Source organism: Chroicocephalus ridibundus, chromosome 14 (genome assembly GCF_963924245.1).
Source record: "Chroicocephalus ridibundus chromosome 14, bChrRid1.1, whole genome shotgun sequence".
Lineage (NCBI taxonomy): Eukaryota > Metazoa > Chordata > Aves > Charadriiformes > Laridae > Chroicocephalus > Chroicocephalus ridibundus.
This window is the reverse complement of record NC_086297.1, coordinates 7,360,618-7,871,474: the sequence shown is the minus strand read 5'-3', so window position 1 is coordinate 7,871,474 and position 510,857 is coordinate 7,360,618. Positions and strand designations below refer to the sequence as shown.

The following is a 510,857-nucleotide window of genomic DNA, read 5'->3' as shown; positions in this document are numbered from 1 at the left end:
TGTGAGCACTCTGACACGGAGGAGCTTGAGGAATTTGCCCAGATGGACAGCCAGAACCTGGGAGCTTTTCTATCTAGTTTTTGGAGAAATCTCAGTAGGACTGTATTGCCCATGCGAGAGGAATCTCCTTGCTCACGTACAGCAATCAGGCAAGCTCAGCTTCTCTGTAGATTCGGTAAATGCAAAGGTGCTTTCGCTCCAGGGAGTGACTCTGGCTGCGGTGGGGGTGGCTGGAGTGAAAGCAAATCCTTGAGATGTGTTTGAGGGTCAGGGGAATTATATGTAGTTGTCTTGGGGCTTTGGGGGAGAAGTTGTCTGAGAAGGGGTTGGAATTTCAGTGCTTTCCCTTGCCTTTGCACATGCACTGAGGTGCTCTGTCTCTCTTTGTCTCCAGGGATTCGGTGCGCTTCTGTTAGTGGAGATTGATCCTAAACTCTTCTCCATTTGGCTCCAAAACTCTCCTAACTTAGTAGCGCAGGAGCAAATCCCCACGCCTCACCTAGGGCCATAACTACTCTGCTTTGGGGTCAGGGGAGGGAAGGGAGAGGCCATTAAATCAGAAGGAACAGATGGAAATGCACCCGGGCTGCATCAGGAGGTACCCAAGCTGCCCACAGCAGCTGCTGCCATGGACCCAACCTCTTCACCCCACCACCGTGTGCGGCTGAGAGCAGCCGAGCCCCAGCCCTTACCTCCCTGCAGCCTCCTGCTGCCAGACGAGTGGGAGAAGCTGCCGGTGCCGCCTCGGTTACAGCCGATGTTAAACCCACTTGCTGGAGTGCCACCAGGATGCACGGCGAGTCTTTCCAAGGGACCAAGACGTAGGCAGAAGCTGTCAGGGCTGCTCCCCGCTGAATGCGGCCTCTGCTCTCAGCCCATTGATTTTTTCCCTCCTTGTTTACTTTGGGTCTATTATTGTCATTACATTAATTACGCAGTGAGAAGCTCTGGGCTCTGCCAAGGGCAGCCAATGGCCATCAGCTCCTTTATACACCTGCTGGGTTGCCCCATGTCAACGGCCTCGGCGCATGATGTGCCAACTGGTAAAACCACAAGCTGCGATGACTAATTTGTGCCAGAGCTCAGGCGAGCATAGAACTAATCTCCTGGCACAGGCTTGTGCTGGGAGCACTTAGCCACGCTGCTTTGGATAAAATCCACTTGAATTCCCCACTCCCTTGTTTTTAGGTACATCTTAAAATATTTTTTTTCTCAAGCAGACCATTACTTTGTGCCTTTATCCAGGGCGCGGATACCCAAACTGACCCAAAAGGCAAAACTCACAGTCCAGCCTAAGTGAAGGGATGATGCCAATTTGATGCACTTCTGGCAGAAATGTTCCTTCTTTGGGGGCTGACAGTTATGAGCTGTTAATGCTGATTTCAGAGCCAGACCCTTGTGTGCAAACCCCACAGGTTCAGCCGTGTGGGGTCGGTAACGCTCCAGATGCAAGCTGTACTGTCCCTATTCCCTTTCCTGTTGCAAGGCAAACTGATTTCTGCCTTGGGACTCCATGGTGAGCTGATCCCCTCCTAGTGTAGTGCCTGGCAATGGGGATTTGGTGTTCCTGGCTGAGCTGGTGAGCCCAGAGGGTCCATCAGGAGAGGATGGACCCCTCCATGGAAGGAGAGTTTTCTGTGTGTCCCAGAATGAACCCCCGAGCCATGGTGTTCTTGCAGCTAGCAAACATGCGAGTTGGGAGTTCAGATCCATGAAACACTTCCCAAGAACCTGATTAGGGGTAGGAGTGGGTGGGGGAGCACAGGTTATCATGTGTGGGGATGTGACGAAAGGGACGGAAAACAAGAGTGAAAGGGGCCCATTGCTCCCGGGCAAGAACACCTGGTGTATGCCAGTGCAGCCGTTGTGTTTAATGCCTGCCAGCAAAACGGTTGTGTTTAATGTCTGACCGAACCCTTGCATTGCTGTGGGAGAGCCCGGATGCTTTGTTCTGGGCAGGTTTTCATGAATATGCATGGCTATATTTGTTCTACCTTCCCTTAAAGCATCAACATCTCCAGCCTGCTCAGGGGACCACGTCCTTGCGTCTCGCTTCGATGCTCTGGGATCCCCTGAGTGCAATCGGGGTCTCCTTTCGGTGCCTGGCTCTTCTCTGGACCCCATTCTAGAGCTTCGCAGGGAACTGGGATCTCCCAAGAGCTATTTGGTGGCCTCCTTGTTGAACAAAGACGGCAGTTTACATGTGAGATGTTAACAAACTGGGATGTTTTTCAGTGCACGTGGTCCTAAACTGGGGTGACTGCAGAACTGGGAAACGGAGGCAAAGAGTCTGAATATATCCTGGGGTAAATAAGTTTGAGTGGAACTGCAGGTTTTTCCTTTAAAGGTGGGTCTGAAATAAAGTGCTGGGGCCTGCTGTGCCCCAGTGGTTTTGCCAACGGGACTGTGCATCTGGGCTGAAAAGATGAGGCGTACTTCCTAGCCTGACGTGCCCTCTCCTGGCTTTGGAGCTGAGATTGAACCCAGAGGAGTTGTAAAGCCCCAGGAAACTGGTTAATCCTCCTAATTTGGCCTTTACATTGAAGAAGAATGGCTGTTTAACTTGAATGTATTGACACAAGCGTAACCAAGTCATTAGGTAAGCGAGCACGCAGGAGAGGGACAGGAAGGGAGAGGATCAGTTGAGAACTGATCACATAAATCACTGCCCTGCTCTGCCCTGGGGAAGCTGCCTTTACTCAGAGGCTGGGAGAAAGCTGCTAGACGTTAGGAGTGATGTTTGCCCCTCTATTATTGGTATTCTGCTGCTTAATGGCGTTATCTGTGCACTTAGCAGTAATAACACCCAGGCTGGGCCAAGCGGATCTGTAAACAGGACCTGGGGAAGGAGGTTCATGCTCAGCTGCTGTGTTTGTCCAAAGGCCTCGCGACTCCCTGGCCAGCCCACACCCTTCCTTTTTCTCTGCCGATAACCGCGCCGGCGACGTCTCCTGCGGGCTTGGTGAGTCTTTTTAGGATGACTGTAAAGAGCAGCCTCATCCAACATGGGTGAGGGTGAGCCATGCTGCACCACCGCAGCTCCATCCCTCGCTTCGGGAGAAGATGGGCTGCATGCATACGTGCTGGCTCCGCTCACGAAGCACAGCTTTGTATTTTCCCTGCTGACCCTCAGTGCTTCGACCTCCTGCCGGCGTTGAGTTGCTGCTTGCTGGCAAGGACCCCACTGCCATGGTCCCTGGGAAGTGCCGCCTCCACCACCACCTCCTGCCCTGTCTCCCAGCACACCCCGGAGCTGGTCCTGCTCGCAGGCTGCACCTTGCCTTGTGCTGCAAACCCATCCCTCAGCTCCACACTGGTGACCTCCTCAGTGCATCCACTTTCTAGCTGCTGCGTTGACAGGTAATAATTAACTTGGATTCCTCCCCTGTCTCTGACACACCTCAGAGTAAATCACCCAGATAAAAGGCTTATTTTTTTTTTTTCTAATAAAACAAAACTCGCCCTCAAATAACAGATGATTAAGAAGCAGAGGAGGGGATGCGAAACACTGGTAGCAGTGGGATAATGACTCAGTTCTGGCCTTGATTGAAGGCTATGGCCTTCCCTGCTTTTTTCTGAGCGGTGATTTCTGATCTCCTGCTCTTTGGCTCTTCCCCTTCTAGCTGCTCTCCCTTGCTGGCTCCAGCACCACGTGTCTCAGGCCAGGGTCTGGATCAAGACCTTTTCGGCACTCGTGCAGTGGCTGGAGTCCTGTGACTGGATCTGCAGGGCTGGGCTCTTAAACCTGGCATCCCTTGAGGAGTGATTTTTATTGGTGGGATTCAGTGCTCCCACCAAACCTCTGCGGCACAGCAGGTCCTCAGCTCCCTGGCAGGCCAAGGAGGCTTTTATACCAAAGCCAGCGAGACTGGAAGCCCCTGGCAAGACATGAGAGCCCCAGGGCAGCCCATTGCTTTCCTGTAGCTCTTCGTTTGCAACAGCTGCCATTTAAACAGTCACCCTGAGGCACATCATTGTCCCTGTTTCCCACCCCCTAATGCGGATCTGATCTCTGTTCCATAATTGATGCAATGGCAGGAGCAGTCCAAAGGATGCTGCCAGTGACCTCAGTGCCCAGCCTTATTCTCTGCTCTGACGCAAGCTTTCACCAAGCTCCCGTGCCTCAGTTTCCCTCCTTCCAGGTGTGGAAGATGGAGCTAATAGCAGTGACTTTTTGCAGGGATCTGTCATGAGGATTCGTGTACAAAGGACCGAGTGGCTCTTGACTGGCAGGACCCCTTCATGGTCCTTATGTTTGGGGTGTTCTCCCCTCCCATAAAACTCTCCGTCAGGGAGACGTGTCCCGCAGTTTAACTGGGCTGTGAGGAGGTGTGTCGTGGGTCTGGAGTGAAGGGGGTAGTGATGGAGGCGCCACCACCAGTGGGCTGCATCGCTTGGCAGCGTGGGGTCCCAGGGAAGGGCCTGGCTCTGTGTGACTATGGTGTTCCTCAGGGCTCAGGGTTGGGACCATTTCTGTTTAACATCTTTATTGATGATCTTGATAAGGACATAGAGGAGTGCATCACCAGTAAGTTCGCAGATGACACCAAGTTAAGCGGGAGTGTTGATCTGCATGAGGATAGGGAGGCTCTACAGAGAGACTTGGATAGATTGGATCGATGGGCCAACACTACCGGTATGAGCTTCAACAAGGCCAAGTGCCAGGTCCTGCACTTGGGCCACAACAACCCCATGCATCGCTCCAGGCTTGGGGCAGTGTGGCTGGAGAGCTGCCTGGCAGAAAAGGACCTGGGGGGTTCTAATTGACAAGCGGCTGGACATGAGCCAGCAGCGTGCCCAGGTGGCCAAGAAAGCCAATGGCCTCCTGGCTTGTATTAGAAATAGTGTGACCAGCAGAAGCAGGGAGGGGATTGGCCCCCTGTACTCAGCGCTGGTGAGGCCACACCTTGAGTATTGTGTCCAGTTTTGGGCACCTCAATACAAGAGAGATACCGAGGTGCTGGAGCGAGCGCAGAGGAGGGCAACGAAGCTGGTGAAGGGCCTGGAGAATAAATCTTCTGAGGAGCGATTGAAGGAGCTGAGACTGTTTAGTTTGAGGAAGAGGAGGCTGAGGGGAGACCTCATCACTCTCTACAGCTACTTGAAAGGACATTGTAGAGAAGTTGGTGCTGGTCTCTTCTCACAGGTGATTAGTGATAGAACAAGAGGGAATGGCTTCAAGCTGCAGCAGGGGAGGTTTAGACTGGACATTAGGGAAAAAATTCTTCACAGAAAGTGATCAGATACTGGAATAGGCTGCCCAGGGAGGGGGTGGAGTCACCATCCCTGAATGTGTTTAAGAGTCGTTTAGATGTGGTGTTGGGGGATATGGTGTAGGGGAGAACTTTGTAGAGTGGGGTTGATGGTTGGACTCGATGATCCCAAGGGTCTTTTCCAACCTGAATGATTCTATGATTCTGTGACTAGGACATGGCAATGCCTGCTCCGGGGGTACACCCGGGTTTGGGAGACACGCCTGGGATGCTGGCTGTGCTGAGGAGTTGCACAGGGATGTTTGGCTGATGTCCATCAGCCTTTTGCTGATGGAAATCAGGAGGTCATCCTTTTGCACGCTGACTGACCACGAGCTGATACGTTCTGGGTAGGCAATCCTTGGGCATGCAGCAGGACCCATGTTTACAGTGGAGTTTTCTTAGGGTTTGTGGTGTGGGATTTTTTGCTTTATGGACTTGTGGGTGCTCACTTTCCCTCTGCCCCCTTTCTCGGGTATATAGAGAGGGTTCACTGATAGCTGCTTCCCTATCTGCTGCCTCTCCCGAGATGCATATACGTGGCTGGAGGGCAGAAGAACAACACAACCCTTGGCTGGAAACCCTTGCCGTCCCTGCGCTTGCAGCCTGGAGATGGCTCAGGTTAGTAAGGGCCCCTTGCAGAGCTTGTGCTGTCCCCAGAGCATTTTGGTTTATCCCTATATGATTGCCTGTGGTTGGATGTTGTGGTTCCTGCTGACCCACCACCCTGAAGCGGTTGATTTGGGATTGCCTGTATCGTTGCTGCTCGGGCTGTCGTGTGGTTCTCCTTGCACCCACTGTGAGTTTATTTAGCCTCAGAAGAGCCCCTATGGTCTTTGTCCAGAACAGAAGAGCAGTTCAAACTCTGCGCTGCCTGGCTCAGTGCACCCAGCCCTGGGAACCTTGGACCAGCAACCAGCGTGAGTGTCTAGGAGGAAAATCCGGTGTGCCCCCCAGGAACAGGGGAGGTGATTAGAAGTGTTTTCTGCCCCTCTCTGAGCTCAGCAGCTTGAGCTAAAACAATGTCTAGGGTAGTGCGTAAGACTGACGTCTGTGCGCCATTTACATCTCATTTCTGACTTAATCTGTGGCTCCCGCAGTTAAAATTAATCAGGCTTTTGTTTTATGAAAGGTAAAGTTTCTAGGGAGAGATCGTATCTTTACCACATCAGTGGGAAAAAGAGAGTCAGGCCTTTGCTGGGTTGGTGGGGCTGGGGAGGGGCTGCCTCGCTGTTCCCAGGCTCGGGAAGGGAAGGATTGACCCCTTCCAGAGGCGCTGGATCAGCGCAGTCCTCTGGGAGCAGGCGAAATCAAGGTTTACTCCATCTTCTACCCGCCTCAGGAAAAGGCTGCTGGCTGGCAGGCTGGTGTCGGACCAGCCAGAGGCACCGGTCCCTTCTGGTTTGGCGATCTAGGTCTGGAGGGGAAAGGTGGTTTGAAAGGGCTGACGGGTGGAAAATCGCATCACTCAATTTCAAGTATCATGATTTCCATTTATTTTTTTTTTTTCTTTGGCGGATGCGCACATGTCCGTAGGAAAAGGCTTGATGAATCCTGCCACCTTTGCGGTGTTCTTTATTGGAACAGTAAACCCTGATGTCTCAGGGTACAGACAAAGCTCAGCTGTGCTGTTTTGGCATGCTTTCTCCCAGCCTGGCAGCGTGGGCTTTCTGAGGCTCCGCTTGGACTCTGGGTACAGCAGAGGACCCATTTCTACCTCCTACAGCCCAGGAGTCCCGCTCTGAAAGCCCCCTCAACCATACAGTGCTTCATGGAGAGCTGCAGGCACCCAGAAGCCTGTGTTGGAGCCCCCCTGCTACGTGCCCTGGGGCTGCCTGGGTGCCGGGGGCGGACTCACAGCCTCAAAGCCCACACAGGCTTGAGGATGCAGCGAAAACATCCCTTCGGGGCACGGGAGATCAAATTGGCCGTGGCATTACGGATTGATTTCTGTGTCACAGGGCACAGAAGGTCCCTTCAGGAGTTCAGTGTTACAGTGAAAATCAATAAATAATTTTGCGTACAAAAATGTTTATATATTATTATTTTTTTTTTAAAAAAATCATTATTTAAAAAAAAAAAAAAAGAAAAGAAAAACAAATCTCTTCATCGTTCCCCAGATTGTATTGCCCATATGATCTTTATGGCTTTTAAGCTCCGATTCAGGAAAATTGTGGAAAAAAGTGTGCTTAGAGGAATCCCATGTCAGGGCCAGCCCAGAACCAGATGCACAGCTCTCCTGTGGAGACGATGTGCCCCTCCAGAGGAGGAGGAGGAGGCTGCAGTGATGCCTCCCTGAAGAGGAAGGAAAACAGCAGGGTCTGGTGCAGGGAAGGGTCAAGGGGGACAATATAAATGGGCAATACAGAGAGGAAAGATTAAACCGTTTCCCGAAGCCTTTGGTGGTCACTGGTTTGTTTTTCACATCTCTGCAGGGGAGTGGTTTCCAACTGGCCATACCAGAAGTTGAAGTGGTTTCCTTTTCTTTGCCTTCCATGCCTGTGTTAGCCCCTCATACCCATGGGTCTCTGCAGGCAGGCACCGGCTGTCCGAGGGCGCCAAGCACCCGCTGGAGAGTACGTCAGTGGCGTGGAGTGAACAGGCTTTTAAGAAGGAAGGTGAGTCTCTTTGCATGAACCAAGGTTAATTACCATGATCCTACTCTGGGCACCTTCCTTTTTTTTTCCCCCTTTTTTCTTTTAAGCTTTAAGAACTTCAGACACACACATGCACATCCACACACAAGTAGCAAAAAAAAAAATCTGGACTATGTTTGGATGATCTTCACTGACAGTTCATAAATGCCCCAACACTGCAAGGGGACGTGATTTTAGGCAGTGCTGGGGACCCCTTGGGACATCTGGGCAGTCTCCCATCCCTGGGGTAGGAAGAAGGTGGATTGGTTGAGGAGGATCTCATCTTCCTTGCAAGAGAGTTCTTTAGGACATGATGTAGACCTCCAGCAAACTGGCCACTGCATGCATTCGGTAGAAGATCCCAAAGGGCAGGCAAATGTCCACGATGGCCGGCCACATGGAATCACCATAGAAGTTCAGTTCTGTATCATTGTCAAACTGGGGCCGGGCACCAAACGCTGGCATGATCCAGAGCTGTTTGAGAAAACGGGAGAATAACAGCGCAATGAGAAAGTGTGTGGTACAGTAAGCACCTGCAATCACAGCTACCAAGGGATGGGAAAAGAGTGACCTTCTGAGCATAGGACCAATGCTAGGAGCCTGTGTTTGCATTAAGATCAAGTACAATCTAGTGTTGTACCCTAAGACTAGTTTCAACTCATGCTCAAAGACAGGTTTGAACCAAGGGCTGAAGCACTCACCAGGGAAAGAACTCGAGTGTGTTGTGTGTTAGCGTGAACCTGGCCTGTTCAAAGTCTTTGGATGGAGCAAGCACGGGTAGGGCTGAGCTGGCAGCAGCCTGGTGTCCCCAGGCTTGGTTGTGTATGTCGAGCTCAGAAGCCCAGCCAGCATGCACATCTGGTTGCATGGGGGTTGTCAGCCCATTCTTTGTGAGCTTATGTGTAAAATTATTTTGAGGACATGATATGACTTGACTAGCCGGGGATTTGCAGGGTCTCTGGGGGCATAACGTGTGCTTCGCTTCTTTGGAGGTGCAGCCTCTCATGAAAGTGGAAACCCCAACTGAAGTTGATTGTGACCAGTTTTTCCTCATAGCATTTGGGATCAGGGTTTGGACTCCAAGGCCATGGTTTTGAGAAGACGCATGCTGTCCTTTCTCAAGAAAACCCAGACTTTACCCCAGGTATTTGTCACTTTATACCCTTTCTTTGTTTGGGGGTGTAAGAGAAGGGTTTAATGTATTTTATGGCTTGTAATAAGCTATTCTACATATCCGCTAATATGAAATAGAAATACTGAAACTGATTGTTCTCTTTTACCCATCGATTGTATTGTCTGATGTTCTGGTGATAAGCGACAGTCTCTGTCAGTATAGCCTAAAACGTCCTAACTCCGAGGCAGTTGCTCTTGCTTTTCAGTGACAAAAGAATCGCAGCTATCACCACATACAAATATAAGTAAGCGTGCCCCCTGTATACTGGAACCACAGAAAGGACTGTTTTGTCACAGGCTGAGTCCTTTCCTTCACAGACACTTCTCCCTTGTGCTTGCCTTCCTCTCCCCCCGCCCTGAAAAACTTTTCTTTCTGCATGTACTCACTATGATATTGCTCAGCAGGAGGAACATGGAGATCTCCCTTAAGAACTTCCTCCTCCAGTTCATCTTCTTGGGGGCGGTGAGGGACCTCACGAAGTCAGAAGGATGGATGGCTTCAGCACCAGAGGCAGTGCTAGGTGCCAAGGTGCTGCCACTGTCAGGCACACGGAGGGACACTGCATTGATGTTGACAAAGGTGAGTCCATAGAGATCCTTCTGGTGAGAATCGTGCTTGTGGTCTTCCTTGGGAGGTTGCCGATGAAGGCCTTCGATAATGAAGATGTTCTGGAAGGTGTGCTGGGCAATCATTAGGAGGGCATAGGTGAGGTTGAGTGCGCTAATAGCGTCCCTTGGTGTGCTGGCTACAATGGCCACAATGGAGTAGTAAGAAATAGCATACTGCCCCAAGGCTGCACCCATCAGCAGGGCCACGTCCAAGGTCCTGGTTGGGTTCTTGTGCCGATCCATGTCTCTCTTGTCAAACCGGTAGATGACAGAGCCACCAATGCAGACAAGAGACATCAAGCCCAGACAAACAATGTTGAAGATGTAGTACATGGTGAGTGCTTGGCTCTTCTTGCTGGATTCAGTGCTGGAATTTACCTGCACCTCATAAAGAATAAGGACTCCCAAACCACTCACCAGAATGATGAGGCCCAACACGATGCCTACAAAGAAGGTCCTTCGGAAAAGCCTGAACTTCAGGCGGTGAATGTGGTGGGAGTGGTGGTCTATGAAGCGTCCAACGTTCTTCCACATGACATAGACCATGGCAGAGGCAAAGAGGCTGTACTCAATGTTAAAGGGGTACAGCCAAAAGTAGCCGTTCTTGAAGATCTGGCAGATTTGGCTGTTGCAGTTGCATTCTTCGGCTGAGCTACTTCTCATTCCCGCTGAAACAAGATAAAAACACATAAATGTAGTGGTGTTAAAGCAAGGAGCCAGACGACTTAGCAGCCCTGAAGAACTGGATACTTAGTCAGTGAAAAACAAGACCAAAACCAGAAGAATATGTGATCACTTTGAAAACAAGGACACCTCAACCTCAGCTTTCTAGTGCTCGTGTTCTTTCTGAAGAAGTTAGGTGACAGGTTAAATCTCTCTTTTTCCTTCCCTTCTTCATTCCCATCCCATTTTACAGGTCCTTCCACCTTTCTGACTCCACTGTGATACAGGTTAAGAAATGAGCGTTAAGACCCGGCTTTAACATACCAGCTCTGTCAAAGGCACCTTCAGCTCTAGATAGGTTTTAACTCTTTCTCAAGGTCTGACTTGCAGAACAATTTCTACCTGTTGGGCTCTCTCCCTGGACCAGATGGTTCCACAAATGGGCAGATTACCTTTCATGAGCCATCTGTAGATTTCTTCTGTCACGTTCTTCTTCAACTTTGAATGCGCTTTGTGAACGGACTCATCTGTCACTGCTGACATCCACACCGCTAAGTTTGTAGTCAGCGTTAGCATCAAGCCACACCTGCAGAAGAAGAAGAAAGCTCGTGAGATTAAAGCAATGGCTCTAGGCTGTGTTGCTCTGATCCATATTATAGATGAGCATGTGCTCAGAGGGACTGTGGGAGCTGCCTGAAGTGGTGCAAGGGCTCTAGTGGTCGTGGCAAGAAATCTTGACCCTTGCTTTGCTGCTCTTGCTCTCTTCCTGGTTTTTTGTCCATGTTCATGAGAATTAGCAAGGCTTGATTCCTTTTGTTGGTTTTGGAAGCACTTCTCAATAATGAATAGATTAATACGTCTGGCTTGGTCTCCAGTAGATCCAGTCTTGCGGAAGTGAACAAGATCTTGTTTTAGCCTAAGGCTTGCCCACTGTATTGTTGTCTTCCCCAGGGAAGCAAAAGTGAGACATGAATCATTTTGTTTTACGATAATTATTTATTCAATACTAATCTGCTTTGAGTAATGCTCATATTCTTGAATTGAATCCAACCCTGCTAGGTTCACACGTCATGAACCTCAACTGCTCGAGCTGGTATCTAGAGCTAGCTGGAGACTTGCGCAGGTTTAGTTTTGGCCAGCACTGAGGGAGACGGGATTATGCCCTTGTTGCATCTTAGCTGTGTGAGAGAGTGCAGTGGGTTTGTGGTGGCCCAGGTCTTCTGGGCCAGTGGGATTCAAAGAAAAGTCAGTGCTCACCTGGTAACGTTCAGGTGTACGTGGACACAGTCTTTGGCAGAGATCCACAGGAAGTACGTCTGGCAGGGGCAAGAAAATAAGTTGTTATTTCCAACAAAGCAAGAAGGCAAATCACATCATTCTGAAGTAGGGAGCTTCCTGCTCAGCAGAGAGCAAGCTGGAACCTCCTTCACTTGGGTCCGTCTGGGTCCAGCCTACTAGCCCATAATCCTGGCCATTTTCTGGACGTGGTTTGTTCTTTCTTTGTGCCTCCTGCCCTGTCTCACTGACATTGCTCTGCCCATGGCCAGCCCCTGTTCCTGTCTAAGTTGTCCCTATCTGACCTCTTCCCTCCTTGGTGTTGTCCCAGAGCGGGTGGTCCTCTGCGTAGGACTTCAAACTGCCAGGCAGTCCCTGCCCTGGCTGTCCTCCTCCCTCTCTGTTCTTCGTAGGAAAGGAGACCTGGCTGGATGAGGGCTGCTTAGAGTCTGTGACAAGCCATCCTGGCATAACCCAAAATATCACAGGGTAAGATCAAGTTTAAACTAATGCCTTCAAGTGAGTTGCCACAGCTGGAAGTTGTGGTTGCAGGGAGAAGATATTTGCTGGGGCTGGGTGTGGGGCAAGTTAAGTCACTTGCATTTTCTGCAGGAGGAAGTGAACTATGTCTGTGAGATCAGAGCTCCTTCACCTGGTGGCTCTGTCTCTCTACTCCTCCCTGAGACAGAGCGCAACCATCTCACCTGGACGACCACGAATATTGCTTGCACAATGGGGTAGATTATTTTGATTGCAGACAGGCAGCTGTAGAAGCTTGAGTAGTATCCTATTTTGAACACATCCATGACAAGGCTGAAAATGGCAAATAGGATCAGGCCTCCTGTTGAGGAACCAAAATACTTGTGGTTGGACAGATGTATGCACATGTTCACTAATGCAGATAGAGGAGAAGAAGAAGAGGAACTATTGCCATGGAGAAGCTTTGCTTCTACCTGTTTTTCTTCTCCCACCACCCAAATTATATTTGCACCAACAGAATCAGACAATAATTTTGGCCAGAAGGGATTTTCAGTCAACCCTGTACCCTGACTGGGGCTAACAGCTCTTGTAAGAGTGATGGCAAAGCTGGGAAGAAACCTGATATAACAGAGATCCTTTATCCTTGTGGGATAAACGGAGACCTGGCACTGAAACCAGCGGAGGGACTAGGAGCTAACCTAGTTTGGTGCCGTGTCCCAGCATAGGAGGGGGAAACTGCCCCAGATGCTTGCTGTTTCCCTTGTAATAACTGATGCCCTCATGAAATGTTCACCCTGCATGTCACCTCCAGCCCTAGCCCCCTGAGAACTCCTACCTCTCAGCCAGATGGGCCCAGCGTGGGAGTCTTTGCAGAGGATGGCATCTGGGCACCGGGAGGTGCCGAAGAGGTAGAAGATGATCCATATGATGACTATCAGCATCATGACAGTCAGCAGGAAGAAGACATCGTAATCGTGCACGGCAATCTTCTCAAAAGCCCCGCTGCTCACCAGCGTGCAAGCCAGCAGGGCTAAGTGCACGGCCAGCAGGATGGAGAACATGCGGCCGCCTTTTTTCCACACTTCCTTGGAGGCAGGAGTGGAGGGGGGCTGATGAGGCTGGTGGCTGAAAGACGCTATCTGACTTGAAGCCAGGCTGGCTTTGTCATCCTTGTGTCCGCAGCCCATGCTGGAGTTGGGGTGTCTGATCTCGCTGTCCTTCTGCACGGACTCTTCGGTCATGGTTCAGCTAATGCCTTAGCTGAGGGTTAACGCTGTTGGGAGGAGAGCCCCATGAATGAGAGGCGTCACTTCATTTTGAATAGTCCAGGGCTGGACCAAAGCAGGACATGTGATGAGGAGGAGAGCACGTATCAGAGGAACGGGGAAGGCTGAGACAAGGACCACAAAAAGAGGGATGAGCTCATTTTTCAACCATTCTCTTCCCTGTTCCCTGAAGGCTGTATTCTTGCTTAAGATGCTTTTGCTGGGGGAGATGCCAGGTCAGTGTAACAAAGCATGCCTAATTTCTCACGCAACGTTTAGTTTTCATTGATGCAAGATATTGGAAAAGCACCAGAAAAGCACCCTCAGGATCAAATATCCTGGGGCAAACGGCCAATGTGGTTTGATTTCTGAATGTCACCCACTAAACATTACGAGAAAATGTCGTACTTCCTGGCTAGGGAACAGGCCACTGAAAGGTAAGAAAGCCCCGCGAATCTTTGGATTCATAGTTTATACCAGTCAGGATGTGAGCTATTTCCTCTCTTACTCCCTCTAGAGCCCCTTGGCCGTGCCAAGCTTGGGACTTCATTGATTCTCAATGAAAAACCTGAAACAAAGCAAATTAACTATTCTAACAAAGTCAGTCCACCAACCTGTTTTGCTGTCTGGAATCCAAATCTCTGCTCTTGCCAGGCTATTGGAGAAGTTTCCCCGTCGCTGCAGCTTGGTCAGCCAAAGAATTTATACTCGTTGGGATGTCTCTGTGATTTATACCATGTCTGGAGCTGACAGCAGTACTTCGTGGGCTTCTCAGAGAAACTCATGTGATCCATTTTGTGCAATAGCTGATTTTGGGGAAGCAGGAGAGAAATGAGGAGATAAAGGTTATTTACCCAGGGAGGGCATGAGGTGACAACACTGCTAAGCATGGCACGGACCGCTCGGTCCCAGGGTCATGGTCGCCATAGAGCAATGCCACCCCATCAGACACGTCACCCTACACACATGAGATCTCTTCCCTTGAGCGAAGATGGATTAGGTGATGCACTTACCTGTGCTGATGATTTTTGGCTTGGCTTTCTGTTTAACTGAGCACAGTAAATATTGTGATATTGTGCCTCGCCCTGTACTATTCCCATCAGTACACTCTATGCCTGGAATGTTTTTTGAGGAAAAGAAAGAAATTTGCATTTCTATCTAGTCAGCGTCAAGGGCAGCTCAATCTTTTCTCACCCATGGTGACAACAATGAGGAAGGTTTTGTACTAGAACGGGGCAGGATTTGGGGACTGGAATCCATGTTACCCTTTGCTGGCACACCGCCTTTGACTTTTCAGTGTGGGATCACCTTTCTCTGGCCCTCAGGAGCTTAACTTCTCTCCTTTCAAGGAGGAACAAGTCATATTACAAACTATGGTGCAGATGAGATTCAAGCATTTGCCGGGTGAGGGCAGACTTTTTTGCTCAAGATCTCTTTTACCCCAGCTGTTATAGTTCGATGGGTGTCATAGGGGGACCCAGGGCAGTTCTGAGTGGATGGGGACAGTTCTCTTCCTTCATGAGGATGCTTCTATTGCCCCCTCTGGGGCAAGCACAGAGATGGGGCAGTTTGCTTTCTCAGTCCCATTCCTGCCTGCTCACCACTGTGCTTTTTGCAGCGCTACCGTGAGAGCATCAAACTGAACGACGGTGTGGGATGGAGAAGGAGAGCTCAGGATCTGCTCTGCAGCCCAGGGAGAACTTCATGTGTCTTTCCCGTGCTGCCACCAGCCGGCTGCCACAAGCAGTACTGGGTCTGCCCTGCCTGGCCTCTGCTGATCCTTAGGCCCTCCTCTTTGGGGTGAGCAGTCGATCTTTTCTCCGTCTGTAGCCTTTGCCAGGGGAAGCCCAGACTTCCCTGCGGTGAATCTGAGCTGATGATGGTGATATTTTGTAGAGGCCAGAGGTTCAAAGCCCTCTTGGGCTAAATGCACTGATTTATCCTCCCTCTTTTGTCCTTAACAGTCAGCAACAGAGGAAAGAGTGTTTACTGCCTTGGGCAATGCTCCCAGTCCCCCTGGGAGCTACCAATACAGCATAACAAGCTTAATTAGTAATAATACAAGAATCATTAAATAACCTCAGTAATGAATTGCTGACGTTACTATGCTGCTTTTCACCTTGAAGGATCCAAGCACCAAATACCTCGATGTTTAGTACAACCCGTCAGGACTCGCCCAGGGAGGCTGAGCAGGTGAGTACGAATCTGCCCGTGTGAGCAAACCATGCGAGGAGCGGACCCTCCCTCTGGTGCCCTTACAGGTGTCGCCAGGCAGCCGGGATGGTGACTCTGTGTCGGTCACCCAGGGGTTAATCACTGCAGCTTGCGTGGGTGCACCCAGGGCTGCATTTGGGCCACTCTGCTGTCTTGGGGCTGTGACAGCCATGTGCTTTGGTCAAGGTCCAGGCTTGGCTCCATCTCTCTCAACAGCAGAGGGTGCCCAGGGCCCGGGAATGCTGCCCTGGAGGCATTGCCTGGGGCCATCCAGCTCCCCGCAGGGCTCACCACAGCCAGAAATTCTGTGTCAGCATAAAAGACGCTGGAGGCCAGACACTGCCCCTCTACATCATGGTAGAAATACTGAGCTACAGACAGGAGCAGGTTTGCTTTGGGGGTTTTTTAGTCTCCAAAGAGACGAGGAATGGAATTTTTCTAGCCTGTATGAGTTACTTCAGGTTATCACAGGTTCCTGTTGCACAGTTCATTGTGCAATTCCCTAGAAAACAGTCCTGTGGGCACAAGCAGGTTAGTGAGGGGACAGGGATGGTGACTGGGTCTGCTCTTGTCTTCCTAGTGACACTAGGGCTGTGTGTGTGTGTGTGTGTGTGTATATATATAGATATATATAGATGCATATATATATGTAAAACTTTTTTTACCAGCAAAAGCTGAGCTATGAACACCCCTGGGGTTGCTTTGAAATGAGGGGCAGTCACCAAACTGCTCTCGGCCACCTCTGCATGGAGCAGGAGCATCCCTCCACGTCCTTGCTGCTGCCCTGCTCTGACGGGGCTGTGAGTGGAGGCAACGAGGGCTCACTCTCCATCAGCCCACACTTCCTCCTGCGGCTGACCCTCACTCGAGAAAGGGGTAGCTACGGCGGGGGGTGTGTGGGGAAATCAGGCAGGATACAGCCCATGAGCCTTCCTGGCAGCCTGCTCTGCTTTGGGGACACACCGACCTGGAGAGCTGTTGCTGCATGACCCTGTGCCCGTAGCGCTTGGCTGAGCCCGACGCAGTGATGCTGCTTAATTGGAGCTTTTAATGCGCTGTGGAGCTGGTGCGTGAAAGGTTTGTTGTGAGGAGCCGTCAGAGCTGGAGGATGCTTAGGACCCAGGGGAAGCGCTGAAGAGCCCGGCTGGCTGGGCTTGGAGGAGCTCCTGCCTCCCCGGCCAGGACTTCTCAGGTGTCCTGCTACGGCATCGCTGTGCGAGGCGAGCTGGGCCCTCCTGGCAGCTCCCCCTTCCCCACATCCATGCCCATCCTCTGAGCCCCCCCTGGGCACCCATGCCCTCGCCTGGGGACTGATCCGCACCATGAACGACCAGTACCACCGAGCAGCCCGGGACGGCTACCTGGACCTCCTGAAGGAAGCCACCAAGAAGGACCTCAACTCACCGGATGAGGATGGCATGACCCCGACCCTATGGGCCGCCTACCATGGCAATCTGGACGCCCTGCGCCTCATTGTCAGCAGAGGGTGAGTGTTGGCGAATGCACGGCGCTGGTCTCAGGGGACAGAGTAGCTGGGACCCCGTCTTTCCCCCTTCCCTGCTGGCAGGTCAGCATGGGTGCAGGTGCCCCACAAAATCATGGCTTTCGTCCATATCACCCCTGCTCCTGTCCTCCCCTCTGTTGTTTTTCTCTCCTTGTGGTGCTTTGAGTCTAATCCAACAGAGTGGTCTAATAACCACTCTGTGTTTTCCCAGCTCTCTGACCCTGTAACTTCTCCTGCCCCAACCCCCACTTGCAGGTCCCCAAGTGGGGCTGGGTCCCCCCTGGAAGTGCTTTGCAGTCCTGAGTCAGGTCCTGTAAAGACAGGGAGAGCGGAACTGCATGCACATCGGGTCGCTGCCAAGAAAAAAGCCCTTTTAAATGAGGGGGCAGAAAGAATAACTGCTCCTTCTGTCCCAAGAAATGCTCGCACAGAGAGATGTGTACAGTGCCAGCTTGGCAGCAGGCGACACTTGTCTGTTTTACCCAAAACAAGATCTTGCTTTTACCCAAAGCAAGATTTGACCCCCGGGCATCCTGTCCAGCACCTGGAGCCCAGGAAATTCAGGAGCAGGTTCCCCAAGAGCAGATTTCTTTAAGCCCAGTCTCCCCAACAGGGGCTGCTCGATGCTGATGTGTCTCTCTTGGTCCCTCACCCTGGGATGCCAAATCTGAGGGTCTCTGGCTCCATAAGTGTGGATGTGGTGGGGAGAGGGGAGTGGGAATGGAGGGGCTTGTCAGGTTGGAGAGCTCTAGGTCTTAGTGTTGGGGGAACTGCAAAAGAAGGTCTGTGCTAAGGAAAGAGCTGCCATTTCTAGTTCCTTCCTGAGCAGCATGTGGCTCCTGTTCTTACCACCCTCCCAAGGGAGCATGTCCCAGTGCATCCTTCCCACTCGGTGTCTTTTCTGAGCACCTCATCTAAAGGCATCCAAGGTGGGGTGGTCTCTGCCTTGTGTTGAGAGATTGGTGGTGGTGGTGATTTTGATTTATTTCTTTCTAATATTAAGGAATAGTGCTGAAGTCGGCTGCCTGGATGGATGTACATCGTGCTTCCTTGGAAGGGCTTTGCTTCATGTTGGGTTGGATCTCAGTGGGGCTGTCAGATCCCAAGCAGGGATTTTCTGTGTCCATCCTGGGTTGCGTTTGCAGCTCTCACACCCGATCAGCTGCATTTCCACTGTGCTTGTTCCTGGGGCCTCAGCATCTCCTGATACTCTGGTCTGCTTGTGCAAAGCCTTCATCCGGCTCCCCTGGCCCTGGCCAGCTGTGCTTACAGACAGAGCTCCCCTGCACATTGCTGTCTTTCTGTTGTAAAGCATTTTCTTTTCAGATCCTGGGGTCAGAAGGGCTCTGTACAGAGTCACTTGGAGGAGTCCTTGAGTGCCTGATGCAATAGGAGTGTGGTCAGGAAAAGATTATTTCGGAGTCCGGAGGGGAGAGAGCAGGACGTCACTCGGAGCGGTGCATCCTGAGATGCCCCTGGGGTGAAAGCCCTGTGATGCTTCCCTGGGTGGGGGCTGTGGGATTTACTCTGTACCTCTCGGGAGAGACTGTGCCCAGCAGAAACCTGCTCTGAGCTCTTTCCGGGAGGGGAATTGCCACCCATGGCCAGAGAGATGAGGGCAGGAGGTCTGGGGATAAAACCCCAAAGTTAGAAATGGTTCCAAAGACTCTTTGGTAGCCAAAAAGCCAGTCTGAAAGGCCCATGCCGTGGATGAACGCCCCTCCTGGAGGGGCGTTCATCCACGGCATGGGCCTTTCAGACTGGCTATCTCTTTATATCATTATTTCTCCGTATATTGACCACCTCCACCACAGGACACCCTGCAGCACCGCTGCCTGCCCTGCCATCCCACGCATCCAGGCCAGCAGTTTCTGCCTCTCCACGAATCCCAAGGGCTGCTTTTCCACAGAGGGGCCCCTTTTATAAATTCACGTTGGATTAAAAGGTCTTCGTGGGCTCAGTCTTGTTCGAGTGCGGCTTGGTTGTTGTTTAATTAACAGCCTAATATACATTTGTTCCTGACAGGGAAAATAGCCTGGCAAAAGCCTAGTGCCCTTTATGTGATGGACGGCGGAGCAAAGTGTGGGGCTGCGGGATGCATTTACGTCCGTGCATTCATCTCCGTGTGTCAGATCCTTGCCCAGTACCACGCAGAGATCAGCGAAGCCGCCTTGCCCCGTGCTCAGCTCGGTGCGGAGGCAGGCACACCTCTGCTCCCTGGGCTGGCTTTGGGTCTGCGAGAGGCAGGAAAGCCCCAGCCTGGGGACAGGGGTGACAGAGAGGGGAAATCATGCCGGACCCAGGAGAGCCCGTGGGCAGATCCTTTAGTTTTCTGCTAGCGCTTAGGACGACATGTGCAAAGGTATTTAAGTCTTGTTCAGAGATGAAACTTAATTCTGTGTTGGCTATGTTGCTATTACACCTGCACTATAATAATTGGAGGGCAAGAGGGAAGACCCCTGAGTGTCCCAAAATGTCAGGGCGTTTTTCTCTGTCTGGCCTCTGCTGTCAAAATATTCTTCCTTCAGCATGGAAAGCCCTGCACTGTGAGGCAGGAGCATGTGGGACTGTGGCACAAAGCAGTGCCTGGGGGAGAGGAGGCTTCAGGGCCGGGCTGGCTCCGTGCAGGGACAGGGTGGGAGACGGCTTCAGGGTCCAAGGGGCCAGTTAGCCTCCGGCTGGGTTGCAGGGGGATGCCAAGGCACAGGGGGTGATGGGGGAGTCTTGGGGCAGGAAGAAACACCGAATCCTCCTTGCCAGTGCTGCGTGGTGCTACTGGCCCCCAGACAAGCCGTGAGATTGAGCGCTGGGGCCAAGCTGTTATGAAATGTCCTAGCGAAGCCAGCTGGAGGCACCCTGAGAGAGCCGGGCTGTGGGAGGGGGCTGCTGGGGGCAAAAATCATGGCTGTGATTGTCATGCCCTGTGGCAGGCCAGGCTGAGGGACACTTAGGATTATCTAGGCTCTGTCGTCAGTGAGGGAGCCTCATCCATGTGCCTGCGTGTTCAGCAGGTTGTGGTGTAGGGCTGAAATGGGGAGGGGGAAAGAAAGCGTAATAAATCGGTTAGTGGATCCTTGAGGAAAGTTTGTCGTCTCAACTGTCACAGTAGGGATAACGAAGCAGGCTTATTGCTCTGTCCATAGCAGCCAGTGGTGTTGCCTGTGGCTCTGTGCCACCTTTGCATGGGGATGGAGAAAGGGTTTGGGACAGAGGGATCAGCAGTGGCTCATCCTTCTTGTTTGCAATACAAAAAGCCTTTTTCTTCCTCATGGCTGGGCTCCAGCGAGGGAAGCAAACTCAATTAACATGATGGCTGGGAAAAGGCAGGCTAACTGGCATTTAGTGTTGCAGCTTTTCAGAGAGAGTAATTCTTCAGCATGGTTCGTTATGAACTGCTGTGTCAGTGGCAGGCATCAACCCAGTTCCAGTTAACCATGGGTTTGGGGGCCTTGGCTGAGAACAGCCAACAGCCAGGACTTTCTTGCCTTGGAGTGGACCACGGGAGAGGTGAGGATGTGTCTTTCTTCTAGATAGGTCGGCAGTCAGCTTTGTCACCTGGCATTTCTTTGCAGAGGTGTGCCTCAGTTTGCCTTCTTACAAAAACAGGGGCCATGGATGCCTTGGGTGTTAATGGCAGAGGGCTGCAAGGGGGCTTGGCAGTGGGTTGGAGGGGACGAGATGGCTCCTGAACATCAGCCAGACTGCTCGAGGGAGTCGCATCACCCCGTCTGGGGCAGGGTTGCAGTGGAGATTGCAGCAAGGCACGTGAAGGTGATGTGCATCCTCTGCATGCCACAGGGCTGCCGGCCACGTGGGCGCCAGGAGCAGTGCGGCCGTGTTGGTGAGAACCTTTCCCTGGGCGATGACCTGCAGGTGAAGGAGCAGGGTGGAGCGCTGTCGCAGTGTCGTCGCTTCCGGCACCTGAGCTGGCTGCTTGGAGTCAGCGTGAGATCTGGGCATGGTGAAGTGCTGAGCCGGTAGACATGCCCCTAGGCACTGCCGCAATACAACTGGCATTAATAATCACCAGCAACAATAACTGCTCCCCTAGCTTTTTGCTGGTCCAAGAGGCAGAGAGCCCTAAGATGAACCTCACCTATAGCATCTGTGCTGGATCTTTGGGAGTCTGAATTTCTTGGAGAAAAGCTGAATCTTTGACCCACCACCACCTGGAGAAAGCCTGGGATACAGGACACACAGCTCTTCTCTGGTTCCAAAAACTCATCTTTTCTGCTCATTTCTAGGCTTTACTTTGGTCATTGCCCTGACTGGCTATGCTGAAGCTGGTTGGTTTTTCCTCAAGCCATAAATTATTTTTTCCTATATCCAAAAAACTTTTCACAGGAGCCAGAGGTACTTTGTACCCAGCTGGCTCCCAGTCCAAGGGCCCGATCCTTCACGCACAGCCGTGAGCCAGGGTGTGAGCCAGCCCATTGCTATCAGAGGAACTTCACACGTGCAGCCAGGGAAGGACATATGTAAGCGCTGTTGGATTCCCCGGCTAATTGGGATCCCATGGGAGAAGTGGAGGGGAAAAACCAGCAGGAAGGGAGTGAGTGCGCGTGTCACGGTGCAAACGCAGTGACTCAGGAGATGCACATGTCCACCTAAGGGGCTCAATTAGCAGCGTTTTTAATAATGATTATTACGGGAGTTGACTCAGTACTCGAAAACGCTTTGAAGTTGAAAAGTGCTGCACTTCACACCTGTTATTAAAATACGTTCCCACTTAGTGGACCCTGCAGTCAGCATCTCCTCATGCGCAGCGCCCTGGAGGTGAAGTTTTGCTGGGACAGACACTTGTCAGAGGGAGGGCCTCATGTTTATTATCTGTGCTGAATCAAACACCTCTACTTTGCAAGTCATCGTTGTTCTTTCCTTCTGGTGCATTTTTAGCGCCTGCGGCAGACATTTATAGGGCAAAAGGACCTAGGAATCTGATTTTGCTCTAATACCCTTTTTTCTAGACAGTGGAAATGTCCAGGGAAAGCTGATTTTGATGCTCTTCCCCTCACTCACTCTCTGAGGTGGTGAAAAGCAGGAGGAAAGCAGACCTTCCACTATGAATCCACCAAGACCTCCCTGGCTTTGCTCTTTGCCACCTGAACAAGACATACACGAGAAGGGGTGTGAGATATACTTTATAGATCAAGCATCCCTACGCTTGGCTTGGGGAGCAAGATTATTTCTAGCGAGTCCACGGCTGAGTCACTGTCCTTATCATGAGTCCGTGTATGTGTTGGGACCCTCGTAGTGCCCTGGCGCATCTGCCCACACATGTTGGACACACATGTGCCCATTCAGAGCACACGTAAACAAACCAACAACCCTTCACGCGCTGGAGTCCCACCGCCAGCACTGGCAGTTCCAGTTTCACTGGCTTTTTAATGCAGCTCCATCAATAATTTACTCCTCTCTTGCAATTCATCAAATATTTATCCTCCCCATGAATTTCCCAGCCTGGACATGTCACTACGAGGGTAGGGGGGGGGCTGGGGAGTTACCGCTCCTGGAAACTCGGCATTGCCAGAGCACCAACAACTCCCCCTCCTTCTGCTGGCTTCATGGCTTCTCCTCCTGTGATCGCCTGCCCTTCTCCTCCCTGGAACCCATCTTTGAAGCCTTTCTGTGCTTCTATGAGAGATGTTGAAGACTCTGGATACAGAAGTCCTGCGGGGTTTGTGCGTCTTTTTGGCCCTCACACAGTTTTGAACCTTTTGACTAACTTGCTGAATTTGCCAGCAGGCTCAAGGTTATACTTACTAAGTGTCTACAACCTTTGTGAACATATGTGCATGGTGGAGCTACTGTTGATGCTCTGACAAGGGGAAAGCTGAGCGCACCTCATAGCAGCTCTTGGGGAATACAGCCAGAAAGCTCATCTGGATCTGGGTCTGGAGCTTAATCTCTGGACACTCTCTTTATTGCTTCTGCCTTTTGCAGAATCATGTCCCTTCAGTATTACATAGCTGAGACATCAGCAAAGCCTGAGGATTGTCAACCAGACATCCCACCGGCCAGGTGGCTCTGCCCCGGCTCCGCTGTTCCCTGAACAGCAGAGTCCAGAGCGGGCAGCAGGGAGCCCACCTGTGCTATGGGACAGTGAATGTGCTGGTTGAGGCTCTTACTGGGTCTTGTGCACGGGCACCAGAGATGAAGGTATGAAGCTGGCAGGGGAAAGAAGTCCCTCAGCTCCTGTGATCTCCACAGTCTTTCTCTGCAGAGGTTTTCAGACTCTTTCAAGTGAGACAAGCACAAAACACGTGGGGTTTGGGAGGGGGTTCTGGGCTCTGCTGCTCCCAGCCCTTGTCAACACGGGCCCTAAAGCAGCAAGGACCAAAGTAACATGTGCTGAGGGTCTCAAGCGTGCGTGCACCTTCCAGACTCCTAGTGTCACCAAGGCTTGGAGCTGGGTCCTCGTGGCAGAGGGACAAAGCTTGGTTCCTCTAGAGCTCATTGAAAGGATGGAAAAGGGCAGGAGCTGTGCTGAGCCAGAGCTCTGCCAGAGCCCTGCTGCCTGCGGGGAATTGCTCTTGAGGGTGCTGGAGCTGCACAGCCTTAATAAAAGGCTTTGCCTTATCCCTGTGCACGAAGGGAGGGCGCCTTGTTGACAGATACTGCTGCTGGCTGCATCTCATTAGCACACGCGCTCGGGCAAAGGCTGGTGCCAGCAGGGGTGTGAACACTCTCTTGTTTCAGCAGATCATAAATACGGAGGAATGTCAGGAGCACGGACTTCCCTTCAGCCCTACGTTTGTGTCCAGCCTGTCACGGGAGGCAGGAGGTGGGGGGAAGCGGTTGTGTCCCGACAGCAGCTTGCTGGGGTAGGGTCCGGCACAGAGTGAGAAGAGACGCTAACGGCACTAGTCGAGTGTCTAGCTCTTGAGGAGTGCAGAAACCTAATCTCCACTTTCTCTGAAACTGGATTCTCAGGAAGTGCTAATACCATTGCCATGCAATTGAGACCAAGCGTGGTACAGCAAAAACCCCCATAAAACCCCAACCCCGAGGCCAATGCCAGCAACTTCGCTCTTATTCTCTACTGACAACGTGCCCTCATGTGCCCCAGATTTCCCCAGGCACCAATGAACAGGAGGGTGGGAAGGCGCGGCAGCTGGTGGGTTTCAGAACCATTGCTGAGGATGGCCATTTGATCGTGGTGCTACCATCATGGTGGGACCCCATGGTGTCCCACACAGGATGTGGTATGTAGAGAGGTATTTTGGGATGTCTCTCCACAGGATCTGAATGAAGCCAAGATTTGAAGATAGAACCTGACTAAAATTTAATGGGATATTTGAGATTTGAAATTTTATAACAAGCTTAAGGCCTGAGCTGGAATCAGCCCCATATCTCAATCTCAGTTCTGGGCTACTTAGGATCTGGCTTGCTTCCCTCCAAAAGTTCGTTTGATGCAGGCACACATGTCTCCTGAGAGACAAATTCATGTCATGGGAATTACTGCGGACTTGCGTATCAGGCACGTGATTCCATGTCAGTGGTACACCCCTCCAGAAGACTCCCTTAAAATTAAGCTGTGGGGGCCAGAGGTGTGTAACTTCATATTTTGAGGAGATGACAGTTCATGGTGCTGATTTGGCCCTGCACAACTGGGAATATCTCAGTAGAGCCTGTCAGCCATGCCTGCATGCTAACCAGTTGTTTTTCTTGTTGTCTAGGGGAGATCCAGACAAATGTGACATCTGGGGGAATACCCCTCTCCACCTGGCAGCAGCCAACGGCCACCTGAACTGCCTTTCCTTCCTCATCTCTTTTGGGGCCAACATCTGGTGCCTGGACAATGACTACCACACCCCGCTGGACATGGCAGCCATGAAGGGGCACATGGAGTGTGTGCGTTACCTGGACTCTATTGCTGCCAAGCAGAGCAGCCTCAACCCCAAGCTGGTGAGCAAACTGAAGGACAAGGCCTTTCGGGATGCAGAGCGGAGGATTAAGGACTGTGTGAAGCTGCAGAAGAAGCACCACGAAAGGATGGAGAAACGGTATAGAAAGGAGATGTCAGATAATTCAGACACCATGAGCTTCTCCAGCTATTCGAGTAGCACCCTAAGCAAGAAGTTCCAACACATGTCTTTGGTGACTTCCCTGCCATACTCACAAGCCACCATCCATGGCACAGCCAAGGGAAAGACGAAAATACAAAAGAAGCTGGAGAAGAAGAAGCAGGTGGATGGGACATTCAAGATCTATGAGGATGGGAGGAAAAGCGTGCGGTCTCTGTCCGGTCTGCAGCTGGGGAACGATGTCATGTTTGTGAAGCAGGGCACATATGCCAGCCCCAAGGAGTGGACTCGGCGTAATATTAGAGACATGTTCCTCACGGACGAAGACACTGTATCCCGTGCCATAAGCGACCCGGGCTTGCACATGGACTCAGCACACTCAGAAGTCAGCACCGACTCTGGCCATGACTCCTTATTCAACCGCCCCGGGCTGGGCACCATGGTGTTCAGGCGCAACTACGTCAGCAGCGGGCTTTTTGGGATCGGCCGGGAGGACGCTGGCACGCTGGGTGATGACAACGCAGATGGGGTAGGTGTCAAATTGCGGAGCCGCCTGCAGCGCTCGCCAAGTCTCAACGATAGCATTGGCAGTGCCAACAGCCTGCAGGAGAGGAACGCAGAGGAGCTACCCTGGGATGAGGTGGAGCTGGGTTTAGATGACGATGATGAACCAGACACCAGCCCCTTGGAGACTTTTCTGGCTTCTCTGCACATGTTTGAGTTCATCTCCATCTTGAAGAAGGAAAAGATCGACTTGGAGGCCCTCATGCTATGTTCAGACAATGACCTGAAGAGCATCAATATCCCATTGGGCCCCAGGAAAAAGATTGTGGATGCCATCCAGAGGAGACGGCAAACTCTAGAGAAGCCAGATGTCATTGTAGACACTGAACTGTAAGTAGGAGACAGGCCCTCTGAGCGATTAAACCCTTCAACAGGTGGAGATGTGGATAATGTAAGGTCTTGTTTTCAACCCACTTGGAAGAGTAGGAGTCCAGGTAACCTCAGTGCTTCTGTGTGTGGGCAAATTCCTGCTTGTGTGGAAACGATGAGAGTTCGGAGAGGTGGCAATAGCGTTAGTTCATTACTCAACAGCCCTAATGTGGCTGGGCCGGACGTGAAGCCTTTGTTTTGTTTCATAACCTATATGAATGCAGACTGTGCTGTGGTCTGATTCTTCTGAGTCCCTGTAGCTGGGATTTTCAACCATACTCAGGCTTGTCTTGACTCTTCACCTTCTGAAGGCGTTAGGAAATCAACCGCAATTCCCGGTGGGAGCAGGCTGACGGCAGTGCCTAGTGGCATTGGGAATCCTTCCCCAAATGCTTGAGATCTTACTCAGGTCTTTGGAGATTGTGTATCTGGATTGGAGTTGTTGCTGTTTTATGGTGTTTCCAGGGTTTGGTTGGTTTGGTTCAAAGGACTGTGTGCCTACCATAGAGGTGAAAGGAAGGCATCAGCCTGGGTCTCCCCACCGTCACGTCCACTGACACCCCAGTGTCCACTGTGTCGTTCAGGCTTCCCAGCCCTCAAATATCTGTGTGCTTCTTGCTGGTTTTACAGGGTTTCTATACAACCCAGTCTTGGGTCCTCACGGTGCTGATAGATTTTTTTTTTTTTTTCTCTCTTTCCTTTTGCAGATAGCAGCAGCATCTTTTTTTTTCATTTTTTATTTTTTCAATGATCAAGAAACAAACTCAGTTCTAAGTTGCCAGAAAACACAAGCCAGAGACTCTCTTCCTGGGGCAGCTGAAAGCTACAGCCATCCCCACCAGTCCCTCTGGACTGCTCTCCTGCTCCCTCGCTCTGCTCCCTGTCTGTGCGATGCTCCCAGGCGATACCTGGGACGGAGGGACGACGGCTGAGATCAGACCAGGCAGCTCCAACCTGCCAACCTTGAAGGGACAACGGTCACCGGCTTGCTGGAGGAACAAGTGTGCTGCCCAGCTGGCTAGGACCCTGTGCCGTCACGGGCTGAGGGACCACACGAAGCCATGAACTGAAGGAGATACGCGATGGTATTTTCAAAGGGAACCAAAATAAATAATTACACCCATTCTTTCTCGAGCAAGTGGTTGATTTGGGTTTGGACCAGGGGAGCAGGGGGATGGGGAGTGCTGGCCTCTCTCCTGGTTCTTGGCTGCTTTGGTACAGTGTTTGATGCTGTGTTTTTGGAAGGGAGTTTTGATTACTGTGATTTGGGGCTGTTCAGCTTGAGACGTGCCAGCCCTGACTTCTGCCAGCAGGTGCCCAGCGTGTCTGTGCGTCCAGTCTGTGCTGCCTTCAGTGTGACAGTCTGAAACGAAGATGGTGTTTTGAATGTGTTGGTAGTTGTCTTCCAGTGCGCGGATCAAATGGCTGTTCCAGGGAAGCAGCGTTTCTGCCCTGTCTCTCCAGGGCATGGAGCTGCATAAGCAGTTTGTGTGTGAAGGGCCTGGAATTTCACCTCCAGGAGCTTCCCAGGACGATGTGCAGCACCAGGCTGCAGCCCTGAGCCTACTCCAAGCGTCCCTGAAGCATCAGCACTCAAAACACAGCCCAGCTCCAAACAGTAGCATTAGTTGTTTTCCATAGACCCATCACATCTCTTGCCGACCATCTCACTCACTTTCCAAGCCCTCAGCTCCCAGCTTCGCTGCACCGTTTTCCATACACGATCTACTGGCAGCTCCCGGGTGGCAGGAGTGTTTCTGGGGTGCAGCAGTGGGCTGGCAACCTGCGCCCTCCTCTGATCCCGCAGTGACATATCCTGACGGGAGAGAGTCGCCAGCCCCTTGCCGTGGGGCGCTGGCAACCCGTCTGTTCAGGCTGTGATGCAAACTACCAGATCAGAGAAATGCCGCACGGTGTTACTGGTACTGCTTACCCAGCCTTATCTCAAGGATGCAAATGATAAGGAATGACCTGAACGCAGTGACTCCTGGCAGCCTGTACGTGCTCAGCCCAGGTCTGCCTGGGGTCTGGACCGTGTGTGTCCCTTTGGAGCTGTGGAGGCTGTGTTTTTTCTGTTTGGAGGATGGGGATTTGTATGGTGTGAAGCTGTGCTGCTCCCTGCCTGCGCGTGCCTTGAAGGGGTGTGTGTAGGAGAAATACTCTTTGCAAGGTGACTCGGTCCAACTGGTCCCCAAGCGGATGAAGCCCCACCAGGAGTGGTGTGGGGTCGCTAGTCCCAGCCTCGTGCCACTGCACACAGAGGTGCTTCAGCATCAGCTAAACACCACCGCGGCACCCAAGGCCCAAGATCTTTCTGCACGGATGCAAACTGAGAAGTAGCTTTTTTAAGCGTTTTTTGGAGCTAAAAGGGCTTTTATGTTTGAATTTACAAGTTCTGCCTAACTCTTGGCTTGACTTCCAGGCAAAAGGGCGAGCGATCAGATGTGCTGAGTCGGCAAGTTCTCCGTGAAGGCTGCACGCGCCGGGCCCCAGCACTGTTTTCTTTGGTCCCTCTCCAAAGCCTGGGGCTGCTATCCCAGCAGGGAGAGCGGTGCCTGGGCTTGCTAATGTCACAGCTCCCTCTGCCGGGACCGGGGGCTGGGAGAGCAGGATGGGACCCACTGCGAGGCAGCAGGGATGCAGTGCGGCACAGGGATGGACGCCAAGTCCCGGCTGCAAGCAAGACCTGTAACTCAAGGCCAGTTGTCAGGTGAGGTCACCGGTTACTGGGTGAATATAGCCAGTTACAGGATAAATTCACCCCCTTCCCCATGCTTCTGCCCTTGCTCTGGATAACCGGCAGAGCGCCGGCTGCCTGCCACGAACCAGCTCCCAGCTCCAATTTCCCTGAGGGTGAATCGTGCCTTCAGGTTTGTGCCGGACGCAGGAGGGGAGCGATTCACCCTGGTTCGTATAGCTGTCACTCCAGTACAATGGGGACCAGTTTACCCAGTAGATTACAGGGAGAAGCGGATCTATTGGCTTGGCACCTACTGGGGGAGCCTTTTGCGGGCTGGGCACTGGGATGCGGTGGGTGTTTGGGGGCTGCTGGGCAGCTGGGGTTTGCACGCTCCCTAACTTTGCCTTTTTGCTTGGGAGCACCCGAGCAATTGCTGATGTCGGACTGATGCTGATAAGAGATAGAAATCCCTTCTGCCAGCTTGTCTTTACTCCAAAGAGCCAGTGGTAAGGTTTGGTGACATGATGGTACCCAAGTGCCATGCACAGCTAAGACCAAGCCCAGAAATGCCGCCCAGGATGTTCAAGCCCCAATACAAACACGATCACCTCCACGACTGCAGGGAAAGACCAAAACTGAGCTGTGGCACCAACACAGCATTGCAGAACCCAAGAGATGGGCTCAGGCCCACGGCTGCCCCAGGTGGGGTGACGAGGGTGGTCTGCGGGCATGGGGGTGGCTGTCAGAGGTGCCGGTAGCCCCAGGGCAAGCCAGAACTCTTTGGGCTCGTTCACCTTGCTTGGCTTTGGGTTTGGTCCTCAGTTTCCAACCAGGTTGTCTCCCACAAAACCTGGGGACTCAGTCCTCGCAGGACAGGGTGTTCAAACCCCCCCAGCCCAGGGTTGCTGCATCCTGCTGGACTCTTGATGGAGCTGGGCTCTGCTCACCTGGGCACGGAGAGGGGATGTGGCTGTCCCTGGGTCCCCAGCACAGCCAGGCTCTGTCGCTGCTCTGCCTGTCGGCAGCCCAGCCTCCATGGGGGAACCTCGCCAGTGCTAATTGCATCTGCTCCATGGCTGAGAACAACAAGCTCCTTTCGGAGAGGGCACTTGTGAAAGCAGGGTGGAGGCCAGGGCTGGCACACCCTGGAGAACACCCTTAAATACCCTCCCAAACAGAAACCCAGCCAGGCGGCAGGTCTCCTGGACCCAGTGCTGCCAGTGAGCAAATACCGGCCTTCGCCCCTGCCTGTGGTCAGACCTGGTGTGGGTCCCACTGGCACCATGGTGGCAGCGGCAGCATCTCCCCAGCAGGGAACCTGTGGCGCTGGGGGATGGTCATCCCTTAATGCTCCAAGCCATGAACGCCAAACCCCCTCTGTGCTGCTGCCAGCGTTAAATTGGTCTTCCCAGTAAAACCAGTCGCCTGGGTTTAGCTTGGATATATAACATTGCAGTCCCCAACAGTGCAGGTGGTGCCACGTAGGGAGCAGAGGGAGAACAAGGGGCCGTGCCGGCGGTCCAGCCACAGCATGGACACCCCATCCTTGAGCCAGACAGCCCCAGGAGGAGGAGCGTTGCTCACAGAAGTGGTGTCGATTCACAGACTCTGCCCTTATCCCCATGTGGCTGCAGCGAGGGGGATGTGTTGGCATTCACTGTCACTCAGATGCTTTTCTCTGCCCGTCTTTAGGTGCTGGCTGCGCCTCTGCACCACTGTCTGGAGGAGGTAGAAGGCAGGAGAGGTTTCAGGGATGACCAAGGGTGTGCAGTGATGGTGTTGGAGATGCGGATTTGCAGGCGCTGAGTGAATGTTGCAGCATCCCTGCTCGGCTAACGGCTACCATGGCCACCCCGGGGGAACCGGCTGCTTCCCCAGGCTGCCGGCAACACCAGTTACTGGCCGCTCCCTGTGGGCAGCACGTGTGCTTGGTCACGCCATGCTGGGCTGGCATGGGAACCGAGAAAGGACATCACCTGCAGGACACCAGGTAGGTTTTATGGGCAGAGGGGACCACAGGGAGGCACCTCCCTTGGCCGGGAGCTAGTGATGGCTGTGCACACCAGAGGGTGACACTGGGGTCTGGGACCTGCCAGGCCATCAAGGGCCATTGCACGCCACCTGCTTAACTATTTCCTGCCCATCCCGCTGGGGATTCACTTCCTGGCCAAGCGGCTGAGTAACGCAGGGCCGCAGGAAGGTGGAGAGCCGGGACAGAGGTGAGCGGGAAGGGGCTCCATGCAGAGCACCCACGGCACACCCCGGCTTTGCTGTGCCTCGCACTGTGCCCCCCACCGCTCCCGCGGTAACTGAGCACAGGGCTGGATGTGGTGCCGACACGGCATTGCCTCACAGGGGCTTTGCAGTGGCTTTTGGGACCTTCCGTGGCAGTTCCCAAAGCCAAAGGCAGCGACATGGACACGGCTCAGTATGTCCTCCCTGAGAGGTGCCAAATGGCACAGCAAAGTGGGAGACATGGAGTGGTGTTTTCTTTTAACGCTGGCTTTAGGTATTATCAGAGTGAATTATTTTCTACGTCTGCTTCATGCAATTCATAAATTTTAGCAAAATATCAGGTGATGCTGTGGATCCTGCCACTGAGTGTCTCAGGGCTGGAGTGAGCTCCCTGGTACCCATCATCCCAGTACCCATCGCCCGGGCTTGCTCTCAGCCGCCATGGCTGGAGGAGCACAGAGGCCACTGAGCATCCCTTGGGGGAAGCTGGGACAGAGCAAGATGTGGGGCATCACCGGTGCCCCGGACCCCTGCCTTTGGTGGTCTGCCCGCAGCGCCTGGTGCAGGCAGGTTCGCTGGAGGTGCAGGGTGGGGAGATGTTCCCTCCTGGGTGTTGAGCTAAAATCCCCGACTGCCGCTGAGTGAGGGTGAGGAGCTGGGCAGCACCTCCTGCGGGGCTTGGCAATGGGCCAGAGCACAGGTTTGCTCTGTAATTGGGGAATTGTGGCTGCAAAAACCTTTTCCAGCCTCCGCAGGGGTACGGAGCTGTTTCTGCAGAAGCCTGCAAGGAATTGCCCCTGCTGTGAGACCCCTCCGAGCCCCTTGGCACTCGGGCTGGGTGGGCTGGGGGGTGTGGGGTTGCCCGGAGCTGGAAAAGCCAGACTGCTGGGCTCCTTCCCCAACAGCATGGAGAGAGGAAGGGATCTGAGGGCTCACAGCAGGAGAATTCAGGCTTGGGGGGACAATTGGTTGGGGTGAAGATGTGGCTGCGGACTAGGTACATGGTGGTGGTCTGGATTCATCCCACTGAGCACGGATGGTGCTGCAGGGAATAAGTGTGCACCAAGCACAGGCACTGCCTGATCTTTGTCTCCAGCTGCTGAATATCCCTGGTCCCCCCATGACACCCAGGCTTCTGGCTCACTCTGTCACGGCCCTGAAACCAGTGGTGAGGTCGGGATCGTGCCCAGCACTGCTGGTGGGGATGCCAAAGCTGCAGGAAACTGTTTTAGGAGGACTGGACTCCAACCCCAGCGATGGAGCTGGCTCTGTGCTGCTCCGAGTGCCAGGCTGAGGGCACTGAGCATCCCTGCACAGCCCTCAGCAACAGGGCATCTCCCACGTGAACCGGGGGTGGATCAGCAGGGGACACGTGGGTCTCAGAGGTGACGGTGGGTGGGAAGGGGGTGGGAAAGCCTATGTAGCTGGGACAATACCGACACTTGCTCCTCGGTAGTGCTGCTCGCCGAGACAATGCGGTCATCTGGGGTAAACACCGGCACTGCAGGATTGGTGCCCTGGATGGCCTGTACATCTTGCCCTAGGTGCTTCGGTGGGTGGAAGGTGGGTGATGAAGGTACTGGGGGGGCTGTGGGACCCCCGTCTGGCGTGTGGCCAGGCCAGCACCCATCGGTACATGTGCCATGGTGCTGCCTCCCCTGCGGCACCACCTGCCCCATGGCACTGGGGTCGCCTGCTCACGGCAAAGCCCCATGATGCCAGCCTGCATCCCCGGGTGGCTCTGAGGACAGGTGGTGACTCCGGCTTTCTTCACTATCTCCCAAGCTCCTGCTTTTTCCAATGGACAGGGACAGCCTTCCCACTGCTCCTGTTCCCTAATCTTTGCTTAAGCTTTAACATTTTAAGATGCATTTTGACGACAACTATGTTTTCCTGTTGCAGGACACCGAGCTCCAACTCACCAGTACTCTCTGAAGCCAGCAGAGCCACCCAGCCCCGAAGGTCCCAGTGGGACCAGGAGCAGCCGTCACCGAAGGAGACACCCAGGTGAAGGCTGGACCACCTGACACAGCGCGGGACTACACCGGGAGCAGCAAGCACAGGGCTGGAATCCAGCCCAGAAACCACCTAAATCCAGGCAGGAAGTCCTGTTCAAGTATTTAAGCCCTGGTAGGGAATGGGTTTCCTTGGGGTCCCGTCCCCGGCGAGGCTGCAGCTGCTGGTCACCAGGTGGAGGGTGCAGCAGGGACCACCGGCAGCAGTGGGCTCAGCAGGGCACCGCTCTCACCCAGGGACGGGCTCTGGCTTGCAGGAGGTGCCGGGGGTGGATGCGGCTGCTACAACATCCCTTTGTTCCCCACCCACTATCTCAGCTCTGGGAAGTGGCGGAGCTTGGCTGGCATGGCTGTGTCACAGCAAAACCCGGTGCTGGCGGCGGGGACCCTCACCCACGCTCATCCCCGCAGGACACAGCCCCCGGATTCCCCAGCTGCGGTTTGAAAATGCACCCACGGACGGGATGGCCGACCTCAACACTTCCCCATCCCTGGTTTGTAGTGCCACCAGCCATGCCCATGGCGCGGAGAAGCGCAGAGGAGAGTGTGGGAGCTCCAACCAGACGGCAAAAGGCCTGAGCTGGGGCAGGGAAAGGATCCTGGCAGCCGGCCTGGATGCTGCCGTTTACCTCTGCTGTGATAAACCCACAGCCTGGCCCTTCTCCACAGCCACAAACAAACACCGAGCAAACAAACAGGGACCACCTGCTTGGCTGCCGTGCCAGCACCCGAGGGTGGCTGCGGGCCATGGCACTGGGGTCAGCCGGGGCTGCTGCCCCCAGACCCCTCCAGATCCCTGCCACAGCTGAGTTCCCACACAAACATATGTTATTTTAGCCACCCTCGGTGTTTTGGAGCACATGTCCTGGGGCGGGGGGCTTCTTTGGGGTCCCACGAGGCCAGGGAAGGCTGAGCAGCATGGCTGCCCACCTCGGGGTATGCACGGGGCAGCCATGGCTCCATCCCTGCCCCTACCTCCGGAGCCGAGAGCCCATCCCTCATCCCCGCTCAATAACCGAGCTAACGAGAGCTGCTGTCAACAAGTCTGCAGCTCCCAGCCGGCGCGGGGAAGGACGCCTTGCTCGAGAGACCCAAGAGGAGAAACCTGTTTCACTGACCTTGCTCCATCACTGCCTTCCTGGCTGTGCCGTGGGTGACCGTGGGGCTGCGGCGAGGGGCGAGGGGCTCGGCCGCCCCTCAGGGGCTCGGCGAGGAGGAGGAGTGGGGCTGGTGCTGCATCGCTGGCAGGTCGGGGTGCCGGGGGATGCGCCGGGCGGGAGAGCGAGACCCGGCTCGGTCGATGCCGTGTCTCAGCGTGGCTCCTCGCCTGCCTGCGGAGCCTTGCTCCACCCCTCATCAGCTAATAAAGCCTCCGCCGCGCCGGTCCCTCCTTTGCCACTGACTCACGGGCTGACCTAGCCCAATCCCCTAACTGCCCCGCACCTCCATTTTCTGACCTATAAAGCCGGGCTCATCCCCGCCGCTCTCCCGCTCCTTTACATAAGAACACCGAGCGCCAAAGCAAACCCTGCGGCGCTTTGCAACCCACGAGTGATGCCCCAGGGGCAACAGTGGGCGCTCAACAGCAGCGTATGGGCTCAGTGGCCCATGCCCAGGGGTGTGCGGACCCCAACTGCGGGTTTCGTGGCTGCCCTCGAGGCCACTGGCAGGCAGCCGTGAGCTGGACGCTGGTTGCACCCACAGGCAATGTCTCCCCAGGGGTTTTATTCATGTTTTGGGGGCTTGGAAGAGGAGGTGAGCAGAGCGTGCTGTTCTTGGCACGGCATCCTGATGGGGAATGCCTTTGCCCTGCTGCCCTGGTGTTTGGCACAGCTCCAGCACCCCGAAACCCGGCCGGTCAGGTTTGGAAAGCAGGCCAGGGATGGCTGGGGAGGTGGAGGCTTTCTGGACTGTGCTGGGCTGCACTGGGCTCTCTCCACTGCCAGCCAGGGAGCAGCTCTAGCCCATCCTGCCCCTTGTACCCTGGGAGAAGCATGAAACCATCCCGTTTTTGTGTTTGCTTCCTAAGGTGACTGGGAAGGCTGCTCTCTGTGGAGCAGGACTGTGCCTCCAATCTTCCCGAGGTGGAAGACGAGCATCCTCAGGTCACAGCAGGGAACAGGTGACAGCACCCACCAGCATCCCCATGGGAAGGCTGCTGGGCGGGGGGATCCCATGGGGGGACATAGCAGGCACAGAGATCCCCGGGCAGCGGGACCCTGGACCTTTGGGCCCCAGAAGCAGCCGTGGTGCCCGGGCAGGGAGGGAAGCAGGAGCTGGCTCAGCCGTGGCCCAGCACTGCCTGACGTAAGAGGTTACACAAGCCCATGCAGGCAGGGTGCCGGCAGCAGCCCCAGTGTGTCTGTGACTGGAGCTCTGCTCCCAGTCCGGAATAATGCCTGCAGGAATGGGGACAGCCCTGCCCCATGCTGGGCATCCCTCACGAAAGCCCTGGGTGGCAGTGGCACCCTGGAGCGGTACCCACAAGGGATGCTTCCTGGAGGAGCGCAGCGGGGCTGGGCAGCACCCACAGCAAAAGCCAACCTGGAGAGGAGGGAAGGTGGTCTGGTGGTGTCCGTGTGCCCGAGTGCCATGTCTGGGGGTGGCTGGGGAGGGGGGCAGCAGGTCCCTGGCCAGTGGCTCAGGGGCTGTGGTAGGAGCAGGGCAGGGGGACCGCTTGCCTGGAGTGAGTGGGTGAGAGAGGGCACAGAAGAGCGAGAGGAGCCTGGACAGTGCTGGGACATGGTGTTGAGCTGGGTCAGCCCCAGGAGTGGGGAGAGGCTCCCTGACCCCACAAGGAGACATTTTGGAGGTGCTGAGAGGGGCCCGCAGGTGCCAGCGGAGCAGCACGCCTCCTCGCCCGCCGGCGCTGGGTGATAGATCAACCCCCGGTATTCCAGGCAGCCGGCCGAAGGCGTTACTCACCCGGCCCAGGGCTGCGCTCAGCTCCGCCGGGCAGGAATGCCACGTGCTCAAACCGCCTTTCCCAGGGGAGGACCAGCCCTGCAGCCGGGGACAGTGTCCCCAAGCTGGGGCTGGCTTTGACTGTGTGTGCGATGGAGGGGAGGGGGCCAGGCACTGTGGGTTCCTCCTGGGTGGCTTTCCATGATAGCGGTGATGAGCAGGTCCCTGGCCCTCCCTCCCTGGACATTCTGCGGTCTACTGGAGCCGGAGGAGGATCACCATCCCTGGGTCACCAGGGGCTGGAGGAGGTGACATGGGATGGCTGCCTTTCTGAAGGGGACCGTAAGCTCCCTTCCTCACCCAGGGACAGATGATGCCAAGAGCTGTGCCCTGCCCTGACAGCAGGATAGGGCCACCTTGGGACTGAAGGCTAAAACAAAGCACCTTTTTACACTGTTTCTTCCTGAAAATTATCAGGTATGTAAGAAGGAGGAGGAGCTGGCAGCAATGGCCATCTCTCCTCAGATGTCCTCCCCACCAGCCCTGCCACTGGCAGAGCCTTCCCAAGGGGCTGAGGACAAAGTCCCCGGCGCTTCAGTGGGGCAGGGGATGGACACGGGAACCCACTCACAATATCACTGTGGATTTGTCTTCTGGAAAGGTAATTTGGTTGACTTCTTGCTATGGGAAAGGCAGACCTGCTGTTCGTGGGAAACAGGTTGTGGAGATGTTTTTTGCCACGGCTGACAGTGGGTTTTCTCCCCGTCTAGAGCAGATGGAGGGAAATCCTGAGTGGAAGTGGCTCAAGGGCCGGGGGAAGCCATAGGTCTACACACAGGCTGAACCTGGGGTGCTCCAAGGTGACTTTCCGTCAGCTCCAAGGACGCTGGTTTGACTCCTTTTTCCAACAAAATATGACTCTTAGCCACCCCTCTCCCAGAAAATTTCCCGGATTTCGAGAGGCATCACCTGTGCCATGTACCAGCAGGCAACATCCTGCTCGGGAATTGGGCTGCTGCTGGGCAGCGGGGCTATTCCAAGAACCGCCTTCGTCCTCGCTCAGTAAATCCTTCTATCAGCACCTTGCCTGGCTCAACCTGGCCACAGCCCAGCCGGAGACGTGGCTACGGGACAGCTCCTGTGTTTGCCAGTGGATCCAGTTGCCCACGGACTCCCCGGGCTGGCGGGTGCTGGGGTGGTGCCGGTGGCACCTCGTGAGCCCTCTACGCACTTCAGGGGAACCCTCTGGGCTGTGCCAAGTGCCCAGTGACGCTCGTCCTGCCACCACAAGCACCGTGGGAAGTCGGTCTTATCTCACCTTGCACCATGCTTGGCTTATTGTTGATTGTTCTTTTCCTATTCACCAAGAAAGGAGGAAAAAACGCTTACATTTTCTGTAGAACTGCTGAGTCTCTGCCCAGCAGCCCCTGATGTGGCTCTCCTGCGGCAGCAAGGGCCCTCCGGAAGGACAGTCCCAAATCCCGGCCATCCGATGGACCAAAAGAGCCCTTGATGGATGAGGTTTTAGGGCTGAGCTTTTGTTTTCTTTGCACCCAGGCTCGTCCCTGTGGTCCCTCTCCCCCTGTGCCCTCCCGCCCAGCGACTCCCAAAATTGTAGGACTGGCAACCCTGCAAACTCAGCAAGGGTGGTGAGGATGGCTCAGAGGACCCCAGGCCCCCTGAGCTGGTGACAGCAGCCCGTTCTACTTGCTACAGCAGCTCTACCACCCACAGTTAGCCCTAACCTGGTTTCTATTCTAAGCCTTATTTTTTTTTTTTTTTTTTCATGGGCCTCCTCCCTCTTTCGCTTTGCCCCACTTTGCCCTCCCGATGGCCAGCCCGGCTGCCGCTGACCCCGATCCTAGCGGGGCCTCACCAAAGTGGGTATTAAACTGCACCGGCGAGGTTTCTTGGGTCAGGGTGGCTCCTGCTTCCTCGGGCTGGGATTAAGGAGCAGGACCTTGGATCTGTCTGCAGCAGCTCTAGGTGGGAGGGGGAAAGCTGGAGGAACGGAGCTGGGGAGACTTTGCTTTTGTGGCAAAACCGGTTGCAGGATTAGCAGCTTTCCTGGCATTTGTCTCTTCCTAGGAGGCTGCAAAATACCAGTTTTCAGGATGCTGAGGATGGGGGACGTCTTCTTCACCCAGTGCTGCTGGCAGAGTTGGGGATGCATCCACGTGCCAGCCAGAGACGACCTGCAACCTCCTCTGGTCTCCTTCAGATATTCTCTTGGTGGACTGGGATCCGGAGCACCACTGCTCCAAAGGTATCATTAGAAGAGTCCCTGTTTTTCCAAGCTAACTGGTTTTATGGGTCCGGCCGTGCTGATGAAATACCTGCCAGGCGGTGTGTGAGTTATCCCTCTGGCTGGCAGGGTGCATCTGGGCGCTCGCCTTGAAGGAGAAACAAAAACTGCCCTCGGTGTGGAGGCAGGTTCTCAGGGCTCCAGTGGGCTGCCCATGCCCAGCGGGAAGGATGGGCTCTTCCCCAGGGGAAGGTGGGATCAGGGGACGCTCAGCCCCAGAGAGTCATTGCCCCTTGCCTGGGGCTGGGCTGCCCCATGTGTAATGGGCAGGGTGGACACACGGGGTATTGGCTGGATGTGTCCCCGGGCCTGGCAGGAGGATGGAGCCTGTCTGTGCCTGATGGAGCTGGGACAGCAGACCCCCTCCCCAGCCCCTCGGCTCAGCCGTCGCCTCCCCGCAGCAGCTGAAAGCAGGGAAGTAGGTTATGGCCGTGCGAGACCTGGGGAGATGGGGGTGCGTTCTTGGAGTCCGGCTGGATGTGGGCAGCCCTTTGGCTCCCGACCAAATTTCCAGCCCGAAGGAGTGACACAGTGTGTTGGCTTCCCACCCCGGCCGGGCGGCTCACTCCTTCCCAGGCTCTGCCTCCTGGGCACAGCGGGTTACGTCAGGGACCCGGCCGCCCTCAGCTCCCCTCCGGCCGGAGCGGCGAGGGAGCAGGCACCTGCGCCCAATTGCTGTTGGCACCCGGGGTGGCACCAACCCGCCGTGCTGGGGCAGAGCATGGTCCCGTGCTATCCCTGGTGCAGGGGCTGCATCGTGCAACCCCTCCCCTTGCTGATTAGAGCCATGCATGGGCTTCTTAATGAGCAGGGAGCTTTCCATCTTGCAGGCATTCCTGGTTTCCATGAATTCAACATCTCCTCCTGATCCTACAAAGGGCAGCGACAGAGTCACGATGCAGGTACTGGTCTGTGCCCGCCTTAGCTCTGGTTTCTTCAACTGGGCGAACGCAATGGCCCCACCAGGACATGTCTAAACATTCCCACAGGGAAAGGCAAGGGGGTCTTTGCCCTGAACTATCCCTTCCCTCCCAGCTCCTCTCCCTTCTGGCCTGTGAAGCCGGTGGTGGGAGCTGGCAGAGACACCTGGCCCCAAAAAGCAGCACAGACAGTGGTTCTGAGCTGCCCCAGCAAACGGTCCTCACTCGGTGACGGATCAGCCTGGGGCGCGAGTGCCAGGTAGCGCCGTCTCCGGCACAACCTCACCGGGGTCCTCGTCCTCCATCCACACGCTGCCATGTGCCGAGGAGGCTGGGAATGTCCCTCTTTCCTAGAGAGGGCAGAGGATGGAGCCTGGAGTTATCTGCCTGCGCCGAGCGGTAAAAGTTTCATGTGGGCGGCTGCCGGGGAGTCGCCGAATCGGGCGCCTGCCTGCGGGGACGTGTGCGTGGCCACCCCCGGTGGCTCTGGCCTGGGGGCTGGGAGGGCACCCGGGAGCAGGGGGGTCTGGGGTTGGGTAGTGCTGTGGTTACAAGTAAAAATGTATTTAATTTCTGAGGGCTGGAGGTGCAGCATTGCACCCAGGAGCATCTTTCTGATCACTGGCTGACGACGACGCTGAAGCAGTGGCCAGTTCCCTCCTTGGGAGCCATCGCTGCCAGGACGGGACACCCCAGCCCTTCAGGAGGGCTCGGCCATCCCTTTGTGGCACCACCGGCGGCAGGCTCGGCGTTTTGGAAGCAGAGTGGGATGGAGCCTGCGGCATCTCTGCCATGCGCCCGCATTGGGTAACACCTGGCCAGGCGGTGACGCCAGGGACCGAGGGGTGGGGGCAAGCAGTTTCGGTCGGGGCAAGAGCAGAGGCACCCAAACCAGTGATTACCTTCGCCCTGAGCTGCTAAGTGGAGGAAGTCTGTGATTAGTTGACACCTCCAGTCAGGCTTTGGAAATTAAGCTGGGCTGGAGCAGGGGGTGGATGACAACTGCTTTATTCACTGCTGATATATAAAACTGAAAACACGTTCTGGATACAGTATCGGGATATTCTGGCGGTGGTGGCTGAAAGGGCTCATGGTGGATACACAGTGAATCCCTGGGGGAATTTGGGGTGCTCGTGGGCAGGGGTGGGTTTTGGTTCTGTGACTCTGAGCCCTGGGCAGGGATGTCCAAGGGCTCAGGGCTGGGTTTTGTGCTGGTTTTCACGTGCAATTGGCTTTGAATAAATCTCCTGCACCAGCTGCAGCTGTGGGTCTCACCCGGCCCTGCAGCCTGGGGATGGCAGGGACTTACACCCGGGGCTTGTCCCTGGGCTTCAGCATTCTGATGTTTGCAGATGGCTACTGAAAAGGGGAGAAGGGAGAGGGCTGTGTTCCCTCTGTGGGGTAGCTGATGCCAGGCATGTGTCCGACCTCACGCAAGGAGAGCCTCCTGCTCTGCACAGGCAGTCCCATGGGTCCATCCCCGCTCTGCAGGCGGGGGATGCTCATGGTCCATCCTTGCGGCACAGCAGCACCCCGGTCTGGCCAGGACATGGAGGACCACCGTCCTGACCACAGAGCCAGGAGGGCTCAGGACCTGCTGCACCACGTGGCCCCTAAATCTCGCGGCATGGAGGAGCTAAGGTGACTTCTCCATACCTGGCTGCTGCTGGGAGATAAATTCCAGCTCTTCTCACCATGGGGTGAACATTGTTGAGGTTTAGCAGGGCAATCCCCAGTGGGTGACACCCCAGCACCCGTCAGGGGGTCAAACAGGGATGAGGAAGATATGTCAGCAATGCAAAGATGGTGTGAATGACACTGGGGGTGTGGGGCTTGCACCCGATTTCTGGCTGGGCAATGCCTTTTGTGGGGCTCTGCCATTCAGCCGCTTTCCTCCTGAGGTGCCAGGGCAGCACGAGGCGGCATTGGACCAACACAGAGTCTGGATGAGACCATCAGCCTCCGACCGTGGTGCCTCTCCGGCAGCCTGAGCATGACCTGGGACGGGGCAGAGTGGCTTTGCCTGCCCCGTCTCGCCACCAGCCGGTCTGTGCCACGCCAGCCGGTGCAAACAGATCAGCCAGATTAGCCAGCACTGGGATCCAGTTTCTTCCCGGAGCTGCTGAGCACGAGCGGGAAGTTTTCCATCACCTGAAGTGGCTTGTTTGTGCCCTGCAAACAGTGAGACGTCCCGGGCTGGGTATTTACTCAAGGTTAAAAGCATGGCCTTGCCACGTCCTGGCGGGGCTGGGAACACGTGGGCTACCAAACGGCCCCAGCTGGATCCAGCATCTTGCTGCCCCCACCAGCTCTGTCCCAGCCTGGCACCACCATGATGGGCACAGACACCCCTCATGGCAAGGGGACCCCAGGGAGAAGCTGCAGCTGCACCCGGGGTCTTGGTCCCTGGGAGGGGACGTTGCACCCCATGGGCCGGGGCTGGGTGTCTGTGCCACCCCCAGCACCCATCGAGAGCTCCTTGCCCTGGCTTTGTGGATCAGGCTGGGTGATGCTTTTTGGGAGCCCACCAGCCTGGGGCTAAACATCCCGAGCTTTTGGCAAAACGACAGCGAGAGCAGCAGTTATGCGGAGCTGTGACTCCCTCTGGTGCCTGCCCCGAGGCTCCCGAGCTTGTCCTTCGCCCTTTCTTCACCCCACAGCCCCAGGGATGGAGAGTTTGGGGTGCCCTGGCTGGCCGTGGGGCACCCCCAGTGTGGGTGGGTGGGCGAGCAGGGCCGGGGCCAAGTCCCCGGTTTGGCAGTGGGCACGGGAACTGCTTGGCCACAGATGTGCCAAGCACCCTTCTGCCAAGGCCTGAATTTGGGGGTGACGGAGCTGTTTTCGGGGGTGATGGAGGCAGGGCTCTGCCTGCAGATGGAGCTCCTCGCTCGGCCGTCGGGCTCAGGGAGAGGGTTGGGGTGAGGTGTTAAACCCCACCAATTTCTCCTCCTTGAGGACCCCGTGGCTCTGACAGACCCCAAAATGAAAAGAGGATGGTGCTTAAGCTCTCCCTGCTGGGAAGGGGATGGTGGTAATTAGTCTCTCAATAAGTTAATTACCCAAATGTGCTTGGCCTGAAAGTGGGGGGGGGAACCCCACCCAAACCCAGGTGTTAAAAAAGCGAATCTCTGCTGCCCCAGCAGCGCTGGGGAAGGAGGAATGGCTGTTTTGGGGTGTCTGGCTGCAGAGGTGCTGATGGTGCCCCACTGCAGCCTGGTCCTTCCTCTCCTGGAGGAGGAGGAGGAGGGTCTGGAGGATGGGTGGCCATAGGGGCTGTCGAACCACTCCTGGGTTTGGGGCTGGAAATGGCCCCTTTAGGGGCTGCAGTGGGCTCTGCCCCATGGGCTGGGGGAACCCGGGGGGGTCAATGGGTAGCAGTTGTGGCTGCTGTGTCCTGCCAGCCTGGCATGTGTGCCCATTCTGAAATGTCCCATTTTTCCCCTCATTTGGGAGCAGTGACGTGGGAGGATCCTGCTGGGGTCCAGGTCTGGCCTTTCCAGGTTTTTTTCCAGGTCTCGGTCCTGGGGGCAGAGGGGCTGGCGGTCGGACAAGGGCAGTGTTGGGGGTCTGATCCTGGGGGCTCTCTCGGGGCTGGCAGCTGCCTGCAGGGCAGCGGGGGCTGCCCGTGGGACCCCCGCGCTGCCCGGGGAGAGGGACGGATGCGGCGTTGGCAGCAAGAGCTCACTGCTCCGGGGATTATGCTGATCCCTCCAGCCGCTCTGCTGCACCGAAGGATTTCTGAGTCTTTAATGTGTTTTTCCTGCTAAATTGGAGGTGTTTGCGTCCACGGTGCAAGGGCCGAGTCAGCATTTGCTTTCATCCCTGAAATCTTAGTGGGGTCAGTAGGTTTGCACAGCTTGGCCTGCGCGTGGTGGAAAATCAGATGTAAATCGGGGTTTAAAAGTTCATTTCAAAAATGGAGCTCTGCAAGGCAGCAAAGAAGCAGATTTAGGGCTACAAGCCTGAATTTTCCGTCCCTCCTTATGGCTTTGCAGACTCTCCTTACGGCTGCTGCTCCTCCATGGGCATCGTGAATCCCACCTTTGCTGCAGCTCGAAGCAGGAGGCTTTTATGGGTTTGTTGCTTTTCCCCAGAAGCCAAAACTCAGCCTCTCCCGTGTTGTTTTCAACCCACAATTTCTTCTCTTTTCCCAGCTGTCCCTGGTCCCAGCGGTGGCATGGGACCGAGCGATGCCACATGCCTGCCTCTGCCCGTGCGCACCGGCACGCTTGCCACTGGCTGCGGTGGGATCCTGATGGCTCATGTTGGTCTTGGATGTGGGGCTGATCCCCACCTCCTCCTCCTCCTCCTCCTCGGCTGCTGCCACATAACCAGTTCTGCCCCGTTCTGCCCTTGTGCAATGGCAGCTCCGCCACCACTCACCTTTGGCCACACCGAGCAGCAGCCTGGCACCCTTGGCGCAGGGCTTTGTCACCGTCCCTCGTGGTGACGTCCTAGGGGTGATGAAGGTAACAGGCGTCGTTCAGGACCGGACCCACTCAGCCCGGCTCCCTTTGGGTCCGACACCCACCTCCCCCCAGCCCCGCAGCACCCATGGGTGCTCTCCCCGGCCGCGGGCTTCCCTCGCTAACGAGCGGGTGATGAAAGCCACGCTGCCTATCGGAATGAATCACCCACCTGGCTGCAGCTTGCTGGGCTTCGGATGCCGCTTTGATTCGTTAGTGTCCCTGGCTCTGGAAATGATCTTTCATAATACAAGCTCTTACACCAGAAATGAAACCTCAGCAGGTCTCTAACACACCCTCAGCTCTGCCCCTTTTGCAGTAGGTGTGATTTTTTTTTTGTTTCTATTTTTTATTAATTTTTTTCCCAGGGTACGGTGACAATTCCCTGGGGCTTGGTGCAACCTGGGCGTGAGGTTTGCTTTCCTGCGGCTTGCTGCAGTGATGTGCTGTTACTGGAGGCGCTGAGCCTGTCCCAGTTTGGGCACCCCAGTGATGGGTATAGCAAACCTGCCTTGCCTGTGGACTTGCTAGATGTCGGTGTTCATCAAGGCTTCGGTGGATCAGTTGAGCTGATTCGGGTTCTGGTTAGGAGGAATAATAAATCAAGAAGAAATTCCGCGCCCCAGCAAGAAGTGATGTGTTTTTAGCCTTTCTGGGTAAAGAAATGGGGCTCAGGAAGTGCCAGTCTGTGCACAGGCGTCCCCAAAGCTTTCAGGGTGTGTGTGCTGTGTGTGGGTGATTAGTCATGAGGCAGCGACGGAAAAGGGAGGAAATTCTTGGGAAATTCCTGAAAACAGCCCAGGAGAGAGAAGGGACAGTGTGCGGGGGAGTCAGGGCCGGGTGCGATGGCTGCTGGGCAGAGATTGGGGGTGACCAGGTCCCCTGTGGGTGTCCCTGGGCTCAATGTCCCCCTCCACAGCAGGGAGGAGGGTGCTGAGCAGACAGGCAGGCGCAGGCAGACGCGCAGCCATGCACTGGCCCTTCCTTCCCACGGCCCGCTCCTTGCTCTGGAAAAGGCCGGTTTTCTCCCCAAAACGGCTCCCTGGCGGGATAGGCAATATTTGCTCCCCCTCCTCGGCAGAAGCGAAACCCTATCCCTGTCCTCTGCGTTCCGCTTGGGTTTCTCGGAGCTATTTCTGGCACTCAGCTCCTGCTCCTCCAGCGTTTCCACTGCCTCTCTCCATCTTTTCTTTTCGGCTCCTTCCCTCCTCCGCCCGCCCTCGCCTCCCCGTGCCCTTGGCCGAGCGTCCTCCCCGCGGCCCCGCCGCGATGGCCGCCCCCCGAAAGGGGCCGCCGAGGCGGATTATTGCCATCGCTAATCTGCATTCGCCCTCCTCCCCGTCCTCCCCCGCTCCTCCCTTCTCCAAATCGCTGCTGCTCGGCACCGGCGTGCGGTGTCGCACGGGCTGGCCGCCCGCCCCGAGAGGGCCGGCGTGGGGAGAGGCGCCGCGGCGGGGCCGGCGTGAGTAGGGGGCTGCGGTGGCCGGGGGCTGGCCGGGGCGTCCCCGGGGAGGGAGGCCGGGTGGCTCTGCCGCTGTCTCCGCTGGCCGCCTCCTCCTCGGGTTGTTTATTTTTTTTCCACCCCTGCCCTTCCCGTGTCCTTCGGCGGCAGCGGGAGCGGGGAAGCCTGTCCGCAGCGGTCGGGGTGCTGTCGGGGGGCGGGGGGGTGTCCCCTGTGGGTGCTCCCCAACCCTGCGTGGGCTCTGCTCGGCAGGGAGATGCCGCTGGAGGATGGGGACCCGGCGAGGTGGAGGGGACAGCAGGTCAACGGCGAGGTGAGCGGGACCCCCCACCCCCGGGGGACGGGGGACCCCCCTCCCCGGGGCACAGCAGCTCCCGACGGCAGCAGGAGGGAGGCGATGGCAGAGGACTGGGAGCCGGGGCCAGCGCTGGGTGACAGGGACGTGACGCCCGGGGGGGTCCTGCAGCGAGCGGGGCAGGAGCCGGGCCGGCGTGAGGAAGCCTTGATGGCCGAGCTCTCGGAGCTGGTGCAGAAGGTGGTGAAGAGCAGCAGCTGGTGGGAACGGCACGGTGTGGACATCAGCATCCTCGCCTGCAGCTTCCTCCTGCTCCCGGCAGGTAACACGGCTCAGCGCCCCCCCCAAACCGTGTCTGGGGGTTCTGGGGGGGCATGGGGGGGTGTGTCTCGCTTCCTCCTCACGGCTTTTGTACCGCTGGTACAACTTCATTTGTGCTGGAAACCTATTAGCAGCCTATTAAGCCTGTAACAAAGCCACAATAACCCCTTCACCCTGTGCCATGGGGTACCTTGCCCCCGCTGGGAACCCACAGCAGGTGACAATGGCACCCAGGGTACAGCCTGGGGTGAGGGCACAGTGCCCGGGCAGATGGGCACAGGGCAGGATGGGGAGCGACGTGCCCCATCTGTGCCCTGCCACGGAGCAGGGAAACCCTTGTGGTTTTGGTGCTGGTGGCCCACACGTGGTGGGTGCAGGTGGGCACAGGGGACCGTGGTGGGAAAGCTGCAGCTGGTGCCTTCTCTTGCTTTTGAACTCCGGGGGATGCTGAAATCCTGGCAGGGTCATATCCGTCACCAGCAGGGTCCTAATCGGAGCTGCGGGATGGGACCTGGCACCAGCAGCACCCATTCCATCGTGGCTGGAAGTGCCCAAACCTTCAGCACGATGGCGAGCGTGGCTGGTCCAGCCACGCAGGGCGGTGCGGAGGGAAGCTTCCCAGCTTAGGCACTTTAAGTACTTGTAACTACGTCTGAAAAACAGGTTTAGGACAGCAGCTAACACGCTTGGGTGTAGCAACACCTCCAGCCCGGCTCGGAGGTAAGGAGGGCTGCAACATGAGTGCGTGGCCGAGCTCCTGCCCAGCTGGTTTCTCCACAGGGTTCCTGTGCCTGCGGTCAGCCCAGGCCATCCCTTTCCTGGCGGGTGTCCTCACCCTCGGCGTGGTGCATCACACCCTGACCGTGAAGGGCAGCCACCTGGCCAGCCACAATGCCTTGACTGAGTCCAAGTCCTGGGGCAAAGTGTGGGCCGTCTTCTTCATCGAGGTGAGTGTGGCCAGGGGATTCAGGTGGCAGCTCCCCACAGAAGACCCATCGGCATCTTGACAGCACCCTAAGCCCTTCAGGAACAGCCACAAGAGAACAAGATGGCTCCGAACCCTTCCTGACCCATGTGCAGGAGAGTTAAATGAAAAGCAACACTACACCAGGGAGCACCAGGAACATCCCTGCTTGTGGAGCTTTGCCTAGAGGCAGCGGGGCAGGGGCTGAACCCCTGATTGGGGACAGCCCCTGTGATGTGCTGGGCTGTGGGGGTTTGTGTTGATCCCCTTGGCCGCGGGGCTGCAGAGCAGGATAACGCATTGTGGGGAACGGTGGGAATCGTTTCCAGTGCTTAACTCTTAAGAAATCCTTTTCCAGACTGGTTTGGAGCCTGTGGGGTGCAGAACATCTCCCCTGGGTGCTTCTTTCTGGGTGCAGAGCATCTACCCCGGGTGCCTCTCCCACGAGCCCAAGCCAAGCAGTTCTCAACCCTGGTGCTGTGGCTGTAGCATCACCTCTCCTTTTTCTTCCCTCCCAGCTCTGCTCAGCCTTCACAGCCGAGCAGGCCACCTACAACCATGTGAAGATCCACCATGGCTACACCAATGTCATCGGCCTGGGGGACTCCAGCACCTGGAAGCTTCCTTTCCTGAACCGCTACGTCTACATGTTCATCGCTCCTCTCGCGGTGCCCATCATAACCCCTCTGGTTGCTCTTGGTACGTGGCCCAACTGCCTTGGGACGGGGTGTTGGGTATGGTGAGCTCGTCACTGTCCGGGTTTCACCCCACCAAAGGGTCCTGCTTTGGAGGCATCGCATTAACTACGTATGGTAACTACCTACCAGCCTAAGGCATGACACAGGGCTGCAGTGGAGGCAGGTGATGCTGCATCTGCTCCAGGGGAGGCATTGATGCATCTCTCCATTCTGCTGGTGCTCAGAAAACACTTCACTTTTTCCTATGTTGTGTCAAGAGTTGAACGCTCTGGCAAAAGCCATCATGAGCCTGAAGCACCCCAAATTTGCTCTCCTGTAATTCAGACCCTTGGCCGTAGCAGGTTTCAGTGTCACACATAGGTCTCTGACTGGTCAGAGCATCACACGGGGTGCGTTTGGTGACTATGGGGTGGAGGCACGGAGGTCTCTGGGGGCCGGGACACAATGAGCTCGGGCAGACAAAGCGGCGACTCGGGGGAAATAACGGTGCCAGCAAACGACTGGGGAGAAGAGCCAAGAAAGTGGTAAGAGGCTGAAGAAGCCCAGTCCGTCGGGCAATGCCAAAACACAGACAATGACTTGGCAAGTTGTAAGAAGTGAAGATGCAGCCAAACCCCTGTGTGATGATGGACCCTCTGAGGGGGCAGCAGGTCAGCAGGGCTGGGGGGTTTGGGCCAACCTGGAGGATGGGGAAAGGCAGATGAAGAATGGTATGGAATGGGATGGGCTGTAGGGTTATCAGCGTGCCGGGCAGCCTGGCCGCAGGAGCAGCGGTGGTGGGGAAGCATCAGCACCTTGCCCATGGGCTGCCTCTTCTTCCTTGTGCAGATTTGTTGAGGAACGTGGAGTGGAAAGCAGCTCTCCGGACCCTCTGCTGCATGTTTCTGGGTCTTTACTGCCATTACTGGCTGCTTCTCAACGTCTCGGGCTTCCAGTCGCCGTGGTCTGCCCTGCTCTGCATGCTGCTCACCCGCTCCCTCCTGGCCCATCCCTACATCCACGTCAACATATTCCAGGTAGAGACCCGAAGCTCAGAGGTGTCCCGATGGTGCTGGAGATAGGCCAGCCACCACCCAGCGCTGGTGACATAGCCCTGACGCTGACAGCTGGAGCTTGTGTCAGCTTAAAAGGCAAGCGGCCTTGGCTGTCACCTCCCTGGTGCCGATGTCGTCATGGGGAGGTCAGGCTGGTGGTGCTGGGATGGAGAGTGGTGGCCCTGGGAGAACGTCAGGGCAGATGGGTGTGAAGGGATGGAGCATGATGTCCCTGGCTTGCAGGGCTGGGGGGGTGGTGTGTTTGCAGGTGTAGGTGCAGTTGGTGTTGCAGGTCCTGGGGTGGCCAGAGGCTGGCGGCACAAAGCGCATGGGGGTTGGGGGACAGAGCCCGGGCGCTCCTCAGTGGCTCCATGGACAGACGAGTGCAGGATGGAGTGACTTCAGGGACAAAGCCAGCTCTGGGGTTGGCAGCCAAACCCCAAGATGTGGCTCAGCCTGGCTGGCGCCTCCGTGCCCTTGCATGGCCGGAGCCATGCTCTGCTCTGCCGGGAAGGGGCTGAGGGGGTGGCGGGTACCACAGGGTCCCCACCTCCCTCTCCCGCAGCACATCGGCCTCCCCATGTTCGCGGCCGATCGGAAACCCAAGCGGATCCACCTCATGAGCCTGGGCGTCCTCAACCTGCCCCGCAACGCCCTGCTCGACTGGTCCTTCGGCCACTCGCTCATCAGCTGCCACGTGGAGCATCACCTCTTCCCCAGCCTCTCCGACAACATGTGCCTGAAGGTGAGACAACCTCACGGGGCGGACGAGCGTGTTGGGAGGTGACACGGGGACAAGATCGTCCATCTCCCCGCTGGGCTGCTGCAAGCCATCTCCTCTCCCTGCCACCGGACCTCTCTGTGCCGCTCCCCCTGTGCTAGAGACCTCTCGCTGCTTCACATCAGCCCCTAACCCACCTCCCTCCATCCCAGCTCCTGTTTCTCCCTCGTTTCCACTCCCTGCACCTTTCCCGGTCCGGAATCCAGCCTGCAGCAACCTCCCAGCAGCCTGGGATCCTCCTGACTCATCCCTTGGGAAAGCACCTCGTGTGCCACGCTGTCTGACGCTCGTTGCAGCCGTCGTCCAGGCAAATCCCCCTATAATTTTGGTCGTGCCCTTACTTGTTGCTCCGAGGTGTGGGGTGTGTTGAAAACGTGGGCTCCGAGCGCTGCCCCGGCTCAAGGGGATCCCAAGGCAGGTCCGTGCGCTGCCCTTCAGCGCTTATTTTGCGCTTATTTTCAGCCTGAAGCCGGGGGGAAAATTAAGTAATAGTAATAGCAAGAGCGGGAGCACCAGGGGGTTTCAGGTCGCGGCCTTTGCTGGAGCTCGCGGGGCCGGTAGGACCTGCCTCCCACAAAGGGGTGTTGCAGGGAAGGGGTAATTAAGCTGGTGGCAGCCTCCCCGCTGCGCGCTGAGCCGGCTGTACGGCACGTGGGGATAACCATGGGTGCAAGTGATGAGCATGCGTGACTGGCCCTCGTTAAAGCCTCGTTAGGGCACCTCTCCTAATCTAGAGCCCTGCAAAGGTGTTTTGCCAGGGTGAGCTTCCCGTGTTGCTGCAATTGGAAACCACCTCGCTCTTAATTTTCACAGCAAAGGTGTTACAGCTGGTGCTCCATCTCCAGCCCCACGTGGGACGGGTTTTCTGGGCACGTCGTGGGGAGCTCGGCGATGCCTCCGGCTGGGAACCTTGTACAAACGCCAGGACGTCCCACGTGGAGGTGACTCTGCCTTTGCTTTTGCAGATCAAACCCGTCGTCTCCCAGTACCTGAAGCAGAAGAAGCTGCCGTACAACGAGGACACCTACGCCTCCAGGCTCCGGCTCTTCCTGCAGAGATACGAGGAGCTGATGGTCCACGCTCCCCCCATAACGGAGCTGGTGGGCATCCAGTGAGGACGGGGCCCCAGGACTCGGGGGGGCTGTTTCCCACAGGGCACTCGCAGCAGGGACGGTTTCAGCAGGACGGGGGGGGGACGGACACACGCCTCCATAAAGCCAGCGCGTAGGAAATGTCTCTCCCCGATGTCTTGCTTTTGGCTAGACCGTGATGCATGGAGCCACCGCAGGAGGAGAGCTGGGCCGTGCAATGCTGGGGACAGAAAAAGGGGTGTCCCTCCCCCAAGTTATTCCCAGCCAGGGCTTAATTTTATCCACTCTGCTTTCACGCTTGGGGAGAGGAACTCCCCGTCTGCTGGCTGGGGCCTCCCTGCAGCAGGTCCGGGGGGATGCGGCTGGGAATGCGGCACCATGTCCGGGGCATCCAGAGCCGGTTCCCGGCTGAAAGGTGCCGGGATCTGTAGGATGGGGCTGCAAAAGTGTGGTCGGGGGCTCAGGGAAGGGGTGGATCGCGAGGGAGGGGGCTGTGTCACTGCTGCCTGCGCTTTGCCTGACTTTGGGGTAAATCAGTCCCCTCTAGGAACAGCGATTTGATAAATTCAGCCTTAACACGTTGAAGTGGATCTTCTTTATTACGGAGTTTTGTTGCTGGAGCAAGTCGTACTGGTATTCCGCGGCGGCTGAGGGAAAGACCCTCATCCCATGTAGGGTATCTGCACTGGGATGCCGGAGGTGACCCCAGACCCGATCGTTGCTATTGCAAGAGTTTAGCAGGAGAATCACCTGCTGGAGGCAGGCAGGTCTCCAGGGCTTGGGAGACTTTCCCTGTTTAGGGAGGAGGAGCGCAGCCCGCTGAGCTGCTGCCAGTGGGTGGGATGCTCACGTGGCCGGTTCCAACCCCTCCGGGACACCGTCCTTGGCTTTTCTGGGGCACTCTGCTGTCCCAAACCTGCGAGACCCATGACAGAGTCCAACCCAGCGTCACGGTGGGGAGCTGGCAACAGAAAAGGCAACCGGGCCAGCTGGGACCAGTGTGGGAGTCAGCGCTGGCCCCGGGCTTTGCTCTGAGCCTGGGGTTTCGCTCCCTGATTCCTGCTGTCCCCCAACCTGGGCTGGGCCCCCCCCAGCCCCACAACGGGGATTTAGAGGGCTCCACATGGCAAATGTGCCCCAGGGCACAGGGATGCTCTGCCCTGGTCCTGGCCCATGGCAGGGTGAGGGTTGCAGTGGGCAGCCCGTGGTGTTTGCCCTCCCGGGGGCATCACGTACCCCGTTCTCATTCACCAAGTGTGGGGACATCCTCAGACCCACTGGAGAAGGGTCCCTGTGTGGCCACTGCGACGTGGGGCTGGAGCCGGGATGGCCACGGTGTGTCCCTGTGCAGCAGATCCAGACTTGGGGGCAGGGAAAGCCGGCCCTGGATCCGTCCGGTGTTACCCCTTTAGCATCAGAAATAGGGAATTACTGGTTTATCCTGGGCCCGGGGGATGCTGATGGCCTGGGCTGGTGGCATCGCTGTGTCACCTCTAACTGGCCCCATGCGGGTTTATCGATCCGGGACATTGTGAAACATCCAAAGGGCAAATCCTCGCCCTTTGAGCGTGGGTTACGCTGGGTCTGTGGGTGGGGGGAAAGCTGGGGGAGGGCGGCTGGGCTAAACGGTCCAAGTGGTCCTGGGGTCACCCGAGGCTTGAGGGCGGTAGGGACCCTCCCCAGAGCTGCCCTTCCTGCCCCCGTGATTAGTTTCTTAATTGAGCATCATAGCTAAATTTTGCTAAATGTGCCAAATTAATGGGGCTGCAGCAAAGGGGGGGTGTGAGGGTGCATTAGCGGGGCTTTTGGTTCAGAGGGGGTCATCTCAGCCTCACGTGTCCCCGCTTGGAGGGAGCGGGGTGGGCACAAAAATGCTCTTCCTCCTCCCCCTGTTGCAAAGAGAACGGTCCCAAAATGTTTCTAAAGCGTTGGGGGAGGAACAGCCCTTTCCGTGCCGGGGTTGCCTGGATGTTGTTTAGCGCAGTGACATCTAAAGGCAAGGGCTCGCAGGCCCCGCAGCCAGCGGGAGGCGACTTGGGATTTGGGAAATATGCGAGTCATTTCCCGTCAGAAATATAACCTCAGCAGAGGTTAATGGGGGAAAGGGAGATTTTGGGGGAAAAGGGAGATTTCGGGGGGAAAGGGAGATTTCTGACCTGCGCTCAGACACTCCACCCCTCCTCACCCCTCAAATTTCTGCCTCAGGTGATGCCCCAAATTTAAACTCAGCTCTTTTTGCGGGGGGGTATCACTGCTGGTATTTGGAACGTGACCTCCAGCCTCGCCTCTCCGGGTGATGGCACGGCAATGGCCGTGTTGCGCTAAGGCTGGGGACTCGGAGCACGGGCACAGGCTTTAAAGCCATCAGAAATCCTGGTCCTGGCCGCAAACGCCCTGGAGGAGCGGGTGCCGACGGAGGCATATGGCCAGCTGCCGTTCTCAGCATGCCTTTGCAGAGAGCCATGAACCAATTTTCAAGACCGTGCAAGAGAGCGTCTGGGTTTTATGACCCTTATTAAAATCAGCTTCTAGCGGGTAAACTCCTCTTGGTTTTAATTGCTTTTAAAAAGCCCCGTTAGCGCTCGCCTGCATGCTCTGGCATCTGTACAACCCTTAAACATCTCCTGGGCGCGCTGGGATGATTTCCCTGCCTGGTGTATGGTGCAGGGTCATGAAGCGAGATGGGGTGCTCCTGTGCAGGAGGTGTGAGTAGTTGCATTTGAGATGAGCAGAGTGATGGGGATTAAGGAGATAATTAAGCAGGGACGGTGGGAGGCGTGGGGCAGGAGCAGTATTTATATCCGCTGCCTCTGGAATTAATGTTTTATCCTTTACTGAGGGGATGCTGCAGGTTTCTCCTGGCGAGGGGCAAACGGCTGCACAGGGGGTTGGTAAAAATCAGTCTGAGCTTCTGTTTCCCCCGGGAGACCCCTGCAGTTAATCGCTCTTGGCAATAAAGGGGCGCGGGCAATTAGCGGGCGCAGGGATGGAGCCTGTGCGGGGAGCCCCGGGCAGGCAGGGTACAGCGGAGGCCTTGCCATAGAGACCGGCGGCGCGGGCGGCCGCGAAGTGGCCTCTCCCTCCCGCCGTACCTCTCTATGGTACCGCGCGTTTCCGGGTAGCGTGATCGCAACCGCACGTCGCTATTGGCTACAGGAGTGGAGGCGGGGCTACGCGGCGCCGTGGGGGCGGGGTTATGCCGAGCGTGGCGCTCTCCCGCCTCTCAATTGGTGGCCGGGGAGGAGGGGCGGGGCTCCGGCGGCGGCCGCCGGGATGGCACCGGGCGGCGCGTGCTGGAGGGGTGGTGTCGTCCCGCGCGGTGAGGGGTGGGGCCCCGCGGCGTCACGGGGACACCGGCACCGGGGGGGGGGGTCGTGTCGTGTCCCGGGACCGGGGCGTCCGGGGGGAACCGGGGCTCCGGGCCCGCAGGGCTGGGGGGGAACCGGAGCTCTGGGCCCCGGGGGAACAGGAGCTGCGGGGGGAGCTGGGACCGGGAGAAGCGTGGGAACCGGGGCTCCGGGCCTGAAGGGCTGCGGAGGGGAACCGGGCCCGGGGTAACCGGGGCTGCGGAGGAAACCGGGACTGGGGGAGCTGGGACCGGGAGAACCGGGGGGAACTGGGGCTGCGGGGGGAGCTGGGACCGGGAGAACCGGGGGAAACCGGGACTGGGGGAACCGGGGCTGCAGGAGCCGTGCCTCGTAGTCCCGTACTGCAGCCTTGGGGGACTGAGGGACGCAGGACCGGGGTTCAGACCGTGCTGGGGACCCCCCGCCCCTCGGGCTGGGACTGGAGCCCCCCGGTGCGTGTGGCCGGGGGGGTCTCCGTTGCAGTGCCTTCTGGCGCCCTTCTCCGAGGCGGTTGACAGCCCCACCGTCCCCGTCCCGTTCCAGCTGTACGCGCCAAGGCCGTGGGCTTGGCCGAGCGCGGGGGCTGCCGGCCTTGGCTGGGTACATAAACCCCGTCCCTCCTCCATCGCCCGGCTGGGCGCCATGGCCAGTGCGGGGGGACGAGCCCCTCTGGGTGGGTGCCGGGCTGGAGGGAAGGGCTGTGGCCGGGCCTGGGAGTGGGCACCTCAGGTGCCATCACGGCCTCTGTGTCCTTCATACCTCCAGGTTTCAAGCGGTGGCTGTCGTCGTCGTCCTCCTCCTCCTGCGGCCCGGCTCCTCGTGTCTGCGTGGTGGGCAGTGGGCCCGCGGGCTTTTACACGGCTCAGCACATCCTCAAGGTACCAGGGTGGGCTTTGGCGATGGATGAGGGTAGGGAAACGCCTGCAGAGGGGGGCGTCTCCATGCTGCCTGGCTCAAAAAGGGTTGGGGAGTGGGTCTGGGGGCTCCCTGCCCCGCTCCAGCCATGTTTCTCTTGTTGGGGGGCTGCTTGGGGCAGCTCTGGCCTCACAGAGTCTTGGTCCCCTTCGCCTGGGGTGGGCACTGCTGCCCCCGTCCCTGCCCTGCCCCTGGGCCATCCAGGCCAGACCCAGGTTCAGCACAAGTGATTTTGCTGGAATTAATTTAGCAGCAGGGATCTGCCTCGCGCCGAGCTGTTGTCACCCGACCAGGATGACATGAACCACACGTTAAAGGGAATGCGCGGAACCTGCTCTCCTGCCTCCCCCAGCTGAATTAAGGCACAGGGGTGATCCTTTACCCGGTGTCTGTAAACATTAGTGCTTTGGGTGGTCAGGTCTCTGTGGGGAAATGAGACCCGAGCACGGAACTGAGCTGCTGGCACTGACCAGAGATGCAGCGGCTTAACCCCGTCATTAAACTGTGCTGTGTTGTTTTCCGATACGTGTTGGAAAATAGCTGTTACTAAGCCTCAGGGACAAATTTCAGGGCTGCTTAATCTCTGGGAAGAGGCTGACTCAAAACACACGATAACAAAAGCCTTGCAGCAAAACGACTGTCTAAAAGCTCCGACCCTGAGGTGACTCAGCTCAGGGGAATCTCCGGGCATGGGCATCTCTGCCAGGGGCTGGCAGATGGCCTGGGGGCTCCATCAGCACCCAGGGTGCTGCGCTGGGTGCTTCCCAGCCAGCGTGGCACCTCTTCCGTCAGCCCCCCAGGTATGGGATAGGATGGAGCCCCCCGTGAGATGTGCTTGATGATGGTTGGGGTCATGTTCTCTGCTGCACCTTGCGATCTGAGCTGGCAGTAACAGGTACAGCATCATCCTGTGCACGGAAGAGGCTGTTTCTGACTTAAGGGACTTGATGCAGCCCTCCCTCCTGCCCCGTATTTCCCCCACCAGCAGGCGAGCGACGCGTGTCCCTCCTGAGCTGCTGGGCTCGTGTGGCCTTTCTGTCCCTGTCCCTTAACCGTGACTTCCTTCTCCTGCAGCACCATGGCGGGGCCCAAGTGGACATCTATGAGAAGCTGCCTGTTCCCTTCGGGCTTGTCCGTTTTGGGGTGGCCCCCGACCACCCCGAGGTGAAGGTTGGTGCTGGCTTCCCCCTGGCCTCGCGTGTACGGTTGAACACGGTGATGGTGGTGGGTGCAGGCGAGGCAGTCGCCGTCCTTCATGGTGCCTCAAGGCTCACTGTGGTGTGGAGCTGTCACACTGGAGAGGTCCAGATCTCCTCCTTGTCTGTGCCAAGACTCAGCAGGGCCGTGGCCGGGTGATATGGGACATCTGGCATTAAGGCTCTGGACAGCGGGTCAAAAGCAGGGGCAGTGCTGCTGTGGGTGCTGGTCAGCTTGGCCTCGAGCGAGACCAAGGATCACGGATGGGTTTCTTTGTACTAGAGAACTTTATGCCATCAGGATCTTGCCCTCTCGCTGCAGTCGCTGTTTGCTCAGTCCGCACTCGTTCTGGGTGCCTGGGAATACACAGATCTGCTGTTAGGGGTGATGGAGTTGGACTGTAGGTGCACACCGGGGCAAGGAGAAGTTGAACCAAGGAGCTCTTTGAAATCAACCGTTTTGCCTTGCCTCACAGTGGGTGTGAGTTGTACCCGGGGTGTCTGCCATGTCTGAGCCGGGGTGGAGGTGGTTGGAGTGGTAGGACACAGGAGGTCCAAACACAGCAATATCTTCCAATGGTTTCCTTTAATCCCTGGAGATCGTCAGACCAAAACGCCTGGATCCCTTTGAGCTGAGAGATGAGGAGTGGATGTAACGGATGTGAGTTTGGGGCAGTGTCTGCAGTACATCCCGTTACCAGGCTGAGTCCGGCCGGAGCTGTAGGGGAAGAAGTGGTTGTTTTGCTGTGTAGCCCCGATAGCTCACTAAAAAAAGACTTTGGGCACCGTCCTGCCCTGTGTTCTCTCTGGGTGAAGTGGGTTTCAGGAAGGGTTGAGATGAGAGGCTGGCAGAGGGGGTCCGGCAGGCAGCACGCTTGATGGAAGGGGTTGTTCAGTGGGACTCTCTTGGAAACCTCACCTTTGGGAAGTTTTCGCCTACAGCAGGGTTTATGCGGAGGGTCTGAAGGTATTGAAAGGGTCCTGCCCTCCCCAGGTGGGTGCAAAAGATGGATCTTCCTTTCTACAAGGGGTGGTGGAAAGAGTGCCAAGTCACAGCTGTGCTTGTCTCCCCGTGAATGATCTGTGGCTGTTGATAGATAAGAATCTTGGAATAACTGACTCAGAGAGGGGGAGAAGCATCTCAAGGCTGGGGGGGCCGGGAGATGTCAGCAGCGGGCCTTGGCCCCGGCTGTGGCTCGGACGTAACTCCCCGGTGCTTGTTTGATCTCGGCAGAACGTGATCAACGCCTTCACGCAGACGGCGCGCTCGGAGCGCTGCGCCTACTACGGAAATGTCACCGTGGGGAGGGACGTCACGGTGGCAGAGCTGCGGCAGGCTTACCACGCCGTGGTGCTGGTGGGTACCGTGCCCCGGAGCCAGGGCTGCCTTAGCTCCCTAGAAGTCATGGGGAAGGTCTACAGAGCTATTCCCCACTGGGATCTCGGGAAGAGGGTTTGGCTGAGGCGTTTCTGGGTGCCTTATTACCGTGGTAAACTCTTCCCAGCCTTGAGATAGCTTAGATGCTACGAGGCTTGTCCAAAGCTTTGCAGAGAGCCTGTGTTAGTGCATGGCATCAAATGCAGCTCTCTGAAACCCCGCTGCAAAGGGCAGCGCTTGAGGAACCTCTTCCCTGTGATGGCCAATACCTACTTCAGCCTGACACGGATTTGTCCCTCCTGTTCGCTCCTCAGTTTGTCGTGCTCTGCCTTGGCCCAGGGAGGTCAAGTTTGGCTCTGGAGCCCAGGGGGGTGGGGTGGATGAAGCCCCTGTGCTCAGGCTGTGTTTAACCCCTCCGTTGGGTATCCCGACCCTCGGGAAGGGTTGGCAGCCATGCAGGGTCCCTGGCAGCAGGTGGGAGATTTGTGTTTTGGTCTCAAACCCTGCATGCAGTGACACCTCTGACCGTGTCTGCTCCTTCCTCAGAGTTACGGTGCTGAAGATAACCGGGTCCTGGGGATCCCAGGGGAGAACCTCTCCGGCGTTTATTCGGCCCGAGAGTTCGTGGGCTGGTACAACGGGCTGCCCGAGAACCGGGATGTGAGTACAGCCGTGTGTTTCCCTGCCCTTCCTCCCCGTCCTGCATCCAAACACAGGCATTCAGCTCCAGATTAAGTCCTGAAAGGCCTGCAATTGGAAAAGATTAGCAGGCACCACATTAAATCCTTCTTAGATGGTAGAAATGTGAACAATTTGCACATCAGGGAGAGCGGATTAGCCGGCTCTGTAGGTTGGCAGCACGTTTTGGACGGGCCAGATGGGAACCTGGGGGGAGTGGTGCTCTGCTTTGGCCTGAAAAGGTTTTTTGGACAAAACAGCTCCTTCCCCCAGAGATGTCATCGCAGGAAGAAGGGGAGAGGGATCGGCTGGGGTGGAGGCTGGTGTGAAGTGTGGTGTGTCTGCTTGGGGTGGAGGCTGGTGTGAAGTTTCCCCATCTGCATCACCTCTTTTGGGGGAAAAGAGGGGCGGAAGTGAATTTGGGTTGTAGGAGCAGGTCCGAGGGGGTGAACATCATGGAGGTCAGGTGGATTTGCTAACGGGCAGGTCTTTCTTTCCCTGCAGCTGAAGCCTGACCTGAGCTGCGAGACAGCACTGATTCTGGGTCATGGCAATGTGGCACTGGATATCGCCCGGATCCTCCTGTCCCCACTGAGTCTCCTTAGGGTGAGTCATGGGGGTGCTCCATGCTGCGAAGGCAGCCTGGGGCCCAAATTCGCTCCCTGCTGGGTGGGTGCTGGCTCCTGCCCATCTCAGCAAAACCTCAGACGCTCCTGTCTTTGGAATCTTTCCCCAGGGAAGGCTGTTGCCCCTTGGGTGCACCCTATGGATTCACAGTCCATGGGGAGTGATCCGCAGCTGCAGATGTGCCTTGAGTAACACTGCAGAGCCCTCTGGATTGCTGTGCTGGTACCCAAAATATTGGCAGTTGAGCTTCATCCCTTCCTTTCCTGAGAAGCAAAGGAGGAAATGCTCACCCTTTTTCACCACCAAACTAGAAGCTTCTCCTGTTGGGATTTTCTGGTTTTTTTTCTACTGCAGCTGAGGGTGGCAGCTTGGTTCCTGCTGGGAGAACTGGGCATACTGGTGGCTGGTACAAGCTGGGGGACCTCTCCTCCCACTGCCGTGCCCCCCTGTAGACAGCTGGGAGCTGGTGAGCACCAGCTGCTCCGTACAGCTGCTGTCCCAGATGTTGGCAGCAAAGGCTCTCCTTCCTGGAGAATTGCCATGATGTTTGTTACAGCTGTGCAACAACTTCCTGTATTAATATCTAAATTAAATTTAAAAAAAACCCCAACCAACTTGGAGGCACTGCCAGCCAGTGGCTAAAGCCAGCTGGGAAGCAGTGCTGTGAAGGACGGGGCACTGGGAATGAGTGCCAGCATATGCAGGCAGTTTTCTGTTACGAATATTGGTCTGGAATGTTTTATCCTGGTTACCTGGTGTCCCTCCCATCGTGTCTTCTCTGGAAAAGATCTCCTTGTGATCTAGATACGTGCACATGATTGAAACAGAGCGTGGCGTTGCTGTGAGACGCCAACCGTCGGTTGAGCCCTGGCAGCGCTTGTAGCTGCCTGGGGTGGGGAGGAAGTGATTTGAGCTGTGGTTTGCAGTGGGTTTCACCCAAATGCCTGTATATCCTGAGCAGGGAAGTCACCCAACAGCGAGATCACCCTCCAGGCACCCCAAAAGCGAGATCACTGGACAGCTTTGCTCCGTTAGCCCCAAGGTTAACCTGCTGGGGTGGATCCCCTGAGACAATCTCACGGGGTGCTGGCTCGTTACCTCTAGTGCGTTATGGCCTCGGAAAGTACATTCAGTGATGAGGGACCAGCTGTGCAAATAGCTCTGTGCAAAGGGAGATGACTTGTTTTCCATCCCCGCCCAGGCTCTCTGCCTGCACAGCCTGCTTTTCTGCTGATGTTTCACCTTCAGAGGCTGTGCCTTCCCCTCAGCTCCCTCCAGATCTGCCCTCGTCCCACTCTCCTGTCTCTGTCTTGCAGAAGACAGACATCACTGACGGCTCCCTGGCAGCTCTTGCCTGCAGCAAGGTGAAGCGCGTCTGGCTGGTTGGGAGGAGGGGACCTCTCCAAGTTGCTTTCACAATCAAGGTGAGGCTGGGGGTGCTGGAGGGCAGCTGTGTTTCCCAGCGCTGAGCCCCGGGGCTGCGCATCCCTGGTGGACAGAGATGGTCTAGGGATGGATGGGAAACTCGGGTGCCCTCCTTTCTATACCCATTTGCTGGCTCCTAGCCTGGACTGCTGGGGAAGGGGGCCCGGGGCCATTGGATTACCTCTCTGTGCTGGAGGTAACATCTTCCTGCCTGCAATTCCCAGGAGCTGCGGGAGATGATAAACCTGCCTGGTGCCAGGCCTGTCCTGAACCCTGCTGACTTCACGGGCCTCGAAAATGCGGTTAAAGGTGAGGGAATTGTGCCGTGCTGCTCCGGACGCGGACTCACCTTGACAGGCAAGCATCCAGAAGTGATCTGGAGATGCTCAGAATGCGCATTAGAGAAGCTCTTGCCCCGTCCCTAATGCATGGCATGTGAAAGCCAGGTGAGGATGGTGTGGCTTGTCCTCAGAGTGCTAAGAGGCCACAAAGACAAGGGAACAGACTATGTCTCTGTTTGTGCAGCCAGTTTGCTGCTTGGGAGTGATGCTTACGCTCTGAGTGATGAGGGCAGGAGGTTCAGGAGGGCTGGGGGAACCTTGCAGGAGAGATCCCAAGGCTGTTGGTTTAAGAGCTTCCTGCAGAGCTAAAAAGAAAACACTGAGTTCAAGGGTGTCCAGAGACTTGCTCTTCTCCACAGGCTGCTGCCTCCGAGCACCCGCAAGACAGCAAAATCGCAGGCTTTGATTTGTGTGTCCCACTGGCCTCAAGCCTCAGGAGCTCTCCTGGTCACTTTGACTTGCAGTTTGTCATCTCAATGGCGTTGGACTCCCATCGGCGTGACAAACTCTAAATGGACACTCACATACCGCTGAAACTGCCTTGATGCGTTCTCGGCTCTGTGCTGTGTCCTGGGGGGCTTCTGCTGCGGTTGCTGCCCTAAAGCTCCCTCTTTCTTCCTAGATGCCCCCAGGCCCAGGAAGCGACTGACTGAGCTGATGATCAAAACAGCCCTGGAGAAGCCTGGGGAGAAGACGCTGGAGGCACAGGCAGCAGCCCCCCGGGAATGGGGGCTGAAGTTCCAGCGCAGCCCCCAGGAGGTGCTGCCCACCGCTGACGGGAGGCGGGCAAGGGGCATCCGCATGGCCCTGACCCGCCTGGAGGTATGGGCTTGTGGGGGCTGGTGGTATGGCCCTAGCAGGGCTGCAGGGATGGAGCAGGATGCCCTGCAGCCCTTGGGAATCTCTCCAAAGACAGCTTTGTGTTCCCTGGCTGGTTGGAGCAGCCACTGGCAGGCTCTCGGGGAAGGTGGTGGCGCTGACAAGAGCCTTTCCCCGTCTAAAGGGAGCTCTTGCCATGCTGCTGCAGAAAGGCCTTTAGGGAATACCCAGGGATCAAGGATGCCAAAGGGGACCAGAGGAGGCTGCTGCTTTGCATCTGGTGACTGTCTGGTGGTCAGCAGCCTCTTCCTCCCTCTCTCAGGGTTCGGGTGACTCCGCCAAAGCCGTCGCAACTGGAGATGTGGAGGAGCTGGAGTGCGGGCTGGTGCTCAGCAGCATTGGCTACCGGAGCCTGCCACTGGACCCAGCAGTACCCTTTGACACCCAGCGCGGCATTATCCCCAACAGCTCGGGCAGAGTGGAGGGTGTTCCAGGTCTGTATCCACAGGGATATCTGTGGGATGTGTGTCAAGCGCAGCTGGTGGGTTGGGGACATTGGAATGGGAAACTCTGGTCACCAAGGGCGCTGATACAAGGCAGTCGCACGCCTTGTCAGAGAGTGGAAACTGAATAAACGAGCTGCCTGTCAGACATTAAGACCTGGCCTGTCCCCAGCTCGCATTAGGGGTGTCTGGTTTTGCAGCAATCAGCGCTGAAGCTTATGGTGGTTTTACTGGTCCTTGGAGTCTATTACTGAAGCGATACAGCCCATATGGCCGCTTAGTGCCGATCTGCAGGTACACAAATTCCTGTGACAGCACCATAGAAGGGTCGCACTCTGTTCCCACTGCAGGGGTGGGTTCTTCCACTGCCCGCAACTTGATGTGACACTCAGGGACAGGGCAAGGACTTGAGCCAGGAGGGTCCATGGCCACGTGCTGGACCAAGCCTGGCTGCTGTGTGCCCGTGCAGGTCTGTACTGCAGCGGGTGGGTGAAGAGAGGACCCACGGGCGTGATCATCACCACCATGAATGACAGCTTTGACACTGCCCAGTCTGTGCTGGAGGATCTCCAGGTGGGCGCGCTGGACGTGTCCACCTCCAGAGAAGGCTTTGGGGCCGTGGAGAGCATCCTGCGCAGCCGAGGTCAGTGGTGGGGGTGTGTGTGAGCTGCTGTAGCAGCCGGGGTGCAGGTGTGATGCAGCCAAACTCCTCCTGGATCTGGGTATCCTGGGGCAGCGAGTCCTGCTGGCCACTTCTGGGAGCAGAGTCTGAACCATGGAAACGCGTTGTGCTGCTGTTTTCATTGCTCCGAAGCCCGGGGAGAGGAGGACTTGAATTCCCTCAAACTTGCTGTCATTGCTAAGCTTAATGACTGGGTTCTGGGAAAGGCCATTAAAAGCAGCACGGACCTTGGGTAAAATGTCCCTGTCAGCTGCCTAGGCAGTGAGCTATTGCTCTTGAGTGGTTTTTCCTAGCAATCCTTCTGGGCAAATTGGGGGAAAGATTAAAATGCCCAGGAGAGTAATTTGGTGTTGCTGTGTTTAAAGGCATTCCATTAAAGTGTGTGTGTTTTGCCTCTTAACTGTCTGAGGCTTAACAGTGAACTGGAAGTGTTTTGTCCCCCAAGGTGATGCCGGGCTCGCTGTTGTTACAGTTTGCAAAGGTCTGACTGATCAGAGTCGACTGGAACCTGCCATCCCTCTCCTCGCGGTGTTAGAAATTATTATTCCTTTGTGAAGCTGAAGTCTGACGCCGTGTCGGAAAAGGGCAGGGTTTGCTGGCACGTCAGGTCCCTGCTAACGGGGAGGTGAGGCTGAACTTGGTTTTACTTGGTTAAGTCCTCTCTCCTGTCTCTCGCTGTCACCCCAGGGGTCCGTCCCATTTCCTTCTCGGACTGGGAGAAGATAGATGCTGCTGAAGTGGCAAGAGGCAAAGCTGCTGGCAAACCCCGAGAGAAGATAGTGGATCCTCAGGAGATGCTGCGGCTGATCGGTCACTAAAGCAGCAGCGATGGGAATGTGGCGCTGGTCCGCCTGGTACTGTCCTGGGGCGACACCAGAAGGTTACAGGCAGGGCCTGCGAGCACAGGGCTTGTGCCCGGGGCTGGTGGCCACTCTGGAGAGGCATGTGACACTTGAGCCTCTCTAGTAATGATAAACTCTGGGTTCCCAAGGTGAATGTCTCAAACCATCTGAGGCTGCTGGCTGGCCCCACGTCTCCGCAGCCGGCTGCCACTCCTGGGGGTGATTCTTGTGATTTGGGTCCTTCGAGCATGAACAAATTGGCCGGTACAGGTGAGGGAAGATGTGCATGTCGCAGGAGTCCTGGCCAGACACTTTTGCCCATGGCAAGTCGCAGAGAGAAGCTTCCTTGTGACTTGCTGCCTTCCCTTTAAGCCTCAAGCCAAATGGCTTCATTGCCTTGTCATTCGTGCCCGAGCAGGCTTCTTTTAATAATAATTGTTTTTTAAATAAACTCTTCCAGGAAAGCCAAATTGGACCCGCTGCTTGAGTCTGGCTTCTTTGTCTGTGACTGCCTTAATCCCGGAGCAGCCAGCCGAGCGCCGCGTCTCCCACGCCGTGTCCCAAGGCAAGGCAGCTCCTCTCGAGCAGGGAGGGACCGGCCGCTCTCCGCGTGTTGTGAGCTCTAAACAAACAGACAAGGGCACTGCTGTGCTTTCTGCCTCCCACGATTAAACCCCGGCAGAGCCTGGGTTCTAACTGGTGGGGTGGATTGGGGTAAAAGCGTGTAACTGCCTTGTTCAGGATCACGAGGGATCCTGTGTTCCGTGGTACCTGTGAGCGCTGACTGGTGCAATCAATGCCTTGAGCCCTTTCCCTGCGTTCACTGGGGGTTTGGGGTTTTTTTGGCCTGTGTCTTTTGAAGCTTATTAAATGCTTCTTTTAGCCCAAATTGACTGTGGTGACGGTGTCAGGTTTTAAGCCAGATTACAAGCTGTGAGCCATAATCTCCTCTTTATCCGGGGTGCAGGGGCCGCGTGAGCGTGGCCCCTTCCCCTGGCCGTCCTGCCACCCACGCTGTCCCTGTCCCCCCGCGGGGGGGGACCTGTGTAAATGGTGACAATGGCAGTTGCGGGTGGCTGTGTGTTACAAGTCAGTTAGGCTCCGTGGTGGAGGCAGAAGGTAAATGGAGCCAGCGGTTTGTCTCGGGTCCGCGCTCAAGCGTTACCCTCTCCCATGGCAGAGGGCTTGCCCACCAGGCACCGTACCCCCACCCATCTCTGGTCCAACCTTAGGGAAGGAAGATCCGTGGCTTCTCTCTCTTTTTCTTTTTTCTTCTTTTTTCTCTTTTTCCCTTTCCTTTTCTATTTAAATCTCATTTGCCAGCTCATTAAGAAACTCAGGAAATGTGATACTGGGAACTCGTACGCAAACGAGCAATAAAGCTTTTGTCGAACAGCTGCTTGTGTGATGTGGCTCTCGTTACGTCTCAAGGCTGATGCAGTCCTAATGCTGAATTCTTGAGCGGGAGATTACATCAGCTCTGGGTTCGGAGGCGAATAAGCGCTTTGGGAAGGGGGGTGTGGAGGCGAGGGGGTTGCGCTCAGGGCGGGGAGCAGCCGTTTTTGTAAGCTAGCCCAGCCAGAAATGTGACGGGGAAGGGGTGGTTGTGGCTGCATCAAATCTGCAGCTATCGGGAGGTGATGGGCTGGCTCGTCCCCGGGGTTTTCTTCTACATCACCTTGAGCGTTGATGTCTGGGTGCTTTTGTAGCCATGGCAAGGCCCCAGTGCTTGCACTGAGCACGGCAAAGAGCTGTTCCCAAACCGGTGATGCTTCAGGGTAGTGTTTGGGCTGTGGCAACAGCTTGGGGAGCGCCTGTCTTTACTGAGCCCAGTGTCCCTGCTCAACCCAGAACTTGGCCAAGGCCCTGGGGTTAATGTTGGGCTGTGGGAAAGCCATGGGATGATCAAGGTCAGCGAAGGGCAGGGATGGAGGACTGAGCCTCATGGGCAGAGGAAGGATCATTACGATTATGTAAATCCTTATTCAATACCTCCAACTCCCCCTTCCTCTGCTGCCTGCGTCCCCAAGCCGGGTGTCCCACTGCCTCCCCATCACTGCTGGTGCGCTCCATCCTTCTTTACGGGGACCGGGATGTGTCCGGCTTCCCCGTGAAGGTCCTTATCCCCGGTTGCCGTGTCGTTAGGTGGCGCTGGGAGGCTGGTAACGGGGAGCAGAGAGGGGCTGGAGGGGTGACCTGGCACCCCGGGGCTGGGGGTGTGTGTGACCCCTCTCTCACTGCCCGCAACACGCCAGCCGCCTGCCTGGGCTCTGACCTCCCCTTCACGCTCGGCTGCTGCTTTTAGGCATGATTAACCTTGTGTTTACTCCAGGTATTGTCCCCACCGTGGTGGTCTGAGGGGGTGGCAAGCGGGACAGCCACCCTGTCACCCTCCACTATCCCGAGCAGCCGGAGGAGCAGCTCTAAAGCCATTTTCCACAGTGGGTAAAGGAGCCAGGAAGGCAACGCCGTGAGTGACACCCGTCTGCTGTTGGAAGGGGGCCTGAAAAGCTGAAAGTCGTCGCTGCCAGCTCTTAATGTGGACTTCCCTGCTCGGATGAGTTATAGCTCAGCTTAGCTTTAGTGAGCCTGCACAAAGCTGCTGGAGATCAGCATCTGGTGAGGGATGGCCTCCAGAGCAGCCGGGTAAGGCTGTGCCCTTCCCTTCCTGCAACTTTCCTTGGTGTCTTGTGGGCCACTCCCAAAGGTGGCCGGGCTGGGCACGGAGCAGAGAGATCCCATCACGGTGCGGGGTGATTGCACAGAGTAAATGCTGTACGGTCGGGTCTTTGCAACCTCCTGCCGCTGCTTTGCGCTGCTGTTCCTCAGTTTCCCCAGTCTGTAGAGCTGTGCAGCTCTGCTCTGCCCCGGGGCTCCTGCCGTGCATGGGCTGCCGGGCAGCTTGGTGTAATCCAGGGAAGAAAAAGGTCTAAAACACTCCAGAAGCTCCCGTTGATGCTGCGTTTTCCAATTACACCTGGGAGACAAGTGCAGAGCCTCTCGCTGGCTTTGCTAATAGGCTGCTTGCTGAACTTGGCCTTTTCAAATGAGCATTTAGAGCCTGTGAAGCGGGAGGTTACCTGCGCTCTGGAATAAGGGGAAAACCAGCTTGAGTCAGGTCTCTGGCCCAGCAGCGAAGAGCTGTGCTTGCCATTTAGAAGCCCCCTCACACGATCAGAAAAACAGGTGAAAAAGCTTTTCAGCAGCATGGCTAATAGATAATTTTCCATCCCTGTCCTCGGAGTTAGCGCGGCTGCAGAGGCGGCGTCCGACTTTATGCCGTCCCCAGCCCCTCGCCGCATGAATCACCGAATTGCGGCATCCGCTGCTGGGAGCCGGGGTGAGTCCGTCTGCGCCGGGGCTTCATCGGGAACAGATGGCTCTGGAGAGTGCTGACTTCAGCGCTTTGGCTGAGCTCAAGCATCGGCCCCTGCCTCTACCCTCCCCTCGCCACTCGCTCTCCCGGGCACATCTCACACCTCCTGTGCTCTTCTCTCCCCATCCAGCCCCGGGCAGGGATGGCGAACAGGTTGGGGTTGGGGTACCAACCACTGGGGTCACTGGAGCAGGTTGTCAGCCCCACTGCGCCCAGGGAACCGCTTCCCTCCTGGCACAACATCTCCGAAAGGACCCCAAGTGCATCCTCGGCTCCAGACCCACCAGAGGCTGGTGGTTTCCACTCCCAGCCTTAGAGACCCAGCCTTCACGGGGCTCTGTGCTCCCCGAAGTCTTGCCCGTGGTGGGAGGCTGTGCCGGGGTGGGCAGTGGTGCCACGGGGGCCCCGCAGCGGCTGCAGGATGGCTGCGTGGGGCCGGGGGTTTTCCCTTTGCTTGGGGGCAAATTGCTTTGGAAATTGGGGCTGCAGAAGCCCCTTTCCCGAGGCTGGGAGGGAAGCAGAGGTGAAGGAGATGTAAAGTCCCAGCAGCTGCTTTGAGGAGCTATTTAGGGATACGACAGCAGCAAATAAAGTTGTTGGAGGGCGAGGGCTGGTTATGCCCCAGGAGGAAGCGATTTCCTCCCTTCCTGGGAAATTTCCATTTCCAACCTGCTGCCTTTGGCTGCCTCATCCCCAACCTCCGGGGCAGCCCAGCAGGCACATGCCACCCCGGGAGGAGGAATTATCCCTGCAGGGATGAAGCCATCCCTGTTTATTTTAGCTCCCTTAATTACCGTGAGGGTGGGACATGGTGGCAGCGGAGCGGAGCTGTGCCGGATCTGTGCCGTGCGTGCACTGTGCCCAGCACCCTCCCCATGGCCTCTCTCCCACCTTTCTCCGTGCTCTGCTTTCTACCTCAGTTGCTTTTGTCACTGCTGGGAGCCACGATACTGGCAAGCTCCGTGTGGTTATTTAAGCACCGAAGCCCTGAATACCCTATGGGACGGAGCAGACAGGGGAGGTGGGGATGGTGCCTGGTGGGGGTGGCCTTGGGAGCCTCCATGGGCAGGCAGAGCTGCTGGAGAGAGGTGACCGTCACCCATGTTTGCTTGGGTGAGGTGGGTGCCCGGGTGTAGGAGTGGCTGGGCTCAGACCTCCTTATTTTTTGGCTAGACTTCTGGGGAAGTGGGGTTGGCAGTCAACAGGCAAGTCTGGGATGGATGCGGGTCCAGGGTGGGTGCAGGTCCAGGGCTAAATCTCTGGTCTATGTCACAAATGTCACCTGCAAGACCCAGCGCTGGCAGAGACCTGGGGGTACAGTGCTGTTTTCGCCCTGTCCAATGTCGGATGCCATTAGCGGGATGCAGGCACCCCTGTCGCCCAGCTGCCACCCTGCCCCTCTGGGGCCAGCGCTGGCTTTGTGTTGGCAGTGCACAGACCCAGGTCCTCGCCTGCCCAAAGCCCTGGTTTAGGACGCACTCAGGTTAAAAATTTTTGGCCAGGCTTCTCCTACAAAGAGGAGGCTGATGGCAGAGTCTCGCCCCGCAGAACCAGAGATATTAAAGACACTGGCTCGAGGCTGTGAGTGTCCCTTGAGGGGGGGGGATGCTGTGAGTAGGGACTTAGGTACAGGTTTATTCTGGGAGTTGATGGGCTCCAATTGACTCTGCAGGGCTTGGGGGGCTGGAACAGATGGGGCTGGGGTAGGACGCCCTGTGCGGGGCTTTACCACAGGTCTTGGGAAGCGAGATGCCAGTGGGGTTGCGAAGGGGTGCAAGGAGCCTGCGTGGAGCCCAAGGCACTTCTCCAACACCGGTGCTGGCTTGGATGGCTTAGTGTAAAGCTGCACTAACATCGGCCCCCCTGACGTGGTCCTCTGCGTCCCCCTCACACTCCCAGCTGGCCATCAGAGGGATCTTCCCTGCAGGAGGAGGCTGCACACCGGGAGTAGTTGGAGCATGGCACCTTGTGTTTATCAACATGCTTTCAGAGCCTGCTGCAAGAAAAGACGCCGGGGAAAGGTAACGGGGTGATGGAGAAGCCAGTTGTGCTCTCTCTTGTCCAGGCTGAGCTGTGGGTGAGGGACCTGCTGGGACACCGAGGGTCCCACGCCGGGATACCACCCCAGCGGTGTGAAGGAGGAGGATGAAGGAGGGCAAAGGCAGTTTCGTGCCCGTGTTATCCCCACCCAGCCCAGAAAGCTGAGCAAAGAGGTCACAGCATCCCCAGAGAGGGTGGCACCGAGGGGCCGGGGAAGTCAGAGGTTTCCAACCAGGAGGAAAAGCCCAGCCGCACCTCCTGGGGTTGTGGCCTTCATCCTGGGGTGCTGTTGGTTCTTCTGTTTCAACCCAGACATTTGTAGCCATCAAAGCACGCTTTTTGAATGTAAGAAGGACTTTTGTTGTTTAAATGCACGGATAAGGTGTTTTGATGATTCCAGACCAGCTCCCATAAGCTGCATCATGGCGTGGTGGCCCAGACCCAGCAGTGGGTTGAATTTGGGGAATCGCTACATTTCCCCCCAGAAAAATGTTGTGGGTTTTTATTGAAGACGCTGAAGGACTTCGCCAGGAAAACTGGAAACCTGGCGCCAAGCTCTCAGCGCAGCCACTCGCTCTGCACCTGAACTGCGAGCCGTCGGCCAGGGCTGTAGCTGGGTTTGGCTCCCAAGGGAGAGTAGACATGGCTGGGAAGGGCCTGGCATGTGTGTTACCACCGGTCCCTGCCCTCTGCTGCTTGTCCCCACTGCAGACACCCTCCAGCTGTGCCCAGCTGTGTGCCAGACCTGGCTTTGTCTGTCTGCCCCGTGTGTGGGGTTTGGGCTGTGATAGGGGTTAAACATACCATGGGACGGAGATGCTGGAGAGTCATGGGTGCGATAGGGGAGCCAGGTATTGCCCCAAGGTGGGGGGTGGGAGTGTTGCTGTAGCTCCCCCTTGTCCCTGCTGCATGCTGTCAGCTCTGCTGGGAAACATTTTCCCCATGAAACATCACTGGGGCTGAAATAGGTGGGAGCCAAGACCATCTGAGGGATCCAGCCCAGGAAGCAGCCGGTCTCAGGGGGGGTAAATGAGGGTCCTGACCTCCCGGAGGGCACAGGAGCGGCTCAGGTTTTCTGTCCCAGCCCCAGGGGACCAGGTCCCCTGAAAGCGGTCCCCCCCAGGCCTGGTCACACCCGACCATGAAGGTGACAGAAGGGGTTAAATGCAGCCGCTGCCACTTTCAACAGTTAAACCCAAGAGCCACCCTTTTGTTGTCCTGGGAAAAGGATTTGCGGCATGGAGGACCTGTTGCTAACCCTTAAGTCTCCTCTGCTTGGGCAAGGGAGAGGCAGTGCTGCCAGAATCAGGCAGCAGTGGGCAGCCGGGGCGGCCTGAGGCTGGGGGAGCTGAACGCGGACAGCAGGTAGCTGAAAGAGGGGGGCAAGGTCCCATGTCCCCCATCGTCCAAGCCTCCTGAGGTCTCCTGCAGAGAGAGAGAGTACGAGCTGCTTTTACAGCTGTTAAAATGAAGCCCAAAATGCATTTTTCCCTTTCCTCTGTTTTTTGGCACCTCTTGCAACCCCGAGGTGCCCCGAGGGCATCCACAGCACCCGGGCAGTGGGTGGCTGGGCTGCCTCTGGGACAGGGACGGTATGGGGAGGTCCGGCAGCTCACGGCTGACCACAGGGAGCGGGTTTTTAGGCAGCTCAAAACCTTTATGGAAACGGCCTTTCCAGGCCCCAGCAGCTACAGGGATGCTGCTGCAGGTGGCTGCAGTGCCAGGTTGGGTGGCAGCCACCCGACAGCCCTAAATGACTTTCTTTCGGGTGGCTGTGCCCCCGAGCTGGGCATCTGCACCTGGGGAAGGCAGGAGGGCAGCGCCTGGCCACGGGTGCTGCTGGCTCCCTGCACCAGCAGATGCTCTCAGGGCGATGCTCGGCATTTTGGTAGCTCTGAGCCGGGGTTTTGGAGGAGATTTTGGAGCAGCTGCCCCCATGGCAGAGCCTGAATTGGGCTGCGGCCCCCGCCGGGAGCTGTGGTCCCTTTGCCCGCAGCCCAGCTGCCTGCAGAGCACGGGCTGGTTTTGGGGCAGACTGGGCACCCAGCCGGTGGCAAGGGGCCCCTGGGTGTCTCCCCCCTTTCCTTTGCTGGGTGTCCCCCCTCTCGCCCCCCCAGTCTGGCTTGCTCTAAACCAGTGCTGCAGGATCAGCTGATGCTTTAATACTGGCCCTGGCGACAGCTGGAGGATGCTGCTGCCTGCGGGGGCTTTGCTCTCTGTCACCCCCCTCCCCAACTCCCCATGACCGATGGGGACCTTGGGGCTGCCCTCTGCCGTCTGGGGGGCACCAGGGGTGGGCAGCTGGCCAGTCCCTACCAGTCCCGTTAGCAACGGGCTGGAAGGTATTTAGCGGGGGTGATGAGTCCAACCGCAGCCGTTTGCACCCCTCCAGCTCTTCCTGGGGCTGGGGGGGCGGGCAGCGCCCGGCGGGGAGCGGGGGTTGTAAGGACTGTGCCGTTTTGCGGTGGGTTTTTCCTATTTGGGAAGAATAAGGGGGTCGAAGGAAGGGGAAAGTCTTGCCCCTTGCCCTCCCCAGCGCCGGGGACTGGCCGCGGGTGCGAGGGGAGGCGGGCAGGTTTCGGCAGGGGAGGGCTGCCTGCCTCCATCCCCCCCCCCCGCTTCCCTCCCCGGCTCTGGCGGCCAGCCCCGAAGTTGCGGCGAGGCGGGAGGACACACGTCCTGTCCTTCCACCGCCCCCGTGCCTCCCCCCCGTGCCTCCATCCATCCCCGCAGCCCTCCCCAGCGCCGCCGGCTCCTCCCGGCCCGTCCCGCCCGGGCAGCCCCTCCGGTCCCGGTGCGGGGGGGAGATGGCTGCCGGGGCCCGGCGGCCGCCGAGACACCTGCTGCCACCGGGCCCCCCCCCGTGCACACCCGCTCCGCTCCCGCTCCCTCCTTCCTCCGCTCCCGTCCCTGCCTCCAGCCGCCGCTGCAGAGCCGCCACCGCCGCCTCCAAGGACGAGCCGGGACCGACGGCGGCCGCCGGACCCCCCCGCCAGCCGCGGCGGGGGCCGATCCTGCCCCGGGGGACTGCCCCGGAGGGGGAGAGGGCTGGGAAGAGTCGAGCCCCCGGTGGGACGCGCAGCCCCGCCGGAGCCGCGGGGCATGTAGGCACCGAGCAGCGGCGGTCCCGTAAGTACCGGGCGGGCTGGGGGCAGCCGGGTCCCCGACGGGCTCTGCCGCCGCCCCGGCACCGCCGCCAGTAACTTTTAGGGATGGAGTGGGGTGTTTGGGGGGGGTTGCCCTGGCCATTTCCCTCTGCCCCAGCATCCCCCCGCGCATCCCCATCGCCGAGAGCTCCCGCTTCCCGTCCCGGGCAGCGGATGGGAATAAGCCTTAATTCTGGGCGCTGTGATGGGATTTTTTGGGGGGGTGAGAGGCAGGAAAAAGAGAGGAGACCTCCCTGGGTGCCACCAGCCCTGTCTCCCCCCCGCCACCTTGCGTAACCCAGCGGCAGGCAGGGCACTTGGCGTTTATTTTTGGTTAATCCATATTCGACCTTTTTAAGCTGCGTTTCGGTGCGTGCGTGTGCGGGGCCCTCACCATCACCCTGGCCCGCAGCCCCCGGCCCACAACTGTTGCTGTCGGAGGCACAGACGAGGAAGAGGAGGGTGATGAGAAAGAGGAGGGTGATGATGAGGAGGAGGGTGATGCTGGGTGGTGGCAGATGAAGGTTGAAAGGAGACAGTGCTCGCCAGGGGCTGCCGGTGCTTTTCCCTCCCGAGTCATCCCCCTGCGTGGGGACAGGGGCGGCGATGAGTTGCCTTTGTGGAGGTTTTCCTGCTTTCCCTCCTTTCAGGGGGTTCTGTCGAGGTCTCCTTGCTCCACAAGGATGTCCTCCACTCGGGCAATGACAAGCCCTGGCACAACCTGGTGCCCTCCCCGGTGACCCCCCATCCTCCCCGCACGGCTCCCGCCAGGTTCAGGTTTGCTCCGTCCTTTCCATCTATCGGCAGCGGTTCCCCCTCCCCGGTGCAGGCTGCGCCTCCCCTGTGGTTTCGGGCTCACAGGCTTTTTTGGGGGGGATAAGGTTTCTCTTTCTTGAGCGATATTTTGCATTTCGGGATTTTATTTCTCCCTTTCTTGAGGTCAAAATATCTGCATGAGCTCTCCCCGTCTTGGAGCAGGGGAGGGAGGGATGGAGACAGGATAAAACGGAGGTTTAAAATTTGGAGCAAACTTTCCCTGTTGCATTAAAATGACATTTCAGGAGGTGGAGGGAGGTAAGGGCTTGATTGGTGCCTTTAGCAGGAGGTTTCTGTGAGTGTTTGGTTTATTAGGTGAAGCTGTGCCTACGAAAGAGGTTAACCTGCTCAAAACTGCCCCAACGCAACAAAAAACAAGTGCCAAAGTCACTGAGCAGCTCCGTGGGTGCCCTCTCGTCCCCGAGGAGGTGGCATTGCCCTGCCCGGGCTCCCAGCCGGGGCCACCTTCCTCCTGCTCCAGCCTGGCCACCGGCTCTTCGCCTGGCTGGAAAACCTCCCTTTTGGGAAGACATTTTCCCAAAGGAGCAACTCCGCAGTGCGTGCTAGAAGAGATTGAAAAAAAAGTGGATTTCTTTTTAAAGTCCATGGGGGCTTTGCTGTGTTGTGCCGAGCCCAGGAGCAGCCCCGGCTCTGGCAGTAGCGCAGGGATGGGCTCGATTCCTCCTCTGCCTCCACCAGTTTCCTGCAATTTGCTTTCCCCACCATCACCCCCCCAAAAATTAGCATTTTCCCGCACCCCTATAGCTCGCTCCTAGAAAAAAAACAGACTGGAAGCGCACGGAGTCGGCTGGGCTGGAGGACCTGGCTGCTCTTCGCATCCCGAATCCAGCCATTTTGGAGTAGCCCTGGCTCCGACCTGCGCACAGAGCCCCTGCCAGCCATGGGCTCGCTGGCCCTGACCCCTCCATCCTCCTCCGCAGCCACCAAGGGCTGCGGCAAGTGGCTGGCCTCCAGCCGGCAGCGCCGGATTCCCAGGAAGGATGGAAATCCATTCCCCTGTTTGTCTCAGCAATGGCGGATCGATGCGGCGTGCCCGTGCCCACCTCCTCGCTCTGCCATTGCCATCACGCTGCGAGGGAGGGGGATGCTTTCCACCTGCGGCTTGGTCCAGTGGGAAACTGGTTTGCCCCAACCTGCTCCCAGTTGCCGTCGGGAGCAGAGCAGCCCCTTTGGAGGCAGCACTTGGTGGCACGGGAGGGTTTTGCTGGCCCGTGCTTCGACTACTCGGTGCTAGAAGAGGCTCCTGAGCGCAGGGAAGAGCTGGGTTGAGGAAGAGGAGGACAAGGGCCCGGGATGGGTGAGGTGCTAGGGCTGGTGTGAGCGAACCCGATCACTCACCACGAGGGCCTGGAGTATATTTAAATGTCCTTGAGGAGGGCTCAGACGGGCAGAGCTGCTGGGAGAGCGGCTCTGTTTGTTTTGGGTGGCGTGCTGCTCCCCTTCCTCTCTGCTCGGGTAGCTGATGCCGGATTCCCGATGAATTATTTATCATGGGACTAAAAATACTCGGGAATTCGCAGTGAGGAGCAGGCGGTGCGGGCCGCCCCGCCGCTGGGCTGGCCGTGCCGGAGCGTGGGACGCTGCCAGCATGGCATGACTCACCCGCCACCCTCTCCGGCCAAGGGGCCCCGGCTGCGGCCATCGGCGTGGCGTTGTGGCTCCTGCAGCCCGGCTGGCTGCGATGCGGGATGGTGGGGGGGATGCAGCCGGACAGGGTGAACCCCCTCGGGTGATGGTGGGTGCTGGGGGTGGATGATCCCCTGCCCAAACCCATCTGGCCGAGTGAGATGCTGGCCCGTGAGCGTTGGTGGCCGGCTGCCTGCCCAAGCCCTGCCAGCACCCATGGGGTGCAGGAAAGGGACGTGGGGCTCATGTCCCCTGTCTCTCTGGAGGGGACAGCCCTGGTGCTCAAATCTGCATTGTGCAGCTCTTGCAGGACGCCCAACCGGGCAGTCTTTGGGTTTATTTCCTGCATTTTCAGTCCCGAGTCCATCACAGTGGCACGGAGGGGTGTTGGGGTGCGGGTCCCTGGGGCAGCCCAGACCCCAAAACCATCCGGGACTCAGCGAGGGGCTCCTCCGGCCGTGCCGAGGACGCGTTAAGCAACAGCAGCTTTTAATTGCAAGTGACGTTTCCGAGCACCAGCTGGCATCTTGCTGCATGGATTGACACTGCCGTGTGGCTGGTGCCACCACGGAGGCCTGCTTGTCCCCCTCCCCGCTGCCTGGCATGGAACCGCGGCGGTGGCCCTGGGGGCAGTGGGATTGGAGGGGCTCAGATGCCCCTGGCCATGGGTCCTCACCACGGGTTGATTTTGCTGGAGGGCTCCAAGCGGGGGGTGAGGTCCAGCACAGGGGTGCATTGCCATGGGCAGGGACATGTCCCTCCCCCCAGGGACTGCCACCCTGCCTGCAGCGAGCTGGGCACCCCCAGTCAGTGGGAAATTGGGGACTGTCAGGGGCACGTTCCCAAACATCCCCCCGAGCCTGGCTTTGGGGTGCAGCTGGCAGAGACGCAGTGCGGTGGGTGTCCCAGGGGGGTGGGTGATGCCAGCAGGGAAACGTGCAATGGGGGGTAAAGATGAGGAGGAGGGGGAAAGCTGAAGGATGGTGTCTGGGGGAGAAACTTGGAGATAAGGGGCCAGCTGGGCACTTTGGTCGGGATATGGGAAGTGGCAGCGAGGGGGCTGGGGCAGGGGGACAGGCAGGGGGACGGGCAGGGGACAGGCAGGGGGACGGGCAGGGAACCGGCTGCTCCAGTGACTGTGTGGTTTGCAAAATCCCAACATGGGGGTTGCAGAGCTGAACCCCCCCTCAAGGGCAAAGCCTCTGAATATTGAAGGTGGCTGTCAGCTGTGGAGGGAGGCTGCTGTCCCCGTCCCCAGCCACAGGGGCGATAAGGAGCATCGTAGCAGCGATGGCTTTTGGGGAGGGCAGAGGGGCAGAACGGGCTGGGAGGGGAATGGTGGTGGTGGGATGGAGACGGGGTGGTGGTGGGAAGGGGAGACTGACTGCGAATGGTTAGTATTTGATGAGGATGGGGACAAGGGACACGGCACTGGGGTGTACTGTGAGTGCTGGGTACAACTCTGTGGTCAGTCCTCCACCATGTCCAGCCTCCAAAGGATGAGGTTCCCCCTCTCTCCCTGGCACCAGCTGCCGCGGGGCGGTGGGGAGGGTTGGGGGGAGCGGGGCCAGGGGTCCTGGCGAGTGGCCGGATGCGAGGGGCTGTGTCCCGTCTGGCAGGGACGCGGCGGTGGACATGGGCAGAGCGCCGGCGCACGCTCTGCTACTGTCGATGGTGCTGGGCTGCTCGGCTGCCTTCACGGACCTCCTGCTGCCGGGCCCCGAGGAACCCGTGGTCAACGTGGCCGTGGTGTTTGGGGGTACGTCCTACCCGCTGCACATCCGCTCCCGCCTGAGTCCCCAGAGCTTCTTGGACATGCCCCTGGAGATCCACCCCATCACAGTCATCGTCAACAACACCAACCCCAGCACCCTCCTCACCCAGATCTGCGACATCCTCGCCAGCCACAAGATCCACGGCATCGTCTTCGAGGACAACGTCGGCACGGAGGCTGTGGCCCAGATCCTTGACTTCATCTCCTCCCAGACCCAGGTCCCTGTCATCAGCATCAGCGGGGGGTCTGCTGTAGTCCTGACCCCGAAGGTGAGGCGTTCACTGGGTTTTTTTTCGAGTGGGGGGTGGGAGAAATGAGGGATTATTAGAGAGGGGCTGAGATGGGTTGTGAAATGCTGGATGGCAGAGGAGCTGCTGGGCTGCAGCGTAGGGACTCGTGGTCAGGAATAAGCAGTGGCTATGGCAGTGTGGCCGACTGGGGTGGTAGGAGGTGGGAGAGGACTTCAGGGAAGGGTCCCTGTCGGTGGGACATGGGAGGGGACTTCAGTGCCTGGCGGAGGGACCTTCCCTGGTGTCCTGCTCCGCATCCCCTCCAGGCTGTGCCCACTATGGGGTGCCAGGGTCGTGGCACTGGGGCTGCCAGGGCAGTGGCAGGGTTGGCATGTACCCATCCTCCTCCCTCCATGCCCGCTGTGGCTGGATCCAGCCCTGAAATGTCCGGGCAGGCAGCACGGAGAGGCCTCACTCGGCTGCGGCAGTCATCTCAGGTGCACCATGGGCTCAAACAGGATTTTTGGCTTCTCTGCTCTTTGCCGGCATCAGACACTGTCACTGTCACTGTCACTGTCACCTGCCTGCCGGGAAGCGCTGGTGGCAGGGAGAGCTGGAGCAGGGCTGGACGATGCTGGGCGGGCAGCGACGGGCTGCAGCGAGGCTCCTGACCCTGCTGGGGTGGAGATTTGGGTTATCTCCTCCTGGCTGCTCATCTCACCCTGGGCTGGGCACCGGAGGGTTCCTGGCACTGGCTCCTTCCCATGGCAGCAGCTGCCCCCGGGGTGGAGACCCTGCCTCTCCTCGAGGCAGCATTTTCATGCTGTGACCGCTCACAGGTTTTGGGGTATAAACCCCCTGGATGGCACCTCGGCAGCCCTGCCTGCCCCAACTGGTGCTCCTGGACCACCCTGAGCTGCTGCTCGCTGTGGGAGGGCGGCAGTGGGTGCGGAGGGCTCAGCTGGAGCCCCAAGTGGTTAAAAAATAGCTGTGGCTTTGCTATGGTCTGGGTGTTTTCCTGCAGCAGGGGTTGGGTATTTTGGGGACGGTGGAGGGACCCATGCGAAGGCTCAACCTCCTCCTCCTCCCATGGATCCAAGGTCCCCAGCAGCCCCCGCTCCCCAGCTGGGACTCCCTGGGGCTCACCCCTCTGGCCAGACCACCGGGAAAAACTGCTTCTCTGGATGTGGAAGGGGTCTGGGTGGCAAAACGCCGTTGCCTGTGTGCGACCTTCTGCAAATGCCATTCGCTGAATCATTTAAGACAGAATCAGATCAATTAAAGTTTGCTAATGAGAGGCCAGATGGCCGGGGAGGTGGGGTGGGAGGGAAGGAGCCACACGGGCTCCAGCAGCAGGTAGCGGGTCGGAGCTGGGATGGGAGTTACTCGCCCGGCAGGGCCTTTGCCCCCCCTCCTTCTCCTGGTTTAAGGAGAAATTACTGGTCTCCTTTGGAAAGCACTGGATGAAATTTTGGTCAGCAAGCTGAGAAACAGGGGAGAGGCCATAGGGCCTGACCCTTTGTATGGGATGAGATTCCTCGGAGACCACCAGGGGATCGGTCCCATTTTGTCTGTCTCCAACCCATGGGCCACACCAGTTCATGGCTCCCTCGAACCCTTCATGGTGGTAAATTCAAGGTGACTTGCACAGGAGACTTGGACCATGGTGCTGGAGCAGCCCCTGACCCCTTCTCCTCCTGTAGGAGCCTGGCTCAGCTTTCCTGCAGTTGGGTGTCTCCATCGAGCAGCAAATCCAGGTGATCTTCAAGGTGCTGGAGGAATACGACTGGGGCTCCTTTGCCGTCATCACCAGCCTCTACCCGGGCTACAACATCTTCTTGGACGTCATCCGCTCCTTCACGGACGCCAGCTACTTTGGCTGGGAGCTGCAGGAGGTGCTCACCTTTGAGATGAGCCAGGAGCGGAGCAGCTCCAGGACGCAGCGGCTCCTGCGGCAGATCGATGCCCAGGTCCTCATCGTTTACTGCTCGCGGGACGAAGCCGAATACCTCTTCACCATGGCAGAGCAAGCCGGCCTTGTGGGGCCGGGATACGTCTGGATTGTGCCCAGCCTGACAGTGGGCAACATGGAGGTGCCACCCGCCTCCTTCCCCGTCGGCCTCATCAGTGTGGTGACGGAGAGCTGGAAGCTGAGCCTGCGGCAGAAGGTGCGGGATGGGGTGGCCATCATTGCCATGGGGGCAGCCAGCTTCTTCCGGGCCCACGGCTACCTCCCGGAGGTGGGATGGGACTGCTGGGCTCCCGCCAGGGCCACTGCCACCAACACCAGCTTCTACCGGTGAGGCTTGGAGACCCACTGGGATGGGTGTGAAAGGGGGGGGAAATGGGGAAACAGAGAGGCAATGGGTAGGGGAGGAGGAGGGTGGAGCTGGCGGGAAGGGGGATGGTATTCGCTGTGGGCTGCAGACGGTGGTCTGTGCCTCTCGACTGGGTTTGTCCTGGAGCATCTCCCCAGAGCAGCCCTTGCCTTTTCCCATGCTTCTCTGTGACCCGGGACCCATGGGGACCCCAAGGGGTGTTTCACAGCTCTGTTTTGCAGTGTAGACGTGGCACCTCAGGGCTGCAGTGGCAGACTGTGCATCCCCCACCCCACAGTGGTCCATCCTTGGTGCCTCCTTGCTGGCAGGGCTTTCTCCAGCTCCCCACTGCCCCTTGTGTAGGGCCTAAACCTGGTCCCCAGCTCTCAGCCCCATGTCTCTCTGTGGGACCTGAGGCAGCCCAGCTGGAGCCTGAGGAGGAGGAGGAGGGTTGTATGGGGCTGGGCCGCATGGCCAGGGGCTCACAGGCTCTGTGTCCCACCAGGCACCTCCTCAATGTGACGTGGGAGCACAGGGACTTCTCCTTCAATGAAGGTGGCTACCTGATCAGGCCCACCATGGTGGTGATATCGCTCAACCAGCACCGGCTCTGGGAGATGGTAGGACCCCCAGACCTCCCCCGGGACAGGCACAGTGGGGAGGTGGCTGGGTAGCATGAGCCTGGGGCTATGCACGGGCTGGGGTCCCACCTTGGGGTAGGTTGCCCCATACAAAACCCATGGCTGGTACCAAAGGTACCCATGTTGGTGTGGTGGGTCTTCACGGCAATGCTGGGCACCAAAGCTCTGCCAAGAATTGGGTTTTTTTTCCCTGCAATTTGGCTGAAAAGTTCCAAAAGAGGCAAAAATGCAGGTGCCCACTTCTAGGGAACAGCGGCCAAACACCCAGACCTGAAATGAGCTGCGTAGAGGGGTTGTATTTCCAGTTTAAAAGCATCTTGGGTGAAGTTTGGCTAGGTTTGTGATCACTCAAGCTTGATGCTTGGAGTCCTGGAGGAAACACCTTGCCCCATTATCAGTGGGCGCATGGGGAAGGGGATGCTGAGATGGGGCTCACCACGGCTGAGCTCCAGCCTAACGATGCTCTGGGAGAAATGAGCCTCAAAGGCATGGGGAGGATGAATACGGGACCCCGTGTGACCCCCAGAGCCCCTCACCAGGGTGACAGTGTGCTCTTCTTTGGGGGCAGGTGGGCAAGTGGGAGAAAGGCATCATCCATATGAAATACCCGGTGTGGCCCCGCTACGGCTCCTTCCTGCAGCCCGTGGCTGATAACCGCCACCTGACAGTGGCCACACTGGAGGAGAGACCCTTCGTCATCGTGGAGAACACGGACCCCAGCACCGGGGTCTGCGTGCGCAACACCGTGCCCTGCCGCAAGCAAACCAACTCCTCCCAGAGGTGAGCAGCGAGGATGGAGATCAGCAATTTTGGTCATGGTTCCCTGTGCTTATGGTGTCCCAGAGGCACCAGGGTAGCTCAGAGCATCTTTGGTTGGAACAACCCATTTTTCCTGGTGTGGTTTCAGTGGCGATGGCCTTGTGGATCCCTACACCAAGCTGTGCTGCAAGGGCTTCTGCATCGACATCCTGAAGAAGCTGGCCAAGGCAGTGAAGTTCTCCTATGACCTCTACCTGGTGACCAATGGCAAACATGGCAAGATCGTCCGTGGGGTCTGGAACGGCATGATTGGTGAGGTAGGGGTGGGCATGCCCCGGCCTGGGTCTTCCCTGCCGAGATGGGATCGGGGGTGTCTGCGGTGGGACTTGTCCCTGGGCAGGGGACAGCTTGGCACGAGGAGTGGGGAGGTGTAATTGTAAATCATGGTGCTTACGGCCAAGGCTTGGTGGAGGAGAATGAGCAGGGGAGTCAGCTGAACATTTATGACCCCACAGCTGCTGTGCTGGTGTCACTGGTCATTTAGGAAGCTAATATTAAAAAAAAAAAAAGACAAAAGTTAAGGTTGGACATGCAGGAGATGGGGAAGTGGTCTGGGGCCCTCTGCCCGTCCATTTGCCCATCCCAAGACCATCTACCCCTTCCCCAGGTGTACTACAAGCGCGCGGACATGGCCATTGGCTCCCTCACCATCAATGAGGAGCGCTCCGAGATCGTGGACTTCTCCGTGCCCTTCGTGGAGACGGGCATCAGCGTCATGGTGGCCAGGAGCAATGGCACCGTCTCCCCCTCCGCCTTCCTGGGTGAGCCGTGTGTCCCTCTGTCCGTCTGTCTGCAGGTCCATCCCACGCTTCTGACAAATGCGAATTAGAAATATTATTCGGTTTTAATAACTTTTAAGAAAAAAAAAAGCCTAAGTAATAAGGGAAGGAGATTTTGCTGCCAGCTTTGGGGCTTCCTCCTCCCCTCGCCTGCATAATCCTTATATTATGGAGAGGGAGGCTGGGATCGGTGGTTTCCTCCTCTTCATTACTTGTGTAGAGGAGGGAGGACGTGGGGGGAAGACGAGGCGGGGGTTTGTCAGCTCTGAGCTCGGCTCTGGGGACCCCTTCTCTGCCACCCTCACCGGAGCCTGTGGATAAGCCGGGTGTAGGAAACCGCCGGTGCTAAAAGTTTTATTTAATGAGTTTTAAAAAGGCAAAGCTGCAGCCTGGGAAGGGGAGGGGACTGGCCAAGGTCGTCAGGAAATTCAGCCTGAGAGCTCGAGCGGGGCTTGAGGCTCTCGGCAAGGGCACAGCGGCGATGTGCCGGCTCGGCTGGAGCCGCTCGTGCGGGGACGGTGCGGGTGGGTGCGGGTGCCAGGGATGCCGTGGGGTGGAGGACATCACCAGCCTGGGCACATCTTCCCCTCCTGTCCCCCCCACGCTGCGGGGCCTGACTTCTCCCTGAAGCAGGGGTCACCTTCACTGGTCCCGAGGAGAACGGGAGCATCCTGCCCCGGTTGGGCAGGGCTGGGGTCCGCGGTCCCCTCGCCTCCTGCCTCCCGCGCTAATGAGCCGCATCCCCATCAGGGGAGGCCTCTCCTCCCTGACAGCGAAGGACGCGCTGACAAATGGGCCTCGGCAGCTGCATGTTGAGGGCTCGGATGCATCCCCACCGCTCCCGCTCATCCCAGGCAGGCAGGGGCTCATCGCCCACCCCCACCTCCCGGAGGCGCTCCCAGAGGCTCTCCCAGGGGGCTGGTCCCATGCCTGGTGCCAGAGCCATCACAGGGGACAGGCCGTGATCCCACTGAAAACCCTCCTGCTGATGACCCTGGAGACGGGCAGTATCTCATTAGCATCTCCCCGTTGATGAAAGCCTGATTTTGTTCAGGTGGGGAAGCATGGCTGCATCCCCCAGTCTCGCAGCATCCCCCTCCCTTCCTGATTGATTCCCTGTGGATCTGCTCGGCCGCGGTGCCCCTGTCTCCTCTCCGAGGAGGGGCAATATTCAGGAGGATGAGCCCCGTCCATCTGGGAGGGCTCCTGGGGGCTTCCAGGGGGCTGTGGGGTGTCCCGGAGGGGCTGACGATGTCCTGCTCACCTTGCAGAGCCCTATAGCCCGGCCGTCTGGGTCATGATGTTTGTGATGTGCCTCACTGTGGTGGCCATCACCGTCTTCGTGTTCGAGTATTTCAGCCCTGTTGGCTACAACCAGAACCTCACCAGCGGCAAGAGTGAGTTGGGGGAGGCAGGAGATGGATGGGGGTTGGGGGGGACACATCCCCGGGCAGGCTGATGGCTGTCTCCTCTGTCCCCTGTCCCCGCAGGGCCAGGAGGTCCCACCTTCACCATCGGCAAGTCAGTGTGGCTGCTGTGGGCTCTGGTCTTCAACAACTCGGTGCCCATCGAGAACCCCAAGGGCACCACCAGCAAGATCATGGTGCTCATCTGGGCCTTCTTCGCCGTCATCTTCCTCGCCAGCTACACTGCCAACCTGGCCGCCTTCATGATCCAGGAGCAGTACATCGACACCGTGTCAGGGCTGAGTGACAGGAAGGTGGGGCTGACAATTGGGCTGGGGAGAAGCCGCAGGTGTCACTGCCAGATGGCTGGGCACGGATGGGTGGATGGAGGGCTGGGTGTGGGGAGGGGGAACATGCTAGGGACATGCTGGGCACACGGCAGGGACATGGACATCACGTGATGTGGCTCCCTGGGGCTCCCCATTGCAGTTTCAGAAGCCGCAGGAGCAGTACCCCCCCTTTCGCTTCGGCACCGTCCCCAACGGCAGCACCGAGAGGAACATCCGCAGCAACTATCCCGACATGCACACCCACATGGTCAAGTACAACCAGCGCTCCGTGGAGGATGCCCTCACCAGCCTCAAAATGGGGTATGGCTCCCCAAAATGGGGTACGGCTCCCCCAAATTGGCTACGGCTCCCAGAGCTGGAGTACAGCTCCTCCAGATGGGACACAGGACCCCCCCCAAAATGAACTATGGCTCCCTGGGATGGAGTACGGTGCCTCCCAGGTGGGGTAGGGCTGCATCAACTGGGGTACAGCCCCCCACAAGTGAGATATGGGCTCCTCAAGCTGGGTACAGCTCTCCCAGATGGGGTATGGTCTCTGCATCTTCCCTGCATGAGGTACTGACCCCCCAAACAGGGTACAACCCCCTGCAGATGGGGTACAGCTTCCTACATCTCCCCCCAAAAGGGATGCGCCCCCCCCCAGGTGGGGTATGGCTCCCCCAGGTTGGGTACTTCTCCCCCAAAGTGGGGTTATAGCTCTTCAAGATGGGGCAGATACCCTCAAAGAGGACGCAACCTCCTCCAGATGGGCTACAGCTATCCAAAAGGGGCAAAGCTCCTCCCAGAAGGGGTACAGCACCCCCAAAAAAGGGCTGCTGTCACCCCCCTCACCGTCATTCCCCTTGGTGGGGCAGGAAGCTGGATGCCTTCATCTACGACGCAGCGGTGCTCAACTACATGGCAGGCAAAGACGAGGGCTGCAAGCTGGTGACCATCGGCAGCGGGAAGGTGTTTGCCACCACGGGCTACGGCATCGCCCTGCAGAAGGACTCGCGTTGGAAGCGAGCCATCGACCTGGCCCTGCTCCAGTTCCTGGGAGACGGTGGGTGCCCAGATGAGCTTCTTTGCTAGCCCTATCCCCATCCTCACCCCACCCTTGCCTGGCAAATTAACCCAGGCAGCAGGGCTTTGGTCCCTAGACCCTGTGTGGCCTCCACAGCTTCTTGCAGGATGGGCTTCTCCACCAGGTCCTTTCAGGGGACATTAAATCCAGCAGCATCTCTCCAGCTGGGCACTGGGGGGGTCATTCCCTCTGAGGTCCCTCCTCTTCCTGCAGGTTGTAAAATCCCAGGGATGGCCGTGCACAAAATCTGAGGGTCGGGAGGAGAAACCTGGGAAGGGGATGGCTGGCTGGCACATGGGTGGGGGACAGAGACAGGAGAGAGCCCTGGAGAAGGACAAGTGACTGGTGGGATGCTCAGGTCAAGGGCAGCAGCAAGGACTGAGCTGATAACAGCTCTGGGGGGTTGGGGGTGGCTTTCTCCTCCTCCAGCCACAGTGGGGTGGGCATGGGCAGGGGCCGTGCTTGGGGACATGATGCCTTGGGGGGCCATTTTCACCCTCCTGTGTGTGTCTGGCCCCAGGTGAGACCCAGAAGCTGGAGACAGTTTGGCTGTCGGGGATCTGCCAGAATGAGAAGAATGAAGTGATGAGCAGTAAGCTGGACATCGACAACATGGCCGGGGTTTTCTACATGCTGCTGGTGGCCATGGGGCTGAGCCTGCTGGTCTTTGCCTGGGAGCACCTCGTCTACTGGAAGCTGCGTCATTCCGTCCCCAAATCCCACAAGCTTGACTTCCTCCTGGCCATCAGCAGGGTGAGTGGTGCTGCCAGGGGCTATTGAGGGGCCCAAATGTCCTCCCATGGTGTCACGGGGATGGGCACGGCGTGGTGGGCATCATCCCTTTGACCCGCACGGGAGGGACTGGAGATGCTCGTGCTGATGCAAGCTCTTGGTTGGGGAGAAAAGACAGGGTCTGGGGAAAGAGTTCAGCCCTGGGAATGACTACATCCATATTAGCATCCCTGGGGAAAGGGGTGATGGAGGATGGTGTCACCCACCCTGGCAGTGCTGGGCATGCTGGAGAGGGGACATAGGTGCCATCAAGACATCTCAGCCTCAGCAACATCATCTTGACCCACCAGGGCAGATTCTTGGAGGACCCCAGTGACCCTGCTGATGGCGGGTCTCCCCCCTTCCTTCTCTCCGCAGGGCATCTACAGCTGCTTCAGTGGGGTGCAGACCCTGGCGAGCCCCGGGCGGGCGCCCACGCCCGACGTCACCGCCAGCTCGGCCCAGGCCAACGTGCTGAAGATGCTGCAGGCGGCCAAGGAGATGGTGTCGACGGCCAGTGTGGGCGGCTCGCTGGAGCAGGCCACCCGCACCATCGAGGACTGGAGCAGCCACAGCGAGCGCCTCCAGACCACCTTCTCCCTGAGGACACCCCAACTGGTGGTGCAGAACAGCACCGGCGCCCACCGGGGCCCCCCCTACAGCACGGCCCCCACCGAGAGGCTGGGGAGAGCCAGTGCTCCCAAGGGTGCTCCCCTGGGGCTGCCGCTGCCGCAGCCCATCCCCGTGGACTCACGGCTGCCCGGGGAGGAGAAGTGGAGAGGGACAAATGAGCATGTCCCCCGCCTCCTCCACCCCCTGAAGTTTCGGGGTGGCTGTGCGGGGGATGAAACCCTCCTGGGTTTCCCCCACCTCCTGGTGAAGACCACCTCCCCTGGGGGCGATATTGGGGAGCAGGCACTGATGGGGAACCACATCGGGGCTCCCCTCCCGCCTCCCACATCCCCCAGGGACCTCCCGCCGCCAGACATCTACAGGGAGCACAAGCGGCCATCGGGAAGGGGGGAGCGGCTGCAAAACACCCCCCTGCTCCCAGGAGATGGGGGACAGAGGGGCTCAGGGACGCTGCCCCAGCTGCCCTCGGCGGCGGAGAAGAGGCGGGAGGTGGGCAGCCCCTTCCTGCCTCCATCCTGCCCCCGCGGAGCCTTCCCCAAAGCCACCAGGACTTGCAGAGCTGGGGGCGAGCCGGCCCGGCCGGAGGCTGCGGTGATGGAGCGGGAGAAGCCGAGCCGGTGGGCGAACTCGGCCAGGGTGCCCGGGGAGCGGGGCGAGAAGCGGCGTACGGGGGGGGTGCGACGCTGCGGTGCTGCCCGACTGCCCGCCCGCGCCGACGTGCCCGACCTCTTCCCCGAAGCCGAGGCTGGCTACGGCTGTGGCCCCCGTTGCCCCCAGGCCACCAGCCGTCTGGCACCGCGCTCACCCATGGTCAGGCTGCCGTCCTACCGGGAGGCTTGCCGGCAAAACCCCCGTGCCACCACCACCACCGCGCCGGCGTGCGCGCCGTATGCCTGCATGAACTCCTATGCCAACCTGCCCCTCTACCTGGGGCACCTCTCGCGGGGGTCCCCGCTGCCCCGGGAGCACCCCGGGGTGCTGGCGGGCTGTGGCCGGGGGCCGGGGCGCTGGGCCGGCGGCTGCAGAGACTGCGGGAGGCGTGGGGAGACGGCCTTGCTGCGGGCAGTGGGGACGGAGAGGAGGGACCCGCTGGTGGCCCATGGGGTGACGAGTCCCTGCGCCGGCGGGTCCTGGCGGCGGGTCTCCAGCCTGGAGTCGGAGGTGTGACGGGGGGGACAGGGGGGTGTCCGCACCCCTCTGCCTGCCCTTTGCCCCGGTGTCACCGTGGGCTGGCCAGCGGCTCCCGGCCGGGCTCCAGCCTCCCGGGGTCCTGCACCGCCGGCAGTGGGACGCTCCAAGTGGCTCGGCGGGTCCCGTGCGCTTTTTGGGGGGGGGGTCAGAGGAGCCTGGCAGGGGCCGGGGCACGCTGGCTTGGGCTCTCCCCGCAGGCAGGGCTGGCCGGGGACTCGAGAATGCCAAACTCATTGCTGACGTGTTGCCGTCACCTTTTGGTTTCATTCAGGGGACTCGAAATGCCATGTCCAGGTCATTAAAAAGACATTTTCAGCCAGCTGGGGACCCTTCTTCCATCCGCCGGCGATGAGACCCGGGCTGTCCTTGGCTTTACCCCCATGTCACAGGGATGCCTGTGGTCCTGTATGCCCTGTCCCCACTCATGTCCCTTTACTGCTGAGCCCTGACACAGGCTCATCTCACTGGTGGCAGCCAGGCGAAGGCAAACAGCAACTCATTAAACCGTGCTGAGGGCTAATTACTTAGGAGCCATGAGGCTGGAGCCGAGCACTGAAGCCAGAGTTACCGCACCCTGCTTGGGTTTTGGGGTGCTGGACGCGGCTGGCTGCGAGCTCGGGGCAGGGGGGGCGAGGGATGCTCCCGCAGCTGCAAACCAGGCGGGCAGCCCCAGGAAGGTGTGCCACAAGGGAATGAGAAAGGGAGGGGGAAAAAAAATAAAATCCTCCCACCTTCCCAGGGCTGATGGAGCCATAAATCAGGTGCGATAGATGAGCCGCGTTTAATTCTTGATGCCCATGTCTCAGGCAGCCCTGGCGGGGTGCGGGCAGGGGGCCGTGATTCACAGCACCGGGCAGGGGAGAGGGGGTTTGGGCAGCGGGAGCCCAGGCTGCTGGGGCTGGGGCAGGGGCCACGGCTCTGCCAGGTGGTACCAGCCCCATCCCAGGGCAGCACCGTGGCTACGTAAAGCTGCCCGTGGCCGGCCGGCCCAGGGAGATGCCAACCCTTAGCCTCTCTCACGGCTGGTTCAGCATTGTCTGCCTGGATGAACATCCCCCCTAAGAAACTGCGCTAAAGCTCCATTATTTTTTTGGGGGGAGGTTGCTGGCAGCCACTGAGCAGCCAGGGCTGGTAACAGCGAGGGGACGATGGCGGGGGCTGCCCCGCGATACCCACTCAGCCCTGGGAATGGCTTCAAAGCCCTGGGGGGGGTCAGGAAGGGACTGGCCACGTGCGGCCCAGTGTCAAAAGCATTGGCCATGTCTGTCTGTCCATCAGTCCATCCACCCATTTGTCTGGGGCTAAACCCAGCCAGCCGGGTGTCCCCCCCACCCCATCCCCCAGCCTGGCTGCCATCACATGCTGGTGCCAGCGCTTTAATTCGCTTTACTTATTTATCATCGCAATTGTCTCTTAATTGCTTTGGCAGTCCCTCAGAAGCCTGGTGGCGAGGGAGGGAGGTGCTGGTATATAAATAAAGGCCATAAATAAATAAACAAACCCGGTTGAAGGCTCCGGGATCCTTGCCGGGTTGCCCCAGGTGATGGCACCCATTTGCCCCGGGTGGCTTTTACCAGCCGGGTGCCCTGGATGTCCCTGGGGGGTGACAGGCTGGTCCCCAGGAGGCTCCAATGTACCCTGGGGAGTTTTCCCCCAGATTGTGCATTTCTGGCCCAAGGAAGCCAGCGCACCCTGCAGCATCTTTGGCTCAGCCGGGTTGGGGCCAAGCCTGAGCCAGGGTTGGGGCTGTGAGAACAAAAGGGAGCGGAAAAGCGAAAAAAAAAGGAAAGAATACCAAAAATCCCCAACCCACATTTTAAATTAATTAGTGATGTCCCCAGTGACTCAGCAGAGGCCAAATGGATTTGCTTCATGTTTTATTGAAGGGTTCTGCTGCGGGAGGCTGAGAGCAGCGAGGGACAGGGGGACGGGGGTGCTGTGGGGGGGTCCCAGGGAAAGCAGCCCCCGGGATGGGTGTCAGCACCCGGTGTAAGGCTGGGGACGGTCCCCTGCCACCACGGTGGCATTTGCATATCATCTTTATATGCTAATCGGGATGGAAGAGCAGCACTTTTCTCCCCTTCCCAGTGCCGGGTGGGAGCTGTGTAACACCCCCCACCCGCCCCCGGCCCTGGGACCGAGGAGGGGCTGAGCCGCTCCTGCAGCATCCCTTCACCGGGGACGAATCTGCGGGGAAGCAGCAGCCTGGAAGCACCCTCTGACCGGGCTTTCCAGAGCAGGGGTTGGGTAATTTAGTGCTTAACAGCCGCTGAGGGATATTATTTCTTTTTGGTGAAATTGTCTAATCAATCACTTTTTAATTCAGCCGGCTCCGGCACCCGTGCCGCCCTGGGACGCTGCGGGCTGCCATTTATGTGCAAAGAGAAAGAAATACAGCTGGCTCACTGCTGGCCACTCGCCTCCTGGGCTCGGTCCCGCTGGGGGGGAGCAGGCATTGGCCCCCCGGCCGACAGCCTCCCCCGGCACCCACCCCCTGCCTCTGCCGGCTCCGGCATTGCCATGGCATGTTTTATTTCCAATGCCCCCATCACTCAGCAACGCAAGACTCAGCCTGCCGAGGGAAGGGGGAAGAAGGCAGCCCAGTGGGGATCGGCCACGGGGAAGAGGTTTCCGATGGCAAGGACATGCTGGTGCTGCTATGGGGAAGTGGTGGCCCCAGTGAGGGAGGGGGCAGCTGGGTAAATCACGAATGGTACAACCAGAAAAGATACGGAGCGAGGAAAGCGTTGGTCTGGGTGCGGGAAGAGCAGGATGTTGCCATGCTTATGCCCAAGGATGCTCAAGGGAGCAGCAGGCGCAGCCACCTCCTGGCTCCTGCCTCCTGTCAGCAGCACAAAACCTTCCCCGGGGTCCCATCTGGGCACCCGCCGGGGCACAGCCCCTCCCTGCCCCGCTGCGTGGCCACGCATCACCTGCCCCGGGCCGGGAGAGCCCTGGGGGCCACAGCAGCCCGGGGAGGTCAGAGGACCAGCTGGGTGCCGGCTGCTCACCCAGTGGAAGAAGCCCTTTGCCCCAGCACGAAGCCGCCCGGGCATGGCTTCGGGCTTCGGGCTGCTGGCAGCCCCCGTGGCCAAGCCCCTGCGGCCGGGTGCCCTTCCCCAAGCTGCCGACAGCCCCTGGGGTCTGGGGAAAGGCCAGCGAGCATCTTCTCACAACCCTTCAAACAGCGAAAGTCCCCCCCCCCCACAAGTGACACATGGCTTCTCAGTGATGTTCACGCCTTGTCTAAACCTGCCTCTCAGGCTCCAAGTTTTTATTTTTCCTTCCCTGGCCGTTGCTCTTCGAAGTGCTGCAAAAGACCGAATCAATCCCCGCTGCCAGTTTGATCTCAGATTTACAGCCCAAGCCCCGAAATCCTCCACTGCTTGCGAGGTCCTTCGAGAGAATCACAGCAGAAAGTGTTTATTTCCATCATAAAGATCCGTTTTAATATTTTAACGTAAATCAAGCTGCGCTTTATGGTGATAATAAATTCGTTGGCAGAAACTGCCTTTGCAGCCCGAGGCGGTGAAGCAATTCAATTTGTTTGGTTTTAAGTGTAAGGAGCCGTAATTGAGAAGGGGAAAGTACAGATGTTTTAATTGAGTTTGCAGCTACCACCTAGAGTTGCAGGAGGCTAATAGAGAAGAGGTGAGGGTCTCTATTAGCCTCTCCGCTTGCCATTTCTCCTTAGCCTGCAGCCCCATCAGTCATGGCCATCCCCCCCCTCCCAGGAATAGCTGCTCAGTGCATGCACCAGAGGAGGAAGGGGGTTGAAAAAGCAGCCAGACTAAACCAGATGTATAATGTGCATTTTATTGTTTTTAATCCCACTTTTTGAAAACTAATTACAGTCAGGACAAACATCACGTGAGAATCTCTAATAACGAATTGTTAGTGCTGATAACGGCCAAATAAAAAATAGACTCGTTGGTGATGGGTGAGAGGAGGGAGCTCCTGCCCCACACTGCGCCGGGGTCACTCAGCGTCCCCCCAGCCCACCCCCGGGCAGCGCTGGCTCCGCTGAGCCGTACCCTTCCCGCTTTCTCCAGTAATTTTTAAGGCATTGCTATGTCATGTTTTGTATGAAAAATGTTCTCTCCACCGTAGAGCTTCTTTCCGTTAATCACCCCCATTTCTTGGATAGATTTGTTTTGCTGCTGTGCGAGGACAGCGGGCGTCTGGGAATTTGTGGTTATTTATTTAAGAAAGCACTGGTGCTCCCTGGGGACCAGAGTCCTTCTCGGTAAGGTACCACGGCAGAGGCTGGGGTCAGGATGCGAGCCCTCATTGCGCCGCTACATCCAAAGCCTGGACCTAAGCTGTTTTTAGAGGTAAGGCTCCTTAGAAGTCTCTGCCACGCCATGCCGAGGAGGAGAGGTGGCCACCCAGGCCAGGGAAGAGAAGGCACATCTTTAAATGGAGGAGGTGCAGGAGAGGGGGCGCCAGGCTGGGCTCCCTCCCACCCCAGGCAAGGCAGGCAGGAGGCTCCCCTGTGTGACACAGGGGCAGGAAGGGAGGGAGACCAAGGGGGAAAGGGAGGAGGATGAGAGGAGATGAACTAACAGAGAACAGCCCCGTTCTCTGGCTGGCAATGAAACGTGAAGGCAAGAGATGGAAATGGGCACTTGAAGGGATGGAGGCTGAGCCAAGTGCCTCGCAAAGGGCAGGCAGCGCCGTAGGAAAGGGCTCAGCCCCCTCCCTAAACCCACACCTGCGCACTTGTGCAGAGGAGCAGCCCCAGCAGCCTTTCCAGCTTCCAAAGGCTCATTTCATCAGCATTAAATTCCTCCCTCCAGCTCTGCCCAGCTCCCAGCTGCCTCGCAGGTGGCTCCCCACGAGCTGCCCCACCAATTTGCCCTCCAACCTGCGCAGCTACTGTCCCTCTTCTTCAATGAGACACCAGCCACCTGTAAAATAACTTGCTAATTTGGCACTGAAGATGCCACATCAGCTTTCCCGGAGCACTTGGGTTTGTTTAAACTCACTAGCGAGGGCTGCCAATGCCTGTTTGTCTCATCCCAACCAGTCCCCCCCGGATCCTCTCCAAGCAGCTCGGCAAGGACACAGTGGCGGTGCTCAGGCTCGAGAGGTGCAGGGTTTTACTTTAAAAGCCATGAAGTGTTTTTATACAGCTCCAGGTACTTGCACATTCCCCCAGGAGGAGCACTTCAGGTCATATGGAAACGAGAAAGTCCTACTTGAAAACAGAGCTTGATTAAAAAGAGCTGCAGTTCAAAGCTTGCTTTAGCGAGCGGTGACACTTAATACTGCAGCAAGTGCAGAGGGCAAGAGGATCTAACGTTAAGTGACATGCACCTGGCTTTGAACCTGCTTTAATAAGAGGGGGTTAAGATATTTCAGGTGAAAACTTTTTAAAGTTCTTCCTTTTTTTAGAAAAACCCATATGATCTTTGCCCAAGGGTCTCAGAGCACAGGACCTGGCCCTGTTGGTCTCTGCGTGGGTATTACAGCGACCGCCAGAAGCCTCAGAAGCAGAGACTCACCAGCAGCGCTGACCGCCCATGGTGAGAGACAACCCAACCCTCAGATAAGCTGAACGGGACCAGCGCAGAGCCCACCTTAGCCCTGCACAGGAGGGGAAGAGGGGGAGATTGAGCAGGGTTTTGGTTTTTGCTCTCCCGTAGCCCTTGGGAGCTCTGCTCCTGCAGGCAGGGAGGGCTGAGCCAGGGCACCGCCGCTGCCTCCTGGCACCAGCCCATTCCCTTCAGTTAACACCCACCTTGTTTCAAGGCTAATTACCCAGCACGGGAGGCTGGAAACACATCAGTGTGCACAGCCAGAGCTCTCACAGGCCTCACGCGTGTCAGGACTGGATAATTAGCACTTCCCCAGCAGACCGGAATCCTGGCCACTGGAGTCAGGGTCCGGCCTGCTGCACCAGCCCCATGCAAAAGTGAGGAAGGGAGAAGGGCTCTGGGGCTGCACGCAGGAGCCGAGGGACACAGGGCTGCAGTTTCCTCTCCGGGGGCGAAGAGCTGTGTCCATGCACGCACAGGGGCAGAGCTCTGGCTGGCCGGGGCTGCCGCAGCACAGGAGAACAGGATGAGAAGTGTGAATGTAAACCCCTGGGCTGCAGAAATCCAGCTCTAAGCAAAAGACCCCAGCTCCCAGGCAATCCATGGTGCAAAAAAACAGGTTAATGCCTCTAGAAAAATAAAGTGTAACAGCACACAAAGTTATTTTTGTCTGAATTAGGGCTATTCTCACCCTAATGTCTTCCCCCATTGGTACAGGAGGTGGGTCGGGAGGGGTCTCGGCTGACAGAAGAGACTCATTTCCCCCAAACTCACACTGGATTCTCGACAGCATGTCCCTGCCTTTGGGAGAAGGGACATTTAGCCGCTTAGTGTAGTGAGCGGCCAAGGCTGGCTGCTCTCCCGTGTGCTGAGACCTGCAGCACAGAGAGCCGCTGGAGGGACAGAGAGCGATGCTCCAACAGAGCTGAAGGCAGAAATGGCCGGACACTGGTTAATCGTGCAGACTGCCAAGGGCTCAGCCCCATGGCTCTGTATAGCGGGTCTGAGAACCAGCACTGTAACAAGGCCGAGTCCACTCCATCCACACCCAAAACGGAGTGAAGAAAGTCTGTGTCCAGGTCTAACCCGTGCCACCAAGCCGATGGCCTGGAAAATTCCCTTCATGGTGCCTCTGCCCACCCTCCACAGTCCCAGAGGGGGAGCTGAAATGCTGAAGTCTCTGGAGCCCAGGAGGGAGCGTGCCGCTACCCTCACATCAGAGTTTAGACTCACTCAGGACAATGTTTGCTGTCACAAACACAAAGCAAGAAAAGCCCCATATGAGCACGAACACAATCCAGAAGGTGTGCCGGAAAGGGGAGAGGTGCTTGTTAACCGTCCCACTGCCAAAGACCAGCTGAGTGTCCTTCCGACTGCAGTACGCGAGGAAAGCAGGAATGAGATACTGGATCCCATTCCCAGCATAGGCTCCCGTGATCCCCACCAAGGACTCCAGATCGTGGGTGCAGAAAGCCACCAGCACTGGGGGAATCAGCGTGATGGCAGGAAAGACAATCCTATCTACCACCCACGGGTAGGTCCCCCCTTCTCTGTGGAAAAGTGTCTTCCAGTTGTTGCGCAGGGTCACTGCGATGATGGGGAAGTTGGTGCTGATGGTGAAGACAGGGAAGAGGCCCAGGAAGTAGCGAATGAAGGCAACGTTGATGATCTCGCAGTTGGTGAAGTTGAGTGTGTACATGTCCATGAGGGTGTCATTGCGGAAGCAGTAAATGGCAGTGAAGGACAGGAGGCTGTAGAAAGCCAGGATCAGGACGTAATCGAGCAGCACGAGTTTGTTGACGTGCTTCTTCTTGGAGATGGGTGTGATGAGGGATGGCAGGGAGTGCTGGCACATGAAGGAGTAGACGCACACCCCAAAGAGATTCCGGATGCCCGACAGCTGGGCCATGGATGGGTGACCTTCAGCTTGGCCTCTGCTGATGCGGATGAGGGCCAGAATAATCATGAGGATGAAAGCTGGAGAGAGAGGGAGGAAAGGTTACAGGTCAAGCCCAGGTCTGCACTCCCCACAACCCTCATCCCATTGGCACCAGCAGTCTTGGCACCAGCCCTCTCTCCTGCTCCACAGGAGCATCTCCTTATCTCTGGAGGTGGTGGTACATCAGAGGCAAGGTGCACAGGAATTAATCACGACTTGCTTTCAGTGCTAGTCAGCAGATAAGGGAATGGGCTCAGGAACGCCTTTGGCAGGCATCTCCCTCCAGTCTGCTTCCTGCAGGGACTCACCCTCCCACCCGGATAGCAAACGGTGCTCTGGGCCCTTCTGAAGATTAACACTAACACGGCTGTCTGAGCCCGTCACCCTGAAGGGTCTCAGTCCATGGATGCTTCTGCCACACACCTTGGATAAATATCACCATTTAGAGATGACTTAGAGATGTTTGAGCTTTGACCTCCAAAGGAAGAGAAGATTAAACCTGGCTGCAGTCAACCCCAGCAATATTCCTACACATTTGCAACTGGACTAATGTTTCCAAGACCTCACCTATGTACGCAGGCAGATGCACGGGAGCAGCCGCAGCAGCTACCAAGCTTCCCTCTCCCTGCGATCTGTCAAGCACGATAGAGCAAGAACTAGCCAGCCATTTCCCGGGCAGGAGGAACAGGCTGTCTGTAGTTAATCCCAGGGTAGCGAAGCCAGTCTGGAAGGGACTAAAGCAGCACTGTAAGGCTGCTATTAAAATTCATCACTTCTAGGCACAAAGTCTGCTCGTCTACCCTTCACTTATGTCAGGGAAAAGCCTAACAACATTTTACAAAGCTTATCACAAAAAGCGACGTGCTATGGACAAAAAATGAATTGAGGAGATTGGGCTAATGCCCTTATTTACTCCGCTGGTGGAAATTTGAGCCAGAAGCAGTTACTGCTAGACTTTTATTCCTAGCATGGCACATAAAACCAGCTGAAAACTAATTCTGGTGTCAGGGAAATCACATCAACCTGGGAAAGATGATCATCAGCTGCTGGAGTTAACAAGGAACAGGGGAAAAAAAGCCTTGCCTGGCAGGGCAGCAAGCAGTAAGATTTACAGTCTGGTGCTGGCAATGGATGGGCCACTGTGGCTTGTGCAAAGCTGTCTCCTGCACTGTTTTGAGGCATCGGAGCAGATCCTTGAGTTATCAGGTAATGAAAAAAATAACAAAACGCTGAGACTACCACTATAGAGAACTTTGAATGTCATAAATATAAATACAGAGGAATTAAACAGAGCAGCGCACAGTCCTGTTGCCAAGCCCGCAGGAGGCTGGCCACCGGCACTGTGAGCTGGGCAGGCTCACAGTGGGGTGACAACGAGACGGGGCTTACTCTGTGCCCAGTACTGCTCTGCCTGACACGGGCAGCTGGAGATGGGAAACCCTGGCAGGGACAGGACCGGAAGGGATAGTTACAGACCAGTTAGCAAGCACTGCCTCTTTTGTCCCCAGCGAGACCAGATTAACCTTAGTTGAACATTGTCTCCCACGCACTCCCAACGCTCTCTGAAACCCAGTTTCTCCTCTCGCAGCAACGCTCCTTTTCTTCCCGCGGCAAACACCAGCTTCGTGCTGAGCCCTTACCAAGCCACACACCGCATTTCAGCTCCTGCTGCCTCAGGAAATGTCTCGTTTCCAACTGTTTCCCAGTGACAGGGCAAATCCATGAGCACTGGACTGGAGAGATGACAGCACCTTTGTGGCACCATGAGGGCCGGGCCACTTTGGGACTGTTGGGCTCTATTTACTTCCCCAAAAGCAGCCACAGAGGGCTATGGAAAGCAACAGCTCATTGCTCTGGGGGTGTGCAATTCCCCTCGCCTTCACTCAAGCCAGCAAGTGAGGGGCACTGAGAACACAGGTAAGGTTGTTGTTCTTCCCCCATTGCTCTTGCAGGGGAGACGCTTGCCAGCCATATCTGCTATGGCAAGATAGCCTGAGAGCTGTGTTCCAGGTGATGCGACATTGGCTGCGCTCCCCAGGCTTGCACCGGCTACAAGGAAGAGAAGGTGCTCTGAGCAATAAGACAAACCAGCTTAGGCAGCTCTGGAAATACACTGAGACTGTTCCTTGCCTTCTTGCTTTGGAGAGGGGGTCAGCCTCTGCAGCCCAGTCCTGAGCTGCTCCCGCATCTGGACTAGATGTAACTGCAGGACTCTTGCACCTCTTCCCCTGCACAGGCGACAGTAAATCTCCACCTGCTCTGCTCAGCAGAGTGAAGAGTGAACTATTTCCATCCCCCAACTCACTCTCGCCATCGGCTCAAAGCCCTGCTTTCCACACCAGCGCTATTCTGTCAGAGGGCACTGAAGGAACAGAATTCCTGTGGATTCCCTAATTGATGGATAGAAGTCTTTCACTTAAGCAGATAGAATTCTTAACTTTTGTTTTTCCTTATATATTTCTTTCAGAAATTAAATGTTATTAAAAGTTACAAGAAGCGATGATCCAACACTAAGATCTAAACTGATACTGTTCCCAACAAGGCAAGCTGTGCTCCTCCTGCCCCAGCATGGGTGCTCTGCAGATGCATGATCCTCGAGAGTAGCGGTGCTGGCTAAACTGGAAACCTTCCCTGCGCAGTTCCAGCCCCAGAGAAGGCAACAGCAGCCCTGTCCCAACGGTTGTGTTTTCTCTCACTCCCTGCGGCAGAAGAGTCTCTCACTCCTGGAACCGGAGAGCTAAAACATTTGCATGCCAGATTTATCTGCCTGTCCCTGGGAGGAGGCAAGCCCAAAAATGAAACTCTGAAACCTAGTTATGCTGGATGATAAATCAAGATGAAAAGAAGATGACAGACTCTGACTGACAGGCAGCTTTGAGCAGGCAAGAGGCAGCTCAGGATCCTGCAGGTACACACAAAGCTCCCGCTCGCGTCCTCCTCTACACGGGACACCAGGCTGAAGGCAGAGTCACACCACACTATTTCAAGTCACCTACAGCTGCCACATCAACTGTCCAACAGCATTCCTTCACCCCAAGGACCCTGGCAAAGTCAGACATGGGTTCCTAAAAAAAAGCCTCAATCTGTTACCTTACATGCAGGACAGACGATATATGCAACATGCTCGAGGGAGGAAAGACCTTCAGATACCATGACCAACAGCACCCAGAGCCACAAAGGGAGGTGGACAGCAATGCTACCATAGGTTGTTAGAAGTTACATGAAGATTTTGTTTTAAACCTTGTTTTATACAAGTGCCTAAAACGCAATCAAGGGTTTTGCTTGTCCTGATTTTTCAACAGTGCCAGACCCACTCCAAACACACACACCACAGAGAAGCTTTGTAGTCAACAAGGCACAGAGGACAATTCTGCTCATCTCATCTTCTCTCCTCTAGAGGTTTGAGCACCCTTTTTACTGAAGGAGGTAAGTGAAGCTCTGAGGGGAAAAAAAAGGGGGGGATGCCATAAAGGAAAAGTTGTGAGGAATCTCATCACCACTGTCCAACTGCCTCCCCTACAGACCCCTCCTCTCCGTCTCTGAGGAGCAAACAGTGGCTCTTCTCAGACAACGCAGACCTTGCAGACAGCTACTGCTGCCTGTCCTGCTCGACTCAGGAGGTGTTGATGCAGAGACAGGGCAGCACTGCTCTGGTTCTTGCAGGTAGAAGGATGAATATGAATGAGCAGACTTCCAAATAAGAACACTTTGGGAAAATATGGGAGTCTGGGGATATTAAAAAATACATTTTTGTGAGCTTTGATAGAAGCTTAACAGAGCTGCAGAGAAGTGAAGATAATTTTAGCCATTCTAAGTTTAAGGATTGTTTTGCAGAGTCAGAGCAAACACATTTGTAAGTGACAAATGCTGGTTTGTACATGAGCTTCATCTCTCTGCAGACAGACCATTGCAAAAAAAAAAAAAAAAAACCAAACCAAAAAGCTGTCCAAGGCTGAAACACATTTCGCCCCCCCCCCTCCTCCATTGTGGTAGGTTTCTGGAAGAATTACTGGTGCTCAGAATAAGTTTCTGGCTTAACACCCTCTTGCATCCTGGCAAGACACTATGCTTTTGAGATGTTTCACCTACTGGCCCACATCTGTCTCTATATTGGCATGTAGAAAACAATGGAGAAGACTCTGAGTTGAGCCACACTGGGAAACTGGGAGGAGAGAGATGTGCTGTCATGGAATTCAGAAAGAGGTGGCTTGGCAAGGGGGAAGCAAGCTCTGAAGTGAGGTTCTGCAGAACCATGGTGTTGGATAACCTCCCTGTGATCCCAAAGGGGGGCCAGAGACAGATGTTGCCTCCCAGGTTCAACAGTGAACTTCAACCTTCAAAGCATCGGTCCCAGTTTAAACAAGGGTGGTCTTACTGGCTCTAGAAAGCATGGGGGCAGAGAGCCGCAAAGCAGGAATGAGAAAAAGGGTTACTGGGGAAAAAAACAGAACAGAACAAACGTTACATGACAACCACCTGTATGTTAAGGGTCAGAAAGGTAGAGACAAAGGAAGAATGACCTCGAGCCACATTATCTCCAACTCTGTCCCTACTCTCATTCCTCCTTCCATGAGGAAAGCCTGGCGAGAACATCACCGTACCGGCCTATCATCCCTTCCACGGACCCAGCGAGGCAGCGGGGTGCAGCCACAGCCGCCCGCCATCAGCAGAGCAGCCCACGCCTGGCTGCTCCCCTACCCCCACCACAGCCATTTGTTTAAGCAGGCGCTGCGTTGCGCTGCTGACACATTTGCGGCAGGACCATCCGTCACTGCCGGCTGACGGTGTGACAGAGCTTTCTTGTCGAAGCGGAGAATCAATATGCCAGGAAATAATGATAATGAATCACCCTTTCAAAACTCATGCCACTTGCTTCCCTTTTCATACATTAGGTGGCATGATGGATTCCAAGAGGAAGATGTTTTCATGAGCTTCCTGAGCCTATTCTCTTTGGAAGGAGGAAGATCTCTCCCCACCTTAACTTTGATCCTGATCTTCCCATCCAGCTGAAACACAGCAGACCACTCCTAAACAGAGGAACAGATCTCATTTAGTTTAACGTTAGGCAGCTCTTTCAAGACAGAGGACATAAAAGCAAGAGCATCTGCTCTGTACATACTGAGCAGCACAGCATCATGTCAGGACAGTCTTACCTTCCGCATCCCTACCCAACACTTGTGTTGTCTATTGCATTACTGATGTCTTTCCAGGATGCTGGTGCCCCCCCTCAGAGCCAGCTGCCTTCTATCAGTGTTTTGAGCAAGTTTAAGAGCCCACTGCAACTCCGGAACTGCCAGGCATTACGGATGCTGGGGCATTTGAAGTATTAAAGCACGGCTGGGTTTCACCATGCTGACAGAACAAAGTACCTGAAATTAAGACATTGATTCTTAAATTCAAGACTCAGTTACCCAGTTTTTCCTGCAGAAGCTACATCCTGTCACTTGTTTGTGACCTCCAGCTCTCTGTAAACTCCAGAGCAGCAACTGATAAATTTCTCCAGCCTTCAGAGGAGGTTTCTATATGAAATGTCAGTAAAGAGGTAACATGAAAACCAGGTTTGCTCCATCAGATGTGGGAGCTGGAGTAGTTAAGGATCAGCTTTGGTAATGACAGAGCCTAAAACACCGTCTCTAGGAAAATGAAAGATTTACGAGAGCAGAGACTGTGAGGAAGCAAGATGGATATGTTCATAGAAGACAGCAATTCTCTGGAGGGAGATGTCAGAAGAAAAGAAGGGAAATTACTTCCCAGAAGAAAGGTATGAGCAGAAGTTGTGGGACATCAGTGTGGCTCCTTCCTCTAATGGAGAGCAGGGACTTGCAGGGATAGTGTTATCCTCCCTGCCCCAAAGCCTAAGGCAGGGTCTATGTGGCAGGGGTCTGTTGCTCACAGAGCAGGAGAAGCATAGCCATGTGTTGGACACACTAGGAACACAGAAGTGCGATGCCAGTAGGCAAGGAAAAGCCTCTCGGGCACCTCCAGTTGCCCTGCCATCTCACCCACTCTGCCAGGTTTGCCTAGCTCCTGCTGCAACCGTCTCAGACGCCACTGCTGCCCTGGCCTCAGACCACGCAGAGCCTGTTTTGTTCACAAAGGGAAACTTTACTAAAAAGCACCACCAGGATTTTTTTTGGCTGTTGAAAGTGGTTCAGCAGGGTTTCTCTACCGTAAAGGCATTATTTCCTGGCTTTTCTTCATCGTCTAGGGCAGGGTTTGCTACGCAATAACCAAGATTTACAAGTAGCCTCCCCTACTGTATAACAACTCCTGCTGTGAAACCAGTGGAGCTGCCCCTTCTCAGCCGGCATCAGCTGGGCTCCGCAGACATCTGCACACCAGTAACAGTTCACAGGGAGCAAAACAGTTCTGCACTCTGGTGTTTACCACGGATGCTTTATCTCAACATATGGGAAGGAAAGAGCAGCCAGCGAGGCTTGTTTGCTTCTGGTGGAAAATTACCCGCATAGTTTATTGTCCTCTCTCCTCCGGTCACCTTTGGCAGAAGCACCATAAAGCCTCTGCAGCCGGGACTCAGCTCTGAGCTCTGCTGTTGACTTGGTCTATTAGCTTTGACTGTCACTCCTCTCTCCATGTGAGAATTTACTCTTGCGTGAGAAAGGAATAAAACATACTTTGGTGTCACCATGAGCCTGTGCTAGGGTTGTGCATGGTTTGGAAGGCACTGACTGCAGAGCACCCATGTCCCATGAAATCCAGATGCTTTGCAGCCTTAGACACATCTTCCCCATCCTGCCTTGTGCCCAAACAACGAAGTTTTTATCAGCTTGTCCCAACAATACACGTCCTTTCACACTCCAAAAGGAGAGTAGTTGCATGCCATACATCCACCCTGAAAACCTGTGTGGGCACCACCATCCAGACCCTTTTGCAGGGCTGAATGTGTCCTTACATTTTCAGCTCCCCTTCTCCAGCTCTCAGACCCATCAGTTTGTCTCCTGCTGCCTGGATAAAGTGCTCTTTTCAGGAACGTCAACTCCTCAGGCAGGATCTCAGTGGTCCTGTCCAACACCGCACGTCATTCTCCATCTGCATCTGAAGCTAACAAGGCTCTTTCACTCACAGAGGCGCTGCTTCACCCCACTGCCCCCCACAAACAGCACTGAAATGAGCTCCTCATCAGACAACTCTGAAAGTAGGCATGACAGAAGCACAGCCTTTTAACTAACTCTTCATAAATATATTCACTTCTCCTAGTGAATTATTTACCCCAGGCTCTGGCAGCAGCTTTCTCCGCTCCAAAAGGGATGCGGGAACATGAAGTAACTTTGTTGAAGAAGCTTGTCAGAATGAACATGCAACAGTGTCCTGATTTACAGTCCAAATCCCTCTTCCTTGCCACTGCCTTATGCCTTGCAAAAGGAAAGGGACAGAGATCGAACTGGTCCCTCCTTACGCTGTCTGCCAAAAGCTCCGTTTTTGATGCAGAGAAGAGGCCACCTTGAAGACTGTGGACACTGGCAGACTAATCCCTCTGCAGGAGACTGGAAACACAGAACTTCTGATAATTGTCCCCCCCTCGTATATCAGCCTCTGCTGTAATTCCCTGTCTCTGCAGCTGGAAGGACGTTGCAGAATGGTTCTGGGTTTCTGCACTGAATCAACTCCAGCACGGCTGGATCAGCCTGCTAAGGGTGGCAGCCACAGTCACTACAGCAGCTGAAACCTGCTCACAAAGCGAGACGGTCTGAGAGCAGTTCTCTGCAGAGAAGTGCTGGGGAGTTCTGTAAAGAGCAGGATTCTGGTGGAGAGAGCAGAACTACCAGAGAAATCAGTAGATATGGAAAGTCAGCCTCACCAGCATGCTTGTGAAGAGTCCTTTCCTAGCTTCGTCCCTAAAAGCCTTCTACCAAGTACTCTGGAAGGGGAAGGGATGGAGAAATTAGAGCTTAACACAGACTTCTTGGCTATTCTTGTCCTTTTTCCCTCCATCTTCCTGGCCAGGGGAAAGAGCTAGGGGAGAGATTTTATTTCTGCGCATATAATTGTGAGATCATAGTTTGGGCACGGTTGGGAATGCTCTGTCTCAAGGGCTGCAGTTACTTGAATAGATGTGGTGTGATCTGACGGTGCTGCAGGGAGAGAGAACTGAGCCTGCAGCAACCAAACCTAGAAGTTTATTCCTCTATAAAATGTCTCTTTATTAAAATACAATACTTTCTAATAACTACCACATAGCATCAAGAGCAGCACATAGAGCAAATGTCCCACGTGGGAGCTATCTGGAAACATTTGCCAGAGACTATTCAATAACAGCAGTGATAATCGTGCTACCAATGTCTTTAAAGCCAACAGTCCCCACCTATAGAGCTGGGCATCTCAGGCTGTAACAGGCTGCAATTAATCGGGTTAGCTGCTTAATACACAATAGCCCAATGTTTGCTGCTGAGCTCCACCAAGCCCTGTCCTTTTGTTATCTTTCTTAATCCATATCCTTTCCCATGACGCTGCTAGACAGTTATTATCCAATATTATCCAATAATAAAGAGGTAGGGCTGTGCCCGAGCAACCTGTGTCCCCTCTGCTTTGAGAAGTGCATCAGACTTGCCTGGCTTAGTGCCTTTTGCTGTGTTGTGCCCTCCAGCAGCTCACCCCTAACACCACCCACTTGATCAGGATTGGAGAAAGGAAGGGAAAAAAACCAGTTAGATATTCAAGTCTCTTTAGGGAGCAATCCATTGTCACCACAGATTTAAACCCTCCAGGCAAAAAAAGCCTGAAGTCCAAACAGCAGAATTGGAATACCAACAGCTGTAATTTATTGATGGCTTAGTTGGTTTAGTCTTCTGCAGGAGATGCACTGTTCTGAGAACAGGAGACGTGGAAACAGGCTCCAAAACGTTATAGGACTTGGGCTAGTAACAGCTCCATACCTGCAAGGCTGAGGTGGAAGGGAGGGGTTACACTTTGGGGAAGGAACCCTCCCCATCCCAAGGGCACAATTCGTCTTGCTGACGTACTTACCTGGTCACCCAGTCTGGGCCCTGCCTCTGCTCTTAGTAGCATTGCTCAAGAGCTGAGTGAGCCAGCAAGGTTTTAGCCCTAACTCAAATCAGGGCACCATTACCATTAGGCACTGTTACCAGGATTTAAAACATGTGATTTTTCCCAACTAGCCCTTTCTCCAGGGAAGCACAGATGACAGGCTCCCTGTAGCACCCATTAGGGTGGCTGTGCTCACTCTCCCAAGGCAGTCTGGGCACATGCTGGAGAGGGCTGACAAAGCAGGCTGAGGAGATCTGCAGTTGGGAAAGGGACAAGAGCTTGTGCAGGCAAACCCTTACACACCCACCAGCTCCCAGGGAACAGAGATCTCTAAGCACAGATAAGGCCAGCAGTTCAAGCTCCAACTGCTGCACTGAATTTAACCACTGGCGCACACCCACGTGAGATGGCAATCAGTTTTGGAGCCAAACATGTAAGCTGTTACTCTTGAGAAGGCTGCCAACAGCTCAACGGCTCTGGAAGCCCTCTCTGCCTTCAGCCCCACTCCACCTGGAGACGCAGATCCACCCTCTGTGCCTCTATCGGTCCTGACAGGGAAACGCTTCACCATGCCAGCCTTGTTTCCAGATGAGCTCTCTGTGTTCAGCAGGCCCAGACAAAGAGAGCCCATCTGTCTGGGCTGTCTAGCAGTACGGTACTTGGGCTTGCAGGCTCCTCCTTCAACTTTCTCCTTTTAGACACTTCAGAGGTACCTGTCCTGGCTAGTCCCTTACCCTGGGAGGAAAGACACAGCCAGATGAAGGGTGATCCCTGCTGCATCTCCATGTTCTTTAACTGTCCCATTTTTAATTTCCAGTTCAGATTCCAGTGTTTAAGACTGTATTTTGTCAGTGACAGAACTAAATTTTTCTTCTCCACAAGGTGTGGAAAGAGACCGCTGTAGGCTTTGTTAGCTGATGTGCTGCTTGTGACGAGCACGGGGCTCTGGAAAGAGGCTAGTGACATTTGATTATCACTTAGATCAGGAGAAAGAGGGAAAGTAACTTTCAAAGGCAAGGCTGACACTGTTACAAACACCAGCAGAAATGACCTTCACACACAGCTAGCTCTCCCTGCTGCCAAGAACCATCCTCTCAGCCACTGTCATCTGAATCGCCAGTACACCTGGGGCAGTGCAGCTTTACAGCAGCCACTGCTGCTCCAAAATCCAGGGACTTTTCATGGAGCTGGGGAAAAGGGTATACAGTGGGTCCTGCGGTAGGCATGCTGCAAATCCTGTCCTGGCCTCCCAGCTCAAATAGGATTGATATTTTTTCAAGTCACGATGCAGAGCATGGGTCAGCTTCCCCATCCACACCGGGCCAGCAGACACAGGTGAGCTGAATAAGCCACTGTCTGTGTGGGAAGTTTTCAGCCAGCACAACAAAGAGGTAGGCTGGCAGCTCCAGGGTTCAGCTTCGCTGCTCAGAGCACTTTGTGGAAGGAGAACAACCTTCAGCACCACAGGGCTAAAATCAACTAAAGGAAGATAACGAAAAAGCAGAGATTATAGCAGGACAGAGTCCACATCTGGCCATTGGCATTCAGACAGGAAGAGTTCAGGAGACCACAAAATACCAGCCGAGACCATTCTTTGGGATCTAAGCTTTCTAAGCACCACCAAAAGACCAAACCACGCTTCAACTCTCAGACCTGCTTTCGGAAGAGGGGACAGCGGTGGTGTGAGGACATGGGAGAAGTCAGCTTGATAAACCTCAGCAGTATGGGATTCATCCTTATCCCGGAATTTGCAGCAAGAGCTTTTCTCTGTTCCCTGTATCACATGGCTGTTTGATAAATCATCTTTCCTAATAAATCTATCCCTCATTGTACACATACGGAATCCGTTGCTCTAAGTAGGCACTGAGGTGCTGTCAGGGTCATTAAATATCATTATCTGGGGCAGCTGTTCCCCAGCGTGCTGACGCAGGAATCAATCAGCCTAAAGCATGAATTTCCCCTACACTTCTCCAAACACTGCCTTTGTCCCTCTCCATCAAGCGATGAAAAAAAGTGAAGCAGTTCTGCCTTCACGCCAAGGTTTAGCAATCTTCATACTGGAAGGTGCCGGCTAAAGGGAAACCAATGGCAGATCAGGCAGACGTCAGGTTGTCAGAAAGACAGGATGAGGTCTGACTGATGTCTTTACCAGAAAAGAGGAGGCAGGGTGATTGGAAACAGGCCAGTGAGCTGAGCAAAGATTACTTTAAAAAAAAAAAAAAACAAAAAACCACACAACGAAAACTAAAACCACCCCAAAAAAGCTTCCTTTAATAACCCTTAATGAGATAACCTCTTTCTCTGAAGAACATGGGGGCTTTCAAGCCTTTCACGTGTTCAGACAACAAAAGGGAAAAAACAGACATTCAGGATTTCAACACCATCTGAGGTTAGGATTTGTTAACTCAAGCTGTTCAGCATCTGAGACTTGAGGGCTTAAAATCCAACCTCATTTTCCTGGGTGACGACTGCCTAACCCCATCTCAGATGTCCTACAGAACAGAGGATCTCTATTCCTCTGCAGTGACCGTCAGCCACTTCCAAAAGGATCACAGGCCTTTGAACTCACAGAAAAGGGACTATACACAACTGAAGTCAGGTCAAGTGTGTGTGTGCAGTGGGAAATAGCCTGAGAATCAGCTTTTCTTCCTATTCCAGGTCAGTGATGGGTATAAACAGAGCTGATTCTGTGTTTGAATGGAACCACGAACCAGGAGACTGTTAACCTGCGGAAATGCTACTGGTGCTGTAATACCCTCTCTGTTGGCCCTGAGTATCAGTTACTCCGTCTAGGTTACACAAAACAAGACAAACCTCAACTTAAGCCTCCATAACACTCCTCAGCCTTTAAGGGCATGTACCCATACAAGCCAGATGCATCTTTGGATGACAAAGCCACTGCAAAGGCACAAGAAAAAGTAAGTATGTCTAATTTCCCTTAAGGGAATTATCTGTCTTCCCAGAAGTTCTTGGCAGTAAGATTTTGGAGAGAGCTCACGAGATCAGGGCTTCCCAAGGACAACACGTGTTGGTTTGGGGGTTTCCAATGCAGCACATCTTAAGCTAGAGCAAGACCCAGGAAAAAAAAAATGCAAACAGATGATGAAACTAAGGGTGGAAAGTCTGACAGAAGTGCCTTTTCTTCTCAGATCAAAACAAAGATTGCTCAAAATCTGTTGTACACATGCTGAGAGAATGAGAAATTTACTGCTGAACACCAACTGGTAGGTATCACAGTTAGCTGCCACCCGCTCTGCGCCCCCCCCCAGGAGACTCTTCCAAATCCTTTCTGCCTCTCAGGCAAACCAGATTAAAACTTCATCTACCAGCTCATGTCTGATTGAGAACAATTTGTTTTAATCAAAAATTTCATCCTAGAACAAAAATCCTTTTCCTCAAAGATGTATCAGGCCTGGACAATACTCCCCAAAGAGGTTGTTTTTGCAAGTGCTTGCTTCCAAACAAGAATATCTTGCAAAAAAAACCTCCAAAAAAATAACTATTGGTAACATGACTCAGATCCCATCTATGGTAAAGGGGTGGCCAAGACCCTGCCAAGACTCACCTATCCATCTCATGAGGGATGTCATGATTTGAAGGTACTTGGTCTTCTGCACATTGAAGAAGGTGAAAGGACCCAGGAGGAGAGTGAATGCTGCCTGGAAGGACAATAAAAACACACATTAGATTAAAATCCAGAAATTCTGCCAGCAAGACAAATTTATCAGTAAAGCAAATCTTGCCTTGAAAGTTCACCTCCAGACACGACTGTCTGTCATGGAGCTTTCTTTGTTGCTTAATTTTACAGCTAAGTTGGCCGAGACACAGGGGGTCAAGCAAGCTGCTTGGTATCAGAGAACATGCCTCGGGCAGGAGTAGAGCACAGGATCCTCTTGGCTCTCAGACACTTGCTATCACTGCTGCGGCATGCCTTTACTGACACATTTCAGTAAAAGCTCTCAGTGCAGCTTTATGGAACATTAAATATTAAACTGTGGCCTCTTTGTCCAGATACATGCTCAGTTTAGGTCTGGATAGCAATAGCTGTGACCAGTCTCCTCGCATTAACATTGATGGGGTAGCTTTGGGGTGTCTCAGGCTGAACAGCAATGGAGCCAGGTCCGCCTGGAACATTTTTTCCCCACACTTGATGTTGCTTGTTTTACAGCATAACAGTTAAGCTGTTGACTTGGAAGCTGAAAACCTGTGCAAAGTGAGGGGGGGAAACAAAAAAAATCAGAGATACTCATAAGAATGAGCTTCACGTGGTGTAGGAAATTAAAGACACTGTCAATGAGAAGAGATCTTTCTTCACTGCCCTCTTAGTTGTATATCGAGAGACACTGAGTGACACTCAGAGATCTACCTAGCCCAGAGAAAAGGAAAGGCTCTACTGCAGGAAGACAACAGATCTTGACCGAGGTCTGAATGTGAACTCGGAGAAGCTACTTGTCACAGGAAGACAAAATGGGTGTTACAGAAGAGAGCCCTGCCTGCGATCCATGGGACGGCACAGGCTAGCAATATACTAACGGGTCCAAAAGCTGTAAGCAAGCAGTATCTAGAAAGCCACAGCACGCACAGTACAAATCTGAGCATCCCAAAAGGATTTTCAAAGACAAATACTCAACATTAATATTTACACATTGCTCTTTTCCATGACTTCTTAAAGCAGTTCAGAAAAAAGGTGTCACCAGAAGGGAAGAACTGGGACTCGAAAGGGCAGATACAGAGCCTCAAGGTCTCTGTCGACCCCAACAGAGTCAGTGGCAGAACAGAATCCAAGCTATTTTAAGACTAGTACAACCCCAAGAAACCTTTTTTGAGACAGTTTCAGAATATCTGCAAGGCAAATTGGAAACGCCTTGCATCACAAGTATTCTCAGATGACTGAAGTAAACCCAGAAGGGGACCAGAGGAGAGAACCCTTGGTTTCACACGTCGCTCGGTCAAGACGTATTCTGACCTGAGGCCATAATTTACACCAAGTCTTGTTTTTTCTGCTTGCAAAAAAAAAAAAAAAGGGGGGGGGGGAGGGGACGACAGGAAGCACGCACAGAATTCATATTTGTGAAGCAATTGAGGATCCTTGGAGGAAACACTGAAATCACACAGAATACAACAACACAGGCATAACTGGCAAGACTAAGAGCTAAACCAGCCTTAATAGTTGAGACACTTTCAGTTTTAACACAGAAGCAAACCAGCAGGTTACAAGTCTCTTTTACTCTTCTCCCTCTTTTTCCTTTCTTCTAATCAGGAGCTTAACTCTGCTCTCCTGCCCTCTACAGACTGCCACTCCATCCTAGGATAGGCACAAACCCCAAAGGACTAAAAATTTAGACTTGAGAGATCTAGGTCAAGGACCCAGAGCAAACCAAGTAGACATCAACTCTCTTACTCAAAATTTTTCTGAAGTTTGTGACTAATCTCTTTCAACCTCCCCTCCCAAAGCACACACTGCTCAACACGGCCTCCCTTCAAATCACGTTAACAGCTCATGCGTCAGAAAGAGCTGAAACAAAGAGAGACGGACAAAGGATGGTGATAATTAAGGAACAGGTGTCTTCCGCAAATTAGAATGCACCCGAACCGATTGGCAAAACAGTACCTCAAACCATGGCAAGGACTGACAGGAGATTGCCGAGCATTGAAGCAGCTGGGTCTGAAACCTAGGGTTTGTCTGAAGCACTGAGGAAAGAGCTGCGTTAAAGTGGATTTGGGGCTCTGTTGCTGAAAAACATCATTAGGTGCTGGAAACACCTGCGTCTCCTATGTGCTCCCCAAACAACTGCTAATGAAGCAAAAGGAATTTTTCTGGATGTTACGCTCCACTTCTGCACTTATTCTCCGGTGCTCAAGGCATCTTAAACAAGTAAATCCATTGAGCAACTCCTCGTACCCTTCCCCTCCTCTGTGGGCTTTACTACTCAGCTCATGGGGAAGAGATACAAGTCCTTGTGCCTGAATGGTTGGAGTCCCCTCCCATCCTTGAAGATGATCAGCGTCTTCTGTTCTTAACAAGATCCTGGAGCTGGTCCAAAGGAACCAAGTGAGAGATGAATTCAAGTGCAATAGAAGTGTATTACCTTTTCCACTTGACGCCCATTAGCGAACCAAGACTGATATCCACAGATCAATACAAACGATGCTAAGGCCTGGAATGAGATGAGATTGCCCCACTCTGCAGGGACTTGTGCCAACCACTTTTAGGAAGGGAAGCCACAGCGCACACTGGACTGCTTGAGCAGAGGAAGGCAGGGCAGAAGAGGACATTAAACAGCCAGATTAACATCACTTCAAAGTGAAATTGCGTACAGCTCCACAGGATTCAGCACCGGTCAGGAAAGAGGGATCAGTTCCTCACCAATAACCAGGACACAAGGGACAAGGATTCAGTCCCTGGATTAGAGCTAATCTCATCATCAACCCTCAGAAGAGTCCCAAGGCCACGAAACCTATTTAGAAACTTCCCCAAGAGGATGAGAAGAGACCATGATGCTTAGAGGGAGGATGCCTACTTTCTCTACCTCACTGTGCCAGACACCTAAATGCTCTTCCAAGCCATTAAGTTAATTACTTTCATAACTTATCCCTAAGGAAAAAGTAAGCCCAAATAAGCACCTTAGACATATACCCAAACTTTCCACCTGATGTTCTCCAAGCTCAAGTCTCCCCTAGAGGGATATAATTTACAAAGTGCTTCATTACACATGCTATTCAAACAATCCAAAACCTACATAGAGAACTGCGCGCCAGATAGATAGCAAATATGCAGAGCTCCGGCACATCAAAAAGCTCTCCCAAGTTTTCTGGTTCACCTCTTGAGCCAGCTGAGATGATTTCTAGGAGTTTATCGTTCTATTCCTAAGCCACAGCAAATTAATCTGAGGCAGAATAAGCATAGTCTACTTTGATTAAAGATTTTTCTACTAATGAAGTGGTTTCCTATTAGAAACAAGCAGGTGTACATGGCTGATTCATTGTTAAACTTAGGCAAGGTAAGGGAATCCTCCCTTTGGCTAAGAAGGAACATCAGATCTATCAATTGCTGTTTATATTCACAGGATGGCAGAGAGAAATCTTCTCTGTTTTTGCACAGACTGGCTGTTATGAGTGGTTCCCCAGTTTCTCTCCAAGCTCCTCCATTAAATGGGAAAGGCCAGACAAGCAGCCAGGCTTGCTGCAGAGGCAACACGACAAATAAATGCCAACAGACTCAAAATTCTTTACTTTCCTTTCTCACACTGAAAAACAGCATGAAGATCCAGCACATTAATGACTCCCTGAAAAACAGCATTTTTCTTGCTTTCACTGACGTTTCCAGTCAGAAAATTAGAAGCCAGCAAGCGTAGAGGGAAGAGCAGCAGCTTGTCACCCTGAATTACACTCTGCCCTGCAGGCTAGCAGGAGCCACAAGCAGCACGCCAGCTTGCTCAACTCCTGGGATGGTCTTCAAATCCATTCCTCCCACCAAGCCAAGCCACAACAGCACAGGCACCAAGGTTTGGGAGCTTCTCTGAGCCGGCAACTCAGCTGCCACCACTTTCCCAGCCTCTGCGCCTGTCAGCTCTTAGTATTTCAAAGTGAAAAGTAGGCTGGTCAACTCCAGTCTTCTTGCCACCGGGGAAACTAGCTGGGGCTTACCATGCCCGGAATATATTTTTATATATATTTAGATATTTCTAAAAGTATATTTTATTAAAGCTCTTATGTTAAAACTTGGTTACATAACCTTGTTTATTGGCTTATCTTAAAAAAGCAAAAGTAAGATCAAGCGTTAATAGGACATCTGGCTGGTTTTATCAGCTTAGTTTCAGCCAAGAGGACCACCAAGAGAGCTCTCAACCACTCCGTGATGGCCAGCTAATGCCAAGAGTCTTTCAGCCAGTCAGAGGGCCGTACTGACTAAACAGGTCCTTTATTGACCTGAAGGGTCCATCTATCACTCTGAACCAGTACAGTTCAATAGCTTTCACCTGCTTCCCAGCACGCAGCTTTTACAGAAAAAGCCAATACAGCTCAGGAAGCGCAATTAGCATCCCAAACGTAGCTGATACATGTATTAGATGCAGTAGTTACAGCATTATGGCTAGTGCCTGCATACATTTGCAAAAGGACCATCTGAAAGCCAGCTTCATTCATAACTGTCATCAGAACTTGCTTGTTTTCATGCTCCACAAACTCATCTGTAAGAATTGCATCTGTCTTTGGTGCTTGCTGAGTAGTGAATTAAAAACAGTAGCTACTGTTTCTTGTTGATTCAGAGCCCGGAAACCTTCAGATAGCGGAGTAGAAGCAGGGTATTTACCTGAACAAAAGTGAGATCATGAAGATTAACCTTGTTAAATGCAGCAACTACTCCAGGAGCAGAGCAAAAACAGTTTGGGAGCTTTTGAATAAATGCATTTGTGTGGCACAGGGCTATCATACCAATGTGAAGTTAATAAGTCTCAGATATCAGGGCAAGGACCCCTCAAGTTTTAATATGGTAAAGAGATGTTGTAGTGTTATCTCCTTAAATATCTCCCTTTGGGCTGAGGCCCCAACCACCCTTTCCTTTCCGTCCTCCTCCCAGCCTTCCTCACCCTCATTCAGAACCAGAATTCACTTCAAACCAAATCCTTCCTTGGAGGCTTTTGCTTCTCCTTGATAGAAGGGGCACCAACATCCCACACAAACTTTATTTCAGGGTAGTATCAGCTCCACCTCTGAAGATATTGATGTTAAGATTTCACAACTGTTGAGCAGTAGTACCTCCCCCCCAAAGGACAGGGCAGCAAATAACCCTACTGTCACGGGGAGCAAGCTGACATTTAAAAAGAAAGTTACCAGTTTAACAAACTAAATCCCTGTCCTTGGTAGGCTCTGACACCTTGGCTGGGAAGCTGAGTGCTTTATACAGGACTGCGGGTATGCAGCATTCCCACAGCAAAGCTGGATACCGGCAGGGAGATGCAAGCTCTACTGAATGAGCACCTCCCAGAGGAAGCTTTGTTTGAGTCAGTGCTCAGACACAAGGAAAGTCTCCTTGAGCACGGTAGGAAAAAGCAGACATTTCACACACACTGTCAGGAGTGGCAATTCTGACACCCGTTCTGCTTCTGCAAGATGTCCCTGAGCTCAGAGCTATTTCAGAACCCAGGTAAGTGCTAAAAGGGACAGACAAAACAGTACAATAAAACCAGTCTGTGCAAGTACAGAGATCCAACAAGATGTTAGGAGATCCAGGGACTGGCTGCTCTGTTCCCACCTGAGGTACTCTCCTCTAGAGTGTGTCTAAAGAGACATGTAGAAAAAAAAAAAACCAACAAAAAACAAAACTTGATTTACCAGCATTGACACAGGTCAGAGGTTTTATCCCAGGCTGGAAGCTTGAACCAGACCTATCGTCTTCAGTAGAGTAGTTTCTTATTAATTGGTGTTGCTATTCACATCCTCAGGGAATTTTTAGCGCTGACTTTGGAGAGAAATATTAAATGCAAGGTGCTTTCCCCACTCCCGTTTGGGACTCCTAGATAAAGAAAGCAGAGCTTTGTAACATTTCAGAGCTACTTGCAGCTACACCAACACCTACCTGCAGCCTCTGCACCCACTTTGAGTTGTGACAACTGCTACGCAGCAGGCTCCAGTTGTTCATGCCAGGGCTTCAGTACTTTTCAGCTAAAACACATCAAGGGAAAAGGGTCTCGAGCAACACGGTGCCCCCTCTGCCATCTCTCCTCCCCTTCGCTAGGGTGACAAGGCCACATTTCTCCCGTATGAGCTCATATCTCAAGCTAGAGAGCCAGATGGCACATCAGTGAGGGCGGCAATCCAAGCTTTCGTTGGTAGAGCTTTACCCCTTGCAGTGGACAGTACAAATATAAATACATGAAAGGAGCCTGATTGTTCAGGAAGGAGCTTTTTAGAGAGCTAGGGAAAAAAAATAAATAAAATTAATAACAAAGCTGAAGATCCACAGCCTCTCAAGGCTGGAGGCAGAACTGCAGCAGGGGCTGTGCTGATAGGCAGCAAGTTATGAGCAGACAAGCAATTATGAAGCTCTTAAAAGTTGGCTGAAAAGAGATAAACCAGCCACAGAACAAGGATTGCTCAAAAAAGTTGAGAGGCAAGAGGGATTTTAACCTCCAGATCCCCTGTAGAGTCAGGAAGTCACAACGGAGGGAGGATGCAACCGCCAGACATCCCACAAGGAATATTTATAGATAAAGAAACAAGGGCAGTTACGCTTTGAGTACAGCAGGCATCTGCTGCCACAGCAGCTCCAGTAATTAACGTGCCGCTCTCGGGACACCTGGCAGAGGCTTACAGTCATAACTCACAGGAAGCAGATTGCTGGCACCAAGGAGCCCTCACCCACCTTTCTCCCCAGTACCTTAAGGCAGGGAGGAGGTATCCTCCAAGAACTAAGACCTCAGCTGCTGCCAGGCTGGTTTTTGACAGCGAAGCAAGCGGCATTTCACCCACCCGCACCCACACTACCCTGTAAGCTGGACAGGCTTATCATGGTTCCTGTGCCACAGCACTTCCAGTGTTTCTTCCAACGTGGAAGACCTTCTGCAAGAGATGGAAAGAAGCACCTGTATCCCCAAAGCTACTGACTTTAGCGGATCTGAATATGATCTAGATATTTGCAAAGGCTCTAATTCAGCACCAGCTTTTGATTTTGACTGCCCATCCAGCAAACGAGTATACTTGTCCCAGCTAATGTCCTTGCAAGCTATGATCTTGCTGGGCGTTCAACACACCAAGGACCAGCCGGCAACTGAGCAGCCTCTACACGTAGCTCTGGGAGGTCAAGGCAGAGGCAGCACATGGATGGCAAGGCAGTACCAGGGGGTGCTGCTCTCCTCTCCCCACCCTGACTTAGGGCCACAGTCTGTTTCTGGAGCTGGCCTATCTACGAGCACCAGGAACTTTCCACTTTGGAAAGAACACCCCGGAAAACCAGTTCTGCCTCCTCCTGAAGTGAAGAAATCTGGGCACAAAATGTTTTCAGAAAGTCATTCGGTGCGAGGATTGCAGTCCCTGGCACACCTGGGGTGTGCAGGATCACAGCCAGCGGCAAGCTTGCACTCTCCGGGGTAAATATACTTCCATTATCATTTTTCACAAGAGAAAGATGGAGGCCAGCAATAACCCCGAGGTGACTGGCATCTAATTTTTCATCATTGGAGTATTTATGGCACAGCCATTTGCAGCATCTTGTAATCACTTTACCGCCTCCTTGACCCCTGGCTCCCCCTTATTCTGCATCTCCTAATTGCATTTGAACAAGCAGGAGGGAAGCAGCAAAGTGGATAGATGCAGGAGAGCTGAATGGTTGGTTTGTGATACTTGGAAGGACAGCAGAGGAGCTGCAGAGCCAGATCTGGCTGTACCCCCCCGCACCAGCTTGCTTTGACCTCCCACAGGCTATGAAACAGGAGCCTTCCTCCTTCCCGACACTAGGTAACCTTGAGGAGTCATCCCTTGCCTCCCCAATTTATTAGCATGGTACAAGAGATTAATGAGTTCCCTCCAACAAAGTGTGAAGGCATAAACATCATACACAGACACTGCTCAAAATTCTTGCATATTCATAGCCTCTCCTGGCAGGGTATTGGCAACTACAACAATATTTACATTGACTACAAAAGCCCCTGGCTCAGACAGCATAAAGCAAGGGAGAGATGGACCAGCGTGACATGGATGCACAGTGGGCCCTGCAAACATATCAAGCTACAAACTGCCAGGGTTAGGAGGTACTTGGGTTCAGCAAGGATGACTGTTCCTGAAGGCCACTAACCCCTTGTCTACCACAACACGAACAACGCCTTCCACCACTGAGCCATTATTTTTCCTCTTCCCCCCCGCTACAAACTTCTCAGTTGAGTTTCACAGGGCTCTTCAGCTGCCTGGAGGTAGTTTCAGGGACAGCATTATCCCGATCACTGTGTCAGGCAGAAGCTGCCTGAAGGAAAAGAAAACGTTCCACGCTGTGTAACTACTTCGCAGCAGCGCAAAAGCAAGGGATAAAGGCTCGGTGCCTGGGGCGAGCGGGGAGTCTGCTTGCTCCTCTTTGCCTTCCCCCTACAGCACACACCAAATTGGTGCAACAGGCTTCAGAGATCAGCTCTGCCTGAGAGCATTATACCGATCCAACTTACAAGATAAATCCCAGCTGCATTATTTGTATTTATAGTCCTGCTTACAGAAGCATGAGCCACGTGTGGGATTTGCTGATGTAGTCTGAAAATCCACATTTTTGGACAAAAGCGTCAGTGATCTCACCCAGACATAAAGTGCAATTTAGGAGGATGTTAAGAAGTTGCAGACTTATTTAGGAATATAAAGAGATACCCGTCTGTTCAGAGCTCTTTTCTCCACAGCCTCTGGTAATGTTCAGAGCGGCAAAACTGCACAGTTCCGCAGCCCTGGTACTTTCTACCTGTATATTAAGGAACTAATGATAACTTCAAGATCAAGACTGCTGTCTTGCTTGGTGAAAAAGCTGATGTGAATCAGGCAGGCAGCAAGGCCAGACCTCTGTTTAAAAGAAAACAAACAAACAAAAACCCCAACAACTGGTGTTGAACCACTGAACAAAATACTGGAAAATAGGCTGTTGAAAAAAAGGCTTGTATTGCATCTCCCAGGGGAGTGCTTAGCTGACTTAATGGGTCTTCTCCAATTCTGGTTTCAAGGGTGCTGTCACTACCACCGCACAAAATAACACTGCACAGGGGAAATGCATTTATTACTTATTTTCTACAAAAGTGTCCCAAAAAATGAAAGATCTGTGAGTCTGCTGGAACAGTCTAGTCCAAGAAAGGAATTTTAAAGGGCTTTAAACCTCTACAACTTGTGTAGTGCATGGGTGATCACAAACCAATATCGGTTCTGACACCTGCCCTCTTGGTCTCCAATATCAAGAGAAAACAGTGTCAGCTTTGGTGCCTTGCTGCCTAAGTGAGCACACTCCAAAGGACAGCTTTATTTAGGAAATGCAGCAGCACGACCTCTCAGCCTTGCCAGGGTGGCTCTGCTAGGCAGCAGAGGCTGTAGTTTGAGCCCAATAAACAGCGTTGGTGAGTGCACACCCACAGGAAGCACACAAGAGCGGAGATATATCTAGAATCACTTCTTTGCCCAATTTGTTTAGATGGCTTGCTTCCAAGGTTCATGCCCACCATCCATCATCACATAAGACAAACCAAGCATTAAAGTGTGCAGGACACTCATCTATAGGGAAGCCAAGTGCATCTGAGCTCACCAGTGGGCTCTAACCACCACACCAACCACCTTGCTTCTCTTAAGGGCCGGTAACACCTGCAGCACATCTGGCCAGGTGTACAACCAGCAGCACAGCATCCTTCCCTTCCACACAGCCCTTCCAGCCAGCTGGAGGTGGCAAGGGGGGAAGGATTTGCCCTTTGAAAAAGCTCAGTGTCCAAGTGACAGCACAACCCAAGCTCCACTTAAGCCAAAAACCACTTCTCATTGTGAAGTGAACCGACAGCTCTGTGCAGAAAACATATTCCAGTCCCCTGCACTATTGATTTTCCTGTGAAAAGAGACAAACTAATCCTTTAAACTTAGCTGCTTCAATCCATGGTCTCTCAGTTGCTTCACTATTGTACCAAAGGCTGACTCTCCTGCCCAGCTGTAGCAGCAGGGAGGCTCGCCTTTTGGCTGATGTTTCTTTTACTCAAAATGCAACCAGTTACAAGGAAAGCAAGAAAAATCACACACCAGAAGCTGAACTCCAGCTTTTAGGTCACCAGTACAACAAGTTTACATCCCACTTTCACAACACTGCACTCCTGCCTCTCCTCCGCCCAGGTCAGAAAAGCCTCTTATTCACAAGGCCAGTTATTATCTGAAGTTCCCTTTGCATTAGGGAACACGAGGGGTGTGGGAAACTCCGAAAGAGCTAGTTTATCTGTCACAGGCATATGACGAGTGAGCAATTGAAAGAATTTATTGACAAGTCCATAGAAGAGGAATGGACCAGGAGGAAGGAGGCAGGATTTATGCCATATTAACAAGGCTGTGTGCCAATTTCAACCTTATTAGTTCACAATAAAAAAGCTAAGAATTGCCTTCCTGTCCCACACCCAGACACCATTTATTTTAAATTAACTTGGCTCCTGTCCTTCTTCAACCACTTCAGAGCAAAGCAGCAACTTAACTGACCTTACTTTTTGGAAGCTGACTAGATGAGGCATGAGAAGACTCCAATCAGCCCCTGAGACCGGGCTTTTGGCCAAGCAAAGCTGTATTTCAGAGGCACCTGTAACAAACAGTTAGGGCTAGTGATATTTATGCTTAATGCAGTACTAATTCCTCTCCTGCCACAGCAACGGCTCAAAACCCAGGTGCCTGTACATACAGAAATGGCATAATATTCTGGACCCTTGAGAGGCTTTTACCTATTTTGAAGGTTTTCAGAACTGCATCTACGCATAGAAGTAGCAGCTGCCTTTTTTGTACATTTTTTTCTATTTCTGTATCATAATAAAACACACCAGAGCATTTGTGGTAGGGGTTATAACACAACACCTTTGGCAAGAAGGTCTTACCATGAATAACTTCTTATGGGATATGCTAATAGTACCCCAGTCCTGCTGCATCCTTAATGTAAACTGGGATAACCTGGAACTTAGCAATGCTACAGTTTTAAGCAATTTATTTAAACAAGATGATGACTTCACACCAGCAAGGTAAACTTCCATTAGCTTTTCTTCCTTTCCCCTGGTTCACCCTGGGAGCCCAGAGCAGGCACCCCAAACCTTTTTGACCAATGTGCTGTGAAACCATCCCTCCTTGCTCCAGACACCTCCCACTGAAGCTGCTACCTTCCCCACCGCTGGTTCTCAAGGTCTGTAGACACTAAGACCTGTAAGAATAAATATCCAGGAGACAGCAGCTGTGACCCATTTATTACCAGATGCTGCTGCAGGGCACAGCTGAGGAAGGCAGGGCAGAGGAAAAGCACTTGCTGCATAGGGAACAAGCGGAGCAAACCCAGGTGTCCTTGGAAGAAGCACTCTGCTTGCAGCACCACTCCAGCTCTGTTTCTCCAGCTCCCAGTTGGCAAGAGACAGCTTAGATCAAGCATGGATGTTCAAGTACTGCCACGAGGGCTCCCCTCATATCACTGCTGGGAGGTAAAAAATAAAACAAAAAAACCTATGAAGCCCACAGAGGCCAGAAGGCAATAACAGACAAGAGAGGCCACTAGAGTCTCATGCACTGAACAAGCTGATAAAACTGCTCTAGTGCAGGTAAATGTATCTGAATGGTCCACTTTGACACTAAAAAAAAAAATAAAATCACAGATACCTTTACCCCGAGCAGAAGGTGCACACACACTTGCGGCACAGTCAGAAAGGAGAAATGCTGAGGAGGGAAGCAGAGCACGTACATCGGCAGCACAGAGCACGACGCTCCAGCCTACAGCCAAAGAGGGCCGGGAAGGCAGCACCACGCCGAGGCAGACGGGATCTACATCAACACTTATCAGTTCAGCCTTCACATTTGCCGATTAAGTTCTGCTGGCACTGAGCAATTGTACGTGTCCTCAGACTACCTCCTCACCCCCTGCACAGCCTCCCGTGTCCGCAGCCCGGCCCCGCTCTGGTCGCTGGGTATTCTGATCAGAGCGTCAGGCTGGGGTGACATTGTCCCCTCCTGAAGAGGCACAGTAAGCGCCTGCAAGCCCGCTCATTTTATTCACTGCACAAGCACGTTTCCAACTGGGATTATCTCCATTAAACCATCTGCGCTCCCATCTTTGCTCGGCCTGCACCCGCTGGGCTGCCTGCGATACTGCAGCATCTGTGAACCGGCAAAAGCGGATGCCGCGTCCCTTTCCCAATCAGCTAAAAAACCAACAGAGACTCAGACAGAACAGATGCACCTGGTAGCTTTGACGTGCTACTGAGCCAGGCTACCAAGAGTACCTGTGCCAGTGCCTCCTCTGAAAGGCGTACGGCTCCCTCTGAGAATTTAAGCCATTTCCTTTCCATCACGGGAAGACACCATGTCCCAAACTGCCAGAAGAGGAGGGCTGAGAAGAGAGTAGAGGTTTTAGCTACAACGGCTGCCCCGGTGCAGAAGACAAGCACCATTTGCCAGGTCATGAATACATTTTGGATCAGACACACTCCATGGCTGCTGATCCCCAGGATTTAATCTCTTATTTATCTCAGTATCTGCTTTCTAGAAACAGGGACTATCATGTCACATTCCTACATCACTGGAACAGAAAGACATGAAAGTGTTATGATGAGAGATCTGAAACTTAAAGCCGCTGCCTCTTCCCTGCAGCCTACACAGAAGATGTCCAGCTGACCTTACAGAAGCCATCATAGAGCAACTGCATTGAAGTGTGAATTCAGTGCAGAGAGAAAACTTGACCCTGTCCTTAGCATTGCCATCGAAACAGCCAAGGGACTCAGGAGTCACTTCAGCTGTCGAGGACATGACAGCGTGGTGACAGATCTGAAGCGAAGACAGAAAGCCATTGATCCGCTTTAACTGCAATCAGTGCTTGCCTTCAACAAGGTCGCTGGGCCATCTAACAGACGCCTTTCTTCCATCCGATTTGCTGTGCATGGTCATGCCCTCACAGGCGTGGAACAGCACGGCAAAGTTCATGGGTCACCCAGGACTCTGACAGTCCCAAAGAGGAGGCAAATATTAGCAGCAAGTGATGGGACAGGAGCAAAAGACTATTTCAGTACTTCCTGCTCTTGCCTTCACTTATTTGGTTTGCAAGCCTTTATTTTCCAAGGCAATTTACAAACAAGAAGCAAGATAACCATTTGTTCAGACAAGGGGCCCAGTGGTCTCTGAAGACTTTGCAGTCACACTTAGGTGTGAAATTTTGGAGTAGCAATAAAGATGCTGAACAGACAAGCAATTCTCAAGAGAAGGATTAAATCTGTCTAAATATTCTCATTATGTACATAGTTTTCAGCTTCCATTCACACTGATCAGACCAGAGACAGCTTCCAGAGGCCTCTTTGGACAATAAACCGTGAAATCGGATTTTTACATCACTCATTATTCCTCTCTCCACCCCTAGCTCGAAGGGTCAATGTTTGAAATGGATTTTGTTGAAAAGACGACGTAGCATTGAGAGAGAGAGTCGACAGGAGGAAGGCAGCACAGATCTTTGGCAGACTAGTGGTACTTGGCACAGGAGAGCTCCCATTGGCACCATCTTCCCAGAAAACCTCAAATAGATTATTTCTCCTGGTAGTCCAAAAAAGGCTTTCTGTAGGGCCATGCACAGAGAAAGAAATACAGCACTACATCCAGAGACCTGCTTCACTGGAACAGGCAAGAGGTTCCAATTACATCCACCCATCTTGCTCCTAAAAGCCACTTAAACCTAAATACTGTGCTAAGACAAGGAGAGAAAACTAAAAGGCAGGCATCTAGGACAAAAGGGCTGATCCAAAAACTCAGCTGCTTTCTTTTGGGATCGCAGTGTCCATCTGTCCCCTTGCCACAGGGGAACTTAGCCTGCAAAAATAGACCTTGTTTGTCCACTGAAATGTGGAACCTGAATTATTCCAACAAGCAAGTATTCAAAAAAGAAGTCAAGAAAACAGAGCAAGTTCCTGGGACCAAGAGAATAGCTATGCTCTTGATGCATCTCACCCCTCCTCACTTTCATGTTGCCTTTTCCCCTTCAGACAGGCAGGTTTCATCTTTTCTTGCATGTCCAAGACTCCATTTCTATACACAAGAAGCCTGGACAAAGTTTAGAGAGATAGTTACAGTGTTTTGCTATTAAATGTTTTTGCTTGAAGTCAAGCAACTTCCTACCCCTGCCCTCCCATCCCCAGGTTTCTCTCAGAAAATTTAAGAGTTCTAACTAGTGGTTTCTGGCTGTCCACATTGCAAACAGGACAGCAGGGGAAGACATCAACCAGCACAGACTTTTCAGAGGCAGCCTAAACTTGAAGACAGTGTCAGTGCTGTGGGTCTGAATGTTTTATAAATCGTTACATCCCTTATCCCTCTCTAGGGAAGACATCATCATTTCTGCCTTCTGGAGAATAAAAACACACAGGTCGAGCAAAGAGTGGGACCAGCAGAGCTGGAGGTAGAACAAGTCCCAGTTTATTCCCAATACTCATCCAGGAAGAAGTATGAGAAACCTTAGCAAAACCCCAAAACTCAGAGACAATAATGCTGACACCCAGCAGTCTCCCGAACACAGTGATTTTGGGACACCCCCCCTCCCAGTAACCCACCACAGACCAGTACATTCTTCCACAAACAATCCTTTCCTATTTCCAAGGGGGAGCAGAGAAAAGCACTGAAACCCTCATCTCAATTACTGAGCAGGGAAGGATTAACCACCAAAGACTTTGCAGATATTTATTCTCCAAATCCACAAGAGAAGACAAGCAGAGGGAAAAGCTCCTCTGAGAGTTATGTACACAGACAGCAAGTCTAATGCTTACACAGTCTTAATTTTTTAATTTTTCAAGTCCTAACAACAATTATCTTCATGAATTATAGACATAATATCTGAGAGATGCAGACAGTAATTAATGCATGCCTGCCTTTTCTGACTAGCTCCTTCTGCTGGGTCAGGGAGAGTTATTGAAATTCCGGAAGGAAATCTTCAATCTTCTGGAAGTTTTAAAGAAACAGACCAAGACACAATTTAATAAAGCAATAATATTTCTCTTAAATAATTAACTAGGCTTTGACATTCACTAATATTTCGGAGGCCCAGCTCTTACTTTTGCAATAATGCTGGAACAAGTGCACTCAGGGATGTGATCCACTGCAGGTCCAAAATGCACTAAACTGCAAAATTGCTGCAACTAGCCTTTGCCCCTGAATTCCTCTGTAGACACACAACCACCTTCACTCCTTTTCCTTAAAATTCTCACCGAGACACTTAACAGACGCCACGCTCTGCAGCACCTCCACACCTCCCTCTTCTCATTTTGCCCTACTGACATCTGTCTCCAGGTATGAGCGCTCAACTCTCCCCAAGCTCAAGAGAAGCAATGTTTATCATCCTTTGGGAAAAACCTTGGTTTCGCAGCAGAACCACAGCACAGTAACAGATGCAATAGACAATCCTAAACTAGACAGAAAGCTATTACTAAAGCAGCATATAGCACTGAATGTTGTTTAAGTGGGCTGTTTCCATCATCTCTCAAAAAGCAGCTTCTCCTGCAGCATAAACAGTTTTATTCACATGAAGAATGCACTCAAGAGAGCTTAATATATTCGAGTATACTGCCAGCAATTACCTCAAAGCTACAATTACTTAGTCAGCCACTGAAAAAAAACTCCACCCTTTGGCATGGACGTATCACCTGCTTAAGGAATACAGAACTACACAACAAGAAGAACAGAACTCTACTTAAACTCAAAATTATAAGGATTATTCTGACGGCCACCAAACTGAAACAGTGTCGTGTCACCAAGGATAGAGAGGAGGTATTTGGCCAATAAGGCCAGAATGAACCATAAGCTTCATGCCTCTGTTGTTTACTTGAACCACATCATCTCTACAGGAAAAAATCCCTCCGCACCAGAAGTAAAGTTTAAATGGAAATAATGGTCATCCCAGTTTTAGAAACTCACCAGATACAGCCTGTAAGCATCAATCCGTCGAATTGGCCCCCAGCACTTGTCCGTATCGTTATACTTTGTGCCATCTCCAACACTGCAAGAATGGTTGCCAGTGGCACTGCTGGGAAAGGAGGGAGAAACAAAAGACAGTAATTAACTCCTAGCAGATGTCTTCCCCTCTCCTGTATTCAACAAAGAGGAACAATCAGAGACCTGAAGTGTCCATTTCTCCCCTCCCTCCCTGAACACCCTTTCTCCTTATATTTTCTGGACTGTTTAACACAGCAAGTCACAGAGTACCATACATTTAAAGGCAAATTCTTGGATTGCGTACAGTTATTTACAAGTTTGGTCATTTGGTCATCAAGCTATCAGGTTTAGGTCATTTATGGATCACTGCAATTTTCCATTTTCAAGTCATGAGTACAAATCCAGCCCAGCACAGATTTGATCAAACCAATCTCTTTCATTATCTATTTCTTTGAGAAAGGAACTGGTCTCAGTCGAGAGCCAAGTCCATATAATGTCACCACTTGCTAGTCACAGGCTTGGTAAGCATCACACCTCTCAGCTCTCACCCCAAAAGACAGAGAAGGTAAAATATTGCACAGAGTATGGCAATCAAACCATAGGTTTGATACCAACAGGCATTGAGCAACAAGTCCCATGTCTGCAAGGTGCTGAATCACAGAATGGTTAGGGCTAGAAGGAACTTTGAAGATCATCTAGATACAATCCTCCTGCCCTGGGCAGGGACACCTCCCACTAGACCAGGTTGCTCAAAGCCCCATCCAGCCTGGTCTTGAACACCTCCAGGGATGGGGAGTGAAGCTGGAAGTACTTCACACCTGAGGACTCATCTGAAATCAGATCAGCTACTTTTCAGGCAGGCAGCAGGCACTCGCGTGGGGAATATAAAACAACTTCACCTTCCCACCCACAAGTGATGAGCTGTCCTTGAGCCATTTCTCCACTCTTTTTCAGAAAGCAGAGCTGATCCCAGTCAGACTTATGACCCCATCAAATCCAAAAGCCTGCTCTCTTCTCTGTTAGCACCCAGCCCCACAGCGGTAAGCACACTTACCAGGTCACTTGCATGAGAGAGACCGGTACAGCCGCTGCATAGATTGCCAGGTCCCCATAGAGGTAGATAATTATGCAGAAATAGAAGAGGTTGACACCCACTGTAGGAAAAGGAAATATTGTACAGAACCCTGTAATAAACCCTGCACTTCAAATACACAAATGTTTTTCAAGGTCTTAAAAATAAATCACCATCCTCTTACATAGTTTACTTCTTTCTGCAAACTCCGCCCAAGGGTCACATCAGCAGCTTAGGGAACTTAACCACAGCATGGGAACTGATGGGACACGAGGTGCCTCAGAGCTCAACTCTGCCTCCTTCGACATCTGTCCCTGACACCGGGCCCTCTGGTTCAAGCCCATCCTCCAGTCACTGGCCCAGACCAACAGGTCTCACATAAGTCATCTGCCAGATGAAGCTGTCAGCTTGGAACAGCCACAGGCAAACATTTAGCTGATGCTCACAGACTTGGTGTGAGCGCAGCCTGACAAACAGTGAAATGAAGAGAGAAAATGCTTTTAGTCCTCTGCGATTCCAAACCCTCTGCTTCCAAACATGCAGGACTTTCACATTAGGAATGTGGCCCCGCAGAGTTCAGGTTGCACAGGGTTGAAGTAGAGCTGCTTTGATTCCTTACCATCAGCAACTTGAGCCAAGGTTCAAACCTGCAAAGCTTTAAAACTCTTTCTGCAGCCCTCTTAACACCCTAGTGCCACACTGTATGCTGTTTCTGGCCCATACTGGGGTTTTTTTGGTTTGTTTTTTTTTTTTTAAGCTTGTCCTGCCTTCACCTATGAGGTGAAAAAATATCTTACACAAGTTAATTGGGTGCACAGAACAGCCTTACTGGAGCACAACATTGCTGCGGAGGGCTAAAATCTGCAGGGATAAAGAAATGCTTGATGAGACCCCAGGATTCTTTTCTTCCAAGTGAGTCAGTATAAATCTCACCAAGGAAAAACAAACTGGACCATATTTTAGTTGAGATACAGCTGAGCTACAGAAAAAAAGAAAGCTTCAAATTTATTTCATTTAGGAAGCTGACACTGGAGGAAAACAGCTCAAGGAACCTGCCCATACTTTCAAGTTGCGATGCCACATGATGCTTAATTCTAATGCAGCGTGGGCAAATCAATTCACATCTCCAAGCCTCGTGTGTGACAACTATCAGACAGGGAGAGCGTTACTACAGGAATATTTCTGATATTTCTACAGTGTCTGCATGCCCCAAAGTTTTACCATGTTTTGCCATCATACTGCCCCTGGATCTCTGGATGTCAGGAAACATTAACAGGTGTTCTCCTTCATTCAAATAAATTCAATATGCTAAGCATACTTAGCATAAAACATTCCAACAAAAAAAAAAAAGGGGGGGGGCTGTATTGGGTAAGTAGCAAGAAAATTTCCCTGCTTCTGTAAAGCATCACACTAAGCCAGTATACTAGAGTTGTTCCTGGTTTGTCTAAACAGACAAATGGAGATCTTGTAAAAATTGTCAGATGATTTAATATAGTTCCCCCTTGTTTTCCTCCTCTGAAAGATTTGAGATGGCTTCAGTTGAGGAGGCTCTGCATTGTTCTGAAGACGGCAACAAGCTACCTACCAGTTTTCTCCAATTTCCTATTAAAAGGTTTGATGATTATAACAAGTATCTGACATAGCACAGAAGCTGCAAGACACACTAAGCACAGGACTAGACAGACTCAGATATAGATTCTGTTTTGGGGATCTGATACTGATCTCAGGCGTCAGTTACCCCCCCCCACACACAATATAAGACTAACACGGCCAGCTAATCCACAGCAGCACCAGCAGGAACCCACCAGCACACACTATACCCCCATTCCAGTGCCAGCTTCTCTATCTGTGGGAAGTCCAGGTGACAGTCCTCTCCCAAACTCGTCCTCTTGAAGGCAGGAAGACTTCAGCGTCAGTTCTTTTATAACCTGCTACAGACCCTCCCTGATCAATACTTTCATTACTGGACACAAAACGGGAAAAAAAAAAATCAATGACTTCCTGTGGAGAAACAGTATGATGGATGTGCCTAGAATCCATTATTGCAATAAATGACTGCTTGGTCCCAGAAGAAAGCACCCAACATCACAAATTAAAAAAATAAAAAAAGCAGTTCTTCAGAGCCAGCTCTTTTGAAAGAGTATACAGGCCCTTCACAGCCTAAACCTAAGGCAGCTCCCTTTAAGAAACCAGACAGTCCGAAATTGAGATTTATCCCCAGCTTACCACCCAAGACTGCAGATTCAACTCCTGTCAGATTGTTGAAAATAAAAATCAGTCAAGAGAAAGGAGCAGAGAACTCTCTAGAAATGAGAGGCTTTGAGGTCTATTGCAAAGCTCCCACCAGCCTTCCTGCTGAAGGCTGTAAAGCCCTCAGACACCTTTGGTTTGGATCCGTACTTCGTATATTGTGAGCAAAACCCCACCCAGACCTTTGCTAACTGTGAAACTGCAGAGGTTGGTGCTTGAAGCCGGGAATTCCCAAGTGTGGGCCAGTTTCTCAGCCCTAGGCAGTAGCAACTGGTCACTGAGCAACTGCCTTTATTGAAGATCTTTCTGTGCAACTGTCAGAAGGAAGCACTTCAGCAAGGATCTGCAGAGGGAGGCACTCGTCTCTTCTCTCTGCAACCAGTCAGCAGACCAGAGGGTGTCTCTGAACAAGGACCCATCAACAGCATAAGGATGGAGCTTCATTGCTGAGCACAGGGGAAGGGAAAGCAGCAAAAGACTTACAGCTGCCCCAGACCCTTCACTGCGCATACCTCATCTCATCTGGAAGTCACAAGTTGTTTCGAGCTACAGTCTGTGGCTGTTCCAGCTGCCTTCCTGCAGAGAGATTCATCCCTGTGCACTGGGCCGAGTAGGTCCTGGGGAGGATCCCTAACACAGAAATCAGATAACTCTGGCTAAAGCAACATTAAGAAGAGGGATTAAGATTTAGAGTCCTAAGCAGTTTATATCACTTCGCTAGGAAGCATACCTCAGTGCCTGATGGGAGAGAGGACATGCATTTCCAGCACCCTCTACTGGCTGAGCAGCAGCCAGCAGCAAGGCAGAGAGGTCTAGAAGGCAACTGCCCAACACCTGGCTGGCTTGAGGGGTCATTACCATCTCCTCCTGTGAAGCAGGGGCCTTCCAGAACTTGTTCGTGGGAGCACTCTGCCTCCTGTGATTCCCTGAGCCCTCCTGCAGCGGAACAGGCATCTACAGCTGATGCTGCTCAGCAATGCTGCTAAGCTCTGTTATACGGCACTTGCTCCCAAAGCACTTCATATATATTCCTCCCCAGAGGATGATCGAGAGACAGGGAGGTGTCCACAGTATTCTACAGATGGCAAAGCATACAAGCAAGAAAACTTGCCTAAAGTCAGAGCAACCCAGCGCTGCAGGCAAGACTAGGAAAAAAACATTTCTGAGTCTCCAACCCACACTCACATCACCTCTCCTCCTCTGTGACTAGAAAAGTGGCAGCCTGATCCAAGGTGAATTATTTTGATAGTCCTAAATCATTTAAATCTAAAACGGCCCAGAAGAGGCACAAGAAAATAAAAAAAGTTCTCAATTGGACTTTAAAATGAGCAATAATATAGTTCACAGAATCTTCATTCCTTAAGGCCAGCTTTCCTTCAGAGGCAACAGTCTTACACTGGCATAAAGCTGATGTAATTGTAATGGAAAAAACCAGCCCATTGCGTCTTTGTGAAGTGGCCAGTGAACGGGAAAAAGTGTCACTTTCCACAAGAAATGAGGCCTGACAGGCTCAAAACTGCACAACCATGGTGTCTGATGATTTTCTGGCTCTGCACAGCATTTCAAATGTACTGTTTTACCAGTTTCAGAATACCTAACATTGTAGTTTGCATTTCTATCGTATACAGCAATGGACATGGCGTTATTGCAGTATGATTACAAGTTTTTTCCTTGGCATACAAGAGAATTTAAGAGCAAAACCACAAGACATCTGCCTATCATACGCACACCAGGGACCCTTTCAGCAGTCCTTGTCCCAGAAGCTCTCTTGGTGACTCCCCAGACTGGCAATTCTCAGAAGCTCTCCCCAGAAGTCTCTTCTTCAGACTGATACTTATGGAGTTCAGGAGGGCCCAAACACCTTATTCTCAAATGCTACAACCAAGATGGAACTAGCGAACACTACAGCTGGGCTCTACTGCTTTAGACAGCAAAGATCAGAAGATAGATGCAGTTCGCAGTTAGGTTAAGGGCAGTCAGAAAAGGCACTGACTTACACCTACCTGCCTCAAAAAACCTGGGCCCACAATCTGCAGTGTTTTGGCTAGTTCTGCTACAATCACAGCATCTTCCCCTTCATGCAGGTTACGGCCCATAAATACTCTCTGTAGAAACACTACATAGGGGCATGACCACAGTCCACAGAGAGAAGCAATGACACTTTTGGGTAGAACCATTACAAACTCAGGAGGCAAACCCGCACCGAGAAGCACACAAACGTAAGGAAAAGCCATACACACACATGCAGGGGGACTGAAGGGACTTCTGAAAACGTGAATCACGTACCTTTATTAAAGAACATGGAAGCCATCTGGCCCATTTCCACCCTTTCAGTGATTTCAAAGATATTGGGTGAACCATGTCTCTCTGCAAGTTGAAAAAGAGAAGGGTTTCAACAAGCCCCTCTAATAACCCTGGAGGACAGACTATCTGAACACACTCAAGAAGCTCTAGCAACAGTTTGAAGGACAGTATGTATGACTCCAAAGCTGCAGAGTCACTGGTCCAATTACTCTGCTGAAGTTGGTTTAAAAGTGTTTTCAAAGTAAGATGTTCTCATCTTAGTGACCTAGAAGGAAAAGATCTTTATCAGACTGCAGAGGCTGAACTGAATTCTCAATGAGTCTTATCTTGCAAGCGCTAAGGACTTTGCGATGTGAACACATGGAATTGAGTGTGAATTCAACAGAAGGGTCCTGCTCCACTTGCTGGAGCCCACTGGGACGCTGTCTGCAGAGAAGGGGTCTTGGATCCAGTGAAAGCATGAACTGGGTACTTACGAACTGACAGGATGGGTCGTGTCTCTGCTCGCTCGTAGCCATCTTGGAGGAGAACATCACTGTCAGATACTCCAGAGGAAGAATCCTCATCCTCATCATCCTCCTGGAAGAAAAGACCAGACCACTGCTGAGGTGTCTGCTACCCACAGTACAGGCTGTGGCACTGGCACCACCACTGTCACGCTCTCACTTCCAGAAACTCAAAGGTCCCAAACAGGGATGGGCAGGACATGCACACAAAGGCAATACGAGGAAGCCCTTGGCCCGGGCTTGGGATGCTGTGGAGAGCAGAAGAGGGCACTAGCAGAACAGGCTAAAGACAGTGACAGGCTCTGCTGTCCTAGCAGGTCTCACACACTGCAAGAGTGTCCAATTCATGCAGTGATCGGTGGCACAAGGAAGTTAAATTTCTGGTAGATCTGCAGAACTGGTAAAAAATCCAAATGTATACAGTCTTAGCCAGTCAGAACCATGGAATCACAGAATTTCAGAGTTGGAAGGGACCTCTAGAGATCATCTAGTCCAACTCCCCTGCTAAAGCAGGATTGCCTAGAGCACATTACTCAGGACTGCATGCAGGCAGGCCTTGAAAGTCTCCAGCGAAGGGGACTCCACAACCTCCCTGAGCAGCCTGTTCCAGTGCTTGTCACCCTCACCGTAAAAATGTTTTTTCTTGTGTTTGATCGGAACTTCCTATGTTCCAGCTTGTGCCCGTTACCCCTCGTCCTGTTACTGGGAACCACTGAAAAGAGTCCAGCTCCATCCTCCTTAAACCCACCCTTTAGATACTTGTAAACATTAATAAGATCTCCCCTCAGCCTTCTCTTCTCCAGGCTAAAGAGTCCCAGCTCTCTCAGCCTTTAACAGACACTTCTATCTCATAACTCCAACCCACTAGCATACAGGCAGAGATCTAAATCAGTACAAACAATTATGCCTTGCACTGATCCAGAAAAGCCACTAAAGCCAACATCCAAGAAGCCAGAAGTAAATTTTACAGCAAGGACTGTCCACTCCCTGGGATACAGCCCAAGTGGCAGCAAGGACATTCTAGCCTGTCTCAGTTAAATGACCTGAGATCAGTAAGGATTTATAGACCTCAGCACACTCCAAACAGCACCAATATATTGGCTGCCACCTCTCCACATTCACTGTGTAGCGCTTCTGGGCAAGGAGAGCACAATCAGTGAGAAATGTGAACAGCACAAGAGATTTTTCAAAGCAGGAGCAGAAAATCCTGTCTTTAATGAGCAACCCTACAGGGAACTAACAGCCATATTTAATATAGCAAAGTTAAGTACAGTAGAAATTTATTCCTTTAGAGTTACTAATGAGGCAAGGCAAAGATGCAGAGGAATCTCAGGCAAGTCCTACAGGATAAAAGAACAAGACAAAATGGACAAAATTAAACTCCACACAAACCTTGCGTTTCTCCATTCTCTTCCATCGCAGCTGGGCATTTGCAGCAGCCATGGCTTCTACCACAAAGGTTGTAGTCATATAGCTAGAGATAGAAATTTAATTGACATCAGTAGTAGTCAAGAACTATCACTGCACAGAGACAGAGAATTATTCTCATGTGTTTGTAGGAGCAAACAAACAAACAAGACCAACTTTTTCACCACCTCCCCCCTACCCCACACTGTAGTTTTGGTAGTGTTACATCTCAGTTTGCTGCACCCTTCTGTCCTTTAGATTAAGGTATTCAAGTAGACCAAAAAATATAGTAAAACATAAGATGCCTTCAGATATAAGAAAACACTTCAGATACCTGGAAGGCACCATCTGAGTGTTTCTTGTTAAAAGGGCGCGTACAACTAACACAGTACTGTTGCAAAGCTTATTTATTAGGCTGCGTGGCAAAGGTCCTGTGGTCCTTAAAGAATCTTACAAATGGCATCCGAAGCAAAGCAGCGATACAAGACCAAGGGGCAGATAACACATGCATGCAAATACACTTTGCTGGAGGTCAGGGGAAAAGCTGTCCAGGGAGACAGCAAGAGCCACCAATGGCAGGAATATCATTATCTCAGCTAAAACCAGGCCTATAATAAAAAAAAAAAAAACCACCACAACCTCAAAATCAATTTTTTTTTTAAGGCTTTAAGTGTTTTCTCACTGTTTCAGGAACTGGACTCACTTATCAAGCTCAAATGAGAGGTTAGTTTTGCAAGAATAAAAGCAAGCAGCTGGGTCCTGAGGCACATGTAGCAATTTCCGCATAGACTTTTCTTGGCCTGAAGGGTCCCCAGCAGGCAAGAGGAAGTCACAAGCACCAGAACAAAAGCAACAGCGCAACGCAGCTCCCAAGGCATGTAGCTCTTTGAGCTGCGTTTTCTCAATTTAATCCGGTGCAGTTTTGGTATGCAGGTTTGGAGGTTTGTGCGCTTCTACTGACCTTGAAGGACTGTCTGGTAGTGGCGAGTTTCATATACTTAATTTACGCTTTTAAACTAACGCATCTAAAAGGAATTGCTTCCAAAGTTCACAGTTGCTCCCACAGTTTACATTTTATGAAGCCTTTGCAGCATACAGCTCCAAGGTGGGCAACTTACAAGCATTACTACTGTCAGTACTGACTGTACAGTACCTCTATATAGCAGCACCTAACGATCTGAAAAGCACTGCCTCCAAATCAAAGGCACATTCTGGCTGACAGAACTGGTTACCAACAAGACAGGAACTTCTAAATTCCATTCTTACAAACCGCAGGAGGGGACTTTATTTTACTTTATTTTAAAAGCAAGCAGGGATTCACAGTCCGACAGAAGATGGCAATTCTATTAATAACTACTTAGACATCAGTGCTGTATCAACAGCCTTCAGCTCCACCTGCTGCTCCAGCAAGGAGACATCTGGGCAGAAGCTCATGGCCAGCCAGCGTGAAAATCATGAGACCGGCTCCAAGGTTTCAAGCAGCAAAGGTGTGTGAGGGGAATAAGACAGGCCTGGCTATACAGTAATTTGTTTTCCTGACACTCTTGCAGCTGCCCAGAGCATTACCAAAAGCCAAGAGAAAACTAACATAACAGGTCTGCATCACATCTGCAAGCCACAAAGCAGAGAAATGAACCTGTGTCAGCTGTGACTTAGTTAGTGTTTGGGAAACTGATCCATGACAGAGGCAAGCATGGGATGTACCCACAGGGAGGACAGTGTCAAAAAAGGAAGCTGAGAGAAAGGTCCCAGAAGACTCTGGACTCGAGAAAACATCTTTCCTATCAGTCAGGAGATGGGATGCAGTACCATATTGCTGGCAGTCAGAAAAAGCGTCCCTCCAAATAAGGTCCACAGGCAACACAACTGCAGAGACGAACGCTCCAGCAGCAGACCGACTGGATCACTCAGAAAAGCAGCAATAGTCTTAGCACTGTCCTTACAGCTCCACCCAGGTGAAGCCCCCCAACCTCCTAAAGACACATACTCACTTCCTACCTCATAAATCCCAGGAACATTAGGAGAACGAGGCTGACAAGCCACCCTGCCGTCGCAAAGGCCTTTGGCATGGTTAGGGCTCCTGTCCCAACGATGAGGTTGAACATGTAAACCAGACCAACCTGCAATCAACCACATAATCCAACGTGAGAGTTTGCAACTGCACCAGAGACCATCCAAGACACCTCACATGCACACTGATTTAAATGGAGAGAGCAATCTTTGAGCAAGCCCATGCTATAAATGAATACAGGAGGGGACTGATAACCAAAGAGAACAAAGTGAGTGTCAGCACATCTCTGGAGAAACCCACACTCCTCTCCATTTTTCTGATTATTTTTTTAATTTATTTTCTTCCCAACTTTTAAAGTTAGAAAGCACGTGAGCTTTTTGTTTGTTTGTTGTCAAATCCACTGCCTTCTACCAGAAGGGTCTAAACTGCAGGTTGGGGTCTTTCCTTATTTTCTGATCTGAACCTAAGTGGTTATGACTACATACATGAGTTACCGTTCAGATTCTCTTGTTCTTTTTTATTCTTAATCAAGCAGGAAATATCCAAACAGAATTCTAATTCAAAGCCTGCTTGACATTTTACCAGCAGGCAGCTAAGCACACTTTGAAGAAGGGAGTTTATTTCTGGAAAGGAAAGGATTTTATCCTCTCTTGCAATGAGCTTTTTTTCCTGCCTGGGGGCAAAAGATAACTGTGCACTTGGACAGGGACACCCCCCCACCCCTGCCTCAGACTATAAATTTAGCTGAATTAAAGATCAAAAATTGCCCCAAAGTTGTTTTTTTTTTATAGGTCAGAGTCTCTCTAGAGGAGAGCCAGTAAAGAACTGTGTCCGAGTATACTTTTCTGGGTGTGGAGCAATTAATATCAGGAGAACTATTCCCCAGAGATCCTGTGAGCATTCCTGCCCTACATTCACTGACACAAGCACAGCAAATTCATCTTTTGACAGGTCTCCCACAAGGATGGAAAAAAACAAAAAAAAAAATAATCAGCCATTGCAGCTTGCAGGAAAGCTCTTTTCATTCAGCTGGCAGAGCAGTCATTCCCTGAGCACAACACAAGTGCCCAGGGCCATGACTCACTCTTCAGTGAAGGACTCTTGAAAAAAACACCTCAGGTGATTTTCCTTGACTTTGGTCAAGTAGACAGCAACGAGAACGGTGCCTGTGTATTCAGTCTGGCTAGACATCTTCAGGGAAAGAGAAGAGAGTCATAGCCTTTGAGACTAGACTTTAGGAAATTCATGCAACATTAACATAACAACATAAGAGCAGGTGACACTAAATCTTTGGAGTCCAGATGTCCCAGTTACTGTCTTGTTCTCCGTTTTCTCAGTTGTGACCTATTTCTGCAACCTAATACCCAGTTCTTCTAAATTCAATCGTTAACACGGGGATGAAAGTTTTAAGGCATTTGAAAGCCAACACACAGATTTCAGGACTGGTTCTATATTTAGTGAGTTCACTTCAGAAAAAAAAAAAAAATGTTTGCAGAGCGTTGTTTTTAAGAGCTGACGCTATATGAGCACCCGTGGCTATGAAAACCAGTATTTCCAGTAACATGGTAAAACAGTAATTGGCTCTGAAATTTCACAGGACACCACATTACAAGGAAGAAACATCTTGATTACTGGTTATAAGTGAAGTGGTTTAAAACAAATTACTACAATAGCTACAAATAAGTAAACTTTATATAACATTTTCCTCTGAATGTCTTAAAAGCCAAAAGAGAGAATCAGAGTGGGACAGTTTCCATGTTACAATCCCCTCTATTTATGCTAGCTTCATGTGACAATTTGGGTTGATGGAAACATTAACAAAACGTAAGAAAAGTGGGTAGAAGGATGCAAGAGCTGGTATGGGGCATGAAGCTCTTTTTAACACTTTTAGAACTATGCCTTAAGCAGACATTGTCCCCTTATAGTATATATAGTGATCTGTGATGTAAAAAAAAAAAAACCACCCAAAACTACAAGTACTAAGCATTTTTAAGTACCCTTTGACCTCCATCATCTCTTGAAACACTGATGTTATGTCCACGGGGAAGCAGGAAATGAGAGCACAAGATTGAGGAAAGAGTTTTTTTAAAGACTTGTCAGCAAAACCACAAACAGCAGTACTTACGTAGGGAGAGTAAAGCTCTCCTGTGTCAGTAATGCCACCAGCCATGTTGAAGACGGTGGGGGACTCAGAGCAAAGCGAGGAGTGTGTTTTCAACTTCTATTGCCCTTAACCTGGGGAAACATCATAAAGTTGTGTTAGCTTTACTGGAAAGAGGAGGAACTCAGGAGTCAGCTTTTGGACATCGGTCTTCTAATATTTGAACAAAAGAGGATTTCAGCAAGATCTTGCAATTTGGACAGATATACCCCACTCACCAGCAACACTTGGTTCAATGCTCTACTGAAAAGTTCTCGTAACCCGTTAAACTAGTTTAAAAGTAACCAAAAGGCTCTGCCCTTTCACAGCACATGATGACCAAACGTCACCTTCCCCAAACAGCCAGAGGGGCCGTTTCAGACACTAAAAGCTCAAGAGGAAGAATGCCTGCCTTGAGGATGATCTCATACTGCTGCTTCTCATGAAGCTACTACTCTTAGCCAGCACATGCCTCCTACAAATCAAAGCTGTAAAAAAAACCAACCAGCCTACAGTGTCTCATCATACTTTCAAGTAAAGAAAAAAGCAGACAAATGAAAATACCGGACCTATGAAAAACAAACAAACAAGAAGTTTTGTTACATGTATCAAGGTTTCCAAAGCAGAATTATTTGGGAAACTTAACATTGTCTTCGAAAAACTACAGGGGAGAGGAAGAACCCAAGTGTTCTGAAAGGTTTCAGAGTATATAAGTAATCAGGGGTAGATGAATTGTTTAAGAGCTTGACCAAATTTCTCATAGTTCTACACATACTCCTACTTAGCTGTACCAACTGTGACAAATCATCAGCACAAACTTCACCAGCTCAGAGCACTACTGAAAAACCCAAACAGTTGGTAAGCTTACAGACACTAACGCCAAATGACAGAAATCACTCGGACAGCAGAGCTCACCCCAGCCACAGCCAGTCCAGCCCTCAGAAGAAGAGGCCAAACATCACCTTCTACAATGGACCTCAACTGAAACCACAGGGGCCAACCTCATCAAGCCAAGAGCAAGCAGCACGACCAGGGGCACAGGGAGGCCGCGTCTGTACAGGGCACCCGCCTCAGCCCGGGAGGGGCCCACTCAGGGCCTCCGGAGCCCCCCGGCCCCGCCACTTCCCAGCTCCCCCCGGGGCCTGCCCCCGACCCGGCTGCGCTGCCCTCCCAACAGGCCCTTCCCAGGGAAACCCACCGCCCCGCTGATGCCCGCTACGGCCCCAAGGGCCCCCACAGCCCCCCGCTGTCCTGCGGCCTTCACCCCCCGGCCAGGGCCTCGTCTCTCCGGCCCACCACCACCCCACACCAGGACCCCCCTAGGCCTCACCCCGCCCACAGGACCCCCATAGGCGTCACCCCGCGCTCTCCCTCACAGGGACGCCCAGGCCTCAGACCCGACCCGACCCGACCCGACCCCACCCCACACCGGGACCCCCCAGTACCTCACCGGCGGCGGCGCGTGCCGGCAGCCCCACCTCCCTCATCGCGGGGACACTTACAGCGCAGGCGCCGCCCACGGGGCCCTTCCGCGCACGTGACCGACTCCCGGGGCGGGGGCGGGGACAACGCACCGACGGCGATTGGGTGCTAGAGTCACGTGCGCGCCGGCGCGGCAGGGGCGGGGCAGGGGCGGGGCAGGGGCGGGGCGATGACGCCGGCACCGCTTGGGGCGGTGGGCGGGGCTCTGCGCGTGCGCGGGAGGGCGGCGCGGCAGGAAGAGGTTTGCTCCGGTACCGGGGCCCCCTCGGGCCCGGGCCCTGCCTCCCCTCGGGCCCCGTTCTCCCCTCAGCCCCGGGGTTCCCCTCAGCCACGATCTCCCCTCAGCCCTGGGGATGCCCTCAGGCCCCAGGGTTCCCCTCAGGCCCCGATCTCCCCGTAGGCCCCAGGGTTCCCCTCAGCCCCGGGGGTCCCCTCAAGCCCCGATCTCCCCGTAGGCCCCAGGGTTCCCCTCAGCCCCGGGGGTCCCCTCAAGCCCCGATCTCCCCGTAGGCCCCAGGGTTCCCCTCAGCCCCGGGGGTCCCCTCGAGCCCCAATCTCCCCTTAGGCCTCAGGGTTCCCCTCAGCCCCCGATCTCTCCTCAGGCCCTGAACCCCCTCAGCCCCGGGGGTCCCCCTCAGGCTCCACATTTCCCCTCAGGCCCCGATCTCCCCTCAGCCCCGGGGGTCCCCCTCAGACCCTGATCCCCCCTTCATGCCCCAGATCTTCCCCCAGCCCCAGGGCCTGCGGTGCGTCAGAGCAAGGCACCTCCACCACCACCTGGGTCATGAAGCATTCAGTGGCCCCTGTCAGGGCAGACCCCCTGCCGCTGTTGGGTCCCTGAGGGCAATGATACAGCCCTGCCCTGGGTGGAGGGGAGCAGGGAAATGCGGGAAGGTTGCTGTGTGGGGGATTGGAATGAGCTGGGGCTTGTCTGCACAGTGAGAGCAGCCAACGCTGGATCCCAGAGGGCTCCTCGGGGAGCTGTCCCATCCCTTGACTTCCCTGGAGACACGGGTCTCTCTCTCAGTGCAGAGGCCATGAAGATTAACCAGAACACTGTGCTGCAAGGACAGAGGGTGACCCTGGTGCCATACACTTCTGCGCACGTGCCCCGGTATGTGGTTCCTGTCCTCCTCTGGTACTCTGCTGTCTGGTTCACTTCTCTTTCTAAAGGGAATGTGGTGGTCAGAAAGGGTGTTGGTTGGAGAGCTGCAGAGCCCTCTTCCCCCAAGGAACCACACAGCAGAAAGAACACTCGTAGAAAGGCAATCAGTTTTGCCCTGTGTGCCCTGCAGCAGCATCCCTGGCAGGTCCGTCCCCTTTACCAGGTCTGCTGACAAAGAGAACTTCATCTGTGCCACTGTGTACCCACAGAAAGGGAAATACCTGTCTGAGTGAACCACTGACAGTTTTCTTTTCGTTGATGTCTTTCGCTGATGGCAGTGGAAGAGCAAAACTTCAATGTGTAAAGCCAGATGGATGTTTGATAAATTAGAAGCAGGCGTGCAGGCAGTTTGTAAAGTGTTGGCCTGGCAGCTGCAGCCTCAGCACAAAGATGCCAGTATTAGTCACTTTGTCAGTGCCCTCGAGATGCTGTATCCAATCTCAATCGGGATGAAATGCACCGGAACTCCATGCTCAGTACTTTTAAAAACATCGTTTGCATCAGGCACTCTTCAAACTACAGGATGGACAAACTTGCTAAATTTCCATGGAGAACACCGATTCCTATGTTAGATAAGGGAGAGAGGTTTGTGGATACTTTTAAGTTGCCATGAATGCCAGGCTAGATTTTCCAGAACCGGTCTATGACAGCCTGATCCTCAGAACATTTGCGGAAATCAGACTGTGATGCTGTAGCTCAGGCAGTGAGCTGGTTCTGGGTCTCATTGTCAGGTACCATGAGTGGATGCAGTCAGAAGAGCTGCAGCGCCTGACCGCCTCTGAACCCCTCAGCCTGGAGCAGGAGTATGAGATGCAGCGCAGCTGGCGGGATGACGCAGACAGTGAGGATCTTAAACATTTTCTAAGGGTGGGTGGGAGTGATGAGCAGGTCCCTTCTGTCCTGTAAGGGGCCCACGATGAGCTGAGAGTGCCCAGTGAGCGGGCTGTATTTGCTGAAGCAGACGGGACATGAGACCTTCTACAACAGTAGCTTTGAACTGGCTTTCTGTTTATAGCTGGTATATGCTCAGGGAAGTAGAGAACGTCCGGAGCTGCTGGTGTCCTTTTTATGTGTGCAGTTTTTCAAAGATAGCAGAGATTTACTTCCCACAGCATTATCTGCTGACTGCTGCACAGTCAACACTCACCAGGTCTGATCATCGTAAAAAGGTGGAAGGGGGTTGTATTTTTCCTTGAGAAATCGAATGACTTTATAATTACCTGGTTGAGGTGTGCTGACAGAATTGGTTCCCTGGCTCTCCTACAGCTAATGAATCACTGCCCATAAAAGCCTGGTAGAAATATAGTGAGCTGCAAAATACTGAGGCTGGCAAAGACCTCAGTCTGGAACATTTGTCTTAGCTGGCATTAAAAGCCTTACTAAAAGCAAAAATAATATGGCCTAGGTGAATCATTAGTCTCAGTCTCTTGTGCACCAAACAATTCTTTGCCCAAACTTACTGCAGAGCGGGACAAGGCAGGGAGACCTCAGCCATGGGGTGAAAGTTTTCATGCTTCTTAAGTAGGCTCTTTCTAGTGTTGGTGTCTATGTCACTCCCACAACGGGTTTTTTAGAGTATTTCTTGTATTTCTAGGGGTGGGAGCAGGCACACTTGGCATGGGAGGCATAATTATTAGCTCTTCCTCACCATTAACGTGTGGAAGGTGTTGTTCCTTTGTCCATTGCATGCCTTTCATTTCATCCTTCAGTAATTTGTGAATAATTCTCAGCATGCCCTGACAAAAGCTGCTACGTTTTTGTTTTTCTCAGAGTGCACCTTCATTGTGCTGGACAGGGAGCGGTGGTCTGGGCAGGCGCGTGCAGAAGAGGACTGCATGGTGGGGGACGTGAATCTCTTCCTCACCGACGCTCAGGATCCAACTTTGGGCGAAATTGAAATTATGATTGCAGGTCAAGTTCTGCTTCATAGCTTGCACCTTTGCCGCTGGGGCTAAAGCCAGCTGCAGACAGATGTTACGTACAGCAGCTTTGTATTCTTATTGCTTTACCATGGCTATTCAGCCCTGATCAGCATCCTTTGCTGGTCCACCTCACAGTCTCTTCCGAAAAGTGTCCAGAATGGCTGATTTGTCTCATAACTGGATGTTGACTTCTGTGGCTCTCTCTTTCAGAGCCCAGCTACCGAGGCAGAGGGTTTGGCAAGGAGGCAACTCTGATGATGATGTCCTATGGTAAGGGTGGCTCAGTGCACGGGAACGGTAGTACAGTGGGGATATTCCCAGTGATACAGACAGGGTAGTAAAGGGTGCATCTGCCCCAGAAATTGGAATCCTGTGCTTTCATAGATGTAGCAGCTGAGCAGGTAATAGAAACGCTTTTCTTTCTGGTTTCTTTGGCAGGAGTAAAAAACCTGGGGATCAACAAATTTGAGGCTAAGATTGGTCAGGAAAATGAAGCCAGTATCTGCATGTTCAAAAAGCTTCATTTTAAGGAGGTGCGGTAGCAGCCCGTCTTCTACCCAGAGAACGTGAGTGGCGTTTGCCCGGTGGCCGGGATTGAGCTGCTTTTCCTCTGTTTGATACAGATTGCTGTGAACAGCGTTTTCCAAGAGGTGACGCTGAGGTTGGATGTCAGTGACCAGGAGAGACGGTGGCTCCTGGAACAGACGAATCATGTGGAGGAGAAGAGCTATGTTGAACTGAAGCTGCCAGCCGGGGTGCTGGAGACCTGACAGACACATCCAGACACAGGCCTGGTTTCCAGGGACGAATTGGACGCTGTTGCGAGGTCTGGGTGTGGAGGACACTAGTGAGCCAAGCTGCACTTAACTGTTTTCGTCTGTCTCCTTCGGGTACTTTGTCATCTTGTCAACTTCACACCTTGTTGCATCAGCCAGGAATACTGCCTGAAATTTGGACCTGGAAAACAGCCACTAATTCACAGGCTTGACCAGGAATGACTGTAACCTTAACACACTGTTCCAGCAAAGCCTAAAATCACCAGCAGTTAATTGATTCCTGGTGTGACCAGTTTCTGAACAAGCAACACCCACTGTTCCTTCTTCCGCTGCCCTTAGATCAGGATTCATCAGCTCGACAGAGGCAGTCTCAGCGTGCTGGTATCTCACTCTGTTTTCTCTTGAATAAAAAAACTGATGAAAAAATCTGAGGTTTCCCCAGAGCTATGTGGAAGCAGCGTGGCTCAGCTGCTCACTTTGGCTGCTGAAAGGGCGGTTAGAAGTTGTAAAGGACAGCAGAGACTCTGAACCCTGTTTTCTGGGATGCGGTGGGTTGCAGGGGGACACTGATGGGTCCTGAAAGTGAGCAAGTGAGCACAACCAAAGGGCAAGTACTGTTAACGTGATGAAAATTATTGATACCAGCCATCCAAGACTAGAGCAGAGCCTAACCGTGATCGCTGCTTAACAGGGGGAACTGGCAGCTGCAGGAGGCTGCTGAGACAAAATTCCTTGCTGAGTTTCAGGACCGTGCTTTGGCACGCTGCTGCCTGTTAAGAGTGTGGACCTGTAAACCTCAGGCCGTCAGTGAAGCGATGTTGCACTTCATTTTACCAGGCTGCTTTTATGAAAGCAAGGAGGGGGAGAACACAACTGAAAGGAGATACAGTAGCGATCCCTTTCTTCAAGAAGCTCAGGACTTGCTCTCCTGAGCCTGAAGGCTCCAATTGCTGCTCTCCAGTACGATGAATGGGGGAAAAAAATATCTCTTACTGGGGACAGATATATTTAGGGCAGGAGTTGGCCAGCCGCACTCTGCTGTGATACAGTTGAGTTCTGTTGCTGAAGAGGCACTTGCCTGACTCCCACTGGACAGACTTTTTAATGCACTAGCTCAGCCTGACCTTCCCTGCCCTATGCAGCATGTTATCCACAGCAGGGAAGCTTGGTAAGAGGAGAGGACAGAAGGTAAAGGAGGATAACTGACGCTCCTGCATGTTTTCCCACTGTAATAGCAGCTAATTCTAGACCAGAAATTGTTTGTTGCAACTACAAAGTATCAGGTAATAGCTTTCAGATTTGCCCAGGGGCGTTTTTATCGGAGATTGGTAGACTGTGGAATTTTTAGTGTTGCTGTGCCTGTATTTTTAGGACCTGGGGGTTTTAGTTTTCCAATTTTAGTTCATTTAAATGCATTATTCCTGTGACTAATATTAAAACTAAGTGTGGGAACAGTGTATCGTCGTATTTTAAACAACAAGTATTTAACGTGGATTTAGTTGTAGCAAAAGCTTTGTGTGGTAGTAAAGTGAAGAGTGGCTCTACTTCCAGCTGGGATTACCATGACGAGGGCTACTAATCCTCATGCTCTTCGTCACCTGCTGCAGGCAGGAATGGATTCTGTCCCCCAGAACAAGATTTGCAGAACCTGACGGGTGAACTGCTCCTTCCATGGAGCTTTTCACCCCTCTGCCAGAGAAGCAAGGTCAGACTAGCAGGAGAAATGTAGTTCAGGTGGGATTTGCTCCCCCCTAAAGTGGCCAAGGTGGGAAAAATAATTTCTTTTAACCCCTGCCAGGGCTGAGGCGGGCACAGTGAAACTGTGCAGCCCTCCCCGTCCCTGCTGCAGCTCCCCATGCCCGGCCGGTTGCTCTGGAGCCGATGAGCTCCCCGCCTGGCATCCCTGGTCCCCCAGCAACGCCAGCGCGCTCCCCCGCCTCCATGGGCGGCTGGGAAAAGCCTTCGCCCTGGCAACCCGAAACAAAGTTGGGTCTGTCCCGGAGCCACATCCCTCCCCCGGGCTGGGGAGGGGAAACCCGGCAGGGCTCAACCAGAGCTCCCACAGGGAACCAGTCCCCAGGCTGCTCTGACCAGGCAAAGAGCCAAAAGATGCTCCTGGGACTGGCCGGGTGCCCCCACTCCTGACCCATATGGGCAGCCCCAGCCCACGGCATGGCACGTTGTCCCAGGCAGGGACACCCTGCTGGGCCCAAGCGAGTGAGGGTGGAAAAGGAGGGGACAGGGGCTTACCTGCACATAGCAGTGCTGCCGCAGAGGACGCGACTTTGGAGGATGAGGCAGGTTGAAGTGGGCTCCCCCAGCTTCCAGGGGGGAGTGACAGCCTGCACGTCCCCCGAAGAGCTGGTGGCACGTTGTCACTTGGGCATCATTTGAGCTGCAGACCTCTGTGACCACTCGTCTGCTCAGGCAGAGGGGCTTGTCTGGAGACTTGGGGTGCAAAACAACGGTGAGCAGAAGGGGAGGAAGCAAAGATGCTGGGCAGAGGCCGGGGCTGAGGGTCCGCAGCACACCACAGCCACTGCAGAGAGCACAGCCCTGCCTTGTCCCTGGGAAGCCACCATCCCACCCTCCCCAGTGCAGCTGTGGTGCCACCATTCCAGCCCTGCTGAGCCCCCCAGGCACAGCATGCCCCCACCCTCGCCTGCCGTGGCAGCAGGGCTTAGCTTGGCCGTGTATAAGCTGCCCCACACAGGCTTAAAAATAGCCCTGGGAAGTGGGCAGGGTGGCAGAGCCCTGGGGACACCCTGACCCCACCATGCTGGGTCCCCAGTCCCTTCCAGCTGCAAGACCATCACCAACCCCGTGCTGAAACACCTCTCTGCCCTGCTTTCCCCTGCTTCGCTCCCCACACAGGGCCAGGATCCATCAGTTTACAGGGACAAGCAACCTTCTCCCCACCAATCCCCCCTGCCTTCCCCCAGCCCAGGATGCAACCCTGGGGCTCGGGATCACCCCAAAACCCCCCAGAGGGGCTGGGTGTAGATTTGGGCTGCCCCCAGCAGAGCTACCACCTTCCAACCAGGCCAGCAGACACAGATTAGAGCCTCACACCACACATACACACCCCCCCCGCACTCCCCAGGGGATTAGAGCCCTTTAATCACCCCAAGGCATTAACCCTCCCCAATCCCCCCAGCCTGTCCCCACTGGGTGCTGAGGGGACACCCAAAACAGCGCCTGTATCCCCCACCACTGGGAGCGTTACCTGCCTCTTCCCCCAGCCCCGGCAGTGTGGTGAGCCCCCAGCGAGCCCCCGCTCCCTCAGGCTTTGGAAGGATTTAGCCTTAAACCGGACACGTGAAGTCAGGAAGGTTTATTCCAGTAAACAGAATTTCTCTTGAGCTGGACAGTATGAATAACACCCGATCGCGAAACACAGAAACAAAACATCCACAGGAAGAATTTCCACAAAATACATTTTTTTAAAAAAAAAAATAAAACAGTGCGATTGGAAAACTCTTATTCTGGAAAAAAAACCCAACAAACCCCAGAGTCTATTGAGGAGCTTTTAAATTAAACAGTGTTGGATTCAGACCCTGATCAGCTCTGTCTCCTGGAGCAAACAGGAGCAAAGGAGAAAATTATTGCTTGCTGCGCTGGCTCCAGACACCCTCTCCTCTCCCAGAATAGCCCTGGGGCAGGGTGCTGGGGGCTCCCCGCTACACCAGGCACCCGTGTCCCTCCTGGCACCTGCTGGGACCTGGGAGGTGAAGGGACAGGGTCATCGTGGACGGAGCTTGCCAGGTGGGGCTCAAGCACCCCGGGGAGGAATCGCTGTGCTCGGGGGCCGGGCAGGTGGGGGTTGCTAAAATTTGCTAAAACAAGTTTTGCAGTTAAAGGGCAATTTTGGGGGGGTGTGGGGGGAGGCTCAAACAGAGGTGGGGTTTGGGGTTGGGGAAGAGCCAGGGAACAGCAGGGATCAGAAGTGTTGGGCGTTGGGCCACCCCAAATCCCCAAACCCCCCCCCAAACCCCTGCTTGTGCTTACGGGGGTGTGCAGGGCTTCAAGGCAGGGCTGGAAGAGCACCCTGGGGATGGGCTCACAGTCAGGGGCAGCCCCCCAGCACCCCCCCGGCACTCTCTAGCCTAAAACCACTGCCCAGGACCCCGTCGGCAGGAGATGCCCACTGGCCACCAAGTCCCATTCCTCAGGTCAGGGTGGTGGGGAGCAGCCCCGCATCCCCGCTGGGAGCCCATGGCAGGGAGGAGGGGGATGCAGGAGAGGTGGGTGCAAAGCCTGGGGGGGCGCAGTGGACCCTTGCCCCCACCCCAGGGCCTTCACAGGTTGCTGAACAGTTCGTTTTTCTTGCTCCAGTCCATCTGGGGTGCCCGCTTGCTGCTGCGCTTCTGGTGTGCCCGCTCCTTGGCCACTGCCAGCGGGATGTCAAGGTCCAGGATGGAGCCGGACGCTGAATGGCGCTTGTCACCCTCCTGCGTGTTGGGCTGGGGGGCAAGAGTCTGCATCAGCTCCACCATGCCCCCCGGCAAGGGCTCAGCCCAGACCCCACTTTCCAGCCACCGCCTCCCCCCGGTACCCCCAGCCCTACCTCGCTGTGGGTGTTGGTGGAGTCAGGGGACACAGCCAGTGGCCCGGGACTGGACGGGCTCTCGGACACTGAGTTGGACCGCAGCTCTCCACTGTTTTCCTTGGGGGGGGAGCAAGGAGTGAGTGTGAGCGGGGCAGCAACAGTTTGGGAACAGCCCCCAGAGCTGCAAGTCCCACCCAGGGGGCCACAAAATCCATCCTCCCCACACCTAATCCCCTGTGAGCTCCAGGCTCATAAATACCTCCAGCGCTGCCCATCCAGGGCGGGCAGGGATTAAAGCCTGGCCTGACTGCCCTGGGGAGGAGGAGGAGGGTGGCTGCAGGGCTCGATGCTGCTTCCCTGCAGCATCATGAGGATGGAGGAGGAAGAGGAGGAGGAAGGGAGGCATTGCAGCCACCTCCATGACACTCAGCCCCACAGACAACCCCCTTCCTGGGGGGGCACCTGCTTATACGGCAGCCTGGGAGCACTGTGGCCCTTGGTGGCATCACCCACCCACGGGCAGGGGGGACACCTAAACAGGCAGGGTCCCTGCCTGGAGAGTGGCGTAGATGGGATTAAATGCAAGATGAGGCGCTCTTACCTTCTCTATATCGCCGTTGGCAACTGGTTCTGGCAAGGGACCTGCAGGGCGAGGACACAGGTGCTGGGTGAGGACGCATTTGCTCAATCACCTCCTCCCTGCCCCCCCTCACCAGTGGGGCACAGCAGTGCCCAGTGCTCACCCAACTGTCCATTTTTTTTACCCATCCCTTGCAGCCAGCCCCGCAGCACGGGGGGACACTGCTGGGCACCCGGCACATCCCCGCGATGACAGCCACGACACAGACCCCACTGAGACCCTCCTCCCCGTTCTCCTGAGGGCCACAGTGACAGCAGGGAGGAGGCCACAGCTGAGCCGAGGCTGTGGAGGAGAGCGAAGGGCGGCTGCTGCCTGTTCGCTCCCCAAGCCATAAACCCTGCCAAAGTGCAACTTGGGGCCATAAACCTGCCTTCTCGCAGAGCCCACGTCAGCCCCACTGCCCCAGCACGGGGCCCTCAGCTGGGCAGGGAGATGACAAAGCTGGGAGACGGGAGACCTCCACCTCCCAGGGCTTGGGGACTGCCCCAGCACTCCTAGGTTTGGTGACAAGGTGACACAGAGGCAGCAGATGTGGCACAACCCCCCCTCCCTGCAGCACAGCCCCCAGCCCACCTGCCAGGTGCTCCTCCGAGGGCACCACTTTGCACTTCTTGAAGAACTCATCCGTGAGGACATCCACCACCAGCAGCCTGGTCTCGTCACCGCCCGCCTTGATGGCTGCCACCACGTCGGCGTGCTGCTTGCCCTCCATGCACACCCCATTCACCTGTGGGCATGGCACCACGTCACCACTGGGGCCAGGGGACATCTGTCCCACGGGAGGTCCACGGAGGGGCCGGGTACCATCCTTGGTACCAGTCACAGCCCCAGCACAGCCACCCGACAGCCCCCACAGGTATCTGCAGCCTCACAAGGATTAGTGGTGAAGCCAGCAATATCTCATTAAAAGCAGATTTTCCTTTTGAGCGATTAGCACGGGATCGCACAGGCAGAGCTGGCAGGGAACAGACCAGGGCTGGTGCAGGAGATGGGCAGCACGGGCAAGGTGAAAAGCCCTTGTGCCATGGCACGGTCCCCAGAGACTCCCGAACTGCCCCAAAAGAGGCAGCAGCCCCAACGCCCTGGAGAGCAGCGGGGTCGGAGCTCAGCCAGTCCTTGCCCTCGTGGGCTCACCATCCCTCTCGGCACAAACCCCATCCCCACCCCGGTCAAGGCCAGCAGCAGGGCTTGGGGCCATCCTGCACCTTGTCCTCAGCCTGCCCCACCCCAGGGACACTCCTGCTCGGGGCAGGGGACTGCACCACCGCTGTTTAACCCACAGCCAGCTAATTAGTGCTCAGCCCCAGCCCTTTGGGGTGCTGCTCCCGCCGCCCGCATCCCTGGGTGGGGACTGGCAGGTCGGTGCAGGTCGGGCGGCTGCATCGTGAGTCACCGCCGGCGCCGGGGACAGCGTGCACCATCCCGGCAAAGGGCAGCTCCCTCCTGGGCACTGGGATGTGAAGGAGCACCAAGATTTTTGGTGATATGCCACCCCCAGCCCGCCCCAGCCCCCCCCGCTCCAGCATACCTCAATGATGCGGTCCTGGGGGGCCAGTCCCGACGCCTCGGCCGGTGAGTCGGGGTCGATGGCACGAATGTACTGCCCGGGGCGGCTCTTGTCACTGTGCAGGTTGAAGCCATAGCCATTGGGACCCTTCTTTATGTGGCATAGCCGAGGCCGCAGCTCCTCCTGCAACAGGGACAGCCCGTGGGAAAGGTGCTCCCGGAACCCCCAACACCCAGCGACAGAACAGGACCACCAGACGTCTGCTTGGGTGGCAGGGACACCCCCCTTGGGTGGCCGCCTGCACCCGCAAACAGCTTGAGTTGCGACACAGGGTGCCAAAACACCCTATGAACCCCAGGCTCTACTTAATCAATTAGGTGCAGGGCACAGTAATTGCAGCGAAACATTAAAGAAACATTATTATGTGTGTCCACGCTCTTCCTTTTGGGATCAGGATTGCAACTGCCACATGAAGGTGGAGGAAGGAAACACAGCCCAGGCTGCTGGGAAACACCCCAACCCCACCTGGGAAGCCTTTGCTACCGGAGAAGTCTCAGCCACCGGTGCAGGTCCCCTCCATCACCCCCTTGCAAGCTGCAGCCCCCCTCCATGGCAAACCCAGCCATGGGACCAGTAGGATCCCCCGCCCCAAAGCACCCTGCAGCCGACGCAGGCAGGGAAGGGGCACACAGGGCTTGGGCAGGCAGCTGGGATGTGGGCGGAGCAGCCCTGATGCAGAAGCACACCCCGGCACGACCCTCCATGATTGCAAAACAGAAACCAGCTTGACCAGAGTGGTGCGACGTGGGATGTTCACCTCTCCAGGAGGCAACACCCAGCTCATCTGCACCTGGTTTCACCCTGACCTGCAGATCCACCAGCACCCAGAGACCAGGAACCCAACTGGGACGTCCATGGCCCTGCACCCGCCCCCCCCCCCGAGCCTATTAACAGCGCAATACCCCACCCCGCAGCAGCAGGGGAAGCAGGAGCATCCCCAGGAGTTTGGCAAATAGGAGCTGCCTTGGCTCACCCAGCAGGCAGTGGGATGCCCTGGGAAGCATCAGAGGAACCAGGCGAACCAGCCGCCCGTACACAGCGTTGTCAGAACTGCTCCAACCCCAGCACCCAAACACCACTGCTACATATTTATATATAAAATGGTTTGATCCTGCCTCAACCACCAGCTCCTGGGCTTTGGCAGGGCTCTCCCAGCACCCAAGCTGTGCTTGAGCTCCTGAAATATTCCTCACCAGGGGGTTTAATATTTATCGTGTCTTCCGAGATTGTTTGTTCTCCTTTGGTACCCATAGCATCACTGCAGGAATTTCCCCTACTGTATCCACACCGTGCTGCCCTTCACCCCTCGCACAGCATACTCCCTTCTCACCGTGAAATCCCCTGTGCCCGCTGCCAGGAAAGCCTAGTTCCTGGGGTGCTGGCACAGGGTCTGTCAGGGGCCAGGGTGACGCAATGACAATCGCTAAGCCCAATACTACAATAAAACCCATCCTCTTGCACAACGCCTTCCTGCAGGGTCAAGGCCGGCACCCGCCCCGGCACCGCTCGCCAACGCCCTGGGGAGGGAGGTGCACGCAGGCACCCAGCCCAGGCTGCCAGGGAGCGGAGGTGAGCACGGGACACCGCGGTGAGTACGGGACACCGCAGCGCTGGCAGCCACCCAGGACCCGCTCTACCCGTGGCTTGGCTGGGCAATGCCCAGTGCAACAGCCCACATCTGCACCCAAGGAGCTGGTGGTGTCTCCTCCGCAGACCGGCAGTGGGTTCCCTGGCTGGCTACAGGACTGTGACACCTCAACTTCACCCCACACACCCCTCAGTCCCCCCCCATGACAGAGGGCTGGGCTGTGGACTCTGCCCCAGTCCCCGTACCCGGGTGGCAGCAGGTTCATGGGGTGCCCAGGCTGCTGCGACTGCCCCCTCCACCCAGGCAGCAATCCCTAGCGAGGGTGGGGACAGGGAAAACCCAAAACCAGGCCAAAAAGCAGGAGCTGGTGGAGCCTGGAGGAAGGCAGCACCTCCCCGGGTCCCTGCCCTGGCCCCGGGAAGGGAGTTCGGGCTCTGCGAGCACCCACGCTCCCGGTGCCCTTGGCAGCACCATGGGGTTGCTCCATGCCGATAGCTCGGGACAAAGCCGGAGGGAGCACCCGGCAAGCGGCGCTGGCGGCGCTCCCGGGCAAGGAGGACGAGGGAGGACTTTGCTCCCATCCATATCAACAAAGCGGCGGCAGCCTGGGCTCCCCGAGACACCGGGGCCATGAATTCGGGGGGGCTGGGAGTCCTGCAGGATAGACAAATGCCTTGGGACAGGTCATGGCAGCGAGGAAAACACCAAGCCCTCAAGGGCGGCCGGCGAAGGCAGGAGCACCCAGTGCGAGGGCAGCCCGGCTGAGCCGTGACCTGGCCCCCCCAGCAACCCCCAGCCAGCAGCTGGCAGCTCCTCCAGCCCAGTGTGCCAGGCCGCCTTCGCCCTCCCCAAATCCCTCATGCCAGCAGAAACCCTGCAGGCAGCCACCCTTCTGCCTCTCTGAGAGAAAAAATAAATACAAAGATAAAATAAAATATCCTCCAGCGGCTGTATCCTGCCCCTCCATGGGGCGAGCACCCCGCGGGGGCATCCCTCCAGCCCCAAAGTCCCCCTGGCCAGAAGGGACCCAAGGTGAGAGGGTTTGGAGTCGATACCCAGGATGCGGAGCCGGGAGCTGGATAGCAGAACGGAAACATCCCTAATTTCTATAAGCTTTTGCGTCCTCTCCTCCAACGCCAGCCGCCCTCCCACTGTGCTGGGGCACGGATTAGCCAGCAGAGCCTTGTTAGGAGCAATTACAACCTCCGGTGGGGACGGTGGTGGCGGAAGCTGGACTCAGCTCCCAGCACGGACATCCCGTGTCACCCCTCTTCTCTGCACCTGCGGGCGGCAGAGGGACATCTCCTGCCTGCAGAGATGCCCACTTGGGATGGGGAGCTCAGTGGCATCGCATCACTATTCCTGCCCTGGAACAGGACTTGGGGCACCTCCAGGAGTGTGCCAGCCCATCCCTCCCCAGCACCTTCGGCCACCCAGCAGGACCAGCATCCCCAGGGACCCCAACTGCACGGTGTGCCAAGACCCTCTCCCCAGCTCCCAGCCCCCAACGGCAATTTCAGGACAGCTTTTCAAGCCCCAATCCCAGGAAACTCCCCACAGCCCTACAAGCAACAACAAGCCTGTCGGCAGCGGCATTCCCAGTTACTCAAAGAGAAACACAACGGCTCCGAGGACACCCGGGCCAGCAAATTCACACGGGTCCTGAAATCTGGCGCACGCATTCAGGCTTTATACAAAGGGGATGCAAAGCAGCCTCCTCGCAGCATCCCCGTCACGTCCCGTTTGACTGGAGCTGCTTTTCATGCAGCTGCCTAGAGAGGAAATTTAATTCATTTCCTAATTAGACACCAGCTATCCCCAGTGCAAAAGCTCCCAAATCGGGGGAGGGTGGGGGTCTGCTCCTTGTTGTACCCCAAAACCCACCCCTGGGAGGCTCACACGGGTTTTACCAGGAGGGATGAGCGTTGCTGGAAAGGAGGGCTCTAATTTAGCACTAAATTTGCAAGAGGGAAGCCCGGGGCCGGCAGGAAAAGCCTTGCCCTGGTGAAAGCAGCCCCAGCCCGTGCCAGGGTGCTGGGCTGGCAGCCGCCGGCGCTGCTCTAACGCCGTGTGGTTTGCGTGAAACTTTCTCAAGACACTCCCGAGGAGCAGCTGAAGCGTCCGGAAATGCAGGCCGGGGGGGAAATGAGCTGTCAGGGCTCGCAGCCGAGCGCTGGGGACAGTCCCCATGGCACAGGGCCCCCGGAAGCGGGGGTGGCACCGGGGGTGTAAAACTGTCACCTTGCTGGCCCAGCGCTGCAGAAGAGGGATCAGCTCCCCGGGCGCCTCCAGGGAGGCTCAAAACCTCCACCACAGCATCAGGGGGATTTGCACACCCAGGGTTTTACAGGAATGAGAAGGGAGCCCATGACGATCCCCCCCAAAACCTCCCTAGCGCATGCCCAGCCCCAGGAGCCACAGGGGTGTCCGAGCCCCCTGGTACAGGGTGTTCCTGATCCTGCAGGATTCCAGCGGGGTTTGGAAAGAGGTTGGATCCTGCTGGAAGGTGGGAGATGTGAAACCTTCGCTTGGTTGTGGGCAGGGTGGGGGTGCTGCTGGCCAGCTCTCCCAGCAAGCGACTGTCTCCAGGCTCGTTAAGCAAATAAAGGCAAGTCCAACCCGGTAAAGCAAACAGAAACTCTGACACATGCAAACCTCCCGCTCCCCACCACAGGGATCCTGAGTGAATCCCACCAACCTGCAGGCTGGGACGGGGCTGCACGGGAGTGGAGTGACAGGGACCGGCTGCCCGCCAGCAGCCGGAGAACAGGCACGCCAGTGTGTTCCTGGCTTGCCGGAGAGAAATCCCTTTCTGCTCACTCTGGCTTGGCTCGGCATCCCGCCCGGCATCTTCCCATCCCACTTGGTGGGCGCCCGGCTGGGGCGATGTCTCCGAACCCACTCGCCTTTGCTCTCCTGCCCTGCCCCCAACCGCAAGATTTCCTGCTACCTGTTGAGAAACCATCCGGGGCCGTGCGGCAATGTCACCCCATGTCACCCGCGTCACCCACTTCCTGCTCCTGTGTAGAGAGAAACCGCCCGCGGTAACTCTGCACAAGCTGCACCCCAAGATTGTGGGGCATCTCCAGCTTCCCAGGCTCTTGACATCGCTCTGGCCGGCACAGCCTCTGCCAGCAGGCAGCGACCCTGCAGTATGTCGGCGCCCCGTCCCTCTTGGGGACCACACGTCCTCAGCCCCCCCCAAGCCTGGCAGGGGACTCACCTGAGCTGCGTTAACTACGTCCCTTTTATTTTTTCCAGCCCATGGAGAGATCTGGAAGTGGAAAGCACAGCACAGATGGTGTCGCTGCCCCGAGGGAGTGCTGGCACCATAACACACGAGAGGGCAGGCACGCTCCCCGCCACGCAGGGCAACTCTGCAGCCCAGCACGGGGCCAGAGCCGAGGGACCAGGGATGCCACAGGGGACAGCGAGCAAGCAGGGCAGGGACAGGGGCATAGCCTGGTTGTTCCCACCTGAACAACCCCACCAGGAAAGTGCTGGAGCAGTGCTTTACCTGGGCAGGGATGAGGCCAGTGCCCTACAGTGGATCAGCCCAACTGGGGGCAGTGGGCAGCCAGCACTGGGCTAAGTCCAACAGGAGACAACTAATAAAAACACCTGATCCTCAGCAAAACCCTGCATGACAACAGCTCAGCAAGGCACCAAAGTCCGCTTGGAGCTCAGCGTCAGCACTGGGAAGGCCCCACGGCACCAACCCTCAGCCAGCACCAGGAACTGGGGCTCAGCCCATCCCACCGGTCATCACCATGGCTGGTCTTTGGGAACAGGTCATATGAGCTCGCCAGAAAGTCCCCCACCCCGGGGACACCAGGTGCCTCCTTTCCAAGACCACCATCCTCATCTCTGTCGTAACAACATACATACATTTTTGCTGGGTAAACAAAAAGCAGTATTATCTCCAGCAGCCCAAAGCGTCTCTTAGGAACTGCTCCAGGCAGGAAAGGTCAGCTACTTCTCAGATCCTCACCTTTCTACATCACTTTGTTTGTGCAACCACCAACTCCCACGCGCCGCTTAAGGCCGACATTCCTGAATGAGTAAGTGTCTGTACACAGGGACAGACTGATGGGATCGATCCCCACGGCCCAGGAAGGGCTCCACCATCTCCACTCCACAGCAGACACCGGACACACTCAGGGCACCGAGTGACTGCCAGCAACGCCTGCAATCACAGCCCCTAAAAAACACCCTCTGCCACAGCTTTTTTGCTGTATTTTGGAGCCGGTTAATGCCAGCCGCCTTCAGCCCGGCCCAGGGCTGGGCTGAAGCTCACTCCCTTCACTCGCTGTTGCTTTTCTCACCCCGTTTTACCGGCCCTGCAGCACAAGGAGGGCCCGAAGGGCTCTGGGACACGACGGGCTGCTCAGTTACAGGTCCAAACAGCCCCATGCACCCACCTGCCCCTGCTTGCCACCCAACACAGCTGGTAAAGTATTAAGTAAAAAAAAAAAAAAAAATTAAAATAAAAAAGGAAATGCAACAGGGCGAGGCAGGGCCCGGTGTTCCTGTGGAGCTGTGTTTAAAGCAAAGCAAAAAAGAAAGAACCAAGAATGAAACCGCACAGGGCGCCCGGGGGAGGCCAGGGAGACGCGGCGGCGGCGGCTGCTGCTGCCGCTCGCCCGGCTGGAAGGCGACGGCGACTGGGAGGTCCCACCCCCCCGGACACCCCCCTTTCTCCCCAAAAACTTTTTATCGCCCCAGCCGCCCCCGGCCGCCCACTTACCCGCTGGCCGCCGCCGCTGGGCTCCCGCACCGTGGGCTCCACCGGCTCCGGGGCCTCCTGCCCGCCGCCCACGGGGGGCTCTGTCCCCGTCCCGCCCCGCTTCTGCAGCTGCTCGTCGGCCACCGGGTCCACGACGAGGAGGCTGACGACACCGGCGGCGGCGCGGATGCGTTCCACCACCTGCTGGTGGCTCTCCCGCTCCACGTTCTCACCGTCCACCTCCAGCAGCCGGTCCCCGGCCCGCAGCCCCGAGCGCTCGGCGGGGGAGCCCGCCTCCACCAGCCGGATGAACTGGCCCGGCTTGCCCTTCTCGCCGTGCAGGTGGAAGCCGTAGCCGTCCGGCCCCCGCTCCAGGCGGCAGAGCCGCGCCGCGGTGGCCCCGCCGCTGCTCATGGCGCGAGCGGCGACGACTTCCCCACACCCCGTCCCCACCACCCGCGCCTCTGCGCCACCGCCCCCCGACAGCCCCTTTTATACTCGGGGCGGGGCGTGGGGCGCGGCGCCGCCAATCGGAGAGCGGGGCGGGACGAGACACGCCAAATAAGGAACTCAAAGGGGAGTTGTCATGCAAGCGTAGGGGGTGTGGTTATGCAAATAAACAAAAGGGCGGGGCGTATGCAAATATCATCTCCCCCCGCGGGCCGTACCGGTCGCGGTGCCGGGGTCCTGCCGCCGCCGGCCGTGGGTCCGCATCGCTCCCCCGTGAGGCCGGAATGCTCCCCCGAACCATCTCCCTCTCTTCCCGTTGAGCCCACCGCCTCGTGACCCGGCTCTGCCTCCCCCTGGGATCGCCGCAGGCCGCCCCGACGGCGGCTGGAGACCGGCAGGGTGCTCCCCGCTGCGCCCGGGGCACGTCCCCGGTGCACACCTCGGCCCCTCGGAGCCCCGTCCTCCCCGTCCCCTCGCCTGGTCCTCGAAGGCCGCCCCTGCTGCCGTCCCCAACGCTGCTCTGAGGCGGAGGGCTGGAGGGGTGCTCGGAGCTTCAAAAGTGAAATAAAAACCCCAAAACGAAACTGCGTGGGAAGGTGGCACGGGAGGCTGCGCTCGCCGGTACCCAGCTGTGCAGCGGAAATGAGAGAGCAGCCCCGCTCCCCCGAGCAGCTCTTAGCCCCCACTCAGCGCCCTGGAGCTGGGGGACCCGAGGGTGGGGAGATGGGGGAAACCCCGGGGGGATTTGCTCTGCCCGGCCCCGTGGTGCTCTGCTTGCAGTCTCGGAAGCGAAAGTGGCTGCAGGGGGTTATGAGAGTGTGAGATCCTGGAGTTTCGGGTCAGCCAGGGCACAGCAAGGCAGCAGCAAGCCTGGGCTGCTCCGGCACTGCAGCAGGGCTGCTGATACCAGGCAGTGCTGGCCCCTGGAATCGTTCCAGGAAGGGTGGCACAGAGGTACCATTGGTGTCTCTCGGTGCCGGGCTTCAGGGCCTGGCTGAAGTTCAGGCTGACCAAAGGTCCTCAGGGCAGCTGGGATCACGTTTAAACGTGCTGCAGCCGTGCGAGCAAGGAGGTGATGGCAGCTCCCGGGGGCGCTCTGCACCAAACCCCTGCTGCAGGGACCCCGGCAGCCGAGAGACCCCCCCCCGCATGGTGGGGGGTGGCCATGCTCCAGCTCCGTGGGGCCGCGTGGGGAGGGGAGGGTGGGCTCATTTGTTTCCTCCACTCAGCTGAGCATTCACCCGCGGCTGCTCGGCCCTGAGAAAGGCGGCAGAGAGGAATCCCACGGCGGCCAGCGGCAGATGCCTGCAGAGAGGAAAACCAGGGCAAGCGTGTTGCGGTACGGCCCCAGGACAGGGGGGGGGTCCATCGCCTGCAGCATAAACGTGGCACAGCCCTCCCCTTGGCAAGGCGGTTGTGAGCGGCACGGCCCCACAAACCTGTGTGTTTGTGGGGGAGACGGAGAGGGACACTTTTAGGGAACGCTGCCCTAAGTCAGGAAACAAAACCCATCTCTAAGAGGGCTGGTTTGAGCACAGGACCGCGATAAGGAAGAAAAGTGGCAGCAAAGGAAACAGCTGGAGCTGCCTTTTGGGTCCAGCAGAGCCCGGCAGCGCCTGCGGGATGGCAGGGTGCAGGCAGCACCCTCGCACCCCAGCTGCCTCCTCCTGCCAGGGCCCTTTGCAGCTCAGCCTGACGTTAAGGGAGCTCAGGCTGGAGGGGGGAGAAAGCAGAAAAGAGCCAACGTCTGTTTGTGTTGAAGCCATCCAGCATTTTTTTGCAGACATCAGCCAAGCGGCAGCAGCAATGCCATTGGTGGGAAGACAGAGTTATTTGGGGAATGCTGGACTCCGCACCATGAGAACAGCAGGGGAGGAGGTTGGTTTTAATTTAACAGGCCATGTTTACTCATCTCCTCTCACCTTTGGACTGTCTGAAATGTGCAACGAAAGCCCCAGCTGGGAGGAAGGGGCTGTGGGTGCTTCCCCCTCCCCACAGCTGCTCCTGGGACACCCCCAGTCCCGCTGCTCTGCAGCGCCCGGGCGCAGCAGCCTCCCACGTCGCAGACCCGGGGCAGGGATTTCTCACGCAATAAAAAACCAGGCGGATGCAAAGCCTCGAAAATACCCAGCTTTAATGTGTAAACTTGCAAAGAGAGACCTGGGAGCAGAGCAGAGGCGAAGGGGGCAGCGGGGCCGTTGAGAGATGAGCAGCTCAGGCGCAGGGCCAGGCAAGATGCTGTAGGGGACGGATGTGCCGGACAGTCCCCAACTCCTACGTGCAGCAGCGCCATGCCCTCCGCATCAGCTCTTCAGCTACGTAACCAAATATCCACCACCTCACCACCCTCCGTAGTGCTCGGGGGAGCCGGCAGTGTGCTGGGGGTTCAGCAGGGTCAGGCTGAGCACCGGGGATGTGCAGCAACGTGGGGCTCAAGCCTTGCACCCTGTGCCTCGCCGGTGCCCAACGTAGCAGCGTTTGCTGGCTGAAGCATCTCAGGCATCTGCTTTCCAGAGAGTGGGTTTCAGCTGCTATTTGCCAGTGGCAGGAAGAAACTGTTGCATTACATGTGCAGCGAAGGGAGAGAAACCCAGCCCGCCCTGGCACCCGGCAGGCACAGCAGCCCCAGCTACCGCGGGCACCTCCACCCCACCAGCTCCAATCTGCACGAGGCCGGAGATGGTTTTGTCTGGAGGGATTGAAAAGAAAAGTCTTTTCTAGGTTAAAAAAAAAAAAAAGAAAAAAAAGTCTTCAACTCCTGTGGCTACAAGAGGGGGGAAACAAAGGTTTTTACAAATTGCCCTGTGTGTTAGGATTGCCCCAAGCATCACTCGGGCATTCCCAGGGGAGCTTTATTTCTCACGCCAGCCGCAGGGGAAGGGAGCAGGCTTGGCCCAATGCTTCCCCATCCCGGCCATTCCCTCTGGCAGAACTGGGACACAGCGGGGACGTTGCTGCCCTCATGGCAGCAGGAGGATAAAAGCCGACAGCAGCAACCACAGCAGCAAGGAGCCACGGCCGAGCGTGGGCACTGGCTGCACCCGGGCATGGGGCAGCTTGCGGGGCAGAGCTGAGGATCCCTGGAGGGAAACCAGAGTCCAGCAGCTCCAGAAAGGCATGGGGCTGGATTGAGCCCTTCCAGCCAAACGAGAGCAGTGCTGAGAGCTGGGATGGCTGCAGGGGAGGAGGGGGCCAGGGGCTGCATGGGGGTCTTCCATGGCGCACACACGTCCCCTGAGGCCACTCCAAGTGGCCCTCAGCCAGGCGCGGGGCCATATTCTGCATCCTGCTAGGGTGATGGAGGCATCACCTGCTAGGGTGATGGAGGCCAGGTTGGCAGCCACCACAGCGCAGTTATTCCCCCAGTGGCACACAGTAAGCTCCAGGCATTGCCTCGCAGGGCAGCAGGATCCGGCTCCGGGGTGCTGGTGTGGGGGCGATGGCACTCCTTGTGCAGGCTTCGCTCTGCCATATTGTCCTGTCCGTGTTTGGCTTGTCAGAGCCTGGTTCCCTCGGGTGCTCGAGGGCGGGATTGGGCCCCCGCTCTGCCTCCCGCCTGCCTGCGCCCCCGGGGCTGCCGGCTCCTCCTGGCCACTCTCAGGCGAAGGCACAGCAGCTGGATTTCTTCTTCTGCGACTCGATGTAGTCATGGATCTGGAAGCGGGGCTCATCCGACGGCTGTACCGCGCGCTGCTTCAGCTCCCTGGGGTGGTGGGGCTGTGTTATCCGCCCCTGCCCGCTCCAGTGCCAGTGCAGGAGGCGGTGGGGCTGCAGGGGATACTTCCCTTGCCCGGGTCCCCCAGGTACTCACTTGGCAATGGCCAGGAAGGCCAGCTCCACGTTCATGCCTGTCTTGGCACTCGTCTCCATGAAAGGCACACCATACTCCTGCAAAGACAGCACAACCCCATCAGCGCCAGCCCCAAAATGCCCTCCTGTCCCTCCGAATTGTCCCTGTCACCCAGCTGAGGCTTTGGGACAAGGTACCATCCCCTCCCTGCCTTGCCCCAGGTTTTGTGTGCAAGCAGCTGCCACGCCACCCATGCTAGAGCCAGGCACATCTGGGCACCCACCAGAGGAGATGGCATGGATGCATGGGGACCCTGAGTGACAGGCAATTGTCTGGGGAGGCTGCAGCCCGCCATAGCTCACCCTGGCCAGCGATGCTCCATCCTCCGTCCTCACAACCCTCTCACTGCTCACATCAGCCTGCCAAGGGAAGGAAAATGTCATCGCATACCAGGGCTAGCTGGCACCCCGGGGGCATGTGGCAAGCAGGCAGCGTGGGGTGCGCAGGGGGCTGCCAGGAACTGGGGGCATCAGGGACCCAGGAACATCCAGTGCCCAGAGGAGAATCCGAGAGCAGTTGAGCATCTGACACCCGGTGGCATCAAGGATGTGGGGGGCCAACTGGGACATGGGGACCTGGAGCAGCATCCAGTACCTTGAGGCATCCAGGACCCAGGGAGGCTTCTGGTACCCTGCTGGGCACCGAGTACACAGCATCATCCAGGATCCAGGGGGCATGCAGTCCCAGGGGAAAATCCAGTACCCAGTTGGGCATTGGGCACCCGGCAGCATCTGGGGTCACCGGAGAGAATCTGGGACCTGGCTGGGCATCTGGGACTTGGGGCTATCTTAGATCTGGGGGTGCATCCAGGAGCGGGTGGGCATCCCATGTCCAGCAGCATCCCATACCGGCAGCACCCCCTGCGGGAGCCTCAGCCTCCTGCTGCCCCCTACTGGCTGCCGGGGACAACGGTCGCCCCGGCCCCCCCAAACCTCTGGGGTCACCTCTGGGCCTGACTGAGCCCAGGAAGCAGCAGAGCCGGGTGAAGGGCGCAGGCAGGGTGCTCCAGCAGGCAGAGCACCCACTGAGTCCCACCCCTCCACAGCCCAGGGGATGGCAAGGGCAGGGTGGGCACAGCACGGCACAGGACGCTGTGGGGTGAAGGGGGACCCTGCACGCACCTTATTGCCCAGCAGCATGATGACCACGTCCTTCTGGGCGTACTCGTGGATCTCCGTCAGCCAGGCCTGTGGGACAGTGGGGCTGGGTTGGGGTGAGTGGTACCCCCGTCCCTCCCCTCTCAGCCCTGGCACCCCTCCTGGCACGAGGATGGGGAAAACTAAATTTTTTTGGGCATCATTCCAGCATCACAGCCGAACAGTCCTGAAAACGCCCTGTCTCCTGGCTACAGCCCAAGCCTAGACATAGTTCACGTCCATCCCAAACCACTTTTTCTCCCTCCAGCCATTTACCACGTCCTTAAACAAAACTCACCCAGCCGTGCAGCGCCCAGCCAGGCGTCCTGGGGACGAGCTCCCAGCTGGCTGGGTCTGGCTGAAACAGCCAGTGCTTACGTGTAAAACAGGCTTCAAACTGCCCCAAACACCCAGCAAGCCACGCAGGGCACCCCCGACCCCAGTCCCCAGGGAGAAACACGCTCCTGACCGACGGCGGGGACTCACACGGATGTTGTCGAAGGACATCTTGCTGGTGATATCATAGAGCAGGAGCAGGGCTGGAAGGGAAGAGGCAGAGGCATTGCCCCACTGCAGGGATGGGCTGCGGATGGTTTCCCCCGTCCCTGACGGACCCCAAACCCACCTTGGGCATCCCTGTAGTAGGCGTGGGTGACGCTGCGGAAACGCTCCTGTCCTGCCGTGTCCCAGATCTGCCGAGAAGCCGCCCCGGTAAGAGCGGGGAGGGGAAACCCCCTGGCTGGGGATGCCCCCGTGGCTCCCAACCCCACCGGACCACCGCGCTCAGCCTGGGGAGGGTTTCCAGCAACCTGGCTGGGAATTGCTCACCCCCTCCCAAAGCTCACCTGCAACTTCACCTTCACACCGTCCACGGCCACCACTTTGTTCTGCAGGAGAGAAGGAGACCACGTCCATCAGCCCAAAGCACACTTTGGTGTGGGTGCCGGCCAGCCCCCGCGTGGAGCCGGCTGTGCCCCAGCCCCTCGGCTGCTCTCCCCCAGCCAGCGGGATGAAGCCAGGCTGCCCACGGGGCTGGATGTTGAAGCCTCATTGCTTCAACCCCAGTCCTGCTGGGGGGGCTGCGATGCTGCGTGGTGGCTACAGGGACATCCCAGAGCAGCATCCCCCCCATGCCAGGGTGGAAAATGGCAGAATCAGGCCCTGGTGGAGACAGGACAGCAAGATCCCAGCCTGCTTTGGAGCCGGTGCCTCGCTCATCTCCTACAGCCAGCACTGCTGTCCTGTGGCTCGCAACTCCCCTAATAAGCTGGCTAAAGATGCGGGCTGTCCCACAAAGCCCGGGGACACCGGCCCGCTCTGGCTTGTGCCAGGTAGCCCTGGGCTTGCAGCAGCCCTGCCCACGTGACCAGGGGAAGTTCGGCAGAGCCGGGGAAGTGGGGAGGTTTTGCATGAACTACATGCAAATGTGCATCTATTAATAACATCTTGGCATGCTTTTTTGTTTGCCTGCCATAAAGCCCTGACCCTTTGCCAGGATTCCTTTGCTCCATGTGCCAAAGGAACCACCGCTGCCCTAAAAATTTGGGCTATTTGCAGAAATTAAGGCTTTTGGGTGCTGCAAGCTGCCTGGGGATGCTCAGCAGGTGATGCGGGGTGTCCAGCTCAGGTTTTCTTGCTGGTGGGAGCTTTGCTTGACCCTTAAAGGTGGTTGCACACACTGAGCTGAGGTTGCAGGTAGCACACAGGTTTACCCAGCATGGCAGGAGGAAATCTCCTGGGCCATAGTGGTTTACAGCCAGGCAGCTGGGCTGGGACTGGGGAAGGGAAGAGGAATTTTCAAGTGAGTGAGGAAGGCAGTTATCAGGGCTCCAAGCAATTGCTGTACCCAACTCAGAAGCTCAGGGACTTCTCTCCAGAGGCCAGAAGAAAGAAAAGCAGGAGTTACTGAAGGGCTATTTTAAGCCTCTTAAAGAATCGTACTTGGAGGGATGAGTCTGGAAAGAGAAGACCCCTATAAATAATTTCCTTGCCTGGAATTGTTTGAAATGGAAATTCAGGCCATGCGAAGATGACAAAAACTGAGAAAATGGGTTGAATAAAACAAAAACATGCCCTAGGAGACTGGAAATTACCTACCATGGGCTGCTGGAGGGGACACCTGCACAAGGTAGAGCAGGTATGTACGAGCTGGCAACACCCCTGGGGCCACCATCGTTGAGCCCAGCAGTGGGACATGGCAGATTTTCCTTCTTTCATGATTTTATTGGAAGGACAGGCCACAAGACCCCTCCAAAGCAAGCAAACCCACAGCCCTCTCCCCCAGCCCTGGTTTACCAACGACCCCCCAGCTCCCCCCTGCAAGCCAAGAGCAGCCCAGGCAGCAAAGGCGGCAGAAAAGCAGAGCCGCGGCCGCTGCGGAGGCAGAGGAAGCGCCGACCGCACTCGACACGTGTCGGCAGCCGTGGGCAGAGCCCTGCCTGGGGACATCCCCGTGACTTCCAGCCTGATGAAACGCCGCTCTGCCCTGTGCTGCAAACAGCTCTGCCTGCCCGTGCATCCCCAGAGAGACCCTGCAGCTGAAATTTCGGTGAACAGAGAGCAGCAGGAGGGTTTAAATGGGATCCAGTGACCTTAACAACTCCTCGTCAGCCAGTTTCACCCCTTTCAAGGCACAAAATTACAGCAACCAGTGTTTGTCCCCGCCAGCCGTTGGCCTCAGCCCGCACAGTGGAGCATGCTGGCCATCCACCGCACGCACCCAGCCCACGCACCCAGCTGGGATGAGCTAAACCAAGGCTTTTTGCTGATTTAAATGCAAGAGGTGACATCCCCAGTGGGCTCTTCTGTCTGCTATTGCTCTCCCAGGGAGAGGTGGAAGGGTTTCAGCAAGTGCCTGCAGCTGGTTGGGAGATTATTTGGGGTGCAGAGGCTGGAAACCCCTATCGCCCCTTCCCTGCACCTCGTCCTGGCCAAGGTGTGGGTCAGGGCAGGCGAGGGGCTGGCAGCTGTGGTGGTCTCACCCGGAAATCTATGCCCACGGTGGCTATGAACGTCCCGGAGAGAAAGGCCCCGTCTTTGAACTGGAGCAGGAAGCAGGTTTTCCCCACGCCCGAGTCTCCAAGTAACATCACCTGCAAGATGGGCGCAGGGAGAGGTGTCAGCAGGACAGGGAGGGGGGCAGCATCCCTGGGTGGTGCTGAGCCTCCCCCCCCCCAATTCCTTGAGTCCCTCTGTTTCTTTCCCTGGGGCTGGTCCTGGAGGGTCTGGGGAGCCCCATGAGGGCTGGGGGTGGGATGAGACCCCCGAGGGCACAGCCAAGCGATGCCGCAGGGCAGCGGAGCAGCCCCCAGCCACAGGAGAGGGGGAGAGCAGAACAGGAGAGCTGGTGGGAAAGCAGGTACCTCGGCAAGAAGAGATGGCTCCTGGCCGACTCCCAGCCCAGGAGGCTCCTGGGGAACCAGCCGCGGCTCCGGGACATGTGGAGCCACCTCCGCCCACATTTTGCCCCCGGCCTGGGTGTGTCCAGCCCAAGGGCTGATGCATGGCTTGGGCAAACCCCGCCGTGTCCGGGACTTTCGCCCTGTCAGTGCCCAGGGCCCTGCCTGCTGCAGACACCAAAGCAAATATGGTGCCTTTTCCCCTCCTGCTAAGCAAACAGGCTTAGCCCAGGCTCCCCAGCCACCCTGGCACCGCCGGACCTGGGCAGGCAGCAGCCAGGACCAATGCTGGTCTTGGAAAGCACAGCCTTACCCGACACCCTGATGCTGGGATCTCCTCCCTCCTTGCCAGCAGCAGTCCTTTACTGCCCGGAAATAATTAACCTGACGCTGACTGCATCTACCCATTGCCTAAAAATGGCAGTGAACAGGACTCCAGCAAGAAGGTCCATCCCCGCAAGCCCACCCTGCCGGGATGCTGGAGCCTGTAAAGCAAACCCCCACAGCCCAGCTGTCCCTGGGCAGGGTGAATGCCGTGAGCCCCATGGCCACCCTCCGCAGGGATGGCACAGCAAATGCCCTGTGGGCCAGCACAGCCAGAACTGGGGGCTGGAACTCCTGCCAGTTCACGCTTTGCTCGTCAAAATCCTCCCCCAGGACACCCCTGCCCAGCCCAGGCTGGGAACACCACCCAGTTCTGCCACCACCTCGCTCCAGATCAAGCTGGCAACTGATTTCCTCCCTCTAACACAAAAATCTCCCTCCAGTGTCAGCTGTGGAAAGGAGTCAGAGCAGAGACGATAAAGGGGAGGGAATAAAATCAGTTTCGGGAAGGTGGCAGCACACGGGACTGCTTGGGAGCCGGCTCAGCAAGGCGGGGGGAGGTCTCAGGGCTGGCACCATCAGCGCTGGACTCAGCCTGGGGCCGCGTATGAAATTTTTCGGGTAAAAAGTTCATCTACCCTGTGCATCCCCTGCGCCGCTGGGGAAAGGAGGGAGCTTCCCCGGGGCAATCCTTGGCCAAGCTGGGCTGGGGAAGACGGGGGCACTTGGAGAGGACGGTTCCCACCCCGATATCTGGCAGGGGCGCGGGGGTGTTTGCAGTGTGGGGGGCTGCAGGCTGGGTGTGGGGCCCTGGGCTGGCTCGGGTCTGGGGCACACACCTGCCCCCCTCCCCAGTGCCCTTGGGCTGCAGTGACAGGCTGGATGGGGTCTTGCTTTCCCTGTCCTGTATCATGGGGGGCACCACTGTCCCGGCTGGCAGGAGCCCCCCTTGCCTGGAGAAGGGCAGGGCGGACTTTCAGATGGCAGAGCTTGGCCGTGCCCCCCCACCCTCCAGGAATTCCCACTGCCCACCAAGACAAGAGCCCTGAAAGCCCTATTCCTGCAGCTGGGCCACCGGGACCGGGACCCCCATTGCCACTTCGGGGCAGGGACACACCCGGGACAAAGACCTGCCCCCCCGCCCCTGGAGCAGGGACCCCCCCCAACCCCGGGGCAAGGGCGGTCAGGGCTGGGGGGGGGCTCCGCTGGGACCACCGCCTCCTCCCCCTTCCCCTTCCCCGGCCCGCAGCCGCTTCCTGGGCGCGATCGCAGCAGCGGAGGAAGCGAGCGGCCCCGGCCCCCGCCCCCCCCCGGATCCCTCCCGGTCTCCCCCGGGCTGGGGGGCGACCCCAACCTCCACCTGCAGCGGGGCTGGGGGCGTCCATCCCTGCTCCGCACCCCGCGCCGCCTCCCACCTTGCCGGCCAGCTCGTAGTCCTGGGGCAGCGCCGGAGGGACCCTGCTCCCCGCCGGGGTATCCCCGCTCCCCGCCGGGGGGGTCCCGCTCCCCGCCGCCCCGCCGGGGCCGCTCATGATGCTTCCGAGCGGAGCCGCCGAGAAGCGGCGCCGCGGGGCCAGCGGGAGTCACGGCCCCACCCGGCCCGCCTTCCTCCTCCTCTTCCTCCTCCTCCCCGGCCAATGCCACCCCCAAGGCTGTGCCCCGGCTGCCTCCCTGCCCGGCCTGACCCCGAGATGAGGAAGAGGAGGCTCAGGGCTGGAAACCTTCCCCCCAACACCCCTACGCTGGGGACCCCAGGTGCTTGGGTTCACAGGGGCTCGGTGGCACCGGACTGCAGGCAGAGCTCTGGCATGTCCCTCTGGACACACGGATGGGGAGAGGAGGAACCGCTCACCCCACAAATGAACAGCCCCCCATCCACCATGGGGTGCAGGGATGGAGACCCCAGTGCTGCCGAATCACCCCTGGCCACACCAGGTCAGTGGGGACAGCAGGGACACCAGCTCCCACTGCCAGCCCACCAGCCCACCCGAGGGTGGGGGGTTTGCCCCATCTGCTGCAGCCCCGACGGCTGCCGAGCTGGGCCCCAGGTTAGCCCCAAGGCACAGAGAAGCCGGGAAGAAACTAGAAGCAGCGGCCGTTAGCCGGAAGCCGCGCGCTGCGGCGAGCCGGTTCAGCGGCGCCTGCGTCTCAGCCGGGATGGCTGCCAGGGCTCCCGCTCCCGCAGCAGCTCACAGCCCCCAGCATCCTACGCCGGCGGTTGGGGCCCAACTCATAGCGCGCTTCATTTGGGAAAAGTCCAAGTGTGGGAATGTGGGAGAAGTCCCGGGAAAGAGCCAGGGATGTTGTGTCACCCAAAAACTCACTCCACAAAATCCCCTCCAGGTCCATGCACTATGGCTGCTCAGGGTTTTCAGGCACCACCCCACGGACAGGAGCCCTCAGCCTCCTCTGATTTATTTTCCCTGGGATACCCAGCCCGTCACCCCCATGCTGGGGCTAATCTCAGTGCAAACCCCCCAGCCCCGCTCAGGCTTCTGGGATTCAGGCGTGTGGAGCTCCAGCGCAGAGCTGTGCCCCTCGGAATAAGGCCGCGGGTGGGTGTAAGGCCACACATGGCCCTGGGAGGTCCGATGGCAGAGATGCCCCCTGCCATGGCACCCACCTCCGCACCTTCCCCGGCTGCCTGCTCCCACTCCAGCCAAGCCTTCCTCTGCCCCTTGGGAAAGGGAACCTGTATTTCCAGTCCCGTAACTGCACTCAGACCACGCTGGGGGATTTATAGTTTATATATGCTTTTTGGCAGGAAAGTGCCCAGAGCTGGAGGCACTCGGAGTTCCTGGAAGCTGCTGAACTCCCCTGCAGCTTGCTGGGGAGCGGGGCTGGAAGGATATGGCAAACCGTGCTAGTGCTCACGGAGTTGCCTCGGCAGGAAAAACGCCTGGCTGAGCATCACCTCCACTCGCTGTCATTTGCTGCAGGACAAACGAGGCAGCCGGGAGCTGGCAAAGGTCGGGAGCACGGCTGAGCCTCCTCTGCCTGCCCAGGGCTCAGCACTCCTGCGGTGTTGGCTCTGGGCTGCTTGGCCCCGGACTCCTCATGCCAGTACCATGTGTTTCCCTGCTTCCTTGGCCTGGACTAGAGAGAAAATCCCCGTGGCTAATAGCCTCTAGCTGAGCCCCGGCCTCACCACAGCTGCTGGAGGGATGCCGGTCTCACTGTGCGGTGAGGTCCCAAGTGCTGTCTCTGTCCTGGGCTCCGCTGGGAGAGGGGACGCACGTGCTGGAGCCACTTGCTGGCCCCATGGCAGCTCTGCAAATAGCACTGGACGGTGGCCGAGTGCTTTTCCCAGGCACTGCCACCATCTGCCTGACTTCTTGCGAGGGCCCCGGGCCACACAGGCAGGACACAGGCTGGCTTGTCCCCAGGAGAACCGGGCTGCTCTGAAGGCAGCTTTCCGGGTGCAATGCAAAGGGCTTTGCTCAGGCACGGCCCCACCATGGGTTTTGCGACATGAAGCCTCATCCATCCTCCTTCCCCCGCCAGCAGCCTGAAGCGTTGCAGGCCCTCAGCTTGCTGTCAAGCACACAGCCAAACCGGGCCCCTCATCCAGCAGCAAAGCAAATTCTCCCAATTCTTTGTGCTTAGCACCGCTTAGAATCATAGAACCATAGATTGTGATTACCCAAGTAAAACTGGTCCCACAAGGGTGAGGGAGGCTACACAGCCCAGGGACGTGGGACTGGGCTCTTACCGTAAATCCAATGCCCACGGTGGCAGAGAAGGAGCCAGGAATGAACTTGCCCTGGTCAAACTGGACCAGCAGAGACGTCTTCCCCACACCGCTGTCTCCGACCAGGATCGTCTGCAAGGACCGGGTAAAGAGGCATCAGCGTGCGGAAGCAAGTGATGCCTGAGCTAGCAAGGACAGCGTGCGGTCGGGGGGCAGGCATTTGGGGAGGGGATGCCGGGCTTGCAGCAGTGAATAGGGCAGGATCTGGAGGGACCAGCCCAGCCCCAGCCCATGGCAGAGCTGAGCCCCGTGGCACAACTCCACTGCACAGCCCCGCTTGGCAGCAGATTGTCCCCACAGGCTGCCAGCGCCATGGCCAGATGGCTGGTCCTGCTGCTTCCTGTCCTTTGCTGTCACCTTTGGTCCTGTCGCCTGCTCAGGGAGGAATTTCCACCTCTCTGACCATCTCTGTAGTAAATGAAACATGTCCCGGGATGAGTCCTGGGCCCGAGCCCTGCTGTGCCCTCTCCGAGAGCAGAGGGGTGGAAGAGAAAGCAAAGCACATCCCATCATGGACAGCGAGCAGGAGAGATGCTCCTGCCCCAGCTCAGGAAGCTGCCGAGCAGAGGCAGCCTTAGCTCACACAGCCCTGGCAGAAAATCTCTTTGCAAGGACTTTGGCGGCACTGGATTAGGTCCAAAACCGTTTAAAAAAGACATTGTCTCCCGCAGCTGCTGCACACAGCCACTGCCAGAGCCACGCAGCCTCTCCGGGGCACCGGGCTGTCTTCAAGCTGCATCAACACCATGGACCCACAGTGCTCCCCTCTGGCAGGGCGCTGGGTTTGAAGTCATGGAGCCTCTCTGTCTCTCCAGCCCTGTGTGGGAAGCCCCAAGGCTCCCCCACAGGGAGCAGAGCTTGCGTCCCCCAGCAGAAGGGACGAGGGAGCCACGCAGGTGTTGGAGCTGGGGCATTGCCAGCGCCTCCCATGGCCCTGGCACCCACACCGTATGCCTGGGGAGCCCATTCTCCTTTCTGCTCCTGCCTGCGTTCCTCCAAACCCCCAGACGAAGGGAGACCAACAGTGCAAATGCAAACCCCTCCCTCCCCTTTCTGCTGCTATTTGGGTTCTGTTGACAGAGCCACCAGCACAAACATTCCCATCCTTTCAGGAAACCGAGGCACTTTCAACCCTTTCGCAGGGACACAAGTTAAAATAAACATTCTGCTGACCGGCTTCTTGCTCAGAAGTGGTCTTGGCTCCGCCTTTCAGGACATGGGTGTTCCTGTAGCTGCAGCCCTGGTGAGCACGGACCCGGGGGTTCAGGGCAGGGCAGTGTCCTCCTGTCACTGGTCCCTCTGCCACCCCTGAGCCAGCAAGGTGCTGGGACTGAACCTCCCCACTCTCTGCCTCCACCTGTGCCACACTTTGCTGCATTATTTTTTCCCCCTTTGTTTGTGTTTAGATCAATGCAGCTCCAGTGGTCCTGCTCCACCCCAGGACACCGCAGCCCTTCGTTCTCACCCTGCGTGACATCGCAAAGGTCACTTTTCATCTGCCAAATGGGATCTGTTGCTTCGGCGTCTTCCCAATGGCCAGGGGAACCTCTACACTTGGCCAGTCTCATCTCTCCATCACCTCCTCTGCACCCAGGGTCCCCGGGGTGAAACCCAGCCTGGCATCACCTCAGGCACTGCACATACCCCCTGGTGAAGCGCAGGGCAGGTGAGCTGGAGGAACATGTTTAGTCAAGTGCCCGAACAGTCCTGACAGATCAAGACCTGATTTTGTGCCCCAGGAGGCCGTGGGGAAACCAGCCACCAGGCACAGGCCACAGCACCTGGCACCATGGTTCCTGCCACCCCACAGGCCCCAAAGGGGTGGGATGAAACCAAAAGCCAAGGAGCTGGAGGACCACAAACAAAGCAGGAACATGGACTGGCAGGAGACCAGCATCCTGCCTTGCATAAATCACCGCACCACAACCTGCCTGGAGCCTGTTAACGCCGATACGCTTCAGTGAAACGCTCGCTTCGGTGAATCAGCGTTTTCCCTTGGAAAAAAACATCCCAAACCCCAAATGTCTCCTGGGAAAAGCCTGACCTGCTGAGTGGAGCTGTTGGCAGGATGGAGCCCTGCACCTTCGCAGGGCTGAGAGGCAGCAACACGTGGCCAGACCCACAGCTGGAGATTTCTCCCTACTTCCTAACTAGACACCAGGCTCTTTGCGGGTCGGTTGTACATTCAGAGCAGCCTCGTGGGCTGGGAGCCTGCACAGGAGCTGGGGGGATGTTGGGAGGCAGAAATCTCCGGGTGAAACCCTTGAGCATAGGTTAGAGGAGCTGGGTCACCCCTTTCCTGGGGAGAATTTCCCTTCCCAGGCTCCCCTTGGCTTTGCCCTGGGGTCCAGGCACGTTCCCCATGCAGAGAGCAGGATCTGCCCCGGAGCAGCCACACAGGGAAATACACCAAGAGTTCATTACTGTGGGGCTCCTGCACCCCAGTGTTGCATTTTTTGGTGCTACACAGTAATCCCAGGTAAAATACTGGTGCTGGGAGGTGCAACAAGATCAGCTGCACCCTGCAGCACTGTCTTTGGGAACAGTTAATGCAGAGAATGGCATTAATTATGGAGGCAAGAGAGCTGGCTGGAAAGAGCACCAGAAAGCCTCCAGAGCCCAGGATTTACAGAAGAACATGTATAAAAGGCAGACTCCCCTATCAATAATTTAATTGGGATTTATAATAGAGACAACTCATGAATTGCTTCATGACTTAATAATAATAATAGTAAAAGCTGGCCTGAATCAGCCAAGAGACTTTCTTAATGACTTTCAGAAAAGCTCACGGGCTCTGTGGAGGTACTGCATGGTGGAAACGACCATGGCCTTCCTGGCTACAAAATAAACATAAAAGAAGAATAAAAACCCCACCGTGGAGTGGATGTGGCTAGCCAGCTGTCGAAACATCAGGTTGGACATGCCTGAGTCATGGTAGCATGAAGCTTGCTAGCAACGAAGCTTCTTACCTGCCCTGCCTCTCGCCAGCACCCTCGGCCACAGCCCGGCCTCCCCAGCCACCCCCTCAGCACCCTGGGTTTTCCAAGGGGTTTTCCTTCGCCTGGAAAACTTTGGCCAAAAAGTTCAGAGATTCCTTTTGGTGCTGCAGTTCCTCTGTGCACAGCGGCGTGGGGTTGGAGGGATGCTTTGCTGGGGTGTATACACAAATGGGCTGGCCAAGATCGGGAGACCTGCTTGGTGACAGTCCCAAAGCACCGCTTCTGAGCCCCAGCATAATCAAAGCAATTCTTGCTTCCAGCTAAAGGAAATTATTTCCACTGGGTGGGCAGAGTAACCCCACTTCCCCACCACCCCACAGCTTGCCTGCTTCACGGACCCAGCAGAAAAGTGGGCACAGCCCCGAGCAGACCTGTCTGCCAGCTCTGCCTTAGTGAAAGAACAAATATCCCTCCCCACACCTCAAATTAGGGGCTTTGGACTAATTCAGACCTAGAGAAAACACCTCCCATCAAAATCGCTGCTGGCTTGGTATAGGTTGCACAGATAAGGCAGAGTGATGGGGCAATGAAGGCAAATCCACCCAGATCTTCCCTACCCGTGCTGGCAGCCAGCGAGCAAAGGAGATATTTTGGTCTAACGTGCCTAGGGAAGAGAAGTTTTCACAGCTGTCAAGGCAGCATAGGGAGGTGATTGCTGCATTTCCAGTGCCAGCCAAGCAGGAGGAGATCTGGCACAGCACGTGTGGGTTGAGGTTATCTTCCCAGTTCATTTTTGAGCATTAGCATGTGGTAGGGGGACCTGAGATAAATGTAGCTAGTAGGAGCCTGATGGGGTAAAACCCCAGTCCTGGGGGGTGCAGGGAGGGAAGAGGTGCCCTCTGTGGGCTCTGATGCTGCTCTCAGAGAGTTGCTGAAGCCCCAAACCCAAAGGTTTGCTCTCAGGTCAGCAGGAATTATTGCAGTAAATTGTGGCAATCGTGTACGTGCACCCCAGCACAGCTGCCTGCAGAGCTCAGCCAGGACACAGCCGTGGGAGATGGCTGAGAGTGAAGCTGCGGCTGCTTTCGGCCCCTCGTCACCCCGCTCTCACGGTCTCTCAGGGATGCATTACACAGACTTATTTTTACCTGCTCTATATACAAAATTGCGCTGCCTCTTCTGTGCTCCAGGTCAACTTGTATGCTGCTGGATGCTGCCTCAAGCTGTCCTGTGCCACAGGGACACATCAGGGCTGTCTGCACCCTGCCCAGGTGCTGTTTTACCATGGCCAAGTCCCTTACACTGGCTCGAGCCAGAGCCCAGGGCCCTCTGCCAGCCCCACTGGGCCCTTGCCCTGGCACAGGCTGTATTTCAGCCTTGTAGACATGAGCTCTAGGGCTGCACATCAAACAAAAACTGGCTCAGATCTCACAGGGGATCCCTGTTAGCAAAACCCCTGCTAGCACCTTGGATCAACAGCACTGCAGGGGGACATCCCTCTCCCCTGGGGCTTGTTCCAGCTAAATGGTTCCAAGCATGCAAGGGGAGGAAGACCTATTTGTCAATGAGTTAAAACACCTGAAAGCAGAATACATCATTTTGGGCCAAATGAAACTTTTCTGGAACAGCCCAGAACAAACCTCTGCTGTTTCTGCTTTGATTTGCTCCTAGCCTGTTTCCTCCCCTGACCTGAGTTTAGCCACCAACCAGAAATCACTTAACCTTTGCCTCCAGAGCACAAAGCTCTCTCAGGATTTCTCAGCACATCTGAAATGTGATTCCTTGCTCAGAAACGAGATCTAGAGAGGTATTTACTGCCTCATATCCCTGAAGTGAGAGCAGGCTTTTTTCTGCAAGACAAGCAACCCAGCCAGGAGTGGCAGCAAAATACCAAGGGAAACAGCAGGAGAACATGGGACTGGGATGGTTATTTCCCTGGGCAGCTCTTCTGCCTAGAGGCTCATTTCCAGCAATGTTGCTCCTTTACTGCAGCAGCTCATTGCTGGAGAAGAGAGAGTTAAGGCTTTGCAAAGAATCAAAGTTTCTTGAGTCATCCCTGGAGGCATGTCCTACGTACTCGGTGTACAACAGAAATGAGACTTGGTAGTAATTGATATTTTCCTGCTAATCAAGGGCTGGGCATTTTGCCCTGAGTAGAGTAGGATGCAAAATAGACTGGGATTTGTGAAGAGGGATGCACACAACCCCAGCCCTTTCCCCTGCCCTCCTCTGCCCCTGCTTTGCCCCTGTTCCCCAGGGGTGTTGGTCCCTGCACAGTCACCGGGGACTGCAGCAAAGCTGTGTGAGGACAGCAGGAAGGAGTGATGGGTGGATCTGGCAGAGACCAGCATCTTCTCCATGTCTCCTGGAGTTGCAGGGCAGTGTCTGACTGCAGGGAGCAAAAGCCGTGCTCCAGCAGAGCCTGCAGCAGAGCCTGAGCCACCCAGGTCTTGTGGGGACAGCAGCAGCCCTGGCCACCCTCCATCCAATGTGGAGTTACAAAACGCAGTCCCAGGGACCCCGCAGAAGAGAAGTATTTTAAAGCAAAAAGGGCAGGAATGGACATCTCTTGGGACACCGCTAATTCATGGCAGCGAAGTCTCAGGTCCTTAGAATGGCTCTGTCAAAGAGAGCTCTGGGGTGCAGTTCCCCCGCTCCGACCCCCTGAAGGGTGCACAGGACAGCAGGAGCGGATGGACGCCAGCTGCAGGCTTTGATGTGGGGCTGGCCCCTTTCCAGCTCTCCTGCCTGCTTTGCTTTGCAAACAAACCCGATCCTGCTGCCCCCCTCCCCACAAGTCACCCGGGAGGTGGCAGTGACCGGGGCTGGGACCGAGCCCTCGGGTTGCCCAGCACCGCTCGCCGCGGGGCGAGGGGGGCGAAAGAGCTGCAGCCGCACCCCCACCCGCCAGGATTGGGGGTGGCTGGTGGACCTCACTGGGAGAAGAGGAGCGAGCAGGGGAGAGGGACAGAGTTCTCTGGGGAGGTTCAAGCAGGCGCCCGACCGGCAATTCCCCTCCCGCCGCCCCGGCAACACCCCCCCGCAGTTTGCGGCCCCCCTCCCCGCTTCCTCCTCTCTCCAAGCATCGCCGCTGCCCCAGCCCTACCTTGTGCAGCAGGGACTCGTTGTAGCCAGCCCCCCCCGAGCCGGCGGCGTGGGTCTGCATGGCCGGGGTGCATGGGCCGCCTCCGGCCGCCGGGGGAACCGGGCCGGGCCGGGCCGGGCCTCTCCTGCAGCACCGCGGACAGCGCTCGGCTCCGCCTTCAGCACCGCGGACAGCGCCCGGCCCCCCCTCCGCCCGGTGGGGTCCCGTTAGGCCGGCCCGGCCCAGCACGGTTTGGTTCGGTCCGGTTGGGTTCTATTCGGCACGGCCCGGTTCGGCTCGGTCCGGTCTCGATCCCCCGCAGGACAGCAGAGCGGTGCCTGGCTCCACGCCGTCGCCGTGCCTGCCCGGCTCGCAGGGTTCCCCCGCCCGGAGGAGGAGGAAGAGGGGAGTGAAGGCTGGTCCCGCCTGGGGGCGGGGAGGCCGTGAGAGCTCTTCTTCACGCAGGCAGTGTCCGTGGCAGCTTCCACACAACCGTTGGTCCCTCTCCAACTCCCCCCCGCCAACTCCGTCTGCCGCGATAGAAGCTCTCCCCCCGGGTCTGCAAAGAGCCCGGCGCTCCTTGCTCTCACCACCGGGAAAAGCAGCCCTTCCTTGCGGGAGGCGTCCACAGGACACAGTCAGGTGGGGCTGGAAGGCAGCCCTGGGCGGGGAGGTTTCCTGCTGCCAGCTCCGATCAGTTGCTGAGTTGAGAGCACAAAGCCAGGTCTGCTGTGCTGCTCGAGCCATGCTTCACACCCAGCTTGTTGGTATTCACATTAGGGAGCCCCACACTTGCACCAGAGCTGCTCCGGCTGACACCCCTCCAGCCATCAGCCCATACAGCTGATGGGCTTCCATGGGCAGTGGCAAAGCACAGACCTGGGTGGTCACCAGGGTTAGCGATGTGTTACCCTAGGGAGGGGCAGCGCCTTGTGCTAGACAGGCTACTTCAGCTTCTTTATGAAGCTGGTGCTAACCTGAGCCTGGCTACCCCAGCAGCTCCCCTTCAGAAACCCACTGCATCTACAGAGCCCAGTTAGTAGCCTGCTTGGAGTGAAAAACAAATTGTATTTAGAACCTGGACAAATCTGTGCCTAAACCTGGAGGTGCCAGTCGATATCTCATTGAGATCCTTTTATTTACAACTCCCTTTAGAGCAATCTGGTGTTGTTGATTAGACTGGAAATAAATTAATCTTTACTGAGAAGTTTATTTAAGAGACTGAATTCGATCTCCAGTTCCCTCCTTCCAGATCAGCAGACGGTCCCAAGCCAGAGGAATAGACCATGTTTCCAAGAGCCATCTGCACCTGTCCAATTGCTGTTTGACTGCCTGAGCCTGACTTTGCTAATTATATCTCCCCATTATTTCCTCTGACATCAGAGATGGGTCTGCTGGGTCAGATGATTGGTCTTAACAGCCAGAAAAGATAGAAAGCAACCCAGAGTGTCAGGGGGTTTTCAGGCTTGCCCGAGGCCACGAAGCTGAACCCAGGCCCAACACAGACCATCCTCTAGCCAGACCGCCTGGTCTCAAGCACTGGAAGCTGATGACCAGCACAAAAATAAGTGACATCATGAGCCACAGTGTCTGGATCAGATAATTTACAAGTGGCAAGGCCAGCATCATGGTTCAATACAGTGCACACACTCCACAGCAGGTAGGAACAGGAAGACAAGAGCAGCAAACCTCAGGGAGACTTCAACAAACCAGGGGAACTCTCTCCTCTTAAATACACTGAGAACTTGTCAAAACCCCATGGGTGTCAGCACAGTCCTTTCCATGGGTACCCCAGTGCTGTAATGGCCCCGAGGGTGGAGACATCATGCAAACATGTCTTAAGTGCATACTCAGCCTTCTCCTGGCCCAGCACCTACACAGAGTGCAGTTACTGCCCCAACACCAGCTGCCTGCTGGGTCAGACAGACCCCAGAGACCCAGATCTGCTGCAGGCGCTCTGCGACTCTGCCCTGGGCACCCAAGCTGTGCTGCTGCTCAGACAAACCTCTCCCAGGGGGTGGGATGAAATTAACCCCCAGTGAAGTGGGGAGGAACATCCCAATGCACCACCAGGTCTGAGGCTCCATCCCTGCTTACCTCTGGAGGGGTATTCCCAGCACATCCCTGCTGCAGGAGAGGCTCTGAGGGCATCCTCTGACCCATCTCAGCTCCAGCAACATTTGTCTCCCTTTTCTGAGTTGTGAGGGAGAGCAGCGAGGAGCTGCTGCTGAGTGAGGAGACCCTCATAAAGCCAAATTCTCCTTTCCTACCGCAGGCACTGGCGTTACACCAGAGACGCATTTGGCCCTGCAGGCTTAACAGCACTCAGGAGGAAGTCAGTTTTCCTATCTATCATGATATCGCCAAGTGCAATGCAGCCTAATGAGACAACACAGATTGCCGGCAAAAGACAAGCATCAGCACAGCCTGGCACCGCTCCAAGGGCTTTATACTGCTTTATGGCTCTGTGGGACCTGACCCCTTGCAGATAAGTGGTATCAGCAGCTTTAGCAGAGCCCAGCAGCCCGACACCTGCATCACCCTCCTCCCCTCACACACCAATTAATGCCTTTCCCCACCATCCAAAGCAAACCACTTGCTCTCCCAGCCTCCCCCAGTCCCTTGCAGAGGTTCCTGGGAACCAGCGAGCAGCTTATAGCCCTGAGCGAGTGCTGACCAGCTGAAATCAGTGCAGAGCAATGAAATCAGAGGAAATGACTTGCAAACGGCAGCACTGATTTCAAACAAACCTGCAATTTAGCCCCATTGTTTGGTCTGCTAGACTGTATCTCTGATGGCTTAATTACTTGTCTATTTGCCTTGGGAAGTACAACTATAACAGTGGAAAATTTACAGCCAGCTCAGGAGTTTCTTCTTCACTGTCCTCTGTGCCCAGTCCTGTTCATTCTCAGTCCAATGCCACTGACCCACTGTAGTATCTCCCTGATCTGCCGTTACAACACTTTTTGGGGGAGATCTAAGCCCCACGAAACTCATTCCTTCCCTGTGAACTAGGGAGGAGCCAGAATTTCACCCTTGGAATCTGTTGAATTTTGCTTTCTTAATTTCACTGTAATAACTGACCCCTGCCTTAGCCTTCTCTGACTGAGGAGTCCGGCCTAAGGCACGGCCCAGGGTAAACCTTCCACCACCACAAAGCCTGCAAGGACTTCTCTCTCTTACCAGCTTTGCTAAGTCAGGAGATCTGGGAATGATCTGGGTTTATCTTGGTTATCTGAGATGGCAGCGGAAGGGAGAGATCAGACAATGCATGCTCAACCAACCAGTACTAAAGGAGCTGCATTAACAATTATTATATTCAGCCTTATCTCCTAAGGACAATTTCACCAGAGATGCCAAATCTGCCCATGAAAGCACAGTCTGAAACAGGCAGATTATTTTTCAAAGGTCCTAGATTAAATAACAGAATGGGATGTTGGAAATGTCATTGAAGCCCAGAGCAGAGGAGGACTCTGGAAAGACTCAGCTGCGGCGGTGGGCAGTAAGGTGGGATAGGGGCTGGCGCAGTGTCATGCACCGAGGGGGGTCTCCACACTCTGCCTGATCAAATTACTGCCTGTCCTAGGGGGGCTTTGAGCTTTTTTGTTAGGGCCACCACTAGCGACTAAACCTTGCCCCAGAATCTCTCCAGAGACAAGGCAAAAGCAGCCTCTGATCATGTCTCTCCCTGCTGGGCAGGGGCTGGGAACGACTGCCCACAGGCAGGCGCTGGGCTGGGGCTGCAGGAGCGCAGGTGTCAGCTCATCTCCCTCTGCCATGTTCCCATTGCCAGCGATTGCTCTGCTGCTGCTGGGGCCGCTTTGCTCACTGCCACGGCTACTGAGCCGCACGCGAGTGCTTGCTCCAGCCCCAAGTGTGGCTGAGATGAAAAGACGAACTGATTTGTCCCTGTCGGGATGCATCAATGGGATTCCTGAGAAGTGTTTCAGCAACGCTTCTTCTCTTACAGAATAGCCTTGCCTTGTGTTTCCCGAGCCACTTGCTGCTGGAAGAGATAGGGTCTCGCCTCAAGTGCAGGGCAGGACCCAGCTCTGGCCAGGCAGGACCTGGCTCTCCCCGTCAGGTCCCCCTTGCTCTGCCCATGGCAGGGAGGGCAACATCTTCCCAGCCACAGCCGCCCCGCAGAGCTGCTGGTGCAGAGCCCGGGACCTTCTCCTGCCCTTTGCTGCAGCCTCCTCCACAGGCGGCTGCATTTATTCCTTCCCCCCCGGGGTGTCTGCAGCACCCCAGTGCCTGTGCCCCAGCTGGAGGCTGTCGGGGAGGGCTCTGCGGTGGGTGTCTCTCTGTTTCTGCAGGGGACCAGGCAGCGCGGCTCCGCACCATGCTCTGCTGCATTAGTTTCTGTCGGAATTGCTCCACTCCCTTTCTGCTTTCATCACTTTCAACATGACGCTCGCTTTAATTGGAATAAATATTGCAGCCCCTCGTGTGACAGAGCCTCTCACATCAGCACTCCGGGGTTCCTCGCCCCTGCCCACTCCCATCTTCCTCTTCCTATCCAGGAGCACGTTCACAGGCTGCTGAGGTGGTTTCAGCCTGAGGCACTGAACTGGAGCCACCCCCTTTGCAAAACCCTTGTCAACACCCTGCACCCAGCATCCCCGCTGCAGCCAGGGCCCCTTCGCTCAGGCAGAAATATCAGGGTAAAACCTCATGTGGGAGTTGCAGCTTCAGTGCTGGGCGGCTGTAAATCACTGCTGTGTCCTCGAGGGCAGGAAGGAGATCTGCCTTCAGCCACTGCAACGGAGTGAGGAGCTCTCTGGAGGGTAACATGGTCCTGGGGACTGTGATGCTGGGGGGGAACTGGCCCAGGTCTGTGCTGGGGGTCCCAGGTCTGTGCTGGGGGTCCCAGCCCTGTGCTGGGCTGGGCAGCTGCTCAGCCTGCTGAGAAACCAAACATGAAACGAAGAAAGGGAAGGGGAAATGATACCTCTCATCTGATGGTGACAGCATGGATGTGGCTTGGAAAATTCCTCCAGCATGTCTACCAAAGTGGCTGTTTGAAGAAGTGCTTCTGGCTGCTTTCGGGTAACCATGCTGCCTTCGAAATATCCAGCCAGCAAATGCCTCTGTAGGTGCCTTCCCTGTGCATGTTCCAGCTGGAGCCTCCACCTCTGAGACACTTCTCCCAGTCTTCCTCCCAACCCCAGGGAATGGTGGGAAGGGCTCTGTGTGCTTTGCTGGGCAGCAGCAGGGATGCAGCTTCCAGTGCACATGCAATAACCCTCGCAGGGTAAGTTGGTGTCTGCCTCTCCTGCCTAATGGGTTCCCAGGTGAGTTGACGCCTCCTTCTTTGTGTTTTGAAGAGCTCAGTCCTCTGCCATGTCCCGCAGCTTAGCACCGCTGTACATTAGCGGCTCTTGGGTACCACCAGGAGTGGACTATCACCAGGAGAGCTGGTGCGTGACAACTTGCCAGGGATGAGCTCTCCCACCCCAGCATCTGCACTCCCGGTCACACCAGGGCTGGATCGGGACAGCACAGGCTCCGAGGCAGATGGAAACCCCAGCTCCTCCAGCTGCTGCTCCTCATGTGTGCATCCCAGAGCAACCCAGCACAGGGGTACCAGCAGGAGCAGAGCATAGTCCACTGGCCCATGATGGTTTGTCCATCCTCAGCTTGTCCATCATCATTTCTCCTCTTCAACATCAGGTTTTCCCCTTTGAAAAGCTGAACTTAGTTTTTCATCAGCCCTGAGCGAGTTTGGAAAGAAGTGTTTGGTGCGGGTATCCCTGGCCCGTAGCAGCAGCGGTATGTGTTGCCCCGAGCTAGAGAAGTGAGGCAGAACCCACGCCCCGGGGGAAGTGGAACCAGGGCAGGAAGCTGAGAAGCGGCAGCACAGCCGTGAAGGGCTCCTTCGAGGACGTCTGGCACTTGGTACGGCCACTGCTGGGGACTTGTAACACCGGGGAGTGAGGGCTGAGCCTGCAGCCACCCAGTGAGCGGGATGGGGGAAAGGTTCCTGGTCTGGACCTGGATTCTCCTCCCAGGTAAGAGCAGGATCTTCTCGTATCAATGGGAGCGGGTAAGGGCTCATCAGGGCTGTGCCAGCCTTCCAAAATCCACATCCTCATCCAACAGTGATGGAAATGCCTTGTGGATATATTTCTTCCCTACTTTCCCCTCTGCCAAGAACTGATTAACTATTTCAATCCCACGTAGAGGCTGGAAACCTTTTCCAACCCACAGACCCCTAAAAACACCCCACGGGAGGCTGCAGGGAGCCTGCAAATCCCGTGACCCGCCGTCTGCCATGAGAGCAGCAGGCAGGGGGGGGAGGGCAGGCAGGGTGGGCTTGCTGCCTTGTGCTTGCCAGCAGAGATGGCCTTTAACAGAAACCTGAGCGCTTTGGGGTGAGCAGTAGCATCCCAGGGGGTTTGTCTTTGGGAGAGGGCAGAGGTCTGCAGGGGGCTGCAGACCGAGGGAGATATTTAGAATTTCTTCCTTTTTTTTAAACCTGAGCCTGGGAAAGCCTGGGGGGGGCCTGTCGTGCCCAGGGCTGGAGGGGCAGCTCTTCTCAGAAGAGCCCACTGGCAGAAGCAGAAGGGGGTTTCCAGGTACCGGGGTTTCATCGGGAGGCTGAGACCAAGCGGTTTCCCCTGTGCCCTCCCTCCCTCCTCGGCATCTGGCCCCACATAGCCTCCCTTCACCTTGAAGCCAGAGCCCTGGGCTGCAGCCCCACTGGCTGCAGAGAGTTTTTCTGGGAGCAGCACAAAGCGGCTTGCGTGGTAGGGGGACAGGCAGTGGGCTGGGGACAGGGGGAAGGCTTGTGCGTGGGCTTGTGCTTGCCCGCAGGCTGGTATGGCCTCTATCCCTGCAGGATGCTGGGCTCTGCAAGGTCCCAAGGAGGTGAGCGGCTTCCCGGGGGGCTCCGTGGAAGTACCCTGCAAGTACAAGCCGGAGCTGGCGGATGCCAATAAGTACTGGTGCAGGGGCAGCAGCTGGTTTTCCTGCTCCATCCTCGTTCAGACCACGACCCCCAGGAACGAGGTGTTGGGGGACAGGGTCTCCTTGCGAGATGACCCCGTTCACCACATGTTTGTGGTGACCATGGAGAACCTGACAGTGGAGGACAGCGATCAGTACTGGTGTGGGATCCAGGTAACCTGGTATGACCCCATGTTCCCCGTCATGGTGTCTGTTCTCCCAGGTAAGCTCCTGACGTGGCCGTTCCGCTTTGATGGAGGCTGGAAGTGCAGAGGAAATGGAGGCAGGGGAGGCTTGGGAGAGAGGACGGGGAGAGCTGGGGATGGAAGAAATTCCCCTCCCAATTGCCTTCAGTGATCCCCCACTATCCACCCCCTCGCTCCCACGGTGTACACAGCCTCCCTGGAGCGACACTTGGCATTTCCCAGCCACCCCCCATCACCTCCCTTCTAGTAGCCTCTGTGGCCCTGAAGCCCCCAGTCACCAACCTCAGCTACAGCCCAGGACCAGCTAACACGCACCACGGCGCTTTGCTTCCCATCTTTTTCCACCACAGTGCCCAGGAGCACACAGTATGACCTTCACACGACACAGAGGGAAGAGGCCACATCTGCTCCTACCTTTCCATGGACTCCCCTGGAGCTGGAAAACACTGTGTCCATGCCAGAATACAGAAGCCTGCAGACTAGGTGAGTGCCAGGGCCACTGGGGAGGAGAGGGTCTGTCCCCAGCACAAGGACCAGGCAGCCTGAGGATGCAGGGTCCAGCTCCAACATGCCCACAGGGCTTTGGGGCCAATGGGGCATCTCCGGAGAAAGCAAAACGTGATTCTAAGGGGACTGCTGTATCCCTGGATGTTGTAGGACTGTGCTGTTTGGGGGTCCCAGGGTCTTTGCCCAGCTCCCGCAGGGCTGGAGGGATTCCCAACACCCCAGGCAGGCCTGTGCTGCGTCTGGGCATTTGTCTGTGGAGGTGAGGGATGAATCTGTGCAACTCACTCAGGCCAACTTGGCCAGATATTGCACATACACGTGCATGATTCCGTGGCCAGGAAACCTGGGAGAAATCCTTGGAACATCCTTGCCAGTCTGGGGAGTCTCATAGCCCCTGGGTTTGTGCCAAATACAGGCACGAAAGCCCTCCCCAGGGCACAGGGCTGCAGAAGGAGCAGCACAGAGGGGCAGTTAACAGCCTTTTCTCCCCTCCTAGAACCCTAAACCTGCTTGTCCTGTTCCCAACATCCGCTGCTGTGCTGGTGCTGGTGCTGGTTTTGGGCGTCATCATCTGCCGTAGGATTAGAAGGGCATCACTGGAGAAGAGCAAAGGTACAAGTGATCTGGGGTTCCAAGCTGTGGCCCTCCTCTGTGGGGGGGTCCCCCCAGCACACCACAGGCTGCCCTCCCGCTCTCATCCCAGGGGTGAGCAGGGCTTGGGGCGAAAGGGGCTGGAGCCCTCCCCAGGACCCGCCATGGTCCAGGAGCTCTTGGCAAAATCAGACCAGACTTGAGGTTGCACAGGAGACGATGTGACACCCATGGGGAAGGGCTCAGGACCCCCCCAAAATGCTCCCTTTCAGCAAAGGGAGCTCTGTGCTGGTCTGACCCATTTCTCCTGCACTTCCCCCAGCGGCCCAGGCCATGGAGAGGAGAAGGGCCAAGGACCTCCAGGTACTGCAGGTGGCAAGGCAGTGGGATGGGGGTCTGGTGATGGCTCCACCATGAGGGACCCGCTGCCTGGAGCCTGCCTGGTCCCCAACACACCTCGTCACCTCCAGGTCCCTTCAAGCTGGAAGCGAGCAGCCGCTTCCAATAACATCTACATGAACAGGGAAAGGGAGCTCAGCTTGCCTGAGGATGACTATGAGAACAGACCGGCCAAGTGGCAGGTAAAGGGGGCTGGGGCAGCTCCCCGAGCACGCAGCATGTTACCCCACGGGAGCTCCTTGCTGCCAGCCCCACGGTGAGGAGGAGCTGCCCGGCTTTGGGGTCACACTCCTTCCCCCACACCAACCTTTCCCTTACCTTTAACCGCCTGTCCCAGGCAGCAGCTACCAAAACCTGTAGGAACTGGCATTATGTCGACATGAACTTTTAGGGCTCTGGCACAGGCAAACCTGCAAAGTGCCACAGATCTTCACATTTCTCCCCCATTTCAGGACTTTGAAAAAGAAGACGAAGTTTCGGTTTCCAGAGCTACAAATCTGCAGCCGATCTACATGAACACGCGCTGAGCGGCTCCGCTCTTGGCCCCTCGCTGCCAGAATCCCCGTGTCCAGGAACGGGCATCCCCTGTGGCTCGCCCGACATCGAGGATGTGTTTCCCCACTGCTGCTCGAGCTCTCTCTGCTTCTCCTGTTGAGATTCCCCGTATCCTGCAGAAGCAACCCCAGTCCCCTCCGTACCACATGAGACCGGGGACCCTAGTGTCCCATGGGGTCCCGCAGCATGACCCGCACGCCACCAGGCCAGCAGTGCTGTTTGTCCCCACCCTGCCATGAGGTTATTAAACAAGATGAGATCAGAAGGTATGGGATGTGTTTAAAATATCCCTCACTCAGGGGTTAAAAGCCCATCGTTCGTGGTCCCGGCTGTGGGGGACCAAGGGATGCTGCTCTCTGGCAGCCCCTTCTCATGCTCCTTGGTTCTTGTGCTCAGCAATAAGGAGGAAGTGGAGGTCACCATTTGGTCTGAGATATGACCTCCATCCCCTTCCTGGCCCTGGTGACTCCGAGGCGCCCCAGGAAGGAGGTGGTGGTACAGCCAGTGAGGCCACCCATGTTCCCACGCAGCCCTCAGACTTGTACTTCTTTATTTTTACCTCATTGGTACCTCATTCCCTTCCCTCTGGCTCTGCACAGAGTGAAGGGGCTGAAGGGGGGTGGAGGGAGGGTCTGGTGGTAACCTGGCTGCAGGGGGTCCCATCCTGCTGCCCCCAGCCCGGCCTCCCATGCAGACGTCAGGATTTCGGCTGCATATCCCAGGCTGAGGAGCTGCGGAAGGAAATGCCCCTGTTTGGGTAGATCTCGTCATCTACCCAAATATAATCACCCTACTGCGAAATGGAAACCTACGCATCAGTTTTAGAAAGAGGAAGAAAAACCACAAGGATGGAAAGAAAAGGAAGTGGGGAGATGCTGCACGAAGGGCCTGCGGACAGCCCTGCGTCGGCAGGACAGCACTGGGGCAGCCACGCCGGAGCTGGGGGGAAGCTCAGCTCCATCCCCGCCACAGGCCAGGGGAGCTCCTCCAGGTGCCACTTGCACAACCCAAGCTCATCGTCTGCAAGAAGGTCCGCTGCCGAATGTGGAGGTGGAGCATGGGGGGAGCTGCTGCCTGGACCAGCTCCAGCGATGGAGCCATGCTCCCAATTTTTCCACTGAATGCCAGCTTGGTCATACCTGGGATAAAAAAGCCAGAGAAGGAGGAGAAGGAGGAGGAGGAAGTCCCACATCATCCCAACCATTCTGCCCCAGGGGGCACCATCGGCAGAGCTGACCCCCAGCCACCCAACTGCAGCCCTCTGCACCGTACAGCAGCTCCGGGTGATGTCCGGATCACTCCCGCTCCCCCCTCTCCGTAGGTCTCAGGTCCCCCACTCCCCCCCACACCAGCTCAGTGCTGCAGACCCCAGCAGAGGCTGAGGCTGGGACCAGGCACCCACATCCCCAAGAGCTGCCATGTCCCCACCACGTCCCCCTCAGCCAAAACGCAGCCCAGGGGCTGAGCTGACACCCTCCGAGCGCCTGGGAGGCTGCACCCATCCCGGAGTCCCTCCTCAGCCTGGCCGAGGGGGAGCACCAGGACATGCAGCCTCCAGCACACCCAGGAACACAAGGTGGACTCTGCAAAGATCAAAGCTCGCGTGCTGGTTTTGCCCCATTTTGTTGTTGGAAGCTCTGTTCAGCTCCTGTGTTCCAGCACCTCTCTGCAACAGCTATTTGGGGTGAAGACCCCTCCCCTCCTAAACCCTCCTGTCAAGTGGGGTGCATGGGGCCCCATGTCCTGTTTCTGCAGCTGCCCACCCTCCCTGTTATGCTTCAGGTGTGCCAGTTTGCAAAAAGCGTCTCAGCAGCTTCTTACCCACAGCAAAAACCTCCCAGCCCCGAGGCGAAGCCTGGACAGATAAAAATAACCCGGCAGCGGAGCAGCGCGCTTCGCCGCTGCCTCTTGCACAAACGAAAAAGCAACAAAAGAAGCCAAAAGCACGCATCAGCTCAGCATCCCCCAGTTTGCTTGGGAGGCGGATGCTCGTGAATCTCCAGAGCAAAGCTGGACGATGGGGATATCGGCGGGCTGGGTCTGGCTCCTTCTCCCAGGTGAGGACAGGTTCCAACCACGCTGGTGATGCTCCGGCTCCTGCTGGCACCAAGGGTGCTGAGCCCCCCCCAGGGGCACGGGCTCCCCGCTGGGCACCGACAGAGCCAAAGTCTCCCATCACCGCAGCCTCATGTCTGGGACTAAACGTTGGCAGATGGGGCTCCCCCAAAGCGCTTCTTTCCAAGGGGAGCCAAGAAGGAGAGGCTCGGGGGAAGGCTGACTTTGCAGCCCCGTTTCTCTCCTGGTGTCACTGTGGGTTTCTTTGCAGTTTGCCAGGCTCTGGTTGTCCCCAGGGAGGTCAGTGGCCGGGTCGGGGAGACGGTGTCCATCCGCTGCTGGTACCCCCGGGGCTACGAGGGCTACAACAAGTACTGGTGCCGAGGAGCCAGCCGGGACTCCTGCCGCAAGGTGGTGGAGACGGAGGGCAGTGAAGCGCCCTGGCAGCATGGCCGGGTCTCCATCCAGGACAACCATGTCTTCTGCGTGGTTCTACTCACCATGAAAGGCATCTCTGAGGCGGATGCTGGGAGCTACTGGTGCGGGATTGAGAGGATGGGCAGGGACCTGATGGAGCCGGTGACAGTGAGGGTGGTTCCAGGTAAGCCCTGGTGTCCAGCCGGCTGGAAATTTTGCTGGCCAGGACCCTTTTTTGGAGAGGCCACTGGCTCATGGGCCAGCAGTGACCTGGGAGGAAGCAGCAATGCAGGATAGAGCCCCTGGGCTCTGATCCAGTTCTACCACCCAGTATAAACTAGTGGCAGTGGATGGGAGGGGTGACAGGCTGCTTTCTTCAGAGGATGATCACAGATGCAGGCAGAGTGTGCTAAAGCCCAATGCAGGGTCCAGCCCCGGGCTGTTTTTGGGGCTCCCAGCACCCATCACCGAGCAGGCAGGACGGTGGAGCCACTGGCTACACACAGCAGTGAGCACTAATGCTGAGCCCCAGCGCGGAGGCCAGGGAGCGCCTGCCAAACCCAGCCTCCCACAGCCAAATGATACAATATTTGAGTTTCTACACAAGGAAAAGGGGTAGATCCAACCTCACTGGCCTTGGGGAAACCTCTGGCTCACGGCGGGTGGAGAGATGTCTCGCCATGGGGAGACACAGCCCAGAGAGGCGAGGGGGAGGCAGGGGGGCAGGCAGGCGCAGACAGGGTGAGTCCCACAAGGATGCTGGCAGGGCAAAGGCATGTGCTGGAGGGGACGCGGGCAAGTATTTGTCTGCTGCTGGAGGAGATGTGGGGGACCCATGGTCACTTCCAGCCCCTAGTTCCCACCAGGACCTTCTTTTATGCAGCTGTGCTGGGTACCACGGCAGGTCCCCAGACCACCCCTACCCCCTGGATCTCCACCACCGTGATGGAGCATCCCCCCACCACCAACGCCACCACCAACGCCACCACCACAGGGTGAGTCCGGGGCTCTGGGGCACAGGGTGGGCACGGGGAAGGACGGTGGGCTCTCACTGCCTCAGGCAGCACTGGGTGCCCCTGAGTGAGGGGGCTCAGGGAGACACGCAGGGTCTTCATCTATCAGCCCGGGCATTTGGGAGTGATGCAGTGGCAGAGACCAAATTGAGGTCCCAGGCTGCTGTCCTGCTTTGCCTCCCACCCCACGGCTGGCTGCAGAGGGGCTGGGGGAGGGCAGCAACGTGCAGGGCACTGCAGAACAAAGCCCCAGCCTTGGGAAGGAGAGAACCAGCCCCGCTCCTCTCCTCTCGCCTCCATCCCCAGAGGGCCAGCCCTGAGTGCCCTGGTGCCCAGCGTGGTCCTGCTCTCCCTCCTGGCTGCCGCAGGCTCTGCCGGGCTCCTCTACGCCCTGCGCAGGAGGAGGGAAGGTAACGGCACCCACGCGTGCCCCGTCCAAGGCACACCCCTCTGCCTGTCCCAGGACCTGGGGGACAAACCCAGCCTGGGCACAGGGCTACAGGGGGTTTCGCCCTCCCAGCGACACAGAAACACCCCCTCTATGTCTCTTATTTCTGGCACACTGGCCCCTCGCCCCAACGCCCCCACAGCCCCCCGCAAGCCGGGTACCGCTGCCGAGCCGGACCATGGGCCCATCTACGACAACGAGCTGTTCCTGGCAGAGGTGAGGGCCCCTGGTGCGGGCAGTGCGGGCAGCGCGGGCAGGGGCCATGCAAGGCGGCTGCTCACCCTGGGCAGCCCCCGCGCTGCCCACCCGTGCCCAGGGCTGCGGGGACATGCTGCCCCATTGCCAGGGTGGCTGCTGTGACACGGAGCAGGAGGCCAAGCCAGAGGACCACGGCGTCTACACAAACACCCTGTGTCAGGAGGAGGTGATGGGGATGCCCAGCGGACATTTCGCAGGACAAGAGGTTTCCTACATGTTCTAGCAGAGCATCCCTCATGGACAGAGGGTCTCTGCGGGGCTGCTGCCGGGGATGTCCTTGCTGCAGCAGAGGAGGCGAAGGAGCGCTGCAGGAGGCAGCTGCTGCTGTCCCATCACTGTGGCGTCTCGGCGGTCTGACAGCCTCTGCCCGTGACGCTGGAGCCCAAGGCCATGCTGGCACCGTCCCCTGGCCTGCAGGACCCCGAGAGCCCCCTGCCCCTGCGTTGCTTTGGCAGATTGACCCGCGCCTCTCGGCTGGCAAGAAACCACATCCCTGATTCTTCCGCAGGCTGAGGAGCGGGATGTTTTCCCAGCTCAGCAGCAAACAGATTGCTTTGGGTTCAGATAAATCCAATAAAGAAATTCCTCTGCAGGGGCTCAGTCTGGAGGGGAAAGGGGACAATCTGCTGTGCCCACAGAGCTGCTTCTGCTGCTTTTGTCCCGTTTGGGGGTCCCCAGGGCACCCCGGTACTGCTGGGGCTGCGTTAGGAGGAGGCAATGGGACATGGCACTCAAAGTAAGGAAGACAAGAGCGGCTGGGGGGCGGCTGGAGCCCTGGCTGCTCATCCTTTCCAGGCATTCTTATCAGCAGAAAGCAGGTTTGCAGTTCCCAGTCACTTCTTGGTTTCAGAACTTGCTGCTATTTGCAGTGACTCAGTTCACAGCCGGTCAGATGGTTCACTGGGAATGAATGGGTTACTTGATCAGAAGGAAAACCCAGAGCTTCCTCTTGCCATGGTGTGGGGACAGGGGGGACAGGGAGGGGATGGGATCAGGGGAAGGAGCAGCCTCAGCCTTCAGCAGGACCCGGGGTTCATGCTTTCTGCTCTTTCCAAGGGGCATCAAGGAAAGAAGCCGTTGGCAAGGCAGGTGCCAGGGAAGTGGCTTTGCTTTTTGTGCCTGGGTTTCTAAAACTTTCGGTGGAAACACTTAATTTCAGGAGAAAAACAGTGTTGTCACTCAAAACCCATAGCTGTGCCAAAAAAAGGCCTTTTGTGGGGGGGAAATGAAACACTTCTGCTTGAGAAAATGAACAAAAGCAGCCCAGCTCGCACTGGCAGCTGCCTTGGGAGCCGGGGAGCAGTGGTGCAGTGGGGATGGATCTCCATCACCCCAGTCCATCACGACCAGGAGAGCATCCCCGTGGTCCCAACCGGTCCGTCCGCAGGGGCTGACCTGCATTCACCCTACCCTGGTCCCCGGACGCCTTCTCTGGCCTGGTCCCCCTGCGAAGACCCCGAAGCCTTTTCTACGGGCTTCGAAGGAGGGAAGGGGCAGCATTCTCTGCTGGGACAGGCATCGCAGCAGAGGAGCCCACTGCATTTTGGCATTTTGCTGGGAACCAGCAACTGTTTCAGAACAAAAGCAGAATCTTTCTCATGAGACACCCCCAGGGTGAGTCATGGTCCCTGCGCAAGGGAGAGGAAGCAACCGCCTTTAAAGGCATCCAGGGTCTGTGGGTGAACACTGCCCAAGGAAGCAGCCGGAGAAAGAGGTTTGGGAAACTCCTGGGAGGCCCCGGTGCGTATGAACCCATCCATCCTGCTGGATGCTTTGTGAATAACTACAAGGAAAAATCCGCATCGGGAGTGAGAAGCTGGAAAATGAGGATTTTCCTGGTTTGGACGCTTTTCCCAGGTGAGACCCAAGAGCACAGGTCAGGTGGTTCCCACGCCATGGGCTCTGGCAGCTCACTGCAGTCACAGCAAGAGCCCAGCGGGTACTGTCCTTTTCTGTGGCCACCAAACGGCTACAGGGGGTGATCTCTGAAATGTGCTTGTATCGCTTTCATATGAACCCGGGTAATAAGGCTTTTTGCCCATTTAATTACACGGGGGGTGCTTGACGGGGGCTCTTTTTTAATGACCGGGGACATCTCATCTCATCTCAGCAGCGCTCCCTGGCACAGCAGGTGCAGCCCGCCTTGGGACAGGGTGCCCCCGAGCATCCCGGGCTCATATCCCTCCCAGTTCCCTGAGGCGATGCCGGTACCTGCTTGTGGCACCTCTCCCTGTCCCCCACAGGTGGCTGGGCGGTGACAGGCCCCACGCAGGTGACTGCCAAGCAGGGCGACTCGCTGACGGTGTCCTGCAGCTACAAGCCGGGCTACGAGCTCTACCCCAAGTACTGGTGCCGCCCTGGCTTCCTCTGGTTTTGCTTCACCTACATCGTCCAAACCAATGGCTCAGAGGTGACGGTGACACAGGGTGGGGTGTCCATCAGGGACGACCACAGGGCACGCTCGTTCACGGTGACGCTGGGTGGTGTTACGCCGAGGGACGCAGGCTGGTACTCCTGCGGGGTGAAGGAGAGACTGTGGTTCAACCTGTGGCACAGCACCGAGGTGACGGTCTCTGCAGGTAAAGCCGGGCCGGGAGCAGAGCAGGTGTGTTCGATGGAGCCTGTCACTTGGGACACAGTGCTGGGGACAGGACCTCCCCAGCCAGGGGAACACAGGGGCTGTCAAAGAGGGAACAAGCTCCTTGCGGGCACCGAGACCCACTGGAGGCTGCCCCAGTGCAAATTTGGAGGAGGGACGGAGGGGCATGTACAGAGCTGCATGCAGAACAGAGCCTCTGCCTTGCTCCTGTTCAGCATCTCTGCTTCCACAAGCCCGTCCGTTGGCGTTTCCAGTCCCTCCCAGTAAAAACCCTCTTTTTCTTCCTCCTCCTCCCCATTGCCCAGCGCATTGCCTGGAGATCCCCATCTCCACCTCCTGCACCTCCATGGCCAAAGTCTCGGGGCAGAGACCCCCTGTGCAGGGGGCAGGATGGGGGGTGGGGGAGGTGTCCACTTTCCTCTGACTCTGTGTTTTCTTCACAGCTGATTCAACCGTGACGAAACCCAGTGACGTGCACGCGTTGGCCACCAAACCCCTGTGCTCCGCGGACTGTGAGAAGCTGTGAGTCAGGGCTTGGGCTCTGGGCAAGCACCCAACAGCATCCCCCAGCCTAAGACACCTTTTCCCCTGCATGCATCCCCCAGCCCTGGGTCCCCTTGGTTGCGGGAGTCCCAAGGAGCATCCGGGGGGCAAGTGGGGTGGCCGGTAGTTGTGCAAGTGCCCCAGTCCCCATCCTTGGTGCCCAGACCCTGCTCAAGCTCTAGCGTCGTCTCCTTTCTCCTACCCAGGTCCCAGCTTAGTATCACCCACCTGCTGCTCTTCCTCAGCGTGAAGGTGCCCATGGTACTGGCCCTGGCATGTGGGCTTGTGTGGGTGAAGAGCCGGTACAGGACCCGCGACGGGGAAAACCTACAGCCCTTCGAGGTTACCGGCAGCACCGGGGCACCGGGCTCCCCACCTACCCCAACCACCCCGGAGCCGCAGGGACACCCTCCTGTCCCCTTGCCCCCCACCCTGCCGGGGCTGTGCTACCCATCACGGACGCCCCGCGCTGGGAACTGCTGGGCACCGGGTGCTTCTCCCTCTGTGAAGCCTCGGCCCCTACTGGAAGCCCCTGTGCTGGAGAGGGGAGGGTCTGGGGCACAGAGAGCTTGCGTCTGCTGAGCTGGAGCTGCCAACTGAAGACAATTTTGCAATAAAGCCTGGGTACCCTGCAGGTGCCTGTCTGTCTGTCTGTCTGTCTGTCCGCCTGCTCCCTCCTTCGGCTGCTGGCACTGCCCGGGATGCTGGTGGCTGCCGATGCTGATGTGTGGGGAGGTGTGGGGACATGCTGTGGTGTGACTCGGGGGGACTTGGGGTCAGAGGGGGCCATGTTGGTGTCTGCTCCACCACGACCCAGTGCAACCAAATGCCCACCTCCAGCTGAGCGAAAGCCGGGGATCAGTGTCCTTCCACAACTGTCTCCTCCACTACAACAACTTTCCACCTTGAGACCGAGACCCAGCTGCACCATGGGGCTCCTTTTCTCGTTGCTCCTACTATTTTCCAGGTTCTGCATCTCCAAAAAGCGGGCACCTGCACCCTGCTGAAATCCTGCCAAACCCCTGCTTTTTGCATGTCCTTGTCCCCCACAGAGTGGCTGGCACCAGCAGCCACGCCACAGAGAGCAGTGTGGCCACCTCCATCCCTCCTCAGGCTACTCCAACATTTCATGGCGCAACCAGCTTCACCGGTGTGTCGTCCCCCCCCCGAGAGCTTTAGAGGAGAGTTGTTTCTCCTCAGCTTTGTTTAAGGAACTGAAATGCCTGGGGTGCCAGGAGCGGGCATGAACCAGGAACTCACAGTCTGATACAGCCACACGTGGCAAAACCTCTGCTGCAGACACAGCAGTTTGGCTGCCCGGGAGGGAGCGAGCTGGGGACCCCGGCCCTGTGCCCCGTACCTCACTCTCCCTGCCGCCCTCCTGCCCTCTCCTGCCAGGTAGGTGCTGGGAGTCCACAGGGGACGCAGGGGCCGGGGCTGCGCTTCCAGCCACCTGGGTCCCAGCTCCTCGTTTGTTGTCTGGAGGGTTTGAAGGGTCTCATCTTCCTGGGCCTGGCCAGTGCCACCTCCTGAGTGAACATGCGGGAGTGGGAAAGCTCCAAGAAGGAGGTACCTGGGGAGCAGGTGGGATCTTCCATGTCCCCAGCGTGGCCCCATGGGGGACAGTCCCTGGCACTGTGAGGTGGGGACAGACCTGCCCCAAAAATACCATGTGCGGAGAGGATGGAGGTGGCAGCTCCAAGGCAGAGCCACAGGGAAACGCAGAGCTCCCAGGTTGTCCCCTGCAGGGGAAGGGACCCGAAAGCAGCTGCACAGGGACACCCAGCGCCCAGAGCCCAGCCCAGGTGATGCTCAGGGCAGGGACCCTTCGCCCCCGAAGAGCTGCTGTCAGGGGCCAGAGTTCAGGGCAAGGCACAAGTCAGGGACAGGGGCACCTCAGTTGTGTCTCCACCTAGGAACACCCTCAGCACCGCTAAACTACAACCAACCGTTGGCAATAAAGCTGTCTCCGCGCCTTCACCAAGGCCAGAGGTGCGATGGTACCAGCAGCGGGTCTGCGTGCAAGGCTTTGGTCTGAGACAGGACCTGACCGTAGGAGAAAGTCCCTGTGACACCCAGTGTGGTCCCTGCGCATGGGCTGCATTTTTCCTGCCTGTCCGCACCTGTCCCCTAACTCTCCTTCACCCCTTGGAGCTTCTTCCAAAGGGTTTGCCCAACCCGGCACAGGCTCAGCAAGTCGCTGATGTGTGGGAGGGAGCATACTGGGGGGGACTGGTACTTCCAGGGGACAAGGGATGGGGATGAGGAGGAAGCCTGGAAAGACCTGATCGGGGCATGGGGCTATGTCGCGGATTGAGTGATGCACTTCACTCGTAAGACAGAAGCGGCAACATATTTATTGATAGAAAACAATAACCTAACAAAGTTTGATAGTAAATGCGACAGTGGTTTAACAAGATTTGATGGCAAGGTACACTGCATAGAGGACAGGAGCAGACAAAACTGTCCCTCCCATTGAGCTGAGGTTCAGAGAGGACACCCTGGCTTTCGAAACTCTTTCTCAAAGAGGGGTCTGGGTGCCGCTGGATCCATCCAAGCCCCAGACTTGGCCAATGGCTTATGTCTAAAGTATTAGACCTGCACAATCACTCTGAGTTATAATCTTAGTGAAGCTTCAAAGTTTAGCATACTATTGGCCACAAGGGATCTCTCAATCTCGAGAAGTAACCTCGAGCGGTGTCCCCACTCAAGGCGGGATCCTGGCGTGCAGCCCACTGCCGTGCAGGAGAGCTCAAAGCGCTCTTGGGCTGTTCACTATTTGTGGGGGCAAGATTATTGAATTATAGTCATATTCACATACTGACCACAGTACCGGTATTATGGTTGGGTGGGCGCTTTTCTCAAGTTAGCCCTTGGCTATTGTGTTGTTATCTCTCTCCCCACAACCACGCTGAGCTGGATGCAGCCATCACCATTATGACCACCACGGGTGGCTATCGCTTGGGCAGATTACAGGAGACGAAGGTCAGGTTGGGGGTGGGGAGGAGCACGCCATCACAGGCTACTGAGCCGCAGCAGAGGGGACAGCCCGGTGCGACATGCTGGCCAGGGCAGCGGGGACGGGTGCTCATGTCCAGCTGCACAGGGCCAGGGGGCTGGGGCTCCTTCTCTGGCAGGACTGAGCCACCCCTCAAGAGGCAGCTCGCCCCAAGGCACCCTGCCTGGCCAGAGAGGCTGGCCAGTGTGGCAGCAAGGCAGGGAGAGGCAGGACTGCACCCCACTGTGGGGGCAGTGCCGGCGGCAGAAAGGGGAGCCCCTGGGGCAAGGGAAGGAAAGGGGGCAAGAACAGGGCAGCAGCACTCAGGGGACACTGCATGGAAGAGCTCTCAGTGACCTGGGAGGCAGGAAATCAGCTGAGACCAGAGGAAACAAAAAAAACCCACACTCTTGCTAAACCTTCAGCAGCAACGGAGTTGCTACCACAGGCAGAGGAGGAAGCCAAGTCCCAGAGACCCAACAAAAAAGGAACGTGAGGGGCATGGTCCAGGACAACCTGTCCACGTGGCCTCTGCTGCCGCTCACCTGCATGCTGCTGCCAGGTAGGGCTGTGAGGACCCCCGGGGCTCAAGCCCCACACTGGACTGGCGCCATGGGGCAGGACGTGTCAGTGCAGTGGCAGCACTCCCATGGCTCCGTGTGTTCCGCAGGCTGCTGCGTGCTGAGGGCTCCTCACACCGTGTGGGAGTTCCCGGGGGGATCTGTCTCAGTGAAGTGCACGTATCGGGGTGGTTATAAGATGAAGCAAAAATTCTGATGCAAACCAGAAACAGATTCTGACTGTGTTGCTGACATGATCATTACCACGAAGAATCACACCATGGTGAGGCAGGACCAATTCTCTATCCAGGACAATCGCCCATGGCGGGTGTTCACGGTGACCATGGAGGGCCTGACCAAGGGGCTTGTGGGCACCTGCCACTGCGGGGTGTGAACAAACACAACAAAGCGTGATAAGTCTTTCAAAGTGAAGGTGATCGTGTTGCCAGGTCAGTCCCCGCACTTCCACTCCGCTCACAGCACCAGTGACCACCATGTCAGCGGTCCGCATCCAGGCTGCGGGAGGAGATGGTACCCGGGGTAGGGGGGAGAGTGACAAGGGCAAATCACTGCCTAGACGCACCTGCTGCATCTGTGCCCTCTTCACATTTGCAGTCCCGTCGCTGGCCCCTACCCTCCCTCCGACCATGGACGCTCCACAAGGGACCCCCGACCCGCTCCGCTACTTCCCGGTGGTGGCCGGGCTGCAGGTGCTGGCGCTGATAGCCATGAGCGGAGCCGTGCTCTGGGTCAGCCTGCGGAGCGGCTGAGACCCCAGCGGGGATCCCCTGGCCGCAGCCGGCGCCGCTCCGCTCCGGGACGCCACGGCCCCGACGGCGAGGGCGAGGGCGGCGGAGGCAGCACCGGGGCCCCGCCGGGCCCTTCCCACCGCCGACGGGGGCTGCAATAAAGCTTCTCCGCCACCGCCCCGCGCCTCCGTCTCTTCTCTGGGGCGGCCCCCGCGATCAGGCAGCCCCCGGGGTGCCGGCGCTCCGCCCCGACGGGGCGGGCGGTGCCGCGGGGGCTGGCCGTGCCCCGCGGAGAGGAACCGGGAGCGGCAGGACGCCGAGCTCCGCCATCCGCCAGCGACCATGCAGCTCCTGCCGCTGCTCGCCTGGACGCTGCTGCCAGGTAATGCCGGGCCGGAGGCCCCCCTGCCCCCGAGTGGCGCCGGGGGGCGGCCCGACGCGGGGCCGGGGGCGGCGGCGGCGGCGGCAGCACTCCCGCGGCTCCGTGTGTCTCCGCAGGCTGCTGGGCGGCGGTGAGGGGTCCCGGCACCGTGCGGGGATTCGTGGGGGGGTCCCTCTCGGTGAACTGCACGTACCAGCAAGGCAATGAGATGAAGCCGAAATTCTGGTGCTCTCCGGGAAGCATTATGTTTACCTGTGATGATGACATCGTCATCACCTCGAGGTATCATCCGGAGGTGCGGCGGGACCGATTCTCCATCCGGGACAATCGCGCACGGCGGGTGTTCACGGTGACAGTGGAGGGCCTGACCGAGCGGGATGCGGGCATCTACCGCTGCGGGGTGCGATCAGGCTTTTCCCAGGTTGACGAGAGTGATGATGTGGAGGTGATCGTGTCGCCAGGTCAGTCCCTGCACGTCCCCACCCGCCCGCACAGCACCAGTGACCACCAAGACGGGCATCCGGGTCCGGGCTACGGTAGGAGATGGTACCCGGGGCGGGGGGGGAGAGTGACAAGGGAGGGTCAGTGCCTGGACGCACCCGCTGCATCTGTGCCCTCTTCGCATCTGCAGACCCGTCGCTCAACTCGGCCCCCACCGTCCCTCCGACCAAGCCCCGCCCGCCCGCGGCGGGGACGGACGCTCCGTCGGGGACCCCCGACCCGTTCCGCTGCTTCCCGGTGGTGGCCGGGCTGCAGGTGCTGGCGCTGATAGCCATGAGCGGAGCCGTGCTCTGGGTCAGCCTGCGGAGCGGCTGAGACCCCAGCGGGGATCCCCTGGACGCAGCCGGCGCCGCTCCACTCCGGGACGCCACGGCCTCGACGGCGAGGGCGAGGTGGGGGGAGGCAGAACGGGGGCCCCGCCGGGCCCTTCCCACCGCCGACGGGGGCTGCAATAAAGCTTCTCCGCCACCGCCCCGCGCCTCCGTCTCTTCTCTGGGGCGGCCCCCGCGATCAGGCAGCCCCCGGGGTGCCGGCGCTCCGCCCCGACGGGGCGGGCGGTGCCGCGGGGGCTGGCCGTGCCCCGCGGAGAGGAACCGGGAGCGGCAGGACGCCGAGCTCCGCCATCCGCCAGCGACCATGCAGCTCCTGCCGCTGCTCGCCTGGACGCTGCTGCCAGGTAATGCCGGGCCGGAGCCCCCCCTGCCCCCGAGTGGCGCCGGGGGGCGGCCCGACGCGGGGGCGGGGGCTGGCGCGGCGGCGACGGCGGCGGCGGCGGCAGCACTCCCGCGGCTCCGTGTGTCTCCGCAGGCTGCTGGGCGGCGGTGAGGGGTCCCGGCACCGTGCGGGGATTCGTGGGGGGGTCCCTCTCGGTGAACTGCACGTACCAGCAAGGCAATGAGATGAAGCCGAAATTCTGGTGCTCTCCGGCAAGCATTTTTTTTACCTGTGATGATGACATCGTCATCACCTCGATGCATCATCCGGAGGTGCGGCGGGACCGATTCTCCATCCGAGACAATCGCGCACGGCGGGTGTTCACAGTGACAGTGGAGGGCCTGACTGAGCGGGATGCGGGCATCTACCGCTGCGGGGTGCAATCAGGCTATCCCCGGGTTGACGAGAGTGATGATGTGGAGGTGATCGTGTCCCCAGGTCAGTCCCTGCACGTCCCCACCCGCCCGCACAGCACCAGTGACCACCACGTCGGGCATCCGGGTCCGGGCTGCGGGAGGAGATGGTACCCGGGGCGGGGGGGAAGAGTGACAAGGGAGGGTCAGTGCCTGGACGCACCCGCTGCATCTGTGCCCTCTGCAAATTTGCAGTCCCGTCGCTGGCCCCTACCCTCCCTCCGACCATGGACGCTCCACAAGGGCCCCCCGACGCGTTCCGCTACTTCCCGGTGGTGGCCGGGCTGCAGGTGCTGGCGCTGATAGCCATGAGCGGAGCCGTGCTCTGGGTCAGCCTGCGGAGCGGCTAAGACCCCAGCGGGGATCCCCTGGCCGCAGCCGGCGCCGCTCCGCTCCGGGACGCCACGGCCCCGACGGCGAGGGCGAGGGCGGCGGAGGCAGCACCGGGGCCCCGCCGGGCCCTTCCCACCGCCGACGGGGGCTGCAATAAAGCTTCTCCGCCACCGCCCCGCGCCTCCGTCTCTTCTCTGGGGCGGCCCCCGCGATCAGGCAGCCCCCGGGGTGCCGGCGCTCCGCCCCGACGGGGCGGGCGGTGCCGCGGGGGCTGGCCGTGCCCCGCGGAGAGGAACCGGGAGCGGCAGGACGCCGAGCTCCGCCATCCGCCAGCGACCATGCAGCTCCTGCCGCTGCTCGCCTGGACGCTGCTGCCAGGTAATGCCGGGCCGGAGCCCCCCCTGCCCCCGAGTGGCGCCGGGGGGCGGCCCGACGCGGCCCCGGGGGCGGGCGCGGCGGCGACGGCGGCGGCGGCAGCACTCCCGCGGCTCCGTGTGTCTCCGCAGGCTGCTGGGCGGCGGTGAGGGGTCCCGGCACCGTGCGGGGATTCGTGGGGGGGTCCCTCTCGGTGAACTGCACGTACCAGCAAGGCAATGAGATGAAGCCGAAATTCTGGTGCTCTCCGGCAAGGATTATTTTTACCTGTGATGATGACATCGTCATCACCTCGAGGTATCATCCGGAGGTGCGGCGGGACCGATTCTCCATCCGGGACAATCGCGCACGGCGGGTGTTCACGGTGACGGTGGAGGGCCTGACCGAGCGGGATGCGGGCATCTACCGCTGCGGGGTGCGAACAGACTTTCCCCGGGCTGACAAGAGTGATGATGTGGAGGTGATCGTGTCCCCAGGTCAGTCCCTGCACGTCCCCACCCGCCCGCACAGCACCAGTGACCACCAAGACGGGCATCCGGGTCCGGGCTGCGGGAGGAGATGGTACCCGGGGCGGGGGGGGAGAGTGACAAGGGAGGGTCAGTGCCTGGACGCACCCGCTGCATCTGTGCCCTCTTCGCATCTGCAGACCCGTCGCTCAACTCGGCCCCCACCCTCCCTCCGACCAAGCCCCGCCCGCCCGCGGCGGGGACGGACGCTCCGTCGGGGACCCCCGACCCGTTCCGCTGCTTCCCGGTGGTGGCCGGGCTGCAGGTGCTGGCGCTGATAGCCATGAGCGGAGCCGTGCTCTGGGTCAGCCTGCGGAGCGGCTGAGACCCCAGCGGGGATCCCCTGGACGCAGCCGGCGCCGCTCCGCTCCGGGACGCCACGGCCCCGACGGCGAGGGCGAGGTGGGGGGAGGCAGCACGGGGGCCCCGCCGGGCCCTTCCCACCGCCGACGGGGGCTGCAATAAAGCTTCTCCGCCACCGCCCCGCGCCTCCGTCTCTTCTCTGGGGCGGCCCCCGCGATCAGGCAGCCCCCGGGGTGCCGGCGCTCCGCCCCGACGGGGCGGGCGGTGCCGCGGGGGCTGGCCGTGCCCCGCGGAGAGGAACCGGGAGCGGCAGGACGCCGAGCTCCGCCATCCACCAGCGACCATGCAGCTCCTGCCGCTGCTCGCCTGGACGCTGCTGCCAGGTAATGCCGGGCCGGAGCCCCCCCTGCCCCCGAGTGGCGCCGGGGGGCGGCCCGACGCGGGGGCGGGGGCTGGCGGGCGGTGGCGGCGGCAGCACTCCCGCGGCTCCGTGTGTCTCCGCAGGCTGCTGGGCGGCGGTGAGGGGTCCCGGCACCGTGTGGGGATTCGTGGGGGGGTCCCTCTCGGTGAACTGCACGTACCAGCGCGGCAATGAGATGAAGCCGAAATTCTGGTGCTCTCCGACAAGCATGATTTTTACCTGTGGTGATGACATCGTCATCACCTCGATGCATCATCCGGAGGTGCGGCGGGACCGATTCTCCATCCGGGACAATCGCGCACGGCGGGTGTTCACGGTGACGGTGGAGGGCCTGACCGAGCGGGATGCGGGCATCTACCGCTGCGGGGTGCGAACAGAGTTTCCCCGGGCTGACAAGAGTGATGATGTGGAGGTGATCGTGTCCCCAGGTCAGTATTTATGAGTCCCCCCCAGTTCAGCACTGGTGTCTTCCCCCCCAAGTGTTGGGAGTGGGAGTTACAGGGAGGGTCAGCCCGGAGGAGGTGGGTGCCCAGGCCCCGTGGGGCAGACTCAGGGTGTGTCATTGGGGCTCAGCCAGCTGCTGCCATAGCAGGTGCCACCTTCACCCATTCACCATGCCCAGGTCTCACCACAAACCCTTCTCAGCGCCTCAGGCTGAGCCACCCTCTGGTGTGCAGCACCTTGCCCTCCGTGACCCATTTTCCCCTCTCATCAGACCCTGCTGTCCCTTTTTGTGCTCTCCTTGTCTTATTTTACAACACCAGGGAGTTCCTCACTCCCTCGCGCCACCCCATTTCCTGCTGTGGGCTCCAGGCTTAGGGAATATCCCTCTCCTTCCCCTCGCCAGGGACCAGCCCCTGCAATGGGACAATTTTATGGGGTTATTGTGTTAGTACCGGGTTGGGCACGTGGTGCCAAATCTCCTTCCTGCCCTGGGTGAACTCTGCTGCGTGCGTGCATGCGCGTGCACAATTTGGGGGGAGTCTGGGACCACAAAAAGCCTCCCGGGCAGCGGGTTACAGCCCTCCCAACTCGGGGAGCATGCTCTGGACATTGCAGAGGGGACCCAGCATCTCCTGGTGTGACAGTAAGTGGGTCACTTCTAACTCACTGCAAAACCCCCAGCATTTTCCCCCGTGGAGGCGGGGATTCTGACTGACCTCTCCTCTTTGTTACAGCTCCTTCTTCCCCCACATCATCGTCCCATTCCCCAACCACCAAGCACCCCAGCTTCACTAGCTCTGTATCAGTCCCCACGTGGACAACTCCCCAGGGAAAAACTGTGCCACCAGGATCTAATCCCCGCCTCCACAACGACCAGTGAGTACCAGCTCCTGCCTGCAGCGGCCACCTCCCTCCATGAGGTCTCTGGTGCAGCTGGAGCCCCGTGGCCCTCTGGGCTCTTCACACCTCCCTTAAGGATTCTGACCTCCCACTTTTGTCTTTAGAGACTGGTATTTCATCCTCTCTGCCAGCCGCTCCGCATGGAAAATAATCCCAGCACCCCTGGTTGCTTGGCCCTGGCAAAGCCCTGCTTGTCCCCTCTCTGTCTTGCAGCTTAAGCAAGGCACAGGTTATCACCATGCGAGAACTGGTTTCTGGCTGCAGCGCTGACCCCGTTTCCTTCCCCAAAAGTCAGACAGACCATTTGCTTGTGGGAAACCAAGTGCTGGGCTGGGTCCTGTTCTGCTTTGTAGTCACATGCAACCCGGGAGAGATAGTTGTCAAAGCACGAGACCGGGGTGGCAGAGCTTCCTCCCTCCTGTCCTGCCTCTTGGAGGTGATGCAGGAAGTGGGCAAAGCTGAGGCTTCCCATCAGCACACTCAAGGGGTAGGTGACACATGGACCTTGCCCGGTTGCCCATTACAAGGTCAGCAAATAGTGGAGATAAACCAGAGCAAAACGAGGTGCAGGAAAAGATCCTTAAAATAGCGAAGACGCAGCAGCTCTCAGACCCAAGTGTTCATTTGCTTCTGCAGTTTCCAGTCTGCTTTGCTCTGTCCCCAGCCTGCAGCCTGCCCGCGCACCCCCCCGGCCTGCTCCCCTTCCTCCCCGCGGTGAGCCCCATCACCCACAGCCGCTCCCTACATCTGCTCCCTGCTGGTTCCTCCCGACTCTGCTTCTGAGGACAAGTGTGAGAACAGAAACCCTTTTCTTTCTGCAGCTTGGACGTGGTCATGCACATCCTCACTCCATGCATCGCAGTGGTTCTTCTTTTGCTTGCAGCTGCTGCTGGGGTTTTGGTAATATTGTCCAGGAAGAGGAAGAAGGGTAAGCAAAGCCGTTGCTGCCACACACACCCTGTTTCTGTACCAGCCTGTCTTCTCCTATAGTTGTTTTTTCCTCTATATTTTTTTTCTCCTCCCTTCCCTCCCTGATCCATCCAATTCCATGATCCATCACTAAGACCTCCACCGAGAAGGTCTCCTTCCCCTCAGGGAGCGGTGGGACCGTCTCATGGGTCTCATCACCTCTCGGGATGGGTGCTGCCCGGCACAGCACCCGCTTGCGTTTGTCTGGGCGCTGCTGGCTTCTCCAGATGTGCTCGGTTCCACTAGGCTTGATGCAAAGTTTAAGGCCAGTGTGAAGGACGGGGAGGGATGGGAGGGGACATCACCAGCTGGCAGGTGGGGTCTGGTTTTATTTGAAGAGCTGCTCCAGTTCAGATGGTTGCATCAGGTTCCCTTCCTGTTTTACTGCAAGATTTGCAGCAACAGCACAGTTTTGTAATACATTTCTTTTCTCCTGGTTTCACTTGTGTCTGACCATGTCCGTGCTTCATCCAGCCCTCTCCGGAGAAGCTGTAGAGATGGACGGGATACACAGCGCATCACATACGGTAAGGAAAACCGCGCGAGGTCTTGGAATGGCATGCTCTGAGCTCGCCTGGGGAGGGGAAACGTTGCACCCTGAGCTGAGCAAACAAGCTGCCTGATCCGATTGCTTTCAGCCAGGTTCATGGCCCTTTAGGCTGGGCGGGATCCTTCGGGCTCCGTTCGCCAACAGAAAGACCCGACCAGAGATTTTGTATGACTATCGCAGAGTATTCCTGGGAAGGGAATTTAGGACTGGGATGAGAGGTTCCTCCCCCAGCCCCTCCAAGCAGGGCAGCTGCTTCTCTGGGTGAAACAGCCTTGGGAACCTGCAGCAAAGCACACCTGAGGAGGCAGCTGATCTTTGCTCACTGCTTGGGAAGTTTTTTCTGATGTTTTCTGCCAGCTTTCGAGGAAGGGCCAGTGTCACAAACCAGATTTCCCCTGGGAAATGTTGAGCCAGCCCTTACAGCGGGTTACGTTTTCCCCCAGTGCTCCTGCAGCTGTCTTGGCTCTCACCAGGAAAGGCAGCAGGACGGGAGGTGTCCCCATCCCTGCGGGCTGCAGGCAGGGGAGCAGGGGTAGGGTTAAGAGCTCATCCCTCTCCTTCACATGTCAGGGAGCGGACAGCTTGAACTATGCGGACATTAACCACCGTGCAGGCACAGCCGAGAGCCACTTGTACAGCAATGCCGAGGCTTTCCGCCGCTCGGCAAACACTGTGACCGAATACATGGCGGTCAAGCACAGCAGTAAGGTAGGAGAAAGTAAAGCAGCGCCGAGCTCGAGGTGGAGGGTGGAAGGCTGGGGCAGGTGGGCGACAGTGTGGGCAGCGGGATGGGTTGGTTGGGTGCAGAGGGACATGCCACGCTGGGGTGCAAATGACCCTGGATAATGTGGGTGACCTCTCCGGTCTGCTTCTGGGTTCCTAAAGCAGCTGAGAGAGGTTCCAGCAGACGGCGTTGCCCTGGAGCAGCCCTGCGAAGGATGTTTTTTGTTTATCCCCCTCCTTTCCCAGCATTTGGAAGAGGAGAAAGAAGTTACATATGCCAGAGTGTCGCGGTCCCAGCAGCCGGAGCAGCAGGAGATCTACGCCAACGTGCCATCAGCCCCACTGCCCAGAGGAGAGCCCTACAGCACAGTGCGGAGCGTGTGAGCCGGTCCCTGGCCCCGCGGGCTGCTCCTGTGGCCACCAGTGCCAGCGGGACACGCTCGGAGGGTTGGGCTGGCTTCTCGCTTGGGCAGGAGCCGGCTGGACAGTGGAGCTGCTGCTCTCATAGGCTCAGACGTTTCCTTGGAGCAACCTCAAAGAGCAGGAGGTTGAGCAGGAGACACGGAGCAGGATGAGGATGAAATCGTCCCCCTGCATTTGGAGACCTCACCCATACAGTGCCCAGGCAGATAAAAAGAAATAGCCCTTGCAATGGGGTAGCCCAGGCCAGAGACCGGCCAGGCAGGGTGTGGAAGAGCCCAGCAGTGGGTGGGCTACCTGGCTTCGTGCACCCAGAGCCAACCCCGCTTGCCCCTTTTGGCTGTGTTTTTCACATGGACTGGGACTTCCCAAACTTGCTTCTCTCCTCAGACTGACTTCTTTTCAGGCTGATGCCATCAGGCAGAGCTGGCAGCTCCCGGGAAGCAGGGCAGCGAGAAGTATTACATCCAAATGCATTTGTTATATCCAAACACTGACTCTCCGTGCAAATAGGGTCTTGGTGCAAAGGAGGCAGCAGAGGTGCTCTTGTCCCTCCTGCGTGGCTGCTGGGAAGCTGCTCCCCCAAACCCCCTGGTCCCACAGTCCCCAGGGAGGTTTGCTCCTGCTCTCTCCCCCCCCCACCACCCCCAAGGACCCCTCGGCTGGGAGCACATGGGCGGGCTCTTCTCTGCTTTGCTGATAGTTTATTTTCTTCTGTGTGAAGTATTCCTCCTTTATCAGTGACAGCAGCTGAGAATCTGATAGGGTCTAGCGCCGCGTTCGGCTGTGTTTGTACAGCAATTTTCCACCTCACTAAAGGGTTTCTTTGCAGACTGTCACCCCCAAAGCGGGTCCGGCCCCTCGCTGCTGCCCAGGCGGACTCCAGCAGCGTGGGAACCCAGATCGTTAAGGGGAAGGACTCTGCTGCTCCCGCATGGACCTGCACATTGTCCTTCCTCTTTCCCAGCCCCACTGCTGGGACACCGGTCCCCACGGGATGTCCCACGGGGCCGCGCTTTGGGCATCCTCTTGCCCCCTGCGTGCTGGTACCCTCCTCTGTGCATATTCCCTCTGCTCCTGCCTAGTGCCGGGCAATTCATCCATCGTGACAACCCGCTCCCCCGAAAAACAGGTCACGGGGGTGGGCATCTATTTGTGAGGCCGAGCTGGGTGTATTTCAAGGCTTCGTTTGGAGAGAATTCGTTAACTTGGTTAACCGCCGCAAAGCTTTGTTTCGGTATTTTTGTAATTGTTTTATGCAAGAAGCCACGTGGAGCATCCCTGCTCTGCCATAAACCAAAGGCAGCTGGAAGTAAATGTCTGTGGTACAACAGTTGTGGTTCCTATAGGTTATTCCTATATAAGGTTATATTTCTACATAAGCAGAATTCCTCCTGCGTTTGGTCAGGAGCTGAACGCACGCGGGGAAGAAACAGCGATGGCACAGACAGGCATCGTTGCAATTTGTAATGAAAACAAGCATCCAGCCGGATTCCAGCCGTTGCTGGGAAAAAAAGGGGAAAGCAAACCCCTCCGCATCCACGTGGACAAACTTCTTCTGCCACAACTTTCATGTGGAACTGGGGAAAAAAAAAATAATCGTTCCTCCTGCTCCTCCATTTATTACTGGAGATAATAACAGCCCTTCTCTGAAGGAGTCGGGAGGAGGGATCAGTTGGATATTTTAAGGTAACCAGGTCCTATTATGCCATATCTGGAGGTAGTTTTTATGCTGTAAAAAAAGGAACTAAATGGCTTTCTTAAATTAAAGCCCTCGCCGCAGCGCTAAGGCAGAAATAGCTGCTGGCTGCGTGATGGAGGGGGGGCGGGGGGGTGGAGGGTGCGGGATCCTCAGGGCGTGCAAAGGTGGGGTGTTGGGCAGCACCTTCTGCAAGAGCCAAAAGCAAGCACCAAAGTTTTAATATCTGCAGACTTTCAAGTTTTCTTGGGTGATTTTAGGAGGGTAAGAAATTTGCCTTTTCTCCAACGTTAGTGGTGTTTCGGGGCAGAAATAACGCGTGGCGGGCGAAACCTCTGCGCTTCCGGCGTTGGAAGGGCTGAGTCCCGATGGAAACAGGGCTGGGAGCAGAAAACCTGAGCTCTTCCATGCGCAGGGTCCCATGCAAGTGGTTTTGCCTGGAGAGATGAGTTTTCCCTTGCTGTGGGCGTTTGGGTGCTGTAGCTCCGTGCGGCCGGGCTGGTTTCAGGGGCAGGGATGCTGATTTACACCCTGCAACCAGCTCGGCCCAAAAAAATCATGATTTCTGAGCTCTGGCTGCAGGAGTCAGCTGAAAGTGGAGATGTCTTACCCTGGTGCACAAACCTTCCTGTAACTCGTCCCTTCCTGAACGGGGACAGTGATTTTTCTGGAAGCACCCAGAGCTGCTTCTCCACCTCCTCCTCCCGGCAGACCCCAGCCCTGGGCTGCTTTTTTGGAGGACCTGCAGGGCAGAGCCCGAGCGAGGAGGGACACTGGGGGGAAGACAGATGCAGGAGTGTTTTGGAAATTCATTTTCAGAGCCAGGGTCAGTTTCCAGTGCTGCTGTGCACTCCCAGCAGTGCGCCTCATGGGTGAGGGAGCCGGGAACAGCCAGGCAGGGATGCTCCCTGATGTCCGCCTCGTCCCGCAGAGCCCCGCTCCTTTCTCCGCCCTCCCTCCATCACACTCCTATTTCACATACTGAATCCCCTGTAACTGGTTCAGGTGTGAGGGGGATGACTTTTGGAATACATATATACTCTCTAACAAAATTTGCTAATGCTCAGGGGTGTCCAGCAGCAGAGAAAAGTCTTCCCTTGGCCAGGGTGGGAAGGCAGGGAGTCAGAAGTAGCAACTGAGCCTTACAGAATGTTTTGGGTTAGAAGGGACCTTAGAGATCATCTAGTTCCCACCCTCAAGCCTTGCTGGAGAGAGAAGTGGTTCCTGGGCAAATGAGGAGCCCACGTGAAGCTGGGGAGAGAGACCAACCCCAGCAGCACAGAGCCAGGAGAGCTCATTAATGAATTCCTGTAGGCTTCAGCCCCCAATTAGCACGGAAAGGTGGGCAGAGAGGATGGTCCAAGCAGAGAAGGAACTTTTCTTCTGCTCCTGCCACAGCGAGATTTTAAGGAAGGGGAGACCATGAAGGCAAAGCCTAGCACAGAGCCCTCGCTAAGGAGATGGGGTGCTGCTGCCAGCCCCGCTTTTGTGCCCCCCCCAGAAGCAGGAGAGCAAACGAGGCAGAGCCATGGGGCTACAGATCCTCGGGCAGGGGGAAAGCTGAGTTGGGGTGCGGGGGGGCAGCCGTGGCTCGGTAAGCAGGAGGAAGGTGTCTGTCTTCTGCTCCTCGGGCTTTCTTTGGCTCTGGGCTGGGTTAAGCCACAAGGCTGACCCCGGGGGTGAAGGGAGCCGAGGGCCGCGCGGGTGGAAGAGCCGGCGCTGGGGCTGAGGTGTGATTGCGGCCGCCGGTGGTTTTTCTAAGGAAGCTGTGCAGTAACTGAGTGTAAATAACTCCCGTAATAAATGGGTTTGGTCACGATCTGGTAGGAAATGGAGCGTTGCATGAGTGGCAGGTGTAATGCAGGGGAGGGGGGTTATCTGGGGGGTTCCTGGGTGAAGTCACACGCTTTACCCCCCTCCAACCATGAACTAGGGGTGCACCCCAGCTTTCTGCTCCTGCCTCTCCAGGGAGGATGGCAGGATTTGGGGAGCACCTGCATCTTTCCTTAGAGCATTTCCTTCCTCTCCATCAGAAAGCTCGAGGCTCCCTGCTCCCCCTTCCCCAGGGACGTGTGCTGGGGCAGGTACCCTCAGGAAGAAGCTGGCGTGGGGGAGCATGAGTCTTGCACCCCCAGGGATGGGCAACTTCTTCCCAAACTGCTCTTGCTACCCGGGAAACTGCGCGGTGACAGGCTGTGAGAGTGCCTCCGACTTGTTTTTGATAAACAGCTTCTAAACACTGTTAAACTGTGATTTGTCTCTCATGCCTCGCAAGGTGAAGAGCTGGAACAGGGGAATAACACAGGGAAGACTGAGCCTTTTCCAGCAGAGGAGGGATGATGAGGGGTTTTTTGCCCATTTTACGGACAAGCTGTGTGTTTTCTGGCTTGAGCCTCACTTACGCATTGCTCAAAGCCCTGGTGAGGAAGCAGCGCTGGGGCAGAGCTGTGCCCACGCTCACCGCTGGCCCTGGAACCGCAGCCTGCCCAGGGACGGGGCACCCCAGGCTGCCCTTTCGTTACATGCTGGGAGGTCTCACTCTTGCATGTGGTGAGCCTTTTCCTGCCAGTGTGGAGATGCTGAGACAGTCCTGCATCTCTCAGCCTTTATGGGCATGGACCACACTGCTCCTGTACAAGGGAAATCATAGAATCATGGAATGGTTTGGGTTGGAAGGGACCTTAAAGGTCACCCAGTGCCACCCCCTGCCCTGGGCAGGGACACCTCCCACCAGCCCAGGTTGCTCCAAGCCCCATCCAACCTGGCCTTGAACCCCTCCAGGGATGGGGCAGCCACAGCTTCTCTGGGCAACCTGGGCCAGTGTCTTGTCACCCTCACAGGAAAGAATTTCTTCCTAATGTCTAATCTAAATCTCCCCTCTTTCAGTTTAAAACCATTAACCCTCATCCTATGGCTCCCCTCCCTGATCCAGAGTCCCTCCCCAGCTTTCCTGGAGCCCCTTTAGGGACTGGAAGGGGCTCTAAGGTCTCCCCGGAGCCTTCTCTTCTCCAGGCTGAACCCCCCCAACTCTCTCAGCCTGTCCTCACAGCAGAGGGGCTCCAGCCCTCCCAGCATCTTTGTGGTCCTCTGCCCAGGGAGCTCTCAGGAGCTCAGGGGGCTCCCGGAGCTGCTATCACCACCCAGACACTGCTTCCGATTTCCCCACCTGAAATATCTTCCCTCCCCCAGCAGCTTTTCCAGGGGATAAGCAGGGTTTGGCCGGCGAAGCTGTGGCTCCTGTGGCCAGGGTCTGCCACTGGCACAGCTCTGCCCTGGAGCCCAGGTCCCATCCCAGGGCACTTCTGCTGCCTTCTCTCCCCCTGGGAGTTCGCCAGGAGCGCTGCTCACTGGGCGGGTGTCCTGGGAGAGGTTTTGAACCATTTCAGGTTTTATCGCAGCACAAAGAGGAACGGGGTGGGTTTTTTTTCTTAAATCAAGCTTGGCGGCAGGACGGGTTTGTGCAGCCCCAGCCATGCCCACGCCTCCACACAAGTGTCTCCTGCCGTCGGGGCTGCTCTCGCTCTGACAACCATAAATCATCGCATGGTTTGGGTCCAAAGGGACCTTTAAGGGCCATTTACTCCAACCCCCTGCCACGGGCAGGGACATCTTCCAGGGTAGGGACAATCTAGACCAGGTTGCTCAGAGCCACATCCAACCTGACGTGGAATGTTTCCAGGGATGGGGCATCTCCCACCCCACTGTGTGTCCTGCTTTGTGCGACACAGGGTTTGTTTCTCTTCTGGTAATTTTACTTTTCAGTAAGGTCTCTTCTAAGGCTTGGGAAAACGGCACTTTTAGAAGACTCCAGTGTCTGAATTGGTGAAAATACCTACTTTACAGCCAGGTCTGGTGTGCGGGTTTCAAGGTCTCGGTGTTTCCGAGCTCCCCAGGTGTGGGGACGAGGAGCAGCGAGACCCAGGCACTTGACCCAAGCTGCCAACGGGGTTATTTCATACCATGAACAGCACATTCAATCGAAATTAGAAAGTTTGCTGAGGAGTTCTCTCTCTCCCTTGATGGCTGCGACCCTGAGAACTCCTTGCCCCAGTGCCGGAGCCCCGAGCCCGTCCCTTCCTCCCGAAGCCGCAGTGCTCGCAGTGTCCCACATTGGCTGTCCCTGCGGGGAGCGCACAGCTTCTGCTGGGGGAATGGGCTGGGTGTGATCCTTGTCGATTTTATATTGGTATCGGGATCAATATCAGTTCTTTAGTGTTATTAATTATTTAGTCTTATCCTATTAAACCTATTTATATGTCAACCCTCAGGTTTCCTTGTTTTTTCCCCGATTCCCCTTCCTGGGTGGGGAGGGGTCATCGGGTGAGAGAATAGCTGTCTAAAGGACAACAAATTGTTGTGGGTTCCTCAAACCATAGCACTGGGCAGCCTGGGCCAGTGTCTCACCACCCTCAGCATAAAAATGTTCTTCTTTTTATTTAGTCTGAAACTGCCCTCTTTTAGTTTAAAACCATTCTGGTGGCTTTGGGGCAGCAGCAGACTTGGCACCCACCCCTGGGCACCCAAAAAGCAGCGTAGGGGTCCTGGTGATGCCTCCCGCTGCCGACAGCCCCCCGAGCAGCGGCGGGGGGGTCGTGCGGTGCAGCACGGCCCCGGCACCCTGCCTGCGGGGGGAGCGGGGCTGCGGGCGCCCTCGGGGGCAGCGGGCACCGTGTCCAGCCCCACACCGCTGCGACGGGACGCCCCGCACCTCCGCACGCATGGTGTGCCCCCTGCACACGTGTGTGCCGCTCACACCCCCCTGCGCTCGCAGGCGCGCGCCCGTGGGCACGTACATGATGTGCACACACACGAACGCGCTCATAGATACGCCCCTGTGCACACACATGCGTGTGTGTACGTGCCCACAATATGTGTGTCCAAGTGCACGTACATCATGGGCACGTACATCACGTGCACACACGTGAACACGCTCATAGAAACGCCCCTGTGCACACACACACGCACGTACGTAAATACCCACGATACCTGTGTCCGTGTACACACATCACGTGTGCGTGTGCACATACATCACGTGCAAGCGGTCATGCTCAGGTACATGCCCCTGTGCACACACATCCATGTAATTAAGCACCCGCAATACATGTGTCCATGTGCACGCACATCACGTGCACACGCAGGAACATGCTCATATACACGCCCCTGTGCACACACACGCGTGCACATAAGCGCCCACAATACGTGTGTCCATGTGCACACACATCACGTGCACACGCAGGATCATGCTCATATACACGCTCCCGTGCACACACACGCATGTCCGTACGGGCCCACAACACACACGTGCAGGTGTGCACACACATCCTGCGCACCTCGGTGTGTGTGAACGCGTACATGCACACACACACATGCACACCCCACTGCGCACACACACGCACCCACACCCCGGTTCACATGTACAGGCACACGCACAGGCACACCCTGGTGCAACACACAGACACGCACACATACACACACACCCCCAGTGCAACAAACACAACATGCACACACACATGTGTGCACGGACACACATGCACACACATCTGTGCACACACATACATACACACACACTTACACTCAGTTATGCACACACGCACACACACAGTTACACACATATGCGCACGCACAGTTACACACACACATGCAGTTACACACACATACACACACATACGTGCACACAGTTACACACACACATGCACACACAGTTACACACACATATGCACACACGCAGTTACACACACAGTTACACACGTGCACACACATATACACGCACAGTTACACACGTGCACACACATACACGCACACACTTACATACAGTTACACACACATATGCACACGCACACAGTTACACACATGCACACACACAGTTACACACACGCACACGGTTATGCACACAGTTACACACACACAGAGTTACAGTTACACACACACGCACACACAGTTACACACACAGAGTTACAGTTACACACAGTTACACACACACATGCACACACGTGCACACATATACAAGCACACACTTACATACACTTACATACACACAGTTACGCACAGTTAAACACCCAGTTACACACACAGAGTTAGTTACAGTTACACACACACACAAGTGCACACATATACACACACACATACACTTACACACACACAGTTACACACACACACACGTGCACACACATACACGCACACACTTGCATACACTTACACACAGAGACACAGACACTCACACACACACAGTCACACACACACACAGTCTCACATACACATACACACACACACACACACACACACAGTCACACACACACAGTCTCTCTCACACACACAGAGTGAGTCACACACACACAGAGTCTCACTCACACACACACACACACACACACACACACACACACACACACACGCGCGCGCGCGCGCGCGCGCGCGCGCACACGAGTCACTCACTCACTCGCTCACTCACTCTTCGCCCCCCCTCCCCAGCGCCCCCCGGCCCCGCCCCCCCGCCCCGCCCGGCGCGTGCGCGGGGGAGGCGCGCGCCGGCGCAGCCCGCCCTGCCGCGGCGGAGCGGCCGTGACGATGGTGGCCAGCGGGCGGGCGCGGAAGCTGGCCCGGCGCTACCGGCTGGCGGTGGCCACGGCCCTCGCCATCCTCCTGCTGCAGGGGCTCGTCCTCTGGACCTCCGCCGGCCTGGATGAGGAGGGACCGGCTGAGGTGCGCCGCGGGGCGGGGGGCCGGACCGGCGGACCGGGGCCTGCCGGCGGGGACCGAGGGGGCGGTGCGGGGACGGGGGGCTGAGGGGGGCGGTAAGGGGGCTGGCGGGGGGTAGGGGGGGCGATAAGGGGGCTTGGAGGGGCGGTGAGGATGCTGAGGGGGACAATACATGGTCTGTGGGGCTGCTGAGGGGAGGTTGCTGAGGGGGCACTAAAGGGGCTGCGGGGGTGCTGAGGGGGTTGGGGGGCAATAAGGGGGCTGAGGGGGTGATGAGGGAATTAGAGGGGTGCTGAGGGGGATAGGGGGGCGATAAGGAGCTGGGGGGGTGCTGAGGCGGGTAGGGGGCGATGAGGGGACTGGGGGGGTGATAAGGGGGCTGAAGGGGACAAGGGGAGGCAGTGAGGGGCTTGAGACGGGCAGGGGGCCTGGGGGGATCATAGGAGGCCGGTGCGTGCTGTGGGGGGCTCTTGGGGCCGGGGAGGCCCTTGGGTTGGGGGTCCCTGGGGAGGCAGTGCCCCAAGGGCTGGCATGTCCCCTTGCTCTGGAGCTGAGAGGGGACATGAAGGGGATGCCTTCCCCCCGGGGTGACTCTGTGGGACTGGCGAGGTCCCATCCCAGGACGGGCTTCCTGGTGTGGGTGGGGGTCCCACAGGTCGCAGGCTGCCATAGGCAGTAGCCGTGGGGTGGGCCGTGGCCTGTGAGGGGGCTCCGGCTGCGGCAGTGTGGGGTTGTGGCACCTGAGAAGGGGACATTGTGGCCTAGGGGTTGTCTGCGGGGGTCCGGCGTGGGGTGGGAAGTTCGCCAGGGGTCTCGCGCTTCGCTGTGTTTTGGGAGACGCTGTGGGAAGCTGGGGCTGGTCGTACCTGAGCCAGAGAAATACAAAACCACACGGTAATTAAGAGAGCTGGGGGGAGCACGCACAGCAGCTCAGCAAGTTTGTGGCGGCTTTTGTTTGGCTGGTCCGGTCAGGGATGTCCCTGTGAAGTGCGAGGGTACAAGGACCTTTTGCAGTCATCTGCTGGCTTTATACCAGAACACTCTGCTAAGGCAAAAAGCGTTACCTCTTTTTTATGTGTGGGGAAACTGAAGCACGGGCTGATGAAGGTGTTTGGCCAAGGTCAGACAGGGAGCCAGTGTCGAGGAAGACCCAGGCCTCTGGAGAACTCTGCTGCCACCTTCGAACAAAGCTCTTGAGCTTGGGTTTGCTTATTTGAATGTATTTGTTTGTTGCAAACTGCCTGGACTCTGTTCAGGCCCACTGCATCTGGGTGAACCAGTGGCTGAAGCTGACATCTTCAAGAGCTGGGGAGGGCTGAGAGTCCCTGTATGGGCTTCCTTGGCGAATGTCTGTGTGGGACCTCAGCCCCTCATCTTGGATAGGACCCTTGTACTCCAAGGGCTATAAAGACCCTCCATTGAGGTGACGATGAAGCCGGGTTTGGCAGGAGGGGGGACAGCGTGTAGCAAGAGCTGGGGGCTGTGTGGGGGTACGCATGGGGTGAGCTGTGGCAGAGCAAAACCAGTGGCCGTGAGGTGAGAGGTGGGGATCTCTGGAGGGGCGAGATTCTTCCCATCGTGGGGCGCCTCCTCATGTGGAGGGTGACCCCATGGTCGGCAAGTCTTTTCACAGGACTAGAAGGTTTTCTCAGAGAGTAAAGAGGTGAGAAGGGTAACTGGGCAGCCCCTTGCAGGTGGGAAGGTATCTCAGGCAGAGACCTTCGCTCGGCAGATTAATTCCCAGCCCCAGACCTCCTCTTGGGACGCTGGGAATGGCCGTGAGCACCCTCGTGTGCTGCCCAACACCAAAACAGAACCAACAAATAAATGCAGCAAGGAGAGGGGACATGGAGTTCCCCTTGATCTGGAGGCGCTAAGAGCATGAAAGCAGACTGATGGTGGCAGCTGGGAATGCCCGACTACCCCTTCCCCTTTCCTGTGACCTTGATCAAATCACTTCACCTCTCCCAGCTTCTCCTTCCCTCTCTGCACTGTCCTGCACTGCTCGTCTGTTTTTCTTTTGTCCTCCCTCCTCACCTGGTTTTCCCAGGTCTCTTCCCAAAACTGGGCTGGGCAGCTGGCAGGTTTGGCCACGAGTCCCATTTGCCACCAGCAGTTCTGACTCCAGGGCTTGGGAATGGACGAACCTCTTCGGAGAAGGCAAGAACCATCCTGAACTTTACAGACAGCCCAAACCCATTAGCAAGCCGGGAAAAGTCCAGTTAACCTTTATTTCTTATAAAATGGCAAAGCTCTTGGTTTCTGTGCCCTCCTGCAGCTTCTGATTTTGGCCAGACCTGGAGGAGCCGCCGTTCCCCAGGGGCATTTCTGGTAAAGCTGAAGGAACCCTCCCAGGAGAGCGTGACCTTGCAGACATGTAACGATTTGGGGAACCTTGAGATATCTTAATTGCCAGAGTAAATGCCCCCTTCCATACCACGACTGGGCTGTGACTCACTGTATAGAGACTAGAGTCCTGTAAATGCCATGGAGTGTCTGGAGTTGGGTGAGCTTACCTTCCCCTCCAGAGTAGCGCCTTTGGATGGCACACCCGCAGCACTCGGAGGCTGCGCTGCAACCCTGTGCCGCGGGCTGGCAGCTGCCTGCACTGCCTAGGTGTTCCCAAAAGGGCTGCTCTGATCTCTGCTGGTGGCAGCCTCTTTCTCCGTCCTGCTCAGTTCTTCAAAGCCTGCTGGTTTCCTTTTCCTTCCCTTTGTAGAGGAGGGAAGAGCTTCCCCTGCTCCATCCCCAGTGGTTCCCTGGTACGAGTTGAGCAGAGGCTGAGGGAGGATCTCTGCCCTTCACCAGAGCAGCTTGTAAATCCATCTTGCACCAGCAGCACTGACTGCTCTCTGTAACGGGCTTCAGCCACATCAGAGCCACCAGCCCAACCCTCCTCGAGAAGGCCATGACAGTTGAATCACGTCGCTTCTCTTTGCAAGCCCGATGTCAGGGTCCTACAGGCTCTCTTTGTTCACCAAACAGATGCTTTATGATGTGCAGACCATCTGAGATTTGATCAGTCTCCATCCACCCAGGTCAACACTGAGTTTCCTACCTGCAGGAAGCCAAATTATCTCATCTTGTTCCACCACAATCAGACACCACAGTCCCTGTCCGGACTGACAGATGGGAGAGGAAATTCCCATCAGTACCTAACCCTTCACAGATAGCATCCCTGCTACAGTGTGAGCCTGTCTGCACACAAAGGTGGGAGATGGAGGGGCCAGAACGATCCTGCTTCCATCGTGGTGACACCAGCAGCTCCTGATCGAGTATATGAGCGTCATGGAGTGCAGTGGAGCTGGCACTGGGAAAATGCAAACCAACAGTGTCCTTGTGGGCGAAGAAGAGGATCTGTCAGTTGGGAGAAGGGTTTTAGCCCAGTCACGTCTCTTCTCCCACTTCATCTCCTATCTTTCTCCTTCCAGGCAGGAGGCAGCACCTCTCTGGGGCCTGTGTGTTGGTGTCCTCATGTGCTGCAGCCTCTAGAGAAGCTTCCTACGAAACATGTTTTCTTCCAGCTTTGCTGAGATTCCTTGATTTTTATTTTTCCCCCCAGAGAGCTTGTTTTTAGGGGGCTGTCTCCAGCCATTTTAATTGTGAGGCTTAAGGGTCTGCTGCTGCAATTGGCAGTTAAGCATCTGGATTCCTTTGGTGACTTTGGAACATTCTGGCGCTGGTTTTGCCTGATGAGTGCTCGTATGTGGCAGACGCGAGAGTGGGAACCCTGCAGGACACCAGATGCTGTTAGCTCTGCTCCTTGCAATGGCAGGCGGCTTGGAGATACTGGCGCAGCCAGACCTGGGCTGGGGATGGGGTGCTCCACAGCTCTGTGTTACTGTGGGGATGGTGGTGTCACATCAGGGGGACCCAGGACAGGAGAAGTGACCTTTGGCTGGAGTCAGAGTCATCTGTATGTTGGGAGGAGGGGGACGGGGAGCCTTGCCAGAATTCCTGCACACAAGTCTTAAATACAGCATAACAACGTGGCCGGAGTCATTCCCTGCCAGGCTGGGGTGGAGGGATTGCTGTGCTGTGGTGCAGTAATTAGAAGCCATTGAGTTTGTTAACTGGCAGCTCCGGAAAGGCTGGCGATGCTTCTAAGGACTTCCCTACTGGGGAAGGCAGCTGGGTGTGCTTGTGAGCTGGCAATGGGGCTCTTTCCAGGGGGATGAGCAGGACTGTAACCGAGGGTGGGCATCATGCAGGGGCTGTCCCCAGAGACAGGCGTGTTGGGGAGCGGAGGGTGCGAGTGGGGCCGACAGGTCTCTTCTGCAGGCTCAGCCCCATCCCTGCAGGAAGAGGTTCACTCCTTGCTTGTCACCTCCCCAGTCCTATGGTGCTCGGTGGAGAAAACAGGTTTATAACTCTCGAACAGATGGTCCCGCATGGTGACTAATGACAGGTTTGCCGCCGGTCTCGGACCACCTGTGACGACTGTCTGGGCAGAAGGGGGCTTGGCTGATCCTTGCTGACGCCAGCCCCTCGGAAGTTAAGCGGTGGCTTGGCCCCTTCCTGGGTAGCCATGGTTTGCAGGCTGTGCCACCACAACGTGGGTAGTTCAGGGACACTGGAGCAGGCAGATCTTGCCAGATGCTTTCCAGCCTTTGTACGGAATGGCTTCTCCTAGCCGTGACCTTCCCAGCAGCTATGCCCACAGGAGGGCTGGTGCAGAGGGCTGTCCTTGTGAGCCATCTGCCTGTCCTCAGAAGATGCTGCTGCCCAGGAATAGCCCCTGATGCACGCACTGCCTCCCGTGGTGCCCGGTGCAGTGTCTGGGCAGGCAAGGTTTTGAGGGTGTTTTGCAATAGCCCTGGGAGGCCTGGTGGGAGCACCTGCAGTGGGCTGAGGGCATTCAGCCCCAGCCCTGCTGGCACCACTCGCTGGGAAAGTGCTTTCCCACAAGCATGGCTCTCATGGGCATCCAAACTTTCCAACTCTCTGCTCTCCCCAAGGCTGACTGGTTTCTGCTCATCAGCCAGCCTGGCAGAGGTAACGAACCATAATTAACTGCTCCCTTTACACATCCGCTTGGCTCGGCGGGAGGGTTTGTTAAAGGAATTTCTAGAGAAGCTGGCGATCACAGTGACTGCTGCAGCCCAGTGCAGGGAGCCAGAGCCTGGGGAGTGGAGTGCAGGCAGGACCTCGTTCAGTGCCTCTCTGGTGCTTTCAGCCCCAGAGACTGCATCTGCCGCTGCCAGGGACCCCGGTTCCCACACGGGTCTGCTAGTCTTGGGCTCACAACGTGATCATGGCAGGGAGGAGCTGGTCCATTTGCCTTCTGGTAAAATAACCACTGCCAGACGGAGCAGCCCTGTGTGTGTCCCCATTGTCTGGGGGTGCCCCTGCCCATGCAGGACCCCAGAGGGTCGCTAGTGACTGATGCAGATACAACCAACCTTGCCCAGTTAGTCCTGCAAATGGCAAAGACCAAGACCTTCTTTGTGCGTCTGGGGTGCTGTGATGATGAGGTCTACAAATTGGCATCTCCCTTGCTGGCATATAGGGGGCTGTCCCTGTGAGGGGGGCGTAGGACCATGCAGGGAGGTGCTGTGGGATTTTAAGTGGCAGAGGGGGTGGTGTAGTGTCGTTTGTACACAGTGGCTGCTCCTGAAGAGCCTGACGTTTTGTAGCTCTGAGCAACATGGGGACTGGGAGTATCGAGCTCTGAGAACAAGGATGCTCTGGGGAGCATGTTGGCAGAGCCGGAGGGAAGCAGGCCCAAGGTAATGCTGTCTGTCCTCTCTTCTGCACCACCTGGAACTGGTACAGGAGCGGCAGAAAAAAGCCAGATTGCCCGAGAGCAGTGACGGCTCCAAGGACTCGGATAGCTCTGCCGGGCGCCGGGGCAGTGCCAGTCGGAAGCACGGGCGGTGGCGGGGACGGCCGGACAGCCCCGGGGCGCTGGTGTCCAAGGTGGTGAGAGCCGTCACAGTGAGACACAAACCAGGACGGAGGCTGCCGGCCGCACCGGACTCTTCCAGCCGGAGGAACCTGACGGAGCTGCGCGGGGAGGCCCAGCTGGCCATCTTCCAGCAGGGTGACACGGGCAGCGTAGAGGGGGCTCCCCAGCCCACCGAGAACAGCTTCACCCCCAAGTGTGAAATCACGGGCAAAGATGCCCTCTCGGCACTGGCCCGGGCCAGCAGCAAGCAGTGCCAACAGGAGATCGCCAATGTGGTGTGTCTGCACCGGGCCGGCAGCCTCATGCCCCAGTCTGTGCCTCGCCACTGCCAGCTCTCGGGTGAGTCCTGCTGGAGTGTTCCCAGTCGCCCCTGGGCATCGGGAATATCCCAGCCAGGCGCGTGGGCCACCTTCCTTATGTCACCAAACTGTCCCACCTGGCAAAAAGTGGCCTCAATCTGTCGCTGATTCCCAGATTACTGCTATCTCCGTAATCCAATCAAAGAGAGCCTCCTTAAGCTGGGCCGTTCAGCCCAGCCTGCAGAGGTCAGAGCCAGACCCAGCTGCATCTTCTGTTTTGAGGGCCAGAGAAGGGCACCCCCCCTTTCCTAAGACATCCCTGACAATTTAATGCCAAGGGGCTGCGTGTGCCACCGTGCCCTGGCACTGCAGCATGATGGGAAGCATGAGGCCAAGCTTTTCCCCCACTGTCCTCTGCCTTGCTCAGGTCTCTGTGGTTTATCGGGAGCTCTGGGTGGTGGGTGCCAAGGCCAGGGGTGTCTGACAGCCCTCTCCCTCCTTGCGCAGGCAAAGTCAGCCCCGTCATCCAGTGGGACGAGAGCCGGCTGCAGCAGGCACCCCCCAGCAAGCCCGTGCGCATTGCCTACATGCTGGTTGTGCACGGCAGGGCCATTCGCCAGCTGAAGCGGCTCATCAAGGCGGTGTACCACCAGCAGCACTTCTTCTACATCCATGTCGACAAGGTGTGCGGCAGGGGTGAGGGGAGTGGGTTGCTAACAGTGCCCAGATCCATCCGTTGCTGGGACAGAGCTGGGGTGTGGCTGGGCAGTGAGTGGAGGAGGTGTCTGGGTAGCATTTGTCCTTGCTGCTGGTGGAACTGTGACTCTCCCACCCCTATTTCTGCCCAAGGAAGCAGGATCTATCCCTCTTGCCCAGGGCAGTCTCGTCTTGCTGCTCTCCTCCCTGCGGAGGCTGCCATAAGGGCTGACCCCAGGGAGGCAGCAAGGAGGCCCCAGGAAGATGAGCCCCCCGCTGATGGTGAGATGTGTTCCCTGACAGCGCTCCAACTACCTCCATCACGAGGCAGTGGAGCTGGCCCGGCACTACCCCAACATCCGTGTGACGCCCTGGCGCATGGTCACCATCTGGGGAGGTGCCAGCCTGCTGAAGATGTACTTGCGTAGTATGAAGGACCTGCTGGAACTGGCTGAGTGGCCCTGGGACTTCTTCATCAACCTGAGCGCCACTGACTACCCCACGAGGTGAGGACCTTGCTGGGGCAGAGAAGGATGATGGAGGTGTTTGGGATGCGTGATGCTGCAGCAGCCTTGGAGGCGCAGGGAGGAGCAGGGAGCTGAGGGAAGATGGGGTTGGAGATTGCACCCACGTGCTGGTGATGATGCTCCAGGGCCACGCTGGTCCCATCTCTGCAGAGGAGACCAGCCAGTACCTCGGAGGCTGTTTTTTCCTGCGGTCTGGGTGTTGCAGGCAAACATGTATGTGAGGCGCCAGACAGCAGAGAGGCTGCATCTGTGTCTCCCCAGTGATGGGACGAGGGTTTGAGTCAGCATCCACAAAACAGCTTTAGGCTCTGTATGTCTGATGGCTCTTGCAGCATAAATGTTTATTGGGCTGCTTTACCCCAGGGGCCGTTAATGCCTTCTAATTTGCACCTCAGGACCAATGATGAGCTGGTGATGTTCCTGTCCAAATACCGAGATAAGAACTTCCTCAAGTCTCATGGCCGAGACAACGCCAGGTAATCCCAGCTATCAGGTAATCCCAGCTACGGGCAGAACTGAACTGGAGGAACAGAAAGGAAGGATTTCAGAAAAGAACTGAAACAGTTGGGGCTGGGGGGATGTTCTGGCTGCAGCTGCACTCAGCGAAGTGGATGACACCCCTAACCCCTCATCCTTGTCCCCGTGCCCAGGTTTATCAAAAAGCAGGGCTTGGACCGCCTGTTCCACGAGTGTGACTCACACATGTGGCGGCTGGGCGAGCGCCACATCCCTGAGGGCATCGTGGTGGACGGGGGCTCCGACTGGTTCTCGCTGACGCGCAGCTTTGTGGAGTACGTGGTCTACACTGAGGACCACCTGGTGTCCCAGCTGCGCCAGTTCTACACCTACACGCTCCTGCCAGCCGAGGTGGGTGCTGGCTGCGGGGCATGGGCTGGTTTTTCTTCCTGCAGTACTTAACATCTCTGTCCCACATCAACCCACCCTGGGCAGCTGCAGAGGGCATTGATGGTTCTGCTCAGGCAGCTTTGTGCCTCCCTTTTTCTGGACCCAGGTATGAAAGAGGGGTGAGAGAAGCAGACAGACCAAGGGTCATGTTTGTATCCAGCCCTGCTTTAGGTCCAGATGTCCCTCTGGGCTGGACAAAAACTGATGGGGGAGTCACATATGCGTTGCCCTGCGCTGTGAACAGGGATAGGTTTCTGTTCAGGAGCTGTTGAGGCCTATCCTGTTCCCCTGCGAGTGAGGGGTGAGGTGTCTCCTTTGAACCATCTGTCCTTCATCCCCACTGGGTCTCCTGTCCCTTCTCTGCCCTGCACAGTCCTTCTTCCACACGGTCCTGGAGAACAGTCACGCCTGTGAGACGCTGGTCGATAACAACCTCCGAGTGACCAACTGGAACCGTAAGCTGGGCTGTAAGTGCCAATATAAACACATAGTCGACTGGTGTGGGTGCTCCCCAAATGACTTCAAACCCCAGGACTTCCTCCGGCTACAGGTGAAAAAGATCCTCCTTTCTCCTCCCGCTCCCTCTCCTCCTCCGTGTCTCTCTCTCCTCTCTGAGCTCCCCTGCAGTGCACCCTGTGTGCCATGCCAGCTGCTGTGCATGTCCCCATGAGCTTCACCCCAGCCCCGCAAGGGACAGGGGCAGGATTGGCTCCCCAGCTTCCATGGGCTTGCCATAGACGTGCCTGTAAACACTCGGGCAGTGGGATTATGCTGACTGCCCTGCCCAGCAGCCAGGCTTTTGCTTGCAATGCTGCTCCTCTTCCCAGACTTTCTCTCCTCCTATTTTCCTTCTCTTTCCCTGCAAACCTATCACTTGGGGCAAATAGCTTTTCAGTAAAACCACTTCAGAGTGCTGTCCTCTTTGGCAGGACAAAACGCCTTTTGAAAAACTGTCTCCTGTGCTCTCGGTGTGTAGGGATGTAAGCTGAACAAGGAAGATTTAGGGGAGATACACCCAGCCCTGAAAAGAGTATTTAGCAGGATTTTCGAGTGGTCCTGGGCTTATATAGTGCAGGGTCCTGATCCTGCAAGCTGTTCCACATGGCCAGGCCGCGTGCAGGGCTCTGCAGTGGCTCTGCAGGGTGTGGGCCCGTCTGAATGGAGTTTGCAGCTAAGGAGCTAGATGACACATGGCTGCTTCTGAGCACAGAAAGGGGGAGGCAGTGGGAGAGATGGGAACCCATCTGCATTACCAGTAAGCGTACTGTACGCTCCCACTGATCCTGCCATAGAGGATCCCACGTAGAGGCTGTCTGTGCTTTGTTGCTCCTTAGCCTGTGCTGTCAAAGAGGGCAGGATGGGTCCCAGCATGTTTCTTCCCAGTGTGTCTCCCTCTCAGCTGCCCCACTCAGGTGGGAGGGCAGACGGGCTGCAGCCAACGCTGTTAGAAATGCCTGTGCTCTTCCAGCAACTCTCCAGACCCACCTTCTTCGCCCGCAAGTTTGAGTCGACAGTGAATCAGGAGGTGCTGGAGATCCTGGACACGCATCTCTACGGCAGCTACCCCCCCAACACGCCGGCCCTGAAGGCGTACTGGGAGAACGTCTATGACCGCGTTGACGGGCTCAGTGGCCTCAGCGATGTCACCCTCACCTTCTACACCGCCTTCTCCAGGCTGGGGCTCCGCAAAGCCACATCCATGCCAGCAGTGAAGGCCGACAAACTCTGCAGGTGGGGCATTTGCCGCAAGCTTGAACCTTGAGTGGTAGCCTGCATCTCGTGCTGGGAGGATGCTGATGCTCAGATGTGCAACCTCTCTGTCTGTCTGTCTCTCTCCAGATTTGAGCCCCGGGGCTTCCCATCCAGTGTGCACTTATATTTCTATGACGACCGTTTCCAGGGTTACCTGGTGATGCAGGAAGTGCAGAATTCAGCAACTGGGCAGGCAGACTCGCTGGAGGTGTGGATGATGCCCCAAGGAGCTCTGAAGCTGGCGGGTCACGGAGGGCAGGCAAACCGCTTACAGAACCTTGAGGTAAATGGGGAAGGGTTCCCTAGCAATGCCCACTTTCCTTCCTGGCCTTTCTATGCTGTGCTGCCCTTCCTCCTTTCCCCCACCGGCCCACTGTGGGGACAGAGGGACGTGATGCCACTGTCATGTCTGAGAACAAACCTTTGTCCGGGAGTTTGGCTTCTGTGTGGGATGTGGAGCTGATGGGTAGGGAAAGGGCCTGAAGGGGGATCTTTTGGGGGCAGCTGAGGCTGTGGTATCCAGTGCCTGCAGCTGCCGGAGGCATCACACACAGCTGGGTTGGCACCGGCATGGTGCAGACAGGCAGGAGAGCAGTGGAGGGTGGGCAGTGCATTGCTTTGGGCTCCAACGCTTGTGCGTTCCCTGGTTTGGGGAGGGGAAACACTGAGCTGATAGTATCTCCCTGCCCTGCACCTTCGTGCCTCCTGTCCCTCCAGGTGGGCACAGAGTGGGACCCCAAGGAAAGGCTCTTCCGCAATTTTGGAGGTTTGATGGGGCCTTTTGATGAGCCAGTGGCCATGCAGAAGTGGTCACGGGGCCCCAACCTGACGGCCACGGTGGTGTGGATCGACCCCACCTATGTCATTGCCGCCTCCTACGACATCACGGTAGATGCCGAGGCAGAGTTCACCCAGTACAAGCCCCCCCTTAATCGGCCCCTGCGCCCCGGTGTCTGGACCATCCGCCTCCTCCAGTTCTGGGAGCCCCTGGGGGAGAATCAGTTCCTGGTGGTGCCCCAGACCTTCAACCGCAAGCAGCCTCTCAGGAAAGGTGAGGATGCTCTGGAGGTCAGAGCTGGAGGTGGGGTGGGAGGGGTGTCCCTGTGGGCTTTCCCCTGGTGCTGCAGCTGATGAGAAGGCACAAGCCATCCTTCCTGCTGTTATCCCCTTGCCCTTGTGAGTCCTCAAACCTGGGCAGCTGCAGAGGGCCATTTGTGGGTCAGTTCAATCCATCCCGCAGCAGCACCCCCCTCCTCGGGCTGGAGGGGAGCTGGGGTTGCAAAGGGGTTGGGTGCTGAGCCCCACCGGGAGGGTGGCAGTAGGAAGGGCAAGATGCCGGGATGTTGCTGCGCTGCTGATCCCCCTCTCTCACCTCTCCTTGTCCTGCCTAGACGACAGCAACTGGCTGCACGGTGGGCCCCCCCGCAACGAGTACATGGAGCAGAGCTTCCAGGGCCTGGGGGGGATCCTCAACCTGCCGCGCTCTGAGGAAGCGGAGGAGGACGCAGTGCAGAAGGCACAGCTGACGGGCAAAGCGCTGGAGGACTGGGCGGACGGTGCCATCAGCGCCTTCTGGTCCGTGGCGGATGTCTGCGTTGTCAGCCCCTCTGCCTGTGGCTCCCTGGAGACCTGCAGCAAAACCTCCTGGAGCTCCCTCTCCCCGGACCCCAAATCAGAACTGGGGCCCGTCAAACCTGACGGGCGGCTGAGGTAGCAGGAGCAGCCGGGGGGGCAGCCGTGGGAGCGAGGAGCATCCTCCGTCACTGGCGCGGGGGGTCTCTGGACTATATCACCCTGTGCGATTTGCACCGTAGTCACTCAAGGAAAAGAGAATGGGAACCTCTGGGCCAGGAAGAACCTCCAGTTGGGGTATTTTGTGTGGAAGGGGAGTTGTGAGGTCGGTCTTGCCCACCTCCCCCAGGAACGAGCACTTGCTGGCCAGGGAAAGTGTGCCGGGGCGCCCATCAGCTCCAAGGCAAGGACGGTGCTGGCGGCTGGGAAGAGTTTGTTTTTTTTTCGGGAAGAGTGTTACTGCAGGCCTTGGAGCCTCGGGGGGGGCGATGGGGGAGGCGGGGAAGGCTGGCAGATGGGTGTTCTCTGGACCAACTCAGCACCCTGCCCTCCGTGCCTGGCCTTGGGCTGGATCTCTGCAGGATCAGGCCCTGTGCTGCTGGCTGTCCCCCCAGGAGGGCTGGAAAGGGGCTCTGGGGACAGGCAGAAGCAGAATGGGTCGAAGCCTGCCATGTGCACGGAGCTGCTGCTAGCCCAGGGCTTGCATCTCATCCCCCTCCACCCCAGCCCTTTAGTTTGTATTTTTATAAATATATATATAAATAGAATTATATATGATGCAAAGTGCAATAGAGACAAGACCCCGCGTTGGCCGGGAAGTCCTTGTGTCTCCATCTCCCCTCAGACTGTCACATACCTTGTTCTCTTGGATGTCCTGGCGCTACAGGACAGGGTGCTGGGTCGTTTACATTTTTTTTTTAGTAGTAGTATTGTTATTATTATTGTTTTGCTGTTTCCCCATTTTCTGCTGGGGGCTGCTGGGGAGCCGCACCCTGCCGCCCCTCAGTTGCCCCTGGGGTTTTGGGGTGCTGCTCCCTCTGCGGTGGCTGCCCGACTGTGCCAAATGTCTGGAGCTGATGGTGAGTGTTGTGCGACGGCTCCATGAGCCGGGGAGCACTCGGTTCAAGTCTAACAAGCTACTCTGCCGCCTCTGTCTCCACTCCAGCAAACACCCTGGGGCTGGGCAACGGGACGCCCCAGTCCCCTGCCAAAAAATTGTCCTGCTGCAGACGGGACGGAAGCTCGCCATGCCTAGGGGCTGCCCTGTGCCACAGCCCCTGGGCCCAGCCTTTTCTTTTCTCCATGGTTGGCAGAAGCTTTCCGGATCTGCTGTGCTTCCCTGGCCAAAAAGCAAAGAGGCAAGACAAGGCCCAGCTGGCACCATCCACTCTCTGCTGTTCCTGCTTCCCCCTCTCCTCTGGGCACAGTGTGCAGCGGAGCATCCCCCTGCCTGCTGTCCTCCCAGGCTTGGGCACTGCCTGTCGTTCCTTTCTGGAAGAGCAGCACTGCATGGAGAAGTCTGGGTTGGGTTTTCACCCTGGGACAACACTTCAGTTGTGCCATGTGGGACTGCAGTGGGAATTCACAAGCAGCCTGGGAAGAGGTATTGCCCCAGCGCAGGGCTGGGGCAGGGGAGCTGCTGGGGATGAGCTGGAGACCATCTGGGCCAACCCCTCTGCTCAGGAGCCGGTGGCTTGGCCAGTCGCGTTTTGCTATCTCCAAAGATCTGTGCCATCCTTTACCTTCCCCCAAAGCCCAGGGCTTCCCCACCTGGCGGGGGTCACGCTCCCAGTCGCTGTCGTTTAAGGATGCTGGTGCCGCAAGAGGCTCCTCTTTGTGCCGGAGGGAGAAGGAGAGCTCGGTGTGCGAGGGTGGATATCTGCTGGTCCCCCCCCAGCCCACCCCTCGTGGGGTGCTGTGGAGCTGGGGAGGGATGTGGGGTGAGAGGGGGCCGCACAGGGCCCGGCCCCTGTGCAGGGGTTGGACGCCAAAACTCTTGTCGGAAGCATTATGTAAAGTTGTCTTAAATATGCAACATCACCACAAATATATCTATATCTCTACAGTGCCGCGTGTCTGGTTTTTGCAGCGAGGGGCAAGGGATGGAGGGGCGAGGTGGGGGGCTACTGGGTTTTAAAAAGGCTTGGGGGCGGGGGGGGGGGCTTTACCTCTACCCACCACCCTGGTGAGGGTGTAAATTCATCCTGGGCGCCAGGGCAGGCAGTTTAGGGGTGCTGGGGCCGGAGGGGCTTGCTCGCTTGGTTGACGGGCGACTCCAACCCGGGCTGTTGGGCTTGCCCGGGCCTGGAGGATGCGAGCCTGGTTGCCGCCCGTTGTTTCCCATCCCCGCGTTGAGCAGCGTGAGCTGCGCGCTGGTTCTCCAGCCCTGTAGGTACCTCCCGATCGGATTACTAATTACTAACGTTAATTAGCTAACGAACGGGCACCTCCTGCTGCCTGCAGGGCCGGAAGAGAGGGCGAGGGCTGGATCGGGACCGCTCGCCGCGGCAAGCGCCGGGAGGGGCGGGGCCTCGACGGGAGGGGCGTGGCCAGACGCACGGTACCGTGCGTCTGGCCACGCCCCTCCCGTCGAGGCCCCGCCCCTCCCGGCGCTTGCCGCGGCGGGTCCGGGGCTGCCGGTGTCCGGCGATGGCTCAGCCCAGCGAGGCCTCGGCCCACACGGCGGCCGCCATGGACAGCAACGTCCTGGCCATCGTCATCGCGGCGAGTGAGTGGCGAGCGGGGGCGGGATCAGCCTCCGCCGTTGCCATCCCGGGGGGTGGTTCGGGGGAAGCGGTCGTTGCGGCCCCCGCTGCTGCTCCGGGTCCCCCGGAGGGAAAGGGATGGTGGTGCCGGGTTGGGTTCCGCCGAGCCGAGCGTGGGCTGGGTGGGAGCCGCGGGTTCCTGGGGGGAGGGCACCAGGAGCAGGGTCCCCGCGGGGGCCGGTCCCCGCTGCGGCGGTCCGGGACGGGGCTGAGCCCCTCCGCCTCTGCGCCTTGTCCCCGGTCTCGTTGGGAGTGAGAAATGCCGGGCACAACAGGGCTTTTTGTGTCCCCGGGGCGGGCAGCAGGTGAAATCGGCTTTTCTGAGTTTTTTCCGAGCTGCTCTTTGCTGTGACACCCGGAGGGCGAAGCGGGGAGGCCCCTTCGGCCACCGGCTCATTCTCCTCTTCTCCCGACCCCTGGCAGCCGTGTCCACCTCCGTCTTCATCGTGGCCATCCTCATCCTGCTGCTGCTCCTCTACCACCGGGACCCCATGTGCTGCCAGTTCCTCTGCTCCTGCCGCTTCTTCCAGACGCCCAGCCAGTATGTGAGTGTCCTCCCTCTCCTCCTCCTCCTCCTCCTCCTGCCCGCGGGTCCCCCGCTGCCCCCCGAGCCCCTGTTCCCTTGCTCTGGGGGGGTCTGCAGGGCTGCATCGCCAGGTTCCGCTCCTGCCGCCTGGCCGGGTTCGCTGGTGGACGTGGGACTCCCGAGCAGAGCCAGGCTCTGCCTCCTCCTTATTCCCACTCTACCCTCCTTATTCCCACTCTACCCTCCTTATTCCCACATCCACCCAGCCCTGCCTGGCTGTGCCTTTGGGGGTAATATCCACCAGGCCCGGCGTTGGCAGGTTCCCCAGCTGCCCACGCAGCTCAGGAGGGGTGTCCTCCCCTCCAGCACGGCCATCTGTGGGGTCTGTTTTATAGGGAAGGGGCCCAGCGGGGAAGGGGGCTGGAAGCTGAGGGCAAAGGCAGACAATGCCGCTGGCATCCCCGGCCACTGGCTCTCTTGTTCACCGCTCCTGGGCGCGGAGCAGCGAGACACAAAGCCCTTTTGCTTGCAGCTGTAATTTCCTGGGGTTGGCTTTTTAAGTGGGGAAACTGGTGATGGAAAAAGAGCAGCGTGTTCAGCCAGCGCCGCCTTTGTGGCGGCGGCTGCCTGGGGAAAGCTGGGCTTCCAAAGGCTGCTCAGGGGAGGGCTGCGGGTGCTCCTGCAGGGTCCCTGGGAGAAGAGGGGACGTCCAGCCTCGGCTAGCAGGGGACGGAGAGACTTGTGCCATGAAAGGCAAATTTAACAGTCCAGCACAGGCTGGGAAGTCCCCAGCAGAAGTCACGGTGGGAATGGGCTGCGCTGCTGGTGTCCCCTGCCTGCTTGGCTGCATCCGAGCCTTTCCTCCCCTCTTCCTCTCCCATTCCCTGTCCATGGCTGCGTTGGGGAGAGGGCTGGGACGCTCAGGAGCACTCCTCGCCCTGCAGAGCCTCTCCCGGGGCTGTGCGGGATGCGCCGTGAGCTCCAGAGCCTTCGTTGTGCCTGGACTCTCGGGTGGGTGGTTCCAGGAGAAGGCATCTTGCCTTTAGCAAAGGGCTGTGTGGACAGATGGATGTGGATGATGAACTATATATGGAAAGGGAACGTATATAGGATGTATTTCCATCAGTGAAGCGGTTGCAGTGGTGTGAGGCAGCTTTCGAGCAGGTGCAGTTGCACTGGTTGTGCTGGTCTTGCTAATTGGTTATTAAAACAAATAGTTGCACCCCCAGCCAGCCGGGTTTCCCGCAGCTTCTGTAATTGCGCCGTAGGGCCGAGACAAACGGTTCCTCGGTTGCCAAGACCAAAAGTAAGTCTGTCACTTGTAGTTCCCCCTGCGAATCCCTGGTTGCTCTGGGAATCTCTGGGCTGTTTTCTGCTGGCAGAGCTGGGGCTTTTCTGAGAGCGAGGAATGGGGGTCACGGCTCGAGTCCTGGGGGGCTGCTCCCCACGAGAGGGATCTCTGCTGTTGCCCAGCACCTTGACGGAGAATCGAGTTGAACTGGAGCAAGGCTGCTCGGGAGCAGAACAGCTATTGCTCTGCACATTTGCTTGCTACGTTATCCTGAAATGACTGCCGGGGTAGATAAGCATTGACAAATCCTGTAACCCCGAGCACATGACAGAGCTCTTACCTACGCTAGCGGAAAAGTTGGGTTGGTTTTTTTGTTGTCCCCCAAGGAGAGATGGTTCTGCTGTGTCTGAATGAAACTGGGACTGGGCTGCCGTCCCTCCGGCTGCGCTGCGGTGCCAGCTGGCTCCGGCTCTTTGTGCAGGCCCCGCACTGCCCGGTGGGGATGCGCCCGAGCTGTCGGTGTTGGTAGATGGCCGGGCAGAGGTTGGCCACCAGCGGCAAGAGCCGTGTGAGCCAGATGGGCAGAGGTGTAGCGTCTCTCCCCGCTGCCCGGCGTCCCGCTTCCCAGGCTGTGCCGTGTCAGCTGGCTGAGCCCTGCTCGCTGCCAGGCGGGATGTGGGGGATTTCGGCTTTGATGTGAGGGATTTTGGCTTTGCTCACATCCTCCTCCTTGCTGACCCCTCCTTACAGGACTGTCCCCCGCCTTACTTCAGCAGCAGCCAGCGGCTGGTGGGTCCCCACAGCGGAGCATCCCGGCTGGAGAGCGCTGCCGAGAACCCCGGTGTGCAGGTGACGGCTGGGTCCCTGGTGGGAGCTGGGAGGGGGAAACGGTAGCGAAGATCCTGATGATTTTTGGGAACGGACTGTGATCATGGGGACCTGGGGCGCTCCTGGGGCAGAGGGAGAAGGTGTGGGACAGCAGGAGCCACTGTAGGAAGTGCTGCCTGTATGTAAAAACCTGCAGGGGGGGCCAGGGATGCTGCAGGGGACACCGTGGTGTCCTGAGGTGTGTGGGCATGAAGTGCCAGGCACATCCCCCGGGGGATCTTGCAAAGGAGGTTGTGGTGTAATTACCTCCCGGGAGGGAGGATTCCCTCTCTCAGGGTTCAAGGAAGGGCACCCACAACTTTGAATCCTGAAGTAACTTGAGGTGGCACCAGGCCATGAACTTCCAGCAAAGGGAGCCGCCGCCATGCTGACCTTTCTCTTCTGGGCCGGGCATTTCCAGGGAGACGAGCTGTTCTGCGTCGGACCCCCCAGCAGCTACCAGCTCCCTTCCTGGGAGCAGCCCCGCTTGCCGAGCTATGAGAGCGTGCGGAAGAAAGATCGCCAGCGGGAAATCCATCAGATGATCGCCGAGAGGTTCGGGCTGTGGGCAGAGCCTTCCCTGGAGGTGAGCTCTCCCTCCCCTGCAGAAGGGTGCTGGCGGAGGTGCGGGGCTGGGGGCAATCTCCCCTCCGGTCTGTATCTGGGTCTTGCTTCAGCAATTTGCAGTAGCTAAGGACTCTGTTCTCTGCGATTGCCTTTCTCTGATAGCCTTTATCTCTGGGAAGGGCACAAAGTGTTCCACGAGGCTCCTTTGGTGTACATCTGTGCTGGTTAATGATCCATCTCTGCCGCGGGGGGGTGCGTTTGCAGAAATGCCGGTGCCAGGAGGCAGGGCAGAGCTGCTGATGAAAGGGCAGGAGGCCTTTTGGATCATCACCTTGGTACGAGCCCAAGCTGGGAATGTTATTTTTAGATCTGTAGGGCTTCCACGGTTTCTTGCTGCCTTCTCCCTGCAGGACACCTCTGGGAGGTCCCTCGCTATTACCTTGAAGCGTTTGTGGCTTATTTATGAGCAGGAGGCTTTGCCTGTTATGACACTTAAGATTTGCACTCCCGCAAAAGAATAGAGAAAAGCGAGCGCGTCTGCCAAGTAGGTCCTGCAGCAGCGGCCCAAGAGACTCCTGTTGAACAGAGACCTCATTGACTAAAGCAGACCAGAAACATTCGAAACCCTGAGTAGAGCACGAAAGGTTCACCCATTTACCTGGAGTTTGGGCTCTTAAAGCGGCACCATAAAGTTTGGCAGAGTCGGCGCTTGCCGCTCGGTGTTTGGAGCTGTAATTAACAATACCTGCCCTGAAACCAGAGCGCCGAGGGCACAGGAGAGTAAGGTCCCAAGGACAGGTTGTTGAGGAACTGCAATGGGAGCTCTTCCACAACATCCCACTCCTCTCACTCGTTATGGGGACAAAGCTCTGCCAAAATAAACGTAACGCCAGCCCAGAGGTTCCTCTCTGCTGCTGTGCTTGCTAACAAAACCTGGGTGGACAGCCTGGTGTGAAGGTGCTTCCACAAATCCCAGTAATTGATCCTTGGTCAAAGGAAAGCAAACAGCCGTCGCGTTTTAAGAAAAATCAAGTCTTTTCTGGTCTTGTGATAAGTCCTCAAAGGGGGACAGGGAAGAGCAGGAACCTGGCACAGCGTGTGCGGGGGGAGTGGGGGGAACGTGCCTCTCCAGCGGATTCCTGCCCTGCCGCGTTGCAAAGCGCTGCTCAGCACTCATTTTCCAGGTGTTCATCTAGCCAGCAGCTCGCTGCTCTGAGCCCTGCCGGAATTTAATTTCAGGCTGGTGGTGGTTGTGAGCCTTGTCATCCACTCTGTAAGAAGAGGTGGGATAATCTCCCAGTTATTTCTGATCAGCTGTAACGCTCTTCCTCTCTCCTCAATAGATGCCACCTCCCTACGAGCATGCTCTGAGGCATCCTCCAGCTTTCTCAGGAACAGTCATAAGCTCGGAGAGCTTGGACCGACGTGGTGTGCCGGACCCTTTCCAGGCCCCTCTGGGCTACCAAACTCAGCGAAACACAGACGTGTAAAGGCTTTGGCCTCCGCGTACTGCTTCTCCCTGCGGTGTCAGCGACAGAAGTGCCTGTGACATCATTCTCGTCCGCAGGGAGCAGCTGGACTTCAGACCTCCACCCAGATTCGCCATCAGCCGAGACACAGGCAAGTCAGACCCTGCCGGCGGAGACATCCCTGCGTCAGCACCAGGACAACCACAGAGCCGCTGCCAGGGATGTCCGCTGGCTCTTCTCTGGCAAACGTACTGGTACCAAAGGCGACAGACCGGCTGCTGGCTGCTACACAGGGGACAAAGCCAAGGTGAAGGTCTGCTGCGGCAGAGCTCCTCCAGGCAGCTGGCCTGTCATACTTCCAAGGCAAGCACTGCCCGGCGTGCCAAGGATCAGACCTCAGACAGTGGTCGTCGTGTGCTACTTCGCTTATTTCTTAGGTTATAAAACCTTTTACTTTATGGGTGTATCAGATCCCAGGTGGGAATCCTCACCTGTGAGGAGCAGAATGAACCTTGCGTCGGAGCATCGCTCTGTGCTCTCACAGCAACAGTCCTCTGGGACCGAGAGCAATTTTAGATGGACTTCAGCTAATGACTGGGAGAGTGTCCAGGGGTTGTCACCTGCTGTACCAACCACCGAGGTGAACCCTGTGACTGGGAAAGGACAGGAGAAGCATGGACAAAATAGCTGGTGGTCTCCATGAAGAACATAAAGCAAAGACACATGTGGCTGGCCCCGTTTACCTAGTTGTCTTCTGCAGAGCAGACAATCTCATAATGTCAACACTGGTGTCCTTACACCACCGATTTTGATAACGTGTTTTCTACTGCAGAGCCAATGTTTCAAATTGTTTACAAACCTGTAGATAAAATGAGATCAGTTTGGCCACAGGGCATTCGGGCTCCTTTCTTTCGAGCAATGTAAGCTCAAAAATGTCACGGAATGACTTGGGGAAGACAAAAGGATAAGTTTTCTGAATTATGGCTTTATGATACACCTGCAGCTGCTGAGCTCCAAATACCACCTCAGACCTCTGCGTCTTACCACGCACTCTAAAACTAGTCATGAGTTCGCTTTATGAGTGTGAACTTGCCTCACGTGGCTAGTAAATGGAACACTTTCAGATATTTCAGATATTTGAGTTAATCATTGAGGTGAGTTAGATAGAAGGAAAAATCTAGCTTCCTGAGATGCAGTTAGGTGCAAGCGGAAAAGTATCCGTCCTCTTCTGCAGTACAAATATAACAGTAATGTCTAAAAATGAGTAAAAATAGCTAGAGGGAATTATTAGTGGGACAAGTACTGACATAAGAGTGATTGCAGAGAGAACACATCCAGTGGTACAGCCGAACAGCTTCTCCAGAGGAAGGCAGCTCGATACTAAATGAACATCAGTAACACATTTTATGAACAGTCAAGACCTTTGGCAGCCCCACAACATTTATTAAACACTTTTACAAATGCCAGCAGGTGATCCCAGTGCCTGAACACTGACCACATGTGCTTTAGGAGCAGGAAAACATAGTCCTAGACTGGTATCTTCAGAGCTAGAATATTCCTGTCCTTGGATGCCGGTCCAGCGGGAGTGGTCTGTCCCAGCCGCTCCTTCCCATCTGTCCCTACATGACGCAGGAGGCTCAGAGCATGGTGACCAGTTTAAAGCTTCCTACTTCTGTGGTAGGGACAATATTGATAAAGGTTTTATAAAGGATTGCTCCTTTGGGTAGACGACAGATCACTTCCCTGCTCTCGCTGCTGCGGGGCGGAGGTATGTAGACCTCTTTGGTGTACCTCACGATCCCATCCTCCAGGGCATAGAGTGTCTTGTTACGGCCCATGCCCACCTGGAGGAGGATGAGAAGTGTTAGAAAGGAAAGGCTGGAGGCCCACCACTAAAGCAGATCTAAGCATTGGTCTGCCTCATTTGATATCCTGGCTTCAACAGCATCTGTTGCTTTGTATTTTAAAATAAAACCACACTGTTTGCTTTCAGCAATCAGTGTGCAGTGGTGCTCATTACGAGGGAGGAGATACGGATTCCACCCTGAAGCACAAGCACCCAGTTAGGTTACAGAAGTGTTTGGGGATATCCGTAACTTTCAGTCCTTTCCTCAGTCACATGTGACTCTGAGCAGGCTCTGTGACTACGAAATATCAGGTAATGAAACCCAATTTCAGGATTGTCTAGAATATAGGGAAGAACATTAAAAACAAGCTTGATAGAGAGGAGGCACTGAGTGTAGGACTGTTGCAGGCAGCCGTCCTCTCGGAACCAAGGAAGAGATGGAAAACCAACTTACATGAGCCCCCGGATGCCAGCGTATCAACCGCTGCGTAGCCAAAATGTTGCCTGCGTGGACAAATGCACCTGAAACAGAGTGACAGAGTCAGACTGCAGAGAAATGGAGCCCCCTGAAGCCCTGGCAGAACACAAATGGTTCCAGGACTTACAAAACCCCAGCTTTCTGTGGGAATTTTCTAAGGAAAAATTACTTCAAATGTTAAAAGCATCCAAACAAAAATGCTATTAACAGGAAATAAAGGGCAATTCATATACAATGACAAAAAACAATTCTAGTCTTTGAAAAGATTACTTCTATGGTACAAGGCATTTTCTGGTTGCTGAACGCATTTGTTTTATTGCCTTTTACATTGATATGTTTCCATCAGCAAAGCTAATAATTATTAAGCACTCAGCTGCAAGAATCTGTACTTTGGCATCTGCTAAGCCTCATAATTCCCGCCTTTGTAAACATCCAAAATGCACAACTTTTCAACACAGCGTGGGGGGAAGTGCACTTACATTATGAGGTGTCCCACAGCGTACCCTCCTCCCAGGTGCTCCAGAGAGGCAAAGTTAGAGTCAAAGTACGTTTTCTGTATGCAATTTCAGCTGGCCGCTCGCGGGCCCATCTGGGAGGGAGGCTGACTCACCCTGCCCTCCCACCAGCTACATTTGATCACAAGGTTTCACTGAACCTCCCCTTTCCTTTCTCTTGGAAGAGCACCTTGGCCACCTCTTACTGAAATACTCAACAACTAATAGCGGTAACCAGGAGAGAAGCTGTGAAGAACCCAATGAAATACAAATTAAGACCCAGCAGATACTCAGACCTACCTTCTACTTTTTTGAATCCATACCGCTTCCCAGGGCTGCGGCCACCTAAATTTTTTGAGCTGCCCCCAGTTTTCTTAGAAGCACATCTGACAGCAACCAGGCTTATTTGGGGAGTAGTTAGAACTAGGTTGGGAGCAAGGAAAAAAACACATTACTTCAAGATAAATCATAATTAGACCACCACAACCTAAGTCCCCTGCAAAGAGGCCACATCTCAAGTGCTGTTGCTGCCCAGGGAGGAATAAAACTCTCAGCAATGATGTTAAAGGACGTGCCCAAATTCCTGTTTCAGCAAGGCCTTGTAAAACGAGATACAGACACTACTAGTTGCTGTGGATTTGCCTTACATTGCTTTGAGAAAAGACAAGTTGTGATTTCTGTTTCAGTTTCCCCTTCAATCAAATGGCATTTACTTACACAGTAATATTTTGAAATCTTACAAATGAGAAGACTCCAGTTCAGGACAATATATAAGCATATATAGAATTACTATACTGAACATACTAATTGAAGCATTTTGTGCAAATCTTTGAGTTACCATCAGGACAAGTCAAGGAAAAAAAACTCAGTTGTTAAGGACGCTGATTGTCTCTGGAACACAAAATAATATTCACACCACAAACCTCTTTCTTAAACAAACAAGACACTGGCAGAAAACACACCGATTTTCTTATCGAGAAAGCTGACCCTCTAGTGAACTTTTATCTTAAAAATTAATTGAGGTATAATTAGTTCTTTTTAAAAACCTGTTCAGTACCTCCTTTCACGCAGCTAGCAGGCAGGTTAGCATGAAAGAGCGGCTATCATAACACTCTTATTCTGAGTAAAACCACTGGGTTAATTTAATCTTAATTAAATTATCATATATACTCAGTGACCTAGAAATATTGTTGAGAAAAGGGAAATTACTTTTCAAAGAGCCATTAATTCCAGGAGCTTACCCATTAAGTAAAAGAAAGGCTCTGAGACTTGACAAACTACAGGGAAGCAGGCAAAGATGAACAAGAGTTACAGTTTCACATACACAAATTCTTTGAAGTTATAGTCCAATTAACTTTTATAAAAAACCCAAAAACTTCAACAGGGTGATTCCAGGGTTACGTTTGGTGTTGTGTGAAAGAAGCTTGCTAACAAAAAAAATGAACCTCAAAGCATCAGACACGCAGGGAAAAGTGCTTATCTAGAGAAGACCAAGAGTTTGTAACTTGATTGAAATCACAACGGCAATCAGTGGAAAAACTTCACTATTCTGACATCCCACCAGAGGATATTTCCCCCTGTAACGCTTCTAGATTTAAAAAAGGGATTTTCAAAGCCCCCTGACTATGGCACCACGCAAGAAGAGAGCGGCACCCCTTGCTGTTTGGTCTCTACCTAGCACACATGAATACTGTTTTTTCCACAGATGATTTTTTCACCTTGAGGGCAGTCAAGCAGCAGCACATAGAGGTGCGCACTCCCCATCCCCGGGGGTTTTTCGAGTCCAGGAAAGACGAAGCCCTCAGCACCTCGGCCCTACCTAGGAGCTGACCCTACTCGCAGCAAGGTGAATTATAAACCACCTGAGGCCCCTTCCCTCACGATGCGGTAGGGCCTGAAACCCTCCCATTTCACCGCAGCACCGCCTGAGGTAAAAGCGAAGGCCTCGACCACCGAGCTACCGGCACTGATCTCCCCTGGGGCACCTAAATTCTCCAGCCAGACCTTCCCCACACCCCGCGGAGGCGTGAAGCCAGAGGCGGTTGTAACCCCCCCACTCACACAGCCGCCGCAGCGCCGCCATTTTCTCTAGCGCCTCTTCCGGTGGGAGGGCGGGGGCGCTGCGCGCGCGGGCGGCGGCGATTGGTCCGAACGCGCGCGGGCGCGTTCGTTCGGACCAACCGCCGCCGCCCGCGCGCGCCCTCCGACCAATCGCCTCAGCGAGCGCCGGTCCCGCCCCCTTCCTTCAGGCTTTACCTCAGAGGGAAGCGCGATGGCGGAGAGCGGGCTGAGATCTGAGGGGAGCGATGAGGAGGAGCTGCCGACCTTAGCTTCCCTGATGCAGCCCTCGCTACTGCCCGGCGGGTTGGGCCATCAGCGGTCCCCGTCTCCCGCCGCCGAGCGGCAGAGGGCGACAGGGGTGGTTGTGGTGGTGAGCAGTGGGGATGAGGAGGAGGAGGAGGATGAAGAAGAAGAGGAGGAAGAGGAGGAGGAGGTGGTGATGGAGGTCGCCCCTCTCCCCGAGAGGATCAAGAGAAGGGCTTTGGAGCCCCCCCACCCGGGCGGTGGGGATGCAGCAGGGGGAGCTGGCCTTTGGGCAAGCGGTGGCCTGTTGGCACCTGGTAGTGGAGGGCTTCAGGTGTTGTCTGGAGATCTGTCTTGTGGCAGCCAAAAAGGCACACATGGTGCTGAGAGGCCCTCCTTGTGCCCACTGCCCGCCTCTCAGTCTGAGTCTGTAGACCAGCCTAGTGCGCCCCTGGCAAGCGGAGCAAGCCCAGAAACATCCCCCCCTCCCAAGAAGTCAAAATATACTCAGAAGGAAAGGGAGGCAATCTCCCAGGCTGCATGGCAGAGGAGGAAGGAACGAGAAGCACGGAGGAGGGAGCAGGAGCAAGAAAAAGAGAGGAAGAGGGCCCTTGCCAAGATGCTGAAGGCTCAGCGACCAGGGGAGTGCCAGAAATACATAACAGTGGTGCTAGATCCAGGTACTTGTCTTCACAGCCTGTGTCAGCCTTATATTGACTGTCAGCTTTTGCTGTGGAGGCCTGACCCTTGCACTGGTTTCAGTTCTCTTACAGGTAGAAGGTGGTAGACAGATCCTTAGTGCTTTGCAGGCTGCGAATTATTCCTGTGTGGTTGAGAGTCAGGCTGTTCCCTGCAGCATCACCTGGAGGCGAAAGACTGTGTCGTGTCAGGTGTGCAAACAAAATCTCTATGTTCTTGCCCTTTTCTTCCTGTTCTTTGCTCTCATTAGTAATTCTGTTCAGCAACACAAGTAAACACCCTCTAATGTTTCCCCTGCCTCAGAGGTCTGAGTGGGAGTTTGAGTGAGTGAATTATAAACAGACTGGTGGTCTGGCTGTTTGTTTTCTGGACAGGTGGAAGATGGAGATGAATGGACAGAAGAACCAAATGTCCTGGTTCTGCTTTGCTTGGAGGAGTTTTTGTCCATGGTTCACAACTACAAACAAGTGAGAATGCTGATGACTTTTGTGCTCTTGAACACGCCTTGCTGTAGGGGTGGTGTTTGTTGTTCCTTTTCACGGCAGGAATGTTTTGATGTGGGATGGAGCCATGGTCTCGGTAAGCCAGAAATCTGGTTTTGGAAGCCGTTAATGGATCAGAAACACCAGGGTTTTATAATACAAAGTTCTGACAAGCTTTCTTTCCTGGTTGCCATAGATTGGTGTGCTTGCACGTGTAACTCAGAATGGTTTAACTCCTTTTTTCCGTTGATCTTTGCAGGAGGCCAAGGGCTGTACAGCAGGACAGAAGGAGACCCTACAGGGCTATGTAGATCACGTGATGGAGAAGATGCCTGGGAAAATTCTGGCAATGACAGTAGTTGAAGTAGAAAATTATTTCAGGTTAAACTTTTTTTCCCTCCAAATTTTTCTGTGTTGTCTCTGGCCTTGAAAAATGCCATAGGTCTTTCCACTAATTCCTTCTAGCAAAGACTGGAGCATGAGGTATTCCCACCCAGAACTGCTCCACTGTTTGTAATACAGGAACAGAAGCAAAGTTCCATCCAGCTTGTCACCACACTGACTGATGGAAATACCTGGGGAAAAGCATGAACTCCTGGTCTTACTTTACTCTTCTTAGGTCTCGCACAGTTCAGTCAAAAAAGAGACCACAACAGGCAGCAGCGAGTGGAAACCAAGAAGAGGAACAGGGAAAACAGAGAAAAAAGAAAGTTAAAGATTCTGACCTGGAGATAACCAGAATGGATGTGGAAGAAGTGAGTACCTTTAAAACAGGCATGCAGCCATCGTCTATTTTTGTCTGTCATTGTTTGGACATTTGACCCAATCACACACTTTCTTGGATGGGGGATTCAGCCTTCGTTAGTCCGTATGTCTGTGGACAGAGCTCTTTGGGTTCCATTCCCCACTGCTCAGGTACATACCAGCTCTCCCACGGACTGAAGTGTCTCGTTCACCTTGATCCCCGGCAGTGAAATGTCAGTCTCCGCCAGCAGGCCATGAAGTGCAAGAGATGCTGGCGAAGCATGTCAGTGCTGCTCTAGGCTGGGTGACCCATGTGTAACGAGAGCTTGCTACTGTGGCAGCTGAAATGGCACTAAACTGATACTAACCAGCGGGAGACAGGCTGCCCCTAAATACTTCAGTGCCTTAAATGAACTGTTCCCAAAATGGGGAGAGAGTGGATGTTCTTGTCCTATAGTGAAGTGGTGTGCCCCCTTTTTTTTTTTTTTTTTTTTTTTTTTTTTTTCAGATGAGAGTGGGGTTTGATGTGAGAAGACTGATTGTTACATTTGTTGTTTCCAATGATGTTTACAGGCCTTGGTGGATCTGCAGATCTGCAAACAGGTTCAAGTCAGTTTTTTTGAGAGCTGGGAGGAGCTCGGAGAGTTTGCCACTATGTTCACAAAAGCTGTAGCTGAAGCACCATTCAAGTAAGTAAGCAGATGGGGTTTGGTCATGCCTTTGGACAGGCTGTACTTTCACGCTTACTGGGAGGGTGTAGCAGGTATGTGGCTGTATTTCCATACAACACAGTATAATGTTTTTTTAAAGGAGCAAGTGACACAGAGCAGCTGTTAATGCAGCTCCTTCAGCACAGGGTTACTTTGGGCAATGTCCTGCCTGGGGAGGTGTAAGCATAGACCCTGTTTTCACGTTGGAGTCTTGATATCAAGTAAAGCTCTTCTCAGTCTGATTTTAGGAATGGGAAGGGATTGCAAGTACGGTTGGGCTCTGACAGCACCAGCTTTTCTTCAGTGTGTAACCAAGAGAGACGGTACTGAGAATGAACCATTTAGCTGCTTCCATTGATAAGAAAGGACAGCAGCATGTTGCACAGTGATAGCTAAGAAAGCCACCTTGTGCAGTCTCATACAATCCTAGCCTTCCTGTCACAACGACTGCTGTATTTTACATCTCAGCCATGGGATGAGATGAGATGTCGTTAAAAATGACATGTAAAAGTGTTTTTTATGGTTGACAGTCAGAAAGTGAATTCTTGTTTACCACTTTGTATGTGTGTTGCCTTGTGTCAGGATTGCTCCCAAGTAGAGGATTGTTTCTTTTCCTTTTTCAGTAGGAAACTTGGCTTAAACAAGGAAATTGGTAATGCATGTAAAGCAAATAAGGTCAAATTTTTAGCATTTACTTCAATGCCAATGGTGTCTATAACAACATGGAATGAGGAATGTCTCCCTGTCTCTGGCTATGTGACAACAGATGCAGGAATAGGATTTTCTTCATAGCCTCATTGTCTCATTTGCTTTCCCATCCTTTGTTCTCCCTAGGCGAGAGCGAGAGAAGACGGGGTTCTCTTTCTACTTAGAGAAGGGGTGGTGTGGAGGGGTGAAGGTGGATCCTTCCGGAAAGGGTCTCTTGGAAGTTTGGAAGAGGCAAATACAACAATTTAACCGAGTCAGCCGTGAGATGGCTGAGGCTATTGTGTCTGCCTACCCTTCTCCTCAGCTTCTGAACCAGGTAAGGATGCCTTGGGAATACCGAGTACTGTGTGTAGACAGACAGCTAATGTAAGGAGTGGAGGAAATAATTTAATTGATATTAAATTTGACACAACAATTCTGTATGAGCTGTTTAGTAAGGCAGTGAAGGAACCGATTCCTTGGCACCCATTGCTTTGGATTTACAGAGCAGGCTACTGAAGGCACAGTATTGGTTCTGCATCAGCCTCTGAGCTCACAAATGAGATCTGGGGAGAGACCAGGTGAAAAATGAGCGTACATTGTGAAAGGGTGGAGCAGGCACAGGTGCACAGCTTTGATTATTTTTATTTTTTTTTTTGAGCAATGGATGCAAGTGGATGATATTATTGTTCCTTTGTGTTGCTTTTAGGCCTATAGCAGATGCTCCACAGAGCAGGAGCGGGAAAACATGCTGGCTGATATCCCTGTGCACCGTGGTGATGGTGTGACAGCCACGTCCCGGCGGATCGGACCAGAACTCTCCCGACGAATCTATCTGCAGATGACTTCCCACGATCCTGATCTCTATTTGGATTTTGCTGGGTAGCCCCAGGAGATGAGGATTTTACTGTTTACTTGGTTTAAGTATTCAGCTTCCTTCTGGGAAGAAGTGCTTAGATAAGAGTCATTGATTCTAGTTTAAAGACTTAAAATATATATTTAGACTTCGTTGTGGCAGAAGAAGGTTGGATAAAATTGCTGATCGTCTGGAGTTTACACAAGAAAGATGGTGAACATTTTCCAGAAGAGCATGAGTTGGACACGGCTTATGGTACTGATAGTTCCTTTTATTTGTCTTCCTAGAAAATAAATCATTTTGAATAATAATAATGATCTTTGCTTCTTAACATGCTGTCTTGAATATAGATTGGTATGTCATCTGTTGAAAGGAATACTTTGTACTGCTATCCTAAGCTCCAGCGTGAAAAATCCTAATGCTAAAGCAACGTGATGCTGCCCCCCCAGCACCTGCTCTAGTGAGGTGGAAGAACTTTACCTCACAAAATAGACTGTTTTCCGCTGTGGCAGATGGGAATGAGTAAGACTAATTTTCAGATATAAATTTAGACGGTCCTGATTCAGTCTCCAGACGGCTTAATCTATAGAAGGTCTTGAAATCTGATTATATGCATTGGAATTATGAGGTCTAAACAGTTGGCAGAAAAAGCTTTCTTTTAATTAGATTGGTGAACATGCTTGCCTGTCTACGAAGCCATTAGACTTGTGTGCACACAAGGACGGTCGAGGTCTTTCGCGACAGCAGCACTTAGTGAGATGGGTGCTGAGAGGGAACTAAACCGCATCCAGCGTGTGGGTGTTACTCTTCGGGGCTGTGTTGCCTTCAAGGAAAGCACCCACCCACTATGCTGGCTTCAGGCATTCAGCAGGGGCCTCTGCCGGGCCAGTGGCGTGCTCCTGACCTGAACTGATAAATCTTATTAGCCTGGCATTTGCAAACTTAAGCAGCACTCTCCTAGATGGCAAAGCAGCAGAGTCCTGCCAGACACTGGCAGGAAAGTCTGCAGACAGGAAATGTCACTTTGGATGTTGTTTGCCATGTTTCCGAATGTTTCTGGCTAGTAAGCAAGGACCTTTTAAAGAATGTGATTAGTTAGATACCAAAATAAAAGCATAAAGCTGTTTCAAGGAAGCTTAGAAAACATATATACTACTAAGCAAGAAACAGGCAGCCTTTCCTTCATCTGATATGCACGCTGTCAGTTTTTTCTGTGTGGTACTCAGGGAACCACAGTCTTATCATTAGATTACAAAAAGGTGAAGGCTACTGCTTCGATGATGACCTTGGTATGAAATGCTATAGATTATTTCCTCATGGCGTGGCTCTTATCAGCAGTAATCCCAGGTATTAGAAGAGAGGGAGCGATTCTGGTGACTATTGTGGGATGTCTCAGTGGAGTCTGTTGCATAGCTGTTCTCTAAAACCTGCACTTTGCAATATGTGTATGCTTCATTTTAGTACTCACAAAGCCCTTAAGGATATGACAAACTTCTGTTTGGTTTTCTCTCTAAGGAAATTATAAATAATTCACAGGCCTTTGCACAGGCGAGTTTTCTTCTCTAGGTGCAAACCGCCAAACCTCCCAGCCCTCCCAACAGCCCCAAGGCAAAGCCCTTCTCTGCCTGATGCTGCCACAGTGCCACCCAGTGCTGCCTGCCACCGCTGCAGCCAGCAGCCTGCAACAGGCTGTCAACTTGCCCGCTGTCACTGTCAGCTTGCCCGCTGTCTCTCCGTGGGTCTCAAACACCCCCCCCACCTTGTTGCAGGCACAAAACCAGCCTGCAAATGGGCCAGAAGCCCTTCCTAAGCGGTAACCACTTTGTTAGCACTAGCTGGTTAAAATTAACGTAGTCAGGAATCATTGCTGTATATACTCAGGAATAATTTTTGGCTGTTTCTAAAAGACCTAGTTAAAATTAGAATGGCATTAACAACATAAACATCCAGTTCAGACAAATTGCTGCGAAAACTGTTGTATTGAAAACTTTCAGCTCTTTTCAATAGTACATCAGCTTCTTTGCTCCAACATACGGATGCGCAGCCATCCTACACACTTGTAATTGGTCCTGGAGTAGGCCTTAATATATTATTCCCATACAGCCATATCACCAATTTTAGCACGAACAGAAATGAGGGCAAGGAATGGATATGTATTAAAAACCTTCTACCTCCAGGATAGAGCTACAGGTACCTAGATAATGCTAGTTTTTTTTCCACTCCTATAGATCGGCAGCTTTCTGTATCTCGCAATCTAGGTAAAATTCCCTTGGAGGTAAGAAGTGTTAACAAGTTTAGGCTAATGTGGGCAAATAATGGGAGTTACAGGCCAACTGCGAAACATGCACAGTAAAGATGATCTGAACAATAACTCTGCTCTGTGTGGAGTGGACCAGCAAACCAATGCTGACTGAGTAAAAGCAGTTTCATCAGAACACAATTCCATAGGAATTCTGGCTGCGTAGATGGTGGAGGGAGATGCTGACGAAGCAAGTGCCCATCCAGGACAATCACTGCTGCGAGTTCTGTTGTAGCATATTTTGCAGGGTTTTGTGGTTTTGCAGGGCGGCTAACACGTCCTCGTAGAGAGTGTTCACGCTGACGCAGAGAGGTTGACGTTGCAGCTCTGTCAGCTTGCAGGCAGCCAAAGTACAGAGGATGCAGAGGAGCACGAAGAGCAGGACCCGCAGCACCGACCGCGACCAGGAATGCTTGTGCCGGGGCGGCTGAGGGGGACGAGAACCGGAGGCGGGCTCTGTAACGAGGACATTTACAAGACAGAGAATGTGAGGAATTAATCAAATATCTTTAGCAGTCTATATACAGAAACAAGCTGCTGAGGTAAGCCACTTGAGCATGTGCTGTGGTTGTCTTTTGTCATGATTTTTCATTATTTAACTCTGGTTAATCAATAGATGCACAGGATCTACCTGTTCGGGATGAAAACTTTCACATTTAGTTTCATGGGCAGCAGTGAACGGGGTGTAAAGCACCTCTGTGTTGCACAAGGTCTGTTTTGCACACATAGTTCAGGACATTTAAAAAGAAATGAGTGGAGGGAAGTTTGCCTTGGGAAGAGCTGAAGAACTTTCTGAATCTTGTGGCTCAGCAGTTCATTGGAAACACAGACAAAGGGGAAAAGGGGCACAGCAGCTGAAGTCCTACAGGCTTCCCCCCCAACTCCCACCATCTCCCAGTACCTGAGCTGCATCAAAGCAAAAGCGGCAGCATCAAAATGTGATGGAGATGAAACCTGATGCAATCCCACCCAAAATGCATACTACTTACTTCTGGTCTGCACAGTTTCTTTTTTAGTTTTCTTTTCCATCTCCTGTTTTGCAGCTTTCTGAGCATCATACTCCCGTCTTCTGCGTTCCTTTTCTTCTGCCTTCTCTCGCTTCCTCACTTCCCTCTCTTGAGCCTCCTTTGCTCGCTGTTCTGCTTCACGCTTCTTCTCCATTTCTGGGAATTAACAGGAAGTTTTTTTCCTTTTATGTAAAGGGTTGTCATTGCCTCCTTCCTTATTACCTGCTATCTATCTGTTCCCACTTGGAATGAGGAAACAAATCAAATAATTATCCTCCTTTTTTATCTTTGTGTTTGCTTGTTTTTTTTAATATTACATACCTTGCATTTTGCTCCCTCGGAATTAGGCTTCCCTTAAAATAATCCTGTGTTCTTCTTGCATATCTTTTACAGGTAACCTATAGCGCATTCCGTCTAGAGATCTAACTGTTATTCAGGCAAGAAATTGCATGGTTATCCCTGGCTGTCTTTCTTCCTTCAGCCTTTCTACCCTACTATTCCCCGAGTCCCCAGGATTTTGAGAGTTATGAATAAGATGTCAATCAGTACGTTTGGGAGCGTAGAGAGATCAAGAACAGTCCTCACCAGAGAGCGCGCAAGGGCTCTTTGTGCTTACCCCGCTCTGCTTGGAGCTTCCGTTGCCGCTGTCGATCCTGCTCGGACTGGATGGCTTTCATGTGCTGCAGTACCTTCAAGGGCCAAGAAAACCACCTGAGGTCTCTGCAGAAGGCTTGTTGCACAGTCAGTTCAAAACAGAACTGCTGGGGACAGGCTGGGGCTGACCACCGACCCCTGCCTTACCCTCTGAAGAGAGCACACACCTCCCTGCATCAATCTTTGCCATTAACAAACAGATCTTTCCATTAGAAACCAAACCTGCCAAAGGGGTGCTCGCCAATACAGGGGATTACAGAACACGACTGTTTATGTGAGCCTACAGTTTGCCACAACTTCTCCCGGGATTTTTGTACTCTGGACTATAAGCCTAGAAATGGATTATTTTGTCTGATTATGCCTCCACTTTCTTGGCAATCAGCATTTTGTCCTCTCTTCACTCCCCTAGTGGAGGAGAATCCTACTCAGCCCAGTGTTTGCTCTCTACAGGCACAGCAGCGGTGAAGTCAGTGCAGTGAACCTGCGCCCCACTGGCTGAAGAAACTTCAGACTGCTGCAGCAGCTGCCCAGCTTGCTAAGCAAAAAGAACAGCCACCACCACCAAAGCAAAGTAAGGAAAAAAAGAATAAAAGCAGACTCCTTACCTTCACAGCAGCCTGTTTACACTGCTTCTCATCCAGACAGTCTCCTGCTACTTTAGCTAGCACAGGATCCAGGGGATTGTCCTTCAGATCCAGCCACTTCAGGTTCTGCAGAAAGGAAGGATAAAGGGCAGGCTGTAAGAATACAGTAGTCTTGCGATTGAGAGATCCAAAGCAGAAGCGAAGAACTACTGTGTTTTCACATGAATGAAACCGGTACGGAAGACAAGCAGAGAGCTTGGGCAGAGACGTTTTCAATGGATGTGAGAGAATTTCCACTGAGTTGCGGTGCAGAGCCAGCTGAATTTTGGAATGGGTAGTCAGCAGGATGGATGCTTCACTGGAGAAATCAACTTGAGAAGAATCACAAGACCCTGGGCTGCATCCCAAAGCTTTACGTAACTGCCCAGCACACAATTTTACCTTGAGCTGTGCAAAGCTGACTGGCAGGGTGACTAAACGGTTGTTCAGAAGGTCCAGGTGCTGCAGATTGACTAGGCGGCCAAAGTCCAAGGGCAGCTGTTGAAGACGATTTTTACTCAAATCCAGTTTCACCAGATGCAGCAAACTGCAGAAGTCTGACTAAAACACAAACACCCAGAAAAAGCTTGTCAGCACTTTTATGAAGGAACATCAGCGGGGAGCATGTGGAGATAGCCTGCGCCTTACGTAAGCCACAAATCCTTAACTTACTACAGAACTGTAGTGGAGAAAAATCACTCTCCTCCTTAGCCTCGGAAGAGAGAGGTAGAAAACGGGCAGGTAAGACAGCCAGGCTGACAAGGCAATGCGTGGCAGTACAGCTGAAACAAACCCCAGTCTCCACTGCTGATGAAACTGGTCAGTATTCACGTGGGGATCCTCTGGCAGGAAGAAGCTGCAATCTTCACACAGCACAAACCTCTTCTGCCTCAGCCAACCCCCCCACCAGCGCTGGCCCGGCCCTGACGGCAGAGCCATCCAGCCACCCCGGGAGGACAGGGCCAGTTCCAAACCCCAGGCTGAACCTCGGCTGAAGCACCACTTATCTTTCCTAAAAATTTCCCCGCGGACTCATCCCCACAAAGGCTCTCTAGCACCTTACCGGCAAGGAAATGAGGTTGTTACAGGACAAATCCAATATCGTAGCTTTTGGAAGAGCGGCCTGAAAGAGAAACAAAGCACTAAATCACCATGGTGGCACACCCCGACCCTTCTGACACGGGCTAGTTCTGCTTCGGCCTCCGCGGTTCCTCCCGCGTCCGTCTGTCCGTCCCCCCGCGGCTGCCTCCGAGGCCACGTCATATCTCGGCTGATTTTTGGGTCTAAAGGCAGCACTCTTCCTGAAATCGATGTGAACAGCGGCAGCTGCTCGGCCAACGCGGCACCAAACCCTCCTCTCCGCTCTTCCGAATACCCGCGGGCCGGCTCACAAACACCTCCGGCACATCTGGCTCCCCGGCACACATCTGGCTGTCCCTTCCCAGGGACCGGGCTGGCCGCGCCGGTCCCCAGGGCTGCGGCCCCGTCCCCGCCGGGCGGCCCGGTGGCTCACCAGCTCTCGGACCGGCACCTCGTTCAGGTCGCAGAGACTCAGATCCAGCTCGTTGCCGTCCAGCTTGTCCTTGAGGCTCGGTCCCTTCCCGCCGCCCCGCGACATGACCGCCGGGATCCTCCGAGACCGGGGAACGAGGAGGGGGGGATGCGGTACGGGGGCTGCTCGGCTCGGCCCCGCCACACGCTTCCGCGTCCACGTCCGCGCCGGGCCCGCCGTGGCGGACGAGGGCGCCCCCTGCCGGGCTGGAGCACAGCACAGCCCGCCGCGCCCGGGGGCACCGGCAGAGCTCGGAGCTACAGCCCCCTCCCCTCCCCGGGCTGGTTCAGCGTCTGGTCAGTGGCTGCGTGAAACCGCCCCATGGAGAGATGGGGGTCTCTCAGCCCGGCCCCGCGGGCGGGTGGGATTCATACCGTTTCACCGGTCACACACTGAAAAACCGGCCGTTTAATGACTCATAATCCCAAAACGGACACAGAAACCGAGTAATCTATACCTCGTTTTACAATGACAGACACTGCGACTTCAGTCTCTTGGCAGGCTCCGTGATCAAAGTGACGAATTCCCCTTTTTGCTGGGCTGTTACACCAAGATGTCTCTCCTCACAGGGGAAAATGTGCAATTAACGTTCCCACTTTGATCTGAAGGCTCCAGCGCTGCACGCGCAGTGTGCTCTTGTCTCAGCTGACCCGCTGTGGAGAAAGTCAGCGCAAGAGGAAAGGAGCCTGGGACAGAGCCGAGTTAATATCACCCAGTAACGGGATTACGGCGAAGGCTAACCTTGAATTTCCTGCTCCCCATGCCCATCATGGTGTACAGGACCTTGCACAGATGTTTGAGCTGCTCCAGCACATCACCCCACGGGTGCTTGGGTTAGACTTGAAGTTGCCAGTAGGTCTCTTCCAGCACCGAGAGATCTGTGTTGGCTCAGCACTGAAGTAACCGAGACCACAGAGCCTCTGCGCAAAGGCACCCCAAAACAGAAAACAAGGACTTGCCTCATGGAAAGTATAAAAAAAAAAAATCTGCTTGAGGTTAATGCGCTCTTGTCCAGGAGGTTATAGAAGTTTCTCGGAGCGGGTTACTGTTCGTCCAAAGGTGAGCTGAAATTACAGAGCCCTCATTTGAGAAAAGAAGTCAGTTGTGCAAGAACCTCTCCTGTCCCTCAGCTTTTCACAACGAGGTTTGGAGGGCAAGGAAGGGCCAGAGGACTGGTGGGGGAGCCTCATGTTGCCAAATGTCCCGACACGGCCACCAAGGGAGGTAGCTGGTTGCCTGACCCCCGAGGCAGTGGGGGACTCGCGTGAGGTGCTGTGCAGTTGCAGTCCCCTGCGCCCTTTCCCATCCCATGAGGCACCAGGTATAGCCCTGCTCCTGGGAGAGAAACCGGGGAGGGCTTTAAGGAGACCCGAGCAAGACCCTCTGCATGGCTGGTAAAGGCCTTGGTCTGTGCAGTGCTGCGGACACCGAAATCTGTGCTCCTGGGCTCTAGGTTTACGCAAGTCTGAGAGCCTTTGGCTCTCAGTGTAAGGAAACACGGGTGTAGATCCGTTACAAAACCTCCCTGTTTATTTAGGATTAACTTAAAGGCAGATTTTTAACTCTTCATTAGAAAGAAATGAAGAGTCGGTGTCACTGGTTCAGCCTGCCTTTGCTTTGACAATCTCGAACAAATGGACCGAAATGTCAAGGTCACAGTCACACTAACTTCTGCGTAGTTCTTGGTTTAATACATAACCGGGATTCACCCTGTAGGCTAATGATTGGAGTGTGGGAAGATCAAACTGAAAGTCAGCTTTATTTTTATTAAAGGTGAGGGGTTTTTGGATCCCAGATGTTGATGTTGGTTTTTTTCCTCCTGAAGTACAGACAAAGCTAATTGCTCTGTTCTGAGATGGTGAGAGGATAACTTCTGGCCATGAATGTCACAAAGCCTTACATCGTTTGCAGAAATGCATAAATTCACTTAGCTACTGATTTCAGTGGGACTGATGTGTAAACAGAGCTCCTGTGCGGGTCTGAAAAGACTTGAGACCTCCGTAGACAGACAGACCGTAATACGGGGCGCATTTGCACACTCTTCTAGACGAAGGCTGCAAGGAGAAGGGAGCAGGAACTGCTGAGGGAAATGGGATGAACAGTCAACCTAATCCTGATCCAATGATGCTTACCGTGGCCCTGGGAGCATGAGCTGGCTACACAGCCGGGGGCTGGAGACCCTTCCCAGACCCTCAGCAGATCTCTACCTTGCCTCACACAGTGTCCCCTCTGCAGCCACGGCCAATTTTCACGTTTCAAAGACAAAAATCTCCCTTCCTCTACCAAAGAAAACACTGTCACTGATGCCACCAAACGAACTCCTTGCGCACAAGATGCACATTGGGGAAAATCCTTCCTGCTTCTAAAACCAAATATCTAATATGGGAGGGCTGGCTGCAGGCTCTGTTTCCCTATGTGGCTGTGTTATGAGCACATTTATGGCTCTGGCATCTGAAATTCACCATTCTGGGGCTGGTATTGATGCCTTTCTTTGTCAGTGCCATTGTGCTCGACATGGCACAGACACACGGCGTCCAGACACACTGAGCTCCAGCTTCCACCCGGGGAAGAGCTGCAAAACAGCAGCTGGAGACCACCCAGCCGGTCAGTGGCTGAGCCAGAGACCGTCTGTGTCTCACCAACAGCACTCTTTGGTTAATGCCCGTATGGTATTTAAAAGACACAGACCATTTTCTGGGCTCAAATGTATAACCCGGTCCTTTCATAAGGATTAATTCGCTTTTGGCCATTGCTGTTGGCAATGCCCTGGAAGGAAGGCTGTCAGTCATTTCATGCGGGGAAAGACACGTGTGTCACCTCTTCTCTGCAGCAGAGCAGTGCTGCTGCCGTGGCCGAGTGCTCAGCGGAGCTCTGCACCGCAGGGCTGCTCTCCTGGTGCCTGCCCCTGCCTCTGCCCTTCGGTGAGGGGATCTCAGCCTGCCTGGCTCCAGAGGAGCCCTGCAGTTCCTCACTGGTCTCCCATAGCAGGGTACAGGCAGCCAGAGAGTGCCTAAAGCTATTAGTAACTGTGATAACTCATTAAGTGGAGAGGGCTGATAATCAATTAGTGACTCACAGGGCTCAGGCACCAAGAGATACAGATGGAGGAAAGTGGAGGCAAGTGGCGTTGGTTATCACGCACCAAAGTCCATCTCAGCCGGGGTGGGGGGGGCTCACTTGGGGTGCGTGGAAGGGCTGGGGTGTAGGGGCAGTTGGGGTGAGACGGAAAAAGGCTGATTGCGCGGTATGGGAAAAAGAGATCATGGAGGGGGGAGATACGGGAACGGACGGGGGAGATTCGGGGACGGATGTGCAGCGCGGGGGCTTGGAGGCTGGCGGAGGCTGGCGGGGGGTGGCCGGCGGGGCTCTGTGACGCCAGCCGTGTGCCGTTGCGGGGGTCCCCCGCCCTGCCTGACCCCCGTCCGGCCCCCGCGGCACGGGCAGGGCGGGCGCTTTCTCCGCTCCCCGTCCCAGCTTCCTCCCCCCCGGCGCCGACCGGCGGAAAGCCCCGGGGCGGTGGGGAGCCGTAGCCCCCCCGAGGCGGGGCGGGAGCGGGTCCGGGGCGGGCCGGGGAGGGCACCGCCCCTGCGTATCGAGCGCCGGGCCGGGCCGCCGGGTCCTGCCGCCGCCGCAGGGATGGCCACGGCGCGGCTGGCAGCGCTGGCCCGCCGCGGGCTGCCCCTCCTGCGCCGGGCGGGTGGGCGGCGGGGAGCCCCTCCGGGCAGGTAGGGACGGGCTGCGGGGACAGGGGCTGCGGCGACAGGGGCTGGGGCTGCTGGGGAGGGAGAGTGTGGGGACAGGGGGTGTGGGCTATAGGGGATGGAGGGCTGTGGGGACTGGGGATAGGGAGCTATAGGGGCAGGGGGCTGTGGGTGAGAGGAGATGGGAGACTATAGGGCATGGGGGCCATAGGAGACAAGGGGCCACGGGGAGAAGGGATGGGGAGCTATAGGGGACAGGGGGACATGGGGAGAAGGGATGGGGAGCTATAGGGGACAGGGGGGCATGGGGAGAAGGGATGGGGAGCTATAGGGGACAGGGGGGCATGGGGAGAAGGGATGGGGAGCTATAGGGGACAGGGCTGTGGATGAGAGAGAATGGGGGCTATAGGGGATGGAGGGCTCTGGGTATTGGGGAAGGGGGGCTGTAGGGGATGGGGGCTGTGAGTGGGAGCAGATGGGGGACTACAGGGGATGGAAGGCTGTGGGGAATGGGGATGGGGAGCTATAGGGGACAGGCGGCTGTGGATGAGAGAGGATAGGGGCTATAGGGGATGGGGGGCTATAGGGGACAGGGGTGAGAGGGCATGGAGGGCTGTACGGCACAGAGGCTGTAAGGGCAGGGATGGGGGTTCTAGGGGATGGAGGCCGTGTGTGACAGATGACGAGGGCTGTAAGGCAGCTGCAGAGCTCTATGTTTGTCCAGCCAGGTGGGTGGCTGCTTGCAGGGAGGGCAGGTTCATCTGGAGGTTTCGCTCTCAGTATGTGTTGCTGTCCCTTGGCTCCCCTAAAACCCCACTAAAGTGTCAGAAGCCAGGCTGCATCCCCAGGGTCTGCCTCCTCCCTGGCTTCGGAGGGAACCAGGGGCAGGGATGAGCCTTGCGCAGCATATGGAGGGATGTGAACTTGTGCCCAGATCTGAGTTGTCTTAGCAGCAGCAGCTCCATCCTGATTGCAGTAATGTGAAATGTATCACACAGCTTCTCCATCCTCCTTCAGCACTCTGACTTGCGGGCTTTGTCGGGCAGCGTTCCTGTCCTCCTGTGGTGCAGCAGGGTGGCAGGGGGCACTGGGGTGCCAGCAGTTCCGGGACACCGAGGACCTCTGGAGTTCGGGGGGTTCAGGCCAGTTCTTTGCCTTGCTTTTCTTCAAGGCTGCCTCTCGGAGCAAGTTTGTGGGAAAGATCAACAATAGGAGATCAACTGGCTTTGGGAAAAACTTTGAAGGATTAGCTGATAATCAGAGCCTAATGCTCACTGGGAGGTGTGACCCCTCAAGAACTGTGAGGAGCAGCCCTTGTTTTTTCATGCACGGGGTCCGGGTGTTTCTTTTCAGCTGGGCTGAGATTAGGAGTGAGGTGGCTGAAGCCCAAGTATGCGGCTGGGGCTGAGACTGCCATCTCGGATTCCATTCTGAGGAGGTGGTATCAGAAGGGAAGCATGACAGAGTTCACTGCAGCTTGGGCCCCTGTCTAGAAGCGAAACCAAGGGGCAGGAAGCAAAATGCTTGGAGGAAGACACAGTGTATTCAAAGGAGTAAACTCCTTCTAGTAACATTAAAAAAAGTTTATTAAATTCTGCTCCTAGCGTTAGGCAGCGTTTGTCCTTTTGGCAGGAGTGCAGAGGGGAGAGAGGTGCAGTGGAAAATGAAATCAAAAAGTCTGCTGTAGTAGGAGTCTGAAAGCTCTGGGGTCTTGATCTGTCGTCAAACCAAAACAAACAAACAAACAAAAAAGTAATGAGAACCTGGTTAACTCTTTAGCCAAGAGGGTTTGTTTTAAAGAGTAAAGAAGAGGTAAGGATAGAGCAGAGCCGGGTTAACTTTCAGCACCTGTTTATTGCAGTTGTGTTATGTAAAAGACTCAAAAGCTCTTGGTTTGGGGGGAGAAGCTCCTGGTAGACATCCATGAACAAAGGAACTGGCTGGGGAGTCTGTGGACTTCTGCAAGTATGAAGTCTGTAGTGAGGACAGTTCTCAGGCCTTGGGAGAGCAGAGCCATTCACCCATGTGCGGAGGGGATGGCACGGCAGGTTGGGTCAATGTCCTTCAGCGCTGCACAGCGGGAGATTGCTTGTGGGCTCGTGATAGGGGACCTGAGGTTATGCTGATGCCTCTGCCTTGTGTTCGTCTCTTATCCCTCCTGATAATTTCTGTAGAGACTGGTGAAGAGTTAAAGATGAAAAATTAAGCTGGTTATCTTAGATCAACAACCATAAAATGTTAGTTGGGGCTATTCAGAGATAAATACGCAGAACTCCTAGGATTAGTCGAGAGTTCTTGCTTCAGTCTGATTGTTTCTGCTTGCTGCCATCAGGCAGGAGTGCTTTCTGGGGCTGCCAGCACTGGGCTGCTTGTGGCCTTTCGCACGAGGTGGGGAGGGAGATGCGTTCGCCCTGGGTCTCTGGTGTTTCTCTGTTCAGTTGTGCTGCTGAACTCCAGAGTTAAGGAGTTTTGCAGGAGCAGCTGAGTGCTGAGGCTGGCTTGTTTGGAGGCACCGCAGGCCGTCTTGCTGCTGGAATGTGTTGCTAACAGAAGGTATGAGCTCTCGAAGAGTAGTGTTTAACAGTCTGTGCTGAGACCCAAGAGCAAGTGGCGTTTTATTTGCTCTCCTCCAGCTGAGGCAGGGAAATGAGAGCTGCTGTAAGATCAGACCATAGGTCTTGTTTTATCTCCAGCAGTACCAGATGATTCATAGGAAGAGGTGGAGGGTGAATTACTTGTTTTCTGTAACAAAGATTTTAAAAAAAAAAAAAGATGATTTCTAAATGCTTTAGGCCCTTTCTTTGTAGAGGTCGCCTGATAAATTCTTTCAGATCAGATACGCTTGCTTGCTCTTGGCTGTAGGCAGAAGGGAGGCCAACCCCACGTTTTTTCTGGCATGATATTGCTGATAATGAGTGTATCTCGTATCTGCCTTGTTCCTTGCATTCCTGACCCCCAGTGCTTCCAACAGCCTGCTGTGTTTTATCCCACACCTTTCACTTCTGCCATGGCCAGGAGATAAGTGATACAGAAATGCTGAAGCACATGCAAACATCAGAGCAGAATTCAGGGAGCTTAAACTAGATAAGAACTGTGAATTTTGCTTTCCTTAATGTATTTGAAGAAACCATATGAGCAAGCGCTTTGAGAAGAGTTAGTGACTCTGGGTTATGAGCATGGGATATCTTAGGCCCTAATTTTGAAACTGCTGATACATTAATTTGAAGATGTGAATGCTTGGCATCTTTGAGAGCAAGCTGTGTGTGTTTTCACTCTGTGAAGGGAACCACCAGTATTTTCACAGTGTTTTGGAGTGCAGGGCTTTGTAAAGACATTTTTTTCTGCTCTTTGATGCTGTTTTATCCCTGTGGTTGGGGATATGGAGGGAGCCATAGCTGTGAGGACTGGAGGTGGAACTGTCATTTGGCTCTGCCTTTGCAACCTGTTGCATTTAGTGTGAAATTCTGTTCCCTGTGAGGTCAGTGAAACCCATTGGCTCTTCAGGCTTGGAAAAAAAGGAGAGGATAAGACCAGAAAGCCTGGTCTGCCTAGTGCTTTGCCAAGACATGACAGTGTAAAATGCCACCCTTTTCATTGGCAACGGTAGAGGGTTGTGCAAGAACCTTTTGAAGGCTGACTGCAGAGAGCAGGAGACTGTTTCAGCTGCGCTTTCTGGATTTTGATTGAGTTTTCTAATAATTGTTCCTCCTCTCCCCAGTCTCCTGTTGTGGTAGGGTTTTTGTTTTTCAGTCCTGTGATGGAGGAATATGTTGGACCAAATTTTTTGCTGATTACTTCCTCAGGTGGTATCCCCAGAGGAACCATGCAGTCCGTGAAATGCTTCTGTTTACTTCCTCCTGCTCCAGCCCAGCGTCAAGCCTGCCCAGCTCCCCGTGACCCCTGAGATGGTGCTCAGGGAAAGTTCTCTGTCCTGGTTTGCTCTTGTGCAACCAGGTCAGTGGCTGCTCTCTGTCCGCTCCAGCCCTTCCCAGGCTGCCAGAGCGGCAGGGACTTCTCTGTGCTTCAGCTGGCAGAGAAACGTGGGGTCTTTAGGGACAGGCTCTGCTGAAACTGGCGGCAACTTGGCTTTAGAGAGATGTGAGTGTGTTTGTCTCCATTAAATGTTTTTGCAAACAGTCTGCGGTTTCCATGTCTACCCTCATGAGTGACTGAAGCTGCTGGTCTGAAGCCACCCTATGGTGATGGGACAGTGTTTCAGCCACCGTTTCAAACAGCAAGCGGCTGTGGCAGTGGCTGCAGTGGCTTTTACTGCTTTCACAGGAGCTTTCACCCATTGTTGGGCTAGGGAGAGCTTTTTCAACCTTTATTTTATATAACCTATATTTATAAAGGCTTTTCTTCTGCAGAGCTTGCTTTCATCTCCTAGTTTATCTGCATGCCTTGCCCAGGAGCTTCCAAGCAACAGAAGATAGTTCAGTTTAGCGCTTGTTCTCCCTCCTCCTCCTCGGGCAGCTTTGATGTGAGTTGCCCAAGAGCAGAGCTAGGAGGGCCATCTGATCAGAGCCGGTGGGAGTTGCACAACCCTCCATCTGTCAAAAAGCCGTGGAGGAAGAGGGTCGGGCCATTCTCTCAGCTGTCAGAGCAAAACTTCCTGCAGAACGTAAAATCTCGAGACTGAACTCCACCCTGTAGAGCAAGTAACCTCATGCTAAGTTTTGTTTCTTGTGGGCAGGAAAACAAATATTTTGTGGTAAATAGCACCAAGTCTTTGCAGAATATTGATCCCGTAATGAACAGGGAAGAACTGAGTTCAGGCAGATCTTTTTTTTTTCCTCTTTGGGGCGGGGATCCCTCCTATTATACACTGAATCTGCAAACTCACGGCATTGCCTCTAAGCTATGCACCCCACAAGTGTTGCTTCACCCTGTGCTTCCTGGAAGATCATCTCCTCAGGTGGGAATGGAGGAGCTGGGAGCATGGATGGAGGCAGGGAAGAAGTGAGGAGGGACAGAGAAAGTGGGGGGCTTCCCGGGGAGGAGGGCAGACGGAAGCTCGGAGCAGGATTAGGTGGAGAGAGAAACTGGGGCAAGAACTGCAGCTCTTGGATGGTCAGGAGCTGGGGTTTGAGGGGAGGTCACTGCTTTTTCTGCTGACGATCAGACCACCCTGCCCACATCTTCTCATTGCTGCCTCTCCTGACTGTGTTCCCTCTCCAGCTTGGCCTCCAGCACAATATCTCCGTGCTCCTCTCAAGGACCCTGCCATGCTATTCCTGCCCAGGTGCTGCTCTGCTGGAACACCTCTCTGCTCTCCTCCCCTCCTACCCCGTGTTTGCAGTGGGTGTAGGCGCCTCCACCGTGTGACCCTGCTGTATTATTGCCCCTGCATTTCTCCCCTCATCTCACTGGTAGCTCCTCAGTTTATTGATGCTGTTTTCAGTACCATAAACTCTCTGCGGTCCAGCTGGCAGAGACAGTGAAGCATGCACAGCCTGCTTGCTGTTGTATACACAGAGCATTACTTTGCAAATGCCTCTCAGTTACAGGTCAACTTCTTTGAACTCTTCTAAACAGTTTTATTCTGCAGGATTAGACTCTCCTCTGCAGACCTTTCTGGAGACTGATAAAATGACAGATCTCTCTGACTTTAATTTTAACTTTCTCTTTCTGGGTCATCTGCTCTTTCCAGCAGAGAGAAGCCAGTTGGGGAAATTTCCTTACAAGCCATTTTTATCGTGTTCCTTCCAAGTTATTTGCGCTATTGAATGTTGTAGAAAGACCAAATCCAGTTGCCGTCTCTCAGCAAAGTCCATCATCTGTCCAGATATCCCAAAATGTCCAAGGCAGCTTTCACCCCAGGTGAATGACTGTAGGACTGGGCTGTGCCCAGGCTGCAGGGCTGCTGCAGGCTCCTTCCCCGCCAGAGAGCAAGGTCCAGGTTTCCAGCGGTGGGATGAAGGTTCTGCCTGTGGGCACAGGCGGGTCCAGGTGGGTGCACTGGGGTTACTGATGCTGTCTGCATGCCCAGTGCCCCCCCCCGGCTGCTGCACATGCTTTCCAAGTGCTCTCGGAGGTCTTCCTCATCTTGACCCGCTGAAGTGGCTACCCGTGGTTCCCACTGGCGCAAGGACATGCATCGGGTAGTGCTGGTACCGTAAGCAGGTTGATAATCCTTCCAGATGGGGAGAATTGTATTGATGGGTTATGTTAAAAGATAGTATCTTCTCCTTTTCTTTCACAGAGCCCTGCACACAGCGATACCCTCTGCCTCCCAAAGGGTGACCAACAGCTATGTCCGGGGGACCTTAGACATTCCTCTTCTTGCCAAAACCATGGGACAATGCTTGGATGAGACCGTCGAGCGTTTTCCTGACCGTGACGCCGTGGTCTTCTGCCGAGATGGGGTTCGGAAGACGTTTGCTCAGTTCAAAGAGGAGGTGAGTGTCTGGTTTGCCCCTTGGAGAGCACAGGTGGGTGGATAGTGGCTTCAGCAGACCTGATGGAGAAATGGAAACAGTTTCATCACTCAGTTTAGGAATGAGCTGTGTCTTATGCAGATCTTCACCCTGGCCCTAAGCAGAGGGTAACAGCTCCTCCCTGGCACCACCGATGGGCGTGTGCTGCCTTTGTCCTCCTTAGAGTCTCGAGATCAAAGGGAGAAGGCAACGTATGTAAAATGCTGAATATCCCCGAATGAACTTTCATACTTAAAAATTATCACCCCTATCTGATGTGTTATGGGCTGGTGTTTTTGTCCACGGGAGAAAATCCATAGTGTTTTTCTCCACTGGAGCAGGCTCCAGCTCTTGTCTTAGTCACTCTGCTCTGAGTGTCAGAGGTCCTGAGAGTGTGGAGGTTTCTAGTCCAAGCACAAAGGCACCTGAGCGAAGTCAAGGGCTTGGTCTCAATATGACATAGAAAAACAGGTGTGGGTGAATCTATGCATGTGTACATATACATGCATATTGCGTACAAATATATGTCTATATGGATTCTGAATGGAGGGGCAATATTTCAAGCTAAGTACTGAGAAAGTTTCTATTAAAGGTATGATATGATCTTGGATAGGAGGAATTGTTTTTTGGGGGTTTTGGTTGGTTTGTTGTTTTGTTTTTGTTGGTTTTTTTGTTTTGTTTTTTTTAGATTTACTAGTGTTTTGGCTACATCCATTCAGATAAATAAGATCAGCTGTGTTTACCCTAATTTTAAAGAGTAGGCTGTTATTCAGAACTAAATCAGAGAATAGTTATTCTTCATATCTCTTACAAGGTAGAGTTCATAAATTCATTTGAGAGCATAAAAAAGCTCTACTAACTTTCCTGAATACCTCAGAATATTTTTACATGCATCTTCACACAATAAAGTAGTCATGTTGATACAGTGGCTGAGTTCAAGTTAATGAAGATAGGAACCCCAGACTGGTCAAAAATCACTTGATACAGTTTCCTTCACCTGAGTCCATCTCCTCCGAGTAAGCGATATGCCAAAACATTGGCAGATCTAATGGTGTAGATGGGCACAGCGTATGGGTAAGGCTTAGTCCTAAGTTGAGTTGATGAGGAGGTAGACACTTAGTCATTGGGCAAGAATTAATTTGCAACTATTTTTACATCATTGCTTATTTTGGCTTCCTTCCTGCTTTGTTGTATTGTTCCACGCTTCTTATTTTTGTGCTTTCAGTCGACCTGCTAAGCAGGGGCTGGTCTGTGCTCTGTGGCTCAGAAGATGCTGCTGCTGACAGACTGCAGCAGAGGTACATTCTGTCCATTTTCAGCTGCGAAGACGATGCTTTTCCCCCAGAAAGCAGTGCCTGGAGACAGATATCCCCCACTGCATCCTGTGTGTGATCCTCAGGCTCTTGTCTGGTATTTTACAGGTGGACCGGGCAGCTGCTGGGCTTCTGGCTCTTGGCCTGAAGAAGGGCGACCGGCTGGGAATGTGGGGTCCCAATAAATACGAGTGGGTTCTCATGCAGTTTGCAACTGCCCAGGCAGGAATCATTCTGGTAAGGAGTTTGCTGTGTCTGGGATTTTAGCAGTCTGCTGGGAAAGGAAAGGGACGCAAAGAAGCAATAAGAGATACTGGAGAGTAAAGTTTTGTCTCTTTTTTCCGTGCTCTTACTGAATCCAGTATCTAAAGAAGATCTGTGAAGCCCTCTGCGTCTTTGTCCTCCACTATGTAGGAAAGCAGACTGCAGAGGAAGGAGGAGCAAGAAACGGACTGCTGTGAAGTAGCTTGTAGCAGCTGATGATAGATGGAGACGTGCTTTTGCCTATGGGACCATTTTTATGTAACGTGCTGCTGTCCTAAAGCTACCAGTTATTTAGATCCCTCCTAAATAGGACCTGTATTGCTTCATGGTGCAAATGCTCACTTAAAAATCTAGTCCAAGTTGTGTATCCCCCAAAGCCAATTTTCATTTGAGAGTATGACATAGCACATTCACCAAAACATGTCTTATTTAGACAGTGCACCATGGTAAGGACAGCCGTCTACCTTCCGTTTTCTTCATCGTGGCTCATCCCGGTGTCTGCTAAGACACAGTAACAGGGTGGATGAGCATGGCTCAGTATGAACCTGGTGGTGAACTCAACTCCAGTGGGCAATACTGCTTCCATGGAGAATTGGACAGGAGAAAGCTGGTATTTTCATGGTTGTCCGTTAAGAAACCTGACTTGCTCTTGAGTTTTGAGTCTTCAGTTCAGTGGATTGAATGTCTGCCTGGGAGACAGGAGGTCTGGTTTTGGTTCCTGAAAGTCTGTTGTGACTATCTGACCTCACATAAATCTCTTTTCTGATTGTTTTCTTTTGTGGAAACACAGGATTCCACTATTTTTTCTGGAGAACGTGAAATCCCTGTAGTGAGGAGCTCTTAGTTCTATGTGTTGGAGAGGGGGAGAGGCTTTGAGTGGAGCTTGGCCCTGGGAGAACTCTTCTGTTGGAATATGTGTTAGGGGAGAGGGTTTTCAAGGCAAGAGTAACTCTGATCAACTTTCTTATTTCTCCCTCTTAAGGTATCTGTGAATCCAGCCTACCAGGCCCTTGAGCTGGAGTTTGTCATCAGGAAGGTTTGTATGGCACTCGCTGGGAATGCTAATTGATTCGTTATGAGAGCGCATACAAGCAGCCGTCTGTTAAAGGGGATAGTGGGGACACAGTACGGATGGGCTTCTGGTTAAGCCCTTGGGCATATCAGGGAGAGCTGGCTGCAGAGCAGGGCTGGTGGTTGCCGTGTGGAGGGAACACCAACCCTCAGTGACCGCGGGGATGAAGCTGCAGTTCAGTGGTCATGTTTGTTGATACTCCCTTTGGCTGCCACCCTGTCTGTTTGATGGAGGCTTCTGCAGCCTTCTCATCCCTCTTTGCTAACAACCATGTACTGCCAATATGGCACGAGTAACAACCATACTTGCCAGCAATCAATTACTACGGAACGAGGAGAAAAAAAAAGGCAAGACTAAATATCTGACCCAGGGACTGTTCTACCCAAGAAGCTGTCAGCCAGGACAGCAGAGACTTTGTAGTAATACAGCGTGAGTGCAATCTCTAGAGGCAACATCTGTCTTATGTCAGTTCTGAGTTTCCCACACTCACGCTCCATCCTGCCTGGGAGGGAGAGCACTGCCCGGCCGTCCTGCCTGCCTCCTGCCCGGGGCAGAAATCACCATCTGGGATTTTAACCTTGAAAGTAGAAAGGAGGAAGGCTCAGAAAGGACCAGCCTACTTGGTAGCTTGATTTTTCCTTCTTAGATGTGTCCTAGGCCTTACTGTCCTTGGGCTTAACCTGGTTTAAGTCCTAGGTATTGCCACTGCTTGACATCTTTCTTCTGTGGCTGCCTTGGCTACTCTCGTATACTGGCCTGCGTTTGAGTTTGCAATGTGCAGCACAACAATCAGTTTAAACTGTTCTGGCTCCTCAGCTCCAGTAGTGAGGAATCCAGGCTACTAAACATTTGATGACTAGAAATTAATCCTAGGATGAAGCAGCTAACTCACTCATCTGTGGTTTGTTCAGCTTTAAATCAAAGGCTGATGTTTACAAGAGTTGGAACCTTGTCTGGATCTTCTAGCACCATCCAAGTTCTGGCTTTGCTTAGAAAGAAGTGGATAATACCTAGCAGCAGAGACTTTTCTCTTGCATGAGGGACTCTGTAATTTGGTTGCTGGGCTGCAACCTGAGTTCCCATTTCATCCTTCATTTAATCCTCTTAACGGTGGTCTCACCGGTTGTCACTCCTGTTTTCTCATGCGTTAGGATTGAACACAGTGCTGCGGTGAAGCTCATCTCTTTCAGTCTGGATGTCCTCCTGCTTCTCTCACCAGGGGGAAACGTAAATGGCAGTACTTTCCTTTTTTCCCAGTGATACCTGTCTTTTCTTTTCCTTTCCATCTCTGTATATCAGGTTCTGCTCTGATTTTTCTTCTCCAGTGTAAATCTGGAGTGTTGTTGAGGTAAAAGCAGAAATGTGCTTCAGCTCCATTGGGGGTTACTCCTGTCTCATCCTCCCAGGTTCGCTAGTGTTCACAACTTTCCCATGTACCTTTGGCACTGGGATCTCTGGTGTCCCTCACCCCTCTAATTAATTGTTTGTGTTTGTTTATTTGCACAACAAAACCCCTGAAGGATTCAGGCCTTTGTCTGTTGGATCCTGTCAGCCTGCGCAGACCCCTCCTTGCCCCATTAGGTTCCCTCACTTTCGTATATACAGAAATACACGCTGAATAACCATTCCTCTGATTCCTGCTGTATTTCCAGGGCTTTAATAAAGCAAACTGTTGTCAACGCTTATATGGCAGGTCCTTTGAAGAAGGGTCTGCTGCTGAAGAAGGGTTGAGACCAAGTGGGAGATGCCCTTTATCTCGTATAGCATCTGCCCTGCAAGCGCCTCTCCTCCCGTACAGTCTGTTTTGCAAAGTTAGTACAACCAGAATAGCCGTTTGAAAGAACTAATAGTAAAAAGTTACAAAGGCCCAAAACATCCCAGAACACACTTGGTCCTCTGGGTTCTGGGCAGACTGTTCCAGAAAATAGAGCAAATGTTTGTCTTCCTTTCTGACAGACCCCAGAGGGTACTTACAAATAATTTATTGGCGTAGCCTTGGTGTCCTTATTTCATGGACCTTGGGGAAATAATGAGAACAGCCGAGTAAATCATTTATGTAAATAGTTTATTTGACAAGAATGTGGTTTTTGGAAGATGAAAGTAGTTTGCAAATCTGGGTCAAATTCAGCAAATCTCTTCTGCTGAAAAAGCAATAGAAATTCTTGGAGTAATTAAAGCACTTTGTTTCAGGAGTATATAAAGGTTGAATGAAAAATGTTTTAATTTTCAAAATAGCTAATGCTTTAAAAAGAGGTGGAAAAACCTTATGAAACAGAACACCTTAAAAAAAACTCCACAACTTGGGTTGTGGCTTGACCTGAGAAGCAGCCTTTAGGTTTCCTTGTTTTTCCAAAGTTCCTCAAACATCTTCATTTCACATCAACTCAAAGGAATTAATTTCTTCATATTTTGGGACTGGGTTTTTTTATGAGCGTTGTCACTCCTAATCTGAAAAATCGGTCATTTGCCTTGTGCTTGCAATGAGGAGTGTTGACCCTGGGAGGAGAGGGAGCCTCGGGCTGCAGCTCTTCTCTTTTGCGCAGCAAAAACCAACCAGCCCATCCCAAATGGAACACCGGGGAGGAGCAAAGCCCTGGCTGCGCACCTGGATCAGGGCTGGGGGTCCTGAGCGTGCAGTAACAGCACCCTGCCCTGTGCTGATGGGGTTTAATGAGTGCACAGCTGTAAGGGCTGGGTTTGCGTTTGCTCTGGGTGTATCTGCCTGCTGGAGGCATGTCCCCAGCCCTGGGAGCGTGGCCGCTGCATGCTCACTGTGCAAAGACCTGTGTCATGCTCTTTAGTGAATCTTTAAACCGCTGCGCACCATGGTTCTTCCTAGGAGGAGTTAAAAATCTCCAGGTTTAGTCTGGGGAGAGCTCATTGTATCATGTGCTTACAGAAACAAGCCATGGAGAAAATCCCGGTGCGGCGTTAAAGGCTAACGCTCGCTGTGTGGGGTCACAGGGCTGTGCACGTTCCTGTGTCGGTGGGGACTGCTCTTTTCCTGAACATCAACACGACGTGACTTCTCATGAGTTTCTGTCTCCCTTTGCAGGTTGGCTGTAAGGCACTGGTGTTTCCCACTCAATTTAAAACGCAGAAATACTATGATATTCTAAAGCAGTCATGTCCCGAGCTAGAAAAGTCCAGTCCAGGGGGAATAAAGAGCAAAAGGTGAGTTAGGAACATCTGGTGCCTTTGCACTGATGCCTTGTGTCCTCTCAGCTGCACAACACAGGCTCTAGCGGAAGAAGGACCTGCACAGGGTCGCCCCTGAAGAGAACACAGTGTTAGGTTGTGCTGGAGGTTTGCCCAGAGCAGTGTGTGCTCCTTGAATCCACGCAGTTTTCTCCTTGATCCGTTATTGCTGATGGTATTTTTCTTTCCACCAGCCTTCCTGACTTATCCGTTGTCATCACGGTGGACTCCAAGCTGCCTGGCACCTTCCACATGGATGAAGTGATGCAGGCCGGGGACAGCAGCCATATGAAGCAGTTAAGAGCCGTGCAGCAGACCCTCTCCTGCAATGAACCCATCAACATCCAGTTCACTTCAGTAGGTGCTTCTGCTTGCTCCGTGCGTCGTGGTTGGATTCCTCACTGGAGACACAGGGAAAGATGTGTGCCAGGCTGAGCATCCCATTTCCTTTGCCTCCTGCCCTCTGAGACCAAGCCCTGGTTCCAACTTCTGCTGTAGGATGGAGAAAATGTTCTAGCATTTCCCCTTGCTTCTTCCATTCTTGCTGCTCAGCCCTTTCTTGAGGGCTAATGGAAATGAGAGGGTGTCCAAATGAAGTTGGACCATTTTTTTGTTTGGTTTGGGATTAAGATGCTTTTAAAGAAGAAAAAAAATAAATCTCCCAGGTCTGAATGGAGAATGAAGTGCAAGATCACCCTGGAGTGTTCCTGGGAAATCGCCCCTGGGAGGACACGTAGCTCATCCTCGGAAAAGGTGGCATCATTGCATAATGCCCTGTGTCTTTCAGGGGACAACGGGAAGCCCCAAAGGAGCCACCCTCTCCCACAGGAATGTAGTGAATAACGCCAATCTGATCGGTCTGAGGCTGGGGATCACCGAGCAGGTGGGTCTTGGTGGGAACACAGTTTGGGGTGGTCTCCGCTGCCACAGAGAGACCATGGGTGTGGAGAGCGTTGGTGCTTGCTCAGCAGAAGGGCAGGGTGTTTTTCTGCAAATGATATTGAGGGGATACTCTTGCATAACATTTTTCATTTCAATGGCGTTTCATTGCTGTTTCATGTGAAGTTTTTTTTGGGGGAAAAAAAGGTAACTTTCTGTGGGGGGAAAACCGTGAAATCAGTCACTTTATATTTTGGTGAATACTCGTTTCAAGTAATTACGAGACTCTGGATGTTAGCTTTGAATTATGTTGAATGAGACTTCAATTTGTTTTACATGACTTCATTTCATGTCACATATACAGTCTCGTAACTCTTATCAGGGTAGGACCTTTCTATTTGTAGTTTCTTTTAAAAATTGTTAAAGGCAAATATTTTCTTTTGAAGTTCTGAAGGAGTTATTTCTGATACAACAGCTTTGATCTGGAAAAAAGATGGGTTGTTTCAGTCAGGCTTTAGAGCCTTTGGTGCTTTTAAAAACAAAATTAAATTAATAGCATGTGCTAAGTCCTGCATGTTTCATGCCTGGCATAGCACTACCACTCTTCTGTCCTGACATATCATAAAATAATGCCTGAGCAATACCATATCAAAAAGTCCTGCCAAGAAAAGACATTGCAAAATTACAGAATGAAATTTTGACATTAAAAACTTCCCAAACCGATTTTTATTAAAGGCGGGAAGCATCAGCAGTGTGTTTCCACCAAACGGCAACACAGATGAGTGTCAGATTTCCAGCAAGTTTTCAGTGAATCAGGGAAAGCTCCTCTGTTCAGATCTTTGCTCAATAGTCACGGACTTGGAAGATCTCCTCCCCTCACGCTTGCCTTTGGCTTGATCCCAGGACTACCGCATTTGTGTCCCCGCACCCCTCTATCATTGCCTGGCGTCGGTGGGAGGCTGCATGGTGATGGCTCTGCACGGGTCCTCCTGCATCTTCTCATCGCCGAGTTTCGAGGGGAAGGCCACTCTGGAGGCAGTGTCTCGAGAGAAGTGAGAGTTCGTTTGTGTGTTGCTACGGAAGATTTCATTGCCTTCAGGCGATGCTTTCTTCCTTTGTTGCCTGCCAGGCTGTTGCCCCCGCCCTTCCTTCCTGGGATGGGAGAGGCAGGTTTTCTGGGGGACGTACTTGCACAGGCACTTCAGGAGCCTAAATCCTGCCTCTTCAGCTGTGCTTGGGAGTTTGTCGCACTTCTGTTTCCACAAAATAAGGGGTCAGATCCCTGTAGGGCTTTGGCTGGAGAGCGTAGTGGTGTCTTGGCTTGCTATGGCTGGTGTGTTTTTACGCTTAACCACCTGCCCTCCTTCTCCAAGTGCAGCTCTGCTGCTGAGATAGTTGCATTTCCAGCTTGTTCTTCACGTGTAGCTTGTAAAACAAAAGAGCTATCATTGTGTGTACATAATATGCGCATATATATGTGTATCTATATGTATTTATATACATACCTATGTATATGTGCACTGATGAAGAGCATGTCTGCTGTGCCTGCGTCTGGGCTGCTGCTCTGTGACCCCGTGTGCAATGGGATGGGACAGGATGGGATGGGGTGGGGTGCTGGGCTGGGGCTGCCCCCGGTTCCAGCTCTGCAGCTTTTCCTTTTCTCTCCCCTTCCTGAAGATGCTCCTTTCTACACGGCACGCCAACCATGTTTATAGACATGCTCTCCCAGCCGGATTTTGACTCCTACGACCTATCAAGTCTCCGGGGAGGTAAGTCTGACAGCTCAAATGGAAAAATCCTGAGAAACTGGATATTACTGGTTTCCCACTGGGAGGCTGTATTAAGCTTTGCAAGCAAAGCGCTCTTCTGAAGGGAAGAGTTTTGTTGCATGAGCCTTGTGTTTCACTGTTAATTTGATGCTACATTTCCTTTCCTTGGGATTTCCTTCAAGAATTATGCATTTTTAAGATTTCTTTCATCTCAAAGCAGATTGGGGAAGGACCTTTCTGTTTTATCTGGTAGATGGGGGAGCCGGGAAGCCTGGTTTCGCTCGACTCTCGTCTCACCAGCCACCACCGTGTGGCAGCAGATGCTTTGTGTGCTTTAGGCTGGTGCAGTCCCTGAAGCAGAGCCGTGATGTCTCTGACCTAAAGTTTCCTACCTGTTTTTTGAAGTCATTCATCTAAATACTGGAGAGGGTGTGATAACGTGTGCTGGAGCTTTCTCTCTTGTCACAGACGGCCTCGGAAATAGCTGAGCCCAAACGGGGAGACCATTAGCCCTTTTGAGGCAATAACAGCACAGAGAGAAGACTGTGCTAGAGCATAAAGAAACATTTAAGCAGATCACCTAATCATTTCTGCTATGTGAAAAATGATCTTGTCCCATCTTGTTCCTCAGCAAAGCCTGTATATTACCCCGCTCTTTTGCTCTGTCGTCCTAGGACAGAACAGGTGAAAATGTGATCTGCCCTCTCCCGAAAGGGGTGCTCTGTGCAAGGCAAGAGGAAAGGTTTTTGGTTTTATGGTGGTGGTGATCGTTGGGAGTGTTTGTCCTCCTAAAAATCTGTGCCTCTTTATGCTCTGAATCTTTCCTTTTGGGGAACTGCAGTTGGACTAGGTTTCTGCTATAGAGTTTATTTTCTTAACGAGTGAACTCTGCCAACCCTTAATTCATTCAGGCAACCTGGCCTTGCTGCAGCCTTTGCTTCTAGAATAAGTAGGACCTGTATCCATAAAAATAGAAAGTATTTTGACAGGAACCGGTGTATCCCAAAGGTCTTGCCAGCATTTAAATCTGGGAGTTCAGAACCTTCTGAGGGACTGCTCCTAGGAATAAATAGATGGTTTCCAAGACAGGCATCTTTTCTTCTTTCTTCCAGGAGTCATTGCAGGTTCTCCTGTTCCACCTGAGATCATGAAGTTAGTTATGACCAAGATGCACATGCCGGAGATTGTGGTGAGTTGTGGTTACTGTGACTACAGCTGTAAACGGTGTTTATCATGGTGAGATCCTGAGTTTGGGCATCTCTGCACCGCAGCAGTGCTGGAGCTGCTGGGATCAACAGAGCTGGAGCTGCTGGGGTCAGGCGTGATGGGACCGTGGGTGTGAGGCCAGGCTGAGGAGGGAAGGTGCAGAGGGGCTGGGAGGAAGAAGGGGGATTCTGCCTGGCTGCTGGTGGAGTGTCTGGGGAGGAAAATTTTAAGAAGAGAAGACGTTGCATTCAGTGTCACAAACTGAGTTTCTGCTGGTGCATTTTAAAGCTTTTATAAACCCTTCTGTTGTACATGCTGCAAGGATGAATGATTATGGAAGAGGCGTTGCTGGTTTGTATCGGTGTGGGTGGATGCATCTTGCTGCAGAGCTGTCAGGTTTCTTTCACCATCCTGGGCTGCATGCAGATGTAAAACCTTGTTGCATGCTACGTGTTTGAGTCTGAAGGTGGGAATGGCACCATCCACACGTGCAGCACCAGGTATTGCATTACCAGAAGTGCAGCAGTAGTCGGACCACACGTGCTGCTGCTCCATTGCATGTCCCTGCATCCTTGGCCCGTGCAAGAGCATCAGCACATCCTGCATGTGGAGGGGGACAGGCCACTAGCGAGGGGGTCAGTGGCACTTCAGGTGACATGTTTTGTAAGCAGGTTTTGTTTTACTTCAACGGAAATAACTTTGGTGCCATGCTGCTTGCAAATGCTGAAGAAGCAGACTGTTGCAATGGGTAAATACGCGGGGCTGGGAGTCAGATTAGGCGTGTTATTGTTGGCAGACCCGGACTGCACCAGCACCAGGGTTTTACAGGGACAACTGTGTTCTCTGCCGTGGACCAGGGGAGTCCAGGGCATCTGTCCTGGAGCCATCTCAGAGGCGGCCAGGGTTTTTTCCTGGATGAGATGCTCTTAATGCCGAGCTGAAAACAGCAGGGACAGCCCTGGTGCCATTGCCCCAACTCTGTCAGGTGACAGCTACTTATTTTTATAGTAGACTTGAATTTGGCCTCACAAAATATTTTCAGACACTACTGCAAGTGCCCAGGACTCATTAGGTGTCACATGTTCCTGCTTTGTAGAAAGAGAAATAACAAAACCTTCCCAGACAGTTGCTCTGCCCATAGGATAAAGAGGATTAAGTCTATATTTGTACCACTGATCTCGTGTTACTTCTGATCCCCCAGCCCTCAGACAGACACAGGGAGACTTGTTGAATTCATCTTTGCAGCAAGAGCTTTATACAGAAGATGTACATAAGAAAATATACAATTTGATTTCTATATAGGAGACAGAGGAGTTTTCATCCTCTTAAAGGTCATTTACACTCAGTTACAGAGGAATAAATATACATATATTTATATAACTCTTTAGGATTAAAAAACACAGTTAAGTTGCAACTGTGGTATTGTACTAGCCATGACAATAAACCACAATCATCCTGGTGTCCTGCTAGATCTTCTGGAGTATGGGCAGAGAGGAGAGGAGGGATGCCCAAGCCAGGCTGCACAGAGCACACCTCCTCTACAACGTACATGCATCTTGGTAGACCCCACAGTGTGGGAGGGAATCCAGTCTTCAGATGGCTCCAGTTCTGGGGTTTCCCAGTATTGCTTCAACTTAAAGGATTTCTGGCCGACTTAGAGAGATTGCTGCCTTTTGGCGTGAAAGGGCAGCTCGGTCTCAGGGCCACCGCTTCTTGGTCATTGCTTCACCTATTCCCCTCAGCCCTGGCCTGCAGGGATCCCCTCCGTGGGAAGGCAGAGGAGTCTCTTTGCATGGGTTGAGACCAATTTTCCTGATCAAACAGCTGGGGGAGGGATGATCCTACCTTCCCTCTTGCTTCCGCTCCACTGGAAGGGGAGAGACACTGACCAACTGGTTGACCGGGGACGTGGGTTATGTTGCCTCTGGGAAAAGATGACTGTGTTTTACCGGCAGGATCTAGGTTAGCTTGTCTTAGTATGGTCATGCATAGTTTAGTTTTTAAAAATGCCTCTTTTAAAATATATAGATGTCGGAAAAGATTGAAAAGGTGGATTCCATCCTGCGATCAGCAGAGAAGCGGGGATTCGGAGGAGGCTGGAGGTGTTTGTATATATCAGAAATGTTTCCTGACAGATAGGAGAAGCTTAAGGAAGGATTCAGAAGTCAGTAGTTTTCTGATGGTTGAAGTGACCAGTCACCAGGACAGGCCGTACCAGGGCCTGCTAGGGGAAAAAAAGAGAGAAGGCCACGTGTTTTAAGGGGATTTTTCAAGCAGATCAGTAAACTTCTAGCATTTGTCTGTTTATTTTTACACTGAGTGAATGAAGTCCACGCTTGAAAGCGAAGAGTTAGGAGTCAAGGAGCCGTTACGAGTTCCCACAGTAGAGGACATGGGTTAGTCCTGTCTCTGACCTCTTCTGCCAACTCGCTATGTGACTCTTGAGTATCTTCCCCAAAGCGTTGATGGGCAGTGAGCACATTCTTCATAAAGGAAGAAACTCAAGAGTGAAATTTTCAAGAGCAGTGAATTATTCTGGTGCCCCAGTTCTGGAAATCCAGGGCAGGTAGATTTTTAGAAACTGCCAAGCAGCTTTTCATCCGAAATGTGGTCAGTGACCCAAGTCACTGGTCGTCCCTGAAATACAGCCCCCCCCCCCCCCATAGCTGACATCTGAGAAAGCTGCTTGGCTCCGAGGGGTGCACGATGAAATCAGAGGTACTTCATATTCCTTGAAATCATTTTCACCACACTGGAGTGGGTTTGTGTGCCTGCGTTTTGGCTCTAACACCTGAAGGTACTGAGCTTTGTCTTCTGCAAGACTGGAATAAGTAGTTTTCTATTTCATTAACACCTGTAAACCTGTTTGAGAGAGCTGGATGAAAAGTGCTAGAGAAAAACCAGGTATTATTGTCATGGTTTTCTTACTCTCGTCATGGAGGAGTGAACTGAAATTGAGTTCAGGCAGGGAGAGAAGAAGGTTAAAAAGGGCCAGACCTGTAAATAAAGTATATTTAAGTATTGTGGTTTAGAAAACTGAATTTTTTCCATCCTAGAGCGGAACTTTACCCGCCCTATATGGAACGACTGGCATTTCCATCTCTAATCCATAAAACCTCTGGCACTGCAAGAGAAATAACCACTTTAGGAAGGCGCAGAGCAGCTGGCATCATCCCTGACATTTTGGTCATAAATTTACTTTCTCCATCCTGTTATGCATATCCTTAGTGAACTGGGGACCAAATGGCCACATCTGGGCTTTGGGCTTCTGCCTCGTCCTTTCTGTTATGAAAGGGCACAGTGACAACCCTTGTTCGTACAGTGCAGCGCAGGGTCACTGCACTTTATTTAACAAATGAGCAAAGGTCCCTTTCCCAAGAGCTTACAAACTTGCAGGCTCATCCAAAGTCCTTTGGAATCCATACAAGCTCCAGACCTATTCCTGGGATGGGGAAAAGTAAAACACTTGGGATGGAGTGATGACAGTTGTGGTTTTTTTGCTACTCTTTGCACTGAATTTAGTACTCTTGGTAGTTTCCAGTTGTGGAAGGTGTTTGTGTGATAGGTTTTCACAGTTGGTGTTTGGGTTGGTAGATGTCAGCAAGCTCATTGCTGAAGGGGAAGTCAGCCCTGTCTCTGAATCACCTTCTGGCCCAGAATGCTTTATTCAAAGAATATTTGCTGTCTCGAACCTTCCTCTGCTGGGACACTCATTTGAAGGCATCAGCCTTTGTTTTTAAATACCTGAGTGTCTTGGATGGGAATTGCAGTTGCTGAAAGGCAGGTGCTGGACCGAGAACTGCTCCTTATGGAAGACAGCTATTTTCATACGGGCTGGGCAGCCTGGGGCCAGATTACCCAGCAACGTCCTGCCCTGGATTTCAAACCAGACTCGGAGGACCTTTACTAGGGCAAAAGGCTGAGCATCTCCAATTGCTTAGAAAAGTAAAGCGTGCGTGATCCCAGCTCAGGGTAGGAGTGGGCTAAATCCACCCTTCTTTTGGCACTTCATTACAGATTTCACCCTTACTTGCTGCCCCAGGCCTGTCTTTAGCCCCGTGTTTGTTTTACAGGGTTGACTCCATCCCTGTTGCTCCAGGCAGATTTTGGGCTTTGGGAGGCCATAGAGCCCAGTACTGCCGGGAGATGGAGCAGCTCTGAGGAGGGGGCATCGGTGGGTGAATGGATGAGATGTTTTGAACCAAACCTAGTGTCATTAAAGTCAGAGGTAAAGTCCCTGTACCTTTGGTGGCATCAGGGGGTTTGCTTTAGGTCTGAAGAAAAGCGAACCATCTTACGTGTTTAATGGCGGCTTCCCTTCTTGGACCTCTTGGTGGGGAGCTTGCAGGTGCGGAGGGCCGGGGTGTCTCTGATGGACTGTCCCCGATACTGCGCGGGTGTGGAGCAGGTCTCCTCAGTGCGGGTGCGATTGCCCTTCAGCCACCTGGGACACAGGGAGAAGGAAGACCAGGAGTTTACAAGAGGTACAAACCATCACGGACAACACTCATACCATGAAGGGAGAGGGCAGGCTGGGGAGAGAGCTGCTGAGCACCTGTGCAGCCTTCAGCAGCCTCCTCTTGCCTGGCACAGCTTGGGAGGGTGGCACAGCTTGGGGGGGGGACCCTCCCTCGGGGGACGCCCAAGGAGACCCCAGGGAATGCGGGGAGGGAGGGGGAGCCTGGTGCCATACTTGCGCAGATGTGCTAGCTGGCAGTTGCAGTGCCAGGCGTTTCGGGAGAGCGTCAGCGTCTCCATTTTGTCGAAGGGGAAGTTGCGGGGCAGCTGGGTGAGCCGGTTGTTCTCCAGGTGAGCGGTCTTCAGCGCAGTCACACCGGCAAACGCGTTGTCTGCAAACTGAAGGACAAAGGTAGGAACACTGAGTTAGGGAAGGGGAGCTGAAAACCTGAGCACCTCTGTTTGACACTTTAAGTGGTGTAAGCATAGAGGGAGCAAGAGAAGGAGCAGTGGACGGGGGTCCTGGCTTGCTGGAAGCCCTGGGCACCTAAGAGAGGCATCAGGCTGGTAGGTTCATCATGGGTGATGGCATTTCCTGCCTGAAAAGAGATATATCCCAAATCCATGTGGGATTGTCTTTGCAGCCTCATCCCTAAATAAAGTCAAGTCTGGCAACCCCCTTTATTTTTGAGCCATGCTTCTCCATTCTAAATGAAGATATTTTCTGGGTGTATTCCTTTCCAAGGCTGGAAATCCTTCCAGCGGCTGTTGCCTTGCCTGTCCTGGAACGGCTGAAGGAGGGAGTGTTTGTGGCGTCTGAAGGGGCTGTAGACTTTGGCAGTGCCCGGGGGCTCCGAGTGGAAAGTTACACTTGGCATCTGAGCAGTGTAGAAATAGAGGCAGGTTTCCAGCATCTCAACCTCCTCTGTTTTTTTTTTTTCTCCTCATTTCCAGTGGGTTGCTTGCAAGGGATGCAGCAAGATTTGTCTCTTCTCAATTAACGGGCAGGCTTTAAGGGAGGGCCTCCCTTAAAAAAGCTGCCAAAGAGAGGAGAGAGGCTGTAGACCCAGCTCTGCAGCCCCCTCCTCTCTTCATTGAGGTCTCATCTCTGCCCGTGGTTACTCAGGTAGGAAAGCTGCTTCTTGAAAGCAAACCCCTCAACGCAAACTTTCTTGGTGGTGATGAATTGGAGAGGGGATCATTGACAAAGCACAAAGCTGCTCTTGGCTATGACAAACCATTTCTCCCCCTTCTCAAAGCAGGGGAAAGGTCTCTCTAAAGGGTGGAGAGGAGACTTGCTAGGTCTACCAGAACCCCCCCAGTCAAGGACCTGTACACCCATTTCTGAACGGGAGAAGCTTTCACTTCAGACGGGACCATCAGGGTGTGTTCACGCTCTCTAAGCTGAAAAGCTTGACAAAGGAAATGCGCTATTTTAAGCTGTGAACTTTTGTCATCTTCCAAATTAAGCAACATTGGATAGGATTAGAGCTTAGCTAAGAGACTCCCAGAGTACTGTAGCTGTTGGACACTCAGCGGTGCTGGCCTCTGCGGTCCAAAACCAAGCTGACCTTGGTAGGTTTTACAGTGCTGATAGTGGAGCTGCTCAGAGATGCTGGCACGCCGCGCAGCGGGGCGGTAGCCTGGCCACGTTCTGGTTTGGACAGTGGTGTACTGTCTCAGCTGCTCATTCCTCTCCTGGCCCCATGAGAAGAGTTCGCATCTGCTGGTAACAGCTGCTGCGCTGCCTGCCAGAGCATGCGTTTGTAAAGAAATCGGTGTTTTTCCCCTTATTTAGATGGAGGATTGCTGCTGTAATTTATTTTGCAATAAATATGCAGAGAGGGGTGTATGTAAAGCTTACAGGATCTGCTTTGCCTGGTTACTTGTTGATGTACGCGGTACGTCCTGGCCCATGCGACACAGCCCTGTGGGTGACTGGTGGGGGTCCATGATGCTGGTGGGGAAGGGGAGCTCTGAGCTGGAGCTGCAGAGCAGCCCGAGGGCTCTCCTCCTCCTGCGCAACTGCAGTATAGGCTGGGAGAGCTTCGTGTGCTGGGGTTTTGCACTTGATCAGCTGGAAAAATCTTGCATCCGTGCAGGGAACAGCTAAAGACAGTATTTTTGTGAAGGAGAATGAGCTGCAGTCAAGATGCCAGCGACATTTAAAGCATTTGGTAGTGATTTCCGAGGTCGTGAGGCCTCTATGATTAAATGTCTCCTAACAGTGCAAAAGTTCACGTGGGCCATTTGGATATGAGGCCTTTGAGGATTTGAAGAGAAAATTCTGAGCTGGGATGGGAGCTTTGTTTTCCTGAAAAAGAACACAAGCCCTAAAACTGCAGAAGCCACCCCTGTTAGCACAGATCCTGTAAACTGGTGTCTTACTGGGCTGTTGGGGAGGAAAGGAGGCATCTGACTGCAGAAGAGCCCTTAAAGATCCTGTCCATGGGTGGTCACGCAAAAAAAGAAAGTCTTTTTTGCTGGATAGAATTGTTAACCTTTGCTTTTTGGCCAATCCAAGGACACTTAATTCCATGGAGCCCCTCAGCATCATGGGTTAGTCTAATTTCTTCAGCGCGTAACTTGGGACTGTAGCGTCTCTACAGCTGGTACAACATTTAAGCTGTAATTTTTGGCTTGTGTGTGATGAAAGTGCCTTAAAACTGAGTCTACAGAGGTGCTGTGACAGCATGTCTAAGGTCTTGCCTAGCGAGGTCAGTAGATTGTTTTCAAGGGCTGAGTTTGCTTACTCCCATCCTGGAGAGGTTAGTGCTGAGAGTGGACAAGGGCTCAAATACTGACTAAATGCTACTGAGTTGTTTTAGGTAGTGTTGTTCTCCACCTGGGCAAGCTGTAATTCCAGTTTTTGAGCATTTTGGGATGCTGTATCCCCTTGAAAACTCTGGTGTGCTCTATTCCTGGCAGCTTTCAGGTGACCTGCTCCTCCTCCCTGTGAAGCCCTCTGATTTGCTCTTTGTCACTAAGAAATTCTCTTTTTCATCACATCTTCCCACATGTGGTGGGTGTTGCTTTGCCGTGAGGTCCTAGCCCACCTTACCTGGATGTCCTTTGTCTTTGGGCTTCCTGGCAAAGCATCGTCCCAGGGAGAACTGCTCTGCTCCACCTGCAGCACCTTTGCTTTCCAGCCTCGTGTTGTGCACCTAGGACAGCAGGGTGCTGCTGCTCTTGTACTGTGCTTCTTTCTGTTCTTGCACTGCCTGGCATTGCAGAGGTCCTAATGCAAGTGATTCCCTGAGCGTGATGCTCCTGCCTATGGATCATGCTTCCTCACAGGAGGAGGGGGTTGTTTTGCCGCTCGGGATACCTGAATGTCCCTCCTCCACTCCAATGGGAACAGGGCCCCTTTGTAAGATGGTGCGAGAGTTCCTTTTGGAAGAACATCAATAAACAAACCTTTCTTTATGACGTGTAAAGTTGGAAGGTGTGGGGGGAGGTGAAGGTGAGCGTCCCTACGCCTACCTGTCTGCCCGGCGTGGGTAAGAAACCGCTGCTATTCATAGACCCTCATGAGAAGGCTCCCCCTCCCAACCTACAACAGGTACCCAGGCTGGACGAAGGAGGCAGAGCAGTTCAGCTCTGCAAGGTGGCACTGCGCTTCAGTTCCTCGAGTACGAGGCAGACGCTGGCCTCTCATTCCACACCTTGTGCCTGGGATGATGGAAGGTTCCGAATTGTCCTGGAGCACCCCAAGTGCCTTTCTCAATGACTGGTGTCACCTCCAGCTTGGGAGGGAACGCTCTGCCTTTCCAGGGAGTTCGGTCAGCTCCAGATAATTTGGTTTTGCATGAAATAACTCAACGGAAGGGTGGAGTACTCTCTCTCATCCCTTGTTTGGGCCGTGTCAGGGATGTTATCAGCTGGCCAGTGCCTCGCTACCTGCAGACCTACATCTTCCTTCTCCTCTGCAAGGGAGGGACAGCAAACCAAGGGCTTTGTAAAGGAAAAGAAAATCAAACTGTGTTTCTCCTCTGGAATACATGGAAAGAGAAAGGACTCACCTTCTTCAGCTTCATGTTGTCCAGGTGGAGTGTCTGCAGGTATCGCCCGAAGGACTGGAAAGCGTTGTCAGGGATGACCTCAATTGGGTTATGAGAGAGCTTCAGTTCCTCCAGCACTCTCAGCTTACTCATTGCATTCACGGGATAGCTGCTCAGCTGGTTCTTGTCCAGGTGGAGGACAGCGAGGTTTTCTACGTCCTCCAGGGCCCCAGGCAGGAGGTTGGTGAGGGAGTTGTCAGAGAGGAAGAGCCAGCGCAGGTCTTTAGCCCCATTGAAGACCCCTGGTTTCAGCTCCCGGATTTTATTGCTGCCTAAGTGCAGGATGAAGAGGTTGACAAGAGGAGAGAGGAGCCCTTTGGGCAGGTCTGGGATCTTGTTCTTGTCCAGGTACAGGTAGGTGAGATCAGACAGGTCATCGAAGGCTCCTGGCTTTATGACACTGATCTGGTTGTCAGTGAGATAGAGGTAGACCAGGCTCTTGAGCCCCCGGAAGGCTCCGGTTGAGATCTCCTTGATCCTTGAGCTCTGGAGGTGCAGGGACACCAGCTTTTTCAAGTCGCGGAAGCCGTTGGTCGGCAGGACGGGGAAGTTGTTCTTCTGCAGGTTGAGAAGCCGCGTTTGCTCAGGCACCTTGGGGATCTTCTTCAACCCCACGTTGTCGCAGATGACATGCTGCAGGTCTCCACCGTGACAGTGGCAGCTCGGGGGACATGCCTGCACGATGGAGGCAAGACACACCAGTAGGCTGAGGACACCGAGGAATAAGCCTGACCGATTCATGGTCAGATCTGGAATTAGTGTGGTGGGAAGAGAAGCAGGAGGAGGAGGAGAAGAGAGATGGGTGGGAGAGAGAGAGTAACTGGGTTTGCAGCATGCTGAACACAGCCCTATTTATAATGTTATTAAAAAGCAAAATCCCTTCCCACAAACCGCAGGCAGCAGCCAGTTGGAAGCAACTGACTTTGGGAACTTACTGTGAGCTTAACCCCTTGGCACCAGGCAGAGGAGTGTCCGTGGTCCTGCCCGGCCCTGCTGCCGAGGCAGCTGTGCAGAGGTAGTTTTCCTCTCTGCACCAGGGAAGCAAATGGTCAGGCATAACGAACGCAGAGCTGCTCTGTGGGGAACCTCGCTGGTCCCTGCTGCGCTGAGCGGGGCCCGGGTTCATCACTGGGGGGGAAGAACAAACTGCTTCAGTTGAAGGGCATAGCAGGGAGCTCTGCTCTGCTCTGCAGCCACCTCGTGCCGAAGCTTGCAGCAGCCCCCTGGGCTGTATTTAGCCTCAGCTGGTTTGGGGAGAAGCACCTTGTCCCATTATCACAGACGGAGGTTTCGGGGCGGGGGGGTCTTGTCTTGCTGTTTGAAAGGAGTTTGTCTGAGCAGGGATGGGAGGAGGTGGGAGCGATACAGGGTCATGCCAATGGCCAACGGCGCCGTAGTTGCTCTTGCAAGGCAAAGTTTTGGTTGAGGACTTCCAGATCTAGGCTGCACCTAGGAGCTGGCCCAGAAAGGGAGAGCAAAGACAATCTGAGTTTCTGCTGTGTCTTTTCAACAAGGAGCGGAGCTTGATGCATCCAGAGCTGGTCGTGGTCAGGAGAACTACGCGAGGGGTTTTTCTCAGCACGTGGCACTGTGGAGCAGTGGCTGCTGCCTTCCAGCAAGGGATGGGGCAGTGGCAGAGCCTGCAGGGGAGCGCTGGGGCATGGGTGGTGGGTATGAAATGCTGGGCAGTGGTGCCCTGCTGCGTGCTCAGCTCAGATGAGGTGGATGGCAATGCCTGTGGCTCTCAAGATGAAGCTGGGGACAGGGAAGGGCCTGGGATGGTGAGGTAGCGGAGCACGGAAATCACTGCTGGAGCTGGGACTAAGGTTTGCCTTGTCTCCCATCTTGGGGTAGCAGTGGCAGAGGTGAGTTAACACAGGGGATGTCCTTTGCTCTCCCAGTAGAGAAAGCAAAGCAGTTAAAAGCCCCAGCGCCTTCTTCTGTGAAGAGGGAGATCCAGGGGTTGTGGGGTGGGGTTTGGAAGTGGAACATTTTGAACTGATTTCCAGCCAGTTCCTGGCTGCAGCAAACAGCTGAGAGCCGAGCACATAACTGTGAGCTTGTTGAGATTTCTGCTCCTGAGGCTGGCTGCGGAGCCCCAGCGGAGCTTTTGCAGAGGCGAGACAGGCTCAAGAAAGGGAGGAAATCCAAGGGCTGACTTAGGACACAGACTGGCTTATTCACCGAGATTTCTGGGTTTTTCCATTGTTGCGATGAGGAATTAGCCAGCGCCGCCGAGCATGCTCCGGACGGTGTTATGCAAACCGCCTGGCAGCCCGCGCTCTGGTCAGCAGCTGTCGGTCTGAACGGTGTTTCCATTGCATGACTAATTTGGGGGAGAAAAAGGGCTTCTGGGGTGTGAATGTAGGTTCTGGTGAGCCTGTGGGGCAGGTGGGGTTGGCCAAATGATGTCATGTAGGACTTCAGTGCAAACTGGGCCATGTCAGGCTTCCAGTGTTTGTCAGCCCCAAGGTGCAACACCTCGCCACTCACCTCAGCGCCGAGTGCTTCTCCTGCCGCATCTTCAGAGAGATGCTCAGACCGAAGGAGCTCCAGGCTCCTGCTGGAGGGACCTCCTGTAGGACTCTCTACTGGAGTTACTGTAGGATTTAAAACTCTTTGATCAAAACAATGGTATTTTTGCCTCTGCCTGATGCATTAGGCACTGCAATGGTCATGCACGTGCTTTGATCTCTTTGAGTGTCTTGGTCAGGAACTTTGAGACAGCAAAAGAGGAGATGGGCAGAAGAACCGTCCGTGTTTTCCCCCTTTGTGTCTTCAGGTTGATCAGGACTGAGAGTGCTCCTTACGCGTGTGCTGCTCATAAAGCTCAGACAGGGAGCTGGGTGACTGGTTGGAAAAGAAAAAAATTAACCCCTAAAGCATCATCTTCTGTCCACTGATTGATTTTCTTTTTTCTCTGAGCAGGTTCAACCACATTAGTCTTACTTGTAGTCATTCGATGAACAATTCCTGCAGTTACATACCAGCTATACCAGAGCAACTGATGGGCAAGATTTAAAATTCAGCCTGTATCTGCTGGACACTGAAGCTAGGCAGCTATCTGTGCTCCCTCCCTGAGTGTAACTGATGTCTTGTACTTGGTCTTCCCATCCCCTTGCAAAAAATACCAGCTTACCGCTTCTACAGAGGGTTTCTGCCAGTGTGGGTCAGACTGGAGCAAAAAGCTGGTGAGGGCCTTGCAAACTCCATCCATAAATACATCCCACCCATGTATATTTCTGGAACAAGACCCTTTTCAGAGGTTAAACTGCCCAGACCTCAAACCATCTTCTTGTCTTTCTTCCCCTGAAGATAAATTTCCCTTTCTTCTACCCTTTATCTCTTTGCTGGCTGGGACTGCAGATTTTGGGGGACAGGGACATTCTCTCCCTGCAGGGATGTGTGCGCTGTGGCTGTGGACACAGGTAACACCCGTAGCTTCCTCGTGAAGATGCCGAGGTGTAGCTGCCACGACGCTGGTGCAAGCTGGGAAGGTGTCCCTACCCCAAGGGCTCCCTGCCAGCCCAGTGCCTGCAGCAGAGGTTAGGGGGATGCTGGGTTATTTTTGGTCCCGTGGTGGGGTGGAAGCAGGGCAGTGCTGCTGGGGAAAAGGTGTCTGCTTCTCAGCTCCATTTCTACAGGCAAAAATGTTGAATAAAAGGAAGTTCTTTCCCCTAATGTTTTTTGATTTCGGTGCCTCGGTGAGCACATTCCTGTGGTGGGAGCTGGTTGGCATCTGCCACGGCTGGCACCTCGCCCCTGGGCTCCCGGCTGTTTGTGTTTTGAGCTGCTCGCTGGCGGGGTCTGGTCTTCCCACACCGGGTTTTGCAGCCCTCGACTGGCCAGCAATCCTCAAAAGCTTGCCTGGGTCCCGCTCGTGGGTGGCTTGCAGTCTGGCAGTGACAATGGCAGCAGTGTCGGTGTTCCCTCTGCCGCGGTGGGATACCGCAGTGAGCTGGGTCCCGTCCAGCCCCCTGCCTCGCAGGTCCCCTGGGACTGGGGCTGCTAGGACATTGCAGAAGAGGCAGGATTATCCTGCCATCCTCTCTTTCTTAATAGATTAACAGTTCTGCAAACATTCCCGGTGCCTGGTAATTTGCAGACGCTGGACTCCCCTCCTCTTCTTCTTGAGGCATTGTGGGCTAAGCAAATAAATACAGTTTTTGAAACAGTATAAATATAGATTTGGGGTGTTTCTTTGGTGCTGCAGGTCAGAGGTGTTTTGATACAACATTGGAGATGGTCTTTTCCATGTTTAATCTTTATTTTTATTAATGTTGTCAGTTCTGGCATATCAAGACAGCTGCACATGCAGTACTCCAGGTTAAAATATTCCATTGCGCACTTCTTAAACCTCATTCTGTGGCTTTTTAGGAGATACAGGTCTGGTTTTGTATTTCAGTGCACATAGCAAGCACCTTCTTGGAGCGGCGACGGCGTAGCTTGGGGTCCAGGCTGGCAGTGAGGGCTTGGGCAGCTTTGGGGGGTGCCCTGGGGTACACGTGCTGTCCCCATGTACAGCCCACACGGCACCAGCCCTTGGGGAACTGAGCCCCTGCACTGGGTGCTGGGCAGGGAGCAGGGTAGGAGAAGGTGCAAGCTCTGCAGTGTCCCGGAGAGGTCGTCCCAAGTGCGGAGCAACCTGCAGGCAGTGTTTGAGGAGCCCTGGTGGGTGGGTATGGGGAGCCCCAGAAGGTCTCCAGGGTCTCCCCTCTTCCAAGCAGTACGTGAGAAATCCCCAGCTTTCAGTGATGCGCAAGTATCTCATCAGCGACAGTGGCATCTGGGGCTCTGACCTCAGACCAAATTATCATTTCCATTTGACATGCTTGAAGGGTACCCTTCACTGTGGGGCCCAGGCTGCGTGTTTAGCTGGAGGAGGAGGTGGTGGTGGGTACACCTCCTTCCTTCTGATGGTTTTCTTCCACTGTAGCATGGCCTCCACCCATTGATACTTTTCCAGTTTGGCTCTCCATTGATGTCCACCCACCCTTCCCTTCTGTCTGATCCCAGCAGCTGCTGCATGATGCTCTTGGCCTCTCCCCTGAAGCTCACCCAGCCCTTGCTGCCTCTCCCCAGCCCTGCCGTGTCCACCCTGTGAGGCACCGGGCACCCCCCAGCAGCCCGCTGCTCTGCCCAGGGCTAGGGCTGCTGTCCTCTCTGCAGCTCTCGCAGGCTCTGAAGAAGAGTGGAGCTTTCTTCCCTTGCAGGACACAACTGATCCATGCAAGACTTTACACTTTCCCAAATGTTCCCCAGGCAGGAGTCCTCACCGTTCTCAAAATGGAAAATTGGCTCCACAGAGTGACAACTTCCCTGCTTGTCCTTGGCCAAAGTGAGACTTCCCTATCCCACCTCATTCTTGGAGAAGACCTGATGGGTAGGTAGTTTCAGTAGCTGCAGAAGCTACTACGGGAAGGTGCTGTGAGAACACATAAAATGCAGCGTGGAAGCAACAAGATCCTGGACTTCCAGCCATGTCTTTGGTGGGAGCTGAGCTCTCCAAATCCGTGGGGATGTTACCTTTGCCCCTAGGTTTTGCCAAGTTTCCTTCTCCAGCAGCTTTGAGCATTCTGATACCCACAAGCCAGTGGTTTTCTACCTTTGCAAGACACTTTGTTTCTGCACGTTTCCACACTTTTTCCTTTTAATTGCACTTTTCCTAACTGCCTTGGCACCCAGCACCAGGGAGGATGGAGTTAATGACATACCAAAGACCTTTTATTGAGCTGTGGATAAACCAGCAAGTAACTGCACACGCCTTTGCTGGTTGCCACCGGGCAGTGCTTCTGACATGCTGGCAGGACTGGGGAAATACTTGCAAGCCTCAAGACTTCTGCTCAGCCTGAAAAGAAGAGAGGCAGCTTTAACTCCAGACCGCGAGGAGCAGCTTGTCCTGCCTGTACAATAACAGGAGGTTAATTCTCAGCGGCAGCCTTCTGGCCCGGGCAAGCTGGGTTGCCATTTTTGCAGTGGTCTCCTCTTGAGGCAAAGCCATTGCGTGCTACAACACAAAGACGGTGCTTTGGGCACCTGATATTTTTGGGAACTTTTTTAAAGCCCCATCCAAACTGGGACTGTCTGGCAGCTCTCCGGGTGGGGAGAAATGCCAACAGGGTGGCCACCCTTGGAGGTTTGTCCTACAAGACCTGCTTGTTTGTGTCCTGACGTTTTTGACACAAAGATGGTACTGTTGCTGGGGAAGGAAATGAAATCTCGGTATGACATAGGCTGGACATGATCAGAAGTTGGGTTGTTTTTTTTCAGCAGCGAAGTTGACCTGGAGGTTCAGGAATATTCCAATACAATTTGGGGTAGCTCCAAAGCAAGGAGACACATGTCACCAGAGGACAGCAAAACTCAGGGTGATGTTGGTAGAGAGCAGCTGAATGAGGGAAGTTCGTTGCTCAGTTGAGAACAATTTGGAGCTGGCTGTGAAGGGAAGGGCTGGGGTTGACTTTGGTGGAGATATCTGAGGCAGGCAACACACTCAGCACGGGCTTAGGGATAATTGGATCCATCCGGCATGTTACACTGAGAGGGGTTCAAAGGGCCTCTTAGAGGTCCCTTAGCACATCTCTCAGGTTGCCAGTCTGCTTTCTGTTGTTCATTACGCCCTCTTTGAAGTCTGAAAATCCCTATTATTTCATGGTCAATTTACTGCTTTTTTCCGAGGCCAATATTGTCTTCAGCGAAGCTCAGTTTCTGTAGGTTTTAGTTTGGTGGTTCAAGCCCTGCCATCATCCTCCAGCGTGGCATAACCAGAGGGTGGTGACGAGGGTGCCAAGATCCTCCCTGAGCATCATTCAGGTCCAAGGGGGGGTTTCCTCCAAGGATCTCATGCCCTCCTGCAGCCCTGACCTTCTGCTCCAGTCCCACCCAGTATAACCCCACTCGGGATACTGGTCATCCTGAAGCCAGCCTTTTCATCGCAGCCTTTCAGCAGCAGTTGAACGCAGAGGGAAGTGGGTGTTTTTATTGCCGCTGAACGCTGGGGAAAACCGAGAAGCAGAGGGCTGATGTGACTCATTCCAAGTTTTGCAGTAAATAAGCAGCACGGTTGGGAAAAACCCAGGGTCTTCAGAGTCCCCGCTCTCCCCACCAGATCAGTCTGCCTCCCAAATGTTTACTGAAGAGACTGGAGTCTGATTGTTTTTACTTTATTTTTAATTTTTAGACGCTTCCTTCTTCGGGCTGTTTTGCCTGTTCCGCAGTGGCCAGTGTTTAAACAGCGCTAGCAGGAAATGTTTTTGAAATGTGCTTTAAAAAACACAGTTCTGCTAAGATGTTCTTTTTATTCCCATTTTAGACAGAGGCTTAGGGTTCACAAAGAATGAATCTCTTCAGTTAGGTGGCAGTTTGTTTTAGAGCTGTCCTTGTCATTGTTGAAGGAAGGACTGATCTGCGTGCTGGGAGTTGGGGGGGTCGCTTGTGGTCCTCACAGTAAAAAAAAGCTTTACAGTCAATTATATTCTGCACTCTTGTAGCTCCTCTCAAAGCCAAGGGTCCGAGCTGGACTCCTGGCTTCTGAAAAGCTTTGCTTTGACACAAGATATAGCTCCAGTGGAAATTATGGAGCTGATGCAGAAATTATTGGGTGAGGTTTTCTGGACTGAATTATGATGACAGATGACAAGGCTAGATGATGTTAAGTGTCCCTTTGGGTCTTGAAAACTATGAATCTTCGTGGATATCTCCAAGCTTAAATTGGTACATGGGGTTTTGTGGAAGCGTTGTTTCATCTCGTGCATCACGAGCCGTGGCTGGGCTGGGACGATGGAGGCGTTGGAGGATGCTCCACGAGTCAGACGGGGGACGGGAAGGACAGCAGCACTGGAACAAGGGCTTGCTCCAGCCACTGCTTCGGGCACGTAGGTGGGGAAAACGCTATCCCAGGAGAGACATGCTATCTTGGAAAGGTCAGGAGCAACATCCTGGTGTCTGGCTGCAGAGAGCGGTGTGGGCAGGCTTGGAGGGGAAGGCAGCTATCAGGAGCAGATTGAAGGCTGGAGGTTCAGACCTGCGTTGTTTTCTGGGCCGAGTCGGCAAGCCCGTTACTGAGGGTGTGAGGGTGTTTATAGGGACAAGCTCCCGGCCAAGGCACGGACAGCCGGTGCTTGGGGTACACGGCACGCTGCCAGGCATCTAGAGGAGCCTGGGGAGCCGCAGCACCCGCAGCATCGTCCTGCCAGGGAGCTGCCTGCTGCTGTGTCCAATTAAACTGCTGGAGCGACCCGGAGAGGCAGAAAGGGTTGACTCAGGGCTTGGCTGGGATCCTGGGACCAACACTGCAATTCATCCAGCGGAGTAAAACAAAAAAACAAAGGCGCTGGGATTTTTAATAAGTGTTTAAGATCTTGGATTTGTCTCTCGTCAGTCATTTGATCCAGCCACAGGACTCGTATTAGTGGGTGGGAGAGAAATCCTGTCTGAGCATTAGACGCTGTAGGTTTCCACCCCGGCTGGGAAGCTATCATTGTGTCTGGTAGGAGAAGCCTATTTACAGGCGCTCCCTGTGGGACGCCTGGCTCCTAGCAGAGCAGTTTGCACCAGATGGTTCCTGCAGCATCCTGGAGACGATCTCCTCCAAATTCCTGGCTAAGAGGAGGCTCCCGCAAATCTCCAGCTCTGATTCACGCTGACCCCGGTGCAGTTGAACAAGAGCATCAGCCGTTATGACAGACTGTGCCCAACGTGAGATCCTTCAGGAGCCCCAAGCAGCAGAAAGCGCCAAGTGCTCCCACCGGTATTACATACAGCTCATTTGGGATACACGCACGTTTTTTCAGGATGCCTCATCACAGTCCTTTGCAAAGTCCCTTGTTAATTTTGGGCGCAGTGCTTGGAGTTCGGTGAGCACCGTGCAGAAGCCCTGACCGTGCAGCCAGCGGTGGAGCCCTGGGCATTTGCTGTGAAGGCACGACCCAGGTGTGGGTGCCAAGGCTGTAGGAAGATGGTGGGGCCCTGTTGCAATTCGGTGGGCCAGAGCTGCTCATGTGTCAGTCTGGAGATCATAGAATCATAGAATCATAGGGTTGGAAGGGACCTCTGGAGATCATCTAGTCCAACCCCCCTGCCAGAGCAGGGTCACCTAGAGCAGGTTACACAGGAACACGTCCAGGTGGGTTTTGAATGTCTCCAGAGATGGAGACTCCACCACCTCTCTGGGCAGCCTGTTCCAGTGCTCTGCCACCCTCAGGGTAAAGAAGTTCCTCCTCATGTTTAGGTGGAACTTCCTATGTTCAAGTTTGTGCCCATTGCCTCTTGTCCTGTCCCCGGGCACCACTGAAAAGAGCCTGGCCCCATCCTCCCGACACCCACCCTTTAAGTATTTATAAGTGTTGATAAGGTCACCCCTCAGACGTCTTTTTTCCAGACTGAAGAGACCCAAATCCCTCAGCCTTTCCTCATAAGAGAGGTGTTCCAGTCCCCTAAATGTGGAGGAGAAAGGAGCAAACAGCATCAGCCCTTTCCCAGCCATGCTCTGCCAGCGAAGCAGCCATCAGTGACATTAGCGGGTGGGAGAGGAACCCTGCCTGATGACACACGATGTCCTGAGTGGGTTAGAGAGAGCAGAGCAGTGGCTCAGCATGTCCCACCGCTGAAACACAGCTCCCAAGAGCTGGAGGTGAAGCAGCAATTCCAGCAATGGTGCTGTTGGTGCAGCTCAGAGCTGCCCACAGCAGCTCCTGCCCAGCTCCTGCCGTCTCGGCAGGCCACTGAGTTGTGCATAAAGAGCTGGAATTTTCCTCCGAGGAGAAGTGACCTTCAGCTGAGGTGACTCAGAGCCTGCCGTTGGGATTAGCGGTGAGGGAGGTTTAGCAGCGAGAAGCTTTTGTCCTGCTGTGAGGCTTTCGGTCTGTAAGTGCAGCTGCGCCGGGCATCATGCAGCCTCGTGATGCCTTTCCGAGGGTTACAGGAGCTGATGTCTGCACAAAAGGATGTGGAGCAAGCGGCCGTGCTACGGGACATGCAGTCTCCCACAGGAGCCCACTGCTGGCTCCAGGCTTTTTCCAAAGCGATGTCCGATGTGCTCTGAGCTGTAGAAGATGAACTCAGCACCTTGCGTAGATGGCTGTAAGGGCACCAAGGCAACATCAGTGTCTGGCAGAGATGGTAGGGAGTCAACAGGACAGGGCTTGGAGAGACATAGGTTAAAAAAGAGGAGGGTGAACCCTGGGGTCCTCCAAGACAAGTAGTTGGGGTGTGAAAAGTACAGGACACCCAAAGTGTTGTGAGTGGTGGGGGTCTGCAGCACAGCGATGGAGGTGAGGAAGGCCAGGGCAGGCAGGTGCAGTGCTGCTTTAGCTCCTGGCTCTCCAGGACTCTGGCAGGAGTGTCTGGAGAGCTTCATCCATGGGCCAGGAGAGCCGAATGCTTGCTTGTCACCTGAGTGACTTGTGAGAACATCCTCCTCCTGCCCCAGTCTTCCCCGTGCTTATCAATAGCTTCATCTTTCCCATGCCTGGAGCTGTACAGTCCTTTTTCCCCTCTAGGCATGTATCTTCTCTTGTGTTGCAGGTTGCCTATGGGACCACAGAAAACAGCCCTGTCACCTTCATGGGATTCCCCAATGACAGCATCACCAGAAAAACTGAGACGGTGGGATGCATCTTCCCCCACACGGAGGTGACCATGACCCTCCCCACCTGCTCCAGGTCCTCTGCCTGCAGCAGACTTTGGACTGTCCTCCCTGTTTCGTGCTGGAGTCGGGGCAGGCCATCACGTTTGGCTCAGACGTCCCCTCCTAAGCCCTTCGTCTCTTGAATTGCAGGCAAAAATTGAGGATCCAGAAACAGGGCAGCCTGTGCCTCTGAACACTCCTGGGGAGCTTCAGATCCGTGGCTACTGCGTCATGCTGGGCTACTGGGACGACCCTGCCAAGACGAGAGAAGTGCTCACTGCTGAGAACTGGTACAAGACGGGGTGAGTCTGGAAACAGCCCTGCTCCTCCCGGTCTGTCCTGCTGGATGGGGACGGGTATGTACAGGAGCACCTTGGCTGAGATTTCCAAAGTAGGGGAAACTGGCCCAATTTAGCCCTCCGATCTCTCTGTGAAAGTTCGGAACAGCTTTTAGCACAGAGCCCTCGGTGCCCAGTGCCCCTGGAGGCGGGGATGGTCACCTCGCTACGGGTGCGATGGAGGTGCTGTGGGGGTACACAGCAAGGGCAGGAATCTCCTCCCCCCCGAGCCCTGATGTTTGTGTGATGCTGCCGGTGGCAGTGTCTGTATCAGGAGCTCTCTGATTTCATCCATGTGTTCAGGTGGCGTCTCAGTCGTTACCCTCCGGATACCCTGACCTGGCCTCCAGACCAGGCTGGGTGGGAGCATCAGCCGTTCTTCCACCCAGCTGGGACAGGACTAGGAGTGTGGTGTTGTTGCAGGGACCTTGCAAGCCTGGATGAACACGGCTACTGCAAAATTATAGGCCGTTGCAAGGACATGATTATTCGAGGAGGAGAGAACATCTACCCAGCGGAACTCGAGCAGTTTCTCCACACCCATCCCAAGGTTGAGGAGGCCCAGGTGAGCAGGGGGAGGTGAGGTCAGCAAGCAGCCATGGTTCCTGTGGTGGGAAACCTGTACACAAAGCTGCTGGGACTGCTGCTTGGGACCTGGTTGTCTTCCTGTGTTTTCAGCATCTCCCTTTGTGTAATACTGGTTGGCAAGCGGGAGAGAAAGGCTCATGGCATGGAAGGGGCAGGCAGAGCTCCTGGCATGGGGCACATCGGTTCGGACAAACCCCTCATGCACCAGCTTCACGTCTGCAAAGTAGTGACTGTCATTCTTCTTCAGTTGTTAAACTGCCTGTCCGCTTTCATAGCTCTCTGAAATTCTTACTTGGAAAGCAGTCTGGAAGGAAAAGCTTTTACTGATAATTAATTACTAAACTCCTAAATCTAAAAAGACTCCTCCAGCAAGTCCCTGGAGGTGAGGAGTCAGACTTGGTTTCACCCCTTCACAAGACAGCGATGATTTGCAGCATTGAGCAGCTGCTCCCAATCTGCCGGGATTGTTCTCCTCCAGGTTTTGTGCCAGACAAGTTTCCCCATAAATAAACCGGTTATTTAGTCAGTGTTGTGCCTGTGCCAGGCTAGCATCTCTCCCTGGAACAGCCCCAGTGCAGATGGGTTGCAAACCAGCCCTGTTTATGTAGTTTCTAGGGCTTTATGTCACTGCTCTGGACTCAAAAGGATCGACGTGTCTGTAGGATTTCGAGATGCTGGTTCAAGGCGGGGAATGACAGTAGGACTCTTGTGAAATGGTGTGAGCAAACTTTAGAGAGAGATCAGGCTTGGGAAGCCCGTCTCCTGGTGTCACGGGCAATGGTTCGCTAAGACTTGCCATTATAAGGGTTTCAAGTAATCCTTTAATTCCACTTCATCCCTCTCCTGCTGTTTCATCGGGAGATCCCAAAGCACTTGAAGCAGCCTCCCATGTCTCCCTGCTGGTCGTGAAACCTGTTGCCCCATTTTTGGGGGAAGCAGAGGCACACAGAGGGATGACAGGTCCACGTTGCAGCTATGGTGAGCTGCCGCCCGGCTGGTCTGACTCAGCCCTCGCTCCAGTGATTTTGCAAAACCGAAGGAAGACGCTGGTGTCTGGGCACCCAGCCTGCTCTGCCGCCTTTCCTCTGGTGGGGAAGTCCTTCCAGGAGGGTTCCATGTCGTGTAGAAAGCACTGGTGGGATGGTCAGGCAGCCTAGGCTACCTGCACGCAGTCCCACGCCACCACTCCAGCATCCCGTGGCGTGGGTCAGGGCTCGCGCTGTGGGCCAGCAGACATACCCTGTGGGAGGAGAAGGATATCCCCAGGGGTCACACCATCTGTCTGTCCCAACCAGGTGGTTGGTGTGAAGGATTCGCGGATGGGAGAAGAGATCTGCGCCTGCATCCGAGTGAGGGCTGGGCAGAACTGCACCGAGGAAGAGATTAAAGCTTTCTGCAAAGGGAAGGTGGGTCTCCCACTCTGCCCAGTAATTCAGTCCCTGACAGACCAGTACACCCAGTGGGTAGTGCCAGCTGGGCTGGCTACGCTATTCTGGCAGGTTGTGTAGCGCTTGGTTTTCTCTTCCCAGATCTCCCATTTCAAGATCCCACGTTACGTTGTGTTTGTGAGTCAATACCCGCTCACCGTCTCAGGCAAGGTAAGAGGGGCTGGGGCAGGGCAGGAGCCTCCTGTCCCATCTCCCGTCTGAGTCTCTCCTCCTCCTCCTCTCTGCACTTTATTCCAGATTCAGAAATACAAGTTAAGGGAGCAGATGGAGAAGCACCTTCAGCTCTGAGCTTGGGAAGGCAGAGCGAAAAAACAGGATAAATCAGCCCCACTTCAGCCAGCTTTGCGTCAGCTTTTCACCTGTGCCTTGGGCTACGCAGTGGAGACCTTCTCTTCCCGACATCAGGCTGATGGCACTTCTAGTTAATAAAACAGAGCTCCTTTTTTTCCCCAGTTGGGTTTGTTTCTTTGCCAACAGAAATACTGCGGTGTGAGGAAAGGATGCTTATTTCTGGAGTTCTCTCCTGTTACTGAAAGACCTTATGAAGGCTTTAAAATCTTGCATCTCTGAGTAATTTGGCTGCAGCCATTTCAGAGGACTTTGCGGGCCTGAACAGATGCTGGTAGATATTTTACTGATATTTTAAGTCATAACAGCCTGGCCTGGCTTCCAAAGGTAGGTGAATGCCTCCTCTGCTTGGTTGTTGCTGGGACTCCCAGGTCACATAACCCAGTTGATGAACTTGAAATGAGGGGCAGGGGCTTTAGAAAATGAGTCTTTGCATGGGAAGGGGCTCCCGAAAGCCGGCTGGAAAAGCTTGCTCTGTTCCCACACCTCCCCAGGCCTTCTTACCCCCAAAGAAACTTCTCCAAGGTAGACTTGGCATCGTTTATTTTATTGTTTTGGACAAGACAGTAGAGATTTAGCAGAAATACCAAAGTTCCTGTCCCAGCGCAGTGTGAAGCAGAGCATATCCAGGACAGCGTTTTACGGGAGTTGGTATCTCCCAACCATGAAACACCACGCCAAGAAGTGGAAGAGCAGAGCTCCTCTTCCTTCCCGGCAGCAGTCTCCCACCCCAGCTGGGATGCAGATAACTCTCACCGACCTCCCGCCTGTCTCCTTCCTTCCTAAGCAGGGCTGGTGGCTGGGCCCCCGCCTCCGCGCTGGGGCTTCCTCCGGTGGCTGGGGGAAACGGTGCAATGAGGAGGGAGGTCAAGCGTCGGTGAGATCTTGATCCCGGATCTCCCAGCTGGACTGTGGGCTCTGCCCATGGAAGCAGACCGAGCGGACAACAAGCCCAGTCTTCATGTCTGCTTTCTGGAAGAGACAAATGGGATGGTTCGTGTCAGACCCTTCCCCTCGATGTCTCTGCTGCGAGTTCCTCCACTGTTCCCAAACTGCTCCTGGGACTGTTGTCTCCAGCTTCACCTCTGCCCACCCCAAGCAACCCTCGGGTCTCCTCCCTGCCCTGCTTTTAGGACCCTTATGAACCTTCGTTCCCAGAAGAGGAACCGTTACCTCCATTACAGTGACTGAGGGACACAGTGCAGCTCTAGGTCTGATGTCTAGGGAAGGACATTTTACCTTCCTTTGCTTCCCACAGCATTGACCCAGGTGTGGGACAGGCTTGCAGCAAGAGGAGCTTCTCCTCTGGTTCCTGTCCGATACCTCTACCCTTTGCACAGACCCCGGAGCGCCCTGTGTACTCACCGTCATTGGGGGGTTGCTGGTAAGAAATGAAGGTGGGGTCAGCCCTGGCTTGTGTGGGTGGACAACCTGCTGAGAAACACAGCGAGCACTGGTCACAGCCAGCACAGGGCGGGTACTGGCCCCCGTCACTGCTGCCACAGCTCCCAGGAGCGGTGCTGGGTCTGAGCCCCAGCAGAGCCGGGGTGCCCGGGAAGCTTCCCCTGCCATCCCCATCCCCTTCCCAGGGGCACATCCAGCCCTTGCCGCCCAGGCCACCTCCTGAGGTGTCCTATGGGCATCCCACCCCCCTGGGACGTCGCAGCTCCATCTGCAAATACTCACAGGAGAGGAAAAGATGACCCTTGTGGCTGGCAGCATGGCCTCGGCGGGTGCATGGGGCTGCAGGCAAAGCTCTAGGGCTTCTGCCCTTCCCCGTGCCCTGGCCCCGCTCTTATAGCCCTCGCTGCCAGATGGGAAACTCCCGGTGTCCGGGGGTGTCTTCCCAGGGATGGGGGGTTACGTCAGGGATGGGTTACTCTGAACTACTCACTCCTGGCCTGGAAACAGGAATCTGCGGCCACAGCCTTTGTCACAGGCATTTCTCACTTCTCCGTGGCTATTAATAGCGCAAATTAAGAAAGAAAATGCCTGGGACCGTTAGGGCTGGGTTTGCACAACCCTGCGTGGAGTCGGGCCACGGCTCGCTCGCAGAAAGGGCTGAGCAGCCCCTGAACCGGGAAACCCTCCTCCGGCCCCGGGGGGAGCGGGGACACGTCCCGGGGGGGGGGGTGCCCGAGCCTCGTCGCGTGGCCGGGACGGCCCCGGGGGCGGACACCGGCCCCGCCGCCCCCAGCTGCCATCGTGCCCCGCACGACCCCGGCCGGGAGCAAACGGCTCTGCCCCCACCCCGCCCTCCGTACCGGCGGGGGGCGACAGGGCGGCGGTGCCGGGGCTCAGTGCCCGCCTCGGGGCGGTGCCGGGGCCCGATGGTGGCGCTGGGGTGGCGGCCGGCGGCGGCGGCGATCGCTGCGGCGCGGCCCGGCTGGGGCGGCCCGGGACGGGGTCCGGGAGCGGGTCCTGCCTCGGAACCGGCCCCCGGGACCGTCCCGCAACCGGCCGCCCCCGCCACGGCCGCCGTCTACGTGCACGTGAGCGGGGGACACCGGGGCTGTGCATGGGGGGGGCACGGGGACGTCGGGCTCGCACACGGGGGGGGGGGCACACACGGGACCCAGGGACTCGCACGCGGAGGGGGCGGACGGGAATCCTGGTCTTGCACACGGGAGGTCACGGGGACCCCGGGCTTGCACAAGGGAGGGGGGGCGTGGGGACACCGTGACTGCACACGTGGGGGGAGGGACCCCGGGACTTGCACACGTGGGGGGCACACGTGGGACCCAGGGACTTGCAGACGTCGGGGGTGCACGGGGACCCTGGGCTTCCGCACGGTGCGGGGGGGCAGGGGGATCCCCGGCCTTGCACACGTGGGAGGGGGGGATGGACCCTGGGCTTGCACACCGGGGGGTGAGCAAGGGGACACAGGGGCTTGCACGCAGCGAGGAGGAATCCAGGGATTTGCACACGTGGGGGTGTGCGTGGGGGCCCCAGGCTTGCACACGGGGGGGCACACATGGGGCTCCGGGGTTTGCACACATCGTGGGGTGACTGTGGGACCTTGGGGCTCACACACGCGTGGGTGCATGGGGACCCCGCGGCTTGCAGGCGTGGGGGGGGGGCATCCCAGCCTTGCGCAAGTCATGGGGCAGGCGTGGGGGGTGCTGGGGGGGTCCCCAAGCTGTGCACATGAAGGATGGCACCTGTGGGGCACACACCTCGTGCCCCTAGGGCAGGTGGGGAGTGCTGGGGCCTGTGCATGGGGCTGGGGCTGTCCTCCCCATCCCGAAATGGAGTGCTGAGGGGTGGGGATGTGGCCGTCCCCCACGGCACCCTGTGCCCGCAGTGGCCCTACTGCCGCAAGCGCTGCTCCTACTGCAACTTCAACAAGTACGTGGTGCCGGCGGTGGATGAGGCGGCCATGCGCGCCTGCCTGGTGCGGGAGGCTCGCACCCTGCTCCGCCTCAGCCAGGTGCAGAGGTGGGTGCTCATGGGGAGGGGCTCGGGGGGGACCCTTTGGTGCCCACCTGCATCCTCCCCACTATCTGCCTCACAGCGTCACCTCCGTCTTCTTCGGCGGGGGCACCCCCAGCCTGGCCAGCCCCTGCACCGTGGCGGCGGTGCTGGAGACCATTGCAGGGACTGCCCACCTCCCCGCCGGCGCCGAGGTCACACTGGAGGCCAACCCCAGCTCCGCCAGCCCCCCGCGCCTCGACGGATTCAGGGTGGCTGGCATCAACCGCCTCTCCATCGGCGTCCAGGTGAGAGGGGCTCTGTCCCGTCCGTCCCCACAGCCCCGCCTGTGTCTCCCCCTGCCACTGTGCTCCCTTCGCAGTCGCTGGATGATGCCGAGCTGCAGCTGCTGGGCCGGGAGCACACGGCGGCGGAGGCGCGGGGGGCCGTGGAGGTGGCGCGGGGGCTCTTCCCCGGCCGAACCTCCATTGACCTCATCTTCGGGCTGCCAGGGCAGAGCCAGAGCGCCTGGGCCCGGGGGCTGGAGGCGGCGCTGGGGCTCTGCGACGACCACGTCTCTCTGTACCAGCTGACGCTGGAGCGGGGCACAGCACTGGCGGCGCAGGTCTCGGGGGGGAACCTGCCCGCACCCCCCCAGGACCTCCTGGCCGACATGTACCAGACCGCCTGCACCATGCTGGTGGCTGCTGGCTTCCGACACTATGAGGTCTCCAATTTTGCAAGGAAGGTGGGGTGTCACCCCTCCCCTATGCAACACCACCCCCCCCAGCGGGCTCAGCCCCCCCCTTACACCACACCCCATTCTCACCCAGGGCGCCCTCAGCACCCACAACCTCTCCTACTGGCGGGCTGAGCAGTACATCGGCGTGGGGCCGGGTAAGCCGGCGTGACAGGGAGGTGTGTGCATGGCCATGTGTGCCCCCTGCACCCCATTATTGTCCCCCCCGCCACTGTAGGGGCGCACGGGCGCTTCGTGCCGTGGGGTGAAGGTGGTTGCAGCCGGGAGGCCCGTGTCCAGACGCTGGAGCCGGACGCCTGGATGCGGGAGGTGCAGACCCGGGGCCACGGCACCAGGCGGCGGGTGGTGCTGAGCCCGCTGGAGCAGTGAGTAGGGGGCTGTGCGTGTCCCCGTGCCCCCTCCCCTGCCGGGCCGCCCCCCAGCTCTCCCCATGCCTGCAGGCTGGAGGAGGTGCTGGCCCTGGGGCTGCGCACGGACGAGGGTGTCACACACGAGGTGAGGAGCAGCGTGGGGGAAACGACGCCAACCCCGCCATTAACGACTGTTCGGTAACGACCCGCCAGTAACAATGACCTGCCGGTAACGATGACCGTCCCCGGGCGCACAGCGCTGGGGGCGCTTCTCCCCCCACCTCAGCCTGGAGGCCGTGTTCGGGGCGCCGGGGGAGGCGGCGGAGCTGCAGCAGCGGGGCTGGCTGGTGCTGGATGGCGGGTGAGCCCCAGGGGGCCGCGGCGGGGGCGGGGGGCGGTTCTCCGGTGCGGAGCCGGGGCTCAGCCGCCGCTTTTCCCCCAGCGGCCTGCGGTGCCGGCGGGAGGGCCTGGCCCTGCTGGACTCCCTGCTGCCCGGCCTGCTCTGCCAGCTGCAGCGCGGCTGGGCCCGGCCGCCCGCCACGGCGCAGCCCGGGACACCGAGGAGAGGACCGACGGGGGACGGTGGGGAGGCCGCGCCGGAGATGGCGGGGGCTGTAAGCGACGGCAGTGGAGAATAAAAGACGAGAGCAGTGCCCTGGCTGAGAGCGGTGGGGGGCGGCTGCCCGGGGGTGCCCGGTGCTGGAGGCCCGGCCGGGCCGCTGCCGCGCCGCGCATGCGCGAGGCGTGCGTACGTCGGGCGGTTGTCGGCCCGCCCTCCGGAAGCGGTGCCATAGAGTGGCGGCGGGAGGAGCCCCTCTAGGCGGCGCGGGAGGCTTTCTCTCTGTGGTGCGCGGGCGCCGTTGCCATGGCGGCCGGGCGCGGAGCGGGCCGGCGGGATGCGGCGAGGCTGCGGAAGGCCCGGCACGGCCCGGACCGGCGGCAGCCACGGCTCGGAGCTCCCCGGTACGGCCCAATGCCCGGACCGGCACCCCCCGGTGCGGCCCAACGCGGGGTCCGGACCGGTGCCCACCTTCCAGGTGTGGCCCAATTCCCGGCCCGGTCCCCCTGGTACGGGCGGCCGAGCCCCGGGCCTGGCTTGTGCCCTCATCGCGGCCGGGGCCTTGCTCCCGAGCCCCGCACCGAAGCCACCATAAGCAGCCCCTTCCCCACTCAGTGACACCCCTCGCCCCCCTTTTTTCTTCTTATTCTATTATTATTTTTTTTTTCCCTGGGAAGGCTCCCCCGGTGCCGAGGAGCTGGTCCTGGCTGTAGGGTCTTGCAGGTTAAGGCTACGGGGGGAAACAAATCCCCGGTGGGATTCCCTCAGCATGCCCTGCCCGGTGGCGGCCTGTGCTGGGGAGCGCTGCCCTGCGCCCAGCTCTGCAGGAGTTCTGCTATTTATGAGGGTTTTTTTGCTAATTAGGAGCTTCTGAAACTCCCACGGCTCGCTCCCTGTGTGGCGCTGGGCGAGCGTGGCGCGGCTGTGCCGGGGCATTGTGTGTTCGGGGTCGCAGCTGGAGCAGGGAACTTTCCAGGAATTTGCTCGTCTGCCTGCACAGAGCACAGGCTGTATTTATCTTATCCCTGGTCTCTCCTCTAGAAAAAAGTGTGAGACAGTTGAATCCCAGTGACCCACTTTGGTCCTCGTAGCTTCTCAGAGTTTGATTTTTCCAATTATAAGAGGTGCTGGATTTAACTGTTCTGCGCAACCTTAAAAAAACCCCAAACAAACACAACGCAAAACATAGTTCAGCTGGATATGACTGACCAGGCTGAACGAGGAAGATGGGGTTTCCTTGGGAGGCTGAAGAGGAGGTCTCTTCATCTGTTTTTCAGGCAAGAAGGAGAAGACACGTGAACTGTCCTCCTTAACAATTGCAGACAAGCCTACACCTGTTTCGTGTGTTCTGCAAGGAGATGACATCCAGGCGCTTGCAATTAAGGTGGAAGACCTCGAGAAAGTATGTATTTTTACTGATAGAAACAGCTGCCTTAACTGACACTCTATTTTGTGTGTTTACCAGAGGGTGCGGTCCATTTACTTAAACCAAACCCCACTCTTGGAGTTCCGTTCTCATTCCATTTTGTCTGTCTTGCTTTTTATGATCAGATCGTTTTATCAGATCATCAGGCCCAGTTGCTAAAAGTAAAGGATTATGAATCCTTACACAGTTTTTTCAAATGGAAGGCTAAGTCATCTGCCTCTTCAAAATTATGTTTCCGTCTTTCTGGTCTAATAAGACTTATAAGTTCTTTAGTAACTATCACGGCATCCCTTCTAAAACTAGAGTCAAACTGTGGGAGTAGAAGCATTTGACACCAAACAACACAGCAGAAAGGTATTGGGAAAGTGATTTAAAACTCTGTTTTCTCTGCCCCAGTTGTAAAGCAGAGTCCAGAAAAGTAAGACAGTAACTATGCTGGTATCTCCACGTCCGTGTAACGTGCCTCTTAGGGGGAGGAACAGCCTGTACTGATATGACTTCTCTGTGTATCCTAGAAGGCTCAGAAGGAATGAAGGTGAGTCAGTCCGTACCTAATTGCATTGTGACTGTTTATTTTCTGCAGCTCCATGTTCCACACCCTCCCCATGATGCTGGGAGAATTCCGGTTAGGAAGGAATACCTCGTTCGAAAATATCGATCCAAAGAGACAAAGAAGGTAACAGATCTCCTCGTGGCATACCCTGCTTTCCCAAAGGCACCCAGGGAACTGCTGACGTTTGCTGGTAAGGTTAAACTTCACACCTTATCTTGGGGTTTTGGTTTTGCTAAGCCAAGCTTTAGTGACCTGGCGCTGGGGTTGGGGTTATTTTTTTGTGTGTGTGTTGTAGGACCAGAACTGTTTGGTGATGGCTGTGAAAAGATTCTGCCCCATCACATTTTGGGAAGTCTCAAGGAATTCAAGGAGGAAGCCTTGGCCAGAGGAAACGCTCAGGTTGGTTTGTAAAGTTACGAAAATGTTGCTGCACGGCACTTTTCCAGAGGTGGAGAGCGGTGCCCGCAGTACCTTTCAATGGTTTTCAGCACCTATCAGGATCAGGTCAGGCCCGAGGTGTGGTTTTCCCAACCTCTCGCACTCTGCGGGGAGGGTTTGCCTTCAGAGAAACTGCACCAACAGGTTTTGAATTCCTGCGTGCAGGAGAGGGACGTCATGGAGGGAAGAATTACAGAGGCTTCCTCTTCCATACGTGCTTCTGCTGATGGCGTCAGGCTGGCAAGGGAAGTGCTGGTGTTGCAGCAGTGCCGTTGCTCAAGTCTGATTACTCAGATAAATCCTTCCATTGTTTCAAAGTGTGTCCCTAGTGCCCTGTTTTTGTTCCTCTTCAGAGTTATCAGGTAAAAGTACTGTCAATCTGAAGAATTCTTTCCTCCTCCCCTCTCCCATTCTCATTGTGGTGGCAGTGTGTGCATAGAGAGGTTAATTTAACGCTTCCTCTCTCTTCAGCTAGCAGGTCTTATTGAGGTTTCTCATCAAGATGTTACTGCAGCAGCTTTAAAAGAGGAACATGGAGGAGAGAAGGTTCACCAGCCCCCACCAGCAGAGCACAAAGCTCTCCAGAACTGGCACCATCATATGACAATGAGGAAAAAGCAGGAGAAACATCTGGGAGGCGAGTAAAGCTGAGGCCTCGTTCTGTGGGCAGGTCGGGGAATTTGATGGCACCACAACAAACTGTAATGGTCGTAGCTGACCGGGGTTAATCCTGTTGCCATTGCATGTTCTCAGAGCTCCCCACGCTGCTAGTGCTAGTGGCCGTGGATGCTGTGGGGAGGTGAACTGGGGGAAGGACGGTGGATTTGGTGGGGACAGTGTAAGGGGGTTACACGTGAACAATAGGTAAAGGGTGTGCCCAGAAGTGCAGCATCAATGATCTGACATTCCTTCTTTATAGAAATTCTTCAGAGGCCAGAGAATGAATTGCTGATGAACACCTCGGAGGATTACAGACAAATCCAGGAAGAACGTGACCTCATTGACCGGTGTCTCCCTGCCCTGCTTCCTGGAAAGGTGAGAGCCCCACTTCCTCTGCGTCCTGATTGCTCTGTTCTTGTGAAAGAGTTAAGATGCTGGTGTAACATCTCTGAACGTAACAGAATGTAGTCAGTAACATCTCTGAAAATCTGTCATTAGATATTTATCAAAGCCACTTTAAGTCCTTCAGCCTACTGTGCAAGCAGAGCTTTCAGTGACTTTAAAAATAAAAACAGGAACTGTGCACTCTGTGCTCGTCAGAGGAAAATGGTGGTGTGCTTTGGCTCCTTGCTAAGGAACTGCGTTTCTTGAGATGCCATATCTTGATTATCACCAAAGGCTGTCGTGCACTGGGAAGTGGGACGTGCCGCAATTGCTGTTCCAGGGACAGAAAGATCTGATAGCTTAAGGCTTGAATTTTAGTGATTGCCATGGAGAAAGGGGTATGGGTAAGTCAGGAGGATTATGGGAGTATCCTATGTTAAAATTATTTTTTTACATTTATAGCACTATCAGAGAATTTGCATTTGTGTGAGGCACTATTTTAATATCACTCAACCTTCATGTGGCACTAGATAGAAGAAAGTTCTTCTTTTGTCTTTGACAGCAGCCTGGTAGAAATTTTGGCTTGCTCTGCAGAAAGTGATAATTTATAGACTTTTAAAATATCTGTATAAGCAGAGTTAGACCCCTTTTTCTATTTAGCTCCTATTCCCTGTGAAAATAACAGGCAGCCGTAATGCCTCTGCAAGCGTCAGCGTGAGCCTTGTTTTCCACCCTAGGGCTACCGAAGAGGAAGTGAATTCTGGAGACAGCCCGAGCGTATTGGAGATGAAGTCACTGGCCTGACGATGACACTGACTCAGAGAGAATGTGGCTACCCAGAGCCAGTCACTCATGTGGGGAAACCCCGCAGCATCCAGATGGAAATGGGTGAGGGAATGTCACAGAGAGGTGATTGCACAGAAACGGGGTACAAGTGTGGAGGGAGCGGCAGAAAGAAACAGTGACTCCAGCGAGTCTGGAGGCTCACGTTATAGCTGTCCCTTCCAACAGCTGCAGCACAAGCTACTTCCCAGTCATCTGTTGGACCTCCTCTTTAAAACACCATGAGACCAAAGTTTGGCAGAGAGTGAAATTAATAGACACGTGTGTATATAGACAGTGAGCTCTTGTGTGGGTATTTCCACAGGTCTGAAGCCTCCAAAGAGGATCCCTTTCCATCTAACCTGGCATAAGAGTCTTTTCCTGAATGAGCGACAGCAGGAGCTAAAATCTGTCCTAGAGGAGCTAGATTTTTATAAGCCGGTAAGACTAGAGGAGCGAAGACATTCTTTGCATCTCTCATCTCTTGTCAGATGCTGTAGAGTAACATAAAATTGCCAAGAACAGGATCTGAAAAAGCATTAGGAATCTAAAACTTAGGATCCACAGTGCTTATCTTGGAAGTTCCCACGTTTCCAAAGGGACACACCCATAAGAGTTGTCTGGCCTCCCTAAGTGTTGCGTGGAGTGGTCTAAGAACCTCAGAATAGGACCCTGAACGAGGAGCATGCAGCTCCCAAGACCTAGGCAATAAAAAAACCTGCTAAATGCGCATGTAGAACTTTGATTTAGTGCCTCAGGGCAGAGGAAAAACGCTTTCACCTGTGTGGAAGCCGTATCTGAAATAATCTCCTGAAGGCAGGTAGCCCCTCCTCTTAAAAACTGAACAGACCTCACATTTTCTTTCTGAAACCTGGCTCTGGGGATGAGAAGCGTGTGTGAAGGAGACTTTTCCCGTCCATGCACTGTTTATAGTGGGGAATGCAGTCATCTAGGATCTTGGGAGACCCAGAATGGTTCCTTCCTGTGGCTCCTGAACATTCATTGGGGACCTCTAAAAACCACCATAGGAGCAAGATATCTCAACTTCACTTTACTTGACTCCCTTGGTACATTCGTCGGGTGTTTTAACTTCCTTTCTATATAAAAAGAGAAATCGTGAGTTGGTCCTTTTTATGTATGTCCAGGATCTGGATGGACTGGAGGTGATTGGTAAAGGGCAGCCTTTCACATCTGTCTCAACAGAGCCTTTTCCACCTTCCACCCCTTCTGAAGAATCTGTGACCCTGTAAGTTTTACTTCATGGCAGAAATAAAGATTTTTGGGTATGTATCATCAGTCTGTAAGGGTATCCTTAACCATCCTTAGCCAGAATGCACAGGAGTCTCCACTGGGGAACAATAAAAGTCATATTCTAATACTAAAGTCAGCAGATTTAGGAATTAAGCAGTTCCCTTGTGCCTTAGGGCCTTGTGCCTAAGGAGCAAAAACCAGAGAAAAGTTTTGTTGTGTTTTGGTTTTGGGGTTGTATTTTTCTGAGGCCCCTCCACCAGTCTTCCCTCTGTGTGTCTCCAGAGCTTACATTAGGCAGGGTGGGGATTCTACTCTAAATTACCTCAATCCGGTTGTGTTTTTCCAGCTTTCCACTTCCATCATCAGTTTGCCTTTTTTCCCTCTGTCCTGTCCATCTGTAACGGGCACAACCCAAGGGCCTCTTCTTATTCAGTCCCGTACCCTCAGCCTTTCTTAGGCAGGAATCATTCTTTAATATTCTGGCTGTTCTGTCCTCCTTGATGGTGACAAGTAGCTAGCTGGAGTTTACCGCATCTGCAGGGCTGTGTCTATAAAGAGATGACTACGTGGAAAAGCATTAGTTGGATTATTTCTTCTAGGGTCTTGTAAATCACTCCTGGTTCTCCCCTCTCTGAAGGTGAATTTTGCTCCATAAAAATGCTGGCTCTTCTTTTCTTTAGCAGTGATTCCTTAAGGGACTGCCCCAGTGTGGTTCCAGAAGGAGTAGTGGGTCCGTCTTTAGATTTCTGTGGCCAGCCTGCTCGTTGGATCGACGGCACCACTTCTCGCAGGGTAATTGTGCGTTTTTTATTGTTTAGTCAAGCTAAGCCTGCTTGAGTTCCCGAATCACAGCTGTACAATGAGTGTCACTCCCAGGCCGGAGAATGGGCGATTTATTGTGAGCATAATAGATTATCCCTGCGTTTGCTCCGGAGACATCTAGAAACAGAAGGGGTTGCTCTGTCTGTGGCGTGAAGCTCAGATTCCCAGGCGCTCTCTATATAATGGCCATTTCATTGGACCTGCCTTACAAGTTCTCCTACCAAGGCTCATCCCTTTATTTGTGCTGTGCCTTCAGGCAAGATAAATCCTGCCAGATAGAGTAGAAATTGTTATCTTTGTCTTTTTCCTTTTCCTTGTAGGATGAAATTGGCATTGCTGCCCGGCTCACCTTTGAGACTTTGGTCGGTGAGAAAGCTGAAAGCTCCCTGATGGTGAGCAACGATGGCACAACTGCCATCTGGTATGACTGGATGAGGCTTCCCCAGAAGATTCCCTCCAGAGAAACGAAGGGGATAAGGATGCCGTGCTTTTACTTTGATATCAGATCTGGTATGAGAGCTGCTGATGTCGGAGACTTTTGTATGTAGAGCGGAGAGCACGTATTCAGGAGTTCTCTGAGATGCTGAGTCTGACTAATGGCAGAACAAGCCTGTTGGGTGATTCTCTTTAGGAAGCCACCCTGGGTGTCAGAGCTGACTCACGCCAAAAGAGGTGTGCGAGGCAGATCCCTTTCATGGGACTTGAAGGAAAGGAGGAGGTTGGCCCTATTCTGAATGTAAATGGGTGGAATACCGAGGAGTGAATCTTTTTTTCTGGTGCCAACTGGGCAGAATCTGCCAGGGAGAGTACTGAGCTTGCTGTCAAAGGAGCGTGCGGTGGCAATAACACCAGTTCGGTAGCATGGTGCCTGGGAGTAAATCTGGCAGGAAAAAAATAGCTGGATGAAGTGTGGTAACCAGCAAAGCTGTGGGAAAAGAGTCTCATGCAGAGATAAGGACACTCGGGGTGGGGTTGGAAAAGAAGGGTCAAGTTAACCAGGTGGTTTCTTGCAGACCGATGCATTTTTCTCACTTATTTCAGGTGTATTGTTGCCCGGGGAAACTAGGAAATTTTCCTTTATTTTCAAGTCGGAGAGTGCAGGCATTTTCAGCGAGTCCTGGGAATTTAGGACACATCCTCTGTTATTAGGAGGAGCTCTGCTGCAGGTGACCCTTTGGGGAATTGCTGTGTATGAGGATATATTTGCTGACCTCAGAGAGAAACTGGAGGTAACCAAGCATGTAACTGCGTAACTGTGAGCTTTGAACTTAATATGCAAATAGAGGATAAGGATGGGAGGGGATGACATGGTATTTTTATTGCTACGCAATTAGGGCTGAGAGTGAGATGATGAGTTATTTACAGAATATCTGTACATACTTGAGCAGGTTTGCTAAATAAAATGGAAGAACTCTGCAATCTATTGTAATGTTGTTAATAAAGACATGATTGTGCCTCCTAAACTGTTCACACTGGTCCTTTAAAGACTGAATTTTCTGTTGGTGATGAATTTCATTACTTAGTGGCAACGGGATTATGTGTCGTACACTATGGTATCGGTTAAGGTATAAATTGAAAATTACACTACGCTTTGAAAAGTGTGGTTTGGGGGAGGATTTGTGGGGTTTATTTGAAAAGCTGTTGGAATTATTGCTCTGCTTAGCGGGATTTGCAGTTATTCTTGTCCTTGTAACCCTATGTAACGTACACATGTGGTTACTAGCGTGGGTGTGAATTTGCTTGTGTGTCTGTATATGGAACGGGAGCTCACACACGTGCTTCTTGTGGTGCCTCAGACTGACCTGGCTGCTCGAGAAGGTGCTGCTGTAGTAGAAGAGTATCTGAAGAAGCATCTTGTCCAACCACCTCGTGTCCGGACCCCAGAGCGCTCTCCATCTCCTGTGGATACCTATGTCACAGAGGAAGAGTTGTTCCACTGGAAGAATCCTGAGGTGATGTTTGCTGTTAGACGGGCTGCACAACTGAAAGAGTGGGGAGGGAAAACCCGTGGGGCTGGTGCATCCCTGGGTCTCTGGAGGCTGGCATGGTCTGCCATGGTGGCTTTAGCAATTAGGTTTGTGGAGGAAAGGCATAGCTCAATTCACTATTTACCCCGTTATCACAGTTTCATTATCAGCATCAAGTGGTAAAGCGGCTGCATGAACTGTGGAGATGGTACATGACTGTTCCTTCAGCCTCTGAGGAGAAAGTGCCCTCGCGCCAGAAGAGCACCGTGGAGGACACTCAGCACCAGGAGAGAACCTCGGAGGCTCTCCCTGCTCAGAGCAGCACCACAGAGGTGCCAGGTGTGAAGAGCATGCTTGAGGAGGCATCCTCAGGATGGAACCTCTCCCTGGATGACTTTAAGCAGGTGTTCACCCCTTTTCCCTCTAGTGCTGTGACAAGCTAGAGGTGTGTGACAGCGGTGTCTTCATTTTCCCTACAAATAGCCTGGCCTACCCCAGGGTGAGCCCACCCAAAGGTCTGCTTCCAATGTGCTGTGAGTTAGAGATGATTTACGATGTGTGTCGCAGAAAAGCACTTCAGCTCTGCTGACCACACCCTCGGTGCTCTTGTAAAGAGATTCCCAAGAGAGACTTTGAGGGCTGTTGTGTGAAGAAGAAAAGAGAACCACACAATGTAATAGATATTTTAAGCTCTTCCCCCATTAGCTTTCTGTCATCCCACGACTGAATGCGGGGGGCAGGCTAATTCTGCAGCCTCCTGTGGCTTCCCCAAGGGCTCCTCTCCTTGGAGAGTCCTTCCTATTCATCAGAGCGCTAAGGGGGCACTCATGACAGGCTGGGGATAAAGCACAGACCTCCCTAGATTAAAGCAAGAGTGGTTTGGATTCTGTCAGCACGGTTTTTCTGTAGTGCTCTCTTGGAAATCTCTCTGCCGCTTTCATAACTAATCTTTACTTCGGGGCCTTCTAGTTCGCTGAAATCCCTGTTCCCCAGCACACCTGGGAAGTTGCAAAGGGTTTACTGTCGATCTAACGGGGGGGTCTGGGATTGCTCCCCAAATTTTGGGTCGTGCGTGCACCTTGGCAAAATCCCGGCTATATAGGAAGCCACGTCTGGGTGTGTAAGCGCCCAGTGCAACCAGGTTTCAGACTGGTGTCCAGGAAGAGGGGTGATGGTGTGCTCGGTTGAGCTCCAGGTCCACGGACTGGGAACGAAGACAGAGAAGCAGCACTCTGCGGACCCTGTGTTTTCTCTTCCATCAGGCTATAAAGTCCATCCCCAAGGAGGAGCAGCGGGAAGCAGCACTGGCCCAGCTCAATAAGGCAGCACTGGAGCTGCGTCGTAAACGGAGGCCAACTCAGACAGACCTTTTGCATCAAATCTGGTGCGTTACCTTTGTGAGATAAAGCTTGTAAATGCATCGTGGGATCAACAGCCTTGGCAAGCTCTGTTGCAACTGTTGTGATTCAGACTGCAGATAATTATATGAGGTCTAGAAGTCACTTTACACTCTGGGTTTTTTTTATAGCTTAATTGTAGCAGCTGTCTAGGACCCAAATGCCTTTTTTTTTTTTTTTTTGAGATAAGTTTAGAATATTAAATGCATGTAATTTTGGGGAGTATACAAGATTATTTCTGGCAAGATTATTCTAGTCTATATTTATGAAACCTTTGGGTAATTTTCTGTACCCTTTTACTCAAGATAACTGTATCCTCCCTCATACAGTCTCACTGTTCTTTGCTCAGGCTCTCAGACTGTAAACACATCAACAGCTTTCTCGTTGCTTCCAAATTAGAAGGATGCGGGTTCTTCTCGGTAAACACAGAGAGCAGGTCGATGCTGATTTACCAACATGTGTCATGTTGAAGAGCAGGAGATCTAGTTTCACTGTAATATTTATGGGCCCGTAGGAGCTCGTTGATTTGCAAACCGTTGAGACTTCAGAGGGCTCAAACATGAGGGAAGTAATTTAGCTTCCCTCGACGCAGATTTTTTAGATGGTGGGGGCTGTTTTATTGGTTGGGTTGGACAGAGCAGCCCTCAGCTGCTCACTCCCGGGCACAGGGTAGAACAAGATGGCAATTGCTGTGCCTTCTCCCTTCTGATTCTGATACTTCCCTCAGTCTCCAGCTCTGGCGTGAAACGATCGATGGTCTGGTGAGTCGCTCCATGAGGCTGAGATCCCTGCTTGGCGTGCCTGAGAACACCGTCTATGTAGATGGTGTTCCAGAGGAAACAGGTAAATGGTGGTTTTAGACAGCACCTGATGTCTGCAGACTGTTGGAAATCCAGAAAACGTGCTGAATTTCAACTGAATTGGCAATTTCATCAGTTCCCCCTCCAAGCTTTTATAAGAAAATGCATTTTAAAAAAAAACGGCGGGTTGTGTGATACTCATTGTGATCTGTGGTTTGGTGTCATTAAAAAAACGCCACGCAAATAAGCCGTTTAATTGAGCTAGATGTAGCCATGGTTTTCACACAGACTAACCCAGAAAACCCTCGCTCGCTCGGGTCTCACGGGCTTGTTCTGATACACATCTGAGACCTGTGCATTCCTTCTTTAAACAAAGTAACTCGGCAAGGTATTGTTTTGCAGTGCAGTGTGCAGCTCAGATTATAAAACGAGGAAGATACATTGCAAAAGGAATATACTTGCACTGTGTGAGTGCAGTCTTTCTGGATGTGAAATTGTTGCTTTTGGGTAGTTGAAATTATTTCTTTTGTAGTGGAAGTAAAGCAACCCATAAAAGGAGGAAAGGAAGACAGAATAACCACTAGGAAAGAAGAGAGAAGGCCATCTGGTAGTAAGGAGAAAGAAGGCAAAAAAAGAACAACAAAGACAGCAGGGAAAGAGAAAGAGGTGTGTGTTAGGATGCCTATTGAAAACTAAGTGCTGGGGACAGTGTGATCTGTTCTGAGGTTGTGTATCCTGAGTTCATGCTGATTTCCAACCCAGCCAAAGAAGCGCTGCTTCTGGGAGGTGGATCTTACGGCAATCTGAAAGGTGTTCTGACCTGTGTCACTCTTTTCTTTTTCCTCTGTCCCTGAATAGGAACGTCCAAGCAGCAGAAAGTTAAAGGATGAGACAAAGCTGAAATTGTCCACTTCGCTGCTGGAAGTGAAAGAGGGAGCGCAGCCCGTGGAAGCTCTGACTGCAGATCGAGTAGAACCTCCTCAAGAGCAGGTGGACCCTGTTTTGTTTCGGACATACCAGGAAAAACTTTATGTTGAAGTGAGTCTTAACCAGAGCTTATGTCTTTGTTTCTTGGTTTTATTCTTTTTTGTAAGCTTACGTTGAAGCTTAGGTGGAGAGGTAAGCTTTTTGTTGAACTCGGAAAACCGTCAAACCGTGATTCTGTAGCAAGGTAAGTGTGAAATACAAGGAAAGTAAGATGTCCTTTATTCCAGCCTGGAATCTGTTAACATAAATCCAGCCATTACATAGCCACATGCGGGATTTCTATCTGGGATGTCTTTTAGCATGCTCGTGGACTCTTGAGGGATCAGCAGAATTAATTGTATCTCAGATAATGTTAAACACACTTCGTAGCCAGAAAAGTTATTACTAGAGCTAAGCTCTTTTAGCAGGCAGCCACTTTGATGTGGTTGTGTACGTGCCCATACGTTAATGTGCCCCTGCATGAGAAACCATTGCTTCGTCTGTCAGTTGTCATCAGCATTTCTTCCTGTGTTTTCACTGCGACTGTCTCCTCTTCATGCTGCAGGTCTACGGGCTGCTGAATTCAATGGTGAGCAAAATGGTTTCTTTGTTTGAGGACCTAGAGAAAGAAGATGCTCTAAAGTGGGAGAGCAAAGCCCTGTGTGACTAGAAATAGACTTACTTTTACAAAATAAATAAATAACCATATTTACACAGATCAAGTGGAGACTGTTCTTTCTGAAGTGATGCCGTGATTAGAAATACTGGGCTGCCTCCTTTCTGACACGCTGTGATGCGAGACTACTGCTAGATCATCTGTTACTTCTGCGGATGATCGCTTGCCAAGAAGAGACAAGGCAAGAAATATCACAGCCTCAGAAACCGCTAAGACTAGAAAACACTGGCGTTTCTGCTAAGGAAGAAGAATTTAAAAGCGCCAGTCAACATGAGATATGTCTTTATTCTTTGTTTCACGATCTTGCTTGGCTAGCAGGTGAGTGAGCAGAGAGTGTCCCTTCCCAGGACAGGAACTTGGAAAAATTCTCATTTTTGATCATATTCTTGACTGCTTGTCCAGCCTCCTCTCGGGACTTGCTGACATAAGGCTTCTCCGAGGCATCCTGGATCCCAGTGAAAACACAGTATTCCAAGGGGTGTGCCACCCTGCCTGGTTTTGCACCCATGAATTTGCTTGTGCTGATCTTCCATCTCTTTCCATCCAGCTCAAGGTTCCCCAGCCCCATTCTGAGACGGCTCTTACTTGCTTCCTTCCAAGATGAATCCCTCTTGAATTAAAATGAGTGAAATTCGTGCTGTAAGGCCTTGTGTTAGAGTCACCCCTCCTGTCTCCATCAGCCTGCATGTGCGTCTGGGCTTATCGCTGCCTTCTGTCTGGGTTTTCTTTGTGCATCGCAGCTGGAATGGAGCTTTTTGTGGAGACATCCCGGGGGTGCGTGTCGCACGCTCGGCAGCTGGGCTTGGGTCGGAGCAGGTTTCCGAGGCAGAGCGAGCTGGGTGCAGGGTCTCTCTTGACCTGGCAACAAGAGAGTCAGTAAAAATGCTGCCTTCCTGCTAAAGGGGCTGGATGGCCTTCGCCTTCCCCAAGAAATGACATCAGTGTAGATTATTAATTGAGGTTCGTGACACCTTTGGGGTTGCTGAGCCGGGGAGAATCTGTTAGAGATTCTGTCCATCCCTGTGCAGTTGCACCAGGCATGTGTGCCTCGGGCACGTGCTTTTACATTGGCAGCCGCGCTGACACGCGTCTCGGAGCCGTGCGTAGTGTAAAATAACTGTTCCTTCTGCAGAACTTTTGCTTTCTCATTTGAACTCGTGTGCTGTCTCTGGGGAGAGGATATATTCCTCCCCTTGGCTCCCGGCAGTACCAGAGCACAGCGCAGCTTATTTTTTTTTTTTTGCTGGCCAGGTGAGGCCCCTTGTGTTTGGAGATGCTCGCCCTCCGCGGGGAAGAAGCCAGGAGCCTCTTCTGGCTTAGTGGGCAGGAACCCACAAAGGGAATGTCTCTGCTCAGCATTCCTGTAGTGAGAATTTCAGCAACATTTTGAGAATTAGAAGGAAAAAGGCCTGAAGTTGGGGTGTGTCTCGCAGGCTCTGACAATAGCTCCTGCCTCCCTGGAGATGATTATCAGCTTGTGAATCTGCCCAACTCAAACCGCTCAAGCCATCTGTTTCTAGACAAGAGGGAGTCTGCACGTTATAGAGGCAACGTGATTGTCTCAAAAGCAGGAAAGCTTTTATTTGACAGCTTTACCTTCAAAGATGGCAAAGCCTATTTGTAAGATCCATGCCTCTGGTCCAGCCTGTAGAAACCAGGCTCCATGTGTACCCCTACTCACGGGGAAAACCTGTTAAAAAACAGGTAGATGGGAGTTTCGTGTTAGTCACGTACCGTAGAAGAATGTCCTACCCTGGTGTCCCCTTCCCGTCCAAGGGAGGAGCCTGGTTGCCCGGGGCAGGCGGGTGGCGTAAGAACTTCTGCAACGGAGAACAAACCCGAATGCTGTGAATAGTCTAATTTTTTGTCATAAATATCACCAGTGTCTCTTACAGCCTCGGACAAGAGTGTCCTCAAGGGACAAGGTACAAGCAGCACACAGGAAGGGAAGTGCTGGGCCAGCAAGTGCAATGCTCCGCTCCCCGGTTGCTGCGGCTGTCTCCGAGCCAGCTGCCTTTTTTTTTTTTTTTCCTTTTTTTTTTTTTGCTATTGCATTGATTTGTAGAAGTTACATGACTGGAACTGCAGTGGAATTAGAGCTGGCTTCCACCGACCACCTTTAAAAACATGTACCCCTCATTTAAAAGCCTGATGTGAGCTGAGATGTGGGTCCTGTCATTAGGGAGAGACCCTCAGGGCTGCTCAGCCCTGCACTCTGAGGACACCTGGATGATCCCGTCCCTGCAATGCCGCCTCCTAGCAGCCCGGCAAGGAGAGTATTCCTTCTCCTCTCCCGAACATGGACATTATTTATATTAGTGTTAATAATTTGTGTTGTGTTTGCTAAATAACCGAGGGGTGAGCGACCTTCCTGGCCTTGGGAGTTGCATACCAAACCCACCACGTGAGTCGGGGCCTGAAGACATCACCATAACTATTAGAGAAGCTGGGAAGGGGGATTCCAGGAAAATGCTGCAAGCAGAAGGTGACAGCCCATTTCCAGAGACTTCTTAAGGGCCGGGGGGGTTCTGGGTGAGCAGCTGGCTTGTCCCAGGGCTGAGGGAAAGTGGCTTCAGAGCCTTGCTGGGTCCCACTTCCTACAGCGGGGTTGTGGATCACCCAGCAAAGCAAACCCCAGGTTTGTACAGCTCCGCTGGGGCTTGTGGGGTGTTGTCCCCATGGAGAGTTTCACTTTGCTTGTAACAAATCAATGTCTGAAGAGGGGCAAGCTGGCTGCCCCAGCCGTCTGACACAGGTGAACCGAGAGCATCGAGAGCAGGGGCAGAGGAAGGCCTGGATCTTGGGCAACCATGAAGAATACCTCCCACTGGCTGAGCTGGGATGTTTCAGAGGGCTGGAGCCCCTCTGCTGTAAGGACAGGCTGAGAGAGTTGGGAGGGTTCAGCCTGGAGAAGAGAAGGCTCCGGGGAGACCTTAGAGCCCCTTCCAGTCCCTAAAGGGGCTCCAGGAAGGATGGGGAGGGACTCTTTATCAGGGAGTACAATGATAAGACAAGGGGTAACGGTTTTAAACTGAAAGAGGAGAGATTTAGACTAGATATTAGGAAGAAATTCTTCATTGTGAGGGTGGTGAGCCCCTGGCCCAGGTTGCCCAGAGAAGCTGTGGCTGCCCCATCCCTGGAGGGGTTCAAGGCCAGGCTGGATGGGGCTTGGAGCAACCTGGGCTGGTGGGAGGTGTCCCTGCCCAGGGCAGGGGGTGACACTGGGTGACCTTTAAGGTCCCTTCCAATCTGAGCCATTCTATGATTCTCCAGCTTGACCTGGAGGATGGGTTGGATGCTGGAGGTGCTCTTCTCGCAGGCTGCAGCTGGGAGTGGGACTAGCTGCGCATCCAGCTTGTGCAGGCAGAGCCTGTTGGGAAAGGCAGGCTGGTAAGATCTGCAAAGCCTCCGGAGGCACATGGCCTCCCAGCTGCCTTCTCCCTGCCGCCCAGCGCAGGACCTTCGGACCTTCAGCACTGCCGGGGCCTGGGGCAATATGAATCCCCGCTCCATGCTTTGTGCGGCGGGAGCATCAGCAGGAAGGCACGATCCCCCTCCAGAATGCCTCAGCACACAGGAGATGCTTTCCATTACGGAAAATGTCAGTGATATTAAAAAGATTATATATATCCATAATACTTGAAGGCCTGTCAGTGATTAAAATGGAAGGCAGAGGCCGGGAGAGAGGGGGTGGCAGTGAAACGATCGAGAGACATGACTTATTTTGTCATGTCATCTGATGCCTCCCTCTCCCCCCAGCCAGGCTCCGGGAGCTGTTCAGAGCAGGGGAAGAATCCGCTCCAAATTTAGATCCTGGCCAAAAAAAAAAATAAAAAAAAAATTAATGAACCCAAATTGCAACCGTGGCCTTGGGTACCAGGGAGCGAGCTGCGTGGTGGGGAGGGTCGACATCCCTCAGAGCCGCTTCTGAGCCCGGAGCCGCTGATTTCTGTCTAAAAATAATGATGGGGGGGGAAATAGGAAAAAAAATAATGAAAAAAATAAAGCCCGGCAAGCAGCAGCAAGCAGCGCCTGGCTGGCTGCCAGCGAGGGGCAGTGACTGAGCATTTACAGCATCCCCGCCTCCCGCATGCGGCGGGGCAGGGGCTCGGCGCCGCATCCCCCGCGGCCGGTACCGCACCGCGCTGCACCGGGGACGGCGGGGGCGGGGGGGGCGCTGAGCGCCTCTACCGCTGCCCGGGCGGGCGCTCGGTCGGTCCCGAAGGGGTTAAGCCGGGACCTGCCGCCCGGGACCGGCCCAGCCAGCCCGGCAACTCGGCGGCGAGCGGCAGGCAGCGGGCAGGCGGGCTGCGGCCGCCTCCAGCCCGCTCCCACCGGCACCGGCACCGGCCGGGGACCCTCCGGCCGCAGGTAAGCGGGGCTGCGCGCCCCCCGGCAGCCGGGCTGCGGGGAGAGGAGAAGAAGGAGGAGGAGGAGGAAGAGGAAGGGAGGGGAGGAGGAAGGTTCTGGAGGCACCGCGGGCTGCGGCGGGCCGGGGGATGCCGGTGCCCGGCTCGGTACCGCGGCGCATCCTGGGGACGGAGGGGCCCCGCGGCGGGTGCGGAGCCCGAGGCGGGCGGCGGGGCCGAGGGCTCTGCCGGCAGCCCTTCCCTGCCGCTGCCTCCATGTCGGCGCTGCTCCTCCCGGCCCTGCACCTGATTAGGGATGGAGCGAGGCTTTAATCCACCCCCCCGGCCTCCCCCCTCTTCGTGTCTGGCCCCTCTGCCCTCTCCTCCTTTCCCTCGTCCTCTCCTGTTCTCCCTCCATGATATTCCTCCTCTCCCCCCGCCGCCGCCCCCGCGTCGCCTCCGCAGTCCCCCGCACCGGGCCACGGGGCCATGGGGACCTGTCCCCGCACCCCTCTGTCCTTCTCCCACCTGGCAGCCTCTTGCTCAAGGTCACTGCAGTAATTCCATATGAGCTGCCGGGTGCTGCCGCCTTATCTCCCGCACAGCTTCTGTTTCACTGCCTTTATATTCCGGGGAAGTGGGGGGGGGATATTGTGTTCGATAAACCTCGCTGCTTCTAACGCTGCTGGCAGCGCTCCAGCCAGGGCCACGCTGCTCTCAGTCCTGCCCCAGCCCCTGCTGCCCATCGCTTCCCAGGCCGTGTCGAGGTGGGCAAAGTCCAGCTGGGATCAGGTCTGCGGCCGGGACGAGTGGTGCCGGAGACCCAGGAGACCTGTTGGAGGAGGGAGGGACCGTCCTGACCTGGACAAGGAGTGCTGGTGCTTGCCGGTGTTCACCGGGCTGGTGGCACCTTTGGAAAACGCGACTTTATCTCCCGCCTGGGTGTTGGTGGAAAGCCGAGCGCGGAGCCAAGTCCCGGAAGACTTTGCTGCGTCGCTGCCCTTGTCCCGAAGGCGTTTCCACACCAGGCGGGCAACGGCGTGGCCGTCCGCACCGCAGGCTCTCCCGGCGGGATCCAAAGGCCGTGCCGACGGGCTGCATTGCGAAAGGGAATCCATACAGGGAAGTGTCTTGAGAGAAACTCCGGCCGCCCGCGAGCGTGGCGGTGCCAGGCTCCTCTCTGACTCACAGGGGACGTCGCCGGCAGAGCCGTGGAGCACCCGGCTGCCGGCCCGCAGGAGCAGGAGGTGCTGGACCGGTCACACGGGTTGTGCGGGAGCGTGGCGGTCGCTGTGCGTGGCTCGTGGGCACGTCAGCACGGCCATAGCCCAGCTCCGGTGGGAGGGAGCGGTGTCCGGAGCCGGAGAGGGCTGGACACGGTGAGGCGACTGCGGTCCAGGGAGGTACCGGCACCCGAGGTGGGTGGTGGGATGGACGCGGGTAATCACTGTCCGCAGGCACTGCTGCGCGGGGGAGATATCCCTCTGCCCGCAAGCGTTATCTTGGACTGGGAAAAAATTGCCGGTGAGTTTTGTTGCAGCCACAGTGGGCGCTCTGGGAGCAGCCCGGCTCCCCGGCCCTGCCGAGGGCAAGGCAGCTCCAGGCAGCCTCTGCCTCCTGGCATTGCCTGGCCCTCTGACGGAACAGGGGTAAATGGTGTCTTCCCAGCGCGCAGGGAGAAGGTGAGGATGAGGACTAGCGCAGAGCAGGGGACAGAGTGGTGATGGCTCACGTGAAGATGGGTCTGGACTGACCCGCGTGATTTTGCATCCCTTGTGGGGTGCGGCGCATCCCAAGGACGGGCATTGCCTGATGGGGAGAGACCAGGGCAGCTCCCGGCCGCGCCAGCCCCTGCCGTCCCGGTGCCGGGTCTGGGTGCAGAGAAGGCTTGGGCAGCTCGGGGGGTTTTCGGAGCGGGGGAGGTTGCGTTATCCATCCTGCTCGCTGGCCTGGCGCTGGGGGTAGCACCCTGAATTCACAACCCTGCAGCGGCACGTGCTTCCGTACCCGCAGCCTCTCATGGAAGCAAAATTATCAAGTTTGCTGGGATAACCCACCCGAGCGGCTGCCAGCGCCGCCGGTAAGTCGTGGCAGGCTCTGACTCAAGGCAGCATTTTGGGTTTGCACGACGCATCCTCGGTGGCACTGACAGCCTCCGGGTGACGGCCGGGGCGAGCAAGGCCGCGTGGAGCTACATCTGAGGGTACAGGGGAGCCCCTGCCTGGCGTGAGACATGGGGGGCCTGAAACCAGCTTTGCCGGGCCTGTGGGGCTGAGGCAGCCGGGATCTGGAGGAGGGAGCTGCCATTTTCAGGTGGTTACTTTTAGAAGCAGAAGTGCAGGGTAAAATCTCCTCCAAATGTTGCTGAATCTGGAGCCAAATCTCTTGGCGGCTCTGCGATGCTGGGTATCGGCTTGCTATCAGATTTTTTTTTTTTTTGCTCCCCTTGAGCATCCTGCATCCTGTGTGTCTTCGGGTTAGCGAGCGGTGGGAGCCCGGCAGGGTGCACCTGGTAACCCGACGATGGGTGCTTCCACCTTGAGAAGTGTCCTGGGTTCCAGCTGAGGGCTCTGGGGACGGGTCTTGGTGTTTGGGGCGATGCTGAGGTCTCTGTGTCCCCGTTCCCCGCTGCAGGCGCCGGTGAGGCTGCGGCTCTGAGCGCTCCTTCCTTCTCCACCGTCCCTGCCCGCCGCCGGCGGGTCTCCGGCACTGCGCAGCCATGACGACCTCGGCGCTGCGCCGGCAGGTGAAAAACATCGTGCACAACTACTCGGAGGCGGAGATCAAGGTGCGGGAGGCCACCTCCAACGACCCCTGGGGACCCCCCAGCTCCCTGATGTCGGAGATCGCCGACCTCACCTTCAACACGGTGGCCTTCGCCGAGGTCATGGGCATGATCTGGCGGCGGCTGAACGACAGCGGCAAGAACTGGCGTCACGTCTACAAAGCCCTCACCCTCCTGGACTACCTCATCAAAACCGGCTCCGAGAAGGTGACCCACCAATGTCGGGAGAACCTCTACACCATCCAGACGCTGAAGGACTTCCAGTACGTGGACCGGGACGGCAAGGACCAGGGCATCAACATCCGGGAGAAGGTGAAGCAGGTGATGGCGCTGCTGAAGGACGAGGAGCGGCTGAAGCAGGAGCGGGCGCACGCGCTGCAGACCAAGGAGCGCATGGCCCTCGAGGGCATGGGCAGCGGCAGCCACCAGGTCACCTATGGCCGCCGGGCATCGCCCTACGGCGACGACTACGGCCGGGCGCGGGGCTCGCCCTCATCCTTTAACTGTGAGTGCCGCTGGCGGGGGCCCGGGGGCTCGCTCGCAGGGCTGGGGCCTCGCTCGGGCTTGCTGCAGGGTGGGAGCAGGGGTTGCAGTTGGTGCGCACCCACCCGGTGCCCATCGCTCCCCTCTGCTTTTTGCGGGGGTGGTGGTGAAGCCCGGCTCCATCTTGTGCCAGAGGCAGGGGTTTGGTTGGGCCAGTGGTGGCTGCTGGTGGTGTCCCGAGCCTTAAACCCACGGCTCGTTCGTGGTAGGGAGCTCTAATGTGGGGCTACATCCCTTGGGGATGGTGTTGGGATGGGAGCCTGGGGGAGGCTGCTGCTGCACTCCCCAAAATACCCCAGTCCTGATGCCACCCCTTCACCTTTTCCTCTTTTATCTCCCAGCATCGTCCTCGTCCCCACGGTTTGCCTCCGACCTGGAGCAAGCGAGGCCGCAGACGACGGGCGAGGAGGAGCTGCAGCTGCAGCTGGCGCTGGCCATGAGTCGGGAGGAGGCGGAGAAGGTAGGGGGGCTCTGCCTACCCCGGGGGTGCGCGAGGCCGGGCATCGTCCTGCACCTTGTCTTGTCTGCGGGCATGGTGGGTCGTTTCTCCAGGAGGAGGGAAGATTTTGGGGGCTGCCCGAGGCCGGTGCATGCACCCGCGACCGCACCAGGCTGCTCGCGCTGCGCCCGGCATCTGAAATCGCCAGCAGGCAGATGGAGACACGGGCTGTCCCTGCTCCCTGTCCTCGTACCGGCAGGGACAGCATCAGGCTGAGACCCATCCAGCCTCCCAGACCCCAGGGTGGACTGCGGGGGGTGTTCTGCATTCACCTTGACCCCCTCCAAAGCTGGCTGCCCTCTTCCTCTGAGGCCTTCTGGTCTGAGCCCCCCCATTCCTCTTCCCTTCCCGCGGAGGTTTTAGGAGGCGATGCCTTGCCCAGCGCTGTGGTTGGTGAGGTGGGTGGGGGGCCAGCAGCGTCCCCAGGGCTGTGCACCGGGCTGGGGGGCTCAGTGGGGCCAGGTGCCCCCTCCCACCGGCCGGTCCTTTCCAACCAGGCTAAAAGGAGCGCTGGAAAACAGCACCAGGAGCAGCTAGGCAGGGATGCAGACAGCAAGCGAGCTGCTGTCCCCGACCGTGAAGCCTCCCCCGGGGCTGTCCTCCCTCCTATCTGCTGGCCGAGGCCCATTTTCCACCTGGGACGGCTTATTTGCGCACCGGCTGAGATTGCCACCGGCTGGCACGGCCCGTGCGGCGCGCACGGGTACGGCACGCAAAGTCAGAGGGACGTGGTGACCGAGGGGCTGTGTGCCCGGGCCAGCGGGCGTCCCCTGGGGCTGGCACCGAGCACCGTGAGCTCGGTCCTGCTGGGGCAGGGGACACGTTTCGGAGACAGCGCTTGCTGCTGCCCGTCTTCCCCTGCCTGATGGAGGCTCTTTCGGAGACGGAGCAGTGCGTATATCCCTATTTTTGTCCTGGAATAGCAGTATTTATAGCTTCCACATGCTGCTGTGATGAGCACTGTGGGAACGTGCTTTTGGAAGCGTTGCCTGTTGGAGGCCGTCTGGGCGGCACACGCGTGTGCACGCTCACACACGCTTGTACAGGTGTGCACACACACACACACACACACCGGGGTCCCTGTTCCCAGCCCTGGCTGGTCCCATGCCACCGGATGAGCATCCTGGGGTGCCGACCAGGACTTTCACGGTGGTATGGGCACAGCCTCTCCCCAAAATCTGCCTCACGTCTGGGTGCTTTTTCCCCAGCGGAGCGGGGCCACGCAGGGTTCCTGAATTGAAGCCGGTCGCCGTCGCAAACCCTCCTCCCCAGCTGGCTGCCGGGGCGAGGGGACACCGAATCGATCCCCTCTCTGCATCGGAGTCCCTAAAAACCTCACGGGGGAGATGGAGATGCTGGCTGCCTAATTTAGGGTTGTCCTAGCCTAGATGCAGTGGCAGGTGATGGGGCAGGGGGAGGAGCTGGGGCAGTGGCCGCAGGGGAGCCTGAGAGCACAGGGGCACCAGGCTGGGGGTCCGCGGGCCGAGCCAGCGGGAGGATGGGTGCAGAGATGCTGGGCAGGCAAGCGAGGGGCCGCAGGAGAGGCGGTGGCGAGGATGGGGACCTCCGAGCAGCCCCACGGGCCGAGGGCAAGCTGAAATGTCACCCAATTTCCTCTGTTGGCAGAAGCCACTTCCTCCAATTTCCAGTACAGACGAAGAAAGGCAATTGCAGCTAGCGCTCGCGCTGAGCAAAGAGGAGCACGAGAAGGTACCTGTGCCCCGCAGCCCCGGGCGCTCCTCTCTCCTTGCTCTTTGGGCTTCTCTTCGGGGCGCCGGAGCCCAAAACGCCGCCTTGCTCCGGCGCCCGCTTTGCTTTTGCTGCTCCGGGGCTGTCTGCTGAGCGCTCTCCCGGCGGGCTCGGCCCCGGAGGAACCGTCTGCTTGGACGCTGGGACTTTTCGGGGATGCGGTGGCAGCTCCTGCGCTGGGTCTGTCTCCCGGAGAAGGTGCCGGCCGCGGGGCTGCTGAGCTCACGGGCACCGTCCCTTGTCCCCGCAGGAGGTGAGGGCTTGGCAAGGGGAGAACTCCCTGCTGCAAAGAGCCGCGGAGGAGACTGCCCAGGGCAGGGAGGAAGAGGAGGAAGAAGACAAGATGAAGAAAAGCCAGGTGCGGCATTGGGGGACTGGGTGGCCACACAGCCAGCCTTGGGCTCCGGGGCAAAGCTGGGCCCCCCTCACCTCTCTATTCCCTTTCTGTTCGCAGTCCTCTATCCTGGAGCTGGCAGATATATTCGGGCCGGCGCCGGCCCCCTCCGGCCACACGTCTGCCGACCCGTGGGATATGCCAGGTGGGGGCAACTTGCAGGCTACCAAAGCTTGGGACGGTGGCAGAAACCTCTCCCTCGCCTCTGTCCCTCCCCACTTCCCCGCAGCTCAACAGTAGGGACCTCTTGCTTCCCCCCGCTCTGCTGCCCGGGCCATTGCACGCCTGGGCGGTGCTGGAAGATGAGGTCCCCCAGGCACATCCCACACCATTCCCCTCTCCCATGGCTTCTCTTCTTGGAGACAAGGAGCCTCAGGGGAGACCTTATCGCTCTCTACACCTACGTGAAAGGAGGGTGTAGTGCAGTGGGGGTCAGTCTCTTCTCCCAAGGAACGGGCGATAGAAGAGGAAATGGCCTCAAGTTGCACCAGGAAAGGTTTAGGATGGATATTAGGAAAAATTTGTTCACCAAAAGGGTTATCATACATCGGAACAGGCTGCCCAGGGAAGCGGTGGAGTCCCCATCCCTGGAGGCATTTAAAAGACGTGCAGACATGGTGCTGAGGGACATGGTTTAGCAATAACTTGGCCGTGCTGCGTTAACGGTGGGACTTGGTGATCTTAAAGGTCTCTTCCAACCAAAACGATTCTATGATTCTTCTTTCAGACATGAAAGCCAAAGCGGAACAGGCGGCTTCTGCCTGGGCCGGTGCTGCTGATCCCTGGGTGCCGGTCCCAGCTGCTGGCGGAGAGCCACTCTCCCAGGCCAGCGCCTCGTCCCAGCAAACCTCTGCCGGGCCCTGGGATTTCCCTCCCGCCACCACGGCAGCCTCCGACCCCTGGGGGAAGGCACCCCTGTCTTCTGGCTTCCCTCCTGCGGACCCCTGGGCGCCGGCATCCCCCCCAGCCCAGGTCCCTGGTCCTACACCAGCTGCCGACCCTTGGGCCGCTGTGTCCGAGCAACCTCCCAACCCTGGTAAGAGGCTCGAGTGACATTTCGGCTTTGCTGGGGACCGCGGGCAGCGTTGGCTATCGCTGCCCTCCTGCCATCAGGCATCCCGGGTGCTGCCCCGCTTCCTCCCACCGCTGGCTCTGCAAACACCCCCCCACCCCGCTCTCCTGCCCCGCAGCCGGACCTCTGCTCAACCCTCCGTGTCCTGAAGACTTCAAGGAACTTGTAGGCTTTGTCTCTGCACAGAACAGGCTGCTTTAATTAACATGGCGCAGTTAACGGAGCCCTCCCACGGGAGCGGATAGCAGCCGCTGCACCGCTGCAGCAGTGGGGTGATGGGATGTGTGTCGTCCCCCTCCCTGTGATACCTGTCTGTCTGCTCCCCCCAGACCAGCCCCACGTGCCCTGCCGGGACGGTTGCTGCTCGCAGGTGCTGCATTGCAGATGGGGAAGCGGGTGTAGGAGCAGCCGGTGTTTGAGAGCTCAGTGCCGCTCTCGGTTCCTCCTCGGTGCTTCCTCTGACCCCGCCGAGGTCCCCCCTCTGCTGCCCTCCGTTTTGGTCCCCGGGGGGGACCCTCCGTTTTGGTCCCCGGGGAGGGGAGCGGAATCCACCCGGCGGGGCCAGTGCTGGTTGTGCGAGCATTCCTGCAGACCTGTCCCCTCCGCCTGTCCCTGCTGGGGCTGGGAAAGGGACCTGCCTGCTGCAGGGGGGGTGGCTGGGTCACCACACTGCCCACTCCAGATGGGGCTCCTGGCCTGGCTCATCTCAGCCCCCCGGCTCACTGCACGTCCCCGACCCCCAGCCCCCCCGTCCCCTCGCCACACGTCCTCCTCTCTGTCTCCTCGCAGGCAGCCGCCCCTGCCTCCCTCCTGCCCGTACATCTCCCCCCTCTCCCCTCCCCGCTTGCCCCCCTCCTTGAGTCTCTCCTCTTCCCCCCCAGCCCCAGGGGGGGATGCTTTCGACCCGTTTGCAAAGCCACCCGGGCCAGCCGAGCCGCCGGAGCAGGAGCCCCCGCAGCCGCCCCCCTCTGCCAAGTCCAACAGCCCCGTCGGTAAGAGCCGGGGGGGGCGGGCAGGGGACGATTTGGGCAGGCGGGGGACGGTGCCGTGTCCCTGCCCGTGGCGGGGAGGCAGCTGCAGGGCTGGCCGGGCTGTGCGTGGCTGCTGCCTGGGGTGGCCAAAGCTTGTCCCCACCTGGGCCTGTGCGTGCTGTTGGCTCCGGTCCCTGCGTGCACCCACGTCCCCAACCCTGCTGCCCCCTGCGGTGGCTCGGGGCCGGGGGGGGGTGTCAGGATCCACAGCCTCAGCCCCACCGCATCAAGCTGTGACCTGGGGTGCAACGTGTCGTTAGTTGCCACGTGTCGTTAGTTGCCCCGTGCGTTGACGGTGGGGAGGATGCCATCCCTCTTGGTGTCCCCCTGTCCGGCTCACGTGGCTTCTCTCCCCTCCTGCCCCAGAGCTGGACCCCTTCGACGACCTGTTCCCCAGCGGGAGGCAGGACGGGGGCAAGAGCTTCGACCTGACCAACCTGGCCGACTCCCTGCCCGAATCCGGCAAGGAGCGGAAGGACTGTAAAACCCCCGAGGCTTTCCTCGGCCCCGCCGCCTCCTCCCTGGTCAACCTGGACTCCCTGGTCGCGCCTGCGCCGGCCTCCAAGACACGCAACCCCTTTCTCTCGGGTAGGTGCCTCGTTGGGGTGCTGGGGGGTGTCTGGGGGGGGAGGAAGAGGAGGGTTGGGGGTGTGGTGGTGGTGGCATGGCTGCCCTGATGCATCCCTGATGCATCCCATCCTCTCTCTCCGCTGCAGGTCTGAGCACGCCGTCCCCCACCAACCCCTTCAGCCTCGCCGAGCAGCCCAAGCCCACGCTCAACCAGATGCGGACCAGCTCGCCGGTGCCCGGCTTGCCCGCCGGCCACCCCGCCAACTCCATGACCTACAGCGCGTCCCTGCCCATGCCCCTCAGCAGCGTGCCCCCCGCCGCCGCCGCCCTCCCCGCCTCCGCCAGTGCCTTCCCGCAGGCCGGCGCCTTCCCCGAAATCCCCGGCAACTTGCCCAACTTGCCACAGCCTTTACTACCGCTCAGCGGCCCCCCGGCCCCGCCGGCTGCTCCGGGGGGGCTCAACCCCTTCCTCTGAAGTTTCTGGACGTAGACTCTGGCCCCTTCCCCGGCTGTTAGAGACACCCCCTCCCCAGCCTTTCCTCCCACCAAGACATTGGGGGGGCCAGCGGTTTGCTAGCTGCAAGGGAGCGTGTGTCCCCCCCTCAATGCCAGCCCCCTCCCCGTGCCCACCGGCTGGGGGGCAGCCAGCATGAGCCCCCCCCCGTGCTTGACGGGGTGAGAGGGGACCCCCTTCCCCTGCGAAGGACGGAGCCATGGCGCGGGCCCCTCCGAAGGGCTGCGGTTTTGGGGGGGGCTGCGGTGCATGGGGTCTCGCTGCTGGATGGTTCCCCCCCCCGTCCCCCGTCCCCCCTCCCACCATCCCGGGGTGGGGGGGCTTTGCCCTGGCGCTTGTGGGGCAGCGCTGGGGCTGGGGGGAGCTGGGGTTCACCCCCCCCCCCTTCCCCATGCTCCCCACACTGGGGTCCCCGGCTGGTTCGTGCCCCCCCCCCCGACTGTCACTCCCCCCTTCTCCCCGGTCGCCCCCCCCCACATCGCCACTCGCCCCCTTCCTTGCCGCTGCCCCCAGAGGGACTGCGGGCAGGACCACCACCACCACCCCCCCACACCCCCACCCGCGGGGGGGACCCCTCCCTGGGGGGGGACACGACGGGACGGCGCGGGGAGGGGAGGGGAGGGGAGGGGGGGGGGGGGGGCGCTGCCTGCGAGACAATAAAATGCTCTGACGGACCCGATGTGCGGCTCCGGGACCGGGGAAGGCGGGGGGGGGAGGGAGGGGGGGGGGGCGGGCCAGATGGCGGCGGCACCGCCCCGGTGACGAGGAACGGCGGCGGTTCCGCCCCCCCCCCGCAGTCGCCATGTTGGCGGCGCCGCTGCGCCGGGCCCGCAGGTACCGGGGGGGTGCCTAGACCGGGCGGGGGGGGGGGGGGGCGCCGGGAGGGGCGGGTCCGCCCCTCCCGGCGCCCCCCCCCCCCCCGCCCGGTCCCGGCCCCCGCTGCTCTTTCCGAAACCCCGCATCCCCCCCCGCATTCTCCCTTGTCCCCTGACCGCGCCCCCTCCCCCCCCCCCGCCCCGACCCCCGCACCCTCTTAAATCCTTTCTGCGCCCTGACACCCCTCCTTGCATTCACCCGGCAGCCTCACCGCATCCTCCCCAAATCCTCCTTGCAACCCTCCTGCATTCCCCTGAATCCTTCCTGGGTTCCTGCACCCCTCCTGCCTCCTCCCTAAATCCTCCCTGCGTCCCTTCTGCATTCCCTTAAATCCTCCCTTTGTCCCTTCTGCGTTCCCCTAAATCCTCCCTGCATCCCTGCACCCCTCCTGCCTCCTCCCTAAATCCTCCCTGCGTCCCTTCTGCATCCTCCCTAAATCCTCCCTGCATCCCTGTAGCTCTCCTGCACCCTCCTGAAATCCTCCTTGCATCTCTCCTGCATTCACCTAAATCCTCCCTGCATCCCTGCACCCCCCCCGTATCCTCCCTAAATCCTCCCTGTGTCCCTGCACCCCTCCTGCATCTTCCCTGCAGCCCTCCTGTATCCTCCCTATCCTCCAGTATCCCTCCTGCATCCTCCCTGCATCCCTGTACCCCTCCTGCACCCTTCTGAAATCCTCCTTGCATCTCTCCTGCATTCCCCTAAATCCTCCCTGCATCCCTGCACCCCTCCTGCATCCTCCCTAAATCCTCCCTGCACTCTTCCTAAATCCTCCCTGCACCCCTCCTGCATCCTCCCTAAATCCTCCCTGCATCCTCCCTAAATCCTCCCTGCATCCCCCTTAAATCCTCCCTGCGTCCCTCCTGCATCCTTCCTAAGTCCTCCCTAAATCCTCCCTGCATCCTCCCTAAAGCCTCCCTGCATCCCTGCATGACTTTGCGTACTCCCTGCACCCCCTTCCTGCACCCCTCTCGCACCCTCCCCCCCCCCGCATCCCTGCGCCCCAGCCCTGCATCCCGCCCAGCAGCAGGAGGGTCTCTCTGGTCCCCTCTTGTCCCTCGCTCCCCTGGCCACGCAGAGCCCGTGCCGCCCTGACCCCACACCTACCCGTGCACCCAGGGGAGGGGACTTCCCTCTCCGAGGACACAGAGGTCAAACCCTGCAGATGCTGCTCCCTTACCCGCGGCTGTCGGGTGGCCGTGCCCCCAAAGGATGCTGGTGGGGGGCTGGAGGGGAGGGAGCCCAGGGGGTGGCATTCCCCGTTCGCCTGGGGCTATGAGGAGCTGGAGGAGAGCTTCCAGCAAGTGGGGAGGACTTTGTAGGGTCCTGGGAGGGGGTGGAGGTGGACCCAGCCGCGGTGGAGCCAGCCAGCTGTGGGGCTGAGAGCAGTTCCCCGGTGCGGGGAGCCAAGAGCGGGGAGCAGCGCCCCATTCCGGGGCCGTACCGGCACCCGCGGGAGCCGGGGTGAAGGTGGTCCTGGTCTGGGGCGCCGTGGCTCTCTCCGGGGGCTGCGCTTCGCTCTGGTGAACGGGGAGACGGTGACCCCGTTTGGCATCGCAGGTGTGTGTTTCTAACGGGGAGCATGACCATGGCCACGGGGGGGACGACCAGCTCCCCCAGCGTCCCTCGTCACGCCAACCGCCTGGTTAACGAGAAGTCCCCCTACCTCCTGCAGCACGCCCACAACCCCGTGGATTGGTAAGAGCCACCAGTGCCTGTCTCCCTCCTCCTCCCCTTGTGTCCCTGGGGCCGGGGCAGTCGCTGCTGTGGAAGCCCTGGCAGGTAGAGCAGCCTGGTCTTCCTGGGGCACAGAGGGGCCTTCTGCGCAGCTCCCCAGGGTCTCGGGGTCCACGCTTCTGAGCCAGCCGTGTCCCCGGCTGTCCTTACCACTCTCCACGAGGCAGCGGCTCCTCGGGCAGCTTTAGAGGAGCCCAAGTCCCAACAGCGGTGACCCCTGAAGGTCCTTTTTTGTCTTTCCTCCACAGGTACCCTTGGGGTCAGGAAGCCTTTGATAAAGCAAAGAAAGAAAACAAGCTGATATTCCTCTCAGGTAACCAGAAATGAGACATATTTTGTGTTCCCACGTGATGTTCAGTAGATGACAAGCCGGGCTGTGTCCTGAGCTGGTGTGTGAAGAGCTGCACGGGGGCGGTGGACACTGGGCACTAATTCTCTACCAGCAAGAGAGGGCTTTAGGAGCTCTCGCTGAAGACGGGCTGCATCCAGGGGCCTTCCTGGCTACCAGAGTCCTTGGCCAGATCTTAGGAGCAAGAGCTGGAGAGCACAGGAGGCCCTGCAAACCTCCATGCTCGCAGGAGGCCTTTCTCCTCCACCTCTTCTCCAGGCAGGCAGCAGCTGTTCCCCATATCAGGGTGTCCCACCTCTGAGCGATCTCCCCATAACGCGTGTCCTGCTCCCTGCAAAGGGCCTTTCCTGACCCACCTGAGCTTGTTTTCAGTTGGCTACTCCACCTGCCACTGGTGCCATGTGATGGAGGAGGAGTCCTTCAAGAACAAGGAGATCGGAGAGATTATGAACAAGAACTATGTGTGCATCAAAGTGGATCGTGAGGAGCGGCCAGATGTGGACAAAGTGTACATGACCTTCGTGCAGGTAAGGGAGGCACGGGCAGGGCTTGGCAGGCTCTCTCAAGATGAGGTTCATGGTCATGTTCCTCAGGCAAGAAGAACCAGTCTGTGGGGTGGTCTGAATGGGGCCATGCGTGGTCACAGGTGTGGAGAGAAGCACACGTCTGTCCTCAAGTGAGGCACGTCCGCGTGCCAGAGGGGTACAGGACAGAGGGTGCCTCTTGCATGACCTTGGTGCACCCATGGTTTGTCTTTCAGGCAACCAGCGGTGGAGGTGGTTGGCCCATGAGTGTCTGGTTGACTCCAGACCTAAAGCCCTTTGCAGGGGGGACATACTTCCCTCCTGAAGATGGAGTTCACCGTGTTGGCTTTCGGACCGTGCTGCTTCGAATTGCAGAGCAGGTATGGAGCAGGAATGGCTTAGCAGGTGGTGCTCAACCAAAGGGACAGCAGGGAAAGTGGTCTGGGCTTGATGGGTGACTGAGTTAAGAGTTACAGTCATGAGGAACAGTAGCCCAGAGAACATGTCAGAGCTTCAGCTGGGTTAGAGGTGGATTGGAACTGATCTGGTCAGGGGGGCTGAGAACTGACGGCGCAGTCTGGGCTGGTGCAATGCGGGAAGCAAAAAGAGAGGCAAAAAATGGAAGAGCTGACTTTCTCACTCTGCTTCTTAGTGGAAGGAGAACAAAGATGCTCTGTTGGAGAACAGCCAGAAGATCCTGGAAGCGTTGCTGCACGTGTCTGAGGTCCGTGTTCAGGGCCAGGAGTCACCCCCGCCATCCAAAGAGGTGATGGCCACCTGTTTCCAGCAGCTCTCCAATTCCTATGATGAGGACTACGGTGGCTTTTCCAAATCGCCCAAGTTCCCCACCCCAGGTCAGTCTGGCCTCTGCTGCTGAGCCCCGCAAGGGGTTAGGCAGCGCCGGGGGGCAGAGCCCACCCCACATTCTCCCTCTATTTCAGTGAATTTGAACTTCCTCTTCACATACTGGGCCCTGCACCGAACAACTCCAGAAGGTGCCCAGGCACTGCAGATGGCTCTGCATACCCTCAAGATGATGGCCCATGGGGGCATCCATGACCACATTGGTCAGGTAGGAGGAAAGCCTCGGGGGTAAACCCCTGGCATGCTGGGGAGTCACGGGGTGGAGACATGAGGTGGAGATGTGGGGTGGAGACGTGTCCACTTGGTCTTTGCAGGGGTTTCACCGCTACTCCACCGACCAGCACTGGCACGTCCCTCACTTTGAGAAGATGCTGTATGACCAGGGGCAGCTGGCAGCTGCGTATAGCAGAGCATTTCAGGTAGGGCTGCGGCATGCCTCTGCCTGTTCCCCAAGATGTTGTGCATCCCATGGGCATGTTCCCCTTCATCTACTTGTCTTCATCTGGACAGGAACGCAGCACAAATCCGTGGCAGTTCAGCCCCAGGGTTTTGAGCGTAATGGGGAGGGACCGGCCTTCTGGCTGGGCTTTGCTGGAGTCAGCAAACCCGTGCTGCTGCGTGTGACCTTGGTGTCACTGCAGGGTTGCTCCCCAGTGCCTGCAGATTTCTGTCAGAGATCTTACTCTGAATCCGTCTGATGTTTAAAATCCTTGGGCGTTCAAATGTGTTTCCCTGCCTTTGCCGGCTCTTTAAATCAGAATCACTTCTTATACCTCGCTGTGTCTCTTGCCTCCCCCTCTCCCCGTTGTAACATTGGCGTCCACCTCGTGCCTCCCGCAGATCTCTGGCGACAGATTCTTTGCCGATGTCGTCCAAGACATTCTGCTCTATGTCTCACGGGACCTGAGTGACCAGGTGGGTTGTTCCCTGAGCTGGGCCAAAGGGAGATGCTTACCTTGGGAGGTGGCTCGGGGGGGGCTTTTCCCTCCCTCCCTTCCCAGCTGAGCTCAGTCAGGGGCACTGCTGCGGCTCGCTGGCCGGGCTGCCAGCCCAGCAGTGATGGGGAGCTGGGTGGACATGCTGTCCCAGCAGCTGGAGGGTCTCTCTCTTGCTCTTTTCCCAGGCAGGAGGTTTCTACAGCGCAGAAGATGCAGATTCCTACCCGACCGCTGCATCCGGAGAGAAGCGAGAAGGAGCTTTCTGTGTGTGGGCAGCCGAGGAAATCCGCGCTCTCCTTCCTGACCCTGTCGAGGGAGCCACAGAGGGGACGACCCTGGGAGATATCTTCATGCACCACTATGGAGTGAAGGAGACCGGCAACGTGAGCCCCATGCAGGTGAGGGAGAGCAAAGACCTGCCCGGTACCAGGAGCGTCACTGGGGGACCCGCATCCCTAGGCGTGGGGGGGTGGCAGAGCAGCCCCAAAGCATGCGGGGTCCAACCCCTCCCCAGCCTGGTGGCGTTCATAGAGTGGGTCTCTCCTTTCAGGACCCCCACCAGGAGCTGAAGGGCAAGAACGTCCTTATTGTCCGGTACTCCCCGGAGCTGACGGCGGCCCGGTTCGGGCTGGAGCCGGGTCGACTGGGTGCCCTGCTGCGGGAGGGCCGGCAGAGGCTGTCTGCAGCCCGGGCACAGCGGCCGCGGCCACACTTGGACACCAAGATGCTGGCGGCGTGGAACGGTGAGACATGGCTCAGCTCCGGGGATGCCTGCCTCGACCGAACCCCCTCCGCAGTGCCCAGAGCCAGCAGGGTTTTTGGGGCTCGTAGCGACGAGTCCTGCTGGGACCGGACAGGACCCCATAGAGGCGGTGGGTGGGCTGGGGTCCAGGGGGGTGGGAGAAAACGGGGGAACCAGCCCCACACCACAAGCCGTGGGGCTGCGGAGTGTCAGGATGTGTCAGCCTGGAGAAGAGGAGGCTGAGGGGAGACCTTATCACCCTCTACAACTACCTGAAAGGAGGTTGTAGAGAGATGGGGGCTGACCTCTTCTCCCTGGTGACAAGTGATAGGACGAGGGGAAACGGGTTCAAGTTACGTCAGGGGAGGTTTAAATTAGATATTAGGAGACATTTTTTCACTGAAAGGGTTATTAAACATTGGAATAGGCTGCCCAGGGAGGTGGTGGATTCACCATCCCTGGAGGTGTTTAAAAAAAGGGTAGATGGGGCACTTAGGGACATGGTTTAGAAGTGGCTCTTGTCAGGGTAGGTTAAAGGTTGGACTTGATGATCTTAAAGGTCCCTTCCAACCTCAACAATTCTATGATTCTATGATGTTGCTCTGGCTTTATTTTCCTCCCCTGTTGCCAGCAGAGAGCAGCAAAACTCTTCCCCTGGCTCAGCCCGGCTCCCCTGGTTGGGCTCTGGGGAAGGGGACTGAATTGGGGGACTCGGGCAGGGCACGGAGCTCATCTCCACGGCTGCATTAGCCAGGGGACCACAGCTCTGTGACCGTCCGGGTGTCCTGCAGCAGGTAATAACTGCAGTGGCCAGCAGTAAATGCCTGGGTAGCTGGGTCTGGAGCTGGTGTGAGCTGGAGTTACACCACATCCTGCAAACAGGGAGACTCTTAAACCCTGTTCCTGCCCGCAAGAGAAGGCTTAGCTCTTGCTGGCCTTGCAGCGCTCTGCCCTTCTCTTTGGTGGCAGTAAGTGACTTTCTTAGTGGTTTGGACTGAGTGGAAGAGCTGATGGCAGAGCCCTGACCTGCCGTGAACATCAGGGATCCTTTAAAGGATGCTCTAAAGGAAAACAGCGATACTCTCCCCGGTTCCTTGTGCCCCCCTGAGCCTGTCCCCATGTCTGTCCTACGCAGGGCTGATGATCTCGGGCTTTGCCCAGGCTGGGGTGGCCCTGGGCGAGCAGGAGTACGTGAGCCGGGCTGCGCGGGCAGCTGCCTTCCTGCGCAGACACCTTTTCGACCCCGCCAGCGGGAGATTGCTGCGGAGCTGCTACCGGGGCAAAGACGACTCGGTGGAGCAGAGGTGAGCAGTGGTACAGAGAGTGTCTCCGGACCGACTGGCCACCTCACGGGTGCTCCCCAGGCTCCTGGCAGTCCCCGTCCTCTCCTCCAGGCAGGACGGAGCTCGGAGGGAGGGAGGCTGTTGGCCTTGGGCAGACCTGCCTCTGGTGCAGTTTGGGATGGATTAGTGCCCCGCACCCAGCCGGGAGGAATTAAGGTCAAATCCTTTCCCATTCCTCATCTTCCAAGCCTTCCCCTGCCCTCCCCTGTCTACAGAAACCCAGGGCTGAGCCGTGTGATGACTTGGCACAGCCGCTGCTTATCTTGGTCGGAGCTCTGAGGTGACATCTCCTTGGGTAGCAGAGACCAGTAGGTAGAGCTTTGCTGGGTTGGAGAACATTTCCCACCTGGCCAGTGTAGAGACCCTGATGCTCCTTCCCCGTCTGCCACTGCAGCGCCGTGCCCATCCAGGGCTTCCTGGAGGATTACGTCTTCGTCATCCAGGCTCTCTTTGACCTGTACGAAGCCTCGCTGGAGCAGGGCTGGTTGGAGTGGGCCCTGCAGCTCCAGCACATGCAAGACAAGCTCTTCTGGGACCCCAAAGGCTTTGCGTATTTCTCCAGCGGGGCTGACGATCCCTCTCTGCTCCTGCGCCTGAAGAATGGTAAGCTCGGGGACACGGCTGTGCTCTGCATGGGTTATAGTGTGGGGCAGCTTAGGGAGGGCAGGGTTGGTGTCCGGCTGGAGGACCAAGCCGTGGGGTGGTGAGGTGTTGGGCTGATGGAAGAGGTGTTGTCCCCGCAGACCAGGACGGAGCAGAGCCCGCCGCCAACTCTGTCACTGTCACAAACCTGCTTCGAGCAGCTTGTTACTCCGGCCATACGGAGTGGGTGGAAAAAGCCGGGCAGATCTTGACTGCCTTCTCAGAGAGGCTGCAGAAGATCCCGATAGCCCTGCCAGAGATGGCCCGGGCCACTGCTGTCTTCCATCACACCCTCAAACAGGTACGGGCTGGGGCTCATATGTCCCCTATGGGACCTGCCTAGGGACTGAGGGGGCTCAGCGGTGGTGTGGATGCCATCACAGCTCTCTGCTTTCTCCCTCCTGCCACCCACGCTCTCCTGGGACAGGTGGTGATCTGTGGGGACCCCAAAGGAGAAGACACGAAAGAGATGCTGCGCTGTGTCCACTCCGTCTTCAGCCCCAACAAGGTAGAGGTGCCCCCCCCACTGCCAGCCCTGCTCTACCAGCTGCCACCACCCTCCCTGCTGCTGCCTGCATTGCTGCTGCCTTCAGCCTTCCTCCCAGTGCAGCTGTAGCATCCATCCTCCTCCTCCTCCTCTGTCCTGCCTCCCTTCTGGGGAGCATCTTCTCCTGCCCTTATTTGTATGTGCAGCCAGCAGGACCACGGCTGAGCCCCTGCACTCTCTCCCTGTCACAGAGAGAACCATGGAATGGTTTGGGTTGGAAGGGACCTTAAAGATTATCCAGTGCCACCCGCTGCCCTGGGCAGGGACACCTCCCACCAGCCCAGGTTGCTCCAAACCCCGTCCAGCCTGGCCTTGAACCCCTCCAGGGAGGGGGCAGCCACAGCTTCTCTGGGCAACCTGGGCCAGGGGCTCACCATCCTCAGAGTGAAAAAAGTCTTTCTGATATCTAATCTAAATCTCCCCTCTTCCAGTTTGAAGCCATTACCCCTCGTCCTACCACTCCATGCCCTTGTAAAGAGGCCCTGCCCAGCTTTCCTGGAGCCTCTTTAGGGACTGGAAGGGGCTCTAAGGTCTCCCCGGAGCCTTCTCTTCTCCAGGCTGAACCCCCCCAGCTCTCTCAGCCTGTCCTCACAACAGCGGGGCTCCAGCCCTCCCAGCATCTTTGTGGCCTCCTCTGGACCCTCTCCAACAGGTCCATGTCCTTCTTGTGCTGGCAGCCCCAGTCAGGGAGCGGCTGCAGCAGCCTCTGCTGTCACTCCTGGCTGTTTACACTGCGCTCAGCCTGAGCTCAGTGTCCCCAGCGCTGCTCTCCCCAGGGAAAACCTTTCGTTCCGGTGTGGATGTGTCATGCCCGGTGTGGATGTGTCATGCCCAGTGCGGATCCAGCCGGTGGCAGGGTCACCTTTCTCCCTGGAGCCACCCTTGCATCCTTGGGGACTGTCAAGGCGGTACCTCTCTCTGGCTGTGGGTGTCCCCCCCCGGGAGAGGCTGGCTCTTCCCAGAAGCGTTGTCCCCAGCTGTACTGTCACTGTGTGCTGGGGTTACCGGGGCTCCGCTCGCCTCTGTCCCCGCTCAGAGATGCGTCACTCAGTGCATCCCACGGAGGGGCCGTGCTGCCGCGGGTACGGAGCTGTTTGCTGCCCGGGGAGCTGGCGGGGACAGGCAGCGTGGCAGCTGGCACCTGTCACATTGGGCGGGCAGCGTCCCTGCCCGGGGATGGGTGACTCACATGGTGGCAAGGCTGTCAAGCCAAGGGAAGTGGGGCCGGGCTGCGGGCAAGGGGGGGCTCAGCGTTTCAGCCTCTGGACCGGATTCATCCCCGCCTGTCGGGGTCCTGGTGCCAGGGACTGGCACGTTGAGCCGCAGCACGTGGGGAGCTGGCACCAGGGCCAAGGCACCAGTTTCCCTCTGCAACCCCGGCTGGGGTGAACTGGGGACGGCTGAGCCGTCAGCACGGGATTCCCGCTGTCCTTGCATTAGCTCAGCCCATGGAGGCTTTTATCCCTGACCCTCTGCCTACGTGCCCAGCGGTGTTTAATGCCGGTGTTGGAGGACAGTCACAACTTTGGAGCGCTGGTGGGAAACACAGCTCCCGGTCCTTCCTCCGCCATCTCCCACCCAGCAGCGCCCTTGGCCGTGCTGGTCCCCGTGGCGAGGCCACTGCTCCCGCGCTCTTCTTCTCTCCCTGTGAAGGATTACGGTGGGTGACCCAGTTCGCAGGGCTCGGAAGGGACGTGGTGGCAGTGGGGAGCCCAGCGCCACTGCTAATAACCCACTCCGTTTCCCTGCAGCTGGTTCAGCCATTGGTCCCCCGAGACCAGGCAGGTTCCGGGGGGGGACACAGCCAGCAGCTATGGGGTCTGGAGCAGAGCAAATAGCGCAGCCATTCCCTCCTGCTAAGCTGGTAACAAGCCTGGCTGGTGGGGACACTTGCCCCGCAGAGGCAGGTCCCGCTCTCCTGGGCTGTTGCCCTTCTTGGAGCATGGAGGAAGAGGAGGACTGGATGCTCTGCATGGATATTTCCATGGGGGAGTGAAGCCATGGGGTTTGGGAGGTGCCTGAGGACAGTGTCGCCCACCTGGGCTGCGTGCCGGGGGCTGTGCACGGAGGGGTGCGGGCAGGGTGGGTGTCTTGCACGTGCCTCCTGTTGTGATGGCAGGATGGGTCAGGAACCGTCCCGTTATCGGCCTGGGGTTGTTTCCAGGGAGAAGGACCGTGGCAGGAGGATCTCTGCTGGGGAGGTTCTCTCCCTAGAGGAGCGCAGCCCCACAGGGGCTCCCCCGGTGCCACACTCCTTCCCCGCGGATGGCATCACCTCTGGCAGTAGCGATGGCTCCTCGCCTTCCAGAGGTGATGGAGGGGAGGGAGGAGAATCCCACTGCTCAGAGGGTGACGCTGCCTTCGGGAGCAGCCTGCTGCCCAACAGCCATCCCTCTTTCCATGCTGCATCTCATGGGGACACGGATGCTCCTTTTCCCACCCACCTTCAGCCCCCTCCAGCTTGGGGCAGCCCCAAGTCCCCCATTCCGGGGATGCAGCAGCTTTGGGAATCAGCTTTGCTAAGAAGTTGGGGAAACATCACCGCCGTGTCCCCTGCCGCCCCCGCTCCCTCGGTGCCAGCAGGGCGCTGGGGGCTAGGCTCGTCTGCGGGAACACAATTAATTAGGTCGTTCCAGTAATTAATTCCTTACAAACCTCGCATTGAAATCCTTGCTGTAACGAGGTGCCGATGATAAAATGCCATTGAGGTCGCAGGTTTAAGTGGACCCCGCGCCCGGAGGAGCCCATTGCCGCAGGCGGCTGCTGTGGGGATGCGAGTGCTCCAGGGGCGATGCCGGTGGCTGCTCCCCCTGGGGTCCCGGTGCCAGGAGTGGAGAGGGTTGGATCCCTGCTCCAGGGCTGGATCCTGGCTCCTGGTATAGATCCCTGCCCTGTTAATGGTCTTTAGGGTAATTATGAAGGATCCCATTATCTCCTCAGCTGCAGAGCGCTAGCCTGCCGCTCGCCTTCATCCTGGCCCTGCAAGAGGACCTTAGGGAGCTTGTGAGAAAAATGAATAATGAATTTCAGATTGGACATGAATTGGTAATTAATCACTCCTGGAATTAATTCCAGACAAAGGCGAGGGGGGAGGAGGTTGGGGGGGGCTTGGAGCAGGAGGCAGGCAGGGAGATGGGCTGAGCTGCAGCTGGGTTAAGGCAGAGGCTGAGCGGGAGATGTGGGGCGATGGGGGGGCAGGAGATGTGGGGCGATGGGAGGGGACTGCAGCAGCCGTTATTCAGGGCAAGGGCGTGGGGACGCGGTGACCCCCTGGGGACACAGGGGGTGAGGGCAGGACTGCACGGGCGGCCCTGCTGGGTGTCAGTGCTGGGCTCGCTCCTGGCCGTGGGGCCGGTGGCAGAGGATGCTGTGTGCCGGGCGAGCGGTGCCGCGGTGGGGATGCCTGTGCAGTGTGTGGCAGTGTTTGGTGTCGGCATCCCTCGGTGGCATGAGCGGCATGAACATGTGGCGAGCGTGTTGGTGCTCAGCTGGCAGGCACACTCGTGGGGTTGGGGCCGGGGTGGGCGAGGGGCAGCCGTGTGCTCCGGTGGTGGGATGTGGGCTGCCATGCCTTGGGCTCGGGAAGGGGCTGCGCTTTGCTCGCCCATCACGTCTGTGTCGGCACCGTGCTCCCTGCCAGCTCCCGGCCTTTCCCCTGATCAGCCCGCAAGCCCTGAGGCTTTAACAAACATTTTCCCTTTCAGAAAAGCTAATTATCACAGCAGCCCTCACCCTTGGCCGGTGCTGCCTTGTCAGCTGGGAGAGCCCCTGACCCACAGCTCGCTGGTGCCTTGAGTTTTTTGGGAAGCGTTTGGGGGGCAGGAGCTGGGCTGCGGGGTGGGACGGGGCGATGCTGCAGCTGGTGCCGGGGCTGGGGCTGTCCCTGGGCTGGGCGAGTGTCCCCAGGGAGCCGGCTGGCTCGGGCATTCCCCTCCGGGCCAGTGTGTGCTGGTCCTTGCACTTCATCCCCGGCTGCCGGGTGTCCGGAGGGGAAAAGGGAGGCAAAGCTGGCAGGGCAGGTGTGGAGCGCAGCCCCCTGCGGCGCAGGGATGATGGGGACATGGCAGAGGGCCGGTGCGGGTCCCTGTCCCCTCCCATCTTCAGGCGAGCGCGTAGGGGGACGCTGCCAGTGCTTGGCACGTCTGCGGGGAGGGAAGGACCAGCTGGCGGGCGCTGGCTGTGCTCTCCGGCTCTCACGGCTCCTTCTCCGGCAGGTGCTGATGCTGGCAGACGGAGACAGCGCTGGGTTCCTCTACCGCCAGTTGCCTTTCCTGGCGTCCCTGGAGAGGAAGGACGGGAAAGCCACCGCCTATCTCTGCAGCAACTTCGCCTGCTCCCTGCCCGTCACCTCGCCCCAGGAGCTGCGTGGGATGCTCTGCCCATGAGCCCCTCGGCCCCTCTGCCTGCGAGGGCGAGACAGACTGTCACGGCAGGCTGGGAACATGGGAGACACCCGTAATAAAGCCACCCTGGGCATCAGCTGCCTCCTGGATGGTTCTGGGCAGCACCATGGGGCTCTGCCCTCCCCTGCCCGCAGCGGGTCGGGCTCTGCCTGCGCCGTTCCTCTGGCAGCATCTCCCGCATCCCGGCGCAGCCGGCTCTGGTCCCCAGTGCTGGTTTTTGGCAGGACACCCACCAAGGACCATCTCCTCCCCCGGCACATGCGCTCGCCCCTCGCCTCGCCTCTTCTCGCCGAGGAGAAGGAAAACAAATTAAATATAAATCCCAGCGCTAATGCAGAAGTCAGATGGGAAAACTGTTAGGGTTCCTATAGCAACCCGGGGTAACATTTTCAAAAGCACCTGGATGACTTGGGACTCAAGTGCTTTTGAAAGTGCTACCAGTTACAACAGCCGTGGTATTTTTCCATTACAGGGGAGATTGTAACATACATTAAGTTAATATATAGCGCACACAAAAAAAACCTGCTGATTACCACAGCGGATGAAAACGTGCCACAAAATCCAGCCTAAGCACTTCCAAACAGCTAAACATCCCGTCCTGGCTCTGCCAGGCGTGCAGAGACCTGGTACAGCCTGAGAAAGGACTTTTTAATCTGGTTTTCTTTGTAAAAGTGCAGGCAGCCAGTGCCTGCGTCCATGCTAGGATGGGGCTTGCGAGGCTGTCCCGCTTCCCCTGGGACCCACGGCGAGGTGGGGAGCTTCCGTGGGGCCGGGGTGGCTGGAGGGGACAGGCGCCAGGGCTGGGGACCCTGGGAGGTGGGGGTCGGTGTGCCCCACGGCTGCCCCGGGCTCCTGAGCATCGCTGGGGGTCGGTGCCCCCATCCACCACCACCACGGCTGGGGATGGCGAGAAGGGAGATGTCTCACCCGCACCTCGGCCGGGGCCGTCAGCCCTCCCTGCTGGCCCCTGCCTTTGCTTGCAGAAGGTTTCACTAACAGCACAAGAAATAACCCCTAAAAACACCTTTGGGCCAGCGTTTGGGGAGGGGGACGGTTTGCTCTGAACTGTCCCAGCAAAGTCGAGGCTGGGCTGAGGGTCTCACCGTCCTCGCTGGGGGCTCAGCGGCCGCATCCTGCTGACCCTGGCCATGGGGACGGCGCTGCCGGGTCTTGGCGTCTCCGCAAATGGAGATAACCCACCCTGGCAGAAGCGGGACGCCATCGCCAACCGCACAACTTCCCTTTGCTGCAGCATAAACTTTATTCTCCCATCCCTCCCCCTCAACCTTCCTCCTCCTCCCTGCTTCCAAACGGGTGGGTACCACATTTTCAGCATCACTCTGACACCTCGGGGCTCCCCGGCACGGCAGCCCGCACCCTGGCCGGCAGGATGCCGTCATCTGGCGGTGAAGCATCCCCAAGCCGGGCTTTCCAGCGGGTGGTGCCAGGATTTGGGGATAACCAGCCAGGAGAAATGCCTTTGAAGTCAAAGAGGAATTTTGCACCTCATTTCGTGAATGCTTTCTATGCTTGGGGAAGAGGAGGGGTTTTATTTTTCTCTCCTCTCTTGGTTTTAAAAGCTGAAGTGTTTCTGGAAATCCAGCTGAAAATTGCTGGTTTGGCAGATGGCTGGCTGCTTTCCTCTGTTGTTTTTTTTTTGGGGGGTATTTTTTTTTTTTTTTAAACTTGGCATCTCTGCTGTGGGGATTGATTTGACACCCGTCCCCGTGAGCACTCGGAGCGGGTGGGTGCTGTGTCTGTGCCAGGAGAGCATCCTTGGAGAGCGGGGCCGGCGCTGAGCGCCCACAGGGATGCCCCAGACATCTTGGGCCCTGTGGCCAGCCAGGTCCACGTGTGATAGCTGTCCCTGAAGTGTCACAGGGCTGGGGGCGATGTGCTGAGCTCGTTTCGGTGCCCACCAGCCCCCTCAAGGCACAGGCACCGGGCGCCTTTCACCCGCACGGTCTTGCTTGGCATGTCTGTGTCAGCAGCCGCCAGGCAAAAATGTGCCGTGAACCTCTGTCAGGACGAATCGGGCTCACCTCCCAAAAAAAAACCAAAACAAAAAAAAAAAAACAAAAAAGGAAGAAAAGTTCTCTGCAATAAATAACCCATGCTGTGGCACCTCGGTCCTCCTGGCACCTCTCTCTCGCTGCTGCCCAGGAGCCGGTGGCCCCATGGGTCACCCTTGTCCCCGGAGCCACCCGGCTGCTTCAGCCCTTCATCTTTACGGCCTTGGCAAGGGGCATTTTGGCTTGAGCTCCGCTGCAGCACCCCTGTCACTGGTCCCCTCAGTGTTCCCTGGCCAGGCTGGGCACTGGGGCACCCATGGGTGCAGCTCCTCGTTGGCAGGCAGTGCCGAAGGAGGGCCATGGCCACGGTAGTTAAACCCTCCCGGTGACACTTCCGTCCTCGTCACTGTCACTGACCCACTGATTTCACTGCAAACGCCGTGATTTGCTGCGAGAGTTGGTTTCCAGCCCGTGCTCCCCGGGGTGACAAACGGGGGACAGGGCTGGCTGGGCGCTGCCTGGCTGGCCCGGGCTCTTGCGGGGGGCTGATGGAGCAGGATCTCAGTGCTCAAGGGTCCTGTGCCACGTCACAAAATCCATTTCCCTGACCCCTTCCCGCATTCCCTTTGGTGGCAGATGCAGGGGATGCTGGGGAGTCCCCCCAGGGCAGCACTGGACCCCCTTTCCCCATCAGTGGGGAGGCTCAGGGTGACAGCAGCCACCATCCTGCGCTCCCCCGGCTCCTCTTCAGCTGCAGAGATGTAAAAAAAACCCAACCCCAAATGCATTAAATAACCCATGTGCTGCTTTTTCCCCACAAACACTTGGGTTTGTCATCAGGCTGCTCCGGAGGGTGCAGGGGGGGGGTTTATCACCCTGCCCTGGGGCTCTGGGCTGGCCTGGAAGCCCCAACAGCAGAGGATGGGGAGAAGCAGGTTTTCCCTCTTTTTTTTTTTTTTTTTTAATTAAAAACCACCTTTCAACACTTTAATGTTGAACTCTTACATTGGGGTAACTGCGGTGCACCCCGTAGCTCAGCCCACCAAGGCAGCCGGGAGGGCTGACGCCCCTTGTGCCCCTTCGGGGGGTCCGGGGCACACGGGGATGGGGGGGGGGGGAGGAGGCAGCGCCGGCGGCCACCCTTGCTGCTCTAATGAGGCTTTCCCTCTAATTAATATTCCCCGGCAAAGCCGGTGCTGGTTCTTGGTCTCTGGGCTTTTATCTCCATGGGCATTGATGTGACATCAATGGGAGGACGGGGCTTTGAAAGCTGTTTGTGGTTTGCGACGTTGCATCTGCGGCAGAGGGAGGGTGGCGAGGGGCGTCCCCCCCAACCTGGGTGTCCCCCCCCACCCAAGACAGGCGTGGAGGGCTGCGTGTTCACGTGGGGGTGCAATTCGGGCATCCCTGTCTCCAGCCCCTCCAAAGAAGGTACGTTTGGGCAAAATAATGATGTTTCTGCACCCAGTTGGTTCCCGGGAGCGGGTGCCCCATTCACACCCAGGCACACAACTCATTCACGCGTGAGCACCCAGTTAGGTCATGCCTGAGCACCTGATTGTGCCATGCTTGGGTGGCCAATTAGCCGACACCTGAGCACCCAATTAGCCGACACCTGAGCACCCAATCTGCTCACGCCTGAGTGGCCGATTAGCTCCTGCCTGAGGGTTATTTTGGGCATAAACAGGCAGATTTTGGTAGCTGGGGGGTTGCAGTGGTGCTGGTGGAGGTTGGCAAGTGCTGGGCACTGGTCACAGCTGCTCTGAAAGCGATGGAAATGCCCCATTGCACCCCAAAATATTAGGGGAGCCTATGGCAGGCAGATGAAGGGGAGGGCGGGAGATGTGGGGCTGGAGCCCCTCTGGTGCGAGGGGTCCCTCTGTACCCGTCCCACGCTGCTGTGCCCAGTTATTCCAATATTCAGCCAAAGGGAATCTGCAGCCGGTGAGTGGCACTGTGAGTCCCCCGAGTCCCAGCCTCTTCCCCGGGGCATTTTGGGGAGCTCACTGGGGTCCCCCTGCACCGGGAGGTGGGTGGAGGGGGTGAGTTGGGTCACAGCCGCCCTCCTCTAGCATCCCGCCGGAGCATCCCGCTGGAGCATCTGCCGGCAGCGCTGGGAGCTGGTGGGCGAGCCAGCTCCACTCCCCCCTCCCCGCCCCGGCGTTTGCTTTGCACAGATGTTCACGCCATCCAGCTCCAGTAATTCCAATATTCCTGACAAGTGAATTTGCAGCTGAAGCCAGCAAACACTTGCTCAAAATCTGCCTTTTTTGTCTTTTGAAACTGACTTTCCATGCAGATTGGTGCCAGGGACCGGGGGGGGGGCAGCGCCAGACCACAGTGAAGGGACTCTGCCGGGGGGCCCTGCTTGGCTCGGCCGCTGCCTCAGTTTCCCTCCTGTGAAACAGTGTCCTGGCCGCTCCCATCCAACCCATCTGCCACCCCGGCGTGGCCCTGGAGCGTGTGCCCTGCTCAGCCGCTCCCAGAGCCACCGTGCGCTCCGGCTCCTCTTTTGCCAGGCTAAACTGGGGACCCCAAACGCTGTGTTTTGGGGCAGTGCCCCCCAAAGCTGGGAGCGAGGGGACCCCAGAGACAAGCTGATGGCTCTGCCCTTGCCCTAATGGGTCGGTGTTCGGATGCTGCTGGGTGCAGTTGGCACAATGGGGAGGTGGGATGGGGATACTGCCTGTGTCCCTCCCAGAGGGAGAAAACACAAGCAGGATACAGCCGAGCTGTTTAACACCTGTTTTTACCGGGCAGAGAGGGACAGACGTGCTCCAGGGGCCGTGCAGGGGAATCCGTAGCCATTCCCAGGCTTGCTGCCATGGCCACGAGCACGTGCCGAGGCGTTTTGGGGATCATGATCCCCAAGCGACACTCAGCCGCTCCCAACAGGCGCTGCGGCTGCGGTCCGATGCCTTTAACTGGTTTTAACACTTGGAGATCTCCCCCTCCTGCCTGGCAGCACCGCAGCCGTCTCATCCATTTCTCATGGGACTGTCAACCTCGGCCACCACCGGGAAGGATGGGAAGGGATGGCTGGAGGCCCTGCGGTGCCTGTGGGAGGGCAGCGGGAGGGTGGCGGGAGGCCATCAGCGCTTATTAAGGGTTATGCAATAGACACTTGGCCATTACATGGCTATTAATCCTCCTTTAATATGGTTTCGGTATTTACTGACCACGGTAACTATCGCATTAAACTGAAATTAAATGTGTATTTTGGAGGCTTTACAGAATCGCGGAGAAGGATGTCTGGGGAGGAGGGGGCAGGTTTGCGGGTGCAGGTTTGAGGAGGGGGGAGGGTTGGGGTGCACAGAGGGACCGGGACCCCGGTGGGTCCCGAATGGCTTCGTCACCAGCGTGGGGATGTCCCCCAGGTGCTGTGCCAGGGTGCCAGCCCAGGTGAGGCACCTCCGGTGCCTCCGGCGCTTTGTGAGCTGCTAAATTAGAGGCGAGAGATGCTGCGGGCTCCCAGGGAGCCTCGGCTGCTAATCAAAGGGGAACAGGCGCCTCTTTTCATGTGGGGGTTTACACAGGGCTCCAGCTCCTCTCCCCATGGCCCCGGCGATTCGGGATTAACCCCTCGTGTGCTGCAGCACGGCAGGAGCACGTAGCCACGTTTCATGGTATCAGCTAAGGCTGGAACCCACAGTAGGGACCCCGGGGCTGGGGGAGAGCAGGAGCCGGGTGGTGATGCCCAGGCTTTTGGGGTCAAATCTCCCCCTGGAATAGCAGGAAGGTCCCCCGGCCATAGGAGCTGGGTTTCTGGCTGTCCTGAGGCTGCTTATCCCGCTGTCTTGGGGTTGATGCCCACTGGCTTTTTTGGGGGCTTTACCCCCAGACAAGGAACCTGAACGTCCCTGCCTGACCCAGCGCCCTCCTCCCTTGTCCCAGACACCCACGAAATCTGGGACAGGCAGAGCTGGGCTCGCTGCAATTATCCGCGGATTAAAGGCAGCTAATTTAGTTTGAGTTACGGAGGCTAAATCGGATCGATGCGTTGGGGCGAAGCACATAAGAGAGGAATCGATATGTTTTCAGACATGCAGAAGGCGGGCTGTATCGCTCTACGGGGTGATGCCCGAGCGGTGGGGGGCCGGGAGGGAGAGGTGGGGGTGTGGGAGCGGGCGATCCCTCGGGCGACGCACGCCGGCAAAGCAGAACTGCAACTCAGCACCAGGCTTTCATCAGGTTTTTGCAGCTCAGCAGACGTGAGGCTGCCGTGACAGGCGCGAGCTCCGGCTCTGCGGCATCCGAGGCACGGGTTTGACAGCCGGCCCCCGCCCCTGCCGGCACGCTCGCCCCCGCGCTCGCCGGGGACGTCACGGCCGCCAGAAAATTGGTTTGAAGTTCAAGCAGTATTTGGGCAAAAGCTGGTTTGGGCCATCCGCAAGGTGTGCGCCAACTAGGGATGCTTGCTGGTGTAAACTGGGGATGTCCCGGTGGCCCCCAGGGTTTCTGAGCCCCCCGTGGCCACCAGCGAGGGACTCGGTCTGGCTCCCTCGTTGCTGCCTCCTGGCAGGGCAGCGCGGCGGGAGGCAGGGTCCTTTTTCATAGCTGACAGCCCATGAATATTTATAGCAGCGTATCAAAAGTGTCCACCGCATCCCAAATTAGTCATGGGGCCCTGGATAGAGCCAGGGTGCTGGGTACGGTGGCACTGATGTCACCCCCGTCTCCGCGGGTGGATGGTGGGTGTGTGGTTGGGGGGAGGGTGTCCCTGTCCCCCCCAGGGCCGCGTGAGCAGCTCTTGGGTCCTGCCTTTGGACCAGACTCTGCTCTTGCATACGATCCCCTCGTCCCTCCCGGGGGCCTCCTGGGGATGCTGGCAGCACCAGGCTTTCTACCCCTCTCGGCACCTCTTCCTCACCCTCTTGTGCTTTAAAACTCAGGTTTCTGTGGCTGTGACTGTCGTCTCCATCAGCTGCTGAGGGGTGCAGGAGCTGCTCCCCCTGCCACATGCCAGAGATGCCGGCTACGATGTACGAAGTGTTTATCTCCCAGAAAGGCAGACGAGAAAGGGAATCGGTGAACGACTGGAAATTAAAGGGGGAGAAGAAGGGGAACAAAGCTATTTCCCAGCTCCTACGGAGTTGGCAGGGAGAACAGAGAAAAGAGCAAAATCTTTAGATTTACAAAGAGTATACAAAGACAAAAATGCTGAAGGGCGTCCTGGCTGGTCGTAGCGCAAATCTTCAGCGTTGATGGAGGATCACACTGCGAGGCCGTGGGGGCTGGATGTGTCCCGGCAGCTCGGCGCGATCTGGGAGTGAGACCGGGTGTCCCCATGGTGTTTGGGGACCCTTCAGCCCATGGGGTGGTCGGGCCGGGGGCTGAGCTCTGGCAGGGGAAGGTCTCTAGCTCTGCTTTCTCCATCCGTAGCTCCCCGTTGCTCTGACCGCTCCCCACCCCAGCCCCAGCCACGGATCAGTGTGTTCCCAGCAGAAGCTTGTTCTGCCCAGGGCGGATTGTCAGAGCTGGATCATCAGCCTCTGGTAGCAGAGACCATGCAGGGGAATGCTGACATTATTATTATTAGTATTAATAATAATAATAATAAGCTTGCTTGTAATGGGGGTGTCGGCGGCATGGCCGAGAGCTCAGCCTCTGCTCCGGGCACACTTTGCAAGCGACCTTCCTGGTCACCGGGAATTAAAAGCTCAATTGATGAGGCTCAGCCCCGGGGGAGATGGTGCAATGCTGGAGGGTCGGAGCATCCATCAGTGGGCTCCATGGGCTGGGGGCTGCAGCTGCTGTGCACCCCCGGGCACCTCTGCGCACCCCCGGCACGAGGGGGCTCAGGCCCACGGGGGGGTTATTGCGGTCTTGACCTCCTGTCGGCTGGTTTGTGAGGATGGGACAGGCTGGGGAAAAGTTTCCCTCCTCTCCCCATGGAAAAATGTGATCCCCACAGGCTGGGCATCCCTGCAAGTCTGCGGATCCCATGGATCTTTTCCCTGCAGGTGTGAGATCCCTGGAGATCCTGGATCCCCCGCCAGCACGGGCAGGACACCTATCCCTCTGCTCCAAGCGTGCAGAGGCAGAAGCAGGAGGGAGGGATTTGGCTCATGAGCCTCGCCAAAGTCAACATTTAAATTTTAATTTAAATTCTTTCTTTTTTTTTTTAATTAAATTTTTTTTTTATTCTGTATTGCTGTTTTCTTCACTAAATGGCGTCTTCTTCATCCGTTGGCAACATGAGGATCTTGTGGTGGGAGGTGTCCCTGCCCAGGGCAGGGGGGTTGGAACTAGATGATCTTTAAGGTCCCTTTCAACCAGAACCATTCCATGATTCCATGGTCTTTCCGTATGTAGCACCCAGTCCAGCCAGCGCTGGGGAGGAGACAGTGGGAGAGGGGGGGCCAGGAGGAGCAGCACCCCGCGCTGGGGGCAGGCAGGGCCAGCGAGGCAGAGCAAAAGGAGGTAGGAGACAAAATTAGGAGGAAATCGGGCTGGAAACGTGTCCCGGGGAGGGAAAGTCTGCGCATGGCTGCGGCACGGCTGGGTTAGCCATGGCCGGCGTGGGGTGGGGGGTTGGTGTCCCCATCCCCACGGGGCTTCGGCGGAGCCCTGCTGTCCCTCTGTCCATACGGGAGCGGGATGGAGGAACGGCGGGGCTCACAAAGCTGAGAAGCACAGGCAAAAACCCCTCTGGGAAGGTGCTGTTGTCTCTCCACGCCACCTCCCTGTCTGTCTGTCTGTCTGTCTGTCTGCCCTTTTGCTCTGGTCTCCCTCGTCACATGCTAATGACGGTCCTGATTACTGCCACTAATGAAGGGCTGTGGCTTGGGACAGATCCTTCGCTCATCCCTGGCTGAGTTCTTTGCGGCATTAACGAAGCCCGAAAAATCACTTTTATCCCCCCGGGGCAGCCAAGGGGAAGGGCTGCAGTGGGGCAGGGCGTCCCACAGCCCCCCCCCAGAGGGGTACAGCACCCGCGCTCCTCCGCTCCTCCCAAGCCGCATCTCCATGGCAACGCTGAGGGATGCTCCTGCCAGGGATGCTCTTGTGAGGCCACCGAGGGGAATCCCAGCAGCCTGGGGGCTTTGGCACCACGCAGAGCTGGGGAGAAACCGCCTGTCTGGGCTGGGAGCATGGCTGTCCGGCTGTCTGTCCGCCCACGGCGATATCCCCGCGGACACTGCGCAGAGGCGCTGCTTGATGGCAGCCTCGGCAGCAGCCACTTAAAGCCCACGTCCGCGTGGCTTCCCCTGCTCCTCAGCCTCGCCGGTGATGACGAGCATCTCCCAGAGCAAACAATTACAGAATTAACCCCACAGTCCTTTCAGCCCCTAATTTTCCATCCCTGACCATGTCCTTAGCTCGTCTCCAGCCAGCCAAGGGACAGGAATCTCCAGCCATTTCCATAGCAGAGCGCCAGTGTGGCGTTTGGCCCTGAGTGTGTATATGTATATTCCTCTGTAACATCTGTCTTTCCTTTTCACTGCGGTTTTTATTCCTAGGCACATTTGTATTAAAGTAAACACAGCCCAGGAGCGGGGTTTCGGGGGTCCTCGTGATGCATTGGGACCGTCGGGGGGGCTGCGATGTCTGGGGCTGCTTCGCATGAAGGCACAGGGGGGGTTGTAGGATCCATCAGGCTTCCCCGAAGGTCTCCATTGGGATGTCCCAGGGCAAAAATCAGCCCTGCAGAGGAAACACAGCGCTGCGTCGGTGCTCGCTGGCCGGTAGATGTGGGGCGGTGGTGCCTCTGGTGGGGCTGCCCAAAGTTGTCACCCTTGTCCCCACAGGCTTTGCACGGGGGAGCTCAGGCTGCTCCCCTTCTTTTGTTGGCGTTTATCTATAATTTAGCATGGTTTTTAGTTATATTCTAATTGAGTTTCATGTGTCACAGCGTGTCTCAAACAGAAAATATAAATATTTAACAACCTCCACTGGTAATAAAGATTCACATTTGCCTCGTTCTGCTTCCCAGAACATGAATATTCTGCACCACGCTCCGCGGGTATTAACTTCATTCAGATTTCTCCCCTGTTATGCAATATAACCGTAATGACAGATAGAAGCCAGATCTTAAAAAAATCATAATCAAAACCAACAACAACAAACCAGTTTGATGTCATTAACTCCCCTCGGTTGGTTAGGGGAGCACTAATGTGTTCCCTTTCATTGCCGGCTCCTCCGTGTGTGCAAGCGCCGTGTGCCCGCTCCGGCGGCGCGGCGGGTGGGACCTACCCCAGTCACACCAGTGCGGGCCAGAACTGGGGCGTGGGAAGGGCTTGAGAGGGGCAGGAGGCATCTGAGGCTCGGGTCTTGCAGAGCAAAGGCTGAACGGAGCCTGGTTTGGGCTGACATAAAGCCGGGATTGTGTCCCCGCTGTGCTGGCCCTCGAGCGGGGATGCAGGTGAGGTTGGACACGAAGTAAAGCATCACTGGTCTGTGCTGGGGCTCGGATGGCGAAAGGGGCTGGGGCCATGGTGGGAGGAAGCCCTGGATGATTTTTGGGTGGTGGCTGCTCCCCGTGAGCATGAGCTGGGCCTGCCCTGAGCGAGCAGGACCCGGGCACCACGGGAGAGTGGCTCCTGGGGCAGGTCTCGGGACTTGCCGCGCTGTGGGTGACCGAGTGCCGTGGCCAGGTCTGGTGTGCTGGGGGCTGCCCAGGTCTGTGCCGGGGATGATGAAGCAGTTTGGGCCACAACTGGGTCTGAGCTTCCCACCAAATCACCCCCCAAAGTGCCTTTTGTGCCATTATGAATATTTTCAGGCAGAGTGAGGCTTCTGGAGCGCATCGGCTCTGGCGCGGCAGGAGAAGCAGCAAAGCGGCGGCAGGGGACAGCTTTCAAGCCCCCCAGTGCCTTGTGCTTTACTGGGGGGCTCCCGGGCTGTGGGCTTGGGGCAGCTGCTGGTCCCTCGCCCCCTGTCCCTGCGTGGTTTGGGGGCTGGGGCTGCTCCTGGGAGAGCTCCTGCGATGCTGGAATTGGGGGAGCAGCCCCAGTGGGAAAGGCTTGAGCTGCTGGAGGGCTGCCTTGCGTCACCAAACCCAGCTGGCACCCCGAGGACAGGGGGACACGCCGGGCCAGCACGGGTGCGTGGAGCAGGAGTGGCAGCACGGGGCCAGCAGCCGGCTCCCCTGGCACTACGGGGATTTGCGGCACCACGGTTCCCTCTCCAGCCCCACGTTTGTCCCCTGGGCTCCCTGTGCCCCACAGGGCAGCCGGATCCCCGCTGGCTCTGCCCTTCTCCAGCCCCAACGCAACGGATCCGGCACCTCCTGCCCGCGGGAATCTCGTTTCGGCCCCGCGTGTGCTCACCAGGGCTGGGCAGCCCCAAATCCCTTCTCTTTCGCCCCATTCGAGCGGTGACCCTCGCAGCCCGCGGTGTCACCAACTTGGTTAAAACCCCGTCAGCGAGCTGCTCTTGCTCCCTGGGGATTCGTTAAGGTAATTATGATTCATGCTAGAGAAAGGCTACGGACGGGCTGCGTGATTCAGCTAAACAATGTCGAACCAGCTAAAAGCATCCCGGGTACCGCCGCCACCTCCCCACCGGCACGGCGAGGGGCGGCCGGGCCTGGCACAGAGGAGGGGACACACTGAGCAGGCGGCACGTGGCTCGCACTGGGGCTCGCCGGGGTGGCCACGCTGCTCGGCCACCTCTCGCGCCGCGTCCCTTGCTGGCATCTCACACGTCCTCGCTGGCGCGCTGGCTCTTGTCGGGGCTGGGCTCGGGTCCCCGTGTATTATGAAGATGTTGCAAGCTGCTGAAAATTCAAAGTGCTGTTTTAATTACGTGCTATGAGGAAAGCAGCCTGAGTCTTGGAAGGAGGCTGGCAACGGGACTGCCAGGATATTTGCAGTGGCAGAAACCCAGAATCCATCCCAATGTATCTTTAAAAGGGAAAAATGTCAGGTTTGCCTATGAAATAATAACTAATAACCTATAAACAATGACATCACCCTCCACCTCGCTGCTGGGGAAGTGATTTAGAGATGCCTTGCCTATGTAAAACGAGAACATCTGCTCTCTGCTGGAAAGAGGGGGAAGATCTCCTCATCAGCATTAAATTTAAATGAGCCAGTCCTCATTTGCACGCTTCTGCGGCGTTCCAGCTCCTGCAAGAGGGTGACTGGGGTGCTCAGGCTTCGGAGGAGGCTCAGCAAGCCATTTCTCCCTCCCTGGCTTTCTGAAAGTGTGAAAATCAGACTTTTCTATCCAAAAGGCTCCCGCAGGTGTGCATCGACCCGTCGCAGCCCCACGAGCAGCCGGGTGGGAGCGGGTGGGATGAGGTCTCCCCCTGCCCCAGCGCTTCGTGTTCAGCATCTCCTCCTGGCGGGGCCACCCGCTCCCCATCTCCCAGGGGAGGGCGAGGACGAAACGGACCCCAGTGTCCCCACGGGTGTGACAGAGAAGCCTGACGCTCTCCGTCATCTAGAAATTGCTTTACGAGCTAAACGAGGCCAGGACGAGCCCATCCCAGCATCCGGCAGCGGGTACCCCCACACCCCGGCCTGGCCATGGCGGTGGCAGGTCTGGAGCACCCGCAGCCGCCCTGCTCCCCATCAGCCACCCGCACCGCAAGCTGCCAGCAGGCTTCAGCGTGCTCCACATTATTTTTAATTATATTTTACTTTAAAGGGTCATTAATTACAAAGATTTCCCAGCAGAGGCCTTATAAAAAAAAAAAAAAAAGAAGGAAAGAGGAGGGGGGGGGAGGAAAAAAAGCCTCTTCCTCATCAAGGGTTGTTGGGGGCGAGCTGGAATATGAATAATGATTGAGAGGGATTAAACAGCGAAGGAGCAAAGTTTGGGATGCAGAAGGGCCAGCAGCACTCAGGGGGCTCATGGGCAAGCTCGCCCGTGGGTGCAGAGTGGCATCTCAGTGAGAGGGAGGGCACAGGCTCTTGCTCCCGACCCAGCTCCCGCTGGCCGCAGACCCCGGGTTAAAGCCCGGCTCTCCCTCCCATCCTGACCCCTCTCTTCCTGGTCCCCCCAAATGCTGTTTCTCCGTCCCCCTGCCCTCGCTGCTGTTCATCGCTCCGAGGGAGAGCAGGAGACATTTGTGCCGTGTCAGTCGGTCCTTGCTATCAGTGCTGTGTGCTCATTTAATAGTCATTTATTTTAAAACCATTTGGGTAATTTGCTCCCCAGCCGGTGCGGGAAGCCACAATTTTGGGATGGGGGAAGGGATGCAGATGGTGCGACGGCACCTCGGACCTGGGGTTGGGGGCCAGGGGGCAGCGTTGGCCCCCGTTGGGTGGGATGGTGACCCCTCTCCCCATGGCAGTAAGGGGGTTTAATGAATTGGACCTCCATGACGTGGGGCTCAGCCGGGGCCATCACAGCCCAGCCACTGTGTGCTGGGATTGCTGGCTGGAAAAACCTTTACTAGGGCAAATTTTGGTTAATCCTTTTCACATGGGCCAAGACCTGATTTGCTCATGCCTGGCCACCAGCAGCACCAGGAACTGCTGTCCTCTCCGTGCCCTCTCCTCCTCCCATGTCCGCCTTTTCTCAATTAGCGCTTGCCCAGCAGGTCCCAATCACTCCTCCATCTCCTGCCTTTCCCCCCACCAGCTCCCAGGGCAGGAGGTTGCCCAAAGGTGCTACTGCAGCTCTGGAGTGAGGAAGTCTTCTGACTGGAGCTCCTAAACACTCAGGTAAGGTCCTGGGCAAAATTGTCACGGTGAGACCTCTTGTTGCTGTTGTGTGCCTTGTGCTGGGGTAGGGGAGGTGGAGATGGAGGTGTCCTTGGGTGTCTCTGGCTGCTGTGGGTTTGATGGAGACAAGGGTGTTGCTTTCTTTGAGCCTGGAGTTACTTGGGAGGGCGGTGGGGTGGCTTGTGGGTGTGCTGCTGTTGTTCAGAAGGTTTCTCTTTCCTTGCAAACCTGCATGCGCCAAGCAAGGTCCTGGTGCCCTGGTCCCTGCCAAACCCAGGGCTGAGCTCTGCAGCCCATCCTCCGCCTGCTGTGAGCCAGGCGTTTTTGTGGTTCTGCCCTTCTCCTTGCCTCATGTCTCAGCTCTGTAGGTTTTTTGGCACCTTGTACCCCACCACCCTGAGCTGTGGCAGTGCCTTCCTTGGCTCACCGGGATGCTGGGAGAGCTCGTAGCAGTGGCGGGGACCAAGGTGGGCGCACTCAGGAGCCCATGCGATGCTCACTGGCATCCCGGTGCTTGGGGATCCGGGGCTCGGCAACAAGCGTCTCATTTCCCTCTTGTCTCTTCCTGTCAGACAAGATTTGAAGATTCAATTAGAGTGGGAGCCACTGATAGCAGCGGTGCTGGCGTGCTGCTCGTGTCTCGTGCTCGCGCTGCATGGGAAGCAGATGAAAGCCGAAAGCGATGCAACGGGGGGGTGGGGAGAGGAGGGTATTGGAAAGGGAGGTTCTTTGGCTGGCAAAGAGCCTGGGAGAAAAAGGCAAGAAATGCAGATTTAGGGAGGGGGTTGAGGGATGGTTGGAGGCTCAGGCTGTTCTCCAGGCCCCGGAGCAGCAGAGCGGTGCCCTGTTGGGAGAGGGGTTCCCAGGGCAGCACTGTGCTGGGGTGGGGGAGAGCTGGTCTGAAATTCCCCCCATGTGCGCTCAGTGGGGTGAGGCTGGGTGTCAGGGCAGGGCTTGCTCACCCCAAACCTCATCCCGCAGAGCCGGGTCTCCACGAGTGAGCCGGGAGCGGGGCCGGTGGGGGAAAGCAAGGCGAAGCCCCCCGAGTGCGTCAGGTGGGGAGATGCGGAAGCAGAAGGTTGGATTTCAGTCGGGGGGTCCTTTTCCCCCCGCCTCCCTCAAAAGCTGTGCTCCATTTTGCACTAACGCTTCAGAGAAGGGGAGAAACCCTCTTAGCCGCTTGCCAAAACGCTGTAGCCCTCGGCCGGGTGCAGGGCAAGGACGGGCTCCGGTCGGAGCCGTGGTAAATGTGAGAGGCATTGAATGGGGCCAATATCCAGTTCAGTGCTGGGTCCTTGTGTCTCGTTTGGGGGTCCGTCTTTGTGGGGCTGATGGACATTTGCGCCTTTTGAGGGCCAAAGCCAGGATCTGGCCACTAAAACACCCAATCTGCCCAACCAGGATAGTCTTGAAAGGACTATTCTCTCTCCACCTAACATTTTCTGGAGGTAATAGCAGTTGTTAAGGAAAATGCAATTTTTTTTAAAGATGGTGGGCAGGCAGACTTTTATTATAAATTATATTTTTACTATAAATTATGTTCAGCTCTCGCCGAGTCGGAAGGTTCGGCCGCGCTGGTGCTACAGCCCCGAGCGGCTCAGCCCTTGCCGACGTAGCAGTTCCCAAAACTCGGGCCATATTCGGACACGGATGGATTGTGTACCCAAAAGTCAAGGTGCAAACATTGATCACGCAGGAAAGTGCTGGTCATCAGCCAAAAATAAGCATTCCCCAGACTAAATTATTAATTCCTTGCCGCACGCCAAACGGATTGCACTGGTCGCGTACGTCCCCTCTGCACAGTGGTTGCGCTTCATGCCGTAGTATATTTTCCCTCCAACTACTTGTCTGGCTCTTCACTTAATAAAGATTGAGAGAGACAATAAAAACATTCATTAAAGCGGAAAAAAAAAAAATACAAGATGAAGCCCTGCTTGTAGCCTCTAGGAGTTGGTTTCATTAAGTAATTGCTTCTCCCAAACCCCCCACGGCATCTCCTGGTGTTGGTACCCAGCCCCGGGCCTTGGGCATGCAGCACCAGACTGGGAAGCCCCGGGATGCTCGGGGTGAAGGCCACGGCTGTGGCACCGATGCAATAACTGAGAAGGGCAAGAAACCGTCTCAGTGATAAAAAAGGGAATTAGCAAACTAAAGTCTTGGGAAAAGCAGCTGTTTGGCCAGGGTTACGCAGGGTTAAGCTGTTATCTTGCACTGTGTGGAATGAGGGGCTGGTCTCCCGTTCCTCCCAGGTCATTAGGTGCTGTCTTAAGAAGTTAAAGTGCTAAAATCGTTAGTCTGGGGCTCTTTCAGCTGTGGGCATTGAGGGATGGGAGCAGCCTGGCGGGGCTGTGCCAAGGCTGGGGGGAGCAGGAGGGAACACTGCGGGGGAAGCGGGGGCTGCGTGGGGCTGGGTTTGGTGGGAAGAGGCGGGAGGGATGGGCAGGGTGGTCTCTGGAGTCTCTCTGCTGTAGCTGTATCAGCTGAAAATATGGTGAACGGCATTTCTCGGGAGGTTAATTCACTGATGGGGGCAGCCAGGAGCCCCGCACAGGGCAAGGGCTCCGGTCCCACAGCGCTCGCTGTCCCTTCTGGGGTGGGGGGAGCCGGGATGGAGCGGGTTCGCTGCCGTCACAGTGCTCTTCAGCAACACTTGAGTCTGTAAATTGGTCGTGGGAGGCCTGTTCTGCCCCCAAACTGTGACATCCGAAACGAAATGTGTGTTTTCTCTCCGGTTCCAAGGCATGAGAAGAGCTTTGGATCTTGTTGCGATTTATCACTCAGCCCCGAGCCAGATGCCTATATGGGTTCAATCTATAGCTCCCAGAACTGATAGAAATATTATCCCGTCTTATTAAAATCACCCACAGCTACTGCAGCTGTATGTCAACAGCAAAACAAATAGCGACTAGTTCTCATCGGATTGGAGCCTCTCTGTTGAGGCTGTCTTCAATCCGCCTCCTGCTAAAATGGTTACAGATGTAGGCTTTTCCCATTACAGCTCAGTGCAGCTCCTGTACAGCCAACTCCGAATCCCATTACCACGCCGGAACCGTCTTCGGTGAGCATCAACTTGCCTAAAGCTCCCCAACTGACGCGAAACGTTGCTCGCGATGCTTTTCCTAGAAGTACTGCTAAGAAAGAGAGTGCGGGGCTATTCTTCCCCCCATCAATAGCCTCAAAATGGTGGGGGGCAGCGCTGCTATGGGGAGAAAGGAGAGCAACAAGGCTGTGCTGGGATGAAAGCAGGGCCGCTGCCTCCCTCTTCCCTCCTCCTCCTCGGGTGGCACAGCTCCTGTCCCTGATGGGGGTCTGCTGGGTAATTTGGGTGCATCGCATGCGTTGCTGGAGGCTTACTGATGTTGCAGAGCCCCCTTTCCCCCTGTCCCCTCCAAAAACGCCACAGCCCTAAAATTCCTGCCATCACCCGAGCTATCCCTGGCTCACCCCCATCCCTCTCCTGTGCTATCTTTGGTATAATTAGGAGGCCAGGACTGTGCGTGTGAGGTGAATGTGACCTCATTAGTTTCTTATGCTGTATCAAAATTTCTTCTCATTTACATCCCCAATCCCTAAATGTGCAGCTCTGGTCTCCAGGGTCGCTTTCTGCTGCTTTCCACCCCTCTCACCAAGGCTGGAGCCGTGCTCTCTCTCCTCGACCCATCGCTCCACTTCCATCTCAAAGCTGAACCCTCGCCCTCGATGCGTTTGAGGAAGACAAATTCCCAGTCTATCCTGGGTGGGTGGGAAGGGTTCCCTGGGGAGATGCCTGGGCTGGGGCAGCACCGAGGGGGCTCCTGGTTTAACTCCTCTGCCCACCGGAGGTGAGACAGCAAAGCTCTGGGTGCTCCCTCTCCTGTGCCGCCAGCTGAGATGGGAGATGGCAAATGTCCCAGCCGGGCTGTGACAGGCTCCGTGCTCTCATCCCTCTGAGATCCACAACTAAGATCGCTCTTCCCTGGCAAGAGCGTCCTTATCTGTGTTTGCTGTAGTACACGGATGCCAAAATCCTGCTAGGCTGGTGCTGGCTTGATCCTCCTGCCGTTCGGATGCTTCCTTTTAAACTCAGAGGATATGTGGCTGTGTCGAGCCTTTCTTCTTTTCCTGCCCTAGTTGGAGGGGGAGTGCTCTTTGAGATGGAAAGGTTTGCGTCGTCTCTCCTGTGTGATGTTGGATCCCTTTATAGGGCAGGTATCTTCTAAAGCAAAACGTTTTCAATTCTCGCGACGAGCATAATTCCTGAAAATGTACGCAATAAACAAAATGAGCCAAATGTAATTAAAATGGAGACAGCATATAATCTGGTAACCCACTTAGAGGCTCAAAGCTTCGGCTTTTAAAAAAAAATGTTTGCTCCAAATCCATTTAAATAAACAGACCGACACACAAAGGCTCTCTGTACATTATCAGGATACAAAGAGAATCGGATCAAAAGCAGCTGTGGCCAGGCTGTACATATGTAGCGAGGAAATTGCTTGATCTAAGACTGCACCTTGCACATGCAAATGTGTTTGTGGACCTTCCTGTGAATCGCATTTGTTCAACAGCCGGGCTGTTGGGCTCCTGGGCTGTGCTCTGCCCTGGGGGGGCAAAGGCTGGGGTCTCCCCCACCAAAGGAGCCTTGGGGGAAGTGAGGGGGCTCCCGGAGTGTTGGCATGTCTGTTTGCTTTGGTACAGGTGGAGAGAGGCCAAAGACAAGCTGAGCTTTGCCCTCGCCATGGGCGTTGCATCCAGAGCAGGGAATTGCTCAGAAATGTTGAAAAGAAATGGGAGTCCCCATCCTTAGCACCCGTGTTGCAGGCTCTCCGCTCGCCTGGTGTCACACCCTTCACGTGCTGTCATGCTCGTGTCCCCCTGGGCTGCAGGAGGGTCTCCTGGTCATGCTGTGGGGCTTGCATCTCCTCCTCTGCCTGGACACCATCTCTCGCGGTTCTGCAGCAGAGCCCGGTTGGCCTTGAGGTTTTGCCAACAGCCGTGTGATTTGTCTTGGGCTGGACAGCACAGGCTGTGAATCCAAGATCGAGTGTGCTCCCAGGCCAGCAGGATTCAGCCCAGAGAAGGCATTTTGGGTCAGACAAGAGCATCTTCCTATTGCTCTTGCAGGTGGTTTTGGGCTAGCTGCAGCTCTTGGGAAGGGGATGCTTTTATTTTTTTATATGTATATGATGGGGGGGGCTACCAGGGAAAGGTGAGAAAGCTATTTCTAAAGCGGCAAGGAATCTTAAGCGTTATGAAACAGGCCTTGGCTCAGCCTGTGGGGATGTTACGAGTGCTGCCTGCGGAAAATCCTTTACTCTGTTCCTGCTGAAAGGAGGTCTCTGGCTTGCGCTGTGGCTCGACTCCCTGTGCCGTGTCGTGTCCCGTCCCCCCCGCCCCAGCCCCGTGAGCCGTTTGCGGCGCCGTCCCCGCCGTCGGGGCCGGTTCCCGTCGCGGCCGGGAGTCGCACCGGCAGAGGGAGCTCCGGCCGCGTCCTCCGAGCAGGGGGGACCGGGGGCACTCGCTGTTCTTGGGGGGGGTGGCGAGTCCCCTCTTCCCCCTCCGCCCTCGCTCGGGGCCCGGCTCCCCTGGGAGCTGCTGGCCGCAATCGTGCCCCCGCCCAGCCCGGAGGCGACCTGCTCCGGACGGGGTGGCCCCTCGCGGGGAGCCGGGGGCGGGGGGCACCCTGCCGTGACCCACATGCGCCGAGCCCAGCAGCACCGTCTCCGCTCGCAAACGGGTGGGGGACGTGGCGGGGGGAGGCCGCCGGGGGCCCTGCGGCAGGGCGAGGATCTCGGCGCAGCAGCGAGGAGCGGAGCCGCGGCGCTCGGGAGGGCGCCGAACGCTGGGCTACCGGGGGCTGCTGTTGGCGTGCGCCTCGCTCCCGGTACCGGCTCCTGCTGCCATCGCCACCTTGGCCCCGGTGAGCCTCGCCTGGGGCTCCTGCCCTCCCTCAGGAGGGGCCGAGCCGGGGCGGCCTCCCCCCGCCCCATCACCTTCTCCCCCCGCCCCATCTCCCCGCATTGCCGCTCGCCGGCTTCCCCCTCTCCCGGTGCTGCAGTGGGTCCCACCGGGGTCTGCCTCCGTCTAACGCAGCGCTCCCCCCCCCTCTACCCCACCCCCGCCACCATCGCTCGGCGCTGCAGGTCCCCCCCCGCCCTCCATCACCAACCCCCCCCACCACCCCCCCCAGGGCGGGGGGTGACCGGGCCCGACCTCCAGCCGGGCAGCGCCGGGAGGGTGCGCCCCGTCCAGCCCCGCTGGGGCACCGCGCTGGCCGTCCAGCTGTGCTGCCGGGACGGACACCCGCCGCAGCCAATGGGGAGGCGCGGAGGGGCCGGGGGCGAGCCCCCATTGGCGGCCAGGGGAGGAGGAGCCGGGACTTGAAGTTGGAGTGAGGGATCCAGCTGTGCGGAGCGCTCGGCTCGGCGCGGCCGCCCGCGGGAGCATCCTCCGCCGCCCGTCCCCGGGCAGCACCCCCCCCCCCGCCCCTCCCCGCCCCGGGCAGATGTTGGGGTGCGGAGGGGGCAGGCAGAGGTGGTAGGGCGGCCCGCCCCCGCGGGTGGGGGGCCAGCACCGGCAGCGGGGGCCGCCCCGCCGCCTCCTCCCTGCCCGCGGCTCGCCCGGCTCGGGCCCCCGGAGGCAACGGCGAGGAGGAGCTACGGAGCCCGCAGACGGCAGGGCAGGGCGAGGGGGGCGGCCCGGCCCTGGCCCCGGTGGGGGGCGAGGCAGCGGCTCGCCCGGCCATGCCACCCCGGCGCTGAAGCCGCCCCGCCGCAGCCCCCAGCCCCCCGGCCCCGCCATGGCCGCGCCTCTCTAGGCGCCCCCCGGCTCGCCCCGCGTCGCCCCGGCTCCCCCCGGGGCCGCCGGCCGGAGGATGGAAGAGGATGGACCGCGAGCGGCCGAGGAGGAGCCGGAACCGGGCAGAGCAAAGACTTTCATCCGCCTTAATGACCTGTCCGGGGCCGGGGGCCGCCCGGGGCCGGGGGACAGGGAGGCGGGCAGCGGTGACTCGGAGGCGGAGGCGCTGCCCTACCCGGCGCTGGCTCCCGTCGTCTTCTTCTACCTGAGCCAGGAGAGCCGGCCGCGGAGCTGGTGCCTCCGGCTGGTCTGTAACCCGTATCCTTTGCAGGTGCCGGCGGCGAGGTAAGCCCCGCGGGCCCCCCCCCCCCTCCCACCCCCGGAGCGGCGGGCAGGGCGGGGGGCGCCTCCCGGCTGGAGCCCGCCGGGTGATGGGGACAGAGCCGGGGGTTGGGAGGACCCGTCACCTTCTGTCCCCAGGGTGGTGGTGGTGGGGGGCACTCGAGTGGTGCTCGGCCGGGAAGTTTTGCGGGCTGTTGCGGGGGGCTCGGTGCTCCCCCCCGGGTGCGGGGCCGGGGCTGCTCTGCCGCGATGCCCCGGCTCCCGCGGGCTCTGCCACGCTGCTCCACGGCCTTTCCTCCCCCGGGGATCGGCCGGTATCCCCGCTCCCCCCGGCACACCGAGGGACCCTAACCCCACTCTGCCCCCCTTGCGGAACTGTTCTTCCTCCCTGATCCCGTTTTTTGCCCATTTTAGCCTCCCCGGTCCCTTCCCAGAGAGTTTTAAGGGGGGCGCAATCTGCGGAGAGGCAGTGGTGCTGGGGGGAATTGTGTTGATTTGCTGCCTGGTTCCAGGGTCCCGAAATAATTCACGGTGTGTGAGGCCGGCCGAAGGGCCCGCTCTCTGCAGTCCCCTTGGGGATGCTCCTTGCCAGGAGGGGTGCAGGCAAGGCAGGGATCACGGTCCCCGGGGCGGGCATTGGCCCAAGGGCTGCTGCTCGCCAGGTCCTGGGGTGAGCCGTGACCCCGCAAAGGCGTCTGGTCTCCTTCCAGACTCCCTGTCTGCTCCGGCACAGGCTCTGTGTCCAAGCCGCTTGAGTCAAGTTTAAGCTTTCAAAAGAAGGGGGGGGGGGGGGAGGAATAAAAGAAATAGAAAAGACAATAGAAAAATTGTTTCTTGCCACGGTTTTAGTGTCTTCAAAGCCTCCCTTGGAGTTGAGTTGCAACCAGCACACGGTTTGTAGCATCGCAAGTGTTTTACCATCCCTGAACTCCGGTTCCATTTATTATTTGCAGAAACAAAAAAACCCGAAATGAAATAAAGCGAAGCGATGTGGCTTCCAGCAGGGGCTGGTGTGGGAGAGGCAGCCGCTGCCCGGCGGAATGGGAAGTTGCCGGCTCCGCGCCGCTCTGCCTGTGCAAAAGGCAGGCGAGGACGTATGGGCAGCAAACCCACATCTGGAGCGGGAGAGGCTGTGCGGTAGCGGGGAGGACATGTTACATGGTATAGAGTGCCAGAATATCCTCCGCGAGTCCTCCTCCGCTCCCGGTGTGCGGGAACTGTTAGGAATTGCATCTCGGCTGAGGTCAGCGTGCCCGGGAAGAACGGCGAGGGTCTGCCAGAGTTGTGAATATTGTTTTACTTGAGCTTCAGCAATAATTTAGCTGATAAACCGGCTGCCTTCTTCTCTAAAATGTCCCCCAGGAGGGGAAAAACAAGGTTTCTCTTCCCAGTCATGACTACTCCCAGCAGTTTCCCCCCCCAAATCTTTCACACCAGCTAAGCAATTCAAAGTGGCGTTTATTTAAGCATCTTAGGAAATCTTGCAACTTTGTGAAGCCTTCTGTTTTGGGAAGAAATATAAATGACAGCCTGCAAGTCAGTGTGTTCTTCTTGCCTACTGTAACTAACGTTATTTATGATTGCTGATTTAAATATATTTTCAAGTCTCTCTTTTTTTTTTTTTTTTTTTTTTTTTACCCCCCCTTTCCTTCCTAATGATGCTGTTTTGAAGCAGGTGTTAACACCTGCATGGTTTTAGTTGTTGTCAGGAAAATCCCCCACCCCAATAATGGCTTGAGATCGATTTTCTCCTTTGTGGCTGCAAATACAAGCAGATTAACTTTTGTCCTTGGAAAATCAGTGGTATTGTGGGCACCTGCGAGCAGGGGACGGGCGTTAGGTGCAGCCCCGCAAGCTGGGATTTTCCTTGTTGCTGATTTTTTTTTTTCCTTCATCACGGGCAGGGAAAGGCGCTTGCTGGGGGCAACGGGGGACGATGCTGCGGGTCTCGGAGTCATGCGTCAGCGTGCGGCTGTTTGTTTTCAGGGTCGCTGACCCAGAATTGGGGGAGTTTCTTTAAAAACAACACCAAAAAGGCGGTTCAGCCGGCGGATGAGAGGAAGGCAGTGGCTGGACCCATGCTGTGTCCCGTCGCTCGCCGGGCCATTAAGCAGAGCAGCATCTTCCTCGTCCCTTTGGCTCTCTGCAGCCTGAGTGCTGTTGCTTGTTTGTATTTATTACTTTTGTTTTTTCCCCTTTGGCGTGGTGGGACAGAAAAGTGGCTCTTCTCGGGCTGTAGTCTTCTAGGAATCGTCTCTGGGTGCTGAAAATGTATAATCACATCGCTGGAAAGTCTTTGTTGCCACCAGCTGCCCTGGAGAGGGGTGCCAGCACTTGGCTGGAGAATCCTGCCCCAGCCCTGGGGGATTTGGGGCTTTTGTTGGCTTCTGCCAGTCTCATGGGTGAATTTTTTTTTTTTTACCTTTCCATGGGTGAGGCTGGCTGCCTGTGCAGAAATGGGATGGGAGAGCTCCCGTTTGAGCCGTGCCCGTGGAGATGCACGGCTTGCGGGCTCGGCAAAGTGGGTTTGCGGTGCGCTAACCTGGCTGATAAACTTTGCTGTCAAGGGGCTGTCGGGAGGAGACGCTGGAGCTGTTCCTGCACCCGCCAAGGGCAGCTCCTGCCGCCGGGATGCAGCGGGAGCTCCTGGGATGCTGCTCTCCAGCCTTCTCCAAGGAGCCCGTGTCACTGGGATGCGGGGTTAGGAGGAGGGAGATGGTTGATGTGCCGAGTGTCCAGCAAGGATGCAAAATCCTGCGGAGATGATTTGTTGGGCTTTTATAGTGTTTCCATTCAGAGCATCCTCTGCCTGGGCCAGGGGGGTTTGTCCCTTGCTGTCTGGAGCAGAGATGGGGAGACCTGTGCTGCTCTCCTGCTCCTCCTCTCCCTGAGGGATAGAAAGGGATCGTGAAGCTTGTTCTGATCCAGAAAACACTCCAGAGCCTCAAATTGTGGGGGTTTAACCCTAAAACTGTATCAGCCCGGCCAAGCTGTTCTCCCTCTCTGCTCCGCCGTGGTCTTTGAGCAAAAACCTCTCTGGGTGCTGGGAGGACCCCCGGGGGATGAGCCTGGTTTCCCACCCGCGCTTTCCCAGTGGCTCTGGGACGAAAGGCTCTGCCCCGGGTGAGGATCGCCTGGGTCAACAGGGAAGGAGCAGGGACGTGGGTGGGACGTGTTTAATGGTGACGGCGCTGGATTGCCGGGCTGGGAAGGGCTGCGGTGACAGGCGGGGTGTCCTGGTGTGCGCGCTGGTGAGGCCGAGCAGGGAGAAGCGTCCGTCTCGGGGGGGGGAGAAAAGAGGCGGCAAGCTGGTTACTTGACTTTCACTTATAAAATAAAAGCACGGTGAAGGCTGGGAGGATGAAGGGCTGTAGCAGGGTCCGCGCCGGGCCGCTCCTCTGATCAGAGACAAGAAACGGGGCTATTTCTTGAGAGTCGTGGAGTGATTGAAGAGCGGGGATGGAGAAAGTGGGGAGGATGCTACTGCTTGGTGTTAAGAGCTCTGAATAGGAAAATAGCAGTGTAACTGAAAGGGCCTGTGATCTCTATTGTAGTACTGAAATCTGCCTCTTCCCCCGCACGCTGTCTGCGGAGCTGCCTGGTGAGCAGCGCACCGGTGACGGAGGGGATGAAAAAAGCAGCTGAAAGGTGCCGTTCTGGGGAGATGCCCCCAAATTGGTTGAAATCCCATCTTTTCCTCCTGGTTCGGAGGATAAAGGGCAGCTCTGGGAATGCCCGTGCTGGGGAGGGGAGGTTTGGGCGGCACTGGGAGGGAGCGCTCCTGTCTTGCCTGGCCGCTCTGGTGCAGGGTCCCTGGGATTTGGGTTTTGAAAATGGCTTTTGGAAAGAAACACATCTCGATACGGTCACGGCAACCGGCCCTGCCTTCGGTCGGCCATAAAACCCAGAGGGCTCTTCCAGCAGCCACCTTGCACGGCTCCGCTCGCTTGCCGTTAGCAGGAGGTGGATGATCAAAGGCTCCATCTCGGGGAGCTGCTGGGTGCCCCCAGCTCCCCCTGGAAGTCAGTGGAGCTGCAGATGGCCGGTGGCCTCCAGGAGCCAGCCTGGAGCCCTCAGGGCTTCACGCCAAGACATAGCTGAGGTCTGTGCTGGGCTGGCTGGTGGGATGGCTGGAGCTGCCGTGCCGGGGCTCGGCACATGGCGGAAGGTCAGCCCTCACCCGCTGAGCTCGCCCCAAGTCCTGTGGGTCTGTGTGCCAGCACCGCTCCACATCGGCACCACTCCGCGTCGGCTTGGCCGGATCCGGCTCTCCTGGAGGGGCACGGAGTATCTGGCTGCACCGGAACAAGGAGCCTCCTGCGTGGTGGGGACGAGGACCGAACCCCCTGAGCTGTGCTGTGGTTTGGGCTCCCCAACCCCTGGGGGTGCCTCCCGAAGGGCTCCCTCCCGGGGGGATGGCAGCAGTGCGGCCACGGGGCGAGCGGAGCCCCCGGCACCTCAGTGGGGGCTCGGGGTCCGTGCCCCCTCCTCGGCTGTGCCAGCTCGCGGGGAGAGCCAGGCGCTGCAAGTGCTGCTGCTTGAAGGGTTCAGCTGTAGCACAGGGTTACAAATATAACTTTTTTCTTATCAAAAGGGTGTGTGCTGAGGGGAGAGCACACGTAGTGTCCTTTAGAATTCAGTGCATCTGTTTGGCGTCGCTTTGGGGTTTAACAAAGGAAAGTGCTTCGTTTTGGGAGGTTGGACCTGAAAGGGGTCTTGTTTTGATTTAAAAACCTGGCAAAGGAGTCAGAATCCGTTTGCTTCACCTGCATCTGATCCGTCCCAGGACACCTGGACTTGTTTCTCTCCCATGACCTGGTTCACCGTCTGGCACTTCCCGTCCCTCCCTGGGCAGCGGGAAATGCTCCTGCTGCGGCCGAGCCTTGGCTGGCTCCGTGCCTCTTCCCCAGCTCCTTGCGGGGAGGTGAGAAACACGACTTGCCAGGCTGTGGGGGGCTCCTGCCGCCCCTCGGATCCCGCCCCGTCCCGGCCAGGACGGAGCATCCTGCTGCTCCCCAGGGCAGGTGCTGGCACATCCCCGGGCTCACGCCGGCTCCCGTGCGAGGATCCTGGCGAGAAGCAGGACCCATCGCCTTTTAGCAAGGGCAGGAGGAAGGTGGGGTGGTTATTTCCCTCCTCCCAGGGGAAAAATAACTGCAAACCCTTTGGGAGCGAGCTCCATGAGAGCGGTGGGTGGTGTTCACCTCCCGGAGCTGGGCATCCATCCCAGCAGAGCCAGGAGCCGGTCGATCCTAATCTAGGTAATGCACCGCATCTCACCGGGGATCTCTGGACCCATCCATCGCCCGGCCCCGCCGGCAGCCGGGCGCTTCCTTTGCTCCCTCCTCTCGTGTGTGTTTTTTAAGGAGATTCTTCTGTGAATTCCCTCTTCCAGGCTGTTGTGTCACATCTGGAAGTTTGTGTAGGAGTTTATCCAAGCGCTGGAGTACAGCACGCAGCTTTTTCTCATTTAAAAATCATAGGCTGGCATTTTGAAGCAGGCTGGTTGGGGGGGGAGGGGGGGGAAGGGGAGAGGGAAGCTGTCTGCCAAAAAGGAGACTGGAGCAGAGGAACCGTAATGACTTCCAGAAGTTTTCTTTCTTTCTTCCTTTCTTGCTTTCCCTCCCTCTCTCCCGGCGCGCAGACAAAAGGCTCGGCCTCATGCAGTTCATGGTTATGTCATCCCGGCGCGGGGAGCCCCGGCCGGGAGGGGTGGCCCCGTCCTGCCCGGGGACCCCGCTCTCCTCAGGGACACCTCTGCTTCGGCTCCTTGTAGGAAATCCGGAACAAGGACTCCCAGGCGGGGGCCGTCTCCAGAGACCTGCTTTTCATTTGGGGCCAGGAGCCGAGGCTGGGAGGGGACCAGCCTCTTCCCACCCCCTCGAGCCCAGCACCAGGGGGCTCAGCCGGGCAGGCGGGAATTCAGGATGCGGCCGGACCACCCCAGCCACTGCTCATCCATGGGGTCAATGGGTCTCCCGGCCGATCTGGGTCTCCCAGCCGATCCGGGCAGACTCGCTGCTCTTGACTCGGTCGGTTTTCGTGCTCTCTCCCCCATTCAGTAGCGCCGGGTGTTGGAGCCGGTCTGGAAATGCCCAGGATTTTATGATGCATAGAAAACTTTCTGCTTTCTTCTCCCCCCACACCCCCTGCAGATGTTTTGGCGTGCTGAAAAATGCTTCTTTCCCATTTTTACTTTAAACTGTTTCACTTTTTTTTTTTTTTTCCCCTCCACCGTGCAGAAAAGACCAAGTTTTTCATTGCCCCAAGTTCCCTGCCCAGGTCTCGGCTCTCCTTTTTATTTTTTCTACTGTTTTGCTGGAAGGGAGCAAAACCTTTGGCCAAAATGAACCTCCCCTGATGGCTCTTTTTTTTTTTCTCTTTCTTTTTTTTTTTTCATTTGGATCGTGAAATCAGTTTTCCTTGGAAGAGGAGCACCGGGGAGCCTTTGCCCCCGGCGGCTTTGCTGGCCGCTGCCGATGGGGAGGAGGGTCCGGGGGCGCGGGGCCGTCTGCGGGGAACCGGGGAAGGAGCATCCGGAGTCAGGTTGGGAGGGCTTTGAAGCTTTGCTGTGGTTTGGAGGGGGTTGAATTTCCTCGTTAATTAGGAGGCCTAAGTGTTTCTGGGTTTGTTACGAGGCCAGATCGTGGCTTTCCCTTCCCCGGCGCCTTGGCTCTCGGCTGAGCGACCTAGATGTGAAATATTCCCTTTGGTTGGTGATGCACGAGGAGGTTTCCCCCAACCTGGGTTTGTTTGGCTTTGGCTTTCGCCAGCCTTGGCCTCTCACCCAGGAATCTGGCTAAGAAACGAGGAGGGGGAAAAAAAAAAAAAAAGGAAATTCTCATGGTTTTGTATAACGGAGTGAGTAACGACCGATCGTGCTTTGGGATGCTCTCACATCTGCTTCCTACCAAAGCCCCAGCAAAGAGGCTTCGAGCAGATGGAAAAAGCGCATATTTCAGCCTGAACATTGGCTGAGGGAAAACTTTTCGGGCTCGATCTCCGCCATGCTCTGCCATGGCGCTTGGTTACCGCCTGCCGGGAAAGGGGCTGCCGGGGTGCCAGGAGCGGCACCGCGCGCCCGAGGTGCGGCACAGCCCGGCAGGTCCCACGTGTGTGGGACCGGGACGTGCCCGTGACTCAACCCTCAGAAGTTCACCGGTTAGTCACAAGTGGATGGAAATTATCTATCGGTTTGGCTCCGGTGCCTGAAACGTGGTTTTGGTCAGGATTTTTAACGTGTTTCCTAGGCGGAAGGGACTGGCTGTTGTTTGGATTTGGGTTTTTTTGGTTTTTTTTTCATTGCTTGTGACCTCCCTGCTTTCTCTCTCCCTCTGTCGGGATGCAAAACCCTGGGGTGAGGGCAGGAGGGGGCTGAAAATGGGAACGAAATGCTAAAGCAGGTGATGGGCGAGAGCTGGTGGGAGCTTGGCACAGACAAGCTTATAATGAAAAGGGGATTTATTTACTGTAATCCATACGCTAGCCCCACGCTTACCGGGTTCCTGATGCAAAGCATCCTTATATATTTACCTCTAATCTGGGTCTCTTCCAAGAGATTTTCCCCAGTGCATCCCCCGAACCGGCCTTGAGATGCTCCCTCACCCCGGGGCTGAAGGCAAACCTGCAGCCGGTGGAGCTGAGCGAGGGGATTCACGGGGATTCACGCACCTTGGCAGCCCGACTCCCCCCCCTGGGGTGGTGGGGGGTGGTTTATGCCTTCAGGATTTCCTGTGATTCATAATTTAATCAGGTCAGGTTTAGCGCTCACTCCTCCTACGGCGTTATTGACTGCCTCGCCTCTGCGTGCTCCCGAGATGCTGGTGGCCCCAGCAGCCCAAGGCAGAGCCCTCCCCTGCCCAGATGGCGAATGGGACTTGTTAATGATTTGTTAATTCAATTAGAAAGCGCTCGTTAACCCATGGCGAGGCTGAAGCTCCCTTCTGGAGGGCAGGGCTCGCCCCCATGCCTGCGACTCCCTCTGCCAAAACATTTATTTGGTGTTAAGCTGCCAGCCACGCTATGCAAATATAGATGTTAATCATGAATAAGGTTCATTTTTAGCTCTGGGTTGAGACTAGACTAGGGAAAAAGCCGGCTCTGGGGGGTGGCGGGGAGCACTGCCTTCGGGGGGGGCACAGCCCCGTGGGCCGGATCCTGCCGGTGGGGGGGAGCGCATGTCTCTGCTCCCGCTCAGCCCCGGGGTCCGTAGGAATAAAACGTTCCTTCTGCTGCGGGTTGAATAAGGCTTTCAAGTGCATTTGATGGGCTGCGCTTTAACCAGCCTCTGCGGCGGCGTTAGCTGCTAATAGCATGGAGCACGGGTCCGGGCTGGTGGTCTCCCTGCCTGTGTCGGATGCCGAGTATCTTTAATTCGGGATCCATTGTATCTAGATAGCCTGGCTGTAGCGATTCTACCTTAACGGGAGAAACCAGAAACCCCAGTAATGATAAATAATGGGGCCTGGATGCTCCGTTGAATTAATGCTTATTTGGGCAGACAGGGAGGAGAGGAATTAAATTAATATCTGACTTGTAACTGCTACTGTATGTGGTTATTGACTTATCTTGCTTTGGAGGACCATAAATATGTCTCAGGATATACCCCCGAGACCATAATCTGCTCGGGGTCACAGTGCAGGTCTGTCTCTGATGCTCCTTCAGAGACTCATCCTGACTTCTGAGGTCAAAAATCCAAATTCCTCTGACAAAGGACCCGGCCACGTGCGGAGGGGAATGTGTTTGCACTTTGCTGGGAGCGTACGGCATAAATCTTGAAGGCCTCTGCCTCGCATAAATCGCTTTATTGTTTGTAATCCTCAGGCCGGCTCGGCGCTGGAGGGCGCGGAGCCCGATTCCGCTCGGGGGAGAGGCGCGGGTGAAGCTCCTCGGCTCCGGAGTTGGGATGGATCACAGCTGCAGCCTCGTGCTCTCGTCCACTCCCTTTTTCCCCCCTATGCCTGGGATTTTGTCCCCCTGCGGCAGTTGTTTGGGGGTTGAGGATGGCTTGGTGAGAAAACGGGGTCTCAGCTGAGATAGCCCTGGCCCAGGGGGTTGGGTATCTGTGAGCATGGGGAGAGGAATGAGATCTTCCCTTTCAGAAATGAGATCAACCCTGTGCGGATGCTCCGGTTTGGATGACCCGCTGGATGCGATGGCGAGCCGTGGTACCCCAGCAATGCCGCTGTGGGGCTAGCACAGGGCTTTTCGTGGCTCAGCATGCCCCGTGCCCGGGTGGGTGGGCTTCTTGGTGTCCTGGGCCTGTTGTACCCACACGTATGTGGGGGCACATGGGGTCAGCAGCTTGCGAAACTCATGGTTTGGGGAAGGCGTGGGGCAGGACGAGGTGTCGTGGCCCCCTCGCGAGGCTGGAGCCGGTGCTGGGACATCCCTGGGCGGCTGAGCCATGGCAGTCTGTCCTTCCTCTAGCTAAGGCGGACGTTTCCTTCCCACCTCTTGGGCTCCGTTTCGCGTAGGGGATATCTCACTGCCTTCTTGACTCTCCTTACGGCGGTGCGTGTTGACCCCGTTCTCCGGCACAGCCCACGTTAGAGAAGTCCCTGGGCCAGGAGAGCAGTGCTCGGAGCCACCCCTGCTCTTGGCCAATTGCTCCGGGCCCTGGTGTGTCCCCTCGCCTGGGTGAGGCATTGCTACGGGGAGGGTATTTGGTCGGATGCTTCTGTTTTACCCTGCCAGCCCATCCCTTAGGATGGAGCACGTCGTGTCCCCTCCTGCAGTCCCTTCCCTGGGCTCTCCCCGTCCCCTCCAGCCACCGCGGGAGGAGTTTCCACCGCTGTGGGTAAATCAAAGCCCCTTCTTCTTCATAAACTGCTCGTGGCAGCAGCACAGGGGAATCCTGTCTTTTTACCAGGCTGGAAAACAGCGGAGGAGCCCGAGGCCAGTGCGGGGTACCTACAGCGAGGGTGGAGACGCTTCTTCCTTCGTCTCAGTAAATGGGCTTTGGCTCCTCCAGCAGCGGATGTTCGTATCTCGCAGCTGGGTTTTGGGCTTGGCTTTTTGCTGGGTTTTGTTTTCTCTTTTCTCGTAGCCCCGTGAAACCGGGCTGTCGCGGCTCCAGGAGCGCAGAGGGCTGGACAAGTGGCGGTCAAGCTGCAAATCTGGTGGTGAATCGGGGGACAAAAGGATGCACCGAAAGCACTTTGTTGTGCCTCCTCCCCTCCCCCAAATCCCCTCCTTTCATCTGCTGAATACCTTGATTTTTCCACTTCTGATTTTCTTTTTTAAATTTTTTTTTTTTACTATTGCCTGGGTTTTGCATCGGGGGCAGGATGGAGGTTGCGGGGGGTGTGTGTGTGTGTGTGCGTGCGCGATGAAGCTATTCGAGGAGTTGTGATCTCTGCATTTCATTTTGCAGTTCAGCTGGAAAGATCTCGTTTCCAAATACACCCACACACAGGCACAGCAAGAGAGAAAGCAGGCGAGGGAGCTGCTCAGGGGGGATGGGGAGGGCCGGGGGGGGTCCGGGGCACTCGGGAGCCTTTTCCCTGCATTTGGCGCATCCTATTTGGAGTGGTCCCCAGCCTTTATCTGGGGACAGGAGGTGATACCCTCGGTCTCAACCCTGTATCTCAAGGCCATGTGGGTGCTTGGCTGTACCCGTGGGTGCCTGGCTGCTTTACTCCGGAGCAAAAAGGGGGGGTCCCTGAGCAGAGCCCTTGCCCTGAGTGTGGCAGCGGCCCTGGGAGCATCCAGGGGACTCCAGGGCAGCTGTAGGGTTGCACACTGTGTGTGTGTGTGTGTGTGTGTGTGTGTGTGTGTGTGTGCGTACCTATACACATACCTGCCGTGGGCTGAGCACAGCCCGGAGCATGGCAGTGGGTGGTGAGACCTGCTTTTGCAATGGAAGAAGAGTAGAGGTACGGAAAGGAGTCACAAATATCCTTTCCCAGTGCCCTTCAAGCCAAAGTCATCTTGTTTCTGAAGATCAGTTGGTGCTGGAGTGGCTCTTTTAGCCTGTAACTCCCCATCTGCACCCTCTCCCCCCCAGCGCGTTCCTTGCCAGCCCAGGTCCTGGCTCCGTTCTTGGCTTCCAGAGGAGCTGATGGTGGTGTGGATGCATCCCCCAGCGCTGGGAGGGATGAGGTGGGCGGAAAGCAGATAAACCTTCATCCTGGTGGGTATCTGGGAGTGCAGGAACAGGTAAAGGCGAGGGGCTGGAGACGCCAAGCGGACGGGGACTTGGTGGTGGTGGTGGCAAGTTTTGGAGAGACACCTCAGCCTGCCCGGGCTGCAAGCCGACAGCGGGCTCGCCTCTACGGAAGCGTGCCATAGGCTTGTGGGGGCACCTGCCTGAGCCCCCGCGTCTGGGACCTTCCCCTGGTTTGGGGTTGCGGAGCAGCCTGGGGAGCCGGGTTCACCGTGCTGGGGTGTGTGTGGGAACACCCCCTCTTGCAGGGTCCTGCCACAGGTGCCTGTGTGTCCCCCGTATCCCCTCGGGGCCCCATGGGTGGATGCTGGTGGCTCGTGTCTCAGCTTGGTGCCCCGTCCTCCCACCATCCCTCCGGGGTCGGCGCGTGATTTTTTCCATCGCTCCGAGGAGGCTGAGCTCATACAACAATATTCCCCGGGCCAACACCGCTCCTTTTTGAAGTTCCTTGTTTTTGGTATTCCTCAAACTTCGTATCCTCAGGCACGAAACACAACACCACTTGGCACCGGAGGCTTTTCTCCGAGGCTGCGGCTTTGGTTATCCCCAGCATCTCGCTGCCTTGGTGAAACCGCTGCCCCATCCCCGAGCTGCCGGCGGATGCCGTCCCCTCCCAAACTCACCGCAAGTCTCAAATGGTGGTAAAATGTGCTTCTCCGGCCACCTCAGCACGCCACAGCGTGCCGCCTGGGCTGGCAGAGCGGAAAAGTGGCCACTGGAGCATGCTCCCGGCAGTGTTTGTCTTAGCTGGGGGCCACGGATGGAGCCAGGGCTCTGCCAAGCAGTGAAAATGCCGGAGCAGTGAGTTTATCCCATGGTGTTTGATTTGTGGTCACGGTGGAAGCCGGGTCAGGAGTAAATGTGGAGGATGCGGCAGAAAAAAAAGCAAATTCGAGACGGTCACAAAAACATCTCGTGGTGCTAGAAGTTGGGATTTTCTTTTTTTTTTTTTTTTTTTTTTTTTTTTTTTTCCTCCCCCCGCTGCTGGCCGCACTGGCTGCGAGGTGAAGTTTATGGGAGAAATAGCAGTGGTTCCGGGAAATATTTTGCCTAGCTCGTATTGTTGAATTTTATTCTCTCTTTCTGGCAGCAGATGAAGGAAACGGGAACACAAACAGCTTGGCCGGTGGGTTGTTGGTCCAGAAATCAGCCTGACCGGCAAGAGGCTGCTTTGGCGGGGAGAGAAAATACTCGAAAGCGGATGGGGTTTTCATTGCTGTCGTTCCTCTCTCTTTCCATCCCCGCTCCCGGCCGGCTCTTAGAGTGCTATTAAACAAGGGGTGAATGCATCTGAAGGCAGAGACTGTTAAGGCAAAGATGTGCAGTGATGCTCCTGGCCTCCCGTGCGTTTCTCGCTGATTAAAATCTTAAATTCTTTCATTTTTGACAAGATTTGGGGTTTCTGTGCCGAGCTCGGAGAGTCTCTATGGCAACAACAAAAGGCAACTTTTATCCCTACCCCTTTTTTTTTTTTTTTTTTTTTTTTTTTTTTTTTTTTTTTTTTTTTTTTAGAGGATGGGTGCACGATGCTGGGGCACCGATAACTGTTTGAACCCCTCCTTAATATTTGGGGTAGCGCGTGCTGGGAGAGGGGTGGGACCGGTTAAACTGAAATCCAGAGCGGCTTTGTGCCTATGAAGCCAAGGGCTGGGACCTCTCCCCTCTGCCAAGAAAGGTATTTTTTGACTGCGAGAGAGATTGGGATCGCATCCCTCTCTGCATCCCTCCCGTCCCGAGGCTGGGAGTTTCCCGCTTGGGTTTGTCACATCCAGAGGAGTTCGGAGCTGTTCTCGGAGCGCGATTGCGGCAGCGTTTCAAAGCGCAATTAAAACCTTAACCTTTCAGGAAAAGTCTTGCAGCCTGTAATAGAAAGGAAACCAGCTGGGCTAGATTGAAACATAATAGGTTTGGGGAGTAATTTTTAAACTCCTATACTGTAGGTCTTTCTAGAAAGATACTATACAATTTAATAATGTGTTATATTCCTATATGTTATATTTAAATCATCCTATAGTATTGTGTAGGAGGAATCTAATTTTCCACTACGGGGTAATATATCTTTCTATAGGTTTTCAGTTGTGGGTTTTTTTTTTTTTTGTCCAGTGGAGTTAAGTGAAAAATTATATCCTTCCTAGAAAATCCAACAAAATGATGAGAAAATAATACCTTTAATTTTATTTAATAAAGCATGTAAGTATTTTCCATAGGGGCTTATATGGCGGCATAAAAACCCACTTTGAGCTTGTTGGGGGAGTGGTTTGCGATCGGATAGAGATGGGTTCAGGTGTGATCCTGGCCAGGCAGCACAGGAGCTCTGCAGTGGGGGCCTGGGCTTGTCTAAAGGGAGGGAAAAATAAAAAGAAATAAAAGCTACGAATTTCTTCATCACTCTTTCCCCTCCTGGAGTGCAATTAGAGAGAAGACGGAGCGACAGGTTCAGGGCTGTCATCCGAGCTGGGCTGTGAAGCCGCACTCGGGAGATGCCGGGAGTGGGATGAGGCTGGGGGTCCTGGGGGCTGGTAGCCCAGGTGTCTGCAGGGGCTGGAGACGGGAGCGAGGAGGTCTCCGCGCTCAGAGGAACGGGCTTTGGAACCAGCAGGCAGGGGCTGTACTGCGCCGTGTGGCTGTTTGCAGCAGGCTGAGGAAGGCAGGAGGGAGGGAAGGGCTGAAAATCTGGCCGTGGAGATGTCAGATGCTGCGCTGGTCCTTAGGTAGTGACCGAGCACCTCCGTGGTCTCGGGTGGTTCCTCGGGAGCCTGCTCTGCTCCGCACCTTCTTCAGGGTCGGACTCGCTCACATTGCCGGCATGGCTGGAGCCGCACAAACCACGTGTGGGGGTAAACCAAAAATCTGTCACCCCCCAGCAAAGCAGGGCATCTAATTCCAGAAACCCTAGCCACAGGATCTGATTTTTTAATTTTTTTTTTTAAGCTTCAGTTCCCCATGTGGAAGTCCAGGTTACTGCTGTCCGCAGGACCTTGGGGCGGACGATGCTCTTATGTTTGTTTTGCGGCGCTGCCTGGTCCGTTAAGGGCTGAGTCCGTGTGTTTCTGCCTGGTGGCGCGTGGTTGTGGCCATACAGTCGTCCCCGAAGCGGGACAAAGGTGTATCCTCCCTGCTGTGCCGATGGGAGGTGTAAGGGGGTTCAGAGGGCAGATGGTGACTGGGCCATTCGGCGTCTCCACCTCGTGTGCCGAGGGTTAGGGTCTCTGCCAACTGTAACCCCACCAATAAATCCCCCTTTCTGGGGTGCTCTGCTCAGGTATGAGTAAGTCGCCCCACAGGCTGGGGCACGCGGTGGCCTGGGGGGTGACGTAGCCCTCTGTGGGGAAAACGTGGGGCTGGGCTCTCTCTTTATCCCAGCTCGGACATGCCCATCACTGTGGTCTCAGGGACCTGCCTGATCCTGGGGACAGTCACGGCCAGGTCCCCACCAGCCTCCCACGGAGCTGGTGGGACCCCAGAGAGAGGCGCAGGGGAAGCTGGTGGCCCTGGTCTTTTGAGGTCCCCAGAGGACAAGCGCCTTTTAATAGCCATGGCAACTAATAAGCCCTGCGTGGTGACATCCCTGCCGTCTCCATGGTAACGGGCCGAACATCACATAGCAACATGTGCCTCACGTACCCATGGAAACGGGCCGGGTAGTTTTTTAGCATCGCTGTGTTAAATCTCCGCTCTGGGGGGGGTGGGGTGGGGGGGTTTATCCCGAGGTGAATCCACCGCTGTAGGGTGGGGGGGGGGACCTGGGAGGGGCTGCAGGATGCCGGGGGCTTTGCGGGAATCGGGCTTGGAACGTGACCCGGGGGTGCAGCCCAGCGGGATGTTCCCAGGCTGATGAAGACGGGGGCCGTGCGTGCTGCCCGGGTTTCTGTTTGTTTATTTTTATTTATTTATTTTTTTCCCTTTTTCTCACGAGGGCACCAGGTCTTGGGGAAAAATGATTTGAATTAATCGTCCGACGGGCTGTTTGGTTGCTGAAGGGGGAGAGAAAGAAGAGGTGCTGGGGGCTGGAGGGCTGGAAACTACCTCGCTGCAGGCAAACTGGTTTCACAGTAGGATATTTCCAGGCACCCGCAGGCTGGTTTTCCTCGCTGTGTCCGGGGTCACCTCGTCCTCAGCCTCCCAGGCTGGGGGTTTCCAAGCTGCTAAAATAAGGTGTAGAGGCTGGGAATGTCGCTCCTCGATGGGCAGCATCCAGCAAGGAGGAGGCAGCGGGACGTGCACCGGCTCTCTGCGCAGCCCCGCCATGGCTTGCTCAGCGCCTCGTTAACTAGCCCCAGCTGTTACGGGTTAATTAGGATTTGTAGCTGTCGGGTGCGGGGGGGTCTGCCGGGGTTACGCCGTGGCACGGTGGGGCCGTGCGGGCCCAGAGCAGCCCCGGCTCTTGTGAAACGTGGTGGGCGTCAAGTTGCACCCAGGTGCTGGGCGCAGCATTCGCGCTGAATCGCTTGGGCAAATGCGGCCGTTTCCTGAGCCTATCCACTATCGGGCTGAAAATTTTTAGGAATTCACTTATCTGGAGCTGTTGAAGCGTTTCTTGCAAATGCATTTCAGCCCTTTTTCCCCCCGCCCCCGCCGTGGCAGACCTACCATTAAAAACATATTGCACAGACGCTTAGGAGTATCTCTGGTTTCTGTAAACACTCCTGCAAGTGAATGGGATTGCTTTGGGAAGGTTTACGGTTTTGGGGTTTTGTGTGTGGGTTTTTTTTGTTGTGGCTTTTTTTTTTTTTCCTAAAAGGCTGTGAACTGAGCTAGCTAATATTTTTTTTTTTTTTTTTTTTTTTTTGGTGAACTTTCAGGCCACCCTTTTCTCCCTTATTTCTTTTCCTCCTCCTGGCTGGTGCTGGGTGTGCAGGGGGCTGGGAGGTGCGGTTTGGTAACACGTTCAGCAGTGTCCGAGTCCTGCCGGCTTTCCGGAGGGCTTCGGCTTTGATTTTGCTCAAGCGCTTGTCGGGTGGGACCGGGGGACTTTGAAACGGTCGAGGCTTTTGGGAGTTTTACCTGTGGCTTATCTGTTGCGGGAAGATAAACGCTGGCCGAGAGTGGGGCTGGTGCTGCGGGAGAGGTGGTTCCTGGTGGACATTTTGGGTCGTGGGTCTGTCCTGGTCAGGCGTGAAATTGGTGCAGCGATGGATGGGCTTTAAAACCATGGGAAACCTCCGTCCCAAAGCTCTTCTGGCCATTTGGACTGGCAGGAAAGAGCCACCTCTGCAGTTGTGATGTGCCTGTTTTTGCCTGCCCATTGAGGCACTGGGACTCTCGGGGCACTGGCAGCTGCTTTCCCTCCTTCCCGGCTCCATCCCGATGGGAAATCCCTCTCCTCGCCCCAAAATTCCACTGCGCGTCTCGCCCTGTGAAAGGCAGTTGCGATGCGATCGGTCCAGAGTGCTCTGCTGTCTCCGCTCTGCTGCTTGCGTTGGACACTTAACGGTTTAGAGTTCAGGGGGAAAAAAATAATTGGATATCTGCAATAAATGGCAAAAGGCGATTTGGTGTCCAGGTAACGCACCAGTATAACCCCATCAGCCTGGGCCGCTGTGGCCAGCGGGGCTGACGGTGGCTGGAGACTGGGATTTCCAGCTCATCTTTTAAGGCAGGACTGGAAACGGGTGGGTGTGAGAAGTGATGCTGTGCCGGCGGGTTAGCCAGCGTGCCGAGACCGGCCAGACTCCGAGCCTGGGGTTTGCTGGCGCTCTGCCTCTCCCCAGGGACAAGGCATGCTTTCTCTGCTCCTCCTCTACCTGCCCAGCGGTTTTGGGTGCAAACTGAGGGAGTTTAGTTCTCTTTTGAGGTGTCCTCTACTTCTCTTCCAGATTCTGCTGGAACTGGTTGGGATGGCTGGTGAGGGGGTGCAAAATACTTGATTTAAAGTCAGGATTAAAAGCATCTGACTTATTTGCGTGTCTCTGCTTCCCACTGGCTTTGCACCCTGGAAACCTTGCGTAGACAGCTCGCTGTACCCCAAGCAAAGAGGAGACCCCAGCGTGGGGAGGTCCTTGTCACAGTCACCTCCCCACTATCCATCCCCAGCACCGGTTGTCCCTAGGTGGAGAATTAACCTGGAATTTTGGGTGGCTTTACTGGGTGCTCCTGCCTCTGCCGGGGAGATCGTTACTCCTGCATGGAGCTGTTGCTGGAGCTGGGGGGTCCCTATGGGTGCCCACAGCACCCTGCTCCCCTCCTTTAGCATCGGAGACCAGGGAAAAGCTTTCCTTGGGTTTATTTTGGACCCCAGGGGAGCACAGCCTGCCTCTCCCTCTGCGACCTAATGAAGTCTTCAGTTTCCAATGTGGTTTTGGCACTGGGCTGAAGATCCCGGGGCTCTGTTCAGCCATCAGTGAGCTGGTAAAAAAAAAAATAAAAAAAAAATAAAAAAAAAATTAGGGAATTGGGGTAAAGTCTTCAAATATTGGGCTGCTTACCTTGACAAGTGTGTGGTGCTTCTGGGATGGGAATTAGCCACAAGCCATGGACTTTAGCCAGGACCCGTGTGCCAGCATTGGCCAGGAGTTTCCCCCTCCGTCTCCTTGGTGTTGGCACGGGCCCGTCTGTCCCCGCGAGCGCTTCGGGGACCGCATCCCGCCGTGTGCGGGAGGCTCAGCGATAACAGCATCAGCGCCGGCCTCGAAGGAGGGCTGCAGCCAGCTCAGCGAGGTTTAATTAAATCTGAAATCCCGGCCGTTTTCTCTCCTGGGCTTTGGCTTGGGATGCCACGGGTAGGAAATCAGTGGAAGGAAATAATGAGAATTAGAGCAACTTCAAGGGCTGCTGCGTTCCCGGCTAGCGGGGGGCTGGAGGCCAGGCGGGCTGCGCGGGACGGAGCCGCGCTCTTCCTTAGGGATGCGCATGGCGTGGATGGGATGACTCCCAGGGAAAGGCTGTGCCGTCGCTCCAGCTGAGCATCATCCGAATCTGGGATTTGTTCAAACCGGGAGCTCAGAGCTGGCGGTGCCATCTCCAAGTCCCCTTTAACGGCCAAGCGGCTCCGAGCCTGGCAGCAAACAGCCCCTGCAGTAGGTACCTTTTTCTGCTCCCCCCCCCCACCCCCAGCCACCTTTTCGTTAGAGGCACACTCATTAAGGCTGTGGAGAGCCTGACTGTAAATTAGATACAAATGTACAGTTAACGCCGCGTCTCCCCAAGGCCAGTGTAGGTATTCTGCTATTTAAACTAGCAGAGCCAAGGGTGTAAGGATCCACCAGGGGTGGAGGAGGGAAAGAGGGGGGGGAAAAAAAGGAAAAGTGTCTCTAATTGAGGTCGGTATTTGAACAGTGACGACCAATTAATGCTGCTGAATCAATAGGTCTGTGTGACTGAACTAATACCTCCCCGCCGAGGCTTCGTGTGCGTGCAGCGCCCGGGATGCTTTTGCCCAGAGCCCTCCTGGGGGGAGATGTGGGTGTTGGCAGAGGTTTTGGTGTTTGCAGCCCTAAAGGATGCCATGGGCTGAAGCCGGGGGTTGGTTGGTGAGGGCACCGGGTGGGTGCAGCTCCTCCTGCACCCAGCCTTGCAGGAAACCTTCCAAAATTCCACTTATCCCCCCCCTCTCCAAACCATGGTCCCTACCCACTCCATTTCCACTGCCCAATTTTTCAGGCCAAAGTGGATTAAACTGGGGTAGGTTTCTTTGTCTGACAGCGCCGAGGTCCCTGTCGGGATGTGCCGGAGCTGTGGGCATCCTTCCCCTCGCCTTTTGGCCCTGCGAGCCTCGCCGGGGCGGTGCCTTAGCAAACATCCAGCATTCCCAGACTCACATTTTTATTCTCCTTTATTGCTCTTCCAAGAAAACGCGTGTGTGCGTGGGGAGAGGAGATTATCGCGTTAGCGTTAAATACCCGGGGGGAAGGTGGGGAGGGCTGGCTGCGTTATTTTTTTTTCTTTATTTTTTTGCCTGGACTATCTTCGGAGGACAGCCGGCCCCAGCAGCGGCACGTGCTTGTGCGATGTGGCGCCCATGGGTGCAGCCGCGCTGGGCACCGCGGTGCCTTCCCGGGGAGTCTGTGTTCCCAACAGACATGAGAGAGCATGGCCGGAGAGAAATATTCCTGTTGTTGTTATTCCATGAATTTTATACGGTGAGCTGATGCATATGGCAGATGAGATGATTTGCCTGCAGGCACCCAGGAAAAGCGACGCGAAGCAGGATCTTTTTGGCGATCCTGTGTCTTAATCATGAAATGAAATTTTCCTGGGGTGGGGAAGGGGTGGGGGGGCCACGGTTGGTGCAGCCCGGGGTCGCACCGTCCCTGCACCATGGCTGGTGCTGCCCGCGGAGCCGGGTGAGGCTTCAGCTTGCCCCGACGCTGCTGCTTTTCATCCCCGTCTTTTCAGAAAAAAGGGAGAAAGTTGCTGCTATTTCCACCGTCTCGCTGCGTTTCCAGGTTAGGAATCCAGGACGTTCCCAGGTTTGCCGGAGGAAGGTGGGGGAAAGGCGGCAAAACCTGGCTGCGCGCGGGAGATTATTTCTGGCGGGGTTTGGTGCCGCGTTCGATACCTTTCGCTGCCTTGTTCCCACCTCCCACGGCCCCGCGCTGCAGCTGGGCTGGAGGAGGGGGACGGGGAAAAAAACGCCGTTGGCAGCTCCCGCAGGGCCCGATCCTGCCCTGCTGGGGCGGCGGTGGGGGAGATGAGTGTGTCAGGTCTCTGCAGGGGGTTACACTGCCTGGCGGGGCAGGGAACGAGTGTCCTTCCCATCGCATCTCACCTTGCCCAGCCGGAGCAGCTCATGGGACACGAGCTCGGTGCCAGTGTCCCCATGCCAGCTCCCTGTGGGGTGACGTAGATCCTGGGGACCCCCCCCCCCCCACACACACCTCTCCTGCTGTCGCTGCCGAGAGCGCGTGGGCAGACGGGATGAATGAGCGGTGCTTTGGGAGATGCTCGCAGCAGGTGCTAATGAGCGTGGCTTGAAATACCTCATCACCGTTAAATACGTGGATTTTATTTTGTTTATAAAAAAGTAGGGGGGAAAAAAAAAAAAAAAAGGAGCCTGTTTGCTGTCCAGGAGTGGCAGTGGGAGCTTCCTTTTCCCCCTCCCTCACCACCAGCGGTGCCCTGTGACCAGGAAGAGGATGAGGATGCTGCAGATTGCGAGGCAGTTGGGCACCAGGGCAGCGGGACGGGTGCAGGATGTGTCCCCTTGTACCGCTCCGTATGCGGCAGCACAGGCAGGCTGCTGGTGCCGGAGGGATGTCAAGGCTCGAGTACCCGTTTAAATCTGCTCCAACAGTCTCCCTGGGAGTCAAGGGTGGCTCTCAGAGGTGCCTTCGGTCTTGGTGTTTTTTGTCGTTGGCTGTCGTTTCCCTTCGAGCTGGCAGAGAGACTCGGTGAACCCAGCGCCAACCCAGCAAGTTTAGAAACCGGCGCAAACGGCGGCTTCCCCTCGCCTCCAGCCCCATCCCGAGCCGCGGATGGGGAGCGTGATTTATGTTTTCATGCTTTTCTAGCGATTTCTGGTGTGTTCCCACGACTCCAGCTGCCGGGACAGCCGGGGGAGCAGCTGGCTGGGCGAGCTGGCAGCGCCGGGCGCTCCTGGCTCCTCCCGGCTGGCCCACGCCTGCCCAAATACAAGCTGGGGAGAATGCGGAGCTCGCAGGCTGGCGCTGGAGGTGTGGCGGGTGCTTTAGCAAACTGGCATTTTTCTAAAATTACCGAGGCTGGTTCCCCAACGCGGGAATGGCTCGCGCAGTGCCGGAGTTGAGCAGGACGGCGTGCGCCCCGCTTTTCCCCCGGCATCTCCTTACTGATGGAGAGGTTTTCGGCTCAGCATCCTCCGTGGATGGAGGGGCACCGGCGCCGGGCGGGCTGTGGGGTCCCGTCGCGCGCATGTTGGCGGGGAGTGGAGAGTAAACACTGTCACTTCGCATTACCGCCCCGCTTGCCGTCGGATGGGCGCTGGCAACTGCTGCTGGCACCCACCCGCCCACCCTGCAGCCGGAGCCCCGGCGGCCGCAGCCAAGAGCGGGTGCCCGCCAAACCCCGAGCGGCTGCCTTGGCCGCGCTGCGCGGAGCAGCCTCGGTTGATTAAGAAATTGTTGCGTAACCTCTAACGAGGCTCCTCTCCGGCTTACAGCCGCTTGCCTCTCTCCCCTCTAATTAAGCTGCTGCGCTGTTCCCCCTGGGTTTGCCTTCCAAGGAGGGCTGCTGGGCTGATAGCGGGGCTGGGGGTGCTACGCACCACCTCACCTGCCCTGATTTTGGGTGTCTTTTTAATGCTGGGTCAACGATGGGGTTGGGGATGGGGACAAGGCAGTGCCTTAAGCACACGCTGAGTGTGGCTGGGGACACCCTGGGGCACCCTGAGCATCACTGCTGGTGTGGTTGGGGACATCCTGGGGCATGTTGGAGACATTCCCGGGGCATCCTGAGCATCGCCGCTGCCTCGGGTGGGCGCGGGATGAGGCTGCTGCCACCCCGGCATCACTGGCTGTGGGTACCTGAGCTGCTGCTCACCCGCTGAAAACATGCGGAGCCGCTGAGCGCTGCTGCCTGGAAGGAGGAAAAAGCCGAAGGATTTATCTTGGAGAGAGGAAGGAGCTGGGAAGGGAGGGCAGGGAGGGACCACAGCGTGCCGGCGCTCGGTGGCCACCGGAGGGGACGGCTCGTCTCTGCAGTGACCCCAAAGGCCCGGCACATTCCCTTTGGCCTGAGCCCTCTCTCGCTAACACGCGCTGTTGGCAGCGGCTGGCTGAGCCGGGGATGCTGCCGGGAAACCTGAGAGGCTTTGGCTTTGCTAGAAATGGGAGCAGGAGAGGATGGGGGTGGGGCGGGGGGGAGCTGCATTGGCAGAGGTGTGTGTGGGGGGGTGTCTGGCCCCTCTTCCCCGCTTGGGGCCGGGGGAAACAAAAGAGGAACCCGCGGTGACATTTCAAGCGTTGCACAACTTGGCACAATTGGCAGCGGGTCGGCTTTCCCATGCTGTTCCCTCCATACATGCCCTTCTTCCCTGGCCCTGGCTCTCCTCTTCCTCCCTGGGGGAGCAGCCGGCGCTGGAAGCTGCTCCCGGATGCCGGCCCTGGGGAGGATGTGCCCCACAAGTCCCTTTCCCGCCTGGGGAGGGGAAGATGTGCGATGGAAAGCCCCGACCGGGAGGCTGATGTTCCCGCTTTGCCTCCGTGTGGGTCCTGGGGGGCACAGAGGGGTAGTGCTGAGCCCCACGGGGTGCTCACTCCCACCTGGGGGTGGTGGCAGGGAGGGGGGACCATCCCCGGGGTGGTCCCTTTGGGGCTGAGCCAGTTCTGTGATCCCATTCCTGTGGGGTGGGCATTGGGTGGCTCAGTGTCCCCCATCCTGCTGCTGCAGCTCCCCCAAGGTCCCCACAGCTCAGCTGGGGGAGCCCCATGAAAGCAGATTTGGGGGGGGCTGGCTCTGCTGGCTTGTCCCTCTGTCTCGCGTCCCTTGGGCAGTCCCACCGGAATGCCTCCCTGCCTGTGAGCAATATTCGGGGCGGGTATCTCAAGGGATCCAACTTTGCACTGGCAGCTCCGGGGCGTCTGGGGTCGCAGGGGGCTCAGGAAATCCCCTAGGTCTGTCCTGCCTCAGTTTCCCCGTCAGTAGTGTGGGTATCACAGGGGAGGGCGTCATCCCCAACCGATGATGTGAGATGAATGTTAGGAACCCGTAGCTCCCTGGCTTCTCTCCCACCATTCACGACCTTCCTCTTGCTCACGCAGACAATTTTTGTATTTTACTTCCTAAAATACATATATACGTATATAAATACCGTATCTTGGCAGCCGCTCTTCCTCAGCACCTGCTCTTTCCCCAGGCGGATGGGGATTTGGTAACGTAACAGCCTCTCCAGTCCCTGGGGCCTCGTAAAGCTGGGTGTTGTTTACGGCAGCGTGCCCGCCGGCTCCCGGCTCTGCTCTGCCGAGCATCTCCGCGGCCGGACCCTGCTGCGGCGGGACGGGCTCCTCTGCGGTCACCTTCCCCTCGTCCCCGCTCGGGGTTTGCCGGGGGGCTGGTGACTCTTTGTGGTCGTTGAGTTGTGTGAAGATGCAGGGCAGAGCTGGTCCTGGCTCGCTCCCGGTGCATTCCCCAAAGCGGCCGCCCCGGTGCATCCCTAAGCACGGAGCTGCTGCTTTGGGGTTGGATTTTAATGTCTCGCTGGCTTCTAATGATAACCAGGGATGGGCTCAGGGTCTGCACGGGTCACCTGCCGAGGGCATCGCTCTGGGTTTTAGTGGCGGTGGGGGCAGAGGCATTGCGTGGGCTTTGTACCCTCGCTGGGGACTTTGCAGCTTGTCCCTGCTCTGCCTTCTGCCGTGGGACCCTCCTCCTGTGACACCCCCAGAGCTGGGGCAGCCTCTGCGATGGCCACCTTGCCCTTTGCTGTTGTGGGGGGGGAGACACGGGGCATTGCTGTCTCCCTCCTCTTCCTCTCCATCACGACTGGGGTGAAAGCCTGGTGGGATGCTGGGCCCCGGCGTGGGCAGCTCCTGCCCTTCGCCCCTTTCCGCCGGGTTCCCAGCATGGCCCCGCCGAGGGAAAGCCCAGCCTGGGGGCGGCTGCGGGGTTTTATAACCCTGAGAATGAATCCCAGCGACGGCCCTGCCTCTCGGGGGAGCCGGGTCACGTCACTGCCCAGGAAACCGCTCCCTGGGAGCGACAGCTAGTTAAAAAGGGAAAGAAAGCCGAGGGGGTGGGAGCAGGGGCGCGGGAAGGCGTTGCTGGCAGTGGGCGCGCTCCCCGTGTCTCGCAGCCTGCACTCGAGGTGCCCCTCACACAACTGGGGCGCAGGACCACGGCGTTTCGAGGTGTATTTCATCGCAGGTGGAGCACAACGATCCCCCTCGTGTGGCTGCGGAACCTTGGGCTTCGTTGTTTGCTCCCACATGGGGTGGCTCTGGTTTGAGGGAGCCCAAAAAGTGAGGAGCTGGGGGGCGAGCGGGTGCCCCGGGCAGGATGCAGCGACCCCCGTTTGCTGTTGGCATTTAACTACCTTTGAGCCGTGCGCCATCGCGTCCTGGTTGCATCGCGCCGGCCCGTAATCTCGCACCTCATGGCTCTGTTAATTAGGAAGTCATTAGGGTGAGTTGTGATGTTGGGGGGGGCGGTGGCAGCTCCCAGAGGGCACCGCTGGCTGGTTGGCATGGGGCAGGCGAGGCTGGGCAGGCAGAAATCCTGGGGGTCTGGGGGAGAGGGATGGGGCTGGGGGAAGAAGAGAGTCTCTAGGGAGATGGGCTACGTGAGACCCCGACTCCCCCTCTCCCCCCAAAGGCACAAGCAAGGCTGGGGTGTAGGGTCTGCAGGGTCCCTTGGAGGACACAGCAGTGCCTGTGGGTCACCAGCAGGGATGTCCCTGCTTTTTGGAGGAGCAGAGCCAGGCAATGGGACAGCAGGTATGGCCCTGGAGGTGGCAGTGTGGAGGCAGGGTGCTCTGCCCACCCCGGCCGGTCCCTGCCATGATGCTGCGCTGCCGGTGACCCAAACGAGCCCTGCCCTCGGCTGTCACCCATTGTGGGAATATGTGTGTGGCCCCCAGCGCTCAGCACGTCTCCCAGCACGACGTCCCCAGCCTCCATTGTTCCTCCGCTGGCTCCATCGCCAGGGTGAGAAGTGCCCAAACCCGTTGCCGCTGCGCCGAGCCCTTCCTGGAAGCATCGGCAGCAAACGCCTCGCCGGGGCTTCTGGCTCCCGCTGGGGTCCCGGCCGCGCTTGGCTCCTCGCGGGGATGAAGAGTTGGGTGAATAATTCATCCTGAATAATTCATCTCACTAATTTATTAGCTGGACGGACGTCACCGCATTCCTTCCTTGGGCTGCCTACCAGCAGATCCCAACCTTCCTAAACTGGAGAGCATTCCTTCCCTTGCCGTTTCCGCTGGTGAGCTCGGGCTCGCTCTGTTTATTTGCAAATACCCGTTTGTGTGTGTTATTTGGATCGCTCTGATTGCGCCTGCCTTTGATTTGGACACGTAGCTCGCTCCGGAGCTTGCTGACCCCCGACGGGGTGAGATGTGGCTCTGAGAACCAGGGCTTTGCCACGAGCAGCTGCAGGTTGTTTTTTTTCTAATTCAGAATTTGTTTTCCGCAGCCGAGAGGATCCCGTGGGAAGCGGGGGGAGAGGCAGCGGAGGGGATGGAGTGAGGATGGTGGTGTGTGCTGGGCTGTTCGGCTCTCCCTGGCTGCTTTTGGGTAGTGGCTGCTGCTCCCCAGTTCCCGGTGCCGTGGGATGGGGCAGGCGACGCCGGCATGGCCAGAGGCGCTCTTCTCTGGAGCGAGTGCTCTGTAAGCTCGCCGGTCGGTCCGACCTCACCGTGCTGGGGTGCAGACTGCCCTGGGCTCCCCACACTCGATGCTTTTTCCAGGGCTTGGGTTCAGGTCTGTGCTTTCCAGTGCTTGAGGGATTGATCCACTCGTGAGCCTTCCCGGAGGAAGACTGAGGCCAGCTGGGGCTCCGTTCCGCTCGGTCCTGCTCGGGTACAAAGTCTTGGCAGTGCAGGGGGTCTGGACCTGTCCCCTAAGGTATTTTGGGCTGCGTTGCGGGGCAGAGTCCCTGTTGCAGATCTGGAGGTGACGAGGGCTGCAGACTTGCCTGGGGATCCAGCAGAAGCAATAACCCAAGAGGATGCTGCATCCCAAGCCTCAGGCTGGGATCCATCCTTAAAAATACAAGCCGAAAGCACAGGCTTCTACAAAGAGCACTCTCCTCTGTCGTGTGGGAAGCACAAGCTGTCCTGTCCCTTCCGAAGGCAAGGGAAAACCCCATTCGAGCTGGGAGGAAAGCAGCTGGGCCTTGGGATGAGGGACTCTCCCCTTGCATGCAGCCTCATCCCAGGATCAGCTAATTAACTATCAAGATTTGGCCTCCCCTTCCTTCCTTCCTTCCAGTCTGTTCCCACTTGTCCTTTGTAGCTGATGAATCAGGCAGGGTCGGAGCTGATGGGTCTGAGGGCTGTGGGGGTCTGTGCCGCTTGGAGGAAGGGCTGGATGGGGTGTAATGGGAGGGTGATTGTTCAATGGCACCTTTTCTGACCCAAATCTTCCTACTGCAAGGAAGGGTCTGGAGGGGACCCTCTGCCGGAATGGCTCTGGGAGACGTGTCTCTCCTGGCTTTGCGGTGGGAGCCCGTCTCCCCCAAACCTTTCCCGGGCAGCTCTTGGCCTTGGCCATCACCTGTATGAGGAGGGGGCGGAGGGCAGAGCCCCTTGTCTCTGCCCCGGGTTTTAGGGCAGGAGGTTTCCCCGTTCGGGCAGCGTGTCCTGGAGCCGCCGCGCCGGGCTGCAGCGGGTGAGCGGCAGCGGCTCTAATTGTGCCTGAATTCCTCTGAACCGCAAGTGAAAACTGCAGAAATACGGAAAGTAAATAGCGTGGGGCCGAAATTCCCGGCGCTTTGGGGAACCTTCCATTAGGAAAAGTTTCTGAGCTGTTAATGAAAAGTTTGCTCCTCCCGTGCGGGGACGCCCTGGACCGGGAGAGATGTGGCCACGGTGCCGCGGGGACCGTGCTGGGACCCCTGCGGAGCCGGGCTGGCTTCATGCCTTGGAGCAGCTGGAATAAAAGCTCTTCTCAGGGTTTTTTGGTTGTGTGGGTTTTTTTGGTTTGGTTTTTTTTTTTTTTTTTTTAATTCCTCTGCCACTCACATCTCCCAAGTGAGGAGGTTTTAATCTCTTTCTTGCAGATTGTGAGAACAATTGTCCGGGACGCTGGAGCGACCTTTGCCGCACAGATAGGGGATAGGAATATGGCAGTGGCAGCTGCAGCCTGTCCCTGCTCCAGGGGGGCTCTGCTCAGCCCCAGCTACTGCTCCTGAAGGGGGGCAGAGGTGGTGGCAAAGGGCTGAGCAGCCCTTGCCCGTCCCTCCCTGCGCATTGCTATAGGTGCTGGGGAAGACGCTGTCCCCTCAGCGTGTCCCCCAGCGTGGTGTGACAGTCCCCATGCGTTGAGCATCTTTCTCGCTGACCCCATCGTGCCTGCTCGCCCGTCTGGTACCCGACGCCACAGGGTTTCCCCCTGGGCCATGCTGGCCCGGAGGAGCTCTGCTTGGGGCTGTGATGGTGACGTGGAACTCCACAAGCGTCTGGAGCCCTGATGTCCCACCTGCACCCGCTCCGTCCCCAGCGTGGGTGGCTGGGCACCAGAACCTCAGAAAACGGTGAGGAAGACTAAGATGCGCACACGAGCGCACCAGGGACATTTTTGCGATGCTCTCCACAGGAGAAGCCTGGCTTTCCCAGGAAACGTCCCCCCTGCTCCCCCCCTGCCCGGACCCACTCTCCCACCCACGCGTGACTGATTCCCAGCACCCGCTCCCGCCCCGGCTGGGGACAGTCCCGGCGCCTCCCGACCCGGCAGCCCCGTGGGGCAGCTCCGGTTCCCTCGGCCTCTCCCCACAGGTCAGGCCTTTCTCTGGCTCCCATCCAAGGTTTCGGATCAGCTCTTGGAAAAGTAAAGCCATAAAGTTTGCCCCAGCTGGAGCAGGAACCCGCAGCGGCTGGCTTGGAAGGCGAGCACCGGACCCAATGGATATTTATATTGCAGCAGCGAGGTTAAAAATAACAGAAATTTAAGTGCAGGAAGTTGTTCTGGATGATCAGAAACTTCTGCTTTGGTGTTGGGATGCCAGGGCTAGTGCTGGCCCTCCTCTGTCCCTCTTGTCCCTGTGCCATGTCCCTTGGGGCTCTGTGGGGTCCTCCTGGTGGGAAGCATCCTGTTTTGTGGCTGCAGGGATTTTCCCTGTTCCCGGAGGGTGCGGGGACACCGTGGGCAGCCCCGAAAACCGTGCGGTGCCAAGTGGGTGCTGCAGGGGTGAGTGGAGGGAGGCAGGATGGGGCTCTGCGATGGGGTCCCGGTGGCTGCGGGGAGGGAGGAGCGCCCCGTCGCAGCTCCCCTGCATCCCACCCGATTGCTTTTATTGTCCCTGCGGCGTTTTTTCCCCTGCCAGGGGTCAGAGGGGTTCCCACCCCCAGTTCCCAGTGTCTCCACTGACAACAGACACATCTGGAGCCGATGGATGCGCCACTCCCGGCACCCGGAGCCCCTTTGAAGCCTCCCAGGGGGGTTCTGCGGCGCCTAGCTCCCCTCGCTTCCCGGGACAGGCGGGTGGGAGGAGGATGCTCCCCTGTGCCCGGCTCTCGGGAGCCGGGCTGGGCTTTGCTCAGCGTGTTCCTGGCACAGCGGCTCTGTGCGGGGACAGCCGTGGGGGCTGCTTTGCCATCCCAGAGCCCGAAGCTGTTTGGTGACACAGCATCCCCCGTGACATCTTCCTCCAGCCCGCTACGGCTGAGACACCAAACCTTCACAAACCCCCGCGCAGGCACGTTTCTTGGCAGCGATGTCTTATTTTGGTTCGGCTCAAACCTTTTCCCTGTTGACACAGCGGCGGCTCTGCTCGTGCTCGCCGGGCCTGAGCAGGGGTGACCTTTCCCGTGTTTGCTGTCTGGGCTGCGCATCCGTCCGTGCTGCGGGCTGCAGCTCTGCAGCCCCTGATGGAGCCGGCGGGCGATGGCGAGCACCTTGCAGAAACGCTTCCCTGCTCCAGGCGGTCACCCGGCAGGTCCCGTGCCACCCTCCCAAGCTCATTTCTCTCCTCCTGGGTTTTAGCCCCTCCCCTCGGACCCGATTTGCGTCTCGTTTCCCTTGCACTGGAAGGGGTATCAAGCGTTGGAACAGGCTGCCCAGGGAAGTGGTAGAATCGCCATCACTGGAGGTATTTAAAAGGTGGGCAGACGTGGTGCTGAGGGACGTGGTTTAACGATGATTTTTGTCAGTGTTAGGTTGACGGTGGGACTCAATGGTCTGAAAGGTCCCTTCCAACCTGGATGACTCTGTGATTCTAAGGGCCGGGCTTCCCCTGCGCCTGCTCCTCGGAGCCGGCCACCCCAGCCCAGCCTCCCCGCGGGGGATACGCTTCCCGGTGGAGGGCTGGAGGGAAAGGGCTGATGTACCTCATCTCTGTGTAGCTACCGGCAATATAACCCCCTTCTCCTGGGAAAAATCCCGTCTTTGGGGGGACTCTTCAAGGGTTAACCCTGCAGTCGCATCCTCTGCAGGATGCTGCCTGCCCCCAGCCCTGGGCGCAGGGGAGATGCTGGGGCACCCGGTCCTGCCCTGCTGGAGGAAAGCATCCTCCCGTCTGCCTGGGGAGCAGCCTGGGACCCCCCCTGGTTCTGCTGCCATGCTACACGTTTTGGGGAGCGGAGCCAGCAGCCGCATGACCGCTTTGGCAGCATTTCTGTCCGAGAGAAACAAGGCAGGGACGGAAAGTGGAGATGAGCTGGAGGCTCCGTCTGTGACAGCGGTTCCTGCGGGATTCATGTGGACTCGCCTGCCTGGTTCTGGGTCGCAAAAGCGATGTGTTAAACCCTTTGGGGGCTGTCCCAGAGCATCCCCGGCCCCTCTCTTCCCGCTAAGCCCAAGCAGCGCGTGAACCCAAACTTTGCCATTTATTATCTGCGACGAAGTGAACCCGCTAATGTGACTTTTTGGCAAAGTCTCACTGAGAAGTCCTCGAGGGTGAAATGAAACGGGGTCACAGAAGGGTTTAATTCGGTACGTTGTCCTTCAAGGGAAGGAAAAGTCAGACAAGAAGTTTTAAACATTTTATAAAAATATCCACATGTGCTCAGTGCAAAACTCACCGTCTTTACCTAATTTAGAAAATGACTTTATATGGAGAAAGATTTAACGCTGCTCCATGGAGGGGAAGAATAATGAATACGTCTGTACCAAATCGCGCTGTCATCTGAAGATCTCCAAGTGCTTTCGAAAGGGTTGGAGAGAAATAATTGTTCTTCTCTTCCCTGGTTTTAGAAACTGAGGCATGGGATGAGAAAGCCAGAAAAGTGCAACTTTCCCGGCTAATTTTAGCCGTTTGAAGTCCAGATCTAAGCACCTAAATAAATGACCTGATTTTAATAGACTGCTGGTCAAGTCTCCAGGGTAAAACCTGGAACGAGTCTGGCTCCGTAGGTCTGCGAAGGTGGCCTGGGTCTGGAGAGGAGCCTCTTTCCCTTAATTTGGCAGTGCCGCCGCGAGCCTCGCTGAGAGCTAGGAGCAGATGAGGAAGCTGATGAGAGGGAATTTATCTGAATTTCTTTGAACTTAAGAGAAAAGTCGTTCTTAAGAGTGTCGTTCGGGGCAGGCCTGTTGTAGCCAGGTGAGGTGAGTGCCCTCGGTAGCGCTGGGGGATGGGGGCTGGATCCCTCTGATCCCTCCGGGTGCGGAAAGCAAAAGCGGATCCAGGCTTTTCATGCCCGTTATCACACCAGTGATGTTTAGTAGCGAAGAGGTGCAGGTGGTGAGGGGAAGGAGGAAACAGAGGTAACCACAGCACCTCATTAACCCGAGCAGCCGAGCTGCGTTACAGCATCTCGGATGGGGAATCGGCGCCGGGATGCTTCCGGCGGCACGTGGACCATCTTCCTCCGCAGCGGGTGGTGAGGCTGATGCTGCCACTCTCCGCTCCCGGTCCTGCTGCTGCCCTGGGCTGCTCCTGCTGCCCAAATATAAAGCAAAATCCCTTGAAAGGAAAATGCTATCTCACTCGCTCAGCTGAGCCGTCTGCCGGGTCTCCAGGGTCAATCTCACCAGGAATAAGGCGGTGAAACGCTTGCAGAAGTCGAGCTTTGAATGAGGTGGGCTTAGCTGGGATCCTAAAGCTGGACGAGTTGGACCTGGGGACAGAGAGGGGCTGGTGTGTCACGCCGGCAGGTGGGAGCCGTTTCCAAAATGCCTGCCCAGGTTGGGAAGTTGCTTCCCCCAGCCCCACGGTTTGCAGCGCAGGGACCCGCAGGGAGATGCTGTGACAGCTCGGCCCCAAGGAGGTGCCGGCAGGAGGGTGATGCAAGGAAGGGGCAAAAAAATACCCATCTGTGTTTTTTGCCTGCTTGAACAGACCTGAGCTCACTTGTGCTCCTCTCTCCGGGCAAGAGCAAATTAGAATTTTAATTTTGTGGCTACGACACCAACCCTTCCTCTGTGATCAGGGTCTGTCTGCGAAATGAGATGAGCAAGAATTGCAGTAAATGTTTTCTGGGACCGAGGGCTGGTCCCAGCCCTGGCACCTGCATCTTCTTCTTTGCATGCCAGAGCTTGCCTTATTTTGGTTTTGTGCCTGGCTTGTCCTCCTACAAAATCACTTCCCTCTGAAGAGGGATGGCTGGGCTGAGCATATCCAGGGCTGGAAGGTGCCCCTGAGACTCCTCCATCCCAAATCTGCATCGCTTTGGGATGGAGCTCACGGGGTGATGAGGCAGGAGTGAAGCATCCTCTTCTGGATGCTGGGTGAACAGTATCCTCTGGTCACTGCTGGGGTTTTTTTTCACTCCCTCCCCATTTCGGTCAGTCTCTGGCATGATCCTTCGTGCCACAGGACCGTGGGCATGGCCGGGAAGCAGGAGTCGTCCTGGCTGGAGGTGAGCAGCCAGGCTCCCTCGGACCCTGTGGTCCCCCCGGTTCCCCTCGCAGGCAGCTGCTCTCATGGGAAACCCACCTGCTTTTGCTCTCATGTCATTTAGAGATGTCACCTCCTCTGGACATCCAGGAGGTGCGTTTTGCACCTCCTGGTCCGCTGGAACTCAGGGTGGCGGGGATCACGGACGCAGAACAGATGGGATGGGAAAGGCCAGATCAGGGGAAAATGAATTAGGACACGTAGAAGTACCCTTGATCGGGACGGTAACCTCTAATCCGGCTCAGTCCTCCTTATTTACAGTTGCCGAGAGGGAAGGCAGGAGAAAAGCAGCCTGGCAAGATGCACAAAGCTGATCTCCTTCCCCCCAGCTGCTTTGCTCTCGCTAATGTATTTGCTGGCAGCGCTCGCCGTCCCCGGAGCATTTGAGCACGGTCGGAGCAACTGTTCGCAGCCAAAGGCAGGAGTGTCGGAGCAGGCACAGGGCTGGGAACGGCTTGTGGTGTGGGGGGGAGGCGACGGGAGCCCCCAGCCCCTCAGCACGGGATGAACGTGGGGAAAAGAAGGGCTGAGCTCTTCCCTCGGCTGGCAGGGATGCAGGCAGGGAAAGCTGACAGCCCCCGGCTCCCTGCTGCGGTGTTCCTGCCCGTAGCGCCGGGCTGAGGGAAGGGGCTGGTGTTGGGGAGGTTTCCCAGGACCGTCCTGCTTGAAAATATTCACCCAGAGGCCCCGGGGCTGTTTTTCTTTAGCTCTGCGCTCAGCAAGAAGAGCGGGGACATCTGAGAGCGCTGCCCTGTACGAGGACACGGGGAAGGACAGAGCTCCGAGGGATGTGGTTGCACCTTGCGGTGCTGCAGAGGAGACCGGAATCACCAAAAATTCTCCCACACCATAAAATGAGGCATTTTACATCCCAAGTCGGGAGCAAGCGCTTCCCTCCTGAGCATCAAGCTCTCCCGTCGGGTGCCGGACCGGCGCTGCCCATGCCGTGCTGGGGCAGCGGCACTCCAGCCAGCTGCCGCAGAATATTCTGGCATTTTTAATAAGGGTTGGTGCGGTCACTGCGCTCGTTCCAGGCGAGAGCAATGAGAATTTTATGAGGTGTAAATGGATTGTGAGTGCCTGAAAGCATCCGCGTCCCGCTCCGCTCCGTGCGTGCACGCGCTTCTGCGCCTCCTCTCCTCGGCCCAAGTACCTTGTCTCTTTGCAGGCTGGGAGAAAAGACAACACCATGAGATGCTCTAATCTGAGTTTTCTGTCCGCGTTGCTGCTGTTGTGGTTAAAACCCCCTTCTTCTGGCTGCAGGATTCATTAGGGTCCGGTCTCTGGGGTTCGGAGGGAAACCGGAGCAGCTGCTAATGAGGGAGCAGTAATATCTAGAGCTCGTTTCGAAGCAATAATGGAATTAGGAAGAAGACAAACACAGATCGGTCCCGTGCCTGATGGCTTTATTTTCGGCCTCTTTCTTGCTTTTTCGCTTTATTAGTTAGAATTAGAACATCCATTTTGCATTAGAGGGCAGATGATGAAATCGCACGGGATCGGAGAGAGTTCCCAGCGATGGGCTGAGGTGGGGAAGTTTGAGCTTTCGCTGCAGATAAGAGAGGGGAAAAGTGCAGGGGGCGCAGGAGGGGACGAGGAGGCTGTGATGGAGAGAGAGACAGGACAGCGAAGGGCAAGAGCTGGAGCCGGCAGCCTCTTTAGCGAGGCTTGTAATTTGTTATTAATGGAAAAGAAACTGCAATTTTTATTTTGCAAAAATTTTTTTGTTCCACATTAATTTTTAAAGCGCGCTTTGCTCCCATTACAGCCTCCTGCCAAAGCGCGGGGATGGCTGGGAGGAGCTGCGCTTTGGAAAGGCTTTGTGGGGCAGGGGGTGTCCGTGTTTGTGTCCGGGCTGGGGGAACAGAGCAGGGATGCAGGGTGATTCCCTGGGGCCGGCATCACCCACCCCGTCGCTCGGCATCACCCAGGCCCCAGGGTGGGGGACGTGGAAGGTGCCGGGGCCGGGCTGTGGTGGGCTGCGTGCCTTCGTTAGGTGCCGGGGCTTGATGAGGGCTTGCCTCCACACGGAGCTCTTTCTTAATTAACTCCATGTGCGGAGACACGCGGATCCTGGAACAGGAACAAGGCGCCCTTATTCCCCAAAAAGCTTGTCCGCACATGGAGTAAATCAATAGCAGCTCATCGGGAGCAGCGCGTTGGCTGGAGATGCCGCCTAAGGATGAGTCACATCCAGAGAGGGGGGCAAAAAAAAATAAAATTAAAAAAACTCTGAGATTTGAGTCCAGAGCTGGATCTGAGGAATGGCCATCGTGTTTCTGGTGTGCCAAACCAAAGGGCTGGCTTTGTACCGTCTCCTCTCTCCTGCCTGGTGAGTCTTGCGGGTGAATTTTGCGCCTTGAACCCATAATTCTGGGCTGGGACGGGGGGTGGCTGAACATCGGGAGGCCCTGTGACTTTTAAGCCGGTTGTGGGTCGGTGCGTCCACACCGAGAGCTCTGCGGCACGTGGTGCTGGGCTCAGTGCTTCTCCCCAGCCGGCCATCGCTCGTGCCGCCGGCGGCGTTTCTGCGAGGCTTGGGGGGTTTTCCCCATATCCCTGGGGCTTTCCAGCGAGGAGGCGATCGAATGGGTTGAGATCAAACAACTCTGAGGGTGTATTGGGTTGTGAAAAGTTGTCCTTGTTGTTTTTCCCAAGCAAAAGCGAGTGAGGCTGGGGTGATGTGTGGGAGATTGGAAACCCGTGGTTTTTTCGGTGCATTGTTCATGAAGTTTTTGGAGAGATCAGAAGCATTAGAAATTATTTGGTTTAAGGCTTCTGAAGTGGCCAAATGCCCTGGCTGGGGCTTTTCCAGAGCAGCCTGGGGCTGTGCCAGGACACAGCGGTGTGCGGGGCTGGATCCGGCCGCGGGAGCAGGGCTCGTCTTGTTGCTGGGTCTGGATTTGGTTTAATAAAGGTTTTGGAGAGGAAAGGATGGAGAGCTGCTAACTCGGGGCTGAGTGCCGGAGCGTTTCCCACCTCCGTTCCGGCCGGCTGCTGATGGCGAGGGTCGGGTCACCGGCACTGGAAGTGCCCAGTCCCTCGGCAGGGCTCACTACGGGACACAGAGCCCTAAAGTGACAATTTCCCCCCAAATGGGCTCAAACCAATCTCGTTCCCAGCCATCTCGGCAAAGATGAGATTTGGAAGGGATGGGGAAATGGAGCCTCTGCGGCTGCGGGGGTCTCTCTGCCCAGTTCCTCTCCGACACTGAGCAGCTCCGGGGGCAGCGGGGGCCCAGCACCCTCCAGGGCTTATTCTGCAGGAATGAATGAATGGAATAAATCCGGTCTAAATGCCAGGTCGTGACACTGGTGACAGGCGTTAGAAGACGGCAGTGGCTCAGTCCCTGCTCTCCCTTGGTTGAGGTTTGGCTCCGGTGGCATCACGCTGCCGGTGCTGCCAGCACAGGAGCTGCGCGGGACAGAGTCTCTCCGAGGCATCGCGGCTGATGCGCCATCCGCTCTCGGAGCTTCCTGGCTTTTGTCAGCGGCTCTTGAAGCCTGACGCTAATTAAATGGGGTGGTTTGCGTTTAATAGCCTCCCACTTGAGTGGTGCCAGGTGGAGGGTGCTGGGCAGGTCCCCGCTGGTGGCCCTGCGGGGTGGCAGTGCCGGGGTGGTTCCCTCTGCGGGTCTTCAGCACCCAGCCCTGGGTGTCTCCGCAGCCCTTAGCGCTGAGCCCTGCACCCTGGCCAGCTCGTCTACAGATCCTCAGGAAGACAAACCTCCCTTACTGGCTTAGCTGCACTTTGGGATCCGCAGGAGGATCTGCAAATGCTGGGAGCAGGGCGAGCGTCCCCGGCAAACGCCCTCTCCCTGCAGCGGTGCCGTGTCCCCTCCTGTCCCCTTCCCTGCTACCGCCAGGCTGCCAGCCCCGTCCCCAGTCTGCTCGGAGACATCAACACGCTGTCACTGAAGCTGAAAGCACCAACCAGGTGCGATGCCCCAAACCCCAGGGAGCTCGGGAGTGCTGCCAGCCATGCCTCCCCCTCCTCCTTGGCTTTCCTCGCCTGGAGGGGATGCTGGCCTGGCCTCTTTCCCTTGGGAATGCCAGGATCATGGAGAGCACAAACCTGGGCTACCTCCAGCAGCAATCAGGGTGCCCGGGGGTCTGGAGGGCGTTATGGGGGTGGGGGACAGGGGTGCTCTAGGCCCTTCTCCATCCAAGTGGCTGGCAGAGTGGGATGCAGGTCCCCCAACATCTCCTGTAGCAGAACCGCCATCCTCCCTGTCACCTCCCCTTGTATTCCCCCAGGGTGGGGAAACCAGGAGGGGCTGTGCCATTCCTGCAAGCAGATTCTGTACGATGCACCTTAAACTTTACAAAAAAGCCTCTTTTTTTTTTTTGTGTGGCCTTTCCTAGGACTTGAGATATTTAATCAAAATTGCATCGTGCAAACCCCGCTGGGGAGCCCCTGCCTGCTTCTCGGGGTTGAGCATCTTCTCTCCGTGTCTACCCCTGTTTTTTTGGGCAGTAGCAGCGGGCAGTGGGATGTGGCATGTGTACGACATCGCATCCCAGCTCAGCCCAGGGCTTGGGCTGGAGCGCATGGGGTGGGCCCTGCTTTTGGGCTGATCTCACCCCATTTTGGTCTGGGCTGCGTCTCTTTGGACGTGGGAGGCATTTTGGGGTGGCATCTCCTACCGTGTCCGTGCAAGTGCCATGGTAGGGCTCTGCTCAGCAGCAGGGTGTGCTGAGCACCGTCCCAACCCTATTGTCCTGCCTCTTCCTCCCTCATCCTCCTCCTCCTCTACCAGCGAGATGCTAATTAATGAGTTAATGAGGTGATTAGGGGACTGGAACACCTTTCCCATGAAGAAAGGCTGAGGGATCTGTGTCTTTTTAGTCTGGAAAAAAGACAACTGAGGGGGGATCTTATCAATGCTTATAAATAATTCAAGGACAGGTGTCAGGAGGATGGGGCCAGGCTCTTTTCAGTGGTGCCCGGCAACAGCACAAGGGGTAACAGGCACAAACTTGAGCATAGGAAGTTCCGTCTCAACATGAGGAGGAACTTCTTTCCTGTGAGGGTGGCAGAGCCCTGGCCCAGGCTGCCCAGAGAGGTGGTGGAGTCTCCATCTCTGGAGACATCCCAAACCCGCCTGGACGCGTTCCTGTGCCACCTGCTCTGGGTGACCCTGCTCTGGCAGGGGGGTTGGACTGGGTGATCTCCAGAGGTCCCTTCCAACCCCGGCCATTCTGTGAGTTCCTGGCCGTGGATTTGCATGCAGGGAGCAATTAGACCAAGCCTTTCCCGAGCCCCCAGCCTGCTCCAGCTCCCTCTCCCCGTGGTGGCCCTGCCCTGGGGACCACAGCTTGCTGCACCCAGCCCTTCCGCAGGAACCCCGCGCCCCTGACGGCTTTTAGTCCCGTTTAGTCACTGCGGTATTTTGACGTGGCGTCAAGATGTTTCAGTTCACGCAGACGAGCGGTATTTGCAGACACCCCAAGGACTGAGTCAGGCGCATGGGCGCAGCTCGTGCCTCCAGCATCTCCCGGAGATGTTCTCCTCCAGCATCGCCCGCTGCTTCCCTCCCTGCGTGCCACAGGCAGGAGCCACCTCTGACATACAGGGGAAAAGTCAGCAGGTTTGGAGCCAGGGTGGCCTTGACCTCCATTTCCCCACCTGCAAAATGACCTCCTTAATGCTCATCCCTGTTGTGACAGCTCTGCATTGCTTACACTGAAAAACACTATTTTTCTTTTTTTTTTTTTTTTCATTGTAGACTTTAAAATCTGAAGCGTTTAAGATGGTTCCTGTCTAATTAAGTACTTAACCTGCAACAAAATATTGTGTTTTACGTTGATGTTTTTTTTTTAGAAAGGAAATGTTGGCTCCGTTTCTAAGTGAAACATTGAAGCAGGCCAGTTGGAAAATCGTCATCATATTCAGACTTTGTAAACATTATTATTTTTTTTTTTTTTTCCTCCCCCTCTCAATTTGAAGCCAGGTCAGAAAACATAAACACAAAATTTGCGGGGAGTTTGGGTCGCCCCAAAGCTGTATTTCTTCATCAAAGCTTTGCATGGAAATTTATACCCAGCGTTAGCTAATGCCAGCCGTTAAGTGGAAAGGGCTCGGGTCTCCGGTGGTCAGGCACGGCTCCCGCTGGAGAAGGGTTTGCCCCAAAAGAAACTATGGCCTTGGTTTTCCTTTCTATCACAGCAACTCGGGCATTGCCCCGAGAAGCTCCTGGGGCAGGACACTGGCGCCAGCGGAGGGGAAGGGAGAAGGTGTGGGGACACAGGGTCTGCGCCCCCCCCCCCCCCCAACTCTTTTAATTGGTGTTAAGCCGTTTGCGTCCTTCAGAAGCAACCATTCCTCCAGCCCTTCTGCCCTGTCCTGGTGCATAGGGTTAAAATGATGCTGGGTTTGTCCTTGGATTTGTCCTCTGTGCTTTCTGCGAGGTTTGGCCAGATTTCCTCAGGGGCTTTGAGCTCCTGCCCTTCAGCAATTAAAATACTGGGCTGGGGACAAGATGGGCCCTGCTGCAGCAGATGTGGCTGGGAGCCGGGTGCTTTCGGCTCATCCCGGAGCCGGTGCAGCCAGGAATTGTCCTGCATCTGCCCCTTCTCTTCCCTTTTCCTCTGCTGAGCCCCGAGCTGACCGTTTGTAGACAAAACCCAGAGTTTGAGCTTCTCTAAAGGCCTTGCAAGGTGTTTGCCTTGGTGCGGTGGACGCGTTTCCCTGCTTGGTGGAAGAGAGCAGAGGGAAGGGTGTTTTGCGCAGGCACGGGGGTATTTCGCCTTTCTGGAGGTCTCGGTAGGGATTTTGTGGGTCTGGCAGCCGTAGAGTCTGTCTGGCGAGGGCTGTGCTGTGCCGCAGGGTGGGATGCTCCGCCGCTGCGGGATGGTTCATACCAGCACATCCTTCCTTGTCCTGCACCCCACTTTCCCCGGCTCTCAAATCTCACTTGCGAGCATCCCTCGCCCGGGTGTCTGCGGATGGACGGGGAATGGGCTGTGGGAGCGATGGTGGGGTAGAAACCGGTCCTGCGTCTTGGATGGGGATGGAGCTGATTTGTTTAGCTTGCTCGCATCCCGTCTCCTCGCTAACAGCTCTTCTCTCCGAGGTTTCCCCTGGCCCGCAGTCAGCAGAGGGAATTCCCTCGCCTCTGCCCGAGCTCCAGCTGCAGCCGGGATTGCTGCGGTGGATGCGAGGACGGGCTGTAATTGCCGCCTCTCCCGGGTTCACCGGGTTTTGTGGTCCTTGCTCGGTTACCACGTCTCGGTGCCATCCCGCCGCCCGCTTGTCGGGGTGATTAGGGAAGCGCTGAATTAATCAGTGGCTGCCGTTGACCCTGACGAGCCGTCCCGTCTCCTGCGCTCCCCCCTGCAGCTGCTGACATCCCCTGACCCGGCTGAATCTTTCATGCACTCGCGTCGTGTATTTTTAATAGCCTGGGATTGGGTTCGAGTTGGTCCTGGCGGGGCTTGGGGGGCTGGGGGGGGGCCGCATGCCCCAGCGGGATGTGACTTGGGGGGGACAGCGTGGTCCCCAGAGGAGATGGGTGCGGAGGGAGGCAGAGAGCCCCTATCACCTGTGCCAGGCAGGGTGCTGATGCTCCCAGGGAATATTTCTTCTCCATAGGGATTATTTCAGCTCCCCAGGGATGTGCACAGGTTTTCCTGTCTAAGGGGGGGTGGGAGCAGAGAGCCCATGGAGGCTTCCCGGAGTGTGTCAGGGATTGTCAGGGAAGCGGAGGAGCTGCCAGGACAATTAGCACGGGCTTGTTCTCGCCAGCACGTCCCTGGGATGGAGTGGGGCTATAATCAGCCTGTCGCTTTTCCCAGCTTTATTAATACATTGATTTTTGGGGGGGGGGGGTTTGGCTCCGCGCGGCGTGGTGCCTGCCAGCCAAGCCTCTGCGGGGAGAGCGGGGGCTCGAGGTGGTGCGTCTCTGGGCATGGCAATGTCTCATTTTGGAAGCTGTTTGGGCTTCTTCCTCGGGGACCGATGGAGGGAGGAGGAGGAGAGACATCCCCTCCATCTGTGCGCTGCCCTAGGAAGAAGGGATTTAAATCGTAGGCTCGTGAAAAAGAGGAAATGTGCCTGTTCTGCTCAGGCTTTGAAGCCTGCAGGAGCTTCCCAGAGATGCTCCCCTTCCCGGTTTGGGGAGGGCTGGCTCAGAGGGCATCTCCAGCCGTGGCTTTCTGTGCCCAGGGTTGGTACCATGGTCCCCCATCTGCCCTCTGCTCCGGCAGCAAAGGGTGAGAGACGCTCTCCAAGGAAATACATGAAGATATTAATACGAAAACATAGACTAAAAAATTTATATATATGTATGTTTAGGGCAAGTTTTATCCTGATCCACCTTCCCATGTGTCTGGGATCTCCTCCTCTCTTCTCTGCTCTCTCGTTCTTTCCCGCTCCGGTGAGAAGCCGCCTGCCCAGCGCAGCATCCCTGGCACGGCAGCACCCATGCCACATGTGTGGCCACGCAGAGCCATCGCCTCAGTTCCTTCATTTCACCAGCTGTTACATAAATCCGCTTTTATACTGAACTTGTGGACGTCACTGAAGCTCTGTCCATACCCATAACATCACTGTTTCCATGGGAACCAGCGTACTTCCAAGGGGGAAAAAGTAGAAGGAGACTAAAAAAAGGACAAAGAAGGAACAAAATAAGACAAATATGTGACATATCCCAACTATGTGTCGGTGTAGGATGTTACGATTTCACTGCAACTTGTTTAGGAAACCTTGCATAATGCTTTTTGTCTTGAGTAATGCAGCAAGCTGGATCAGGGGTGGTAGAAACTTAATAGTATCCCAAATATCCCGAGTCTCTTGGCGAGACGGAGGAGTCTCTGGCGACTCTGCACGAGGTGCCTTTCTGCGCGAGCACGAGGGGAAGAGGCATCTGGCCGTGGTGCAGGATTTATTTGGGTTTCCGTGGGTTTTCCTCCATCCCGGAGCACGGCTGGGGCTGTGCATCACGAGGGGGTTGTGGATGGAGATGTCCTGGTGAGCAGCCAGCCCCCCCCGCTCTTCTGCTCCACTGAGCTTCAAAGGCAGGCGCTATTAAGGGACGCTTTACAGCGACCAAGTTTAAAAATATATATATTGGGGGGTTAAGTGTCTAGCCATTATGCGCTTCATAAGGCGTGGTGGGAGAAAAGGTCTTAAATATATTATTGAGGACCAGCAACAGCTTTGGCGTATTTTAGTGTATTTTAGCTGGTAACCCCGGGTCCATCCGGCAGAGGAGGAGTCCATTAGGAAGGATTTTAGTGCTCCCAACATCTTCCCTAATGCCAGGCATGAGCTGCTGGGAGGGAGCGCACCCCCGGGGACGGGGACAGGCATGTGTGTGCCAGGGCACGCTCCCACCTCTGCAGCCCTGCTCCGGTGGGATGCGTGGGAGGAGATCCCGTCCCTGAGCCACCCAAATGTCAGCAGAAGGTGCTAAAGCAGCGACAGGAGCGGAGGGAGAGGGATGCTGGGGGGAGCAGGGGCTCCTGCAGGGCTCAGGCTGGGCAAGCGAGGCTTCACGGCGGCTTCTCTGCCCTTCCCTTGGGGCGGCGTGGGGCAGCGAGGGTCGGGGTCCCAGCGTTTGGTATCCGCTGGTGATCTCCGACCCCATGGGGCTTCCGACCCGTCCTGCTCACCCAGGGGCTGGGGACCATGGGCTGACCCCCTGCCGTCTGCATAGGGCCATTTTCGGGCTAACCATTTCATGGTGAGCCCCTGGCCCAGGTTGCCCAGAGAAGCTGTGGCTGCCCCATCCCTGGAGGGGTTCAAGGCCAGGTTGGACGGGGCTTGGAGCAACCTGGGCTGGTGGGAGGTGTCCCTGCCCAGGGCAGGGGGTGGCACTGGGTGAGCTTTAAGGTCCCTTCCAACCCAAACCATTCTGTGATGCCAAGACAGGCGTGAGGAGGAAGGAAAGACTGGGATGAGAAGCCAGAATAAATTCAGCCTAAAGTGCTCTTGCTTGACTTTATTTTATTTTATGTTATTTTTTTGAAAGAACCCATCCTTGCAGATGCTGGTCCCAAGGCCGGGCTGCCAGCAGCCGAGCCCTCCCAGCTCAGGAGTTAATTGCAAGCGATATGTAGGGCTTTTCTTAAAAGCTCCAGCTCCTGAAGTTTGGAGATTATGCAAGACACTCAGCTTGCAGGATTTTTTATTTTTTTTTAATCTTCTTTTTTTTTTTTTTGTCTCCTTAAGCAATAAGATTTTAAACCCTTTTGATTGCTGGGGAAAAAAACCTTACGGTACAAATCTAAAAGGTTATGCGGAAACAATTTTGAAACAGTAAAGCAAATAAGAACCTCGTCAGGATTTTATTTTTTTTTTGACAAAACATCTTTTTTTTTTTTTTTTTTTTTTTTTTTTTTAAAATCAGTCTTCATCCCCTCTAAATACAGCATCATTCTTTGCTTCATCACCTGGGCGGCGGAGCTGGGTTCCTCCGCGCTGCCGAGCAAATCCTGCGTCCCCCTTGAGAGACGGCTGTTTCCGAGGCAGAGCATCTCCCGCCTGCAGCTGACAGTGCGGGTTTTAAGTCATTGGGAGAAAAATGAAAAGATGATGGAGGTGATTACTCCCCCAAATCCCCTTTTCCCTCTACTTTGGGGCTTTACAGTCGCCGTTGTGCGTTACGGGGCCTTTGAGGACCCTGGTGTGGCCGTGACCCCGCGGCACCGGTGAGAGGGGAGAAAACGCGGCCGTTCGGTGGCGGAGGGAAGCAGCCGCCAGTGCATCCCCTCGAAGGGAAAATAAATTAGAGATGAAATTTCCAAAAACGCCAATGTGAGTGATCGCCCTGGTTTGGTTTCGCAGGTTTAATTGTGAAGCTGCATGAATTAAAATAACCTCCTGGGTCTGTCTGCGCTGCGAGCGAAGCGGTTTTGAGGAGCTGCGGAGCGGTGACGAGGCAGGGATGCTCCCTGCCTGGCTTTTTCCCGGCTCGGAGCCTGCGGATGGGGATGTCGGGGCTACGCTGGGCTCAGCAGGGACGTGCCACCTCTCGGCAGTATCTTCTTGTGCTGCCGGATGCAGTGACCCGGGATGGGGCAGGCGTGGGAATGCTCTCTGAGTAATATTTGAATTTTTAAACCTCTTTGCCGCAGCCCCGCTGGAGAAGCGCCTCTCGGCTTTGCTTTCCAGGAACGCCCTGGTGATCGGGCTCACCTGGCATGAATCCCTGCGGATGGCGGGGCAGGAGGCGCGCGCTCCATCGCATGCGTGCCGTGAGCGTGCCCGGGGTGGCCGTGCCCACAGCGGGTTCTCCACCCCGCCGGGAAAAAGCAGTTGTGCTGTGGGTGCGGTGCCGCGATGCTGTGGGAAGGGCTGTAAGGCTGCCGCATCTTCCCTGCTTCATCCTGTTCTTGCGTTCCCCAGAGGGAAGGGAGGGTCCAGGCCTGGAAAAGCAGCTGGGAGGGCAAAATGGGGTAGAGACGATGCCAGGATCACAGCGGGGCAGGTACCTGCCAGGGCTCGGCCGCAAGCCGGGCGAGCGGATTCACCGGGTAGAGATGCCCCCAGAGCACCTCTGGCATGCAGCACCCGAGGGGATGCAAATGCTAAAAGCAAAAGATGGCTTTGCTTTGCTTTCGAAGGAATATGGTAGGAAAAAAACTAAATGTCCAGAGTTGTGATGGGAATCCTATAACCTTTCAACTGGGCATGACGTGAAGAGCCTTTTCCCGTTGGCCCGGTGCAGTCGGAGGCGAAGCTGGGAAGGGGTTATTATTTCCATCCGTGAGGCAGATTAATTCTGAGGACTTTTAACTTCCCTTGCAAACGGCCTGAATTAATGTTTTAGGATTTTAGACCCTGCCTCCTCTCGCCCCCCCAAAGGCCAGACCCTGGAAGTCCCATTATGCTCCTGTCAAAGGGGCTATTTCTGGAATTGATGATATGAATGAAGCCTAAAACTCCGCTCTCATTAACGTCTGCAGCTTATCCCAGTGTCACTCCTAAGCTGGTGGGACTTGGTGACACTGCAGGGGAAGGCTGTCATTTCAACCCAATTTTCACATCACATTTGCACAAAAATTTCCAGGCCTCGCCAGCGCTTTCGGCGCATTTATCAAATACCAGCCACTGTCCTGGCAAGTGAAGGTTTTGCCCGGCACGAGAAAAATGGCTGTGGGGGGTGATGGGGGACCTGATTGTGGCTGTGGCCATGGCCAGTGGGTCCAAAGGACCTCTCCTTGCCCCAGAAAACAGGCAGCAGAGCCGAGGTGTCACCCGGCCGGATCCAGGCAGTTCGATGCGTTTCTATGGTTGGGGTTTATTGCAGGGTACAGGCTTGCAGCCCCCAGTGCTGCAGGGCTGCCCAGACATCGGTCCCCACCTTGCCCACGGAGCCACGCTCCCCATCACACTGGCTGGGCTTTGGGGGGTCCCACCCCATCTCCCAGTGATGGCAGGATGGCGGCACATGGCCTTGGAGCCGCTGCTTCGCTGGGGCACCCGCACTGCTTAGGGAGAGATGGGGTTCAGGGAAGGAGCCGGAGGGGGGAGAGAGGGATGCAGGGAAGGAGGAGAGGGGGAGTGGCAGAAGGTGCTTGGGAGTAACAGAGCATTAAGGGAAGAAATAAATATGAATCCCATGGAAGAGCGTGTGTCGCTGTAAAGCATCACCAAACGCTGCCTTTCCTACCTGGCTTGGCCGTGGGCGGGGATGCCCGGCCGCCCTGGTGAAGGGACCACCATCTCTGGGGATGGGGATGCTGCGGCACGGTGGTGTCCGCTCTCCCCATCCCCGAGCCAAAGAGCACACCGGGAACAGTTTGTGTGCTCCAGCTCAGCTTGGAGATCCTGGGCCACTGATGGACCGCGCATCGTGCCTGCCGTCCTCTTGGTTGCCGCTGCCCTTGAGCAACGTCTTCCCATTTAATTCACTTGCCGGTGAATTTGATCCAAACTTCTGCAACCAAATCATAGCAAGTATAATGCAATATCTTTCTCTTTTGATTATATTAAGCTGGGTAGTGCTGGCTAATTGAATCTGGGGCTCTTGCCTCTTAATTACGAAAGGTCAGGCTCTGCCGAGCGCGGGCAGGTAGCACGGGGATCGCTCGTGGTGGGAAGGGGCGGAGGGCTCTTGCTCTGCACAAAGGCTCCTGTTCGGAACGAGTAACTGACTTCTGGATATGTTCCTCTTTTTTTTTTTTTCTTTTTTCTTTTTTAATGGTGCTCTTTGTCTTATGACTTTTAAGAGTCAGGTTACAACAAAAGTGTTACTGGATGTTTCTGTGTGGCAGAAACAGATATTTTTATCTTTTTTTAATTGAATCTGCGAGCATTTCGGCTGACTGTCTTGACCAGGATGATGGTAAAAATGTGGTCAGCAGGTGACCCTGAAAAGCGGGGTCTCTGACACAGATGATCAAAGGGCTGGAGCCCCTCTGCTGTGAGGACAGGCTGGGAGAGTTGGGGGGGTTCAGCCTGGAGAAGAGAAGGCTCCGGGGAGACCTTAGAGCCCCTTCCAGTCCCTAAAGGGGCTCCAGGAAAGCTGGGGAGGGGCTGTTTGCAAGGGCATGTAGCGACAGGACGAGGGGCAATGGTTTAAACTAGAGCAGGGCAGGGTTAGATCAGACATTAGGGAGAAGTTCTTCACACTGAGGGTGGTGAGACACTGGCCCAGGTTGCCCACAGAGGGGGTGGAGGCCCCATCCCTGGAGACATTCAAGGCCAGGCTGGATGAGGCTCTGAGCAACCTGACCTAGTTGAAGATGTCCCTGCTCACTGCAGGGGGGCTGGACTAGATGGCCTTTAAGGTCCAACCCAACACGTTCTATGATTGTATGGCACCCGTGGGATGGAGCGGATGGGGTGATCACCTGCTGTGAGTGCGTGTGAACCCCATTATTCATTGTTTTTAAACATCAGCCCTACGTTCCCTGCCTGCTCAGCACGAGGAGAGGGCAGGACCCCCCCCCCGCGACCAGCTCCACTCCCTGCAAACACTTACCTCATGGAAAGCGGGCTGAGCTCAGCAGCGGGGCGAGAGGCAGTGGCAGTGCCACCGCCACCCCTGGTGTTTGCTGTCACCTCCTCACCTTAGCTGCTGGCCGGGGACCAGCGCGGTCCCTGCTGCATCGCAAAGCCCCTTTGCCCCTTCGCTGCCCGCGCAGCATTCCATAAAGCACCTTCTGCTTTTTGCTAATTGAAGAGTTTCCCTTTGTCAGCCTCTCGGCTCAAAGGAGGGTCGGTACAAAGCCGTAGCCATCAGCACTTTGTGTGCCTCTGAAAATCCCATTAGCAGAAGAAAGAGCTTGAAGTTTCATTCAGCTGGAAAAAAAAAAAAAAAAGGGCAAAAAAAAATAAATAACCTCCTCAACCTTCTGATCTATCAGCTGCGCATTAACATACTGCCCTCGGCACCGCCAGGGTCCCCGTCCCGGGAATATTTAATCAGGGCGAAGCGTTATATTGGACAGAAATGTATTTGCTTGAGGGAGCGATATGCCGATAAGTGGGTCTGCGGTGAAAGCTGGGGAAAAAAAACCTGCCCATCAGCAAATAAAATCCCCTCCCGCTCTCCAGGTCCCCCCTCCACCGTCTTCTCCAGGCTATTTTCCTGCCTACGGGATGTTTGCTCCTACAAGGGGAGTTGGGGAGGGAGGGCAGCGACCGGCCCGGGGCTGGGGGCACGGACAGAGCTGGGGGGGTGGGATGGGGGGGCCCGTGCCTGTGCCAGCGCCCGCAACGAGATGGGGCGTGCTGGGGCTCTGGGGAGCTGGTGCTGTGGGAGGTGGGTGCTGCTGCCTGCTGGCACCGGGGGGAAACCTTGGGTGGGTGCAGCCCTGGTCTCCACATCTCGCCCCCGGCTGCATCTCGCCCCCTGCCCAGTATGCAGCGGGTTGTGGCATCTCGGGGGGCTGCGCTCTCCTGGCTCCCCTCTGCTTGCAATTAGTCACTGGTGCCGGTGCCAGCACGCTAACGAGCATCGAGGGACACCCACGGCTTTGCCATCTGCGGCGTGCCGGAGGAGGACGGGAGGGTGCCCTCGGTGCCGTCCCGTGCTGTTCCTCCCATTTGGGCCACGCTCAGCCCTTTGTGGGGGGCTGCGGTGAGCGGGGGTCTGCTCAGCTGCCCTGGGTGGGCGTTTGGGGCTGCTCCGGGTCTTGGAGAGGGAGGAGGTGAGATCAGAGCGGCTCCAAGAAGCTGCGCATCATGGTCGTGTGCCCATCTCTGCTGAGGTGCTCGTGGTCCCCAACCAGCATCCGAACATCTGCCCTCCGTGGCAAAAGCATCACCCAGGTCCCGTGCCCAGCTGAGATGGAGCCCGCGGAGGAGAGCCAGGCCCAGCACGGGGTCTTCTCCACCGCCAGGGAAGATTTTGCACAAAGTGCCGCCTGTCTGGGGACGCATCCGTCTGTCTCTGCAGGTTCGGACCCAACCAAACAGGCTGCTCCCGAGCCTCCTCGCTTCCCCGCCGAGGATCTCGCACAGCCCTTGCAGGCGCACGCTCGTTCTGTCACTCGTTTGGGATCTTACAGGGATTTTTTTTATTTTTTTTTTTTAAAATTCTTTATATGTTCTCAGGGGCTTTGCAGTTCCTTGCTGGCAGAGCCGTGGATGTGGCTGGCTCTGCAGAGGGATGCTTTCCAGCCCCCCCCCGCCCCTCCGAAGCCGGGGAATGCTCGTGGATCCCCCGCAGCTCCTGCCCCCTCCTCCAGCCTGCCCTCGGCGCCTGCCCCCGCAGGACTATATTTGGGCTAAATATTCCAGCCCATAGCCCCAACCTGACAGTTGGAATGTCTATCCCGATATCTTGTAAACATTTCTGCCGATTAAAAGATCCAGGCGACCAAGCCGTGACTCAGCCCCATGTGATTTCCCAGGAATTCACCCAGGATGGGGCTGGCGGGAGCTGCCAGCTCCAGCCCCGCGTGCCCGGTGGGGTGGCACCTGCTGAATCATCCTCACCTTCTTCATCTCCAGCCTGATAACGCTACAGCACGGGCTCCCAAACACCGCCCGCTACCGCGTTGCAGCGAAAGCTCTTGTCTGACAAGGGCCACGCTTATTTTCCTGGAGCCTGGAAGGCGGGAGCGTGGCCCCGATTGCCTGCGGCTCGCAGCAGCCCATGGGGTGTTCTCCCTGCTAGGCTGGAAGATAACGCCGGCACCGCATTGCACCGACTCCTGGATTTCACATCTCTGTGCCCCGGGCAGTCGGGATTTGGCTGGAAATTCCCCCTAGAAGGATGCAAAAAAATTCGGAACCAGTTTTGAACCATCCCTGTGAGGATTTGCTGCGGCAACTTTGTTCTGCCCCAAAAGTAACAGCATCCAAAGTCTGTCCTGGCAGCTCAGCTCTTTAAAATTGCCCCAAGAGGCAGCAGTTGGGGCAGGGGACGGGCTCTGCTGGCCCTCGCAGGCTTAAGGCTTTTAGGCAGTCAGTTAATGGCTTTGACAGTCTTAATTCAGACTGGGAATGAAAAGTTCAAGCAGTGACTTCAGGGTAACGCCCCTGGGGTAAGCTGTGACATGGTTAATAGAAAATTGTAATGTTGTTAAAGTGCTTTTCCATAAAATGCCAGAAGAGGAAATTAACGGTGTGGGGTTTTTTTTCTTTCTTTCCCTAAAAGTTGATATCAGTCTTTCAATTTAATTTTTTAACCCGTCACATCAGCACTCAGCACTCTTGCCATGCAACTTTCATTTTACAGCGGTTTTTGCGTTAGCTGTAGCCACCGATGGCGGCGTGGGGAGGGCACACCGTGGGTTCGCTCTGCAGGTATCTAAATGGCAGGCAGGAGAATCTCCACGCAAAACCGGATGAAAATCCAACCTAGAGAAGCTGGCACGTGCCTTGCTTTAAAGACCGGAATGACCTTTCTGGTTCGGTGGTGGCCGCTCGCGGATGCTCGTTTGGATCCATTACTTCCTTGACGGGGTGCCCTGCAGGTGGTTCGAGCGGGTGAGCATGCTGGTGATCCTGCTCAACTGCGTGACGCTGGGCATGTTCCACCCCTGCGAGGACATCGCCTGTGACTCGCCGCGCTGCAGGATCCTCCAGGTACGGCTCAGACGCTGCTTTTACCTTAACGGCGGCCCCGGGTTGATGGGGAACGGGAAGGACCGAGCTCCGGCAGAGCTGGCTCCAGCCGTGGTGGAGTTACCCTGGGATGGCTGGCTTCTGCCTGTACCAGCGCTTAAAAAAAATTTGATTTTGGTGTTTGGATGTGAACACGTGGTGTCATCAGGCAAAGCCCCTGCCAGGCTGTGCCAGCCCCAGTGTAGCCAAGCCTTGCTTGGAGTGCTTCGGGAGGGTTAACCATCGAGTTTGTAGTGAAAAGCAGAGCCCAGAATATACTCATCCCTTTGTCCCAGTGCTGTTGGCCAGACTGGGTTGGGGGATGACACAGGGCTGCTCCCAGCACTGCCTCTGCCCTGGGATTTTAGCCCTCGGTGGTGCAAGAGGAGACCTTGTTGGACTCGGGTCTGTAGTTGCCTCCCCGGGCTGGGGAGTGCAGGGATGCAGGAGCATCCCTCCTCCGTGCCTTTCTCTTGCAGAGCTTCGATGATTTCATCTTTGCCTTCTTTGCCGTGGAAATGATCGTCAAGATGATCGCACTGGGGATTTTTGGGAAGAAATGCTACCTGGGAGACACATGGAACCGCCTGGACTTCTTCATCGTCATTGCGGGGTAAGCCTGGTGCAGTGGGTCCCTCTCTCCCCATGCATCTTTGTTGTCATTCATGGCATCGCTTGGCAAGTGTTGGATTTGGGGGAGCGGATGGTTTGAAGGCTGAGGGTTTGCTGGGCATCGGTGCCGTCAGCGTTATCCATCCTGGCTCCATGGCAGGGATCACCGCCCAGACCGCAGCGGTCCCTCCGGTCCTCTCCATAGCTCGCGGGAGAGCTGATGCTCAGCTCATGGAGGAGGGCAGGGCAACAAAAGCTGTTTGTAGTGGATTTTGGCCAGCCCGTGTCCTGGGGCTCCTCGCCGGGTGTTGGGCTCAGCTCTTCTCCCTCCAGACCCGCCAGTGGTTTCGGTTTCCATCGGGCGAGGTGGTGGCGAAACAGGCGGTTGGGAGCACGGAGCGGCGTGCCAGGGAGGATAGTTCAGTGAAATGTGCATGATTGCCCTCGTTATTATACTTTTTTTTTTTAGCGAGGGAAAGCGACCAAGTTTGCCTTTTTGAGTGTTTTCCTTTCAGAGGCACCTGGTTTGAATTAAAGGCTCTTCCAGCACCCGAGAGTCTCCTGGCGGAGGCTGGAAATCCACATGAAAAGTCCCTGGCCCCCGGCCAGCGAGCTGAATTTCTTTGACACACGAATCGCTCGCCGGCCCTCGCCTCCCCTCCCTGCTCCAAGAGCCCAAAGACCTTTGGGAAAACAGTGTTTTTTTCCTCTTTTGTTGGAGCTAGAGATCAAATTCACTGGATTTTCCTGGAAAGGAGCAGGGGACCCTCCCAGCTGGACTGGTTCCCCGGTGTGGGTTTGGTGTGCCCCAAGAAGGGGCAACACCTCGGTGGACTTTGTTACGGCCGATTGCTGGCCCCATAAGGTTATGGCAGACGTCTCTCCTAGGCAGCTGGGAGAACCAAAGCAGTGGCCCAGTAAAACCAGTAAGGAGGTGCCAGTGCATCCTTGGCCTGGGAAACTCATTGCCATGGGGTGCTGCAGAGGCCAAAAGATGTAGCGAGGCTCAAGACTCAGACAGGAGGCAGAGACGGAGGGCAGAAAGGCCAAGAGATGCAACTGTCCCCATAAACCCATCTTCTGCAGGAGGCCACAAGCTTGTGTTTTCCAGCTGTACCAGCCTCCGGCTCCTCGGGTTCGGAGAGGGCTCAAAGTTTCCTCCTGAAGTGTGTGAGCAAAGTTAGGGGCTGCAGCGATGGGACATTGAACGAAGTGGGAACCCAGCTCTGGTGGGGTTGTAAACACAAGCAGCATGGTCAGGGGCTGGAGCCTGCTAAAACCACCCTGTGCATTCTTCATTTCTTCTTCTTTATTATTTCTTATACTAGAATTAAGTGTGAGGAAGAACCAAACCCAAGTAAGACCAGGTATCCCACCTGGGGAGGCTCGGGGAGGCATGGTGGTGGGTGCTGGGCTGCTTCCAGCTCTGCTGCTGCGTTCCCCTCCCATCCCGGTCCTGGCCTTGCCTCTTGAGCTTGCGAAGTCTTTGGAGCTAGAGTAGAGTTGTCCTTGAAGAGTAGAGTTGTCCTTGATGTGCTTCTACGGAGACCCCACCATGATGGGACCTCGGTCTAGAGGGACATCAGCAGAGACCATCCTAATTCCTAGAGCTAAACTATAGCTGCACTTTGCTTAAGCAAGCATCCGATCTCCTGCCCATCTGCTGCACCTGGGTGGACATTTGGGTGTGTGAGCTCCTCCTTCCCGGGGGCAGAGCACGGAGAGCAGCACTGACCTCCCCCCCGACGCGGCCGCCTTCCCGCATCCCCCGTGAGCAGTTATTCGCTGCGGAGGTTTTGCAGCCTCAGAGCTCGACCTCTCCCGTGACTCCTGCCGGGTCGGCTTTGCCTCTCGCTAAATGATGGGTCTTTCCTTCGCGTGCATGAATTGTTCCCATCTGGGCCCCATCAAAACCAATTCAGCTGACAAAGGATCGAACGGGATTTAAATACAAAGCGGAGCCTCTCCTCCCCCAGTGCCTGCTTTCTCTGCTCCTTTTCTCGCCCTTGCGCTCTGCTCCAGCCCTCTCCTGTCCATCCCGGAGCGCTGCATCCTGTTCGGAGCATCGCTGCTGTCCTGGAGGCTCCCTCAGCCATCCCGGGCAGCACCGAGTGCCGGGAGAGCCAAAGGGGCTGCAGTAACGGGCTGCTTCTGTAGCGGAGACACCCAGACTAACGTTTCCATGTGGCCCTGGTGACCACAACGAAGCAGCTCTGCCTTCCCGCTTCTTTCCCTCCCCATTTTCATGCAAGACACAGGAGGAGGGAAGCAGCAGGACAGCATGGGCTCCCCAGTACATGGCAGGTCCCTGGGATCCTGCTTTCCCTGCCGCTTCCCTGCCCGTGGGCTGCGGAAAGTGACGCCAAGGGGAGAGACGCAGCAAAGCGTGTCTGTGGGGCATCGGGAGGGGAAGGTATGTCATGCTGGGGGACACGTGGGACGTGCTGTATGCTCCCACGGGCAGACCTCCCACAGAAACCCTCCCCAACCACCACCCGTCTAGGAGAGGCTTCCCAAAAAAAAACCAACCCCGACCCCGTGGCATTTCATCCTCGCCATTCCTTGAGAAGTTTCACGACCTGCCAGGGTTTGAAATTATGAAGAAACCTTTTTTATTGTGCGTGTTTGCCCCAAATCTGCCGCTTGCCGAGGGCTGGGAGAGCTGCTCGGGTGCTGTGCTCGCTCCCGCCGCGCTGCCGGCCACTTTCGTGGCATGCCATTAAGTACTTCTCAGCTCTGTTAAACTGTCCAGACCAATCTCATGAGCTCATGGAGAGTAAATGACTTCTTTGTGACAATGTAATGCAATTAGCGCTAATTGTAGAGTGTGTAATGTCTGCAACACATCTCTGTAATTACAGTAAAACTTGCTGGAGATGAGAATAGCGCTGTATTATCAAAACTCAGCTTAGTGAAACATGGCTTTGGCTGTAGGTTATGGAGTTACATGGGGAAAAGGGAAGGGAAAAAAAAGTGATGAATGACATAATTATGTTGTGTTATTTTAAAGAGGAGGATTTGGGGAGTTAGCTTTTAAGAGAACACTTGAAGGTTAACGGGCATTGCAAGGCAGCTCTCACCCTCTAAAGACGATTCAATACGATTTCGACCTCTCCCGGCACAAGACGCAGATGTATCGAGGATGAATGCTTGTTTACATCCCAAAATATGCAGAGTCATTTACAGTTTAGTGTTGGCCGAGGCTCATGCTGGTGAACCGGAGCTGTGGGATGGAGATGTGCTGCTCCGGGACCCAGCACCCGCTCTGCCTCCTCCTCCTCGGGGCAGGGACCTCTTCTCCGGTCAGTCTGCAGGAAGGGGATAGCCATGGGTTGAGATCTACCTGCTCCTCAACTGGAGCCGTCCCCATCCCCAGCGGCGCTATTGCAGTCCCACCAGCTTGCTTTGACAAGAAGGCCAATGGCCCAAGAAGGCCAATGGCATCCTGGGGGGCATCAAGAAGAGTGTGGCCAGCAGGTGGAGGGAGGTCATCCTCCCCCTCTGCTCTGCCCTGGGGAGGCCACATCTGGAGTGCTGTGTCCAGTGCTGGGCTCCCCGGTTCAAGAAGGACAGGGAACTGCTGGAGAGGGGACAGCAAAGGGCTATCAAGATGGTGAGGGGACTGGAACACCTCTCTTATGAAGAAAGGCTGAGGGATCTGGGTCTTTTTAGTCTGGAAAAAAGACAACTGAGACATCTTATCAACACTTATAAATACTTAAGGGTGGGTGTCAGGAGGATGGGGCGAGGCTCTTTTCAGTGGTGCCTGGGGACAGGACAAGAGGTAATGGGCACAAACTTGAGCATAGGAAGTTCCACCTAAACATGAGGAGGAACTTCTTTCCTGTGAGGGTGGCAGAGCCCTGGCCCAGGCTGCCCAGAGAGGTGGTGGAGTCTCCGTCTCTGGAGACGTTCCAAACCCGCCTGGACGTGTTCCTGTGCCACCTGCTCTGGGTGACCCTGCTCTGGCAGGGGGTTGGACTGGGTGATCTCCAGAGGTCCCTTCCAACCCCTACCATTCTGTGATTCTGGCCAGATGAGGACTTCCCTGAACCTCTGCATCCCTGTGGATCGAGTTGTGCTTTAAACCATCCTCATCAGGAAAAAAAACAACCCCAAAACAATGGTTAATTGTTTTCCCAAGAGAGAGGCTTTAAATCGGGGTGTAATTTGGTACAATGAGAGCTTACAGGGTTTCTCTCTGCCTTCTCTAGAGGCAGGGTCGCGCAGGGCTCCGGCTCCGTGCCTGCGCTCCCGCTCCCCTCCGCGCGGGGCTGTGCATCATCCCCTGTTTGGGTTGTGCGCGTCTGCTCTTACTCTGGGCTCCGGCGGTTGTTTGGCCAAGTCTGTGGAGTCCTGTTTGTGCTTTGCTCGTTGGAACGGTAACGGGCCTCTTAAAAGACTTTGTAGGAAAGTTAAACACTTCTGGAATATTTTGCTTACGGTTTGAGACGAGCCGGGGCTGGAGGTGGTTGGCAGGCTGCTGTCTTCAGGAACAGAGACACCGTTTCTTTTTCGCTTTGCTTCCTGAACACTTCTTCTAATGTTATCGTTTTTTTTCTCCTTCTGTTGAGGGCTGTATTAAAGAGTTAGCTCTGCTGAAGCCTTCATAAACAACCCTTAAGGATGTCTTGCTCCCTCCTGGTTTTGAGTGCTGAATTTCAGGGATGAAATATGCTGCAGGAAGCCTTGCTGTATTCTTAGATAACAGGAGAGAAAGGGACGCTGCAGTCCCCCGCTCCATCCCTGCTCCGTCTAAACCTGGACGGTTTCTGAAAAGCTCTTTAGCTCAGAAATTGGGATAAGGCGATGCTGCCAGACGGGTCTCGGCGGGGAGCGGTGATGCTGTGGCTGCAGGGTTCCTGCTGGGTGCTTTGGGTGAAGCTTCCAGCATGTGGCCTTCACCTCAAAGCCCGGTTGGCTTCACAAGCAGACAGGGCTCCCCTGAAGGGCGCTTTGGCTGTACGGGGCTGATCAAGGGGCTGTTTCAGCTCCCCGGTTCAGAGACGGGGAAGAAAGAGCTGACATGGGGCTGCCCACGGGAGTCCCTGCTGCAGCCTCCCGCTGCGGCTGCGGGCAAAGGCTGTTCTTTCCCCATGTGTTAGTCCCTTCATCCCTTAAAAAAAAAAAAAAAAAAAATAGATAAAATAACAGAGGTGCAGGGATGAATGTTGCTTTTTCATCCTCTCCGCCTGCCTGTATTGATCGCACCGAGGAGCAGCACCTTGGAGACGTGGCTGCGCGGTGCCCTCTGCGCTGGCCGGGCACCCTGAGCGCCGGGGGGTAATTGCCCGTGTAAGTGGCCGATTTGCACACGCAATTACCCAATGTGCAATCACAGCCGCAGCCCCTTTGGGCCGCAGTGAGAGCTGCGCCAAACCCTCTCCCAGCAGCCTGCCCCTCTCCGGTGCTTCCCGGGATGGATGCGAGTGACCTGGAAGCCGGGAGCCTCCTCCCGGTGCCCCTCTGCGTCCTGGCTGATCCTGAATTAGGTGCCCTTTGCTCTGAGCAGAAGTGGCAGAACCACAAAAAGCCGCTACTCGTGATCGCAGACCTCTGGGGGTTCAAAATCTGGGGTCGAGCTTTGCAATTTGATGCTTGAAATGACTTCTGGGAGGATGAAGAGCAGCCGAGACCTGGGGCTGCTGGAGCTGCTCTCTGCTCCGTGCTGCCTTTCCGCAGCCTTTGCAACCTTCCAAGCGGAGCATCCCGAGCGAGCCACGGCCCTGACTCACAGAAACCTGCCGGCTAAAAGAAACCCCTCTGTAGCCTCCCTTGCAGCCCAGCTGACTCAAACCCACCTGTGAAAAGCCTTGGTTTTTTGAAGTTTTAGGCCTTTTTTTAAAAAGAATTATTTAATTTCTTTCGGTTCTTCAGCTGAACTTGCTGCTGCTTCAAGAGCCTCATTAGTCAAGTGTCCTGGCTGGGACACACGGTGTGGCTGGATCCAGCGGGCTGCAGAGTTCACGCTCCCTCCGCTGCTATTCTTTTTTCCATGCAGCTTGATTAAAAAGAGTATTTTTAAAATTAAGCAACACCCCCGCGAACGTGGTGAGACTCGTGAGGCTTAAAAATCAAAAGCGGAGCACGGCAAAGGCGGTGAGGGCCAAGAGGAAATTTCATCCTAGCTTTCTGAAGATACAGTGCCGCCTAAATAATTTCCCCTTGTCTTTTCCAGCACCGATGGCTTAATATCAGCCACTGATTGCTGCGCTTTGTAGATAAAGCGTGCCTGGATGCCCAGTTTTGGAAACCTTTTAACGCTGAATAAATCTGAGCCTATCTCTTGCCGGCAGGGAGCGGCGGCTCTGCCTCTGCGGGAGAGGGGTGGGCAGCTCCCGGTGATGCTGAGGGTTCCTCGGTCACGTCCCCTGGCTGTACGGCACCCCCGGCACCCAGCTGCGATAGGGGGGAGCCTGAGTTTTCCTCGGAAAGTGCCCTCGGCTCAAGGTCTGTGTCTCAGATAGGTTTTCCCACCGTCTTCTGCTTCCTAAGCAGGAGTGATCCCAGGGATGGGAGCGGAGGCAGGGCTACGGGCAGGGTGGGTCGGAGGGGTGGTGCCGGGTGTGTGTGGAAAGGGCTTTGCTGGCATTTCTGTGCTCTGTTAGAGGCTCACTGGGTGAGAAGAGCCCCTTCAGCCCCCTCCTGTCCCCTCCAGAGCTCCTGAGCATCACTTTGGCGAGCCCTCGGCTGCAGGCAGGGGCGCTGCCTCACGCTGTGCTTACGAGATCCTTCCCAAGGCTTTGGGTTTTACATGAAAAAAAACCCCCGCATGCTCCGAGTCTCGCTGTCTCTGGGCAGAACAGGAATGAATTTCAGCTGCCCAGTCCGTCCTGAGCCATCCCTCGTGTCTGTCTGTCTGCCGAGTCCCGGGAGTTTTCCTGCTGGAGGAGTGTTTGCCAAAGGTTTGCATCAGCTCTCTCTCTGCATCCCACCACCAGCCCGTTGGACGTCTGGCTTTGCAGATGCTCTGCTTTTATTCTTAGAAAGTCCTAAATATTTCCGCTTTCCTTCTGAATAACTCCAGTGATCGGGGGTTGCTGATCACTCCGGCGAGTCTCAGCATTTGCTATAAATCCATCCTATTTAATGCTGAGTATTTTTCCCAGCCTTTCACTTGGCTGGGTACCCGGGTCCGTGGCAGAGGCGCTGACAGGCATCGCGCTTTCCCGTTTGAACAGAAATGACATTTGAGTTGAAGCTTCATCGGGGACTTTTTACACTGCAGATTTTCAGTGCGTAAATGTTATATATGCTGGTAAATGCACCTGTCACCTTGCCAGTTGGTGACATCCTGACATTCGCTCTCCCGGGGTATCTCCCCTTGCCAGGGACGTGGATTGATTCCTCCCGTGCATCCCCTTGCCTTGGGAAGCGACCTTAGAGCTGGGAAGTGGTGGGCTTCTCCTTGGACTTGCTCTTTAGTCATTGATTATTTTTTTTTTTTTTACCCACCTTTTTTTTCCTCCTCCAACGCTGGCTTCTCTCGAGGCTCTGGAGCTGTTAGTTATCAGCAGCGCGTGGATGCTGTCGGCTGGGGCTGGGGCTGAGCTGGCGGTGCTGGAACGCTGGTGCTGGTAGCAGCGTCCGGCAGCAGAGGTGTAGGAGAAGCACCTACCTGCTCTTGGTCTTGGGGTTCAAGACTTTGCTCAGGCTGGTGGGCTGTTGTTTGGTTGGTTTTTTTAAGTTTGGCGTTATAATTGTTCTTTAATATGTTAAATCTAAACGCGTTTTCCAACGTGCCCTTTGCAGATTACAAGCACACACGCAGCTCGGGAAGTGAGTCTCGGAGCTGTCATTAATCAGAAGATGATTTGTCTTGGTGCAAATAACCATATGCTGCTCTGAATTTTGCTGGTAGCCTCTGTTTTAATAATGGATGAAAGAAAAGCTGTATGTTTGACGTGGGCTTTTTACCCGAATCCTGCAAACCGTACAAAAATCTCATTTTCAAACAACAAGTGAAACTCGAGAACCATTAAAGCCCAGGGAAATTGTTGCCCCTCTCCTTACTGCAGCCAAAGCTCACCCTGTGCGGTGGGTCCTGGGCACCGAGGAAGGTTTTGTCACTGGGGCCAGGTGGGCTTTCATGGACACGCTGCCTTCCTCGCTGGTCAGAGGATGAGGACAAACTCACAGCATCCACGGGTGTCCGTCCAACGTTCGTGTTCTGGGACTGCCCCATGGCTGTGGGTGTCAGCTAAATACAGAGGAATATGTTGAGGTCATTTTGATGTTAGTTATGGTTTGGTCATCACCATCCTCATTAGAGCCTACCGAGAGAAATGGGATAAAGCGTCACTGCATCGAGCGTGGAGTTGTGTATCTGGGGGATAGAGGGAGAAAGTCTTCTCCACTCTGGGTGCTCCTCACCCCTGACGGCCGGGATGGAGGGGAGTGGCTTTGGCTGATCCCAGCAAGAGCAGAAACCTCCAGCGTGCTGCAGCCACGGCAAAGCTAACCCCGTGCTGATGAATCCTGCAGGATTTCCAGTGGGGAGGGAGGGGGTAGCACTGATGCCTTTGTGCAAGGTGCCGGCAAAGTCTCCTCCAGAAGTTTGACATCTAATCAAGTACAATTAATTCAGGCCAGGGCAGGTGTGGAGAAAGGCTGTGATGGGGAAGCAGAGAGCCCGTCTGCGAGATGGGGCTCAAAGAGCTTGGTTTGTTTGGCTTTGCAAAATCAAGGCTGAGAGGAGATGCGATTTGTCCTCTGTAAATACATTGGGTGAGTAAACACCAGGGACAAAGAGCTATAGAAGCTACTTAAAAGACAGCACTGGCATAAGAACAAATGGATACGAGCTTGTCCTGAATAAATTCAGGCTGGAGGTTAGGCTTCCAACCACCCAACTAGCTTTAAGACGGAACTTGATAATTTTCGGAAGAGATTAATATCCTGTAGCTGCCTGCGGGAGCCGGGCTGTGCGAGAGCCTCGTGGTCCTCTTCCTTGCCTTTGCCTGGCTCTGCCTCTTCAGGAATGCTTTTGGGCAGAGCTCTTGTGTTTTCCAGCTGGAGAGCAAAGTCCTGGTGGTGAGGAGACTGATGACCCTGCCGTGCTTGAGCCAAGGTGCCATGGGCAGAGCGCGTCGGTGCTGGGGTCCCCGGGGACTTGCAGCAGTCCAAGAGCAGCCTCAGACCGACTCACGTGAAGGTCGCGCCTCGGTGTCCTGAGCTGTGAAATAACCCCATCAGGCACAGTGTAGGAGGTTCCTTGGTCCGTGTTTACCCCATTGGCTGTCTACAAGCGTCATCAGCTTTGATTTGTGTGCTGGCCCATCCGCCTGAGCCCCCCCGGCGATGATCTCTGCTGGGCAGAGCTGGCATAGCTCAGTGTCCCGGGCTGAGCACCTCCTGTGCCCTGCGGAAAGGCTCTGCGCCAGGGGATGCTCCTCTGCTTTTCAGGGTTTTGGTGGTGCTCAGCACAGCATACCCAGATTCGTTAGAGTTATCCCTACAATTTCGTTAAAAACAGGGATGTGTCCAGGAAATCGCTCTCCTGGAGCGTGCAGGGACTTTGAGAAGCTTCTGCCCTGGATCTGTACAAAAACAGTAACCAAAGCAGATAAAAGAGAGAAGGTCCATGGCTGTGTGAGCTGGTGTATCATGTTCTCGCTCGTTGACTTTATTCTGATACTCAAACAACCCTTAATTAATTCCTCTGGCAAACTTTCCTGATGGGAGAGATGCGGTAACAAGTCCCCCTGTGAGCGGTTGGCATATAATGTTTGATTTATAATGTTTGATAATCTAACATTTCTCCAGAAGATCCTTGACGCTGCTCCGTGTTCGTGTCTTTCGCAGGATGCTGGAGTACTCCCTGGACCTGCAGAACGTCAGCTTCTCAGCGGTCCGCACCGTCCGCGTCCTGCGGCCGCTCAGGGCCATTAACAGGGTCCCTAGTAAGTCGGATTCTTATTCCTCCCAGTTGGTGCAAGTTCTTTATATCCGTGCCCCAAACATGGAAGAGCAAACACAGATGCTTCCCGTTGCAGCTCAAGCGTTCACCCAAGCCTGGTAGCGTGTGGTCCTACCACCACTCTCTGGTTTCCAGTGCCTGGAAATACCAGATACGACCTTAAATGAAATTCCTTTTAACACTTGTGGGATCAGAGATGAGCCACCAGTCAATAAGATATCCACGACTGTCTTCAGTTGCCTTTCTTTCTCATCTGAAGAGAGTCTTAGGAGGGCTGCTAAGGTGAAGGGATGGAGGTGATAGGCATGGACTGAGCCAACAGCCTTTGCCAGGCAGGACAGGCAGAGGCATCTGAGCCACGCTGCTCCCACTCTCCCTGTGCTGCCCCATCCTTTCCTGGAGAAATTGGGGTGAGGAAATCTTGTGCCCGGAGACAGCTCCCCGGGAGGTGCTGAGGAGCTTCCTCTTGGAGCATCTCTTGCTCTGCTCCCAGAGCTGGTGTGTACAGCAGCAATCCCCAGCGCCTCCAAAGCAAGCCTGGGTGGGCTGGGCGGTGGCTGTTCAGCCCTGGTTTATCAGGTCACGTGTGAGGATCTCAGACCCCCCCTTGAACAGCAGCGGGTGGCATTGCCTGCTCCTGCAGGGCGGCAGGCGACGGCAATCCAGCCCTGAGCTCCGTCCCTCTCGGACGCTGTACGAATCGGGTGGGTTCAGCATAAGTACAACTGCATCAGAAACCTTGGTGCTACAATCCTGGGTATTGAATCCAGCGTTGTTGTAGCCAAATTAAACGCAAGTCTGAACTCCGCTACCTGAACAAGCCCAATGCCTTGACAAGAACTAATCAGCTTCAGTTCTGTCTGCCGATGCTGGAGGTGCCTGGGCTCTATTTATTTTTCTGGTCCCGACCCTTGAACTTTATCTGGCTTTGCTGCTGGTGTTGCTGCTGTTTCAATAGTTACAGCAGCTTCAGAATCCTGTTTACAGTGGGTTTTTTTTATCCTCGCTGCTGAACTGATGGATGACTGAATTTATCTGCCACTGTCTAACTGGGGATGTAATTCGCTTAATGTATTTTGAAATCCCGGGTAATTTATCTTGGCTTCTCTGCAACATGGTTACAATGGGGTGGAAGCGTAAGGTGGGAAAAGAAAAAAGAGTTTTGTATGATGATAAATGCAGTAACCACAGGAAGTCATTTCAGTTAATTATGAGTTGATGCAAGGTGGTTGTTCCCCAGTAGAGGGGTAGAAGCAAAACCCTGATAGGTGACAGCATCAGGAAGAGAGAAAAAAAAAAGTCTTCTTGAAGTATCAAAGTAAAGGGTGCAACAGTAAAGCTTTCTTTAAATGAAAATCAATATAAGCGAGTGAGAGAATGCAGAAGATGGGGAAGGAAGGAGAGCGAGAGATGAGCAGAATATTACAGAGACGTCAGATGAAATCAATTTTTTTGTGTGTAAATGTCAAGTTGAAGTCACCATCAATTTGTCTTTGTTACAGAACTGGCCGTTCCTGAGCTTGCGAGAATTAACTGCCAGAGAGAGTCCTGTATTTTAAGGAAGAGAGGGGATTTAGGGTAGATGAGGGGAATTACGAAGGGAAGGGAATTTTAATATATAGAGTGGGGAAAGAAATACGTCTGAGCAAGGAAGAACATCAGAGTTTGGTCTGAGGGAAGAAAGGAGACATATAATTGCTAGAAAACTTTAGGAGGAGAAGAGACCTTGAGATGGGGAGTGGAGGGAGGGAGAGGAGAAGGGAAGGAAGGTCGTGTGCCCGGGAGCAGGGCTTGGATGAAGGGGGTGTCCCAGGGGCTGTGGGGGGAAACCAGAGGGGACTGGGGAGCTGCGGGTGTTTGCAAGCCATGTGTGGGTGACAAGGATGGCGGATGGGAAGGCAGCGGCTGTCAGTGGAAAGAGAGGTATGGATGGAAAGGAAGAGGGCAGGAGGACATAGCTGGAATAAGAAAATTCCTGGACTTTTCCTCGTTGCTAACCTCTTCCTCTTCTCCTCAGGTATGCGCATCCTGGTGACGCTTCTTTTGGACACGCTGCCCATGCTGGGGAACGTCCTCCTCCTCTGCTTCTTCGTCTTCTTCATCTTTGGCATCGTGGGAGTCCAGCTGTGGGCAGGTTTGCTCAGGAACCGCTGCTTCCTCCCCGAGAACTTCAGCATGTGAGTCCGTGCAGGCAGCAGAAGTGTCTCTCGGGCGAGTCTATCCCTCCAGGAGACGAGGAGATCCTCCGTTATCCTCCTGGTCTTCTGTAAATGCTCCCTGCTCCTAAATGTCACCACAACTCCTGCCCAGGCACACACGGCCGGACAGAGCGAGCTGTGACAATTTGCCATTCGAGTCCTGCAGGGCTGTCCTGAACCCTCAGCTGGCACTTGGGAACCTCTCTGGTTGAAAAGAGCTGCCAAAAAACCCCTGAGCATTAGAGTTCAGGCTTTCCACATTCAGCATATCATTAACGTGTGACCTTTCCTGCGTTTGTCGAGACGTTGAGGTCTGAATCCCATTCAGCAGCTGGTGGTGTTTCTTGGCATGGCATTTGTAGTCCCACCTAAATCCCAGGGAAAGCTGATGGAGCTGCCATACGTTTCAGGATGTTAAAACCTTTTCAGTCTCAGAGCAAGAGATAGTCCTCCCTGTCCCAAAATGTTATTTGTCACAGATCCCTGGATTTTAAGGCCAAGAGGACTATTGTGATCAAATGGGGGTTTGTAGCACCCAGTTTCCTGGCCAGCCAGCTTGCCAGATGTAGGAATGTTTGAACAGTGGTTGAAATATCCCTCTGTTCTGGTAGCGGTCAGCCTCTTTCAGACCAGGATTTCCATACCTGTTCTCCTACCTACCTGCTTTTTTCTACCACCTCCCTCCCTTTGAATGCTAGGAGAAGGGCCGGTGACTGCAAGCCCTCGATGGCTGCTCTGCCGAGCTCTGGTGCTCCAGGCTGGTGCTTGGTTATCTGGTTGTCTTCACATATGGCAACCACACTGCAAATAGTGCGGTGAGCCCAGAACCAGAGGAAGATGCCAACCTGACAGGCTTCTCGCTTGTTATTAGAGGTTATCAGCCGCAAAACAAAAGGCTCCGAAACTCTCTCACCTTTCTGTGGATTGCTTCCAAATGTTGACTCGGAGTTGATCTGGCTAGATCCACACCTGGAGGGAGAAGTCCTGCAAGCCCAGAGCCTCTCACTCGCACACAGCAGGATCATAGAGTTGTAGAATGGTTAGAGTTGAAAGGGACCTTGAAGATCATCTAGTTCCAACCCCAGACCAGGTTGCTCAAAGCCCCGTCCAGCCTGGCCCTGAACACTTCAAGTGACTGTGTCTAGGCTGGGTCTTGGGTCTGGAGCTGGCACGATGCACCTTTTATCCTCTCCCACGCATTTTCTAATCACCTTCCACCCCTCTTGTAGATGGTGCCCTCAAAGGGCAGTTGGGAGAGTCATTACCAGGGCACGTCCCTGTTAAGCAAATGGCAGCAGAGCAGGGGGACTGCTTCACCGCTGAGTAAATCCAGTAGAGCCACAGGTTTGGGTGCTGTTTAATTGAGCCAGAATTCCAGGGGTTTAGATAAGCTTTGGAAGGTATTAAAGGCAATTCTGCAGGAATTAACCAGGCTGAACTAGGCTTAAAAATATCTTTGCAAGCTTTAGTGGGAGTCCTGGCAGCGTTAAGGAGATAGCTGTGTGCAGAGCTAGAAGCCAGTTTCTGGCTGGCCATGGGTTGTTTCATCTCCCTGAAGAGTGTTTCCGCCTGGTTTGCTGTGGTAAAGCCACCCTCAGAGGGAATTTAGAGCTTATCTACGGGCTGAATGGGCGCTGTGAAATGCAGATGAAGGCCCTGTCTCTGGTTTTTAGGAAGCTTGGGAGGTCCTTGTGCGTAGAGTCTCCGCAAGCCATTCTCGGCATCTCCAGGAGGACAGGAGATACAGGAGCTTAAACTGACTGATTTCCATCTTACTGCAGCAAAGGCATTTCGGAGAAGCCCTGCTGGGCTGAATCCTGCTCCTAGTCCCCTAAAGTCAAAGCCGGAGCACTTCCAGGTGGAGTTACTCTTAGCAACGTCATCAGGAGGGTTGCTGAGTGCACTGCCTCAGTTTCCCAAAACCCAGTTAGGGACATCATCTCACCCAGTGGGGCTGCAGAAAGTCCAAGGGGGGATCCCTTTTAAAAAGATAGCTTTAAGATCCAGAATAACAGCTGTCAGTCTTTGCTGTTACAGTTGTTACCTTGCCACACTGCCTGCAGTCGGTGTGCAAACCCCAGCCCTGTCTGGACTCTTTCAGCCCCTACACGGTGGATTTGGAGCGATACTACCAGACAGAGAACGAAGACGAGAACCCTTTCATCTGCTCCCAGCCCCGGGAGAATGGGATGCGCTACTGCCGCAGTATCCCAACGCGGAGGGAAGAGGGTCTCGAGTGCACCCTGGATTATTATTCCTACAACGACACCACCAACACCTCCTGTGTCAACTGGAACCAGTATTACACCAACTGCTCTGCCGGGGAGCACAACCCCTTCAAGGGAGCCATCAACTTCGATAACATTGGCTACGCCTGGATCGCGATATTTCAGGTGAGCTCTGGCTGCAAACCGTTACACGGTGGGCGAACGGCCGGTTGTGCCACCCGACATGTTCCCAGTCACGCTCCTGGGGGCTACTTTGCACCAGCAAGCACTTATACAGTAGCGCAGGGGTGCTCAACGTGTCAGGGATGCGATTTGATGCCTTCTTTGAAGATGCCTCTGACTCATGTGCATGGACAAAACCCCAGTCTCCAAACCCTGTGTGTGTGCAGTGAGACCGTCCTGATGTGGAGCAGAGCCTGGAGACTGCTCTTCCCTCTGCAAAATGCTGTAGTTGTAGTGGGCCTTAGGTCCAGCTGGAAAAGAAGGGCTGGATTCAGCCTGGGCAGCTGGCAACGTGGCTATTGGCATTGGTGGGAGCAAGATTTGGCTCCTCAGTGTCTTGTAGTGCACCAAGACCCGCTCTGAGGTGACGGAAATGACCAGTCAGGAGAAACGTTGCTTGTGCACTTGGTGTTGTAACAGCCTTGATGGGTTCATTTTCCCTTCCTATCTCCACCAGGTCATCACACTGGAAGGCTGGGTGGACATCATGTACTTTGTCATGGATGCACACTCCTTCTACAACTTCATCTACTTCATCCTTCTGATCATTGTGAGTGGCTGCAGGGGAACGTGGGGGACCTCCTGGCTTTTGGAGAAGGCAGAGTGGAATGATGCGGAGGAGCAGGGCAGAAGAGGGCAGAGTGGAGTGACCCAGAAGAACAGGGCAGATAATACAGTGAATATAAAAGCTGAGGTAGAAACCAGCCTGCGGAAGGCACACGGCTTCAACACGGCATTGTATTGCAGCTGCGTATTGCTGCAAACCTGAAGAAAGGAAAGAACGATGTGTTTAAGCTATGGTAGATACACTCCTGTTGCTGCTGCTGCTACTGCTTCTTTCCTTGTGCCTCTAAGGTCCTCTCTTTTAGTTGCCACCTGGAATTTAAGAGTAAAAGTAGGCAAATTTCCCCTGGTCAAGTTTTGCGCTCTGGAAGGGGAGGGGGCTACCCAGAAATTCCCCCATATCGAAGAACCCATCTGGCTGGGTCCTTGGCGCAGAGGGGACATTTCAGGAAAACAGTCCCAAACTTCAGAGAGCGCATTAAGAAAGGAGGGAAGAGATTATTGCCCACAGCCCACCCACACTTCACAGCATCATCCGAGACCACCCACAAAGGAGCCAACAAAGAGTTTTTGTGGGGTGGGCTCCATGATGGGCTTCATCTATGCAAGCAGAATTGTCTACCGTGACTGGCTGAGCTCGTTGTCTAGACTCCCTTTATCGTCAAGGGAGAAAAATAGGTGCTTTAAGGGGGTGATTCATCTCCTCCGAAGGTAGACATCCAAAATAAATTAGATGCATTGCAGACTTGATGTGCCTATTTCTCTCTTGACTCTAAAGGATCATTAGGTGCCTCACTCAGATGTAACTGAGATAAGTGAGATGAGTCCCTTTCTTGCTGTCTAATTGAACTAAGTCCAGCAAAATAGCTGCACGTTGCCCATTAGGCCATTGTGGGGATTTCTGCTCATCTTCAAACCAGGACTCAAACCCTGATGAGAAGGTAGGAGGTCGTTTAGTCCATGATGACTTTTTCTAGTTCATCTATTAGCTTCCCAGAAAAAGAAACAATATCTTGCTCTCAGCATCCCCAAAATGACGGAGAGGAGGGGCAAGCAGTACTTTTCCAGATGCCATGTGAGTAACGTTAGCAGCGTGTGATAGCCCGTTAGCACGTCAGTAATTCTCTGTGATCCAGGCTGGGCTCTGCAGAAGGCAGAACCTCATGAAACCCTGGTTGGAAATAAAATCTCCAAGCTGTGGGTACAGACTGCTGATGCCCTTGCGTAACAGTCACCCGCAAATCCCGTTAGCAGGGGAAAGGGATCTGCTCGCAAGCTGCCCACACACTGCCAGAAAAAACGCGCCTATCAGGAAGACTCAGTGCATTCAGCGTAATGCCGCTAATTGTGATAATTACAACTGCTGTCTGCGGAGAGAGAAAAACACCATCTTAAAAGAGCAAAAGCTTTTTGTCAAAATAATCTTCTCTCGTCTTTGATCTCTGATGTCCTCGGTGGAGCACTGGCGTGGGAGTCCCCCGGGGCGGGGGCTCGGGGGGTGAGTCAGCCCCTCCACCATCCCGGCCGGTGGTCCCCGCTGGGTGACGCAGGGGATGGGGCTGGATGGGGTTTGCCCCTGGCTCCTTGAGCCAGGGTGTGGGGTGAGGCAGGGCTATGGGGTGGGCACGGCCACCCCGAGGTGGCTCATGGCTCTCGTCCCCTTAGGTGGGCTCCTTCTTCATGATCAACCTCTGCCTGGTGGTGATAGCAACGCAGTTCTCCGAGACGAAGCAGCGCGAGAGCCAGCTGATGAAGGAGCAGCGGGTACGCTACCTGTCCAACGCCAGCACCCTCGCCAGCTTTTCTGAGCCAGGCAGCTGCTACGACGAACTCCTCAAGTACTTGGTTTACATTGCCCGTAAAGGCAGCAAGCAGCTTGTGGAGGTCTACCGGGTGGCAGGCGTGAGGATGGGCTTCCTCACCAGCCCCACGAGCAAGGCGGGGTCCGACCGGCACGCCAGGAAGCACCGGAGCAGGAAGAGGTCCTCCGTGCACCACCTCATCCACCACCATCACCACCACCACCACCACTATCACCTAGGCAATGGGAACTTGCGGGCACCCCGCGCCAGCCCGGAGATCAGCGATGTGGAGACCAGCTCTCTCCACAACGGGACCAACCGGCTGATGCTCCCCCCCTCAACACCGAACCCCCATGGGGCCCCCAGCGCCGCTCCCGGCAACACTGAGTCCGTCCACAGCATCTACCACGCCGACTGCCACTTTGAGCCGGTGCGCTGCCGGTCGTCCCTCCCACAGCCGGGCCTCAGCTTGCCGAGCCCAGAGGGCATCCCCAAGAACATTGTGGGTGCCAAAGTGTACCCCACAGTGCACCCCACGGTGCACCCCAGTCCCTCCCACGAGATGCTGAAGGAGAAGAACCTGGGGGAGGCGGCCGTCGGTGCCGGGAGCAGCACCTTGACGAGCCTCAACATCCCTCCCGGGCCGTACAGCACCATGCACAAGCTGCTGGAGACGCAGAGCACGGGTGAGCCTGGGGCTGGATGTCGGTCGTGGGGTGGCCTTGCAGAAACACAAGCTATGACCTGATTTCTTTCTCTTTCTGAATCTTTGCAGGATTCTTTTCAGTCCACGTTACGGAGAAAGGTGATAGCTTTCCAGGTGAGGCCAACATGGATCTTCTGACCTAATGTGTCTTATAGCCAAAACCAGCAGAGAGGTTTCAACTTCCCAACTTCATACTTGCAGGAATCTGAGGGAAATGAATGTTTTCAGTGAACTCATTTTCTTTCCCGTCCCCATCTCCCCTCGAAACCGATTTATTCTGCAATTACAGGGAACACTCCCCAAATCCCTGCGCTCCCCAGACCAGCTAGAGCAGGGCTCAGTGACACTGAGCCGAGCTGGCGCCCAGCCTGGCCGCTTCCAAACGGCCACGTCCCTTCCTCACTGGAACGCAGCGGTGGGAGGTGTCAGCGTTGCCCACCGCTTGCTGCAGAGCTCGGGGGTGGGCACCTTCCAGATCTGAGTCCCAGCACATCCCCGAGCACTGTGTAGCTCCTGTGGGGAGCTATGGGATGTGCAGCTCGGGGAGGCAGAGTGGCTGCTTGGCACAAGTGCTCAGTGGCAATTGCAGATGCCAAGTATTAAAAATCCGTGATTTGCTCAGGAAGCCCGTAACAGAGCCAGGCGCTGAGTGCAGCTTTCCTGGATCGGGGGTTTCATACCTTCACCGCAAGATGCTCTTTCCCCCCTCCACATCCTGAGGTTTGGGAGCTCGGGCCAGTCTAGTCCAAACCTTCTCAGCCTCCAAGGAGCGTTTCTGGCCAAGCTTTCCCAGGCGGTCAATGCCTTTTCAACTCCATCGCAGTGGCATTGACCTTTCCAGCCAGGAGCTGTGCCGGGAAGAGACCAAGTCCTGCCCCCGAGCTGCCGAAAGACTGCATACACGGAGCTGGGCTCTGAGTTGGTTTAGCGCTGGGTTTTTATTTGTGCTGCTGCTTGCTGCTGAGCGTGAGTCAGGAGGGTGCTTTGCAGATGGCCTCTCCCCTTGCAGCCAGCTGGTGGGGTTTTGGGGGAATATCCCGCTGGTATTGTCACCCGGGAGCCACCTGGCAGCTGGGAGCTGCCGTTGAGGGCAGCGCCTGGAGGGGGAAGCTGGTGATTCCGGAGCATCAGGAAACAGCAGGAGCAGGAAAGGAGGCTGCTGGCGGCTGCGCTTCCCATAATTACAGCCTGGAGCCTGCCAGGGTCAGGGGAGCCGATTGCTTTCTCCTAGGCGAAATGGCCAGTGGTATAGTGAGGTGGGCTAGGGGTCCTGGGCTGGACGCAGTGGACCAGTGGGCTTTGTAAACGGGGAGAAGGTGCTGGGGAAGCCCAGGTTTTCCTAGGGCTCTTTAACCCAGCAGGAGTCCTTTTCTCCTTAGGAAATGCCTGTTGTAGCAAAGGGCGACAGCTTGGTGCTAACGGGGATGGGGGGTTGTTCCCGTGGCGGCCCGCAGCCCCCTCTGTCCCGCCTGACGGGCTGCCCTTCCCCGCTGGTGTTTCAGGTCCCTGCCAAAGCTCCTGCAAGATCTCCAGCCCCTGCACCAAGCTGGACGACGGCTCCTGCAACCCCGAGAGCTGCCCTTACTGCCTCAAGGCGCTGGCGAGCGAGGCTGAGCTGTCGGACAACGAGACGGCCGACTCGGACAGCGAGGGCGTCTACGAGTTCACGCAGGATGCCCACTACAGCGACCAGCGGGACCCGCAGCGGGGCAGAGCCCGGGCCAGGAGAGCGAGCCGGGTGCTGGACTTCTGGCACGTGGTGTGTGAGACCTTCCGGAAAATCGTGGACAGCAAATATTTTGGCCGTGGGATCATGGTGGCCATTCTCATCAACACACTCAGCATGGGGATCGAGTACCACGAGCAGGTGAGTGCCTGCCCGGCACAGGGGGGATGCTGGAGGTGTTACAGGTCCGAATTTGGCCGCCGGTGGGATGGTTTGGGGTGAGAGGCATTGGGGTGCTGTAGGAAGGGTACCCAGACTGATTTTTCCCCTCTGAGCCCACTTCCAGCTTGCAGGCAGCGATCGCCCTGGCTGGGACCGGCCTGCATGGGCTCCTGCATCCCAGCTCCGCCAGGGATGCTCGGCACCGTGCTGAGACCACCACCACATGGGCACCACCACGCTTTGCTGGTTTCTGCGGCGTGGGGGCCAAGGAGAGGGAGCAGCCGTTTGCCGCTGGGCTCGTGGCAGCCCAGCAGGGCTAGCGGTGCTGCCGGCGGCTGCAGGCTCCGGGGTCGGTGCAGCTGCAGGCAGGGAAGTCTATTGAATTTGCAGTCCCTGGAGAGGAGGTAACAAATGCCTTTGCCTCCCCGGTGAATGCTCCAGCAACAGCACGCCGAGTCCAAAATAGACTCATCGCTGGCTATTCCTCCGCTCGATTATCTGCGTCCTTGCAGGCAAGAGGCTGCCTCTGCTCCAGCCTCTCGCGCGCTTGTCACCTAGCAGAGCGTTCCCCTATATATAGTCATTAAGAAGAGGAGTTGCCACGTTCCTCTTGAAATGTCTCCGTTAGGATGACGAGAGCTCTGCTTTTAGGGAGGCTTTTGCGCCGTCTGGTCTCACGTAGGTGCTGGTGCTGGTGGCACGCCTGGCGTGGTGCCCTCGGTCCTGCCGCAGGCATGGCGCGGCTTGGTGCACGCTTCCTTTGGATTTGGGGGGGAAGAGTTTATTAGCGGGGATGCTGACATGCTGCAAAACCTTGTTCTATACCCTTCCGATGCTCGAGGGCTCCCAGTGGCCAGCCCAGCATGGTGCTTCTCCCGGGATGCCAGACTCTCCCCTGCCAGACAGACGCGGCCACCCCTGTCCCAGCGCCAGCCTTTGCTGGGAACTCCCTTGGTCCGGAGTTGTGGCTGTTCGCTTTTCTCCCTTCCTGGCACGTTCTGTGTTTGCAGAGTCACTCGCAGTTGCACGCAGAGGTGCTTCTCCCACAGCTCCCAGTGGCAGCGGTGGTGGCTCCAAATTCCCCTGTCCTCTCGCGGCATTAATGCCTCAACGACGGAACGGCAGGGAGACGCGGCTGTGCTAAATGTGTCCCTTCCAGCCAGCGCCTTCTCCCTGACATCCTAATACAGTCTGGCTGGCTAACCGCTGTTTTCAGTACACATTAAACCGCGATGCGCTCTGAAGTCCTGCGGGTCTCACCTTTGTGTGCTGCCCTTGGTGGGAACTCTGCGCGGAAGCTTGAGTGATTCCACTTTTATTTAATAATATCGGGAAGATCGTCCCCTAAGAACCTGGGGGGAAGGTGGCTCAGGAAACCGATAAACAGTTATATTCCTCTTTTTGGCTGAGAGGTGAAAGCGGATCCGCCGTGTCTTTCCCGCCACTGTCCGAGGGGCGGATCATCAAAGCTTGTTGCCCTTTTCCAGGAGCGTCTCTGGGAGATGCTGGTGTGGGGTCCCACCGTACCTCTACCATGGGGACCGTCCCACCAGGGATGGGTGGTCAAGCAAGGTCCCATCATCAAACACCCCGAAGGCAACACAGCTCCTTAATTCTTTGGCTCAGGGGAAACAGGGCAGCGGGATGCTGGCCTCTGCCCCGGTGCGTCCCAGCAGGCAGCTGGATGGGAAGAGGCAGATTTTTGTGGTGGTTTTTGGGTAGCAAGGTGAAGGGAGCTGATAAGCGTGGGGGGACTCCAGACGCTGTGGGTGGTTGCTTTCTTTTGACGGTATTTTGAAGCTACTACTGTTCCAGATTCCTTTCTCCCAGGCATTTGGAGTGAATAGCGGAGCTTGTTTTTATTAGTTCATCTGCTCAAAGTGGCAGCAGAGAGCAGAGAGGTGTTTTTCTGTAAACTCAGGAGGCTTATAGTCTGCAGTTTCATAATCTGACAGTTATGAGAGCAGGAATTAGAGGGGAGAAATGCTGGAAAAGGCCTTTCTGGAGAGATTATAAACGCCGAAACATGTGATTTTTTCTTTTAAAAGAGCCTTTCCTGAAAGTGCAAGTGATCAACCACACCAAATTTATCTTCATTGGCTGATGTTTACAAAGACGTGAGGGGGCTTGAAGAGTACTTGACTTCGTGACTTTCTATATTAAGCTCTCTGCTTATTTAATGAATATTTACTTCTTGGGCTTTTCACATGAGGCCACCCTGGGCACACGGGGCTATATTAGGATAAATACTTTCTGGACATGTTTTATGGTGCCATGTTAAAAGCCTTGTGTTGTTTACCAGCACCTTGTCAGAGGGGAGAGGACGCACTAACAGCTACTGTGTGAGAGGAAGGATGGGCTGGTGGTTACTTCTGCCCTCCTGTCTGCCCCCAGCAGCGTTGGGTGGGATTCAGCAGCACTGGGACCACCAGAGCATCCTGGACTTGAGAACATGAGCTGGTCAGCTGAGGTCCTTGTTGTAGCCAGGGGAGAGAAGTACACACCTCTGGAGGCTTTGTGTCTCACCTTGGGACACGCATCCTAGAGAGACCTGCTCTTCTCCATGGAAGGTGCCTAGAAGACTGAAACGGTCTTTCAGCCCCTTGCTTAACGGACTCATCAACCAGAGAAAGCCAAGTTGGGATATTTAGGATGAAAGTGGTGGTTTGAAGGCACATCAAAATGAGTGGAAATTCGGAGTGTGTTGAAAACACCGGCTCCCACCTCCTGCTGTTTGTTTGCATTCATCCATCAGTCAGCCTGGCCAGACTCAGCACCCGTGGCCAGGGGTGCTGGGTGCACATAGCAAAGGTAGTTCGTGTAGTTTGTGTCCCCAGGAGCTCACCTCCTACCTTAGGACCTTCCATCCCAAAGCTCCTCTCCATAGACCACCTTCCAGAGTTAAAGTCGTTGTCAACAAGTATTTTACCATTGTATGGCTGGGGGTTCAGGAGCTGGTTCCTCCAAGCTCCTTCTGACATGAGCTTCCTGACTTTCTCACCCGGCATCAGGTGGCTTCCAGGTGGTTCCTGCACGTGCATGAGGTGTGGGTACACCTGACCGGGCTTAACTCAGCGTTTTCTGCCCGTCCTCCCCACCCGTCCAGCTCTGGCTCTTGCCTTTCCCACCACTGCTGGGCTCAGTGGGAGGAGAGCGGAGCGGTCGGAGGCGCCCACAGCACTCACCGGTGCGGCGGCTGCTGGGCAGCAGTGTGAAATTTTCCATCAGGGAAATGACAACCAGATTGCCGCGGATTATTAATGTGACTGCTAAATAGCTTGTTTTTCTACAGAGACGAAGCAAAATGCAGGTAGAAACTATTAGCTTTGGGTGGAGGAATATAAAGGTGATTTAAAGGTAGACTCTGGGGGATTTTAAATACACTGTTGAACCAATTGACTGATTTGCCTTAGGGAAGCTGAGACCCTGCAGCGCTGCGGGTTCAAACGGCTAGGGCTTTGCAAAAGCCTGTTCTGCCATAGAGCAGGAGTAAAATGTGCTGCTAAACCAGAGGGTTTCTGTGCTGCTTTCCCCCCAGCCCTGGCAGAAAGCCACACCGTGTTCCATAATGTGCTGCTATTTTTTTTTTTCCTTTCTTTCTTTTTTTTTTTTTTCTCCTTCTCCAAATCCTTCCTTGGAGTGAAATGCAAAAGCTTTAGTACGAGGCGTGATGTTGGACTCCTCAGCAGGGGAAAGAATTCAGCAAGGGCTTCCTTGAGGAAGGGCTTTGGGGTTTTGTTTTTGTTTTTAAAATCTGGTTCGCATTGAGCCGCCTGGCCGTTCCGATTTTCCTTGTCTGAACTCGCATTGTATGAACTATACCCTACATATTCATTTGTTTAAATAGCACTTGAATTTCAGCCGCCGTCTCTGCGGTGTTTTGCCATTGTTAACATAACAAGAAAGAGACCGGAGAGTCCTGCGTTGGCCTCCCCAAAGCTGCAGTCAGTTCAAATCCGTGGCTGGAGCTTGGGGGGAACTTGGATCTAGACCGATCCAGAACTCTGGTGTCTCTGAGGGAAGGGAGAGGAAATCGGCTCAGACCTGTAGAGAACCTTTTGTTAATTTTTAAAAGCAAATCAGAGAGATGAGAAGGGTTGAGTGACTCTCTGGGACAGCACCTGAGGAGAAAAGCTCGTCATCCGTGGGAGGCAGTTCTCCAAGGAAGCGGGAAGAGGCGACGCTTGACATCCCCTTAGCAGGAGGGTAACCGGTGGAGTACCCCCAGCTACAGCAAGGTGTTGTAGGAATCCACAAGGCAGCAGTGCCCCAAACCAAGGTGTGCAAACCCCATCTGCAGAAGGCAGGAGCAGCCTAAGCCCAGGGCAGTATCTCCAGCTCAGTTCCTAGTGCCTCCCATTGCAGGGGCCCGGAATGTGCAGGGTACAGATGATGTAAAGTTGTCACCGGTAACGTTACGATCTAACAGCTGCTGCGGCATGGAAATAACAACCATCTGTGCCAAAGCGTCAAAGGAAAGCTTGCTGGCAAAATGCATTAAAATATCTATTTATGTAAACAGTCGAGGCTGGAGAACATGGGAGTCGTCTTAATCGGCGTCAGAGGACGTGAAATTTTCAGGTATCCAGGATGATTGAGAGGGGAGGTGAAGGGTTAGAAAACCTGCTGGCGTGGAGGAGCCATTAGGCTCCAGGTTCAAGCATTAATAATAGTCGCCCAAATGGTATTTACGTACTTCTGCCTGAATTCAGCGTGCAGGGAAGAAGGTAACTGAAAATTATTAGCTGTCGTGACACCCACTGATTGATTTCTCCATGTGGGAGGAAAATTTGATTGCTCCGTGGAGAAGTGGTGTAAGGGAGCTGGGCAGTGGGGATTTGGCGGGCTGGTGTCCCCGGTCTTGGGGTGCTTGAGTCTGTGCCGGTGTCCAAAGTCCTGGGCAGGCTGGAGGACAGCAGGTTTGGATGCATTAGTGAGCGCTGCCTCAAGAAATAAGGGCGTCTTGGGGATCAGAAGCAGTTTGCTCCCAGGACTTTGGTGGTCAAGAGCATCCTCATGTCCACCAGCTTCAAGCCAAGTTGACCGTTTTGCTGCTGGCCGCAGGAGGGGTGGAGGGCAGCTGCAGGTTTGTCAGGTGTATGGAGGCTGCTCCTTTGCCATCCTTGTGTGCCAAAATGAGATCTTGCCAGGTGCTTGTTTGCCTCCCGAGGAGGCTGTGGAGGATCCAGGGATGAGTTGCAGCTCGCAGGGTGCGTGCTGCCCGGCTTGCCCTTGTCTGGCTTTGTGGGGTGGTCTTAGGCAACACTGCGTCCCCTCCAACCTCCACAGCTCCACGTCAGGTCAATCCAGGATATTTAAATTTTGGCTTCTTTCACATGCGTGGATTTGTGTCAGGCCTCCAGGTCAAGAAGGAAGGAAATCCTTTTTTTGTAAAAAAATTTTTGGTGTCTCTTGCAGCTCTCATGAATTGTTTCCTGGGAGCGCAGGGGCTCAAAGACCCGTCCCACATCCAGCAGCAGCTGGTGCTGCACGGGGGGCTCTCTGTGTCGCACACCGATGCCAACCGGTGCTGTACCCCCTTACCCCTGCACCCCGGCTGCTTTACTCTAACCATGGCCTTAACAGGACAGCCCAACTTCTCTTTGTGGCGAACTTTCTCATTTGATGCTTCCTCATATGACTCTGATTCATTAGGCTTTGATTGAGGAGGGCACTTACGCGTGTGCATGCATCCCTTAAATCAGCGAGACAGCCTTTCCCCAGACAACCTCCCTCTGCTCCAGGCTCTTCCCAGGAGCTCGCAAGGTCCCGTGCTCACGCGCCGTCTTCTCTTCCTAGAGATATCTCCGCTTCCACTTTGGTGCGTATCCCATGCCTCTGTTTAACTCTATTACACATCTCTCCAGCCCCGTGCCAGCTACTCTTAGCCAAGCGATCAAAGCTTTGGCAGCGCGGGGAGGCTTCCCCTCCCTCGGCGTCTGCTGGCTTTGCCCCACGCAGGGCTTGTAGCGAGCGTCAGCTTAATTTCTCAGCGCTACAGCTGCATAGGGCGCTCCCACGGTAGGAAAATGAGGTGCCCTATAGATTTGCACGTGCTGTATTCAATTAGCTCCTGCTTAAGCAGAAATTACTCTTATTAACGGTTTGTTGTTGGAGACTGAAGGAGTCAAGTCAACGCTAATGGAAGTCATCAGAGCTGTTAATCACTAGGATCACTAACTTCAAAACCAGCTCTCCGTTTGTTATCTGGGGTAATTCTTTTTAGGGACCTCGGAGGTTCTTCCGCTTGTCGGTGATTTGAAGGGTTTATGAGGTCTTGTAAGAACTCGCGTGTTTTAATTGACTTGCTCGCGAAGCTCTTCCAGAGTGCCATGCGAAATACAGGGGTGCCGGGGCCCTCATAGTCATTAAAAAAATGGGCTGCGCCTCTAAAGCAGGCTTTATCCTGGTTCTGGAGACTGAATGATTTGAAAATTAAATGAGATTTCATGCAACTGGAAAGCGTATGGGGTTTTTATCAGATAATTCAGTTCCCTGTGTGCTTCAGGGATGAGCCTGTGTGGATTCCTTGACATCTACTAACGTTTTCTTCAGCTCCCTGGATGGGGAGCGGTAAGTGTCAATCCTTTCCTGTTAATTTAGTTCAGAGGCTGGAAATACTCGAGCTGCCTTAGATCCTATCATTACAGCTGTTGTTTCAGCTGCCATCCGTACCCTCGTGTTATCTCTGCTCAGGCAGCGTTGAGAAGAGACTCCGGCTCGGTGAAATGGGAAAATGATGTGCGCTTTCGAGACTCGCTTCATCCCAGCGCGGATGAAAAATCGCTGCTCTCTGCAGATAGCCGGGCATTTCTCTCTGCTCCTTCTTTGATTATTGTGGTTGTTCCCCTTGGGTGGGAGCCAGCAGAGGCAGCTAGAGCTTCTGGAGCATCCACAGTTTGCACCAGCAACCGCTGTTGTCTCTAAGCACTCCTGATTGCTGATTATTGGTGATTTCTCAGGGATAAGTCAATTTTTTTCCCCCCAGTTCTCCTGGTAGAGGTTGATCCCGATGCTGCTGGTGCCCATGACTCTGCCCTGCTGCCACCCGTGTGCTCGCGGAGCCCCTTCGCACCCCACTCAGCCCCCAGCGGGAGCGGGGACAGGAGCCAAGCGCCTTTTCCCTTGTCTCTGCTGGATTTCGGCTCTTTGTTATAATTGGTTTTTTGCTGATGTTAGGAAACGACCAGCTTTTCCCCCGTGGACGTCTGTCAGCATTAGAGATAGTGTTACCAGCTTCAGAAACCCGGGTTCAGCAGAACTGTGCAGGAGCCGTACAGAGACAGCCTTTTTCTTTCTCTTTTTTTTTTATTTCCTCCCTCCCCCTGGTACCTTCTCAAGTACTAATGGGGAGATAAGTTTCAAACTTGGTTTAGATTAACTAGAAATAGAGGGCTTTAAATCTCAAGTACTTACAAGGTGTGACCAAGTGGAAATGCAGCTTTTGTTCAGCTTAAGCTCCTTCGAAACCTGGGCAGAGGGATGAGCCAATTCATGTTTTTCTTGCATTTTCTGGGATAATGTTCATCCAGAAATCTCAAGCTGAGAGAGAGATAAGGAGTTAAGGCGAGAATATCTGCTGTGCCTCTTGAGAGCGGTAAAGACAGCACAGCCCCAGGGCTCGCGGGAGGAGAGCATGGTCTGCAGGTCCTGACTATGGTCCTGGGCGGGGATGGTGCATGGCAGGTCCTTCAGGGATGGTTGATGAGGTTCTCTCATGCACGGGGCTCGTCCCCTCATTTGCAGCCCGGGCTAAGGGTGGACAGGAGGCAGAGGTATATGGGGACATGGCCCCGTATTGGGCAGTCGGGGCCAACGGGTTGTTGGCCATGGTTGCTCAACAAGAGGTGGAGAGGAAGGTCTTGCACCAGAAGGTGCCATGTCCATGGGGTTCAGCTTCTGCCTTCTCCAGGTGTGGGGTGGGAAGGGACATTTGTTAAGTGGAACAGGGAGGAACAGGTGGAAAGTGAGGAGATTAGTGGTGGCAGGGGAGTCCCTCCTGTGCAGACAGCTCTGACTTCTCCGAAACGAAAGCTGCTTTCCTCCTTTTCTTACAGCATTACTTGCCGTGGCACGAAATATTCAGCCCGTAACAAAATCCTCCTTTCCCATGCGGTGATGGGATGAAACAGGACTTGTTCGCTTGTCTGTCAAAGTCATTTCCTTTTAATAAATGCCTGTAAAGCCTGAACTTCCCAGCAGTCCTCCTCCAGCCCACCGAGCAGCCAGCCCTGTCCGTGTCTCCAGCCGCAGGACGAGCGGAGCACAAACCGCTGCAATCCTGCCGCTTTCTGAATTGTTTTTCTTTAACCAGTTTGGCAAAGGCTGAGTAGAAAAAGCCTATCGGTCTGTCGGGCTCCCATTAAGCCGGGCTCAGGTTCACGCTGCTGGACCCAGGACGAGAGCTGAAGCCCCGATGCCTTTTAAGGTGCCCCAAAGACAATGAATGTCATTGCTGAAAATATGCGTGGATTGAGTTTCTATTTATAAAGTAGCAAGCGGCTCTGGAGCGCGGAGGAGCTGTATTTACCGAAGGGAACCAAAGTGGTTTTTCAGATGGCTGCGGGTCAGCGGGTGCACGGAGGCGGGGGGGAGTCATGGGGGTGCGATGAGGGCAGGGCATGGAGGAGGCTCGTTGGTTGTCTCAGGACGCAGCCATGAGTTATAAATGATGGGGAATCGGGCGTGGGAGGGGGTGAAAAAAGGGCACCTCATTTTGTTAATTAATAGCTGCTTCCGTTCATCAGAGGTTCTCGCGTTTTGCCCCAGGACTCGTGGTCTGGCTCCTGTTTCAAGGCGGACCCGGTGCAAGTCTGCACCCACGCAGAGGGTGGAGAGGATCTTAGCGGAGCGGTGTCAGGTTGAAAATCCCGTCTTTGTGTGACCCGTTTGATTTTTTTCTTATGTATATATATTAAAAATCTGCAAGTGATGAGTCAGTAAAATGTTGTTGGTGTTTCCTGTGAAATAGCTGAGGTCGGTATTTTCTTTCTGTGTTATTTTTCCTTAGTTGCCATGGTAATGATTTCAGAAGGTTTTATTCTGCAGCCGTTTGAATGGGTTAGAAGTTTTTCACGGTCTTCTGGATCCGCTCGTAGAAGCAGAGCCCTCGGGATCAGGAGGGATCTGTCTCCTGGCCGGTCACCCCATCCCTCCCTCTGTGCTGTGGCGAGACAGAGTGGTTTTTTCTATTTGCTTTTATTGTTAGCAAGATAGAGAGGAAAAAGACCCTGGGGTGCTTCTGCTCTTTTGTGCTGCCGTCCCCAGGGGCAGGGGCTGGGCAAGGCCAGGCTTGGCCGCAGCCTGGGCAGGGGGGAAACGGGGATGGACGGATCCACGCCGGACATGCCCACGGCGCCGGGTGCAGGGTGATGATGATGATGAAGGGCTTGTGCCATGCCTGTGCTTTATATCGGTCATGGCTGGAGGAAGGCAGGGGTAGAAGCCGTGTAAGCTCTCTGCACCATCTGCCAGGGTGGCTTGGTTGCATTTCGTCACGAAGCAGGGCTTGTCTTTCAGGAATTGGGGAACACAGCCCCTTTGGCTTCCGCTTTTAATGATCCCGGCCCTTGTCTTCACCTTTCTCCCCACTCGTTGCCTGCAGCCTCGCTTGCTCAGCACTCACCTTGGAGCCCCGTGCATAGGAAGGAGTCGCCTGTGCCACCGTCTCCTGCCTAGCTGGAAGCACGGCACATCCCTTCTGCCACTGGAAATCTACTCGAGAGCTTCTACTCCGTTTTAAAACAGGAAAAAAAAACAACAAAAAAAACCCAAAACAAAGAAATGCATGACAGCCCATTCCTGAATGCTGAAAAAGGCCAAGGCGCTGGTCCAGCTCTGAGATACCCCTCGAGGCGAGACTTGGTACCTGGAGACACCTTCCCTTGTCTCCTCCTGCCCGCCGCAGCCGTGCCCTGCTTGGTGCCAGGCATCCCGGGCAGGCTGCGGAGAGCATCCCCCCCATGGCCGCCACGGCGCGGTCCCTGCCAGGGCTGGCATCGGGGCGGGTGCCCGTGGCTCGTCGCCTTCCCGTGCCACGTGGCATTTGTGAGGGATGCTGCGCTGTCTGCTCTGATTTTTATGCGCTGCCAGAGCTTGTCAATGTGCCGTTTGGTACATCAACACATCGACGCTACACAAACAGAGAGCTAACAGGGAATGATTTATCCAGGACATCACGTCTGTGTGTCCAGCGAGGCAAAGTGTCCTGGAAGCAAAATTCAGTATTTACCGAGGACTCATCGGAAGAGCTGGCGTTACGTGCCACAGCTGAATCGCGCTTGTATCTCGCTCTTTCTGGGTGTTGCTCTGCTCATTTAATCATAGGATGCTTTCCTTTTAATTAGTCGCTGCTGGTACTGATGAGAGAATTAGCAGACTCTTCTCATGGAGAAGCTGAGGCTGTGGCACGTGTGCTGTGATCGGGGTGGTGGGCAGGAGGCTTTGTGCTGCGAAGAAACCCCAGGGTCTGCACCTCGGGCTCTGCTTCCCCGCAAAATGCCCTTTCGGGGGGGGTTCCTGGAGGGATTTTGTTTTCCACATATATCATTTAGGCAAAGGAAGGATGCTGCCGTGTTGTGGCCCTGCGGGGGGCAAAGCTGCTTGATTTTGCTGGTTCTCTTCCTCCACGCCCAGCGAGGACCCGTGGAGCTGGTTGTGTGCCAGGAGCCAGTGGCTCTCCCAGGTACATCGTGTCTAGAGCTGGTCAATATTGTTTTGATTAGGCGGTTATTGTCAGAAAATGGCAGTTTATCAAACTTGAAGCTGTTCGTGGGAGGGGAGCAGTTTCAGTGAACCGGCTTTGGAAAAAAAAAAAAAGATTTATTGAAATACATTGTCTGAGATATTTGAAGTGTCCATTTGAATGGTTGGGGAACAAAAAGTTCCATGTTCTCCTTCAAGCTGACTTTTATTTATGTTTTTTAATTTTGGTTGATTTACGGTACAGAGCAAATGGATAAGGGAATAGGGAGAGAAATGGAGGGGGGAGCTTTCAAAATCGTGGGCACAAAGTGTTTCAGTTTGCCAATTCTGAAGCTCGGCATTCCTGTTTGGGATGGGATGGCAATTTCAATTCCCACGGGAGAGAAAAGCCACTTTCCTGCTGTATTGTAATGATGTCTAAGAAAAGATGTCTCAGACGTGTTTGTGATTTCTCTAGAGCAGAAGCATCTTATAAACCGTCTTTTTATGTACACGCATCTATGGCTGGGTGGAAATCCCGGGGCTGGCATTCTCAGAAGTGTATGGATCCCCACCGCCTGGCTGCGATCCCCCTGGGCAGGATCACCATCTCAGCCCACCTCTGTTTTTATAAATAATTCCCGGCGGTGCTCATGGCAGGGGTCCGGGTGGGCGCCCCGTGGACCGGCTGCGGCGATGTGTCCCTTGAAAGAGACGTGGAGCTGTTGGAGGGGGCTCATGAGCTTCCCTGGGGACCGTCCGAGGGGAGCGAGGGGCTCGGGGGAGAGTGCTCCGCCACCGGCTGCAAAAATCCTCCGAGTAATTCGCATTGTCCCATCTCAACTGTTTAGGGGTGTGTTGTTTCCCAGAGCAAAACAACTCCTCGATTTCAGCTGGGTCCGGTTGCGGGTGCTTCCAGCAGATGCTCCTCTCGCCCTCAGAGCTCCAGGCTGGCCTGGAAACGCTCCTCTTCTCCTGGCCGGGTGAAAGGGAAGCTTTCCCTTCCTCTTTCAACCCTTTTGGGCCATTAATCTTAGATTTTTGGATATTAATTCTCCCCTCTGGTTCAGGAGATCCTACCCTTCATTTTTGCTGAGGGTGCCCGATGTCTCAGATATTAAAAACCGTTTCCTGCGAGGGAAGTGGAAAAGTGTGTGTGGAGGAGGAGAGGAGTGGGGTCCAGGCGGCTTTTTTGGGGTGAAGCAGGGGGAGACGGATGGATCCGGCAGTGCCGCGGGCGCTGAGCATCACATGCTGCATGGGCTGACCCACAGCCTTCCCGTGCCAGTGCCAAGGGGTGTCCTGGGTGGGATGGGAGGGATGTTTCATGGGCTGGGGGTGTCACAGCCCTTCCAGTGGGTGCTGGGGGTCCTGGGAAAGTTGCAGCATAAGTGCTGCTCCCCACATCACCCAGCTGTGCCCTGCCAGCGCCTCCCAATCCGGATTTATACATCCCAGTAACGTCTCCAACCAGGAGGTGCTCGCAAAGTGCAAAGTTTCATTAATCCACACTATTAACATGACATCCCCGCTGGGGCTGGTTGGGTTTTCCATGTCACCCCCTGCGGGGAAGGGATGCCACGGCTGCAGGAGATGCTGGGCGCCGCTCACGCATCGAGGGACTTCACCGGGTCGCGCCTCCGGGGCCGGTTGGATTTGGCAGCGCGGTCACAGAGGGGGAACAGAGGGTGGAAATCAGCCTCCGGGGCCCGGGTTAGTGGCGCTGATGGATGAGAAGGAAAGCTTCCAGGAACACGGTTTCTTTCCAGCAGCATCACTGCAGTAATGATAACAGCACAGCCTGCCTCGGCACTGGGGCACTCATGAATGAGTTGGCATTTTTTATTATTTTTTTTTTTTTTTTGGTGACTAATGTAGACTTTTAGCTATTTGAAATTGTCCTGAGGTGCAGCTTGACATATAAGTTCTCGGCCTATTTATTACTCTGTGTCTGAGTGTTCCCATAGGTGTATGATGTTAAACCAGGCCTGCATTTAATATCAGGAGCTGGAGCATTTGTATTTTAGCTCTAGATCAGCGAGGAGGCGATTTAGGCTGTAAGTCCGGTGTGTTTGGCAAACTCTAGTCAAGGGATCTGTTCCTCGGAGGGTATGTTTGAGGTATAGGAAGTGTTCAACACCTTATTTTTTTTTTCTTTTATTTTTTTTTAATTACTTTTTCTTTTCCATGCTGCTGTTTCGCCTTTGCTATCTTGAGACCATTGCTTTGTCATCACAAGCTCCCACCAGTATCAATGCAAGTCCCCAGGGATTACACTACCACGCTGAAATAACATCAGACCAATTTGGGTCCCCAGCTACCATCACACTGGGTTGGAGAAACTTGAGCTGAAAGAGGTTGGCCAGCTGTGCCTGGAGACTTCAACCCTGAGAAAGAGTGGAATGTCCACATGGATTTATCCGTTTATTTGCCAGCGTATATCTGTGAAGCCTTGGGTTGCTGTAGTTTCTTGGGGCTCTGAAACACAGTCAGTCAGATGTTGGCTCTGCCCCTGAGCCATCCCTTCTCCTGGCTCCCATGGTGTTAGGTTGGGGTTGGGTCACCTCATGTCAAACCCTACAGCTTGTGCTGTAGATTGTGCCATGGCGTGGCAGCTCCTGGTCTGTTGTAGGAAGTTTTTGGCCAGCCACGAAGGTGTTTCATGTAAGTGGTGGGAGCAGTCAACGGCACATATTGTACGTTAGCTCCTGCTTGTGGTGTAGCTGCCATGAACCTGCACATCTGGCCGTAACCCAGCACGGTGTTCAGGCATGTAAAGCTGCGGATGGTTATGCATGGGGATTTAGAAAAGTATCTGAGTTAAGTGCCAAACTATCCCTAAGATGAATCCAGCGCACAGTGTGCGGAAGGTATTTAGTGAACTGTGCCAGCCCACCGCCCCACGGGGCACCTTGGTGTTGCCGACACGACCCCGTGGCCATCTGCCAGCAGGACATCGGCTCCTGATTTTAGTGAAGCCTTTAAGTAGAACTGTGCAGTTGCAGCCGTGTGTTGGGGTTAAATGGGGAGAAGGGATCTGGTACTGCAGATTCTGCTCCTGTCTTTGCCACTGACTGATCCTAAACAGACTACGCCACCGGTTTTTGTCTTCTGCCATATGTTTTCCAATAATGCCTGCCCACCCACCGGGGAAAGCGCAGCGCTGGATGTCTGCAGGCATTGTTGGGAACCCTCTGTGAAATATGCTAGAAAAACATGAAAGGTATTAATTTAGGTCTAAGATTATGGGAAGTCTGTTTGTTAAGTTTTTTTTCATACCTCTATTTTTAGGTTGCTCGTCTGGAATGCCAGGATCGGGCCCCTCCTCAGTAGCAGTGTTTGGCGCTTCCTGATAACGAGGGGGGTTTTTTTTTGAGCCATTCCAGTTATAGCACCTCAAATCGCTGCGTTTGAAAATCTTAGTTTAAATCTTTTGATGAGATACTAAACAAAAAGACAGGCCCTAAAAGGTTATTTATGTGAGAAACGGTGCGACTTTCCCTTCTACATAAGGAGAATTGGTTTGGAGGATGGGAAGGCATTAAGGCTCGGTACATGCCACTAAAACCTCCTGTGGTCGTGCTAAAGCTGTGATTAACGTGAAGACCATGTCTGGATTTACCTGCTCAATTTACAACGGGCGTATAAACCTTAAATACTCCGATAGTATTTTTCTTCTCCCTCCTGGGCTTTTAGTGGGCTATTGCCATTTTCTTGCTCGACCATTAGCTTCGATATTCCTACGCTTGTGATATTGGGGCTTGTTGTATTTCCAGGTGTAATTTTGGATATGGAGCTGTGCTGCTGACTGTGTCCCTTTCCTCCTCTCCTTTCCCCAGCCAGAGGAGCTTACTAATGCCCTGGAGATCAGCAACATAGTCTTCACAAGCCTCTTTGCCCTGGAGATGCTGTTGAAAGTCCTCGTTTACGGTCCTTTTGGCTACATTAAGAATCCATACAACATCTTTGATGGGATCATCGTGGTGATTAGGTACAAACCTAGAGCTTGCTTTATGCGTGTTTCCCCTCATTTGGCTGTTTAATTAAACAGAAAATAATGGAGAGTGGGCATAAATACCTTCCTATGACACTTTATACTTCTCTGCTGTAAATTAATGCACTTAGGCACGATTGCTAATACGTATCTTGGGGTTATTTTGTGCTCATTTTAGAGAGAGGCCCAAGCAGAAAGCTATCAGTCCCAATGTCCTGGGAAAGTCTAGGATCCAAATGGTACAACCTGTGCCCGATTAAGTAGCTGTCGGCTTTTTTGGCACGTGCAAAGGCTGTAATTGCCCCTGCAGCTGCAGCCACTGATTTGCAGGCGTGTTTTTGACACTCCAGTGGGGCTCTGCTCTTTGCAAGCCTGGATGGAGTCCAGCTCACCAGGGGCGTTGGCAGTGCATCTCTGCCTGCCTCCCATCCCTCTTCTCTCTGAATTTCATAGAATCACAGAATGGTTAGAGTTGGAAGGGACCTTAAAGATCACCCAGTGCCACCCCCTGCCCTGGGCAGGGACACCTCCCACAAGCCCAGGTTGCTCCAAGCCCCGTCCAGCCTGGCCTTGAACCCCTCCAGGGATGGGGCAGCCACAGCTTCTCTGGGCAACCTGGGCCTCCCTCACAGGAAAGAATTTCTTCCTAATACCTAATTTACATTTACCCTCTTTCAGTTTAAAACCATTACCCCTCATCCTATCGTTCCACTCCCTGATAAAGAGTCCCTCCCAATCTTTCCTTTAGGGCCCTTTTAGGGACTGGAAGGGGGGCTATAAGGTCTCCCTGGAGCTTTCTCTTCTCAAAGCTGAACAAAATATCACCCTCCCTTTGCTTCTTCTCTTCCATGCCTTTGCGTTAGGCTTTGTCTTCTCATCCTGCAATGACCTTTTTGTCTCCCTCAGCGTGTGGGAGATAGTGGGCCAACAAGGCGGGGGTCTCTCGGTCCTGCGGACCTTTCGGCTCATGCGAGTTTTGAAGCTGGTCCGCTTCATGCCAGCCCTCCAGCGCCAGCTCGTAGTCCTCATGAAGACCATGGACAACGTGGCCACGTTCTGCATGTTGCTGATGCTCTTCATCTTCATCTTTAGGTGAGTGCTTCTGATTCCCAGTCCTGTGATTGCTCTTGGGTGTTTTGGTGGGATCCCGTGGTGAGGTGGGGGGATGTAAGAGTCCACACCAGAGCGTGGCTGAGCGGAACAGTCCCAGAAGCAGCATCGTTGGCCAGTGCCGGTGGTGGCTTGCTGCCCTGACTAAATTCTCTTAACTCTGGCCAAATGAGACATCTGTCTTTGCAAGATGATTTACAAGGAAAATCTTTCAGCTGGATGATTCCTTGACATCACCCCAAGACAGCGGTTCCATTACTTACCGACTAGCAGAAAGCCTGGTGCTAAAAATATTGCCAAGGAAAGGGCGATGTTCCTAAAATAAAGTCAGCCAGGGTGGTGCTTGTGCTTTCTTGCATGGCCTCTTCTTCTGAGAAGTCAAAATGTTAAAAAAAGGCTTGGAGTAGCCCCGAACTTTTGGATTTTGGTCTACATCTTGAGACAGGTCTATCTCCTTGTAACAGCCAGCTCTGGTGTTCCAGCAATGCAGGCACTGGGGGGGCTGAAGGAAGCCTTCCATGGAATGATGGAAAGACTCTTCCATGGAATAATGTCCCTTCTCCCAGTGAGACGTTTCACTCCAAAACCACCATTTGCAGCCGTGGTGCTCAGCAGAGCTGTAAATAATTTGATTATTCAGGTTACTGGCCGAAAGCAGGGGAAAACAAATTATTCTTTTATTATCAATCTCAAATGAAAGGTATTCTGTTTTCTTGTCAAAATCGAAAAAGCTGTTTCAGGTCCCCTGACATGTCTCATTCAGGCATTTCACAGAAACCCTTTTTGTCTTCCTAATTCAATTTAAGCGTATTTTGCTGAAAATGTGTCATTGCAAAACAGAAAGTCAAAACATTTTGTTTAGAAAATGTTGAAACACAATGTTTTGACTTAAGAAAAACAAAGCAGAAGAAAAAGAAGGAGCAGACATACTTTTAGGTTGGAACTCTTTGACAGATTTGACCCAAATTCACAACTGGCTTGCGTGATCTCGAGGCGTATTTTTCAGTGAACAAATGATTCATCTTTAAAAAAAAAATAATAAAAAAATAAAAAGAGTGGCTCAGGTGAAATCGGGAGACTGTCAGCCCTGCTGTATGATTACTGGTTTGTACTGTGGTCGGCTTGTTGAGCCCCTGCTTTCCCTCCCGTGCAGCATCCTGGGGATGCATCTCTTTGGCTGTAAGTTTGCTTCGGAGCGAGACGGCGACACGCTGCCCGACAGGAAGAACTTCGACTCCTTGCTCTGGGCCATTGTCACGGTTTTCCAGGTACAAAATGGAAAACGCCACAACTCGCGTGTGTTTTGGGGCTGCAAGGGCTGGGGTTGTTTTCCGAAGCATCTGACAGAGCTTAGTGAAGCTCCTTGCTGTGGAAGGGAGAGGACCCGAAACCACGAGTGAGGGGAGACGGGAGGTTTCAGACCATTTTCAAGAACAAAGGATAAAGCTAACGAGGAGGGGCTGCTGAGGCAGGAGGCTCTTGCATTTGCTGGGTGGGTGAAAGTAAGTGCAGATGGTGGAGATGGAAAGGAGGAGATTGGGACCATTTGCAGTGATATTTCAACAAAGAACAGAATCCGGTTGAAGGCCATAATTGATACGCGCAAATTTTTGTTCTGGCAGCTCTGAGTTCTGTAACTGTGGGATCTATGAAGGACTTCTAGCTGTTCTGGCCAACCAAAGGAGAAGTCCAGCCCACACGATGCTGCGTTCCCTTACGGCTGAACGTGTCCCTCGGTGCGGGTGGGAGCGGGGCAGTTTGGGCAGGGTCCTTACAGGTAGCATGAGAGTCATGGTGGCTTTGGTCCTGTCTCTCCTCTGGCTCAGAAGACGGGTTGGGCCAGATTTATCCCCTGTGGTTATAGCTACGGTGGATACTCTAAAATTGGGGTGCTTGTCTGGCCCATCCGGAGCACAGATATGGGGGGACAACAGCACGCCATCCTCCAATATCTCCATTTTCCTGATACCCTTCCTCTGCAGATTTTGACCCAGGAAGACTGGAACAAGGTCCTTTACAATGGCATGGCATCAACCTCCTCCTGGGCTGCTCTCTACTTCATCGCGCTCATGACGTTTGGGAATTATGTTCTCTTTAACCTGCTGGTGGCCATCCTGGTAGAGGGTTTCCAGACGGAGGTAATGTCCTCATGCTCCTGCCTTTGCTTTCTTCTGAAGTTTCAGGGCCTCCAGATCCTGGAATTTGATTTCCGAGATGGACGGCAATACGTTTACAAGAGTGGTACATGAAAGAAAGTGGGGGAAAATATTGGGTCATCTTTCTGGTTTGGTTTTTTTTAATTTCTTCTTAGCCACGGTGCGATTTAATACAGCGAGCCCTCTAAGCGAAGGGCTTAAATGAAAAGCATTGTTAGCATTAATGTAGGAGTTGGGAATTCGGCGGTGAGTCAGGCACTGCGGATGGGATCGCTGCTATGACAGTGTCTTTGAAACAGTTCTCGCCGTATTTGTCAGCCAGATTAAAAGCCCTTCCTGAAAATTTACGCAGGCTGGTAAGAGATTAGTGACACGATTATCTTTTTTGATGGTATGTGTTCATGGAGCTCTTCCCGTCCCCAGCCCTGCAGTGCTCTGCCCATTTTAAAGTACGTGATTCCTGGTCTCTGCCAGCTGCTTCCTCGGGCTGGGAACCTCCATGAGACATCCCAGATTGCTGGAGGCTTTCATGGAAGGGCAGGGGGGCACTTTAGGTTTGAATTGAACCTTTTGTTTCATCCCTGCTGCCTTCCCAACTTGGAGCGAGTGAGCGTGTCACGTAGTCCCCAGAGGGGGGGACCTGCGATGCCCACCCGCCCTCTGCACAACTTGTCCCATTGCCCAAGAACATCAGTGAAAGGAGGGGACCTTTCCACCCTGCCCAGGGACTTGGAGAGATAAATGCAAGCTAAAGCTGCTCACTGGCGTCTGCTTGCATAGTCTGTGCTTTTACACGCTATCTCTGATTTTTAGAAGTGTCCTGGGGTGACTAAATATTATTTAAGATTCGTTGCTTGTGTTTCACAATATCCTACCTCCCCATGAATAGCTAAGCACAGAACTGTTTTATTATTATTATTATTATTTTTGGAGCGCAGTTTAGAGTTAAATTAATGGAGTCGTACCCGGAGATAGCAAGAAGAAATACCTTTTATTTCTTGTATCGTCTCTCTCCATGTTGGTGCTTTTCTTTTTTTTAATTGTTACTGTTGTAGCTGTTTCCGTCTGTAGATCCCCCTCCTACACACACTGCTCAGCCCCAGGGAAGGTCACTGCCAGGGTCTCCCGCATAGCACAAATGTTCCCTTGCCCGAGCGAGAAGAGGTAAAAAGCTCCTTGTCCGCTTGCGACGACGGCTTCGAAACCCACCCTTTGTCCACTCAGTCTGGCGCATTGACTCTCCGAAGGTCGCCGAGGTGGGAGATCACCTGCTGCGCCCGCTGCTTAGAGAAAAGGACACAGCCCCCACAATGCAGCAGCCCCTTCTCCCCCCGCCCGCTCCTCGAGGGAGGCTGACACCTCCAGTCCTTGGCTCAGCCCGGTTTTTCATGCTTAGAGCATCCCCGTGCTCGCCCGCCGGCATGCTCCCGCTCCCGCACGCCCTGGTTCCCTGGGCAGCCGTTTTCCCCCCCGCTCGCTTTGCGGCCGGCTGGTATGGTGGCCTGACTCCCTCCCAATTCACACCCTGGCTTAACGCGCTGCAATTTTATTCCAGTAACCATGTCCTTGGGGGTACGTCTTCCCCGCATCCAGGGGAACCGCCTGCAGCATCCTGTCGGATTTGTTTTCGGCTGGGTATTTGCAGCGGGGCTGCCCCATCGCCTGCGCCCGCGTCGGCTCTGCCGGGGCAGTGCCCGGCTGGTCCCAGCCAGCTCCAGGGACTCCCCGTGAGCTGCGAATGTGCTTTAAGTGTGAATCAGGGAATAACTTCTGATTCAGGAAAGCACGGAGACAGCCTGAAGCCAGCGATGCTCGCGCCGGTATCGAGAGGCGAGTGCGGGGACCAGGATCCAGCGCAGCCTCCAAAGATCAAACCTTCTCTGGCCAATTCCTCCCAACCACGGCAATTCCAACGAACTCGCACCAGACTTCTCTAATTTGTGACCCTGATTACAGTGCGATTTTGTGTGTCAGGCTTTGATGATGGCATTTTAACAATAATCTTCTTTCCACGTCCTTGTTATTCCGATTTCTCCGTGCTCCTCCAGTAAACTGCAGTGGGATCAAGAGATCCCTGGGCTCAACCCAAGTTTTTCTGCAGCGGCCGGGGAGCAAACGTCTGCTGGAGGTCGGGAGCCAGGTCTGGCCTTGCCGGTTTATGTTTATTCAGCTTTGCAAACAGATCTCGTTCAGGTTTTTGCTAGCCAGCACACACAGGATCCTCTCCTAAGCAGAATTAATAGAGAGATCATCTCTCGCTGTAACCAAACCCCAGTGTCCCCGTCCTGCCATTGCACTTGACCCTTCTTCTGAGTTGGGTTGGGGTTCTTTTTTCTTTTTTTTTTTTTTTTTTCCCATTCTCCTTCAGATTTCTGGGCTGAAACACAATCCCAGGGCTGCTGCCTTTATCTCCCTGGTCCTTGAGTGCCTTTCCTCAATCTGCAAGCACCTCGTTAATTTTAGTGCATGGCTTTGCAGCCCCAGTTGCTAGGCAGCAGATGTATATAAGCAGTTGAGAAACAAAAAGGACCTGTTCCAAACTTTAAATACGGAGCAATATATTTTGCAGGGTTGAGGGTGCTGGGTTGTTTTTTTTTTTTTCCCCACTCCTTTCTTTTTATTTGGTAACCCGCTTGTCTCTTGCAAGAGATGCACGCAGGACTTTGTGCAACGTGGTTATTTTTGACTGTACGCTCTCCGATTTAAGTGGAGCCTGGCGTTGGTGCGGGGAAGGTGAGAGGGGACTCCGTTTGATCGAGCTGCTAATTTGAAATTGCTGCCTGACCTCGCGGAGCCCTGCCCTGGGGACTTCTCTCTGAAGCAAGCAATGACTCCTCTTTGTCAGGCATAAAGCTCCTCTCCCGAGGGAATTCCTGATAATATTATCTCCAAAGCATATTCTTCCATTGGTAATCCTCCCTTTCGGCTCCTTGTCCCTGGCTGTCCTCCCTTGTGGGTTTGTTCCATCCCCTCCTTTGTGCCCCCCTCCCTCCCTGGCACCCCAGGACCCTCCATCCTTTCCCCTGCAGGAGGACATTCCTGCTCTCTGGGTGTAGCATCCTCGGAGAAATACGGGCTTTGACTTCTGTGCTTCAACCAGAGCGAACGGTCCCTTCTCCCACAGTAGGGCTTTTGGATGGTGTTTTTCTTGCATCCCTTACCTTTTGCATTCCTGTTGGTTTCATTGGGATTTTCCTTGTGAAGGAAAAGTGTTTCCATGTTGTTCTCTTTCAATGACTTTTCCATGTCTCTCTCCGTTTACAACCAAAGACTTTAAATTAAGTGTCCATTACATGGCTAGCAAGACACTGTTGGCCCATCCAGATCCCAAAGCCGATCAGTCTTTCTTAAACTCTTCATCCCAGCCTGGAGTGGGATGAGTTTTGCATCCCGTGTAGTAACTGGAGGAAAGATCAGTTGCCCTGTAGGGCAAGAAATGAAGATGGTGGGACAACCTGTGCCCTCCTGCAGCAGGGTGTAACCTCCCGCGGGATGGGACCAGATGGGACCAGGCACGGCCACGCTGCCAAAACGTGCCAAGGAGCGTTGGAAGAGCCACCCCTGAGGAAGGGGAAAGTCAGCGAGGTCCGAAAGGGCGTGTGCGTGCCAAATGGGTAGGGAAAGACTGACTTCTGGTGCTGTGAAGAGGTGCTGGGGCCGCTGGTGTGGCAAAGCCCCCCAGGATGGGGCTGTGCCCCCCTGCCGCGTTTGGGCACCCCACTGGTTTCACTGGGCATCCCCACTGACGGGGGCGAGGAGGGACCAACTTGCGGCAGGTTCCGGTGGCTTTCCTTAAATTCGACATTTCACCTGGCTGTAAGAGGGCTGATATTGTGTTAATCAAACACTCGTTAAAAGCTTCCATTGCTGCCTAATGAAGGCGTAATAAATAAAGATCCTATTATGCAGCTGCAAAAAAAAAATAAAAAAAAATAATCATATTTTCAATAATTAGCTGGTGTTTCATTAGCACAATTATCACTTAGGAGCTGAAGCAAGCTCCGTTTGAAACACTTAATTTAAAGGTAAGGCTGGTCCCTTCGAAGGGCATCGCTCCATCTGAGATCTTCCACCCCCTCCCTGTGCCGAGCGCAGTCGGTGCCACAGCCCGGCTCTCCACGGCGGCCGCACGCTGCCCTTCTCCCCTCCCCTCTCCTTCCCTGCCTTTTCTCCTGTGTTTGGTTTTGTTTTTTTCTTTTTTTTTTTCATTCCCCATTCAGTCCTGCTGTTGAAACTGTGAAAATTGAACCCCTCCTTCCCCTTCCTCCCCCCCCCCGACTTCCCTCCCCCCGTTTCTCCTTCAGGAGATCTCCAAGCGAGAAGATGCGAGTGGGCAGTTAAGCTGTATTCAGCTGCCTGTCGACTCGTCGGGGGTACGTACACAGCACGTCCCACCGCCCGCCGTGGTTGTCTCTCTCGTGGTGCCTGGTCACACACTGTGGTGCTGTTCTCATTGTAGTAGCTGTCGTTCTTTTGGGGGTTTGTTTGGGTGTTTGGGGGTTTGTTTCTTTTTTTTTCTTTTTTTTTTCCTTTCTTTTTTGTCGTCCTCATTGTCGAGTCAGCCTTGATTTTAAGTCCCTTCCTTCTCTGGGGCAGCCAGGTAAATTAAGGTGGGTGCTTCAGGGCGGCTGATGTGGCTCCAGCCCCCGGCTCTCGCCGACCCCTTTCTGGACGCCTGCCCCAGGGAGGGCTCCCCACGGGGCTGTTGCAGCTCCTCCGCAGCGCGGTCACATCCCGGGACATCCCTAGGGATGCGAACAGTGATGGTGACTGCTGGGCACGCCTGCCAAGTGCTGCCTCCCTCACGCAAGCGGAGGAGGGTGCCCGGGAGCGAAGGGACCTGGAATCAAGCCTGTTTGTGGACACGTGTGGGGGGAGCCCCGTGCTCAGCAGGACGGTGGCAGCTGCGCTGTGGCGTGTCCCAGAAAGGCTGGCCGGGATGCTGGCATCTCCGGCGAGATGCTGCGTTGCAGCGCGGGTCAGGATGTGAAATGGTCCCGTTCAAGTCCGAGGAAGCCGCAGATCTCCGAAGCGCAGCACACTCCAAACCTTACTCTTCTGCCAACCTCATCTTTCTCTTTACCACTCCCTTCCCTTTCTGTCCTTTCTGAGAAGTCTGGCTTTTCCTTCAGCACAAAAGCCCTTTCCCATCATATCCCAGTGTGTCAGTCCCCTTCGGTACAGGCTGGTTTAGCCGTTGCACAGTCTGGTCCGTCTTGCCGTACCCTCGTTTCCCAAAAGGATTTTAACTCCCTGTTCTCTCATAACCCCTTTTCTATCCAGAAAGGCAAACTGGGAGTGCAAGAACAGGTAATGGGCAGCGGCCCCGGCTGCGAGATGCTTGCCTGCACCGCACTGAGTCTGGCACGTGGTGTTTCAGAGGGGCTGCTTTCTGCCCTCCAGCCGTGGGGTTTGGTGCTGGGGAGGGGGGTGGGAAGTCCCCGCGTAGCTCTGCTTTTCCATCTCGGCACACGTCTCGTCGTGCACCCTAAAACTTTCCTTTGGGCTGTTAGAGAGCACTCCAGGAATACAAATCACATAAAATTCTTCCCGTTATTTATTCCTTTTTAATAACCCATTAGGGAGGATGAGTAATTCCTGGCAGGCCCACCATTGGGCTGAGCCCGGAGCCTCCGCGGGGAGCGTACCTGGAGCCAGCTGGAGCCCCTCTTCGTACACAGACACGGTTTTGACTCCAGGGAAGTTCAGGCTAGCCTGACTTTACTGCTCCCCCTTGCAAGGTGCATCCCTGACCTTCCCAGTCTGCATCCTACAGGATGAGCTTCCCTGAATAGCACAGAAGTCCTGGATCCTCAGGAGGGGACGTTTTGAGCCAACACTTCACATCACACGCTCTTTTGCCTTAAAAATGTGTCTGAGAGCGTCCAGTCTGCCTGGAAAAAAACGCTTAACTGTTTAGTGACCCTGTGGGGGGGCTATCAGGGCTCATCCCTCTGGGGTTTTGCTGAACAAAGAAGCGCAGGGCACTTTGTGTCGGGTGCCATCCCTTCCTCCCATCCCACGCGGGGGTCCCTCTGGGTTTTTACAACCAACGGGTACCCGAGCACCAAACCTCCGCCGCGCTGGCCCGGGCTCCTGGGGACGCAGCTTAGCCTTGGTGGGGGTTTTCTGGGGCTCCTGGTCTCTCCCAGCTGAAGTGAGGATCTGCTTGGCTTCTTTCATCCCAGCATCCTCCCTCTCTCCCAACCTCTCCTCCCTCCCCATGTACATCGTGACGGGGCTTGGTGGCCTTTGCCAGAGCAGTGGTTTCAGCCGTGACTCCTCCTCTTTTGGATGGGCATCGTTCTGGCGAGCACCATTGCCCGTCGGGTGTATCCTGACTATACCACACCCTAAGCGCCTTTCTGCAGTGCCAATGGACAGAATCCGTGGGATGCGCAGGGGTGTCCCTAAGCGGGTCCGTGCCGCAAGACCAAGCAAGAGCCTGGGCACCATGCTGCAGCAATGGTAAACCTCTTCTCTCTTCTCCTGAGGATGGGCCCGTGTCAAAGTGGGCAGCTCTCGCTCAACCCCCGGCATTCGAAATGATACAGCGGAATTTAAATCCCCCAAACGATACAGCGTAAATGCCCCAAACTTCTGTTGTGTGTCTCAGCTGGGAGGGGAACAGCCACCCAGGGCAGTCGCTATCAGGTTCTGCCACCCGGACCTTCTTCTGCGCTGGTGGGGCGTCCATCCACACGTGCCCCTTAGCGGCCCTGGAAAGTCCCTTGTGCCCCTTCTGAACCCTGGATTGCTTCATCGAAGCATCACTAGAAAGAACCACACACAGAGAGTTTTAAGCCATAGCGTATAAAGAGAGATGAGTAGGTCCAATTTTTGTCCCAAAATTGCTCATCAGATATCTGTCCTTCCCTAATATTTGCCCAGTATGCAATTCTACAAGGAAAAATTAAGCAATGGTTTGTTTTTTTCTGATCCCTTTCTGGGACCGCGTTTGGAGCCAGAAGCAGTCTGTCCTCCTGGTAGGAGGTTAATTAGTCTGTGGTATAAATATGTGCATGCGTCATTTTGTGAAAGGTGATGTTGCATCGTGGTACGAAATTCAGTGGATCCGTAGGTGTGGTGTTGGAGATGGGAATCCGTTTTCTCAGAGGGGGTGTCCGTGCTCCGCGGCCCGTCACCCTCCTTGCTGAAGCTCTCTGTTTTGCTCCAGGGTGATGCTTCCAAGTCCGATTCCGAGGGGGATCTCTTCCCCCGCAGCCTGGAAGAGGAGGGAGGACTCAAGAAAAACTTGTCAAATCCAGCCTGTGAGTAACAGCCCCGGGAGGACAGGCCCTTCCACAGAAACCCCGCTTTTCTGTGAAAACAATGTGTCCCGAAGGAAAAAGCCCTCCTAGAGAGAATGATGTAGTCCAAGCTGTGACACGCTTGACACTGCAGCAGTCTTGCGGCATGGGGTGGGATCCTGGGATGCAGACGGGGAGAGATGATGGTATTTGGGCCATAATCTCCCTGCTGAGCCTAAGGTCTGGGCTTTTGGGGTGTCTCTGCATGGGCACAAGCGGAGGAGCCATGGGGAAGGAGGATGGAGGGAGCCCAGCATGGGCAAGGAAGTTCTCAGGGTTGGATCTGGCAGGTGTTCATTGGAGGGTTGAGGGCAGCTGATGACAGTCTCCATCTGCTCTCCTCTCCCATTGGCACCCATTCCTGATTTACATCCCCCTGCTCTCCTGCCAGGCTGAAGGACAGGCTCTCGGCTCTCCAGAAGGGCTTGTTGGCCCCTATCCTCCTAATGGTTGGAGGAGAGCCGCCCTTGCCCAGCTGCTTTGCCTGCCTGGGAGCAGGTTGTAGATGTGCCCCTTGAAGTGTGACACCAAAAACACGCTTGTGTCTTCCAGTGATGGCCCTGAGCGACCACCCGGAGCTGAAGAAGAGCCTGACCCCGCCGCTCATCATCCACACTGCTGCCACGCCGATGCCCATGCCCAAGAGCGCCATGTTCGGAGATGCAGCGCAGGGCTACGAGTCCCGCCGGGCCAGCGGCGTCTCCATGGACCCCACTGCTTACGAGCTCAAGTCCCCGGTACTCACGTCACCTCCTCCTGCGGATGCTCAGCGGGTGTCCGTTGGGTTTACGGGTCTGTCTGTCCATGCATCTGCCCCAGCTGGCACGGCAGCAGCCCGGCATGGGGCAGGTGGCACAGGGCTAATGCTCTCCCTGTCCTTCCCACAGCCAAGCGCCCGCAGCTCCCCGCACAGCCCCTGGAGCGCCGGCAGCAGTTGGAACAGCCGCCGCTCCAGCTGGAACAGCATCGGCCGGGCCCCCAGCCTCAAGCGTCGGGGGCAGAGCGGCGAGCGCAGATCCCTCCTCTCCGGAGAGGGGAAGGAGAGCTCGGAGGAAGGGGAGAGTTCGGATGAAGAGCACTCCAGCCGGGCCGGCAGCTTCAACGGCTCTTTGCCTCATCGCATGGAGTCGCTGGAAACAAAAGGCTCCTTCGACCTCCAGGATACCTTGCAGGTGCCTTCCCTGTACCGGACCAGCAGCATGCACAGCAGCCGGACCACCACCTCCGAGCACCAGGACTGCAACGGGAAAACTTCTCCAGGTCTGCTTCTGCACCAGCTCCACCTGGATGACCCCCGACAGGACTGCGATGATGATGATGAAGGCAACATGGTAAGGAAACACCAAGCACTCATCTGGGGCTTTTTTCCGTGTCAAAGCGATGCTTGTGCCTGTCCCTGGAGAGCACAAGTGGGTGGGAAGCAATGGCCTGTTGCAGGGAGTAGTCTCACCACCAGACCAGACTGAGAGTCACCCAGAAGAGCACTGGAAGGTCCTTGGGCTGTGGATGCCACCAGAAGTGGGGTTGGCGTCATATTAAGTATTTTAGCGCAGTTCATGATGGAGGGATCAAGCCAAAACCTCCCAGGTTCCACTAAAAGGTGCAAAGAAAAGGCTATCTCCTGAAAGTATAAGCTTTTCTGGTTTTCTGTTCTTTTTTTTAAAAAAAAAAACACCACGCAGCTTTCCCTGCTCTCCAACCATTTTTCAGCTTTTTGCCCCCGCGTACAGCAGCAGACAATTTCTGTTGACATCAACAGGCGACGAAGGGGCAGGGTTTGGCCCCCCATTTCCATGGCAGCATGAGTCCCCTAGAGATGGTGGTAATTTCAAAGGCTTTGCATTAATTTCCATATGAAGAGGCATTAGTCCAATAAGCATCTCTCTTTCACAGGCCTGAAAAGTGCCATTTAGGAAACATTAGCTAAAAGGGCTGCGAGCACAGGGAAGGGACAAGGGTCCCTGGCTTTTTTTCCATGTGGATGTTTGTATCTTAAGGGAATAAAAGGAATCTGGTTGGTTTTCCAAGATTTTTTGCATGGCTGGCAGAAAGGGGCTTGAGCTGGTGGCAGGACACTGCGGAGACTGTCCCATCGGGATGTTCCCAGGACAGTTTGGGGGTGGGGTTGGGGTGTTTTCTGCTCTTCCCAGGTTACCTCTTTGTTTCCCTTTACCTTGTTCTCGGGCTTAAAAATGTGATGGTCTGATGTGTCATCCCCACTCTTTCTGGTGGTGAAGTGGATGGGTTTTGGGTAGAGCCACGTGATGGTAACCAGGGTGGTACTGGGAACACGAAAGCTGCAGCTCGTGGACATGATTTTACTGTATTTCACTGAGTTTGTTGTATGAAAATGGAATTTGGAGCATGTGAAGGGATGCGAAAGGCAGCGGTGACTCCCGAGAAGGAACAGGAGGAGAGAGAAAGTGCTGGCAGAATGGAGTCACTCAGCTGTGAATCGCCTTTAAAAAAAGCCGTTATCCCATTACATCTCCAGCATGGATCCTCAGCCTGGGATTTTTACTGATTGTCTTAACCTGGTTTTTAACCTCCATAAAATAAATTGAATTTTTAAGAAAAGGAGCAGTAATTATTTTTGGAAAAAAGCGCTATTAAAAGTGATCAAGCGACCATGCTCTTTATTGCTAGCTAGGGATTTTTTTTTTTTTTTTTTTTTTTTCACGCTCCAACATCTGCTGCTTTTTTTCCAGCTCACCTGGTCCAAGCATCTCGCAGGTCCCTTCCTTTCCCCCCACAAGGTCAGAAGCCAGCGGCTCCCCTTGCCCTGGACACGTCCCTCCTCTCCCATCCCACCCAGCCCCGCAGCCCCGGCCAGCGCTGACGATAGGCTGTTCAATAAGATGCACGGTTTTAATCTTTATTACGGCATCTGTTTTTTAGCATAAACTGAAGATCGCCTTCTGTGTGCCGAGGTCTGGCCACGTAGGGTTAGACCAAAGGTGCCTCAGTCCTCTCCCATGGAATGGTCAGAAGCAAAATCCTGGGGAAAGAATAGGCAAAATAGGGTAAATGAATAAACCCATGGTAGAGCTGCAACTGGGACATCCGCAGCTGGCTGGTGCCTTTCCCCGTGCTCCGAAATGTGTCTTCGCTGCAAATCACTAAACCAGACGGATTGGAAAATATTGCTTAGATTAGCGAAATGAGCCCCCAGGTTGCGGAGCTTCCCTTTGTGATTCCCTCCTGACGTTCGGGGGGGGATGCTCTGCCCCTAAATTAGCCTTGACAAAGTCAGGGGGCAAAAAAAAAAGTAATTATTTTTTAAATGGAAAAAATAAAATTCAAAACTCCCCCGCCAACAAAAGAAGAAAAGAACTCGACTGTTACTCAGATCAAAGTAATCCTAAATATGCCCTTCTGCAACAAAGCTTCACATCTCTCCTTGCTGGCTGGTTTTGATTGCCTCTGCGCAGAAATAAAAGGAAGTGCAAAGGCTTCGTTTGGATCTCCCAGGCTCCCATTATATTAGTGCCGCTCCACTGCCTTCAATGAGTTTATTCTGGATTTACATCCCTCCGAGGGGCCGGAATCAGGCCCCTGATAGCTCTTCTCCCCAGTAAGTATAAAATGAGGGGACTGAAAACTGTTCTTCATTGCACGACTGCAGACAAGGAGGAACTTCGCGGGGAGCGCGGTCTGCTGCCTGGTTGGGCTCACGTGGCTGGGACCGACATCGGGGATGTGCTGCGAGGTCTTTGTTGTTCGCATCTGCTGCATTTTTGGATGCTTTTCGACCCAAATTTGCTGAGTGCTCAGAGCAGAAAGTGAGGCAAATATTGAAATCTGCAACCAAATGCGTCTCCTCCTCCCAGGGGACAAAATCCTCCTTGCAACGGCAGCTCCTTTCCCTGTCGCCTGTTGCACTTTTCGCTCTGTGGCGTGCGGTCCAGCCGCCCCCCGAGCCCTCTCAGCCTGCCCCCGCTGCATATTTATATTAAATCATCAGGTCCCGAGCACCTCTGTGCAGCTTCCAGCTTGCCTGGGGGTCCGCTGCCGCTCATAGAGCGTTTTTCAGCTTCCCCCCCCACCCCACCCCATCCTTATAATAAATCTTTTATAAATCTAAGCCTCTCCCTTACTTCGAGGAGCGCATCAGTCATCTTTTTAATGCCAACTGCCTTTCATCCTGCCCTCAGAACTACATTAATATCTGAAAGTCCTAAAAAAGCAGCTATTTCTCAGCAGCTTTCCTTGCTGTGGGATGGGAGTGAAGGCAGCCCCGGCATCGCACCGTGTCCTGGCCCCCGCCTGCATCCCGGCGGGGGGAGTTTTGGTGGTCGTACCCAGGGAGATTTTTGTGTAAATCGCCGGCGACTGAACTAAAGAGGAGTTTTCTTCTTCCCCCCCACCCCCGGCCCCGCATCTTTATTCATCCTGTCCAGGTGTGTTTTATGAACAAATAGATATGATTTAAACCACATAATTGATATATCGCTTTGAACATAATGCAGGCTTAAGCTGCAATCAGCCTGATTGTAAGCAGTTGATGCGTGTCTGGACCTCGCGGAGAAAGCATTTGATGGGACTTAGGCTGGAAACGCTCGGGTTTTTATTTCACAAATATCTTACATTTGGCTCAAATTAAGTGAACTGCGCTGTTCCACGGGGGGAAATCTGGAGCGAGTCCTTTGACTTGAGATTTCTGCGGATGTACTTGGCCCCGTAGAGAGCCGCCGGGCTGCAGCCCCGGCCGAGCCCTGGTGCTCGCCCTTACTCGAACACGCTGAATAGAGCGACATGACGGAAGATCACTTTTTGCCTTTGTTATCTGATTTAGCCCATGAACTGCAAGCTGCAACAATTAGCCAGACCCCAAAATATCTTTGGCATTAAAATTGGACAAAAGGAATATAAAGAAGCATTCTGTGCTGCTGACGCATTACCATTCACTACAAATCCCCATGATAAATACCAGAACTGCTTTGAATAATAGATACTTGTGGAAACCTTCCAGCTCGCAAAATGAACTGGACCAAGTCACAGCTATTACTCCATGTCCAGAGGCTGGGGTAACAATCGCTCTTCTCACCGCAACTTTGAGCAGACACCTGATTTTTTATCCATTTATTTACCTTTGTTAAATCTATGGATAATTAAACTAACTAGGCTGCTCGAAGGGATAACACAACCCCAAGGATGCATGCTCTATTAAATACAGTTTAGAGGGAAGGGAGCAGTTCTGATTCCTTGCCTGGGGTTGGAAAAGGGATGTGAAAACAGCCAAGACGTGGCCAAAACCTACTGGTGTGCCGTGGCGTGGTCTGTGCTTGCCTAGAAAGGGAAGGGGTAGAAAGATCGAGCTTTTTTTTTGTGGTTATTCAAACTTTTCTTGTTATTTTCACGAGGTGGTTTTCATTTTCTGAAGGGTTCAGGTTGTCACCAAGTGCTTTCATTAAAACGGACGCTACACTGGCTATTACCCATCGCTAATGAGACCCCTGGCTGAGTGCGTGTAGGAACAGAAAGGACTTCCTCCATTCCGCTCAATTACCCTAACAAATCCCATTTTTACAGCCCGCAGTACCTCCAATTGCTAACAGTTTGGCTCCGAATGAATTCCCCCCCGCCGGCCCTGCTGTTTTTAGGGTGAAATAAATAAAAGTGGCTCAGCCCCAGGGTCCTGTCGCTCCTGGGGTGTGAGTGGCAATTCCTGCGCTGTGCTTCGCACCCCTCTGCATCCTCACGGCTCTGAACATCTGCAGAAGAAAGCTTCAAAGAGCCCGGGCGGCCACGTGTGTGCCCGTCCAAGCCCTGGTGGTAGCAGGGAAATAACGCTAATGGAAGAGCGAGGATTTGTTTTTGTTGATCTGTAAACACAAAGCTCCGCGGTGACGTTGCACGCACCCGTCTGTGGATTGATCTTCTGGTGCTTCGCTTTGGAAGGGCTGGGAAAGCCCCAGCGTGGTGGGCGAGAGGTTCGTCTGGCTCCTGCTGGTTGCCGCTGCTCAAGATGCTTGCGCTGCGATGCCAATTGGATTAAAGATCCTGACCTCCCCTCGGAGACCTACAGACGAGGAGGTGACAAGACTAATCCAGAGGCTGTTCCAGCCAGGACGAGGCTTCCCCTCAGGATCCACTTTTTCATGTCTTTCGTTGGCCTGTCGGCCAAGGCTTTTACAATCTGCCCTTCTGGCCTTAAACGACCTTGCAGGGGGTCTAAAACATAAGTATGCCTGGCCGAGGATGCGCTGGGCTTTCAAGTAGGAATTAATTTGCGGGAGTCGGATGGCCTGTGTTCATGCAGAAGGTCAGGCTGGCCACGATGTTCCCTTCTGGCTTTATAATCTCCCGTCTAATCTGTTTGTGCTGAATGAGAGGCAGATGCTCGCCATTGTGTTCCTGGACCAAAACTCGGGTCCCCAAACGGTTTCTTCAGCTTTCCAGGGGTGCTTAGACATAGGGCTTGGCCCAGCAAGGAGCAGGCATCCCTCCCTCTACTCCATTTATAACCTCTGACATAAGCATTATATATTATTAAAAAAAAACCCAAACAAAAAAAAACCAACAAAAATACCCCCAAAATCTTAGAAGATTCAGGCAAGCATCTGAGGAGTATCTGGAGGGACTGAGGCTGATCAGAGCGGGTTATCAGTCATCTAGGACAAAGACTTTATTTACTGTGTTGGTCCTTTTGGCTAACTGCGTGCCAGATGCAAGACCAAACCCTTGCCCAGTTGCCAGAGCTCTTTCCCCTGCCCAGTGGGGTCTTTTTCGGGGGCATCATTTTATTTCAGCTTTACTGAGCACTTGGAAATGTGTCTTCAGTGAAAAATTGCCCCGGGTCCTTTGCTTGGAATTTTTGGGGGTTTGCTGTTTTAACAGTTCTCTCTTTGTTTTCCTCCCGGTCTGCTCTACGTTTCCCTCCTAGAGCAAAAGAGACCGCATCAAGGCGTGGGTACGGGCTCGTCTCCCTGCCTGCTGCAAAGAGAGAGACTCCTGGTCCATCTACATCTTCGCCCCTCACTCAAGGTAAGGCGGATGCCCTTGAGCAGTGGCGGCGTGCTGGGCATGGGCACGGGTGCCTGGGCATGGGTGCCCTCGTTGCGATGGCTCATTCTGCCCATGTATCCCATATGGGTCTCTCTGTGTCAGAGCCAAAACTCCCAGGCCTTCCCCTGCTCCAGTACCACATCGGGGTCACAGAGAGCTGCTCCAAGGTGTGCACAGTCCTGGCATAGGAGTGTCCAGTACAGACCTGTAGCCCAGGGCATGGCTAGAGCTTTAATCAAGTTCGTCATTCGCTCTGTCATTGATGCCAGCGCTCTGCAAGTTTTTCACTTGATGGAGCGTTGGGGGGAAAGGTGCTGCATTAAGCAGATAAATCTGAATTTGCACCCAGTGTACGCTAATAAGACAGCAAAAGGACACTCCTTGACCTCCTAAACCCGCCTGGACTTCTCTGTCTACTCTCTCCCAACAACCCTCAGAAAACACCCTCTCCTTGCCCGCAGGCCCCCGGCTCTGCACTTCCCAAAGCCCAGCCGCGCCGGGGCCGTCTGGGCTCCGTGCTCTCCTCTGTGTCCCTCTGGACATGCACCCACGCTCACCGAGGGTATCCTGTGTTTGAGCTGGTGGGCCCTGGACAGCATTCGAGTTCATTCATACAAAGATTAGAGAGATTTTCAGAAACAGACTTTGGGAAATGTAATACGGTATTATAAATCCTGGGTCAGTGTACAGCCATCTGTCACAGTAAATAGCTTCTGTCCCTTTGTTCTGTGTGCGCTCAACCCTTACGGGCTTGCTGGGAGTATTCCTTCCTTTATTTAAGCTAAACCTGAGCACTACAGACCAGGTAGGGGGTCGGATCCGAACCTGGCTGCGTGTCCAAGTTGTGAAAGCAGCTCCACTTCAAGTGACCCAGAGTCCCCTGTGAACATTACCAGGGCTTGAAGTTCTGGAACCCAATTCTGTAGCTCCGATCCTTTTCTATTCATACCCCGATCTGCCTGCAGCGTGCGGCTCTGCCAGGGAGGGGATTGGGAGGTTGTAGCTCATCTGCTTTGCAAACGGAGCGCTCGATTCCCCTGCCACGCGTCGAGCTGCAGCGTTTCTCCCCAACCAGTCGAGCATTAATAGCTAGTCTGTGTCTCCTCTTTTTTTTTTTTTTTTCTTCTTTCTCGGCAGATTTCGCCTGATGTGCAATAGAATCATCACACACAAGATGTTTGATCATATCGTCTTGGTGATCATTTTCCTGAACTGCATTACCATTGCCATGGAACGACCCAAAATCGAGCCTCACAGTGCTGTGAGTTTCCAAGGTTAACTCTTTCCCGTGCTCCTGCTGGAGCCAACACCCGTGGCGTGGACCCCACTGCTGTGCACTTGGTCTCACTTTCTTTCTCTTTTGTAAACGGGAAGCTGGCAATACCCCCTGCGTATCCTTTGAATTAGGTGCAGCAACTCTTCTGGTCCCTACCCAGCCTCCTTTCAAACTACAGGAGCAGAGCTCATGGCCTGCAATATATCGAATATCCCATTTCTGCAAGTACAATCAAGGTTTTAACACATGACATAAGCATGACATCTGTCTCGGTTTCCTTCGCTGATAAACCTTCAAACACTTTTCCTCTCTCGACACAATGTTCGTTTCTTCCATCTGTTCTCCACGGGCACGTATGTGTGGTGCGAAGGGAATGGGGGAAACTGTTCATTTCATACTCTGCTCTCCCCTTTGTGTATCAGCTTTGTTGTGACACCAGAAACACTGAATTGATACATGCACTGTGATGCCATTTCCCCAAAGCATTTTGTTTTGAAAGACTGCGTAAGGATTTCTCAAACCAGACCCTCACAGCACTAACGTCCATCAATCGGAGGGGCAGAATCGCCCTATTGCTCTTTTATTTTAGCATAGATTGTGGCTGAGAGATTCGCTGCGCTCTTGCTGATGTAGTGCAAAAGACTGCTCATATCGCAATCATATAGAATCCTGTTTTGTTGATGTAGGCGTGTCAGGCTGTTCATTTTTGTGGATCTTCAATGTAAGACCTTAAAACTGGAGTCTTGGCTGCTCTGTGCCTATTTTAAGCTTTCCCTAGTAGTCCTCCTTACCAAAATAGTTTGCCCAGTGGTCCCTCCCCTAAATCCATTTTTTTTCTTTTGGCTATCATGCAGTCATGGCGCACCAACTCGCAGCTGCAAGAAGAGAGCAGGACTCCCTGCCAGCCGATCTAGCGGGAGGGAATCACCCTGCTGTTCCCCAAATGGGGCACCCTGAGAATGTCCCTTGAAATCCCAAATGCTTCTTTGGAGCCCCTTGCTGCGTCCTCTGAGAATCGCCATTCACCAAGGCTGGCTCCAAAGGAAACTGTGCTTACACAGAGCTGAAGGGAATGGGGTGATGTGCGTGAGTCAGAGGAGCCCACAGCAAAGAGCTGTAGCACGAAAAACCAGTACTTCATGTATGAGAGGAGAAGGATGTCCCTGGGCATCGGAAGAGTGCAGAGAGGAAAGGGGCCAGGAATTCATCAGCATCAGGTTATAACCAAGGGAACGAAAATGGGCCATCCAAGGTTGGAGCTGAGCCAGACCACGCTCTGGGAGCAGCAGGGAGGAGAAGGGGGATGCTGAGCGGTGGGCAGGGAGCAGGGGAGCCAGGAGGAGTGCACAGGCCCTGCCCGCGCTGATGAAGCTCTCATCTGGAAACCGAGAGAGTTAGTTTAGCTTGAGTTGTTTAAAATAATTGTACTTTGCTTCCCCAAGCTGTGGATTTTTTAGCTGCTTCAAGCGAGTTCTCTTTCCCTGTCCCAATTTCAGCTGGCTCATTGGAAGAGGGGATGCTGTTGCTAGCCAACACACGCTCCCCATCGCAGAGTGCACGACATGGGCCGGGGAGATTATCCTGCAAAATAGCCACACGCTTGCCAGAGAGGAATGTAATATCCTCAGTCTCTCCTCCATGCTATTGCTGTTTTATCTCCAGCTCCACAAGCAGGTCCCTGCTCGCTCTCTCCTGCCTACTGCCTACCCCTCCACAGCAGTCTTTTGTGTGGCAGTCAGCTAACGGCCGGAGATGTTTCCTATCACAGCTCAGGCAATCACAGTGCAGGTCTAGGACCTAATTAATTATGGACCCAGTATGGAAACAAGCTACTCTGTGGTTCCTGAGTCACTTTCAGTAAATCATGATCTGGCAAGCGAGAGAGTTGCCAAGGTGTTTTGTCTTGTTTAAATTGCATCTCATTTTGAGCAAGAGATCTGCATCTCTTACGGGACTGCTCTGTAGGGAGAGGCAGAAATAAATCCAGAATTGTTATTAGCAGAAGTGGGGCTGGTTCAATTGTATGCGCACATGCATACATGCATACGCATCATCTTTCCTCCAGCCTCCCCCTTCTGCCGTCCGTTTCTCGGTACAGGCAATCAGAGATTGTTCGGGGATTAGGGAAAAGTGTAATTTATTTAATGATCATCATTAAAAAGAAAGGTTTCTGCTAACTACAGATAGGGAACCGGTCCATGGTCTCATCTGTAATCACTAGCTGCTATTGCAGAGCGGTGGCAGTGAGGACTGCATGGTCTGGTGGATAGCGCAGGGGACTGGGAGATGAGACTGTTGGGCTTCACGCCCAGGACTAGCCTGTGGCTTTGGGCAAGTGAATCAACCTTTCAGGGGCAGGTCTCAGCTGGCATAAACCCCCAGAGCTTAACTGGCTTCGGTGGAGCTGTGACAACTCATGCCAGCTGCGCTTCGGTGTCCCGTGGGTCCCGCTTGCCTTGCAGCACAGCCACTCTAATATTGACTTAATTTCTAGGAGAATTGGGAGCTCAGTGATATTTGCAGTGTGCGGTGATGTCTGCAGGTGACGGGCAGGTAGAGATTTGTCAGGCACCTTCTGAAGAGGGGAGATCTCCCTGTTTCTGCTTGGGGGCGGGGGGGGGCAAATGGGGGGGATTTGGGAGCAAATGGGGTGATTTTAGGGGGCAGGTGCTGGCTCTGCCCCTGTCCATGGTGCTGACACAGACCCGGGCACTGGCCGTGCTGAGCGTGCAGAGGGTTATTGTCTAAATATTTGGATTTTCCTCTCTTTGCGAGCAAACGGTCCGAGACTTGTTTCAGCACAGAAGCTGGAGAACAGTTAGCAACCACCCAAATATGCACAGGGAGATGTACAGCTGCGGAGAGCAGGCTATAAAACCTTGTCTCTCTTTTTCTTTTTTATAGGAACGGATTTTCCTAACGCTCTCCAACTACATCTTTACAGTTATCTTCCTGACTGAGATGACAGTTAAGGTAAATGAAGCTGGAGGATAAGCGTGCCTATATTATATTAGTGAAATTTTATTATAGTGGACTCACAAAACCCTACTAGCAATGAGCGAGGTGTATATTTTCCTCTTCTGAATCATATTCAAATACCCATCACATGCCTTATTCTGAGCACGTTTTACATCAGAACAATTTCACTGAAGTTGCTCTTGATTTACACCATTATGTGAGCAATGGGATGCTTCAATTCAGCAATCCTTCCCTATTCAGCAAAGCTCTTGAGCACATGCTTAACTTCAACCATGCATGTAAGTCCCATTGTCTTCAACAACCAATTGTCCTCAACAACCTAAGCAGCTATGTGCTTTCCTGAGCAGGCAGAGACTTAAGCACGTTGAAACATTTTGCCGGATTTGAGGCAGGAGGCTCAGAAACTCATTGCTGTAAATCTCTCTTGTGTAATTCATAATCACCTCACAGAACAATTGCTCTTTCTTTGGAAAGTTTCTCTAGTTTCTTTATTTGCAAAGCTTGTAAATGATTGCTTTGGGTCAGCCACTCTGAACCTTTACTCCAGCAGCCTGTAGGAATAAAATACTATCAAACTTTTTATGCCAGAGCTAAGCATGTTAGGAACAGTTTTGTGCAGCTAGGTTTAGCTGCATTGAAAATATATAAGGGACAATTTGAGATGTTTCCGCAGAGGTATTTTTACAATTCTTGCAACATAACACTTGCTAATTTGTCTAATTAGTCTTCTATACTGGGAAGCAAATGGACTCACAGACTCGTATCTGTAAATAATGCATTCTCAGCAGGTTGCTAACTGGAAGAAACATATTGGATGCGATAGTCATAATTTGTTGCAACTTGGTGTCCGGGCAGGTGGTGGCACTAGGCTTGTGTTTTGGGGAGAAAGCCTACTTGAAAAGCAGCTGGAATGTGCTGGATGGGGTGCTGGTTCTCATCTCCGTCATCGACATCTTGGTCTCCATGGTGTCAGACAGCGGCACGAAAATCCTGGGGATGCTACGGGTTTTGAGACTGCTGAGGACGCTGCGACCCTTAAGGTAAGCAGAGGATGCGGAATACCTAAGAGTGTGGGGTGTGTGCACCGAAGGGGGAGCTGAGCCTCTCCTGCAAGCAGCAGCATTCGTGCAAGGGAAGGGACAGGCGAGAGAAGGGCACGGCGCCTGTCGCCAGCGTTGTGCCCAACCTCCTGCTGCTGCGCAGACAATGAGCGTCCGCAGGTCCTGCAGAGCCGCAAGGAGCTCCGGGCGCTCGCTGTGTTTTGGGACCAGCCCCAAGTGCAGTAGTAAACTGATCAATGCCTCTTTTGCTCATTAAAACACACATCCCCTGCTATTTGTGTTCTCATTTGCTCTCCGTAAAGTGCAGCTTAACAGCTTCTCCCCCTTTCCTTCAGGCAGTCAATGGCTTTTGTAACAAAGAAGGAAATTAGTAGCAGGTGGCAGATCATTTTTAAGGCAGCAGAGACTAAACTGTTGCTTAACCTAGAATGCAAAGAAGCTTATTTCCCATCCACCCCGCCCAGTTCCCCATTAATTTTACAGAGACATTTATTTTGAAAGTTGCCCAGACAAGATGAAAGCAATTGTCCTGCTAACTTGGTCCCCCGTCTCTGACAGCAGACGGTATCCCATGCTCCAGGGGCGGGCACCCCTCTGACCAGAACCTGCCCAAGGACCAGCCTCTTCCAAACAGGCGTCTGTTTTGCCCTGTACCCCAAGGCATGAAGGTTTCTCTCCACGCTAAATGCGGTCCCTCTTTAATGCCATTGTTGCTGCTCTTGTTACGCAGCAGCTAATAAACCTTCCTGCTCAAAGCATTTTTGTGTGCTTGTCATATCTTACTGCTGCTTCCTTCATAAAAGGTTTGCTTTGAGTCAGGATTTTCTCTTTTAGGACAGAAAAATAGGACCCTACTTCTGACAGAAAATGTTGTTTTACTAGCCCTGTGTGAATAATAAGTCTAAATAACACTGGCCATGCCTATGCGTATATCTTTCAAATATTCTCAACAGCTATGAAAGGTATTCTGTTAAATTGGGCTATGCGTATGTTGTGCCTGGTGAGTTTTAGGACGTGAGCTGCTCTAATGATTTTTATCTGGACAGAAAGTGCCATTGGTGTGGTTCAGCTCCCTGACCATATGACTAGGTTGTCTTCCTGTGTGACTCCAATTCAGGCTTTTTTCTCTTCATGTGTCCCCCAGCATCTCCATGTCAACTGCAGTTTCTGGGAGCAGAAAACACCAGATTACTGGTTCAGTAGACCTGCTCTGCTGTTCTGTTTTGGGTGATTTTTGACTCATGTTAAGAAAACCTACAAAATAATCTGGATAGCTCTGGGTAAAAGGAGGATTGATTTCCCATCTCTGAACTGTGGAAGGCAACTTTCTCTCTTGAGGTGGTGTGGTTAAATCAGATCTAGAGGGAAGAGGCTTGGATTGTGTTGAGCCCTGCAAGAGTCACCTGCCTGACCTACTAAAAGCCCTGTATGCTTTCTACATCTATAGGTCTGTCTGGCCAAGACCTGGGTCTTTGTTTGCTAGAGCTTTTCTCTGCAGTCACCTCTGTGCATGAGTAGTCTGCAGTTACGGGGAATAACCCTGAGTAACTGCAGGCTGGAGGAAGACCAGCCATCTGGAGCATGTGCAGGATTTAGGCTCTTCCATTGCTATTCCATTCCTATTCCATTCCTGTTGGCATTTGATATGTTTTCTCAAGAGATTGTGTGAACGTTTTCAGACAAGATACTGCTTTCTACTACAAAGGAAATGTAAAAAGACAGCAACAAGCCCGTTCCCTAAATATGTTCACAATCAGTTCTATTCCCCTGTAATTAGATTTGTAGGAAATGAAAAAGCAGCCATCGAAGTGGGGGCTTTTCAGTAAGTCATAATCTCCGCATGTGGGAGCCCATCTGCCTCTGCGCTGCACATCTGGGCTGCCCTGAGCACGCCTCTGCCCGCAGCTGCCCGCTCTGCCTTTGCCGCGGGCTGCGCCGTGCGGCTCGGGGATCTGCCCGGGATCTCCAACTGGTTCAACATGGGATGAAAGCTGGGACAGGTGGCCTGAGGTCTTTGCGCACTGTGGCTCCAGTCCCCGTGTCCGGGTGAAGCCCCCAGTGGAGACCAAGCCAGTTTTTCCTTTCCAGGAAAGCAGAGGGCAGAGACCAAAGCAAACACTTCATCCCCACCACAGACGAGCTAAGCCGGCTCCGTCTGTCCTCCCTTTCCGTAGGCACTTGGGGACACGGCTGCGGAGAGGACACCGACGGTGAGAAGCCAAGTCACAGCTGTGTGTGTCACTCTCAACTCGAGGGCAGGGACAGCCCTCGTCATCTCTGCGTTGGCTTTTCCTGGTCTGAAGGGGCTCTTCTTGCAGAAGTCCTCCCTTGTTCTCTCTCTTGTTTTCTCCTGTGGGAAGGGGCCCGTTGCTCTCCATAGCACACAAAGCCACGCGTGCTTGTGCCTTTTGCACAGGCATTAAAGAAAACTGGCCTGTGTGCCAATCACGGGCTTTTGATTGCATGATTGATTATCAGCCTCCAAATTGAATCCATGAGGATTCGAGCCCAGCTTTATGACCAGAATTCCAAAAATATATTCACAAAGGAGTGACATTTAAAGATGTTTCCATGACCCTCTGATGTTTCAGCCAGTAGAGGGATTGCTTATACAATAACATTCCTTCCTAATGCGTTCAACCTGCTGTTGTTGGGATCAAGTGTTGCAGCTTAAGATACAAGAGAAATCAAAATTGAAAATGCATTCAGAATTAACGTGGATGGACTTCAGCGCTGTTTTACTCTCTACAGAGCCCGGACTTTGACTTCCAAAGCAGATGGATAAATTTTTCACTTTTCATACCATTGCAGTATGAAATAGTCATTTCTCAGACTCTCTTCTATCATGTTATCACCTCTGCTAATTTTTTTTTTTAATCTCTGGAGGAAGGTCTTCATTAACGTTGATCCGCTGCTTCATCTAAGTGCTACTTCTTCTTCTGAGAGCTCTGATCAGACTTGCAGGCCTAATGTCAGTAAATGTGATCCAGCTGGGATGTGTGAAGCTGGCAGTGTGTTTGGAGTGTCTCACGCCAGGGGTCTTACAGCACTGGGAATGCTGAGACCAGAAGAACCAGGAGGAACTCAAAGGATCAACATTTCTTCACACTGGGAAAAAAAAAAAAAAAAAAAAAAGAAGTCTCATTTCAGTTTCCTCATTTGTATTATGCCTAATGCAGACTGGAATTGTCCCGAGGGTGACCTCGACTGGTCTATGGCTCTGGCACTTCCAGAGGGCTCCAAATCAGCTGCATCCTTCAGCAATAAACTGTAGGAGTCGTGAGTCAGATAATACGAGTTCACAAGCCTGATACCAGCAGGACCTTGGGCAATATTGATGAGGTGCGGGGATGCTGTATCCTGACATATTGGAGCTGACACTAATAATGTGGAAACGCTGAGGATTTCATTGGCGCTTCTCAGGGAGTTATCGGAATCTCAGGAGAGCGGCAGCAGTCTTTGCACAGACTTGCCTCGACGCTGGATCAGGCACTGAGTTTGAAGCAGCTCCAAGGTCTGAAGGTTTTCATTAGTAAGAACTATTATTTTTCAAAATCTTTTCAAAGTCTTCTCTCCCTGTAGGGCTGGAAACAGCACTGGCATGGAGCTAAACTGGTGGCAGCTTTTACCCTCATGCATTCTCATTTGAGGAATTCCCTGGTTGATCAAAACTCTGAAAGCAGCCAAATGCTGCAGTTTTTCAGCCCTTTTTTTCTCAACACACATGACTTTGTGAAGTCAGACGAGTAACCTCCTATTTTCTCTCTCTGCTGGATACCAAATAGTATCTCACAAGGGAAATCACTTTATTATTTCTAGAATAGGCTTTCTTAATAACTGTTGGAGAAAATTATCAACTTTAGACTCTGGAGACTAAATTTCTTCCTTGTTCCCCAAAATTTAAGGATGCTCTAGTAATTTAAACCACAGGCCTTCAATTTAGAAGACCTGACTTCAATTCCGTCCTGTGTGACAGTGGGCAGAATACCTAAGTCGATCCTTAAAGCACCAAAGTACCTAATTCCCATCAAAATCTTTGGAAATGAGGTTCCTGCATACCTCTAAGAACATGGCCTGCGGTCCTCCCATGCCTCGGTTTCCCATCTCTAGTTTGTCATTTGCAGGATTTCAGCCAGGACTGTGTGAGGGCAATAGGTGAGGGGTGGTGAGGTCTTCAGGCCATCTGAAGATGCAGAAGAGCGATTCAGCCTCAGACTGTCGAGCCTAATGCTTGCTTTGTGCACTCAGAGGGAGTGGGAAGAGCCCTGGCCCTGCGGCCGCTGCCCATTAGGCTGGACTAGCCGGCTCATTGAGCTGGGCACGCTAACCTGCCTCCTCTGCTGGCTGGCCTCGCCTCCGCTCTCGGCATCGGTGCAGGTACAACGTGACGGCAGCAGCGCGGCCGCCCCAGTGCCGACCTCAGCCTGGGCTGATTCACGTGGGCAGTTTTGGCAGCCCGCACCGACCGGTCTCCATGCTGCCCTGGCTACATGGGGTCCACACCATCCCCTGGGGCATCTCAGCCTTGAGCAGCCTTCTGCTCCCTGAGCCGTCTCACCCCGCAGCTCATTCCCTAAAATAGCCCAGATTTGAGCATCGGGAAAGCCGAGGTGTCTGAAATAGGGAGCCACAGCGGGTACCTGGAAGAGACACCCAGTGTGAGGAATAGCAGCATCTGCCTTTTGTGTTTTACTGGTAAAGGAGTGGATAAATATACCGCCATCTGTTTCTTTTTCTAAATGATAATTGATGAGTTACCCTTGACATTTCGAGTAAATATTTAACCAGAAAAAATGGGAAATAATTTTTTGCTTTTCAGGATACTGTTTAAAGCCAACAATTTCTAAAAGACCTGGTGCCGGTGCACTGAGCTTTGCAGGTTGCTGAACCTGGTGGCGCTGGGGCAGGGGAGGGTCCCAGCTAAGGCCATGCATGTTGGGCATGTGGATGTGTCCATGGGGACCTCAGCTGGAGCACCATGCCTGGGAGGGGGAGAGAGGAGGAGAACCTGGATCCTCTCCAGGCAACAAAACTCCAGCTGTGCTTCGGGTGGTGCAGCCAGACTTGGGGCAAAATGGGAGAGGTGGTGAGAGGACTCCCATGGCAAAAGTGAGAGCCAAACAGAAACAAGAAGGTGGGGAAGTTTGTGGCACTTTGGAGTGCCAAGTGTTCAAAGGAGTCACCAGCCGGTACCCAGAAGCACACAGGTGCTTCCCTCCCTCCGACTTACACAGCAGACAGCTATTTCTGCCTTGGGAAAGCACAGTTTCTATGGCATCAGTACAAATTGATTTACAGCACTAGTGAAATGCTGAATTCCAGTTGGCATCAAGAGGAGGGAGGCACGCAACCTCTTCAGATGCCTTTCTCAGTCCCCCAGCTCTCCACCTTCAGGTCTGTGAGCCTGAATACCTTGTTCATCTTGCCCAGCATGGTGAAATGGCTTCTCTACATCACACAAGCCTTGTCCTTTCATTGTAGCATTGTCCTTGAGAGTATAGTACTCTCTTCTTTTTTCTTTAACCTGCTTCAGTCATGATGTCCACGTTATTCTTCTCCAACCTTCCCATATGATCTAGTCCTCAGTTATGAATTTCTCTGTGGTACCAGACAGAGAGGAACTGCAGAAATAAGGTTGGATGCCCGTGGTCCTGCTGGTGAAGTTTCACCACTGGTTCAGTAGCTGAGGTTGTACCGTGGGTATAGAGCAGAGACTGTGATGGTACTGAGGGGTAGCTCAGGTCTCCGTACACAACAGCGCTATAAGGACATGTACAGAGTTATATTTTTTTTTTACAATGAGGGTGGTGGAACACTGGAACAGGTTGCCCAGAGAGGTGAGAGATGCCCCGTCCCTGGAAAGATTCCAGGTCAGGTTGGACAGGGCTCTGCGCAACCTGATCCAGTTGAAGATGTCCCTGGTCATTGAAGGGGATTGGACTAGATGACCTTTAAAGGTCCCTTCCAACCCAACACATTCTGTGATCCTATAATCACTACAGATGTGCAGGCAGCTGTGTAAGAGTCTCACAGCTCACAGGCTGAGACAGGGAATTTAAGAGCCTTGCCTAAATCTGCACAGGAATGGACACTGGGAGGCCCTCTCTTTGCTGTCCTGGACAGGCTACAGGCATAAATGTGTGTGTTTGTGGATGGCCCAAACCAAGAGGCTGATCCCAGGGAAGGTGTGATCAGGACTGGAAACCTAGAGAGCTCTTTGGACCGAATGACAGGAAAAGGGAAATGCCAAAGCTTGAATATATTATAGTGAATGGTAACTAGAAGAGGCTGATCAGCAAATGGATCAAGAATAGGTAGTGGGTTAGATTAAAACCATCATTCGAAGTTTGAAAAATATGGGACTAGCCTGTACATCTTCCTTTCCTTGGTCCTTCTCCAGGGACTTTTCTGGCCTGGCTCCTCATATTTCATCTCCTCCTCTTTTACTCAAAGCTGTATGTGCAGGCAGAGACCCCTTTCCCTCAAACACCTCCATAAGCTCACAGGTCAGTCTTCCAGAACTGCTTCTTCCATCATGATTTTTGAGTTATTTGTCATTCTAAAAAATTCCCTAATGCTGCTTTCTCCATGTCTTCTGTCTTGATAGGAGGCAGAAATGGGCGAGAATGGGACTAACAGAGCTTTTGTGCTTGCCCCCACAGAGTCATTAGTCGAGCCCAAGGACTGAAGCTGGTGGTGGAGACTCTCATGTCATCCCTGAAGCCCATTGGGAACATCGTGGTCATCTGCTGTGCCTTTTTCATAATCTTTGGGATCCTGGGAGTTCAGGTGAGTCCCCCGTAAGCCTTGGCACCTTACCCAAAACCATTAACGAGCCCCATATGGCCCCATGTCTGGGTATCTGTTCCAATGGGCACGCTATAAGCCTTTCTGAAACTGAACCAATGGGCTGTTTGGCCTTCCTGAGGAACGCTTCTTGCTCCTAGTGAGGAGGAATGAGATTTCCCATTATTGGTTCGCCAATAAAACCTCATTACCAATTACAACCTAACAACAGTGGCCCAGCTACACCCATCCCTAGCCATAGCTGAAGGAGCAATCATTAGAGACAGTTAGTGGGGTGGGTTTTGCCGCTATCTGGTTCCACTGAGGTCCTCTGCCCAGCTCTAGGAATGCGTGTTGGTTTTGAATCCATAACTTCGCCATAGTTAACAGCCTGGGATGACGCAGACTCAAGGGCTTATGTGGCTCTTGGTCTGCAGCCCAGCGTGGCCTTTCCAGTGCTCTCAAGATACATTTATTCCTGACTTCCAAGTCTTGGCTATGTGTCATTTAACGTGTTGAACTTTCTCGAAGCTCCCCTGTTGCATGCAGTGATTCAAAAGCCAACACGATGACCCCCTCAAAGGCACACAATGGACTTTCTTCATCCTTTCCCCACCACAAGGACTTGTCCTCTGCCTGCAGCGGGACATGAATCAAGATATTTCTCCACTTTCTTCCCCTGGCCACCCCACAGAAGGGTCAGGCCTGAGGCACGACACGTACCACCAGAAAAACTCTGCTCAGGGAAACAGTGAAATCCCATTCCTGTTCCGTCCGGGAGATAACATGGGGACATCTCCCCTCCACCTTTCTTCTAGGTATAAACCAACAGGGAAATAGAAACTCTCAAAGCTGAAATTGTTGGTTTGTAAACTCCAGAGAGACTTTGACCTGGACATTCATTCAGATTGTGACAGTTTGTATAACTGAAAGCTTGCAGAAATAGAGATTTCTGAGTCTGCTTCCTGCCAGCTCTGCTGGCAATATCCTCAGTCCCGGGAGTGCAGGAACCCAGGGGGAAACGTGGCAGAGTTTCCAATGCAATTGGTTTCTCATTACCTGAGAAGAAGAGATTGTTTCGTATAAATATTCTGACATAACACTTCTTTCTTTCTGAAGTTTATCTGATCTGTCACAGCCAGCTTTGGAAAGCAGCTCTGTTTGGCTTTGTTTTGGAAAGGTGTCTTGTATAATATTTTATACTAATATACCGTATAAATAATAAAAACAGCATTGAAAATAAACAGAGAGGAAAATCATGCCATCCATAACCATCTCAGCAGCTAGATTGGCTTAGCATTGCAGTACAACGACATCCATCCATTATACTAAACAGATTCCTAAAACTAAGCATACCCCGTAAAACAGTATAAAACTCAGACATGGGAAAACTTATGCCAAGCGACAAAACTTGCAGTATGCCCTTTGAATTTCCTCCCTGCTAATTGCGATTGCTTTCCCTAGTGACTTGCAGTCTTGTGTTAAATTGTCATGAGTATCGATGTGCTTAAGTGGTAGATACAAGTGAGACTGATCCTGTATTCAAGATGCAAAATTCTCAGTTAATATTTATGTCTAAGTAGGTGCGAGATGAGGACCGTAACAGTTTTATATAAAAAGATGATCTCTCAAAGTTACAGTTGGTTTTCCCACGTAAATATAAACCGATGATCAAACTAGAGGTTTTAATGCTACTAAAACCCAGACGTCCAGGTTTCTAACAGTGTTTCCTTTTAGCAAGACTGGGTTTATTGTAGAGCTTGTCCACGCGTGAATAGTCATTAATGAGACGGAAGAAATAAATTTATAAAGCGAGTGCAGTAGGCATCACTGGGTCTTTCACTTTTGGAAGTGCTAAAATCTGAAGCACTCACAGGGATCGGCATTTTTGCAAATTGGGCTTTGTATTTCCAAACGCCGTTAGTAGCTGTGTTACTGCTCCCATCTGAGTGGTACAGTCCAGCTCCTGCAGAAGTTATATTTATAGACAATACATTAAAACCAGTTGTTTACCTTCCTGGTTAATTAAAACTTTTCTCTGTGAAGGCTATATCTCCCTAGTCTGCCTTACCAACGGATACTGTTTCTCCATGGAAAGATCAGGGAATACTTCTCTTCTTGCATCCAGAAGTTTTATGACTGCCTTGAGTGGTGGTTAATTTTGCATGCCTAGAAAACATCCTTCTGCTGTTGATTTCTGAAGGAAACCCATGGAGCAATGCGTGGGTTTATCTTGTTCGCTATTATTTCTACTGATATTTGTCTAGAACAACAGATCAAAACCTGTCAGCGTCTTTTCTCTGTATACTCAGGTGGTGTTTTAAGGAGCCTGGAGAGCAGGTTGCCATTCTCCCCCAAAACAGTAACGTCAATAGCTCCTGTCAGCAAATAAAACCAGATTTGTTGGATGTCTCCCAGGCTCTGATACCATCCATCCTGCTAGCATCAATCACCCTGTCTGAAGCAGTAATCATCCCCTGCCACTCTCTGTTCTGTGCACGGGAAGCGCCGGGTCTAGAATTAAGCGCGTGGAGGCTCCTGTTCCTCGTGCAGGTGTAAATCAGGAGCTGACTCCCCAGGAGCCGCGTCTCTCCTGGCTTACACCAAAGGAAATAAGCTCGGGATCGGGTACCCAGCGCCAGTCGTAAGGAATGATTTCAGAGCACGGGCTGCGGAGCCCAGGGGCGGCTGGAGAGCAGCATTCGGGGTGGGAGACGGGAGCTGGACTGACAGCAGTCTTGTTCCAGCGAGAGCCCAACGTCACTCGCAGCAGCTCGGCTCCTCTTTGACGTGTCCCCTCGTGACCTGTAAGAGCAGAGCTTAATCCATCGCTGTGCCTCCTCAGTGTCACCTTTTCTCTGCTGACAGAGGGCCCCCGTTACATTTAATTTGTCAGTGACTCTTGAAACCGGCACGGTTAGCTGGGCCGGAGTCGCCGGAGTCATTCCACGTGTGGTAAGGAGCCATTAGCTGGTCTGGGCTATTAGCCAGGGCTACGCTTGAGCCGGCGACCCAGAAGCAAAGGCCTTTAGGCCAGTCTCAGATCACTGAACCAGACACCCTAATGCACGAGGTGGGTGTCCTAAATGATGTGAAATCAGGCATTTGCTCATTAGGTGCATATTATACAGGCTGCTCGCTCTTAATAACCAGCACGAATGAGGCCATTCCCTTAACTTCTCCGGTCGGCGTGGGCTGTGCAGAACGCCCCAGGAGAAATGCCCGTCATCTGCAGAGAAAGCCTGCGGACCAAACCCTTACCTTTCCTCTCTTCTTTGTGTTGTTTTGCAGCTTTTCAAAGGCAAGTTTTTTGTCTGCCAGGGCGAGGACACCAGAAACATCACAAATAAATCGGATTGTACAGAAGCAAGCTACAAATGGGTCCGGCACAAGTATAATTTTGATAATCTCGGCCAGGTATTAATAGAATGGTAATCTGCTTCTTTGCTCCTTTACTTTAAAACCTGTGCATTATTATCCCATGGGATTTTCTTGCAGGGCACTACCAGTCGCAGTAAATATTCAGTTCACATACACGGCATTCTGTCTCTGTAAATCCCAAAGGTAGTGTTTCCAAGCAGGCATACACTTCTTTTCGGAACAGAACAAGCACATGTGGCTTCGTGGAGTACTTAATTGCTTCACTGCTACATAACAAACCAAATATATCTTGCAGAAGGGCTTGTCTAATAGAGCCGGACACTTTCAACCATCTCTGCAGCACAGCCTTATTTTAGCAGCATGGTAAGGACTAATTAGTCGGGAGCTGTACAGACCTGGAGGGTGGAAATGAAGCTGCTTTTGTCTTCGGCTTTGTGGTTTCCGAATTAGCGCTCATTGCTGAACCAGGCGCTGACATTGATAGGTTTTTGCTGCCAGGAGAAACCTTGGGCATCAAAGTGTCCCATTATCAGCCAGGTAATGATAATCCCCAGACAGGAAAGGGCAAAGAGGAGTAAAATGTTACAGGTAAAAAAGCTGTAGTGCAACTATGTCTGACTTGTTTCCCATGTATTTCTAGGCCCTGATGTCTCTCTTTGTTCTGGCCTCCAAGGACGGGTGGGTGGATATCATGTACGATGGCTTAGATGCTGTGGGAGTTGACCAGCAGGTACGTGCTCTAGCAGAGCTGTAAGAAGTGAGTTGTCAAAGGTGACACATTTTGGCTCTTGTTTTGCAAAGTACTGTTGGCTTCCACAGTCAGACGGGGTTATGGGGTTGGGATCAAGGCAACCGATTAACCCAAGACCTGGGGCGTAACAAGGAGCCAAGTGAAAAGTCTGGATTTGGACCTGGCCTTTTCCCTACAGGTTTTGCAACACGACTGGTGTAACTAGCATTAGCAGAATCTATCGAAGCACCTATTGAAGAACGGTTCGACTTCTTAAGCAATTTGGACATTTCAGGAGAAAAGAAGTGCTTTGTGTAGGTACAGGTTTTCAGTGAGGGACTTACAATAGCTGCAGAGGATGCTGCTGTCCTGCTGTTGGCAGAGCAGAGGTGGTTCTTCTGTCCTCAGAGTGCTTTGTGTTTTGGGAGCATTCAGTTAAAGTGTCTCAGCGGGCTCTAATTTTCAGGAAGAGCAGAACACACAGAGCTGCCTCAAAGGGGAACCCACGGGTTTGTGGATGTGGCAGCTGCATGAATTTTTTTACGGTTCGGTTGACTTTTGCCTTCCTCCACTTTGCAGCCAGTCATGAACTACAACCCGTGGATGCTCCTCTACTTCATCTCCTTCCTGCTGATTGTGGCCTTCTTCGTCCTCAACATGTTCGTGGGGGTGGTGGTGGAGAATTTCCACAAGTGTCGGCAGCACCAGGAGGAGGAAGAAGCCAAGAGGCGGGAGGAGAAGAGGCTTCGCCGGCTGGAGAAAAAGAGAAGGAGTAAGGAGAAACAGATGGCTGGTCGGTAGTCTTTCCACATCTTTCTGAGTCCTGCTTGACCTTCCACACGATCCCCTCCTCCCTCCCCTCCCTGCCTCGCGCCTGGTGATCATTCTTCTCCCAAAAGCATGTCCAGCTATAAAATTTGCATGAAGGAAATAGTGTTGTTTTAGGCTGAGCAAGGAGCCATGGAAGCCTTTTTAATGGCTGCATGATTTGCAATGACCTTTCTGTTGGAGGTTATTTAAATTAAAATATAATGACAATCAGACCTGGAGCTTCTTGGATAGCAGAGCTCAGTGTTACACAAATAGTGACAACTGCAAAGATCAGCAGTGCCGAATGGCACCATAAATCTTCTGAGTCATGAGCACTGTTGCTGATAACTGGATTCACTATTTGGTTTATTACAGCCTTGTAATGCCACAGTGATGTTACCTGTCCCATTTATCAAGCAGGTTTATTTATTGGCACAGTAGCACCACTGCTATTCAAGAGTGTAATAAAATAATGGAGCCATCTCATTCTAGTGATGCTTAAAAACTCCTTAGAGAAACATATCAATGCATTTGCTTGAGAAATACAGATTAGAGGGGAAAAAAAACAAAAAAAAAAAGCAGTTGAGGAGAGTAACTAACCAGACAAAATAGCGCTGATGCAAACTGAACCAAACTCCAGACTGGATGCGCGAGGTTGCAGCCCTGCCTAGAGAAGGCTTTACAGGTGAAAGGAGGCTAGACCTCCACTCTGCCAAAAGTCTCCAACCTGAGATTTGTCCTTTAGCCCAGTTTTTCTTTTAATTTGGTTGAATAAGTAAGAAAGAAGTCAGCCAGAGGCCACAGGTCGGAGGTACTCTTCTCGCATGCTCTCTTTTCTGACTGAACCTTCTCCGTTGCCCTCCGTGTCCATGGCCTCGCTCTTCCTCTCCCTGGTCAGTCCGCCTGCTGCTCTCTCCGTGTCCCCTTTCACATCTCTTCTCTATCTTTGACAGACTTCAGTACTGTTTAAGAGGCTGTCTGATCAGGCGCTTGTTCCGAAAGCTGGTAATATTAAGTCTGTTTTATTTTTTTTAATAATCTAAGAGGTGTTTAATAGCTGTGACAGGCTTAGTCGTGCAACCACATACCACAGCGGTGTCTCAGCCTCTCTCAGTTCAGCACTTACCCAGCACTTTACTTTGGTCACGTCTTTAAGTCCCATGAACTGCACGGGTTCTGTAACCAATAGGATGTGTCACACCAGCCTCTGGACATCAAACTTTGGTTTATGCCGAGAGCCAGGGGCTTCCTCGATGGTCAGTGGAAAGATGGAGGCTTCCCTCAAGAGCAGTGGAGGACACGTTAAACTGTTCTCAGTTAAGTGGGATACAGATGGATTTTTTTTGTTTGTTTTTCATGTCAAGGAAATGCCTAGAAAGCTCTTTCAGTCAGTCCGAGTTCCCAAGCACAGTTTCAGGCTGATGAGTTAGAAAATGTTTTTAAAGGCTGGATAGAAAGATCCCTATTTAAAGTTGCAGTTTTGGAAAGCAGACATTTCTGTAGAAGAAAAATAGATGTTTAGTTATTATTAATGACCTTATTTATAATGCTAGAGGAACTAGATGAAGAAAAGACATAAGTCTGGGCAATTTCCCAGCGGGAAGGAATCACAAACCATCCTTGGAGATGTAGTTATTCACTCAGTCCTATGAAATGCCTAATTAAAGAGGCAATAAACAGCTATTTTACTGAGGATCAAATATTGCTGAGTATTCAATTGCCATAAAAACCTTTCAAGAGCAAAGTATGGAGCCCTCTAAATCGCTTCAGAACAGTTTTCCCAATTCGCGTTCAGTGAAATGTTGGTTTTAATGGACCATGTCCAGCTTTGCCCTCAGAGGCAACAGATGTCGTTGCTTAGCTTCATTCTGCACGGTGGGAACTTGCAGATGATACCAAGACTAGATTTTTGATCTTGCCAGCAACTGCATGGGGGTCCCTTTCCGCTGGGCCCAGATGCCCAAACCAATCTGTGGATGTCAGGTGTAGACATCCAGCTGGTGGCACAGTCATTTTTGATCGTAGACTCTTCAAATGCATTTGCCCAATCGGACATCTGAAAACCAGAAAAGGATGTGAGATCCCAGCTCGGTGAGATGTAAGTAGATGTAACGTGCACTGGCCCAGCAGGATATGTACAAAGTCCGTCCTTCAGAAGCGTCTTCTCCTTCACCATCATCAAGCCAGGGGGTTCTAGGGGATCTCTTGGGCTTCCACCCGTGTACGTGTGAGAAGCACAAGAACCCTTCCTTTTTCACGATGAGCCCGTGTACCTGAGCCCACCTTCCATGAGGCACAAGGAGAGGATCCCGCAAGGAGACATTCCCAGTAGAGGCAACGGAGAACCCGAGAGCCGTAGGGACCCCTGAAGGGGAAGGGAAGTCTTGCCGTGTGTCCTGCCGGGTGATTAATGCCGTTTCGTTCTTTTAGATCTAATGCTGGATGATGTATTAATGGAGAGCTCAGCCAGTGCAGTGCAAGGTACTGGGAAGTCAGCACGTCTCGTCCCACTTGAATGGCAGTGCTGTGTCACTAACGGCTGGCCACCGCTGCTGTGAGGCATCCCACTAAACCGTGTGTGTGGTGCAGAGCTCGTTTGCTTACTTCATGGCACACGCATATCATTCTGACCTGCAGGTCTGCAGACCTGGCTCAGGACTGACACTTGCAAACCCTTAATTTACCCCTCGATCATGTTACGTTTTTCAGTATTATTTTTTTTCTGGTTTTCATTAAGACACTGTCAGACTTTTCATGTCTTTTTTTTTTTTTTCCTTTTTTTTTTTTTTTTGTGTTTTTGGTTTTTCTTAGAGAATAATGACTGGACTGTGAAATGGGTCCTTTATTGTTTACCCTCGCTTTCCAACCACCAACTTGGGAGTCTCTGAATAATTTGCAGGAGTGTCTCCGGAAGGCAGGCAGTCTCGCTTAGGGTGGTTATTTCATTATTTCTCCAGCCCTTGCTCATTGCTCCGCAAACACCGTGCTTCAGGGAGGCACGGTACTTTTTCCGCAGGGTACAATGCAGCGTAGCGCAGAGCCTCGGTGCTTTCACGGGAAGACCAACCCCCCACACCAACCCTCAGCGTGGACACGGGGTTTACCCGTTGTGCTGCCAAACTGGTACGTTCTTCGTATTGATTGAGAGTTGCTCAATCCGTGAGGCATCTTGTAAATGAAAAGAAATGAAGATGCCACCTCAAAGCCTTTCCAGGCCCTGGAGGGGATGGACCAGCTGGGGTTTGACCTGGCCACCCTGACCAGGGCTCGCTCCCGTCTCCCTTTCCCCCCTCACCAGGACGGTGCTCAGGGCTGCAAATCTGTCCCTCGCTCTTTCTATTTTTAGAAGAAGCTTTGATCTGGCAAGCATTTTGTTTAATTCATAACTTAAGAATATTAGCCTGAATAATTAAAGAGGTGCCAACGTAGAAACAAATATAGCTGTAATTTTTGACAAAAATAATATGCTAGGAAAATTGTGCCATTAAAGCTCTCACCTGTGAACAAGCTCGCACTGCTTGAGACGGGAGCAAGGCTCCATCCATCTCTCATGTATTGCAGGGAGTTTTGATTAAATAAAAATTGCAAGGTGAGGGCTATCGGCTTTCACTGCAGAGGATAACTCCGGGAGACCGAGGTTCCTACCTTATATTTCTAAGGCCTTGTTGGAAGTTATCACAACATGCTTTAATAAACCCTGAATCTCCTTCCCATTACCATTCCTGGTATTTTTATTTCTTTGCCTTCATTCTTGCTTTTCTTTGTAGGCCTCCTGTCCTCTCCTGCGACACGGGGGCAGCACGAGGGTCTTGTCACTGGGTTTGGGGATCTGTTTATTTTTTTCTTCTTTTTATTTGGTTGTGACTCCTGTCCTGGTTCTACAGAGCTGTATCAAGGCTGTCTTATTTTATTTTATTTTTAAGGCATTGAACTCATTCCAAACCCCCCCGTTATCCTGCGCAGGCTCAGAAAGACTCTTAGAGTTTGCCTTTAGAAAGTGTGCGATTGTCAGGTCTGTGCTTTGTGTTTCCTTTTGTTGTCTTTTCTTTGGATGCAGAGGTAGTGAATGTGCCACGCTGCTCTTCAGGCACCAGCGTGAGGGAATAGAAAGATTTTATTTCTGAACCTGACTGTGGGGGATGTGAGGGAATCGGTCCCGGGTGCTGTAGACGAACCTCCCGTGGTTCAGTAAGAAATCTGGAGTTGTGACCCTGAACCTTCCACACATCTCTGCACTTACAGAGGGATTCTTTTCTCTTTCTCTGAAGATAAGATGGAGTATTGTGTGTGTGTGCTGCTGCCTGGTGCTTAGTGAGATATTATAATTTTATTTTTTCCCTTTTTTTTTTTTTTTTCAAGTCTACATTCTATCACAACTGGAATCTTCTCAGTGGAAATAATTTATCATTTTCCATTTTGCTTTTTTTTTTTTTAATAAATCCATTCAGTACAATAAAAGCCAAGTAAAACACTGTGTTTAAATACAAAAAAAAAGTTCCTTCAGTGCAAACTACTTTTTAACCTAATAATATTCTTTGATACAGTTTGTAAATCCAGCTGCGTCACGGGCTCATTGCTCACTGGTCTGCCGCTGTCCTCCAGATACACTCAGACCTGCAAAGTAGTTAATTCCCTTATTATAGGAGAAGGAAGAAGCTGGAGGAGACGGTAATGGAATTGTCCCACTCTCGTGAATTCCAATTTCCCGTGCCCACGCACCTCCGGCTTGAAAGCCACCTCGGGGAAAGTGGCAATTTCTCTCTTGACAGGGCTATATTCAGAGGCAGACGCTATTCAGAGATATTTTGGAGTCGCATGCCCAGCCCCGTTCCCCCAGGAAAATGCAGTTAATGGGAAGAGAGTGGCCCCGGCCCCATCTCCCGCGGCACCGACAGAGACCAGCCAAGGGCTGGGACCGGCTGGGAGCCGGCAGTGGCACTGCCCAGCACAACCAGGGCTGTCTCCACCGCTGCTCTGCTGGTCACCGGTGCTATTTCACAGGTCACCTCCTAGAGCTGTCAGGCAAACACCCGCACGGGGTTTGATGCCCCAGACCCTGGCTGTGATCGCTGAAGCCGATGGGCACCTGGCCTGGGGATGTTAGAGCGGGATTGGGAATGGGAGAAGCTTATCCTGCACCAGCACTGGTCACCACCTTCCCCAATGGGCAGGAGAGGTCGGCGATGAGTTTGGGTACCCCAAAAACCACAGGCTGGGGCTGCTGCGCTCTGCCTCCCAGCCCTGCTCAAGGGCTCAGTTGTAATCCCGCGGGATGATGCCAGGAGGAGTACAGAATGTCTGCTTGGGAAACAACTTCAGTTGAGAGCCCGTAAAAATGGTACATTAAACCCAAGTGCTTCCCTTGCCGGTGTGGTGCCCTTGGACCACTGTCGCCCAGGGCGAGCGGGCAGCTGGGACTCTCCCAAGCCAGCGCTCAACCAGCTGCGAAATCTCCTTCCTACCTGGGGTAGGAGGAGATTGCTTGGGATTCACTGTCTGAGCTCCAGGGTACTGATATCTAAATTTGAGCCACTTCTCCCTCTCCCCGACTCCTGGCCTCCGGCCACGGTGAAGCAGCTTGATTTACACCCTGTTTACCAGCCTGGTGCCTCGTGGTGGGCTTTTGCTGTATTTCCCCATCTTCTCGCATTCTCATTCTGCCAATTCTTTTGTTCGTTCGCTCTCCTCCTCTTTTCTTTAACACCATGTGTGCCGGGAAGCCAAGTTAACCTTTCCAGTAATAACCGAGACTAACCCAAAGCTCTTGTTGTTCTTGACACAGTGTATTGTAACAGTACAGTAATGTGGTGTTGTGTTAGTTGTGAAGTTCACCACCTGGAGTTTAACAGATGTCTGTATTTCCCAAGATGTTGGTATTGTTTAGATCTTTACTGCAATACTTAGAAACAATACTGTGTGATAGGGGGCATGGGCTTTGCACCCGGATAATTATACACGAGCAGCACCCAACTCCTCTGCGGAACTGCGCAGGTTCGGGTTCAATAAGTGGTATTTATGCAATAGCAAGAAGATGGTTTATCTGTTCAGAAAGTTCCCTGCCCACCTAGACACAGTAGTTTTTATCTCTAGAGCTCGGACAGCATGCCAGCTTGTGTGTGGTTCATCTCACGGTAACACCGGTATTGCACTAATATGCATGGCCGGCACGCGGAGACGGGCGAAGCGAGTGGTGGCACGATGCATAAACAGGGTTGACGAATCCCCTCTTGACAACGTTAACGGGGAAGGATGAAACTTTCACCGGTGGTGATTTTCTAAGGCTGCAAGCGCATCTGCGAGAGCAGCATCCAGAGGCATTGGGCTGTGGAAACCTGGGGGGTTGCGCTGGGAAAGGTGGAAAGGGGTTTGGGAGAGGGGGGAAGCGTGGGGGGAGAAGCCTTTGTGGCTGTACGAACAATTAGCAACCCTGCTTATGAGGCCGTGCGCTGGCTAATCCAGGTGCAGGAGCCCTGCACAGGAGACATTTTACAACCTCTCTCTAAATCCTCTCTCTGTTCTAACAGCGTCGGTGCTATTCTGTAGGATTTGGAATTACCTGTCAATCAAAGCTAAGAAAAAATTTGAATTCCGCTGTAATTATTCATAAGTAAATCCACTGCAAGAAAAGGCAGAAACATTGACGTTTTTCTTTTTGAATGTGAATTATACATAAATGTAGAAGAAGTAAGTGATCCAATTACGATGGCGTTTCTTTCTGAGACGATAAGTTGGTTCATAAAAATAGGTCCTATTCCTAACCTAATTGTATTCAAACATTTTAGTTAATTTGCTACTCATAATTTAGCATAATGTGATCGAGATATCTTGACTTTATGGAGATTTATGCAGATTCTGAGATATCTGACAAAGTCTTATGAGTGAGTCAGCAGCTACCAGTCTGCTTTTTTGTAAGCGCTCAATAGATTCGGCATGAAAATTCATTTTATAGACCTTTTCATCGATACCGTGCTTTAGCACTCAGGTACGGATCACCTAAAGCATGCTGCAGATCAGAAAGTGAATATTAATGCTGCCTTTCATTTGATGACACTGAAGCAGAATTTTGGGCGTTCCAAACCCCTACAGAATAAAACTGCTGAGTGATTTGTCTCTCTGGTCCCTGGGCTCTAAGGGAAAGGTCTGTCTCTATGGAAAAAAACAAAACTCCGATTTTTCAGGATCCTGTTGCGAAGCGGGGAGTGCAGGAAACCATTAAATCTATGGGTTTGATTGCAATGTCATTGGCTATTGACAAAGTGAATTCTATTTCCAGGCAAAATTTAATCTTCTAAAATTAGTTTTCCCTGAGGGCAACCCAAACCTGTGCTTCGCGGCTTCATTCTGCCCAACTTTTTGCTTGGAGTAATGTATCAAACTGTACATTTGCTGAGCGGCACCAAATATCAAGCCGTGTAATTCTTACAGCTCAATAATTTTCATAACCAGTTGATCATCTAATTATGAGAGTAATATTATACTCTGACATATTCAAGACAGTCCTTTCCACTTCAATCTGCATTATAATGCCTCCTTGAAAATTGTACTGAATTATATACTCAGCCTTGGCGTTTCCTCATTAGAGATTAGGTGAGTAAATGAGTTTATCTCTAGGAACATTCGGGGTCTAAAGAGCATGTGTCATCCCTGAGGCAGCCAAACACGGGAATGAGTTGAACAGTGAAATCTGTACTTTGATAATCTTGTCCAAATGGAGGATCATTATTTTTCTAATCGCTAAGGCTGACTGATCGGTTTTCCTTGGTATTTTTATGGACCATTTTTCAGGGCTCTAACAGCCAAAGTGTTGAATTTTCTTCTTTCTACAGTTTATTGCAAAGGACATAATACGCCTGAATTAACTTCTCTTTCAGAGACCACCGCTAACTCAGTGGCCGGTATTTTTAAGCCATCGTTAGTAAAATCTGTCCCCAACATCTGACCGTTAATTGGGTTTTCAGATACTTTGGGGACTTTTAAGATCAGCAGAAACAAAAATTGTTGGTTTAATTTAAATTTCATTTAAATTTCCCTCCCAGGAAAACATTCTTTAGCAGCTAAATTTAGTCAGTTTAGCCCCAGCTCACCTCATCCCTGATGCCATAAGGCTGAGTATAGCGCATGTCCCACTGAAGATGTTTAACGGATGTAAGATGCCGGGAGCCCTGCCGTGTATTAAAAATGGTAACATGCCAGCAAGAAAAAAAGGAAATAAAAAAGACAGCATGTTGCTGTGATCGGTCTAGAATTTATCATCTTTGGAGTTGGACAGTGAGGGTGCGTTGACTTCAGAAAGACACAGAGAAATGACTTGACGTGCCTCTCCGCTCTCCTCCTCCCCGCTGCAGAAGCTCAGTGTAAGCCCTACTATTCGGATTATTCCCGCTTCCGCCTCCTGATCCACCAGATGTGCACCAGCCACTACCTGGATTTGTTCATCACCGGAGTGATCGGCCTCAACGTCATCACCATGGCCATGGAGCACTACCAGCAGCCGAAGGTATGGGGATAGAGGGGGGAAGAGCAGGGGGGGCACGTGCTCAGCCGTGGTGGGATGTGCCGAGGGGCAGAGTTAAGGCCAGTTTTGCTGTTAGACCTCGAGGCCACCGGTCACCATGCCTGACCTGGCCCTTTGCCCCGTAGACTGTCCCCATCCCTCATCTGGCTTCCAGCTCAAACCATGGCTTTGGGTACCTGGATCCCATTGCACCTCTCCCTTCGAGTTAAGTGCAAACAAACTGCTTTGAAAATGAGGATGAGAGCATGTTCTTTTTGTTTGCTAGGTAGGATCATCATTGACGTATTCCATTTGACTTAGGATTTCCACCAAAAAAGGGAGAAAAAGGAAAAAGAATAGTAGAATTTGCGAAATGTTCCTTTTTGCGAAGCTTCTCCTAAATCCCCAGTGTCCCACAGGGCCCAATTTTCACAGGCACCAGATTCTGTGCTGGTCCTTAAAATACATTTTATTATATTAGTACGCTAAGTTCCTGGGTCTTTGTCATATTCTGAAAATAAAAACAGCCTGTCCTGGGATGTCAAGTCTCTTGTGCGTAAGAATGAAATGGAAATAGCTGCCTTTGCCATATAACTTGTACTTATTTTTATTAGCCACTTTCAGAATGAATAAATATAACACACAATAGGAGGGAATATTCTTTAAGACTAGACAGGACTTGCATACGTAATGTAAAAAAAACCCAAACAACTAAGACAGGCGAGCAAGGGGAAAAATATCCTCCAGCCTGTCATAAAGAAGCCAAAAAGTGAAAGGGCACAAGCCCAATTTATTTTTTTTTTCTGTCCAGGTCACCTTTAAATACCCTGGAAGGCTCATTGCATGATTCAGTCATTTGGTGATGAAAAAGGTTGTTGGCTAAGGAGCCTGTATTGGAATCGCTCTAGGGCGCGCGTCTTACCGCAGTCGTTTTGCAGCTACATTTTCTCTTGTATTATAAAAATGTTGGGCAGGCTTTTGTTTTTAATTTTCTTTAGGAAAATAACATTTTGTCTCTAAGCCTCTGGTATGCAGCATCTGGGTAATAACTCGGAGCTTGGGCTGCGCTGAGATGACAGCACCCTTAGAGCCGTGCACGCGCTTGAGAGTCCTGCTGAATCGGGGCTCTGAAATCACTCTGCTCTGGGTGGCTGATGGCCGGGATCCTGCGGGTATTTAAAAGGCTAAACGTATCAGAGAGCTTTATATCCCAATAAACCATTGCTCGGCATCTCGCTGCTGAAAGGGGCTGGTGGTGGGATACCCCGGGATGCCCCGTGGATGGGATCCCAGCCGGAGATGCTGCGGCTGCCCACAGAGAGGAGGGGCTGGCCTGCGCGTGGAGGTGGTTCGAGCAAAGAGCTACCGGGCAAAATCTGCTTTTGCCAAATAAATGTGCTCATTTGCTGGCAGAGCCCAGGTCCCCTGCGGTACGACAGGGAGGCTCGTTCGGAGCCGCAGCTTCCTTTGGTGGCTGGGCTTGTACTTCTTGGGCAGGTGAGGTGGGGTTTGGCCGTGGATGCTTGAGGTTAAACTGTAGCAGGAGGGCAGAGTGTGTGGCTTAAATCCCCTCCACTGTGATTTCTCCTGCTCGAGGCTCAGTAAGTCACGTTTTCGGTCTGAGAGCACTCTGTTGGCATCTCCCCCATCCCCTAACAGTGCCCTGGACACAGTTGTTATCACCTCGTTTGCCAGCAGCGAGAAATTCAATGCAGGTTACCTAAGGGGCCATGCACTTTTGGGATGAAATCCCCTGACGCGGCTCAATGCCTGGCTGTGCAGGGGTTGTCCCAGCCAGGAGGCACCCGTGACAATGGCACGGCTGTGACTTCTGCAGAGGGAAGGGTGGGCAGAGGAAAACCCGAGACGCTTGCTCCCGCTGGCATGCCAGCCCTCTCTCCCGCTCCTTGCCAAAAGCTCAAGGTGAGGAGTACATGACAGGCTGTCGCAAAGAAGCCATTTGGCTAGCGCTTCCACCGTCCCGGCCAGCCCACGGCTCTTGCAGCAGCGCACAAACGAGGGAGTGGGATGAAATTCAGCTTTCTGCCGGGAGCACAAGGGGTTTTGCGCTGCTGACACCTGCAAACGTGGCAGCTCTTACCACTCACCCGACCCGCCCCAGCCGGGGCCGCGTCTCTGCCGCGGGGATTGAGACGGGCCTTGGGTTTGTGTCCGCCCCTCCCGGGAACTATGTCAGCTGGGTCGGGGCCAGGCAGAAATGCAGTCTGTGCAATCCCTGAGGTACTGGGGCTTTTCCCTGGGACATTTGTCATCGGCGACAGCCCAGGGTTGGAGCCTTTTGTCTGTAGTTAGGAACTGAGTAGCTGGGGAGAGGAGGGCAGGTTTGCAGGGGCAAAGCCCCTCAGCAGAGCTAGCGTCTAACCCGTGTCCTGTGTCCACATCCCAGGTTCTTGATGAAGCCCTGAAGATTTGCAACTACATCTTCACCGTTATCTTTGTCCTGGAGTCTGTTTTCAAGCTTATCGCCTTTGGGTTTCGTCGCTTCTTCCAAGACAGGTAACAAAAGCTCCATCTTGACCGCGGGGGCAGCAGCAGGTTTCTGGAGACAGCTGCCCAAATTCCATGTCCTGGACCCCCGTGCTCTTCCCGGTGATGTCAGTCTGAGACGTGTGAACGCTTTTTGGTGTGACTGGTTGAAACCAGGGTAGATGGATTTGGGATGAGGGTTGGAGGAAGGATTATTTGTGCCAGGGAGTGTGAGTGCACCACTTTGGCCCTTGGGGGTGGACAAACTATGAGCGAGTCTCACACTGAGCGTCTGGTTCTCCTCTCACACCAGTTGCGTGTCCGTAATCAAGAGGACCTGGTGAAGTGGCAAAATTTACGCCGAGAGAGAATCTGGTCCTCGGTGGAAATGAAAGGGAAAAGGGACCTCTTTTTATGCAGATGCTGAGCAGCAGATGACGTTGCTTCTTTTTCTAGATTTTCACTCTTTTACCTCACAAATACAGATTTTACGTCCTTGGCGAATCATTCTCCACCCATTTTTGCCTCCTTCAGCAAAGAAGCTGAAGCAGGACCAAGAGCGCTGGCACTGACTAGGATTTGACATGAGCCCTTCAGCAGCCGGGGGATGGTTCCACACATCATCTCGCCATGTTCCAGGTGTCCATGCTGGGATTATCCCTCTGACCTGGCACGAATTTTTGGGGTCTTTCCTTCACCCGGGGTGATTTTTGGTGCCAGGACTGGACGGGGGGGGGTTCTTTCTAGGGCAGATCTCACGCTGAGGTCCACGACGGACGTGTCTGGCAGTGGCCGGACAGATACCGCAGCGTCTCCCCTGAGGTCTGCAGCCTCTGGGTAGAAAACTGCCCAGCTTTTGTTTCTGCTTCCCCTCAGTCAAGAATATCTTTGGAACTGGCTGGTTTTCTAACGAGATGCATTAGTTATAATGATTTCATAACATAACTGCTTTTGTATAATACCCTCAGAAAAATGCTGCAGATTCATTTGAGTGCTAGAACCATTGAAATGACTGGAATTCGTGTGAAACGAGCTACCTCCCCTTGCCAGCTTCTTAGTAGATGTTAAACTTCATTTTGTGTTGTCTCCAGATGGAACCAATTAGATCTGGCAATCGTGCTGCTGTCTATCATGGGCATCACTTTGGAAGAGATCGAGGTGAACGCTTCGCTACCGATTAACCCCACTATTATCCGAATCATGAGGGTTCTCAGGATTGCTCGAGGTGAGACGAATAAAGCAGAATTGGCTTGTGTTCGAGGTGCAGGGTCCCCTCCGGGAGAGAGTTTAGCGTTGGGAAACGGTTCTGGGGCACATCCCCATCACGATGTGCATAGTTCTGGCATCAACAGGCAGTAAACAAATAAAAGAACAATGGGGGAAAATACTTGTGAGGAGCCAAAAAGCTGAGCCAACTGACCATGTGTTTCTGTCTTAAGAGGACGAAGGCCGAGAGCTTAGAAATAAAGGAGAAATAGTTGTGGCTGTAACTCCCAGAGACGTACCTGGAAAAAATATGCCAGTCAAGTCAAAGTCATCTCTAACGGGGATTAGAGAACGTGAGCTGGAGTACCTTGGCTTTAAAAGACAAGCATCTAATAAATTTAATTTCCCGTGGGACTTTGCATCTCACCACTTGGTGACAAAGTGTGCCTCGTCACTCGGCATCCATCTGTCCCTTCAGACGCGTAACGACACATACCCGGGTTGGGAAGCCAGCTTCTATAGGGCCCGATTTTTCAGAACAGGGAGGTCTCAGGGCCAAACGATGAAGACGTAAAATGTACTCCCAGGTCCTCCTGAAGGGCAACGTGGTGCTCTGAGGCATAATTGCTGTGATTGCAGTGCTCACCTAAGCAAAGAAGGAACTGGAGGAGAACTGAAATGCTGCTGTGTCTCAAGGGTGGGGGGAAAAAGCATTTTTCCTGTGCATTGCATCTCTTTCAGAATTAAAAATACATGCGGTTTCCAATTGGAAATGCAACCTTCTGGAAGAGATGTGTAAATCAGCTCCTCAGTGAATCATGTGTGAAAGTGGGTAGCCCATGGAAGTGGGAAAGTAGCCCCAGGGCTGGGAAAGTATCGGCTCACGATAACCAGAGGAAGAAGGAGATGGGTCCAACACAGTGGGGAAAGGAAAAGCCAGGCAGAAGGATGACGCGTTCTCCGAGTCTCAGGATAGGTGATGCTGCTATTCGTGGGATTTTAACAGTATCCAAGCAACCAGGAGCGATGCAAAAAGGCCAGAGAATATAGAGGCTAATGGAGAACACTTGACACGATTTCACATTTCTCTTCCTATAATCTGTGGCTCCTGGGAGAGGGACTGAGTTTGTGCCTCCGTGCTAATGCTGCCGTTACCATATTACGAACGTGTTTTCCGCAGTGTTGAAGTTGCTGAAGATGGCTGTAGGGATGAGAGCCCTGTTGGACACCGTGATGCAAGCGCTGCCGCAGGTAACCCACTGCCATATCAAACCAGATCTCCTCTGGCCCAGAGCTAATTTCCTATTGCAGAGGAATGCTAATCATTTTATCTTTACTGTCATTAGAGAATCACATTTCCCTTCCGAAGCACAGTCTGAGATACAGTCCTCACATTGAGGTCATTTTTCCCCTGAAGCAATTTAAGTTTTGGATTAAAGAATACAGCAAGAAACAGGTCTGGAACAAAAAAATCAATGAATGTTCTTTTTTTGTGTTTTTTTTCCCCCCATTTCTTTTTCTCTTTCCAGGTGGGGAATCTGGGTCTTCTCTTCATGTTGTTGTTTTTCATATTTGCAGCTCTTGGAGTGGAGCTGTTTGGAGACCTCGGTGAGTCTTCCCGTGCCGGTGGAAGGGGTGGGAGCGGTGTGCGAGGGGGGGTCGGTGTGCGAGCGGGGGTCTCACGGCCGTGCTTGGTCCTGCAGAGTGTGACGACACGCACCCCTGCGAGGGGCTGGGACGGCACGCCACCTTCAGAAACTTTGGGATGGCCTTTCTCACTCTCTTCCGAGTATCCACGGGAGACAACTGGAACGGGATAATGAAGGTAAGAGACCCATGGGAAAAAAAAAAACCCTACCTATAATTGCTTAATTAGAAGCTGTCCACTCTGCTCCAGACTGGTCGTGATGCTCAGCCGGGACACTCGGGTCCTGCAGTGAGCTGGCTTCTTCATTCATGTGCTGGGCAAAGTCTCTGACATTTCTGTTCCCTTCTCCCAGCAATGCGGTGCCTGGGGTTGCAGGCTCTGGGCATACTCCATATATTCCCTTTTTTCCCCTGAGACAGCAACTTAAAAAAAAGGGGAAAAAATAAAAGGACTCATCGAGTAGCACAAGTTCAGCTCAGTGACGTGCATTGGTATTATTTTTTCCTTACGTCTCCAGTTACTGTTACTGTTGTCGTCGGTATTACTTTGTTGTTGGTTGGGGTTTTTTTCTGGGAAAACCCAGGTTTCTGAAAGAGAATGTCTCTTAGGGGACTGCCATAGAGGCATGCTATTGTGAAGAGATCTGGCCTATGAATACACAGGGTGCTAGCTAGGCTGAAGAAATCACTTCTCTGTCCATTTGTAGCCCGTGGTGAGCGTAAGGTGGCCAAACTCTTAACGACAGGGTGTGAACTTGAGGAAAGCCTGTCTGCAGGCCCAGCGGCTGTGGGGTAGCTGATGGGTTGTAGCTGCACCCTGCTTTGCCCTGGATCTGTCTGCCACGCTCTTGTGCATTTGGTCTCTAACCCGGTGAAACAGCCTTTCCCTTAGGAGCAGCAGGGTGTTAATGTCTGTTGTCACACACCCCAAGGACAATTTCCTCTGAGCTTGCTTGTGGTGACTAACCTAGAAATGTAAGGTCTACTGGAAAGTATTTTGCCATTCTAGACATGAAATTTGCCCAGTCTTCTCAGTTTTATGCATGAAGGGGGAACCCATCACAGCCAGCTGGCAAACCGAGGTCCATGCTGGAACCTTTTCACATTCCTCCATCATTCATCATTTCCCCCCCTGTTTCCAGGACACGCTGCGAGACTGTGACCAGGAGTCCACCTGTTACAACACCGTCATTTCACCCATCTACTTCGTCTCCTTCGTGCTGACGGCCCAGTTTGTCCTGGTGAACGTGGTGATCGCCGTGCTCATGAAGCACTTGGAGGAGAGCAACAAGGAGGCTAAAGAGGAGGCAGAGCTTGAAGCAGAACTGGAAATGGAAATGAAGACAATCACCCCCGGCCAACACAGCCCCTCGGACATCTTTGCGTGGCCGGGCAGCGCCAGCGGAGAGAGACCCGAGAGCCCCCGAGGATGTACCAACCCCATGCAAATCAAGGTGGACTCTCAGCTCTCATTAGTTTACCCTATGGTGAGAATCTCGGTTGGAGGGTGAAGAGGGCTTGACCTGCATATTTGCTAGGGGGAGACATGCACGAGTCGGTAATGAAGGAGTGGGTGTACCCTACGCCCAGGGCTTGTATTCCTCGCTGTCTGCTGACTGATTGTCGCGTGGTGTGGGAGCCGATGCTCCAGGGAAGAGACCCAAGGCAGGTCTCCAGACCACCTTGACGCATCTGTTCAGAGGTAGAGAGCTTTGCAGTTTGTTCTGGAGATGTGCCCAAGCCGCCCAGTTCAGAGCTAGCTTCAAATTTGCTCTAATCCAGAGTTTGGGCTAGGTCCTTTGTGATAGCAAAATCATGAGCATAATGTGTTTGCTTTTCTAATGCAGCCCGTGAACCGCAACATAAGAGGAATAAAACTTGGTTAATCTTTGCTTAAGTATTAAATTTGATTTATGTAACTTCAATTTAAAATCCATCCCCACAAGCAAGCTTGTAAGAAAAGATTATTTTAACAGAAGAATAATGCAGAGGGGACTCAAACCCCAGCTCACCAGCGCTGGTGGCAGAACTCCCACCAGCAGGAGCGGTGCCGGAGCAGGGCTGCAATGTGGTAGCTGCTACGAGCCGCAACAAGTCTCTCTAAAGCACAGTTTCTGGATGAAGACTCAGTTTGAGGAATGAGAGAGGTGAGGTCAAGACCCAGACAGGTCCTTTGGGAAGGAACTGAACTGGAATTATACAAGAAAAACGGTCCAGCCTTTTTTTTGGTCTTAGCTGATTGCAAATTGGGTTAAACTCTACACAGACCTCATTAGTTTTTATTACATCATGATTTCACAACAGCATATCTTGGCTTCTGCCTGGGGCGGACTAATGAGTATTCTAATGCATGAAAAACTCATTTATGATCTTTAGTCCAAGGGTGAAAAAGAGTAAATCCCTTACTTAAGCTTTGTTTCTGTTCTTAAGCTACTGGAAATTTCTGGTGCCATTAGGAGTCACTGATGTCTGAGACGGAGTCCAAAGCTGCTCTTTGGCACAGGAAGAAGGAGTTCAGGGCAATATGGGGAAATCCAGACTCATTACGTCCTCTAGGAAGAAACAACATGTCCCAACTGTTGTTGCACATGTTGAGCAGAGTACTGGCAAACTGTCCTCAGCTGATGTTGTCCTGCATCAGTCCTCACACTGGCAAAAAGGGAAATTGCAAGACAAATCAGAGGGAAGGATGCCCTCGGCCCTTCAGTCTCTTAAACCTGCCCTCTCTGGAGGTGGCTTTGCAAAGGGCTTATTCTCCTCATAATCTCCTGAGTGTTTTTTCTTGCTCTTTCACTCAAACAGAAGCCTCAAAAACCTCCGGGAGATTTTATTCCGGCTATTTACTCTCCCAGCCAAAATCTTCAGGAAAAATCTGATGCTTTGGCACGACAGCAGAGGAATACAATTCCCAGGACGCGACCCTGCAAGGACATGTGGTCAGCATGCTCTTTTGCTTGCCTGTCCCCCAGGATTTTTGCACCGTGTGCTGTTTGACTGTAATGGCGGTCCTCATTTCATTGTATGTAGTAGGCATTCCCAACCCTTAAATGGCTCCCGTGCTGCCTGCAAAAGCCAGACCCTGCTCCGTATAACCTGCCGGCAGCTGGGCTGTGGCCAGCTGGTTTGAACTTGGCCAGGACAACTGAGGCACCTCAACCCATGTCTGGCACATGAATTAGTGACCTGACGCGTGTCCATCCTGGGCATCTCCAGCTTTCGTGAACAGGATGCTCAGCTTCTCTTCAAGTCAGGTTATTTGAATTTATGTGACCCCCTGGATATGGATTTAGGTGTCAAATATTAGGTGTTCTTGCTGAGAAATGCGGACAGTGGGTATAGAAACCTTACAGCAGCAGTGTCCTGTAGGAATGCACAGCACCAAGTATCAAGATGCTGCTATTCCGGCTCCGTGATACGGCTCAGATCCCGGGAGTAACCGGCCGTGTCTGCTGAGAGGGAGAGTTGTCCCCGAGGAGGGCGCTGAGCGGGAGCACCACGGTGCGGGGGCAGCCGGCGTCGGCCCCGTCTCTAGTAATGTGTGAGAACGCTGTCACTGCTCACCGTGATATTACTGCACTGTTCTCTCTCCTCTCCTGCCTCGCCTCTCCTGTCCCGTTGTTTCTGTTACTGCTTTTCTCCCTGAATATTTCCGTCTCCCCCCCCACCTCTCCCCTCTATTCTGTTTTTTCCCCTTTTGTTCGTTGGGTTTTATACACTGTCCTTTTTTTCTCTCTGTCTCTGTCCCTTGCTTTTTTTTTCCCCTCTCTCTTTTTGGCTCGCTCTATCTTTCTGCATGCTATACACCACCCCTCCTAGGAAAGGCACTTGTTTGATACCATATCACTGCTGATCCAGGAATCTCTGGAAGGAGAGCTGAAGCTGATGGACAACCTGTCAGGCTCTGTGTGCCATCATTATGCCCTCCCAGCTCCCGAATATTACAACTCTGAGAACCAGGTTAATATTCCTAATTTCCTGCAAAGTCTCCATCCAAACTCGATTTGACTGAGACCTTTCATAGAGAGTTAAAGTTCTTTATGCGATGTAGTCACAGGGATTTTGAAGCATAAGTCATGTTGGCTTTTTCTGTGGGAGATGAGATAATATCTTGGTTTATGATGTTGTATATCAATGCGAGAGGAAAAGCCCAGGCTCTGAGTTTCCCTCTTCAACACAGTAGGAAGTTTTTCATTGGGATTTACTGTTCACGAGTGTTGCGGGGGAAAATGTACAAAACCCCGTCTCCATCCTGCAGCGGGGGTCTTGGATGTGGCTTCTGGCTCCTAACCAGGGCTCTGTAGCAATGTCAGGACACGGCTGCAGAGCCTGGAGTAGGGGGCGAGGTTTTCCCAGAGCGGAGCCCGAGCTGGTGGGGATCCTCAGATGGTCTCTGTATTTTGTGCCTACTTACGCTGCATGAAAATCCAGTTTCGAATGATTTTCCTAAAGAGGCTTCTCGCAAGTGGGTCACTGTAAACTAGATCCTCATCTCTGATCTAAACTGGATTTAGAGGCGAGGCAGCCCTTAATGATGTACTTAAGTAATCCTGTGCTCCAGCGCTTTCTCGAACAAGGGCTGTAATACTTGTTTAAAATTAGTTCATTTACTTCTTGGAATAAAATACCCACTTTCTCAAGCGTGTTATTCTTTAGAGCAGGTATTTTCTCTAAATCACAGCAGTGACCGTAATAATAATTCAAGCATACCTATTTTTTCCCTTGGAATTGTGCAAATTCCATAGTTCTTGATTTTTATTTTTTTTTCTTTTCCGGCTAAAAATAGTAGAAGTTTTCTTGTTAAATGAGTGTGCTTATTTATGAGCTCAGTGACACGCTAAATTATCCAACTCGGTGGTTCATTAGAGGAAAGGAACAAGCTTAGGTAAAATGAAATCCTACGGCAGATCTTTATATAGCGGGATAACATGTCTCCCTCTGATTGCTGCGTAGCGCTTTCCAGATTGAGGTCTATTAAGCTTTGGGAAGTGGTTGCCGCTAAGAACTGCCGGAGGAATAGAGGCGGTAGCTTTGGCGGGGAAGGCAGAGGGGTCACTATGAAACTCAGCGAGAGCCGGTTGGAAATTTTTGTGTCACCACATTTTTCACCGGAAAGTGCTGCTGCAGCGAAAAAGAAAAAAAAAAAAAAAAAAAAAAAAGGTTTTGTTTTGACATTTTTGTAATGAAAAAATATAGCGTTCCGGTTTGCAATGGGTTTTTCTTTTAAAATTTAAGCTGTTTTATTTTTTTCCCCCCTGTAATTAAAACCCGTATAAATCAATTGAATGTTTCCAACAAAATGTTTTGACGGCTTCAAACTCAATTTTGGGCGAGGGGAGGCTGAAGAGGGGGTGATGTTTTGTTTACGTTTTGGCTTTTCTGTTCACACCATTCGTCATGTTCCCAGGCAAGGCAGGAATTTAGAGCAGTGCTGGGACTTGCTGAAAGCAACCTGATTAATAGCAGCTCCCAGCGGAGCAGCTCCGTCGGGCAGGAGCTGCTGGTGTCCACCACGCTCTAGCCCAGCCTTTCCCCGTGTGCTTGGGCTCCGGTCGGTGGGTTTGATCTGGCCCCGTTAGGGATCACCGTCCTTGTGTTGGCAGCCCTTGCAGCGATGCTTTTTGGGGGAGCCTCGTGTGAGATCAAGAGCTCCTCCAAAGCGTCTCTCTCATCCGTTGCCAGCGGATGACTGTGGCAGAGGAGATATCAAACCCAAGGTTAGATGAGAGGAGCCCGACCCTCTTTGTCTCAGCTGAAGTTTGGAGCCTCTCAAGGTTCACTCATCACTGGGGTTTATGTCACCCCACTGAAGCCATTTCTAAGAGTGAGAAAATCCAGCCCTCTGACAACCTAAGTGCAACAGATCTGGGCCTCTGTGGTTTTTCTTGGAAGAGATATTGCTGTTGAAAGACTTTTCAAGCAGAGAGGGTAGGAAAAAAAAATACACAGTGAGAAACAAAAAGGAAGCACCTGGGATTTGCCCAGACCAGGAGGCTCCTGCAAACGTAAGCCGGGTCTGTAGGTTACCTGGTGAAAAGCTGTCCCCAGTGCCACTCTCCCACCACTGTGGCCACCAGCATCAGACACGTACCTGAGGCGGGGATCTGGGGAGGGCTGAGCCTGCACTTCAGGGAAGCATCCCTCCGTGCGGTGCCTGGCATCAGGGATCACAGAATCACAGAATGGTCAGGGTTGGAAGGGACCTTCAGAGATCATCCAAGCCAAAGCAGGGTCACCCAGAGCAGGTTGGACAGGAACGCGTCCAGGTGGGTTTTGAATGTCTCCAGAGAAGGAGACTCCACCACATCTCTGGGATGCTGCTCTGGGGGAGATGCTGCAGTCCCCTTTTTCCCCGTTCCATCCAAAACCTGAAGTGACACTTCATGTGTCTTATAAAAAGAGCTCTGTGTCTAGGGAGAGAGCTTCATCAATATTTTACTAAAGATTTTTATCAATTCCTTGAATGCCTTCAGCGGGGATGTGTTCGTGCAAGACGCATCGGCACAACGTCGGTGCAGCACCTATTCCCGGCTGGGGTTTGCTGGGAGCCGGAGGAGGCCGTTGGGGCCAGGGCTGGGGTGGCATTTGGGGGCTGGAAGACACAGGCAGTTCTTTTAGCAGGACAGTTATTGGTGCTTGCCCAGGCACTGGAGGCTCTTTAGCAGGCCAAAACTCACCAAAGGCAACAGGAAGGCATTTGCTGACCGAAATCAAGCCTTAAGTTTTGACCTGTCCCTTTTTAGCCATTAGGAAGTTAATTATTGTCCCACCTGCTTCTTGGGAGGGGGATGTCCCCGTCCCCTCCCCGGAGTGCAGGGACAGGCACGCTCCATACCCCACCTGCAAAATGATGTTGGTGTTGGGGAGTCTTTGCGGAGTCCACCAGCTTAGCTGAGGCCAAGGAAACAGCGGGGGTATTGGGTAGGAACAACGTCAGAGGTCTTGGAAGATCTTGAAGCCTCTTGTATTTGATCAGAGCCCAGAGGATAAATATCTTTAGTACGAAAGTAATGATACTTTTGCTTCTTCGTCTAGACAGGAGAACAACAAAATACAATGCTAGCATTAGCGTATGTGTTTAAATTCCCTCCCAGCTCACCGGTAAGAATTTAAGTATGAATGTCCCGCTCTTTTTTTTCATTTCTTTGTTATATTTCATTTCTGTAACGTTCTGGCCCCGGTAAAAATGTGCATGATGTAGCTTCTCCCACTGCAGGGATATTGCTTTAGTGTCTAGAAGTATTTAGATTATGATACTTTTTTTATTTTTATTTTTTTTTCTTTTCCAAAAGATTTGTGTCCTGGTTTCTTATGCTTAATCATCTCTCCCTTTAGATCCCTCTAGCTGAGATGGAGGCTCTGTCTCTGACGTCAGATATTCTCTCTGAAAAGTCCTGGTCCTTAGCTCTGACGGATGACTCTTTTCCTGATGATATTAACACACACTTACTTAATGCTCTGGAAAGCAATGTACATACACTGGTCGCTGTATAGTCTGATGTTTACAGGGTTCGAAATACTGCTTCCACCTCTCGACACCTGCCTAATGGCATTTGCAGTTCAAGCCCATTTCCAAATAGCACCGAGCTTTCCCCTGAACAGGACGTTGTCCTTAATGCCATTAGGTCCTGGGCTGTTATCGCTCTTGGCCACAAACTTGGCTCCTTGCGAGGAACGAGTATTTATTTCTATTTTTTTCTTATGTAAAAACAACGTATTTTCTACAAGTAAAATAAATAGTAAAAAAAAAAAAATAATGCTTTGGAAAGCGTGAAGGTTGAAATTTCCTCCCCATCTGAAATAAATCAGTGATGCTGCGTGGAAGAGACACCCATGAGCTCATGACTCATGTCCTCTGCTGAGGGGTCATCTACAGCCCTTTGGTGTGGAACGGATTTTTGTCTTTATGAACACAGGCACCACAAGGCTTTTTGCATGATTGGTGCCAGACTGTTTGTTTTACAAATATCAGATGGGGATCTCTCCGAGATGCTGCTTGTTTTGTGCATTCTTACTAGCAGTCATCCCGCTGGAGGGGAAAAAAAAAAAAAGTTTGGACTATTTTGTGTCTATTTGACTCTTTTTGAATGAAATAACCAGTATTTTGAACCCTGCCTTAACCATCTCCTCTTTGAAACATTAGACATTTTTAGCTGTGTAGCGGTCAAGTGCTTTTTTTCTGCTGTACAACAGACATAACTCCTTTTCCAACATTTTTGGATCATTCTTTTTTTCTTTGTCGTTGTTCATGTACCTGCCTTTGGATGTTTGTGTTGTTGATAAATTTTCTGCCATCCTAGTTGACTCTCATCCTAATTAGCACTTACTTGGGAAACATCTCTTAAACCGTGACAATATTTCCCATCATGCTTCACGGCATCACGTGCAAAAGATTTTGTAAACTATGTTTTAACGTCTTGTATGAGACTTTTTGTTGCAAAATTAGTGAGTCTGGAGAGCTGGACTGAGGAAGGAGCCCTGCTAGTTTTGAATGAGATTAGACAAACCTGTTTGACAGCATAGCAAAGTCTCCCCGGTATAGCCAAGGGAGATAATTTTTGTCAAAAAACAAAACAAAACAAAAAAATAAAAGAAGGCAAAACCAGGTTGAACAAAGCATTTTGTCAATTTGTGTCAATACCAACAAAGTGTTTTGGTCAAAACAGTTTCCCAAACTCCTGAAAAACTGCAAGCTTTCATTGAAATCTTTTCTAAGTGCAATATTTTTACGCTTCATTTATTCACAGCCTTAGTTGAAAAATATCTCAGAATGTTTTGTTTGACTCAAAATAGATTTGGGTTGGGATTTTTTTTCTTTGGTTCACGAAAAACTCAGATTTGATTTTCAGTCAAGCCAAAACAACATGTTTTTCAAAACTACCAGTGAACCAAAAAGTCATGTGCTCCCGCTGCTCTGTTTGTCAGCTGGACTCGGAAGACCATTTTGCAGCCATTTTAAATGGTTTTCATGAAGTTGACTCACGAGATTTCCCCCGGGATGATCAGAGAGTGGAAAGGAGCCCGCTGTGGTATTGGATCCTGTCAATGAACCTAGAGGTTCATTAAAGGTTGGGTTTGGATGGGATCTCGAATCCAAATTCTCTTGTTGGGATCCAAATGGTTTTGAATTTTGAAATCTCAGGTTTCGGGCCATCTTTTCTGCTTTAAGCTAAATAATATGAAAGCTAAATAGCATAAACATACTGCTCGGAAGGGGAAGGCAGGGAGGAACAGGGAGGTTTCCAAAACCCAAGCCTCAGCTTTACCAGCACAGGTTTTGCTCTCTGTCCCTGAGCTACATCAGGAGACTGCACTCTCTCTTATCTAGGCTGTATCCAGGCTATATCCAAATCGGCACGTTCCCAAGGACCGAAACTAATGCTGCATGACAGTGCAGATCCGTTGCCTTCATTAAATTTACAGCAGTTGTCTTCCTTTTTTTTTTTTTCCTTTTCTTCGTTTTTCCTCATTTTTTTCCTTTTTTGTAAATTCCTTTTAATCTCACCGTGTTTCTTGTGCAAATGCAATGCCATAGTGAAGTTTTGGTTTTGTGACCGAAGGATAAAATCAGGAAAAAGAAAAAATCTCAGTGCTGATTTCAGGAAAGCTGTAATGCACTGAGTGAAGGGAAGATTTGTCAGAAAATAAGATTTAAAGTTTTCCAAAAACGATCAGCAATATACTATATCGGACTACAGTGTCACATCTTTTTTCTGTGTTTTTCAATGGAGGCCTTTTAAAGGTGAAATCATTCTTTCATTAAAAATATCCAGGGAAGTTGACTTTGCTTCCATTTATGCTAATACTGTCCAACACAATAACACCCAAGAACATTTCTGGGATGGAGATATTTTCTTGCGAGATCAGCCCTGGATGCACCTCATTCGATATTGCCTCTGGTGCTGCCCATTCCAAGAGACTCTTTGGCTGTAAAAACTCCACAGTCAACATATATACGATAACCCTCGCTTGCATCAGATCCCTTCTAATTAGAGAACGGCTTTAACCCTGAAGCAGTAGGTGTAGATATCCCTTTCAATAAAATGGGTTTAGTTATTCATTATGTGAGAAGAAAAACCAATAAAATTGTGCTGGGAGCCAGAATAGAGAATATTTTCTGTAAACTACTTTTGTATTTGTTTTTTTCTTTTTTTTTTTTTTTTTCTTTTATTGTTAGAAGAGGACACTACTCACCTTTGCAAAAGTCTGACTTGCTGATGAGGGCACGTAGAGAGAGCTTTACTGTTATTGCAGAGGATCAAAGTTATGCAAAGCATGTGACCTTTGCTGGCCTTGAGGCATGATGCCTTCTTTGCATATCCCCGAAATAGTCATGGTTTATTACTGCAGTGTTGCTTCCTCTGTTTCTGTGGTTCATTCTGTGTGACAATTTATTGACAATACAAAATGAGGGGTATAGCTTCCTGGTAGATCCATTCGTGCAACTTGTACATACTGACGATGTGCATGCCCATCGTGCCATACTGATTGCAATGGCTGTCGCTAGCGTTTCTGGGCACTTCTCCTCTTCCCGCACCATCATGCCTTCCTTCCTCACTGGTTTTTTCCCCGTAGGCTGATCTCCGCTCCAAAGACGACACGCTGACCCTGTCTCCCAGCAAGGACTTGCTGAGCGTGAGAAAGCCTTCGGTGGGGCGCACCCACTCCTTGCCAAATGACAGCTACATGTTCCAGCCGCCGTACTCCAGCCCCTGCCCTGCTTCCCTGGGCGAGAGGAATCCAGCACATCACAAGTCCCAGTCAGGTACACATCTGTCAGCTGGGACAAGAGCGGGATTTTCCTACAGGTTGCCCAGAGAAGCTGTGGCTGCCCCATCCCTGGAGGGGTTCAAGGCCAGGTTGGATGGGGCTTGGAGCAACCTGGGCTGGTGGGAGGTGTCCCTGCCCAGGGCAGGGGGTGGCACTGGGTGAGCTTTAAGGTCTCTTCCAACCCAAACCATTCTATGAATATAGAAATAGCTGGGATTTTCCAAGCTATTCAGTAGGAGGCAGCAAATTGCCATTGGTTTCCAGTGAGCTGTTGGTGTTCACACCTGTGGAACGGCTTTGCAAAGACCCTCCACAACTTGCAAAGTCCAGGCTCTTAGAGATAACTCCTTTCCTCCAAATGTTTTGGCAATGTGACAGCAAGCAGTTGGCCTGGCTGAAGGCTGATTGTCCCCCTGCCTGGTTCTCCAAGGGTTACAGCCCGTACAGCCTGGGCTTCATCCATCTCACCTGAGCTAGCTATGGCCCTGCAGCAAAAATCCCAGCAGAAAAATATTTCCTCATGCCTGTTTTTTGTGCAGCAGTACCTATTCTAGCAGGTATTGGAAGCTCTACATGGGAACGTCTGTGAAAGAAGGGAAAACGGTGTCTCTAAATGCCTGTAAAATGAATGTAAATGTGCTGAATTGAGAGAGATCTCAGTGTGAGATGAATGGAAAAAGGAGAGAGTGTAGAATTGTCCTTCCCAGTGCGCGTGGTTGGGATATACGCCTTCGAGCTAAATTCAGAGATATTCTTAGATCCAGCGTATTGCAGATGCCAAGGGCTCTCTCTCCGCCTGCACCTCTGTACCTGTACTTGCAGCTGCCTCCTGGTGCTTATCAGTGTGCGTTCGTTTGCTCTGTCTGCGAGGGGCTGCCTTCTGCTGGGAAGTGGACATAGCTGTCTTTAATTCTTCTGTACATGCCATCGTTTTAGACATTTGCCACAGATAAGACAGAGAAGTTTTTACAAGCATTGTCATTTGAAAGCCTCTAAGCAGAACATAGTTTTGGCCCTGTTCAGAATGGTAGGAGATTTGAACAGATCAGAAAGAATGTGTTGAAATTTGCATAGTAATAAGAATGTGGATGAATAGCGACTGTTCAACAGCAGAAAAAAAAAAGCGGACACAACGGAGGTAGATGAATCTGGAGTTGTGAGAAATCACTGCCATAACACAATGTTTTCAAGGTCAAGAGCTGTCCTTTGAAGAACCTGTTTGCACGTAATGCAAAAGATGCAGCTAAAATCCTGGTAAAATCCCACTGAAATCAATAGCAAAACTCCCATTACCTTCAGTGGAACCAGAATTTATGGTTCTCTGTAACAGTCAAGAAATTCCTCGGAGTTATAATCCCTGACCATACAAAAGAATCCTGTTTGCTACAGAGGGAGTTTCCAGTGCTTCATTTTTGACCCTTGATCCAGATGCATTTGTCCTGTCTTGAACAAAAACTACGTCAACTTGACCAAAAAGTGGGTAATTTCTGAGTCCCTTCTTTCTTCAAGATTTCACTTCCCAGTTCCCAGCCCCATCTGAGAGCCCTGGCTTGGGGAGGGACAGCCATTGCACCCTTGTAAATCCACAGGGAAAAAACTGTTCCACTGAGATGCAGGAGAAGTATTTTGGAAAGGTAAAGCTGATGTCTTATTCATAACCACATTAAGCAATTAAACCTTTTGTGTTTTTCTCCCGCTGGTGAAATTCCAACTGTCTTAAGCGGGCCAAAGTGCTTGGAGGTGGGTAGGGTGCCCAAATCTTGGCGTATGCATCACTGTCCTGTTCCACCTACAATGTCACTGCTTTTCGGGGTGGGGGAAGTCACCCCTACCTGTTTACAGTTTGTAATATTATAAAGTGCTGTGAAGATAGCAAAAGGTGCCAGGCGCCTCTAATAAATCACCACAACTAAGCCATAATATTTCAAGCTGAGAAGGGTTTTGTTGTCAGAAACGCTGGCACTTGCAGGAGGTATTTGTTTGAATACTCCTTCGTAATGGGGCTGTTGTTCTGGGAAAGATTCCAGGACAAATGAGATTCTCTGGGATGCGGTCCAGGTTAAATGAATTGTTTTGAAAAATGTTGAGCCGGGGGGGGGGGGGGGAGACGACGAGGGGGGGGACCATGCAGAGTTTCAAACCTTTTAGAAGAAGTAGTCAGCAACTACAAAGGGTCAGAGAGGGGCTGGGGAGTGTGTATGGCCTTCTCCTGGGATGCTTTGTAAAACTCGCCCTTAAAGCTGCCAGGTGCCGTTCCCTTTCGCTTCACTTCCAGTGCGCATGCTGGTTTTGAGATCCCAGCAGTCGGTCTCCGCATACACTCAGGTATGGAGACATCCTTTCCTAGAGTCTTTCGAAGCCAGGGCCTTGCGGTGCTAAGATGTGTGGTTGCCTGCAAAGTTATTGGGATGTTGGGATGTAGAAATTGCCGGTCCAGATGAACTCCTAGTTCGTAATCTTCTATTCTTAACAGGAGCTAGTCCCAGTTGTATCAGGGGAAAATGCCAAGAAAAATGAAATAATGGACAATTTTGGAATAATTTATTAGTAGGTGGGAGTTTTATCCCAGTCATGGAGAGCTGGTTGCTGAATTCAGTGGTTTTGCCATGCCTGGTCCGAGGTGAAAAGGAGCAGTTTTCTCTGGGAGGTCATAGAGACAGGGACACCGTGCCCAGATGGACACATCACATTTCTGTCTCTTCTCCCTCTCGCAAGGTTCAAAGGCATCGGTGCAGTCGCAGCCGGCAGACACCAGCTCTCTCCTGCAAATCCCAAAAGACCATTTTCACCACGTAAGAGCTCACGAGCGTTGGGTGAGGGAGAGCAAACCCCAGGCCTCCCCGCAGCTGCACTCTCCTTCTGCTGAAAGGCTGCTCCGCAGGCAGGTAAGCAGACTTAACGATCACGAACCTGCCGAGGTTTTATATTGTTGTGTTTCCAGGTTAACCATGCTTTAAATTCAAGGAGGGATTCACGGCAAAACCTCCAGAGAACTGTAATTCTCCAACAGAAATAACAAAAAGGTTGATGGATTTTGATCTGAAAGCCATCCAGGAGTCTCCAAAGAATGTGCGTGATGAGCATCATCTCCTTTGGCAACATGCCTAAATGTTCTCCACATTGTTAGCACTTTATTTTTATTTTTTTTTTCAGTCCTCTTCATAAATGCAGCCAAGTGCTCCCCAGGGGCTTGTTGGGGGTGAGGAACTAATTCTTAACTGCTGTGATTTTCTCAGTGCTTGAAAGGAGACAGGACTGCAGACTCCATCCCCGGCTGCCCTTCCTCTGCTTTCTCGAAAGGGGAAAACTGTTTAAAGGAAGCTGGATACCTCGTATGCAAAACCATCATGGAAAGCATACTGGTTTTACAGTGAGAATCGAAAGGATCTTAATTTTCCATTCTCCGGTGTGCTTTTGAAAAGTTTGAGTATATGGAAAACAGAACACATTTTATTTTGCAACTGGTTTTATCTTTGGTTTTTGCCTGGCATTGATTTAAATCCTGATTCAACCAAAGATCTAAGAGACCTAATCAAAGATTCCAGTCTGCTTGATTGGAAGCATAAGTTTGAATTTATCTTTTTTAGTAAAATACTTAAAACTTGTGCTTCACTCTCCCATTTTTAGGCATATTTCATTATGCAGCTGGACCAGGACCAGAGGCATGTCTGATTCCCAAACTGCTCCCTTCAGTAGTTTCATGCCTGATTTTATATACACAAACTACATCAGTTCTATTTTTTCGAAAGCAATTTCTTTCCTGCATGAAAATATTCCCATTTCTTTCATCTTTTAATCAACATTGACAAATTAGACAGTTGATTCATTAAACTCTAAAAATGAATGTGAAGTACCAAGGTTAACAATTACATTAGTCTGTAATACTAAATTGACATAAGAAATTCCTAGCATGTATTCGTTTGCACAGGGCTGGCCAGTTACCCCAGTTGCTGCTAATGGGGAAACTAATTGATGTCATGATTCCAGTTCATAACCACTCTCTCTTGCTTTCTAATGAATAACAGACCCATCCTTTTGAACTGCTCTATCTAGAATAAATTACCATGTTAGCCATCTTCCTCAGCCTAATTTTGTTCATCTCTTTGAAGGCTTCTTTTTCTAAACCTTCTCGTATGTTTAAGTTATTTTATTCCCCTCCCTCCTCTCTCTGCTCCCGCGGTGACATGAGCATGCTCTTGGAGTGACGCTGTAGAAAGGAAAAAGCTTTGGGACAGTGAGCAGATGTGGTCCACAGGAGGACAGATCCCTCCGAAGACTAGCGAGGTGCTGCCTTGGGCGCGCTCCCCAGGAGCTGGCAGCTCCCAGTGCGGCCCACGGGAGCAGTAAGGTTGTTCCTGGCAACAGGGCAGTGTTGCTCTTACTGTTAATTGCAATCTAGATGGCCAGACACTGTGAAACTTAGTCCTTAAAGAGGCAAAATTCCCTTTACGCTCCCGGCACTTCTGCTTGCTCAGGTACTCTCTGCTTGGCTTCTTTTATAGCCGCCACTAATTTGTTACTAGCACATCACGATAGCCCAACCTAGCAAAGCATTTTGGTTTGTAGTACCCTTTTTTCCTTATTGTTACATATATTGCATGTAATCCTGATTTGTTTTCTTTTTTTCTTTTCTTTCTTTCTTTTCCCTTCCCCCTTGTCCCCCCTCCTATCCCAAATTTGTGCATAGATAAATCTCGTCCACCACATACCTGGTCCGTGCACTCTCCTCCATCATTAAAACCTGTGTGTTTAACCTCCCTTTCCCTTCAGAGCGCTGGAGAGCGGACACAGTCCCCACAGTAACGTGCAGTTTATAGACTCCGGGAAGTTTGACAATTAGCAATGCACTTGCAGATGAAGATGCGTGGATCAGATGCTCGGAGAGAACATTCCCTGCTGAGGAACACGCTCCTTGGCAGTGCATTGCACAAAAGCTTTTCTCCAGGGGAATTCCACCTGAAATTAAAAACGATATTGATTTTCTGGTTCCAGGACTGTGTACCCAAGGTGTAGCCCGCACCAAGCTGTGGCTACTACAGGTGTAGACCCCAATGGGATGGCGGAGGGTCCTTTTATTTTGAAACAAACCCGTAAAACATTTGTGCAAACAGTTGCTACTACCAACTGCCAAAGATGCCTGTATCATAGGGAAAGAGCGAGCTGCTGGTGACCAATACTGTCGTTGTGTGCAACACAGGTTGGTGTACAAGCAAAAGTAACGACAATAATTACTTTTTGCTTCTGTAGTCTACTTTTTCGTGGCCTGTGTCTCTTCTCAGGATAGGAACATGGTTTCGCTCCCAAACACTAGAAGTATCGACATTGAGGAGACCAGAATTAGCTCGGCTCTTGGCTGCGGTCAGTTGCCAGTATTATGCTGTAAAATTTTAACTAGAAAGGATTCACCAGCAATTGGACAAAATCGTTTGCCGTATTAAATATTCTCTCAACTCTCACAGGCGACAAAGGGAGCCCAATGTGCAGATGTAGCAATAGATTCTTGTGTTTCTGCGTGCACACATGTGCATACTGCAGCTGATGAGAGCTTTGCCTGAATAGAGATCATTTGGCTCAAACGATCCTTGCGGGACAATTTTTATATAAATTCTAAGATCATTTTGTGGCGGTTCGTCACAAAAGCGTTCCTTAGTATGAGGAATTTCATCTCCTTACGCTTCTCTAAAGGACTGAGACCAGCTGTACGCATTTCCCCCAAATTTCTCTGTGAAGTTTTTAATCTTTAAGATCATTTAAGAGTCTTCTCGAACTGAGACTCTGCCTTTAAGGGCCAGTTAATGTGGCTGATTTGTAAACCCTTTTGACAAGGGATGCAGTGCAGTGAGAAGACAGAACCTTCAAAACATGCCGTGGGTTGTCTCTGCCAGCAGGCACCGATGCTGCATATGGCTCTGGACAGCCAAGGCAAAAATCTGCCTTGGGAAGCCTGAACTCAAGCATCAGAATAACTTGAAATAATTACAGATTATTATTATTATTAGTCCAGCTTTTCCAGCTCCCCTGCCGTAAGATGGTGCAGAGTCATGGCTCCAGCCTGGGGACCACAGCCAGGGACAGGCTGCTGCCCTGATGCTGGCGCAGACCGTGGTTGCTCTGGCGTCGCTGGCTCTGGGCGTCCATGCCCTCAGCATCACCTGGGATAGAGAAGGGAATACACAGGCTCACTCGCACATCTTCCCTCTTCCACTCGTACTTGGGCTGCTAAAATTACAAAGGGCTTTGCCGTAGACCCTCATCCTTCAGATAACAAGAGTATGTCTAAGTCTGGGTGGGGGCATTCTGTTTTTGCAGCCCCCCGTCCTTAGAGGAGAAAGCTAAAGGTCAACCGTTTATGAAGAATGAAGGGTCAAATCCGTCTGTCACTTACACAGCGACAAACCCACGGATCACCGAAGCCTGGGAGTTGCTAGAACCCACAAAGCAGGTTGAGTTATAGGAGTCAGTCGGTCTGAGGTATCTCAGGAGAGTTGAGTGCCCTGTAAACGTTGTGCCTTGCTTGTACTAACCTTTGTTTGGTCTGTCTCTCTCATCTGGCAACTCCCCTCCTCCCCAATCCCTTTGCGCTCCGATACAGATGGCTATACGGAACGACTCTTTGGATAGCAAGGAGAATCTCCACACCGAGGTGAGTGAACTCTCTGACCCAAATGTCCCCGCTGTGCCCAAGGAGGAGTCATCAGTGGCTCTGACGCCCTCAGAAGCGCAGGAGTTGGCTGCATGGAGCCGGGCAAGCGTTCATACGCAGCAGCATTCCCACAACCAGTATAATATTTCAAAGCAGGCACCAGCATCCTGTGCTTGTGCAGACTCGTGTCAGGAGACACCTGGAGATTCAATGGACCAAGAAGTATCTGAAATAAACAGCTCCTCGGAGCCTTTCACTTCAGAAACTTGTACAGCCTCGAGTGCCTGTTCAGAGGTTCAGCCTCTCACTCCTAAGAGGAGCGTAGGCAATACCGGCAACGTTACATTGAAGGACCTGAAGAAATACCACAGTGTAGACACCCAGGGTCTTCTAAAAAAGCCGCCCTCTTGGTTAGATGATCAAAGGAGACATTCAATAGAAATTTGTTCAATGGAAAATAGCCCTCAGCACCATTCCACATCTAGCTCTTCTGGCTTCATAAGTCAGGTGGTAAGTGAAATGGAAGGCTTGCAAGGAACACGGCAGAAGAAAAAACTGAGCCCTCCGTGTATATCTATAGATCCACCCGATGGACAGAGTTTACTACCTAGAGGACCTCACAGCATCTCACCTGCCAGTGGAGACATTTGCTTGAGACGGCGTGCTCCATCTTGTGAGTCCAAGGATTCGATGGATATAGGGGATTCGTTGCTTCCAGACAGTATGTCAACGTCTCCTACCCCAAAGAAAGACTTGTTGACACTTCCTAGCTTTTCCTTTGATCAAACGGAAATGGACCCCTGAGTTACTTTTCTGTTGGTGCCAAATGTTTTCTTCCTTTCATGTAATAGAAAAAAAAAAATAAATTAAAAAACTCTGTATTCCAAAATGGCACTGGGTAAAAATTTTCCAAAGAAAGATTAAAGAACCAGCTGGTTAAAAGAGTGGTTAACCTATATCACGCTTACTTAAGCATATGTTCTGCTTAGGTAAAAGCAATACAATGTGCAGAATCTATATGTATATTATATTTTATTAAATTAATTGAATCTAGTATTGCGGGATGTAGTACATTTTGTGACTAAAGACTCGTTTAATTTTCTTCTATTTTATGTATCTCAGAATATTTCTGAGATAACGTTGGTTTTTATGAATATTTTAACCTAAAAAAATATATATTTAATCCCTTCTCTTTTTTTGTTTTGTTTTGTTTGGGTTTCATTTTGTTTTGCAAAGCACAAAATGTAGCCAATTAGTGCATTACAGAGGAAATGTATCCCACAGTCAGCAGTAAATAAGGATTATTTAATGTAATTTATTTTTCCCCTTGGACTTTAATGATATTCTGGGAAAAAGATTGTTTGGGTAGTATAAAAATGCAGTGGCAGTTTTTTAACAAAATAATATTCCGATCCTGGATAAAATCAACATCCAGAGTAAAAGCAAGTGCACAAACCCAGGAAGGTACCACATGCTGACAGATGTCCCGTGGCAGGGGGTCGGAACTAGATGATCTGTAATGTCCCTTCCAACCCAAACCGTTCTATGGTTCGACGATTCTATGTCTGGAGGTGGTGAATGTAGAGCCATTTCACTGTACACAATACTGAATTATGAAAGGATGTTCTAGATCATCCACTGGTGACCCACAAAATCATGTCAAAAATGGTTAATTTTCATACGTGCCTAGGAAACAGAGGCAAGAAAAGCCTGTGGTCACTTCTGAGATGTTTTTCCAGGGTCTTTGAGACAGATTTGTTTCTTTTCCTGAGTTTTGCCCCCCTGCAAGCCTGCTGTTTGCCGCGGGGCTCCTCCTCTCTGCGCCCCCACGGGAAGGGGAGCGAGGCCCTGGTGAGGGTTTGCAGTGGGTGACCTCAGCGCAGAGCTGCCGCGGCACTGGGCTTAAGCACATGGTTAAAGTTAAGCTCTTGCTTAAGCTGCCTTGAGGTCGATCGTATTTAAGCAATTCTTTAAAACTAAAATCATACGCTTATGTGTTCGACAGAATCAAGGCCTACTGCAAGTTATTTTATGGAATACGTGTAAGAAAGTCTGTAGGTACTGAAGCGACTGTTGATTTTCAGTTTTGAAGGTCAAGTTTTTTTGCTGTAAGAGCTAATTTACATGACCCTGACTGTAATTTTATTTCCAGTCTATCAAAAGCCTTAAGCAGCTACATCATGATAAAAAGTAGATAAAACCAGAATTCATGTCCTTACTGTATAACATGTCCTTAATATCACCCATCTCAGAAGTTAACTGTTTACTTCCGTGCTAATGCCCTCTGCAAAAAGCAATCTGTAAAACTGGCCAGCACAGCCCCAAAATCCCAAGAGGCTGGCCCGGTTCGACACCTCCCGCTCTTCACAAGACTGATGGAAACCAGACATTAAGTTCACTCAACCTCCATGAAATCACATTAAGATGTAGGCTAAGTAAGACTCCGCAGGCATGGTCTGAAGCGTGTGAATAGTCACAGGTTTAACACTGCGTACATGGATAAGGCTTTGCTGGATCCTGTCTTTAAACCAGCGCAAGCAAGAGGAGGATTTGTGCTAATTCTGTCAGTCGGGAGTTTGTAACTTTTTGAGAGCTACTGATCTTTGCAAATCACTACAACATGTTGATGTACAGCCTTTTATCCATCCAGAGATTAGCCGGTTACGACTACACGTATCTGCATTAGCTTCAAGTATACATACAAGAAGAAGACGCTGTTTATACCTAACAGCCCATGTGAGGTCTTAAGCTCCTTTATTTTCACTTGAGGACGTTTACTCCATAAACAATCCCTATTGATTTACATGTCCTGGAGAAATGTAAGGGCTTTCAGCGGGAAGTCAGGCAATCAGCGTATTTGAAGTAGGAGGATTAACATTCTGTACTATTTACTGCAGTTAGATTAATTCTTGGCTGGGACATTTTCCCCTCTTCAACGCGGGCCCATACGGAGACCGCTCTCTTTGATATGCCAGTCCAAATCCAGAGTTAAGCCCGTTTAAAGCAATGATTTCAAACAAACCTTTCATCAGTTCTTCCCCCAGATCATATTTAAGGAAATAATAAAATTACAGTGTATTAAGCCTGAGAAATATTCTTAATCCCTTTTTGGTTTTACACTCATAATGAGCCTTAGATTTTCCTTTCACATGTACTAAATAATTTGGGGAAATAGCTAGGCCGCTAAAATTGCCGACCCTGGTTCCTTCATGATTAGGAGTGTGTTTGTGTAGCTGGAACGATACTGCTCATACAGTTCCTTCCCTACCAAAAAAAAAAAAAAAAAAAAAAAACCAAAAAACAACCAAAAAACCAAAACCATGGAAGTTTTTAGCTTGAAATCCTGGCACAAAACATTGATGTGATGTTAATCCAAATGCTCAACTGCAAACGTAACAGAAAACCTAAAGGCTCTTCTGTTTTCAATACTTGGGGTTTTGCCCACTGACAAGGTTTGTGGAAGTAACAAAAAGTTTACATCATATGTGAATATTCAGTAAAGACTAGCCAGTAAAAAATATTCTACGATGATGCATTCAGGACAAGAAATCTGTGTAAAATAGTTTGTTTTCTAAACCACATATTTTTTTTCTAGATGCCCTTTTGAGAAACAAATACAAATGTACTGCAGCACATGCAATAATCTTAAAATAATTTTAAATACCTTTGGGGGGGGTTTTATAGAATTTGACTTTTTTTAAACAAAATGTACAAAATCCACGGGAATTCTGTAGAATGGTTACGTTGATAGAATTTTTTATATTTTTGTAGAAATCTATAGAGAAATTGTTAAAAGTCTGCGTAGCATCTTGGGAACAGAAGCAGCTCTTATCTACGAGTTTCTTTTCATAAACCTGGAGCCAGACCTGCTGTATTCCGACACGTAGAGCCTAGTTTCAGAGCCCTGCATCCAGGTCGTGTTTAGAAGTAAGCAGCTAAGCTCAAGTTCTACGATATTGCAGTGCTATTGCTGTTCGAGAACTGTACCCCTATAAAACACCTACCCCCCAAAACTCAGCCCCTGTCGATGGTTAAAGTAGTCGCATGGCTATCGAGTTCATTCAAGCACACCAGCACTTTACTACTGTGGATTTACTGTATACAGGTGGGAGGAGGATATTTTGCTATTGCCGGTCTGAAACACGGGGGACAGAGAGATTGCAGACGCGTCTGGGAAAATGTAAATTCCATTCTCGCAGCCCCTCGCACATAGAACTGATTTTTTTTCGTAGCTCGGTTACAGGCCGTTTATACTGTAGATATTTTGGAGGAGGGCAAAGAAAACACTGTTTTTGACTTCTGTGGATTGCACTCAGCGCAAGGTGTGTTCAAGGAGAAGAAAAGAAAAAAAAAAAAGGAAAAAAAAAAAAACGAAACCCACAACAACCAACCAGAAAACAAAAGTGTTACCATTGTAAATTAGGCAATGCCCCAGTCTCCCCTTTTCTGCCCCTTTGGCTATAATAACCCCTGTACACTATTACACAATGTGACTAGAGTAGGCACAGTACCATTGCAATGTCCGTAACAACCTAGTATATATTATAGAACTTTGTATTTAATAGTTAATATATTGTTATACTGTATCAGGTACATAGGCCAAAACAAGGTCTTTTGGTCAGGGCAACAAAAGGTGGTATTCATGGGGAAAATCGGGTTAAAATGTTCCTTTTTAAAAAAAGAAAAAAGACAAAAAATGAGTGTAAATCTTTACAAATGACAAAAACAAATGTGTCCTATTAAAAGCTTTTGAAAAGAAAACAACTGTGCACTTCCCTTTTTTGTTGTTGCTGATGATAATCTGTATCATTCAGAGCAGTCAGATCTTTGGTCATGTTCTAATTGCGAACAGTTGGAGTAGGTATTGTATAGCAGCAGCGGACGGGAAGTTGAAAGAAAGATTGTGAAATGTCGTCCCTTTGTGAAGCAACCCAGGGTGACACCGCAAGCCAGTCTGGCCCAGTGCATGGCCCAGGGCATGCTGGTTGACCAAGGAGACCAGCAGTTGGGCTTCTGCGATCGCTTGGCATCTAAGGATGCAGAGGCTGCTGGGACCACGATGGAGAGAGCTGCAGCCAAAGGGGAGATGAGAATTAGAAGGGGCAGATTTGATCTGTCCATGAAAATGCGTCGCTGTGAAGAGGAAGACACTGGGCTTTTCCATGCATTCACAACTTTAGGATTTCCAGCCTGGAGTACAGCAGGCTCTTCTCCATCACCCCTGCAGTCATTTAACTCCTTGCAAAGGAGCAGCTGGTGGGGATGGCACCACCCCGGGGCTGCGGGCTGCGTGTGGCAGGGCGGCGGGGGCTCAGCCTCCAGATGCTGCTTAGGGACCACCAGAAACGTGAACCTAAGCTCTTTGGGAATCTTTAGTGAATGAGTTATTTAGCTCCTAATGTGAAGTCTCCCCTCCTCTGGGGAGCAGCCGTTAGAGGGAAGAACCAGGCACTTGAGCACTCTGCAGCCCTGTTTCTCACTTTGGCTTGAATGACTTTATGATTGCTCTGCAGGAGGGACCCTAAACTGACATCCAGAGTTATGTTGTCTAGAGGGTGTTTTGATAAAAGCTCTCTCGTATTCACCTCTGAGTAGAAAACAGCAGGAAGGAAGGTAGTCCTTAAACAGAGAGAAAATGTGGATCTGTGCAAAATCCCATGCAAATCCAGGCAGAGCAGGACTCCAGAGGTGAGCTCTGTAATGCATCTGTGTTGTCCAGCCTGCAGGGCCAACCCCACCGGGCTGGAACCCCTGAAGTGCCTTCCTACCCCTTGGAGGCTGGAGGATCCACACGGCATTAAGGTAAGCTGGGCTGAGCCAAGAAAGCAGAGCAGCTCACAGGTTCAAGCACTTCACACCTCTCTGCACACAGGTGAGTTTATGCCGGGAATTCCTTATAGGCAGTGGCAAATCCCTCTACTTCCAGTGATGGGTTTCAGAGAAGACTTGGGGGAGGGTGTTCTTCTGCTTTGTTTTGTGAGTGTTCCTGTATGAAGCTCTTCTGCTGAGCTTTTCTTGTGGTTTTTGGAAGGCTCCCACCCAGGCTGGCTGCTTGCTCTCAACTTGCCAGAGCTTGGGCATGGCACTCTGTTATTCTGCTTGGTAAGTGCTTTGGATGCCACATGAAACTTGATTGTTTTATATATAATGGTGGTTGCATCTAGGGGAGTAGCACTTCAAATTTAATTTGTTCCTGGCTTAGTTGAGACAGTTAAGTGAACTTGGCCAACTGTCCTGCTTGCTGGGGAGCAGTGTCCCATCAGAACAGCTGCGTGCGCAGCACGTCCCTTGGCCAGAGCTCTGCAAGTAGCTGCACAAGGAATAGGAAAGGCCTGTTTGTGCCTTCTGCATTTCAGGTGCTCCAGAGATACAAACTGAGACACACCAATAAGTCTTGGATGGGATCCACACTAGAATATTCCCCCAAAAATAAGGTAGGAAGAAGCAATTTAAAAAAATGTGCCTGGCTCCACTGCACCAGCGCTGTGTAAAGGGCCAGGTGTGATCAGCTACTCGGGGGTGAGGATCCTGCAGATTAAAGGGTTAAGGCCAGTAAAGTTTTGGAGGGACAGAGCCCTGAATTAAGTTGCCCAGAGGTGGGCGAGGGTCACCAGCCCCTGGGCAGCCCACGGCCGGCAACGCCGGTGCGGGCCCTGCGCAGCGTTTTGCTACCATCTAGTGGGCTTGGGGTACGGAGCGGGCTGGGGCCAGCTGCTCTGCGGGCTACCGGCCGTGTGGCACTCCGGCCACCGGGCAAACGCGTCCCAGGGACCCTCCGGGGCAGCCCTGCCCGCCCGGGGAGCGCCGTGCTTCCGAGCCCGGTGTCGCAGAGACACCGCAGTATTGGGGGTGCCTGTGTGTGTTTCTGCTTCTGCAGGGATTTTCCGCCACTGCAGGTATAAAAATCTCTTCCTACGGTAGGAGAGGAAGGATTTCTCCCAGATTCAGGAGCACTGTGCCAGCCACGTGGAACCCCATAGCAGAAACATATTGCTCCCTGCTTTGGGAGCTGCTTGAAGCCAGGCACATCAGCTGCCACGTCCCCTCCCCAGCAGCACGGCTGGGCTTCTGAGAGCTCCTGGGAGACACCAGCCCCTCCAGGGACAGTCCGAGGGCTGTCTAGCATCTCTGAGGCTGTGGCAACACCCAGGAGGCTTCTTTATCCCTGCATATGCTTATACCTCCTTTCAAGCACATGTAAAACATATCGCCTGCCACACAGTCCTCCCTGCGTGTGCCAACCTGTGCCTGTCCCGCACGGGCTGGGCACTCACAGCAGCTATGCTACACCCCGTTTGTGAGCTCAGATGGAGTGTTTGACCTCTGCTTGGCCCAGCGTGGGAGGCCGATAACCAAGCAGGCCTTGTGCCATCTTACGTGGCTTGCGCTGGGAGGCTGGGTGTTCGCTCGGGCGCAGGCTGGGTGCTTGTCACTAGATGGCAATGCCATGAAGTGCTTCAGCTGGGACATTTGCATGCATTAGTTCAGGCTGCGCCTGAGCTCCCCTGTAACCTGCTGTTTCTGTTTGGTTTGGCGTGGTCTTCAGCATCATCAGCAAAAGCCATTGCCTTGCTGGCATTTTCGCATGATTGGACTTTAAGGTGGTTTTTACATGTCGTATTCAATGCTTTGGATATGTTTACAACACTATATAATCCTGCAGCATCCTCTGGCATTTTCTATTATTGCTTGAGTCACTGGATGCTATAATTGGCAAGCTTTCAAAGGTCCTGACTAGATTATCTTTTCATATCTATTTAATACTCTAAATAATGCAACCAAAGACCCCTGCTGCTCCAGCTGGGAAATGAAAAGGATGGTTAAACCACTTAATTACTTACTGGGCTAACAATTATTTTACGGAAACAGAAAGCAGAATCCAGCTGTTCCGGGAGAAAAAATCAGGAAGAGGTTAATATTAGAGTCATTCTACAAAGGGAAAAAAAATACTGCAGTGGACAGCATGTGCTGTGCTGACACCTACGAAGGCGGCGCAGAACCGCTCTGCTGGGTGCCACCAGCTCAGCATGGCCAAGGGCTGGTGACAACTTCCCATTCATTCAAACAAACAACAACAAAAAAAAGGCAGGACCCAGAGTTTGCAGCAAGATTCCTGCAAACACTCACTGTGAATTCCGTGAGCCCATTTTGTGGTGAAATCCTGAAGAGCTCCAGCCCACTAAAACTAGAAGGGACTTGTGGGGTGGCTGAGTTGGCAAGGGAGAGGATAAACTGTGGCAATTGGGGACTGAAGTTTGGGTCTCAGCCCCAGGAAGTCCCATGTGCCACGTGCTGCTTGTCTGTGGCTGTTTGTCCATCACTCTAAGCTCCTGCAGCAAAACCGCCCACGAGCTGGGTGTGTTACACCTGCCATGGCTTCCACCAACCTCTGCAGGCACCTGAGAGCATGTTTGTGGCATTATCTAGTAGGTGAGAGAGAGACGCCCAGTGCATTCAGAGTTTGGCTGCTCACAGCTGGAGCAGCTCCAGGATCACTTTGAGGTGATCTGGGCGGTTCTTGGTATGTGTAGATTCTTTTCCTTCTCATGGCTCTCAATATGAAACGCAGGAGCACCCATGTAACAGGGGAAGGCAGTGTTACACAGAGTGTCCTGGAGGAGTCATACGTACACCGTTTTCTCCTCTTACAGAGTCTTGATGCACTGGGTGAACCCACCTCACCCCCCAGCGAACAGAATGACTTCACAGTGCAGCTTCAGGCCCAACACCGTGTGTTCCCAACCTCCCTGCGCTAGCTTTCCTGGGAACTGCCACCTCTGTTCTTCCAGCCAGGGGGATATTGCTTTCCACTCCTTGCCTACAAAGCCATAGAGTTGATAGATGCCCAAAAGCAGGGCTGTGACTAAAAACTGGAGCTGTAAATTCCCAGCCCGCTCCCTCATCTGTTTTACCATGGGACTTCTAAAGTGCTCATTGCACTTTCCAGAAATAAGGCAATTAAAGTTAAATCCTTTCCCGCAAGAGGAGAGTTGCACACTATATGTGAGCCCATTGACCATTTGAGAAGAAGAAATGCGACATCTGCTGCTACTCATGCAGTGTTGACTTTAAGCAGAGTTTGTTACAAGTCTGCATCTTGCATGTGTTAAAACAAGGTGTTATCCCTTTTCTTATAAAGTAAATGTATAGGGCCTTGCTGTAAACGCTACTTTGGCAGCCTCTTTTTCTTACCATCTGTAAAATGTGACACCTCTGTGGGTCTCAAAGGAAGCTGCGCCTCTGCTGTTCCAAGCAGAGAAAGGAGGTGATATTTATAGTCAACTAACCATAAAACTGTGACTTCCAGAGCTGCACATGCTCCAGCTCTCCCCAACCCCCAACTCTAAATGTCCTTCTTTATACGGATTTCTTCAGGAGTCGGTCACACTTCATTTTCCTTTTAGTGCTCTGCAAATCAGCATGAGGTGCGACATGAAAAGAAGCCTGCCTCATACCTGGCACGGTGCTTACACAAACAGCTTCTCTCTCTCACGTTCCCTCCTGTCCTGCCCCAGCCCATGGCTCTGGTTGATAGCTAACCTGCTGCCGCCTGGCCATGGGTGTGCCTTGTAGGTGCTTCACGATTGCGCTGGCTTGCCCCTGCTCTAAGTGTTAGCAGGTGAAAAGTCCTTCCCTGTGTAGTTGGCATGGAAAAGAGGATGCAAATACATTACTGAATGAACCCAGATCAGATCTCGCCACTCCCCGGAATAAATGTCCGGTGAGAAAAGGTGAGTTCATGACCTCTGTGACACTCGCACCAAAGGTGCCATTTCATTTTCCTGCATAGCCAGCCTGCATTTGGGGGAACATCACAGGAGTAATGACATGTTCTAGGTATACCCGTCTCCCCTCCTATCATCAAAAGGAAACAGGACCAAAGTGAGCTGCCTGAGATAGTGCTTCAGGCTCTGCTTTGTACCAGGTTCAGCAAAATCCTTTACCATGGCCCTTCCCAGGAACTTTTAAGCTTTCCCCCCAACTTGTCTGTCTGAGACTTTATTACTCCTGCCTTTGATTTATTATTTCTTTTCCTCTCTGCTTGTATGTTTTGCCAGTCAGCACCTGGAAGTCAGTAATTGCACAGCAAAGTCACTGCAAGTCAACAGGGTCTGCTGTGAGGTCCAGGCTGTCTGCCTGGTGGCTCTCCTCGAGCTCATGGTGGGACACACGGGCAGCTGGCACCCAGTCATCAGTACCATCCCTCTTTAATGGCATGGAAGGCTACCAAAGGCAGAAGCTGCCTGAATTAGGAACATAAGGAAGAGACTCAGGAAAATACCCTAATACAGGGCCTTCCTCCATGGATACGGTGGAACAATTCCACTGAGGTCAATAATTTAATCAGGGATTAATTCACATTGCACATGTCAATGGAACTGTGCAGTACACTGATAAAATAAACCTCTCCCCTCCTGTACACAGCGCCTACGGTAGCTGTTTGTGAGGTCCTTCTGTACCCGTGACACCTTATAATGTCAGAGTGGGTCTTAATTTAGGGCACGTTCTCAAACTGCACCAAGTTCTGCTCCTCAGTGCAAGAAACAGAGATGCGTGTTTGTGTGTCAAGAGAAATCAAATTCTCACCATTTCTCCTGGAGCAACTGCTCTCGCAGATTGTTGCAGGAGAGGAGGTTTAAAGAGCCATAAAGGAGTAAATCCCAGCTGTTACTGACTTTTCTTACAACTTGTATTGTGGTGCAATTCCACTGAACAAAAGTTTCCGTGTAAGACTTTCAAAGACAACCCACGATGTCCTTAGAAGTTCTCCTTCACCCAGTTGGCTAGTCCTTGAGAGGACTGTAATGTGATTGTGCTGATTAGCCTAGGACAGATAGATTTCAAATCTTGTAGGCAATCACCCGAGAACCTTATCTTGGACAAGATCCTATCTTCCCACACTAGGAAGAACTGTGTCCCTTTAGCCAGATCATAGTAAAGGTCTAAAACAAATTCTCAGCATTGATTTTGGGAAGCACATGGCTTCCTCTGATAGTACTCAAGTATGATCTTGATAAGGACATAGAGGAGTGCATCATCAGTAAGTTCGCAGATGACACCAAGTTAAGCGGGAGTGTTGATCTGCATGAGGATAGGGAGGCTCTACAGAGAGACTTGGATAGATTGGATCGATGGGCCAACACTACCGGTATGAGCTTCAACAAGGCCAAGTGCCAGGTCCTGCACTTGGGCCACAACAACCCCATGCATCACTCCAGGCTTGGGGCAGTGTGGCTGGAGAGCTGCCTGGCAGAAAAGGACCTGGGGGTTCTAATTGACAAGCAGCTGGACATGAGCCAGCAGCGTGCCCAGGTGGCCAAGAAAGCCAATGGCCTCCTGGCTTGTATTAGAAATAGTGTGACCAGCAGAAGCAGGGAGGGGATTGGCCCCCTGTACTCAGCGCTGGTGGAGCCACACCTTGAGTATTGTGTCCAGTTTTGGGCACCTCAATACAAGAGAGATACCGAGGTGCTGGAGCGAGCGCAGAAGAGGGCAACGAAGCTGGTGAAGGGCCTGGAGAATGAATCTTCTGAGGAGCGATTGAAGGAGCTGGGACTGTTTAGTTTGAGGAAGAGGAGGCTGAGGGGAGACCTCATCACTCTCTACAGCTACTTGAAAGGACATTGTAGAGAGGTTGGTGCTGGTCTCTTCTCACAGGTGATTAGTGATAGAACAAGAGGCAATGGCTTCAAGCTGCAGCAGGGGAGGTTTAGACTGGACATTAGGGAAAAAATTCTTCACAGAAAGTGATCAGATACTGGAATAGGCTGCCCAGGGAGGGGGTGGAGTCACCATCCCTGAATGTGTTTAAGAGTCGTTTAGATGTGGTGTTGGGGGATATGGTGTAGGGGAGAACTTTGTAGAGTGGGGTTGATGGTTGGACTCGATGATCCCAAGGGTCTTTTCCAACCTAAATGATTCTATGATTCTACTCAGAGTGGGTATCACCCCCAGCATTCTCACTGGTCTTCATAAAAGATTAGCAGAATATTTTTTCTTTAGGGATGAAATATTTTTGGGACACTGCAATACTGTTCTTCTCATCTCTCTCCTGTTCTGGTGAGCATTTTTGACAACACCCTTCTGCCTGATGGCTCCTCACCTTCCAGCGAAGAAGGAAACTCAAACTCTTAAAACATTTAAGTAGATTTGTGGCAGATGGGCGCTTTGCGTGAGATGGTGTTATTGAACCAGATGCTACAGCAAGTGGGTGGACAAACAGCAGGTGCTGGAAGGTCAATAATGCTGTAGGAGAAGTCCTGCCCAAGAGGAAAGCAAACAGTGCTTCTGCATCATGTGGAGGTGAAATCCAGATTGTGTCCAAGGTGCTACACTACAAAATCTATTAGTTACCCATATACCTGAAATTTATTGACTGAAAGCTTTTGAAAATAGATCCACACCACTGGTTTAACCACATGTGTACAGCGGAAGCAATTAGCATGAAGGAAGAGGCTGCAGATGGATGGATAAGGGATGTGACGCTCATTTAAGTCCTGCTGAGGCAACCACACTCCACACCGCTCTGAAAGGGAGATGACAAGCGTCTCTGAGATGTGAACGTTAGCCTGAGCGGTCTGGATAGATGGAC

At 54.5% G+C, this 510,857-nt stretch overlaps 28 protein-coding genes, 3 long non-coding RNA genes and 1 pseudogene across 73 annotated transcripts; 22 read left to right on the top strand and 10 right to left on the bottom strand.

The window, feature by feature from the left end:
• Positions 1 to 7,849: 7,849 nt before the first annotated feature.
• Positions 7,850 to 34,409, bottom strand: OTOP2 (otopetrin 2). Of its 2 annotated transcripts, none has more exons than XM_063352532.1 (8): positions 34,080 to 34,409; positions 13,968 to 14,159; positions 12,924 to 13,478; positions 12,313 to 12,449; positions 11,591 to 11,649; positions 10,786 to 10,919; positions 9,449 to 10,338; positions 7,850 to 8,362 (listed from the first exon to the last, which is right to left on the bottom strand). In XM_063352532.1, exons 3-8 carry the CDS (start codon positions 13,327 to 13,329, stop codon positions 8,192 to 8,194), a joined length of 1,797 nt encoding a protein of 598 aa, XP_063208602.1. In that variant the 5' UTR covers positions 13,330 to 13,478; positions 13,968 to 14,159; positions 34,080 to 34,409; the 3' UTR covers positions 7,850 to 8,191. The 2 variants fall into 2 exon arrangements, with proteins under 2 accessions (XP_063208602.1, XP_063208601.1); XM_063352531.1 differs by having other exon boundaries at positions 12,924 to 13,361.
• On the top strand, positions 16,277 to 27,143 carry USH1G (USH1 protein network component sans). Of its 3 annotated transcripts, none has more exons than XR_010073338.1 (3): positions 16,277 to 17,053; positions 24,751 to 26,096; positions 26,739 to 27,143. XR_010073338.1 is itself a non-coding variant. In XM_063352462.1 (3 exons), exons 1-3 carry the CDS (start codon positions 16,890 to 16,892, stop codon positions 26,740 to 26,742), a joined length of 1,410 nt encoding a protein of 469 aa, XP_063208532.1. In that variant the 5' UTR covers positions 16,277 to 16,889; the 3' UTR covers positions 26,743 to 27,143. The 3 variants fall into 3 exon arrangements, 2 of the variants coding, with proteins under 2 accessions (XP_063208532.1, XP_063208531.1); XM_063352462.1 differs by having other exon boundaries at positions 24,751 to 25,992; XM_063352461.1 differs by having other exon boundaries at positions 24,751 to 27,143.
• A 5,727-nt stretch (positions 34,410 to 40,136) lies between the features above and the next one.
• On the bottom strand, positions 40,137 to 43,783 carry LOC134523461 (uncharacterized). The gene is made up of 3 exons (XR_010073334.1): positions 43,729 to 43,783; positions 43,474 to 43,544; positions 40,137 to 41,262 (listed from the first exon to the last, which is right to left on the bottom strand). It is a non-coding gene; the product is annotated as an uncharacterized LOC134523461 (long non-coding RNA).
• Positions 43,784 to 44,885: 1,102 nt separating this feature from the next.
• FADS6 (fatty acid desaturase 6) lies at positions 44,886 to 50,727 on the top strand. 2 transcript variants are annotated; one of them, XM_063352389.1, is made up of 8 exons: positions 44,886 to 45,018; positions 45,271 to 45,331; positions 45,485 to 45,635; positions 46,415 to 46,581; positions 47,117 to 47,297; positions 48,125 to 48,312; positions 48,896 to 49,075; positions 50,077 to 50,727. In XM_063352389.1, exons 2-8 carry the CDS (start codon positions 45,275 to 45,277, stop codon positions 50,224 to 50,226), a joined length of 1,074 nt encoding a protein of 357 aa, XP_063208459.1. In that variant the 5' UTR covers positions 44,886 to 45,018; positions 45,271 to 45,274; the 3' UTR covers positions 50,227 to 50,727. The 2 variants fall into 2 exon arrangements, with proteins under 2 accessions (XP_063208459.1, XP_063208458.1); XM_063352388.1 differs by having other exon boundaries at positions 44,914 to 45,018; positions 45,271 to 45,635; positions 50,077 to 50,722.
• A 2,681-nt stretch (positions 50,728 to 53,408) lies between these two features.
• FDXR (ferredoxin reductase) lies at positions 53,409 to 64,332 on the top strand. 2 transcript variants are annotated; one of them, XM_063352354.1, is made up of 12 exons: positions 53,409 to 53,521; positions 54,315 to 54,427; positions 55,539 to 55,634; positions 56,895 to 57,017; positions 57,585 to 57,698; positions 58,221 to 58,322; positions 59,660 to 59,767; positions 59,993 to 60,077; positions 60,732 to 60,931; positions 61,251 to 61,422; positions 61,901 to 62,074; positions 62,801 to 64,332. In XM_063352354.1, exons 1-12 carry the CDS (start codon positions 53,476 to 53,478, stop codon positions 62,929 to 62,931), a joined length of 1,464 nt encoding a protein of 487 aa, XP_063208424.1. In that variant the 5' UTR covers positions 53,409 to 53,475; the 3' UTR covers positions 62,932 to 64,332. The 2 variants fall into 2 exon arrangements, with proteins under 2 accessions (XP_063208424.1, XP_063208425.1); XM_063352355.1 differs by lacking the exon at positions 53,409 to 53,521 and adding an exon at positions 53,836 to 54,222.
• A 6,723-nt stretch (positions 64,333 to 71,055) lies between these two features.
• GRIN2C (glutamate ionotropic receptor NMDA type subunit 2C) lies at positions 71,056 to 86,760 on the top strand. Its single transcript, XM_063352351.1, has 13 exons — positions 71,056 to 71,500; positions 75,600 to 76,023; positions 77,688 to 78,283; positions 78,808 to 78,922; positions 79,512 to 79,723; positions 79,851 to 80,019; positions 80,370 to 80,523; positions 81,813 to 81,938; positions 82,032 to 82,261; positions 82,437 to 82,597; positions 83,152 to 83,339; positions 83,881 to 84,113; positions 84,510 to 86,760. The coding sequence occupies exons 2-13, from the start codon at positions 75,616 to 75,618 to the stop codon at positions 85,929 to 85,931; spliced, it is 4,014 nt and encodes a 1,337-aa protein (XP_063208421.1). The 5' UTR covers positions 71,056 to 71,500; positions 75,600 to 75,615; the 3' UTR covers positions 85,932 to 86,760.
• A 2,646-nt stretch (positions 86,761 to 89,406) lies between these two features.
• Positions 89,407 to 135,295, bottom strand: TMEM104 (transmembrane protein 104). 4 transcript variants are annotated; one of them, XM_063352254.1, is made up of 10 exons: positions 135,208 to 135,295; positions 133,748 to 133,857; positions 131,610 to 131,731; positions 129,597 to 129,678; positions 128,175 to 128,277; positions 127,681 to 127,761; positions 123,127 to 123,226; positions 122,055 to 122,163; positions 106,006 to 106,099; positions 89,407 to 93,472 (listed from the first exon to the last, which is right to left on the bottom strand). In XM_063352254.1, exons 2-10 carry the CDS (start codon positions 133,790 to 133,792, stop codon positions 92,712 to 92,714), a joined length of 1,497 nt encoding a protein of 498 aa, XP_063208324.1. In that variant the 5' UTR covers positions 133,793 to 133,857; positions 135,208 to 135,295; the 3' UTR covers positions 89,407 to 92,711. The 4 variants fall into 4 exon arrangements, with proteins under 4 accessions (XP_063208324.1, XP_063208328.1, XP_063208327.1 ...); XM_063352258.1 differs by having other exon boundaries at positions 122,055 to 122,160; XM_063352257.1 differs by having other exon boundaries at positions 135,265 to 135,293.
• Positions 135,296 to 135,412: 117 nt separating this feature from the next.
• NAT9 (N-acetyltransferase 9 (putative)) lies at positions 135,413 to 140,551 on the top strand. 4 transcript variants are annotated; one of them, XM_063352443.1, is made up of 7 exons: positions 135,413 to 135,485; positions 136,184 to 136,358; positions 137,141 to 137,250; positions 138,180 to 138,320; positions 138,542 to 138,601; positions 138,770 to 138,864; positions 138,955 to 140,551. In XM_063352443.1, exons 2-7 carry the CDS (start codon positions 136,282 to 136,284, stop codon positions 139,099 to 139,101), a joined length of 630 nt encoding a protein of 209 aa, XP_063208513.1. In that variant the 5' UTR covers positions 135,413 to 135,485; positions 136,184 to 136,281; the 3' UTR covers positions 139,102 to 140,551. The 4 variants fall into 4 exon arrangements, with proteins under 4 accessions (XP_063208513.1, XP_063208515.1, XP_063208514.1 ...); XM_063352445.1 differs by having other exon boundaries at positions 135,455 to 135,495; XM_063352442.1 differs by lacking the exon at positions 135,413 to 135,485 and having other exon boundaries at positions 135,725 to 136,358.
• Positions 140,552 to 142,426: 1,875 nt separating this feature from the next.
• NHERF1 (NHERF family PDZ scaffold protein 1) lies at positions 142,427 to 152,634 on the bottom strand. The gene is made up of 6 exons (XM_063352419.1): positions 152,199 to 152,634; positions 145,825 to 145,986; positions 144,870 to 145,023; positions 144,258 to 144,298; positions 143,675 to 143,773; positions 142,427 to 143,570 (listed from the first exon to the last, which is right to left on the bottom strand). Exons 1-6 carry the CDS (start codon positions 152,589 to 152,591, stop codon positions 143,406 to 143,408), a joined length of 1,014 nt encoding a protein of 337 aa, XP_063208489.1. The 5' UTR covers positions 152,592 to 152,634; the 3' UTR covers positions 142,427 to 143,405.
• Positions 152,635 to 154,759: 2,125 nt separating this feature from the next.
• RAB37 (RAB37, member RAS oncogene family) lies at positions 154,760 to 171,725 on the bottom strand. 4 transcript variants are annotated; one of them, XM_063352290.1, is made up of 10 exons: positions 171,132 to 171,725; positions 165,048 to 165,158; positions 160,595 to 160,705; positions 158,459 to 158,500; positions 158,239 to 158,305; positions 158,100 to 158,152; positions 157,599 to 157,664; positions 156,780 to 156,836; positions 156,439 to 156,515; positions 154,760 to 156,330 (listed from the first exon to the last, which is right to left on the bottom strand). In XM_063352290.1, the coding sequence occupies exons 1-10, from the start codon at positions 171,189 to 171,191 to the stop codon at positions 156,225 to 156,227; spliced, it is 750 nt and encodes a 249-aa protein (XP_063208360.1). In that variant the 5' UTR covers positions 171,192 to 171,725; the 3' UTR covers positions 154,760 to 156,224. The 4 variants fall into 4 exon arrangements, with proteins under 4 accessions (XP_063208360.1, XP_063208362.1, XP_063208361.1 ...); XM_063352292.1 differs by lacking the exon at positions 160,595 to 160,705; XM_063352291.1 differs by lacking the exons at positions 165,048 to 165,158; positions 171,132 to 171,725 and adding an exon at positions 162,751 to 162,963.
• A 5,228-nt stretch (positions 171,726 to 176,953) lies between these two features.
• LOC134523387 (CMRF35-like molecule 7) lies at positions 176,954 to 180,665 on the top strand. Its single transcript, XM_063352276.1, has 7 exons — positions 176,954 to 177,121; positions 177,952 to 178,281; positions 178,615 to 178,747; positions 179,268 to 179,383; positions 179,685 to 179,725; positions 179,833 to 179,943; positions 180,214 to 180,665. The coding sequence occupies exons 1-7, from the start codon at positions 177,079 to 177,081 to the stop codon at positions 180,286 to 180,288; spliced, it is 849 nt and encodes a 282-aa protein (XP_063208346.1). The 5' UTR covers positions 176,954 to 177,078; the 3' UTR covers positions 180,289 to 180,665.
• Positions 180,666 to 182,333: 1,668 nt separating this feature from the next.
• LOC134523511 (CMRF35-like molecule 2) lies at positions 182,334 to 184,730 on the top strand. The gene is made up of 5 exons (XM_063352478.1): positions 182,334 to 182,373; positions 182,643 to 182,972; positions 183,672 to 183,783; positions 184,108 to 184,465; positions 184,596 to 184,730. The coding sequence occupies exons 1-5, from the start codon at positions 182,334 to 182,336 to the stop codon at positions 184,728 to 184,730; spliced, it is 975 nt and encodes a 324-aa protein (XP_063208548.1).
• A 1,200-nt stretch (positions 184,731 to 185,930) lies between these two features.
• On the top strand, positions 185,931 to 188,231 carry LOC134523510 (uncharacterized). The gene is made up of 4 exons (XM_063352477.1): positions 185,931 to 186,364; positions 186,751 to 187,086; positions 187,550 to 187,628; positions 187,856 to 188,231. The coding sequence occupies exons 1-4, from the start codon at positions 186,106 to 186,108 to the stop codon at positions 188,229 to 188,231; spliced, it is 1,050 nt and encodes a 349-aa protein (XP_063208547.1). The 5' UTR covers positions 185,931 to 186,105.
• A 2,917-nt stretch (positions 188,232 to 191,148) lies between these two features.
• LOC134523509 (CMRF35-like molecule 6) lies at positions 191,149 to 192,067 on the top strand (annotated as a pseudogene).
• Positions 192,068 to 192,194: 127 nt separating this feature from the next.
• LOC134523492 (CMRF35-like molecule 6) lies at positions 192,195 to 193,297 on the top strand. The gene is made up of 3 exons (XM_063352458.1): positions 192,195 to 192,338; positions 192,455 to 192,874; positions 192,970 to 193,297. Exons 1-3 carry the CDS (start codon positions 192,299 to 192,301, stop codon positions 193,152 to 193,154), a joined length of 645 nt encoding a protein of 214 aa, XP_063208528.1. The 5' UTR covers positions 192,195 to 192,298; the 3' UTR covers positions 193,155 to 193,297.
• A 128-nt stretch (positions 193,298 to 193,425) lies between these two features.
• On the top strand, positions 193,426 to 194,322 carry LOC134523495 (CMRF35-like molecule 6). Its single transcript, XM_063352460.1, has 3 exons — positions 193,426 to 193,515; positions 193,647 to 193,991; positions 194,162 to 194,322. Exons 1-3 carry the CDS (start codon positions 193,476 to 193,478, stop codon positions 194,314 to 194,316), a joined length of 540 nt encoding a protein of 179 aa, XP_063208530.1. The 5' UTR covers positions 193,426 to 193,475; the 3' UTR covers positions 194,317 to 194,322.
• A 180-nt stretch (positions 194,323 to 194,502) lies between these two features.
• LOC134523493 (CMRF35-like molecule 6) lies at positions 194,503 to 195,513 on the top strand. The gene is made up of 3 exons (XM_063352459.1): positions 194,503 to 194,677; positions 194,806 to 195,150; positions 195,321 to 195,513. The coding sequence occupies exons 1-3, from the start codon at positions 194,638 to 194,640 to the stop codon at positions 195,503 to 195,505; spliced, it is 570 nt and encodes a 189-aa protein (XP_063208529.1). The 5' UTR covers positions 194,503 to 194,637; the 3' UTR covers positions 195,506 to 195,513.
• Positions 195,514 to 195,745: 232 nt separating this feature from the next.
• LOC134523491 (CMRF35-like molecule 2) lies at positions 195,746 to 201,219 on the top strand. The gene is made up of 7 exons (XM_063352457.1): positions 195,746 to 195,866; positions 195,988 to 196,332; positions 197,083 to 197,224; positions 198,070 to 198,176; positions 198,692 to 198,744; positions 199,338 to 199,475; positions 199,737 to 201,219. Exons 1-7 carry the CDS (start codon positions 195,827 to 195,829, stop codon positions 199,872 to 199,874), a joined length of 963 nt encoding a protein of 320 aa, XP_063208527.1. The 5' UTR covers positions 195,746 to 195,826; the 3' UTR covers positions 199,875 to 201,219.
• A 6,903-nt stretch (positions 201,220 to 208,122) lies between these two features.
• On the top strand, positions 208,123 to 222,021 carry XYLT2 (xylosyltransferase 2). Its single transcript, XM_063352141.1, has 11 exons — positions 208,123 to 208,305; positions 214,078 to 214,549; positions 215,017 to 215,192; positions 215,509 to 215,711; positions 216,128 to 216,208; positions 216,383 to 216,599; positions 217,012 to 217,188; positions 218,107 to 218,369; positions 218,478 to 218,673; positions 219,108 to 219,441; positions 219,782 to 222,021. The coding sequence occupies exons 1-11, from the start codon at positions 208,171 to 208,173 to the stop codon at positions 220,102 to 220,104; spliced, it is 2,577 nt and encodes an 858-aa protein (XP_063208211.1). The 5' UTR covers positions 208,123 to 208,170; the 3' UTR covers positions 220,105 to 222,021.
• Positions 222,022 to 222,559: 538 nt separating this feature from the next.
• Positions 222,560 to 228,732, top strand: LOC134523482 (uncharacterized). 2 transcript variants are annotated; one of them, XM_063352439.1, is made up of 5 exons: positions 222,560 to 222,690; positions 223,151 to 223,272; positions 225,295 to 225,393; positions 225,833 to 225,997; positions 227,322 to 228,226. In XM_063352439.1, exons 1-5 carry the CDS (start codon positions 222,612 to 222,614, stop codon positions 227,466 to 227,468), a joined length of 612 nt encoding a protein of 203 aa, XP_063208509.1. In that variant the 5' UTR covers positions 222,560 to 222,611; the 3' UTR covers positions 227,469 to 228,226. The 2 variants fall into 2 exon arrangements, with proteins under 2 accessions (XP_063208509.1, XP_063208507.1); XM_063352437.1 differs by having other exon boundaries at positions 222,576 to 222,690; positions 223,064 to 223,272; positions 227,322 to 228,732.
• Positions 228,733 to 229,084: 352 nt separating this feature from the next.
• On the bottom strand, positions 229,085 to 232,389 carry MRPL27 (mitochondrial ribosomal protein L27). Its single transcript, XM_063352440.1, has 4 exons — positions 232,327 to 232,389; positions 230,566 to 230,688; positions 229,748 to 229,815; positions 229,085 to 229,291 (listed from the first exon to the last, which is right to left on the bottom strand). Exons 1-4 carry the CDS (start codon positions 232,346 to 232,348, stop codon positions 229,085 to 229,087), a joined length of 420 nt encoding a protein of 139 aa, XP_063208510.1. The 5' UTR covers positions 232,349 to 232,389.
• Positions 232,390 to 232,534: 145 nt separating this feature from the next.
• Positions 232,535 to 237,001, top strand: EME1 (essential meiotic structure-specific endonuclease 1). Its single transcript, XM_063352260.1, has 8 exons — positions 232,535 to 233,249; positions 233,332 to 233,459; positions 233,643 to 233,735; positions 234,010 to 234,131; positions 234,370 to 234,505; positions 235,068 to 235,183; positions 236,039 to 236,228; positions 236,601 to 237,001. Exons 1-8 carry the CDS (start codon positions 232,538 to 232,540, stop codon positions 236,775 to 236,777), a joined length of 1,674 nt encoding a protein of 557 aa, XP_063208330.1. The 5' UTR covers positions 232,535 to 232,537; the 3' UTR covers positions 236,778 to 237,001.
• A 1,742-nt stretch (positions 237,002 to 238,743) lies between these two features.
• Positions 238,744 to 243,161, bottom strand: LRRC59 (leucine rich repeat containing 59). Of its 2 annotated transcripts, XM_063352262.1 has the most exons (8): positions 242,844 to 243,161; positions 242,394 to 242,453; positions 241,733 to 241,891; positions 241,502 to 241,609; positions 241,313 to 241,417; positions 240,670 to 240,742; positions 240,036 to 240,209; positions 238,744 to 239,502 (listed from the first exon to the last, which is right to left on the bottom strand). In XM_063352262.1, exons 1-8 carry the CDS (start codon positions 242,946 to 242,948, stop codon positions 239,258 to 239,260), a joined length of 1,029 nt encoding a protein of 342 aa, XP_063208332.1. In that variant the 5' UTR covers positions 242,949 to 243,161; the 3' UTR covers positions 238,744 to 239,257. The 2 variants fall into 2 exon arrangements, with proteins under 2 accessions (XP_063208332.1, XP_063208331.1); XM_063352261.1 differs by lacking the exon at positions 241,502 to 241,609 and having other exon boundaries at positions 238,752 to 239,502; positions 242,844 to 243,126.
• A 3,296-nt stretch (positions 243,162 to 246,457) lies between these two features.
• On the top strand, positions 246,458 to 284,672 carry ACSF2 (acyl-CoA synthetase family member 2). The gene is made up of 16 exons (XM_063351992.1): positions 246,458 to 246,607; positions 252,786 to 252,981; positions 254,421 to 254,549; positions 255,559 to 255,612; positions 258,704 to 258,822; positions 259,041 to 259,203; positions 259,634 to 259,729; positions 260,629 to 260,777; positions 261,403 to 261,494; positions 262,607 to 262,683; positions 281,744 to 281,851; positions 281,997 to 282,148; positions 282,608 to 282,749; positions 284,068 to 284,178; positions 284,302 to 284,370; positions 284,458 to 284,672. Exons 1-16 carry the CDS (start codon positions 246,519 to 246,521, stop codon positions 284,506 to 284,508), a joined length of 1,797 nt encoding a protein of 598 aa, XP_063208062.1. The 5' UTR covers positions 246,458 to 246,518; the 3' UTR covers positions 284,509 to 284,672.
• On the bottom strand, positions 262,898 to 278,560 carry CHAD (chondroadherin). 2 transcript variants are annotated; one of them, XM_063351994.1, is made up of 4 exons: positions 271,181 to 278,560; positions 267,394 to 267,557; positions 266,999 to 267,144; positions 262,898 to 264,924 (listed from the first exon to the last, which is right to left on the bottom strand). In XM_063351994.1, the coding sequence occupies exons 1-3, from the start codon at positions 271,958 to 271,960 to the stop codon at positions 267,003 to 267,005; spliced, it is 1,086 nt and encodes a 361-aa protein (XP_063208064.1). In that variant the 5' UTR covers positions 271,961 to 278,560; the 3' UTR covers positions 262,898 to 264,924; positions 266,999 to 267,002. The 2 variants fall into 2 exon arrangements, with proteins under 2 accessions (XP_063208064.1, XP_063208066.1); XM_063351996.1 differs by having other exon boundaries at positions 262,898 to 264,921.
• Positions 284,673 to 284,819: 147 nt separating the features above from the next.
• Positions 284,820 to 286,813, bottom strand: LOC134523266 (uncharacterized). Its single transcript, XR_010073280.1, has 3 exons — positions 286,255 to 286,813; positions 285,934 to 286,002; positions 284,820 to 285,540 (listed from the first exon to the last, which is right to left on the bottom strand). It is a non-coding gene; the product is annotated as an uncharacterized LOC134523266 (long non-coding RNA).
• A 33-nt stretch (positions 286,814 to 286,846) lies between these two features.
• On the top strand, positions 286,847 to 289,742 carry RSAD1 (radical S-adenosyl methionine domain containing 1). The gene is made up of 9 exons (XM_063351993.1): positions 286,847 to 287,060; positions 287,873 to 288,006; positions 288,083 to 288,287; positions 288,362 to 288,727; positions 288,813 to 288,876; positions 288,957 to 289,104; positions 289,180 to 289,234; positions 289,347 to 289,450; positions 289,532 to 289,742. Exons 1-9 carry the CDS (start codon positions 286,899 to 286,901, stop codon positions 289,725 to 289,727), a joined length of 1,434 nt encoding a protein of 477 aa, XP_063208063.1. The 5' UTR covers positions 286,847 to 286,898; the 3' UTR covers positions 289,728 to 289,742.
• Positions 289,743 to 289,745: 3 nt separating this feature from the next.
• Positions 289,746 to 301,852, top strand: MYCBPAP (MYCBP associated protein). The gene is given in 21 exon segments (XM_063351987.1): positions 289,746 to 290,052; positions 290,926 to 291,050; positions 291,658 to 291,817; positions 291,923 to 292,026; positions 292,126 to 292,395; positions 292,398 to 292,427; positions 292,537 to 292,702; positions 292,985 to 293,100; positions 293,847 to 293,997; positions 294,257 to 294,372; positions 295,077 to 295,177; positions 295,863 to 295,974; positions 296,325 to 296,514; positions 297,046 to 297,233; positions 297,801 to 297,956; positions 298,130 to 298,375; positions 299,234 to 299,355; positions 300,096 to 300,211; positions 300,701 to 300,834; positions 301,027 to 301,206; positions 301,700 to 301,852. Coding segments are annotated over 21 exon segments (2,955 nt in total). The 5' UTR covers positions 289,746 to 289,985; the 3' UTR covers positions 301,805 to 301,852.
• A 135-nt stretch (positions 301,853 to 301,987) lies between these two features.
• LOC134523267 (uncharacterized) lies at positions 301,988 to 306,821 on the bottom strand. The gene is made up of 3 exons (XR_010073281.1): positions 306,688 to 306,821; positions 303,407 to 303,500; positions 301,988 to 302,668 (listed from the first exon to the last, which is right to left on the bottom strand). It is a non-coding gene; the product is annotated as an uncharacterized LOC134523267 (long non-coding RNA).
• EPN3 (epsin 3) lies at positions 305,874 to 315,752 on the top strand. 4 transcript variants are annotated; one of them, XM_063351988.1, is made up of 10 exons: positions 305,874 to 306,181; positions 308,794 to 309,449; positions 309,829 to 309,947; positions 311,613 to 311,696; positions 311,986 to 312,093; positions 312,190 to 312,274; positions 312,857 to 313,165; positions 314,083 to 314,193; positions 314,599 to 314,820; positions 314,949 to 315,751. In XM_063351988.1, exons 2-10 carry the CDS (start codon positions 308,879 to 308,881, stop codon positions 315,275 to 315,277), a joined length of 1,938 nt encoding a protein of 645 aa, XP_063208058.1. In that variant the 5' UTR covers positions 305,874 to 306,181; positions 308,794 to 308,878; the 3' UTR covers positions 315,278 to 315,751. The 4 variants fall into 4 exon arrangements, with proteins under 4 accessions (XP_063208058.1, XP_063208061.1, XP_063208060.1 ...); XM_063351989.1 differs by lacking the exon at positions 305,874 to 306,181 and adding an exon at positions 307,410 to 307,538 and having other exon boundaries at positions 314,949 to 315,752; XM_063351991.1 differs by lacking the exon at positions 314,083 to 314,193 and having other exon boundaries at positions 314,949 to 315,752.
• A 275-nt stretch (positions 315,753 to 316,027) lies between these two features.
• On the top strand, positions 316,028 to 328,354 carry SPATA20 (spermatogenesis associated 20). Of its 2 annotated transcripts, none has more exons than XM_063352272.1 (16): positions 316,028 to 316,150; positions 317,753 to 317,890; positions 318,178 to 318,242; positions 318,651 to 318,805; positions 319,039 to 319,182; positions 319,455 to 319,656; positions 319,744 to 319,874; positions 319,981 to 320,085; positions 320,507 to 320,581; positions 320,790 to 321,002; positions 321,155 to 321,347; positions 322,482 to 322,650; positions 323,084 to 323,292; positions 323,433 to 323,632; positions 323,759 to 323,839; positions 328,093 to 328,354. In XM_063352272.1, exons 1-16 carry the CDS (start codon positions 316,119 to 316,121, stop codon positions 328,261 to 328,263), a joined length of 2,283 nt encoding a protein of 760 aa, XP_063208342.1. In that variant the 5' UTR covers positions 316,028 to 316,118; the 3' UTR covers positions 328,264 to 328,354. The 2 variants fall into 2 exon arrangements, with proteins under 2 accessions (XP_063208342.1, XP_063208343.1); XM_063352273.1 differs by lacking the exon at positions 316,028 to 316,150 and adding an exon at positions 317,171 to 317,343.
• Positions 328,355 to 348,390: 20,036 nt separating this feature from the next.
• CACNA1G (calcium voltage-gated channel subunit alpha1 G) lies at positions 348,391 to 500,405 on the top strand. Of its 22 annotated transcripts, XM_063352512.1 has the most exons (41): positions 348,391 to 349,003; positions 397,469 to 397,580; positions 398,078 to 398,211; positions 408,015 to 408,112; positions 410,147 to 410,306; positions 412,429 to 412,720; positions 413,235 to 413,327; positions 415,007 to 415,829; positions 415,919 to 415,963; positions 417,352 to 417,716; positions 432,260 to 432,411; positions 433,321 to 433,506; positions 434,678 to 434,792; positions 435,507 to 435,662; positions 439,985 to 440,053; positions 440,964 to 440,990; positions 442,858 to 442,951; positions 443,543 to 443,727; positions 443,878 to 444,321; positions 449,877 to 449,977; positions 451,136 to 451,259; positions 454,179 to 454,247; positions 455,109 to 455,293; positions 461,977 to 462,103; positions 465,392 to 465,517; positions 466,122 to 466,211; positions 466,791 to 467,004; positions 469,452 to 469,502; positions 475,367 to 475,518; positions 477,923 to 478,032; positions 479,094 to 479,227; positions 480,389 to 480,459; positions 480,738 to 480,816; positions 480,912 to 481,033; positions 481,998 to 482,342; positions 484,672 to 484,812; positions 488,188 to 488,322; positions 491,428 to 491,617; positions 494,338 to 494,507; positions 498,215 to 498,265; positions 498,422 to 500,405. In XM_063352512.1, the coding sequence occupies exons 1-41, from the start codon at positions 348,762 to 348,764 to the stop codon at positions 499,067 to 499,069; spliced, it is 7,227 nt and encodes a 2,408-aa protein (XP_063208582.1). In that variant the 5' UTR covers positions 348,391 to 348,761; the 3' UTR covers positions 499,070 to 500,405. The 22 variants fall into 22 exon arrangements, with proteins under 22 accessions (XP_063208582.1, XP_063208588.1, XP_063208566.1 ...); XM_063352518.1 differs by lacking the exons at positions 498,215 to 498,265; positions 498,422 to 500,405 and adding an exon at positions 496,310 to 498,208; XM_063352498.1 differs by having other exon boundaries at positions 348,392 to 349,003; positions 466,791 to 466,983; positions 498,215 to 500,405.
• The last annotated feature ends 10,452 nt before the right edge of the window (positions 500,406 to 510,857 follow it).

What these genes read in the sequence shown, in the direction of transcription:
- OTOP2 (XM_063352532.1), bottom strand. Translation starts at nt 13,329, where the DNA reads ATGACCGAAGAGTCCGTGCAGAAGGACAGCGAGATCAGACACCCCAAC. An exon ending in TGGGCCCATCTGGCTGAGAG is followed by an intron (nt 12,450 to 12,923) that starts GTAGGAGTTCTC and finishes GTTCCTCAACAG; the next exon opens with GAGGCCTGATCCTATTTGCC. An exon ending in CTACAGATGGCTCATGAAAG is followed by an intron (nt 10,339 to 10,785) that starts GTAATCTGCCCA and finishes ATCTTGTTTCAG; the next exon opens with CGGGAATGAGAAGTAGCTCA.
- USH1G (XM_063352462.1), top strand. Translation starts at nt 16,890, where the DNA reads ATGAACGACCAGTACCACCGAGCAGCCCGGGACGGCTACCTGGACCTC. An exon ending in CGCCTCATTGTCAGCAGAGG is followed by an intron (nt 17,054 to 24,750) that starts GTGAGTGTTGGC and finishes CTTGTTGTCTAG; the next exon opens with GGGAGATCCAGACAAATGTG.
- FADS6 (XM_063352388.1), top strand. Translation starts at nt 45,275, where the DNA reads ATGCCGCTGGAGGATGGGGACCCGGCGAGGTGGAGGGGACAGCAGGTC. An exon ending in AACCCCTCTGGTTGCTCTTG is followed by an intron (nt 47,298 to 48,124) that starts GTACGTGGCCCA and finishes TTCCTTGTGCAG; the next exon opens with ATTTGTTGAGGAACGTGGAG. An exon ending in TCCACGTCAACATATTCCAG is followed by an intron (nt 48,313 to 48,895) that starts GTAGAGACCCGA and finishes CCTCTCCCGCAG; the next exon opens with CACATCGGCCTCCCCATGTT.
- FDXR (XM_063352354.1), top strand. Translation starts at nt 53,476, where the DNA reads ATGGCACCGGGCGGCGCGTGCTGGAGGGGTGGTGTCGTCCCGCGCG. An exon ending in CTTACCACGCCGTGGTGCTG is followed by an intron (nt 57,018 to 57,584) that starts GTGGGTACCGTG and finishes CTCCTTCCTCAG; the next exon opens with AGTTACGGTGCTGAAGATAA. An exon ending in CCTCGAAAATGCGGTTAAAG is followed by an intron (nt 60,078 to 60,731) that starts GTGAGGGAATTG and finishes CTTTCTTCCTAG; the next exon opens with ATGCCCCCAGGCCCAGGAAG.
- GRIN2C (XM_063352351.1), top strand. Translation starts at nt 75,616, where the DNA reads ATGGGCAGAGCGCCGGCGCACGCTCTGCTACTGTCGATGGTGCTGGGC. An exon ending in ACCAACACCAGCTTCTACCG is followed by an intron (nt 78,284 to 78,807) that starts GTGAGGCTTGGA and finishes GTGTCCCACCAG; the next exon opens with GCACCTCCTCAATGTGACGT. An exon ending in AGCACCGGCTCTGGGAGATG is followed by an intron (nt 78,923 to 79,511) that starts GTAGGACCCCCA and finishes CTTTGGGGGCAG; the next exon opens with GTGGGCAAGTGGGAGAAAGG.
- TMEM104 (XM_063352254.1), bottom strand. Translation starts at nt 133,792, where the DNA reads ATGGCTGGTGGCATTACTGACACAGGAGAGCTTTACTCTCCCTAC. An exon ending in ATGTTCCTGGGATTTATGAG is followed by an intron (nt 129,679 to 131,609) that starts GTAGGAAGTGAG and finishes TTCTATCTCTAG; the next exon opens with CTATATGACTACAACCTTTG. An exon ending in ATGCTTACAGGCTGTATCTG is followed by an intron (nt 106,100 to 122,054) that starts GTGAGTTTCTAA and finishes TTGTCCTTCCAG; the next exon opens with GCAGCATTCACTCTCCTCCT.
- NAT9 (XM_063352442.1), top strand. Translation starts at nt 136,129, where the DNA reads ATGCGGGAAGGTTGCTGTGTGGGGGATTGGAATGAGCTGGGGCTTGTC. An exon ending in AATTGAAATTATGATTGCAG is followed by an intron (nt 138,321 to 138,541) that starts GTCAAGTTCTGC and finishes TCTCTCTTTCAG; the next exon opens with AGCCCAGCTACCGAGGCAGA. An exon ending in TCTGATGATGATGTCCTATG is followed by an intron (nt 138,602 to 138,769) that starts GTAAGGGTGGCT and finishes TTTCTTTGGCAG; the next exon opens with GAGTAAAAAACCTGGGGATC.
- NHERF1 (XM_063352419.1), bottom strand. Translation starts at nt 152,591, where the DNA reads ATGAGCAGCGGCGGGGCCACCGCGGCGCGGCTCTGCCGCCTGGAGCGG. An exon ending in CCCAGGACCGCATCATTGAG is followed by an intron (nt 145,024 to 145,824) that starts GTATGCTGGAGC and finishes CCATGCCCACAG; the next exon opens with GTGAATGGGGTGTGCATGGA. An exon ending in CCAACGGCGATATAGAGAAG is followed by an intron (nt 143,774 to 144,257) that starts GTAAGAGCGCCT and finishes TCCCCCCCCAAG; the next exon opens with GAAAACAGTGGAGAGCTGCG.
- RAB37 (XM_063352289.1), bottom strand. Translation starts at nt 161,074, where the DNA reads ATGTGGGCGGAGGTGGCTCCACATGTCCCGGAGCCGCGGCTGGTTCCC. An exon ending in GTGTGAAGGTGAAGTTGCAG is followed by an intron (nt 158,306 to 158,458) that starts GTGAGCTTTGGG and finishes GCTTCTCGGCAG; the next exon opens with ATCTGGGACACGGCAGGACA. An exon ending in TCATGCTGCTGGGCAATAAG is followed by an intron (nt 156,837 to 157,598) that starts GTGCGTGCAGGG and finishes TTCCCTTGGCAG; the next exon opens with GCTGATGTGAGCAGTGAGAG.
- LOC134523387 (XM_063352276.1), top strand. Translation starts at nt 177,079, where the DNA reads ATGGGGGAAAGGTTCCTGGTCTGGACCTGGATTCTCCTCCCAG. An exon ending in CATGGTGTCTGTTCTCCCAG is followed by an intron (nt 178,282 to 178,614) that starts GTAAGCTCCTGA and finishes TTTCCACCACAG; the next exon opens with TGCCCAGGAGCACACAGTAT. An exon ending in ATCACTGGAGAAGAGCAAAG is followed by an intron (nt 179,384 to 179,684) that starts GTACAAGTGATC and finishes CACTTCCCCCAG; the next exon opens with CGGCCCAGGCCATGGAGAGG.
- LOC134523511 (XM_063352478.1), top strand. Translation starts at nt 182,334, where the DNA reads ATGGGGATATCGGCGGGCTGGGTCTGGCTCCTTCTCCCAG. An exon ending in GACAGTGAGGGTGGTTCCAG is followed by an intron (nt 182,973 to 183,671) that starts GTAAGCCCTGGT and finishes TCTTTTATGCAG; the next exon opens with CTGTGCTGGGTACCACGGCA. An exon ending in ACGAGCTGTTCCTGGCAGAG is followed by an intron (nt 184,466 to 184,595) that starts GTGAGGGCCCCT and finishes CCCCATTGCCAG; the next exon opens with GGTGGCTGCTGTGACACGGA.
- LOC134523510 (XM_063352477.1), top strand. Translation starts at nt 186,106, where the DNA reads ATGAGACACCCCCAGGGTGAGTCATGGTCCCTGCGCAAGGGAGAGGAA. An exon ending in CGAGGTGACGGTCTCTGCAG is followed by an intron (nt 187,087 to 187,549) that starts GTAAAGCCGGGC and finishes TTTTCTTCACAG; the next exon opens with CTGATTCAACCGTGACGAAA. An exon ending in TCCGCGGACTGTGAGAAGCT is followed by an intron (nt 187,629 to 187,855) that starts GTGAGTCAGGGC and finishes TCTCCTACCCAG; the next exon opens with GTCCCAGCTTAGTATCACCC.
- LOC134523492 (XM_063352458.1), top strand. Translation starts at nt 192,299, where the DNA reads ATGCAGCTCCTGCCGCTGCTCGCCTGGACGCTGCTGCCAG. An exon ending in CGCCTGGACGCTGCTGCCAG is followed by an intron (nt 192,339 to 192,454) that starts GTAATGCCGGGC and finishes GTGTCTCCGCAG; the next exon opens with GCTGCTGGGCGGCGGTGAGG. An exon ending in GCATCCGGGTCCGGGCTACG is followed by an intron (nt 192,875 to 192,969) that starts GTAGGAGATGGT and finishes TCGCATCTGCAG; the next exon opens with ACCCGTCGCTCAACTCGGCC.
- LOC134523495 (XM_063352460.1), top strand. Translation starts at nt 193,476, where the DNA reads ATGCAGCTCCTGCCGCTGCTCGCCTGGACGCTGCTGCCAG. An exon ending in CGCCTGGACGCTGCTGCCAG is followed by an intron (nt 193,516 to 193,646) that starts GTAATGCCGGGC and finishes GTGTCTCCGCAG; the next exon opens with GCTGCTGGGCGGCGGTGAGG. An exon ending in GGAGGTGATCGTGTCCCCAG is followed by an intron (nt 193,992 to 194,161) that starts GTCAGTCCCTGC and finishes GCAAATTTGCAG; the next exon opens with TCCCGTCGCTGGCCCCTACC.
- LOC134523493 (XM_063352459.1), top strand. Translation starts at nt 194,638, where the DNA reads ATGCAGCTCCTGCCGCTGCTCGCCTGGACGCTGCTGCCAG. An exon ending in CGCCTGGACGCTGCTGCCAG is followed by an intron (nt 194,678 to 194,805) that starts GTAATGCCGGGC and finishes GTGTCTCCGCAG; the next exon opens with GCTGCTGGGCGGCGGTGAGG. An exon ending in GGAGGTGATCGTGTCCCCAG is followed by an intron (nt 195,151 to 195,320) that starts GTCAGTCCCTGC and finishes TCGCATCTGCAG; the next exon opens with ACCCGTCGCTCAACTCGGCC.
- LOC134523491 (XM_063352457.1), top strand. Translation starts at nt 195,827, where the DNA reads ATGCAGCTCCTGCCGCTGCTCGCCTGGACGCTGCTGCCAG. An exon ending in CGCCTGGACGCTGCTGCCAG is followed by an intron (nt 195,867 to 195,987) that starts GTAATGCCGGGC and finishes GTGTCTCCGCAG; the next exon opens with GCTGCTGGGCGGCGGTGAGG. An exon ending in GGAGGTGATCGTGTCCCCAG is followed by an intron (nt 196,333 to 197,082) that starts GTCAGTATTTAT and finishes TCTTTGTTACAG; the next exon opens with CTCCTTCTTCCCCCACATCA.
- XYLT2 (XM_063352141.1), top strand. Translation starts at nt 208,171, where the DNA reads ATGGTGGCCAGCGGGCGGGCGCGGAAGCTGGCCCGGCGCTACCGGCTG. An exon ending in ACACGCTCCTGCCAGCCGAG is followed by an intron (nt 216,600 to 217,011) that starts GTGGGTGCTGGC and finishes TGCCCTGCACAG; the next exon opens with TCCTTCTTCCACACGGTCCT. An exon ending in AAGGCCGACAAACTCTGCAG is followed by an intron (nt 218,370 to 218,477) that starts GTGGGGCATTTG and finishes GTCTCTCTCCAG; the next exon opens with ATTTGAGCCCCGGGGCTTCC.
- LOC134523482 (XM_063352437.1), top strand. Translation starts at nt 222,612, where the DNA reads ATGGCTCAGCCCAGCGAGGCCTCGGCCCACACGGCGGCCGCCATGGAC. An exon ending in TCCAGACGCCCAGCCAGTAT is followed by an intron (nt 223,273 to 225,294) that starts GTGAGTGTCCTC and finishes CCCTCCTTACAG; the next exon opens with GACTGTCCCCCGCCTTACTT. An exon ending in GGGCAGAGCCTTCCCTGGAG is followed by an intron (nt 225,998 to 227,321) that starts GTGAGCTCTCCC and finishes TCTCCTCAATAG; the next exon opens with ATGCCACCTCCCTACGAGCA.
- MRPL27 (XM_063352440.1), bottom strand. Translation starts at nt 232,348, where the DNA reads ATGGCGGCGCTGCGGCGGCTGT. An exon ending in GGCGGCGCTGCGGCGGCTGT is followed by an intron (nt 230,689 to 232,326) that starts GTGAGTGGGGGG and finishes CTCCCAACCTAG; the next exon opens with TTCTAACTACTCCCCAAATA. An exon ending in TGGATTCAAAAAAGTAGAAG is followed by an intron (nt 229,816 to 230,565) that starts GTAGGTCTGAGT and finishes ACTCTGTTTCAG; the next exon opens with GTGCATTTGTCCACGCAGGC.
- EME1 (XM_063352260.1), top strand. Translation starts at nt 232,538, where the DNA reads ATGGCGGAGAGCGGGCTGAGATCTGAGGGGAGCGATGAGGAGGAGCTG. An exon ending in AACAGTGGTGCTAGATCCAG is followed by an intron (nt 233,250 to 233,331) that starts GTACTTGTCTTC and finishes CACTGGTTTCAG; the next exon opens with TTCTCTTACAGGTAGAAGGT. An exon ending in CCAGAATGGATGTGGAAGAA is followed by an intron (nt 234,506 to 235,067) that starts GTGAGTACCTTT and finishes TGATGTTTACAG; the next exon opens with GCCTTGGTGGATCTGCAGAT.
- LRRC59 (XM_063352262.1), bottom strand. Translation starts at nt 242,948, where the DNA reads ATGTCGCGGGGCGGCGGGAAGGGACCGAGCCTCAAGGACAAGCTGGAC. An exon ending in ACAACCTCATTTCCTTGCCG is followed by an intron (nt 241,892 to 242,393) that starts GTAAGGTGCTAG and finishes TTTGTGTTTTAG; the next exon opens with TCAGACTTCTGCAGTTTGCT. An exon ending in GAAGCTCCAAGCAGAGCGGG is followed by an intron (nt 240,210 to 240,669) that starts GTAAGCACAAAG and finishes GTTAATTCCCAG; the next exon opens with AAATGGAGAAGAAGCGTGAA.
- ACSF2 (XM_063351992.1), top strand. Translation starts at nt 246,519, where the DNA reads ATGGCCACGGCGCGGCTGGCAGCGCTGGCCCGCCGCGGGCTGCCCCTC. An exon ending in CCTATCAAGTCTCCGGGGAG is followed by an intron (nt 261,495 to 262,606) that starts GTAAGTCTGACA and finishes TCTTTCTTCCAG; the next exon opens with GAGTCATTGCAGGTTCTCCT. An exon ending in GAGAACTGGTACAAGACGGG is followed by an intron (nt 282,149 to 282,607) that starts GTGAGTCTGGAA and finishes GTGTTGTTGCAG; the next exon opens with GGACCTTGCAAGCCTGGATG.
- CHAD (XM_063351994.1), bottom strand. Translation starts at nt 271,960, where the DNA reads ATGAATCGGTCAGGCTTATTCCTCGGTGTCCTCAGCCTACTGGTGTGT. An exon ending in ACAACATGAAGCTGAAGAAG is followed by an intron (nt 267,558 to 271,180) that starts GTGAGTCCTTTC and finishes TTTGTCCTTCAG; the next exon opens with TTTGCAGACAACGCGTTTGC. An exon ending in CAGCTAGCACATCTGCGCAA is followed by an intron (nt 267,145 to 267,393) that starts GTATGGCACCAG and finishes CCTGTGTCCCAG; the next exon opens with GTGGCTGAAGGGCAATCGCA.
- RSAD1 (XM_063351993.1), top strand. Translation starts at nt 286,899, where the DNA reads ATGGTGGCGCTGGGGTGGCGGCCGGCGGCGGCGGCGATCGCTGCGGCG. An exon ending in CGCCTCAGCCAGGTGCAGAG is followed by an intron (nt 288,007 to 288,082) that starts GTGGGTGCTCAT and finishes TCTGCCTCACAG; the next exon opens with CGTCACCTCCGTCTTCTTCG. An exon ending in TCTCCAATTTTGCAAGGAAG is followed by an intron (nt 288,728 to 288,812) that starts GTGGGGTGTCAC and finishes ATTCTCACCCAG; the next exon opens with GGCGCCCTCAGCACCCACAA.
- EPN3 (XM_063351989.1), top strand. Translation starts at nt 308,879, where the DNA reads ATGACGACCTCGGCGCTGCGCCGGCAGGTGAAAAACATCGTGCACAAC. An exon ending in CTCGCCCTCATCCTTTAACT is followed by an intron (nt 309,450 to 309,828) that starts GTGAGTGCCGCT and finishes TTTATCTCCCAG; the next exon opens with CATCGTCCTCGTCCCCACGG. An exon ending in ACGCAACCCCTTTCTCTCGG is followed by an intron (nt 314,821 to 314,948) that starts GTAGGTGCCTCG and finishes TCTCCGCTGCAG; the next exon opens with GTCTGAGCACGCCGTCCCCC.
- SPATA20 (XM_063352272.1), top strand. Translation starts at nt 316,119, where the DNA reads ATGTTGGCGGCGCCGCTGCGCCGGGCCCGCAG. An exon ending in CAAGCTGATATTCCTCTCAG is followed by an intron (nt 318,243 to 318,650) that starts GTAACCAGAAAT and finishes GCTTGTTTTCAG; the next exon opens with TTGGCTACTCCACCTGCCAC. An exon ending in TCCATGACCACATTGGTCAG is followed by an intron (nt 319,875 to 319,980) that starts GTAGGAGGAAAG and finishes TGGTCTTTGCAG; the next exon opens with GGGTTTCACCGCTACTCCAC.
- CACNA1G (XM_063352496.1), top strand. Translation starts at nt 348,762, where the DNA reads ATGGAAGAGGATGGACCGCGAGCGGCCGAGGAGGAGCCGGAACCGGGC. An exon ending in ATGATGATGAAGGCAACATG is followed by an intron (nt 444,322 to 449,876) that starts GTAAGGAAACAC and finishes TTTCCCTCCTAG; the next exon opens with AGCAAAAGAGACCGCATCAA. An exon ending in ATTTTGATAATCTCGGCCAG is followed by an intron (nt 465,518 to 466,121) that starts GTATTAATAGAA and finishes ATGTATTTCTAG; the next exon opens with GCCCTGATGTCTCTCTTTGT.